The sequence below is a fragment of the Aythya marila genome (assembly GCF_965140915.1).
Source record: "Aythya marila genome assembly, chromosome: 18".
Taxonomy (NCBI): Eukaryota; Metazoa; Chordata; class Aves; order Anseriformes; family Anatidae; genus Aythya; species Aythya marila.
The window spans coordinates 713,381-1,148,259 of record NC_139059.1 but is presented as its reverse complement, the minus strand read 5'-3'; the positions used below and the strand labels follow the sequence as shown (position 1 = coordinate 1,148,259).

The window sequence follows — 434,879 nt, the reverse complement described above, 5'->3', positions numbered from 1 at the left end:
CACCCGCTGTAAAATATTCCATTTTACCAGGTAAATGGCTGTCGGGTGCAGGTGGGCCGAGCGATCCTGCGGCAGCCCCTTCCCCTCTCCCCCCGTTTTGGTGCTGTGCTGTCTGCCCCCGGGTGTTCCCCGTGGTGCTGTCCCCCGAGTGCGACCTGCACCAAAACCGCTGCTGGGGGGCAAAAACCCATGGCCAGGGGGGCACCTCCACCCCCTGCCTCCCCCGGGGACCGAGCGGCTCCGGGTCCAACTCCTGCTCCTGGAGGACGCTCGTTGTGCCGGGTGCCGCTGGCTACGAGCTGGAGCTGATCTGCAGAGGGGGCAGGAGGGGCGCACGGCCCCATCCTGCGCAGGCAGCTGGCCCAGCCCCTGCTTCCACCATGGTTGCATCTCTGACGCCTGCTTCCTGACCCCGCTCCTACCTCCACCTCCCTATTGCGAGCTTCCGCCCCGGGGCTGCCCGCGGCCGTGCCCTGCGCCCCCGCTGCCCCCGTTGGCACGGCTGCACCCCGGTCCCTAGAGAACCAGCGGGGACGAGGCCGTGCCCGAGGGAGGCAGCGAGGCCGAGCAGCGTGGCCGGGAGCCTGGTGCAGGTCTGGGTGCTGGGGAAACGCAGCGGGGACGTGGGAGGCCTCAGCGTGGGAGCGGTGCCGGTGGAGGGGCTGTCCCCTGGTTTCCTGCCCAGTGTCACGGGCACCGTCCACCCTTCGTCCCTCAACGTGCGAGCGGAGGTCCTGCGGCCGTCTGGAGGAAGCCAGGGACGAGGAACGGCGCCGTGGGGGCCACCCGGAGCTTTGCGCATTGTTTCCGGGGTCTCCTGTCCCCTCTCCACCAGCAGCTGCCATGAGAAGACCCCCGGCACTCGGCTGCTGCCGCGCCGCCCTCGCGCCGTGCCCGGGGCGCTGTGGCCGCGGTGCCGGGCTGGCCCTCGCCCTCCTGGCCCTGCTGCTGCTGCTCCTGGCCACGCAGCGCAGGCTGGGGCTCGAGCTCTCCAGGTACCGTGGGGCTGGGAGGGTCGTGGGGCTGGGCTGGGGGCTGCGTGGCTGCCCCCTGGCCCCGGGGGGGGGGGTTCCCCAGAGCCATTTTTTGCCCTGGGAAATGATTAACCCCGAGTCCACCTCTGTCTGTCTGCCCTCTCCGCGGGTGCCTGGCTGCAGCTCCCGGCCTTGGCTTGGACCTTGTCCTGCAGCCGGCTCCAAGCCTTGGCTCCTGCTTTCTGCTTTGCAACACGGGGGTGGCCGGGGAGGGGGGTGCTGAGCACCACCACGGGGCATCGTCACCTCCACAGTGCCCCGGTGGCACCGGCAGAGCCTCAGCAGCACTTTCTGCACCTCCCCGGGGCTCCTCTGCTGGTGCTTTCGTGGGCAGGAATGGGGTTGGGGATGGGGCACCCGCGTGCGTGCCACCCTGTGTCGCCCCCCAGCCGCCTCTCTCCTCCCAGCAGGACCCCCACCCGCCTGCAGGCGCCCAGACCCCCTACGACAGAGGCCCCGGAGCTGGTGACACGGTCACCACACCTCACCCCTGCCCCCAGCCTGCCACCAAACCTCGGGGACACGTACGGGCGGGACGAGACCTCCCGCAGCTCGGTACGGGCGCTGCGGGGCTGGGGCAGGGACAAGGAGCCCACCCGTGTCCCCCCGGCACGGGACGCCCTGAGCCGCTGTCACACGCAGGGACTTGTCACCTGTGGTTTCAGGAGTGCCCCAGCAGCATCAGGAAGAGGATTACGGGCACCGAATTTGGGGCTGCCTTCCTGGCCACCGTGCCGGTGCTGCAGTGGGCGCAGCACGCGCGGGAGGACGAGTACCGGCGGCTCCGCAGATACGGGGGGGCTCACGGCTGGAAGGACGTCGGCTGGGACGGTGCGGGGGGTGTGGGGCTGCGGGGGGCACGGGGGGAGCCCTGCACAAAGGGTTGGGCACCGCAGGCACCGGGGCTGCGTCCCGGGGGCTGCTGTGCCATGGGGAGGGGGCGCGGGACCCCAGTGCGCGGGGCTCCCCCTGCTGCACCCTCCCCAAACTGACCATCCCGGGGCTGCCCCCAGTGCTGAAGGCGTCCCTGTCCCTCCTCAACACGTCGGCCAGCGGGCTCCTCATGGACAGCCGGCAGGCAGCGGCACCCTGCGTGCGCTGCGCCGTGGTGGGCAACGGCGGCATCCTCAACGGGTCCCGCGTGGGGGCTGCCATCGACGCCCACCACCTCGTCTTCAGGTGAGGGCGCACGGGATGGAGGGGGGGGCACGGCCCAGACCCGGCTGCAGCAGGGCCAGCGCCTGCCCTGCTCTCTGTTTCATCCTCCAGGGTGAACGGGGCCATCACGGCGGGCTTCGAGGGGGATGTTGGCAACAGGACGTCCTTCTACGTCTTCTCCACCAACACCATGGTGAACGCGCTCGGCAGCTACGCCGCGGATGGCTTCAGGCACCCGCCCCGGAGTCCGGTGAGGGAGCTCACGGGGAGGGGAGATGCTGCGGGCACAGCACCGCCAGGGCCCCGTTTGTCACCTCCCGGATGGGGACGGTGCCGGTGTCACCATGTCCCTTACAACAGGAGACGCGCTACGTCTTCCTCCCGGACCACGACCGCGACTACCTGCTGCTGCAGGCAGCCCTGACCCGCCAGCGTGTGGACAGGGGCAGGGACAAGGGGGTCTGGTGAGCGGGGACACGGTGGGCGTGGGGGCTCAGGGGGGTGGGACAGGCGGGTCCCCTCTGCCCCGCACCTCCGAGCAGCCTCTGGGACCTCCCCGCAGGCCCCAGGAGTTTTTCGGTGAGGACCTGCGTGCTGACAAGTTCAGGATGCTCCACCCGGATTTCATCCGCTACCTCCGGAACCGGTGAGGAGCCCCCTCCGGGGAGGATTCCCCCTCCCCACAGCGCAGCGGGGGAGCCCTTAGCACTTAGCTCCTGCTCTCTGCCCACAGCTTTCTCCGCTCTGACATCTTGGCCACGCCGCACTGGCCGCTGTACCGGCCCTCCACCGGCGCCGTGATGCTCCTGGCCGCCATCCACACCTGCGACGAGGTGGGCAGCCCATGCACGGCTCCACCACGGTGGTGCCCGGTGATTCGGGGCTTGGCACATGGCACAGGGCACATGGCACAGCGCCGTGCCCGCAGCTGCTCCCTCCCGAGGCTCTGCCGAGGATGTTTTGCACCCGTGCATCCTCCCCATCACCGTCTCTGCTCGTGTCCCCCCCCCCTGGAGCAGCCGCGGTGTCCTCACCCCTGCGCCGGGCACCGGGGTCGGGCAGCAGCGTGCTCAGTGCCGCGTCCCGCAGGTGAGCGCCTTCGGGTTCATGACGCCGGGTTACCGGGCGTACTCGGACCACTACTTCGACCGTGGGCACAAGGAGGTGCAGTTCTACGTCAACCACGACCTGAAGCTGGAGATGAGGCTGTGGCAGCGGCTGCAGCGCAGCGGGCTCCTGCGCCTCTACACCGGCACGGAGGGGACGTGATGCCCGCGGCCACCGGGAGCCGGGAGCGCTGCTGGGACCTGAGTGAGAATCTGAGATGCCGGAGGAGGAAAGCATCCTCTGCCCTGTGCGGGCTCCAAGAAGCCCCGGGGAGAGCTCCTGGGGCAGGGCTGGGCCCAAGCAAGGCGTGCGATGAGCTGCTGGGGCTGCATTGCTGCCTGGGGCTGGGGATCAGGGGGTTCCTCCTGTCACAGCCCTGCTCCCCGGGGGGGCTGTGCCATGCCTCTGCCCCAGATAAGGATTTGCAGCATCCCCTGCAGAGCCCTGGGCCCTTTTTGCTGCCACGGCCCCGGCACTCAGTGGGGAAGGCAGCCCCAATCCCCGTCCTGTGGCCACGGGTGGGTTCCCGTGCCCGGTCCCCTTGGTGCCCCTCATGCCCACCCCATGCCCGCAGTCCTCCCCGGTGGGCTCAGCCCCCAGCCCTGCCCCTCCCCGGCATCTCAGAGCCTGGTTTCTAGGCCAGTGCCCGGTTCAGGCATGAATAAACCGGCGGCGTTGCATAACCAGGGATGCAGATTTTCACCGGATGGCTGCTTGCGCCCCGCTGCTGCACGGCCCCCTCCCCGTGCCAGGGGTCCCCGGGCTGCCGGATGCATGGCACGAGCCCTGTCCCCGTCCCTGTCCCCATCCCTGCCAGGCAGACTGAGCAAGGCTGTCACCGGCTCTGCCAAAGCTCCCCAATTAAGGAGCCTCCCCCCCCGCCCCCCCAGCTCCCCGCCGTGGATTAGCCGGGATCAGTGGAGCCCGTTCGTTAGCTGCAAACGAGCCGAGCGGCTCGGTGGGGAAGGAGGTCAGGAGGGCTGGGTGCTTTTGGCAGCCGCCGCGCAGAGATCGCGGCTCAAGCTGGTGTCTGCCCGGGCAGGGATTAGCCCCGGCCCCAGACAAATCATCCAGGGGGGGGCTGGAGCAAACGGGCAGGATGCGCGCGGGGTAATCTCCCCAGCTAATTGGGGCGTGCTGCTTGGCCAGGGGGGACGCTGCTCAGGGTGCTGGGGGGGCTCTGCACCATGCATGCCCGGTGCCGGCACAGCCCCAGGCATGGAGTTTGGGGGGGGTAGGTGCCGTGGGGGTGATGCCCGGGGGGATCCTTACCGGGGCTTCTGGCCTCCGTTTGGCATCTTCCCCGTGGAGGTGGCAGAAATCTGCAAGGAAATGAGGGGGGGGCAGGACGCTGGGCACAGAGGGGCCCAGGCCTGTGCTGGGGTTGGGAAGGGCTCAGCCTGGGCGTGGGGATCTGGGAGCCCAGAGCATCACAGAGGAGTGCGGGGCAGAGCTGCCTGGCTGGGCAGGCCCCGTGCACCATCCTGTGCGCATCCCATCCCCAATTCCCATCCCATCACATCCCCAATTCCCATCACATCCCCAATTCCCACCCCATCCTCACTTCGTCCCTTGGGGATGGATGCAGGGCACCAAGCACACTGTCTGGGTCACTTCATCCCCTTCCTCTCACCAAGGCCTTCAGGGACGTGTCCAGGTGCCCGGCACAGCCCGGTGGGTGCCCAGCACGAGTGCAGGTGCCCACCCCCGGTTGGGTTCAGCCTTGCTGTGACTCAGCTGGAGCCAGCTCAGCAGCACGAGGAGCAGGACACAGCCACAGCAGCCCTGTGGCACTGGCAGCACGGCCCCGGGTCCAGCTCCTGCCATCCCAGTGCATCCCAGTGCCTCGAACCCAACGTCTCCATCTCCGACCAGTGAGCCCAGTGCTGCTCCTGTGGCCATGCAGCAGAGTTGGTGCTGGCACGGCACGAGTGACAGCGGGGCCACCACCTCATGCCCAGGGGACGGTGGCATAGGGAGGGGGCAGCGGGTCCAGCCTGGGGTGCCGGAATGGATGTGGCCCCCAGGGATGTGTAGATGCCACCACAGCTTCGAGAGCACCCAAATGTCACCCAAGGGTGCCTGGCACAACGCAGGGCTTGCACAGGGGTTGCTTGGCCGATTTGAGGCCTGGGCAGGGCGGATGGGGGGCACGGGGGTGTCCCCAAGCTGCACCGAGGCAGCGCGTGGAGACGTGGCCTGTGCAGAACCAGGGAGAGCAAAGCCCCCGGGGGGGCTGCTGGGCAGTGGGGGGGTCACAGGGATGCTGGTGCCATGAAAGCAAAGCGAGTTGGGGGGGGGCTGCCCCCTGCCCTGCCGTGCAGATCGGGTCAGAGCTGCTCCGGAGCAGCGAGCGCGGAGGCTGGGGCGCAGCGAGCTGGCTCCAGCTGACGGAGGAATGTTTATTCGCCGAGCAGCCTGTAATTTTTCCAGCCCTGTATCTATTTGCGGCAACGTGACATGTGCAGCGTGGTGTTCTGTGCAGGCTTCGAGCCTTGTAAAAAATTAATTGTGTACGCAAAAAAAAAAAAAAAAAAAAAAAAAAATTGGCTTTAAAATATTAAAACCGATCGCGGGGAAGCGAGAGCCCCGTGCACGCAGCCCGTGGTCCCCGGGGGGGGGTCAGGGGCCGGGGCAGGAGCATCCCAGCACGGACCCATCGCGATGTCCCTTGGGGGGGTCCCTGCAGCTGGCTGCTGGCTGGGGGGGCGGTGACCGGGACCCCCAGGGGGCTGTGGGGCTGGGAGCTGCCCGTGGTGGGGGTGATGCTTTGGGCTGTCCCCCCCCGTCTGTGTCTCAGGCACGTTTTGGGGCTGCAGCCCCACGTGCAGGGGCTGCGGCATCGAGCGCCCGAGGCCGGGCTGCGCTTGGGGGGCACCCGATTGAGGGGAGCCCCCAGGGTGGGGGGCTGTTTTTTTTGGGGGGGGGGCGTGCTGCCAGCGGGGGGCTGGGGTTGGGATCCTGGTCCTGAGGGTGGTGAGGTGGAGATGGGGGGCATGAGGGGGGTGTAGGGACGGGGTGGGGGGGCTGCGGACCCACAGTGTGCCCCATCCCACCCGTCCCATCCCACCGGTGTCGGGTGGGTCAGCGCGGCCACAGCTCCGCGGGGGGGGCGCTGCCTGCACCGCCGATGGGGGGAGAGCCTCTGGGGCTCTTCCCCTCCTTAGGGGGGGCCCGCTGGGGGTCTTCCCCTCTCCAGGGGGGGCCCCGTCGGGTCCTCGCGGGGGCGGCGGAGACGCGCCCCGACCCCTCTGCGTGCGGGGGGGACCGCGGGGAGCCTCCACCTGCCGCCCCCTTCCTCCTTCCCCGGTCCCTCTCCGGTGCCCCCCCCTCCCCAAATCCCGCTGGGTGGGGGGGGCGGCGGCGGCGCGGCCCCTCCCCGGGGCAGGGGGCGCGGGGCCGCGGCCGCCATGGAGGAGGAGCCGCCGCCGCCGTGCCCAGCGCGGGGCCAGCGGCAGCCGGCGGCCGGGAGGCTCCCCCCGCCGAGCCATGGGCCGCCTCGCCGCCGCTGCCATGTCGGCCGCCTTCCTCAGCCCCAGCCTGGCCTTCAGCTCCCACTTCGATCCCGGTGAGTGCCGCAGCCCCCCCTCCGTCCCGTCCCCCCCCCCCACCACCACACCGCGGGGCCACCCGCCCGCCCTTCGCGGGGCACCGGGAGCCGCGCTCCGTTGCGCACCGCCCCGCATCGCCCCGCATCGCCCCGCATCGCCCCGCATCTCCCTGCATCGCTGCAGCCCCTCCGCATCCCCCCCCCCGAGCAGCCCCGGCTCCCCCCGGCTCCCTCCAGCCCCCCCCCCGCATCCTTGCAGGGGTCCCCTCGCTCCCCTGCGCTACCCGCGCCCCCCGTTCCCACCGTGTGTCCGACCCCCCCCGGGCACCTCCGCATCCCCCGGGCTCGGTTTGCCGGCACCCAGCACCCCGCATCCCGCACCCAGCACCCCGCATCCCGCACCCCGCACCCCCCCGGCCCCCCTCCCGTCCCCACTGCCCGGTGGGTGCCGCTGGGGGCCCCGCTGGGCGGCGATGAATGAAGCGTGTGCCCTCGCCTCCCTCGCCTCCAAATGTCAGTGCGCTGCCCTCCCCTCCCCTCCCTTCCCTTCCCTTCCCCTCCCCTGGCTGTGCCGGATGGAACCGAGCCGCGGGGGCTGCTCCGCGGGGGCGCAGCTCGGCGCAGCTCCCCGAGCGCCGCCGCCGCCACCGGGCGCCGTTGCGGTCCGGGACCGGGGCGCACCGAGGGATCCCCGGGGCCGCGCCGCCCCCGGAGGCACCGGGCAGCTTCCCCACGCCGCCGCCCGCCCGGCCATGCTCGCAGGGAGGAGGAGGAGGAGGAGGAGGACGGAGCCCGGGGCTCAACCCGCAGCCGCCGCCGTGCCGGCTCGGTGCCGGGTGCGCACCGGGAGCCCCCGCTGGCGTTAGGAGGCCGGTGAGGTGCGGGGGGTGTGCGGGGGGTGTGCGGGGCCGTTATGTAAGGCGTCGTGGCGCGGCCTCGCTCGCGCTGCAGCTGCAGGAAGGCTGCGCACAGCGCGGAGCGGGGCTGGCTTTTGTGTGCGCTCGGGGCTGCTGCGGCGCGGGGCTCCGGGAGCCGGGGCGCGCAGGCAGCCGGCCCCCGGCCTCGGAGCCCTCCCCGGGGTGGCTCGCGCGTGCTGGGGACACGGGGACACCTTCACGTGTGGGATCTGACCCCCGGGAGCAGGCAGCGGGGTGGCAGCGCCCCAAATCCGCGGTGACCCGCAGGTGCCAGCGCGTTGGCACCGTCCCTTTGTTTGGCAAAGCTGGGGAAGCGGTGCCAGGGCTCGGCACCGAGCACCCGCTGGCGGCACGACCCGTGCCCTCGTGCCTCCAGCAAGGTCCTCGTGCCAAGGAGACCGAGCGCTGCCCTCGCTGGACACGGCTCAGCTCTGGGTGTCAGCACCGGGCTGCACAACCCGGCCACAACGCGTCCCCCTCGTCCCCTCCTCGCATTTGGGCTGTGCACACCCCCTGCTCGCCGGGAGCGGGGTCCGGTGGCTGCCAGGGGCTGAGGCCGTGGAGGGATTTCATAGAATCCTCGAATCTCCTGAGCTGGAAGGGATATTTCGACGTGAAGCAGCCCGGGATTTACCCGGCCGGGTCTCTGCTGGCGGAGACTTGGTTCGCAGCCTGCTCGGTATTGATTTGTGTTAGGGAGGAAACCTCTTTTATTTGCATCTAAAATGTGGCAGCGCTGGGAATGAAGATGTATTTACTGTCCTCGTCCTTCGGTATGATTTTTCTCCGGGTTTTCTCCAAGCGCCCAATTTGCCATGCTAATCCCGTCAACCTGGGGATTTGCAGGGCACGTTTGATTTAAAAATCCTCCTGCAGGAAGGTTTGCTGTCGCTGCCTATCGCCATGCTGCGGAGCGCGCTCCCGAATCCGGGACTCTGCTGCTGCTGCTACGACTGACACCCACGATTACCGTCAGGGAAAGGAATTAAAGGGGGGAAAAAACGTATCCTCTGCTTCACGGGCTTGTCATCTTGGGTGTTTGGCAGCACCTCCTGTCTGCGCGGCGGCCCTGATTTTCCTGCTGTTTGCTGGTGCCTGCACGGAGCAGGGGGAAGCGCTTGGGGGGCACAGCTTGGCACAGCAGGCAGGGGACAGGGCCCTGAGGGGACCTGTGGGGACAGTGCAGGGACGGTGGTGGCACCTGCTCCATCCTCAGCTTGTGCCATCGGTGGGGCTGCTTGGCTGCGCCCTGCCAGGCTGTGCTGGTGCCCGGTGCTGCTCTAGGGGCCAGATGCTCCCCCTCTCATCCCAGTACTGGGGGCTCAGGGAGGGGTCCCAGTTCCTCCTCCTGCTGGTTTCCCGTCTCTCTTCACCCATCCGCAGCCCAGAGCTGGGGATGCCCTCGCCTGGTGCCCGGGGAGCTGGATCAGGGCTGGTGCCGGAGCTGGGCTCCCACCAGGGTGACCACACCGTGGCCGGGAGCATCGCCGCACCCCTGCCTGTCCTGACCACCACGTCCCCGTTTGTTTTGAGGCCACAGAAGCTCCCACCCTCTCACCATGAAGTCTGTGGCAGCTCCGGCAGTGACGTGAGGATGTCCCCCCCCCAGCTCCCCGCCTGCCCCCAGCTCTGCCGCTGCCCCGGCTCCCAGCCTGGACTTCCCCGTCTCAGACCGAGGAGCACGAAATTTTGAAATCGTGAGAAACGTCCCCTCTTCCCCTGCCCAGATCTCTTCTTCCCCTTTTCTTTCCGAGCAGCGCAGTGACGGCTTTTTAATAACGGAAGAGCAAGCGGAACCGCTGGGTGCAGGGCCCCAGTTGGCGTGCTGGGAGGCACTGGGCTGCTGTGGTGGGCAGCACCGGGGCCGTGCTGGGGCTGCTCCATGCCCATGGGGCTGCCGGCACCATCGGTGCCCCACGGCCGTGCCCTGGCACCGTGTGAGCCCTGGGACGGCTCCTTTTGCCCCCCACCCCGCTGGGAGCTGCGTGCCACCCGCGTGGGGATTCAGCGGGCGCTCCGAGCGTGGCCGTGCAACCCGAGGGGAGCAGGGCAATTGGGGTCCTGCTCCTGGCCCCCACATGTGTCAGGGCAGTGAGGGCTCAGGGGGACTCTCCGCAGCCCCCAAAACATGGGTGCGTGCTGCAGCCCCCTGCCCCAATGACAGAGGGCTGGGGCAGCACCAGGAGCCCCAAATCCCCCCTGGCTTTGCCCGATGCTGGGGGGTGAGGGCAGGAGGGGGGGTGCCTCAGGGGACGCCAGGGGGACGTGGGGCAGGGAGCTGAGCCTTGGGGTGAAGGCGGCTGCTGCGGGGGCAGCGTGACACCCGGCACAGGCTGCACCTCTCCTCCAGGAGCCGGTGCGTGGAGGGTGTCAGCGGCACGGGGCCGTGTCCGTCCGTCCTTCCGTCCGTCTGTGGAGGCCAGGGTGAGGGGCTGGCAGCGAGGAGCCCCCCCCCAAGCCTCGCAGCTGGGCTGTCGCCGGCAATGGCGTTCGCGCAGCACCGCAGTGCAGCAGGGCAGCTGGGCCCCGCGCTGCGGGAGGACGGAGCCAGCCGGCAGCGCCGCTCCCCCGGGGGTGCCCGGTGGCTCTCAATCTCTCTCTCTTTCTCTCTCCCCCCCCTGCCTCCCTTTCTTTCCCCTCCTTCCCTTTCTCGGCTTGCTGCTCCCTCCCCGCCCCGCGCGCTCGGGTGATTCCGTTCTGGATGGCGATACGGATCCCTGTCAAAGCCAATTAGGAGAAATTAATACACCGAGGCTGAAAGGGCTCCGATCGCGGCGGTGACTCACGGGCTCCCTGCCCAGCTCTCCCCGTCCGGGGGACGCGAGGTGCCAGCACCGGGGACGTGGGGCAGAGCTGGCACCGAGCTGCAGGCACGGCCCCGGTGGTACTGGGGGGGGGGCTGCGTTTGGCTGGGGTCTCCTGGTGCTGTGCCGTGTCCTGCCCCGTGGCCGGGCTGTCAGAACGGTGTTTTGCACCTCCCAGCCTTTGCCTCGTTTGTTTCCCGTGCTCCTTTTGAGCCCTCGCTGATTCCTGGGGCTGGAAAATCCCCGCCAGGTCGGGCTCCTCTCGCGCCCTGGTCCCAACGTGTCATCACCATGGGTGATGCTCATCCCACGTCTGTGCCTGCCCTTACCCCATGCGGCTCTGGAAGCCCAGCCCGAGCTTGTGAGGGCGCTGGGAGCTGTGGGGTGGGGGTCCCGGCCGTGCCCTGCAGCTGCTCGTGGTCTCTGCTCCCCTCTGACAGCCCCATCCCCAAAAAGACCCCATCCTTTTGGGGCCAGGCTGAGCCGTGGGGACCCTGCGGGGCGCAGCCTGGAGCAGCTCCTGGACGGGGCAGCCCCGGGGAGGCCGGAGGGCGCCGGGGCTCACGAGGGAGGGAGGGCAGCCGTGCTGACACAGCGTGCCTGGGGACAGCAGAACAAATCTCCTCTGGGCATTAATCTCCCCGAAGGCCCTGAGGAAGCCTTGTCTGAGCGTGCTGCTCGGCTCTTGTAGGGCAATTACTGCTCCAACGGCGTTTGGCATCGCCGGAGCTCAGAACCAGGGACCAGCCTGAGCGTGCCGGGCTCCTTGGGGCAGCCTGGAGGGGGGTCTCCATCCCAAAGGGCGGCCGCATTGGGTGGCACGGGGTGCTGGGGGCTGCTGGAGCCGCTGCTCAGTGGGGCTGGGGGCTTGGGGGGGTGCTGGGGCTGGCCGAGGGGACTGGGGCGCGTTGGGCAGCACTGTGAGGGTTTGGCTGCCGGAGGAAGCAGGAGCAGGTTCAGGATTTCCTGCAAGTGGCCGTGCCTGCAGCAGGGACGAGGGGAGCGAGCGCCGGGGGCCAGAGGCCCCGTTTCCGTCCCCTCGCCTCTCCCAGCCGTGGCCGCTGCCCTCCCTCGCCGCCTGCTGCTGTGTTTGTTTCAATGCTGGAGCAAAGGAAAGTTCTGGTGTGGGGGCAGGCAGTGAGTGGGGTGCAGGGAGAGGGGGACCCTGGGGCTGCGGGGGCTGCGCACCCCCAGTTGGCCCCGAGTGGCCATCCTGCTCCTGCTCGCAGCATCCCCGACACCCCGCGGGGCACCTGGGGCTGCGTGATGCCAAAAATGCTTGCTGAAATCCCATCCCGTTAATTTTCGGGGTCTCTTCCCCTTGCCCGCTGCAGCCGGAGCTGTTTGGAGACCTGTGGGAAGGGGCTGGAGGAGCTGGGGGAGGCGTCGCGCAGCCGAGCGCTCCGAAACTGGGGCAGGCAAAGGGAATCTCCCCAGGGCCAGGCACAGCGCATGGCATCGGCCCTAAAAATCAGCAGGACCCTTCCCTGTGGCTGGGGGTGGGCAGGGACCCCCTCTGTGTGCCCCAGCCCCCAGCCCCTGCCTTTTTTGCCGGGGCATCCCCGGGTGTCCCCGAGCCATTGGGGCCGCCTGGTGCTGCTCCCAGCCAGAGAGGTCAGAGGCACGTGGGGATGCGCTCGGCTTCAGCCTCTTGCAGGAGCCCTGCTCGCCTCTGTCGCCCGTTTTTGGAGCTGAAGCTGCTTGTTTCATAACGTCGCCGAGCATTTCTGATAAAAATAGGCTGCCCCGCTCCACGCGGCTTCGCTCCCGCCGTTACGTAAAGGCTGCTTCGCCGGCTGCTGGGAGCCTGCTCCTGGCCTTGCTCGTGGTGCTGTGCCCGTGGTGCCGTGCTCATTGTGCCGTGCCCACGGTGCTGTGCCCGTGGTGCTGTGCCTTTGGTGCTGTGCTCATGGTGCTGTGCCTTTGGTGCCGTGCTCGTGGTGCTGTGCCCACGGTGCCGTGCCCATGGTGCCATGCCCACGGTGCTGTGCCTGTGGTGCCGTGCCTGTGGTGCCACACTCATTGTGCCATGCCCATGGTGCTGTGCCCACGGTGCTGTGCCCGTGGTGCCATACACATTGTGCCATGCCCACGGTGCTGTGCCCACGGTGCTGTGCCCCTGGTGCCATGCCATGGTGCCCCCCACCAGCACACCCACCCTCGTGGCACCGCGCAGCCCCCTTTGGGCGCAGGGCATGGCGGCAGCGGGCACCCCCCGCGCTCTCCTCCCTCGGGGCAGCGCGGGTGCTGAGCTCTCTCTTGCCACCCATGGTGCAGGGCACGAGGAGCCCTCATCCTGTGCCATCCCCTGGGATTTTGCTTCAGCCACGGCCGAGGGTTTGCTATGAGGGAGCCGGAGCCGGAGCGTCCCTGCCGGCGTGGGAGGCGTTCCAGTGATTGCCTTCAGGCCTGATCTAACACACGGAGCAAGGGAATGTGGTTTAAATCGTCAATTAATCTTGCTCCGTGTGCTTTTTATTTTATTTTTTTTAATTATTATTTTCTCAGAAGAAGAAGGTGGAAGCTGCCCGTGGCTGGCGTGCACCCACTTGAAATGCGGGGCTGCAGCGGGAGCGGCTTTGATGGAGGAACTTGATTTTTTTGTTTCTAAGCACGCTGACGCGCTCGGCGTGTGCACAACAATGCTGCGGCTCGGCCTGCACTTATCGCAGCCCTAATTTTTATTTCATCACGTTAGAAAATGATGGATGATCTTCTTTTTATTTTCCATCTAATTATTTTTTACTGCTAATTCATCCCGAGCTGATAAAACCAGAATGAAGAGGCACGAATCAATCCTTTTAAAACCCTTCTGCGCTGGTTAACTGAGCCCGCGTTAGGAGACGCACACGGGGAGCAGCTCATCGAGGCATGCCTCGCATTTACAATTAAGATCTGGTAAACCCCGGCGATGCTGACGGGGTGGCACTGCTGGGAAAAGGTCTCCAGGGCTGTGTCGGGTGCTGCGCCCTCAATCCCTGGGTTTGGGAGCCAGGGGAGCACTGCCCTGCCTGCGGTTCCTGCGTGGCTGCTGCCGGATCCACGGCTCTGGTGGGTGACCCTGCCCCACCGTGCGCCCGGGTGCCTCAGTTTCCCTCCGGGGCTGCGAGGAGCAGCCTCGTGCCGGCGTGCTAAATGGCAGCGGACGGCTTCTTGCTGCCTGGATGCATGTGGGTGAGCAGAGCGCTCATCCTTTGAGGTGTAAAATTGCTTTCCTGGAAGCTGCCCACAGATCCGGGCCCTTCGTCTGGCCGGGGATTAAAATGTTACCAGGGCCGTGCTTGCGCCGGGAGAGCAGCTTGGACGTGGTGCTGGGTCCTGAGAGTTTGAACCCAGCCCCGCACCCTGCCCGAATCCAGCTCCAAAACCTGCCCCCTGCCCAAATCCGGCCCCAGCACCTGCACCCTGCACCGAATTCAGCACCTGCACCCCACACCCTGCCCAAACCCGCACCCAGCCCTGTACCTTGCACCCTGCCCAAACCCACGCCCAGCCCAGCACCCTGCCCAAATCCAGCCCCAGCACCCGCACCCTGCTCCAACCCGCACCCAACCCTATATCCTGCGATCCCACAAGGGCTCCTGCTCCCCGTTGGCTCTTGTCCCACTCCCTTACACCCAGTGCCGGGGAGGGTCCCTGGGGCAACGGTGGGGTGACAAAAGGGGTCTGAGTGCCGTGGGCAAGGGGTGTCCCCGTCGTTCTCCCCGAGCATCCCCATCCTGCAGGCAGCAGGTCCTCATTCCGTGCTGCAGGTGCCCTGTGGGGAAACTGAGGCACGATAAAGCAGCTCAAACAGCACCTCCAGCAAGGGGCTGGGGGACGGAGAGGGAAGGGGAGGGGGGGTCTTGGCTGTTTGCCCCAGCGGGAAGGGAATGAGCGGGGGGGCGGCCGCTCGGGTGGGACCCCCCTGCTGCCCACGGGGCTGTGGGTGCGGGGCTTTGCGGGGAGCCCCGGGGCTCTCCCCTTCCGCACACGTCAGCCCCGCTCCTCGCCCGCTCTCGCCGGGCAGAGGCGAGCGGCGGCGGCGGCAGCATCCCCGCGCGATGGCTGGCGGAGCGACCGCAGGCGCTGGGCGAACGTGAGTCAGCAAAGGAGCCGGGAAGGGCTGAGCCCTGGGCTGCGGGGCTCAAGGGCTCAAGGGGAGGGGGGCTGCAGGCTTTCCCGGTGCCTTTTGAGAAAGGGATTTTATTTTATTTTTATTTTTTTTATTTTATTTTATTTTTTTTTTTTTTTGGATAGGGGGGTGGGCGATGCAACAGGGCGCGGGGCGCAGCAGCGCGGGCAGAGCTGAGCCCCCACGGGTGCCGTGGTGCCACGCTGGGGGCTCTGCTGAGTGTCACCCCCCTGTCCCCTGCTGTCCCCCCCCAGCGTGGGGCTGGGGGCTGCGTGTTGCCTGCCTTGTGGGCAGCCCTGGAGCATCCCCGCTCAGGGGCTGCCCCCCCAGTGATGCAGCAATTCCCGCTGCCTTTCCCGGCCAGGCTGGGGGTGCACCGAGCTGGCTGCTCTCAGCGTGACCCCCGTGGCAAGGCTGGGCTGTTGGGGGGGGAGAGCTGTGGCTGGGAGGGTCCCGCAGGACCCCCGTGGCCTGGAGTGGTGAGGGGGGGTTCATGGAGGTGCCAGAAAGATGTGCAGGGCTCCCAGCCCTCCTGGGGGGCTGGTGACCCCCCTCCTGCCCCTGAGTGGCCCCCCAGCCCCAGCTCTGCCCCCCCCCAGGCTGCTGGTGCCCGGCCTTGGTGCAGGGGCTGCACGGTGCCAAGGCTGGGGAGGGATTGAGGCCGGTCACAGCTCCCACACAGCCAGTTGTGCAGGTGGGGAAACTGAGGCAGGAGCGGGCGGCCCCCCCCCACGCCTTGTTTTTTGGGCTGGTTCATCCAAAAAGCTCCATTTCCCGAGCTGTGGCCTTGGGGCGGCTCAGCTGACGGTCCCTGCTGGAAAGGCTTCTGTCGCCGCGCTCCGCTCCCCTGTCGGCGTTCAAAAGGCTCTGCTGGGTGAGTCATTTTCTCTCTCTCGCTGTCCCACTATCCAAGGAAAATGGTGACATTCGCTGTACAAAGTGTGTTCACCATGGAAACGGGCTGAAAGCAGAGAGAATGCCACCCCCGGCTCCTCCCAGGTTTCGGCTGTGCATCGCCGAGCCTCAGAAGATGGCTCTGGGGCTCCCTCGGCGAGCACCGACCCCGACACCAGCTCCGGGCCGGCCGCGCTTCGAGGGCACGGGGCCAGCCCTGGAGTGGCCGTGCGGGGCGAGCGGGGCCATCCCCAACCCTCCTGCCCTTCAGGTGCCTCCCCAAGGGCACGCGGTGCGGGGGCAGAGCTGTGCCGATGGTGCCAGCCCCGCTCCCTGCCCGGCGTGGTGCTGAGCCCAGCACGGTGAAGGTTTGGGGTCGGTGATGGCACAGCCCCGGGGCACGGGGACGCGCTCGGTGGTGCCGCTGCGGGTTTTTTTTGCTTCCTCCTGCCACAATCCGCCGGTTGTTCGGGAGGCTCTGGGCAGAATAGTAATGTGGCAGCTGCCTGGCCGCGGGCGCACCGAGGGCTGGCAGCTGAGGGGACGTGGTGCGGGCTGAGCCCCGCGGGGTGGGAGGCAGGATTTGGGGTTTCTGTGCCGGGAGGTGTGCGGGGAGCATCCCCGTGCCCCATTGGATGTGGTCTGGGGTTGGTGTGGGGTTTGGGGAGATGGGGCTGGGGCTTGCCCGGTGGTGTTTGCCCCCTGATGGAGCCGGGCAGGGCGCTGGGAGCTGTTGGTGCCAGCAGGAGCAAGGGTTTGGGAAGGCAGGGGGGGACCTGGGACCCCCAGGCTGGTGCATGGGGTGTCGTTGCCACCATGCGGGTACCATGCATGGGGTCTCTGCCCTGTCCCCCTCCGTGCAGGCTGCCTGCGGGGTCCTGCCTCAGCCCTGGGTCCCCCCGTGCGCTCCCCTCCCTCTCCTGGCCCTGAGCCGGGGGCTCAGCAGTGCTGACCCGGCCTCCCTGGTCCATCTCCTGACCCCACAACACCCCCCCTGTCCCCGCAGACGGCACCCCCCTTAGCGAGCTCTCCTGGTCCTCCTCGCTGGCTGTCGTGGCCGTTTCCTTCTCCGGGCTCTTCACCTTCATCTTCCTCATGTTGGCCTGCCTGTGCTGCAAGAAGGGAGACATCGGCTTCAAGGTGAGCACCGGGGGGGGATATTAGGGGTGGGCAGGGGGGGCCAGGCTGCTGTGCAGCCCCCGTGCATCCCCCCGGGCTCAGCATCACCGTGGGCCGTATCCTGACCCTGCGCCGCACGGTGCCGGGATGCTGCAGGGCTCAGCATCTCCTCAGGTCGTATCCTGACCCCCCCCCTGGGCTCCCCGCTGCACGGGGCCAGGCCATGGCATGGTTAAGGGCCGGTCGCAGTCCCACCCGCACGCCCCCGGGGTGGGAGGCACCCTGAACTCACAGGCACAGAATGTGCCGAGAAACACTTTTCCCTAATTGCTGGCATTTTTGTGGAGGCTTGCGGGCGCCCGCGGCAGGAGGGGGGTCAGGCATGGAGGGAGGGGGGACGCACGCTGGGGCCCGTTGTGTAACCATCCCACACCGTCCTGAGCACCTCTCCGTGCCGCAGGGGAACAATGAGCCCCCTCGTGCCCCCCTGCCGGCTATATAGGGGCGCCGAGCCGCCGCCGGGCACTGCCCGTGCCCGGTGGGTTGTGGTGCACGGCACCCCGGGGTGCAGCGCTGCCGGCGGCGTTGGCAGCACCATGAGAGGCAGCGGGGCCGGGGCAGGGCGATGCTCACCCTCGCCTACCTGCTCGCCAAGGCGGCTTTTGGGAGCCAGGCGCTGGATGGGTGCCGCCACCAGGTATTGGGGCTGGGGGCTGGGGCAGCGCCTGGTGCTGGTGCTGGGGGAAGCTTCTTGGGGTCTCCGTGCACGGGGCTGTGCGATGCGCAGGGGGTGTGGGGCAGGCTGCGGGGAGCCCACAGGGTCAGTTGTCTCTGCTCGGTGTGTGTCCCCCCCATCCCCTGCGCGCCCCCCTCCGCCCCGGCCCAGGAGTTTGAGAACGCCGAGGGGGACGACTACGTGACGGAGTTCTCGGCCCAGGGCTCGCCTGCCCCACAGCATGGCCCCGAGGTTTACATCCTGCCCCTCACCGAGGTCTCGCTGCCCATGGCCAAGCAGCCGGGGCGCTCAGGTAAGCCGAGGGGTGGGCACCGGGACTCCCCCCTGTGCGCCCTGACCCTGCACCGCCGTGCCGTGGGGTGGGCACGGGAAGGGTGACCCCAGCCAAAGGGTTTGGCAAAAGGGTTTGGCCAAAGGGTTTAACCAAAGGATTTAGCCGAAGGGTTTAGCCAAAGCAGCTCCCGGGCGAGGGGGGGGGATTCCGAGGCCCCTCTTTGCAAGGCAGCACCCCAAACCCTCTCCTGGCACCAAGGGGAGCAGCGTGCGTCCCCAGCAGGGTGCAGCGGGACACGGAGTGCCCCGTCCCATGCCATCCACCAGCCCCAGCCCTGCGTAAACAAGGCAGTGAGTGGGAGAGGAATCCAGGGGGGGGCCGGGGGGGGGCTGGGACCGCTGTGCCACAGCCCCCTCGCTCCCATTGTGGCGCTCCCCGGCTCGGAGAATGGCAGCAGTGTGATGGGGCCGGCGCGGTGCGGGGCGGCGCAGCGCGGCCCAACAATGGCCCCATTGCTGCACCCCTTGGCATGGGTGCCTGGGGGGGCAGGACCTGCACCGGGAGGGGGCCGGGAGCAGGGGGGGGGCTAAATGCCAGCGCTGCAGCTCGGCTGCGCTCTGCTCTCCCCATCCCTGGGGAGGAGAAGAGGTGAAGGGACGGTGCCCGGGCACACCGGTGCCCCACATCCCGCAGCTTGCACGGCCCCGAGAGGATGCCCGGCAGGGAGAGCGCCCTGGCTGCGGGGTGCCTGGGGCTGCCACCCCCCACGATGAGGGGACAGCAGCCGGGGACAGCGTGGGGTGGCACAGCGGGGGCACCGGGACTCGGCCGGCACCGGAGGGTAACGGGGAGCGGGCTGAGCGCGGGGGCGCAGGGGTTTGGGGGCGCACGGGCAGCTGGATGTGCCCCTTTACAGTGCAGCTCCTCAAGTCCGCGGACCTGGGGCGGCAGAGCCTGCTGTACCTGAAGGAGATCGGCCATGGATGGTTCGGAAAGGTGAGTGCCAACCCGGGGGGGGCAGAGCCGGGGCCCTGGGGGCACGGGGACGTCGGGACAGTGGGATATCGGGGCAGTGGGATATCAGGATAGTGGGATATCGGGGCAGGGGGATGTCAGGACACCAGGGCACTGGAGCAGGGAGTGTGCTGGATCCGGGGCTGCTCCAGCTCTTGTGCCACGCCAGGACAGGGGCTGCAGGGGGCTGCGTGTGCCCGTCGGGATGCCAAATGTAGGGGTCAGGGCCGGGGATCGCTGGTGAGGATGGAGCGGGACGCCTCTGCCCCTTGCCCCGAGGTGTTCCTGGGGGAGGTGAACTCGGGCATCAGCAGCACCCAGGTGGTGGTGAAGGAGCTGAAGGCCAGCGCCAGCGTGCAGGACCAGATGCAGTTCCTGGAGGAAGCGCAGCCCTACAGGTGGGTGCGGGGTCGCTCCGTGGTGCCGATCCTGCGCCGGGCACATCCCCAAACTACGGGCTGGCCCCCCCCGTGTCACATCTGGCTGAGCAGAGCTGTCACGGGGAAGGTGCTGGGTGCCTGGATGAGCTCTCCATGCAGCACGGCTCCGTCTCGGGGCTCTCTGGCTGCGGGGAGCTGCTGGTGCCCAGCCCCGGCTGCGCTGAGGTCATGGGCACGGAGGGAGGGGGGCACGGAGCCGGCCTGTGCCCTGCGAGAGCTGAACAAATGCCCCTTTGTGGCGTGTCCTGGGGTGCTGGGACACAGTGGTACCCGCTCCCAGCCCTTCCCGTCAGCCCTCGCGCCCCAGGGGGGCCCCCCCAATGCTGCCAACCCCCCCCCCAGCTCCGGCTGGCTCGGCGGCAGCCCCGCGGTGCCGACGTGCCCCTCGCTCTGCCCCTCGCAGGGCTCTCCAGCACACCAACCTGCTGCAGTGCCTGGCCCAGTGCGCCGAGGTCACCCCGTACCTGCTGGTGATGGAGTTCTGCCCGCTGGTGAGTCCCCCCCATGTCCCCAGGGAGCCACCGCGGGGCCGTGGCTAGCCTCTGTGGCCACTCGAGCTGCCGAACGGCGTGCCATGGTGGCGGGGAGGCACGAGGCACGGCTCTGCCAGGCTTGGCACGGCTCAGCCGAGAGCAGAGCCAGCCGCTGGGGCAGGAGGGCAGCGGGGTGACGGTGGCACCGCCCCGCAGGGTGACCTGAAGGGATACCTGCGGAGCTGCCGGGGGGCCGACACCATGGCCCCCGACCCGCTGACCCTGCAGAGGATGGCGTGCGAGGTGGCCTGCGGCGTCCTGCACCTGCACAGGAACAACTACATCCACAGGTAGGCTGCCTGGGGGGGGGTGGGGATGGGCTTGGGCAGCCCCCCCAGGACGCCGGCGTCCCCCCAAACCTCTGCTCCTCCTGCCCAACAATATCCTGGTGCTGAGTGAGTTGCACACGGAGACTCCAGCATCAGTGATTTTGTTGAGGAAGGGGAGCGCTGCCGTCGGGGCCACCCCACCCGAGCCGGGCTGCTCGGGTGCAACCCTGCGAGCGATGCTGTGGCTGGAGGGAGGGTCGTGGGGGGCATGGCTGTGCTGGATGGGGGGGGTCCTGCGGGCATCCCAGCCTCGGTGGGCCCTGCGGCACCTGGGGGGGGGTCTCCCCATGCGGTCCTGGTGTGCGCCCCAGCTGCGCGCACCCCCTCCAGGGCTGGTGCCAGCAGGGGTAGGAGGTGCCCGGGCGTGCATTGCTCGGGGAGCCTGCTTTCTGCTCGGCTCAGCGCCTGACGGATGGACGGATGGACAGAGGCACAGCTGGGGCGCAGCGCAGGAATTCCTGCTGTGCATTTGCTGCCTGGTTTTATCGGCACGCCCGGCGCTTGGCCGCCGCGCAGCCACCCCCCTCCTGCTCCCGCTCCTGCTCCCCGCTCACGGTGCTGCTCGGGGTGCCCCGTGTCCCCCCGCTACCCCCTGAGGGTGGTGACAGCGCCGAGGTTTGCTTGGCAGCGACCTGGCCCTGCGGAACTGCCTGCTGACCGCCGACCTGACCGTCAAGATCGGGGACTACGGGCTCTCGCACTGCAAGTACAAAGTAAGGCTGGTTTGGGTGAGCAGGGGGCAGTGCTCAGTTTGGGGGGGTGCTCAGGGACCTGCTGTGCGCACACACAGCTCTGCACACACACACACACCCCTCTCCAAACCTTCCCTGCCGTGCCAGGGCAGCCCCTGCCCCGTGCCCTTTGCTGGGGCAGCGGGTGGGTGCTTCCCCCGAGACCACCACCCTGTGAGCAGTGCTCCAGGACCGAGCTGTCCTTGTTGGCTCGTCCCCAGGCAGCCCAAGCTCCGTGGCACGAGCAGGGCTTTGCTCCCAAAAAGTTCCTGGGCTGGATTTTTCCCTTGGAAGCTGCAGAAATGGCAGGGCTGGGGCTGAGAGGCAGAAGGCGAGCAGTGGGAGGAGGCTGGGGGGTCTGCCAGGGGCTCAGGACGGGAAGACAGCGGGAGCAGGAGGAGAGGGAGGAGGCAGAAAGCGGGGGTGACCGGCCTGGAGGAACGGCACGGTGGGGCTGGGGGCTGCAGAGGGAGCAGAGCAGGCGCCGAGGGGCTCGGGGTGAGGTTATGGGGTGGCATAGTGGGTCTGGGGGGGTGTGGGGAGGCTGGCGTGGCGCTGTGGCCGGTCCCTTACGCGTAGGTTTGACGTTCTCTTCTCGTACTGACCCTGCATACTTGGCAGGACGACTACTTCGTGACGGCCGACCAGCTCTGGGTGCCGCTGCGCTGGATCGCCCCCGAGCTCATTGACGAGGTGCACGGCAACCTCCTCATCGTGGACCAGACCAAGGCCAGCAACGTCTGGTGAGCAGGGCAGGGGGGGCACGGGGGGGCTGCTGCCGGCACGGCTCGGTCTAGAGGCACCTGGCACCCACTGACATAAGCAGGACACGCCGGGGTGCATCGTTTGTGTGGCTGCGGGACGGTGGTGGGATTTTTTTTGGGGGGGTCCCCGTGTGCTCAGCATCCTGCCGTGCCCGCAGGTCGCTGGGCGTCACCATCTGGGAGCTGTTCGAGCTGGGCAGCCAGCCCTACGACCACTACTCCGACCGCCAAGTGCTCGCCTACGCCATCAAGGAGCAGCAGCTGAAGCTGCCCAAGCCCCAGCTGAAGCTGTCGCTGGCGGAGCGCTGGTGAGCGCATCCTGCCCCCTTTCTCTCCATATTTCCCCGGGGTGTGGGGGGGTCTTTCTCGGGGTCCACCCCGTGCCACGGCTCCGGCACGGCGAGGCGCTGCTGGGGCCGGAGCAGAGCGGCTGTGCTGAGCCCCCTGTTCGCCACGGCAGGTACGAGGTGATGCAGTTCTGCTGGCTGCAGCCCGAGCAGCGCCCGACGGCCGAGGAGGTGCACCTGCTGCTCTCCTACCTCTGCGCCAAAGGTGCCACGGAGGCCGAGGAGGAGTTCGAGAAGCGCTGGAACTCCATGAAGCCCAACAGCAGCGCCAGCGGCAGCCACCACGGCGCCGAGCTCTCCTCCTTCCCGCTGCTGGAGCAGTTCTCGGCCGACGGCTTCCCCTCGGACGGGGACGACATCCTCACCGTGATGGAGACCAGCCACGGCCTCAACTTCGAGTACAAGTGGGAGCACACCAAGACCGAGCACTTCCAGGCCCCCCTGGGGTCCCTGAGCCCCAGCAGCGCCGCCCGCTACCACGACCTCTACTACCCGGCTGCCTCCGCCGGGCGCCTCAGCCTGGGGGTCTCGCCCTCCTGCTACGAGTGCAAGCAGCCTGGCTGCCCCGGCCTCCCCGCCCCCGGCGTGGTGCCCATCCTGGGCGCCCACAGCCCCTCTCTTGGCAGCGAGTATTACATCCGCATCGAGGGGCCGGCCGAGGGCAGCGGCGAGCTGGACTACGCCATGTGCTCCTACAGCCCCGAGGGCGAGCGGGGCTCCCCGCGGCCCCCGTCCTGCTGGAGACCCCAGGGCACGCGGGGCGGCAGCACCTACGACTCCGACAGCAGCCCCACCGTCTCCCTCAGCATGGAGCCGCTGCTGGGCCACGCGCCGGCGGGCGAAGGCTCGTGGGAGTGCGCTGAGTACTACCCCTACGCCTGCCCGGGGCAGGAGCAGCGCGGCTACGAGCCGTCCCCAGGCCACGGGGCCGAGCGGTACCTGCTGGAGGATGAGCACAACGAGCCGGGCGGCAAGGACTGGCCCGTGCCCGGCTTCCAGCACAGCATCTTCGGCGACCCTTTGGGTGTCTCCCCCTCGGTGAACTGCGCCTACAGCCCCCGGGGGTACGGGCAGCCCCCGGGGCAGAGCGCTGCCCGGCCGGACTGCGTGGCGCTGGAGCTGGGTGACGACAGCCCCCCGGGAGCCCCCCACCCGGAGGGTGCCAGCCCGCCGGCCCCGCAGCAACCCTGGGCCTCCAACAGCTCCTCCAACAACAACATCGGTGGCAGCCCGGCCGCCCGCGAGCCCGGGGACAGCTGGTGCTACCGCCGCATGATCACCTTCCGCGGGCTGATGGCCAAGCCGCTGGGCACCGTGCCGCGCGGCCAGCCCCAGCTCGGGGGGTCCCCACCGGGCCTCGATTTTCGCCGCCCTCGGGGGCAGGAGCAGGCCCCCGGCACGGCCGGCGGCTCCTCCCCGTGCCGCTCGCCCTCCCCGCGGAGCCAGGCCTGGCAGAGCCGTGACTCATCAGCCTCTGGCTGCTCTCAGACGGTGGCGGTGGCGCTGGCTGGCGGCCCCGGCACGCCACGGGGCCCCGGCGCAGCCCCGGCAGCCGTAGCCGGGCCCCAGCCGTGCCCGCAGGATGCCCGCCCGGCCGAGGGCACGGAGGGGAGCAGCCCTGCCCGCAGCCCCGTGCCGTGTGCCACCGCTGCGCTGGGGCTGGGGGAGGCTGCCCCCATGGCTGGCACCGCTGCCCCGAACCCTGGGACCCCCACGGAGCCCGGTGTAGACGGTGCCCAGCCTGCAGCGGAGGCTGCTGAGGCACCGGTGCCCGGGGAGGCGGCTGCGGACAGCGGCACGTGTCCTGCCAGCGACGCGGACAGGACCCCGGACAAGACGTTTTCCAGCGCCAGCTTCCCCGCTGGGGACGAGGGGAGCGACGAGGACACGGCGGAGCTGACCTCCGGCATCTTCACCGACTTCTCCGGGGACTACATGGAGAGGGTGGACATGGCCCCGGCGTTCAAGTCCCTGCAAAAGCAGGTGGGGACGCCGGATTCCCTGGAGTCCCTGGACATCCCCTCCACAGCCAGCTCCTGCGAGGTGTTCAGCCCCACCGCCTTCGCGCCCGCGGGGCAGCCCAAGGCGCTCGACAGCGGCTACGACACCGAGAACAACGAGTCCCCCGAGTTCATCCTCAAGGAGCCCCACGAGCCCCGAGAGCCAGAGGCTTTTGGCCAGCTGGGGAAGCCTCCCCCAGGGCTGCCGGGGGCTGAGGGCGAGGTCCCGGCCCCCGAGACGCGGCTCTCGGCGTCCTTCAGCGCCGAGCTGCACGGCCTCTCCGAGAAGAACCCGTACCGTGACTCTGCCTACTTCTCCGACTACGACACCGAGGCCGAGCGCGGCCCCAAGGAGGACGAGGACAGTGACGGGTCCGAGAGCCTGGAGGCAGAGAAGGAGGGGTCCCAGCCCCACGCACAGGACCTGGGACAAGCCCCCGGGCTGGGCGAGGACCCGCTGCACCCCCCAGGAGCCCCCGGGAGCCCCCCGGCAGCGCCCAGCACAGCGGAGGCATCTGAAGCGCCAGATGTCGGGGTCTCTGCAGGGGACTGGAGGGGGGCAGAGGCTGGGGATGCCCCGGCTGGCCCCACAGCACAAGAGGCTGGCACCGACCTGCGAGCCATGGGGCCAGGCACAGATGGAGACACCCCAGGGGTCTGCAGCGTCCCCCCGGGCTCGGTGCCACCCAAGACTTTCTTCTTGTCCCCAGTGCCAGTGAGCCCCGAGGAGCCAGCACCGGGCAGAGGGACCCCCGAGGCTGAGGGCGTCCCCGGACTGGGGGGGGATGCGGCCGGGGGCGAACAGACTGTGTCCCCCACGCCAGGGCTGGGGGAAGCGGGGCTGTCCCCAGAGGGCACCGGGGTGGGCATCGCCCCCGGAGGGGACGCGCCAGGGGGTCCCAGCACGCCGCTCTCGGGGGGTGAATCACCGGTGCGCTCCCCCCCGGGGCTCTCCCTGCTCCCGTGCGCCCGGGAGCCACGGCCGGCCACCTCGGAGCGCCGAGAGGAGCCGGAGGAGGAGGAGGAGGACACGGAGGACAGCGACGAGTCGGACGAGGAGCTGCGTTGCTACAACATCCAGGAGCAGAGTGAGGAGAGCGAGGAGGAGCCGGCGGCCGTGCCCATCGTGGTGGCCGAGAGCCACAGCAGCAGGAACCTGCGCAGCCTCCTCAAGATGCCCAGCCTGCTCTCCGAGGCCTTCTGCGAGGACCTGGAGCGCAAGAAGAAGGCCGTGTCCTTCTACGACGATGTCACCATCTACCTCTTCGACCAGGTGAGGGCAGGGCCCGGGGAGGGCGCACGGTGGTGGGCACGGCACGGGGGCGCTTTGAGCCCCGGGCTTGCCACCAGCAAGCCACCAGCATCTCCTCCTTCCCAGGAAAGTCCCACGCGGGAGCTGGGCGAGCAGAGCTTCCCGGACGCCCCCGAGCCTTCAGGGCAGCCCCCGGCCAGCGGCAGCCCCACGAGCCCCACGAGCCCCGCCAGCCCCACGGAGAGGCTGAGCGCCTCCGACGACTCCTCGGACGGCAACGCCTCGGAAGAGAGTAAGGGGGACCCGGTGGGGGCAGTGGGGTGGCGGTGGGGCCGGGCGGGTGACCCCCCCTGCGTGGTGGGCTCAGCCCCAGCCCCCTCGCTCTGCGTCACAGGCGGTGGCTTCGAGTGGGACGACGACTTTCCGCTCATGCCGGTGAAGCCGTCGCTGATGTCCTCGCTGTCGGGGACGCCGGCCGAGCCCGACCCCTCCGTCCCCGCGCTGCTGCCGGCCCCCAAGCAGGTGCTGCCCCTCCAGTTCTCCCGTTTCACGGTCTCGCCTGCCCCGGTGTCCCGCTTCTCCATCACCCACGTCTCCGACTCGGACATGGACTCCATAGGAGGTGAGGCCCCGCCGCGTGCCCACCCTGGGGGTCCCCAAGCATCGGGGATCCCCTTCTACCCCGCAGGGCCACCCCTTGCAGCCCGGACACTTGGTGCCCTGTGCCCCCTCGGGGACCAGTCACCCCTGGGCCACCTCATCCCTACGAGCACTGTACCCCGTGCCCTGCTCACGCCGCCTCTCTGCTCCTTTCCAGGCAGCAGCGAAGACGGTGACCGGGAGTGAGCCAGCCTGGGTGCTCAGCTGCTAGCGGCACCGGCACCAGCACCGGCCGGTGGCCACGGAGGACAGGGGCAGAGCCGGAGTGGGACCTGGCCCGGGCTCCCGGCACCGAGCTCCGATTTTTTTTTTTTTTTTTTTAAGGGGATTTGGTCGGAAGGAGTTTGGGTGCTGCTGCTGGTCGGAGCCGGGCACGGCCCGGGGCGAGGCGGTGGGTGCCGGCCGTGCGTGCGTGCGTGCGCGAGCGGATGGCTGCGCGTGTATACATAGATATATATATATAGACATATATATATATAAATTAGAGCATTCACGGGGTAGTGCCCTGACCTTGCTAACATTTGCGGAGTCCCCCCCACCCCAGTGAAGAACCCCCACCCCTTTGGCTTCTCGCCCACGTGTGCTCCCGAGGCGGTGTTTGTCCCCACGTCCCCCCTGTGCCGTGCACCTCGATGTCCCCTCCGTGTCCCTCCCTGCCCGGGCTGGCGCTGGCTCTTGGTGGCTGGGGGGGGGGCTGGGGGGGTTACAGGGGCTGCAGCACGGCTCGAGGGGGCCGGGGAGCTCCCAGCCCTCGCGTTTTGCCTGGTCCTTCTGGGGAGCAGCCCCCGGCGCGGGGAGGGATCCCCCCAGGGGGCTGAGAAGCTGGGGAGGGGGAGCGCCAACCCGACTATTTTTGTATTTAAAGAAAAGGAAAAAAAAAAAACTAAAAAAAAAAACAAAAACAAAAACAAAACTTGCTGTTGACAGAACTCACATTGACGCGGTTTTAAGTTATTGTTGCCAAAGAGATGTAAAGAGTTTGTGGAGGCATTTTGGGGGGGGGGGGGGGGGTCTTGCGGTTTGTTCGTTCAGGGTTTTTTTTTGTTGTTGTTTTCTTTTTTCTTTCTTTTTTTTTTTTTTTTTTTTTTTAAATTCATTTAAGGCTTAGGATAATTGTGCAATTCCAGCTTCCAGAAGGAAATGGGACTAAGCGGAGCTGAGCGAAACCTTGAAATCAGGGCTGTTTCCTTTGGGGCCAATAGACCAAACCCTGAGGTGAGAAATGCCCCCCCCCAGACCCTCCCCAACCCCTCCCCGTGTCCTGCAGCCCGGGCTGGCTGCCGTGGGTGCGTGGGGTGAGTGCACACACGAACACACGCATGCACACACACACACAAATACGCACACGTGTGGCTACGTGCCATGGGATGGGATGGGGGCTGCTTTTGGCCCCGGGGGGGGGCTCGATGCTGCAGCACCAGCCCGTTCCCCAGCACGGCACAGTTAAAATGCCAGGGGGTGAGGCTCAGCCTCGCCGGGCACCGTGTCCCTCCCCACCCTCGCACCTTCTCCAGCCCACCCTGCGCTCGTGCCTGCTGCCGGTGCCACGTCCTTGTCCCCCCAGGGACGAGCGGGGTCCCCAAACCCCAGCCCCAGCCCCGAAGGCCGGGGAGGCTGCGCCTGCCCCGTGCCCTCCCTGCTGCACCTCCCGCAGCCTTCCTAATTTACCCAGCTCAATTAGTGCTTTAATTAAGCGCTTTATTTCAGCTCCAACCCTGCCCTAACCCCCTGTCCCCAGCCATGCCCTAGCACCAGGCTCCCTGCTTTGCAGCCAGGGGTGCTCAGCCCCCTGCCCACCCCCCCAGCCCTCCCGTGTCCCCCCCAGCCCAGGGTTTGGTCTATGGCGTGCGAGGCAGCTGCCTCTGGAGGGCAGCATGAGAACAGAGCTGTGTGCGGGATATTTTTTTTAAAACAGAAAGGCGATTATTACATTGTATATTTTACCAATACGGGTCATAACTGCTGTATTTTTTAATCAGTGCTGATTTCCATACAGCTCCCAGCATGCGTGTCAAACATCATCGGGCCAATAATAAAGTTTTTAAAATATCCTTAAGCCGTTTGCTGCCCGCATCATTCCCCGGCAAGCACGAAGGGGCCACGCTGGGGGCCGCGGGGCCGGGGGCTGCTCTGGATTTGGATGAGGTGTGGGCACTGGAGGGCTCCGGAGCCCCCCTGCTAAGGAAAACACGGGGTACCTGGTGGTGTGTGTGTGGGGGGGTGAATTTTATTGCTCATAAATTACTTTTTTCATAAAAAATTCTTTCAGGTTACATCTTGCAGGTGCCACCAAGCCAGGAGGTGCAGCGAAGCCCCGGGGGGGGCGGCAGCTGCTGCTGTGGGGCTGGAAGAGGACGACGTGGGGCCTGCAGCGAGGTGGAACCCGGGGCTGACCCCTGCTTGGCCACGAGCCCCCAGCCCTATCCTGTGGCCCTGCGCCCCAGCAGAGCCCCTTCCCCTTGCCCCCGTCTGCCTGTGGCTTTCACCTCAACTGGTGCCCCCCCAGCTCCTGTGGGACCCCAAGAAGGCACGGCGATGGCTGGCACCGCGTGGCTGCCCCCAGCTCCCAGCTGATCTCCCCCCACCTGTGGCACAGGCATGGACAGGAGGCTCTGCACAGCCCCGGCACTGCATTTTGGGGTGTTACTGGTTTGGACACACTTCGGGCCAAGGTGGTGGCAGCTTCCCACGCACGTTGTGGCGGCCGCGGAGCTGGAGGTGAGCACCCCGGGGATGCGCAGCAGAGGAAGCAGGAGGTGGGCTCTGGTGAGCGGGGTGCTGGGGGCTGTGGTGGTGCACAGCCTTGCAGAAGACACAGCACCGTGGCCAGGAGAGAAGCGTGCCCTGGGGAGCAGACAGAAGCCGGCTGGTCCCAGGAGAATGCGCTCTGTGCCGGGGAACTGCCGCACATCGGAGGGGCACAGCAGCAACCGAGCCTAACTGGGAAGCAGCCCTAAAGTGGAACCCGCAGACAGCGGCCGAGGCATCCGGGTCTCTTTGCTACCTGGGCTAAACCTACTGTCAAAGCAACCGCCGAGGGGGTCCTCTGAGCTCTAGCAATGAAAAAGTGCAAAAAGGCAACGAGAGCGGGAGGCAGGAGCGCAGGGCACTGCCCCGCTGGTGCCAGCCGCAGGCACCCGGCTGCAGGCACAGCGAAGATGCAAATCCTGCCTGGAAAACCCATTTGGGCAGCATACCCCGGTCCCACAGCAGCTCCTGCTCCTCCTGTGAGGAGATTGGGGGCTGGGGGGGTGGTTCGGGGCAGGGTGCCCCCTCCTGCCGGCAGCTCTGCGCCGCCAGCGCCGTGCAGCGCGCTCGCTCGTGGGCGCGCACCCTAGCAGTAAGCTCAGCGAGTACACGTGTGTATATATCGGGCTCATGCAGCCTTGGAAGAGAGGAAGGGAAACCAGCAAAGCAAGAGGGCTCAAGGGGCGAGCCTGTAGGGGAGCGCTCCTTCAAACACCGGGTGCCCCGTGGCCTGGGCGCTGCAGCCACCCCAGGCACCCATCCGCGGAGCCCGCCCCTCCTCAAGTATTTTCCTAGCTTATATCTTACAGCAGTACCGTGACACCCCCTGTGCACGCTGCCGTGGTGCTGCAGCAGCTCCAGGAGCAGTGGCCGGCCCCGTCCCCAGGCTGCAGCCCTGGCACCAGTGGCCGAGGTCCCGCAGGAGGCCGGGCACCGGCTGTGGGGCTCAGCTCCCCTTGGATTATGTGGGGCCGGGGCTCTCCTGCCTTCCTGAAGGCACCCACCCAGCCGGGGGGGCCCCATCTCCCCTCTGCCACTGCTGCTGCACCCCGGAGAGCAGGGAGCCCTCAGGGAGCTGCCAGCTGAGGCCGTTCTCCCCAGCCCTGCGATCTGCTGCTAATCCTGGAAGCAAACCTGGCTACGGGAGAGGTGCCGAGAGCGCCGCGCTCCCGTCTGCACAAGCAGGGGTCGGGGCAGGGGCTTAGGGTTGAACCCTCCGCCCCCGCGAGGAGGAAGGATGTAGAGAAGGGCGAGAATCAGGGCACTAGCTTTAGCCTTTGGCTTTGGAAGCAGCAGGATTAAATAAACTCTGCCTAAAAGTGAAGTTCTGGGGAGGGCAGACATGCACCGGGCGATGAGGAGGCGGCGTGTGCCACCCGGCACGGCGGCAGCGCTCCCGGCATCAGCTGATGAGCGGAGCCGAGCGGTCGTTCGTCACGGTCGGCTTCAGCTGGACGTTGGCAAAGGGGTTTCTGCAGGGAGAGAGGAGGGCAGAGTTTAGCAGAGGCTCTCCCCGTGCAGGTAAGGGAGCCTGCGAGGACGGGGCAGCGAGCGGTGACCTTGGCGAGACCCCAAAAGCTCTGGCTGAGGAGGCGAGGCTGCAGCAGGCTCCGACGGCTGTGGCCGGAGCCCCGCGCACCCCCTGTGGCCGTGGGCGAGCCGTGGGTGCCTGTGGCCCTGCTCCCCTCCACCATCCCGGCCTCGGCAGCATTTCTGAAGTGGTGAGGCTGGAACTGCTCTGCCCTGCCCAGCCCCTCGCCGAGATGTCCCCAAGACGAGCCGGCGAGGTCGGTCAGCGCGGGATTTTCTCCTACCTTGCTTTTCAGCAGTAACCAAGCCGGGCTCTTCCAAAGGGAAAAACCAGGGACGCGTGCAGGGAGCTGGGGGTGCTCAGCCCAGGGTGCACAGAAGCAGGAGAAGCTGCTCCAGCCCCCTGGGCACCTCCTGCGCAGGGGAGCCCTGAGGCAGCTGCAACATGCACGGGGTAGGGCTCACTGCTCTAAGGTGTGCTGGGACACCCGGGCACGAGCAGAGCTTGCAGCTCCGTGCCAAGCTGGCTGCGAAACCTCAGAAGCAGCAAAACCTCCAAGGGGCAGAGAGCAGGGAGAGGGGAGGCTCCTGAGCTGGTTCCACCCGAGCTGTCCCAGCACCATCCTGCACTCGCTGGCTCTGGGGGCCCCGTCTCCGGCAGGCAGATTGCCACACGCAGCATCTGCGACAGCGCACAGCCCTCGGCACACATCCTGCACGCCCAGCACAGCCCCCTGCGTCCCCTCCTGAGCACAAGCAGCCCCTCGTTGTCAGCCAGCCCCCAGCTTCTGCCCCCATCCCCCTCCAGGAGCCAAACCAGCTACGGCAAAACCTGCACACGCCTGCAGCAGGGAGCTGTCAGCAGCCTGGGGGCCCCTTGCACCCTCTCCCCCAGCCCCCTTCCATGGCCGAGCCGGTGCCACGGGCACTCTGGTAGCAGGACAGGCATGAACATGGGGCAGGGGATGCTAGGAGCAGCCGTGGTTATCAGCTGCCTCCTCCTGGAGCAGAGCCCGCGGCTTGGGAGACGTCTCCGACATCGGCAGAAGGAGCAGGAGGGGCCCGGTGCCCCCCCGGCACTGCCCCCCCCGGCCCTCGCCATGCCTCACCTTTAGAAGCGTGCTTTTGCTTTCCTCAAAAGATAAAGGGCTTTTGCTTAAAAATAGGGTAATTAATTTCCCCACCTAATTAATGCAGGTTCTTAGATCACTTTTCCCCCTAGGATGCCAAAATAGATTCTCGAGACTGAAAGGATAGAAAAGGTTGCTTTGATGAGTCACCAGGGGTTATTATTTAACTGGTTTTGTTCTGGCGGAGAAGAGCACTTTGGCCAGGAGCCCACGGCTCAGAACCACGGGGAAATCAGCGCGTGGCCCGCAGGGAGCAGCAAGGGGCTGCCGCAGGGACCGGGCACTGCACAAGCAGACCCCGGGGGGGTCAGAACAAGGCGGCTCCGAGCTGCGTCCCCAGAGCCTGGGGGGCTGGCAACGACATCTACAAGCAAAAAGAAGCTGCTCAAAGAACTTCAAATTAGTGACAAGGTGTGGTCCTGCCCTGCCCCGGGGACGGCGCGGCAGCATCCAGGGGTGACCCGGCGACACGGTGCCGCTGGGGCAGCGACCACCGACGACCTACAACCAAAGGGATTCGTTATGGGGTCGGGAGCAGGGCGGGCAGCGGCAGGAGCGGGGTGAGAAGCCGGGGGCCCCGCGGAGGCAGCGTGACACCAGCAGTGCCCGGCGATGCGAGGAGCCGTGCAGCGGCAGCGGGGTTGGATGAGGGGGGCTCCCGCCACCGGGACAGGGACACGGGGACGAGCGGTGCCCGGGTGGGTGCAGCGGCACCGCAGGCGTGCAGGGCGGGCGCAGGAAGCCGAGCGGTGGCAGCGTCCCCACGCACAGCCCCGCGGTGGCACCAGGTGCCCAGCGCCCAGCACAGCGAGGGGCAGACGGAGACCATCAACTTACTAACTACGGGCAGGGGCATCTCAAAACCTGGCCACTTCAACATCGGGGCTGCAAGGGAAAGAGAAGGCAGGTTGTAGGACACCGGCACGCTCCGCGCCGCCTTGACGGGAACAAAGGGTGGTGGTTAATGAGAGGAACCGGGCGGACACCGGCTGCGCCGCAGACATCTCCAGGAGGAGAAAGGAGGAAAAAAATAAAGGAGGAAAAAAAATAAAGGCGGAAAAGTGGGATTTATGGAGAGCTGTGAGTCCCGGCAGCGCGTCGGGCAGGGCCCCTCGGCACCATGCGCCCTGCGAGGACGGGAAGGAAACGCACGGCCACGGCCGGAGCCAACCTGCGGAGAGGAGCGGGCGGCACGGCGGCGGAGGAAGGGAGGAAGGGAGGGGGCTGCTTCCTTCCCGCGGCCCCACCAGGAGCACCCCTGGAGCAGGAAGCAGGCGGGGGGCAGCCCCGTTCGCATGCAGCACGGCGCTCGCAGCGAGGCTCTCGGGGGACAGCCAAGGCGCAGCACAGAGGAGAGAGCAGAGAGCGAGCGGCTAAACAGCTTGAACGACTTAATTCGGCAAAGCTGTTTAAACAGAAACCGGGCAGGCTTGCAAAATGAGCACAGGCATGTGGCATGGAGGGGCTGGTTTGGGCCCTGGTCATGGAAGGATGGAAAAGGGAAAAAAAAAAAGGCATGGCAATGCAGGCTGTGATGGGCAGCGCACAGGCACGGCAGCCGAAAAAGACACCGAGGCCCAGCTCAATGCAATAAATAAAACTTTTATTCAAACAATAACTCAGTACAGGGCACATTTCTCTCTGGCTTTTAAAAAAGGTTTCAGCACTTTACAGTCTCCATACAAGTGTTACTAGGGTGGTTTTTTTTTTTTTTTTTTTTTTTTTTTTTTCCCCCCCTCGACATTCAGTCACTTGGCATGAAATATCCTGGGTTAAAAATCTTTAGCAAAATTATGACATCGCTGCGGGAGGGTCTCGGTTCGGTATGCCCATAGTCTGGTATAGAAAACAAAAACTTGTCCGTGGGTATTGCCAGCAATGTCCTCGTAAACAGGCATGTCAGAAGGTTTTAAAAATCACATCAGAAAAAAAGGAAAGCGTGGAGAGCTCTGCAGCGCAGACGGGCGCTGGCGGTGCCGGCAGCCCCAGCCCTGCCTGGGACGGACACACAGACACGGCCGAGCCGCGCGGGGCTGCGAGCACGTCCCGGGACCCCCGCACTAAGGTGAGGTAACAATACCTTGCTACAAAAAAATATAGATATTTATAAAACAACAAGGAGGAACCCCTCGGGGGCTGCCGGCCGCCCCAGCGGAGAACCAGCCGTTCCCCGCGGCCGGGGGCTCGGCGCCATCCGCTTCTCCTAACGCAGCCCTCGCGGCTCGGTTGGGGGGGAAGCGGATCCGAGGGGCAGGGGGGGACCCGTGCCCACCTCGTGGCCAGCCCCGGGGCTGCCCCGTAACAGTACGTACACCAGAGGCCATGCATGTGGGCTCCGTTCCGGGGAGCTCTGCCCGCGCACCGCGGCGTGCGAAAAGCCCCGGAGGAGGGATAGTGCATCTCTAACATTCACAAAGTAGTACAAAAAACTGGGTCCCACTAAAAGTGTAAACTGCATCCAGGCTGCTTCAAAGCGAGCACAGACCGATCGGCAGTTTCTGCTCTGAAAAGGCTTCAGAAACAAGGGCACTGTGAACACCGGGGAGGGGTGGAGAAGCACCATGGTTTCCTTGAAGATCACGAGAGTTTAAAATCCAAAAGTAGAGAAAGAGAAACAGGGGGAGGGGTGGAAAAAAAGGGGGAGAAAGAAGCAGAAAGCTCTTCCGAGCAGCGCGGTGCCGCTGCGAGCCCGGTGTCCTCACACCGTTGATACCAGACTGCTGCTGCCGCTGCGGAACAAAGCAGAGGAGGCTGCCCGAGTGCCCGGCCCAGCCGGTGCCACTCTGCTCACCACCCAAACTTTCCATTTCTATCCCCAAAACCGAGCGCGTCCTGCCCTACCCAAGTGGCTCCAGGCCAGGACCAGGTTGTCCCATGGCGTGGGGCTGCCACCACCAAGGAGGGAGTGGGGGAACCCCAAGAGTGCCGCTGGCTGCGGCCTCGCTGCCCAGGTTTGACCCAAGAGGTGGCTGTGGAGATGTGATGCTCTCCAGAGGAGCACCAGCCCCATGGGGTGCGAGGTCAGGGACGGCTGGGGCTGACCCCAGGACCTGCCCTGGGTCGTGCTGTGCCCCAGCAGGATGAGCGCACATCCTCGCACCTCCTCGCCACCGCCTGTCCCCAGGGCTGGCACAGCCTCCTCCCGGGGACACGGCTTCACCCAGAGCCAACACCAACACCACATTTTTGGGTAACGCCGCAGGAAGGTGGAATCTTACCTGCTAACCGACCTCGTCCCGTAGTCATCGAGACCCTGCGGGGAGGAGAGGAAGAGTGGTGAGAGCTGGGCTGTGCCCCTTCAGCTGCCACCGGAGGGTCACGGGAACAGCCCAAAGTGCATCGGTGCCCGGGGATGCTTGGGCCAAGACCAATGCGTTTTGAGATGAAAAGGAGATGGAGATGGCTTCAATGGGATTTAGACAGCGGGGTGAAGTCACACCACTCTTTGGAGCAGGACAAGGGAAAGCAGCAGCTGAGCTTCCCGGCTCGCTCTGCCCTGCCCCACCTTGGCTCAAAGCTCCAGTGACTTTCGAGATGTGAGACACTTGGAAAGGGAGCAAAACTCTGAGAAACACCAAGGAAATGCTCTGTGGAAGAAGGTGTTTGTGCTGTATTAACTCCCACCAGAAATCGCACAGGGTTTTGGAGCGTTTTCCCCTTCAGCTGGCGCTCAGTCTGGGACGTGTGGGAATGGGGTTAGGAGGTGATCCCATGAGGATGCTGTGCTCCAGATGAGGACATGCCCCGGGGTCTGGCTGTGAGCAGCTCAGCTCCCTGTGGCAAACAGGATCCTGCCAGGAAGGACCCGGAGCTGCTGCTCGCTGCTGCCCATGTTCCCACTGCCCTGGGAATGCTCCTGAAACCCCAAATCCATCAGCAAACCCCTGCCTGGCTTCCCCTGGCATGGAGTGGGGCTGTGTTTGTCCCATCCCTGCAGAGACAGCCGGGTTATGCTGCCCTCCTCACCACACACCGTCCCTAACTCCTTATCCAGAAGCCCTGTGCTGGGTTTGGACGCTGCTGGCGGGGGAAGCCCCAGCCAGGTCTGCCCCAACCCCATGCCCCAGGTCCCTGTGGGACTGTCACCGGTGTCCAGTGGCACTCGTGTCCCTGGAGCCACCAACTGAGCCAGCACGGCCAGGAGAAAACGCTTCCAGCTCCCTGTGAGCAGCTCGTTTCTGGTGGGAGGCTCCCACGGAGTTGGCAAGCGTTGGCCATTGGGGGCTCGCGGTGCCGTTTTGTGCCATCGCCCCTCGTGTCCTGCACCGTTCTGTGCAGGCGAGCCAAACTGGCCCATCCTCTGCCCCCAGCTCCTCTCCTGCCACTTCCCCATCCCCTTCTCTTCCAGGGGAGAGGCTCAGAAGGGGCTGGGCACGAGGGGGCCAGGCGCAAGCTGCCCGCCAGCCCCAATGGCAACCTTGCGCACGTGCGGACTTACAGCTGTCGACCTAGCGTAAGGCTTGTAGTGGGCGGAGGGTGGTTGGCAGAGGCCACTGGAATAGTCTTTAATTGCACAACCATAGGGCATAAGGTAGTCCTACAAACAACGAACACAGGCCTGTTGGAGAGGAGCCCCCATTCACCGGCACGCGCTCTGCACCACGCGAACACCAAGCGCGCGCGCGCTTCAACGCCTTTCCTTCTGCTTTAAAAACACGGCTAGGAACGAAAAGCTGCAGGCTCCAGCAGAGATCAAGGCTCTGGGGCTCGCTCAAGCGCCTCCCGTTTTTTAAAAAAATCCCCCCCCCAGCAGCGGCAAAGCCCTGCAGGCAGTCAGGGCTCACCTGGGAGAAGGCGGGCACGGCCACGCTGTACGGCCTCTGCTTGAAGGTGTTGACGTTCTGCGACGGGAAGGCTTGCGAGGACATGCCGTAGTCGGGCGGCGGGATGGCGATGTCGTCTTTGTCGAGCAGGTTGCCCGTGCTGCTGCTCTTCCCCTGCTGCAGGCTGAAGGGGGGCAGAGCGGGGCCATCAGCAGCAGCACAGCCCGCGGGGGACGTGTCACCGAGCCACCTTGGCCAGCAAGCCCTCGGTGGCATTGAGCAGCGCCGCGGATGAGGGCGAAATGCACGGAGCCCTTCATGGGGATCCCTTCCCTCCCTGCTCCCCTTTGCTCCCCCATGCCTCCTGTGCATGGCAAAGCAGAATATCCCTGTTCTGAGGCAGCACCCTGCTCTGATGAGGGCTCTCCGGAGGGTAAAAAAGTGGAGTGTCCCCGTCCCGCAAAGCCCCCGCAGCCCTGCCCGGTGCTGGCACGCGGTGCCCCTACCTCGTGTGCACCCGCTCGCTGCCATCGTTGTCGAGGACACGCGTGTAGGAGAAAGGAAACCAGCCCCTCCTGAAAGAAAAAGGCAGGGGATGAAGCCAACCTGACGCTTTTGGATGGAGGTGTCAGAGAAGGCTGAGCCCTCCTGGAGCCAGCCCCGGGGGCAGGGGGGTTCGGGGCGGCCGCGGCACTCACAGTTTGGTTTTCTCGCTCTCCCCGTAGTGCCACCCATCCCTGGCCTCCGGCACCAGCAGCGTGATGAGGTCGCCCTCCTTGAAGCTCAGGAGGGTGCTGTTATCTCCGGCAGCGTGAGAGAAAATGGCCTGCACCCTCGTCCTGCCGTTCCTCTCGAGCCCTGCGGCCATGGAGCTGGAGCGCGGCAGCGTCTTGTTTTCGGCTGGCAGGAGACAAGGACCAACAAGGGCCGAGTCCTTCACCCGTCACCGTGCCCAGGCACAGCCAGGTCTCTGGCTCCTTTACCCTACCCCTGGTACCAACAACACTTCTGGTGGCTGATTTGCACCCCTGACACCTCTCTGCACAACGGCTGCCTGCTCCCCAGGGTGTACGCACATCGTCCACCCCTCTCCAGCATCCCCCACATCCCTTCTGCCTGCCTCCACCCGTGGCACCGAAACTATCCCACAGGGTTTTGGGCTCTCACCGCATGGGGCAGTGCGCCCCCAGTCCCTTGGGACCTCACAGATCCATGGATCCAGGCAGGATCCACCCGCTGTTCTCGACATCATCCAACAGCCCCGTAAAGGAGCAGCCTCCCTGTATGAGCGTTCCCTACCCAAGCCTTCCCTGCCCGCTCTCCTTCCCATTTTCTCAAGGTTTTCCTCCTGGAAATCCCACCCAGGGTCCGAGACACCGCTCTCCAGCGAGCTGTGCCAGAGCCTGGCTCTGCTCAGCTCCCGGCACCACAGCAGTGGCACCCTGCTCGTCACCACCCTGCCGCTAATGAAGGGACCCCACCGCTAACGAAGGGACCCCACCACCCATCAGGGTGAACCCCCGGGGCTGGGGGAGCCTCACCTGAGGCGTAGCTGTTTTTCGGCTGCACGTTTTTGCGAACTGGAAGCGTGTTCGAGTAAGAGTCGCTCAGCTGCTTCTGAGGCTGGGGAGGAGATAAAGATTTGGGCTGTGCTGGCTTCACCTCAGCCCAGTGGCCGTAATCGTCACTGTCTGTGCCCGAGGCTCCGTTCACCACCGGCATGGCCTCCTGCGCCGACATGCGCTAGGGAGAAAGGAGAGGAGGGGGGGGAAGACGGGAGATGCCTTCATCAGCAGGGCACCCCCAGCAGCTCCCCGGGCAGGGACGCGGTGCCAGGGAACGCGGCTGATGGCAAACCAGAGCCCGAGCCCCCTGGGTTCGGTTCCCTACTTGATATAAACTGTTCTGGGGAAGGGAGCGGGGGCACCTCTACGGCACTGCACCCCTCCGAGCTGCCTCACACCCCATAAATCCCTCCCGAACCCTACTGCTCAGCTCACACCCCGACGTCGGGCAGGTGACCCCCTTCCGAAGGGTGTTTCCAGCACGCGAGGCTCACCCCAAGCACCTTTCCCCCAAGGGTGCCTCGGCACGGCCCCACAGCTCCGCTCCCAGCCCGTGGGCTCCCCGCAGCCCCCCCGACAGCCCCAGGCAGGATGGAGGCGCCCAGCCCCATGCACCCATCCATCCAAAAGCAACTTGCTGAGGACCACGGTGCTGCTGGCCTGGGCTCATCCCTCCGGCTTTGCTCGGAAGGGCAGGGCAACCTCCACCTCCCGGATACTTACTCCGACAAAAGGTGCCAGCTCCGGGGGGACAGGGAGAGGTTTGGCACCGGGGATGGGGTCAGAGATGATGAGGTTGGACTTGGATGTAGACAGAGGGCTGGGCATGATGGTGCCATTGCTGCTGGCAGCCATCTGCTGCATCAGCTGGATGGCGCGGTCCGGGATCTTGTTGGGATCGGAGCAGGACTGCTGCCACAGGGGGAGCTTCTGCGTCAGCATCTCCTTCCCCTGCCAGGGAGAGAGCGAGGTGAGAGGGTGCAGGGAGAGAGGTGAGAGGGTGCAGGGAGCCACGGCAGGGAAGGATCTGATGAGAGGGCGGCCACATTTGGGCAGCACGACTGATGCGCTCCTCCACGCAGGGCACAAACGAGGTGAAACACAGGGATTTGCTGCTTCCGGGCTCCAAAAAATTTAAGAAATCACTCCGATCACAAAAAAATGTAGAGGGAAGGGGGAGGTAACTCCATCCCCAGTTGATGGAGATCCCCAGTGTGCGGCAGCTCGAGAACAGACGAGCTGCAGGGAGCGGGGCTGTGCAAGAAGCCAGTGGCCATGCAAGGCACCTCTGTGCCCACGGCCCCGTTCCCCACCAGTAAAACCCTACCCTAATAAAGCTGCGGGTCGGGAGGCCCAGGGACACTCACGTCACAAGCCACAGGGACACGTCAAGGTGGCAGATGCCTGTGACACCTTTCCTGCACACGGAAGTGGGAAGATCACACCCGTGCTGTGTGCTGGCACCCGGACCCCAAAGATGAGCTTTTTGCTTGGGGCTGCTCGGCCCCGGCAGCCTCCAGGGCTGCTGCAGGGCCTGGGGCAGCTCAGCACCCTGCTTCCAGCCAGGCAAAGGCAGTGCTGGCCTCGTCCTTACCCAGATAACACAACCGTGGCTCAGGACAGCGCATGCCAGCTTGTGACTCCCCAGGAGCATAACCACGCCGTGGTCACTCCCCAGCCAAACGCACGGCACAGCCCCCGTGCATGCACACCCGCAGCAGAGCTGAGCTGCAGGGGGGGGATGTTACACCTCCACACGGCTTTGTGGCTGCTCTCACAGACAGGATCGATCCTGACACATCGCAACAGGCTCCCGGAGCCAGCGCAGAATCCCCAAGTTTCCCTGCCATCCACCACGGACCTCGCTGCTCGGTCACCTGCGGCAGCACCCGGGCAGGGTGGCAGCACCCAGGCAGGGTGGCAGCACCCAGGCAGGGTGGCAGCGCGGTGTTTCCAGCTCTCAAAGCCCACGTGTGGGATCTGGTGCCCACGCTGCACCCACGCAGCCCCCCCTGTGCACAACCACCCTCCCTGCCCTGCTGCAGGGAGCGTTGGGCTTGGCCACGCTGCGGCCACGCTGGTGCCGGTGCCACCGCATCTGCCAGCCCCCACCCGCTCCAGGGGGCAATTTCTCCCTCCTCCTGCACCTCTCGCTTGCAGTCAGCATATGCTGGGGATTGATTCAGCCCCTACCGCAGCCGGGGACAGTGCTGACTAAGCCCAACTCTTCCCATTGCTCCCCTGCGCCAGGCACGGCGGTGACAGATGGGTGCTGCGAGTGCCGGGGGGCGGCAGTGGGGAGCGAGCAGGAGGGGAGCACGAGGCTGCCGGGAGCCACGCGCTCACAGCCCTCGGATGGGCTCAGCTCCAGCCCGGTGTCACAGCACCCCCGGGGAACGGGGACCCAGCCCCGTGCAGGGGATGTGGGTGGGTGATTGGGGCAGCGCTCTCGGCTCCGTTCCCTCCTCCTCTGCTATGGGCAGGGGGTGATGAGGGTGGGAGGGAGCCCTCCCCGCTGCCCCACAGGCACCAGTTCTGCTCGGACTTGGAGCAGGAACGCTGCTGCTTGGTGTTTCTTCTGCCCTTGCAAACCCGGAGCTGATGCACGAGCAACTGGGTGAGCCCCCACCAGGGTGAAGCCCTCAAACTTCAGTGACCGAGTGCTCGATGGGCACAACGTGCGCAGGATGGGGAGTGCAGGGGGCTGAATCTGGGTGACCTCCCCGAGGTCAGGCCATGGCTGGCGCTGCCCAGGAGAAGGCAGAGAGCAGCAGGACACCCTGCTGGGCTCCAGCCCTGGTCCCATCCACCCCACGCAGCCTGAAGCTGCCTCAAAACACAGAGCAGCACCCATGGGAGACACGCACCCATCGGAGCGAGGGCAGCTCCGTGCAAGTGAGGAGGGACGGGGGCACTGCTGGTGCATCCCCCCCTCGTGCCTGCTGCTCCCCCAGCCCCAGGGCACCCGTGGCTCTCAGGGCACGGCCCTGCTCCTGTGCTAGGGGCTGGTGACGGGGGCTGTTTGGGGAGCACGGCGGGGCCCCGCTGACTCACCTTGGCGTGGTAGGTGATGGCGCTCTTCGCCACCGCGCACTGCTTCTCCACCAGGAAGCAGAACCGTCTCCTCTCCTCTGTCAGAGCCGTCTTATACCCGTCCGAGACGTAGTTTTCCAGCTCCCCTTGCTTGTTGCTGATGGCTTCGATGTACTAGAAGGGACAGAGAAGCACAGAGGGGGCTGGGGTTACCCCTTCGCCCTGCGAGCGCCCACAGCCCCGTTAGCAGGGGACCGAGACCCGCAGCATCCCGAGGGATGGGGTGAGCGGTGGGGCCAGCCCCGGGGGGTGCCCGTGGGAGGCCCCCAGCACAGGACACACACACACGTGTGCCTGCACGTCCCCCCCAGCCCGCCCTTACTCATCAGAGCCCCCCACGCAGAGGCGCTGACTCAGCACGGGGGCCGGGAGCGCGCGGGCGGGCGGGACGAGCTGTACCCGTGCAGCCGCCCTCTCACCAAACGGGTGCCTGAGCCCCAGCGGGGGCTGGCGAGGCTGCCCCCAGGCTTCCCCCCCAATCCCAAGCTAGCAGAAGGTTCCTGCAGCCCCCACCCATCTCCTGCACCCCCCCTGGGACAGCCTGGGTAAGCAAAGCACACGAAGCCAGGGCAGCGCTGCAGGTTGGCACAGCCCGGCGCACGGCATCACCCCCGGCACACGGGACCAGCATGGGGCTCCCTGCCTGCTGAGCACCGTTCCTCGATGCTGGTGCACCCCCGGGGGCCAGGCAGACGCCAGAGCACCGCCAGCAGCAGGCTGAGATGCTGCAGACGTGGCAGAAGGAGGCTCCTCTGCTGGCACGGCTCCTGCTCTACCTACGTGACTTCTGCCAGCTCGGCTGCGCCCGCACAGGCTGTGCCAGCAGGAACAGGGCACGTTCGTGTAGGTTTTTGTAGGGAGCAGGAAAGCAGCACGTGGGGCAGAGCCACGCAGCGCAAGCACAGCACAAGGGAGGGCTTCAGAGCAGCGGGGTGCCCTCCGTGGTCACATCCATCAGCACACCAGAGGACACGAAACGCCCCCATGTCCCTCAGCCAGCCTCTTCCTCCCCACTCCCTGCCCTTGGTTTGTCTCAGCAAGGAGCTGCCGCCCTTGAAGTGGCCCAGAAGCAACCACCGAGCATCCCTGAGGGGCACCGTGCTCACCAAGAGCTGTGCCCTGCCCTGCATGGAGCAGGCAGGACACCAGCACAGGGACACATCGCTGCCACCACCTCCTCCTCCCAGCAGGGTGACACCACGGGACAGCCACGAGCAGCCCCGTGCAGCTCCAGCACTGCTAAACCTGCTGCAGGAAGTCTGAGCTTCCCTGGGAAGGGAATTAAACTGGAAATTCAGGGCCCAAAGCAGCTTTTCTCCTTTCTTCATGTTTAACAGTTATTTTTAGCAAGCTACGGTATTTATTAGCAGGCACAAAATGGAACAAACCTCAACAAAGCCGTGAGATTAAGTCACATCCCGGACTTCAAAGGGGGTTTGCGGCAGAGCTGGAGCCCCAGCGCCCCACACGCACAGCACCCTCCCTGGAGAGCAAACCCCCAACCTAAACCGAGCCGGTTTAATTCCCTAAATGGGCCATCAAGGAAGGTGAGGAGCTCAGGACGGGCGCACAGCACCCTGCCATGCCAGGCGGGCAGAACTTCTCCCAGCAACGGTAAACTTTCAAGTTCTAATTGTGACTGAGCCGTGCACGGCGGCCTTATTTACATCCCTGATTTCAATCTTGTTTCGCAAGTATACTTTTAATTATTTAGCTAAAGAAAGGCTCGCCTTAATGGCTGCAGCCAGTTAGAACATGTTGATTTGCAAGCAGAGAGCTTGTGCTCTAAATTTAGGATTCTCACTGCTTTATATACTTTATGGAAATAAGCACGATGTGCCGTTGATTTATGCAGAGCCCTGGTTTTTTACACTTTATTACATTACAAAATGGCGAACGCCACTTCTTATTCACCAGCTAGCTTTCATTTTGGAGTTGTTCAAATGGAAATGGGCTTTCAGACAATGCACTGAAACACAATTTCAATAAAAACCTCACTAACTGTGCCAGACACACGGGAAAAAGTAACGTGCAGAGCACAGCGCGTGCTCTCCATACCATACGTCAAGGAGAGCGCTGTCTCTCGTTAGGGTTACCTGCTGCCACGTGCCGGAGTGACAGCTCTGCCTCCCAGCCTGGTTCCTGGGGTGTCCTTTGGGGCACCCCACGTCCCATGTCCCATCCGTGCGTTTTGCAGCTGGAGGTGCGCGCCTGGGCTCCTGCGGCGCAGCGGCACCATCACCACTTCCCAATAGGAGCCTGCCAGCATGCACCTTTCCAGTTTGGAGTTTGTTTCAGAGCTTGATTTAGGCTGCCAGATTAAATTCAGATGCTAAGCATCACCTAAATAAAAATCCCAGCCTAAAGGGGAGAAGCCCCACCTGTGGCCGGGCCACCTGAGATGGTGCCAGCCTGGTCAGTGCTCATGGTGCCGGGAGCCAGCGCATGCACCGGCAGCTCCAGAAAGCTTTTCTGGGTTTCTAGGTTGGAGAGGCCTCAAATAACCCCCCCTTCCCCCGCTCCTGAGCACATCCACCTCGCCTTCAGCAGCTCTGCTGACCCAGTTAGCGAGGTGGCAGGAGCCAGCTCCTGGGGCTCACCCAGATGCCCAGGACAGCGAGGGGGGCGCAGGGCACGGGTCCAGCCAGCAGCACCACAAAGGGGCCGTGCACGGGAGCTGCTCCCAGTTACCCCCACATGTCAGGCAGTTTGGAACAACGAAATACAAAAGGAGAGCAGATGCTGCAAAAGGACCCAGCCGCTGCCATCGCTGCTGCAGGAAAGTCAGGGCACACCGAGGTCCTGCTGCTCGGACTAACAGCATCCTCGCAGGGGGCTCACACCCGACAGCTGGAGGTGTGAAGGTGAAAGGGCTGCTAACAGATGTCAGGACCTGGGTTCTCTTCAAGCACACGCTGCAATCAGCGCTGGTAGTGCAGGTGAAGCAGCAGCATTTACTGAATTTCGCTCGAGTCTCTAATAACACGGCTGTGATGAAGAAAATTAGCTCCAACCATTCTATCCGAGGCAAGAACACGAAGATCAGTTACGAATATAAGCCAAGGGCAATGCTAATCACCTCAGCGCTGAGAAAATCACCATTACAGATCTTTTATCAGTGCTGCCAACGTCTGTGAAATGGGCTGAGCGAGGGAACTGCTGCGAGGCCAACGGGGACCAAACCAGGTGGGAGCCAGGCTCTGCTTAGGGCACGGCAACAAACCCAGGGACCACAAAATCAAAGCATTACGGGCACGTTTCGGGGCAGCGAGTGGCCCTGAGCCGAATGCAGAGCAGGGAGGGGACCGTGTCCTCATGGTATCCCAGACAAGAGCCTGATTTTGGGGACGAGAAGAGAGCAGAGCAGCAGCGCAGGGCAGCAGGGAGAAAAGGCTGAGGGAAGAGGAGAAGGGAGAGGAGTCTGCAAGCTGTGCTGGCCTGATAGGGGCAGGCTGGAACATCCAGAAGAAGTAAACACGAGAAATGGGGATTTATTTAAGGAACCACAAGGGAGAATAATTAGAAAGTAATGAGATAAAATAGGAAAGGAGCTAGGCTGATTAACAGAGGAAGAGCTTCTAAGCTGCCACAGCCTCAAGGAGGAGCAGCTCAAGCCCTAGCACAGCCCAGGGTCAAAGTTGAGAAGAGCTCTGGGGGTGCTCAGCCCCCTCAGCTCCTGGGGAGGGAAATGGGTGCCCTTGTCTCCAGAATTTGGTTCCTGCATGCGAGTTAAGCTCCTTGGCCTGGGTTTATGCAGAGCTGGGTAAAACCTGCCTCCAGCCATGTCCTGCAGTGCAGGACGCGTGCCAGCCCCTCTGCAGGCTGCAACACCTCGGGCAGGGGTCGGCCTCGCATTGCACGCTGTGCTCAAAGCTGCTGCCTCGAAACAAGGTAGGAAAAGCACTCAAGGGTACGTGGCATCAGGGTACACGGCATCACCGAAACAGCTCAAACCCCCTCCTCTCTGGGGGAGCTCACTGTTCCCATCCCAGACTGAGCCCCACGCTGGCTCCCAGCTGGGGAGCTGCTGTAAAACAGCTGCTCCCGTGCCCCGATGAGCCCGCAGACCTCTTCCAAAAAGAGAGAGAAAATGTTTTTTCCCTATGAGAAGCAGCTCGCTGGGCGAGCAGATGCCCAGAGAGCCACGGCATCAGCGGTTATCCGAGGTGAAACACGAGGCCAAGAAGTGCCCCGCTGCCCAGCCACCGGCCTCCCGTCCCTCTCCCCGAGGCACGCTGTCCTCCCCCCTTACTCTTCCTATCTCACATCTGTTCTGCGGGGCAGCAGCCTCATCCTTCTACTATTCCTGTACAGCTCCGCACACGTGGTGTTACATAAAACGTTCAGGGAACGAGCTGTGAGAGCCTCAGCAGGCTGTGCAGAGCTTCGCCAGCCACCACGAACATCCCCGCAGCCTGGGGACACAGCAGGGCAACCCCTGGTGTGTGGGATCTGTGGCCAAAATGCATGTCGGGCATGGCCCCAAAAGCTGCACATCGGGCTGGGAGATCAGCCTTCCAGAAGCAGCATGAGGCTTCTCAGCCAGAGAGGAGAAAAAAAAAAAAAAAAAAAAAAAGAGGTTTAACTTTATTTATATAGAAAACCACTCGGTTGAGGGGAGTTGTAGCAATTGCTTTAGGATGTGTAGGACCAGATCTTGAAGCCTCGGGGTTCCAGGGGTGCCGACAGCAGCCAGGGCAGTGCAGAGAACCAGCCCTGGGAGGGACGGAGGCTTTCATCCCCTGGTGCTGCCTCCACCACAGAGCCTGGAAAAGGCACCGCAGGGCACGGTCCTTATGGCACCACGGCCACGGGGTTGGCAACTCCCAGAGCACGGTGCTGAGACCACACCAGCACCCCGAGCCTCCCGAGATGCTGAGTGCTGACAGCCACACAGCACACGAAGGGATGACCCGCCACCACGCGAGCTCCCAGCTAATTAGAGTAAATGACAAAGTAAATGACAAAATGCTGCAAGGGACGGGCTCTCCCACCAGGTCCTGAGCTGCGGGAGGTGAAGCTGCTGGGCTGTATGGAGTGCATGTGGGTAACCACTGCGTTGGGACTCAGCCTCGCCGGGCTGAAAGCTAGCAAAAAGCTGGAGCCGGTTATCTGGAGCCAGAGCTTTTACATAATTCTTCCCTATTTGACTTTTACATAAGCCCTCGTAACCTGGTTTGCACAAACTCCTCGTCAGTTAGTGCTTCTTGACCTATGGCTAAAATTACTTCTCCTGGTGGGAATATCAGAACGAGGTTCCAATTACACGAGTTTATAAAAACCTCTGGGCTATTTGGCACAGGGGCGTTTAACGCTTACAGCATCCCTGCAGGAGCAGAGGGGGACGGCAGGAGGGACGCAGGCAGGAGCCGAGCTCGGCCACGTGCCCGGCAGCTCCATGCCCCCAGTATTACCCCAACACTGGGCTCTGTGCCCTCCTCTCCCCCCAAAAAAATAAATGCAATTGCTCCACCGGCCTCACCAAGCAATCCAATTGCTCACAGCACTACCAGGGGGTGAAGAACTGCTCGGGCCAGCGCAGCTCCCTTGGTGGCGTGCTGATTCAATCAAGGCCCTAAACCCAGCGTGACCTCGATTTCGTGCCTCAGCCGTAACCAGCCTGTAATGAAGTTAGAGCAGTTTGGGCTCCTTGATGACTGTTTAATCTTAATATTTGTTTTTGTTCTTCTTTTATAAGGGACACGAAGCGAATGGAATTGGTTTATTCTCCCGGATTTGAACACAGGTCAAGAAAATCTCAGCAACTACATAATTAGGGCAAGAGATCTGAGGCAGCGGCTGCCTCACTGCGGTCCAAGCTTTCATTCCTCGTGTACAACAGCAGCTCTGGACTGATTCACGAGAAATAAACCCCTGGCTTTCCTGCCACATTCAGCAGTAACAGCCCGTAACCGCAGCGTCTGCTGACCGTGACAGGCTGAAGCTTGGGAGGCTGCAAAAATCCCTACAGCAGCCTAACTGCGCTCGGGGCTGCTTTTAAGCCACAGGAGTGGTCTCCCTTGAAAACCACGAGGGGTTTTGGTTTGGAACCATCTCAGTGCTGTGAAGCCCCTTCTCATCGATTAAGCTCCACCAGGCAGTGCCTGCAGGACACGGGCACAATGTGGGATCTGGGGCCAAACCCCGTGCCCTCTCCATGCACCGCATTCACTGCAGCCCTGCAGGAGCCCTCGGTGCCTGCCCCGAGCAATCCCCAGCTCTATCCCCCAAATAATAAGCAACGTGCAGCACTTGCTGAACATCAGCACCTTTTCCTGCCTTATAAAGGGAGAAACTGCTGTGAAGAGAGAGAGGAGACAATCCAAGGCTTTTATTTTTTTTTAAGCAGCTCAGCACAGGCTGCAGCACCCGGGCCAGGCTGGTGCCCTGGCACCACTTCTCTGCCCCCTGCTCCCAAAAGCCCTGACCTCGCAGCAGGAGCTGCGAGGCTCTGCCCAGCTCCCCAGGCGCCAGCTCAAAGCTGACTCCAGCACCCCACGAGCCCAGGAGGTGCCTCCAGCAGCCTCCGAGGAGGCTCCTCCTGGCTGAGTTTCAGCAGTGGCCACGGGGATGGTTCCGTGCCAGGCGAACAAAGCCGCACACAGCTCCCTGCTGCAGAGATGCCGGAGAAGTTTTCACGCAGCACGACCCCATGCTGCGACACGAGCAGCTCCCCCAGCACCGGAGCTGCTGCAAGCGCCTGGCCCCAGCTCCTCCTGCTTTCCCTGCCCCAGCACATGGCATTTTCCAAGCCCCAGCACTCAGCATTTCCCCTGCCCAGCCTGCACATCACTCCCTGGATCAGCGGCACGGCCGAGCCCCTGCACGGGCAGGAGCCAACGGAGCTGGCACCTTCCAAAACCCAGGAATGGGCTCAATGCTGCCCTGAACGCTTTCCTCCTTCCTCTTCTTCTGCTTGAAGCAAGCAACGGCAGCATCCCAGCCAGCACACCGAGGGAGAACCACCCTCTTGACTGAATTCTGCAAATTAACTTATTTTGATCTGCGTGCTGAGGGGGGGGGGCGGTGGAAGCAGTTGAGCAGTTTCATGGCTCTTTAAGCTAAAGCTCTTCATGAGGCTTTTTTTTTTTTTTTTTTTTTTTTTTTGCAGAGATAAGCGCTTCCTAAATACTTACTGCTGAAAGATTAAGAGAATGAAAGCCTGATCCTGTTTTATTTTGCCTGAAGAAGCGGTGCTGGCACAACGACAGCCCTGCTGCTGCCGAGCCATCAGGAGCAAACCATCACCATCACCCCTGGGCCGTACACAGCCGATGGTCGGGGCAGGTTCTCTCCTACATGGGGGGATCCCTGCAGAAACACGGTGGCCCTGGGGACTCAGGTGGCCCCGGCAGCACTTCTGCTCATCCCTGCCAGCAGCTCCCTCGGGTGAGGGGGTCACAAACCGGGTGCTGATGCTCTGAGCATCCCCCCGCTGGGAGCCACCTCGCTGCTTAACGGGTACGATCTCCCTCCGTGGAGATCTGGAGCAACAGCTTGCAGAGCCGCCGCCACCCCGAAGTGGTTTGAGCTGCTCAGCTTTCAAGAAAGTGCCAGCCTTCGCCGCAGCACGCAGGACACCTAAGTCACACTGCAGCAACACCTTCTGAGGATGCTCAAATTAACCGTGCCTCACACAAGCGGCTTCGGTACAGTCAGAGGAGCTGGGAGGCTGCAAATTAGCAGGAGCTCGATTCAGAGCACTCCAGCTCAGCACAGGAGCTGTGCTCAGAGCCTGGATGAGTGGTGAAATGTTTTTTTCCCCCCCCCTTCAGCGATTATCCTGATTCACGCTACCAGGAGAGTGACTGATTTCCCAAATTTTCGTACAATTAGCAATGTCACTTCCCCAGCTCCCTGCTGATTATTTAAATGCCACCCTGTGCACAGCCCCAGCCAGCGAGGTGCCATCGGCGTTTAGATCACTTTTGGCAGAGATGGATCGCTCTGGTCGTGTTATCAGCCCGCTGCACCTGAAGCATCAGGTTCTGGCCCCAACACGCCACCTTCTCACGCCTTGCTTACAGACAGGAATATGAGATTTTGGGCTTCAGAGTTAACCTTTCCCTTTTACCTACGAGGTACGAGTCGGGCTGCAGTCACTGAATGCCCCTAACCCCAGCAGCAGCACTGAGCCAGGCAGGTTTGCAAACGGATGCATTCATCTCTCATTAAAATCTGCTCTGTTTGGACACGATCCAGGTGCAACTCAGACCACAGGTCAGGCTTCAGGAGACCTGAACTCATCCCGCACGTGCCTCAGCAACCCTGCACCTCAGCCCCCCACCACGACCCAGGCAGGGGCTGCACATGGGATGCTCCACGACAAGACCTCAGTCCCGACCCGATCCCTTCCAGGAGCTGCATTGGGGGCCACCGGGGACCCGGTGCAGCCCAGCCCGAGCTCCTGCAGCAGGCGCAGGGCGCACGCAGCCCACGCCGCAGTCACGCTGCCGTGATTCACTCGCCAGCCTCCTCCAGCACGCGCTCGCCACCCGGGCGGGCTGGGGGAAGGGACTCCCCGTCAGAAGGCACGGAAAATATTTAAGCAAAACACCATCCAGAGGAAGATGGATCTGGCACAACAAACTAATGATCTTTTCGGGTTCATTCATTAAGCAGAGGGGGGGATAAAAGAGTCAGCCACGGCGGACCCGGTGGGGTTAGTCACCAGCGCACCGCCCTGCACGGCGCCTGCTGGGGGCTGAGCTCCAGCACAGCCTGGGCTGCCTCCCCTACCAGCCCCTCTGCTCTAAAACCTCCTGCACGATCCACCACGGGCACCAACACCTCCCTGCCTGCTCCTCCTGTCGTTATCCAAACGCTGGCACGCGGCGCGGAGCAGCCCCAGGCTGCACGGGGGCAGCAGCTCCTACCTGCAGCTCCTTGTCCGAGTACTTCTGGGGGTTTTTGCTTCCTTGGCTCTTCTTGCGGAGTTTCTTCAGCTCTGCCTGGCACTTGTCGAGCGAGTCGCCCTTGCTCCTTTGCTCTGTCTGGTATTTCTTCAGCGCAGCCTGGGGGCGAGAGGAGAAGGCTCTGAGCTGCTGGAGCGCTGCTGCCAGGGGCAGGCGCACAGCCACCAGGAGACAGGGAGAGAACAAGCGGGGCTGTGGCAGCCTAACACCGGGGGAAAAAACAGCAGTTTGTGTGGGTGACACGTCTGGTGGCCTGGGGACCCCTCGGAGCATGGCACAGGCATGCCCTGTGCAGGGCAGGGAGGAGCAGGAGCAAACCACCGGGTCACTTACGCTCAGGTAGCGCGAGTCCAGCTCCACCTTCTGCTCCAGCTGCGTCAGGAGCTCGTTGTGGAAGGACTTGAGCTGCAGAAAAAAAAAGCAGAGGAGCTGTTTGCATGGGCTACCAAGCCTAGCAGCAGCTGAACGCTCCCCAAAACCCCTGCAATGGGAACCGAGGGGGCCCAGGGAGGTGCACAAAGAGGGGGCTGGGGCTGGAGGGGACGCTGCTGGCAGAGGGATGGACAAAGGGACCCGGCAGGACACTGCTCAGCCACAACACCAGCAGCTTGGCTTTGATACGAGCAAACTCTGTGCACGAGCAGATCCACGTGGGGCTGGCTGAGATCAGATCTGGGGGCTCGGAGGAGCTGGGAGGGGGTTGCTGAGCCCAGGCTGAGGAGCAGCCCCCGTGCTGCAGCACTGCCGCGTGCTCACCATCTCCTCCAGCTGGTTCTGGATCTGCCGGTGGACTTCTGCCATCTGGAAGAGCACGTCTCCTGGAAAGACAAGACGTGGGAGGGGGGCTCGAGGGGCTGAGCTGAGGGACACCCCCGGTCTGGGGGTACCCCACTGGTGGGAAGGGGTCTGCAGCCAGACTGTGGGGCTCCAGGAGCGCACAGGGTACCCCCGGTGCCCACCTCCCAGCCAAAGCAGAGACATTTCAGACTCTTGGATAAACATTTGTCCCCTGTAGCACTGGGGAAACGGAAGGAGGACGTGGAGCAGCATGGCCCTAATACACAATCACACCCCAGGCACGGCTCTGGCAGATGGAGATGGGAGAACACCAACCTCCCCGTCCCCACCGGGGTCACCATCCAGTCCTGTTATGAGCCCAGCTCACCGCAGCCACTGCAGGCAGATCTACACCCTGGGGCATTTTTGCCTTAACACCCCCTGACCCGTCCAGCCCCAATGGCCAAGCCACTGTGCACAGGGCTGCGAGCCCAGCCCCGGGTCCCTGCCCTGCCACCACCATCCCCAGGCTGGGAACGGAGCTGCAGGAGGAAGGGCTGTCCTGGCAGAGGGACCCCAGCTCGGCTTTCACTCTTCCTTGAATTTTTCTTTTCGAAGGCAAGACCATCAAGCTGTGCTCCCGCCTTGCTTTTCCCGGACAGGAAGGGCCACATCCTGCCTCAGCAAAACCCTGCGGCGGCTGGAGCCAGACGGCGGCCCCACGGAGCGTCTTTAGGAGAGGAGCCAGGGCTACTGCTCGGCTGAAAGCAGCGGCTCCAGCTCAGCTTTTAGGGAGAGCCAAGCGCCGTCAGCTGTCTGTGAAAGCCAAGCTTGGAAGCCCAAACCCCCAGCACAGCGTCTGGAGCTTCACAGGCAGTGATTTGAGAGTTTAAAGCCACAATTTGAGAGTTTAAAGCCATGATCTGCCGGAGCTGCGCCCACCTCGACCCCATGGTGCTGCCACCCAAAAGTGGCTAGGAGCGAGGAGCACCCAGAGCTCTCCCACCAGCAGCGTGAAACTCTAGGGCACAAAAGCAACTGGTGCATACTGGGCCAGTCCCAGCCTGCCACTGGGTCACCCTGTCCCCAGCAGCGAGCCCCACGTGCTCGGGCACACGGGCAGCTCTCCAGCAGTGTCAACAGCGCTGGGTAACTGGGGACAGCCTGGTCCAGCGTCCCTTCGCTCCTGGGGGCTGAAGCAATTCGGACTTTGCACCCACACAGCGCGTCTCAAAACTCTCTGCAAACATTAAAATCTGAGCCCGTTGCGTCCTGGGCGGGCACCAGCCCCCCTCCGCTGCGGGTGCTGTGCTTTGAAAGGTGGAAAATTTGTCTCTGAAGGCTGAAGGTGCTCAGCCAGACACAGGGAAGGAAGCGGAGCTGCCGTCCCCTGCCCGGCCCCGCGGGGAGCAGCGATGCACAGAGCAAGGTGACACCGGCACGCTGCGCTCCCACGCCGGGGAGCTGAGCCCCCGAAATCGGCAGAGCAGCGGGCAGGCAGTTAACTTTTACGGCCTCTTTGGAAGGTGCTGAACAAAGCAAAGCAGCCCACGGCGCTGAGGCGGAGCTGGCAGGGCTCTGGCAATTACGCACATCTGCGCTGAATAGCTCCACGCATGAATGGGAAGGCCTGGGCAAAAAGGTCACCACTACAGAGACCTCCAGGAAATTGCTCTCCGGTTGGGCTGCGGCCGCTCAATCATGGGAAGTGCACAAATTCCCACTGCAAGGGGAGCAAGAAGAATGACGTAAGGAGGGGGCTGGGTCGAGGTTCCTTTTCCAAGAGGGTATCAGCGCATCGGTGGCCTTATTTCCAAAGCTTGCACCATCCCCTCTCCTTTTCCCTTCCCATCTGACCAAAGCGGAGCCCCAGCTGACCACGTTGGGCAGCAGAAAGGGCCAGGCGAGGGCTGGTGGAGAGCTCTGGCCACTGGTGTAGTGCAAGGAATAATCCCAGAGCAGGTCCTGGGGTGCTCAGAAATACCCCATGTGCCACCAGACCCAGCAGCGGGGTGCAGCAGCACCGGCACCGTGCGGCTCTGCCCCCTGCGCTCCCCTGCCTGGGGAAAAGCAGCCGGCTCCCAGCAGCAGGGGAGGTGGCTGGGACGCCTCCCAGGACACAGATAACCATCTCTGCTGATACTTTCTCTCCTCCACCATCCCCTTTGGCTGTTATCGCAGTGAGAGTGCGGGGAGTTTCAGCCCAGGCTGAAACCCACCCCACATCAAACCGGGCAGGGGCAGAGCCATTCCCAGTTGCACCAGCACAGCGTGCCCCACTTCGAGCTGCCCCAGGTCCACCCCGGCGTGTTCCCAAGCACTGTGGTCAGTGCTGCTGTTTTCCCAGCTCAGGCATCAGGAAGCCTCGAGGGCTGCGGGGAGGTGGGGAAGGAGCACACACGGTGCTGAGCATGACACCGAGGGCAGCAGCCAGCACCCCACTGGCATGTCCCCACGGGGAGCAGGCAGTGGCACGGATCCAGCCCCCAGCTCGCAGCCCTGCTCCCGTCCCAGTTTGCTGGAGGTGCAGCAGGACCTGCCCAGTGCCTGCAGCAGCTCCAGGCGAGCTCCCTGCGCCCAGGCTCCGGTGCAGGAAGGCTGCTGGATGCCTGCCCGGCGTCGAGTCAGAAGGGCTTCCTCTGAGGTTCCTCCCCAGGAGGAGCCAGGGCAGCCAGTCCTGAAGAAACCCAGCCCCAGGTTTCCCATGGCAGGCTCCGTAGCCGGGAGCCCACGCAGGGCAGCGGGATTGAAGCTATCTTTGGTGCTGTGCAAAGTCACACGCAGCACCTCCACCACCCTGCTGCCTTCGCACCACGAGGTGCCTTCACCGCTGCAGGAAGGGTACGGCCCTTGCGAGGCACAAACAGACACCTCGCCCTGACACCGCTTGGACTAACGCGGCTTGGCAGCAGAGAAGAAGTAAAACTGTGACTGAGAGACACCACCGCGGCCGGGAAGCCTGAATATTTCAAGCCCTGGCTCAGAATAGGACCTGCAGCACTGCACCAGCGGCGCACGGTGCAAGGCGCTCGCGGCGGGGCCGGCAGCACCCGGGGGCTCCACGTGGCACACCCCAGCACGGGGCCGTGCCGGGAGCTCCCTCCCACGCCACGAGCTGCCAGCACCATGCACAAGGGCTGTCTGCAGCTTAAACACCGTAATTACAGCCGTGCAGCAGGCCACAGACAGGGAAATGGTGTGGGACACGCTGCAAATTGCACAGAGCGCGAGCACCGGCTGAGCTCTGGTGCCAAAACACACATCCTACGGGTCAAGAAACCTAAAGTAAGTGCTTCACCCGAGGTCACAGGCAAAGTCCCAGCAGGGTGGCAGGAGGGCAGCGGCAAGGGCTTTGTCCATGCCAGGCTGGGCACAGCTCCCTGCAGGGACAGCCACGGCGGCAGCAGCGCACGCACACGGGCGAGAAGGCTGAGGAGGCAAAGGGAGCTGCTATTTACGTCTGTCTGACTCACAGTATCATTCTCGGAGAACTATAGGGGCTATTGTGGGCCCTTCCCCACCACACCCAGCGAGGAACAGCCGAACAGGTTGTTCCACATCCCTTAGATTGCAATCGGGCACCGCAAGCCCTGCAGGAGCCAGCTGCCCGGCCAGAAGGCAGAGCAGTAGGAGCCGGCTGGCAGCGTCTCGTTTCTCAGCCCTGAGCCTACCCAGCACCTTTTTCTTCGAGCTCGATGCAGGCCATTTCCAATAAAAGCACCAAAACGATGCACAGCTGCCCAGGCAGCACCCCAGCAGCACCCAGCAGGGATGCTCAGTTTGCTCCCAAACGGAGCAAAAAGGGAGGCAAAACCAAGGGGTCCAGGGGCCCAGCCATCCCCAGCTCTTTCCCCCCTGCTTTAAGGGGGACCAGGCAAAGCGACAGCATTGGGATGGAAGTAGCCAAGCAGGCAGAGAGGAGAATTGGTTTGTTAAGTGGGAAAAGGTGAAGGAGTTACAGGGCAACTTGTCTGAGCGCTGCCTCCTGGATCATAGAGCCAAAGGTGTGCCATGAACAGGGCTCCAGCAGTTATTTAAGGGGAGGTGTCAGCCTGGGCCCGTTCTGAACAGAGCATTTCCCACCACCACCAGTTACTGCTGGGACCAGCAGCGAGCCTGGCTGGAGCCCTGGGCTCCCACAGCCAGAGTTTGGCACTTGAGCTGTCGTGCGGATGCTTCCCAACCTGTCCTCAAAACGCACAGCCTGGCAGCAGCTCCAGCCGCTCGCAGAGATCTGCTGAAGGTCCCATCCAACCAGATTTACAACAGAAGCGTGCTACTGAAAGCTTCCACGATCTTATTTCTCCTCTGATATTAATGCGTCTTGATCCAAGCTCATGAGATGCTGCGCAAGCCACAGACAAGCCCTTAAGCCACTGAGAAAAGCACTTCTGAACTCCTGATTCAGCCAAGAAGGCTCCAGAACCTGACTTTATCAGCTCTGACATTAAATTGCAAGGCAACGTGGAGGAAGATTCGTGCATGTACAGTGGGAAGGATACAAGTATGGGAAAACAATCAGCTTCTCCTCACTGATTCATCTATTTCCTCTTCAAAAAGGTTTCATTTATTTATCGCAGCCTGAAAGGATCACACAGGATTTGTTGCTGTTATATTAGCAACTCATCAGCATTATAATGATCAGTTCTGTTTCCAGCCTGCGTTTCAACCCATCTTGGCAAAGCTTAAGACTTTTTTTTTTTTTTTTTTTTGGAGATGAGGTAAAGAAAGAAGCGAAGGCTTCCCCAGACACCCTGACTCAAGAGAGGTGCAGGGCACGTTTCCAGCAGCAGACCCTCGCTGGCTGAGCCCTTGCTGTGCCTCTGGCCTGGGGTTAATTCATGGGCACAGAGGGGCACAGACCCCCACGGGCACCCAGTGCCTCCAGGACCCAGGTCTGGGCAAGCAGTGGAGCCACCGACACGCTGCTCCCCCTCATGTCCCCATCTCCAGATGGAGGACAATGCACCCCTGCCTAAAAGGAGGTTGCACCCCTGCCAAAAACCCACGATCTCACAGCTCTGCTGCTGTTGGACAGCAGAGGCCAGCCCCTGGACGTGGCTCATGGACCCCACCACAGCACCGGGGTCCTTGTCCCCATGGGGCTGGGCACCGGGGGCGCAGGCAGGTGGCACCCCCAGGAGATGTCACTGCCACGGCTGAAATCCCAGCATTAAACACAGGCTGTGAAGAGCCAGCAGCTGCAGCCAGACACCGAGCTCTTGGCAGCTGCTCACCTAGCAGCCTCCATCGCTTCCCCAGGCACAGGTGGTGAGAGCAACCCAGGGAGGGGGAGGCTGCTCCGACAGGGAAGGTTTCAGGCAGCGAAAAGGCAACGCAGACAGAGCAGTCCCCCCTGGGGCAGGCAGCTTTTAAAGGCATTGTTTTATTCCTGCAGCTTGGATTTAACGAGCCCCTTTCTTATAGACCCCACTACATGAATTACCTGGATCTCACCAGGGTGTCCTCAAGCAGCTCAGTGATGCTCAGTGCAGGGTGCCCGGCGCTCACAGGACAGAGGTGAGGGGACCACACTCACTGCTTGTGGCCATCGTGCCCCCCATGCTGGGAAGTTTCTGGCTAAGAACAACCTCGGAGGCAGAGTCCTGAATTTCAGGAACAATTCCTCTGGCAAATGAAGCCTTTCACAGAGCTGCAGGTGGGAGCACCCGGCTCCAGAGCACCCATCCCTTCTGGCAGTGCCAGATCATTACCTGCTGAAGCGCATCGTTAAGTCCAACCTCAGAAGGGTGATGCCACGGGATTCCCACTGCTCCCCCACCCAGGGGCACTTTGCAGGGACACCACAAGCTGCAGATCGTGGGGGGAGACGTCCTGAGAGCTGTGCTGGTTTCCCAGGCTCTGCTCTCACGGGGACGAGCAGGCACCGAGCACCACGGCCACCACCAGGCTGCTCCAGCACCTCAGGGCCCCCTCGGCTCACGTATTAAACACTTTGCTGCTACGATGACCTTTGGCGCTTGCGGATCTATATCTGCTGCAGGAAGCTCCTACCCAAAACAGCTGCAAATCCAATTAACAGATTAATAAACCTCCCCAGAGCATCGAGCGCAGCACAAAGCCTCCGCACCGCGCCAAGGCCACCGAGAGCCAAGCCAGGAGCTGGGACGTGCTTGGGCAGCCTGGGGTGTCCCACCAGGCTGCTCCCGTCCCCACCAGTAGCACCCCTGGGCTGTCCCCACTGGGACCAGCCACAGAGCCCCTCCTGGGGCACTCTGCGAGGTGCAGATCCAGCACCCCAGGTCCGTAAGCCAAGCACCACTCTCGGAGCCCGGTGTCCTCCTGCACTGGCATCGGGCAGCTCGGCAGCAGACTGGAGCTCAGAGGTGCCACGGGATACGATTTTATCGGGCAAACCGGGCATCAAAAGGCCCATTATCTCAGGGAGGCTCGCTGCAGCTGAACAATGGAAAACTAATTACTGCATTCCTTCCCCCGTCGTGGCGCCGGGCTTCACTCAGCCTCTGGTCCAAGGGGACCTTGGAGAAAACGCAGCCCCAAAACGAAACCCTCCCCCAGCCCAAGGAGCTCTCTGCAGGTGCTGCTCAGCCCCTGGAAGAAGCGCTTTGAGCAGCATCCAGGTGATTTCAGCGCTGCATTTCTGCTGGCAGCAGCAGCACAAGGGCCAAAGGTACCCGAGCACTTTGGGGGCAGACTCAGGCTCCTTAGGAGCTTCCCAGAGCAAGTTTCCACCGAGCAGACAGCGTTAACTGCAAAAATTAACATTTGAGAGCCTCAAGATACAAAGCGCAGCCCAGGCCAGCTCAGCACATGAACCCCCAGCATTGCCTCCTCCCAGGGCAGCACAGAGCAGCTCAGCCAGCACCGAGCTGCCTCAAGCAGCTGGTTTGGGGCATCCTGCTGCTGTGCAGGGCCTGAGGGAAGCTGCACGCCGTACCTAGCCAGGACATCACCTTTGGTCTGAAGAAAACCCAACTCTGAACATCCCAAACCCCGCAGTGGGGCTGACAGCATGACAGCCCCACTGGGTGCCTGCGCCCAAAAACCCAGGGCACAGAGCGGATTACAACTCAAGGGCTTCATGATTGCTAGGTTTCCCGTTATTGCGTGAGATTATCCCATCTATACGCTGCTCCAAAAATCTGGTGGGGAATTTGTGAGACATGTGAAGCGCTGAGCACAGAGCCAGGCTGGAGGCAGCAGCCTGGCAGGCGCCGGGGGGGCAGCAAGGTAAGCGTGTGGCATCTTTATTTATTTATTTTTTTAAATAAAGCAAACACCAAGCAGAACCAGCCAGCAAGCTGTCCTGTTCTGGATACCCAGCATGTTTGCTGAGGAAGGGACCACCAACAGGCGGCTTTCCAGCACTCAGATTAAAGAACAAGCTCCTCAGAGCCGCACGTGCTGCTGTGGTGTTGAGCTGGGCTGGAGGGGCCACGGCAGGGTCAGCCCCAACCCTGCTCCAGGAGGGTGCAGAGCCAGGGCAGGCATCAGGAGCTGGGACAGATGCAGGCTTTCATCTCCTTTCAGAGAAGATCTGCCGTAGTTTTACTTTCTATTGATGCTTTGTCCCAGAAATGGCCCCAGAAAAATACCCATGCTCAGAGAAGTGTTAAGGAGGAAACAAATCCCCGATCCTCCTCTTGGAGCAGCATCCCCTGTGCTGCCCTTTGGGGAGGATCCCACCCACAACGGGACCAGCTCAGGCCCATGAATGTGAGCGGTCATTACAAACAGCCCCATTTGCTACAGCCTTTGGTAAGGCATGAAACAACCCAGACCCCAGGGCTGGCTTCCAGCGCTATCAGCAGTCGCAGCAGAGGGCTGATAAGCTCAAGGTGTTCCCAGGCACTGCCTACCTTCGGCTGGCACAGCCCAGGCTGAAGCATTCCTCAGCCCGTTTGCACATCCCATTGGGACGGGGTGGCGTCCCTGCCTCTTATCAGCTCCAGGGAACCACAGCCAGAAATTTTATCTCCGCTTTCTTCTGCGTGCAGAGCAGCTGCCACAATAAATAACCAGCAAGATCACCGCAGCAGGAGGGCCGAGGAGCAGCCGCTGGGTGTGGGTCAGGGCTAACAGGGCTGCCAGAAATCCCCTTCCACCGCCGAGCCCCCAAACTGCACACCACGGATGGGAAGCAGTCACCTGCGAGCATTTGAAACCAACCCCAAAATATCCCGTGCACACCGGGAGAGCCCTTGCAAAGCCTGCTTTCAGGCTGCTTTCCCCTGGGAAGCAGGGCCACCAGAAGCCACTCCAGGGCGAGCGGATCCTGCAGCTGCTCCAAAGGGGAAGCCGGGTTTGTGGCCCCAGCTCCTGCCCACGTGGCTGAACCGCTCTGGGGAACCTTCCCCAGACTTTCACTTCCAGGATGACAAAGCCACCGTGGCTTGCGGCCCCAAAGAGGCAGTGAAAGCCTCGCGAGCAGCAGAGGAAGCCCTCGAACGAGGTCTGCACAGCCTTCAGCCTCGCCTGCTGCACGCATCGCCGGCAGGGCTCTCGCTTTATTTATTAAACAGAAACAGATTGCTATAGGCAGCTTTAATCCGAGCGATAAAGCCGGTTTCCATAGACACCTCGTGCCTCTCCATAAAAACCCAGACTACGCCAACGAGCTGCGTGCAGCAGAGCCGGAGCTGGATCCGGCCGTGGCTCCGGCACCGCACAGCACCAGGAGCCCAAGGCCAGCCCTGCTGGGGGCTGCTCAGCACCCCGGGAGCCTTCACAGCCACCTCCTTGAAAATCCACTGCCTCGGATGGCAGTAAAGAGCACAACTTGTGCAGCATCTGGCCAGCGAGGTGGCAGGCGGGAGCGCAGCTGGGGCTGCACAGGGAGCCTGGAGCACAGAGCACGGCACCCCCGGGGGGGAACATGAGCTGCAGCAGAGCCCTGGGAACAGCAGCTCCCCAAAGAGCAAATGCAAGAAGAAAATGGGCACAGAGCAGTGGGACTCAGCATGTCACAGCTCGGACATGTGCCCAAGCAGGTCACCAGTGGCACCGTGCTGGGACACAGCAGGCAGGGCACGAGCAGCCCCTGCAGTGGCTCCGCTGAGCTCAGCAGGGCGCTGGGTACGACCGCAGCTCCCACACGCTGCGATGCTGCCAGGAGCCCTGCTGCAGCACGCCCGACCTGCGTGTCCCCAGGCATCCCCACCTCCTGCTCTTTCTCAGGACCGAAGCCCACGGAGGTGCCCAGCACTGCCACAGCTTCCCGGGGAGCTGGGGCTGCTCTGAGCTGAGACAAAGGCACCAGCGAAGCAGCTCTGTGCAAACACTTCCCCTCCGCCAGCACCACGAGCAGCTGACATCTCAGAACCCAGAGACTAAGATTAGCAGGATTTTTTTAAGCTACATTAACAGCGAAGAGAGGCACAACCATCGTTTATATCAGGAGGATCAGCCCCACACCCAGCTCCTTCTCCCCACCAGCATGGAGCTGGTCCCATCCCCTGCTTTCAGCCTGCCCCGGACTGACCTCATCCAGCCGTGAGCAGGTGACTTACCCAGTTCCTTGGATCCTTGGCTTTCGCTGGCCAGCTCTCCCATCTTAACCAGAGCATCGAAATATCCTTTTGCTGCGTATGTCATACCTAAGAGCATCAAAAAAAGGCAGGTTATGGTCTCTTTCATGGCTATTACAACTTCCACGGCACTGAATAGGTGCTAGACACTAAAACAAAAAAGCTCTTACTTCAAAGGGCTTAACCCCACGGGGAGGGGTGAGACAACAAACAGGCAAAATTAGCGCAGAAAGAACACACCGAGGAGGAAAGCTAGCGCAGCAAGATTACAGAGCTATTTAGGAGAAAAAAAGGTACGTGCAAGACCTCGGTGGTTTTCATTCCTGCGTAACCATCAGCCTGCTTAGTGCTGCTCAGAAGAAGCACCGTGGAATAATTGACTATCACAGACATTCATTAGGAGTTCAGTCTTGTTTGTTGACATTCCAGCTACACACTTCACTTTAATCAGATAAGCAGGGGGTTTCCTCTAATCACGAGAACGTGTTGTACAGCTCCACAGCTCAACGCCACCGGATCATGCACCACCGAAGCTCTTCCAGCATCGTTCGCTGATTAATGCGCTTCCTTCAGGTGCCCCCACAAGCTCCAGGATCCCAAATGAAGGATGGCCAGAGACAGCTTTAAAGATTGCGGGAAGATCTTGGCCTCAAAGCACACCCAGAGCAGGGATGTGAGGAAAACAGAAGCTGGATGATCACACCGGGTCTCCACACAGCACTGCAGTAACTGTGCGCCCAGCTCCGAACTGTGACAAACCCGGCACGCTGGAAGCAGCTGTGCCAGCCAAGTGGGTACACCATGCACCAGTGGAACATTTCAGAACATTTCTGCCCCCCAGGACTGCTTCTCCCCAGTGCCTGCACCAGTTTGGAGGCCAAGCATGGACCAAGTGGCAGCAGCACACCCAAAGCACGAGCCCCACTTCGGTAGCATCATTAGGGGCTGTGCAGTGCCAGCCCGCGGTGCCCCAGGAGGACGTCACCCCCACCACAGCTTCTTCTCCCCCTCCAGCCCCAAAAACACCACTGGGTAGAGAGGCAGCACAGCTCGGAGGGATGCCAAGGGGGCCTGCATCCACCAGACCCCCATGGAAATACCCAGGAGCCCAGCCTGGCTGCAGGGAACAAGACAGGCTCCAGGCACGAGGCAGGAACACACAGATCCTTCCCAGAGGTCGTGTTTCTAGCACCACCCTTTAAGAACATCAGACAAATATTTTTTTCTACCGAGTTAAGATTATGACAGCCTCCTCCCTCGAAGGCATCTTCACCGAACCAATTTAAAAAATAAAATCCAGGAGACACGCAGTGCAATTTTCTGAAGCGAGCAGAGGCAGAGCAAGCTACCTCTGCACGGAGCTGCTGCAGAGCTGGGCATCCAAAGCCATCAAGTCAAAACAGTTGGGTTTTGGTTTTCATCAATTCAGTTTGCTCAGTTAAATCTACGCTTCTCTAGTGGCTCCCAATGGGACCCTATATTCCCAGCTGAGAGCTGCCACCAATATTTCATTTTTTTTCCTTCTTTTCCAATGTATTGTTCTGGAGAGTGTGAATATTTAAGTGACACTTTTAAAGAGAACTTAAATAATTTTAGAGATTCAACAACGTGTGACCTGCACAGGGCTCACACCCTCCAGCGTTTCAGCAATAAACACACCAGCAGTGTGGTTTCACTTACTTGCTAAGGCTTTTTCATAGGTCTTCCCCATAGAAATGAAATTCCTGAGGCTGGGATTGAACTGCTCCATGATCGTCTGGAAGAGAGGACAGCAAACGTTAGCAGAGGTGTCAGGAGCTGGGGGCAGCTCAGGGCTCACGCTGAAGGGCCAGCTCTGTGCTCACGAAGGCAGAGACAGAGCAAAGCCCCCTGGAGCCCAGCACAAACCTCCCGACACCCCGAGCACGCTGGTTGCGCACCGAAGCCTTCGGCACAGCCACATCTTGGCAGCACTGCTCCAAACCAGCGGCCCTAATGGCCCAGAAGGGCAAGTGGGGTAACTTGGGGTAACTTCCACTGTGGGTAACTGAATGCACAACACATGGAAGTGGCCCAATGCTAAATCTGACACAACAACTCTTGAACACAGCCAGGAACAACCCGAACCATCCCTCGCCCAGCCCCACTGAGGGCACCGCTGCCTTCCGCTGAGCGCAGCCACCCTGGAGCAGCTTCCCCAGGGGCCACTGATACCAGGGGCAGAGCCCAGGCACAGGAGGGGGGTGGGCAGACCTCTCAGGCACCCTCCCTTCACCAGGAGGGACCACGTCCAGGTTTGAACCCCACGGGGTGGATGGTGCATGGCAATGCAGCTCCACAGCGTGCTCGTTGGAGAGCAGCTGGGACCTACAGCCTTACACAGGAGCTGCAATGTAATTATTGCTCCAGCCCAGAACATTATCAGATATGGTGAAAGTGGCCATAACGTGGTGTAAATGACCATAACTGGCTGAGAGGGCAGCCCACAGCCCTCAGGCCAAGCGGTGCACTGGGAGGTGACCGCTGCTGAAAGCCCCGTCCTGGGACCAGCACGGCAGCACCAGCCTGGTCTGCCACGGACAAGCAGGAGGGGCTGGAGGGCAGCATCCAAAGCAACTGCTGAGCCAAGACAGCCCCAAGCAGCACATCATCCCCAGCAAGCTGGTGCCAGCTGTGGCTAAAGCTCCATGGGAAGAATTGCACCCCAGCGGCCGAGCGCTTGGTGTCACTTCCCAGCTGCCCAGAAATGCAGAAACGAGAACACGGCACACCAGAACCAGTCTGCGGGGCTTTCCCTCCTCCCTCCCTTTAAGATCCTTATTTAACCATGAGGCAGAGAAGGACTAATCGGATCACACACAAGAACAGCTCTTTGTACGTTTGTCACAGCAGCGACTGACCCTCTCCTGCCAAAGCGACTCACTCCCAGCACCGACAGCAGCTCTAGAACAGAGCTCGGACTCCCAGCCGGGCTGGGAAAAAGGCAGCGATGCCTCCATGCCCACTGCACCCTCCAGACCCTGCAGCACCCCTGGATCCAGCCCCACACCCCTGCCCCATCCCGTGGGCAGCTGCCCACACGTCCCCAGCTGTGGGTGCCCAGGGGACCGGGGCTCTGCCCCTCACTGCTGCCAGCAGCTCCCTGTGCTGGGAAGGCAGCAGACAGAAACTTCTGTCAAATAAGCTGATTAAGCAGCTGTCACCTCATCTGAAGCTGGCCAAACACTATAAAGCTCATTTTCTGCCCGGGGTGTTTTTATCCCGAGTTCCTGCTGCCTGGCCTTTCCCGGGCACAGCGGTTTTCATTTTCTTCTGCGGGTGCCTGCGCGCAGGACGGATCGGCTGGGGCAGCCAAGCTGTCACCTTCCCCTTGTTCAAAATTTAATTTCCATGAGCAGCAACCTGCGTGGGATGATGCTCTGACCCAGTCAATGCCGAGCACACCAAGGGCATCGCTTCAGTGCTGGCACAGGGGATCCCAAATCCCCCCCGTAACGCAGCAACAGCTGGGGGACAGGGGGCAGAGCCCCAGGGCAGCCCCGAGCAAAGCTGCCAAGCCTCAGAGCCCACGATGCACAGCCCTGCAAGGGACAGGAGACGACCCAAGGGGATCTTACGTGGCAAGCACGAGGCTAATGAGGACTCCAGGGCTAATTGGGGCTGTGGGCCAGGCCACGCAGCCTCCCACAGCACAGGAGGGCTCCTCCGGGGCAGCACGGAGCCGCTCAGCGAACGCGCTCAGCTTGAGAGGAGAAAATTAACCTGTAGCAACAAGCCACGTAGCGAGTTGTTTTCCCTAATTGTAGGAGGCAATTGCACAGGAGCTAATTAGCACCGGGGAGGGCTGCTCCGTCCTTCCCACGTCACGTTTGGCTTCGGTCGGACGCGGCCCCGCTGCCAGCAGCGTGCCACCGCCACGCAGAGCTCGGCCCCAGCCACCTGAGGCTGAGCAGCGCCCGTGCAGAAGGGAAATTGGCAGAATTTCTGCAGGGAAAGGATTTTTGAACAGTTTGCTGGGTTAAGCACAGTAAGTGTTTGTGTATGTATGCGTGCGTGTGTGTATATAAATAAACCAGTTTTTGCAGCAGTGCCCAAATAAACAAATCTTCCCCAAAGAACGAGGCTCCAAGAACCAGCACCCGAATGGGCTCAGCACCAGGGCACTGCTGCAGGTGGCAGCGCCAGGGAGCAAAGCTCAGGGCTGAAAGCAGCTGAGCTCCTCTCGACCTGCAGGGACACGGCACGGCCGCATCAAGAGGGAGAGCAAAGCAGAAAGGATCCCGCTAACCAAGGGGAGGGGAGGGGAGGGAGGCGACTTGTGCTGGCCAAATAAAACCCCTGAAACCCCTAAGAGGAAGTTTGCTGAAAGTGAATGTCTTTAAGACATGGCCTAGAGACTCCAACATAAACAGCCCCGCAGGATAAGGGCATTAAAAAAAAAAAAAAAAAAGGGCTCTTCACTCCGGAGATAAAAATAGAGTTTTTCAGCCCTCATTTTCACTGGCACGGTGGGAAAGGAAGCCAACGCCAGAGCTAACACCTCCATATCCCCCAACACAGAGAAGCTGGAGAGCTACCAGCTGCCAGGAAGAAACAAACACTGGAAGATAAACACCTTTACATCAGGGACTGTGCTCAACAAGCAACCGCTTCTCGTGCCCAGGAGACCCAGCACAGCACCACAGCTGCCTGCTGGGGGAACTGGTGGGCCAGCAGCCCCCAGAGGGGCACACGGAGAGGGCAGGGAGCGGTCTGTGTGTGTCTGTGGGCTCCTGCAGGGGCTTCTGTGAGCTGGGAAGGTGAAGCCAGGTTTGCCAGACGCTACCCTGAAGCTGGTATTTGGAGCAATTCTGGTACTGAAAGCAAATCTCACTCTCCCTCAAATTTTGCTCCATCAGCACCACCCCCAAGTTGTTTGCCTTCCACATGCCAGCCTGGGCAGAGTTTAGAAAAACACAGACAAAAAAGAAATCTGGCAGCCAAAGGTTGAAAGGGCTTTGCTTTGTTCCACTACGCTAAATTCCCTGGGTAATACCACTCAGCTCTCTGGGATTGGCATGGCTTTTTTCAGCTGCCAAAAACGAAACTAATGCAAAGCACGAGGCCTCCAGGACACAGCCCTGTGAGTTAGGGGGGGAGAAGAGTCCACAGCAAGCGAGCTCAACATCTCTCCCCTCCGAGTGGGCTCCACTTTGTGCTACAGCCAGGATTCACCTGCTGCTCCAGTGCCATAATAACCAGCCCACAATTAAAAGTCAATTAAGAGTGCTCCCCAAGAACAAGCTGGAAGCGGAGCTGGCTCGCGCTGTATCAAGTTTCCCTTGCACAGGAGGCAGACCTTCACACCACCTCCCTGAAGTCTTTAAAAAAAATAAAATGAACAGGCTTCATGATTTCCCCAAAGCCCACCCCACACCCCCAAGGCACCCCACAGGGACACCGTGGCCGTGCCAAGCTCCGCGGGGGTCTCCTTACAGCAGAGCCACCCCGCGCTGGCAGCTCAGCTACGAGGAAGTTTTGTTTCTAAATGGGTCAGCCCTGCTTTGGGAACGCCTTCCATTATTTCTGTGTTAATATTTAATGTCCAAACAAACCCCGCTGCTGCCACCACCTCCGTGCGCCCTGCCCCGAGCTCGGTGGTGGGACAAGCCCCAGCTCTGGGGCTGGCTGTGCTGGCCACAGGGATGCTCAGCGCCTTACAACACACCCCGCTGCTCTGCCCCAGGAATTCCCCCACCATCCCAAGTCCCTGGGGTCTCAGGTACCGTAACACACCACACGGCAGCCTTTCCCAAGCAGAGCTGCTGATAGCTCTTGTTCCTCACCACTCCCTCGCCAGCAGCAAGGCCACTGTGCCAAGAGACCCCAAAATTCGCTGTGAATGAGCAGGAAGGGCTCATGGTGGTCTTCAGGGCAGGGCAGGCACAAGCCCCTGCCCCACAGCCCAACAGCATGGCCAGGGCTCAGCACTGCCTGTACTGGAGAAGATGCTTGGAAGCAAGGGACTGCAGGGTAAGAGCAGGAACCCTTCTTTAAGCTGTAAAACACTGAATTTCACCAAGACACCACGTCAGAGGATAAAGGCACCCAAGTTTCAGGGCTAGAGCCTGGGTACAGGCTTGGAGGGAGCTGGAGCCCTGCAGGGTGCAGAGCACCAGCAGCACACTGGCTGGTGACACCCCCTGGGAGCACCCCACAGGATCCCAAAAGCAGGAACACCGCAGGGCAGAGCCGGCCTTGGGGGCTCTGCTGTAAGCCAGAACGGCCACCAGGAGCTGGGGGCTGCGGGGCCACTCCTCCCAGTGCCAAAGGGCTCAGCTCTGCCAAGAGCTTTTGCAAGACCAGTGCCTGCACGGGGGCTGCTTGCAGCCAGCTGCCCTACGCCCTGCAACACGAGCAGCAGGGCTGCAAAACCTCAGCTGTGAGCAGGCGCAGCACAAGGAGCCACCCAAGGCAAAGCCAGCGACACAGGGCGCATTTGGGGTACCTTGGGCAGCTTGTGAGCTACCTTCTGGATAACACTTTGTAACCCGCATGTTTCAGCGGATTTGAGGGGTGCAGCAGGGCTCACAAACCCCTCTCCACACCGTGGCAGAGCCATGGGAAGGAGAGGAAGGAGCAGCTTGGGCAGCCCTGCACCGCCAGAAGCGCCCGATCAGCACAAAGCTGCAAGTCAGCTCCGCCGCAGAGCCGAGACGCCCACAGAGGTGCAGCTCGGCAGAATTGGGCTGCCCCTGTGGAAACACCACAGCCCCGGGCCCTGCTCGCTAAGAGGCACCGATCCCGGTCTCCACACCCTGCACCCTCCTGCAGTCAGTGCTGGGCAGCAGCTCGGCACAGCCCGCTCCCCAGCCACCAGCACAGCATCCACAGAGGTGCTGCAGGGCGCACCTCGGAGCCCCAGAGCTCAGGGTGCAGGAAGCACCCAGCGCTCCGAGGGCCCGAGAGCTCAGCACACAAAATTTGGGGGTGGCACAGGCTGGGTTCTGGGGCCAGCTCTTTCATCTTCTGTCACAGCGCGTTTTCCCTCCGCTGCCAAACGCACCGAGCCACCCACCATTTCCCTTCTGATTCACTTGAGCAAGAATCTCCCCTTCCCTCTGGACTTGGAGATAATGAGGCAAGAGGCTGTTACGCTGGCAATAACATTTATTACATCTGATGTGGAGCAAGCGACTATCAGAAATTGTGTCTGTGTTTGTGCGAGACCACGAGGCTCCGAGTTTGGGGTGTTTTTAAGCAAACCCTTCTCCGAGCGCAGAGCTATTCACGCACCATTGCAAAGCAATCTTCCACGCAAAGGAATGGCTCTAAAATGAAATGGAGGTTGGCCTGTAAACTGCAGTAATCTAATCTGTCGTAAGTGAGACAGATTTGTCTTCGGGGGGGCAGGAGGAATCATCCCTCCTTCCTTCCTGCAAGGCTCTGTGCGATGTGCGAAGGACGAAGCAGGGCTCGGGAGCTGCTGCACCAGGAGCAGCCCGGGCTCACGGGAGGGTGGCCAGAGCCTGATCCTACAGCGGGAGCTTTGCCCAGCCCCGTGCTTGCAGAGCCCTCGGAGCCAGCCCCGCAGCTGTGCTGCTCCAGCAAGGTCCACACAAGTGAATCAGCACCAGGGGAAGGTGGGATTACGTTGGTGGAAGGTGCCAGCATCCTCCGTCTCCCTCTGTAATTACTACACATGTGTAGGCAGCTGCCTGTAGTGGCAGCATCGGCAAGGGGGCGGCTGACAGCTCCTCCACCATCTCATTAGCACAGTCACTCCGAGGGTGAACACTGGTTCTGGAACATAATTACAATGGGCTTCCCAAGCAGAACGCCTCAGGAAAGCCTGCGCTGGGGGAGAAGGGTGCCGGGCATGGGGAGCGACTGCGAGAGATGCTCCAGGCACCGCAGGGGAAGCGGCGCGGCCCCATGGCCCCAGTGGGGCTGGAAGCTGGGGAGAGGATGGCAGCAGCTGGAAGGGAGGCACGGAGCTGCTGCCACCCCCACCCTGCGCCCTGGTTTGTCTCCTCCTGACCCCATTTTTGCCCCAAGTGCAGCTCAGGCTCCAGCAAAGGCCAGAAAAGCACAGGACAAAAACCACTTTGGCAACAGGGATGCAAAGCACTGGGGGCTGGTTTTGGACTGGGAGATTCCCAAGCTTCCAGAGCTCTGGGAGCTCGCAGCCATCACTGCCCTGAGCCACCAGCCCTGGCGCTGCGCTCCACGGGGCTGCACGAGTCCTCCAAGAAAGAGGCAAACGCCTGCTTCCTGCACGTACCCCATGCAACACCTCCGGAAGCCAAGAAAAGCACCATCATCTTCAGAGAAAAGGCACCTCATTGACTGAGGAAAATGCAAATACAGTCATCACTGTCTTCCTTCAGTCACCAGGGCTGAGAAGCTGGATGTCGCTGGGGAAAGCCACAAGATTTGCCTCCAGCTTCAAGCTCTCACCCTCTGCACCCCGGCTGCTCCCTCAATCAGATTCAGGTGCGACCTGACTGCAGCCTGTCACCTTCATGCTCCCTTTGCTTGCTTTTGGGACCCGGTGTGCTGGGACAACCCCACACCACCTTCAGCCAGGTCAGGTTTGGACACCGGCAGCGCAGCCGCTCGCTGCGAGCTCCTCACCAAGTTCCCAGCCCCACGGCTCACACAGCGCAGGAGCGATGGAGCCAAGGGGCAAAGGCAAGCAAAGAGCACGACCAACGTCCACCCCTGGGTTCTCAGGGGACCAGCACTCCTAAGTGCAGTTGTTCTCAGGGCAGAACTTCTCAGCACTCCCCTCCAGTCATGGCTAAACACCAAGGTGGGTTTGAAGCCGCCTGAGAGCCACCCTGCGCGCTCGCTGCGCACAGAGTCCTGGAGAAATTGTTACCTGCCATCACCACAGCTCACCCAGGACAACACCCCTCAAACAACACCTGAGTCACCACCTGAAACCCTCTGAGCAGTTGCCCCTGGAGCCTGAGCACACCATGGGTGTGCAAAGCACCCTGCAAAGCACCGTGCGGTTCTCGCCCTGCTCCAGCACCTCCCGCCCAGCCCCGCTGATAAGAGCACAGGAGAGGGGAGATTTTGGGTGCTTGGGGCCATTAAATCAGCACCCTAGGGTGATGGGCTCAGCTTATGTGACAACAGCCCAGGGACTGAGGGACCAGCAGCATTTAAAGGGTGAAATGGAGTCCCACGGATACCCAAATCCCATGTGCTGCTTGATGCCCGTGCACAACGCTCCAGCCGCAGCCCTGCCCTACACCAGCAGCCAAACAGCTCGGGTGCCACGAGCACTGCTCGAGCAGCTGCTGTGCCTGAGGTGCCAACAGGAGACTTTGGAACTTTCCTGCCTCGGTGGTTTTCACGCTAAATTTTTCTGTCAGTGTTTTTTTTCCCCTGAATGCTCCCAAGTAACTCAGTCTGACCACTCAAGACACAGAGAACCACGCAAGCCTCCCAGTTTAATGAATGACACCCCCCACGCATGCCAGGACAGAAAGGTTCCCCTGGGCTCAGCACAGCACCCAGCGGAGCAGAAAGCTCTCCCTTCACGAGGGGAGACCAAAGCGCACGAAACATTTCCTTTTTCTCATACCACTGAGAGAGACGGGGGGGAAAAAAAAGGGGCAAATCGGGCAATGTGGAGATCCAGCAGCTCCAGGACACGAACTGCTTGCAGGTGCCCGAGGAGAGGCAGGGACCTCGCCCGTGCCGACCCGAGGTGACCCTAGACAGGGGGGTTAGGACGGCCCCCCCCCCGGGTTGGGGGCCGCTCCCTTTCCCCCCCCGGCCCCGCTCCAATCTCGGCGCGCCCCGGGGCTGCGGAGGGACCGGGGGCGGCTCGGGCAGCGGCGCCCCCTCGGCGGGGCTCGGAGCGCTCCGTGCAGGCTGCGGGGGAGAGCGGGGGCGGCTCGGTCCCCCACCCCCCCGGCGGCGGCAGCACATCCTCCTCTTTCCTCCTCCTCCTCCTCCTCTTCATCCACCTCCTCTCCTCCTACTCCAGCCGCCCCCGCAGCAGCCCCCGCGCCCGGCGGAGGAGGGGAGGAAAACGGGGAAGGGAAAAATAAGAAGAAGGGGGGGAAAAAAAAACAAAAAAACAAAAACCTGTTGCCGGGCTCACCTTGTAGACATTCTCGGTGAGGCGGTGCACCTCCTCGGAGCGGGCCATGCCGGGCGGGCCGGGCAGCACCATGGGCAGGCGGTGCGGAGCGGTGCGGAGCGGGGCCGGGCGGTGCGGGGCGCAGCGGAGAGCAGCGCAGCGCAGCGGGGCCGCCGCTTTTATCAGCTCCCGGCCGCCGCCCGCACCGCCCCGCACCGCCCCGGCCCGCCCGCAGGGAGGAGCTGAGCCCAGCCGAGCCGAGCCGAGCCGGGCAGGGCGCAGGGTGCGGGGTGCTGGGCGCTGTGGGGTCGGGGGCAGCCGGGGGTGGGCCATGGTGGCCCACCGCGCTCCTGTCCTACACCCCGTTCCCATCCTGTACCCTGTTCCCATCCTGTACCCCATTCCCATGCCGTACCCCATTCCCATCCCATACCCTGTTCCCATCCCATACCCTGTTCCCATCCCATACCCTGTTCCCATCTTGTACCCCATTCCCATCCCATTCCCCAGTCCCACTCTGTACCCCATTCCCATCCCGTACCCATCCCATCCTATTCCCTATTCCTATCCCATACCCCATTCCCTATTTCCATCCCATTCCCCATTCCCTATTCCCACCCCGTAACCCCATTCCCCATTCCCATCCTGCACCCTATTCCCCATTCCCATCCCATACTCAATTCCCATCCCACACCCCATTCCCTATTCCCATTCCCCATCCATACCCCCCACTGCACCCCATAACCTATCCTACAGCCCCCACTCTTCCCCATCCCACACCCCGTGACACTCCATCCCGTACCCATCCTATACCTCGTGCCCCCGTAATACCCTGCACCGTGCCCCGCAGTCCCCGCTGTGCCGCACACCCTCGCTGCCCCCCGTGCTGACCCCATTCCCCCTGCCCACCCGGTGCTGGCCGGGTGAGGAGCAGCCGGTGGCTGCACGGAGTTGCTGTTAGAAGGGGAAAGATGTCAGAAACCATGCAGAAAGGACAGGAGGGTGCCACGGGTGGGCACGGCCACGGGGCCCTCAGTGTCTGTGCGCAGCAAGGAGCAGGGCTCGGCCTGGAGAGGGGAGGCAGCCCCTGCCTGCTGCCCCCCGGGCTCTCCCTTCCTCACCCCACCAGCACTGGGGTGCTCCGGGCGTCCCCTCAGCCCTCCCGGCCATCGAGCTGTCCCACTCCTGTCCCTCGGATTGATGGCAGTGCCTTTTGTGTGGGTCCCGAGGGATGCGAGCAGCGTGTGCCTCCAGGGCCAGCACCAAACCATCCTCATCCTCATCCTCATGGCCATCCTCATCCTCACGGCCGTCCCCACCAGGCAGCCAACCCCTGCTGCTCCCTGCGGTGCTGTCCACGCTTGAACCAGAGCATCAAGGGGCTTGTCCCTGTCCCTGTCCCTGTCCCTGTCCCTGTCCCTTTGTGCCTGTGGCCACGCCAGCAAGGAGCATCCAGGGTCTGGAGGTGCCAGGGTGCAAAGCACCACCACAGGCAGCCTCTCCTGGCCCTCGGAGCAAGCATTTCCCTCCTGCCCCTCCTGCCTCTTGGCCACGGGGTGCAGTGAGGTAGTTCAGCAGCCTCGCCTGCCTTTCTGTCATCTCCATCGATTCCAAGCAGCAGCCTCAGGAGCAGCCCCAGCCGGTCCAGACCTTGGCCCTAAAGCCCAGCTCCTGCCCCCCCGCTGCCTCCCCTCCACCTCCCGCAGGCGAGGAGCCGGGGGGCACCCAGGGGTGCTGCTCAGCCCGGGCACACCTGGCTCCCAGTTTGGCCTCTCAGAGGTTTCCCACACCAGAGGACAGAGAAGAATTTATGGCTGTGTGCAGGCTTTTCTCGTTTTCTGGTGTGGCCGGTTAACCCTTTGCTGCTAGGGCTGGGGGACAGAAGGGGGGGGACATCCCCTTGAGTGGGACATCACCACGGGTGGGACTTCGCCATGGGTGGGACATCGCCTTGGGGGGGACATCCCCATGGGTGGCAGGCCCCGGGCTGCCCACACTCTGCTTCATGCTCCAGGCTGCTCCTGCCCGAGGTTTGGGGCTGTTCCCGTGGCCAAGGCGCCGCTGGCTTTTTGCTGCTGGAGAGGGATTTCAGAGCAAGAGGCCGGGAGGAGAGTGCCTCCATACGCGTCTCCATCACCTTATTTTTAGTTGCGTTATGTAAGTTCTTCGCTACGTCACGAATGTGGGGGGTTCTTGCATCTAATTCCAGTGTGACAGCCCAGCAATTCAAACAAGCTGTTCTTCTGGTGGAGAAGATAAAAGGATTTGTAATTTCTCGTAATAAAAGAGGCCTTTTGGGACGACCCTCAGAGAATCTCGCTCATCTAGGCCTGCTCCCAGCCTCCGAACTGCTCTCCTTTCTTCCTGTCTTCTGCTTCTCTTTATCTCTATCCCCAGGAAATCTGAGTACTGAAAGCCTTTCTGCCTCGCACCCCCTCGCCCCCAAAGCAAATCCTCATCTGTAAGCACCCGCTGGTTTCTCAGGCGTACATTAAGGAAAGGATTTACCAAATTCCTTTTACCCCTGGCTTTTCCCATGTCCAAACACGCTGCCGGGCACCCAGTCGGTGCCTCTGGCCGTGTTTCTGCCGATCCCACCACGGGGCCGCCTGCCCTCAGCGCCCTGGGAATTCGTGGCAGGAAAAACCTGCCTGCGCCTCGTGCCATACCATTTGCTTTGCTTTCTCCTTTTTTTTTTTTTTTTTTTCTGTTAGCTGTCTTTTTGTTACCGTGATTCACTCCCCGGGGAGCAGCGGCAGCTGGAGCGTGCCCAGGGTAACCATGGTGTTGGAGTCCCTGGGTTTGCTTACATCCAGGCAGCACCTCCAGCTGCTCCTCGCCCGCTGCCTCGCCAGGCGGGGACCGAGCAGGGGCCAGGCTGGAGGAGCAGGACCCCAGGCAGGGACCTCACCCCCACGCCAGACCTCTGCCACCAGCGGGGTTCCCGTGCCCCAGAGGTCAGACCCAAGCCCCGGCCGTGGAGCCAGCCCTCCCCGTTGCCAAACCCCCTTTGCGCCCGGTCTCTCCCCAGGGTGACGGCGCATCCACGCACGCGGCACCGTCCACCTCCAGCCCCGGGTGGAGCGAAGTTGCTGTGGCAACACCAACTTATGTAATCCACCCAGTTCGACTGCAGGTGTGTGGAGGAAATGGTGCTATTTTAGAAGTTTCATTAGGCTCCTTCCTAATTATCAGCATGGCGTCACGCCAGCGCGCCCAGCCGGGTCACGCTCCCCGGCACCTGGGGCGAGCACCAAGTTGGGATGTTGGTGGCCAAAGGCAGGGGCTCGGTGGCACAGCCGGGGTCCAACAGCACTCAGCAGGGCTGGGGAGGGCTCCTCTCATGCACCACGCACTTAGCCCATGGAAACTTGCTGCCTTGGGGCCCTGTTACGGCCGGCACCCCCTGGATTTGTGGTGAGGTGGAGACGCGCACGCCCGTCCGTGCAACCCGGCGTCCCTCTGGGGAGGTGGCTGCGGGGCCACATCGCTGCTCGGGGAGGGGACGGTGAGGCTGCGAGGTGTTGGTGGAGCTCCTGCGTCCTCGTGGCCTCAGGAAAGCCTGTCATACACGAGAGAAAAAAAACCTGAAGGCAGGTGATGATCCCTCGCACCTCTGGCCATGACGTGGCCCCAGCCGCTACCAAGAGGACGCCCGGCTCCGCAGCCCTGGTGGTGTCTCTGCAGGGGCAGGAGAGGGGGCACGGAGGGAGGGGGCTGCTGGTGGCAGGGAGTGGGGCTCCCTTGGCTGGGTGAGGTGGCAGAAGCCTTCTTTGTCACCAGCTTGCCTGGCTGGGACCGTGGGTGTGAGGGGCAGGGGCTGCCCTGCTCCCCCCACGTCACTCTGCCAGCAGCAGTGCCCTGCTCATGGCGTGCAGAAACAAAAGGAGCCAGAAGGAAAATCTCCTTCTCTACCCCTCTGCGCAGTGTGGCACAAGGCAGCAGCGTACCTGCAAGTGTCAACTTGTTAACGAGATTAACAGGAAATTTCCGGACTTTTTGTCTGGCGCAGATGGCTTCCCCATCACAGCCCCGCTGCTGCCGCGTGTGTTCTGCTGTGGGTCCTCTCCGCGCTCTGCCAGGAGTTATTTGTTTCCAAAGCAATTTTAACGTGATTTTCCTGCCATCTGACGTGGCACTTTGGGGAATCGGCCTAATGGGTCTGAGCAAACCCAGCCGAGCCCCCGGCGCAGGATGTGCTGTTCCCTGGGCCGTCTCGTCCCGCTCAGCCTCTTTGGCTGGGTACCGCTGATCGATGCGCGGTTCCCGTCCGCATGCGGCTGCAACCTGAGCCCTGACCTGTGCCATCGAGCTCCAGGCTGCTGCACTCCCTGCCTGCTGCCTTTCCCGTCCCCCTCCAGCAGCAGCAGCAGTGCAGGGGCTCCGTGGGGCTCTCCCCACCACCTGGGGCCGGTCGCTGCCCTCCGGCAGATGGAAACCTCCCTGGGGCCTTGCACAAGTGCACAGCAGCGCTGATGGCATCGGGATGCTGGCAGGGTGGCTGTGATGCCTCACAGTTGCCCTCGGTGCCCAGCTGGGTGTCCCCTGGTCCCACCACGGCAGCAGGACCCTCGTGTCCTTCCCAGCTGCGTCCCTCCCCTGTGCCACCGCCGGCGCGCTGCATGCGTGAGATTTTGGGGTTCGGTTTTGGAGAGTCGGGGCTGAAAAGTTGCCATGAAATTGGAGATTCCCTGCGTGTGTCAGCAACTGTCAGCCAGTTAAACCCCCCAAAGCACGAATCAAGTAAAGCCATTTATGGAGGATTAGCAAAGGATGAACAATTCGGGCTCTTATTTTATTAGGTGGAAGCTGTGGCACTGAAATCCAGCAGAGAGGCTGAAACACTGGTGACAGCACTTTCGAGCCCTCATCTAGCTCTTTGCTGAGCAGGACTCCATCCGTGCCACCAAGTAGGTCGCTGGTACTTCATAGGGGAAGAGAGCAAGGCACAGCGAGCACCACAACTCACCCCACGTTAGCCTGAAGGGCAGGGGCAGGCAGAGATGGGGCATGGAGATGGGCTGGTGGGGCGCTGGGGGAGCAGCTCCCAGCCCGGCCGTCTGCTCCTGGGGCACGGGGCTGGGCTGGGCACCACTGCCAGGATCAGTGCCCGTCCCCAGGGTCACTGATGGCAAATAAAAGTGGTGGCCCAGGATGCAGGCATGGGCTGGGGATGTGCTGGCAGAGGGCTCTCGTGGCACCGGTGCCATGGTGCGGTGCCGGCGCAGGGCCACATGTGCCGGGCTGGCAGCAGGATTCGGGGGAGCCTGCGTGGAGGAGCTGATCCCGTGGGGCCGGGGGAGAGCAAGCACAGGGAGGAGCCGGAGTGACGGAAGAAAGCAGGGAGTGGGTGGGAGAACAAAGCTCTGCGGAGAAGGAGAGCGCCGTGGTGGGGCCTGGGAGGGCGGCGGGGATGGAGGCACCGGGTGGGATGGGGGAGGCAGGACAGGGCATGGGGGGACCTGGGCTGGTAACAGTGCAGGGCCAGTGGCAGATCCCAGCAGGTTGCCTGCCGAGGCTGAGAGGTGGATGGATCAAAGCCCCACAGCAGCCCCAAGGCCTGCTAAGAGGGGCTGGGGGGCGGCAGGAGGGGATGCAGGGGGCTGGGGGCACCGCCAGGCTGCTGAGCCGGGCGCAGCCTCGCGCGCTCCTGGCTTGCCCCAGCGCCTGGTTTCGGCAGTGAGTAATGCTGAATTACAGCTCGCTAAGGAGATCTCTGGGGATACTTCTGAATAGCAGGCATAGTTTGTGCGATTTGCATAATTGGCACGATGGGATTTCGCATCACGTTGCTGCACCGGGCAGTGCCTCCCCTGGCGCCTCGGCCGGGGTCACCGGTCACCGCGCGCTGCGGAGCCCTCTGGGGCCGGGGCTGCTCTCCCAGACCCGTCGGTGCCAGGAGCCTTCTCGCTTCCCAACCCAGTGGCACAGGCACAGGCACCAGTCCCTGGGACTGGTCTCCACTTGTTCCCTCCCCTGCGAACCGTGCCCGTGCGGGCCGTGACTCAGCGCAGCCCTGGGTGCAGCCCGCACCAGCCCCAGCCCCAGTGGTCGCTCCCTGGTGCCGCGGGTGGAGGTGTTCGGGTGGCAGCTGTCAGATGGGGACAAGAAGTGACTCGGCCCTGACGGCCGTACAAAGGCACGGTGTGTGCCCGCAGCTTCACCCGCCACCCGAGGACCTGAGGAACCGCATTCCTCCGCAGAGCAGGGAAGGAGCAGGAGGGTGACCCGGGGCCAGCCGCCACCTCCCGGTGCTCCTCCCAAACCTGAAACCAGCCTGGAAGTGGGCCTGGCGACCCCAGAGGGTGAAATCCCGACTCTCTGCCATCAGAGCCGTCACTGCGGCAGCGTTTTGGCCGCTGCCAAGCACCGCCGTGCCCTGAGAGGCGCCGGGTGGCGCTCAGCGCTCGCAGAGGTCACATTCCTGCAGTGGGGCGCGCAGCTCGCTAACAAACCTGCTTTGTCCCCACCACTGCTCCAATTAGGAAATCGCGCTGATTTTCTTCCCACAGTCGAACTATCAAACCCCAGGCTTGTTCTCTGCCAACGGCTCCATCTTCCAGGATGTGCGTTAGCAGCGGGGGGGGGGGAGCACAGAGCCGTGGCCGGGGGGCTCGGGGCACTGCTGGGGGTCACCCCCTGCCCCAGGGACACAGCCCCGGGGCTGCGCAGAGCCCCGGTCACCTCCCCGTGCCCACCGATGCCAACGAGCAGCCAGAGCAGAGGCAGGAGCAAGGCCCACGGAGCAGCGGCCGCTCAGGTTTTCACCTCGCCGTGGTTTCCAGGGGTGCTTTTGGGAAATGTTTGCCTATTGGGGTCCGCAGCCCCAGCCGGCAGCGCTCCGGCCGTGTTGGCATAGAAACTGCCGCGGCTCCGCCGGCGTCGCTGCGGCTGCATGGAGAGGAAGGGCGGCTGCGAGCCGGGGAGAGGCTGCCAGGCCGCGAGGAGCCAGGGATGTCGCTGGCTCATGCGTGGGATCGGGGTCTTGCACGGCCACCCGTCCCATTAAACACCGCGGGGATGGGATCAGGCACCCCTTGGTGCCACGGAAACACCCGGGGACTCCGGCAGCAGCTCCAGGAGGAGAGACAAATCGGCTCCTCCTGTGAATACAAAGGGACTGGACTTCACCCTCGCCCTCACGTGTGCTGGGTCCGCGATGGGATGCTTGGGGTGACGCCAGCCCGGTGGCCTGAGCCCCCCCTTTGGGGTACCAGGGGCTGCGTGGGGCTGGCCGAGGAAGCGGCGCGGGGCCGCCTGCATCCTGTGGGGTTTAATTAGCAGCAGCAAGGCTGCCACAGCAACACGCTCCGAGGGAGGACAGCTCCATGGAGCTGCACATTTGGGCAGCCCTAGGCTCAGCCTGCACGGCCAGGGGACGGCTCCCACCCTGCTGCTGCAGCTGAGCGGGTACAGGGAGCGGTAATTAAACACCGTGGAGCTGCACCCCCAGGGATGCAGCAACTCCGGGCACCTCCTCGTGCTGGCAGGAGGTGCAGGGGCTGAGAAGCAGCGCGGGGTCCAGGTGGTTGGGGCAGGAGAGACCCAGAGACATCCCACAGCCTCAGCCCCCAAAAGAGACCCGCATCCAGGATAACAGGGAGGCAGCAAAGGGCCAGGCAGCTCCACCAGCCCCAGCTTGGGCCCGATGAGAAGTTCCTTAAAAATTCCCAAACAGCCCAGCAGGACCCAGCCCAGCTTCCCTGAGACCCCCCAGGCAGGAGGGCTCTTCCCAAACATTCACCCCAATAATGCTGCTCCCCGTGAGCCCTTCCTGGTGCTCGTGCCTTCTCCAGGGAGCTCTGTGAGCGCTGTGGATGGCCTCGGACCCCGTGCACCAGCCCTGGGGAGCCTCTGTGCCAAGCAGGGGGCAGGCACAGCCCCACGGCCCCACAGCAGCAGCTTTACCACCGCAGCAATAACCTGATGCCTGGTTTCTCTGAAACGCAGCTCCACCTCACCTAATTTTGCTCCCAGCCCGTGCCACGTCTGCCAGGGCACCGCTGCTGTCGTTACCCAAGAGGAGCGCTGCGGGGACGGGCAGGCAGGCGGGATTGTTTTCCTCTTACACACGGAGCCTGGACGGAAAACTTCCTGCCCGAGTCTCTCCCAGGAGCAGGGAGCTGGGCAGGGAGGAAGGCAGCTCCTGCTCGCTGCAAACATTTACTTTGAAAACATGAGACTGGAAGAGGAATCGGTGAAACCATTAGAAACCGTTTATTGTTCCAGCACCGCGCGGCGGGTGCACGCCGCTCCTGGCTCTTCCTCCCCAGGAGGCTCGGCGCAATGTTTGCTCCAGGGAGTAGAAGGGGAAGCTGCTGGTGATCTGCTCCCAGTGATCTGCTCCCAGTTTTCCAGTCGGGAGGTCAGCGTTCGGCCCCTTTTTGGCACCCACCGAGGCAGGGGGCAGCCTGAACCCTTCCAGCACTGCCCCAACGCGGCTCCTGCAGGGCAGGGGGCACAGCGGGAGCAGCTCAGCACCGCAGCATCACGGCACAGCATCAGCACAGCTTCCCCGGGGGGTGTTTTGCTCGTGCCTCCCTTGTTGCCAAGAAGTTCATAGGAGAGAAAAGGAGCAGGCAGACCACGACGACGTGTGCCAGCCCCGTGGAACAGGGCTCACTCCGAGCGCCAGCAGCAAGAGCTGTGCCCCGGGAGAGGTCCCTTCGAGAACTTCGTGGGAGAGTCCAGCATTCACTCCTATGAGTCACAGATCAAACAGGGGGAAATTAAACAAGGAGACACCAGGCCGGCAACGCAGCGAAGGAGGCTGGAAGCAAAACGTCCCACCAGAGAGCTGCAGAAGCCACCGCGCTGGTGGGGACGAGGCTCTCTCTGGTGGAAAAAGCGGGCACTGCAACCCACCCCGGGTGGCGGCAGAGCAACAGGAGCCTTGCCTGCAGAAAAACCAGCACAGGAGTGTAAACCAGACACAGCTCTGCCCTATTTGAGCTTCAGCTCTGAAAGCTGAGAGGCAGGTGGCTGTACGAGGCTGTTCCAAACGCTGGCTGGGGTGACCGGCACAGGCACAGGGAGCGTTTGGAGCCCCCTCTGCCAATTTCAGGGAAAGTTTTGTTTTCTGTTGCACTGCTCTGTAAACACACCCGCAGCTTGTGGGGCAGTGGCTTTGTTACGCAACATTAATGAAGAAAGACTGAAAATAGGGCAACTGCCAAGCACACGCTGCCTCTGCTCGAGGGATCGCGCCCCACAACCTGCCCCGGGCAGGGGGCTGTGGATACCCCTCCAGTCCTTGGAACAGCACAAATGGAGACAAAACAGAGAGCATGACTTAACATGAACAGAACAGCAACAAGCAAACAAAAATCCAACACCCCCAGCTGCTGCTGCCTCCACTGCAGGCCGGAGGGCAGCAGTCTCTGGGATTAATCAGCGTCGTCTAGCACCAGGTCACGGAGCCCCTCGGGCAGTCACCCAACGTCTCAGAGGGCCCTCAGGGTCCTGCTGCTGTCACAGGGACAGGGATTAAGGGTTGTGGCTTCCAGACTGTAATAAATAAAGATCTGCAGTGTCCTGAAGAGCATCTGCAAGCTGGCAAGTACGCTTGCTTCCAAGAACAGCTAAATCTGCCCACCACCTGGCTGGCCAGGCAGCTCTCCAAGCAGCTCAGCAGCCACGCCAGCCCCGGCTACACCACGCCGAGCACTGGACCATCCTCCACGGCCAGGTCTCAGGAGAAAACGGCCTCCCCTCTAACTCCTCCCTGAGCAGAGCCCTTAAAGACCTGCAAACTTCATGTCTGGTGCAGAATGAGCCTGACCTCTCCTGTCTCCTGCGCTGCGAGGAAATACCAGCCAGGAGCTGACAGCGGGCAGCAGCATCGAGCTCAGGCCGCCTGAACACTGCGAAGGTGAACTCGGACGCTGCTGAAGGTGCTGAGCCAACACGGGGTGACTTCTGGCTCATAACAGCAGCAGAAGGCTCCTTGCTATAAATTTTAAGAGGCTCAGCAGATTTCTCAACTCCACTTCTGCATTCAGTGCCATGGATTGCCAGAGGCAGAGCGGGATCTGAATGGGAATCCTTACCAGCTGCCTCTGACTCACGCCCAGGGAGCAGCTCCTCACCTCACAGGGTGGTTTTGTCCCTCTCAAGGAGAGCTGCTGCAGGCAAAACAAGCAATCTCTCCTGGCTTCACCCCAGTGAAGCACCCTCACGTCTGCTGGTTTTGCACGAGCTGCCAGAACCGTTTCCAGCAGCAGCACAGAGGATTTGCTGCCTCCCCCTGGCTGCCTGCACCCAGCCCCTGCCTATGGGGCCTCACGGGTCCCTGCTTGTCCCAGGCAGATCTAGGGGAGGATGAGAAACACCGGCAGCACTTCCACAGACAGAACAGAAGGGGAGAAGCAGAGGGACAGAGGCGTGCGGACACCAGAAAGGTCAGGAGGGCTCACTGGGGATTCTGTCCGAGCAAAGGCAGATTTACAACTGAAACCAAACCAAGCAAACCTAAGAAAGCATTTGGCTTTGGAAGTTTGAGAGTTGTTATTTAATCCCGAGACAGCGCAGCTGAGTGAGTTCAGAATTTAAGTTACAAAAAAAGAAAGCGCTAGAAAATAATCTTGATACAAGAGCAATAATCAACCAGCTGAGGCTCCCCACCCTGCGCAGGGAATCCTGCTCCGCAATCCGCCCAGCACAGCTGGGATGCTGCCGAGGCAGTGCTTGTTCCCAGCACAGGCTGGGATGGCAAACTGTCCTGGGTGAAAGTGATGGGGGAATCCCCAGGAGTGGGAGTTAGGATGCTGCCACAAGCTCTGGTTTTGGCCTGTTCTTGATTGGTGTTGGTTCTGTGGAGGAAAAAAGAGACTTGTTACAGAAACAGAGAACACAATCTCCAGAATCATCTCCTGAGGAAGAACCAAGGCTCTCATTCCACGTCTCAGCAGAGCAACAAATGCTCACAGGAAAGTTACTGAGCTGTAAGTGTTCATTATAAATGATTCCACATAACCCTGTTTGCCCCTCTTTTTCACAGCACTTCAAGAATTAAAAGTTTCAAAATGTACCCGACACAACCTCAGCTAGCTCCCAGCCCAGAGAAACAGATCTGGAACAGCAAGAGATTCCTCGGAGGGCAGGGGGTGGGCAAGCTCTGCCTCCCTCCCCTTCAGCCCGACACCAACCTAAAGCAGGCTCAGCCAGCTGCACGCTGCAAGGGCAGCTCGTATTTTATTTGGCTGTCCTGTGGCCAACGTGCAGAGATGACAACTGAGCCGTGGTCAGTAAACAAGCACTACGACTAAACAACCCTGTCTGCAGAGCTCACGCTCCAGCAGGTCTGGAGTCCTGGGGCTCCAGCAACCCCCACCCAGCCAGCTCAGAACCACTGTGTTCAGCTGAAGGAAGGTCACCAGAGCTTCAAACCATCATGAGTCTCACTGAAACCTTTTTTCCCTCCTCCTTTTCCCCCCCCCAGTGTGAATGCTGCTATCCGTGGTCACTAAATGTTGTCCTTGCACGCTGTGTTGACGTGCAGGGAACCAGTCAAGTTTTGGATGAAGCAGAGGGTCAGGGAAGGAATCCCTCGTGGAGCTTCACGCCGTGACACACCACAGCTGGCAGCCCACCAGCAGGTCCAGAGCGTGACTTGGGAGCGGCAGGTGCAAGCCACACAAGGGGAAACCCTTCCAGAATGACTAAATGCTGACTAACAGAAAGGGACCGGGGACTTGAGGCCTCTTAAGGCAAAGGTTCAGCAAGAAGGGGTTTGTCAGAGCCACTTACAGTAAGGAGAGGGTCTCCAAGCATTGCACAGAACCAAAATGAAAGCGTACCTGCAACCTCTGTCGGGAGTGGCTCAGAAGGAACTTCTGGAAGCTCCAGCTGTTCCTGCAAGAACATGGAAGAGGACACATGGCACACACCCCACACGCCAGGCGGTGGTCCCAGACCCCTGCACCCCAGTTCTGTGCCAAGACTGGGAACAGGACAGGAATAAAAGAGACTTCACAGACAAACTGACATCTGCCCCCAGAACTGCGGGAAGGGTTACGGGTTCCAGCACTGCCCAGTAAGTGAAGCCAAACCAAGCCAGTGCTTGGAGCCACGGGCAGCACAGAGATGGGTGGGAGTGATAACGGACACTGCTTTATCTGAGCACGACCCAGGACTTTCAAGATCTTCACCTACTGAAGTGGAATAGCTCTCCAGTAAGAACAGAGACCAGCTGACTGTAACAGTTCGCAAATGCAAGTACAACCCTTAAAATCATCCCATTTTAAATGACCCCTGCGTATGGAGCAATTAGCTTAGTCTTTGCTGACATGGGAATTAGGCACAAACGGGTATAACTGATCTGTAGCAGAAGACAAGCTGTCACGAGTGGTGAAAAGACATTCCCCTATTGCAAACAGCTGCCTGGAAACGCACGCTGCAAATAATAAGAACATCAGGTTAATCCTACCTGAGTAATAGTATTTAATTCTTCTAGAATGGCATCTTCATCCTCCTCAGTCAGGCTGCCAGCCAGTAGCTCGTCGATTTGCTACAAAAGTGAGGAAAAGACACGCTCCAGTCAAAAACGATGCACAGAAGCAGCTCTGTGGCTTAGAGCGGGACACGTGGATGTGGGAAATCAACACAAACACCGGCTGAAGGGGTACTCTGAAAACTAACAAGCCTAATTTTTCTGCAGGCAACTGAGATTCAATTCCCAGCCCGACTGCCTGTTAAATAAGGCTGGGAACACACCGCACGCCAGAGGAATTCTGCGTGGCAGGCTGCCTCTGCTCACAGCTGCTCACGCACACAGTACGTACCCTCTGGTACTCCACAGCATCTTGGGTTTCGCCTATTATTCTTTCCACTTCTTCTATTGACATAACCTGAAGAGACAAAATTCGTGTGTAAACGAGGCCCGCAGGGAGCCAGCTGCCAACACCCAGGACCCTGCCTAGTCCGAGGCAAGGCAACACTCAGCTGAGCTGCTCACACGTACCTGGTGCATCTTGTTCAGACACTCGTTGCCTATTTTCAGACCCTCGATGACCTTCATTTCGATCTGGGTGAACTCGATGTCCTGGACCTGAAACAGGAAGGAGAGGGGGATGCACCACCAGCTGTCACAGCCCGGGCACAGACTCCCAAGGTTCCCAGAGAAAATGCAAGGAAAAGAGAGTCAAGAGCCCCAACAGAGACTTCAATTACACCAGCAGCATGAAACATGCACAGAAAAACTTTTAACGCAGGCAGCTGCATATCCAGCAGGCCTTTTTCTGGCTCTCCAGCTGGCAACCTACGCTGAGGCTGTAGTTTCGCTGACCACACCAGAACAAATACATCTGTTCCTAAAACCAAGGTCCCAAGACAAGCCAGAGGAAGTTTCTACTACAGCTGCCTGCACTGTGCCTCAAGTTTTACTAACTCACTACACTTGTATTTAACACGGAGCCTGCAATACAGACTCAAACCAAGCTCACGCTGATTCGTTAGAGAGGAGCCGTGACATGAGGCTGATCTCAGCGCGCTGTGCGTTGGGCACAGGACTCTGCCCCCAGCAGGAGGTGTTGGCTGGAGGCTGTCGCTCACCATGCGCTCCAAGTTGCTGATCTGGTTATCCGTCCTGTCCAGGAGCTGCTCTTGGTAGCGCTTCTTCTTCAGCAAGAGCAGGGCTTTTCTGGGGGACAAGAAGAGCAGGACAACTCAGCACAGAGGGGAGCAAAGGGGATAAGAGCGGGGCTTTTCTGGGGGAAGGGAGAGCAGGATAACTCAGCAGAGAAGGAAGCAGATGAGCCTAAAGAGGCCGCTTTAGGTGACGGTACTCATTTAAACACCACTCGTTTTGTGTTATTTTTCCAAAAGAGGAGAAATAAACGTGAAAATTAAATGTGACCTCTGAGCTGTTCCCATGAATAAGGGTGAGCCAATTAATCGAGCATAAACTGGCGACTTAGCACCTGTGCTTGGTGGGGACGGGGGCTTTATTGTGCTGGGGGGGTGTCACCGTGCTGGGGGTGTCACCGTGCGGCCCCCCAGACCCCAGCCGGGCCCCCAGGGGCTGGGCCCAGCTGGAGAAGCACCCCCAAGCCCCCCCCAGCGGCCCCACTCACTCCTTCTTGCCCTCCTTCAGCAGCTGCCGGGCCAGGGCTCGCTCCCGCTCCATGTTGAGGCTGATCCGCTTCTGGTACTGCCTCAGTTTGTCGCGCTGCTGCTTCAGCTGCTGCAGGGACACGGCGGGACGCGCCTCAGGGCCGGGCCCGGGGCAGGGGCAGCCGCCGCCGCCTCACGGGGCCCAGCCCTCACCGCCACCTCCCTCTCCCCGTTACCAGCACGGCCTTGTCCTGCTCCGTGACGCGGCTCCGCCGCTTCCTCCCGAACAGGTTCCCCATGGCCCCGGTCCCGGTCCCGGCCTCGGCCTCGGCCCGGCCCCGGGCGGCCCCGGCCTCGGCCTCCCCCTCGGCCTCCGCCCCCCGACGGCGGCCGCGCAGGGCCCGGCCCCGCGGAAAGCGAGAGGCGGAGAGGGGAGAGGGGGCCGCGGGGGGGCGGTAGCGGGGCGCGGAGGGAGCCGGGGGGGGGGTGGGGGGGGGCTGTAGGGGATGGGGGAGGGCTGTAGGAAATAGGGGATGCTGGGGAGGGGGTGTAGGGGATGGGGGTCTAATGGGGGAGTCTGTAGGGGATGGGGGGTGTTGGGGAGGGGGTATAGGGGATGGGGGTGTAAGGGGGGGCTGTAGGGGATGAGGGGGGTCTGTGGGAAATAGGGGGTGTTGGGGAGGGGCTGTAGGGGATAGAGGTTTAATGGGGGGGGTCTGTAGGGGATGGGGGCGTGGGGGGGGTCTGTAGGAAATAGAGAGTGTTGGGGAGGGGCTGTAGGGGATGGGGAGATGTAGGGAATGGGGGTGTAAAGGGGGGGTCTGTAGGGGATGGGGGTGTGGGGGGACTGTAGGAAATAGGGGGTGTTGGGGGCTGTAGGGGATGGGGGTTGTAGGGGCTGGGGGAGGTTATAGGGCACCGGGGTATGGGGCTTGTAGGAAATAGGGGGTGGTGGGGAGGGGGTGTAGGGGATGGGGGTGTGTGTGGGGGGTCTGTAGGGGATGGGGGTGTGGAGAGGGTGGGGTATGGGGCAGGGGGACGGGGGAGGTTATAGGGTACTGGGGTACAGGGGATGGGGCTTGTAGGAAATAGGGGGTGGTGGGGGGGTGTAGGGGATGGTGGGGGTATAGGGGATGGAGAGTAGAGAGGGGGGGGTTATAAAAGAGGAATGGGGTTATAGAGGGGGGGGTGTAGGGGTTGGTGGCCATAGGGGGTGGGGATATAGGGTTAGTGGCTATAGGGGATGGGGGGTTATGGGAGAAGGGGTGCCCCCTTTATGGGGGGGTTTGTGGGACAAAGCATTCAGGGGGTGGTGGGGGTAAAGGGGAGGGTAAGGGATGGGGGAGGCTGTAGGGGATGGGGCAGCATTAGGGGGGCTGTAGGGAAAGGGGGCTATGGAGCATGGGGTGTATAGGGGATGGTGGTTGTAGGGGGTGGGGGAGCAGTGGGGAACGGGGGTATGTGGGATGGGGACTAAAGGGACGGGGGACTGTAGGGAATGGGGGCTGTAGGGCAGAGCGTGGGGCAATAAAGGCACTGGGGGTGTGAGAGGAGGTGTGCTGGGGCAGGGGCAGCTGTGGGGAGAGTGGGGGGGTCCTGGGGTAGGGACAAAGGGGGCCCCATCCCCGTTCTCCGCCCAGAGCAGGCAGCACCCTCCACATGTGTCAGAGCCTCGCAGATCCACCGGCACGTCCCCGAGGCTCCACGTCCCCAAGGCTCCACGTCCCCATGTCCAATCCCAGGGCCCTGCAATTCGGAGCCCCCCAGGGCGTGCACACCTCGGGGCCTGGTGCTGTGCCCCTCTCATGGCGCTGCCGTGCTGGCCGTGGTGGGTTTTGGTCGCGGGGTGCCCGCCGTACGGCGCTCCCCGAGGTGATCTGAGCTCCGTTAGACCACTGGGATTTGTGAGACAACACAGCACAAAATGCCCCTTTTTCGCCGCTGCATTTTCTCCCCAAATCATCCATCGTCTCGTTCTGCACCACCCGATGTTCCCAAAGACGTTTTCACCTCTGGAGGCCACGAGGATCCGGCTCTCACTTCCCCGCTGCTGCAAGCCCAGAGCAGCAGCCAGAGGCAATGACGTGAGCACCCCTCAAACATAAGGAGCGAAGCCCCCCCAAAACCTCCTGATGCTGCCCCCCGGCTCCACCACCAGCCCCAGCTGCAGGGATTTACACCGGCAAATCCCTAGCAGCTCAGAAGCAGTGACCTGGGCTTGTGCAAATCTCTTTTGCTCAGGATCTCGACGTGTAAGCAGCCTCTTTGTGTGCAAACAGCCCCAAATCACGCAGTGTGCCACCTAAAAACATAACTCAGCTGTTGGACACGGCTCCCGGCCTCTCGCCCCTGTGGCACTGCCCCTCCCCACCTCCGCCCCAGAAAGTGATCCTCAGACTGAAGTATTTCTGCATTTATTTTTTATTAACCATTTATTTGTTTGTAATTGTTTTACTCTCACATTACAATTGTGTTCTGTTTTTTATTTTTTTTTTAATATTTTTTTGTTTTTGTAAAATAAATAGAGATAAGTGAACTTTTAGGTAGGATGCTCTCCAGATCCTTGGTTAAACTTCATGATTGAATCTCTGCGTCAGACCTGTGAAAATACAGCCCACACACACGCGCTTAGATGAAAGCTAAACAGGCCCAGTTAGTTAAAAACCCATCTCCTGGCTGCGCCGGCTGGCGGGGCACCCGGGAATGCTGGTGAGGAGCAGCAGCTTCCCACTGTGCACCCCCCCCATCTTGCCAGGTATTTCTTGTTCCTTTGACAAATACACTGATACAAGTTAAAAATCTATCGTTTGTTTTTTAAGCTGTGTATGTTAATCGGTTACGTGTAGATCCCAAACCGCCCCCACGCCTGCCCGAAGCCCGCTGCTGGCCCCGGCGGCGCGGGGCGCGCAGGGTGGCCGCAGGCTGGGGGCGCGTACCGCTGGGACAGGCTGGAGCAGCACAGGAGCAGCTCAGTGGGTCAGGAAGAGGCACAGCTCTGTTAGACCATAATTAACTTTTGGTAACTCAAAAGTGGACTTCTAGGTAGTATTTCCTCAAGTTTAAAGCCTTTGATCCATCATCCTGGTGGCCCTCTGCCTCCCTGCTACGGGGGGGACAGCAGCGGTGCTGACGGGTAAGGACGCAGCGCCCAGCTTTTGGCTTCTCTCTGCCTCCACCGTTCATGGAGCCTCGCCAAATGAATTTCCAGATGTGCACACGGCGTTTCATCGTCAGCTTCCCTGCAGCAACGCTGGAATAGCAACCGGGCCAATTCCTCTAACCCTGCACGGCCCAGCTGCCTCGACGTGCAGGGAATGGGGTTATCTGGTACATGCGGAGCGGTGCTGGGTCAGATCCACTCCACAGGTGCCGTGGCAAAGGTAAAGCCACCATCCGCACAGTATGAGAGCATTTCTCAGCCCTTCCCTCATTTGTATGTCCACCACCGTCAGCCTCGTTGCTGGCACAGTTTGCTGGGAGCCTGCAGACCCAGTGTCTTGGCCAGAAGAAAAACCGTGGACTTTAGGATTTCGGAAGCCTACCTTTGTCAATGCAGTGATTTTTGCACAAGCGCAAGTTCTGTTCTTGGGCAGCTAAATTGCACCACAGCAGCACTTGAAAGAAACCTGCCCTTTGGCTTTGCCTACCTCTCCCCCACAGTGACCTCCAGACACATCATGGACTTCAAGGGACAGAAACATTCATCATACAGACTCGGAAGGTGCCGATAATGGAGCTGCCTTTCCCCTGGGTAGCTGGGATAAAGCTGGTTTGCTCTAAGCAGGAAGACCTGCTGCCTTCCCCCTTTAGTGATTCTCTTGTGCTCAGATCACGTGTGGCTGGTTACACGCCCAGTCCTTGCAGGGACACACAGACAAGCCACAGCCACGCACGCAGTGTGTGTAGCTGCAGGCACCCAGCCACAAAGTGCACAAATACTCGTGTCCATCACCTTGCTGAACATTAGCACGTTGGAGCGAGATGAAAGCGTGTGGCTTGAACCCGCAGCCTCCCCTGCTGGCTGGGCAGTTTCCAGGTTATCAAACGTGTTTGCGGAGTTCACTGCGGGCAGGGCAGCGACTGCAGAAGTGACAGTGACAGAGACAGCCCAGCCTGCACCAAGACCATGTGCTTGGGTGGAAAGTGGTGACTTCAGCGACTTGCTGGGCTGACAGAGATGCTCACGCTCTTTCTTCCCTCTTTCCTCCACGTGCACCCTCATGGTATGGTGGCATCCCGCTCTGCTCCCATCGCCTCCTCGAGCCACTTTCCTCAGGATCCCTGCCATCCCTTGCCACCAAGTCGTCCTCTGTCTCTACTTCCACTGGAGGGGAAACTGCAGAGAGGATAAAGTTCACGCAGAGGGGACGTGTCCCTGCCTCCCCTGCCCACCTCAGGCGGTGCAGGAGCAGGTGCACGGTTCTGCAGGTGGGCAGCTTGAGTCTCGCTGCCCTGCCAGAGGAGTTGCTGTTTGGCACGGGGGAGGCAGCAGCTGGAGGGGTCCCGTGGTCAGCTCGGACGCACAGAGCTGTAGGCGAGTCCTGACTTCAGACCTCAAAGCAACCTACGCTCCAGCAGAACATGGAAACAAAGACTAAAACAAAAAGCCCTTTTCAAGGGTACCGCCTCATCCAGTCCAGAGCTCAGGAGCCGTGTTCCTAACAGAGAAGCCAACCACTGGAAACAAAAATAAAATGTTCCTTTTCTGTAGCTTTTAGAGGATACAGCTGAAAAAAAAAAAATAGGAGATTGTCTCTCTTCCCCTTGTCAAAATCATCAGTAGCTAAGTCAGAAAAAAAAAAGTTCAAGTTACGGGTTGCAGCAGCAGCCAACACTAAACATTCAAGTCGATAATTTCACTATGTACATTATAGGTGAGACACGGCCCTGCCCGCTGGGACTCCCTTCTCCGGTGACGCTGCCACGAGCCGTTATCTGATCCGCTTCTCCACTGAGTACACCGAGATGTAGTAGTCATTGCTTCCGACTGCCAGATGAGGCTGTGGAAAGAGCAAACCAGGGATAAACATCCAGGTGTTCTGCAGTAATGAGAGGCACGTCGCGGGGAAGATGGTAACGGGTGACATTTGCAGCAGTAACACCCAGATGCTGGAAAACTCCTAAGTGCATCTGCCAACGCAGCTCTGACGACATTTTGCCAGGACCTACACTGTCGCAGCGAGCTCTGTGCCCATTTCAGCCGGCGGAATAAATGATGGGGACTGTTCGTTGCCAACACCTAGCGCAGTTTTTCCAAACGACTGCAGATCTGTAGTTAGGAACAGTCGCCTGGACTGAAAATTAACATGCCCTCTTCCAGGAGGCCCAGGCACGATCCCGGCCGTGGAGACCCGGGCTGGATAGGGTTTGTGTGTTCATTTAAAGAACAAAATATTTCAAATCATCAGCCACTTCTTCCTTCGTCCCCCAAACTGTAGGACAGCAAAATCACCACTGAGCTTTCTGCAAAGTGACCTTTCAACAGCAAAGGGGAGATAAGCTCCCCTTTAAACCCCATTCCCTTCAGGATGTAAAACGTGTGCAACCTTTGCAGAAAACCAGCTTTCCTTCTGCCTGCCCAGCTAATACCACACCCGAAGATGGCACTGCTCTTCCCTCCTCTCCTCCAGGCCCTTCATCATTCCCACTGCTGTTCCCATCACATATGAAGTATTTGTGTTCTGACTGGCAGGTTTCTAATGAAACTCTCTCCCTAAATGCCTTCTCCTCCTGTTTTTCCTACCCATTCACATCGGTTTTCAATTGGTTTCTCAATCTCCTTTCTCTTATTCTCTTCTCTGTGTGAGCAGCAGTCCGTAATGCAGATGGGCACCCGCCTCCTAATTAAGTAGCAAACAGATTCTCTAACAACTGACTGCAGAGCCACCTCACCTATATTCAGAAATTTCCTTTTTACTCTGTTTTATCCCAGACTTCATCAGCTTGTAAGCCTTTAAGTTTTCTCTTTTTTTTTTGACAGTTTTTCTGCTGCACAGCATTAGGTCTTCCTACAGCCTTACATAAGCAATAGTGTAAAAGCAGCCCCGGAGACACAAGGGTGAGCCTACTGTCTACAAGAACAGAGGCACGGGATAAATAAGCACACAACATTTGGCACGCTGGAAGTGAGAGACTGCACCTCTCCACTCAGCTACAGGCAAATTCACCTTGGAGGATTTCTGTGGCAAGAGACAGAGCTACACCAGGCAGCAGACCCAGAGTGATGGGATCAGTATGCCAAGCTGCCCCACAGGTCAAAAGGGCTCAGCAGCTGGGACATCAGCACTGGTGGCACCTGGAACAGGCTGGAGGATGAGCAAGGAAGGACTCGGGCTAGAAAGCAGGCTCAAAGGGCCTTCAGAAAACTGAGCTGGGGCAGCACCTCTCTGTGCTGGGGGAGTCTCTGCGCCTTTCCCTCGTCCAACACCACCTTTAACTGAGAAATGCAAATTCCAAAATCTCAAAAGAGAATACAGACCCAGTGAGGATGGAAAGCCAGGCAGCTGATGGCTCCAACTCTTTGTCCCATAAAACCATCGTAGTATTTGATATTGTTGATCAGCTCCCCATTTCCATTGTAGATTGCAGTGAACTGATTCATTGAGCCACTGGAAAGGAATGAAGAGAACACGATGTCATTGACAACGTTGTGGGAACACCAATATTGTTGCCCACAGCCCCTTTTTCAGCTGGGGAGACCTCAGCTCATCAGGCTAGTGTGCAAGGAGCTCTTACAAGCAGTGAGATCGACTTCAGCTGTACCATGGCAACCTCAGCACAGAGAGATTTGCAGAAAGGCTCGAACCACAGCCCCTGTTACGGTGTGTGACAAAGAGAAAACACGGAAAGCTGATGTAGGCGCTCCCTGGAAGCAGACCCCCTGCAACCTCCAGGACTCCTGGCTGTGGACCGGGTGCTGGTCCCCTGCTCTGTGCCCAAACACACACACGCTGAATTTATACAGGGACCTGACATGGGAGTGAGAGACAGCACGCCATCACTGCTGGCAGTGGGATGCCCTAAGGCATGGCAGGGCTAAAATACCCAAACTGCAAACATGGGAGCGAAACTGCACTTTTTATGGTGAGGTTAAAACAACAAAAAACACGAACGATGTCTGCAGAGACAATTTGTCCTCTCTTTCCACTCCAGAGATGCAGGAGGTGAAACTGGAACTTACCACGCAAAGAGGTTGGCTTGTGGGTGAATGTCAAGAGCCGTCAGCCCTTTTACTATCTGAAGGACCTTCATGGACTCTGGCATCCGGGGGTCGAAGAACCGCACGTCTCCGTTCACACTGCCAACACAAGAGTTTCACAATGTCAGGCTGTACCCAGAGCAGATCCTAAAGCCCAGGGAACTGAGCCGTGTGCCTGTCTGCGAGCTGACCACCTGATTCAGGAAATTAGGGCAGAGAAGACACGCACCCTTGCCTTCTCTATCAGCGCAGCTGAATTTCCACTGATGTCACTTTTATCTGGTACCATCCACAAAGCGTTAAGAGCTGTGCAAACAGCCTGCCGCTGCCCTCAGGAGCGATCCATTAGTACTTTTATCACTTACAGCCCATCACTGAGTGCAAGTGCCTTTACTGCTATGTCATACCCAATACACTAAGCTACACGTCAGAACCAAATTCCTTCTCCTTTTCACAGTAGGAAATTGTGTTAGCGAACTGTAACCAGATGGGATCTGCTGGTACGATCTATTATGCCGAATGCCTGGGCGCAGCCGCATGTTCTTGCTGTCCAAAGCACTCTGTGGACCAGGCGTAACAAATGTTGCTTAACACTCGGGCGATATGTCAATCCTATCAACGACTTTATCAGGGAAAAGACAGGGGGGAAGGCAATAATGGCAGTGACAAGATACCGCGCTTAGGAGATAAAGCACTTTTCAAAGTGCATTTCACAAATGACTCCTCGTTGTTAATTGATGTCTCTGAAATACATCAGCAGAATCACATCTGTTGGAAGAGAAGAGGATGCATCTTCCCCTATAGCCCTGGAACAGAGGGCTGAAGGTTTGCTGTGATACATCTGCACTTCCACGCTTCTTAGAAGAGACTGGTGTAGGGAAAGACCCACAGAAATCTTATGGAAACTAAAGGCAGCGCCAACTCATCTGACCTTGCTCTACTGGCAGCAGAAGGAAGGCTTTTGGCAATACAACTTTAAAACATTTTTTCCAAGTAGTACGACAAGATGACCACGTCCAACTACAGAGTTAAGAACATCTGAAAGCATTAAGGAGCACATTGCCTTCCGTTTCTTCACCTCTGGAATATCTAATAGCAATCAAAAGGCTGTTATACAGGGTTACTTATATCATTATAAGAAGCTGCAACTCCAGCTGCCACATAATTAAATCCAAAACAAATTAAACTTTGGGCTGATTTCATTCCTAAAGACTGGATAGAACCATTATTTGAGAGAGATCAAATATACAGTAAATTCATTTAAAGTTTTGAACCTCAATACGATTGAAAATGGTTCAGAACATATCGGAAGACCATGTAAGAGCTTTAAAATGGAAATGAAATTCTGTGACGACGGGACTACTTATGAGAACATGGTTTTAAGAAAGCACAACCCAACTGAACAGTAACGGTCATCAACAAGTCAGCAACAGCTAACTACTAAAGCAGGATATTCCGGTGTTTAAGGACCTTTTCAGACAATGCAGTGAACCACTGCTGAGCGATGGAGAGAAACAGAATCCGGGTCTGAATCACCCAGCTTGTATTGCAAACTCCTATCCCTGGTCTGGATGAAAAGTTTCTCTACGATTCAGAGAATTACTCCACAAGCAATACAACGCCTTGAAGTTCTTTTTTGGGAAATAGTTATGCCAGGCCCTCTTACATCCTAACATTTGTTGTTTTTTGTTTTTTTTGAACCTTGTTGTCAACCAAAGGATGGTGAAGTGGGATAAACTGAGAGTGGTGTGGTTTGTCTTAAACACAGTTCCTTTGGGACAGGACCACACCTGCCTTTTGAGGTATAACCATTTTCTCAGACTTTTTCAATCCTGAGAAAAAGCATCATTTGCTTATGAGGGCACTGAGGAGAGGGAATAAATGAGCCTTCAGATACAGGCTGGCCAAGTATACAAGCCTGACCCCTGGGATTGTTGAAAGAGATTACAGAAAGGAAGATTAAAAACTCTAATATGTGAGCTTGACAAATCTGTCAGCGGCATCACTTAAGCCCCTTTCTGAAAATCTCAATAATTTTTTGCTGGCCCATCCCCCACTCCAGGAATGTTCTGCACCCTAGAAAACTGTTTTGTTTTCATTTTGTAATCAAGAAAAAGGGCCTCTCTGTGTGCAAACAGCGGCTTTGTGACAATAAATTATATTCTGCTGTTCTTTAATGGCCAAATAAGTATATGCTGCTCTCTATGCAGTATTTACCAGGCAGCAGAAATGGATTTATGTGTAGAAAATTGCTAAACAGCAAAGTAATCCTGCACAGCAATATGCCCAACAGATGCAACATAAACCTCCTTCCTTCTCGTGTTCTATCTCAAATGACCCCAGAAAGATGCTGGCAATCAAGAAGAACAACCATAAGATATGCTATATCTAGCTTAGGTTTCTGGTTCACTTGATTCCTCCCTCACATGCCTCGTGATAGTGATTTCAGCACAGATACCTTCTTGTTTACTCTCAGACCTAACCAACAGGCTTCCAAGGAAAGCTTCACTTTTTTTTTTTTGCCTTCTCTCTACCACGTTTGAGCAGGAGTTAATTACTGAAGTAAATGTCAACCTAAAAAGCTTTACGCTCTTACCTTCTGAAATACCAAAGGTGGATTTTAAACTGAAAAGCAAGCCGTGTTTAAGAGAAAACAGCTCAAAGAGTAAAAGCTCTTTTACCTGACACTCATTATGTTGCCTTCAGGATGTTTCTGCAGGTATGCCTTCACCACCCAGGCTGTGTGCTCTCGGTAGGTCATGACACGGCTGGGGAACAAGCAGAGAGGAGAAACGTGAAGGGAAGGCAGAGGAAATGCGAGGATCTCACTGAAGCCGGGTAGTTACCATTCACTCAGAGCCATCCTCCTGTCAAACACGCGGATGGAGCCATCACCCAGCCCTGCCACGATGAGCGAACGATGAGAATCACACGAAAGGCTGGTCACACAGCTGTCCGCTCCGGTGGGGATGTCCTAAGGAGAAAGCAAAAAAAGCCCAGTTGAGACCATGATGTCTCTTCAAGTCTGCAACCCCAAAGAAAAGGTGCTAGAGTCAAGGAGCCAGAGGCTCCCTGCACCCTCCTCCTCTTCCATTCAGCATTCTGTACATCAGTCCAAAACTAAACCAGGGGTAAACCCTGATCTGCACTGGTGCAAAGCTTTTCTCCAGGCTCTCTGGACATGACCAGAAGTGAAGGAGTGGTGGCCCTGAGGATGACCGTCACTGCTGCTGTCCTGTGTCAGAGCCACGCAGCCCACAACTCGTCCCACAGAGCCCAGAGAGAGAATTCCAGCAAAACCAGCTTGTGGCTCTGGTTTATAAACCAAAACCAAGGCAAGGTCTGTTTTGGGGAGGAAAAGTTAATGTTATCCTCTTCTAAAAATATCTAATTAGTTAAAGTAAATGGCCAGAGGAGTTATTTCTCCATAAACCATCTTTTTTGGCTATAAGTTTTGAATGCCATTGGAATGGCAATAAACCCAGATCTAATAAGGTTTTAATTTTTTTATTTTTTTTTTAGCACTTAGCTCTCTTCCTCCTTTCACCATTAGGATCATCACTGCACCTCTGCAGCACCCCGGTGTTTGCTGCAATGGGCCAAGTTGAGCAGGGGACAGCAGGACTGGCTGAGTGTGACCTCCCTGCCCTCCCAGCAAGGCAGCGAGTGCTGCTGCAGCAGCTCTGGTGCTCCTGAACAACGTCAGAGCCTTACAACACAATGAGCTGCCCAACTACAACGCGGGGCCACAAAATCTTTTACGCAAGATAAAGCCGGCCGGTGCTGTGCCACTTATCAATCCTTGCTTTAGGACCACGTGACAGGAAGATTCAGGTTATCTCATTAGATGCCAGGCACTGTGTGCATTAAAACAAACATGGAAAAGGAAGACTGGAGCTTGCATGGGCAGCTGTGCTAGGAACATGTTGCACACTCTTATTCTGATGCTGCTGCTTTCCCCCTTTCTACTTGCCATAAACAAAAGAATTACTTGGAATTATGTCTATGAAGGGTATAAAGAAAAAAAAATCAATTGAAATAGGTATAAACTAAGTAATATTGCCAAAGTAGAATGACAATCAGGAGACACGTTAGAACTGCATTAGCTAATTTCACACTTCAATCCTATTTTTGCTTCTGTGCAAATTCACCTTTCCTAGTTGCTATTCACAGCCTGGGCTGAGTGAAGAAGCTGTTGGCTGGAGGCACCAAACTTCAGGGGCTGTTTTCAGACAGCTATTCTAACTGCCTAAAAGCAGATCGTGTCTTTGAAGCAGAAACAAGCAGCAGAAGTGAAAATGAAGTACTTTCTTCTTCAGCTACATCCAAAGTGCTTCCAGAGGTTCACTTTTTTGCAGTTCAAAGAGTGGGAAGGCACCTTTATTAGCTTGGATTACACAGCTCTGCTGCTCTTTGTGCTGAATTTCAGTTTCCCGGTGTTACTGAGTCAGGAAGTTTCAATCACTTGAATTTCAACACAACCAATCTTTGTAATTAAAAAAGAAACAACGTGTTTTCAGATACTTTCAATACAATCATTAATCCTCGTCATTTAAAAGATTTTCACCTCCTGAATTTTGATGTTCCCTGATTTACATAGAAAAAAAAAACAGTATGTGAATGTAATTAAGATTAACATAGACTTAATTATCCGGCATTGCAGGGTCAAAGTGTCATAATTAATGTTCATCCACGGGTAATTAATTTCTAGCAGCTTTGAAAACTAGTCTTCTCTTTTTGTCTCCAGCATGGTGACTTCATTCTCACAGACCAGCTGCTCCTCCTTGTAATTCCTCAGAACCTTTTACTTGCTTATAATTGACACAAACGCTTGGATGGTCCGAGTGCTCTGCCACCCAGCCAGCTCACTGCGAAGTCTCCTGAAGGATTTTTGTGCTCTTTCACCTGTATGCTCATAGGAAATCCTGTCTGCATCCTGGTGACTGCCTCTGGATTTCAGAGGCCTCCCCTTTCCCAGACGTTACCGCTCGCCATCCAGAGCAACAGCAGCAGCTTCCAGACCTGACACACTTCCTAAGCATGTGCTCAGTTTTATTTGTCTTGTAACGTGACTCTGAAGCAGGGAAGCAGCAGATCCAGATCCATGGGCCTGTCAGCTCTTCACAGACAAGTCTCAGATGCTTTGGCAGTGCACAGGGAGCTAGCTCGGTGTGTGGGATGCTCTGGGAGAGAAAAGGTTAGTGGGACAAACACGCAAATGTTACCTGCACTTTCATTTCCCGATCTGTGTCCCAGATCCGGATTATCCTCACGTCTCCCGAGGTCATGAGGAGCCCGGTTTCTTGTTCCCAGTCGACCACCATTCCTGCTCCTAGGAGAAAACACAGGCAGGGTGTGCAAATCACTCTCCTCGTCAGCACAGGCGCTAATTACAACACCAGTTTCTGTAGCACAAGGCCGTGAAACCTATCGTCATTAGAGAAAATTTACAATTGCATACACACACACCCATACATCCTCCAAATAGGATTAAATCAGCTGGTCATGGATTTCAGTCCAAAATATGTCTTTTACCTCTTTGCTAGCTTAAATGCTCAGAAAAGCCTAGGAGCAGATGGCCTCCACGGGCAGGGGGATACAGCCCTCCGTGGACTTTGGGAAGCTGCTGGGGTCTTCTAAGGGAGTCCGAGGAAGTTATCCACCACCTTACAGGATACCAGACTAAACGAGGACTGAACTGGTGACATTGTGAGAGGTGAGAGTCTCTGGATTGCCACGATTCCTCATTCTAATAGAAATCTGCCCGTTTCTAAACAAGGAACAGCAACATCATTGCTGCAAGGCACTGAATTAAACAGCTTGGTAGGAGTAAAAACTCATTTGCTATACTGACAAATAAGGAGGGAACATTCTGCAATTATACTGAGTAAAATACATTTATTAGAGCTTTTGATCCTCATCTTTAAGGGCCTAAACTGATTGCTCATTGAAGTTTACCAAAACGTCCCCTTGTAATTCTCTTGCAGCATGGATGGATTTTCTATCCCCCAAACACCTGACATCGGCATCTGCTTGCAGACAGGCTGGTAGACTGCATGAGGTGAACTTCCCTGGCATGGCAATTTCCAGAGAAAAGTGTATTTCACCTCCTTTCCCAGCTGGGGGAATAGAATGACCAAAAGCTACAGTGTGAGCTTCCTCACCTGAGCACGGAGCACACAGCCAGCAGAACAGAAGAGAGATTTGGGCCAGGGAAGTAACTGGCAGTCAAACCCCAGATTCAGTGGTGGGAAATCTCCAAGGTACAATTTTTGTATCTTTAATTAGAAGAACGTTTGTAGCCCCTGTGTGCTGCCTCCCCAGCACGTAAATGTTTTGCTGGAAGCAGAGAGCTGTACACCAGCTACCTGTTGCTGTTCGTACTGCAAAGGCTGACCTACCCCAAATCTAGGGGTTTTCCACAGAGACTTTTATTCATAGGTAAAAAACAAACAGAAAGAAACAACAACAAAAAAAATAAGCACGACATGAGTGAACCTGATGAGAACTCCAGCTTTTGCCTGCTTGCCTTTGCTCGGGCAGGGCTCTCCCTTTGCCAGAAGCAGCACCTCGTTTCCTCTCCAGCAGCAGCTTGCTGTCCTGTGCGTGCCCAGCTGGGACTGCTGCTGAGAGAAGTGCTCGACAGCCACACACAACACAAGCCAGAGCCCTGCACAACGCGTTAGGACTGGGGGCTCCTGCCCTGAGCCTCCCCTGGTTGCCTTCAGGGGGATTCCTCTATTCCCCTCTGCACATACTCCAAAGACAAGTGCACACCTGGCTTGTCCAAAAGGGATAAGCATGATCAATGATGGTGCCACAATTCACTCCTAGGAATTAGCCCTAGCAGGACGCTAAAACACACTACAACATGCTTTTTGCCAGTTAAGGACCATAAGTACACTTTTTAGCAGACCAAGCACCTTTACAGGTGGAAACAACAGAAGCAAGTCACGAACTCTGAGTTTTTTCCCCAAAGATGATGAAATGACCTTGTTTTGTACAGACCCAAATAAAATGTTTTGCCCATCCCCTTCCTTAGCATCACATTCAAGCCGTTTCCTGATCTCGCTGCATACCATTGAGAAGATTACTGACGTTTATTGACGGTCTTTCATCTTACTGAAGGAAATTCAGGACTCCCAGCTAAGCTGGGCGCTTGTACCTTTATCTTGCGAGCCCAATTGATTGTTACTTCAGATTGCCTGGCAGGAGAGAGGGCTGCTCGAGAGCTGAGGCAAACAAGCAGGCAGTGATTTAGATGATAAACATCACTGAAGTGTTTTCATTTGTCATCTTGTTTATGGCCCATGCGACAAGATAAACCTGGCAGGCTGAGATAGATACCACCATTACCATCGCTGATGGAGTTAAGTAAGCAACGTGCTCTTAGGCAGTTTTAAAGTTCCCAATTTTCTAGTTACGTTCCCCGCTTTGAAGACAACGATTTCCTTCAGTCTGATGGGTGCCAGCAGCCCCTGACCCGCTGAGGTCCCAGCATCCTGTGCCTGGGGACAGAGATGGTGAGTTCAGAGCCAGGGGTGGCAGCTTTTGTGCTGCCGCTGTCCAAGCTTCCCTTGGTGCACCTGCGGGGAATGCGATCACCGAAAATATTTCAGTGGGGAAGAAGCCCCAGAGCGGTCTCAGTTGATGTAAAAGCAGTACAGAGAGCTCCCATGAGAGATCACTGGGTGCAAAGGACAAGGGTTTACCCCTGAAAGAGGAACTGAGGGAAGGAGAGGAGGGGGCGATGCACACAGGGCAGCTCTCTCCGTGCCGGCTCCAAAACTTCACATGGGTGCGTGGTGGGGCTGGGGGGGCTGGCGTGGAGACAACGCAGCTCCTGCCTCCCTTACACAACGTCCCGAGCCTGTGTAACCCTAACCTCTGCTCGGGGAGAGGCGAGTGCTCCCTGATCACTTTGCTCATCCTGTACCAAGCAATTTGATCTTCCTCTTGCCAGCCTTATTCTCTGAAGAAAATACCACCCTTGCTTCTCCTCAGCTTACAGGGTGCTCACATTGCCCCAAGCAACAGAAATACCGGGGTATTTGCATGAAGGCACAGGCAGGGAGGGCTCCTGGCTTCCTCAGGGTGGGAAGGGAGCAGCTCTCCCGCAGCCCCCATCCTGCTGGGCTCCGTCTGCAGAGGTCGCGCGCGTGCCGGAGCTGCGGGGACTGCGGGGCCACGGCTGCAGCCCGGGGATGCGAGAGCCTCCGAGGCTGCCCCGTCACGTAGCCGGGTGAAATGCTGAACTGGAATTGAATGTCTGGAAAGAACAAAAGCCTTCGTATACTCCCTTATGCTGTTCGGAAGCGTGTAACGGGGAGAGATGTTAAATTCCAAGCTGCCACACGCAGTGTGAACCGAAACAGAAATAGCTGCACTATTCCTAGGTAAGGACAAATGTTTTCGTGGTGGAAATGATACAGCATTGGCTCATGTTTACACGTTAAATTCCTAGTATTTTGGGATGAGAAGCAAACGGGGACATACTACTAATTATCACTTCCTTTTTAATTAACAGAGGTCCTTCTCCAGGATGCTCCAACCGAGACCGCAGCTCACCTGCTGTGTTCTGGCTCGCAGGTGTGTCACGTAAGATGCTTCCCAGCCTTATTGTGGCAAAAGGGCAATAATATATTCCACAAACACGATCTCAGCTCCTCGTGAGCCACCTCATGAGGTTTGTGCATTACCTGCTGCCCTATTTCCAAGCTCCCCCCTACTTACAGACACAGAGTGCAGAGAGGCAGCGCTGTGACCCCACTGCTCCTGCCTGACACTGGCTGGGAGTGGGGCTGAGCCACAACCAGAGGCTGAGGAATTGCAGGGACGAGACCCTAACAAGACAGCTCCTTTAATGCATCATTAATTAAGGTTAACACTTTCCCGTAAGGAATGTTACGTTCTCAGATAGCAAGCAACAAATCTTCCACAATTCAGGGGAAAAAAAAAAACAACACATCACAACAGTATTTTTTTGTTGTTGTCGAGTCTTTTAACACAAATACTTGCAGTTCTGCATGATGCGAGATGATATACAAAGCAACACATCAATAACCGTTCTTGAAGCTGTAACTTTCTATTGCTGTTCCCTCCGAATTCCCCCTGAGCATCAGATATTTGTCTCGATGGGATAGTTCCTTGTATAAATTTCAATAAATAACAGCGGTGTTGAAAGCAGCTGCATTCTGGGTGTCTGCACTTATTTTTATCATGACTGGAACGTGGCCAACTTGCACTGGGCATTTCAACGAGATCAGAAATACCTACACAGACCACAGAATAAAAAGCGTCTCCGATTCTGACTGATGATTTTTTAATCACGGGCCCTCCTGGTTGAGCAATGAGGCGCATCACTGTTTTAATTTCCAGGAAGCAGTGGGAGGGTTGTGTGACCTCACTCTTCATTAATTTCTACAACATCCTTTCAGTAAGTGTCACTCTTCTCCTGCCAAGGACTATGCACAGCAAGGGGAAAGAGTACCTGTGATGTTGGGAAGTCAACTGAAAGAACACAAACCCCTGGAGCTGCAACTTCTCCAATTATTTCATTTCTCTAAAAATATCTGACCAGAACTAAGGAGGTTCTCCCAAACTTCTTATTCCTAAAGGACATGGTAGCGGCCCCTGGGAGGTGTGGGAAGACTCACTTTACCTTTCTCTCTCCCCCTCTTGTTCTCCAGCATAAGCCCCGTTTGATTTTGATCTGCTCCTCCTGCAGGTTAGAGCCTTCCCTCTGCTGAGGCTCTGGCACAGGCTGCCCCACGTGGCTCAGGAGCCCCGCAGCTCCCCGAGGCACCTCCTGCCAGGAGGCTAACTTTTATTTCTAAGAATGCTCGGGCTGCCTTTCCAGCCTCTCCCATCTGGATTGCTCACCAAGTGCCAGAAGAGTCAGCATTATTCAAAGCAGAGCAGAGCCTCCAGAGGGTAAGGTCCTGTTTTTCTGCAGAGCAGGTATTTGACGTCTTTCATTTCGTATCGGAAACCCCAGGAGAGCAGGAAGCAAGCAGGGAACTGGCAAGTATGTGCTTATTCTTCCCTGCTTGGCATAAGTAGAAATTTTCTTGAGGTAGGTCAGAGTATGGCCGTTCACACATCACAACTAAAAGCCCCCACGAGGCAGAGATGGATAGAAGTGCACGCGGGTCAGATGCACGCCCTCCTGCTAACACCACCACCTCCTCCTCTAGTCAGTGGTGTGCTGAGACACCCCGAGGAGCTCTGCTGCAACAGGAGGTGAAGCAGCCCGGGCACAGGGTCACACGAAGGCACCCCGAGACTCCTGCTGGCTCAGCTGCCTTGGGGACGTTGTACTTGCCGGCTGCAGGCTTCGCTCTGTGCTCACGTGAGCTTTAGGGATTTCTGTGCTGACTTGCATGAGTGGCCCAGTACGACCTGAACCTGAATTAAGCCCTTGGTCTTCCCGCAGCACATCGCTGATCTGCGGCACAGCAGCACCCAGTGATGCATGAGCGGAGGCAGATCCTTACCTTCCATTCAGCAAAATGCCCGCAGAAGGCTAGGCAGCGAGAGCTGGTTTTTGGTGCTTTAGTGACAAACTGAGTACACTTTACCTGAATACAGCTGGTTTTATTCTGCTGCCAGGCAAACGGCTAATCTGCTATGTTTTTACGACTTCCTTTGGTGAGGGAGAAGGAATCCTTTTGCTGAATATTTCACCAGGAAAACACCTGGTCAGAAAATGCTAATGAGCGTTTTATATCGATTCACGGTTATTTGTGTGCTTGGGACAGAGTGCACTTGCTTGGCATTAGCAGCATTGATCTCACGAAGGAGTGCCTGGTGTTTCCTTAAGCTGCTCAGCCGCCTGCTTTACCCAGTGGGGAATTCCCCGCAGCCAACTCGAGGTAATTTTTGCCTTTCCATTGGCCGGTGGATTTTTGAGTGAAACCCAGAGCCAGGATGCTGAAAGCAACACATCAGCTTTGCTAATTTCTATCCTAGGCTCCAAGCAGTAAGAGATCTGCACAGACCTCGAGCTGAAGAGCTTTGAACTGCACAGCACCGCAGTCACCTTTGCTCTGTTCATCACTACAGACACACTCAGCTCTTATCAGCCAGCAAATATTAACGACTGGGAAGGCTACGTCAACAGCCACATCCCTGTAGGTGCAGGCACACGAGGATGCCCTGACAGCAGCCATCTGTTTCCCCCAGAGCCCTCGGCAGCAGAGGAGGGGGCAGGCTCCGGGCAGCCCTGGCTTCTACAGCCGCAGGCTGGGGAGTTCATTTGCCTTTCTTCCACATGAAAGAACAGAACTCGTACAATTTATTGGGCATGTTCCTGCCGAAAGACTAAGCCCACTCTTCTAAGCCTCCTCGGTAAGATTCGTAAAAGATTCTTGAAAAGCTTCTCTTTTTCAGATGATATTTATAGCAGAAGTGCGTTACAAATAAACCCCAGCACCCATTAGCTTAACGGCCGCTCACGTTTGGAATCTGTCAAACTCCTCTGTCCAGGGATGCTTTGAAATCTTCCTAGAAATTGAGATCTCTACATCCCAGACACCCACCCAGACTTCCTCTGACTGCAGACAGCTCCAAGAATGACACCAATCTTTGTCCTTCTCGTCGGTGGCTGGCTAAGCTCACCTAGAGAGCAGCGGCCCCCTCCCTGCACTGCTCCTGGCTGTTACAGACACATACACAAGGCGAGGAGTGGGAGAGGGAGCAGCAGCAAAGCTTTCCAGGAACCACGAGGACCCAGCAATCATTCAAAAACAATGCCAAAAAAACCCACAACAGTCAACCAACCAGACGTCAGACGAGGAGCTCCTTCCCACCCCAGCTGGTCATAGGTAACAGGAAAGAAAGCACTCACCTCCCTGTTTACTTCTGTCAAGATAGATTGAAACCCTTCGGGCCAGACCTGTGAGAAGACAGGGATTAAGGGGTTGACGCTAAGGGTAAGTTGGTCAGCCAGAGCAAAAATAAATCTTAAAAAAGGCTTAGAGAAAGCAACTCAAATCAAAGGAAAGGACATAAAAGAGAAGCAGAAGCACCAAGAGCAGCACATGCCTCCATCCAGAGAGCAGGCATTAGTTCAGTCACAGCATTTCCTGGGAGCCATCAACAGCGGCGCTGGTCGTGTGTGCAGTGAGTGCTCTGGCTGCCTGACAACAGCACAGATTTGACATTTCTTCTCGAACAAGGAGACTCCTTTGTATGATCTGGTCCCTGTTCTGAAGTGAAATGTATCAGGAAGTGACAGACAGAAATCCAAATCGCTCATGGCATCTGCACAAACCGAGCCACGCACCACGCACCAAGTGGCTCCGCGAAGGGCCTGGCTGCAGGCGGCTGCACCACGGCTCCTTCACCGGGCAGCCGAGCTGCTCAGCACCCAGGGCACACACACACACACATTACAAGAGCTCCATTTAAATGGCTCTTACGTGGGAAGCGAGCCACAGACACGGGTTAGCTCCCATCCACTGGCAGCTCCCAGGCAGTAAGAGAACACTGCAGCCAGCAGGGAATGGGAGGCAGATCGGGATGGCCCTGGAAAGCCCAAGCACAGAAGCCCAGGAGTTCGGGAAGAGACCCTGAGAGGTGTCCAGCCCTCCTGGGCCCCCAAGGAGTGAGGCTCTGGCTCCTCTTGCTGAACCACAGCAGGGAGAACAACGCCGGCTCAGCAAGCAGCACGCACAGAACTGGGGACGGAGCAGCTGAGAGGCAGCGCTTGGCAACTGGGCAGCAGCCGGTTACACTTCTCTACCCAAACTCCAGAGCTGTAGTGCTTCAAAGGGCAAAGCCATCATGACCAGGGGATCACACCTCGTTTCCCTTAGTCCCAAGGAAGCAGTACAAAAAAGCTGCAGAGGCACGTGCGTGACCACTTGTTGTAGGAGACAGCTGGAGAGAACAAAGTCAGAGCAACCCCGAACCGAGCTCTCATGCAGACAGGGCGGTGGGTTACTGTGCTGCTCTGCGAGCTCCCACCATCACAGGAACTCCAAAAGCTTCCTGCTGTGAAATCACAGCTTTGGAGCACGTCAGATTTACATTCTTCCTACACTGCTCATAGAAGATGCTTAGCTTTTCCGACATCTTCTCTGCAAAACCTATCATGGCTTGAAACACTACGGCGATTAACGACGTGTTTTGCCTTTTTCTCTCCCCTCCCCTCTCTCATATTTGTCACGTCAGACAAAAAGTAACACTGCTACATAAACATCCTGATTTTAAGGGACTTTCTTGGTGCATCATGAGTGCAGATCTAAGATCAAAATCAACAGATCTCATATTGGAAAAAAAAAAAAAGAGAAATAAAAAGAGTGCCCGCACAGCAGTTTGACAATGGTTAATTAAAGGCTCCCCCACCCTGAGTCTGAGTCTCAGGTCAACTAAAGTGCAACGAACTGGGGCCAAGCTGCTGCTGGGTGAGCCCCGCAGTGCAGACGGGTTAACATACTCACATCTCTGCATCAGCTCATTTCTCTTACCTTGAGCTGCCTGACACAAGCAAGGCCCAAAGAGTGTGAGTTTCGGTTTTGTACCTCACTTTGCATCACTCCCCCATACCCAGCAGCCCCTCAGTGTCTGTTATTGTCAAATTCCCATTGCTTTGACAACACAGTGATGCTTTTCAAGCTTCCAGAGGATGTGTTTGGGCTTTGTATATCTCTCCCTCCTTTTATAAGAGGGACAACCGCCTAGAAAAGTCAGCATTCAGGTTGCGAGAAGATTATTAAATTCAGAAATGAGCGTAACATGGGAGAAAAGGTTGGGAGAAGACAGAAGGAAATCAATAGTGAGAGCAAACAAGCCCCAGTAAAACTCCTGAGCTCTGCAGCTTCAAAGATGCATCCTCGGTTTTATGAGCCAGTGCTGGACCACAACTGTGGGCTTGGCAGCAAAAGATGACTGTTCAATAGAGCGTCTCATTTCCAAGGGGACTTGATCTACATAGCTCTTTTGAAGTGAGCACAGTTATTTCTCTCTCCACAAAAAACCTGCCCTTTTCTTCTTCTGAACCTAATTCTATCGCTCTGAAGGTGAAAGGCAAAGAAAACAGGGCCCAGACTTCCTAAGACCTTACCAGAAAAAAAAAAGGCAAAAAAAACAACTGAAAGAGAACAGGTTTAAAAGTTTCAACACACTTGTTTTGGCAAGTGTAACCATTCAACTCTTACAGCTAAATCAGTTCCTGCCTCAGCTCTTAACCTATTTTGCAACATCAAACATTGATGCTCTGGTACAACCCTTTCTTCTACGTTAAAGCCCTGGAGAAAGTAAGGTAAGATCAGCAAACGCTGTGCCTTTGGAAGGTGCATGTAGAAAGTAAGGTCGGAAAGGGAATTAGCCTGAAGGTTCGGTCTACAGCTGTCAGCATCTTCCCTGACCACAAGTGATGATGCAGCAAGAAGCTGGTGATAAGCTAAGAGCAGTCGGGGGGAGTTCCCGGGCATCGTCTCTTCGGGTGAGTCCATCACCAGCACCAAGGAAGCAGGATCCTGAACCCGGGCATGGCAAACATTAACCAACGTCCTTCACGAAAACTGCTGTTGACAAGAAAGCAACAGACACCAACGGAACGCTACCAAGGGCAACCTGAGATGACTGCTGATTGCTTTCCTCTTTCCTCTCTGCCTTAGGAGGAATGTTACCGCTGCTTTCGTCCTCCTTTTACTGACATCGCTGCAAAGAGCAGGGTTTGACCATGGCAATTTTCACAGCATGCTGCAAACTTCCAGCAGCTTCTAATCAGTTTTGTGCACATACTTCAGCAAGGCACACAGCCTAACATTGCCTCAAATACAGTTTCTCTTTGCTAAAACACCAGAGATGGACCATGAGGTATTAAGGAAAACACAACAGATAGGAGCTCAACAAGGCAGCACTGGTAAAAATCCAATGAATAGCTAAAAGAGCTGTGTCAGACTCCTGTGATGAGCCCCGCAGGCTCCAAAATGAGAACTGTCAGATTTTAAGGTCAGAATGAATGATGATGGTCATCTCATCTGACCTCCTGCACAGCACAAGCCAGAGAACCTCACCCAGCAATTCCTGCATTAATCCCACAAGCACTGATTGAACTGGAGTGCACCTAGTAAAACCTGTAGCCTTGATTAAAAATATTCAAGTGACAGAGAATCACCATTAGAGCATCAGTACATTATCGGGTCTCAGGAGAATGAAACGTCCACCTCCTTTAACGTCTTTGAAAACAGACTTCAGGGTTACCTAAGCTAGTCTTCTGGTTTCATCCTGTGTACGGCTGGACACCAGTGCCCCTTTTTACACCTTTTTCTAAGTTTTCTAACATTCAATGCTGGTCAATGTTTAACTGTGCTGTCCTGTATGTCTCAGATTTAGCTTGCGTATTCTCTTGCCACCTCCTGACACACAATGAGCAGTGGAGAGTAAGTGCTAAAACTGAGCTAAATGAAGTCAGAGGTGCGACATGCAAAGCTGTGCAAAGGCTGAGCAGCCCGTCAGAAAGAAAGAGGCAGTATGTGAGCCACTGTCCCACCGACAGGGAAGGAATAACCTCCTACCACCATGAGCGCAGAGCAGGACAGTGCCCAGTTCCACCGTTGTTCTACAGCTCTCTCCTTAGGAACAGCCTAGAGGAACACTTGGCCAAAACAGCTGCTGTGAAGCTTGTGAAGGACAAGAACTTTGTGCCCTTTTGCTCCCCAGCAAGAGGCTGCTCTGGTTGTTTTTCAGCACGTATGTGAGGTTGTTGTGTTGGGCTTTTAGTTCTGTTGGTTCGTTTTGTGAGGACTGGAAAAGTAATTCCTCACCAAGTCTTGGCCAAAGGCTGTTCCAGAAAGGCAGAGACTGTTAAACAAGGATGTTACTGGTGGCTGAGGTTGAGAAACCCATTTTACTCTACCCATCCCTAGAAAACACCCTAACATCACAAATCGTTTTTACCCCCTCCGCCCCACCTCCCACAAGAAATCTTAGTGGGGACCTACCTCGTGTAGTTGGCAGCATGTCCGACAGCCCCTGCCAAGCAGTTACCATCTCTGGGTTCTTTTCCAGGTCTGCGAAGTTCTTCCATACTCTGATGGCACCATCATCTTGGGAAGCACAGAAAAGAGAACACAATGCAACGCCACTGCTGATGCCACCCTCATAATTACTCGCGCACAGTACAGAGAAGAAGAGAAGCAGAACTGGAGTCACACAAACTCTGAACCCGAGAGTGTCACTTGAATTTAATACTTTTTATTAGAGTTGTTTTTTCTTTAATCTTACATCCATAAAGTCTAAAGGATTGTTCCACGGGGAACTGTTCTGGAAGAGCTTTTCTCCTTCCCACAAACAACACCTGACATTAGATGTTGCTCTATGTCTTTGACCAATCCATTCTAACTAGGACTTTTCTCTGTCCTCCTTGCTACTGGTACTAAGTTCCACAAAAATACCCTCCTAAATACAAAATACAACCCCACAGAAGAAGCCGAATCAAAGCCCAGCCCATCAGCAGCAAATCTTTCAAGAACATGATGTGTTTTTTTCAATTTGCTCCCCACCTGTGAAACTTTTGTGCTACGAATCAATACATTGAAAGAAAAATGTCCTAAAGGCCCCCTCAAATCCTCTTCCACCTCTCTTAATTATACCCAACCCGTACGTTTCAGCATGAAGTCTGAAAAGCTATTGAAAACACTTAGACTGACAGGTTTAGAATGGTTCCTTGGGAGAGAAGCGTATCTTACTCACAGCTTTACAGACCAATGAATGGGAAAGAGCTCTTCATGCTACCTTACGTGATGCAACAGGGCATTCTAGGGAACTTTGTCCCCTGGGTGACATACAAGGAGCAGAGAGACTCACACAGAAGCTGTTTGAGAAGTGCTTAAAATAAGCCCTGTCTGCTCTAGACTTGAAACAGCACAAGAACAAAATCTGATTTCTTACACATTGATTGCAGCATGATTTCCGTTCAGCCCTGGGCAGCAGCTTTTAACTAAGAGCACATTGCCCGAGCTGTTGTGTAGGAGCTTACCGTGACTTTGCAGGGATAGGTAGAGACTCAAAATGTCGTAACAAATAGAGCTGTGATGGGAAATGGCTTCAGCAAGTGTTTGATTTTTCAGTTAATTGAGAGCATTTGCGGCACTTACTTAAGTGGCTCAGATATTTCAGTATTGCCAGAAGCAATTTTCCTGTTTGATCCTGGAAGTGCCTCCTCAGTTGAGACCGCACAGGCAAGCCACAGGGGAGGGGAAGGGCCAAGTTGGGCCACATTCAACGTGGGGAGAGCAAGAGGTCCAGAACAGCTCACACAGACTTGAATTCTGCCACCATACACGGGAGCACGCATCACCTACCTGTGGCAGTGAGCAGCAAGGAGCAGTCCTGTCCGTTCAGGTACTCCATCGCGGTGATTCTGGTGTACCGAGGGTTCCCGTTGTGGAAGTAGTCCAGCTTTTCTCCTTTCTCCCAGTCCCAAAAACTGCGGGGAGAAAAAATATCAGGTCAGTTCTTGGTTCTCTGTGCAAGCTATAGAAGAGATCTACTCATAGCAGCTAAACTAAGAAGTGCACATGTTGCAATTCTATTTGTTTTCCTCCTTCAGCATCATTTGATTAATAACGTAGGTCCACCTTCTGCAAAAATAGAATAAAAACCCAGTTGCAGGTAAATTGCAAGGCCCCGGTGCTATGCTGACAACTGCAGCACTGACCCCCAGGACTTCGGCCCCGTCTCCCTGCCCTCCAGAAGGGAAGGCTGGCCCTTGAAGGGTGTGGGGAAAAGAACAACAGACCACAACCCTTCCCTGAGCAAATCCACGCACACTGGACGTGCCACATAACCACAGGGTGCACACGTTCTGCCCTGGCCTGCCAGAACCCCCCAGAAGCTCTCACCAGATGCTGTCTTTGTCGGCTACCGCGATGCAGGGCGTGAAGGGGTGGAACTTCACCACGGAGGGGACGCCGGGGTTCCTGTTGAGGAAGATCTGGTCGTCCAGCCGGGAAATACCTGAAGGGGACGGGAGGCAGCCAGGGCTCAGCACCCGGGAGCTCCCCAGGGACGGACGAGGCTCAGCCCCCAGCAGCAGCCCCCTCCTCCTCCCGGGGGCTCCTCACCAGGGCCCCCCCCCACCCTCCTGCAGGAGCCTTCTCAGCCTCCCGGTACCCAACAGCGCTGCCTCCTCCACATCATTTCGTGACCTAGCTTAAGGTACGAACTGAAATTGGTGGGGACAAATCATGGGATCCCTTATTTTGGTCACTGAAGAGAACAAACAGAGCAAGCCCAACCAAGTCCAAAGAAATACTCGCTCGTGTTGCCCCCTCCCTTTTTTTTTTCCCAAAAAAATAAAACAAAACACACTTTATTCAACTTAAAGTATTTTGATTTAGCTTGCAAATTATTTATTTAATCTTTTGCTTCAGTTCTTTTAGATGCTAGGTTAACTTCCAAATGAAAAATGTATTTTCCACCGAGACATTAAAATGATAGCTAAATACCTTACCCTCCTCTCTTCAGAACAGTTTGTGATTCACAAACAGTTTGGGGATCCCTGAAACTGCATTTTTGGCACAGTATGAATTCATCACACAAAACTGCAAGCTCAAGAGACGTTTACTCAGTTCTAGTTAGTTTCAAAATGCATCCATTTAATCTAATTTTCATTAAAGGATTCTAAGTCTATCTTAATTCTTTCTACTATTTCAGAATTTCATTTTTTTTAAATGAATGCTGGCACCGCAGTTGCTCAGGTCAAGCAACCAAATATGAACGCTGTCTAGAAAAAAAATGTAACTTCTTCAGGCAAGCATGAACAATCCTGTTTTTTGAATTCAGAAAGATCCCCCAAGCCATTTCCTGGGCTCCAGTTTCATTTCCTTATTATTCTGGTTTATGATGTGCTGCAGTTTCATGACATTACGCTGCCCATTGTGCCGACTGGAGCCCAGCAAACCTCCGGAGAACGAGGTTCCCCCAGCAGGCTGAGCCTCGAGCAGCACTTCATTCAGCAAAATTACTTTTCCAACTACGCCTGCCTCAGCTGGCGTCCCAGGGGAGGACCACGAGCCACCCGAACGGCTCTGCCTTCTGGGAACCCTCCAGGGAGGATGCGGGGAGCTCTTGCTGCTGCCACCACCCAGCCCGCGCCCCTCGAGGCACCAGGCAGGAGTCGTTTCGGTCACAGGGTGACTTGGAATTTGAATAAATTCCCACGTTAAAAGAATTCTGGCCCAGCCATTGCCTTGTAAAGGCATTATTAATGGGAATTGTGCTAGGAGCCCCAGGAGCATGGGAAAGAGGGAAGCTCACCCTTCTGGATGATCTTCTGGGCTTGCTTCCTGACCCGAGCGTTGCGCAGAAACCGCCACTCCCTCTCCTTGCGGATCTGGCTCTCCAAGTCATGTTCTTCTGGGATCTTTCAGTATATCAATACGTTCAACAAAACAAAACAACAGTAAATCAAAACTCCACGTATTACTCTTGATAACGGTTCATATGCATGCATGTCAGACCAAAAAAAAAAAATATTTTTAGCATCTCCAGGCAGTAAGTGGAGGAGCTCATGGGATCTTACGCTTTTAAATACTTAAGCATCTTTCTGATCTAAACCTTCCCATCGTCTGTAAAATCTTCCCCCTTCCTTTTGCTGCCCTATATTTTGCTTTGTTGTTGAGCCACAGGCATTTCTCCGCAGTGAGTGACAGGGAGTTTCTAAAGAGCTACGCGCATTCAAATCATTCATCTGCCACCGTAGCACGCAGGGTGGGTTGGCGAGGAACCCCCTCCTGCTGCACAGTCATTACACTGCCTGGGGAGGGAAGGAGCTGTAAGTCTAATTTCAGTGCAATACAGATTACTCTGCATAAAACTTTTCAGCTGAAAGCATCACACAGCAACCCTGAGATGAAAGAGGGCACACGGCTTTGATACAGGCAGAAAGCTAAGAACACATCTTAAAATCTGTCCTTACTAATAGACTGCTGCAGGCCAAAACCTGCATTGCTTTACTGTTGAATCCCTGAGATGCTCAAGTTACAAACATCACATTTACTAGTAACGACAACTGTTTCAGTTTCCCATACCAGAATTGTTTGCAAGAAAATGATTCCTCTGTGTGATCTGGGCTTGATTACACACACTCTTCCACCTGAAATTGGATAGAGGCCCTGAGCAGTATACAACCATTCTGACCTATTTTATTATATTTATTCACACTCCATAGCTCCAGGCTTCTGCCTGCTACCACGGCTTTCCTGCAAAATCTGTCCTCGAGCCAGAAGAGCTGGGGCTGCATTCTGCAGGCAGCGGCACCACCGGCAGCTCCTGCCAGGGCCTTGGCAGGCAAGGCAAGTCAAGATGCTGCACCGAGATCATGGGTTCTTGTGTCCTCAGCCAAAGTACAGGATCAAAAGGAATAAACTCACACGATTTCATCCCCAAAACCACTGCAGGAGATATAACAAGTCTTTTTTTTTTTTTTATGCTTAAAAATATCTAGGACTAGTAACGTTACTGCTCTAGAAACATCCTTGGATCAATTAAGAAGATGAGCTAGCTTCCTTTGATAAAGGAAGCTACATCTGTTCCAAAAGGAGTAAGTCTTGGAGAAAAGACATAAAAGACCAAGTCTTTTGCTCCTTCCCTCTTCCCCACACACACACACTTTTTTCCTGAACGGGAAAGCACTTATACCATCTGCCACTATTATACACACTATCTTCAAAATGTACCATGCTCTAGAAACAACTATTACTGAGGTGAATCGCTGCCTCTTTAAAATAAGAAGCCTACCGTACCTGCTAAAAAAAAAAAAAAAAAAGGTACTGCTATTTCAGTTTTTCAAGAATACAAGATTTATTAGAAAGGCGATGACAGATGACCAATAATGTAAAGCAATAAACAAACCTAAGATAAAATACATCAAAGGAGATTTGAGAGTAGCGAGATTACAGCTACACCTTAATGAAAATCTGGCTTCTCTGGGAATAAATTAAAGGCAGACCTAAAAGGCCAGAGGAAGAGGAGGGCATGAAGAGAATGAAAAATCTTCCCAGAGGCACTCAGCAGCTTTCCCAGCTCAGGACTAAGAAACACAGAGCTGTGCACCTGAGCAAGGAGCTCTTCTATTTTCTTGCAGATAAAGAGTATCAGCTTAAAGAAGCTGCTGGGTGGAGAAAAAGAACTTTTCCGAGGAGCCTGAGCTGAAAGCTGGCTTTCTCACCTGATTTCAGTAATAACAAATCCTCCAGTGATGGGATCTCCCAGCACACGGCTCCAGGCTCACTGAGCCTGCGCACCGCAGTGTCAGTAGGCTGCACGTGGCAAGACTGGCCTCAGACACAAAGAGAAGCACACCCAGTGCAAATGTCCACACCTGAAATACTCTGATGAGAGGGAGACAGCCTGCGGGCCCCCAGGAACAGGAGCAGCAGTGCAGAAAGGCAGAGACACGGGCTGGGATGGCCAGGCCACGCTCCGAGAGCAGCAAGCGCTGCACTGCCCGGTCCCAGACGCACCCCTCGCTAGGGCAGCGTCTGCTGCTGAGAACTGGTGAGGGGCTTTTGGTGGCAGCACTGTTTTTTTTGTTCCAGAAAGCCTTGCCTGCTGTGTCCTGCATAACACCTGCAAGCAGCGGAGCAGACGGCCCTTAGCATGCCCTTAGACCAGCACTGCAGCGAGCAGGAGTTGGAGCAGGCAGGTAAATGCGAGCCCTTTCCTCCCGTTCCCTTGCAGGGTCTTGTCAGGACTGTGCCACAATCCGTGAGAATACAACCCCACAGAACAGCCACAAGGGGACTTGTGGCAAAGCAGCACAAGACGTGTGTGTAACGGAGAGCAGTGCCCTCCAGCCCAGCTGCTGCAGGCTGCAAAAGCAGAAATTATTCAGAGGAGCTAGCTATTTAGGCTCATTATTCATGTCTTTGTCTCCCCTCCCCTCCACCTCGTATTTAGGCATTAGAAAGTCATTTTAGTAAACAACAGCCTGGCTCTGGCTGCTGCTCAGCTCTCCTCTAAGCAGAGCTCCCCGAGGTACGTGGGAGGCACAAGCAGCACGGCCACGAGGATCGCGCCACGCCGCCCTCCCCAACATCTCTGAGCTCCCACCCAGACACAAACCCCACTACGCCTCTGAAACCTCCCACCAGGCAGTGTCATCTGAAAGCTAACCAAGTTTCTGTTTGTTTTTAACGCTTTGTCTCTCCCTCTCGATACGGAGGTCAGCGCTGGGAGGGGAGCAGGGAAAATTCAGCAGATTGCAGCTTTCCCCCCCTTAACGTGGCTGCGGCAAGGAAGGCTCGCCTCCCCAGCAGGACTTTGAACGATGGCCAAGACGTAGAGCAGTGAGAGTGCTGAGGGGAAGGCTGGGATTTTTCAGGAAGGATTTCTTATGTAATTCTCACCTTCCAGGCTCCTTACCAGCTCCTGCCTGCATGTTCTGCCAGTCCTGGAAATAACAGATGCTGGCTCCCGCTCCCCTTGACTCAGGGCTTCCTGACAGCTGGCAACACGGCTTTCCTGTGCCGCTCGGTCCAGGGCCGCCTGTGGTTAGCAGAACAGCCTTTTGCCACAACGGGCTTTTAGGAAGAGGAACGACTTCTGTAGCAATTGGGGCTGTGGTAGGTATTTGTTTTTCCTGGCACACCGAGAATTTACAATGCAGCATTTTCTTTCTCCATTTATTTGATTAGATAATCGATAAATCAAAATTGGTATCATGGCTTGAAACTCAGCCAGTGATTTACACTGGAAATTAATCCCTCAATCTTTCCAGTGAAAGCATTCTCAGAGCAAGGTCTATGAAGCAAAACTAAATTCATAAATTAAATATGACTAAGATGCACTCACAGTCATTTTATGTTTATTCATTACAGGAATAGTTGTCTTGTCTTTCCCTGTTTACGATGGGAGGCAGCACCTCCAAATGAAGCACTGAAATTGAACATCAGTGTCATCTTTTTCCATCAGGACTCGGTAGACTTTACTCTTTGCCTTTTTCATGAGCCTAAAGTTCCCCAAAGACAGCAGCCACAAGCCAGGGCTGTTTGTTCCTTGTTGCAGCAGAAGCAGATTCTAGGAAAGGAGCACTCGATGGAAATCCAGCCAATACCCGAGTTACTGGATGGCCAGTCCTGCCTGATTACATAAGCAGCAATCAAGCAATGACAAAGGAAGCTCTAGCAGAGGGACTTCTCCCCGTCCCTTGCACACACACCTCCCACTCTAATTACGAAGTTGCACGCATTTCGCTATCAGTCAGCCTAACGTGCAAGATTTTCAGCAGGAAGAACTCTATGTGGCCTCTTAAAGCTGCTTTACAAAAGTAATGGGGAAATCAATTCTCTTCCTTGCTTCATCAGAAGACACAGCTTTGCTTTTGCTCAAACTTCACCTAAACCACACTGCTGCTGAGGACAGCCTGTGCTCAGAACGCACAACCCAAGGCAATGAACGTTACCAACCAAAAACACTTACGGGAACTGAGACCCTTTCATGTCACATATGCTGCTCCTCCTGCTGCTGTAGGAAAAGCTGAAGAGACAGATCGCTGCACACGTGGCAGGCGTGCAGATGTAGTCTGGGGCATCCGAATCCTCACGGTGACGCACGGAGCTGGCTGGGGCTCACCGCGGAGCAGGGAAGCCCGAGGTCTCCATTGCCGTGATTCCCCCTCCCTGGATTGTTTGTATTAGGATGGGAACGCTCCATATGCTTTCTTTCCTCCCCCAAAGTAATTTTCTCAATTTTATGCACATGAAGTACTAAATCTACACACACAGCTCCCCATCTACGCATTGAGACTGCATTTTGATTGGCTGTCAACCGTGATTTACCGTATTAATAAAGACACCCCTCTTTTTCCTTAGAAAGTAGACAAATGTTTTTAATAAGAACTAAGAGACGGAACAGCATCCTCCTCCTTTTTTTGTACTCTTTTCTGGACTTGAATAAAGACACCAAAACTCATCTTGATGAGAGAAAACCCTAATGGAAAGCTTGACTGAGCCCCACAGGCCAGATGTATTTTTCTAATGAATTTTTCTGCTAATGGTATCAGAAGAAAGGGAATTTCAGCAGCAGCTGAGGAAGTATCAGGCAATCGCTTTACCGTCTAGTCTTCCCTTCTGGTGTTTCTCTAAAGAAATCAAAGCTACACAGAAACCTGGCTGCCATGTCATCGCTTTCTGCTATCCTCAAACTTGGGGGCAATTACCTCACCTCATCACCAAACTATTTACATACCCAAAGGCTGGAAGGAGCAGTAACAGATGGCTCAGTGGCAATTCTTAGATGAGACAGCACATAAAACGTACAATTTCTTTGTATATTCTGAAGATTTTATATGCAGCCACTGATATTTAACCTCCACTGCTGAGTTGCTCAGGTAGTGGCATTAATTCAGGCTGTGCACTATTTTTCACATAAATTGCAACACCTCCAAAAAATTAAGCTGAAAGTTTGGTTACAGTTTGTGCTGCTGGAATCCCAAGGTACCTGCAGGTCTGTTTCATTGTATTTACTTATAATAAGGCAAGATTTACTGCTTGTTTTGATTTCATACTTAAGATTGAAACCTGATCTTTGGCTAAAAGATTCTGGGAATTTAAGTTTCTGTTTCCAGTCATTGACAATCTTTGCTCATCTCTGAAGAGCTCTGTTTTGTTTTATTGTTGTTTTGTTTTGTTTTTTTTTCCTAGAACAAGGCTTTAGTGCATCTCTCACTTCACATAAAACCACCTTAGAGTTATCAGAACACACTCGCTTTGAAAGAGATCTCAATGGAGATTTGTCATTATCACCCTCATTCTTTGCTGTAACAGGATTCTTTTTAAACTTTAAAAAGAATAATGATGCTTCTAAAGTTTTTCTCAGACAGTCATGCAGACTCCCAATAACTATAATATTCTCAATTCTAAGCTAAAGGACTCAATATTTATACCACCAAAAAAATCAGTGATTTCTTTTTTTTTCTCTCTTTTTTTTTTTTTAAAACTTAATACCATTTTCAATAGAAAGACAAGCATAACATCTAAAACGAGGCAACTCTGTAATGCAAATGTGCAAGACTAGCAGATCTGGACCAAGTACAAAACCTCTCCTCGTTTTTACATTTGTTCTTGAAAGTATTCCACAGGTGCAGAGTTTTAGCCCTGGGCTCTTTCCCTAGCAGTACATTGCTGTCCTGTCTGTCACTGCCTCTTCTTGCTACCTCTGATAGGGGCTGGCCATGCAGCTCACCAAAGTCCATTCCTTTCCCTCCCCGGACAGAAGAGAAAAGGAGGGGAAATAGGTTAAGCCACCAGCTGACATAAGGACACCAGCACCCCAACCTTTCCAGAGCTGCAGGGCCACGATTCAGAAAGCATGCACAGAAAGGATTACCTTCATGACTGGCTGAGCAAAATACTTCGCACTCCAGTCACAAAACCCCGTCTGCACTGTGGCTGAAATGAAACTTTTGTGTCCAACGGTATCATCAGCATCATCAGTAGTCTGGTCAGAAAGAGAACAGGATGTTATCTCACGTTCATCCCACTTACATGGGCAAAATGTATACACAATAATATCCCAATCGCCTTTGGCAGATCCCTGGGCAGAAAAAAAAAAGCTCAAACACATTGCCAAGGATATGAAATTTCCTACATAGCTTTAAGATCACTGTAATTACATTGACTGTTCAGAATGCACAAACTACCTCATCTGCACAGCACACAACACAATCAGGCTACCATATAAATCAGGGCTGAAGCATTAGTGTATACATATCACTCCATTCACCCAGGTTTCTCCAGACCCATGATCCCAACTACTGCTGCCAAACCCCTTAGAACTGAAGGTGTTCCTACCAAGGCTTCACCAGGTTTTTTCTTGTAATCACAGAAGTGTTGACTCTGCACCTCTAGAAGCTTCTGTGAGATTGCTCATTAGAGAGAGGCAAAAATGCCAGTTTAAGGAAAGAACAGTTTGCTTCCCAGTAGTCAGAACATTTGAAATCTGTGCTGCCCACTTGGCCTGTAGATTGCAATACACACCCCTTACCACTTCAAATGGGAGCATCTTTCCCTTCTATAGTTCCAGGAAGGGGAAACAGAGGGCCAGTGTCCTCCCTCCACCAGGCTTTGTGCATTAGGACACCGCAGAGCACACCTGCTGCCTTTTCCAGTTTCCTCTCATAGAGCAAGCACCAGAAAAAAACTGGAAATGCTCTGAGAGAGAGGTAAACACACAACTACTGTCAGACGGCTGAATCCTGAACACTGCCCACTGGTAAGTACAGCCTCTGCCTTTGAGTGGTGGCAACAAGCACACGAGTGTGCTTGGACTCAACCATACTCATCTGAGATGAGTCATCTGAAGCCATCTGAAGGTGACATTCAGACTCCTTTGTGCACACTACAGGACTGCTCTACTTGGCAGCACATCAGTCCTTCATGCTTCTGTAAGTGGAAAAATGCCCAGTACCCGATGACTGTCTTTGGAATGCTGAAATGGCTGCAACCCCCCTGTTGGCACGTGTGCTGAAAAAGTTCCTCCCAGAGGTTCCTGCAGCTCTCGGCTGATCAGCTGGCTTCCAGCAGAGTGACCTGGAATAAGCTTTGGTCTTCCTAGTACTAGTCTGGGCTTACACCGGCCCTTGTGCACAGGGAAGAGGGGCTGCAAAGCATGGAGTGGGATCAGGATTGCTGTAATGAAGGGGAATATTCTGGCACAAGGGCATCTAGCAGTATCTCAAGAGGAACGTTGATCTGTATGGTAAAGGAAGAGGAATCTCCCCTTTATCATCCTCTATTCCTGCTTTGCTGAGGTTGGAGAAAAAGCATCTGACGGTCACAGATCTGGCTGTGCGTTATCACTCAGGCAGACAAATGCTTATGAAAGAATAAACAATCAACTCAGATTAAACACTACTCGGTGGCAGCAGAAGTGAGTAATGCCCTATCAAAGCCATAAAACAAAATTTACTCTGAAGAAAAAAATAATCAATTTTTATTTTCCTGGGTAGAGGAAGCTAACCTGGTGTAAGAAGGAGCTAGAAGCTAGGAGAAAAGATATGCAGAAATAAAACACAAAGGACAGAATGCGTAACAGAGCCCAGTGGAGTAAGGAAATAGAACTGAAAGGAAAGTCTCTTTACCTGTTCTGGTCCTTTGTCAAACATTTTCCTTGTTCTGGGGAATTGGTGGGAGTGGGGAGTATACTGAACCCCCATGTTGCCTACATTGGCAGGTCTTACGGATGTGATGTCCCGACTGACCGGCTGTTTTGTCACATCATTTGTCAAGCTGGAGCTGCTTGTACTAGTGGTTGGAGGTGACCCTCTACAAATGGAAAAAGAGTAAAAGGATTTAGATAGCAGTGGACGTGAGACTTGCCCTCATTTTCAGAACCTCTCTGATAGGTATCCTCCTGAAACCTGGCACGTCTCAGCAAACTGCAACCCTGACATGTTTCTCACCCTTGAGAATCAGCCTGCTTTTCCACAAGCAGAAGGCAAATCAATGGTCTCTCGCAGGAGAAACAATGCTGACCCACCGAACATGGAGGGCAGAGGATAACACCAGCTACATTACCGTTACCTGCTTCACTGCCTTTACTCTTGCATGTGAATTAGGCTACTTTTTTGCTTTGTTTCTTTATTACACGATTTATACTTCCCTGCTGTGTTTCCTCTACAAAAGAAAAATAAAACCAACCAAACACAATCCTTCCCCCCCGCCTCCAAAACACATATAACCCCCAAGAGTGAATCTTGACTGAGCCAACTCCAGATTCAGGCTGAGAAAGTCAAAATTCTGGGAACCTGTAGATCCAAGAGGCTCGCAGCCACACGTGACGGTGTGCGACCCAAGGCACACTGACGAGCAATTTTATTTCAGTGTGCTGATTGGGAGCCCTGTCAGCCCAGGGGAAAATATTTTAATTTACATGTAAAATAAGATTTCTGTTATTGCACGGTTGCATAATACTATCAGAAGACATTAAAAACATCACCGTGCAGTTCTGGGCTCTCCTTTACAACCGTGAACCTTCCTGGTACATGCTGATTGTGAAGCTGCTAGATCCTAAGCCAGGTGTTTTCTCTCGGACAGCACGTTTTGGGAAGCAATCAGATTTTCAAACCCTAGCATTGCTCGTACCATTATCGCACTGGATTTTAGGCATCGCTCACTGATCATCAGATAACCCTGGCTTTTATCAGCTGAACATGCAGAAACAGATCAGACTTCAACGGGAAATTTGGATACCTCGCAGGTCAGGCCAGAGTGTGTCAGTAAAATCAGCAACATTTAAATTTTCCTTTCAATTCATCTTTAGCCAATTAGTGTGGCTTGTTGCTCTTTGTCCTAAGAAGAATAACAGGAAGAGACACCCCACCTTTCCCCAGAGCCTGTGTTTCTGAACATCTCACCAGCACTAAAACAAAAAGCTACCGAGACCTTTGCAAATTTAATCTCTCTGGTGCAGCTAATGGGGACGGCTGCTCAAGCGGGGCCAGGGAGCACCTAACCCCACTGTGGCAAAAGCCCTCGAAAGCGGTGCTTGAGCTTACCCCACTTGGTGGATGTGCATGCCCTTGTTGGTGGGGCTGGCAGGGGCAGACTGCGTCAGCGAGGAGGTGTCGAGGATGCGCTGGGGGCGAGCATTTACCGTTGCCTAGAGGAAAAAAAACACAACAGGGTTGTGAACAGCCAGGGCTACGAAATACCAACTGCAGTTATTTATTATGCAATACAATTGCACACCTGGGGTTAAATGAAGTTAAGCTCTCTGTCAGTGTCTGTGGGTGTTTAAAAATGCATATGAAAAGCCACTGCACAGTTCCCAACTCATAAGATGATTTTCCTACTCTTTTAGTCTGACAACACTTACCAGAAAGTCTCCTTCTGTTGCTTACGGGGAAATAACTGACTAACACATCAGCCTCTTCCTCGCATCAGTCACAGCCCAAAATCTGGACCAGAACTTCCAAACACTGAGACCAGGGGCTCTCCTTCAGCAACGAGGCTTCCTCTCCTCCCTCGCAATGGAGGGCTGCATTTCTTACCGCAACAATATTTCGCCAGCCCCAGCACCCAGGTCTCGTGTTTGGGTCCGAGCTCTTCTCGTAAAACTGGCAGCTATGTAAAGCTGCCTCCCATTGCCTCTCCAACTCTCCTGAGCAGAGCCAAGCTTTTCTGGAGGCCATCAGAAGATGCCCTTTCCAGGAATACCAGCTCCCATCTGCTCTCAGGAGGAAGGCAAGGGATTTGCAAGGTTGGGTTGCTCCAAGCTCTACAGAATACAGCCAGGCTCCTGCAAAACGGCACGCTCCCACCACCTACAAGAGACCTCTTTCTGCAAAAGCCCTTACAAATTTATTGTCCTTTCTCCTAGGAATGGCCTCAAATGCAAGCCAGGGGAAGGCAGAAAGGAGTGAACAGACAGCTCCCTCACCATCTTTCATTTCTCCAGGCTGAGCTGCTCGTGCTGCACAAACCTCCCCTCTGCCAAGGGAGAAACCTTCCATTGCTGTGGATTCCCTTCCTTCTCTTCCACATCACCCTGCCTTCTCTGATTTTTTTTTTTACATATTGAAATAACTTCAGGGAAACCCATACTGGCATAAAAAACCTGGAGGGACAATTACAGCTATCCCACGGGCAAGCTGACTTTTATCATCTCTTCAAGCGTCAGAGAAAATCCGCGTCTCACAGCACAAGAGCTGAGCAAGGCTCTGAGGTGCCGACACCGGGGCTTGCTTCCAGCTGAAGCTAATCCAGGCAAGATAAGACTAGCAGCTGCCGAAACACCGAGCATACAAGAAGAAAAAACTGCATGTGAGGTCTCCGGGAAGCCAGGCAGCTAACAGGCCCTCTACACGTCAGTGCCTTTACATCCCATGCAAACAGCAGCATTTCCTCCGCGCTTTATGCCCCCCGTAGTGCTGCAGAGCTAAACGGGAGGCGTGTGTGCTGGGGACACAGACTGCCTGCCCCTCCTGAGGCCAAAAGGCCTTCTGAGACACCCTACACCTCTTTCCTCTAATGACCCAAGGAGTTTTTCCCCTCCCTGGCTTCAAGAGGATTCGAGCCCTCCTGGCCGTGGGTTGTTTGGCCCGGCACAGCACCCCTACAGCACGGCAAACACCGGCTGGCTGCGGCTGAGAAGGCAAATGCCACGACCTCCAGCTAGCCAGGCTGGTCCCTGAGCCAGCCTCCTCCTAAAAACAGGCTGATTTTGTGTTATTTCCTCCTCGCCGTACGGGGGTGAGGAGGGCCCTAAGGCCGCTCAGCTCGGTGAGTCAGGACTGCCGCGGGGTCTCCGGTGAGCAGCTGGTACCCCACGGGGCTGGCACCGGAGATCACGCAACGAGAACGGGAGGAAAGCTGAAGCAATTTAGCAACTAGTCACGGATTATTATTCATAACTAGTTTTAATTAGTCATAGGAGGCTCGGTTTGAAGATTCTTGCGGTCTCTGTCAGCTGAAAAGGGTCAGGTCACCTTGTTTCACAGCAGAGGGACAAGGTCAGCTAATGACAGCTTGTTGAAGGGGTAGACAGAGATGAATGTGACAGACAGCCTTCCTTTTTACTGGGAAAAAAATGAAAAAATATTCTTTTCTGCAAGCAGTGAGCAGTGTGTGAGGGCTGCAGTTCGGTGACATGGCAGCATATTTTGCTCGAGGCTGCAGCTCCCCATTTCCCGGGGATTTGCTCCTCTGCCAGTCAAATCATCTCTTTTCAGGAAGGGAAATGGTAATTCATAATTTTTCAAATTGACTCCAGATAAAGAAAAGAGAAAAGGGGGAGGGGAGCAGGGGGAGAGAGAGCACACCATCAGAATTGCTTGCTTGTACTCAGAAAAGCCTGTACCAAGGGGTGATGTTGTTGGAGGAGCAACTTCTGGGATAGTTCAGCCTCAAGCCTTCCATTAAAAACAGCTGAATGAAGCAACCTGGGAGGAAGCAAACTTTCCTTAATTAATTTTGATTTCAAAAAGTCTTTAAAGGCCAACATTGCTTACTGGGTCCTTTGTGTTTGTTTGCTTTGGAACAGACAAAAACCACGTTTTGATTTTTTAAAAGATCAGGCTGGGAAGGAGAGTTGTACCCTTGCAATCTGCACCATAAATATAAATCACAACACAGCAGCAATCTGTATGAGAACCAGCAATGTCTAATGAGCCCATGAAATAAAACTGCACATTTCCAATCCAGGAAGCGTGCACGTCTGTGCAACCTACTCACCAGCTGCTCAGAAAGACATCGCCCTATTTAAAGACCACTGGAGCTCTCCTGTACATAAGGATCTATATTCATGGCTCCATTACACTGAATAGAAGTTGCCTCATTTGAAAACAAAAATTCTGTTTTTAGTTCACAGAGTGCCTTGCAAATGCCTATTTTACAAATTCAGACTTAACCTGAGCTTCTGCAGTCACCAAACTCCCAGTACTGGCCCTGTCTTGGTGTGTGTCGATGCTGATTTCTGATGCTCTCACACCACGCCACTCTCCGTGTGTTGTCTGAACACCCGTCAGGGCAACCGAGTTGCATGACTAACACCTACCTTGTTCAAAATATGTTTAAAAATCATAAGGATTTAAAGCGCAGAGCTTGGCAACATTTTGAGGCTAAATACTTAGTTAACCAAACACGAAGATGGAGTACTTCTGATACCTTTCAGAACCATAAGCCCATGGCTAATTTGTTCAGGTCTTTCAGCTTAAAAAACCAACACCAGCAACAGGCAATGCCATACAAATTGCAGGTGTTTTGTTAATACAAGAAACTCTCAGATGTCCAAGTTCCAAAATGAAGCCTCTCTTTCCCTGAATTTTGTATCAGCTAAAACAAGAGGATGAAACCCCAAATATCCAAGTTCTTTACCTAGGCTGAAACTGTGCATGTCTCTCTCTATAAACCTATGTGTGTATATTTCAAGAAAATCAACTTCAATTTCTATTCAAAACTAAAGCAAACAACAAAATAGAAACGCATTGTTTGCATGTGCTTTACTTGGAAGGGGCAGTGGGCCTGTGGCCAAGCATTCACGCTGCTCCATTCACGTCCAACCAACACTCCATTAACACCAAGGAAAGATTGCAGTGTACAATTAACACAAATGTAATCGCTAATAATTTGCATTACATGACGGACAGCTCTTATAATCTATCTGAGCTCACAGCAGCAGAGACAGGCAGATTTCAGGCTGTGAATCCTGGCAGCACTGCTCACAGCGGGAGCTTTGTCCATGACGAAATGAGCAGAGGCCAGATCGTAACCCACGGTCTGAAGCCTTAACTTCCATTTTGGCGGGCTGTTAATAGCATTTCTCAGAAAGAAACCATTTTAGAAGCTACCTAAGCCACGTAATACTTGCAACAGCAAATGCAAACCACCACTGAGTGTGCAGGTTAAGCCCCCATGAATGCATCTGCCCAAAGTGCTGGACAAATCGCGTGTTTCAATGCTTTCCTTATGCACCTCCTGGCTCACACAGGAGCAAATACGGCTAATAAGAACAAGTTAATTTTGTTCACTGAAGCATCCCCAGATAAAAATCTTCATAACCAGGAACGCTTTTATTATTTTGCAAAACCATTTGAGAAGCCATTGCCTTGTAGAGCAGCTGTCTGAGGAGCACAGCATAAGATGTGTGATATCCGTCCACCTGAGCTTTTGGACTCCTTTTGGTACCAAAATATTTAGGTCCAGACGTGTCAGGATCAACACAGAATCTATGAAACCAGTCATAATATTCCTATGGACATCACAACACAGTGATCAAAATTCCTGCTGGCTAAGCAGAACTACAGTGGTGCTAGTGAAGACACCTGCAGGGTACAACTGTGTTTTTATTAATATTTATGCATCTCTTTCCACTAGAGCAAGGGAGTAAGTTCTGAAAAAACAGTTAAGACAGGAAAAGCACATCCATTTCCTCTTTATAACCCTGTTAAACCCATAGTCAGACTAACACTTTATTTTGCAAAGAGCCTTCCAAAACACAATGCTGAAACAGCTTCATGCACCTAGAACAGAGAGATGGAAATCTTTTAACTTTTCCTTTCCTTATTCACCTTAGTTTGGAATCTCCAGCCTGACAGTAACGTGCTGTACATCTGTATCACCAGGGAAGGCCAGACCTCATTGTCCCCACTCTCAAAATTTTTCTCTATCCCAAAACACAGACTTTACCAACTCACTGACATGTATTATTAAAACAAATGGAAGAGTTTAAATAAGTAACTATTTTCTCCAGAATAAAACCAGATTTCAAAGCAAGAAGTCTCTAACGCATTAAAATGGCAGTGCACAATGCTGGCATCTCTTACTGCAACTTTAGCTTAGAAGCTTAAGTCTGAAGATTTAGGATTATTCATTAGAAATCATCAGTAAGAGACGTCATCTTGCATTGGAATGGCTCATGGTATTGATGCTAGAGCAACTAGGAAGGTGGAATCGAAGCACGTGGGAAGGACTGCGTTCAGATAGCTTTCTGACACCATCGACTGGGGCGGACAAGGGGAAGGCAGTTGGTGAGAAGATGTTCTGGGGTGGCCTGGTGCCTCGTTTCAGGTGGAAAGTGAGGGTGCTGCTACAGCTCCCCAAGCTGGCAATTCTGAATCAGCAGTGATGGCAGCCTCCAGGGACATCTTGTCATCCTTGGAGGATGAAATGTGATGAGGATGGTGGTTTAGGCGGAGTAGGCCTGGGTTGAAGAGGTGAGTAGTGGCAGGGGTGTCTGCATGCTGACTCACATGTACTAGTTCACCTGGATTGGAGAGCCGTTGTGGCTTCAGTCTGCAGGCCAGTCCCACTTGCATAATCTAAATCAGTTTGCAAACGGATAATTTAATGAAGTATACTTAAGGTTTCTCCCAGGGACTGATCTAGACAAGTAGGCTTCTAAACAAGACCTACTGTCTAAGGTCCGTACCTAATTTATGTCCTAAAACAACCCCAGGCCCTCCCCCACTTGAAACATTAAAAGTTCCTTCTGAAATAGATTCAGACTGAACTAGGATCACTTACCAGAGCCCTCCAATGGACCTATTTAGTTCAGTCTACCTATGCTTTGCCTAGCCATAAAAAGAGCTGACAGAAAAGCCTCAGAGACACACGCACGCAGAAGGGCATACCTTGTAGGCAATACTATTGAGAACTTTCATAGCCAAGTCGGAGACATCAGGGTAGGGGTCCGCAGCTAGGTGAAGGAGTACTCTCCAAATTTGTGTATAAACACTGTTGAAACTCACACCTAAAATAGTAAAACAACAACAACAAAAAACAAAGCCCCAGAGCACATGACAATCCATCAACTCAAACTCTTTCATCTTATGTGAGAAAATTCATTAGAACGCTGAACATCACAATGACATCTAAGAAAACATCAAGGTAAGGTCTCAAAAATACTCTCCGTGGGCTTTTTGTCTTTCTTTGTGAACTCTGCAAGGGTTTGTAGAATGAGGGTGGGAGAAAGCAAAATAAATACTACCTAAATAGGCCTTGAACTGCTAGTTTTCTATGCTCTTGAAGCAAATAATCTGAAAAAGCCAAATGGAAGAACAGATAGTGTCTTTGGAGTTCCTGAGCTAAAATACTAAATGCTAAAAAAACAAACAAACAAAAACCAGTTACTGGCTTATATTTGGATGCTTACTTTTATTGCTGTTTTAAGGATTAGTACTCAGCTTGACTGTTCAGGGTTCTGTGTATCCTACAAGTCTACTAAATGTTAAAATGAAGCTTTAAGAACTGCACCTTTGAGAAGCAGCAAGTCTAACTCAGCCTCTTCCACCGACATTTGTACCAATTCCTCAATCACCGACTTGTTATTTAATAAGAATATCTGCAGTTTGGTGTTTCAGCAGAAGGGCCTGACAGATTCAAAGTACAAATCAAATTAATAAGCTTTTGTAACAACTGACAGAATTTTGTGAATATTGCATTTTGCTGCTTTCAGGTGAATCTTTAATTTGTTATTCTTTCTTCTAACCCTTACAACGTTTAATAGTTGCAACGCTGTCTTTTGGGAGTTGAGCCATTTGGACAATATTAAAGTGGTTGCACTAACAAAAAGGGAACTAAAATAGGGATTTCAGATGAGTCACAATCAATGGTAAATGACAGATCAAGCTGTTACTGCATTTCCTTTCATGTTTCTGTAGGCATCTAAATATAAAACGTTAAGTTACAAAGAAAGGGCCCTTGTTCAACAAGCACCTTGCATAGCTGCTACACCTGTTACTGAAACCGACAGAAAATAGACACAATTCAGTTTGGATCTTTGGCTGAAGAATGCAAGTGGTGCGCAGTTACAAACTTCAGCCGTTCGCATGCTGTACTTCCATGCGGCTATCTGCATTAGACAATTCAATCTTTCTTCTGTCAGAAAAAATCCCCAACGCGTGACAAAGCATCCTGCAAAATGCAAAGGAAGTAATTAACTCCATCCCTTCATTTGGCCTGCAAGGCAAAGGTTCTCGTGCTCAGCTGACATCCAAAGAATTTTCCAAGGGGGCACCTACTTACAGAGTTTCATGCAGAAATCTCACAGAGAAGTCTTTATGGCAGTACCCCCCAGTGCTGCCCATTTGCTGGGGGTTACCTATACAACAGACTCCTACAGCTAATCCTAACCTTTCCTGTGCAGGTAAGACACGGGGCTCGACAACGTTAAATCTGCCCAGGGAAAATGATGAAGTTGATGACCCCAGAAAGCAATACCAACTGTCCAGATGCAGCAGAGTCAAAGGGCATTGATCTGTCATACGTGGTTTATGCTAGCAGGGGACAGAGCTCACAGTGTATTATACTGAGGAACATGTGAATACAGTGGGAGGTGAAGGGGGGGCTAACAGAGCTGACTTAGAACGGTGCTGATCCAACCTCAGGCTTTGCCCTTGGTCACAACTGGCCAAAGTCATCATCTTTTTCTGAATTTCTTTATCCATGTTTGAAAATGTCAACACACAATAAAGTAAGTCTCTGCTCAGAAGAGGGTCAGGACTCCTAAACTTAAAGGATGGTGATGTAACACTTGTCTGTCCTTTCTGGGCTTCTGACCATTTGGGTTTCACTTCTGCAATTGCCACGTTCCTCCTGGAAGCTACTACTACAAGGAAAAGAAAAGGGGATGGGGGAAGGTGAAACAGCAGGAGACATGCTGTGCTACGAGCTACAGCAGCAAAAAAACAGTCCCAGCCACTGAAGCGGTAGCCAGGTAAAGCCATCTGAGGTCTGTTCAGTGCTCTGCCTCCTACTTTTGGTCCAGTGCTAGCGGTTACATAAGGACCGATGGGAATCTGAGTGGTCTGATTTCTTTTAAAGCCTTTCAAAGACAGTAAGAGGAGAGGGGGAGAAAGGGGGAGCGAGAAGGTACCCATCAGTTTTTTCCAGTTTTTCTGATAACTAGCTCACTCATGACGCAGCCACAAAGAAAAAAAAAAAAACACAGCGACATTTTTTATACATCTAAGCGTCATGAAAAACAAATTTAAAACAGAACTGCGCCAATGCAATCCCTCACTCGCTCAGCAGCCTTTGAAAAGAACAGAGGGAATTTCTACAAAGGCTCAGAGCTGGAGCTCAGAGGACTGCTCCTTTCTTCTGCTGCCCCCCCCCCCCACGTTCGGGCTGTTCATTACCCTGATTCAATCAGGTGACACATCTGACACAGCCCCTTGTAAAAACTTGAGCACCGGAGTCAGTGGGATAATGGAAGGCAGCAGAGGCGGCAGGAGGAACAGCAGCTTGATTTCATAGAATGGACTGAAATGAAAAAAATAGCCAGGAGATGCAAACAAAGAGCCGAGCAAGGGGGACGGGGTGTTAATTTAAGCAGACAGCTCCGTAATTAGTCAGACTGATTCAAAGGCAGTTAAATGGACCTTGCAGTATAGATTTACAAAATGATTTCTCTCAGCGAAGAATGTCAAAAAGTAAATTGCATTTCTTCGCTGATGACTTTGATTTTGTTTGCATATGCATAACGCCTAGTCCAATTTAACAGGCAGCATCACGCCGTGGCCCCGAGGAAGGGACCCGGCTGAGGTCGTGCAGCCTGGTCACCGAGTACACGAAGACCAGAACCACGCGGGATGCAAAAACGAATGCTAATGTTTTTTATTTACTCTTTCTGTTTTGACAGGACCTCTTTCTAATCCCCTTTAAAAATCACTGCAGTGATTTTAAGCCTTGATCTCCCGGAGCAGATGCAGTCCGCTCCCCACCCAGCACAGCAGCAAAAACTGACCAATAGCTGAACCGGCGCTGCTGCGCGCCTTGGACCGCAGACAGCTCTGCTTTCTGCGCGTTCTGCCTGCAGGGAAAAGCAAGTTTGGGACTGGCATGCAATGAAAACATAGAGCTGAAGTATTTCACACTGAACAGTACCCGAGGACTCGGCTACCTGCTTCCCATCGGTGCTAATCCCACCCGGTTTGTAAATCTGTATCCCGCAAGCCGCTCCTCTTCCCATGAGCCACACAGAAGGTCCTGCGAGAGCTACTCAGATGAAGAAAACATCTGAAATTCTGATGGCTCTCTGAACTCTACTTTGACAATGTGAAGAGCAGCTCCTTCCCTGGAGGAATGGCAAATTAATATTTCTTGCACAGACTTGACAGTCTGCAGGCTGGTCTCTTTGCACGGGGCCATGCAAAAGCGTTCCCGAGCATTGCAGCCAGCCCGAGACCAGCCGTTCCCTCGCTACTCCTTGCTACGATGAAGTTTGGTTTTCTATGAGCTGCTCCCAGTGAATAATAAGCATCTCCTGAGAAGTCAGGGCCCTGAGGAAGGCTGAAGTGAGAGCAGGAGTGACATGGGGTGGGAGGGATGTAATGCCTTTGTTTGCCAAGCCGTAGCTGACATGAGCCGGGCATCCACAGTGCTGGCAAAAAACACTTTATGTGTCTCACCTTGCCACCCCTGGTGGTAACTCAAACGGCAAACCATGAGTTTTTAAATGATTTAACAGAAACCAGGAGCAGCCCATCAAGTAGAGGGCAGGAACTTCTCCGGGACCAGGGCTGTCCCAGCAAACAGGAAAGCCCATGCCACGTCTCCTTACCTTTTCCACAAAGGATGTGAGAGAGGCCAGGGCGAACAGTGGCACATCAGGGGAGAAGGAAAACCAAGGACAAAAAGCCAACCCTGCTGCTCTGATGCCTGCTGCCACACCCTGACATTTTTCTCCCCACGGCAAACATTTTCTATCCCCACCTTCTTCTGCTGGAAAAGAGAATTACTCCCCAGCGTTTCATTGCTCCAAGATCCTTTTCTTCCTCCTCCTTTGATCATTCCTTAATATAATCTTTCCAGTGATGGTCTCCATAGGACAAAGACTTTAATCATGCAATTTAGATATGAATAATCAGCCTCAAGGTACGCAAAACCCTCATCTTAATTCCTTTTCTTTTCCTATCCTAAAACTAAATGAAACTTAAATTTCAGGAGGCAAAGATAAATGACTTGTTTTATGGAAAAAGAAGCAAGGCTTATTTCCCAATCCAAACTGATGTTTTTGTTGACTACTCAAAAACTGGCCATTGCCAGCTGAGAGACACGTGGGCCAGAGATAAATCTCTGCTGGTTACTCAGGATTGCTTGGCCAAGGAACAGTCTGCCAGAAAACAGCACACCTAGACTAAAAGTACATGCTGCATTTTCTGGGGGCATACAAGGCGGCATTTTGCTGCTTAGCTAGGAAGTTGTTTATAAAGTGGCAGAAGAGAGAGTGCAGAGGTTTTCCTCAGGTTATGGGAAAAAGTACATCGCCATATCAATCAGCCAGAGAGATTGATCCAGAATAACCCTTCTAGAACCATCTTCCTAAAATCACAGGAGGGGAAGAAAGCCCTGAGCATCTGTGAATCAACTTAGAGAATGTTGAATACGGAACACAGAATTAAACTGTGGTCTCTAATTTCTCCTTGTGTTATTACAGACTAGATTTCTGCTTTGGTTTGATTCGACTTGTGCCCAATGCACCCCTTTTACTGCTCTTCCTGTCTCAAGTACTTGGCATGGTCATTACCTCACAGCCAAATCACCATTAATTCTCCCAGAAGACAGAGTAGAGCAAAATATTTCTACAGTCAAGGCAGGTCTATCATCTAGGTGACCCCGCTCTCAGTTACCCCATTCTTGCTAGCAGTATAGCAGTATTTATTGCATGCTAAAACTTGAAGAAAGGACTTCACCCGCAAGGCAGAAGGACATTTTTGGAAGGCTACAGGCCAGCTGCAGCTGCTACTTGCAAGTAAAAATTACCCACAACAGGGTTAATGTGAGCCCAGGCGAGCTGCACAGCAGCCACAGCACTACTGAGGGTGGCTGGAGCTGATGGTATTTTGAAAACTCTTTCCTTGGGGACCAGGGGAGAACAGGCTGAAGGATGGTGATTCTTTGGTAGAAATGAAAAAAGCCCAGCTTTCAGCAAGCAAATGCTGAAAGTAATGGGATTCTCTGTGAGTTATGAATTTTAAACACTTCTATAAGCTCTGCTGTTTCCAGCTGGATATGAGCTCTTCCGATTGAATAGGAATGAGGGAGGCTTTGGAGAACTGCTCTTTTTGTTTTCCTAAGTTTCCCTCGCTCACCTCTAGCTCATCTTTAGGTTCTTTTTCAAACGTGCTGAAAGCTCTTGTGAGTCTTGCACAAGCCATCAAGCAGATACCAGTTTGCACCAGTGGAAAGGAGAAAAACTCAAGCTCTAGCTTAAGACAAAGAGAAATTTCCTAACATTCCAGTCGTGCTTTAGAAGACCCAATTTCATTGCCTATAATCAAAAGGAAATGAATTGATCAAGGCACATTGATAGACCGAAAAGATACAGATTTCCCTCAACATTTGTTTCTCTGCTACATGCCACCTCCTCTTCTCCCTGGAAGGAGACTCTTCCAAAAGCTAACCCCCTTCTGCACGTTGTCTGTTACCATCCCAAAATGGTTTAGGCTGTTTGGAAAATGGCAGCCTGCAGCTAGTTAAAAGCAATGCTATTGTAGCAAGCAGACAGGATTGGGAAAGTTACTAAAAACAAACAAGCAAACAAAAAACACTGAACTATTTCAATATAAACACACCAGCTTTGTTCTATAGAAGTGCAAATCAAGCATTACATGCAATTCAGCTGTGCACTGCATAAATGCAACCAAAATCTCCCTTCCTTCTGTGCTATAATACTTCACTCTGCAGAGGTCTGTACATTACCCAAAGAGTCAGATGTCCCAGGGAAAAAGGACTGTTGAGTAGTATTAAAAAGTTCAGTGCAATTACTGATGTTAGAGCTACCTATCCAGGAGGGAATAATGGACAGGGCCTGGAGGCAGTGGGATCAGCCATGGAACTTTTTGCACAAAAGGAAATTTCTGTGAAATAATTAGTCTCTGGCTTTGAGATTCAGTCTGAGGTTTCTTCTTTATTAAGTCCTATTTTAACAATTTACATATAAACGTGCATGGTAATTAGCTAAGTAAGGTTTCCTTGTATGAATAACACAATAAAATGGCTGTGCTGTACAGAAATACGACCTACATGAAAAATCACCAAGGGAAGGGGTTACTGCCAGAGAGCCCAGCTGCTACATCCATGGGATGGGGAGTGCTTGTTTTGATTATCCAACTAAATTGCAATGGATGTAAAATTCCTGTATGTGCTACATTTTTGTGCTCAAATTCCTAACAGGATTGCTGCCTGTCATGGTGAAGCACACAGCTGAAGCCAACAGCTCTCACTTCCAGTGCCATCTGAGCAGCAGGGACTCTTCTCTGCATATAGCTTACCCAGACACACGAGTAGCATTTCTACTGATATGAGAAGTCTTGCTGGAGGTCTAGGAGGAGCTAAGATCCAAACCTTCCACAAAAGCTGGTGCAAACATGTAAAGAAAGGTGACACCGAACAAAGGAGCCTTACTCACCTATCAGTGAATTCAGAGAAGAGTAAGAGCTGACTCGTCTCATCTTGTCAATAGTCTCAAACGACAGGATATACTCTTCATTTTCAGGGCTGCCCAAGGTGCTGCTAGCACTGCTGCTGGTGCTGAGATTCCCAGGAGAAAATGCAACAGAACTTCCCGCTGCCAAAAGAAAAAAGGACAGATGCTTAAACAGGAACTGGGGAGAGAACAATTTTTACCCAGGCATAACAGCATTTGTGAATTCTACAACCCTCTGTGAAAGTGTAGGCAAATCCACAAAGTCCCCTTTTAAAAACTGAATGTTTAAATACAGAGTAAGCACCAAGGGGTCATAAATGATTCAGTTAAAAATCCACATATGTCAGGAAGTCGGAAGACACCTTTTTAGTCACCAGACACTTCAAAAAAAGTAAAAAAAAATTGAAATAGGAGAGTGCTCCTCATCTAACCCCTTGGAGCTGTCAGCTAGATAATTTGGGCAAAAATGTTAGTTTCAGTTCATATTGGTTTGCACATGGTAGCTTGCACGGTAGCACATGGGGGTGAAAAAAGAAGTGGTATAGGAAAATGACAGAATTTTCAAATCTCTCTTACATTCTTCATTCAGGCTGAGGTTCTGCAAGGACTTGTTCAGGTTCCTGGCTGTGGTAACTGCTCGGATGTTTCCGTAAGAGCTGACAGACCGCAGCCTCGGTGTACATGGACCATCTCGCACCGGGGTCAAACTCCCACCCTCTGCAGATGCAAAATTTATCAATTACAAATGCAACCAGAGAGACCATAGACTGTTGGCAGATTCCCAGCAAATAAATCGCTCAAATATTACCAGTACAAACAGAACTCAGCCATTGCCTATTATATTAAAACAGAACGAGGTATGACAGGCTCCTCCCTGAACATAATCAGTAAGGACCGTGTTTCTCTATTGTTTAGGCTGTGACTTTGTTACATCCAATAAAACCAGGTGAGCCAAGCCTTGCCAGTGCCTACAGACTACCCAGAGAGATACGACGACTCTTCTCTCCAGGTCGGTGCTGGGCCACTGCCCAGATACTGTGCTAGGACAGGCTGCTACAGCAGGCGCCATTTAGGAGATGGCATTTGCTTGCTTCTGCTCATTAAAACTCCGGAAAATGTTTTCATTATAAAGGGTTATGAAAATCCTGTTTTGCTGACCAAATTTCAGACCTGGTTTCAACCTGTATTTCATCCGTGACCTGGATAATTAAAATTTCCCAAACTTTTTCATTTTCATTCCTGAATACACACACAGTACCATGACTTCAGAACAGCTACTTCATTTCAATGCGGAGGTGGCTGCATTATGGTACTGAGGCAATGCTTCCAGTGCATCCTACTTATAAAGTACTTTGGGATCATTCTGGATAAGAAAAAGCACTATATAAACTATAAATAATGATTATTTCCTGCAGCAAAAAAAGATAAATGTGAAGAAGCTCATTTTCTAATACGTTTAATTTATTCAGACAATGTGGAGATTAAACTACTCCTTGCAGAGACAACACATGCTCGTCTCCAAGCTTCTGTTGCAACAGTCCCATTATCTTTGATGATTTCCAAGGTTAATATAAGAAAAATATGAAGTCAGCATTAACTTCACTTGGGCTTTTCATTTCCTATATAAAGCCATACACACAACAAAAGTTTGGGATCACAGACACAAAACATGAAGTTCTTGACTGCTTCTCATCTGGTGCTTTAGAGTAGCAAGAAATACGTCTGGGTCGTTCTGTGCTGTGGCTTCTTATTAGCCCCATTAGGTCAACATGAAGCTGAAATTTCACACATAATTTGAGAGAAGTCTGGTAAGCCTGTGTACCAACCATACTTCGGTTTTGATCTGAAGGGAATCTCTTTGAATTTGGTAAGGTGTTCAGTCTCCACAACTTTTTAGTGAACTCTAGGCATCTTTTAGCTGAGAGCACATTTCTCCAAAATAAATATATTACAGTGCTACTCACCACGTCATTTAAATTTGTAGCAATGGTGTTGTTTGACAATTCACCACCAGCAATAATTTCACTGTGTTGGGCAAACTACTCAGGTAACATTCTCAAGCACTAACAGGCTGCAAGTTTCCTGTCCATAAAGACAAAACCCACAAACCTGTGGCAGCTGGAGAAGGGAGAGGGTAATTCTTCTCTTCTTCCATGAACTGCAAGGCAACGGTGCAGAAATTGCTCTCATACTGAACCACCAGGTGACTCAAAGCCACCACCAGCTCCTATGGAAAGAGCAGAAGAAAACAGGTATTTCATTGTTATATAGATCAGAAATAACACACGAAAGGAAAAGGCAGAACAATATGGTTATTACTACTGATATTATTGAATAGACCTCCAGACTAATATTAAGAAAATGTAGAAACAACCAACAGCAATTGCTATTTGCTGTTTGGCCCCACGCTGAATCCCACAGCCAGCTTTGCAATGACCTGCCATAATCAGCAGCTAACGTGAGGACAATGCTGCATACCCACAAAGGATCGAGACAACTCATTCTCATCAGTGCAATGCAGAAACCTTGAATTATTGGGGTAGGGAGGGTAGAGATGGTGAAGTTCAGGCCCTCCAATGGACAGCATTTGCTGTGCTTTTGGAATGAGCAAACAGGAGAGGTGAAGATCTGGCATTGATTGCTGTTCTCTGTTCAGGAGACTAATCTCCAAAATAGAGATTTATGAATCTCAACGAGCGTATAGTGTGACATGCAGTTCTCTCTTTAATTAAACTGATAAATGCTGGAAAAGACAACCAAAATGAATCCTCATAATGCTGGTGACTACTTGTCAGGGTATTGATGTTCCACAGTTAAGCAAACGCAAGTTTTAGGACACCAAACTACATCCCATCAAAAACAACCTAAAACATAAAATGTACCATTGTTGTACAACGGTGTGGCAGAAAATAATTCTCCAGGACCTGAAGTATTACTTGTAACCATTCTGTCATCCCTCCTTATGGTTTCTAAAAGCAAGAAGATCTTTTTACAAGCTCTCACATTCTCTCTGCAGTACTCTTACTTCCCTCTTCTCTTCCTCCCTAGGACTGTCACAAACTCCATGGTTCTAGCAACAGATTACCGTTTCATTTAAAACCTGAGATCCTGTAATGTAAGATTTTGCAATCAAAACAGAAACCAACAGAAGAGCATTAACAGAATAGTTGCTTAACCAGAATTCTCAGGGTTTTGTCCACCTGAAAAAGACTTCAGTGTAACTCCTCTCCTTCCATATCTCTGTTATTGCATTCCCTTTAAATTCAAAGAACAAACACCACCACACAAAAATGTACAGCCAGGAAATAAAAATGCCCGCAAAATCCTGACATTGTTACTGCTGTGTTAGACATTTACTTAATTTACTTTAGACATGAGCTAAATCAGAGATCCAGTGTTAAAAAGCAGAAACACCTTGATCTGAATGACAATCTTGTCAACTACTGGACACTGTGACTTAATACATACTAGTTATATTATTCCTTTCAGTGGACTCCTTAAATTGCATAGTAAATGAAACATCATAGTACATGCACTGAAAAAGGGCGAGCAGATGAACCAGCATCCCAGCGCGCTCCTGCACGCGGCCATCCTGCACTGAGCAGGCAGCCCAAACGGTGTGGTCAGCGTGCTTGTTGCTTCTCAGCAGGAACCAAAGCTAAAAGCCTTCACAACGAACCAGACGCTTTGAAATGAGTCTGATTCTTTAAAAAGTCTATTCAATAATGCACTCTGATTCAGCACGGTGCAGAGCTCACCAGCACAAACCCACCAAACTCCTGCACCGCCAGCCCCCTTCCCTACCTTTCTAACCATGGGGCTGCCGTCGTTGATGAGCTGGGCCAGCATCATCGCCACGTTGTGGTCGATGGTGGTGGAGTGGTCGGTCCGCTCAGCTGAGTTGCCCACGAATGTTCCCAGTGCAAAGACTGCAGCACAGCGAACCTGCGAGACGCAAGCATTCATTATTATTTTTCTCTTGGTTCCAGCCTGGAGCTCACCATTGGGATGTTTTATCCTCACAAATGGCATCTCTGGAAACCGAGGCTACTGTGTCAGGTAAATAGTGAGGGCTAAACGGAAGCCCACAGAGACTAAGAACCAAAACAGGTTCATCAAAGCACTGACTTTTAAGTATTCACAGATGAAGGAGTACATTTAATTTCCCAGAATACTCGGTGACCTTCCCCTGGGTGATTTTTCCAGTTGACACTGCACAGAATATTAATTAATAGGAATAAGGTACACTGGGAGTTACTGTTGGCATGTGGATCTCTTTAATAACAGCGCTGAACTACAGTCTTCAGATAAGGGCATAGAAAAAGGTAGCAGAAAATGGGAAAAGGGAAAAGAGAAAAGACAGCAGCTCAAATCTGGGCAAATTTTGCCAGATCACACAAAGAACAGAGGGATCAGATGGCTTACAGCTTGCCTTGGCAGACTGAAAACAGTGGGGATACCGTATAACCAGTGAGTGCAGAATGTGCTTCACAAAGCAGAAACGATCACTCAGCTCCCCAAACAGAGCTGCAGATGTGTTGTAAAGACAGGTAAACCTAATCACCGAATAAATATGGTTTATAAAATGGGGGAAAGATTAGGCAAGAGAAAGGAGATAGAGGATACAGGACAGAAGACTGAATGTAAAAGGGAATCCGATCTTTAATCACTGCAAGTCAGCACTGGCGTTTATCTCCAGGCTTACTTCTCCCACATGCACTATAATTTCACTGGGGTCTGACAGGCTCTGTCAATCACAGGCATGCTCTGCACAAGAATCTCTTCTCTCTTGGAGAGTTGGTCACAAGGGTAAAACACATTCAATTAAAGATGTACTTTCAAACATACCGGGAGGAGAACAGTTTTCATACTCAGATAAAAAAGATTAGAGTTTTTTTTGAAACACACAGTGAGCTTTGGGACCACATTTTTAAAATGCCTCTGATATGCCAAGAAGCAAAAAAAGGTGCTGTCTCCTATCACCAGCTCCAAGACTTCGAGACTTTTGGGCTGTAGGAACAGCCCCTGCATTTCTTTAGTTGCTTCTCTCACAGGGCTTGTATGATTTGAACCATCTTGAAGAAACAGTGATAAGATCTTTCTTTGAACCAGACACAATCATGAAGCTCTTGAAGGCCCTGGTTTTATGAGTACTTCTGCAGCCTGCTTTCAGAGGTCTGACAACTTGGCTGTTGTTTATTTAAAAAGTTGGATTTTTACCTCTGGGATTGGATCAGAGAGGAGACTGTAGAGCTTTTCATGAGCGCTGTCTCTCACACCACACCACCTGGCTGAGTCAAAGTTCTGCCAAATCCGTCCTAAACAAATGGCTACCCATTGACGCAGAAGAGGATGTGGATCGTTTAACTGTTCCAGGCAAATAGCAATCAGGTTTCCTTGAAGGCAGGCTTCCTAAAACACAAATCAATGCAATTTATTTTGGTTGACATCTTCCCATCTCATCATCAGCAAAGAAGATTATTTCTGAAATAGACAGGAAAGCAAGAGAAAATAATTATTCCTTGGTCATATACTGATTTTGTTCCAAAATACCATTTGGAAGGAGCATAAAGGGAAGGTCAACTACACGCTGCTATAGCTAGCTAAACAGTTCAGCATTAGAAATACTTCCTGTATTATTTAAAGCTTGTTTTTTCCTCTTTGGAAATACTCCTTGCACCTGTCAGAGCCCTAAGGTTTATGGCTCATTCCATACACTCTTCCCAAGAACTTTATCACAGCCATCAAGTTTCCACTCGACAGGACCTAGGCACTATTTCTTTAGCAGCGTGTCAGTGTAGTGCCTGGAGGGTTGGTTGCTCAGTGACTTGTGTCCTTAACCTCCGCGTCCAGGTGCTGCGTCCATAATGTGTTTGTCACACCTCCAGGTCAATTTTTCTTTTATTCCACCAAAAAATAATGTAAAGCAACCTTCTATTTCAGCTCCCCTGTTCAGGGTTGTGCATTAATGCAAGCCGGGACATTTTTATCAAAGGAAAGGCACAAAGCAGAGAACAAATAGGAGAGACAATGAAAGGAAAAAGGATGTTGGGACTCACCTGTCCTGTGTTGTAGTTGTTAACAATTACAGCCAGAATAAAAGCAGTCATTGTCCTGTGTTCAGCCTTAAAACAATATACAACTAATTGTTATCTAGAAAACAGGTCAGAGAACAACTACATTCCACACTTTCTGAAACATGCGATAGGAACTGCACTCAGAATGATCTCATTAAAAGAGCAAGAGAGGAGAGAGAACTGGAATTTTCTTGTCACCCAGCCCTGTCATACGCCTCAGACACTTGATAAACTTGTATCCTCGGGCTGCCAATATGATCCTCCCAACCAACCTCCGTGTATTGTTCTGGAGGAGGCATACAAATATTCATTACAGGAAACCACACAAAAAAAAACTTCTGCAGAGTGAATTACGAAAGTTACAGGGAAATTGGACTGCCTCTGCACCCAGCCCCCAGAAGCCCACAGCTCCCATCTTCACCCCTGAGTAATCTGGGCTTAAATAGCTTCACACAAATTTGGCTGTCTCCATCACACAGCTTGGCACTAGCATTTTTAATTCCCCGGTTGCTGACTCCACGGCTCGGCTCTGACTGCGGTAGAGCAGCAGGTCTCACCGTAGCTGGAGGTGGGAGGCAGCCCTACCTGAGCAGCAGCTGCATCAGAACAGCAACATTTAAGCCCCGACAAGCTAAGCAAATGCTAGAAGAGTCTGAATAAAGATGACTTGTCCTTACTGGCATATAAGGATCTGCCAAAACTGAAAGGAAATACTTGTGACCGTTGTCCTTCACAAGGTCAGCTTGGCATGACTGAAAAATGAAACAGAGACAAAGGAAAAAAAACAGTGAGTACACTAACATAAAAGTATTTTTTCCTCCAATGATGTATGCATATTTCATGTCTTAACCATTTTTCTCAAGTCCAGTTTTCATGTGAGAAGCAAAGGAAAGAGCATCCCCTCCATCAGGGCCATGAGCAGAGTGCCCCTCGGAAGGGACAGCAGGGAAGAGAGTAACCACAGCCATGTAAGTGACAGAAACAGTAACCAAAAATATCACCTTCTACTGAGGAAAAGAGTTAAATTTGACATTTCTGCCCCACATTATACCTCTACCAGTGTCCGAGAGCCATCAAAGACAAAACCAAGGAGGAATCTGATATATTTTTTTTTTTTCTCACATATAGCAAAATAAAAATGCTGTAAGACAAGGTCTTCCAAAAGCTTCTGGTCTACTTCTCCACCTGCTTTCCATTCCCAAGCCATGGCAATTAGCTTACCACAGATCAGATTTGCTGCTAATTGCTGCTCACTTTCTTCTAGCTGCACAGTTAGATATCTGTGTAATGCATGTAAATCCTGGTCAAATCTGTAACAGTCCCCAGGTACGGGGGTAAAGGCCCTGAGCTTGCCTCTCAGAGGACATTATGGCTTCAGGCCAGCTACCAACGTCCCAGCAAGCAGCTTGCCTTGGTGGCCACACCTGGCTGCCCAGCACTCGGATGCTGCACAAGCCCCCGGGTGCCTCTTCCCCCAGGCTGGCCCCGTCTGATCTGCAGGGCTGTGGAGCCGGGGAAGCTTCGAGGTGGGTCTGGCACCTCACCCTTCTCGTGTACCTCACCCCCTGCCCAGTTACAGAAGGTGCAGCCTTCCAGTTCAGCCCTGCAGCCAGGATGTGAGGTGTCTACGTGAACGTTAAAGCACCGTCTCTACAAGCAGGACAGCTCTCGGAGATGGCAGCACTGAATAAACCTGGCACGTGTTCCTTTTACAGGGACCCACGTCACTGAGCTGTTACCAGTAAACCTGCAAGGGGATGGCGAAGGAATTATTCATCCCCCGTACTGTGCAATCCCCACCTGGGTGAGACTGTATTTTGGCAAGAAGATTTCGACTCATCGCACACACACGACTGATCTCTGCATTATTTGGTCAAGTGCTGACGTGAACTGCACCGGTACAACAGCAGCACGTAACAACATGATTTCCTGCTACACGCAGTCGAAGCCTGCAGAGTAACTCCGCTGCCTGGTAAGCCCTGCAGGGAGGAGAATGCAGGTTTTCTAGGGCAGCATCAGCAGTGAAGCACACGGCCCCGATTCAACAGCTCAGCGTACACCAAGAACTTCTTCGTGCTAACATACCAGCTCGGGCTTCATGTATGACATATCAGGGTCAAACCGAGAGAATGCAGACTACTAAAGTGAAAATTTAAGAGAGTAAAAACTGACTTGGCATTCAATTTCCCCTGTGACAGGGGTTCTATTGTATGCTTTATGCCAGAGACAGGATCATGTATTTTTTATCAGGCATAGGAGGTGAAGGAGGGAACTAACTGTTGAAAGGAGAGGGGATGGCAAGACAGAGATGCAAGAGAATATTTTATTGCTGAAGGGAGTAAAGACGCTGGTTTTGGCAGACCAAATAAGCAGAGGAAATGAATTGATGCCATGCTGCAGCTACGAGAGGCTTCCCTGACTTTTGTGTAATGCTGCACAAAAAATAGGCTTCCCCCCCCCTCCACCCTCCGTTCTCAGCAGGAACGCTTTTAACTCCTCAGAAAAAAAAATAAAAACCTCTTAGCTGCAATGTAGACAGACACCAGCACAGAGAGGATGCCCATCTTTACACTACGTTATTGTGCTGCCACTGTTGCTCCATCACCCGAGGCTCAAGGGAGAGAGGCAGCTTTAATAAAGCCAACGCATTTACTCAAATCCTCCCTGTTTAGATCCTATTGAACAATATGGAAAGCCAACATCAGTAACACTTCTTCAAAGAATAAGCAGCTATTCTTGTGAATAACAACACAACGTGACCAAAACAAGCCACAGAGCACAGATTTCTTCTTCCTCCCTAAAACGACATGCATGCTGTGTAACTCGTCTCTAGAAATATCACAAGTTCCTGGAATTCAGCAGCACTGCCACAGCTGTGGGGATCCCGATCACTGCCCTACGTGGGCAGGGAATCATCTTCCTGGAACACCTAACTCGAATATTTGTGTTAAGCATAAGAGATGAGTTAGTAGTCACAATCCTGCTAACAAAGGTCACAAAATTTGTGTCATTATTCCTTCAAAAAGTAGGACAAATGCTTGTTTTCTATTGTCTTCAGACAATTATTTCAGGTGCTATGAAGTCTTTCTTTGCTATCCCACATTAGTAATATTTACTTCTTTCAGCATTGTTTTATGTATAAGTTTGCTTCTTTTTTTTTTAGTCTTGCTTAAATTTCTGATTATAATCCTTAATCACAAGAGGGAAATTTTTTTCTGTTTAAATTCAAGTATTTCAAATTTCGATGGTGCTGTTTACCAAACGTTATCAACGTAGCATGTGGCAAAATCTTGACCTAAACTGCATTTGCCAGTTTTATGGCCATCTACGTGTGGCAGCACATAATGCTACTCCTACACCAACCTATACCTGCCAGATACCTACAGGAGGCAACTTTGAACCTTCCCTTGTTATGCAGCTCTGCAGGTGGACTGTCTAGAAATACTCCAGCAGGCTTCAGGAAGAGATGACTAAAGTCCTCATTGAATATCCTATGAAAAATCATCTGATTATACATGGAATTAAAGCAGATTAATCTAAATACTCCCGTGCTTATTTTCACCTACACATCGCACAAACAATTCTGAGATGCGGTGGTGCTATAACGTCACTGATTTGTCCTGTGATTCGTTAATGCTGAGGTATAACTCGCAGGATACCACGAGGAGGGACGGTGCTGTCTGAAGGGACGTGGGGCACACTGCGCTGCTGTCTCACCCCACAGCACCTTCCTTCTGCCTCCCTGTCTGAGCGGGAGGATCCAGAACAGAAGTATTATCTCAGCAGGATGTTCTGCTCTCCAGGGCACTTAGGAGTCTTACATAACTTGCTCTCACTCATACCCCAGGCAAAGAGGTGTGAGCAATCAGCTCAGCTCCAGTCCTAATGAAAGTAATTTCATCAGCTCCCGTCTCCTGGAACCAAACACAGTGCACCGTCAGGGGGTGGTGGATGAAGGAGACAGAGCTGCTCAGGTACTGTAGGGATGAAGACTACCTGGCAGAACACCTGGACACACATACACGTCCCCTGATGCTGGGCGATGGCTTCTGCTTGGGTGACAGAGGTGGCCCCCACTCCCCCTGTGCTGACCCAGGCAGTGCAGCCCAGGGCAGGGCGAGAACTGTGGCCCCGCAGCCTCCTGCTCACCCATGTGTGTGCTGCCACGCAATTACACCAGGCCCACAATTACACCATTTTTTAATCTTTGCAATGCTTTGTTTCAAATGTACATGGCCAAACCTCGAGAGGGAAGGACACTGCTTTCTTCTCACTTGCCAGCTATCAATACAGCAGTCCTTTAGCCTCTGATACTAGGACGTATTTGCTCCCTTTACGGTGCAGCAATCCAAGCAGCCGCCTGTCCCCTGCCTTGGTGATGTTCATTCCCCTTTCTTGCTGCTGCTGCCCTCTCCTCCCATCTCACTTACACCACTTGTCTGAGGAGATAGGGAATTGAAACAATGGGAAGAAACCCAACACAGAACTGAAAAGCATTTTTGCTGTTTTGTTTTTTAAAGCGTGGCCTACCAAATGAAGAGGGCAATAAAACAGAGCAAGGGAGCAATACTGATGCTGGCAGGAGAGGGCAGGGGGGAAAGAGAGCACTCTCAGATTGGCTCTGCCACCAGAGACAGTGAAGGATGGCGTGACACCCACGTAAATTATACATGAGCCTACTCCATAACATACCTGGGGCTGAAGTGTGAGCCATGGAGAGGCATGCATCAAAATAAGATTTTCAAGAGTAGCTCTAAGATGAATAGTTTTCATTTTCTTTGCTTTCCAAAATCCTCTTAGGATGTTAATGAAAATATATTTATAAAACTAAACCTGACAATGCTATATGAGCAGCAGGGAAAAATTCCAACAAATTCAGTATTATTCTCCAAACTGAAATGGAAGAGAGATAATAAAAATAAAAAGCAAAATAGGCAAGATCCAACTTATAAAGCTGTCTAAACTGCTTGTAGATCAGCTTATAATTGTGCCTACAATTAACTGTGTGTAGCATTCCTAATAATTTTCAAGTGCTCAACTAACTGCAACCACAAATCCTAGTCATATATACGACTACAAATGTATCTATAATTACTTATCTGCTCAATTATTTATTTAAAAAAACAAACACAAAACCCAGCACTAACAACAACAAAAAGCTAGAGCTAAGACCACCTTTAAAAAAAACAGGGCTCATTTTTAAACCTTAACCTGAAGATGACAAAATATTGTAGAGAAGACCAGAATCGTGGACCTGTGATAGGAATAAAATGTCTTCTGTGGGGGATAAATACTTCTACCCCAACCATGTTCACTGCAGCAATGCACAAAGATAGTAAGTATCACATCAGACTTGGAAGAGGACTCCTAAGTTAAAGTCACCAAAAAAAATCAGTTTTGCATACAAGTGGGATAATCTAATGAGAAATACACTGGTCTTCAGATAATACAGCATCCTTTTGAAGTGCCTCAAGAGAAAATCTAAACTGTAAAGCAACTGGATTAAGCAAAGGGGAAAAAGGCACACTGCTGTAAAACACAGGAGCAGCTGTATTCGGAAGTACTCACACTGTCCACTGCGAGAATTTTGGCCCAGATGAAGACAAGAAGTGGTCTCAGCTCACGAGCTGAACTTTGAAGTAGCTTCAGCACGTATGGGAAGATGCCAACAGACAGGGCCTGCGGAGCCAGAGAGAAGAGCAAATCCTCAGAAACCCCTCAGCTCTGCAGCAGCAGCACTGCACAGAGGCAGAACTGAACATTTTGTGAAGATGTAGCACATTTAATAACACAGATGAGAAATCTGGTACAAAACAATTTCACACATTTCTAGTAAATTGGGGATCCCTGCGTATTTGCCTATTGCTCATTTTAATCCTGGATGTCACCAGGTATTTTCAGACTCATTTGGTCCGGTGAGACTCAGAGTTAATCTAGCACTAGCTTCTACTCGTTACAGCCTGTGCTATTTTATGCTTCATGATATGTCGTGTTCTTCTCTGATGGGGCCATTTGCTTTCACAAGTAAACATATTGCAAAAGCTCGATAATTACAGTCTTCCCACTGGAAATTAAACAGGCCTCTCACTTACACAGACTTCTTACCAAGCTTTTTGCTCACAGGAGGACACGCGATGTGCTAAATCTCTGAGAATCCCACCGTGACTGCGGTACCCTTCCCAGACTGCCATGGAAAGAAACCATACGGGGAGCATCGCACTTTCCCTCGAGGACGTGCCAGCTGCATGGAGGGCATGCTGCCAGGAGCCTGGGATCCTGGTGGGTCCCCCCCAACATGCAGAACAGTCACAGCAAGGGCAGCTGTGGCTTACCCGCAGCTACGTTCTGATCCTCACAGAAGTTTATAATCCAGAGGGCTTCAAGCCACCTTTAAAGCATACTTTCCTCTTACTACTGTGGGATAAGCTGGCTGTGAAGAGCTGCAGGTGGTGCAGGAAGGAGTCTTGAGGATGGAAATGAAAGGTAAAGAAGGCCAATAAAAAGGCCCATCATAGAGGCATTTCTCTGCCAGCTGGTGGTTCGTCTTCATCACCGTTACCAACAAATAGCTCCATTTACAAGCGTGCTTTTAACTGCTCCTCTGTTTCATTCTTATTTATTATCTGCATTGTGCTAGCCACTTTCCAAAATGCAGAAGGCAGTTGCCTCCTCTCAGAGGAGCTTATACAAAGCTTATGCAACCCAGAGACCAAACTGATAAAGAAGAGAAGAAAATGATGCAGCTAGTAAGCTGAGAGAGGAGGATGATAAACATACGTGCTTTTTGCTGTTATTTATTTTACATGACAAACCTCCTTACTTGACCTGGATATTTCCTCCAGTTTTGTAGCTTCCAATATTTTACACTCAGCCGTGTCTAAGTAACTCCTCTTTGTAGTAACGCAAATGAAAAGCTATTTGGCCTCCTTGATTAATATAAACCACTTTTCTTTTAGGGATGCTTGCTCCATTTCATATGAGTGAAGAATACATAAAACGCAGTCATTTGTCAAATCTGTGGACTATCCTCCACACCTCCCTTCCATAAATCACCGTTTATCACCTACACTGAGGGTCTAATTGACTTTTACAAGACATCACGCAACACAAACGCACCAAGCTAACTGCCCAGGGCCCCAGGTCCAAAAATCTTCCCAGCAAATCGAGAGCTCGGAGCCGATGTACCTGGCTCAGAAGAACCTGTAGAGGAAAGGGACAACAGTTATTACTAGAAAAAAACAAAGCTCTTTGTGAACATAAAAGGACCTTGGGATCATCACGTAACTTTGAAAAAAATGACAATCTAAATGGAAAAAGTAGCAGGACAAACCCTGGCTGCTGAAAGCTTTCACCCCACTGAATAGCATCACCAGTGGGTTGCTCCCTTCCAGCAATGCTCCCCTCCACGAAGTTTCGGCAGACACTTGCAAATGTTTTCCATGGAATACAGGCACCCTCAGGCTCCCAGTTGTTGCTCCAGTTGCTCTCCCTGTTGATATTTCTCTGAAGTGCAATGGTACCTGTGCAGCACAGCTCTGCTAGCTGGAAGCAGCCACTACAGATTTGAAATACTCTCAGCTTTCTGCCTTTTCTCGGTAAAGCAGAAACAGGATTGAATTTGCAGGAAGGACTCAAAGGTGAGCAGCAGCACCAGCCTGCCAGTACTCAAAACAGCTCAGAAGAAGAAAAAGAGGCTTTGCTTTCCTTGGCAAATCAATATAAGAGACTTAAGGGGGAAGCAAAAGGTCACATTAGTCGTTAATAAAAATCTCATTAAAACGGAGTCTGACAACGATAATGAGGTGGTAGTTTACTGGCTTATACCTACCCTGGTGTGAAATATTAACAGACAGACTTTCAGTTCTTAATCTCCTTAACAGATGTAAGATATTGGAATGCAACATTTAATCCTCAGTTTAAAATGAGTAACATCCCTCAGCATGGGTCTTAGGAAAAGCAACTCGCTGATTTAGCTCCCCAATTCCATCCCCTTCTCAATGTTTTTCCACATTGCATATTCAAATTAAATTGTTTTTCATGTTTAATATTGAAAAATAACTGAATTACTTGGCTTACATCTCATATCATGGACAACTGACACTAGATACTAAAGCTGTGCAGAGAAAGTCCCGATGAAAAAGATGCTTACATGGGAGGGCGTGTTAATTGCTCTAATTGTTTCACCTCTGAATATGCAAGCTCAGATCCCAAGACAGGTCATAAGAGAAAGCATTTTGGTCATCCTGCCCTAGTTGGCACCAGCCTATTCCATAAACTTACTACAGAACTTGGCACGATTAACAGTGTGCTTTAAAGATGCCCAGCACAGGAATAACAGGGCCAGCTGTTTAAGATTAAAGCAGTAATAGAAACCAGGGCATGGTGGAAGCTGGGGCAGAACTGAAACGACAGCAAAGAACATATCAGATGCAGGGTGCTTATGCAGACATGGGAGGCATACAGATTTGACAATGGTGTTATTAACTGACCTTCAAGAAAAAAAAAAAAGAAAAAGGAAAGAAAGAAAGTAAAGCCATAAATTCTATTGTAGCTGGGAAAAAAAAAAAAAAGCATGTAACTGAAAAGGATTTCCAGGTGAAAAATCCTATGACAGGAGGCACCTCCTCAAGCATCGAGCGCTTGCATATGCTGAGTGCTGTCTTCCATAACTCCTCTCCCCCCCACACCAGGAGGCCACCTGTGTTCAACCTGCCCCATACACAGCAAGATTTGGAATGGAATTTGGAACTTCAAGAAGTGGAATCTGGAACTTCTTGAAGCCAACAGAAGGCCGTTTACAAAGGACCGTTTCCGTGCCCTTGAGAAAGCCAAGCTTTGCATGGCTGGCACCGTGCCCCTGGCACTCAAGTACTATCTTCCCCCAGGGGCACATCTAAAATGGGAAAACAGAATCAACCTTTGTCAGGCTGCAGCAGTGCAGTTTAAGCACTCTCAGGGGCTCAAAGCAAAAAGGCACTCAAAGGGGGGTCTGAAACACAGTTCCTCTCCTTTCCTAAGCTGTTGTTCTCTGATTCAAAGCATCTCCAAACTGTTAACAAGCCAACTTATCCCACTCAACAACTACGTACACCTTAACTGTAAGAATAATTACCTTGTCCTAGCTCATTTTTGCTCCGGGAAGGAAAGCAGATTCCTTCGCCAGGTGACCTCTCAATTCCACTGCAAGGTTAAGCTACCTGCAGAGTCCTCTGGTGCCAAATAATTGACTGGAAAGCAGCAACGTTGGTGCTAGAGTAGAAGCCTGCCTTCTCCCATTGCAGTGACAGAGACAAACCTTACATTTGTTTATCCAGCTGATCTCTCGAGACTTGGGAGGCTTAGGGAAATTAAGATTTGGTCTCACAAAGATTGATGGTGCTGTCAGTCACAAAACAAGTTGGTAGCTAACAGAGGGAAGGTGAGTCTTCTCACATTTAGTGAAAGAAATCACACATCCTTGTAGAGATGACTGGAACCATGTACCTTTAAACAGGAAGAATTTAAATTTTGCTGCCTGATAGAAAAGATACCACAGCTACCTTAATGAGGGTTTATATTTCCGTCAATACAAACATCTGAGGAGAGGGCAAGAGCAAATGAACAACTGTCATATTTTCCTCGCTATAAAACATGATTTGAAATGAGGTGTTATGTTTCTGCTAGATTTACTTCTTCTTTCTACAAATGAACTTTGTGTAGTCTGAGCAAATGCCTACCAGAACTCTACGTTCCTTCCAGGCACAGTCTTCAGAGACTTGTTTCTGTTCTTGCAGTGAAATTTCACCATCGCATTAAAGGGAACACTTACCAGGCTGTACCAGCAGCACAGAAAAGGAAGCCGTTTCCAAACCATTTACACTGCAGCAATGCCCACTTTGAGAAAACATACAGGAGATAAAGTCTCTGCATGACAGAGCTAGCATATATGAGGAGATACTACAGGAGAAAACAAAGATGCGCTACTCTGTGAAAAAGTCTTGCTATTTCACAGCAAAATAGGAGGCAGCACAGCCTGACACTGTTGAAGCTGCAAATGGACGATACCAGGAAGTCGTGCTCAACAGAGAGTGAAGGTACGGGGGAAGAAAAGCACTTTATCTTCATCTGCACAGGTCTAGCAAACACGCAATCAGCTCTAATTATTCCTGAAGGAGCCCACGTAATCTCTGTACCCAAACGCCATCTGGTTGGCAGCACAGCACTCAGCGGGCAGGGAGAGCTGTGCACAGAGGGGCCGGCGGCCGAGCTCACCTGCAGGACGATGGGGAGCTGCTCCGGAGGGTTGCGGTTCTCCACGCCCATCGTCAGCCACACCTGGAATGCCGTCAGCTGCTCCGCAAAGAAGGGACTGTGCTGTTAAAGCAAGAATATGGATGCAGGTTTGGCTTTAGAACAAGGGAAGCAGCTAGTCTTGGAACCTATGGACTCAAACGGTTTATTGTCTCCGAAAAGTATTCTATTTAATTTTTGTTTGGTCTGTTTTTTAATAAAGAAATTTTCCAAGGACTGATCAGATACAATTTCCTTTAAATATATTTGCATTTTCCAATATAAATGTTTGAAAAAGGGGAAGGAAAGGCTAGAGAAACAGGAAAAGGTATCACAAAAGCTCCGGGGAAAATCTGGGTAACCCTTTCCACATGAGATGCAGACAAAGCAGTCAATTTATCAGCTCTGCAGAGGTACTTTCACTTCTTTAGCACACAGCGCTGCCTCTGCCCAGACCACAGTGAATGCAGTCCAACAGCAATGAAAAATGAATCCATCCACATCTCACTCCTCCTTGGCTGCCATAAACCTGTCCTCCAAACAGGTGGCCATTCAGATGTGCTGGCTTGGGTTGCAAGGTAGATGTCTTTTTTTTTTTTTTTTTTTAAATTCAAATCTTTTATTTAGCTATCCATCACTTCTGACCCCCATAACACAGTAAAATTACTTTCTAAAGACAAACAAAAAACCTGTAAGTGTACTTACAATACTGAACCCACACATTTAACTGGAGGTAACCCACTCACAGAGATATCCTGGATAAATGAACAGAGAAGTAACCTGCAGAGAGCTGCAGTATTTAATACCTTTAGCAGGGCATCAGGGAAACATATCAGGAGTGGGATGAACTCCCAATATCAGCTAATAGCTGTGCTTTGGTGCTTAGACATCAGTACGAAAAGTACTATGGAAAAACTTAAAATATTTAGGTTTATCTGTTCCCTTAACACCATCGGGGACTGGTCAATAACACAACACCCACTCCCAAAGCTCCGCTCCATGGACAGTCCTTGGGCACATCAGCCAGGGAGCACCCCCTTTCTTTTTGCCACCTAGCTTGCACAGCCTGTAGTACAAAATAGGTGTCAGAAAGTACTAACATCCAGTTAGAAATCCTGGGGAAACAAAAATCGAGGGCAGGGAAGAGATGGGAGGAGGGGGCCTACACCCACCCAAACCCACAAGAAGCCCATCAGGCCCCCGCCATCGTTAGCCCCCAGGCTCTGCTCCCTTGGGTTATTGTCCAGGCCTGACTAGCAAAGAACACCAAGAGAATAAGCAGAAGCCGGGAGCACGTGGTTTATATCGTGCTGCTGCAACAGAACAGCCCTAAGGAGATTAGGGATTGCTTTATCCAGGGCCTGCCTGGACGCTCAGCCCCGAGCGGCCCGCGGGGCCAGAGAAAGGCCGCAGGTGATCCTGGGCTCCCCGGCCATTTCGGGCCCAGCACCGCTGCTTCTGTCAGCCCCGGCAGGGAGCAGGCTGACTAACCCCAGGAACACAACGCCCCTTCCCCTGCCTGGCATTAAACAACCATCCCTTGCTGCATTACTGCCGGCCAGCAGCAAGCCTCCTCTGATATACACCACCTCCCGCCGGAATAAATCAAAAGGGTTGAGGGCGAAATTTTGATTAGAACACAAGGAGTAGATCAGAGATGTGCAATGTCTGTCTTCCCCCACCATTTGTCACAGGACAAAGCTAAAACCTTCCCACTCCCTCCCAACCTAATAGCCAAGTTCTGTGCTATTTCGGTAGGTGTCTGAGAGAGACATTCAACAGGTTAGTAACTGTTCTCTACACAACAGGCACGGAGCTACACGGTATTAACTGGGCGGGATTTTAAATTAAAGTGTAAGGCCGAGCACAGATGAGGACTTGCTCCTGCCTTTACTTCTAGTGTCTAGGCCAGTTTGGGAACCTGCAGCACCCAGCTCCTCCAGCTGTGACTGCAGACTGAGAGTTCCACATACCCCGAGGTCTGGTCAAAATACATGAGAAATTACATTTGTCAGGATCAGAAACCTCCTCATAAATCATTACAACCCCACCTTGTGAATCTCTTCGGGTACACTTCCAGTAGCAAATCCAAACTGGGAGATAGGACATTGGCTATAACTGGATATGAATATCCCATATCTGGATATGGATTTTTCTAAGTGACTTTAATGGAATTCACAATCCAGAATCTGTGAGAACGTCATAGTGGAATAGGCATCTGAGATTCTACAGTAACTATTATTTAAAGGTTTCCATCCATAAAATATCAAAGGAATATCAAAAATCTATACTGACTAGAGGAACTGAAGCCAAATACAGTATTAAAAACTTTACCTTTCTGCTCTCTGCTAAAAAAAAACACAACAGACAGTGACTCATTAGTGGCACTATGAGTAAGAAAAGGCTTTGGACATATGCTCAGTCTCCTCTATTTTATGTTTACTTGAAAATACCTTCACTAAGACCTAATTTTTGCATTGTGTGAAGCTGAAGTCTTTCATTACAAAAATCATGCTGGCATTTTGTGTGTGTGTATGTATAACAATACTGTTAGTTGTGATTGAGTGCCCAGAAATTTTGAAAGTCAGGTCTCAAACACCATTTCTACTGGCAAGAATTTCTTCCTCACCAACTTTTAAGACCAGAAAACTATCATTTAGTAGATGTCCTTTTTATGGTATTTTACATCGAAAAGGCATCCTGGCACACACGATCTATATATATTTCATACAAATACACCTACAGAAACAGGTGTTTGAATTCAGTATGGGTTGACTCAGACATATACAACAGTGAAGAGTGTGAAGTTTATGTTAAATCTATTCTTCTAAATGAGGTGAATCTAGATCTACAGTTTTCCAAAAATATAAACCACTAAATTGCAACAATTCAAATTTAAAAAAGCAAAAGTGAAGTGCTGAACTGAGGTTTCCAATAATGGGTTATGCTGGGACACAACATTTCAATATATTATGTAACTTACCCTAAATGCAGTTCCTTCCTCTATAATTGTAGGTAATTGGGAAAGGCAAATATCAACCGCAAGGTCCCATGCTTGCCTAGACAAAACAGTGAAAGAGGAAAAAGCCATTACTAGTTATCCGTAAGCAATATCATACAAGAATATGGACAAAGCAATGCTGTCGGAGTGGCTTAGTAATGCTTAATATTCCCTTTCTAAAGGCAGTTTTAACACCTGAAAACTATTCAGAGACACTGAGGAGGTCTAGTCCAGCATCATAGCATGCTGCCCCACCACTGTGAGCAAGGTAACAATATCTCTAGCTGAAGTTCGCAGAAACTGCTCCTCTCTGTAATGCACAGAGACGCAGGAGTGAATTAAGTGCTATTATATCCTGTTCTCATGCAAAAATTTATGACTTTTTTTAAATTAAAAAAATGAACTTAATCCTAGATTAGCTCCAAGCCATAATCCTTCAGGCACACACCTCCCTGTATGCATCCAAAGCCTTGCTTGCTCTGTATTCGAGTCACATCAGAACAGCTTGGGAAGATGCAGTCCTGCTGACAAGCCCTCCAACCCATACCGTGGGGATATACATGTACCTACACTGCTGCTCTAACTCTCCTTTTCAGCATCCTCGACACAGGCACTGTCATTGTACATATCACTGAGAAAAGGAACTCAGTCTCCATCAATCTAACTCCGGGCTGGTTTTGCACGGAGACCTTATTGACAAAGAGTTCTCTACGTGACTCACCCTAAGGATGGAGGGATGAACACTAAGCCAGAAGAACAGGAAACGTTTAAACAGTTCTGGTTTTACACTTATCCGCTGTGCTACGTAATAGGAAAGTATTGTGATCTATAATACTAACAGCACATAAACTACGCACAGTGGCCAGGGAAGCTGTTGTGGTAGACTGAGTGCAAATGCAACGTGGTACTGTCTGCTTCAAAATGCTCACACTAAACTAAAAGAGGGCCAAACTAAAATGAATGGATTTGGTCTCCAAAGTTCCCGGAACACCTCTAAAAATGTGAAATGGGTACTTTTCACCCAAGAAACCATTATCCCCGCTCTAACCATAGACATCCCATGCTCTTTTCATTTTAACATATGAATTTATGCACTCTGAGAGGCTAGCAAGTTAGCCCACCACCTCCTGGGTTTCTTAAACAAAAGAAACTAATTTACTCTCCAGACACATTTGTTCTTTAATGACTTGTGGCCATCATGGGTTTACCTCAATAGGCTTAAGCAGTTTTTCTTCTAGGAACGCCTGCAGACATAAGGCCAGATGTGATAATCGATACAGTGCATTTCAGTTACCTGCTCTAGTAAGTTCTTAAATCGCCCTGCTCCAAGTCAAACAAATCCTCCCATCAGAATTACCGAGCGAAATCTATCCCATTAGCCTAACTGGCAGCTGTTCTCAGCTAAAAACAACCTCTCCAATTAGACAGAAAAATAAACGACAAGGCTCTTGCATTTTTCTATGGATTCAAGAGATGCAGCTCGTTTTAGCTGTCCCAGACCTTGTCCCTCCGCTCCACAGCGTTTGCCTTCCACTTGACAATATGCTGCCAATATAATTAAGAGGTAGTCAAGAGACAATCAAAGCACAGGCAACAAATGCTTCCCACATGCTCAGTAAAGTCCCATGCTGGAGCCAAAATGTTTACACAGAACTGATGAGATATGTTTATGCCTCGTTGAGGAAAAGTCAATTAGTACAATTATAAAGATAATTTTGCTTCAAGCAAAGAATGAATATTCCTGACTACCAGGTGCTTGAAGGAATGGGCAGTATCACCTGAAGAAATTCTCTCAGACTTTAGAAAATGCCAATACACAATGCCTTTTGAGGCAAATGTTACTAGGAGGGAGGAAAAGGGCTTAGAGATCAGAGACAACTGGTCTTACCGTGGCTGCCTATAAAAGGATTCTGCGTGGGTCGTTATACTGCAGAGGCACAGAACTAAGATGCTGAGCTCCTCAAAGTCATTTTAGGTAAGAGGCACTAATACTGCTATAAAAATGTCTAAAGCAGCCCTGCAAGGTCAATTCTCAAAGGTTTTAAATGTTATCAGAAAGAACAAACTAAAATTTAAAAAGCGCTTTTAGTAGATTAAAACAAAATCTCTTTTTATGCTTCAAAAAACAGGCCATTAAAAATCAATGTGGCCACACAGCTGATGTTATTCAATCTTTTAAAAGAGTGTAACCACCGACATAAAACCTTAACGTTACTGCTCATCACAGACTAGAGAGCTACTGATTAACATCAACTGCTTAAGAGACTCTCATCAATTCAACTGCTTAAAATGATTCTCCAGCCTTTCCGAAATAGCCCAACATGCCATTTCTGCTTCCTCTCCGTAAGAAACAAGACAGAAAACCTGCCCACCCAACGAGACACATGAGTAAACACCAGTTTTGCCCGAAGTACACACCACGCTATTTCCAACCCCTAGAAGAACAGCTACACGTTGCTTGCTAGACTTTGGGCTGCATAATTCATGAACGAGTTGTCACTCAGCTAACTCACTGCATTGGCAAAATAAATGACTGCTTTTAAATAGGCATTACGGTAATTAAAAGATTCAAAACAAGCCACAAAAGAATGGTAGAGGACTGGTGCCACTGAGTACATGGAGAAAAGCAGAGGGGGAAAACTGCTCGATACAGTCATGGTGAAAATAATGCCTGCTGGTGATGGGTAGTAGGAGAAGTGATTGACTGTTTCAATATGCCAAAGGGAACTAGAAAGGTAGGCAATTTGTAGATATGCTCTCTGAACTAATATTACACTTTAGCACACAAACAGGAGATAAATTAGGGAGCAGCAGGGGAACAAGGATGGGTGGCACTGTGTCCTAGAAGTGATTTATGAAAGCCAGCCCAAGAGATTGCTACCTCTCTTCCTTCTTCGTGGAGATTACTATTTGCAAAGTGCTGTGGAAGATTTGTTTTCACTACATTAGCTTCAAGAGCTGGGTAATACCGCAGCATTGTCCTTCCCTCCCTCACTATTGCACTCTCCCAACAACCCCACGTCCCCGTTGCAGAGCAATAGAGGCAGCAGTCTGTACAGAACACAAACCAACAACGCCCTGCACCGACCCGTCAGTTCAACAAGGTCCTCAAAAGACAAGATGCCAGCTATCGTCTTGGGAAAGGATACAGCATTTCTGAATATATGAGAAGGAAAAAAGAAAGAACATTGCTCTTTCATAATTCTACAATAAAAATTAAACAGTGAAAGAGCTCTCCTGAATCCAGTCACTCTCTCATTTTAAGATAGAAATATGTCTTCTTATTTCAGCTTCAGTATTTCTTAGCCCTTCAGCACAAAGTCGCCGTTCGCATGTCCCCAGGCTCCATCTCTCCCCCTTCCCCAATACCAATTTCATTACACTAGGACTGGTTAAACTTTTATTAACTTAATGTTAATTCATCCAGCTGCCTTTACTTTGTTTCCCCCAGGGTGCTGCAAAGTTTGGACTTGTACACAAGGAACAGAAGGCCGCGAATGCCAGCTCTGCTCAATGGCCATTTTATTGTGTAAATCCATGAAACATTCAGAAATGAGAGCCCACAGTAATACTTCAGCAACATAAATGAAACATGGTTAGAGATGTGCTTTAGTCTTCCTTCACCCACATGTGCTATATTAGCTGGCAGAGCATGAAGGCAGATTTTCTCACATTCAACTAAAATTTTCTGAGTCAGTGTCTAATCCTTTTAACTCCCGTGTCACTTTTTTTTTTTTTTTATTTAATAAAGTATTATTGACATCTTCTGGCATTCTGTCTTTTTCTGGGAATAGCTTGTATTATATTGCACTGCACATAATATTAGTGAAAAATGGTATTTCTTACTGCTAAGCAGCAGCTAAGGAGATGCTGAAGCCATCTGTAGTCTAGGGGCTCAGGCACCAGGGTACCTGCTCACAGTTTGTATTCCTGGAACTGTTAAATATTTCACTCTGTAGCAAATATGTCGGACAAGATTTTCTATGTTTTTCTGCAAGTACAACTCAACAACATACCCTGTTTGATGGAATTTTCAGATTTCAGCCTAAATTCACCTGCTTCGCAGTGACACTGTGAACTCCCTAAGCCTGCTTTAGGGGAAGACAGCTGGGGAGATGCTCAGACAGCTATTTTTGAAATACAGATATATTTATTGCTATGAATATTTGGCACAACTACAAAATCCTTCTACCAGTGCATTCCCTCACCGTAGCTGCAACTTAAAGCACACGTTTTGCTGTGTTTGCCCTACATTTCCCTCCATTGAGCTATCTGTAGTTTTTAACATTTCTAGGAACCACCAGTGGTCTAACACAGACACACAAAATACCTGGTTAAATCAACAGTGTAATCTGAATTAACCTAATTCTTCAAATGCCAAACTGCTCCAAATACCCTTTCCAACCATCACTTCTTGCCGAGATGCTAAGACTTTTCTGTGCAGCCAAACTGAGGCTCATTACTCCATGAAATCAGTGAGCAGACCTGCATCTACTTGGCAACACCCCCACAAAGACTCTGGTTCCTCTCTCACCTGTAATTGGGTTGCTGTATTATGACTTCCCTTTCAGCTACCATTTCAAGTGTATTTTATTTGCACTATATTATGACTTTCTTTCAACTGGAATTTCATGCTTGGTTTATATACTATTGCAATATTTCTATTATGGACATATCATAGTTCTTCCACAGTGTAATTAAGGTACTTCGTTCTTAATATATGTCCTATGTTAGGACATATTTCTAAATACATTATTGGGTCTATTCAAAGGCCATGAATATAACTTGCTGCCAACAGCAGTAATGTATAAACCATAATCCATCACAACTGAGACCAAGATGCTGACAGAGCATCAGGCCTCCTATTTGTACTGCACAACAGACAAAACAACTCTCGAAGTTGCATAGCTCAGCCAGTCAATCAATATATATTAATATTAATACAAGAACCTACAGCACCAGGCACCACACGGACACAACCAGCCCATGCCTGGAAGGGTTTACACCTAAAGCAGGTAAAACAGAGCAAGCCAACCAAGGACAGACACGGAGGAATGAAGCAGCACGTCACAATATACTGAGCAGGACCGGATCATAGCTCAGCTCTCCTGATTCCTAAATGTGATGCCCTTCTTGGTGAAATATAAGGACAGATAATTTGTGGGTCACATTTTCCCTCAAAAATTAAGCTTTCACTTTTCATCAGTTGTTTAAGTGAAAAGGACAATTAATAAAACAGGTAGCAGTGGTCTCCCAGAGCAATTACGTAGAATGACGATTTAATTGGTCACAATTTTAAAAAATTGTTTTCAAAAGGACTCAAAAGACAGACACTCATACCTCCAACAACCTTAGCGCTTCTATTACACCTGTGCAAGACTCTCAAGACATGTGACTTCGGCAAAATTATCAAACAAGCCCAAAGGTAAGCAAAATCAGAGCAAATGGTCCAGATTTAACTTCAGAAGAGGGGCAGGCATAATTATTCATAAGGTAAACTGATGCTTCAGTCAAGCAGAAAAAACATTTCATAGCTCCTGCCAGTAACGGTGAGAATTGCAAGGCCAGCGCAGAGCATCACGAGGGCAGATTCTCTGCTGCTCCTGAGATAAGGAGGGGGATCAGGGCAGCTTATGGGAAGTTCATGTGTTACTGCTTCCAGTGAAACGCTGGCATTGACTTATGACTTTGCAAAACACAGTGAAAAAAATATCCTAACACAACAGTAGTTTGCTTCTCCAGTCAGCCTTCTGCTGGGACACAAATCGGGTCCACATGCAGATCCCATTTTTATTCCGAGGAGAGAAACTCAGCAATCCTCTGCGAACACTGTGAATGGAGCAGCAAAGTCCAGGAAGCCAGACTGGCACCCAGAGGATAATGGAAGGGAGGATATATGCAAATATGTACAGGAGAAGCTACACTTCAAACCACCATTTAAGCTGCAAGCAGTAAAACAAAAACCAAGTCAGGAGCATGCACCCGGTGCACACAGGATCAGGGTTACAGGGGAGCAGTGGGGATACGAGGCACTAACACAAACACCACCCAGGAAGCACAGAAGAGAGGAGGAATGCCATGAGGGGTGGGGAAGCCCCTTAAAGTTTGGAGCCAGGTCCCTGAGGAGCACTGCCTGGTACTCTGCAGAGACGCTACCTGCATTCGTTATGCATCTGTAATGCTGAAGGAGAGAACCCTGGAGGCTCTTGCCTGCATCTTGCAGATCAAACCTGCTGACAACAGCGGCCAGGACTCGCCTCACTCCCCAAAATATTCAGTCTGACATGTGGGGGGATGAGATGGAACACGACAAAATCCCTGTGGGAAGGTCTCCATAAAACAACAACCAGCAGAAAGTTGCTGCATCATCCACGCAGCCTCCACCACTTAACAAAGCAGCAACTTGCAAGGCGATGATCAAATCGCTCCAAAGTTTCGGTTCTTTTCAATACCCATCTGGCCAAGTCTCCCCTCCTCCCAGCCACATTATCTAGTTTATCTAAATAACAAAATGGGTTTGGAGGTTTCAGATCTGGAATCCGATAGAAAAGTACTGAATGAAAGGTGATGGGTAAAGAGCAGAGGATTATTTTTAGAAAGTATTTAAGTGAGGCCTAAATTAGTTTCTAAATCTGTCTTCTCTGAACGTTCATAATAATGAACTGAGCCACCTCTGAAAAAGTGGAATTTTCTCCTTTCCTGGATTTGATTCAAATGGCTCCTTTTTTTTAGGACATAGAAAAAAATGTGTCAGGGGATTCTCTGCGCACTTGCTTTTTCCTTTGCTAGTGTTTGCTATTCACAAGGAGGAAAGCCTTGCACGTGGGACCTTTCCTGAGGAATTTCTTCTTCCCAGAAATCCTAAAAATCAGCAACAATGCCATTATCCTGTGGTACGGTCTGAATGGCTTTACAAAGGTATTTTCAGCTCCATTTCTCACAAGGAAGAACTACGAGATGAGAAGAATGCCTTTCTAGAATCTATCATGGTACCAAGCAGGTCTGTGAGAGACACAGTAGGGATCCAGGTCTTCTGAGCTCTATTCCTGTGTTTCAGCACCCAGACAGCAACACCACATCAAGTTATACTCCATAGGAAACAACAAATACAGGCTTTTAGTATGCTGGCAATAAGCAGGACCTATATGCTCATTAGGAACCAGAAACATAGGTTTTTAATACACTGGCAATAAGCAAGCTAAAAATAACTCAGGAAATTTACTGTATTCATTTCAAAATTTCAGCAAAAACATGTCTCGTTCTACTGCAACTGTGAATGCACAGTTCCATGGCTCAAGCTCTGCCCAGTAGAGTTGTAAGGTCATCTGAAAGACACCACAGGAACTCTCAGGTTTTCTTCTACTCCTTTCACTCACAGATTTCCCAGTGCCTCATACTGCACAATGATAAAACAACTCCCCATATTTATAAGTGACTGAAATGATTTTCCTCAGAAGTTGATAATTCAAAGCACTTAAGAACATTGCCATGTACAAACACACAACGCATTCAGCAAGGCTATCCTATTTGCAAAAAAAAAATATCCAAAGTCTATCCTACCATCTCCATGTTTTTCAATTATTAAAACAACTTTGTGTTACCAGCAAATGCCTCCTTGTTGATTGCTTGCACCTGCAAATGCTACCGGGGCTCTCTGTTACCTTGCCTACATTTCTTAGAGAAAACATTCAAAATAATTTAAATTGGTGACGTTGCTATCAGTTTTGCATTGATTGTCATCACTTCATATCTCCTCTACATTTATTTTCTCCCACATTTTTATGGAGGAAACTTATCAAAAGGATTTTGAAACCGCAGGCACATTAAGCCCACTCACCTAGACCTGTCATTTTATTAGCCTTTTAGCAAGTTACACAGCTATCATTTTCTCCTTCAAGAACTACATTAGCTTGACTCTACCAGTCTGCAGCTAGCCAAATTTTGTACTCTTCTAGCATCAAAGTAAGCTTTTAATTAATTTGTTTGATAGCCAAAACCACATTTAAGAGGTTTTCCATAACTGCACCATTGCAATCCATTTCTGTTAATCATCTTAAAAGCAACAGTGAGAGTAGATGAACTCTGCAGTAAAAAAAATTCTTCTACAATGGAAAGTAAGAATGTTTCCCTTGGACCCCAGCTCTTCCCACCCTTTGCAATTCCAGGTGACTAGCTTTGCTTTGTGAAAATAAAGGTAGCAGATGCCCCACTTCCTTTCTATTTGGATAAAAGATTACATAGCTGAACTGAAGCTTCCGTATTACAGAATTACATTACAATTATGTATGCACAAAGACATACATTTGGAGGTGGGTATTAACACTGCCACATGCTCTTTCATTTCTGATCCAGTGACTTAATCAGTAAAGCACTGTGTAGATTTAAGTAGTAACAATCTTTCCTGAGTACAGCTCCTGAAATCTCCTTAAGGCATCAGCACTCAGCCTTTGTAGCCGGGCTGTGCGACTTACCACATTGCGTGCATGTACGTTGGAGGTAGACGAGGGCTGCTGACCGGGGTACAGTTGTAAGATCTCATAATTCTTTCTGCCAAGAGAAAGTTACGAAATAAACTGGCCACAAGCAGGTCTTGCCGGAAGAGCTTCTGGAAAAGATCTGTCAAGAGATTGCATGAATTACTATATACATATCTTTATAACTCAAGTGCTCTAGGTATTAAGTAAAAATCATTTAAATGATAAAAACGTGTTAATATTTTATTCCAGTAACAAGAAATCTACAACTGTTTTTTAGTGATGCGATATCACAGCTATTAAAAGTACATCTGCACTCTGAGTTCCCTTAGAACATCACAGTTACTCTTCACTTTTCATTAAAAGAATTAAGCACTTCCTAGCTCAGGTTGGATTTGCCTTTTCTGGACAAAATTTCTCTTTCAGTGTTTCACTTACACTCATTTTCCCTAAGGTTTTGGAGATTCATAAGGGAGAAAAGGACTTGTGCATACTATTTAATGATGAATTAAACACCTGTTAACTGGCAGTTTGGTGTGCTTATGAAAAGCCAAAATGAATACTAAAAGATAACAAACACTATCTTCCAGAGAGGCAAAGAAGTGTTTGTGCAGTAATGAGCATTAGTGAAAGTTGGAAAACTGTATACAAATTCGGCCACTCGTGCTCCAGAAGAATGAATTCAGAGCAGAACAGGTGGAGAAAAACGGGATGAAGTTACTCATGCTAAAGACAGACTGTCTTACCAGCAAAGAGGAAAAAACAACGTTATGCATGATACTAACAAAAGCTGGAAGAAAATAGATTGCTCTTTCCAAATACAGTAAGAAAATTATTCAAGGTAAAGGAATGTTAGCACTGGAAAAAGTCTTTCTTGTTTTTATTCATCGTGTTACCAAAGTTCTTCTGGTTGAGAAGAATGAACATAAAGAATTCAACTAGCCTTAAGATCACATCTGATCTGCTCTTTTAATATCAGGCTTTAATTTTCTCCTTATTTCAGCGTCTCATTTATCTAATTCTTCATCCTACTTTGAATAAGTAATGCTCAGTGCTGATGAAAACTTGATTCACCTGCCTGAGTCCTACCTCTAGGCAAGACGTTCCACGCAATGGTGTCTGTGATGGCTGTGAAGATCCAGTTCAGCTCTCCCAGGGGAGTTCTCCTGTCATTCAGTCTTCCAGGAATCCTATGGGGCAGGAGAAGAAGGGAGGGATAAGCAGCTTTCCTCTTTTTTTTTGTTTAAATATACATACTTTTCACTGTTTGTTTAAATACACACACACACACCTCTAAGCTTCAGTCAAGGCACTTGGAAGACCATATTCCAGAACCTTAATTCTCCTAGTGCTAAAAGGTTTCCCCCCCACCCTTTTATCACTTGAGAGGTTTTCTGAAGGGAGATGCTGCAACAAATGAAATCTTTATCTACTTCTTTCACAGAGCACCTATTTACTGTAATCAAGTAGGCAATAGTGGTATCATAACCAAAATAGTTAAAGCAAGAATTAATGTTGCTAGACAAACTGTCCTTTTTCAAAACATATTACATACAAAGTGGCTTGTAAGATTAATTACTAGAGCTGGGGGGCACGCTTGCTGTTTCTTACAAAGCCACAGTCTGCCACCCAGTATGCTCCTCAAAAACCTGACATTGTGAATTTAGCTAGGGATTCATTGCTTGGCCATCAGCGCTGTACACAGATGCATATATAGTATCTCGATTAAAAGGTTGTTAAGCATGGAGTTATTAAGCATAATCAGCAGCTTTTCAGTTCAAATGGGAGACATTATCTGCAGCTAAGACCTTTCTGATGAACACCTTGGCATTCACAGAAATCAGTCAACTGAATGCCAGTTCCTTAACTGAATTTAAGGTTAACACGCCGCTTCACAGAAAGGTGCCAGCAAAAGGCACGTTCTTTGTGAGCTCTGTAAACAGGCATCGCTGAACTTTGAGTGAAAAAGATGCCATTGACAAGCACCTCCTAACAAAGAAAGCAAAATGCTGCCTGAATGCTGCACTCTGGAGCCCTCCCATAGCAAAGCCACAGCAGAAACCAAGGCAGCACATTCTGCCCTCATGCTGGCTATATGCAAGGCTTGGTCCTTGTTTAGAGAAAACTATTTATTTAGTCCAGGTTTCAGCATAGTGCTAGTCTAAATATCACAGTGTGATATTAATACGCTGTGTACAGTCACTATAATTTAATCACTTGTGCCATGCCAGTACCTGCATGTCTAAAAAAATATAAGAAAATAACGTTTCTTTCTACTGTGCTCTATTTTTCTTTTCCTCCTGAGGAGGCTGAATTCCTTCTCCTAAGAGCCAGAGGCCTGTTTGCACAGCGTGCAGGGGAAGCAATCAGCAGGCACCGTCAGTGCTGCTGCGAGCGGCTCTGGCAGCTCGGCATCGCGCGGCCTTCCTCCTGCTGGTCAGCGGGCCTGCCGACACAGGCTGCAAACAGGGAGTGCAGTGTCAACACTAAAAATACCCAATTCTTGTCAGCAGTACAGATCTGGAGTCTATTTGTGGTGTAGCAAGGTACTAAAAATGCTGAGGAATCCAATGGCTAATTGTATTAAATATTTTTAAAGTAGAAAAAAAGTGGCACTAATCAATACTCGGGCTGGCGGCTTTCCAAGCAGCGATCTACTCTTGTCCCTGCAAACACATAGGACATTCACTGAAAATGTTCAAGGTGGTGTTTTTTTTTGTTGTTGTTCTTTCATATTTTTTATTTTTTTTTAAGATTTTATGTAAAAACCTCAAATCCTGCGAAAGCTGAAATATTCATGCAGATATCCTCGTTCTCAAAGCAAAAGCAGAGGACCAGCTGCTGATTCTACAGGGATAAAAGAGCTGCACATTGCGTGAACATCTAATAAATAATTACTTTTAAGTACACTCCCTTAAAGCCAGGGGCTGACTATAATGTACAGAAGTAGTACTGGGCTGAAATAACATTTTGGTGTGTCACAGCGAAGACCTTCACTGTGACTGTAGCAGCTAATGGCCCTTCTCTCTTCAGAAATGTACCAGAACAATTCTTTCAAGCATGTGTATTATATGTGAATATGTACATATATATTTTGGCTATAAGATGACTTGCATATAAAAGAAGATTTTAAGAAAACCTAGTTCAAATGTTAACCTCTCTTCCAAAATCTCTGGCGTCAGTAGACGCCAAGCAGTGTGTTGTGATGGACAAGACAGAGCAGCGGAGGAGAGGTGATGCTGCCTGGTATTGCTGAGACTGATACGAGAATGCTGTGCCTAGTAGTCATGCTTTGGCATTCATTTAAAATGGGACATACAAAACATATCAGGTGCAGGAAAAGATAAAAAAAACCACGACATTAAATTGATGTCACACTGAGAAATTTAAGGTCATTCCTACACCAAGGAACAACTTGAACACTGTGGATGAACACCCACGAGAGGGAAAAATCCTGCTGCTAACAAATACTTTACACTAGGAGATGAAGAAAGAAGAGCATTTAACTGGTAAAAGAAAGGGAAGCAACTGAGCCTTCGTGTTTCAGAGGTTTAAGCTATACATAATTCAGAGGAGCATCAGCTATTTCGGCCCTGCTGAGGGGTAGCCAGGTAAATTCTGTAGCCTGAGATACGCAGAAGGGCAGAGCAGATAACGTGACTGTTCCCACTGGGATTAACATTTATTACTCCAAGCGTCAATACACCAGAGACAGCAGCCTGACAGGAGCACGTTCAGCGCAGGCAGAACAGCACAGACCTCTTCTGCAGCATCCCAACGACACACGATAGAAACTGAAGAGGTTCAGCCTGCAGTCCATGGAGAGACAGATTTGAATCTGAAAGCTTTCTGCAGTAGCCAAAATTAGCTGCTCACTTGTCAGTATGAACTGACGACGTGGTACGGCACTGCCTAGGCATGTCCAAAGGAGAGAAAGACACCAGTCTGGTTTGGCACTCGTGAGGTGCTTGCTTCTGTAGACTGAAAAAAGTCACCCAAATTTATTTCTTCCAGGAGCTGAACTCCTGCTGTATTTGCTCATCCTTAACAAGAAACCCAAAGGAACTACAGGACCAATGCTCCTTCTGTGGTCTAAGAGACCAGACAAAAAAGTCTACCGTGACTCAAAATCCACACGTACAAGGTTACTCAAAGGAAGAGAAGTGGCTGCGAACTTCAGCATCTCACAGCTTCTGGCTCCATCCCGAGCACCTGTCTCAGATGTGTTTTCTAATGCTTTTGTGCTTCTCACAAGAAGTTTTTATGTATTAAAAATATCAAGACAATCTATATGAAGAGCAAGTGCTTTGTCTGTGGTAAGTTGTTCTGCTACGTATGGTGGCATTATTTCCCATGCAGGTTCAGATGAAGCATATTCCCTTGCACAAAGACAGCTCTGAAACTGCTAGACATTAACATATTATAAGAAAAATCCTGTCTGTCCTGATATCAGAGGAAAAATACACATCTCTGAAACAGTGTTTGTTAACTGATTCCCCCAGAGCAAGCAGAGGGAACACAAGGCCACACAACTGCTCTTATGAGGTTTTCACACAAATATTTGCATTGCAGAACACCCTCTGCAGCAAAATAACAGCATTTCCTAAGTTGGAATTTTATTAACCAGAAACCAAAGCATTCCTTGTTGAGATTCCCTAGCAAGCCAAATGCTGAGCTTAAACCTCTTGATGGCCACTTTCAAGCCAGTTTTCAGTGGAAATAGAAACAGCATTTTCATGGTGGAGTTCAAATCTTTACACCAGATGGAGAGTTCTGCTTACAGTTCATATTAGATTATCTTTATTAAATGCAAATTGTGCATTGATACTTATCTTACTGATCACACTAAGCAGAAATGACAGGCTGAAAGCCAAAGTTGCTTCTAGCAGCCCAGTCTTAGAAAGTCCTTGTGACTAGAATAATCTGCTTTCTTATGGAACAAGGCACGCTTCATATTTTTGCACTGAAAGGATTAAAATGACTACCTATTAGTATAGCATAGGTTTTATTTGGGATTTTAAAGTACATTTGGTATTTTTGCACTATGCAACAGTGCTTTCTAAGACTGGCTGCAAGATCTGTAGAAAATACAGCTAGCTACTAGGGACTGCAGTCAAGAAGCAGAAATTAACAGGATGTCATTCGTATATCTTACGTGGCATCAGGTGAGTTCATTTTCTCTCTGCTCTCATATATATTTAGGAAGATACTGATTTGGTACCCAGCTCCAGTAGTGTGAAGATTAATGCTGTTCAGTGCTTTAAAAACCTATGCATTAGGTGTTAATGGTGAGGGTAGAGAGAGTGAGGAATAACACAAGAATGAAAGGCAATACATTTCAATAACGGCACAAAACCCTACCAGAGCTTTCAGATTTTGGACTGGAACTAGAAAGCAGCCATTAGAAGGAAATTGGCAGCAGTGCTGTTCTCTGTGCTGCACACAGGAATCAATTAAAGTTGGAACAGTCAGCACTATAAATCGGCAGATGAAAATAAATACAATGTGTTTTCCGCTCCGAGATTGGACTACTCAAACTCTCATCCCAGAAACTAGAGGACAGCTTGTACTACTCAAATGAAAAATTGAATGATTGAAGGAGGGGATTTTAACACAGTACTATTCAATTACAGTAGATCTTGATCATCTTTGAGCATTACAAGTTTAAACTTCCACAGATCACGGAAGAATGATTCTTAACTCTCAGACTGCAAAAATACTCTAATGGTAGGGCAATGAATCAGCTGACCATCAGCTGAACACATCAGATGAATTCTGTCTCCCTGCACTGAAACTCAGAGGTTTCCCACATGTTAGGAGAGCTCCACCACAGCATGACATTAAAAAAACCCACCACATATACTAGAAGATCACAAGAAAGAAATACAGCAATCTGTTTCTGTACCATAGTTACAAGGAACTATTTGAAATTATTATTATTATTATTTAATCATCAGCTATACCTCTCCTAAAGAGCAGAGGTTGCTTTACTAATGCTGTTTTGAGTTCCACTATAAAAATGCCATTTTCCAGATGAATTATGTCTGGGGTACTAAGTATATATCCCTTGCACAATGAACTCTTTCAAACTTGTCCTATGATTCTAAACTAAAGCTTCTTTTAATTTCTATTTGGACATGCGTCTACACAGCCAGAAAGTTGCAAAGGTCCACAAGTTGCAAAGGTCCACAACGTATTTCCCCGTTATGTCTCGGTACCACTTCTCCTGGTGCCTTTCACATTATGGTTTGACAATCACCAGAGAGCCTTTGACAGTAAGGACAAAGCAGGTTTCATTTGTAAAATCTATTTTTGAGGGAGAGTTAGAAAAGGAAAAAAGGGCAGGCTGTCTCAGCTGCTGGCTTCAATTTAACATCTCTGGACTCTCAATTGCTACTTCCATCAACTTCCTGACAGACGCCTTTACAAAGACCTAAATCACTGCAGTCTATTGTGAAAAGTGAAGACTACAAAATGTCAGGGTCACTAAAGAGCTTGTGCTAGGTGTAACATCAATGTCCTTGTCAGAAATTTAGCAAAATCCCATGAATCACTTTAATTACAGGGGAAGCATTTACTTCAAAGGATGCCAGATTTTCCCTGTGGATGGGTTCCATCATTACCTCCACTTTTGTAATGTAATACATATAACGTTGAGATATGCAATATGATACTTGGACTTCAGGAAACAAAATGCATCTGCATTGATTTGTACCTGCAGACATTCACAATAATTTTAGTTTGGGAAAAAAAATTGTAAGTAGATTTCACTTTTTATTCTTTCAGGAAAAAAAGGAGAGAATGTATCATAGAGAACTGTAAAACAATAACACGCGCAGCGTACGTGCTTTGGCAATCTCTTGAACTGGCATGAACTGCTTAGAAACGCTCAACACAGCCCCTGTGCTCAGAGACACGTTCTTGTCACAAATAACACAAATGGCACAGGCGTGCTGGGATTGGGCGCCTGAAACCTTGGCAAACTACTTGAGAAAGACAAAACATTTGAGCTTCTGAAATCATTCGTTCGAGAGGGCTGCAAGGCTTTGTATGCTACTTTTCAATCCCGTCATCTTTCCGTATAAAGATATGAAAGAGGTGTTGCCATGAAAACCATGCTGTTGAGTGTGATCTTCAGTTTGTATACACAATAGACTTTGCCTACACTAGAGACTGATAGCCTGTAACAATGGTGATAAAATTAAATACTCCATTTCAATAAAACCAGATTTATTAAAGAACAGAAACTTTTTGGAATAACATCTTCAAAAGCAAAGTTTTCCCTGAACTCGTGTACTAATGAGCCACGTATTACAGACAGGTAGCGTGGCACACTATCCCTGTTACACCGTGACTAAACAGTACTTACCCAAACACTTACATTCTGAAATATGCACTCTAATGCCTTGCACTGAATTTTCCAGAAGAAAAAAGCGGCTGAAAGCTGCCTAAATTCGATCCAAAGGCAAGCTAAGAATTAGATTTCAAAGTATAAATCAAGTAATAATCAATCGAATCACATAAAAAAAATCAACTTTGAATTATTAAATCTATATTAAAAAACAGGTAGCAGTATTTCAGAAGTTGGACTATCGCATGGTTAATTAAATAATTCTAATTTCAAATTGCACATCAACTGGGATCACCTGGAAAAATATGATAGTAACCAGCTGCACTCCATCACCTGCCCTCAATTTACCATTCTGAAAGGCAACTGATTAGTTAAGTTCTGAGGGCATGCACAGAAGATATTTGTTACACTACAGCAAAATTTCTGCATTTTCTCCAATTACATTATTTTGGCTGTTGATATTTTGGGATTTTGCTTTTCCTACCTCTTTAAATTGGCTCCTACCCAATGATCACCCATCAATAATCGATAGATGCTAAAACATCAGTAATGTTTAGTTCGTGGCAGTCTGTAATACCTAAATTAATTTTAGTCTCGAGTTTATTATTTCTAGTGATTTTTATAAATGGATTTTCTGGTGCTGAGTGACAGCCCCAAGATGGGCTCTCTGCTTGCAGAGCAGGTAACAGCATGTGCTGCAGCAAGGCAAGTTTCTCCCGCGCTGCTCCTGCCTGCATGACTCAGAGCTGACATTCACAACAGGTCCTTTGTAACAAAACCCTGACAGCAAGGGACAACATTTCCCTCCCTTTGCCAAGTACCAAATGGGCCTGGGGAAAAAATCCCAGGAAAGCAATATACGATGCTGTTCTCACTCTGTTGAGAATGTGATTTCGTGGGAGAGAGCCTGATGCAGCAATATAGAGTAACGTGTCCTCGTACACCCCAATCCTTGGTACCCAGCTTCACATCCCCACCCTACACCAAGTTACACCACTCCCTAGGACATTTCCCCAAAAAAATTAAAGGCAGAACAGAGCACCAGTTCCTTTGAGGAGCCCCACAGTAAGTTACGCTGACACAGCTGACAAGACAACTTGCCATGGAGCAGAAAAGACCAACCCAGCCCGCAGGAATGCCTGACATCAGTGCTGCCACAGGAGACGGTCTCTTGAAGTGGCAGCCACAGCTTCCTAAATTCTTAGCACTCCACCAACATGAGATTTTCCTTCTTTTTTTTTTTCTTTACATTTTACTGCCTGGCTCCAGCAAAGACCTTTATTTCTAAATTAGGGATTGTTTTGGCTTCATCTCAGCAGAACTGTAATATAAATGCACATCAGGATACACCACATATTTATTCATCAGGATGCTGCTTTAGCCTAGATAATTAGAAATTTGGGCCGCTCAAAGAAGGTGCAGACTAATTTCATCTCAAAGTCTGCAGCCTAATTAGAATATAAGCTCTTTCCCCAGTTTCAAAGACAACTAAACTATAAATTACAATATAAACATAGGCAACCCAGGAGGTATTTTAGGCCTATCTTGGGACTACAATAAAATAACACATGCTTTCTACAACTGGTAATACGCAGCAGATTATGATGAGGAGGTTTAAATATCTGATACCCTACAGAAACTTATTTCCAGTAGTCTTTTCACGAAGACAGCTTTTAAAGCTTTAGACTTGGTTATTTTGAAGGTCTATTCCAACCTAGACCATGCTGTGATCCTACAGAATCCATGCGTGCTGTGTATAATCAACAAGAATCAAGAATCCTGAATAATATTTATTTTCAGTAGCCTATTATTTAAAGAGTTTTTCCACCCTCAACAGCACATCAAATGTTCTGAGAAGCTGATTCCTCAGCTACCTGGCTCAGACTTTCCCTGACCCTTGCCATATGTTCTTTGATTAGACACACTCTTGTAGCAATGCATTAATTATAATCAACATAATATAGCCATTGTTCTAGAACACATTTATTCAGTGACCTGAGGCGACCTCAGCCTGCACTGATAAGGAGCCCACTGCTTCAGGATGAACTTCTGCTTACCCGTGGTGTCCCACAGCCAGAGCTGGCCAAAACAACAGCCCCTTAGCTCTGTTCGTTTAAGCAATGGTCAGGGAACCACACACCTTTCTCCCATTAAATAACTTTTAACTTCAGGACCATTTTATCTTTCTCCCACCACAAGACCCCATTAGCACACCTGTGAGTACGCAGGCAAAGCAAGCCCTTGGATTTCCTTCCTGCTTCTCATCTCCTTGACAGTCAGACAAAAGCCACCACATTTTCACTCATGGCTTTCAGAGAAAAGCCAGAAGTGGACCCTTTCCCAGACTGACACAGCTGGAAACTGCTCTAACTTTCTCTGATAGCTGCGGTGGGCAATGCCAGCTTTATTTTTCTCAGAACAATCAGAAAACAAAACAGATGCATAGAAATATATCAACATGTCACCCAGCTTGCGGAGCATTACAGGACGCCTGTATTTCCAGATTCATTTATGCTCTAGAGATTATGTAAACACCTCTCATTTTTTCATTCTGCCAGTTGCATAATGTAACTTGGAGGAAAGTACCAAGCAGTAGAAACTCTTATGCCCCATGCAGACTGCTCAAGTTCAAAGGCTGCACTGAACACTTTGGAAGCACGCAGCAACCGAGGGCAAGTCTTGCTGAGCAAACAGTGACAATCAGAAAGAACCTGAAAACTCAGCACAGCCCCGAGATACAAGACATACAGAGAATGCTCGACAGCTCCAAAGAAACAAATTAATTCTTTTAATTGTTTACAGAAATTCCTGACTTTTGTGCATTGTCCTTTTTATTACATAAAATGAGGTGAGGTCTTTTCTATTTCTTCAAATAAGCTCCCTAAAATGGTTTCTAAAACAATCTGTCGTTGTGAGCGTGCTGGTCCAGACCTGGAAACAACTTCATCTACATCCCAGTTCAGCAGCCTCTGGATACGTGGCCTGAATAACCAGGTACTGCATTAAGGCAACCAACAACTGAACTCAAGAAATAAATACCACCTATACCTATGCATCTGCTTGTCAGTGTTACAAGTCTTGTGTCTATTCCTGAAAGTTGAAAAAGATTTCTATTTTGGTAAGATTAGTGCCCTGAAATGCAGTTTTACAAGAATCAGTACTTAGTTTCCCCAACTGAGGTAAGATGATCACATTTTCACACATAAAATCAGCATGATTAAAGACCTAGATAATACTGATAAGCCTTCTCTAAAATACATGTTGTGGAAGAACTAATGGCATTGAGAAGCATCTTTAACCTCCCCTGAATGTAAAGCATGAAAGTTACTCAAGGGAATGATTTACTAAAGCAAAACCTGAACAAGAAATTTTAGCTAATGCAACCTTACCCTCATTATCTGCTGTAACAGATCATTTGCTATTGGCAGCACGAGCAATGAATGATGGCTGTACTTTGCTACACCATACAGAAGCTTATTAGAAAAAACAAGAAAGTATGATAATGTATTTCTGTTTTGAATACACACTTATTATCCAGGTTCCTGCTCTCCTAACCCCTTTCAGGGTGCCCTTCAGTTCTACAGTTTTCATCTCAGACAAAAGATAACTGGACTGTGGGCATCCATGTGTCAGAAGTGTAGACATATGGCCTGTTCTAATTAATCCTGACAATGATATTTCTAGAGTCAAAATTCCTCAGAAATTGAACGATCTTGCATTAATCACTGCCAGTTTGTGTGTGCGTATCAAAGTTCCAAGAATAGGATATTCAAAAATAATCTGCAAGGAGTTAGAATGCCTGCATCTACTGCCCTGACTTTAAGAACATGCTTCCCATTAAAAAAATAAAAATCTTAAAACCCAGCAGGGACTACAGTGGCCAATTATTATTTCAGAGGCTAGCTTGTTGGTATAAACTGCAGTAGATTTAAGAACAGTTTTCTACCTAATTGGTTTGCCTCAGCTGCCTGAGAACCAGTAATTATGCTCAAATACTGTTTGAGTAAAAGGATTATAGCACATTTCAGTGGTGCTAAGTCTGAAACACAACACGATCAGACAAAGCATAATAGGACAGCACTGCGATGAAATGAGAAGTGGTAAGCGTTGTTCTGCTCGTGTTGGGTTTGCTGATGTGGGGCGTACAGCTCGTGAGTGCATCTCTGCTGTCAGAGCACGCCAGGACCAGCCATGTGTGGCTGCTCAGCACGGGACCCCTGGGCTGTGACCCGTGCCCACAGCTCCCATTCCCCAGGTCAGATTGGGCCCAGTGCAGGAGAGCTGCGACCCCTGTGCTGTGCCCACCCTGGGGCCTAGGCCCCAAATACATGTGGTAGGACAAGAAAAGATAAATTTGGCACGGATGGACTCTGCAGAAAGCTTCCTGAAGAAATTTCCTCTCAGACAAACAGGAGAAATGCTAGAAATAACCAGGAGATTGAGCAACAGGAAAAAAAAATCATAAAATTTGGCTTACTTCTCTATCAAATCCAGTGTGACTCCTGGCACCAGTCTGACACTCTTCTGCATACAAAACCTGTGGAGGAGAGAATAAAAATAAAACATACAAATTGAATATTTAATGACAAGGTTCAGCGGAAAGAATGTGGAAGAAGGTTTCTTTATTACAATGCTTCTGCTTTTAAAATAGTGTTTGGGTAGAAAACTTTGCCACAGCATAATAGGAGTCGAACAAGGCCCTCAATTTTTGTCACACTCATGATTATGCGACGATTTCCATCATCAGGTGTCAAACCTGGGGTGTTGGAACTGTCACGGTGACAAGTTCTCCGAGGCACAGCGGAGGGAAAAGGGTTCACAGCCACCCAGCACGGTCTCTGGGGAGTGCCAAGGAGGCAGGAGCACGCTCCTAGAATAATGATCAGCGCGGGCCGGGCTTCCCTGGCACAGCACGCAGGGCAAGAGAGAGAGGCAGACACCGAGAGGGATGTGTCAAGTTCAAGCACCTCAGTTATTTAATTAAAAAAAAATGCTGACTCCACTTCCTTAGCATTGCAAATACCGCTACTTCAGAAACGCCAGCTCTGGAAGACACAAAGCCCGTTAGCACGAGTGTTTGCTGCTCGAGAAATCCCATCAGCAGCTAACGCCAGGCACATGTGGGAAGGCAGCACGACCGCCAGCAGGGCTTCCCACTGCTTGCCTCCCTCCTCCAAAGCTCCTGGGGATGTGTTTTGTGGCCCAGAGAGCAGAATCAGAAAGCAATTGTTCTGGGAAGAAAAAGCAGCTAATTCATTTGGGAAGTGACTTCGTTCCCAGCCCACTTCCCCAGCATTTCAGAAATCTATTATCTGCTGTTTAAGGAAGATGTGACCTGACCCACCAGCCTAACAAGTCGATGTTTAACCCCCACGCTTCAGCCTGTGCTGGAACACAAGGCTCTGCAGGCTGGGCAGTACTGGGGGATTTGATGATCTGGTAAACCTCTCCGCATCCAGCAGGAGCTGGAATTATTGCAGCAAGTGTCCCTCCTTTCACCACCACATCCGCATCCAAAAGGCTCCTCCCTTGGAAAAGTTACAATTTACAGCGATTACTTCTTTAAAGATCAAGCTGTGCATAGCTCGTTCTTGAAACCTTGAGGACCCTCCAGTTTTCCTTGTGGTATCCATTGCCTGCAGGATATCCATTATTGCTAAGAACAGGGATGAGCTCTGAAAACCTAAGTGGTCTCTAGACTGCTTTATTGATGCACATGCTATCCCTCATTAAAAAAAGAAATCATAAAACTATCTATGAATGCTAGAGTGAAGCCTCTATAAAATCTTTTAAAACATAAAAATCTTGCGACATTGCATTACAGAACCACACAGGGAAACACTGCTCCCGAACAAAAACTGCAAGCAGATTTCAGCACAGCAGAATTAGGTTATTGGAATCAGATTGGAGTCTCCCTGTAGACTGTGGATGCCAAAACACTTTCTAACTTTTCTGCTCAATGCCTCTACATTATGACATATCTGAAAGGATTAAAACAGAGCCAGCACAACTTTGGGCTGTGAAACATTTGTTTTCTATAAAGAAAGAATGGTTCCACCTATCAACATGTCACACAGTATTTTGTATTTACTTTGGAAGCCTCTCATCTGAGTTATGATTTGACCTAACCTCACTCAGCGATATTTTACAAGCTCACAGATTAATAGGACAGAGCTGCAAGCTGTTGCAAGACGGTGTCAAAGAAGGATGAGCTTGCTAGCCCTGTGCAGCACTGCCAGCCTCCTCCGGGCCAGGCAGCAGGAGACCCACAGCTGATGAGCAGGATCTCGTGTGGCAGCAGAGTGCATTGGCCACAGGGCAAACAAAACGTTTGCCTCCTTTTTGCAAGGATTTCTCCTAACCACAAAGCTTTTGATTACAGCTGGTTGGATTAAGCAGCAGAAAGCTTCCCCCCTACCTCCGGACATTCAGGATGCTTAAGAAACGCAGAAATTGTAGGAAATGCTTGGCACAGTGGCAATAGCGAGATGTGCACACCTTTGAGGGTCAAGTATAAACACCCATTTTCACACAGTAAATGTGTTGTACAGCTGTCACTTAGCTCTTCCCTAGGGAGCTGCACTGTAGGCAAGATGTAAATAAGCTTAGATCTCAGCTATTTCGGTCAAGCCCTTGGATCCTCAAAGTTAAGGAAATAAAACCAGATCACATTAGACTTAGTGAAAAACACCCTTTCTGCCCTCACCACAGATCTCTTTGGTATTTACCTGAATGAGAGCGAAGCAGCAAGTGCTTACTGCTTGTGTATATACTTGACCGTTAGAGGATTTCTTTTAAAAATCTCCACCATCACTATGAACATTTTGAAAAAGATTAGTTCATTAAAATCCCATTTAACCAGTAACAGACTATCTGCATTTCCTCTCTAGCTACCAGCAATTGCCAAGAAAATGTACTTGTAAACAGAATGTTCCTCATCCTGTATCTGCAACCCCCCTTTCAACACTCCAAGGCTCTAAACGTGATGTCTCCAGTGAATGGTTGGTGTCCTCAGCACAACCATCAGGCAAGATATGCTAGAGCTGCGAGTAAACATACCAATAAATGCCAAGCAATAAAGAAGAAAAGCAGAAATACGCATAACAATATTCAACCAGATTCTGTGCAGAAAACAGGAATATTTTGAAACTCAATTTAGTTTCTTTAACTCTGAGACAGATTAGTCCAGTTAACCCCCAAAATGTTATAGCAGAAATGCAAAATAAAGGCATTGGAAAAAGAATATTTACCTGACCCAACATAAAATCAGCTGTCACGAGTCAAGAGCTATCAAGAGCTATTCTCCAGGCACTTACAAACTTGTTATATTTGGGTTCCAATATACACAGCTGCATATCTAAAATTCCTAAGTCTGCGCCCCCAATATATATAAATATTTATTTATTTATTGGTTTGGGTGGGGTAGGGTGAGGGGTGTCCCAGCACTTTTCAGGAGCCCTGTAGCCTTTATACGAGTGGGTCCTTCAGACAATTTAGATGAGCACAGCCTTCTCCCCGATGCGTAAAATTGTGACAATATACATGCGGCTCGTTTATGTGATAAGGGACTGGCGCTATCATAAGCATATGACACACCGCTGATCACAGCTCCCAACAGAGTTGCCTTTTTACTTTAGACAGTGCATGAGACATAGATCTGCTGCTCAAAACAATGCACCAACTGGATGTTAATTTCTGCCTGTTTCTGCAACAGCTGGGTCTCCTTCCTGGACAGTTGGGTCAATATTAATGATCCATATGTCTTATCTTTAAGCTTACCTTATATATAGTTGCAACATACATTTGGAATGTCAGTACAAAGTTAACCCGAACTTATACACTACATTCCTGAAATTGTCAGACAGTTTTATTAAGAGTTTTGTGCTTTCCCTTCAGAAGGACACAATTGACCTGCATTTCTCTCACTGACATCAATTTTTCTTTCCCTGAAGTAAGGCTGAAGTGGATGAATCTGCAACCCCATTTAATAAGTGATTTTGTCTATCAGTTTTCTCAAAGCACAGAACAAAATGGGATGTACAGGAATTTATTCACCCAGCTTTCATTTGCCCATAAATTCCATACATGAAACCTCATTAGCCTGTCAGTCTGGAATTGCAAAAATGTTATATTTCAAAAGGAATTCTGTAGGGTTCTTGATCAACTTTAATAAAAGGGCCTGACTGAATTAAAAGAGTTTTAATTTTAATTGTCATTAAATTAAATTTTAATTGTCATTAAAATTGTCATTTTAATGACAAAGGCTTACATCTTTATTTTTTGTTCCCTGCCTGTTTCAGTGCACAGTTTGCCTCAAACAACTGGAATGTTGGAGTGGAGTCTGGCTTTGCCTCTGTTACGTTTAACAGCAGTGAATAACAACGCTCTGCAAGCAAGCTCTTCTTTACAGAATTTGCACGGATAAAAATACAACCGTAATAATGCCAATCAATAGGGAATATAAAGGGAGTGTAATCTGCAGAGTAAAGAGCAATTTTTTTTTATGTGCAATAAGCAATACACATAATCATTAGGTTAGATGTAGTAGGAAATGTCTCACTAAGCAGGAGTTAGCATGGCACCCACCAGCATCAACACCAGGAACAGCTGAGGTTAACAGTTGTAAACCTGAACAGCATTTTTACATTTTCTGTCAAGCAAATGAGACAACTCCAAATATCTCACCCTTCTGCCAGGAGCAGCTCTGCTCAGGAGCCTGCACTGATCCAGCCACATTCCCATGGAGATGAAGCAACAGAAAATGCCTGAACAGACCATAATATCCAAAACACCTCTCAATATATGTAAACTGTGCATTAAACACTGCAGCGTAAGCAGGTTTAATGTTTGGAGGAGACTTCCTTCCAACAGAAACAACCCTTACAGAGCCTTTGCATTTCCACATTAATGATGGTGTGAACTGAAACAGTTCTGTATCACAAGACAAGGAGGACACTGAACTCTCAGTACCAAGAGTTCTCATTTTTAACAAGTTTCAGTTTGCTACAAACCAGTTAAGTCTCAACAGGATCACAGCCCATGCTATGGATTCCCACAAAGACTTTATGAAATAGTTAAAACAACAAAAATTAAGCAATAACACTGCTTCTTCATGGTTCTGATTTAACTCACATGCACAATACTAAGTTATTCAGAATAATTACAAGCCTCAGTTCAGGCAACCTGTATAGCATTTAATTCTTCTCTCCACATCACCATGGAGTTTCGATGAAAACATTCTCCCTGGAACTTGAACTCAAACCTCTGTTGGCCGGATCCTTCACTGGTTTTTGTTTACTGGTTTTGCACTCCATTCAAATAATGTTTTTTTCTTTAAAGAAAAAAGCTACAGTCATTGTATTTGCCAAGTCGCATTCATTGTCACCTGTGGCTAGCCTTGCACAATCTAGGTGGAACATTCACTTAGATTTCAAAGTCTCCATGGATTAAAACCAGCAGAAACAAACCTGTAATTCCTTCACATTGCACTGCTTGGACAGCAGTGATCTAACAGTGACCATATGACAAAAGTAGTTCCACGGTAAAACTGTATTTTCCTGTATATATATTTCTATATATATATAAATATACATATATAATATATATATATTTCCTGTATATATATATTTTTTTTCCTGTATATATATGTAACACAGTATTTCTAAAAGTTCCCCTAAAGGAATTTTGCTGCATGGTGACTTCCTTAGCTTCTAAAGAGAAGAATTTACACAGGCAGCTCGAGAATTTTCACGCAGCGGAGTTGAGGACTGTCCTACCACCAGCACATCAGCACGGAGATGGGCGTACAAGCAAGGCTCCCAGTCACGGCAGTCACCTTGGCAGTGAAGAGCTGTCAGGTACAGGCTGGATTGGAAGGCAGCCTACTCCTTCCCTTCCCCTGTCCCAGAGGGGAAGCAACCATTCTCTCAGGATTTGAAGAGATTAAGTGTCTCTGCCTCATCAGGCTCAGTCCCTTGCATGTCTGGAAGTGCTCACTTGTGAGTTTTGATGAGTGACTAGTATTGTAACTGGACTAGCTATTTTAGAAAAACAACATCATGATTCATTTTTACAGTAGAAAAAGCAAAAAAGTAATTCAAAAATGACTGTAAAGCTATGAGAGGAGTACATAGCTGCCTAACTTATTCAGAGGTTTGTCATTCCCTGGCACAAACTCTAGCCTAGGCTCCCGTAATGTCAGACTCCACGTCCCTGACGCCTGGGTTGGAAAACCATTTTCTCATTAGCTCTCTTAAAACCTTCCCTCTAAGCTATTCCTCATGTCTCTGAAGCTCTTTGCCATGAGTCACAGAAGACTTATCAAAGACTTATTATTATCTAAGACTTAATCCTATGTTTTACAAGCAAAACGTACCTATCCAAAGGCACTATGTATCTACACCAGAAACTGGTCAAATTAACTCACTTTGCAGGAGTCAAAGCAAGCGTAAGCATTGTAAGTTACTACGAGTATCTCCAAAAGCCAAGTAACTCTTGAAGATGCAGTGACTCAGCTGTTTACCATTGTCTGCGACGTCTGTATGCTTCTGCCTGTTCTAACCGAGTCTAGCGAGTGACCTGGAGTTTTTTGTTCTGGACTACAAATAACTTTAAGAGGATCAAGTGAAATGTGCTGATAGGAATGAATCAACGGAGCCGTGTACCTGGGGGGACATCCTGCGTATCTCACACCGTGTCCTCAGCCGGCACCACAACTCTTTGTGATCCTCCTGCTGTTGGGGAACAATATTGTTCTTTGAAAGCTCCTGCTATCTCCAGCAGGCTTTTGCATCTTTCTGCCCAATTAACTTGGTATGTCATTCTGTAACATCTTTCTTTGGTTTATCGCTCAATTTCTTTCACTACAGCATTATTTAATGCTGCTGCATTATTTACAGCAACAGCAATATTTGGAATATGATTTGTATGAAGGGCAATTTGCAAAGAGTTGTATTGTACTGTGTACTATTTCGGCTCTCTGAAGAAGCAGATATTTAATTCCCAGAACAGTAAATCCCTTAATCTGAGCAAACCTAGATATTGAGCTGGAATCTAAAATGTAATATGTAGAAGATAATTTTTTCACCTTTCTAGTTCTGATTAATAAAATGCTATCCCAAATGCATAGTTCAAATCCTGTAATTGAATACTGCAGAGAAAATTTAGGTTAGATAAAGCACTTGGCTTAAGAAAAAAAATCTATTATTTCAACAGACAAAATACACAAATTATGCACTTGCCTTCAATAATGGGGAAGATACTTACCATCTCAGAGCGATTTTGATTGGCGTAGTAAGGCATGATGTGAAAAGGTCAGCTGGCAGATCGGGGATCATAGGTAGCAATTCATTAGCTTCACATGCTGCCAGCTGAATGCAGTTTTTCATGGATGGAGGCAAAGGCATTTGAGCAAGTGGATGGTTTGGGTTAATTGCAGCCACCTGAACAGACCAAAGAAATTACGTGGTGAATTTGGTCATTCCGGAAAGTAAATTTCTGTACCATCTCAAAAATAAGCAGTGAAGAGCTATCCAAGTCCAGTATCTTTGGATTCAGAGAAAAACATCAATAATCTTTCCCATGCCTTTCTGAAACAAAACAAACAATTCAACCTCCTAATTTTGATTTGTGGTACTCAAGGATTGTTAAATGAATAGGGCAAAGAAATTTTAACACCTGCAATACCTTTGCTGCCCCTTCATTCAGGATCTACAAAACAAAGAGCTGTCACAGTGATCTCTACGTTGTGTTATCCAAGCAAACAGAATTAAATTCCTTTCAAAAACCAACAATTCGGGTTTTTTGCCAACCTATTAAGGTGATACAGTTGACTAATAAACTCATTCTTTACCATCCTCGTACATTCTGTCTTCAAAACACATACATACGTTGCATCTTCAAAATTCTGTCTCGAGGAAATTACTTTGGTGTCTCACAGGGGTTTATAGGGAACAGAATGCTTGTGTTACAGACCCAGAGCCTGGCACAACCATAAACCTCTTGTCTAGCAAAACACCCAAGTAAGCTACAGAGAAGTTTCAGGTGATATTTCACAAGTTCTCCAACCTATTAGTTTTTCTGATTCTTTAAATATTCTTTTTTCCGTTCTAATCCCAGAGGGAGCACTGACACACTTCGGCTTTCTCAAACTGCCCAGATTAGCTCAGACCCGCCCTTGCTCCTCGTTGAGCTGCAGTGCTTTCAGCAAGGATTGGTGCAATAGCTTCGGTGGAAACGAACCTATGCTCAAGTCATTACTTTTCCACTAGTGATATTTACTGCACTTCTCATTAAACTGAATCTGTACACTAATAACTAAAAAAAGATAATTACAATAACGAAAAGATCTTTTATTTGAAGAGAGGCATGAGAGACTGTGAGAAAAAGCATTAGCTCTTTACCGATGTATAAATATAAAGCAGTCAACGTGCTTATAGCTATTAATTCCTTAAAGAAAGACTTGCTCTCTGGACATCCTCATAAATGGGCTCTGCAGGTGGGAAGCACATTTACATGAATTTTCTGCTTTCTGAGTCGTGCGAAGCCCTGCAGACTTGACATTTGTCATGCTCTGGTACTGCCCCTGTTCTGATGCAGAAGTAGCTCATACTCCAAGACGGGCTCAACTTGTGGCTTCTACACAGCAAGACAAACTAAAGGAGCTGCAACACGTGCAATGTAAATATTTGCCCATTAGGAGATGAACTACTGACAAGCAGAAAGTGAACATACAGTACCAGCTAGCAGTTACAGACCCTCGGATTTCTAGGGATAATGATACAGCAAAAGTCTTTTACAAAGTAAGCGTGAAAGAGAGGGTAAAGCCCAGTGGGAACCTTTATTTTTGCATCCTTAGAACATCCACCAAAGTCAAATTTTCTAGATTGCTTAGTTCCCTACAAATGTAGCTCTTCATAGGGCAAGACACGGAATAAGTAGATGGCTGAAGAAGGTTAAATACAAATTGGTTAAAAACAAAATATAGTAATTCACAACTGCAAGAACAGTAAATAAACCATGGGAAGCTACCATATGTGAAATGTTATCGAAATTAATATGTATTTATCTACAATCTTTAGGTGTTTTTTTTTCATATGTCAACAGTTTCTAGAAGAAAGCAATTAGATGTAGATAGATCTTGCAGCAGCCTGACCTAACTCACAACTGTCAGCAGAAACGCCATCTCAAAGCAATGAGATGCATGCTTTCCTGTGCAAGCTTTGGGAGTAAAAATGTCCTTACTATCCACAAAGTACTTATTGCGTTGCTTGCTGTTATTTCAGGGCAACTGACAAGCCACAGCCTTTAAGACAACATAGTAGTGGTAATATTCATTTATCAGTTACACTGCAATCATTCCTGTAAAATGTAGTAGCTCATTTGTTCTGAAAACAAATTAAAGCTGCCCAAGGTAAGGAGCACTCCGTTTCGCTATTTGCAGGTGCTCTGCCACAAGAAGAGCTAATGAATTTGCAGGTATTACTGCTGGTAACTAACAGAAGGGGAAACAATACATATATTTTAAACCACTGTTACTGAAAACATTTATGTAAATGTAGTTACTCTGAGAAGCAAACACTTGATGAAAAAAAAAAAAAAAAAAGGTGTTTTTGAATTAAAAGGCATGCTTATGTTAAACTTGGGAGAAACTCTGACCCAGCACAGACACTTGCTGCTGTTGTTACTTCAGGAGGTGACCTGCTAGCTTCTCACAACTCCTGCTGCGAGCATCCTCCCCCCGCAGAAGATTTTGATGCAACTCAGAAAAGATGTTCCTCTCCCAGCAGATGGTGGATTAGAGGAATTCTCCCCCCAGACACGATGCTAATGCCAGATAACAATCTGCAGTATTGTTGTTAAGCTAATTTTCTGAGAATTAATTTTGAAGATAGAAAAATAAAATCTGTGGGCTCCTCAGCTCCGATCAGGACTGTTTAGTCAGACGTGCTGCTGGAGGGGAGGAAGAACAGGAGCTCCCACCGTGACACCGAGTTCCCACTCAGCTAAACGCAGAACAAGCTAGTGTGTGGCTATGGGGTACGCTGTCAGAAAATTCACACAATGAAGTTGAAAACCAAAAGTTGCATTTCTTACAGCAAAGCACATATCCGAGAGACATTTTCAGCTTTCATTTCTGTACATCTCAAACATGGCCTTAAGACTACAGACCTCTTCTGGAAGGAGCACGTCTGAGTCGGAGGAAGCACAATGTCACAATTACACAGAAAATTAATCAGAAATAACCAGCCTGCTGTTTTATCATTGTTAGCACAGCACACTTAAGACGCCTGCTTAATTTTCCAGAATTACACTGTATTTATAGACACTCACAGAATCATCAGAGCTAGCTAATGAGATGATTAAAAGCAACCATCGCCTTCTCTTCCGTTACAGGTTACAAGCAGAGTTCGAAGGTAGATACATGCAAAGTTTTCTAAAGAGGCTTCTGCCAGCCTTGTAGATATCATTTCCCTGCTATTTTCTTACAGTCAGGCCCTGTGAGACAGCCTCTGCTCCCTCTTTCACCACCAGTAACCCTGCTGGCTGCACTGCTGCTGTGCTGGGTGATGCCAAACAGGACACGGATCAGGAAAGCAACAGCAGGAACTCTGGTTTCAGAAAGCTGGGGTCAGTTTCCAGCTCTGAAAAATGTCTTTTCGGACAGGAAAACAATGGCTCTCTGTTACAAGTCTTAGGACAACACCCCACTGCCCCCCAGAAAGGGCAAGACCAACTGGAAAAATTAACTTTTAAACTAATATATCCCACTTCTTACTATGCCACCATATCCACATCATGCGGCCAAATGGATGTTTCTTATTTGCAAAATATGTACTTTTGTTTAGCTAGATTTCAACCGAGACCGTAAGTTAACTGCCCACACAGCTGGAAATTAAAACAAAACGCAGCTCTTTCTGTGACACAGCCAAGTCTAACACAGTCCTGGGAGACCGCCAGTCCCTGTATCAATGGCATTTAACTTAAAATTTGGAAACACTGTGACATACTATGAATGGTAGGGATTGGTAGACTTTGTTAGCTTAACTGCTGTAGTATAATTACATGTGATGAAGCTATAATCAAGTGACAAACTTGCCTCTACATACACACACATTCCCATCCCACCAGAAAACAGTTGTATCTGTACTGGTTTTGGTATCCTCAGGGCCCTGAGCTCCATCTTTTGCCCTTCGCCCTCACTGCCCCCCGGCGAAGTAGCCTTGCTTAAGACAAAAAATATTTATAGTCGTAATGTGCCTACCAGGATAAGACACGACAGATTCCTGCCTCCGGTACACAAAGTCACCATCATCCTACTGGAACTGAGAGACTGGTTTCTATCTGCACAGCTCTCTGCTCACACAGATCAGCAATATCTTAGTTTTAACAAAGGCTTTTTATTTTTATTATTATTATTTACTATTCAAGTGCTATTTTGGAGGCAGCTCTCTAAAGAAGACAACGTACCATGCAGTGTTACAACATTATCTTTTCTCAGGTATCTTCGAGAAGTGTTAACTGCTTTCCTATCACTCACAACTTATTTCTTTTTGTGCTTCCTCTCGTTGAAGGATGAACAAGATTTAGATTTCACATTAAGAAGGAATACTAGCCTTTATATTCCATGAACAATGAAAACTAAATATAATGGGATTGTAAGCACACCTCTAAGTATGTTATAATTAATTTTTACATTTCTGGTGGAACTATCTGATCTGATGGTGCCTGGCCAGTGCTCTGTGCCTGCCAGAAAAGGGATGCATAAAACAAACAAAAAAAACATCTATGGCTGGATCTGAGCCTGGTAAATAAAGATCACATACCAGACCTAACTGATCAATGTGTATGTTAACTGTAACACTGCAAGATAAAACCATTAATCTTGCAGAAAATGGAGACTCACCATTTTCCTAGCATGTCTCCGATACGTGGGTTGTCTGCCTGCCTCTCAAACTCACCTAAAGATTGCTTGACCATGCAAATCCAAAAACAAACAAAACCCAACTTACTGGAATAACAGAAAAAATATGAATTCAGGCTGTTCTAAGTATGGTACGTATTTTATAAAAACCACGAAATAAAATTTGTGTGCTTAACGTGAAAGTTCAATCTCTCGGTTGGTAGTTTGTGTCACACGATTACCCATCTGCTGCAGCTGTACGGCGTGCAATCCCTTCCTCACATTCTCCATGCTTCACAGCCTTCTCCCTCCTTAATTAACTTCACCATCTAATTTCTAGGTATCTAATGGATATTAAGAAAATCACATTACCATCAGTATTAAAAAAACGTGTATTGGTTGCGACTAGTGAATAGTTCATTTCCTATGGCAGAAGTTTTCCTACAGCAGAGGGGCTGCGCTGTGTGAGAACCACAACACACATCCTCGGGTGCGTACGGTTACACCTTGAAAACAGTTGGTTTCCATCCTCCCAGCTCGCAGGTTGTTCTAGAACCTTATCCTTTCTTTCTTCTAAGCCTACCTATCTCCAGACTAAACTTATTCACGGACAAGAACCTATTTGTTCTTGTGTCAACATTATCCTATGAATACTTCTCCCTCCCGTAAGCTTATCCTTCAGTGAATTTGTACACGCAGCCACATCTTGCCCCTGCCTCCGCTCTATCAGATTAGGAAAACAGCAAGCTCCTCTAATCTCCTTTCAGTAAGATGGGCTAACAATTATCTTGATCACCCTAGCAGCCCCTCTGAGTACCACTTCCAGCTTGACTTCACTTGTCGTGAATTCGGCCAAGGCGATGATTTACAGCATTCCAAATTCATTGCCACCCACATTTTGTATGACTCCGCAAGCAGTCTTCCATCTCTGCTACCAAGTCTTCTATTTATTCTTTCTATTAATAATAAGCTGTTATCTCGGTGAGTTTTCAGTAGCTAATGAAGTCTGAAGACACAGAATGGAGAGTTGACATACAATCTGAAAGTATTTTCATAATCAAATTAACCAGTAGTTTTAATTTATGTTGCAAAGAGAATAAACACTGGAATAGTTCCCCTATGTAACCTCACATATTTTGACAAAATAAAAAAACTGAGCAAATAAAAATTTATTATTTTTGTTGGAATCAAGCTTGACATTATTACTTGGGCTCATCCTCATTGTAACCAACTGCCCTTGTACCTGCTTTGTTTGACTTACAGAGGGGAGCTTTTCCTGCACAAGCTTCACCTGAGCAATTTATCTGCCAGACAGCAGCCACCAGCAGCCACCTGCAGCCGCCTTCCTTCCAGAACAGCTGCAGTCCTTCTAGAGTCCAGCAAGAGCCAAGGAGAAAAGGGAACTCATACCAAAAGCAGGGAAAGGGAGAGTAAAAGTTTTTAACGTGCTTAGGAATAGAATGAGAAAACAAAAGAAAAATCCTAAAGGGCTTAATTTTACAAACAGAAGAGACAGACTGCAAAAAATATTGCAATGAAAGTTGTAGGCTGATAGAAAATCTTGAAAAAGGAGAACAGAATATGAGCACCAGACATTTTCTTTGACCTTAAAGGACTATAACCTTCAAAAGGCATCTATTACCAATACTATCGATCCGTGCACAGCAGTTTCATGTTCTTCCCAAGCCACAGACTTCGGGAAGATTCTTATCTTTACAACGTACAGTAAAGTCACTGATTGGAAAGAGAAGGACTGATGAAAAGACCTACATATCTCAGCCTATTGGACTGGTTTCTGTCAGCAGAAAAGTATTTCTACTTGCCAAAAAGTCACCACAAAAGCATCTTCAAAAACTGGAATTTAGAATGAAAGGAACTGGAGCCAGGGACATTAGTAACTGCTTGAAGGTCACACTCACGACAGTCAGTTGCCTCATTAATTAATATTTCTTCCTTTAAGTTTTTTTTTATTATTATTTTTAATTCAATGTCTTAGACCTACAAGAGCATTAAAAGTTAACCTTTAAAATATGTGCTTTCTCCAGGCTGAAGCTAGCAGAAGTATCTGGCACTGGAGAATCTTGCCATCCCCCAAGCTGCTGCACAATGAATCCTGACTTCTTACCTTCCACTCTGCATTTCAGATTTACTTTAATAAATTTATAAGTAATTACATTTGCAATTAAAGGCATCTTTCCATTAGAAACACATTCAGCTTATGAATTCTTTGATACTGAAACCATCAGTGACAACCCCTCTGTGCATCAGGTTTATTTAATTTGATTTTATATTTGTACATTTCTCTCCACAGCACAAAACACCAAGTGCATCCAAATACATACCCAGATACTAGACTTCTGCATCTAAAACAAAAATATTTAGTTCACCTCAGCATTCATCTCAGCAGAAAAGGCCATTAGGGCACAAATTCATTCTATTAACATTATCATTTAGTTAGCACTTCTATTAAAAAATACTCAAACTTTAATAAGATAGCAAACCAAACCAGAAAGAGCAGAGTGGCAAAATTATTTGCAAATTAATGTGGCGTTCAACATGGTTTTAAACGTATTTTTTTCAGCTGTGCATAGCAAAACAAGCTTAAATTTAACCCTACAGCACAAACAGAAACGAAAACCCTTTCAATAGACTGTGATCTCACCTCCAACTCTTGCTCCCTCTGTAGTGCAAATTGTTTGAATGACTTGACAATAAGGCCAGCATTAGAGCAATCGTAGACAAAAATGGAAGGGCTGCCCATCCAAGTCTGCAGGTCATAGATGGATAGAGGAATATACTGAGTATAATTCTGTAAGAAGGAAAAAGAAACACCGGAGTTACACAGAGGCAGAGAAGCACCAGCACTTGCATTGGTTGGATAATAAAATACATACGAGAGTTCTGAAACCACAAAATAAAATTTTGATTGAACACAGGGCATATTGATCAAGAAAAAATACCGTCAACACCTACTAATAAGGACTATAAATCCAATTCCAATATGAAATGCACATCATATTTCATTGTGGTATTGTTTGAAATGCTAAAAACTTTAAAAGAAAATTCTAAAACTCAAAGAGCGCTTTGATACGCGCAACCAATTCCAACCAGCATTTCATAGTCCAGTTTTATCTCAAATTTTTGCAACACTGATAAAGGATGTAAACCAGATGTCTTTAATTTAACCAGAACATCTTAAACTGAATATTCTATCAATAAATCAAGACTGATAATTAAGACTACATAGCCCATCAGCAGCTGCCCCATCTTAGTTTCATGAGATGCTTCATGACTTTATTACAGCCCTTAACTTCTCTGCAACTTTCAGAATTATCCAATAAAATTAAAACCAACAAAGCCAGCCTTCAGCACAGTGAACAGCCAACAAATCAGTTTCTGTAAATATGAAGCGTTTTGTTCCTTCTCCTCCACTTCAACCCAACCAAATAATTGGAGGCAACAGCTTCTTGTCTAAAAAGAGGACCAAAAATCAGGCTTAGAATTAGCTACGAAGGGGCACACCCCAAACTCCGTGACAGAACTGAAAATGTAAACTAAAGGATTTTTCTGCCATTTGAGCCCATGAATAGTCACTGCCAAACGTACAGGGGCTGACTGCATAATCCTCCTTATCTGCAGCCAGAGGGCAACCTGTTCATGTTCATACAGCATTAAACTCTGCCCGAAACCAACAGTAAAAGCTGGGATGTTACTATTAACATCAGCAGGATGATGGATGGGATCATAACTCCCATTTAAATTCAAGAGACTTAAAATAGCTGTAATAAAACCAGTAAACTTTTACAAAAATCAAATTTTCAAGGACACATATTGGCGTATATAAAGACAGAAGTGATCATAAACTGTGCGTTAGGTAAGGTAGGCAATACTAAGTCACCTCAAAATACGGTTTTGCCCATATATAAAAGTTTGTGTTGTTTTACTAAAATTAATAGGAAAAAAATCATTGTAAAAGTTTTAAGGAGTTAGGAGCTTTGCATATTGTTACAGGAAAGAAAGATGCAGACACTGCACATTGCCATGGACCATTTCTAAGGGCATCACTAGTTTTAAGCCCATTCCAATCACACTAAGTTGCATATAAAAAAAATTAATTAAACAAAAACCTGCCAGTAGGAGAGAAGGCAGGTTTGATTTTTAAAGACCAAGTTAATTCAGCCACTAGCTTTTCGAGTGCCTTATGCAAATTGCACCGCACTGCTTCCCCTTTCACACTCCTTTCCAGAAGTGTTTGAACTCTGTTTAACTAAACAAAGGGACTGGGATGGGAAGCCGAAGTGCATCAGGCTACATGATGCTTCCTGAAGGTTTTTTATCTTTTTTAATCTACGTATCAGAATATACTGTTTAATCTCTCCTGAACACAGTACTGCCATGCACGGAAGGCTTCCTACAACCCACTGAGATCAGCTGCAAATTCAGGGTCTCCTCTGGCAGGGCAAGGAGGCGACCTGCTAATTCTGGGGCAGAGCAGGGGCACCCAGCCGGGGTGCTGTGCTCCTGGGACACCTCTGACAGTCCATTAGCCCATCTGCCAGGCCCTGTGTCAATTAATTGCATCAGTTCCACAAGCAGATTCTTTTTCAGAAGAGTAGAGAATAAAGCGTATGAGAGAAGCATTCTCCATATATTAACATTTTAAAACATCAGGTCAGCCACAGAACCAACTGTGCAGGGGCAGAAGCTTAATTTGATTTTAACATACCAACTCTTGAGAAATTATGGAGAAGATATTAATGAAGATCTAACACTGTGTGACCTTTCTCCAGCATCTTTGCAAAGTGCTCCTACACCACTGCATCAATTTGCTGCCTCTGACCGACTGCCGGCACACGTTGGGAGCTTTAAATAATCTGTGGTGCTACAGGAAAGATGCTTACGAGCAGCCATGCCCTTCTCCCCCAGCTGCCACAGATGTCCCCAGCCCCAACCTGACTTGCTTGGGACATTCAGACAACATCACGACCCTCACAGCACCGTGAGCTTTACCAGAGCTGGAAGCCACAGCCTTCAATAGAAGATGAGGAATAAAACTAAGTGTTGTAACAGCAGAGACAGGATTTCCAAAGATGTGTTTGTTAGGGAGACAAGGGTGAAAAGAGGAACACCGATACTCAGTTCCTCTAGGTTTCTAGGCTCTCTGATGGTAGCTACGAACAGCACTGCAAAGCTGCTTTCACTTGTTCTTCCCTCGCAGGAAACCAGCGTGAAAGAGGATCAGGTCTGCTAATCTGCACACCCCAGAAACCTCTGGGAGCTGATCCGCGCGGGTCTGCCAGCAGCACTGCACATGCACGGGCTGCAGGAGGGCACGGCAGGCAGCACTGGCTGCTGGAAGGCACTGGGAGAAGTCTGGCATCGCCTGTCATCAGCCTGTAACGTGGCACGCTGATTATAAGGGGGAAAAAAGGAAAGGAAAAAGGAGTTCTACCAACAGAGAGCAAAAGTTTATTGAAATATTTGCACAGGCTCTTGGAGTTTCATTGCTGCCTTCCATCACTGAACAAAAACAGGCATTACACCCCCTTTGTCCCACTGCCCCACACGTTCCTGCAGTGTTTGCATTAGTCCCAACCATCGGCCCGACGCCTCCCACCAGCCCCAGAGCCCCAGGTTCTGGGAGCGTGAGCAAGATGCTCAGCCCGGCCCCACGGGAAGGCAGCATCAATCCAATAATCTTTATTTGCTTGCAAATTTTTATTTGTTCCCTAGCTGAGATGATCTCAAGGTCCCTTTCAGGTCTGCTTTCCTGCTATTATATCTGAGACTTCAAGTACGTGCACGAGCATTTTAAATCTATGTTTAAAATGTCAGCACAGTCATTTTTCAGTACATCCACTATTTCAATTCAAGCCGGCTGTAATACTGATCCTCACTTGGCCCTCTGCTGAGACTGAATTCCTCAGGACTGACTTCTAAATGCCGTTGTTTTATTTTTCCTTTATTTCCTTACATTTAATTATTTGCTTAAATGAAAAAAAAGTTCTATTTCTGATATTCTAAAAGTTCTATAAAACAACAATCCTTGGTAACATGCTGCAAAAATTACTAAGCCTCAACCTTACCTGTCAATTTTTATGACAATTAGTTTTTTTTTCCCCACAGCCTGTAAGATAAATCAGAGAGACCTCAGCTCCTAATCTCCAGTGGAGTCCACACCACACTCCCCCAGCTGATACTGCAGGCAAACTGGCAAATACCCAGTAAGCTCTTAATAAAGCATTTGGCACAACACACAACTTCATTGAGCAGTAATTTCCTCTTCTTCCATGTGTAACACATTCTGCCCGGCATTCTTACTGGCTTATTTATTACCCAGTGGCTGTTAAGTAAGAAGAAGGTCACTCCTATTTGTTCTGAAACACCGAATTCAGCTTCAAAATAATCGTTTAGAATGGTGGTCTGAATACTAATCAAGTTTCCAATATAGACGCACCAGATTAAAGTGATGCCCTCTTGCACTTTCTCCTCTTCCCTTTCAAATTATTATTGAATGCTCATTCAATTAATACACGGGAAGTATGAGAAAAGAAGTTCTGTAAGTCCCCAAAATAAAATAGGAGCAAATCTGTGCAAGTCCTCTGTCAGCTGGATGTGCTTCCCAGCTACGAGCAGTACCTCACAATTTCTTAAGACTCCGCTCTAAATCAGTTACCCTTAATAGACACTAAATAGCTTAACTGGAGGGAAAGCAAAGCACATTTACGTCACACCTGGTAGCACCAGAAAGGTGTTGCACAGGTCCTACATGGCTGTACAAATCATGGCTAGCAGGAGCAGCAAAAGTCTTTAAGAAATGAAATATACACGTTGCATTGTACTCAGAGGTTCCTCAGTACTCTTTGCTTCAGAACTAGAGCTGGCTGTATTATTTATGGTCCTTGTGAATTATCCCCATGGGGTTGGAGCAACGGCTATTCAGAGGTAGTTGAGATTTGAAGCAAACTTCATTGTAAGAACTTAATAATGAGTGATGTAAGGCAGCAAAGCCAAGTCCATCATGCACCCTCTCTACTTGCTCCAGGCATGGCAGCAGCAGCGTGCTATGTCTGAAAGCAGAGGAGGCGTGAAAGCAGCTGGCTCTTCAGGGTTCTGCAGTGACCCTTGGGGCACCTGTGAGAACAGCTCTCCTGCCCGGCTGCAGGGCAGGGACAGCCCGTTTGATCTCTGAGAACTTCAAGAACACGGAGAAAACAAAGAGCTGTCAGCACAGGACCCGATACCCGTGAACACAGTGAAACCTCGAAAATCCAATCGTTCTCTACCAGAACACTGCAAGACTTTGCAGAGCCATCAGGAAGATTTGGCTGGTTTTAACGCTGCTGCTCAGAGACGCACCTTGTTGAAGACCCAGATCTCCCCGTTCACGGTTGGCCTGGGGACTCCATGTCCGTTGTAGTGGAAAAGGACCCGCTCTTCCTTGGCGTTCCGGCGCAGAGACGTGCACAGCTTCTTTACTTCATCCACCGTAGGATCCAGGCTCTGCTTGTACCTGGCCTAGTAACATAAAATACAAGAATCATTTTAAGCGTAAAACCAAAACTATTTAAGGTGCAGGTACTTACTTAAGGCAGAAGCATTTACATAAATTGGTAAACTGGAAAAAAAAAAAAGAAAAAAAGAAAAAAACAACACATTTACTGGAAATCTGAATAAACAAAACATGCCTGCTCCGTGCTGTGTGGGAATACGCACACACGGAGTAACAGCTACGTGTGGGTGAGTGCATCACAGACCTGGGGTCCGATCCATTCCCCCAGGGATAAATAACATGCAAGGTGTTTGGGGAAGGTCAGAGATGTTTTAAACATTCATCAGCCTCAAAAATAACCCTCTGCAATTCTCTAATCATTACATTCATACCCTGTACATCTCCAACTGAAAAAAAATCACCCCTAAAGACAGAAAATTGTCTAAGCTGGGTACAATGTGAACCTCAAACCTCATACCGAAATGTTCCTTCTGTCCCACCTGGAAAAGGGATAAGGCTTTCACTTCAAGCCTTCCAGGGAAGGAAAAGACCAGAGCAAAGAGTAGAGGAGAAGTTTAGGTATCTACCCTGTGTGGAATAACAATCATAACAGCAGACCCGTGCTCTTCCTAAGCCCAGACTAGCTAGCTCTGTGGCATAAATACATCCCCTTTTAATAAAAGGGTAGATATAAAAGAAGGTTGACCAACATTTCTTCAAATATGTCAAACCTAAGCAGCATTCTGCCATGTCTAGGTGGAGCCACAGCAGATAAGAGGCTACAGCTCCTGGCAGGAGCCTTCTCAGGGACAGGTACGGGGCCACCGAGCACACAGCGGAGCGAGGATCCCACGCGGTGTTCTGGGCACTGGAGTTTCTCCTCCCAGCAGTTCAGCACCAACTCTAAGCAGAGCTGCCTGAAGGCAAAGAAAGTGAAACTGCAGCACAGCTCAAGCAGACAACTGAACAAGAACACAGGCGAGAAAGGGAAATGTAAATGAGCTCTGCTTTCCACTCCCTTCACTCTTCGCTTGTTAGCAGCGCTGACAGTAACGCAGAATTTCTACAGCTCATAATAAAATCTCCACACTTCAGTGCCCTCGCCTGTTTTTCTTGTATACCTGTACACATACATGTATGTGCAATTAGCAAAGCACTGAAACTTCTAAGTTAACTTCTTAACTATTAACTGTTAAGATCAGGCACCAGGGTATTGCAGACTGCACACACCTCCACGCTAATGAAGATTGATGAATATAATTGTTATTACATTTCATCATCTCACCTCTAATACTTTATGCCAACACCACTGTCTAGATGACAATGCATAAAGTTCCAGGAATTTGCTATTCACACAGCTGGGTAAGAAGAGGGCAAAATGATGGAGAGCCCTTGGTAACTGACGCTTGCTTTTTGAGAAAACCGATATTTGGTATTATCACAGCTTGGGCTGGGGACACTCCTTTACTGTTCCGAACTACACAGCTCTGCAAGCTTGTAAATCACAGCACGCTGCTATGTTTGGTGTGGGGGGGGACATAACGACACCGTTAAACGAACCCAATGCTTCAAAAACATTTTTACTCAACTAAGCTCAAGATGCTTCTGTAGTAAGCTAGTTTGTCATACTCAAAAGTGCATTTTTTTGAAGCAAGGCCAAATAATAAAAAGTCTTTCAACTGTCCTTTGAAAGATAAAAGCCTGTTTCTCCCTCTCTTCTCCAGACGTGCAGAGAGAGACTGAGAATCCAGAATCACAATGGCTTAAAAAATTAAAGCTGATGTATTAAATACAGAACCGGGTTTAAGAGCAGGACAACTGTCACAAACCTCTGCAAAAACCTGCCATCGGGAGCCTGCCTCTAAATCAAGGTCTCAAAAGTTAATGCTTTTTAAGTTTTCTTTTGACATGCAAAGGTAAGAAAGTCTTGAAATATGACAGCAAAAGAGAATGAATAACTTTATTTAATATAAAATTGTTTTGCTTATCCGTGCAGCTTGAAAAATAGGTATCATGCTGTTCAATTAACATGCGGCATCTCGAGTCAATAGGCAAGATGGGTACAGAGAACGGTGTCATTTACATGATTACAGCCACGGAGCAAAGCAAGCACACGGAGAAAAAATATTAAGAAAGAGGCAGTGATCTGACACACTCATTCCTTTCGGGGACTTGCTCACTAAGTAAAGATAAGAGGCTGTATTAATCTTAGCACAGCCCTCCCTGGCCCCCATCTTTCTCTCGCCTTTCAGTGTTGTTATCAAGGTGCTGATGTGCAAAAACGTGCACCTTAAATCACGTTCCGCCTGCTGGCATCTTTACAAGACACTATAACCAGAGTGCTTGGTAGTTTTTCAGTTCCCCCTTTTTAAAGGGGAGCGGGCTCATTGGAACACTCCTCACGTTGCTTTAGCATAAATATTAAATGCAGCTCGCAATTAATGGAGGTGAATTCATACCCTAAAACTAAAGGCTGTAGATCTAAAGACCCAAACTGTAAACATATCATTTTCACATTGAGAAACACACGGCCGACAAGAACGAAAAGGAGAGGAAGGAACCTGTAAATAAGCCAACAATCACCGACCTGTCAGCCGAGGACTTTCAGGCGTGACTTTATTACACATCATTCACATGCATAATACAACAAATGGATAACCGAGTAACAAACTAGACCAGCTTTTATTTATTTATTTATTAAGTAACATCTTCCAAGGCTTTTTTCATTGCTATGGAAAAAATACCAGGCAAGCGTGTGCTGTGATTGCAAGAAAGGTTCGGGGTTTGTTCAGCTGATTGCGGTGTGGGATGTCAGCTGTGGGGGAAGAGGAGCAGCTCACTGTTTCGTTTGATGCTCCGTGGGACAGGGTGCTATTTTTAATAACTGCTAAAAACCAACGTAAGGTCTCTTTCCAGAACAAAATGACAGAAACCGAAGGTCCCCGAGAAGAACATGCAGAAGGAGCATGAAAACCTTCGCTGTGTGCCCACCACCGCCTCCGATGGCTCCAGCCGGACACCAGGCTGGCAAAGTGTGAGCTGCCACGACTCCATCCCATCGCCGGGGGCTTTCAGAGCTGATTTAAACTCTACTGACAGAAAGGCAGCTCACGGAGATACAGACCAAAGACATCATCCCAAAACTTACGGCTCAAGGCCTGGTTGTTTTCACAAGCACGCTACTGTGTCGTCACACGCTTTGTACCTCGTGCTTTGTTAAAAACATAACACAAATACATGTATGCCCATGCCTAGACAGCCTCAACTCCATTGCTGGGAATCCTGCTCATTGCTTCACAAAGGAAAGCTTTCAAAAGGGGAAGGCAGGAAAACAGAGACTGAAGCAGCATTAATCAACTCCAGAGAGTTCCCACCTCCAGGCACAGTCATCTGTAGCACAAAAGGCACGAGAGATTTTTCCCCTGCAACGTATATACATGTATGTCTTTTGATTTTTTTATGGCAAAGCAGGCTACATAGCAAACTTGGAGAAGAAGCTACAGTTTGCATGAAAAGGACAAAAAATACTATTTTTCCCTGCGATGCTTTTATTCTTAATCTTTTATTTAGCAGAGGCTTTTCAAATGCTTACAGATTAAGGACAGTGGGCTACTTTCCTGGGGGAAAGGAAGGAGTGTTTTCAGCATGATGCACGTTCGGATCACGTTGGTCATTTACTGCTAAACAAGGACAACATGTTACTGTGCAACATTTCTAACCGGAAGATGTTAATATCATTAATTAATGAGTTTTGGGTAGTAAAAACTTAGAGAATATTTTATAACGCCATCAATATCAATGAATAAATAATAGCTAACCCCAGGATCCTTAAAATATGTAGAGCCCTCCCTACAGTGAAGTAAAATATTTTCCTTTTAAAACTACCAGACTCGAAGAGTTTCTTCCAGATCTCTCCACCCAGGCCCCTCCACTCGCTTTGTGCCTCACGGGGGATGCGCCGCACACCTCCACGTGCCCGTCTCCAGCAGGTCTGCACATCTTTTTCCAACTATCCCGTTCACTGTGCAGCTGACCAAAGCCCATTATCACCTCCAAAATTTGCTAAAGGAAGTGACAAAAAGATTCCTAGACCTTTGGTAGTGTTCAGATTAAGCAGACCAGAACGCATCCCTCCGCACTCGACAGCACGCTCCCACCGGCAGCCCTGCTGCCTCCCGGCCCCCTGAGCTGACACTGACCCAGGAATTTACCTTTCCTGCTGGAAAAGCCTTTTCAAACACAGTTTAAGCTCTCATATGCACACTCCACATTTTAGAGTCATTGCCCCTTTGCTGAATATCCTCCTGTCGTCCCCCTCCTCTGCTTCCTCGGGCATCACTCACGGCTGTGTCCTGGGGACGTTCTGCTGCATCCGTCCCCTCCTTTCCTTCCCCAAACAGCTGCTTTCAAGCAGTTTGTGCAGGAGGCAGCAGAAAGCCTAACCCACTGAACACTGTGTTGGGCTGACCCTCTGTAACTTGTTGATATCCATCCCCACACAAAAAAAGGCTTTATGCCTTGTTTTTCCCTCGTTTTCCAGCTATTGACCAGTTCCAGATGGTTCCTGCACCTGAAGGCCGTGCTGGCCCTCCCTGCCTTCTATCACGTGTCGATGAGAGAAATTTTGTGGTGTCTGGCAAGGAGTCCTTGCTCCCTGGCGCAATTACCAGACGAGACAATCTCGACTTCGATCCCCCTGCAGATGATGCCCAGCTGTAGCTGCTGCTCCCAGCTGCTGCTGCAGCCGTAGCGGGAGAGCTGCCAAAATGCCTGCCTGGAGAGCGTGATGGACGGGCCCGGAGCTGCTGACGGGGCTGTCAGCCGCCTCTCCGCCGGGGATTTGATTTTCTGATCACCTCCGTGTCTCGCTGAAGAGCTCCTGTCAAAAGCAATAACTTGGTGGAGGCCTGATCCAGACTACCCTCATTATTCTACTCATGAGCAAAACTGAAAGTTTTGCTTTCTTATGTAAGCTCGCCGCGCTGGAGACAGCGTGATGTCTTTTATGAAACACTCATTGGTTTAGCCAGCCTTTTTCCCATACGCTTGTTTAAAAATTAACATCGTAATTGTATTTCCAACATATTGCAGTTTCCAACATACCGCAAACTCCCGGGCTGACAAAACACTGACAAAGTTGTGAGAAATAGGAGGAGTTTTCACAGAAAGACGTTCTGGCAAAACAGGCACAGCAGTTTGGGCTGAATACCAGAAGCATTAGCCAGATGTTTTGGCTAAGAACATCACTCAGTCCAGTGCTTAATGCCCAAGTTCAAAGTGAGACAGTTTTGCTCGGAAGCAGTGATGCTGATGACACACTCCCAGATTACTTTCCAAATTTGCTTTAATTTTGTCATGATAGGAATCATCTTTAAGAGAGGAACCAGGCATCCTCTGCAGGCGGGATCTACGGGAACCATGTACTTCCCTTATTCGAGGCAAGAGCAACATTCAGGGCGCGTTTAGGGTTTCAGAAGTAGTTAGGACCTACACCAGCCCCATCTTGTTTTCAACACGACACACGAGCGAGGTGCCAGCAGGGGTCTGGGAAAACAGCAGGGGAAAGCAGCTGGGGGCTGGAAAGCACCAGCCCGGTCCTAACCTGGCCTCTGCTAACAGGACCACAGTGCCGGCACCACGGCTCAAACCCAACATTAAAAGCAGTGACTCTAACACACAGGCTTTTTTGCTTCTCCCACCCTTGTCCCATCTGTTTCAGGAAGGATGTAGTTCTTTCAAAGGATAAATAAAACACCCACACGTTCACGGGTTAGCACGTGGTAACGGTACCCTCCCCGAGATGAGTCTGACTGGAGAGGAAAAACCAATTCACTGTGTTCATCAGCTCCTGTCCCGCCGGGAAACGTCAGCAAGTATTGGCTGCAGGAAGCGATTCCCACAGCTCTATGGATTTTGTGCTTAAATGAATGGCTCTGCCTTGGAACCTTTGCCTAATTACAGGTTTTTCTTTTACCTTGAATGGGACGAAAACAAATCAAACAATGATGGAAAAAAAAGTCTGAGGCCAAAGTCAGATGTCCCTTTTCCCAGGGTATCAGCAAGTTATGCTTGAAAGAGCAAGAGCTGCAGAAGCTCAAGGAGTTTGTGACAAAGTGCTTTTGCCATCATTTCAGACACTAGGACCTGACTCAGTATCTGCCTTGCAAACACCGGTGTGCTGAACGCTGCCAGGTGCTGAGGTCAGGAAACTCACCTCAGGCTTTGCTCCTCTCCAAGAAGAAACAGAGAGACCTAAGACAGACAACTCGAGAGCAATTTAAGCTGCTGATGTGCTTACCATAGATGATGCATGCTGAAGCACTGTGGCATTTTCCATCAGGGAGATTCATTTTTTCCTCCTTAAACCCAAAAAAGATGAATTTATTTCCTACCACAGTTACAAAATTCAAGTCCTGTTCCCTTTCCTTGCAGCCTAGGAGCTCAGTCGTTGTTCCAGAAAGACTCCACACCACGGAGACCACACTGTGTGTCTGCTGTGATTCAGTGCCAGAGTTCCTGCTACAGGTAAAATAAACAAACTACAATCACTGCCGTCGTAGCACTGGGGGCTTTAGAGTTCACTATAAAGCTGTCAGTCGATATGCAGGGTATGCATAATACAAAGAAGAGAGGGTTTTCTACACCTTGCCATCTCACTGCTCAGTCCGGTACAGCTGCAGAAAGCCAGGCTGGGCTCCACGAAGCCTTGGAGTGCCCTCCTGCAGGACCAATTCCATCCGTACCCCTCCTGGTGACTGCCCATCTATCCCATGTTAAAGGCTTCCCACAGCTAATGCCCCAAAATGGCAGTAAGTGCTGCATGTCCCTTGCTATAAAGATGCTTTTTCCTAACATAGCCTAATTCTTGCTTATAGCAATTTATAATAATCTTTTCTACGCTATTCTTCAAGGCAGCTCTGCTGCTCAAGGTGAACCTCTGCATAAATGGGGCATGGCAGGGTGTCGTGCAGCTGCTGCACTGTGCCTTGGATCAGGCGTGAATGCCAGTTTCCAAACGCAGAAAATACATTAAACCTGAGACTTCGCCCCGCACACAGCCAGCCTACTTAACATGATTTAATTAAAAGGAATCAAAGCAATCTAATTATTCCAGGAGAATGTTTCTGGAACAATGCCCAATTTTGAAAAAGACAAATATAAAATGCTTCACAAAGAAAGAAGCTGCAAAGAAAGAAGTTACTAAGAAATGAGAGTAAGGAAACCAGCAGCTCCAGGGGTGAAGGTGCACAGCCCCTGCCAGGTGCTCAGCCCCACTCGTGCTGCTCAAGAGATGAAGGCTGCGGCTCGGTCCCTGCTGTTGCACGAGCTGGTTCAGCTCACACTGCCTGGAAGGACAGAGGGACCAAAAATAAAAATTAAAAAAAACAGAGGGGGAGATGCAACAGCAGGGTCTGAAGCGACAGGAAAATTGCTGCTAAACTTTGGGACTCAGCTTTATCAAAATAGGCAAGACAGTTTGGAGATTTAAAAAGAAAAAAAACAACCCACCTGCACCCTGAGATGCTTGAAGACCTGCTAATGATGAGCACTAAAAATACCGGATTTGGTTTTCCTTAAAGTGTAAGGAGCAGAACTGAATGAATGCAGGCTGTGGGTTTTAGGGGGCAGCTGTCAGTCGGATGCAACATGTTCTCCAAACGGCTGGAACAAACTGGCTCAGACGTCCAACAGGCCCCTATCTGTCAAGCAATTTCACAGCCAGATAATTGGATGCCTGTTATGCCACAAAGCAAAGCAACACAATCGACATTCTACTTATGGGTTGCTGTGGTGGTTTCTGAGTTTTTAAATAAAAAACTATTTAACGCACTGCAAGCCTATAAAACACTGAAAAAGAAGATTACGAAAATGATGGCAAAGCATTTTTAATTAGCTTAATATAAAAAATGTTGAGTACTGTAACAATTTGGAAAATGGAAAGGGCCAACAAGAAGAACGCGCATGCATGTGTAAGGAAGCAAATTATGGTGAAAATACTGGAGATTAACAGAGACATTTAAACCAACAGCACCCCTACAAGCACGTGCTTTTGGCTTCATTTTCAGGCTTGCATAAAAATTCTGCCAACCTGCATCTCCATTACAAAAGCAAAGTGGAGAGACGAGCAATATTTCCTCTTTTTAGTACTTCAGAGCTAATTGCCACAGAGATTACCTCAATGTATCTGTATTTCACCAGTAATTACTGTGTAACTGGTGATGAAAAACATCTTGATGTTGATCAAAACATCTTCATTTGTGTTCCATTGTTTCTTTTCTATATTTTCATTAGATTATAACAATCAATTAAGGAGCACCAACGCATTTACTGTGCTTAGGCACAATACTCAGAGCCACAAATGACGACATACACAACTCAAACTACAAAATCAAAACCTTTGTCCCGTGCCAAGTATGGGCAGGGTTTTGACTTAGCTTTAAGATACAGGAACAGTCTGAACAGCCTGTGTGTACCGTACACACAAAACACAAGCATGTGTAAAGTTGTTAACGTAGCAGGCAGCAAATAAAAGCTCTTGATAAATGCTGTTATTATTCTGTGACTTTCGCAGTGCAGAATTAAGCAGCTACAGATATGAAAAACTGAAAGGAGCCCTTTTTAATTCGTCGGCCAGTATGTTAAAGTCTGATCCTGAATTATGGTACAGGAAAAAGCAATTCTAATCTTTCAGCGTTGCTCTAGGCTTTAGTTACTACGTCAGGAATATCAGCGTGGTAACTGGCACACCAGTAATACAGGATAACAAAGTGGCTCAGGAGAACCTGAAAAAAAAAAAAAAAAAATCACCAACAATGTGACCCCAAATCTGCAAGAGCACGGGGTTTTTACGGTGATGGGCTGGGAACATTTCGTTACCATCGGCCCTTCTGAAGGCTTATTAAAAGACTTGCATGAAAAACTCTTCATAAGGACAGCAAGAATATAGAGCAGATAAGCCTAAAGAAAAATTACCCTCCGTGCCACTGACAGAAATAGAGATAATAACTTCTATGTATATCCAAATCACATGTCTGCCTCCCGCCAGCGGCGGCTGAGCGCACAGGACGTGGCCAGGCTGCAGCCAGCTCCCGGCCACCCCTGGGCAGGTCAAAAAATGAACTGAGAGTGGTCAAAAAATGAACCGAGTGCATTTAATTTGCATGGCAGGGAATTCTTTTAGATCCTTGGTTACATGACTTCAAAGAAAATCAACTGATTAAGAGCAAAAATTAGGAAAAAAATGCTATAATGCTATTTCAGTATTTACTCCTTGTAATAGAGCAAAATGAAGGCAGGGCATCTTAAGTATTGATAAGCTTTTGTTTTATTTTAAAGCATTCCTTAAACAATAATCCATGCTTAAAGCAGGAGCAGGGGAATAGAAGGATTTATACTTGCATATTAACAAATACAACAGGAATAGCTTAGATAAATTAGAAGACTACAGCGCTCACATTTTTATTTGCTTATTTTAAAATCATTCTATAAAATCATAATGTAGTAATAGGCAGGGAAATAAAAAGGGATCAAAAATTCAGTAAGCTTTACAAAAGGCTTAAATTATACACTGGTGAAGTAGAAAGGTAGAAAGGAAAAAAAAAAAAAAGTAGAAAGGAAGCTCGCCTTGTGCCATTTTTGGGGTCTTTTTAAGGACTGGAACTTCGATTTTATTGTTCTTGACTGGATGCTGACACTCCCCCTGGTTTCCATTTTTCTAAATGTCAAGTTAGATTCCTTCTCTGAATATTCACAAGTTCTTTGTAATCACTTCCAGTCCTTTTTGTTAGGGAACTTCCTGATGACGAGTAGGAAGAAGAAAGGAAAAAAAATCCCAGAACTCCAAAATGAGCCGGAGCATGCAGGCAAGTTCAAGTACACACAGCAGTGGGGAAGTTATCTGCAGATCGGTTAAACCACAGGTAATCTCTGCCTCCTCACTTCTTCCACAAAGCCTTTCAAAACACCCTAGCAGTTGATGTTCCTAATAACTTCCACTACTAACTGCTTTTCACCCATTAATTCCCTTAAAGTTACCTTCATTACTAGGGACTCTGATCCCGTAATTTTGATGCTTTTCCCCTCGCTCTGACACTGAGCTGGCAAACTCCCAAGTTGTGTGATGCTGGAGCTCTCTCAGCGACAAGCCACCTACCTCATTCCTAGCAAAAACACTCTGCTCCTTGGTTACTTCAAAACTGTGATTAATATCCCGGTCCTGTGAGCTACAGCGATGTAATTGCAATACTGATTCAAACACGTTTTCCCTTTATCAAAGAAAGATTTGAGATCCTCGATTTACACCGTCTTTGGAAACGCATCAAAGAGCCGACAGATTTAGAACTGTACAAGAATATTCGTTTGGTTTTTTTTTGCACAATTTCACAATAAACAAGCAATTTGTGTGGGAAAGAACTCTTTCATGAGAAGCAAAACTGAGTGCAGACCTTCCTTGACTCCGGTGCTCATTTTGGGGTTCCTGTACCATCTAACCAGGTGCAGTCTCTTTCTGCAGGCTCAGATGTTGATGGGGTTCTCCCCTCCCTCCCCATAGGCCGCTGTTAGTGCTCGGGCTCAGACTGCAGCCTGCTCCTTCGGTGCCCAAGAAGGTAACAAGAAGCAGGTAACAAGAAGCAGTCTCTCCAGGCAGCTATTTTCACAAAATGTTTAGGACATTAACTTAAATTCTGAATTTTCAATCCTCAAGAAAGACACGGTGTGTGATGCGTTAGGGTTGTTGTCTACGTAGTAGATGCAAGACAACCACACGCTGCGTGGTTGTAAAACCCCGCCTTCCTCTGGAAATCTGTCAGAAATACAGTCAATCCTTAGAACTCAGTAGCAGCATGATCAGCACTAGCCCATTACAAGCATTTGTTTGAAATAACCCTTGCTACATCAGTACAAAGGATGCCTGGTAAGAAATCTGGATCCATTTCTCTAAAGGATCTCTGAGTTTGTCCAAAACCCCTGTACTCATGCAGCTGTTTTCCACATCCACCCCAAACAGGGAAACAGCAGCAAAACCTATGTAAGACAAATCCCCTGCAGGCACCACAAGACCTCACAGTCACCCATGGTTTACACAGAGCCCAGGAAGGCTTCTGCCACGACAAGTTTGTCCCAAACTATCTGGCGAAGTCTGTCTAGCAGGGAGCTTGGCAGGAAGCCTGCAGTCTCACAGAGGGTTTTCGGAATTTCACAACTTTTGCACTGATGCAACTTTGCTGGTCGTTCCCTTCTGCTTGCAAACACGAGCGCCTGCCCAGGACTCTGCTGCACCAGCTCAGAGTGCACAAAGCAGGTGGCAGAGAAGTAAACCACCACGGGAGCATGCTATGGAATAACAGCAGAGATCGATTCAGCAATGCAAGAAGTGATCTCAAATGTATGCCTGCTACCCATCAACCAGAAATTGAATTGCCCGCAAGAACAACCTGATATGAGCAGAGTAACTCTTACATCAGGTATACACATGCAAATACAAGTTATGCTGAACCGTATCCACAGATTCCAGACTTTTTAAAACAATAAAAACATCTTTTATTTTAGGTGATGGGCACATGAAGTTACCTTTATGTAAATTCATGAGGATAATCAGAGCACTACACACAGTTTTTTGTTGTAAGTAGAAGAGATTGTACTAGAAATCCCAACCCGGTATTAAAAACAACAGCTTAACTTGGTTAATACAAACAATGATTATTTTTTTTCTGATTATTAGTTATTGATAGCTTGAAAAAATATTAATTACAGTGAAGAAATACCTTTACTTAAGGATACTTCAGTTTAAAAGCTAAATTAAGCCACAAGAAAGACTCGTTGAAGTCTTCGGGAAGCCCTCTGTAGATATCTGGTTGCATTTTAAAAATCCATCTCAATCTCCTAGAACATAATATATTTGCAAGCAGCCGAGACTTAAACAGCTTAATTTGCTAGATGTCTAGGACAAAATGCATTACTAGAGCTAAGCTGTACGGGTGGAACATTTATTCACTTGACTGGAGTCAGCACTGTAGTGACTTTACCTTTCCTCTGCAGAGTCTTTGACCTTGCTTTTAAGTCCAATGTGAAATGAATTCTAAAGTACCTAATCCACATTGTGTGGATTCAGTATTCAATAATACTTCCAAAAAATACCTTTGAGCAGTCTGTTCAGAAGAACTGATGTTGACAGGGAAGACAAAAACCAGGAGTGCTAACCTTGAGTATCTGCTGCAATAGATTCAGGACAGGCACAGGCATGTTCCTCAGCAGTTACCAGCAGCTACATACCACCAGCTTGCTCCAGGATGTACAAAAAATTGACCTACCAGCCTACACAGTATGGGAAGAAGCCCTCCCTTTTTATTGAAATAAATAAACAGTTTGAGATGGCTGTGCAAACAATTGTGTGTTTATAAACAACAAGAATTGGTAAAAACTTCAGCCTGCTTCTCACGCCAGATGCCTTTCCTCCGTCTGTGGTAGTTTGGTGGCTCTGACAGGTCACACCACAAAATACACTAACAGGATTTTAAGTACAGACCAGGACACATCTTTAAAACCTACTTAGTCAACACAACTCCTAAGCGACAGTGTCATTTTAGTACTATTCCATCTTTATAACCTCTATTTTAAGAGCTCTTTAAAGTTTCAGGCTCTTCCTCTTCTTGTTTCTTAGATATTAAACCAGGACGTAACGCCGAGCCCAGTTTTGGCTGCAGGACCACAGTCAGGTGTGTGAATGAAAGCTCAAACCGGCTGGTTTTCTATTCTGGTCAACGTGCATTGTCCTCAACAGGACATTCAACAGGTGGGACTGCTATACTGCGCTCCTGCTGGGATAAGAAGGTGATCTTCTCAAAACTAAATAATAATTTAGTAATTTCAGGTTTTCCTCTGATTACAAAGCAATTGCTTCATGAAGCGATGTTCAGATTAAGGAACATTTCCTTAGGAGAAGGAAAAACAATCACCCAGAGCTCTATGCTTTAAGAGAGGAATTAAAATATTTCGGGCTTTTCTCATTCTGCCTGAGCTACGAACAAGAATACGAATGTAAATAGTTTTCTCTCTTAACGCTCTAAGTTTTGTGCAAAACAGATGTTTATGCAGTAAAAGCTGAAGTTGCCTAGTAAAGCACCATTTGCACATGCAGGTTTGCAATGCCAGAACCCTTGTCCAGTGGATCCCAGTGCTATTTACCAAAGAGCACCAGGGGCAATGCGAGTGGACCTGCAGAAGGCTCCCCCCGTCTGTAATCGCCAGCGATTCACCACTCTCCCGGGAACACAAAGACAAGGTATTTTTAAATAGGTCACGCAGAGGCTGGGTGGTAATTACAGAAAAACGTTAATCAGATTTGAGCAGGCAGAGCTGCTTATCTCTGTCAAGAAGCCTTGCTAATATCAGGTCTTTCTTCACATCTTAGGACAAACAGACATTCGGAGCACAATGGATGTATGGAAATACTCCAGCATACAGAAGTCTTGCTTCTCTGCCAATTCGGGCCTCGCTTTGATGACAAAATACAAAACAAACCAGGAAATACACAGCACGTGGATGGGTCTCATTGTCAGAAGGCTACGGAAAGCAAAACAAGAGAAAGCCCAGTCGCTGAACTCTTGCGTGCATATAAAGGATTCTGATATTGCTAGGAGGTCCTGGACCGTACCCCCAGCACCTGAAAAGCATTTCAGAGGTAGTGTCAGGGAATCCCACCCTGGCAAGGCGGGCCCAATGCTGCCCGAATGAAGTGTGTGGCAGGGGAAGGGAATAGGTAAAATAAGAGCCTGCTTCTTGTCCCTGTGCCCTCAGCAGTTCAGAGGTGTTTTTCACTATTTATCATACTCACAATTTGTGTTTTTCTGGCTAAACTACCCATTCTTTCAGAGGAGTATTTTATGAAATCAGCACAGGGCTAACAATCAACCTCAGAACGACAACACAACAACTTTTCAGACGGAATGAGAACTGCTTTTGGCCATTATACTTGTTGGCCCCTGTTCTCTGACAAACTTTTTTTTTTTCTGAAAAAAATGCTAGTTTTTGCTGAAGACAGTTGATCTTTAACAAGACAGCAAAGGATTGATACAGCAAAATTTTGCAGAGCCCAAAATAGCTGCCAAACTCAAGCAGCTCTTGGGAAATAAACACAACAAATATAGCCCCCTTAGGAAAACCTAGTTTTGTTAAACAAGGTCACAGCATTGGGCTTCTTTCTCTTTTTTCCTTCTTCCGTTTTTGTTACCTGTTCCTATGTCTACTGAATAAGGAGACCAAGTACACATTTTTCCATTTCCCTCTTTGGAATTCTGTAATATTTCTTTTACAGGAGCAATTAGTATTTGTTGTTGTTTAACAAGAAAAACCCCACAGAAATAAAGGAAAAGTATGACTCAGAGAGAGACCAATAATTAGGTCATGTGTCCAATTAGTTTTCGTGCTTAAGTAGTTACTCTTTAGGAAATGCTCAACCTTTGATGTGCAGCAGGCAACCTACCAATTAATTAGGCAGAAGGAAGCAATGCAAGGAATGAAACCTCAGAAACCGTATCAAAGCCCAGAGATATCTAATGAGGGGAACAACAGCATCAACAACAGAAAACATGCACGAGGAGGTAGACGCTTCAAATGATCTTCAAGTATCTTGGCTGCGCTTCCTTTTAAATTAAGACAAAACTGTTGGGAAGCAGATGAGAAGAAAGAAGGAAGAAGCCTCGTTTGATCAGAAAAGCATCAGTTTCCTTGAAGACTTGCCAGAAATATATATATATATAATTTCTCTCTATTCTATGAGACGTTTCCCCAGACATTGTCACTCACTGGTGGAAGCAAGCTGCAAGAGGCACCACACACCATATGATATTCAATTGGGGAAAAAAAAAAAACAAAACACACAAAACAACACAGAAGAAAACAATGATACAGCCATAGCTCAACGAACATTTCTGTTAATGCTGCATGGGGAAGGGAAAGGGATGCCCACTGGGGACTGGCACCGAGTTCATCGTTCCCTTAGGCCAGGCTCCTGCCGTCGTGTCAGTGCAAGGTTGCTGCAGTCGCTGCTCCTCAGCTCTGGCTCCTCTTTGAGCTGAGGGAAAAATGGGTGCAGCCACATAGATGAACGGCGTGGAAACACCTAGGACATACCTTGATCTGCCAGACTAATGAGTTCAGATACGTTACTAATATGCGATGTTAATCTAAGTTATGCAGTTCTTATTGATGCTCCATAAGGAACAGAAGCCAGCTTGCTGCATGACAGCGCCCACAACGTTTATTTACACACTGTCCTCAGTGCCAGGAAGGCTACAGATGCAGAAATTCTAAACTATCAATACCGGTTTTCAAGCCAACGTCTCCAAAAGTTAACTAGAAATACATTTAGTCTGGCCTTCCAGATCTCTCTAGCCCTTCCCCTACCGGGTATTTTCATGCCCCATCACAGGCCACTCTCCTTCACTCCCGTGAGGTCCATTCAGGTGGAGCTATAAGGAAATACTAACAAGAAGTCCCATTAGACAATCAAAACACAGCATTAGTGGAGATGATTGTCTTTGGGAAAGAGAAAAAAAAAAAAGGAAATGGAGAGAAGAAAGAGACAGTGTAGCACCTGAATTAGAAGAAAATCAATACTGTAATTGACCGACTCTTCCTTTGTTTTATTTAGGCAAGTGGCTGGGAGAAAACAAATTCTGTGGGATGGAACATTTGAAGCTCTTTGGCTTTGCTGGTGTTGGTTACTGCAAAGTAAAGAAGTCCCAGAGCTGCTGGCCTTAAAGGACAGGAGGGGGAATGGGAGAAATAGATGTTGCCCAGATGACAAACAGACCTTGCTGTGGCTACATCCTACAGAGGGGTACAGACCTCTCGTGCTCCATTAACTGACTTATCAGAGGGTGTAAAAATTTCTCTCACCAAAATCCTCTTTATGTCAGTTCGCTAGCTAATGATCCAAAACTCATTTAAAATTCCTTCTTGAGCATTTCAGAAGACTCTTACTTGCTCCCCAATTTTCGTTAAGAATTACAAAAAGCTCTACTGGTGCTCCTCCTCTCTGAAGCCTCCAAATCTTACTTCTTTCACTGATCTCATATACCAACAGAACTGACCTACGACCTTACGCTCCGGGCTCTTCCAAACACATTTCCCTCAGTACATTCTCTTCCATCTGCTCATCACATCTTCAAAACTCCCCTGGAAGCACTTGCTGCTTGTTCCTGTCTCATACCATGCTGCAACATCTCCCAACACGCACACTTAGGCTTCTGGTACATTAAGACCCTATCACATTGATTGCTATTATTTTTTATTTTACGGTCCCTCTGTACCCTCCTATTTGTCTACCTCAGCCCTATTCGAAGAAATTCTTTATCCAGAGGGCGGCGAGGCACTGGCAGAGGCTGCCCAGAGCAGCTGTAGATGCCCCGTGCCTGGAAATGCTCGCGGCCGTGGGCAGCCTGGGCTGGTGCCCATGGCAGGGGGTTGGAGTTGGACAGGCTTCCAGGTCCTTTCCAACCCAAAGCGTTCTGTGATTCTCTGAATCTCTTTCAGGTCACAAGCTGTGCAGCACTGCTTCCATTTCATCTGTACAGCACCTTGCTTAAGCCAGCCTTCCTCCAGCAGCGGTGGTACCATTAAAAACGAAATTAAGCCTTAGCGAACCACCCCCATGGGAGACACAAACACCCACCCCTCATTTGTCTCACAGCTAGCTGTGCAAAGACAACCGCATGGCACAAACTCTCAAGAAAATAAAGGTTTTATAAAAATGGAGAACACCGATTTTAGATGAGACCAGTCCCCCTGCCCCCCCTGTTAAGAAGGCACTTCACAAGCAAAGGAGGAATGTAAGCGCCTCTGAGATGGCTTTCTTAACCTAACCTCTGCTCAGGAAGGATCACAAACAGCATTTTTTGACCTTCCAGTGGCAGGACTGGGAAAGTTTCTGTAAGGGAATAAAGAACAGTGTTGTAAAAAGCATTTGCTGTAGGAGGGCCACTGGGATTCCTCTGGACTAGTAGAAATCACAACAGAAGTGTCAAAATTGAGTGTGGTAAGAGAAAGGGGAAAAATAACACCCTGTGAATTTTCTGGGCAGTTTTTGAGTTAAAAAAGATGGTCAAAAGCCATAGCTGACAAAAAAAAAAAAAAAAAAAAGCTGTAATTCCATGCAAATTTAATGAGCATATGCTCCAGACTACTTCATACCAGATCCTGAATTATGTAAGCCGCGCATCATTCAACCTGCAAGTCTGCCTTTGGCTGCACAGCCCCGCTCTCATTCAAAGGTAAATGCACAGGAATGGAAACAAAGGCAAGTAATGGTCCTGGAAAGCCAGAAAGCCAAGTAATGAGACTTTTATTACAAGAAGGGGGAAAAAAAATTGTCTGGCACCCTTCTAAGCACGAAGCCAGAAATCACAGGCCAACCTCATCTAGGAGCATTTTCCATGTTTACATGGGGTAATTGGTGCTTTTCATACAGAGGTACTGCAGCCTGGTTCAGACAGCTCCAGCCAAGAGGATGCAGAAAAAAATCTCTCAAACCAGCCTGCAGGAACAGCAGAAAGCTGAGCAGCACCTTCATCCTCTCCACTAACCCCTCTGCTCCAGCTCACAGCAAAGAGCTCCCAGTCCCAGGCTCTGCCCAGAAATGGATGTGAACTGGGACTTCAGCAACAGCTTCTGCTGATGAAATCCCACACTTGGCTACTGCATCACTGCAGGAACACTCTGAACTCACGGAGCATTATTCCTAAGTTAAAAGTCATCAGACTCTAAAAACAGGGAAGTTTTTAGTGCTTTTTGAATGGTGCAACACGTGATGCTGCCAAAACTAAATGTGCATACGAACACCACGGGAAATATTTGTTACTCACTGCTAGCACAGGTAACGTAGTGCTGCTCTTGCTGGTCGTTCACTACAGCACCGCACCTGACCCAAGCAGAATTCTGCAAAGGGTAATGAAAGACCAGAAGCAGAGAAATACCATTTCCATGCGATCAATATCTTATCTAAATACTTTAAGCACTGAGCACATGAAGAATCTCCAAAAGAATCTCAACGCACATTTTATTGTAGGCAATTAAAGTGATGGAACGCGCTGTCCGGCTAAAGGCTCTCCTTTTCCATGGGGTTCTCCTGGCACTGCCTGCCAAAACCTTCACCCTGGGTCCTGTAACCAGCAAGCCCCAGTTCTGCTCAGCTCCTCCAGCCATTCCCTAATCCAGGAGCCCGCAGATTCCCCCAAACACCTGAAGGGCAGCTGCAGGGAAGGCTTTCCCTGGAGCTGCACTATGGGGTCCTGTGCTCTGAGCCTCCCCTACCTTTTCCTCATTTCATTCTCAGCTGCTTAGGCAGCCCCCCTTATCCCCTATCACCAAGCCTCCTTTCCAGATTACCCTCAGGTTTAACCCCTTCCATGCCCAGTGGAACTCAAAGCCAATGGCAATACTGGAGAAGGGCTCTCATTTTTTTCTCCCCACTTTTTCAGTAGCTCCTCAATCATTTTTGCACCGAATTGCAAGGCCTCGTACTTGTTCAGACAAAAACCTTCAGAGATAAATTCTTCATTGTATGCCTGCAGCTTTGTCATCTCCTACTTGCTTCCCCCAGTAAAATTTTCATTTGAGAATTGCAGTGAAATGACTGAATATTGTTTAACTGCAGTATTTTGCAGATGAAAGAATGGCTGAAGTGTTTCTTACTCCTGCAGCACACAAATTTATGTAGCTACACAACAATAAAGCAAAGTCTTAAATTTAATCAGAAGAAATACTTCAAGCAATGGCAAGCTGATAAATTATTTAGAAAGGGGCTCAATAAGACCTAGAGGGAAATTGGCATCAGCTGTGCAGCCTGGGAGCTCCCAGAAACAAAGAATTTCCATCCTTGTCCCTTCTAAGGCTTTTTCACCTAAGCTATTTGTATTTAACAAAAATGGGCATTTATTCAAACATCATCTTACAATTACAAGCAGACAAGAGCTGCACTGGTAGTGGTGTTAAAGGACTTTTCACACAGCATTTATTATTGGGACAGTACTGGAAGGACTGACAAGCCATTTACCAGCAGATACCACTATTTGTGCATTCACAGTACGATATTGATGCTAGGCACTTCCTAGCTTAAGGACCCACAGTAACAAGCCAGTAACACCGACTATTTCAGAAGATTTTAATGATTTGGTCTTTTTCCAGACTGCCTAGTCTTCCCAGAATTGTCTTCTTCCCATCAATTCTTCAACCATTCCAAAACACTGAGAACTAGACAAAACTAGATGTATTAGTATTTATATGAAAGGTCTAGGAAATTCAATAATGTTCCTATTGTTTTATTGCAGATGGCACATCAACTTCTCTTTATTACTGCAGAAAACTCAAGAGCCCTGTAGAGTGCAATAAAACGGTACGTGTTTAGCTTCGCAATGTTTCAAAGGGCTGTGATTTACTGCTACAAACCAGGCACCTTGCACACAAACATCTGAGCTCAGTAATTGCCTCATGTTTTGTGCAAACTCTACAAGGCAGCGTGAGGTCAGCCCACACACAGAGTACCTGCTGCTCCTCGATGCCTGTCCCTCATCCTCAGTAATACGGACTCTGTTATTAAAGAGCTGAGAAAGGTTTGTTGTCACCTTTGCATCAAGATGTTTTACTTCTCCCATTCGGTCGCAGGCACTGTTTATATTTTCTGCCAAATCTTTGGGCTGCCAGATAGATTAAAAAAATTGCCAATGCACCAAAAGGAAAAACACCAAAGTAAATTCTTCTGTCTTAAATATACACCGTACTTACACGCTTCAAGACAAACCCTTCTTATATAAGTATACTTCCAAACACTTCTGGAAAAAAGCATATCCACCGAATATTCACATTTGAAGTGTTATGTAGAAAGCTACCCACAGATTTAGCAATGTAAACATCTCGCCACTAAATACAGCACTTCTCCTTCAGGTAACACATCCAGCCTTCGCTGAACGATGAACTCAGGTCTCATCAGCCAACCCTGAACAAGGGGGTAGGGAAGTATCGCACACAGGCAAGAAATAAAGAACCTGCATTACATGTATTTCTTCTCAAACTGCTCTGCATATATTATTTCCATCAAGCTTGGGTTAAAAAGCAGAAGAGGGACTCAGAATACAATGAAGTCCTTCACCAGCATCCTTTATAAACCACACGCACCAACAACTCTTTTTTGGTGAAAAATATTCTCAGCATCTGGCAAAAGAAAAAATTGTTTACTGTTGCAAAGATAACCCCAAAGCCATTTATCTTTTATCTGAAAGTACTGGTCCTTTATGAAGGAATGGAAGACATGGGGAAAGAAAACAAAATCACCCCCCCCCCCCAGCTCTCCAGAAGGTGCAGCTCCCTGCAGGAACAGACCCTCAGAGCTGGTAAGTTCCACGCTCACACAAAGCATTGGCAGCGGCGATCTATCTTTATTGATTTTATAAATTACGAAGAAACGAGTAAACAAACATAACCCAGCACAGTTTAAATAGGAAGATCGGTTGAAGATACGTAAGGACACCGCTAACACAAACGCCTTCTCAACCACTCTTCCTATACTGAGGACAGGAACATGGGAATAACTTTGCCAGTTGCAGATCACACTCTTAAACCATCCACCAACAAACATTACAGAGATAGTCAGTTGGTCGTACATTAAATAAGGTGGTGAGCAATGTTAGAAGCAGAAAATATAGTCCCAGTGCTGACAAAAATGCTCATTATTACTGAAGTCGATTTAAAATGAAGAGATCAAACAGCGTCCCCTCTAGAACATCTCCCTAAAATGAAGATCAGCTTAGTATTGGCGCATCATAAGGGGAAAAAAATAAAGGCAAATCTACAAGTAGGTTCATGCAGTGAAGTTATTGTTTCTGTTTGGGTTACACATTACTTATAATCATAAATTTATGCTTTAGTAGCCAATAGTGTAGGTACTTTGAAGAGCAATATTTATCTGTATACCCTACAACACACCGATAAGGACAAGAACGCACCTGGAAATGTTAATAGCGAGGATGATTCTAGAGTTTGGTTTTTGTACCTATTTGAAAAATACTGCAGACTTCAAACATTATTTAGATCTTATGTAGCTTATTTACTGAGACATACAAAACTGTGGATATTGAAACACCCAGCAGTAACATACTTCCCTCAGAAGTGATACTGAAATGTTACAGAGCAGAAAATAAATAACCAGTAAGGAGCATGTTTAACTTCTGCTTTGTTACTAGTATCCAAAGCAGTCACTTTCAAAAACTTATATACACATTGTATTAGTTCTATACAGATACAATTAGCAGTTACCAAAGGTCTCAAGTTACATTTTACAACCAAACCAACAGCCTTCCTTGGCTACTGACCATACAACATTTACTTCTTCCCATCACAAGATTAAGAAAATACCCCTGAGTGCTGGGACACATATTTTTGAACTAGCTGAGGCCAAATATTTTTATTACAGATGAAACCACAAACTCAAAATGAAAAACCTGTGAACATCTCAAAAATAAAGACAGGAGAATATAAATTAAGTTCTACAGCTGAGTTCTTATCTAAAACATCCCACACATGATTGAAGAAGTGCTAGCCAAGAAGTATCCGCTAGAAACCTTGGTATTTTGACAGCCTGCAAGAATGTGTTCATCCTGATGGATAACAGAAGCAACAAATGCTGCAAGAGCACCGTGCCACACAATAGCACACACCTCAGTTTTCTGTCTAAGTTGAAAGTCTACCGTGAAGGGGTGTCACGCCTATAGATGCTGAGGGGGAGCCCAAGGAATACTTACTCTTGGCTGCCAGTTTTCATACTGCTTCTGTAAGTTCGCCCCAATGGTTTCCAGAGCTTTTTGAGGACCCATTGATAGGGGATCTAAGAAACAAAATACACATGAGTCTTTTTGACCACAATTGAGTCATTCAACTTACCAAAAAATAGTAAAAAAATGTTTCTTTAGTAAATAACAACAATTGAAATAGCTCACACAAACATTACAAATGGTGTAGTCTCTGAAGCAGTAAGCAATGGTAGTAAATGAAGCAAGATTTTGTTTTCATTAGAAAAAAATGTTTATCATCAAACATATAACCATTTTAATAAGTTAATTTTATCACTAGATAATTACCACAATCCATAGCAATACAATTTCAGCTTATGTACTCATTCAAAAAAGCATAGCCATATAATTGACACTTCAGTTTCAAAAAAAAAATGTCTAGAAGCTAATATTTTGCAATTTAATACAAATCATTTTTAAAAGCAATTAACAGATTCCATTAAGTTTTGAAAATCAACTTTATGAATACTCTACCTTATACTGTTAGAAACAAAACCTAATAAAGCATGATGAAGGCAAGATTTTATGAGTTATTTTTCTCAAATGCATAAAAACTAGGATTTTGCTGAAGTTATCGTATTCTTTTGTAGAATGATTTAAGGTAATATATCATTCACATTTTTCCAGACAGACTGAAAACAAATAACCAGCAGTAGTAAATAGGCTTCTCAAAGTCTAAGCAGACAATCTATTTCCTTCAGCTTAGCTTCAGCTCTTGCTCCACAAGTGTAGCCAGGAGCATCACCAGACGAAAATGAGTTCTCCGGTCCTCTCTATAAAGCCTGCAGTTTCAGCACTCATTGACATACATTTCAGAAATGTTTCTACATACTGCAGTAATCTTTGTCACTCCGAACTGCACCAGTCCCCTTGCTTTTTAAGGCAAGTTTCACAAGAGACCCTTGAGCTGCAGGACAGCAGCTTTGGCACTGATGCTACTAAAAGGATTCACACTGCCTTGTGAGACCTTTTGTTAGTTAATATGCCATTAGCTACTGCTCAAACAACAAAAATGCAGCATAAATACATCACACATTTATTTATTGAGTCCTTCAAAAGGACCAAGCTGAACGTTAAAAAAAGAAATGTAAAATATTTCAGATCCACTCTGACAGCAGAGGAATACCGTTAGTGGACTTTGGAGTGCCTTCGGAGTACCGAGCACTACACAATGCCCTTCCTGCTATAAGGTGCCACTCCAAGAGGCAAACAAGAGAAGAAAATCTTCTGTTTCCCTTAAGACTCTTGTACAGCAGAAAAACCAGTGGGTGTTTTTGCAGATTACACAACTTTACATTTCTGAAAACAGTAGAAATGGAAAGGAGTGCTTGTGTACACACACTAAAAATTTAATTTAAAAACTGCATTCAAAATTCTCTTTGTTGATGATAATCACTAATAACTTTAATGACTCTGCAACACTCCTCTCATTCTCTTTGCTCTCTACCCATGTATCAGTGAGAAATGAGAGCTGTTCTCTCCACTGAAGAGACATATTTGTTAGTGCATGCTCATGGCTTTTTAATTGCTTTAAAGTCATCAGCATTTTTTGGTTTAAAAAAACAAAATGAGACACTGCAGATTCATAAAGCAGGTTAGAAACAAAATGTTCTGAAAGTTGTTTTTTTAAGAAGTTCAGTTTATACAATGATTAATTTGCTACTGTAGCCCATTATAAGGCTCAGTATTTGGGATTACAGGGCTTTGCGTCTTACTCGCTGAAGACTGAACATTTTCAATTCCTAGATAAAACCCAAATCTCTTAGTTTTCTTACACAAGGTAATTCCTTTCAATATTATTTCAGATTTATCTCATCTTGAAAATCTCCAAAACCAAGGAAACTTTTCACTTCCTAATGAAAAAAATAGAAATTTAATCCAACGCTGCATCAAAGTATCAAGCCCTCAAGTTAGCACTGCTAGCAAGAGATTTTTGGGAATAATTCCAGGTTTTCTGAATTTATGTACCCAAGTCAAATAGCCTCAGAGCAGTCACCTCGAACTGCAGTGAAGTCTACGCATGTTAAAGACCTATTTCTCAACTGTATGAGGCAGGGTTATTTTAAACCTTTGCAGAGCAGTCTAAAGGTGTAACTGCTCAAAGGTTTCCTTAGATACATTTTTTAATATTTTTAATTCCTGTAGATTTATAAGTAAGTAGCTAATTAGCAGCCTTTTTTCCTCCATACTATCTCATTTTAGAATAGAGCAGGAGAGATGACCTATGGCAGCTGATACTGCTGGACACTTAATTAACTCGTATAGACATGGAAAAATCATAAACCAGATTTCCTTTTGTTCACCTTAGTTTTAAGTCCAGGAAACCGACAACTTTGCAATTACCATATATGCTACACCTCAGTATCTGTAAGACTAATGCAGTTATCTGGAGCTCGGAAGATTCAAGACTTACCTATCCAACACTCCAGACGGGCACACGGAGTTGTTTTCACCACATCAGGAGGGTCCACACCAACATTTAGGCACAAAACTAAGGCAACACTAACAGTCTTCATCTGGAAAGAAAAAACAGTAAAACGCTTACTTAGTGTAGAAGCTAAATAATTTTTGTGTTGAAGTCTACCATAACTTCTGAAGGGTTTCAACAAAGTTTCGTTATCTGCTCTTTAACACAAACTATTTTAAGCAAGGCATGACTGATTACATTTTTTTTTTTTAATAGAACAGTACTTAGAGATTTTACATTACTATTTTTATTATTATTTCCACAGCTCATTCTTCTTTTATACAGCATGGAAATGGATATCATTGGACTTCTATGCATCTTAAATTAGTCACTGTCCAACTGAAATGTATTATTAAAATATGGGAATATGCTACTCAGGGTCCCTGATCAATATTAGGATATAATATGTCCTTTCTAATACTGAAACCAAAAGCAATAAAAGGAAAAACATCCAAGTGACTAACTAAATCCTAACAAAATGTTTAGTCCTTGTTTTTTGTTTCCTTCACATGTAGCTAACCTGGATACATCTCGCAGACCTCTGAAATGACATAGCTCATAGAGACAAGAACCTTAGTCAGGTGCTTATAATTATCTGAAGAAGAGACTAAAGGATTTGGGTTTCATTTTTTTTATTTTTTATTTTTTCCATATTGCCACATTCAGAAGCCATCCTGCATTTTTCCACCTTTTATTCATTTTTCTAAAATTCTGCAGCGGGAGATGTTTTGGCAGGCAAAGCACGTGGTGTTGAGCACTCCAGGTACGTATACCCCAGGCAAACGGCCCACAGCCGGATGGGAAACATGTTACCTTGAAACTTCTGATCAGAAGTTTCCCCTTCGATTCACCTTAAATATTGGCAAACCCGGGAGCGGCTACCAAAGCTGAAAGCCCTAACCAGCATTTCTGACAGCATTAATCCACCTCTAACTACGTTTATTACGTGGCCCCCAGAATTGCACAAACTGCCACTTCATCATCCTTTAAATCAGCCTCCCTGTAAGGATGTACGCAAACCCAGCATGACCAAATATCATTTATATTATTCGGCTGCTTCATTCTCTCCTCTAAACTCCTTCAGCCCAATACCAATAAGCCCATATCCTGATGCCAAGAAGGAAAACAAGAGAAGCAGCGTGGCTCGCTGTACTTCCATCGAGCGCTCGGCTCCCGCTTGTCTGAAGCGAAGCCACCCGCGTCTCGCTTCCCCAGGGTGCTCGTTACGATTCAGAACAGCAGGAAAAAAATCCAAAAGCGAGAGCCACACGACTGTATAATTTATACAGAAAGCAGAAAGTGGAGCAGGGAGGCTCGGTGAGCAGGCGGAGGAGCGCAGAGCCCCTTGGATGTGCTGCCTGCCATGCAGGCGCTTGGCCCCCCAGGCTGTGACCTGGTCCCACTCAGCAGGGACTGGGAATTGAGCACTGCTCTTCCCTTTTTTAAACAGATCTTCCCTTTAGCAGACTAGCTACCAAGACACAAGAGGGGCACCAGGCCTGCCGAAACCTCTCCAGCTCCTTTGTAACGTTTACAAGGTGACGTCTTCACCAAGAGCTTCCCATTGCAAGGAAGCTTTTATAGGAAGTTTACAAGAAATACGTTGTTTGAAAAAACATCCGTGTGCTTCTGCACGGTGATAAAAATAGCAGAAGGCAAAGAAAAACTTCAAGGTAACGTTAATAATGCAACACCTCTGCAGGCAGCCTCCACCATCTGTGGTCCGAAAGGTCGGTGCTTGCTGTGACAGCACGTACCAGGTTCCCAGCTCAACTCCTCCTTCGTGTTTGTTTCCCTTTTCTAGCCCGTCTCCCACACCAGTACCATGAAATCTCCACTGAGCTTCATGCTGCCCAGCACGTTGCTTTAGCCAGCACAGCTCCACAAAGCAGGCCTCTGCTGCTGGCTTCACTGCTTGCCTGACAGACACTTCTTAACCCCGGGATTCATTGTCACTGTCAGACACGCAGGACGCACACACACAGGCTGTTGACCTGCCCTGAGAACAGCACCAGCAAGGAACGTCATCCTGAGGTGTCCCCCGGGACTGGAGGTGACCACGCGTGGCAGAGCTGCTCTTCAGAATAAAACCGACGAAGTTGGCTGAGGCACCGGGATAGCAAAGCAGCAAAATACGGCAGAAAACCTGAGGACCCACAGCATGCAGCAACTTGCTGAAGAGCCCTGCTGCCTAGGATGATCAGGAAAATGCTCCTGAACGTATTTTGGCTAAAGAACCCCTCATTCTCCTTCCTAGGCAAGTCTGTCTCAAAACTGAGCCACAAGGAACGATCAATGACCTCCCTCGGTTATCAGTGGCCTTACTGTGCTAACAGTCACCATCACAAACACTCAGGAGTAGAAGATCAGCGCAGCAGCAAGCCAATTAAAGCAAGGCAGCCAAGAAGAAACGAGAACACTCCCAAAACTCTCAAAAAAAGAAAGACCCATGGAGAAAAACAGAAACGATGCTCCAAGGAAGGCTGCTGTCCTGGGACGTCTCTACCTGCACGAGGCAGAGAGAAGCTTAAGAACCAGGAACGCCCTAACAAAGCATCTCCTAAAGGTTAACGTAACCCTCGGAAGCACTGCTACGTGCCCAGAGCCGCAGTACAGGAGTCGTTGTCAGCAGAACTGGTCCACAGCCTTCTCCACGAGAAAAAAATCCCTATGGAGTCCCTGGTCTTGGAATACTCTGGGGAAAGAGCAGATTGATTAAATCCAGACGACTAAAGAAATGCACAATGAGGTATAGTTTTATTCTGTAGTCATTGACATCCCACAAGTTATCTTCACTAATAAAGCCTTGTGCCAGTGAGCATCTCTCAGAACTTTGTATCTTAAACTACACAAGAAAAACCGTTTGAACTTGAAATTGGGATGTAGCAGAATATCTCCAGGTTTTAATCTAAGCTTACCAGGAACGCAACTGTAACTGGTATGAGGGAACGACTACCTCCACCACATAGACACCTCTCTACTAGCATTAATTTAAACTGAAATGAAAGAGTTCAAATGTTGGCTTCCGTCTGTTTAAAAAACAAACAAACAAAAAACTTTAAAGCTTGATTTTAAGACATGTAGACAAATGTACCCCCACTACACATTCACTCTGCACATTGAACCATCACAAAAAGTTCCGTATCATCCTGCAAGAAGTCTGCAAAAACTCTTCAGAGCTGTTCAAGTCCTCTCTGCTTAGACAGAAAAGTGTCTGTAGACAGATGCAGTGCGAGCTTCCCAACTCGATTCAATCAATATCCAACGATCTTAATTCAAAACGAATCCTGCTCTGGGTAAGAGAAGACAAATCCGTAACTGGACGACAGCGCTCATTACTTACAGCAGGGGGTTCGGCGGTGGGAGAAGCCGAGTTGCTTTGTTTTGGTTTGTATTTCCAAAGCCATTTGTAAAGCAGCAGGTGCCCTACCCTGGCGTCAATTCGCACACCTCGCAGGGCAGCTGCTGCCCCTCTGAGTAACCATCGAGCCGCCACGGATTGCAGCCACAGCCTGGGGGGGGAGACGGAGCCACACCACCCCCAGCTCCAGGGGCCACTCCACAGCAATGAGCGGAGTGCTCCCAGCCAGGCAGCCCAGGAGCTCACCCACACACTGGAGGAAGAGCAGAAGGCACACATCGTTTGGTTTAGACCCGACTAATTCCCAGGTTGTGAGTTCCTTACACACGAACACAGCCGACAGCCTGTGACAATGCAAAAGCCAACACAAGACAAACGTTTAGGACGCAATAAGCAGAACTGAAGCAAAGGCTGCCACCAAAACGTGACCTCGCACCCCGATGAGATTCACAAGACACCCCCTGAACTGGGCCTGGAGGAGAGAGGGGAGATCAGCAGGCAGCCAAGCTCCTTCCAGTGCAGTTGTGGTTGGGAAGTCCGAAACAACCACCTGAAGCTGAAATAACGTGCACAAGCTCCCAGTGCTATTGCCTCTGTTAACTTCCCTGCCATACAAAATACGCACCGTGCAGGCAGGTGAGCTCTGCTTCTCTGAACCGAGGGCATTTGTATGCAGCACCGTTTTAATCTGCATTTCCATAGAAACCTAATTGTGCATTCCTCCTCTCATAAAAAGAGGATTTAATTCTCACTCAGCAAGTTATGAGGCAGCAAGAAAAAAATGCTACAGTAAAACTATTACAACTGGCTTTCTTGCTTGCCACTTATTTTAGAAATCAATGTAAGTACAGCGTAGCCTCATTTAAATATTCTGAATTTGGTAGCAACTTGTCAGTAAAACCTGGTATCTTTGAAACCTCTTTATTTAAATCAAGTTTCACGACTTGACTGCTGCCGAGGCTGTGCGATTTAATTCAATACACAAAGCATAATTCCAAACCCCCTGTGTTAAAAATATACTTTAAATAAATAATAGATCAAAGCAGTGTCACTTTGATGGCATATGTAGTCCAGCGAAGCAGGAGACGAAAGATTAAATGTCTCCAGAGCAGTCCCTCCAGATGAAAGGGGGCGAGCGTGGTTCAGTTACTTTACCTAGATTTACTGCTGATTACTTTGCTTATTTGATTCTTCCTTCTTGTTGGATTCCTGCTTTCTAAAGAATCTTTAATTTCCTATAAACTCTGGGGTTTTTAGAGCAACAAGAAAAAAAAAAGAAAAAGTCATTCCAAAAGTCATTCCCTTCCCAAACCTTAGTGGAATCATTTCCTGTAGCTATAGTTGAGTTAGGCTCACTCCTTAGCAGGGAGTGCTCAAGGTGATATATAAGCACAAAACCTGCCCCAGCCTGTGGTTTTTTCATGATTCATAGGGAAAAAATGCTACAGGTTTATCTGCATCTCTAGCAAATATACATTCTGGTTGGTAGACCTTTAAAAATTTCTTAGTTTAGATATAGGCTCAGCCCATGCTGCTACAAGCAAATTTATCAAATGCTTTCCACACTCTCAAATCATAGCAAGAGATGAGTTACAGCCCTCAAGAAAATCTTTCGATAGCACCTGGAGGGAAGAACGCACATCTGGGGCAATGAGAGGTGGCTTTTGGAGCAAGGCAGCAGACAAGTAAAGGAAGCTGAAGTCAGCTGGGGAGCACAACAAGCCAGCAGTCAAGTGGAGACGGAAGGGGAACCACTACGTGTTCTTAGTTTGATTAGCGGCTACGGAAAGGTATCAGAGGCCTTGAATGCTGACCAAAACAAGCACGGCTGCAACACAGAATTCTGATCGGTGGGGAACAGTGCTCTAAAGAAACAGAAAACGAATGAGGAGAGTTCCTGAAGTCAGCTAAAACAACAAAAGGAGAGGAATTATTTATAAAGCAAGAGAGCGCAACTCAAATTAAGTGAAATCAGGAGGAGGGGGGAAAAAGTCTTGTTCTTAAGCAAAAAGTAACTATACATAATGGCAAATTTGTCCAAACAATACCTAATAAAGCTGTCCACATGCACAATGTGATCAGCACGACTCATCTTGCTCTGAAGTTACTTGTTTCAAGCTCACAGTGAAAGCAGAAAGAAGCAAATGTGAAGTCTTCAGTTTATTCCGTTCTCTTCATTTACAAAAATAAAACTCAATGTCTTTGAGAATGAATTCTCTCAGGGCCTGATTTTGCTGAGCTCTGGGCCATGACGACTGCTGTAACCACCGCTCTCTTCATTAAAGAGATTCCCTTTTACTGTAACAGGCACGTGAAACGTGCTACAACAGAGAGAAGGCAGCTGATTACTACTACCCCTGTACTCACGTTTATGCTGTAACCTATTGATCATCAAGGCAAAGTCGCTCCCAATTTAGAAAAAGACAGCTTGCAGATCATCAAGTAAGCAAATAGGAAGCTTCACGGGAAGGCAGAGGGATCACTAAAATAGACAAGCGAGCTCATCACACCTCCACAGTCTAGTAGAGAAAATCGCTTTTTTGCCAAAACTCTTTAAAGAAGGCACACCACAAGACACTGTGTTCTACGGCTCATTTAAATTGGATCCTAAACCAAAAAACTCAATTCAGCCCATTAACGATCTGCCAAGTCAGATCCTTACTACATGGCTCTACTCAGACAATTCTGGCTCTGCCCGAGCCTTCCCCAGCACTTCTGAGCACAGGATCCATTGGGTGAACACCCCCAGGAACATCCAGATTACCACACAGCCCCCCCAGCCCTGCTCGTGGTGCCTTTGGGAAGAACTTTGAGGAAGGAGTTTCCAGCAGTTCCCAAGCTTAGGTTGCAGTATTACAAATGGGATCATAAACGTAACAGGAATTCGGTCAGACAAAGAAATCATACAGGTTATGTCCAAACTCCAAGACCTCGGGAACCCGGTAACACCTGAAAGCCAATTCCAAAACTGGAAGGCATGGAGCTGATTATCCGCAATGTTTGTTAGGTGTTTGCCTATGTATTTGTTTTAGCTTAGCCTAACTAAGGCAGGACACAAACATAGCACAAGGTTCAAGACGCCCTGGCAGAGATCTTTGCTTGGCATTCTTGGCCTTACCAGTGCAATACACAACATACACATACAAGAGCATCACCTTGCTATAACACTCACTAGGTGCTTCATCTAATAATTGTTTTCTGCCTCCAAAATCATATAATCTCAGTTTCCTCTCAGACTGAGTCACACACACAAAGAGCGCCTTAATTTTGTATCCCACATAACGTGCTGGTGGCGAACTTCGAAACCACAAAGCTTCCGTGCACCTCCAGCAGCCGCCTGCAAGGGCATTTCCCGTGCCTTGCTCCGGCGTCGTTACCTGCTGATCCGCAGCGCTGCTTCAGCCCTCGTTAATTTTATTGCCTGCACTGAAGAACACCAAGTACCAATTCCATTTAAAGAGCTTAAAGCACGGAGCTATTCGAACAGCGTGTTACGGTGAACTTGGAATTTGCATTTTCCATGCAACGCCCCAAGCTGAAAGGGGCCTTCAGGGATCTCCCAGCCCCACGTTTGGGACCCAGCCGCATCCCTCACGCACCTGAGGGACACCCAGGCTGAGGGCGCGTTGGGCGATCGTATCCCCCCGGGGTCCCTGCCCTGAACGCAGCCCCCAGCTGGGAGCCCTCAGGGCACCGACTCCTTCCCCCCTCACACCCCTCCAGCCCCTCAGCCTCACCCGGTCCTTCATCCTCCAGCTCTGCGCCAAGGACTTGGAGCCCTCGATCTTCTCGCAGTGCCTCTTCTTCATGAAGGCCAGGGGCAGGTTCCAGTCGCTCAGGTCGGACTCATCCTCCTCCCCCAGCCCCAGCAGAGGCGACTGCAGCAGCTCGGCCTCCATCGGGGCGGCGGCGGCGGCGGACAACGAGCGCCCGGCGGCCCCGGCCCCGAGGACGGCCAAGGGCAGCGGGGGGCGGCCAAGGACGAGCCCGGGGCAAGCGGCGCCTCACGCCCGGCTGCTCCGCGCCTCAGCCCCGGCAGGGCTCGGGGGGCGGCGGCGCCTCCCGGCCCCTCCGCGGGCCGAGCAGCGGCGGGGCCCGGCCCGGGGCCTCCCCTCGCCGCCTCTAGCCCCGCGGGCCCCGCGTTCGCTGCGGAGGGAGCCGCGCCCGGCCCATGGCGGCCCCGCGCTTCTCGCACACCGGAGACCGCGGAGCGGAGCGGATCGGCGGGGGGCGGAGGAGGGGACGGAGAGGGTGAGGGTGGGGGCGAAGGGGCGACGCGTCCCGCGGCACCGGCAGCCGCCTGGGCTCAGCACCGCGGCCAGGAGGCGGCCATCTTGGCTCGGCCCACGATGCACCGCGCTACGGGCCGCCGCCTGGGACACGCCGCGCCGCGCGCGCGGTCGCCATGGTGACGGCGGGGCCCGGCTGAGGGGAGCCCCCCCCCACACCCCGCTCAGCTCCGGCCCTGAGGGGCGCCCCTCGCCCTCTGCTCAGCTGCGGGGGGAAGAGATGGGGAAGGGTGAAAGGGGCCCGCGGAGCCAGGGCTGGTGCCCCTGCCTCTGAGGAGCAAGAGCCTTGTCCTGAAAGTACCCTCCTGGCTATCGAATAAACAGGGGGTTAATTAAATCAAATAGTGCTCCTCAGGAAGGTCCTCTGTCTGCTCTTAGTTGTAGTCAAGTCCAACTGCGTTCACATCCGTACATAAACATTCATGTCTCTACATATACATCCATACGTCTCTACATATACATTCACATCCATACACATACATCCATATCTTTACATACACATCCATATCTCTACATATGCATTCACATCCATACGTATACATCCATATCTCTACATACACATTCACATCTCTACATGTCTCTACATATGCATTCATATCCGTACATAGCATTTTAAAGCCATAAAAAGTATTTCAAAGTCTAGATCAAAGAATACACATATAATTTGAGTTACACAATCATATTAATCACTGACATTGTCAGTGTGTGTACATCCATGAGAGAGGGCATACTCCAAAGACCTTTCTCCAGATGTCAAAAGGCCGCCCCATGAAGGCTCCGATCCTGGGGCAGCAATGCTGGCTTTTCCCATTTGCTTGGCTGGCTGAGCCGGTTCATCATTTATGGGTGCTTTACGCAAAGCGCTTGTGGCTGTGGCTCTGCTCACCTTGAGCAAATTCCTAATGCCAACAGCAGCTGCACAAAACGGGAGCAGCAGTCCCAGCACGCTACCTGCAGCACTGCCAGCAGCTGCCCAGCGCAGATGGGCCCTGGCATGGGCAGTGCTGGTCACTAATCCCGGCTCCCGACAGCATTAGGGAGCGTGTGCCGGCGCCTGTCCCGCCAGAACGTGCTGCTGGGCAGTGCTGGAAGCCACAAATACCTCTGAAGGACACAGCTGGCAGAGGGCAGCGAGCACAGATGTGCTTCCCTTCACATAGGCAAAGCTTTAAAGCAGTGGCTGGTCAAGATATGGGCCGTGTGTCCTCACAGTGCCCCGGGCGAAGTCCATGGCCTGTGCCAGAAGAGCTGTGTTTGCCCCCTGTTCCTGCACAGACACATCCTTCCCCTTTATTTCAGGGACTCCTCCAAATCCCTGCTCTGCTCCCAAGGTTCCCAGTGCTCCCCATTCTGCCATGCCATCCACACCTGCACTGCTGCTCTGTTCCACTCGAACAGGGACAGGGAAGGTGGCAGGAGGAGGATGCCAGAGAGAAGAGCTGCAGCAATGGCTGGGCCAGGGGGACAAGAACGGGGGTGAGTGCAGGCTGTGCAATCCCTGGCTGCGGCTGCTCTGGCCCACAGTGCTCCTGTGCAGCTTCCAGGCGGACCTCAGGCCTGAGCTGTGCCCCTCCACCTCGCTGTTCTGCTTGCAGACCCACTCTGCCCTCCCTAATTGCATCCTTCCTTGTCATTGCTGGCCAGGATTCCTCACGCCGCCAGTTTCTCCATGCTGAAAGAAGCGTGTGATGCATGTCACAACTGTCAGGATTCCCCATTTCCTTGCAGAGTAAGCCCTCAGGCTGATTCTGAGAAAAAAAGGGGGAAGGGGAGAAAAGAAAAAAAAAATAGATTAATTTGATAGATGACAAGATCTTCTTGTCTTAGAATTACAGGCTGATAGGAGGGCCCTGCACATCACCAGTTCTTTATACCTCTGTGATAAAGAAGCGCAGAGTGCAGGCTTAGCAGCCCTTTGCAACTAGAAATTTGCAAACTGACCAGAGCCCATAAATATCAAATGTATCTGGACTTTATCAGATCTCTGAATAAGCCTCACAAATATCCTTTTTTTTTTTTTTAAAAAAAAAAAAAAAAGGATATTTGTGAGGCTTTTTTTTTTAAAAAAAAAAAAAAAAAAGACATGCTGCAGGTCAGCAGGGATCAGTCTCCATTTGAATTCCTAATTTTTCAAGTTTTGATGGAAATCAGAATGAGTTGATTTTTTCAAATATAGCACTGCCAAGCAGGTGGTGGCATCTGCTCTCTGATAATGCAAATCTTCAGGACAGTGGTCATGGGCTCTCTTTGATCATTTGCAGCTTTATGCTTTAATCAAAGCTACTCACCTTATTTCAGTCTCCATAGGGCAAGAACCAGACAGAGACATGAATAATCTTCCATTTATACCTCCATAAAAAAATAGTTATTAGAAGTGATGCCTTTCCCTGGGCTTCTTTCATTTCACTCCATAGTCTAGTGTCAGGTCCTGGTTTCCCTCATTCTGGAGAAAATTCTGCAGCTTTTACTCAGACAAAATATTTCTCAGCTTCGATAGACCATGGCATGCCCCACACCGCTAGAGTGCATAATCTAGGCTACCTACGTGCTTATCCTGCTGGGCTACGCGTGGGCTTTCTTAATGTCCTGATTTATTTATTTATAATGTTTAGCTTATACTTCTACAGTATCATAGGCTCTTAAGACCTCCAGCGATCGAGTCTGCTTACCTTCTCCAGCTATGTGCTCGACAGCTATTTTCCAACTTAAAGTGGGTTCTTCGTTCCTACCTTTAGTAGACAGAGAGAACAATTTATCCTCTTTCACCCTCTCTTATGTATGTGAAAGCTGTTTTCAAGTCATCTCAGCTACTTCTGCAGACTAAATGATTCTTTTAGTCTTCGTTTTTGGATCCCATGTCTAGACCTCTCACCCTGCTGCTCCTCTCTGGACTCTCCCCAGTCATTTCACAGCTTTCCTGAGCTGTTCCCAGGCTGCTCACAGCATTCTGGGCACAGCCTTGTGGGCAGGGGACAATTATGTGTGTGTTTTATTGCCTGCCTACCTACACGCCCCAGTAGGGTCGTAGCTCTTTTTGAATCTGGATGGCATTGTTGACTCATTTTCAGTGGGTGATCCTCAGTAATCCACAGATTCGTTGTCACCATTTTCCTGTAGGTACTGTAACCTCTTCTCTCTTCTGCACCATTCATTAGTGTCACCACACATTGTGTGAGGAACATTGCGTTTTCCCGTAACGAAGCAAAACAAGATATTTTTGGGTGTTTCCAGTTTGTCCAGACCTTTCTTAATTGAAGTCCCATCCTCTGACATGCTTGAGGCATGCTCAGCTCCAGTCTGAAAATCTACTGTACAGCTCCCAGCCGCACAGCCAAGCCAGCCGTGGATGTTACCCAGGCAGGTGTGAGCCCCAGGCAGATCCCTGGAACACCTCACTCCTTCCACAGAGGCAGCAAGGCTCCAAAAACTCGCACCAAGCATCCAGCCTGTCTGGCGATCAAACAGCCAGCTCGCTGGGATTTCAGCTACACTGCATTTGCTTGACCCCTGCATGCCACATGATTTTGGGGGGTGGCCAGGTGGGTGTTTGTATCAGAGCAAGGCATCGAGGCCTCTGCGAGAGCAGACCGAGGTCCAGTCGATAGAGCCTGGCAGTGCAATTCATCAGCACAAGCGCTGGGTGAAGCGAGCTGTGTCCTGAGCTTGGTTGGCTGTATTGACCGGGTCTCTGCCTGCTTAATGAAGGAAAACATGGCTATACTCAGTCTGGAATGCCAATTATGTTTCAGTGCTCTGAAAATACAACTGGGAGTCCCACAGTCAAACATCTGCCTGCCCACAGGCTGAGATTTTCCCTTTGAATTCTTTGTGGCACTTACTTATTGCTTCGCTGGGTCTGCACCCCCCTAAAACACGCACACGCTCACAGGCAAAACCTCACTTGCTGTGCTTCACGCTGGGGTCTCGCTGCATTTCAGATCACTCTGCTTCAGCTCCAGCTTTATCTTCTACAAAACTGAGCCCTGATTTAGCAAATCTGTTCTTGATTAGGGCAGCATAGTAAAACCCTTGTTCCTAGGGAATCTAGGGAATGGAAATGTCATGTCACGTAAGGCACATTAACTGAAGTCCTAAAGACCAAAACGCAGAAGGATTATCTTCCAGAAACACACTTTGACAAATTCTTCCACCTGCCACTCTTTTTAATGATAAATCCTCCTATCTTGGTCCCTGTCAGTGCCCATTGTTTTGCCCTATTCAGCCAGCTACTTCTAATTCCACTCTTGGGTGGGAAGAAAGAAAGATATGTAAAGAAGAACTATTCATAAATACCAAGAGAGATTTTATCTTTAATTTTCATTAGTCACATCCACAGGTCACCAAATGAGTCAAAGTCAGACTCAAAGGTCTGTGCCCTGAGCCAAAGGGCTATCCTTTTTAAGGCTCCAAGAGTAAGAATATGTTTGTGTCCTTATGCGTGAGAAGACATCCCTTCCCCACACGTGGACTCCCAGCCAAGTGTTATTTGTACAGCCATAGCCAGGGTTGTTTTAAGCATTTAGGGGCTAACAACAAGGTTTGTTTTAACACTTTAGTCAGGGAAGCTTTATATCCTGCAGACAGGAGGTAAAATATTTATTAGGAAGAATATCTATTTTTAACTAAGCATGATTTCATTTCTATTATTTATGCATGTGCAGCACATAGACTTCCCCGCTTCCCTCCGTGCAGGAAATGTGAGTCGGAGACTTGAGGCTGGGAGTGGGAATTGGAGCCTGGGGAGGACGGGATCAGGAGGCAGGTGAGAAGGGGGTGGTTGCTGTTATGTGCCAAATCAAAAAAAAAAAAAAAATACACATCAAGAAATGATTCATAGGATTGACCCTCAGTCTTGTAAAAGAATCCCAGTGACCTCCCTCTGCGAGGAAGAGAACCGGGGGTATATTCCTACCACAGGCATGCTTTTCCTCACTTGCTTCTCTGGATACACATGCACACGGGCAGAGAAATGCCCCAGTGATGTTGGGAACAAGCTGTGGTATCAAACCTGCCAGATTCGGGGTCACAGAGTGCCCTCCTGCCTTCCTGCCAAAGGCCCTGTAGTACAAAGTACCCTCCTGTCACTACTGTTGCTGCAAAGCCTGCTTTCTGAGCAGCTTACCTACAGCACAGGACTCATGGTGGTGTCTCGGGAGAACAGCAAACCTGAAGCTTTCCCCTGCCAAGACAAGAAATGGGTGGAGAAAACAGAGGGCAGAAGAATCCAACCTGGAGCAGAGGAAACCACCGCTAAAAAACAGAGGCAAACTGAGTCTCACCATCTCGTGCTGCTCTCAGCGAGCAAATCCAGCTCCACGCACACAGCCCCGCTCTGCATGGACTCGGTTCCTGCAGCACAGGCACCCCTTCAGCACCGTGAGGACAGATTTCCTTCTGGAAATCCACACTCACAGCCTCTGAGCATCCCAGGGCTGACAGCTGGGAGGCAGCAGCCTTTTCGAGGAGACACAGAGGGGCCCTGGGGAGGGCTGTGGGGTGGTGGCCGCAGAGCTTCACCTGCCGGTCGTTCCCATGTTCCACCCTTCCCTGATGCTGCAGCGATGTGCTGCTGTGGAGACACTCACATGGCCTTGAGATTATGGGAGACAGAAAATGGGCATAAACTGTGTCTTAGTCAGGGGTGCCCCATTAGGAGTGTGATGGGATTCTTCTCTTCCCTTGAAAAGGCCAGAATAAATCCTAGGTCAAAAATCTCTCCTTGCCCTTTTAGTGGAAGAAACGGTTTGCCATCAGGGGAAACTTTTCACCAAGGAAAAGGGGAGAGAGAAGAGGCGATGCAGTGATCATAGCAGAAAATTTGGGAGTTCTCCCTTTTCTCTTTGCCACCGCTAAGCTACAAAAGGACAAGTTTCCTGACGAATTAGTAGCTGTAGAGTTTAGTTAATGAGTGTATTTGACATCCTTGGATACAAGGTAGCGAAGACGTTAGAAGTAATTTGGACTGTGAAGCAATCGCTGCATTTCACCCCAAAGGTGGCTTCAGTTCACTGACAAATGTAAAGATTTCTGCATTCCTGCTTGCACTGTGGAGACTTAAATGACCACTCCAAAGACGGACAAAAATTGGTTGCTTAATGGAGGTGTTTTTCTCATAAAGCCTGAGTGAAGCTGCACTCAATACATTTGGGGATACGATAGATTAGATAGTTTGTGGAATCCGTTAATAGAGTTCTCAGAGCACTTCACTATCCATCTCAATGAAAGGCGTTATATAAATGTAAGCTCATTTGTTATCATTATCTTTCTTTGTCTCTTCACAATCTGGATAATTTGCTAGGTTATCAGGCTATGTGTGTTTAAAAACACATGATAGATGTAACCTCAGCAGACAGTCACTGGTTTTCTCATTCTTAAGAGCAGAAATCTCTCCTTAAACGCTCTGTACCCGCTATAGATCGGTATCAGCTCTGACTCAGCGGCAAAACAAACCCAACACACTAGAAATAGAAGCCAGTGAATTCTGCTGGACCCTTCTGAGCCTGTCAAAAGCATTCAGAGCAGACGTCCCATTTTCCAGGGTACCTTTCAGCACGCGCACCTTCCCACAGAGGGCAGGCTGGGCTCCACGTTCTCCTGAACCAGAACTGAGCCGGCTACTAAGGATTAATGCGGCATTTCACTGGACATTGCTGAGAAGTTCTTGTACCATCTTCTTGAGCTTGGGAATTGGAGAGTTCTTTCGTGGAGCAGCTTTTGGAAATGCCCAGCACAATGATGCAGAGATTGCTTCAGAAGCAGAACCGTGAGGGTCTGGATTTATGATGAGTGAAGAAGAGGCAACAACCAAGAGATTTGGATGAACCAAAACAAACCTGAATGGAACATACAGCCTGGGCTGCCCCATGCAGTGTTAACCACTAATGTCCTTTTAAATGGGGAAATCAAAAAATCTCTTCCTACACCCAAGAAGTGTAACTGTCCATGGAAGCAGCACGCTTCTCTAGTCCTCTTTTTACCATTCCCCTGAAATAAACCATCTGAGAACTTTTCCTTATGCCTAGGATATTTCAGACTCAGCTTCCTGATACAGAGTGACACAACGATCAGCATTTATTTTCTAAGTCCTGGTGGGCTTCATGGCTGATACGTTGGCTGCTGAAATTCCAGCAGGTTTCTAAGAAATAATGCGACCAGACTTATTATAATTAATGGAAACAAGATGAATATATACACGAACTTCTCATTTACACTGGGGAACATCCATACAGCAGGAAAGTAAAGGCTTTTCAACATGGTAAAATAAGCACTACATAAATCTAATGTGTGAATTTATAGTACGCTAATGACTTCCCATTAAGCTGCTGATTGAACAGTCAGGATGTGGCAAGCACGAGAAGCTTACTCCTCTTCCAGAGACCATGCCAAGAGTTTCTGTCCTTGGAAGCAGTGCAGCACAGCTCGCGTATTCTGGGTTCACAGTTTAACTTCTTTTAGATTTCTCATGCAGAAAAGCCCTAAGAAGCGAGGCAACCAGACCCACAGACCACATACAGACAACATTATTACTACGCACCAGCCAAAGCCGGGCACTGCTGCTGTTCTCAAGTTTGGATAACATTCAGCTCTAGAAGCACAGTGCAAAGTACTGTAACAAATGCCAAAAGAAATGTGCACCCCTCCAGGTGTCCTGGAGCCCAGAGTTTTGCAAGACTTTCACCTCCAAAAGATGCTGTTCCTGCTGCCCATCCCGGTGCTGGTTGTAGCCTTCACTGGGCCCCTGCCACGCGCTGCACCTTCAGCTCAAGAAGCGCCAGCTCTGCTTACCAGCCAAAACGTCTCCAGCTCCACTTACTGCCTGGAAGCAGCTTCTGTGTCATTCCAGTTACACTCACTATCTGCTGCTTAAATCTTGGAAGAGGAATCAATAACGTACCCAGCCCTAATGGCATCCTTGCCAGCAGAGAATCTTCAATGTCGTGAGAGCTCCTCTCCCCACTAAAAGCTACATTTTAGGTAAGGGTCACGCCTCACAGCGGGCAAATGCAATGAATTCCTATTGCATTAGAGCATTTTTATCTCTACTGCCCTTACAACCTTGCTGTGTTTTAACCGAACCATCACCGACCAACACAAATTGACTTTGGCACTGGCAGCCAGTTCCCTCGCCCACCACCAAGGGAGTGCCCAGCTTCTCCCGGGGCACGAGCAGGCTGCAGGGCAGAGCTCCCTGCTCCAGGGCTGCTGTGTACCTGTGCCTGCACAGGGACTGGCACGACTCCGACAGGCTGCCCCTCTGCATCCCGTGCACTTGGAAGCCCCTCCAGAGCCATCCTGCTGCCTGTCCATCCGCCCTTCAAATCCCTCCCGAAGGCGCACACGGAGGCATGCCCTGCCTCCACACACATTAACATAATAAAGCAGAAAGCGTGGGAGAAAGAGAGCAGGAGACTGCGAAAAATGATAAATAATCACCGAAAAAAAACTGGGGCACAACAGTGTCTCTGGCTTTTGATGTTTTCCTCTCATCCTGCCCCGCCTTTTCTCCTGTGAAAATGGAGCGCTGCAAGGTGGGACGAAGCCCCGGAGCCACGGGGACACGGGGCTGTTTCTGGATGGCGGCAGCAGTAGGATTACAGCTAAATATTGAAGCTATCAAAGCAGCTTAAGGGATTTAGGAACCCACTCCCCATTATTATCCTCTCGGTAGTGGGAGGGAAGCGATCTTTTGCAGAGACCTCAAGCAAACACCAGGATTGTGCTGGCTTCTGAAACACCCCGTGATGGTTAGGAATTTCTCCTCCTTTTATGGACAGAGAAAAAAAAAATCACCAGTGTGGTTTCTTATGAGAAACGGAGTCACGGTTTGTCCCTGCCGGCAGCCCCACGCCCCCCAGGCAGCAGCAGCAGGGCCAGAGCCCACCGGGGCCAGGAGCTCCACGTGTGGCCAAGGAGCTGCATCCATCACCCGCTGCCACCTGCAGCAGGTAAATCCCAGAAAGCCAGAAATGACTTGAGGGATGGTCTTGGAGGACAAGGTGGTGGCTCTTCTGATGCGTGTGCGTATGCGCGGGTAGGGCTGGAAATTACTGTACAAATCAATTCCGAAACTGAGAGGCGGATGTGGGATGTTTTAAACCTGCCTCCATTCAAATCTGCTGCTGAAGAGTCACAACAAAACTTCATTAACAAAACATGATACTGGGCCCTGGTCCTCCTCCCGTCCCCCAGTTCCTGCAGCAGGACAGCTCCGCTGACGGGAAAGAGATTTTTAATTTGCGTAAGGCGGTGGAGAAGGCTGGCTGTGATCTCTACAAAGGCATCAGCATCCTCTCCTTAGGGACTCCCGGGCTCACAGCTAATTCCCCGGCAGCCTGCACAAGAGGCAGACCAGCTCCTGTCCTACAGCCCCGGGGCCCAGCACGCCTTTCTGACTGCTCCTCGGGAGTTACCACCTCCTCCCCAGACAAACCAGACCCCAGATCGGTAAATGGGGTGCCGTGAGAGTGGAGAACCTGGGAACCTGGCCCCTTTTTGTCTCATTTGTGGCTGCTAACCAGAGGCACAGGTTAATGCTCAGCTTTGCTCTCCAAAGAAGCCTCTCGCAGCTGGCAGGAGCCCAGCAGGAGCCCGGTATTGGCAGGCGCCAAGTGTGAGCTGCGCTCCTCTTCCAGCCCATCGCGTCCTGCGCAGGGAGCAGCACCCGGAATCCGAGCCCCTTCTGCAGCTCTCCCTGCGATTTTGGCTAATGCAAGATCAGTCCTCAAGCAGCCAAAATGGTTTCTCTGCTACACTTTTAAGGGAATGCTGCAGTTTTAAACCACAAATTAAATTTTTAATGAAACTTCATAACTGTTGTACCCAAATGTAATGTAATATTGATAGGAGCTGTGCATCCAGCTAGCATGAGATTGCCCTAGAAAGCTTTTTAGGATGTTATGCAATATATAGCTAAATTAATTATTTGCAATGAAAGGACCTATGTCCCTATAGCATCACTGAGACATACCAGTACGGAGAACACACTTTTCATTCTCACTGGCTGCAAATGTCAGGCAGTTTAGAAGGAAACTGACTTTTGAGATGGGAAGAACAAAAGAAAGGGAAGGAAAAAAGGGGAGAGATCGAATGTGTGAGTGAGAGAGGGAGAGAAACAGAGAGGGAGAGATCTGCAAAGAAAGACTGCAGCAAAATGCAGCAAATTTCAGAACTCCAGTCCAAAGTGTTTGCCTGCTACAGGAGGGAATACTCTGCCTTACAAACAGTGCGTTTGCACTAGCTGCACACCATGCTCAGGCTGTTCTAATGAGATCTGTAAATTTTTGAAGGCATTAGAAAAAGCAAAAATTTTGCATATATTCTCCAGACCTAACCCCAGAGCAGCTCAGAGGTGTGTGCTCATTTCAGGCGTCTCGTCTGGCTGCACAAGGCGAAGGGCTTTGGGAAGCACCCTGCTCCCGCGGCACCCACGCGGACAGCGGTGCTGCCGTGTGACCAGAGGTCCTGTCCTTGCTGTGCCCCCCCAAAAAAAAAACAAGCCCTGGTATTAAAAACCAGCCTCATTCCACTGCCGTGTCCTGCCCTAAGCACGCTGGGGTTGGGGGTGCAGCCAGGAGTGGGGCTGCAGGGGGTAGCTCCCGGGGGCCCCAGAGGCACAGCCAGCGGCTTGGCTGCCCAGCAGCCGCAGGCACGAACGGGAGGAGCTGGGTTTCTCGCTCAGTGAAGTCTTCCCATTACTGTTTCCCATCGCAAAGCTGTCTCCATCCCATAATGGATCATATTGCTCCCACTGCACAGCGGAGACTTAACTGCGGAATCAGCATTCCCCACAGGAGAATGGTTTGTGTACAGCAGGCTTCAAAACAGGAGAAAGCTTCCACTCCCTGCTCCCCAGGGCTCCGGCTCCTGGGATTAAAGAGATTTGTCCACTTTAAAAATGTCCTTTACGCATTTGTAGCTCTGCCGTGCTTACACAAAGGTTAGCTTTGGACAGATTGAATATTTACGTACTGCACCTCTGCACTGGACAACTGGCCAAGGGCACCGGAGAGCCAGGGCTCCTGGTCCCTGGGGGGAGCACCCTGGGCCACCCAAAATTATACGTGTCCATCATGAATACAAATGCGCCTGCTGGCTCCTGTTCAGAACTAAATCATCTCCAAGGGTCCCTGATAGCTGCGCTCAGCTCTTTTCATCTACAGAGCAATAAATCAGCCGGCTACAGAGAACGCTTTGGAAGAGGCGAGAAAGGAGTTAAAAATAATAGGGGCTCCATTATTCCATTATACCCATACAGCTCCTAAATCTGCAAAAGCAATAACAGATCCTACTGCATGATTCAGTGATTCTGGAAAAGCTGAAATCTCGATCATATTTTCTCGTTCTTTCTTCACATTAGGAGGCACGGGGGTTATTTTGCTTATCTATTATAGTGCAGCTTTGTTGTTTTTTCCTATCTAGGTATTTATACGGTCTCCATCACCATAGTATCGGAGTGTTTATTTTACTGCACCTGTCACCTTGGTCTCATCTCAGCATAATGTACTGTGGATGACAAAAGATTCCCACTTAAATTGGTTCAGTGACACGAGCAGCTTTGTCAATACCATGCAGATGTTAACAGCAGTGGGTACCAATTCAGCTGCCTCTAAGACCAGTTTACACTGGTGTAATCGCATTGCCTGCAGTAACATTATTTTTAGTTTGCATTCCTGCCTGTGGCAGAAGAATTAGACCTGCAGTCTTTTCAGCCTTTTCCACAGCATACCCTATTCCAAGGAAAAAAAAAAAAAAAAGAAAGAAAACAGCACAGAAAGGGAGAGCGGCCCAGAAAACCTCCCCTGCCTGTCCCCCTCCTTCACTCGCCTCTGCTCCAGTCTTGTTGCAGCCAAATGCTGTATGGCGCAGAGAGCAAAGAAGAGGAAAAGTAACCAGTGCAATAAAGGCAGAAGTGAAGAACCCGGGGGGAAATGCAGACTTCTCCCCAGCAGGTCCTGAATCAAAGCACACAGCACCAGAGGTGAGCTCCTCCCGGGCTTTACGGCCCTGAACTGCTGAGCAGAGGCAGGACCAGGTCACAAGCAGAAGCCTCAGGAAGGACAACGAGGCTCTGGGACCCCACGGTCCACAAAGCCATGAAAGCATTGAGACAGTTTTGACAATGAAAGTGCCCCAGGAGCCCAGTGCAGCCACTGCAGAACCGCTGGCACCTTCCCAGGCTTCGTGGCCACTTTGTCCCAGTGCTGCACCCAGTTCCGCGGGCTGGGCATCACTTATCGTGCCCAACCGAGGCAGAGGAGGGGATTTGACAGCTTTGCCATATGCTTTCCTCTGTGCCCAGCAGCCTCAAGCCTCTGGGTTTGGCCATGAAACGCTGCTTTAGCTGTAACCTGCAGAGTTCTGCTGGAGGAGGAGCGCACCTCCCCAGGGCGGCTGAGAAAGCCTGCGAGAAGGAAGCGAAGGAAGCGCTGTGTGCCACGGTGGTGTGTCATAAAACTCTCGGGGCTAGGTAAACGCCTGCAACAGAAAAGGCACCAAACTGAGTCACCGGGCTGCAAACGGTGTGTGCCAGCTCCTGGGGAGCGCTCATCAGGTCTGAGCTCCAGGGTGAAGAGGGGAAGGGGACACAGAGGGGCTCCACTGCAGCTCCACAGCCAGACCTTGTGTTCTACCGACCCACCTCGCTAGTAAATAAACTGCTTCACTTTTCGCAGGAGAACTTGGCGTTATGTAAATACTCCAGCCACACGGGCTGCTGCAGTGCAGAGCGTTGGGGCAGGCGGCGAGCTGGGCCGGGAGGTCCGAGGTCACGGCTGGTGGAGCAGCAGCACGCCGCCCCAGCACCTGCAACACCGCAGAGTGGGGACACGGCTAAAACCAGCGGGGGGGACAGGGCCGGGGGCTGGGGCTGGGGGGCCCCGCAGCTCTCAGCGTTCCCGGCCCCCCCCCGGCTCCAAGGGGCGAACCTCGAGCCGACGAGGGCCGTGCGCTGGAGGTGAGGAAGGCGGCGGTCCTGGTGGCAGCTGCGAGGACGGATCCAAACGGCACCTGCGGAGGATTTTTTCCTGCTTAAAACGAAGAGAAGCGAGCGCCTTCCCTCGCCCACAGGTCCCAGACCCACAGCAGCGCCACGACTCCAGCCCAGGACCGGGGGGGTCGCAGCGCCCCGACCTCCCCCGGCGCCCTTCTGCCCCCCGAGCCCCCAGCACCGGGCACCGGGAGGGGGGGGGGAAGGCGGCGAGGGGCCGCTTCGCCGAGCCGCGAGCAGCGGGGCCGGGGCCGCGCCGCTCCCCACGGCGGCCCCGAGGTCCGCGCCCCCCCCGCGCCTCCTCGCCACGGCCACGGCGAGCCCGCGGGGCCCCCCCGGCGGCGGCCCGGGGAAGCGCCGCTCCGGGCAGCCCCGACCCCGGGCGCGCTGCTCGCGGGGACGGGCGGCAACCGGGGACCCCCGGGCGGCAACCGGGCACCCCCGGACCAAAGCCGGGCACCCCCGCAACACGGGCGGGCGCCCACGGCCGCGCACCCACGGCCCGGGAGCCCCCCGTACGCCCCCCGCCGCACCCCCGCAGGTGCCCGCTGCGGCTCCTCCGTGCGCCCCCGCTCCGCTCTGGCCCCCGCACGCTGCCGCTGCCTCTCACACTCGCTCACACTCACACTCACGCTCAGTGCCACACTCACACGCTCCCACTCCCTCACGCCCACCCCCGCGGGACCCCCCCCTCGCCGCGCGGCCGGGATTCCACGCGTCCTGACGTCAGGGCGCGCGGCCCCGCCCGGGCGCTATAAGAGGGGCCGCGTGCCGCAGTGGGCCCGGCGGAGAGCGGCGGAGCCGGCCCCGCACCAGCCCCGCACCCGGCCCCGCCATGGCCGCGGCGCTGCCCGCAGGGGTCCCGCTGCTGCTGGCGCTGCTGCTGGCGCCCCGCGGCCGGGCGCAGAGCTTCGGGCAGACCCGCTTCGTCTGCACCTCGGTGCCGCTGGACGGGGACGTGTGCGCCGCCACCGCGCCGGGCGCCGGTTCGGCCGAGGAGCTGAAGAGCACGGTGCTGCAGCTGCGGGAGACGGTGCTGCAGCAGAAGGAGACCATCATGAACCAGAAGGAGACGATCCGCGAGCTGACGGCCAAGCTGGGCAGGTGCGAGAGCCAGAGCGTGCTGGACGCGCTGCCCGGCGAGCCCAAGGGCGGCGGGGCCGGCAGGAGGCAGCCCGGCTTCAACAAGAACACCATGGGGGACCTGTCCCGGGCGCCGGCCGCGGAGACCCTGAGCCAGCTGGGGCAGACCCTGCAGTCCCTCAAGACCCGCCTGGAGAACCTGGAGGTACGCGGCCCGGCCCGGCTCGGCTCGTCCCCGTCCCGCCGGCGGCCCCCGGAGCGCGGAGCCGGGCGGTAAGTGCGGCGGTAACGGCCCCGCTCCCCTGTTCGCTCCTTGCAGCAGTTCAGCAGGATGAACTCCTCCGGCCAGACCACCAACCTGAAGGACATACTGCAGAACAAAATCGACGACCTGGAGAAGCAGGTCCTGTCCCGGGTGAACAGCCTGGAGGAAGGCAAGTTCAACCCCAAGAACGAGTCCGAGGAACGGGGCAAGATCGAGAGCACCCTCACATCGCTGCACCAGCGCATCAGCGACCTGGAGAAAGGTACCGGCTGCTCCTCCGCCCCGAGCCCCCGGCCGCTGCCCGCGGGACCCCCCCCCGGTGCCCACCCGGTGCCCACCCGGTGCCCGGCGGCAGGAGACGGGGGCGCTGCGGGCGCTGCCGTGCCGGGGATTATGGCCCGAGCGGAGCCGTGCCGGAGGGATTTGCTCCTTGCTGCTGTCTCAAGGCCCGTTGCATAACGGGGTGGGGAGGGGGGCAGATTTTTCCCCACTCCCTCAGCGGGTAGCGGGGGGTCCCAGCACGCCTCCGCCCCGCAGGCCAGAAGGACAACCGGCCCCCGGACAGGTTCCAGCTCACCTTCCCGCTGCGCACCAACTACATGTACGCCAAGGTGAAGAAGAGCCTGCCCGAGATGTACGCCTTCAGCGTCTGCATGTGGATCAAATCCAGCGCCTCCCCCGGCATGGGCACCCCCTTCTCCTACGCCGTGCCCGGGCAGGCCAACGAGCTGGTGCTCATCGAGTGGGGCAACAACCCCATGGAGATCCTCATCAATGACAAGGTACGGCACCGGGGGGCTGGCTAGGAGGGGAGGGGGAGGCTGGCATCGCGGGGAGGGGGGACCGCCACCACCCTGACCCCCACCCCTAGGTGGCCAAGCTGCCCTTTGTCATCAACGACGGCAAGTGGCACCACATCTGCGTCACCTGGACCACGCGGGACGGCGTGTGGGAGGCCTACCAGGACGGTACGCAGACGGGCAGCGGCGAGAACCTGGCTCCCTACCACCCCATCAAGCCCCAGGGCGTCCTGGTGCTGGGCCAGGAGCAGGTAAGGGCCCGGCGGAGGGGTGGGCGCGGGGCTCTGAGCCCTGCCGGGTACCCCCCCCCCCCACCCCCCTCTCCTCCAGCCCTGACAGCCGCCACCCCCGCAGGACACGCTGGGCGGCGGGTTCGACGCCACGCAGGCCTTCGTGGGGGAGCTGGCCCACTTCAACGTGTGGGACCGTAAGCTGAGCCCCGGCGAGGTGTACGGCCTGGCCACCTGCAGCAGCAAGGCTCTCTCGGGAAACGTCATCGCCTGGGCCGAGGCCAACATCGACATCTACGGCGGGGCCACCAAGTGGACTTTCGAGGCCTGCCGCCAGCTCAACTAGGGCCACGGACAAGCGAGAGAAGCCTCCTCATTGGGTTCTTTTATTTATTTTTGTTTTCCTCCTTTTTTTTTTGTTTTTTGTTTTTTTTTCTTCTTTTTTTTTTTGCGCAAAAACAACTGAGAACGAAGCCACGGGGCTGCCCGCCCCCGGAGCCCCACGACCGTCTGGTTTCTGTCTTGCCAACGTCCTTCAACGCCTGCGTGCCTTGGCCTGGCGCGGCTGCGCCCCGTCCTGCCCCTCATGTCCCCCCCACCCTGGATCCGGCTCCCCGCTTCGCCCGGCCCCGCTCCAGCCCCGGGCATCATCGCCTTAAAGGCTGCGGCGGAGCGGGGCTCCTCTCCCTGCAGCCCCCCGGGGGGGGCAGCACTCCGGAGCCGGTGGAGGACAGCAAAACCCCCCAACCCGCTCGTGCTCCCCCCCAGGGCCCCTCACCACCCCTGGAGCTGGGGCTCTGAGGTGGCGAGGACCCCCCCCCATTTTCCTTCCAGCCCCGGGAAGGGCAGAACCTGTGCCCCCCCCCCGGCTGTCACCGCTCCCCCAGCACCACAGCCATAGCCCCGGGCTGCGGGGGGCAGGAGCGGGGCCCTCCCAGCCCCCTTGCTCCCCGACCTGCCTCACTCAGGTACGTGCTCCCGGCCGCTGCCTGCAGCCCCCAAGGCCTCCTCCGCGCCGTAGCTGGTGAAAAAATAGCCTTTACCGTCCCCGGGAAGGTTAGCTACCACTGAGAAGTCTGAAGCCTTTCTGCTTTTGATAATACAATATATTGTTTCTCTTACTGTAAAAGGAAGTTTATTACCAATAATAATAATAATAAAAAAGGTATTTTTATGAAGAAAAAAAAAAAAAGATTATAGAATTAAGCAGTGCTCCCTGAGAAAAAGTACTTTGAGATTCTGCAGGAAAAAAAAAAAAAAAAGAGATAAAGAAGCGTATTTTGAAATAAATGCATTTTGTATGGTTTCCTTTTCTAAACTCCTGGTTTGTACTACAGATCGCAGAAATCACCCCGCAGCCCCCCCTGCTCAGCCCCCCCAGGGGCAGCGGGGGACGAGGCCGAGAATTCCCACAGGGCTCCGGAGCCGCCCCGACCACCTCCAGCGATGGCAAAATCGGCGACGCGGACGGGGCCGAGGCTGACGCTGGTGAGGAGCACAGGGCAGCGACACGCACACCAGATCGAGTTCCCTTGGTACGAACTGCGGCTCAGGGCAGCGTCTTTTAACTGTGCTCTTTTTAAAAAAAAAAAAAACATCTCGAGTTAATTTGAGTTGCTCTCAAGAACCTGTTCCCGTCAGCAACGCGCCAAGCACAACCTGCTGAGAACGAGACCGCCGAAAGGGTTGAAGCTCGGGTCCCGCTCGCGTCTGATCTGCCAAAAAAAAAAAGGGTGTGATACCAACGCAGTGTACATAGTGTATAGTAGGGGAGAGAGTAAGTGTATCTCAATCTGTCGTTATTTTGCTAACCAAAGCTGTAAAATTTCCTATTACTTGCTATTGTCTCCTTTGGATTTTGAATGGGTTACGATATACTACGCATCCAGTCCGCATCAGCAGTTCTGACAATGCACTGTTTCTACTGATACTCATGCTTTTTCCATTTTATTGCCGAGATGACATGAATTGTTGACTTTATTTTTACACAATAAAGAGTGAAGAAAGACAGTGGGCTCTCTGAGGTGCTCTGTCAGCTGCCTGGGCAGCCCCTGCTCGGCCCCCCTGGGCAGGTCCCCTCTCTCTGCAGGGAAGACTTTTGGTGTACGCAGGGATTTCTGCCTGCTCTGGAGCCGAGCCGTGCCTGGGGGGCTGCCTGCACCACCTGCAGCTCCACAGCTCATCCTTCCCTGCTGTGTGCAGCACCAGCAAGCACAGCAGTGTTTTTTTCTTTTTTTTCCTCATTGCTGGAAGACTCGGGCTGGAAGCCAAAGTTCCTCAGGCTCTCCGTGAAGGCGACACCCGTGTCCTGCAGCGAGTGCTCCTGAGTGCCAGTGACCCTAGCCCCAGGGGGACCCTACAAGGCACATGGGGTGCAGGGTGATGCTGGGGCACAGCCCCACAGCGGCTGCCCCCGTGCCACTGAGGCTGGGATGTGGCTGTGTGGGGCAGGCGGCATTATTTCCTGCTATTGCTGCCCATTCCCACTTGTTGCACACCCGCTGCACAACAGGCTTGCCAGATGAGTTGCTTTTAGCACCGAAGATACAAGTAGGAAGGCTGCGGCGTGCTCCTAATAACCAGGCAGGAACAATTCCCCCCGCAGCCCATTGCAGATGGAAGGGGAGATGGATGGTGCTGCAGCCCCGGGCACCGGCAGCCCCTGGGGACACCGGCGCTCCCTTCCTTGCCCCGTAAGAGCAAGGAGGAGGTGGCACAGCCCCAGGGGCTGCAGCTGGCTGGAGAGTGGAGCTGTAACCACAGGAACAGATCCGTCAGCGAGGGGGAAGCGTCCCAGCATCACATCCCGACGTGCTGACAGTCGCCACGTGGAAGGGATGGGGAAGGCAGTGAGCCAGGACCCAGGCATGGATGCGGGGCTCGAGGGGCCAGGGGGATGCCACGGTCCCAGCTCCATGGGGCTGGTGAGGGCACAGCTGTGGTGAGAATCCTGCAGGCTTTTGGGCTGCATCTGCACAAGTGATGGCTGCAGGCATTGCAGCCTCTGCTGCAGACTCCCCTGACCATGCACCTGGGTTCCCCGATCCCCCCTCCTCCCCCAGTGGGTGCCCCTCCACCATAAAATCTGCATTCCCTCGGCACGCTGGCTCCTGTGGCTGCTCCGGGTCCTTTTAAGGATGCCTCAGTGTTTCAATACAGCCAGCAATAAAAAAGGTGAGGGAGTGGGAGGCTGCTTCGAACCACACTGCAGGTCTGAGGGCATTTCTGGAGACCCAACGTGCGTCCTGCGCCTCCAGCCAGGGCCAGAAGCAGATGCGGAATTACAGGCGCTCGGTACCCTTGGCAGGAGACCATCAGCCTCAGGAATCCTCCTGGGGCAAAAGGTAAAACGATCCATCAAAACTGTTTTAGGGCAATTTACTGAGCCCCACGGGGGAGAGGCTGGGAGCGTAACATGCCACTCACCAGTCACTCTTGCAGGTGATTAAAAAGAAGGCACAGATGGGCTGCCAAGGGAGCCTCAGCCAAGGCTCGTAGGTGGACAGGAGGGGGATCAGCGCGGGCACAGGAATTAAATCAGAGGAGCGATGCCAGAGGACACAGAAGGGGTGCTGAGAGCGGTGCAACCAAGGGTTTTCCCCTCCCCAGTTCCTCAGACCCCTCTGGGTGTAGAAGCGATTCGGATCAGCAGCCTGACAGCCTCACCACCACGCAGTGCCGCCACAAGCCCCCCCCCCTCCTCGGCCTCCAGCAGCCACCCCTCAACCCCTGGTTCCTGGAGCTGTGCCGATGCAGACCCCGCACCTCTCCCCCCCTCCTGGGACCCAGCTGCTCCAAGGACGGGCTGCTTGGTGCCGTGGCACCGGGAGCAGCCTACATCTCTGCGAGGCGAATGCTATTTTTACTCGGCGAACAGGCAGCAGCTCTGGCATTGTTCTCCATCGCTGCCAGCCCCCCCAGCTCCGAGCAGGGATGTGCAGGGGGGGTGACAATCACCCCCCAGCCACCCCCCAGCCACCCCCCAGCCATTCCAGCCGCCGGGATGAAACGCCAGCGCCCGCCCGCTCCTGCAGGAGAGGGGAGCGATGCTGTCAGCTGGAGCGCATGCTGCAGCGCGATTCAAACTGCAATAAAAAACCTACACTAACAGGATTTTTTTTTTTCCCTCCTCCTGCCATCGCCGTGCCTGAAGCAGGGCCGCCTGGCTTGCAGGGGGGGGGCAGCAGACGGGGAGGCTGCGTGTGCGAGAGGGGCTGGTGCAGGGGTGATGGTCACAAAGGACCGGGTGCTGGCGGAGCAGAGGCTTCCACATCGGGGGGTGACAACCCCTGCTCATCGCCTCGAGACCCCACAGAAAGCCGTGGGCACTGCCCCCCCTCCATGGGGACACAGTGGCTGGGGTCACCCCTGCCCAGCCCCCCCAGCACAGCACAGCAGCTCTGGGTGCATCCTGCATACCCCGGTGACCCCCGGCACCGCTGCAGCGATGCCGGGAACAGGCAGGGAGGATCCTGCGAGATGAGAGGAGCAGCACAGCCCCATCAGTAGGATGGATGCACCAAGCCTGACGCCTCACCCTGCAACTGGAAGCTGCTGCTGTTGGGCACGGAGCTGTTTAACGGCCCCAGGAGCCAGCCCTGCCTCCGGGGTGCTGGTGACAGCCAGCCCAGCATCCCCCAGCGCTGAGTGCAGTAAATCCAGGAGGCTTTGAGAGCAGCGGAGCAGATGGAGATCTTGGGCTGCGTGAGGACAGGCCCCACGACGTGGGGAGGTGGCTCAGAAATATTGACGGGGGCGAGGGAGAGTTCTTAAGGGCAGGATACAGCCGGGATTTACAGCTCTGATCCGACTTCTCGCTGGCAGCTCACATGGGAGGGAAACCACTCTCACGCACAGGCGCCTCGCGCCCCTCCGCCCGGCCTTTTCTCCCCGCACCGTGGGCACAGCTCAGCTTTAGAGGGGTGAGAGGAGGTGATGGGCTATGTGCAGTTATATCAGAGGTGTTTCATAGCAAAACTGAACACCAGCAAGGAGGCACAGCCCAAGGCAGCCCCTTCTGCATCCATGCCCTGTGCAGGAAGGCCGGGGGTGCTCAGTGTCCCTCCTGGGGTCTTCCCCCACACCTCTTGGTGCCGCCTGAGGCTTCTGCTGAGATCCCAGCCCCTCTGGAAACCATCAGGGATGGGGTGGGAAGGGTGGAAAGAAGAAGAAGAATCCCTGGCTGAGGGTGCAGGGCAGCCACCTGCAGCAGAACTCTGCTTCTCCAGAGGTACCCCAGAGCATCACCATTACGCAGTGCCAACGGCACACACTTAATAACACGTCATTAAATTAATTAGTGCCGAGTGTGTCAGACCGTATGCCTGCTCCGTGCCTGTGTGCTGAGACACAGGGCTCCGTGAAGCCTGCATTAAACACGCCCGAGCCCCAGCACAGGGAACACAGCCCTGGGAGCCATGGGGGGGCTCAGCCCCATGCACAGCCCCCCTGATAAGAGCCAGGCTCGCCCCCCAGCCATCAGCCTGTCCCTGCACAGCTGAAGCAAGGCGTTTGCCCTGCCCTGGGCAAGCAGAGCTCCTTGGCCCTGCAGCAAGGAGCTGGACAAGCTGTAAGCAGCCCCCGCAGGCAGGGGCAGGACCCCTCCTCCTTCACCACGAAGGGGTGAGCCCAGCCTCCCCCCCCCCAGCAGGGGCACAGAGCTGGCCCTGCCGTCTCCCCTTCTGCATCCTTTTTCCTGGGCTTCTCCTCCCGTGACACTACCAGCCCCTGCTGAATGCCACCTTGGAGGAGCTGAGCCAATTTCTTCCACCCCTCCCATCCATCCCTGATGGTTTCCAGAGGGGCCGGGAGCTCAGCAGAAGCCTCAGGCGGCACCGAGGGGTGTGGGGGAAGCTCCTCGTGCGGGGACCCCAGGAGGGGCAGCCCCAGCTCAGACACACGGGGGGGGGGGAACAGCAGCCAGGCTCCCGCAGGAGGGTCCCCAGTGAAGCCGCGAACAGCGGAAGGAAGAACATGTCCCACAGCTGATTACAAATAGATGCAGCATCACACTAATTATGCTGTGTAATTAGCATTTGTTTTCTGCTTATCAGAAATCCACAGGGAGCGGAGCTGGACCCCAAGCATCCCGTGGGCACCAGCCCGGGCCCCAGGCAGGGTCGGGCTGCAGCGGGGCCGGGGCTGTGCCCTGCGCTCAGCCCACCCCCAGCATCGCCTCCCCTGGGGACCCCAGCCCCAGCAGCACGGGTCCCCGCGCCCCCTCTCCTGCCTGCGCCCGCCTGCACCCAGGCTGCCAGCAACAGATGCCGGGATTCACAGTGGGACTGGAAATCAGGTCAGCGATCGCCTGCAGCAGATTTTAACATTTATCATCCTGGCTGCTCTGCTGCAAGGCTCTTATGCAAGCCAGCGCGGCCACAGGGCCGCCCCCAGCCAGGTGCACCCCCAGTCCCCGGCGTCCTTCCCTCCTCTACCCCCCACCTGAGAGGGGAGAGCAGAAGCGCAGGGCTCCGGCAGGAGGAAAGCCGGGAATGAGCAGCCCCCGGGGAGCTGAGCCGAGCACAAGCAGCCCTTGGCCACCCCCCAGGACATCACCCCGAGCTGGCCGAGCCGGGCAGCGTCCCACGCCCGAGCTGTGCCGATGCGAGGTTTGGAGGGGGCCGTGCCTGGCCGTTGGCAGCACCCCCAGATCCTCTCTGCTGCTGCCCCGGATCACCCATATGTCGGTGCTGTCAGCGGCCGTGAGCTCTGCCAAGGCGTGCGGGGCCGAGAGGAGCCCCCGGTGCCAGCCCCCCCAGCAGGGCCCTGTGCCCCCAGCAGCCCCAATGCTGCTGGAACTCACAATTAAAGCCCCCAGCCCCCGGGGCCGTGCTGGCTCACAGCCACAGCCCTTCCTTTGCCCCATCCTTGCTAAATCCACCTGGCAGAGCTGTCACGCACCCAAAAACTGGGGCCCTTCCCACAGGCTGGAGAGGGCATCAGCATCCCGCACATGTTGTGGCCTCGTCTCCCCCACTGCTCCTGGGATTTGGGAGCAGCTCCAGCATCCTCAGCTGCTTCCCCTGCCCCGGGTGCTGCAGCCACAGGGCCCAAACACCGCTCGGGAGATCCCGCAGAAGGATGCGAGAGAGCAGCCAGCCACACGGCGGGGGGGGGGGCTATTTCCAGCAAAATAAAACCCTGTCTGCCTGCAGCCAGAAGGCAGGAGGTGGCTCCGGCCGGCTGTGGGCACAGCTTCAGGGCGGGCTGCAGCTCCTGGTGCCCCCCGGCTGCGGGGGCGAGGCCGTAGCTCTGATCCCCCAGGCCTGGCACTGCCCCTGCCCCACCACGGCGGGTTAATGGGATGCCAGCTCAGCGCAAACAGAGGGAAAGCAGGTGACATTTACCTAGCAAACTAATTGATATCCAAGTAATTTGTGGGAGAAACCTCGTTACACACCAGCTGGATTCCCCAAACCCTCCCAACCCCGCTCGTTACAAACAAGGTTTGTGTGTTAATCAGAGAGCTTTAATCGCATTGCTACCCACTGTAATTTTGAGCAACCTACAAAGCTCCCAGATTTATCACAGGCTTTCAGATCCTAAGCACTCTCTAAAGAATTTGTTTGATATTTTATTAGCTGGCATTAATGCTCTTCACGAAGATGACGGACATTTCTCTTTCAAGCAGCGACGCGGGAGCAGAGCAGGCTCACGGCGCGACCTCTCCTCCCTTTCATCTCCTTCCCCAGCCTGTGGCGGGGCAGGCGTGCAGCCCTCCCTCCAGATGTGCCACTGCCCCAGTTAATTGCATCCCCGGACCCAGCATGCAGAAGGAGCTGGTTCCACACAAGAGAAACTGCTCCAGACAAAACATCAGCAGGGAGCTGCTCACCCCCCGGCAGAGCTGCCCACACCAGGCAGGGTGAGAGGCAACGTCCCTGCGCTCACCAGGGGCCTCCCATGCACGAGGCTCTCAGGAGCGCTCCATGAAAACAACATCAAACCCATAAAAATCAGTGCACCGGCTCACAGGCAGCAGCGGAGTGCGAACAGCTGGGAGTTCGCAGGCAGAGGCACAACAAGCCAAGCAGCGAGTCCAAGAAAAGCAAGAAAAAGCATGTTCCTAAGGAAACATTCCGCACAGAGCCCTTGTGTTGGGAGCTAAACCAAGAATTATTTCCAGGCGGATCGTGCGGCCTTCAGCTCGTGTTCCTGAAGCGAGCTGCTCAGGCCTCCAGAAGGGGCAGGTGCACGCAGAGCACAAAGGGGAGCCGGCACCTGGGGGCTCCACCACCCTCACCGTGCAGCTCATAATCACCTCACTTGCTATCAGTTCGGATGTCAAGAGAAATTCCGCTCGTTTGCTTTTAATTAATATGGCCTTGACATAAAGGCAGGGGTGATGTTACCAGTTTACAGCTGGGCCCTGGTTTTGGGAAGCACGAGGGCAATCGCCCCTCCTAGATCTACCTGACCAGCACAAGTTGGAGGGGAAGAGCAATGAGGACTGAGAGGGGGAGAGGAAATCCTTAAAATCCACTTTCCCTGTCCTCAGTGCTCACTCCTCTGGAGTACAAGCCTTGAGTCAGCAGAGCTCAGTCCCTGCAGCACTCACGGTGCAGGCAGCATCCAGCCTACCACCAGCTCCAGACACGGAGGTGGGAATTCATCTCACCCAGCCTCAGACATCTGCGGCTGAGTTACTCATCTCAACTCCCTCGATAATCGGAGGAGAAGCACAGACCTGCATCCTAAAGCATCCCCTCTCCCTTACCAAGGGATCCCAGATAAGCTACGTATGAGGTGGGCATCTACAGACCGGGAAGGAAGATCTCCCAAAAAAAACAAATCCAAAGGCACTGTAGCAGAGCAAGTCATCCAGCATCTGCCTGGCACGAGTCTTCCACCTCTCCTCATATCCCCAGGGCACAAAGCAAGCTGTAAAACACGTGCCCTTAAGAGCTCTCGGGAGGCAGGTGAGAGGCTCCTACCTGGAAGGAGCCAGCACCGGATTCTTCTGAACCAACACCAGGTTCAGAAGGGGAATGGGTTTGCTTTATTTAGTTAGCTCAGCTCAACTTTGCCCGGGAAAGCTCTAAAGCAGCCTTTGAGCTGCCTCTAACCATGTGCAGGGCTGAGCCCAAGCCGCAGAAGCCAAGCCTATGGGCAGGAGGCTCCGCACAGGGTGGCTCAGCTTTAATTAAGCCCGCTCAGGCTGTGCCTGGTGGCGAGCGTAAGGACGCCAGCCAGAAAGGGCTCTCCAACACGAGTCTCAGCAGGGTGAGCAGCTCCCTCCAGCCTCCCCCTGCTTAGTGAAGCCCAGGAATGGCCCCGGCTTCAATTTCCAGCCGAAGGAGCCAGCGCAGCAGCTGGGGACTGCGGGGGACACGGAGCCCGCTCCCCGTGGCACGGCTTGGGAAGCCACCTGGCCACATGCCCAGCACGGGAGGTGAACGGGCCAGGCAGAGCCAAGCATTCCCGGGAACAGGCAGCTCCGTGAGGCTTTCCTGCTCACACCTCCGCTCCCTGCAGCGTGTCCTCCTGCAGAGGGACTGGGCTTGCTCCATACCCTCAGCACAGCTCCAGCAGGAATCGCGGCTCCAGCAGGAGTGGCTGCGCGGAGCTGTCTGGGTGCCACGTTCCTCCGGGAGCACAACAGGTTTTTGCTGTGGATGGAGTTATCAGCCCTGCTGACCAATTCTGCCCCAGCTCGCGGTCCCTGCTTGCTGCCCAGGAGGGATGGCAGCACAGCCACGTCCCTGCCCGCAGAGCCAGGGCTGGGGTTCGTAGCACGCAGCCAGCCCAGCTGCTGCTGTTCTGCAGCTCCAGCCCAACGCCGTGCCCACCGACAGCACTGAGAAGACACCAAGCAACGGGACCCACTTGGAGACTCACAACCAGTTACATACAAATGTTAAAGAGAAAAGTGCCTTTGGAGATAACAAGCCAGGCTTTGTACCAAGTCACTAATAGATCATTGAGAACTCAAGAACAAGTACTTAACATCCAAAAAAAAAAAAAGCTAATTTTTTCAGCAGAGTTAAAGAAGAGATATGTATGAGTTTACATAGCAAGGACACTCAAGCTCTGGTCTCTGAGTTTCCATTAAGAGGAGGTTTCATGCATTACAAAGCGATTTTCCCTTCCCTGGTTTATAAGCCAATTAGATAAAGACCAAGTTAATCCCTTATTGTGTTCAGAGAGCCTCAAGTAGACACCAAACACAGGGATTAGTCAATTTGTTTAACCGACTCCCCAGGTCCCAGCAGCTAAGAGAGCATCGCGCAACGCGGGGGGCTCCCCAAACCCAGCAGAGCTCTCAGCCGTGGGCCTCCTGACCTCACCATGTCCACAAGGCCCCCTCCCCACCACGGCAGCCCCCAAGGCCATGAAGTTGAGACGACTCCGACCCAAAGCAGTCAGATTTCAGAGAAGTTACTTCAGGACACGATGAGTATAGAGCCATCCATCCATGCTGGGACTGCTGCGATAGCTTGGGGTGCCCATGCGGCTCCTGGGCGGCCCCCTTGTACTTGCACCCCTCCAGGCTGCCCCTGGCACAGCTGATCCGAGGGCACTGAGCCCACCCCATTGAGCCTGCAGGCAGAGCGGTGTGACCCCAAATGGGGGATGAGCCCGGGGTGGTCCCAGCTGCTGTGGTACCCAGCACAGGGAGGCTGCTCCCCACACCAGGCCGTGGCAATCGGCAGCAAGAGAGTGATTTCTTTGGTGGCTGGCCCCTGGGATCTCAGGCACAGCCATTCCCTGGTTCTTGGCACGTCAGCTGGGCCTAAATCCCTGACAGGCCTTGCAAGACCCTGCTGCTGGGGTCTGTGGAAATTTCTGCCTCACACATGGCTGGAAGGAGAAATGGACAAACCGCTTGCTGCTGGCAGAGGCCCTGGGGGCTTGTGTAAAGAGCTGGGAAAGGCCCTGACCAGTTCCTCCCCCAGAGAACTCCCTAATTAACACCCCCACCCCTCCCAGATGCAGGGGGGTGGCAGGGCTGCCTCCAGGTAATGATTTTGGCTGGCAGCGTGTGGATGCGGGCAGTGGGGGGCTCCCACCCCACCAGGCCCCTGCCTGCAGGCAGCTGTGTGCAGCAAGCACGTTCTCGTTAAGCCAGATTGGGTTTGCTGCTGCTAATTACACTGCTCGTGCTCCTCCCTCACAAGAGGATCCAGTAAGGCCTAACGGCAAGACACGGCCAGGCCCCAGCTCCTCCCCATCCCACCTGTGAAGGGCATTTTGGCTGGGTCAGGGGGGCTCTCTGATAGCTCCGGGCATCCTCACAAGGCATTGGGAGGCCAAGCGAGGCGGGGGCAGCAGGGCAGGCTGCTCCCAGGGCACTTGGTTATTCCACTCATTTCTCAAGCTGGCATCAGCTTGTCAAGAAGCTCTGCCTCCACGCCGCTCCCTCAGGATGGGTGGACGGTGGCATTGAAGGGGCATCGCCTCTGCGGTGCTGGGAGCAACACGAGAGCAGTGCCCTTGTCCCGCCAGCTGGGAAGGATTGCCCCTCAGATGCTGCTCCTCTGCCCCCTGCCAAAGTTGGGGTCAGACACAGCCCCAAATGCTTCCTCTCACCCCTCCCCGCTGGGCACAGGGATCCCTCTGATCCTACACACACCACGGGGATCAAAGGAGCAGTTTCGCTGTTTCTTTTTCTTCCCTTCACGGTCTCTGTCCACCCACGTAACAAACTCCCATGTGAAAAAGGCTTTGAGGCTTCCCAGGAGACAGCACGCTCCTTCTCAAGGTTTGGAAACTTCAGCTGCTTGTGTCTTTCAAACACATGAATCAGCACGGTTTTTTGTTGTTTTTTTTTTTTGGGGGGGGTGGGTGGGTGAAGGGACCAGAACCCTGTCAGCGACTGAGTGCTGCCAATCCCCCTTTTCAACACTCCTGGGGACCGGTCCAACAGAGCTTCCCAAAGCAGGCACTGGCTACCCAGCCCATTACCTCCCCCCTTTTTCCCACCCAGGTTAGAGGTGACTCAGGTGTACTCTGACCTAGCAGAAGCTGCACAGATGTGCCACACAGGCTGAATGTCCTCTGTCCCCAGAACAACACCGAGACGGAGGCGGAGGTGAGACACGAGCAACAAAAGCTGCAAGATGAATTTATGCAAAAGCGAAGTGCTCAGCAGCATTTAACACCAACCACGGGAGTCCTGACCCTGAGCAGCCCCAGGAAAATGGCCTTTTTTCTCTTTAGGCTGGAATCTCACACAGGCATGGTTTTCTACATCCACATACCACAGTTTTGGCCGTGTTCAAGTGCTGATGTACTTGCTCCTATTGTTCTTCAGAAACGGTCAAGAATAAACTGCTGAATACAACCAAGAACCCACACCTTTGGAGGAAAAGCTTTAGCCTGGCAAATTGGACTAGGCCAGCTGTATTGATCCAGGGATAGAAGCTGTTTGTTCTGTGCTCTGCTGTTAATGCAAAGCTTCACAAAGGGCTTAACTGGTGGGTGCTGGTCCAAGCGTGCTGGCCACAGAGAGCTTTCCCTCCTGACCTGACATGAGTGCTCCTGGTCCACTCAGGCTGCTAAAATCCAGGCTGGGGATCTGGCCACCCTGACTGATTTGTGTATGAGAAACTCTCCGTTCCCCCGAGACGGTCTTTTCTTCGGGAAGCGCTCGTCTGCACTGTGAGCCCTGTCTCAGGCACTGTGGGGAGGCTCACAGTAACACCAAGCAAGTCTGCGTCTCATAATGCCCTTGTGTCTGAATTGTGCTTCAGCAGCAATGCAGAGCGATTTCACAGCACGACCAGCAACACTCGAGCACCATGTGCCCAGCACAAACAATGATTCGCACACAGCCACCAAGGTCTGGTACTGCTGCATAGATAGCACCGAGGCAGCAGGCACGCAGAAGCCACTGACACCAAACAGACAGAAAGCTTCTCAGGTACTGGAGCTCAGACCTCCAAGCCTCTTCCAAAATATACACCAGACTGTTGGCTCCGTCCCCTCCCTCGTGAGTCACACGCCCACCCGAAACACAGAGTCCTCTGCCCGTCTGTCAGGACCAGCCGGAGCTGTACACTGGGCTTCTGTTCCCCAGAGACGTGCAAAGTGAGGGTGAGAGAACAGGCTGCAGGGACTGGGTGGAAGCTGTTCCAAAAATGTCAGGAAGGGAAGTCCCTGTCCCAGAGGAGTGGTGGGAGCCAAAGACCAGCTCTGGAGCTTGGTTGTAACTATGTTAAGTGCCACAACATCAGCTTGTAAATCACCTCCTGCAACTACCCGAGTACTCAAGGAAGCTGTAGAAAAATTACAAGTGAACGGATGTATTTACAATGTTTCAAAACCGACCATAAGAAATATGCTCTAAACACCGAGCAACATCCTTAACAGAGGCTGGTTTTCCTGTCTACCAGAGGAGTGCACAGTGGCTGGTGTTGTCCCGACCAACACAGTCTTGTGTTGCTCTGCCCGTGGGTGGCACGCAGCTGCTGCACTCTGCAGAACCACAGTCTTGCATTCAGTGAAGAAGGGGCCCTGCAGTTGCTTCTGGCATGAGATTAATCATCCACTTCAGCCTTCTCTTCTCTGCAAGGAGCAAAAACCAGGAAGGATTACGGACTTGAAATGAATGAATAAATAAATAAATAAATAAAACGAAAAAGACCAACTACGATGTCACATAAATGGGATGACTTTGGTGTTTCTGCTTTGTGTAAGTCAGCATCAGCATGAAGCACCAGCACAAATGGGGGACACGCTGCCTGGAACCGCACAGGGCTATCCCCCCATAGCCTGGCCACAATGTGCAACACTGCTACAAGAACAGACTCATCTTTTGTTTCTGGATGCATTTTTCAGGATACAGGAGTTGAGCAGAGCACGATGAGTTTCACTGGCCAAGTGTCCTAACGAATCTGTAAGAGCTGCCTCGAGTCAGTGCAAGCAATCCCTGACTGCTGCCACCAGCAACCTTCATTCTTCGCTCTTTCTGGTTCAGCATGACCCTCAGAGCAGGGTTTTGAGTACTGACACACTTCATTCGTCCTGAAGGAGCTCTTCAGGCAGTGCTATCTGCTACCTGTCCAACCTGGTATCAGTGTGGGTCTGAGGGAACTCAACAACAAACTCCCATGAACAGTGCTGAAAAGGCAGCGCAGCCTTTCCATGACATGAGGAACTCCTACGCACCAGTGGACTTGCCATGGATTTGTACCGTTTAAGAGCAGCCATTGGCCCACATTATGTAAGAGTGGGGCAGTCTGACCCTCCCCTCGTCTTCTGGGAACAGAAACCAGCTCCCTGCAGGATATTTCTGTTCACCCTCATGTCACACCTGTGGGCGTTAGTTCTTTGCTTATCACGGGCGCCAGAAACAGATCAAATCCCCAGTGACCTTCCCCAGCCTAGGACACGGTGCTCTGCAGAAAAAACGTGTGAAGTAGCATGGCTACAACCACCAGAAATCACCCTTTATGGAGGCAACGGGTCCTGATGTCACTTCAGCTCACCTTGTTACCCGGCCTGTCCCTTTAATGCCATTACTGAAGATCATTACATGAGCAGATCCCATTTGGAGAGGCAGCTGCTCGGGCTGCCCACACACCTACCTCTCTGGCCCAGAAGACGGGACCTTCACTGGTGAGCACATCTGCTTCCGAATATACTCCCTCGATCTAATGTCAGCCTGGAATAAAGGAGGAAAATGAGTGAAAAGGGATTGTTCAGCCTCTTTGGTGTCTCCCCACAGCTGTCTCAGTATGCCCCTGCACATCCTAATGCCAGTGCATCATAACTAGCCCTTCTGTGACTGCCTGGCAAAAAGCAACCTGTGTGCTTCTGTCCTTGGTTGGTTTTGTGCCTCACTGTAAGCTGCTAGGGAGGGTAAAGGCTGTAGACAAAGAAATAGAGGGTCCTGGACCAAGCAGCCCTACTGGAGTACAGTCCATTTCAGAGAGAGAAATGAGAGTCTCTGAACCCTTCCTGTCTGCCCCTTCACTTCTCAGAGGAGCAAGGAGGTGCTGCTGAGCATGCAGGAGACACTGGGTTCAGACAGCTCCTGCCAGCCCATGCCTAAGGTCTGCTCAGCTCTCTCCTTACCACAAGCATGGCAGGAAGAACAGCCAGAGCAGGAACCAGACTGAGCTTCCTCAGTAAATCCCTACTGCAGCTCAGTGAGTGCAGTCATCCCTCACCAAAGGCCTCTACAAGCCCCAAGGGATGCATTAGCACGGGTTTCCAGCTCACACTGCAGTGAGCCTTCCTGCAGCAAGCACTGACCCAGAAGGAATCCCTCACCTTCCACCTACACTGAACGGCTCCTAAGATGCCCTCCTGGTCATCCAGGGATGTGGCAGGCCAGCAAGAATTTCCAGAGGTTAAGTAAGAATTGTTCACTAGCAAAGGGAGAGTTGCTGAGGTGATGGGCTGCTTTCCATTGTGTCTTGTCTCTGTGCCAGGGCTGCAACTCCCCTTTCATGAGCCCTGGCAGGACAGCCAGGCTGAAGGAGACATAGGAGACTGAGAGTGCTCTGGTGTTTCTATCCTGTGAAACAACCTAAATGTCTTCTTCCACATGCAGGCACCTCTGAATGCAATGCAGGAAATTGTAACGAGCAGCCAGGCTCCTCCATGGGCCTTTTCCAGCAATAGCTTGGAACCTGGAGTCCAAGCCCACCGATGAGAGATGGAATAGACTTGGTAGAAATTTAAGAGTACGGTCTCCTCAAAAGTTAGGGAAATACTGGAGCATTTTATTGACTTGTCCTGGGGCTGCAGAATGCCTCACGGACTCTGCTGCAATGACCTTCTCTGTCTACACAGTGAAACAGAAGCTGTGTCCTGGGACAATGCTAACAGGGACTCCCGCTGGGATTTCAGGCAGGTCAGGCTGCAGCCTTCAGGCTCAGAGCATTCCAAGATCATCCATGGTCTTTACAGCTGTGACACTGTGATGTTCCCAAAGAATTAGCTTTTCTGGTCACTACTCAGCTGAGAAATGTGGCTGTCCCCTCCACAGGAAACTGTAAATTAAGAGGGGGAACAAGGCTACAGAGAGAGCTGTGAAGAGTTGGGAATACACATGTAGCAATACAGCAGGCAAGTTGTTGAGATGACACAGGATGAAGAGAAGCTGGCACTGCCCATTCTTGTACCCATCCCTTTCCTTCCTCTGTTCCAGCAGTTGTATCACGAAGCAACAGATGGAGCAGCACACCACTTGTCTGCTGCATATCCTTTTCCCTAGGCATGAGCTTGGCTCATCCTGCCTTTGCGCCTGGTGGGCTGGCTGTGTGATGGTAATTACACGGCTAAAGCAGGTAAAAACATCCTGTAAAAGCAAACAGAGACAAGGCACAAGCACACTCGGCTCCACCACTTCTTGGCAGCAGATGCAAGGCAAGTGACTGACACACCTTTGACACTGTCCTAGCTTGCGAGTCCAAAAGCAAGGCTGCCAAGGAGGACAACAGGAGCAGTTTACACACCAAACTACATCCGTGCTATGTGCTCTGCTTTCCAGTACCACCCCTCTTGGTGCCACAGATGAAAGATGTAACGTCGAGACTCTACCAAATTCATGGTTTACTGCCCTCTTCCTTGAAGTTGATCTCAGATCCACCACCAAACCTCATCAAGCCCCTCCTCAAGTATCCAGTTCCTCCTTTCCATTTCTGATGCAGTCTCCTGTGACTTGAACCCCCTGAGCTCACCTGGAGAACCAGACTGCTGTGTCTTATCAGCACTGCAAGACAGCACGTGGTCAGAGCTGGGCAAGAACACCGAGAGAAATCCCAAGAGCTATAGAAAGTGTTGCTGAACATTTAGAAAATGTTGTTGAACATTTACTGGATGTTCTTGTTGCCTTGAAGTATTACTGTTCAGCTTTCCAGTGCTACTCCGTATCAGTGGAAGACTCTTGGATGCCAATACAAGCACCCGGATCCTAGTTTCTTGGTAACTTTAACATTCCCTCAACGTTGTTTTTTTTCTTTTTCAGAAACTTCATTTCTCAAAAACACTGCTAGCCTGTGACATTTTAGAACAGCCGCTGTGCCCCATCTCAAAGACAGAGCATCTCTCCCCACTTAAAAAGCAGTCTGTGACCTTCCCAGCTGGAAAAGCTTCACAGAAAATGATGATCATGCTAATAAAGTGGGTTAGCGCATCCCCAGTGGCTGTCCTTGAAGCATTTTCTACTCTCATCACTATGCTATACTTCTGAAGAGTCTCTCCCATGCCCCAACGAGCTCCCCATCCTTCCCTCCCTGCAGCTCCCAGTCAGGCGTCTCAGGTGGAGACTCTGCCAGCTTACTGCTGGAAATGCAGCTCCACAACCACTTAACAAATCTGCAAGCTCGAGAATGAAAAATGGTTACATAAGGGGTGGTTTGTTTGGGAGATTTTTTTCCCTTCTCTCTATAATTGGACAGTTTCATAACTGAACTGACAAATAACTTTGATCACTCTTCAGGATAAGAGATTACGTGATGTATTTTATAATGAGGGAAAGAGGTTGTTCAATAAGAGTTCCTACTGGGAGACCAAGGTAGCAAGAGTCAGATCTACAAACTATTTTTCTAGGGAAGAAAACCCCCTGAATTCATTCTACTGATAACATAAGCTAATGCTTGATTAGGTGGCAAGTTACTGGCCAGTCCTCACTCCTAACACAGTGCTGAGAGACAGCTTAACCCAGCGCATTAACCAAGAGGCTAATCAATAAGATGGATAACTGTCCCGTAATAATCCTCACAGATTGTTTCTATTTTCAGCAGGGACTAGTGTTGGCATTACGGTCTGGAATTGTTGCTTTGCCTATTTTATGAGGGGCAGTGGTGAGCAGCAAGCTTGTATTGGGGGGCTACATCTCAGGGGAGTAAAAATTTCAGGTTATCAGCGACTGATTTCCCTGCAGGGCACCAGGAGCTGTTCACACAGAGAAAGAGGGATGATGGCTTATTTTTCAGTTTTGCATTAGTAAGAATTTAATACTGAACATGACGTGACCTGCAGAAATTCACAGCTGTGGTCAGGCTGATTTCTGTCCTCCTTGGTGGGCTGGAGTAACATCAGGCTGCCCCATCAGCCACATCCTGAGCCAGCAGGAACCAGCTGGGCAGGACGCCAGCTGGAGCTAAAAGGATCATCAAGTGAGCTGGAGGCTGGTGTGCAGCCAGCCAGGAAGCTGAGGAAGCAAGAGCAGAAGAATCTGTCCCAGAGCAATCCTCATCAGGTGGAGTCTTAAAATCTTCTGATTCCACACTGTGCATTGTGGATCCTGGGTCTGAGCAGGCTCGGAGCGTGGGCAAACACTGGAGAGGGCTTCTGACCTCTGCCAGAAGTAGGCAAGAGCAGTTGCTCTCAGGAGGGCTTGCTGTTGGTTCCAGTGCCATGCAGTTTAAATGCTTTGTTTATTTTTCTGGGGTGACAGCTTCTGCCTATCTCAATACCCTTGTCTGGTTAGCTTGAAAGGACCAAGTCCGCCTCAAAACCTCACCAGCTGGCTGGGTGGAGGGATCGCCCCTCTGCAAATGATATTCTCCCAGTTCAGCCATGCACATGGAAGAAGTACGAAACAGAAGTAAATACATACGTAGGTGATAATGAACTTCCCTCTTCTTTCTCTGAAAGATCACCCCTCTCACCTGCATCACAGCCACAGCTCCTTTGGCAACACAACCACGTTGTGGGCTGAATGCAAATCCAACTGCTTCTGATTACTGTTAAGATGCAGTTTCATGCCCAAGAAGCACAACACACCCTATAAAGACCAGCCAGCCATAACCCTCAGGAAGTGGAAGGTTTAAGTTCCCACAGCAGTCAGCAGTATTCCACATGCTGCAGCGCAGCACTGCGTTCATCCAAGCCGTAAACACAGCCTCAAAAAGGTACTGCCAGCTGAGCTGTCTGGAGAGTATTACACTTCTAGGGCTACCAGAACTTACCAGCTAAGGGCTAATATTCCAGAAGTCTTCCACTGGACACTGGGAAAGCTGTAAGCACATCACCCACCAGATCTGCAAGCCTGTCGTGGAGAGTTCCCGTAGCAAAAAGATCTAGGAATTCACCCAAGCCAGAACTCCCCACTGCCCTGCATCAGGATCTCTAACAGCTATCACACAGAAGTGTGGTGGGAAAAGTCCAATGGAAAGGTTTACACACCTTTACCTCCTGCCACTCCTCTTTCTCTACAGTAAACACACATCCTTCTCAATTTCTAGCCTCTCCATAAGGAACGTGACAACACCTCATTCCATCACTTTAAATAGAGGTCATAGAGGATTGGAGGAGTCTCGGAACATAGACAAACACTGAAGAAAGCTGGAAATGAAATGAAGGTGATGAAAACCTCCAAGACACCTTTTTGTTTCCAAAGGGAATGCTTTTCCCCTTTCCTCTGAGCATGCCGAACTGCAGAGCTAGCTTACAGCTCTGCGGAGGCATCTGTCCCTTGCTGGAAGAGGTTACATAAGAAGATCTATCAGCCTACTCCCGTCTGGCAGGTAGTGGTTTATGAGATCAGAAACTCCAGTTCTGGAATGCATGCTTCAAGGTTTGTTTTGCTTTAAGGTGTTGGATTTTTGTCTGTTTTATAACTCGATACTCTGCTTTCGGAAAACACTGCAGTGCCAAGGAGAAGACCCTGTGTGCAGAGACTGCGTAACAGCCCTCAGCAGGATCTGCTCGGTGCTGCTCTGAGGAGCTGCAGAGCAAAGGTGGCCAGACACCTGACAAGCACAGAGGTTTAGCAACTTGAACTGCGTGTTCCAGGGCAACGTTACAAACAGGGACATCTGAAGAGGCCCCGCTCCCTGAGCAGCCGCTGGGTCAGGCCCACCTGAGCCGCTAACAGCAGGGTGACCCTGAGAAGGGAAGCACTTGTCAGGCTAGAAGTCCCAGAGGCTTTACGCTTCTCCAGATCCCTTTCTCAAGCCCTGCTGTGATTTAATTAGTCTGAAGCAGAGCCTTGGTGGCAGCTGCGGCTCACTGAATGCGATCCAGTGCTGTCACCTACTGGCTGCCTGCTGTCCCAGAGCCCGCAGTTCCTTGTGGAGTGCGGTAGCGAGGAAAAGCCCAGAGGAGCAGCACTGCAGTCTGTGCTAGGCTCAAAGCACCAGGAAAGCTGCGTTTCCAGCTCCTCTGTATTAACATCAGCATCACAGAAGTTGCCTGCAGAGAGGAACCAAGAAATCTGTCAAGCGAGGTCTGCAGTGAGGATTGTGTGCACTTCTCAGCACTGCGTCAGAAGAACAAGCAAAGAAGAAAGAAGGATGATCACTTCACCACATAAACAGCAGTACGACAGGCTGGGGAGGACAGGCCAGCAAGAAGGGTGCCCACTGCAGAATTGTTACAGATGGGTGGCAAACTGAGGCTCTGAAACATCACCACGGGCTTGGCACTTGCAGCTATCATGTCCTCTGCTACCTACCTGCCTGCCTGCCTGCTCCCCTACCCCAGGTCTGCACTCCCCTTCCTCAGCTCCCCTGCTTCTGTACCTGGCGGATGGGCTCCGGGATCCGGTACCTGCAGCAGGACTGGACGAGGCGCACGGCTGTCTCCAGGCACACCCTGTGGCCCACAGAGATATAAAGGGGCTTAGAGCTGTTGCAGCTACGCAGGGCCTGTGCATTCAGAAACAAGAGAGATCAAATACTTAAGAGGCTTATTTCAAACAAATACAACGTGGCAGATGAATTCTAAGCCAGTCGGTTGTCTTCAGAGGGTGGGCTGGTGGGTCTGTACTTGCTAACTCCCAACCTCCTTGATCCTCTGCTTCACAGTTATCTCCTCACAGGGACTGTTTGCCCTTTTGGACACCTGTGACCCTTCCCCATATGCCCCACACAGCTCTGGGAAGCACTGAGACTTGCTAATACAGACTACATTAACGTAACACCAGATGAAGGAAATTTCTTACACCTGCCCATTTCCTGTGCAGCACTCTTGTATTGTGCCCTGGTAAACTGCTACAGAAATGGCACCTCTCCTCAACCGTGGTTCATGAACAGGGTGCCATAGCCATGTGCATGAATATAGCCAACACCTGAACCACCAACTCTTTCCACTGATATCCGAGCTGACAGAAAAGGGAAATCGGTGCTACTGGTCACCTGTTCAGACCTCGTCTTCCTGAACTAACGTCACCAAGACCAGTCCCACTACAGCGACAACATCCTCCAGTGCTCAGTTACATGAAGCTGGAAGACCTGATGGCCAAGCAGAACTCCCTGCAGCTTACCATACCAAGAACACTCCCTGAAGTGCCTGTCAGTGGGAATGCATCTCCTTCCCTCTGCAAGGAACGAATCTAGGGCACAGAAACACACAGAGTCAATTGGTGAGAAATTGCTTGTATGTGACTATGCTAATTGTCTAGGGATATTAAAGAGTGGAAACAATTCCCAACCTAGCCTCACCTGCTCTCTGTGCAGCTCATCCCTGGCCAAGCCATCCACCTGCAGGAGGTTCTTGGCCACTCCAATGCATGGTAGATCTGTCAGGACTCCCAGGTGACAGGCCACACCAAACCCTGTCAGCAACAAGGCGCTGTAACTGCAGGACACCAGACAGGAACCTCAAGTGGCAGCATGGGGAGAGCAGGGCTCTCCAGGGCAGTCCTACCTCTGTGATGGAGCAGGCCATTCCCATCTACAAGAAGCACCTGAAAAGAAAAAACTCATTATTTTCTGTGCACTGAGAGCCTCCAATATGCAGCAATGCTAGCCCTCTGAGGAAGAAGTCTGTCTCACTACTTTTACTCCTCCACATAAGGATCTTCCTTCCTTCAGTGCTGCTTACATACGACTTTAAATGACCAGTGTCCCACAGCCACAAGCTCTTAATGGCTGGCAGCACTCTTCACTGGTGCTACACACAGAATAGCATCCCTGGTCCCCGAAAGAAGTGGAATAGCTGCCTCAATAAGACTTCAACACTGTGCTTTCTGCTCTGCCAGCAGAAAACTGCTAGCAGTACTCTGAGCCTTTCAACTTAGGACAAAGAAATAAGCCACACCTGAGGTTTGAGCCTGGGCTCCTCCTGCTGAAGTCTCTGAACAGCTTCCACCAGGAAAGGGACCTCTCGGAAGGCCAAGAATCCTGCCACATACGGGGCACTCACGGCCACCATCCGGCAGTCCTCATACAGCACCTAGGAGTACAGTGGGACAGTGCAGAGACAGTGACCTCCAGGACTTCTCTGGGTAGCTCCTGGCTCTTTCAGACATTTCTTCTAGTTTATGTCCTTTACTCTTTTTTGTTGTCGTCGTTTTCCAAATACTTTGCTTCTGGATCTCTCCTACAAAGCTAAGGGCATTGGGTTGTGTCAGTCCATTAGAGAAAGGGGTGGATAACAGACTGCTGACAGAAGACGGCCAGACATCACCCTACCATACCCTGCTTGAGAGTGAAGTCCTGGAAAGAAATGAGAGCGGCTATTCACATACACAGCAGGGACCCCAAAGCTCACACAAAGCATTATCAAATGGTGTTTGTGTTAAGGGATGCCAAAAGGAACCCTTTAAGACAGGACAAAAAGCGTACACACAGTGTAAGTCAAGAATCAAGGAAGGATTTGGAATTCAGTTCATACAAATGCCAGTGGCCAATATCAAACTTTATTTCTGTTTGTTATAGGTTTTAAAGGTAGCTTTTACATCATTTTGAAAGTTAGGAAACAGGCAAATAACTTTATTAATGCAAGATAAACGACTACGGGGAGTGGAATTTGTGGCAGTCTTAGGAATGCTTCTGTAAATTACACCTCGTTATTACGAGTTGATTCCAAGCAAGAACTCACAAAGAGGACAGCTGCTGCTTCTGAGTGCTGCAAATGCTTTAATTTCTTCTCTTGATCAGCAATGAGTAACAACGGTGCTTTGTGTCTCCTGGGTAGTGGCTGACACCGGCTGTTTCTAATACCTACCCAAACCAGCTAAAGTCATCTGTGCCTGGCTGCGCCCTACGTCTCACCCCTGTGTTTTCTGACTTAGTGATTTGAAGACCGAAGCCATCCTCCGGTGCCTCCCAGTAACCCCACGAACCTCCTGCAGCTGGGAGCGATTTGCCTCGCGTCTTCCCAGACGCATCTCTAAAACCTTACTTATTTGTTCCTCTCTTTATCTTTTTCTCGCAGAATGCGGGGCGGGAGGCTTCGTGAAGCACACAGCAGCTTTTTGTGCAAACCTCCCGAGGAAAACCTCCCCCCGCCGGCAGGCCCGGGCACCCCGCAGCCGGTTGCTCGCCGTTACCTCGAGCCCCGGGTAGCTGAGAACCACGAGGGAAGCGCAGGCCCTCGAGTCGTCGCCTTTGATGTAAGACAAATCCACGCCTCCCACTCTCTCCAGCCCCGCGAAGCTCGGCTCCTTCTGCCACTCCTCGGTGTCCTCCCGCACCACGCCGCCCTTCAGCCGGGCCTGCTCGCTGCCGGAGGAGCGCAGAGCCGGGGGGGTGAGCACCGCCTCCCTCCCGACCCGCAGCCCACCAGGACGCACAGACCCCGGCTCCAGGGGACAGAGGAGCCTAACGAGCGGCCCCCGGGGGTTGGGCGGGGTAAGGGAGCCCCTCGGTGTCCCGCCCCGAGCGGCAGCGCAGCGAGACCCCACCGCCCCGGCCCAGGCCCTCGGCCTGGGCCTACCCCGCCCCGGAGCCCCCCGGGTCCGTAGCCCCTCGCGGTTGCCATGGCCACCGCGGGCCCCCCCCCCCCCCCCCAGGGCGCATGCGCAGGGCGCCCCCCGCGCTGTTACCGTGCCCAGCGGCTGAGGATGGCGGCCGGCGGCGGCCCCGTCATGGCGGCCGGGCGGGGAGGGAGGCGGAGGCGGGAGGAGCTGCAGCGGGGCTTTATTGAGCAGCGCCGCGGGGAGGGGCCGGCTCGCGGCAAGGAGAAAGGCCGCAGCTTCTGGGGAAGGGGGGTGAGGTGAAGGCAGGGAGGGAGCGGTTCGTTTTGGGGCAGTTTTCGCTTTTTCTCGCTTTCCGCCTCAATCTCGGCGCTCCGGGGGTGCGGAGGGGCCGGCGACAGCACAGTGAGGGCCCGGAGCTGGCAGGTAGCAAGAAACAGGCAGCAAAAAAAGTGCCTAGTAGACGCACACATTATTTCCCAGTGTTAACAAGTAATGCTTCTTAAAAAGTCAGAGGGGGCCTTTTTTTTTTTTTTCCAGAAGAAGCTGCAATTTAGGCACCCTTCTCTTTCTACTCTATTCTGCTGCTGCGTAGAGGCATCCAAACTTCACCCCGTTGGCGTAAAAAGTGGCGTGGGGTGGGAGAGGTAACATACACAACACACAACCAGCACCGCTTCAGCCCTGACCTCCCTGAATCTCACTTGTACCCAGTGTTTGAGGCAGTAAAATGCTCGGTGTAAGAGGAAAAATCACTAGTGGCCACCAGCAGGCACCACGTTGCCAGTGGCCTTAGCTTTCTCTACGCTCTCTTTTGAAGAGAGCAGCCGCTTTCCAGGTAGCAGTAGCATGGGAGAGGAGAATCTCATCTGGGAATGCATCTTGCAGCTCTGCAGCCAACTCCGACTCTTTTTCATCAAGTAGAGGAATGAGTGATTCCTTGAGGCTGGAAAGCAGAGAGCAAAGTAGTAGTATTAGGACGTAATCAAGTTGCCGGGGCCAAGCTTCTGTATGGAGAAAACTAAACATGCTCCTTTGAGTGACTAGGGAAGTGGCTGTGTTTAGCTATCAAGAACAACAACTGCTCTATTTCAGCAGTGTTTCCAAAAGCTTGTGTAAGATGCAGAGGAGTCATACATGCCAGAAACATGGAGGGTGCCCTACAAATAGCCACATATCCTTAATATCAATGCTTGTGCTTTGTGTCCAGCAGAGCAGTCATTTGCTAACAGAACTGTTTCTATCACAAGCATTTTCAAAGAGACAAAGAAGCTTAAGTCAGTAATGACTGTGGGTTGTTCTGGGCTGCAAAAACCCATTACCTCCATAGGGGTCGGAATTCATCCACACTTTTGACACGTTTCAGCTTCAGGATGATCATTTCATGGAGCTCCTGGAGGAATGTTTCAAGCCTTGAGTGAACGAGGTAGGTGTTGAGGAGCTTGGCAATCTCTGGAGTGAGACTAACTTTGTACTTTTCATTGATGTCTACAAAAGGATCCTAAAAAATGCAATGAGGAAAAAAAAAAAAAGAACCAAGCATGTTTGAGCAACTTCATCTTAGAGATGAGGAAATACCTGAGCAGACCCTGAGGTTGCCAGTGTATCTTACCCTTTTGATGCGCAGAAGCTGCTCAGATTTGCGGGTAGAGAGAAGTTGCCAAAGGGCTATGCTGTGCTTTAGACAGCATCGTCCGAGGGCCTGAAAGAAAACCAAAGCGTGAAACTGGATGCAAGGAACATATTTTGGAGCCTGTTCATCCCCCTGCAGAAGAAGGAACAGAGAGAAGCCCACTGAAATAGAAGCCACGTTAACTGGCAGGGTGACACAGCAACCTGATCAGGTGGGAGATGTCCCTGCCCATGGTAGAGGGGGTTGGAATTAAACGACCCTTAAGGTCGCTTCCCACCCAAACCATTCAATGATTCTATGATGGCACTGATAAACAGTCTTACTATGACAAAGTAGTATATAGAAAAGCTTCATCCAGCAGTTGGGAGTTTATCAAGCCTTTTCAACATGGGCATAAAAGCCTACATGCTTATACCTCCTGATTCCCCATTTTGCCTTCAGTAATCCAGCTTTCTTGGCCATTAGGAAAGCTCTGTCATTTTCCCATTCCCTATGTCACACATAGTTGTCATAGCATAGTGCCTTTGCCCCCTATCAGTAAAAAGCCTCTTTTCACACACCATTAGGAGATAAAACCTTTCCCTACCACCCCTTTTGAGAAGTAAAGTGCTATTTTCAATCCTGTTTAGCACTAGGGTAAGCCAGTGTCACTAAAAGCTGGCTCATTATTGAAAGTTTTCCCTTTTTGCAGTTTTAGCATTGCAACTAATTATTCTGGCACCCAACTAAGTATTCTCCTTCCTGGTGGTGATGGCAGAAAAGCAGGGATCTGCAGAGAGGAGTTTGACCTTCCACACATCCTCCACTTGACCTTTCTTTAGGGTTTTGCAAGAACCTGCTGAGCATCATGAGCTATTGGATGCTCCCACCTGGTAAACACTGGTTGCAGTGGAAGTGAAAATTGTTTTCTCTCCTGCTGTCAAGTATGGTGGGGAGGAAATTCTAACACATTCTAATTCAGCTTGAATTAGAACTTTTGCTGGGCTTGGAGGTCAAACTGTCAGGATTTAGTATAAACTGGTACAGATATAATCCTTTAAGAATACAAGCTTTGCTCTCAGGACTCACCTGCAGTACATGAGGGTTTGTCTGATCACCCATCTGCAGAACGTTTACAATGTAGTCAGTCAGAAGCATTTCTGCATTCTCTCCAGCCATGGCCAGGAATCCCAAGGTAATTTCAATGACAGACAGAGCATCACAGACATCACTGTAAGACTGTAGTTCCCCGCTGATTGTGTTCATAACAGAACTGGGAAGAGCACTCTGAAAACCATGAAGTCAAAGCAGTTCCTAGTATTAGTTTAGAACCCTTTCTTACTGCTGCTCAATCTGCAGAAGTCAGGAATGAGGGCATAGCCCCAGATTTAGAAAACTGGAAGTACTTAACTACATCTCTTTTCTTTGTAAACCCTGACTGACAAAAGACAACCAATGTGTACATATTCAAGGCATGCTAACAGATCAGCGAGCAGGCCCTCATAGCAGATGAGCAAGGCAAGTGAGAAGATGGGCCTGACGCTTCTTTGCGTGTCAGGGGATACGTGCCCTGTTTCTCCAGCACAGAAACCCACCTGATCCAGTTTATTCCTGACATCATTAAACAGCTCTTCGTAATTTCGATCATGTCTGTACACGAGGGTAGGTATTCCCTGTCAGGAGAGAAACCCAGGATTGTAGAACTTCATTGCTAACCCTGCTACAGTGTCTGTTTGGCTGCAGCAAAGACTGCAGGGGTTCAGACACCAGCCAATAAGTTGATAAGCCTGCAGTTCTCTGCAGGGCTCTGACATCGAGTTGTCTGCTAGCTATGTTTTCTAGCTGCCTAGAAACATAGCTAGCTGCCTCGTCCTACCGTTAGGGTGATGAGCGGCTTCCCCTGCAAGAACTTGCTGATGACTTGCTGCTGGATTCTCTCCAGGTCGAAGTGCTGCAATGTCTCCCCACCCTTCTCCATGCTGTACTGGCAGTTGGATAAGATCAGAGGAATCAGGTCTCTCTCAACGTCGTAACTGATCAAGTGCAGGTCAGCTACTTCTGATGGACTGATCAAGTACCTTCAGAAGAGGAAACAAGTTGTCTCCATGTAGAGTGACAAGCCTTTATGAAGCAGGGAAAGCAGATTGGAAGCAGGTAACACAACAGAGACAAAAAAATGCCTGGCTGGAATAGCAACATACCTATCATCTTCTTTGGTATGTTTGTTCACCAAATAGATAAAGTCATTATGCAGACTAATGAGATAACTGGCTAAGGCTGTGGAGCAGAGGCCCAGTCCCTGTCGACGTGGCAGAAGGACCTCAAGCTTGCTGTCCATGGTCAAGTCAGCATCACAGTAGCCTTTAGGAAGCTTAATTTCCCCTAAAATAAAAAGCATAGAAGATTGCTTGTGGTGTCCCAGAGTTTGCCCCATGATGAATAGCCTCTCTTGAGCCAACCCAGGTCAGGAGAAAGTACAGCAGGATAAATTGACAAAAAGGTCACACTTTCTGTGCCTTGTAGGTGCTAAAGGAAGCAGGTTCAGGTGAGTAGGAAACATTTTTCCATTTGCACCTACATCTTTTTAACCTTTAACAGCCAAGGTCAGTTTGGAGGATATTTTCAGCATCTGACAGAAGAAACCTGTACTGTCAAAGGGTACTGAAGGACCCATCTGGCAGGGGGCAATCTCTCATTTCCATCACACAAAACAATGCTGTGAGGGAAGGGTACTCACCATTGGTATCCAGTGATCTTCTCAGCTTGTTCCAGACAGACAGGAACATGTTAACTCTCCTCTGTAACAGGTCCCTCATCACATCTGAGCAATACCAGAAACAGGAATCCTTGAAATGCCTTTTACTGGCAACACCATGAAACTCAATAATATAAGAATTTTCAAAGCACACCACCACATAACCTTAGATAACTGTTCAAACATACCAGAAATGTTTAAATGTACATTAAACAGTTTTCCAACATTATCAAATTGTGTAATTTGCTGTTTGTTTATATCTTCCATTATTGAGTGCTTTTGGCACACGCTACAAGGCTGCATGGATCCTTGGTCTGCGTGACCTTTAAGAAATCTTCCATAAGTACTTCAGAACAGAAGTAATTGCACTTAAGTGCAATTAAAGGAGTTGTCTCCTGTTTCTGACTTAACAGAAGGGCTGGATACCTATTACACATTTTAGGAAGGCCCTACTCTAGAGCACAGCTCAGAAATTCAACATACCCACAGCTGCGTTCAGGGATTTATCTTGCCTATCTCTGAGCAGAGTCCCTACCTCTTGTGCTTAAATTCTCTTAAAACCACTTTACCTTTTTTAAGAAAAACTCTAACATCAAGGCCTCCAGTATATTTGGATAGGAGTTGAAAGGAAAAATAAGGACTTAAGATTGCGAGTTTAAGAGAAGTTTTCACCTTCATTTTTATCTGCACTGTCTAAGCAATCTTTCTAAAGCACTTTTTGTTTCACTAATTTACAGTTTTGGCGGAATCTTCTCACCTGAGCGGGGTTCATTGAGGAAGTCTCTGATCGTGCAGTGCTTAACATCAGCAGTGTTCTGGAATTGCCTCACTAATTCTCTCTGAAGAGCCAGAATCTCTGGTAAAGTTTTAACCAGCCTCAGTTCTGTTTCCTGGAAGAGGAAAGGGGATTTATGAGTACAGCTGCCCTTGGACAAACCAGTTTTGAATACTTCTATTGAATTACTTTTCAAACGTTTAAAAGAAAAAATACTTTATATATATAGTTCTCAAGATTGAGACTGCATGGGAGTTGAGCCAAACATACCCAGAGGTCCCTTTCAACCTCAACCAGGTGGTGAGGCACAGAAGCAGGTTGGCCAGAGAGGTTTTAGATGCCCCATCCCTGGAGGTGTTCAAAACCAGGATGGATGAGGCCCTGGGCATCCAGATCTAGTGGGTGGCATCCCTGCCCATGGCGGGGGGGGTAGGAACTAGATGATCTTTAAGGCCCCTTCCAACCCAAGCCATTCTATGATTCTGTTCTTCTGTGGAGTATTATCTGAACATTGTGGGGTCTCATCCCTGTATTGCACTCACCTTCTGCAGAAACTTCCACAAGAGAGGGACAGTGTCCTTGGCATTATTTTGCTGGACTATGTGGCCCAGGTTCTCCACTGAAATCCTCTTTCGGCAGCTCCACATCTTGGAATGATGGATGTGACTGTCCTTGGGCAGCTGGGACAGGAAATTGACTGGGTCGCCATACACCATTTTCACTACTGGGTTGGAAGATATTCTCTCATCCTCTTGAATTTCTTTATTTAACTTCAGAAGTTTTTTATCCAAACCCTGCAAAAAATAACGGTATTCTATCAGCATTGGCAGCTTCATGCAATGTTGAACCTCCATGGGAGTATATTTCCCTAACAGCTTGATGACCAAGTCACACAAAAGTATGTCAAAACAGAAGATGAACTTCTAGGGAATGCATATAAAAAAACACACACTGCAGAATAGCTGTTTATGCTCTAATTTTTTTTTTTTTTCCACCAACTCATCCAGCCCTCAGGTCTTCCATTCTTTAAATAATACCCATGAAGAAAAAAGGCAAACAGGATTAATTTGGGGCACCCTTATGCTCACTTGGGCAAGTACTTTCAACTGAACAAAGATAATTTTACTTTTACATCTGCACAAAATCCTCATAACATAACTCAAGTCTGATTCTCATTTCCACAGGTATAATAAAGTTGGCTGACCCTCTCTCACATACAGTTTCCACGTTTCACATAAAAGAGTCACAGAATAACTGATGCTGGGTGGGACTCCAGAGATCACCCAGTCCAAACCCCCTGCTTGAAAGCAGGGTCATCTACAGCAGGGTGTCTATAATCTAGAGATGGAAGTGACTAGCTGACGACAGATTAATGTGGACCTGCAGTTGTATCATAAATAGCTTGCATTTAGGAATAGCCAGGTGAAAAGAGTAGCACAGGTATCACAGCAGGTCAGATTTCCAAAGTTGCTTTGAACTGCTCAACTGATTATTATTATTTTTATTTTTTTTTAAACAGCTAATTTCTCACCTCCAACTCAGGAGCAATAACTGTGTCTGCAACAATTCTTTCCCACTTGTTTCTTTTCTCCTTGGTGGAAAGCGTACCATCAAATTGAACTGGCCCTGCAACAGAAATTTAAGAGTCTTATGTTCACAATATTTCAGTTACAAGATAGCTCAGATTCTCTTAGCTTTTAGATGTGACATCCTTGCAAGTTCATATGATGAGCTAAGAGCAACTATAGAGGTTATAGAGGCTAAATGAGTATCTCAGCCTAGTTGGAGAGTGTCATCCAAAACTGCACACCCTACTTCAAGTAGCACCTCTGCTTGTGAGCTGTCAATGTATCGTGAAGTCATTTTTTCATTAATTTCTTTCCAGAACTATGTACCAAACCTTGCAAACCCCATATATTTGACCAGAGAAGAAGTAAGCAGCGAAAAATTCTTCACTACCTACAGTGAAAAACAAACCGCAAATTTCTGGATCTCCCTCATCAGCTCAGCTATCACCTGTTGCAAGTGGTCTGTTAGCAAAAATACTAATTGCTGCCCATAAAACACCGATACAGCTCGTAGATGTGATATGGCTAGTAGTTTTCCTTACACTGGCTTGAGTGCTGATGGGGGTCCTTGAGGAGGCTGCCTAGGACAAGATGAAGGATGTTGATAGTCTCATCTATACTCTTTCCCAAAGTTTTTGTCATCTGTGCCAAGTCCTCCTGGATATGCTGCTGCAGGAAAGTTACTGAGTTGCGAACTGGTGGCTTGATAATCTTTTGCAGTGACTGAAGAGCAACAAAAGGAAAAAATTAGTGTAATCAGTAACATCCAGTTCTAGCACAAGGCATGCAAAACTAGTCTAATCAGATAGTCTCTACTCCATCCTACAGGACTCTTACCACTTGTACACATAATGGCAACTGCATAAAGAAACCAAAAACATTCCCGGGCAAGTGGAGAAGTGAATTTGGGTTTTGCATCTTGAAAGACTTCACTAGTCACTACACAACACGACGAGAAGGACCAGTATCATATAAAGGCAGATTTCAAGTGGCCACTTGGGACTATGATTGGAAGATACCTGAGGATCCTTTGTGGCTCCCAGAAACATTGCCAGATGTGTGAGCAAGCGTATCAGAATGAAGACAACTTGGGACATGGGTCGGTCAGACACTTCCACCATTTCTTTTCTGCGTTGTGCATCTCCAAGTATGTGGCCAGTTTGAGTTCTGTCTTCATTATTCCTGCCAGAAAGTATGCATAGCGATTTTTGCTTTGACAGAAAACACAGAAGTAGTCTTTGATACCCAATAATGTCTTTCTGATCTTAAGTTCTCTGAATGCTATAAAATGATGATGATTAAAAGTGCTACAGGGGAATGAAGACTTTCAGTAAGCTTTGTACACAAATAAGCAAACTTCCTTGTTTTTGCTGGTTGACTACTTTTTGTTGGACATCTCTTCCAATTACATTTGCTATGAAAAATGCAATGGCCAACCCTGTGGGGCAAGATTAGCCGACTTCATGCTGGACAGATGAGAAGCCACTGCCTTTAGACTTCATAACTTGAACATTCTTTATGCAAGGGCTGAAAGTGCGAATCCAGAGAATCAAGGAGGAGGGAGCACAAGTCATAAATCCTGGAGTTTTGGTAGAAGTTCTTCAGTCATGATGAGCCCTCTAAGAAAATGCAGCCTGCTACTGTATGTTAATATGGAACCACATAACAGGTATCTGCCTAGATGAGCAGAAACATGGAAAACCTAAAACTAGAAGCTTGACAAGGTCTTTAAGGCAGTTTCTGCAAATTCAGTTACACCAGCACTCCCCATTGCCAAACATCTTCTCCCTCCCAGAGGGGAATGTGTGACATAATGGGGAATTCCAAGTGCCACCTTTCAGGTAGCAGCATGAGGTAACACCTTTTACCCTGAAACCACAACAGGCAAGTACTGTAAAATTTTGCACTGAGAAGGTTGATGGATCAAAGCATACCCAATGGTTCGAAAGCCTGGCAGCGATCTGTGTTGTTCCCCTCCAACTTGGGCGTGACAGTCAAGACAGTAGCTAATTTCCATGGGCCTGCCACACTAGCAAAAAGAAAGAATGAAAACACTGAATTCCAGAATAGTAACAGAGACAATGAAACAAAAATCCATGCTGTAGCTGGTTAATTTGAATGCTGCTATATACTGGACAGATGATGTCTGCCTGCCTTATTTACTAGGCTTTTTGGTACAATCTGTGTTACAGCAATTCTAAATTTTACATTGCAACGGCAAAATGATTAGTAATCTAGAGTTTATAAAATGAACTGCTGTGCAATAGAACATAAACAGTAACTAAAATATAAAACAGTTTATTGTTGAAAACACCACCTGCTTTAGAAAAAACACCACCAATCTCAAATTCTTACCTCTCCTACAGTGCAGGGGTGGCCATTTGGACATGCTATGAAGACGGAGAAACAAACAGGACAGTATTAGAAGACAGCCATTTATGAAGCCCCTATTATTTCCTTTCAGAGGCATCATCATCTTGAAACAAGAAATACGCTTCAAGGTCTAATGGAAAGCACTGAAATTCCTGAAGGAGTCATAGGCTCACACAACAACCAGAGGAAGCTTTCAGTGCTTCTCTCCTCGAAAGAAACATGGAATGAAAACCTGAAAAGTTCTGCTACCAAGTGCCATATAGGCTAGTAAGCATGAATGTTCCCACGCCCCCAGCTTCCTAGTTTACAGTTAAATTCTGCTATGAAAAGCAGAGAACTGAAAACTAGCCAGGAAGATGGCAAAGTGCTGCTCTCCTGCTTACACCTCTCTAACTGCCCGAAGTAAACTCCACGAACAGCTATAAGCTTGAGACTAAACAGAAACTCAGTGCACTTTGGTGCGTTACCCAATACAGATAACTCATGCTGAGGAGTGTGTCTGTCCTCACATTAGGAGTCATCTCATTCAAAAACAAGGATTCTCCTTCAATCTCTTTCAAAGCCAGTCAGAAGCACTTACTGTACCAGTGCAGAGCAGACATTCCTTCCCAGGCCCTTGCCTGAGCCATTATATCTTCTGGCATTGTAGGCAGAAAAGAGTGCTAAGGAAGAAAAAATATGACAACAATATATGAATCAGTTCTTTTTTGTAGCATTTGCTCCTTGTTCTCCATCATAATAAGCAACTAATGACATCTAAACCAGTCCAGAGCCTGGTTCTGTGCTAATTAATCCCAACAATACTGAACTAATCATACATCAGTAACTCACAATTAAAACAATGAGTTGGTGTCTTTTGACATTAAGGTTATGTTATAGAGGACCCAGCAGATGCGTGAAAGAACTATCAGTGTGCTGAACTACCGTGAGTTAAATCTCTTTACCTCCATGGTATCTGGAGCGAATGCCAGATTCCTCAGGGGCTGCAGGATGGGGTTCTGCCCACACAGCAAGACAGCTGAAGTATGAACAGCCATCTCAATTAGCGCTCCGTTGTGGCTGAAGCTTTGAGGATCCACTGTCAGAAGAGACGGCAGCTTATTCGTCACAAGACAAGCTGCAAAGTTCTGCATGTCTGGAGAATTCAGGACTCCGGAGTTCTGGATGAACTCAGTCATAGCACTTATTTGCTGAAAACACACATTTAAAGAAATAAAACCAGCATGATATCATCCATCAAACTGAGGAGAACTAGCAGCTGCTTCCGATGCTATGCTATCCTCTGCTCTGAAAACATTTTCCATTTGCCCAGGTCAGGGCATAATCAGAACAAAAAGCTCTTTCACCAATGATTTAAATCTCACTTATCCTTATCAATGAAGAATGTTTACCACAAGCCCCGAGAATCAAGCATCTTACCTGCTGTTTGGGATGAAGATTTGAGTCATTAACTCCATACAGGACAGTGACCTCTCTGAAAATAGCAAGGAGCAGATGAACAGCCTGTACAGCTGGGGAGCTGCTGGATGCCTGAAAAAGAAGAACCAATGATACAGTGGAGAAGAGGTGACAGTTGTCACAGATGAACTCTTACAAGGTTTCAGTTTGTTATTGGTCTGTCTTATCAGTCTTAGCAGCAGACTTCAGCAGGTCTGCATTAAAGATGTCCCCACATATGAAGGGGAATAACGCAGAAATCACTGTTCAAGCCACATGTAAATGAGTAATCTGACAGCCTTCAAGCTGATTATGTGTTTTACATCAGAAATTTCTCAATTATTTTACTTATAGCACCTGTATATGCCTGCCTTCAAACCAAGCCAACACACAAGTGAAGAAAAAGTCACAGTGTATTCGTGGTACAGAGAAATTCAAACAGGCATTTTTTGTCAAACTTCTTCCTGAACATTTTCATACACAAAATACATACTGGAAGAAGGTTAGTTGCACAGAAATCACCTGATTGATTTTGTACAGTAAGACACAAGGCTAGGCAGATATGGGCAGGCAGGGAGGAGGCATAAAGCTTCACCAATTACCTGCCTACTCTTCAGTTAGTTGGTCACAAGGTGCCTGTAATACTTGCTTGTAAAACAAACTGCTATGATTTATTAGAAGGTAGAGGAGCAAGTATAACCTCAATGTTACATATACTAGAACACACACGACAAAAGCACGGACATTCTGTGTCTCAGACAGGATAAGCCACAGCAGCTTTCAAAATCAAAATCAACCCAGGTATCTCCACTAGAGACACTGGCAAAACAAATGTATAAAGCTTAATCACTAGCCACCCAGAAACCATGACAGGATTTTGTTGAGGAGAGCATGCCCTACCTTCTCTGCCTCTAGAAGATCCTCAGTCTTGCACTCAATCATGGCTTTCCCCACAGCATCACGCAGGACTCTGTAATTCTTGCCACATGCCAGGTAACGATCAATGTGATTAGACTGGCTGCTCTGTACCTGCAAAGGGAAAAGCCCACAGTGAGCATTGTGAGAACCATTTCTTCTGAGAACTCTGTCATTTCAGCCTTGAAAAGAGGCAGCAGGCAGGCACATCAACCTAAATGGCTTCTTACAACCATTCCCACTGCAGTAAGTCCCCCAAAGCCATGCAGCACTAAAGCACCCCAAAGCAGCACCAACTGAAAACTAAGAGGAGAGAACCATCTTCAAGGAGACACCTCTTCCTTACCTGTTGCAGAATTTCTGCTGGGAACACCCAGTTAAACTGTGCGTCTGTGACAAGCTTCTGAGCAAATTCCATCCCATACTGGTTAGCAATTTTCCGAACCAGGTAAACACGATGCCAGTTGTTCTTGGTGAGGCTACAGAATGCATTCACATTTGCCAAGTAACGCTGCTTCTCCTCTGCCTGGTCTTGCACTGAAGAAGAGAAAGCAAAAACACATCCTACCTTGGAAAACTTTTGCTGCCAACACCAGCTGTAGCACCAAGCTCCTTTCACTTGTACTTGCTGGCCATGCAGGAGAACCTGAAAGCTGTCTTCCTCAGCTGTTTACCCAGAATGTTCCCTCAGCACCACATTTTGATGCTTCATGGACTGTGTTAGCATCTCAGACTATTCTCCACATGCTGATCTTCTTTACTGAGTCAGTGATTCAGCTCAGTACTTTAATTTTTGTTTGTTCTTTTAAAAAGCATCTCTTCCTCCTTTTCAGCTGCCTAGATCTTCCACTTATATAAAACAAGAAGCCTTAAAGCAATCGTATTTCTGAAGCATCACTTAAACTCAGTTAATAAAGCGTAATGTAGTGTGTCCTTCCCACAGTGACTTTACTCTGTCTACAACATTTCCATTTGACAGCACAATTATCACTTACCTGGGAGCTCATGCAAGTCAAAGAGCAGCTCTGCAGCCTTACTCAGGTACAAGCGAACCTTGGCTACTGCCTGCAGATATTCAACGGACAATTCCTGAGGAGCTTCTTGATTGCTTTTTGGGAGATAGTTATCTGGAAAGCCTCTGTCTCCAGGCCGATAGCTGATATGCTCATATCCAAGACTGCCTTCAGACTTTTCACACATAGAGTCCTAAAGATGGGCCAGAACATTGCATGAGCAGCAGAACTACTTAAGTTAGATATTCTCTTCATTGGTACTTTAAACCCCCAGTGCATCCTCACTGCAATAAGCACACTGAGCTTGCATGTTTTTCCACAACTCTCTCCACTCCACTGCTATCAGCTCCTTCCTGTGATCTCTCTGGTGCTTATCTTAAACTTCTGCTGCATCAGCAAACACCTTCAGCAATATGCCCAAGCTCTCTCCATATTTCCTAAATGCGTAGATGAGCAAGAGTTGTAAGCATGCTGACAGGCCACGCTTGCTGAATCACACGTTTCAAGATGCAAAACTCTCCCTTTTCCTTAGGGAAAATACACACATGGATCTTACCTTTGAAGTCAGAAATTTAACAAAAACTGTAAGAAATGAAACCCCTACCCTGCTGTCAAGTTCTTTTGAAGCTGTCCAAAGCATTTAAAGTTAGGCAAGGAGAGGAAAGGTAGACAACTCAAACAGCATAGTAATCCAAAGCTTTGCAAACATGAAAGCATCCATTTTCCACTGCTACAGCTAGAAATTCCCCTGCTTGCTGCACTCCTGTGCTGGAAGTTGAGTCTTATCAGGACTCACTTAATTCTTCAACACTTGTGTGATGTGTCCAAAGGGAAGAAGAATTTATGTAATGCAGCAAACACAAGCCTTACCTAGAGAAAGCAAGCCTTGTTACTGGATAGCAGGCTCTGAACAGGTGATTTGATACAACTCTTTTGGGGGCTAAGTGGGCAGCTAGTTATGTGCACAAGAAACTTGCATAAAATTGCAGAACTTCTATTCTTAACTTTTTCTGTTGTTGTTTTGTTTTCTGTAATAGTTTTGTTGCCCAGGTCTTACTTATCCAACAATCTTACCTCCAAGCAGTTGACAAAAAGCAAGCAGAGTTCTTTTTTATCACTTTTCTCCAGGATCCGGCTGTGCTCTACCCGGGACAGATAATCTTGCACATCATTTTTCACTTCACTGAAGCTACAGGAGAGAAAAAACACTCCCTTACCACAACTGCAATGCTGGTGGCTACTGCTTGTATTCTAAATCATGATCAAACTACCAGTTAAGTCCATGTGACAGGTAAGGATTTCTTTAGATCTGTTTGTAAGATGGAAAAGCAATTATGCTGTTTTTTACCAGCTATCACCTAGCTTCATACTCTGAAATAGGCTTTTATCAAAAAATGACAAATAAGCATTTCTAGAGCATAAATCTTCTGCTCTGTTCTACGAATTTGATTTAGAAGACTATCACACTAGAGGCATGGCTCTTTTACACATACTGTCTGCAAAGAGATGCTGAAGGAACTTTTGTGAATGAAGAGGTCTGTGTAAACATCCAAAAGATCACTCTTGATTAAATGGCCATGGATCAGGGATCGGGAGCATTACTTCGCTGATCTAGAATATATCAGTTAGTCAGCTATCGTTAAGGCCTCCCAAACCATCCATGTTCAGCAAAGGTTTAGGTTGAGAACAGCTCAGTGGCACAGACTGGTCAGATAGTTCATACAAGCCACATGCAAGTCAGCCAAGTTGCTTGACTAATACAAAGGCACAAGTTAAATTTCACCTTTACTGATCTAAATTCACTGAATAGCGTGGAAGTGAGAACAAACAGGTTGGTTTTGATGATGTCATGAAAAAAGCTGAAACACCCCCCCGTACAACATCCATTAATTGACTGTGCTCACCTGTACTTCAAGAGGAGCTTCAACATTACTGAGCGAATGATGGGAGTTTCATCTACTTCTTCATCAAATGGGGACAGAAATTTTGTGTAGGTAGTAGGCTGAACTGTGGAGATATGGAAAAGATAGGATTGGAAAAGATTGGAAAGAAACCGGCAAGAGAATCAACTCCACGAGGCCGAGCATCAGATGAAAAGAGCTCACCTGAACCTTTCAGTAGGTCCTTGTGAACAAACAGCAGATTAAGGAGCTCTTGGATCACATCTGTCTCAGGGGGCTCATTGTCCTTGAAACACATGGTGGTAACCACATCTATGAAGAAACTATTGCACCTCTGGCGGAACAGGGCATTTTTTGCTATGGCAGCACTAGGTGAAGGGTAAAAAGCATTAGGAAAATATTCAAATACAGAACCAGTTAAATGATGGATGAAGCACAAGTCTGGAACTAAAGTCTTATATGGGGAGCGGCTGAGGGAACTGGGGCTGTTTAGTCTGGAAAAGAGGCTCAGGGGAGACCTCATTGCTCTCTACAGCTACCTGAAAGGGAGGTGTCGGGAGTTCAGGGTCAGCCTCTTCTCACGGGTAACTAGTGATAGGGCTAGAGGGAATGGCCTCACGTTCCAATAGGGGAGGTTCAGTTTGGAAATTAGGAGACAGTTCTTTCTCAGAAAGAGCAGTCAGGCATTGGGACGGGTTGCCCTGGGAGGTGTTGGAGTCACCGTCCCTGGGGGTGTTTAAGGAAAGGTTGGATGTGGTGCTTAGGGACATGGTTTAGTGGGTGATATTGGTGGTAGAAGGATGGTTGGAGCAGATTATCTAGGAGGTCTTTTCCAACCTTAATGATTCTGTGATTCTGTGAAGCAAAGCAGACAGGAAAAAAAAAAAAAAAATCACTCGTGCATGAGTTGACAACTTCAGACATGCGAATCAGGATTTCCTTACACAGCCAGGCCCACTGCAATGCTTCCACCTTGGACAGGAAAAAGTACCTGAGTTCCTCGGAAACTGTTAAATTAACATCTTCAACAGCAACTCTGCAGACTGGACAATGCATCTGTGCTGGTATTAGCCATGTAGTGATGCACTTTTGACAAAACACATGGTAGCAATGCAGGCAAACTGGATCCTTTGGCTCTCCTAGGCAGATCGGACACTCCTTCAAACCATGTCTGTAATTCAGGAACAACAGTGACCATGATTGCTTCAATGCTGTCCTACCAAAAATCTTTAATAAGATATTCACCTGCAACTTGAATCAGAGGATATAACGTAAGACCTGTTGACTAACCACTCAGTTTCAGGGTGTGGAATAAAATAGAAGATATTGTTCTTCATTTGGCTTTCATTGTGTCAAATGCAACACTTTTTATGTCCAGAAATAGAGGCAATACAGACAATATTCCTACTTGACCCTGTGACTTGTCTCAATGTCACTACCTGTAGAGCCTGTGGCTGACTTCCTCCTTACATTCACACAGTACTTTCATCACTGCAACAAAAGTCGGATGAGTCTTCATGTCTGAATCCCGTTGAAAACACTGCAGAAGAAAAGGGCAAAGCTAAATGACTCAGCTCTACTACCACAGACAAGAATACACATGATCAGCAGAAGCACACAAGAAAGGGATAAAAATCACATCTTGGCTTACCTTGGCAAGAAGCAAAGTATATTTTTTCACTAAATTCTCAAACTCTGGCAGCAAAGTATTGATACCAAATAACACGTGTTCTACAAACAGAGACATGGAGAAAACCCGGTTCCAGTAGACTCTGTGGGAAGGAGAGAGTGATTTCAAAAAGTACAATTATGAGATGAGAGCTGACACTTGACTGTGCAATGAGTATGAATGAAAGCACAATCAGGTCAGTCTAATGATCTCACTGCTTTTCATGCTCACCACTACACTTCTCATGCAACTTTTTATGTATGTCCTGTGGTTATCAACCTCTGAACCACAGCCTGGCTTCTTGTCAAGGACAAAACATGTAACAGTACCTCACACAGTGAGCTTATGGCATATGATTCTGTCCTGTAGCAGAACAGAGACCTCCTGCAGCTGTCTTTTTCCTGCAGAGCAAAGGCCACCACAATGACCTCACTCTTCTACACTTTAAACTTCTATTAAAATAGAAAGTATGTTGTTTTGTTTTTTTTTTGTGAGTTAACTAAATTTTCTTCACTTAGGTTAAACTAAACAAGGTCTGTGAGAAATTGGTGTAGTTGCCTTGGCCCATCTTGCAAGAGACAAGACTCCTGTCTTAGATGCAAAGTTCCCCATCTCTCAGGCTTTATGCACATGGGATGAAGTGGGACAATATTGCTGATTAATGGCAATTTAATGAGTGCTTTAAATAAGCACTAAACTTAGCTGGAGTGTATGGGATAACACTGCTAGATTTAGGGGGAGCATCTGTGTAAGGACAGAAATAAAGATATGGCTCTTAGTGCTTAATAACTAACTGAGCCAAGCTGGAACCTGGAAAGGTTTGCAAAGTATTCATCTGAGAAAAGCAGCATCAGAGCAGCTTTCAGCCTGTACCGATACCCTTATTAACAGCAAGGCAAAGATCAAGATTGTGAGCAGATATGCAGTACTTACTTGAGTTCTTTTAGCAGTTGATGGCACTGACTCCCACTCCTCTGTAAATCATTTTCTTTACAAAGAAATTCAATTGGCATTTGAAGATTTTTCACTTTCTGCAGCCAGGTGGCTGGAATTGCTGTCTGCACTTGATTCTCCAGCTCTTCAGCACACACTATTGCAGCTAACACATCTGAAACCTAGTTGCACACACAGGATGTAAGTATAATGCAGCAGCAGCATGTCAGAATTATTTATAAACTCTGTATTGGGCTCTCAATCTGGTTTGCTATGGCAGGTGTTATACTGAATAATGTTCTACTTGATCATCTTAAGCTCTGGAATTTTCATATGCTCGTGGCTCAGATCATTAGCACACCCTATTAAGCTGATGTGAAAACATAGCAAATGGTTTTAAACCCTACTAATAAAAATGATAATATCACAGGCTATGCTTAATACTGAGAATTCTGACTGAGCTTGTGCTTCCCACTTTATTTTATCTGAAATCAAATGGAGACTGAACACAAGCTAATTCAGTGAAGACAGCTCTTTGTTAGGGTTGAGGATCACAAAATGTCTGGTAATGACTCTACCATCTCTGAACATTGCATTCTTTGTCCTTTCAGCTTCATAAGGGGGCCAACGACACTGGGGTGTACAGCCAGGATCCTAGAGAAGTTCTGCAGACGGCTCTTGAACTGATTGTATCCAAGGTGGACCCAAGGCAAGCATGGCACTGTATCCTCTCTTCTGGGAGATGTTGCTTTCCATTCATTTATACAGGATAAGAAGGCAATTTGCAGACACTGAAAGGTTAGGAAAAAAATGAATCAAAATTAAAAATATATATACTTCCATAAGTAATTTTGGATTAGAAACCCTGACAAAATTATCTGGAAAAAAATAAAATCAGTACTTTACAAAGACAGCCTCAAATAACGTGGCCATTTCTATAGCTGCTCCTATGGAAGTGCTTTTCTGAGTAGGGCCTCAGCAATTTCAGCAGCTACTCGGTGTCAAACATCTGCTTTGTGGCTAGCTTGCTGTTAGTCTGAGAGGAGGATTTAGCCCAAGGAGGAGAGATTGACACAAAAGAGAATGTTCACAGCCATCACACCCGTCCCTCTATACAGAGTTTCCAGTTCTTGTTCCAGACACTGACCTGCAGTTCCTCTTGGGAGGACACATTAATGGTCAAGACAATGAAGTCTGTGATATAACACTGGAACAGCATCTGCCTTTCTTCCTCAGTCAGAGAAGAGATAAATTTTCCCAGTGCAGTTTTCTGGAAGATATCCACAAACTTCTCAGCTTGGTCTGGAAAACGAGAATACAGAGAAAAGCTGAATATTAGGAGGAAGCTGGGTTTGATACGCTTCTATTCTAAGGAAACTGACACATAATCAATCACTGTTTCAGTGCATGCAGCATTCCCCTCATTCAGAAGGCTAACAAGGAATTTGAGGCCAGGCCTTCTCTGCCCAGGCATCATCGCCCTATTTATTGGATCTCAATCTTGTCTTCAAAATGCTGTGGAAATACCAAAAGTTGATGACAAGGGCACAGAAAATGCAAGAAATATTAATACTGAGAAGCACAAAGAAAAGCTAGTTGCACAAAGCTCTGCTGGCTTGTATGAGTACGGAGGGACTGAAGGTGATCCCAGGGTCATGGAAAGGTAGAGGTGTGCTAGTGATAGCCCGGAGTTTACGAGGCAGACGGATGGAGCTGTTCTGCATTGTGAGCTCATGCCAAGCACTCACCTTCGATGTTTTGGATGTATTGAGTTTCCAGCCACATCTCGTCCAAATACTCCTTTATCCTCCAGCTGAAGGGCATCCCATTCCCAGCATCAGCAGACACCATCATGCTGTTCTGCACCAGGATTATCTCTGTCTGAGAGCTATGAGATCAAAAGGTCAGTAACATACCAGGCTTTTGCCAGGGAAATGCATTCAGACAACAGAGACAGGAAGCTTCAGAAAGCAAGAAATCAGCCCTAGAAGGGGAAAAGAACAGAAGGACTCATTAACAGACCTCATCTTGCCAATTGCATAGCATTAGGACTTACTGAGTAAGCATTCCCTAGCAAAAAGACTGTGGCAGGACATGCAGGCTTCAAGGGATGGGTAAGAAGTGTGAGCAAGCCAGGAGCTAGAGAGCAAAGCCCAGGAGTACTGGAGATAAGGTAGAAAGAAGAGACTTCTGAAGTCCCTGAGAACAGCCCTGCCACCTTCAGCACAGCACAGGAGAGCAACCAAGAGTGTTAATCTCCCACATGGATTTAAAAACAGTGGAGGACTGGGTCTCAGTGCTGCCAGCCAATTCCTCCTGCTGCTCTCTCCAGGAGCTCACCTGTTTTTACCCACATTGTAAGGGATAGTCAGAAGTTTTGTATCACTGAAGATGAACATCCACAGCTTTGTCACCCATTCAGGTGTCGGCCTGACCAACAGCTCCAGATTGCCATTTCTGTCTATGACAGCAATCAGGAGAGCCAGGAATGGAGTGATCGCGTTCTGGACTCGCTTCCACAAGGTGTGCCTTTGGGGTCAGAAAGAGACCAAGAAACCAAGAGGGAAGATGAACAATAATATCTGCAAATCAGGACGTGGTTGTGCTGAAAAACTGCTGACATTAGTGTGTGAGAGTCCTAATGCTACCTTTACAAGGGGGGAGAAGAAAACCCCTACACTTCTCTCGCTCATAGCTCGCCTGTAATCCCACTGTTTAATTCAGAGCACTTGTGCACACCAGCATTTCTCTTCCAGTACAGCCCATTCAGCTGTAAGTCACCCTCCTTCAGAAGCCAAGAGAAATTCCACCACAAACTGGAGACTGACACTGCAAATATTAAGATTCCACAAAACTGCTGTCTCTGCTGCACTGTTGCCATTTGCAAACTTTCCTTGGAAACCTGCAGGTTACAAGATATTGCTGCCGTCCTCACCTGAAGGTGCCAGCCTCCTGAAGAGCACTTAGGTTGGAAGCCTCCCGAAGCACCCAATTTTTGTGGTACAAGGAATTTTCTTCTTGTTTCTTCAAAAGGTTGGAGAGACGAGCCTTTGTTATCTTCAGGAAAGAGGCTAGAAAACAACAAGAAACTTGCATTTTTTCTTCAACTGGCCTTGGATCAGAACACAAATATCTCACCAAGAACAGCATTTTACAGCTGTTTCACTAATCAACCAGTGGTGAACAGCCAGCTACCAGCCACAGAGTGAAATCCAGCTGGCCACCGGTCATAAGTGTGTTTCCCCAGGGGCGGGTGTTGGGTCTTTAATTGGCTCTTTAATATCTTTACTGATGACTTGGATGAGGGAACAGAGTGTGCCCTCAGTAAGTTTGCAGATGACACCAAGCTGGGGGGAAGTGTCGGTCTGCCAGAGGGTAGGAAGGCCCTGCAGAGGGACCTGGACAGGTTGGGTCGATGGGCAGAAGCCAAGGGATGAGGTTCAACATGGCCAAGTGCTGGGTCCTGCACTTTGGTCACAACAACCCCATGCAATGCTACAGGCTTGGGGCAGAGAGGCTGAAAAGCTGTGGAGAGGAAAAGGATCTGGGGGGTGCTGATTGCTGCTTGCCTGAACACGAGCCAGCAGTGTGGCCAAGAAGGCCAACGGCATCCTGGTTGTGTCAGGAATAGTGCAGCCAGCAGGACCAGGGAGGTGATCGTCCCCCTGTGCTCTGCTCTGGTGAGGCTGCACCTCGAGTGCTGGGTTCATCTTTGGGCCCCTCACTACCAGAAGGACATCGAGGCCCTGGGGCGTGCCCACAGAAGGGCTACAAAGCTGGTGAAGGGCCTGGTGAAGCCCTACAACCAGAAAAGGAGTGACAGACTGGAGCACAGATGCTCTGAGAAGAGCACCGGGGAGTTCTGCCATGTCTACACTACAGCAAGAACCACTGTCCTTTATGTTCCCACTGAATTAACTTACATGTATTGGTGGTGCCTTAGATCGGTGTTCAGGGACACCACCAGCTGCAGCCAGGGAGCACATACCTTTCAAGACATCCTCTTTGGATAGAAGGCTAAGGAGAATCTCAATTCGCTTTCTGCTGCGACTAAGATCTTCATTTTGGTCCCGTAGCATTCCCACTGCACTTTGTACACAGCTCCTCAGCAGTACAGTGGTGTCCAGGACTCCATCCTTCCCAGAAGCAGTGTGAAAAAAGTTTATCATTATTTGGTTTTATACTCTTGCCCACAACACATCCATCTGAAAGATTACAGTGCTCTCTAGAAAACGCTTGGTGCTTCTCGTGTCACAGTTCTTCTAACATCTCTGGAGGCAAATCTAAGTTCTTAATTTGCAATCAAGTACACATTTTGACTTTTGTGGCCCTTTTAAAATGTCTTTTAAATTAAATTAAATGCTATTTTAAATAGCATTTTCTATTTTAATTTGCTATTATTATTTGCTATTTTAAATAGCATTTGTATGAAGATTAGATTCCTACAGGGAAAAAAATCAGCAGTTCAGAAGTGGAAGCTATAAACCCTACTGGAATGGGGGCATATATGCACTCCCTGTGAGATGCTTAGGCACTAGGGGGGTCAAAAGCCCCATGCAGTTACTGGGCATCCTCTGGCATCACATTGACCTGAGGAGCACAAGCCAGTCTTAACACAACTGTAGCACAGCAGAGTCCACAGCCAACTCCAGAACAGTTTCAAATGCACATCCCAAACAGAAAGCAAACAGCTGACGTAGCAGGCTCAGAATCACAGTTCTCAGATTCAAGGTCCACAGAGACAGCAGAAGCTTGTAAACCTGGTTTTCAAGAATTAGGAATATGAATCAGCTAAGGAATTATAGGGCCCTTAGAATGGTTTGTTTCTTTAGTGATGACAATTTTGATTGGATGGCAGGGGAGGATAAATCTGTGTCCCATCAACATTCATGATTCAAATAATAGTCCTGATGGATTTCAAGTGAGCGTGGATGCAAACGGTATGTTGCACCTATGGATGACAAAGAGCCAAGCCACACTGACAGCTGAGAAGCAAACAAATACTCAGAACTGACCTCAAAGCGCTCTGTTTCTGGCACCGATGCTTCAGCCTCCATCTCATTTTCTTCCTCTTCTCCATTAGCAGGTAGAGCTGCAACCAAGGTGTAGAATTGTTATTAGAAAGAAGCAGTACATTGTTGTATCAGTTAGGTAAGAGTTTGTTTAGTAACTGCATCCAAGAGCGGCAGAACATCTGTCAGATCCATCGTCACCTACACGAATAGGTGAGATCCATCTCTAAACACACCTCTGCTAGGGCTGTCAAACTTCATGCAGCAAGAACTGAAAGAAATGTGACACTGAGCTAATGCACTAGGCTGTAACAGAGTCCTTGCGCTACTGTGAATTAGTCTGGTGAAAGGAAAAAGAATGTAAGAAAAAACTAAGGGGAAAGAGAAAGTCTCTTCTAATCTTCCTATTAGTTTAGGTGAACAGATTTATACTGATGCAAGTGAGATACTCTCTGGGTGACGCCTTGTCAATAGTCTCTGCCATGTGCAGTGTTAGCCCTCCTTTTCGAGTTGCTGCACATGGACTGGCTGCATTTTGGGCCTCACTGTTCTGAGATGTAACAGCCAGGGTGCTGAGCAGTGCAAATATTGCATTTTTCTCAAAAGAAAATGGGAAAACTATCAAATTGACTGTCAAAACTATCAAATTTGATGACGAAAACCTTGCAGCAATAAACTAAGTAGAAACACAAGTTGATAGTCACATAGTGATCCCTACAAAACCTAAGACACCGAACAGTGAAAATACCTAGATATGCTGTACCCAGCACAGGATCTACTAGTACCAAGTCTGGGCTGGCATCTCTCCATTTTTCCCTGCTAGCATATTGACACCACTGGCTAGCACAGCTTGCATACAGCTCACCCTTGGTTTTACCTGAATCCTCACAGAGCATCTGGCTGATGGTAAGGTTCTGCAGGGCAGCCATATCAGAGATCATGTCCTTAGATCTGCGGAGATCATCTATATGCACTGACTGCCACAGACCTAAAGACACAGGACAAAAAAAAAAAATCATTGTGCGTGCAGCATGCTTTTCTCTAAGAGCTTCTCAACAAGCTTCCTTTACCTGTAAACTAGGAGTTCAGATTCAGAGTTTGCTTATTCTCACTGCTTGATGTAGAAAGGTAAAGCAGTGATTTGCTCTGGACATAACAACACACACAGCCCTGACAGAGCATGTATGCTACAGGGGCTTTGAGGCTCTTAGAGCCCTCCACACACAGCAGAGAGCTTGCTGCTGAAAGCGAACACCAGCACATGCTCAAGAGACTCCTGTAGGACAGTAATGCAAATGCAGTTTGACTCATGTTTGTTTGCTGTTCTCCAGCTGACTAGAAAGATGATTCATCTGTCAATGGGCAAGGCAAAATGCTCTCACAATGGGGACCAGGACTTCAAGGCCCTGTCCCCTCCCATGGAATCCAGTCCCCATGGATAAAGGAAGCATTTCTGATAAGCCAGAGGCCACACTGATTACAGATTTTAAGCGTTAAAAAGAGGTGAATTGGAGAAATCTTGCTCTAGGATGTTTGTCTGCAACCAGCTGAGAGTGAGGAGCCACATGCAGCAAAACCCACCTCCGTGGAATCCTACGTAGGACGTTCCTCCTTCCACCCGAGAAAGCTTCATAATAAAGTAAACGAAGACAGAGGCTTCTCCTAAGTCCACCTTGTTGATTTCATTAACAACAGTGTATCTACAACAAAGAGGAAATACTGTTGACAGACCACAGACAGACAAAAGTCAAGGCCACAATCCCTTCCTCTGTCAGCGAGGGCACACTCCTTCCCCTGTACAGACATAAGTCGCTCCGTTCCTCTACTCAATTACACAGCCAACAGCGAGAGCTCTCACTTCACAGGGGACTGGCTGATGACTTCAGCCAGCCCAGTACTAGTTTATTTTGACTTCAGTTATGAATTGTTATTCCATGTATAATTAACGCTCGCAGTTTCACTCTACTGCAGCAGTAACAGAGGATTATACGTTCCTGATCCTGAAGTCCCCCCCAAAATGGCACTAATAATCAAATGGGGGTGAGGAGCCTCCACGTAGAACAGCTCGCTGGGAATCACTTCACACTTGACTTACTTGGCTGAGGCGATGAGCTGGGCATTTTGAGAGCCATCTTCAAAGTCTGCCTGAATAATAAGGATTTTATTTCCTGATGTAGCTTCAAGGAAATCTCTAAAAAGTGAAAGGGGAGTTAAAATAAGTCACTAAGTGTAACACCAAAACATAAGAGACTAGACGTTGCTAATTCAGATTGCCTTTGGCTGCTGCAACCAGAAAGAAATTAAAACATCCATCCTGTACGGATGGCATAGCTTTAAAAACAAATCTCACGCTCCAGTATGATGGAAGCAATACAGTTTTGCATTGAGCCCATCCACAGTTCAGTGCTGCATGGCCTCTCACCTCCCATTTCAGTATGTTACTCCAAACGTCCCACCAATGTATCTTCCACCCAGGTGACACGCTACTCAGAGCGAGACAATGCAAGCCCTGACTTACCGGATCCCTTTTAGGAACGAGTACTCCGTGTCAAACTGCTGCAGGAACAGGATCTTAGGCCTTTGTGCTTTATCCTGCACTTCTCTCTCCAGACAAGCAGAGTCAGCACTAGTGAGAAGCCTCGAGAAGGTGGTGACCTGGGAGTGCAAGACACAGGTTTGGAAGCTTAGGAAGGCAGCAGAGACTCAACTGCCTGGGCTCCCAGACACTGCTAACTTGCTGCAGAGCTGGACTGCACCCAAACAGCCATTTATTTGACCTGCTAGTACACAAAGAGACAACAGGCACTGTTCCACCAAGCTAGGGCCATTGCTGGGCAGGTGCACACAGTCTCGTGGTGCTGTCGGTGCAGGGCTGTGGAGCAGCTAAGAGGCAGTGCTCTCAAGGAGCAGCACGTCCAGCCCCAGGAAACAGAGCATTGCCTCCCTCTCTGAGGGCTGAAGAGGGAGAAATTCTCCAGCCAGCATTAGCTGAAGTTCTTTAGCTCTGGCATGAGGCAAAAAAGTAAACCAGAACTAGCCCAGTAAGAGCCCCTGGGATCTCTGGCTCCCTGCAGCTCAGCTGGGTTAAAGCCTTTTGTAGCATTATGATGAGAGGCAGACATAGACATACTCAAAGGCTCCCGGTGATTATTCTGCAGCCAGCAGCCTGTTTTGCTGGCTGTGCACATGGAGAACTACACTAATTTCAAAGAACTACTTCTGAAATACAAAGACACTTAGCCGCTCAAATTCCTTGAGAACTCCCGCTTGTCAGGAAGCATCCTATGCTGCTTCGCACACTGAATTCTTGGAGATGTAACAACAGCTGCTGAGATACCCAGCTCGTACATCTGGGCACTGAGTAGCAAGACTTATCAAGTTTACTCACATGGCCATAGTGCAGCACCAGCAATACCAACTAAAAGCCTCAGCGCAGGCAGAGGCTGCTTTGAGGACTCTGCAGGACGCTCACCTCTGTAAAGAGTGTTTGGCACTGAGACCCGCTGTGGACATGAGCTCGGAGGAAGTCTGCAAAAGACATGTGCTGCTGTTGTTTGAAGTACGTGTCTGCCAGAGAATTGGCCATATGCAAATTCACGGAGTTGCAGAAACGGATCACCGAGTCCGGGGTGGCACAGTTGAGCAGCGCCAGCTGCGCCTCTGCCTTCACACGTGACATGAGCTGCTCGGGGGGACACGCTGCCTTCAGCCGCTCTGTTGTCTGCAGGACCACCGAGGCACAGGTGTCTGAGTGGTAGCCCACAAACACATCAGAAGGGCTGTATTTCTGCTTGCTCATGAAGTGCTCTTCTGTGTTGACGGTGGTAAAGTCATGCACCCACTTCTTCAGCTCTCTCACGGCTTCTCTTTGTTCCTTGTCCAGGACCGTACTGATATCCACATAGTGCTTCTCCAGCCTGTTGATCAGCGGGATGGGGAAGTGCTTGTACACCACGTCTTTCTCCTCGATGACTATCAAGCGGAACTTGGGATGCACTCGGCACTTCACCCGGTGGGTGCCCAGTCCCAAATCAACATACTTCTGGCCAGCAAGGTACACGTAGTATTGGTTAAGGGCATCGTAGAGGCTTTCATAAAGGTTCTGCAAGTTGAGAAGCACTACCATTTGGCCAGTTTCCATGCAAACCTTTACACGGTTGATATTCCTGCATATCTGGGTATACTCTTGGTCCTTCGGGAAACTGGAGCCAAAGATAATTTCTGGCTGTTGCCGGGCAGTAAAAAAGGCCTGCTGAAGGATCTGCAGTGCTGCATAATTCTCAGTCAGCACCAGCAGGTACCTGCAATCCCCATCCTCTCCACTGCTGTAAACATTTTGTCGCACCAGCTCAATCCTACTGATATCACGAGCATTTATTTCTCCTTTTTCTGGTAGCTGCGAAGTGAATATTTCCAAGGCGTTGATATCGTCTTTGCCACTGAAGTTACGAAGAATAACTTCAGCTATGTCTCGAGGTGTCAGCTCACTTTCAGAGTTTTTAGCCAACGCAAAGAACATCTTTATGAGGCTGTAGTAGTCACGCAGACCGAAGAATTCCCTGTCCTGGACCTTGCAAATGTTTTCAAATGCATCTGCAAAGTGATGAAAATACTGTTCAACCTTCTGCAGAGCCCCTCGTGCTGAGCAACAAATCCCCTTTGCACTTTCTATGAGCTCCTCTTTGCTGGGGTCACCACGTGAGACAAAAATGCCTCGATTCATTTTAGCAGGGTCCAAAGCCCAGTTGGAAATTCCAATGAAGCCAACCTTCTTGTGAGGAAGAGGGACATCATCTATGCAGCCATCTTCCAAAAGCGGATGTAAAGTCTTCAAGGGCATTTTGGGAGAATCTTCTGCCAGCCCAATCTCATCCAAAACCACCACAGAGGCATACTCATCCAGGTTCTTGCCATCCTGGAATCGAGCACATTGCTTGAAAGTGCCTATGATTCCCTCTGGAGTGGAGAGAGGACTGCACTGAAAAGACACCAAGTGGATCTGCTTCAGGTCCTTGAACAGATCTGAATGAGCAGCTTGGCCCTGCATAGCATCAGCCACAATGGTTTTTGCGAGGGACTTGGAGCTCCCAGGCTTACCAACAAGAAAAAGAGGGATTTTCAGCTCAATGCAGATGACCATCATAAAGACATTTTCCTTTAAGGCCAAGTTTCTTGCTATGGTGTCTCGGAGGTACACGCCACTCAGGAACAAGTCCTGCATCAGGGTGATTTCTTCCAAAATCTTTTTCTGAGCATCATAAGGCTCTGGAAGGATCTGGCTAATAGCATTCCTATATGCCTCCTTCCTTTCCAAGGACGCATGATAGCAAACTCCAACTGCCAACACTAAGGACCAGATAACGGTGTTTCTCTCAGTGCTCTTTGAAGCTCTCTCTTCTGCAAGGTACTTCTCCAGCTCCTTCAGCAGTAATTTACTGTGCTTATGAAACCACTTGAAAACTTCCATGCAGCGCTCCACATCCCGCAGGCTGACGAAGCTACATTCATCATCCCTCTGCCTCATGTACTGCTGAGAAGCAAAAAGCACTTCTGTAATTACCTCCGCTTCAGACTTGCTCATCGGGATGCATTCAGTAACTCTCTGTACAATCTGTTGTATGTACATTTTTTCAGTTAAGTCATTCAGCTGCCCAAAATCCCACACTAATGGGATCATGCTAGGTGGGAGTGCATGGACCCGGTACACAAGCTGTCTCAGTGGAATGGATCCAAGCTTATCCTTTGTCTCATCTGCTTTGACACGGTAGCCCAACCCAGCTAATTCCAAGCGCTGAATCATCTTTGGTGTGTGCTTACGGTAAGGATTGCAGGCTGCTATGATCTTCAAACCAGAGCAAGAGACTAAAGGCTTCCCTTCTACTGTGCGGTCACACAGAACTTCCTTGATGCTGCTCACAGCCTCTGTTGTGTTGGCTTCATCGAAAAAAAGGACTGTGTCCAAATCATGCTGTTTCTTATTGGCTATAGCAAGGGCTTCTGCTTCTTTAATCCTGGCATAAATCATCTCTGCAGTAGTACCTCCGTGAACTTTTACAAGCTTCATGTTCTCTACTTCTACGTAGCTTCTGCGTAACTGGCACAGAAACTTGACAAGCCTTGTTTTCCCACAGCCTGTTTCTCCCATGATGACAACTGGGATGTTGCATCTGAATCGCATCTCAATAGCCAAGATTTTTAGCACGTTGTCTGTTGTGAGTTCATATGTCTCATCAGGGTCTGTTACCCAGGAGATTCCCAAAACCATGCAAAGCCTCTCTAGCTTCTCATGACGGGACAAGGTATCAAATGGAATATCAAAGGGAACTCTTTGGAGTAACAAACCACTATACAACTGTGAAGTCATGACATTTCTCTTGATTATTTCGCCATTCAAAGGATTAATTGCATCAACACCCATACTGTGGTTGGGCCGAAAGTGGAAGCCAATGAAAGTCATGGACACGCGATCATCATTGAAAAACAAATATGGATGAGGCTCTGACTCCCACTTCTTCCGAATGCGGAAAGGAAGAAGATCATCTTCTGCAACATTCTCCAGGCTGGAGGATTGCCTTCCTGAACTTTGATCAGAAATGTGTAGGGAGGGTGTTGCAAAATCTCTTGCCATCAAAATCATGAAGGCAACAACAAAGCTTTTGAAACCTTGCAGCGTGTCCTGGACAAAGTCAGGGTTGCAAAATACAGAAGCCTCACAGTCCCTCAGCTGAATGTTGAGAAACCATGCGAAGTTCCGGATTTCTGACCAGGAGGGATCCAGGATCCCGCAGTGCAGGAGGAACTGTTGCAGGCATTCTGCAGGGCTCCCTTCCACAGAGTGTGCTTCGTAACAGAATGTATCCAAATTGCACCCACTGTCAAATCTTTTCAGATACTGGAAAGGTCTCTGGAAAGCCTCACTATAAAATTCTTCCTCATCCATTCCTGGGTCTGAAACATCCCTGGACCGGTTCCCAAGTGTCTCCATTTCTAGCACCTCCTTGGGAGACTTGCATGTTATTTTAGGGAACACATCAAGGAAATTATACTTCTGGCTCAATGGTATCTGGAAGTAGAAGAAGAAAAAATGTCATCACAAATCTGTAGCCTTAACCTTCACTTGTTTCAATCTGCTCTCGCACTACTCTTGCCTAAGATAACAGACCTAACTGAATAACAGCAGCTAGCCTGTATAACCATGACATTTTTTTCCCGTGTTTTTGATGATACACTTGAAGTGTATCACAACAATTAAACCTATTTTTTAGAGTCCCCTTCCTGTAATATTAGTGCTTTGTTGTCCCCAACCCCTTCTCAGTGCTACCTCAAGAAAAAAACAAAATTAAATCCAAGAAACTTGTTATTTATCCCTCTCACTTCTACATTCTGGTCTTATAAACATTTTAGTACTTTCAGACATGCAAACTAACACGAGGGAGGTTAGATTTTGCACTTTTATCTTTCCGATAAATGTTAGCAGAGTTTGGACTAACAGGCCTTCAAATATGAATAATCCCCCCAAAAAAAAAAAAAAAAAAAAAAAAACAGGTATAATTTACTGTTGGGTTTTAATGCCACTTTGTACAACACCAGACACCACTTCACAATGGAGATGCACAGTACACCCTGATACAAACAGGGAATCCCTACGCTATGTTTACTGTTATACTCTCTACAACTCATTTCTAACTATATACAAACATTTGTGCAAAGTGACTGAGAAATTCAAAAGAGATCAAGTATTGCTGTGTACATACACGTCTTGCTCCTTCCTTTGGCAGCGGTGACACCTCAAGGATTTCAATGATATACAAATGGCACTTCTGTCGTAGCCACATATTGCCATTAATATCTGTCAGGTACTGCAAAACCAACAGCTTGAATAGAAATTCGGGAACTCCACTTTGTACCTATTATTAGAAAAAGACAAAGTCATTTTCTTTTTATTTAGTCATGATGACTTCCCTTCCAGCTTCAGCTGTTCTGTGATTCTGTGAAGTCTGGAGATCACCCACTGCCCAAAGCAGACTCAGCTAGAGCAGGTAGTCCAAGAAGATATTCAGTCAGGTTTTCAGTATCTCCAGAGACCGGAGATTCTATAACTTCTCTGGGCAACCTGTTCTATTGTTCAGCCACCTCGGCAGTAAAAAGAGTTCTTTAGGTTACATCCTTACACAATAATTAGAAAACATGTCCTGTGAAATGGCTTACTAAGAAAAAAAAAAAAAAAACTTTAAAGAAAACTTCTGCAAGGACCCACACAGGACTTCTAGTCAAGTCACCTGTGGAAAGGATGTACTTACTGAAGAGGTGATATCAAAATGGAATATCATGGGTTTTGTCTGTTGTTGCCTCTTCAGAAAAGGCAGAAGATATTTGAGCACTTTATCTTCATCCACTGCTGGTTCAATCAGTCTGATGGTTTTCAGAAGTTCTGTGCAGTCAGGCTGCTGGGCTTGCAGTCTCTCATGTAGCCGCCTCACATAGAGAGATTTCCCTGTTATCATAAAAGCACCAATAGAATTAGACCACTAATATCAAATACATCACACCACAGCCATAATATAAGTAAGCCAAATGCTTAAGTGCCAGCCTTGTTAGAACAGTAGCAAATTGCAGCCTGGAATCAAAGCCATCGCTGTTGTTGGCTACTGAAGGCTGTCATTATTCACATGGATTTGTTTCACTTGGACTACCTGAAAAAGGTTTTACTTTTCACTTTTCTATTATGTGACTGTTTCCAAAGTCACAATGGTTAAAAAATTGCATTCAAAGAGAAAAGCATCCTCAAATTTCCTATCTTGTAGGAATTAATTTTGCCAGTGTTAAGGCAATGCCAACAGCTTTGGTTTGTTGTTTGCCAACTCCGCATCTGCTGTTCCCCAGATTAATGCATGGAATGGAAAGATCATTTGATGTTCACTGGCTACAGCTGTGGTGCTGTGCATCCCATCACACCCTTTATGCCGCAGGTAGCACAGGAACTGGCTATGATAGGACCATTCCTCAGATACTTCCCCATTATGGACATATCTGGGTAAAGCATTGGATGTCTTCCAATCTTTTAGAAGCCCCAAAGCCACTCTCATCACATTACAAACCTCTCAGCAGTATGAAAGCTTTCAGCAGTGTGAAAGATTTGTAAAACAACAAAAAAGATAGGTTTATAGCTTTCCAGACTGAAACCATGGCAGCAGTCATCCACAGGTGATAGCCAAGACCTGCCCTGGATTTATGAGGTTTAACACAGGATCCAATTTGTTAACAAAACTATTTTGCATTTTCTCTCTAATCCCTTGAAAATAATGTATCACACTTCCACTTTTGGGCCTGATCTTTTTCATCACAGGTGGTGCTGTACTAAAGCCCAAGAAAGGCTGCTGTAAGGAAAAAAGCAAGGTCTGATGATGCTCCTACACAACTACGAAGCACTTCTAGTGTACACAAAGTTTATACAGGACAGAGGCACAGCTGGACAGCTGAAACCCTAACTAGACCACCAGTCACTAACAGGCGTCATCAGCGAAGGAACACAGCAAGAATGCAGCTGACATACAGCAACTCTTTCCCAGTATTTTTTCAGTGATTTGCAGCTGGGAAACTCCTATGCCAGAGATAGCATTTTTGTGTTTAGTAGCCCTTGATGAATGTTTCTCTCATGGCTATCTAGCACGTGTAAAGCTTTGTGTTCCAAAACATCATGCAAATTCCACAAATTAACTAAGCATTGTTTGAAGAACCACGTTTTGTTTGCTTTTCTGCCTGCCAAGTAGTTTCACTTAATGCCCTCTAGCTTTTTACATTAAGACACAGCCAGCAATCAATCACACCCTGTAAGAGAAAAACACAGGCTTACAACTCTTGTGCCATCTCATGCACATTTTCCTGCAGGAATATTTTAACCTCAGGAGGTCAGATTCACCTTATCCAGCTATCTAGTTTATGTTAATGATCTAAGTCAGTAGAAAGGTGTCAGATCAGCAAGATAAACAGTCCCTAGAGATGCCTATCACCTCACTCCAGTCTGAATCATTCTTTTTAGCTACATACTTATGAATTAAGCAGAAAACCAGGCAAGACAAATCTCACTCTGGTTTTCAATACTCAGCAGAGCCTGCTTTGCATGTGACAACTTACCTACACCAGCTCTTCTGGAGGATACAATCCCAACACACATGTTGCCCTTGAACACAGAAGCAGCTGAGTTTGAAGGCTGAGTGACTCTGTAGTGGTGCTGAAGGTATTGCTGGATTTCAGTTAGCGACCTCTGGGGTATCATGTGCACTTTGTACTGGCTGAAGACAGACGGGATGTAGCTGTGCTCCCTCTCGCAGTTGCACAGAATGATGAGGCGATAGCTGCTGTTGAACCGCTGCAGGCGCTGGAACAGCGCCTCTGCTCTGCAGCTGACATCGTAACTAAGCTCATCTGCATACAGCATCGTATAAATTTTCTCTACTCCTCTGCAGTGAATGAGGCATCTCCTGAGGAAGAGCCCCACTTGCTCAGCAGTGGTCTGAGGAGTGCACAGAAGAACTTCATCAAAAGTGGGAAGGGGCTGGTTGGGGCTATTCATGTAAATAGCCAGAGCAGAAGTGAGCACCTCAGAGCGAGGGCAGGTGATGAGGTTGGGCTGACCGACATGCAGAAGATCCTGGGGGAAATCTCTGGTGATGTGTTCTCTCTCCCATCTGGCCAGGCTTTTCAGGCACCTACCAAGTGTATCGACATCCAGGCAGTTTGGAAGGAAGGAGCCCATGTTGCTCATGTAGCACTCCCAGATGCACTCCAGACGAGTGGTCAGGTCCCTCTCTCCATCCAGCAGCACAGGTAAGTCGGAAACGACCTTGTCTGAGCTGGGGGGTACCTCACTGCTGGAGGCTCTAAGGACATCCTCCACGGTGCAGTTATGTTTTAGGAATGAAAGCATCATCAGGGCATTCTGGCTGGGTTCTCCCCGTCCCAGTTCTGTGCTCAGATAGACCAGCTGCTCAGCAGTGTAGTAGTTCAAGTAGAAGTGTTGTAATCGCTTTTCACACATGAAGCTTTTCCACCTCTCCAGGAAGCTCTCCATTGTTTTGCAGAGGCCTGGGAGCACAGCTGCCATCTCTCCTTTCCCTTCTAGCACTGGGATCAGTCCCAAAGAAAAGTCTATAAAAACACACGTCTCGTTTTTTGGTGAGCAATATACTTGGGCAAACCAGGAGCGGAAGAGCATGTTCCCAGCTGAATAAAGGTCTATAAAGGCCTGTGCAAGTCTTTGGACATTGGAAAAGGTCTGTGTGAGAACAGAATGAAAAAATAAATAAGCTGATATTACCAAGACAAGTCCCAGTCACAATACCAGAGGGAATGCTTTCAGTCCCAAAGGCTTTGGTCTCAGGCCAGGTGCATCAGGCCCTGTAGAGTAACAAAAGGCTCCCTGGGAGATTTTAATAGCAGTATCCCAAAAAAAGCTTGTAAGGAATCCCCAGGTTCCTACACAATCACAGCAACTGTGCCAGCCAGGAGCATTCCCCATGTGGCCAGAGGATGAGGGTACCAGGCCCCTACCCAGTCTCCAGCTTAGTGCTGTTCTAACAGGGAACCAAAGAGGTAGGGATATCTGTCTTCTACCGTCCATCCCCAGCAACTCAGCTGTAAACTAGTCTTAAAAGCTGATATTGAAGCAAAATGCAAGCCCAGCATCAACACCAGTAAGCCATTGGGTTTGAAATCTGACCTCAGAGAACTTCTCCACCTCCAGGCCTTGCTCTCCCTTTGCTGACATGAGCATCAGTTTGTTCTGCAGTTCACGAAGCTCTGCCAGAGAATATTTCCGTGATGGCTTGTTATCCTCAGAGCTCTCGGGGATGATGAGATGCAGGACATTGTCTAAAGAAACCTGCCAGAGAGTAAGTCATCAGTGCTGATGCACGGTGAGGTTCCCCTCCCAAGGTAGGGCTGTGCCTGGCAAGGAGAGCGCTTAAGAGACAGACTCCAGAAAGGGACTACACAAAGTTACAGCACATTTCTGACAGTCGCTGACATGCCAGCAGTGTTACCTGCAGGAGATATTTGTCAGGAAAGAGCAGTCTGACAGGAGAACAGTTCAAGTGGAGAGAAAGCCAAGTAGCCTCACCTTTTGGCCATCAGACGGTGCTCTGAGGACGTACACCCCTCTGCTGTTGATGGTGGCTGCCAGTGACAGCGACGAGAGCTCCACAGACCCATGGCTCTCTTTCACCGTTTTCAGCCACTCTAGGTGTTGAGCTGAAGCACGCTGTGGAGAGAGAAGACATGGCACTGCCCTTATCTCCCTGACTTTGTGTTCCTTTCCAAAATTATATTGGTGTTCAGGACAAACAGTCGGCTGGCATTAGAGAGTTTCAGGATGGGGAAGGATGAAAGGAATGACTACTGGCCACAGCCTGAGCCTTCAGCACAGCTGTTCTTTACCAACACCCTGTGCTGCTACTGTGCTTCAGAGCCTCTTGCTATAGAAACATGTCCTGCTGCAAAGAATAAGATGGAGTTCCCAGTCATTTGTCTTCCATCTTTTGTATCATTTAAACTATTTAGAAGAGCAAAGCTACACCATGGCACATCTGAAAGCCTCAGCAGTGCTCTGGAGAAATCTGTGCTATACCATTAACAGTTGCTGCTGTGAATTTTCATACCACAAAAACAAAACATTTCTCTTCCAATAACAAGAGCTGCTGTGATGCCCCCACACAACCGGAATCTGCCCTGTGCAGTCAATCTTCCATCCACTGTTGGAAGGCAGAAACAAGAGGATGCAGAGACGACCTGCTTCAGCAGAACTCACCAGTTTTTTGGGAAGATTCTCATCCATGTCCAGGGCTCGCCACAGCTTTCTCAAGCTGTACATGAAGTCCACAAACCCTGACTCTTGCCTCAGCTCATAGAGCAGGGAAGAGTAGCCATGTACAGCATCGTGGAAACAAGCCACACGATCCACATCCATGTCGTTCTCCCCAGCAGAGATAGAAGCCAAGTCTACAAATACTTTCAGCTCATTTATATCTTAAATGAGATAAATGCATGAAAAAACAATGGATGAGGCAGTATTAATGCAATTCCACATCACCCCCTTTTACAGAAGATGCATAAAAATGCCACTGAACAAGATCCCCATTGCAACTTCTGTCTACCCATACCACCACCAACTTTCCTGAGGAATTCATCTACGTTAATGGCATCCTTGGCCCTGGCTTTTCTCTGAATTGCCGTGAACAGCACAGGCTCACAGCCTGGATGGAAGCCATTCAAAGGGTGCGTGTCTGTGTGCATGTAAGAAAGCTGAGCTGACATGCACAGAAGTAATCTTACTGCTGCTATCCTGCTAAATGGATAGCCTCTGTTCTCTTAAAAGACCGACCTGAACTGAGTAGCAGCAGCAGTTACAACCCTTCCAGGCAGGGTAGCAGCTGTGTGCAGCACAAGACTACAGTGGCACATTTAAAGGGGATACTTTATAGTGTGTTCCATGCTGAAACCCATAAGAAATGCTAGCAACTGTAATACCAGAAGCTGTGAACGCATAAAGCCGATAGGTCAGGAACATGGCATTCCTCCTGCCCCCAAACAAATCAGCATCCCTTCTGGTACCATCCGCCTAATTCTCAGGTGAGCAGCACTCACCTTTCAGTGCTTCTCTGACCCAGCAGACAAACTCCTTCTGCTTGGCCAGCTCCCCCAGGCACCCACGACGGTTCACAGTGATCCCCTCCAGCAGTTTCTTGGCATGCATAAGCTCAGGGCTGATGGATTCCAGCTTTTGTGTCTTGTATAATTCAAGCTTTTCTGTCTACAAAGCAAGCAATACAAACATGCAGTCTGGAAATGAGAAATACAGCCTGTCTTGCAAGGGAAAGAAAAGCCCTCTGTGAAGCCACACCTCAAACACCAGAGGAATATACCTTCCCTCTTATGAAAGATTACACACAAGCACTTTATTTGAACACTTAGTTTTATCTCAAATAAGCATTTTGGGGCAGGGAACGGCTCTTGACAGGCTAGGATAGGCTTCCTAGAAGGTTCAGATCTACCAAGCTTTCCAGCCAACACCCTGACAGTACAGGGCTGAAGAAGTGGATACTTACTATGTACAACAAGTTTGCCAGGACGCTGAAGTCACCAGAGAGGTTTAAATTCTCTTTGACATGGGCAATAATCTTTGCAGCATCTAAAATTAGATGCATTTCATGATATTGCTGGATCTGCTGAAATCGATGATCAACCCAGTCTCTCTCTTCTCCAGGTTTAAGTTCACATATGATCCTTAGCTCAGATTTGATAATTTCAGAATGATTTCTGAATTCTTTAAAAATTTTATCAACTGCAGACAGAGTGAGACTTCCAGATCTGAGATCTTCATACAACCTTTCGTAACTCATAAAACAAGGGGAGATTAGATGACTGGAAACATTATCAAGGTCCAATACAGGAACAACCTCCTCCTCCAAAACGTCCTCCTGTCTCATCTTCTTGGCGGCTTCCTCCCAAAACTGCTGGAAGATCAGGCTATCTTTAAAAGAGTGCATTTTCTGGGCAAATTGTTTCAGCTCTTGGCTCAGACTGTAGTAAGTCTCTATAGGTCTTTCTCCCACATTCACAACTTTATTTAGTTTCTTTAAGCGAAGATCTTCTGAGTGTTGAAGCTCCACCTCACCTACAGCCACTTTAAAATAGAGAGATAGGTCACATCAGAGGTTAAATATCTAGTCTGTGGTCCAGTTTACTTCATCTAATCAGCTGTGTTGCAAAATTTGACACATGTAGGGTCATGTGGATCCCTACAAATACCGTTTGATTCATTAGTACTCACTCTTTGCCCCCGGACACTCCAGATTTACCCCCAGTCCCATCCTTACTATAGTTTAGAACAAAACCTGTTTATAAAAAGTCAGCAGTTTTCAAAGAAAAATACGTTTTCTGGAGTTCCCATTTTAAAATTGCTCCCCCAAAACACTACCTTTCACAGATGCCTGCACCTTCCTGCACATGTTCAGAAAGGTTCCTATTGCTTTTTTCTGTCCTTTGATGAATGTTACTTCTTCTTGACTCCTCTGCAGCACTTCTTTCAGTTCTCTCATGAGTACTTCTTTGTTCCCTGGTGGCAGCTGGTTGTGCTCTGAAAGAAAAACCATCTGCAGTCAGTCACAAGGCAGATACTTCCCACCTCCTGCATCCATAACTCAGGTTTGGATTAGCGCAGTCAGGAACAGCAAAATGCAGACAACATAACTTCGAGTTGCAAGCTCCACATAAAGTACATTGACAAGGACAGGACTTAACTGATGAGGCATCTAATTAGTATTACTAATCAATGAAGTAGGTTTAACATAGTAAGCCATCAATCACTACAATGATGCCATAAGCCAACAAGGCTCTTACTTAGCTCCCAGATACAGATGAACTGTTTCTCATGCTGCAAAATCTCTTCCAGGTGTTTCACAAGGATACTCCCTTGCTGGATGCCATCAGTGATACTCATGAACAAAGAATCTGCTGTGGCCATTATATTTTTTGCTTCATCTGTAAGTTGTTCTAGGAGCTTTGTGTTTCTTCCTGTTCAATAAACAAAGCATGTAGAACCTAGATCAGTCTGGCTTCACAAGAACTAGGCAGAAGAAATAATTATTCAACATCATAAAACAGAGTCTTTCCATTTCCCACCTGAATCCCTACCCAAGTGTCTAACTTATCACACCAGCCTCCAATCCTTCATGTTTTCCTGAACAGAAACCACCAGGATCCCAGGACAGCAGTTCAGACACCTTCCCATGGATAGGCCATACCCAAAACTCATGGAGAAAACACAAGCCATTTCAACCCACTCGCACAACAAACACTTGCATTTTTATGTAGCAATGACTTGTTAGAACTTTGGAGAGTAAGAAGCTATGTTCTACAAATCCACGATCTACAGGTTCAGTACAAATTCTGACGAGGCTGCAGTGAATTAGCACAAGAGGAATACTGGCTCCCTCTCCTTACCCTTTCCCCTCCATCAACAGGCTGAATAGTCTGAGTTTTGTTCCATTCCTCACCTCAACAGCAGAAAAAGTTTATGTATTCCTTTCCTTCTCAGCAAAGAAACACAGGCATACATACAGACATACCACTAAAGCTGAAGACATGCTTGATATCAGGCCACGTAAGCATGTGGTGCAAAGTCTCATCAATATTATCCTTGGACTGCTCACTCGCTCTCGGCCATGATTTCACAATAATAGTTGATATAAGCTGGCCAAATTGGTCCATGTTGTAGGAAGGTATCCTATCAAGGAGATTGCTCTGAGTCTGCACAATATATACATGACAGAAGGGAAGAATGCATCAGTGTTTTGGATTACACTGGGTCAATCTCAGAAACAGGCACTGATGTCAAGAGTCACAATTCCAGCACTGAGGCATGTTCCAAAGTCACCATACAACATGCGACACAAGAGCCACAATGTGACAAGCATTGCAAGTATTTCTCATGGACCCTGTCTAAACAGATCTCGATTTGTCAATACTTTTTTGTTAATTTAACAAACTAAAAAAATCCACAGCAATTCAAGTAATCAGAGACTGAATGTGCTACTCTTCTTCCATAGAAATGTACATCCCTATACAAGATTTCTGTGCAAAATGAAATTAGACTTTTCCTTTCCCACTCTGAGGGAAAATACAATACCTGGCAAGCTGCAGTTACGGCCTCTATGGCACAATTTTTGAAACACCAACCAATGGAACTGTTAAGATCTTGAATTATGCGATACTGACAGCAGTAAACTAAGATTTGTTTAACTGGAGGCTCCTACAGGGTAAAAGAGAAGAGATCTCTTATCAGCCTTAAATTTCCAAAACGTTTTCAGAAAGCATGCAAGAGTGCTATTAAGACAATAAAAGTACTAAGCCAAAAATTTAAGTCCCCTAGTGAAGCCAAGCATTGTACCTGCACCACTTACCAAAAACTGGAAGAATAACGAAGCACAGATAAGTGCTGGAAAAAATTTGGAGATGTTTCCCTCTAAGATGTACAATCACTAAATAAGTATCCCTCCTATCCAAGTTGCCACCAGGAGTTACTTTTTTTTTTTTTTTTTTTTCTGATTACACTAGGAAAACCAACAGCTTGAAGAATTTTTCAGCTGATGTAGAAAGCAGATGAGATAAATAAACTGATATTGGAAGGGACCTACACAGTGTGTTTGGGATCCCAGACAACAATTTCTACACAATGAATGAGACGAGACATGCGCAAACTCTGTTTCTGTAAGTCCCTGGGTGCTTACTTTGCACCCACCATTCCTTAAAACTGAAGAGGTGGTAATTGCTCAAAGGATGCAATTTCCTTTAAAGCACCAGGTTGTCAGTCACTGCTAGAAACAGAGAAGCATTGCAGCCAGGCTAACAGGCCACTGGAGTCTGACACCAAGAATACAGCACGGTTACAGATTCACGTCTAATTTCAAACCTCCAGAACATGTTTTATAACAGCAGTGGCAACTTTTATGACCACAGTATTTTCATGTGCCCGTTCAGGCTCAAGACATTATTCTAGAAGCATAGCAGAAGACTGTCCATTTCCTCTGATCTTGGCCCACTGGCATGCACTGATTGATTTCCCACAGCTCCCCATACCGCCTGAATTCTTCTTTCCAAATCTGCAAGTAAAGTCCTCTTCCACTTCTCAGTGAATTGTTCATCTGGAAAGCTGATATTCACAAATTCATTCCAGGCCTGCAGGTGAGAAGCAAACAAATCCAGAATGCCAAGTGTCAAGATTTAAAACCAAAATAAGAAAGAACACTGCTGTGCTGAAGAGAGACCCCACGCTCCTCAAATAATATGCAGTCCTTTCAAATGTTTCCATCCAAAAAGAGAAAGAGCACTCCAGAGCTGCAAAATGTTTTTTAAACAGCTCCAATATGTCCCTTATACTAAAGGAGACATGCATATACCACTTCCACCTCAATGCTGGGAATTGCCCAAGGGAGGTCTCGGAGCACCAGACTGAGGCAGGCTGTAAGGAGCTGCTCTGTGTTTGAGTGCTGAAGGCCTGATGGGCAGCCTGTAACACATACAGGGTGAGCACGACAATATCTCCAGCTAAACACCTAGAAGGCAGCTCATCATTCCAGCCCTGCCTTTCAGAGCAGCAAAGAACCAGCGGGAACAAGATGAGATGCAAAGCACCAAGTATAGCCTTTTGCTTTTCAGCCCAAGTGTTTAAAACAATGCAGCCTCTCAGCTTGTGGTCTGCACTGCCTCTCTCCACCTCATTCCTTACCCAGCCACAGCAGCTACGGTCTCCAGCAAAGAACCATTAGACCCAGACTATATACAGTTAAGGTACAGTGAAAGACATTTTTATTCTGATGACAAACCTCAGGTTCCGTATAAATAGAGAACGCCACATGCCCTACACGTTCTTCCAGTAAGTTCTGGCTTAAAGCATTTCTGAACCAGGCTCGAGTGTGTTCTAGAGCTTTGTTGAATACTTCTACCACTGAAGCTTCCTGTATGGTTTCATCTCTCACAACCTGATGCACACAGGTGGAAAAATAAAGATCAGTTCAAGCAGGACAGCAGCATACAACAGATTTAAAATAAGTATTTCTAAAAGACAAGGCCTAAAGGCATCAGACATCCAAATGTGCTGGGCGCAAACCAGCCCAGCAACAGAGCCCCATCAATACCTGAATAAAAGGACAAAGAGGCTGGAAAAACGCAAAGCTCACAAACAGCCTTTGCTTAAGAATTTTCTTTCCAGGAAAGAAAGACAAAATATAATGGGGAAAAAAAAAAAAAAAAAGACAAAACAGAGCCCATTACAGTAAAACTAAGCATTTGACCTTGCTTTCAACAATAAGATTCAAAATCATTAAGTGATTTCAAAAGTTTTTGAACATACCACATTTTTGGCTAATTCAGAATATTAAGCTTTCTAACACGAGAACAATCTATAAATCAGTCTGTTGTACCATTTCTGTCATATTTCTAGATACCCCACTCATGTCAACCCAAGAACAGTTGCTCAGTACTCACTGCTGTGGGCTGAAGTCTGGCAACCTTTGAAATCATCCTGGCCATAGTGGCAGGAATCTTGAACTCTAACACCAGCTTTGTGCGCTTGCAGACGCTCTCGTGAAGCTTGAGGCAGAGGGTCAAGCACAACTGCCAAGAGCGAGCTTCCAGAGCTCTGAAGAACAGCAACAGAGAGGGAGAATTTCTTTTTTGTTCAAAGGAAAAAAAAGAAGCCATTTTAATACAGTGTGGCAACCAACCATTGTTCTCCCAGATGGATTTTTTAAAAATGTTTCTATCTGACAGAGATACAGAAATACAGGATCCTTTTATATGAATAAAAACAGTATTTCAAATTTCAACACACATTTAAGCTACAAGCATAACCCCACATAACAGGCATGATATAAACAAAAATAAAAAGGAGACAACTCTCACAACAGTGTACTTCAGTTACCTTGTCTGTCTGTTCTCCAAGGTACACAGCAGTGTCGTAACAAGACTCTCAACTGCCTAAGAATGGAAAGTAAAATATTACTGTGGAATGAATTTTGTGTCCTGGTTTCTCATGAGTTGAAAAAGATACAGTGAAAGAGGGAATTCAGTACTCTTCCACATGCTTTCTTCAATGTTGTTATACAAATAATATAAAATTGCAAAAATGCTTTACTGGATGCTAGAGTCAACATATAGGATGCCATTATTCGTCCAAACAACAGCCACACTTCTTACAATTTAGGGTTTTAAAATTGATTATTTCTAGTAATTGCAATGTGTAATTCCTATTGTCTTCACACAAATAGAAGTGTTTTCACAACAGGCACAAAAATATCTCAAAAAAAAGTTTCAGGCAGCCATCTGAGAATTAAAATATTTGCTATAAGTGACAAAGAGCAAACCCAGCTAAGCAGGCCCTTCTCTCATCTATTCCAGTAAAACTTTGTGCTACAGACACACCCTTGCCTCTCTCCCTTCGGAATCCCTTACTTCAGAGCAACTGTTTTTGCTTTTAGCTAAATTAAGCTTTTTGTGCTCTAACTTGTTACCAACCACATTTCCTTCAGTGACAGGCAGTTCTGCTAAAAGACACACTACAGCCCAATTTCAGCCTTTATCCCTTAGCTGGGTAAAGCTGCCAGAAGACAAACCTTGCTGTTCCAATGGCCAGTGTTCTTTAATCTGTAATAAACACCTTGAAGGGAAACTAACAAATCACAGGAGAAATCTTCTATGAATTCAGCCAGGTTTTCCGTGGGCAGCACACAGATCCAGGACTTGACCAGAGTCCTGTCAAACTCCATCAAGTATTTCTTTTCTTTCATTAGTTGCAGTATGTTCATCCTGAATGGAAGGCAAAACAAACTCTTCAAGTTAAAGGTACAAAGGGGCTTACTGAGCCCAGAGAAAGGCTCTTAGTCTGACTTGAGTACTTCTCTCATTTACAGCTGAAGATGGGTAAAAAAACTCCGACACCCAGTAATTGCAGAAGCGGTATCAAACTACAGAGCAGAAATAAATGTTCAAAAAAAGTGTATTCCAAGTCCAGCTCATATTCTGTACCATACATACTATAAACTGCTTTAACTCACAGCAGACATGACCAATCAGGTGAGCAGTTCCACAGCTTGCAGAATTAAGAACTGTGTTTGAAAAGTAATATGCTGCACAGCTTCACTGTACACCACAATCTATGAGCAACCAATACAGTCTGTGTTCAAATACCCCAAATACGCACCATCAACATGTTACATTTGTCGTTTGTTTTTTGTTTTTTGTTTTTTTTTTGGTTGGTTGGTTGTTTTGTTTGCTTGTTTAAAAAAAATAATAATAATAAGAGATGAAGTAAGGCAACCACCACCAATTACAACGTCAAGGCATTGGACATAACCAGTGATTCTGGAAAACTTACCTATGACGTTTCCTTGTTTCAACAAATGGAATTCCTTCCAGCCCTGCCCAGATATCTTCTTCTATTGATAAGGAGTCACACTGCGCAGAAGCAGCAAGTAAATGCAGAAGAGGAAGAATCCACACCAAGTGGTCTACTTCTTTATCAATGCATCTCAGATACAAGTTTATCAGTTGAGGCCTCCAGCTAGAAAAATACCAAAACAAACAAAATAGTACAAGAATAGCTTCTTATGGGACTGAAGAATGCCCTTGCGTGATAAGGAAAAAAAAAAAAAAAAAAAAAAAAAACAGCTACACCTCCATCTTGCTATGTACCCTCAAATTACTTCTTGTAATTATTTTGGTTCAATCTTATCTTCCTTGAAGAGTATATTCAGTAAAAGTTTAAGACTCGAAGCTGTACTCTTACCTGATTCTCCCTGCTAAAAACCCTACTAATCAAGGGCTAAGAAGTGGTGACAATAGCTTACAGTTTTCATGTGAGCCCCTCCAAGTTGAGTCAGGGAATGTGTGAAGCAAATATATAGAGCTATAAATATATACAGGCATTTTAGTGACAGTTCTTGGAGTTTGTAAGGATGAATAGCAAAGAAGAAGCTAGTATTCAACCTACTACTCAATAGGCAACAGGGAAAAGCTGCAATAAGGGGAAATACCGTTTGGACAGAAGGAAAACCTTTTTCACATCAAGAAAGGTATGTGACTGTAAGAGGGCCCCTGAGAAGTTGTGCCATCTTCATCCCTGGATTTTTTCAGAACTTGACTGAAACCTTGCCTGGATGCTAGCCCTACTTTGAGCAGGAAGTTGAACAGGCCTCTGTGGAAATCCCTTCAAACCTGATTTTTTCTGTAATTCTCTGAAACTAGAAAGCTGGATCTCTTGCTGTTTTTTCACAGCATGCTGTGCTTGCTACCTACCACACTGCAGTAAAAACACTCCAGTTAGTTACTAGACCAGCAGCATACATACCTTCCTTTAAAAACCGCTTTAATCTGATTAATTTCATCCTGTATGGCTTTTTCTGACTTCTTCTCCAAGCACAAGAGGCAACACAGGGCAGCCAGATCCTCTTTCGTTGTTGGTAGATTGAACAACTCAACTACTCCAAGAAGGGTGAGCCCTAGAGCTAGTTTACTTTTTATTGTTATATCCTTCTGCGATGCTTCTGCACCTTCCGGAAGAAAGTAAGGGTGAGCTATTTTCCTAATATATTCTAGCAGCAACTCATTCACCTAAGACAAAGAAGGGAAGAAACAAAGCAACCACAGCATTAGTTCCCCAATTAGTCTTTTCCTCTTGAAGCTATCATCTTCTGTCACAGCTGGGACACTCAATAGCCTCATATACAATACGACACCATGGTGGTACCAGGATATAAGCACATACAGCACAAAACATCACTAGAACATCAGGCGTGGTACCTCAGTTCCTGTGATGTTCCATGTCCATCCCTGTGGGACTGGGTCCCACTGCTCCAGGACTGCCTCACCCAACACAGCAGAGCTGGGCAGGTCTCAAAGGGGACTGGTGAGCCAGGCAGTCTAACACCCAAGACTGCCCTTACAGCCACCGCCTGCCACAGCCTTGATCAGTAAGCAGACCGGTTTCCCAGTGGACTTGGGCTTGGTTGGGAGTCAGTAAAAGAGAGGGTTCATGTCCAAGGGGTTTCGCAACGTTGTGCTGTTTGGTGGTACCATACTACCAAAACCACCCTTCACAGGCAGTCACGTGAAATTCAGCTGTTAGCTGAGCCTGGGCAGCCAGGATGTACTGCTAGGACAGTATGCCACCTTGTGGCCTCTCCCGAGTAATCAGAAAGTTAGAAATAAGCACCCATTACAGCGGTGTGAAGCCCCAGAAGCAAAGATGTGATGTTTCTGCCGCATTTCGTAACTATGACAGGTAAGAGACTTAGAATTTAGGACTCCGGAGGTCCTGTCTACATTCATACCAAACCCACTCCTTAAGAAGTCCCCAGGTTTCTGCTTCTCACCAAGCTGAGATATTCAGAACTGCAACTGCAAAAGTTAACAGAAAGTTCGCAAGGCTGATAGTGGCAGACACCATGAAAGGATCCCTGCTGGTTCTGTCACATGAACGTTTTGATTGGAAAACCAAAAATCAATCCCAACAAGGTCAACAGCAAAAATAAAGCTCTGTTATCAAACTTCTCTTTTCTAGCACCTGCTAAAAGTAAACAGATTACCTGCTGTTCTCCAAAGTCTAACTCATTCCATGCCAATTTCTTGCCACTATACACACATGGTTCCTTTGTAACACAGTGAAATTGTTTCAGCTGAGAGAAGAAGTTCATCAGGTTGACGGGGCTCCAGGTTCCAAGAATGCTGAAGATATTTTCTAACATAATATTTGCAGCTATTATCTTCCCATTCACAATATCTTTCTTTTTATCTTGAAAAAGAATACGATTCTTCCAGTTTTTAAACCGGGAAGGCTTTGCACAGACAATGTCATCATACTGGTGCCATTCTGGAATAAACAGAGATGAGAACACAAGAAAACAATAACTTGAGAAGCAAACACACATTTGCATATGCCTTTGTTCTTTCAGCTGTACACAGAAATACCCCACTGACACATAAGGTTTCCAACTTGAGACAGTGCTGTCTAATAAAGTTATTCCATATGAAGTTAGAAATCATACCACTAAAAGGCAAGAGAAAATAACAATTTGCAGATCCAATCAAAAAAGCTCACCTCCATTGCTGATCAACGTGTTGTTTATGTATAAACAGCGATTCACATGATTATTTGGTTCTGGATCCTTGTAAATAAATTCATATTGTCCGTCACCACAGGAAACCCAGTATTTGTAAGGAATGCATTTATTCATACTTTCCTTTGCAAGAGCTACACAGCCCTCAATGAGGTATCCATGTTCTCCTAGTTGCCTAAATAACACAAAACACAGCAAAGGAGGCAAAGGACAAGATATCAGCTGGTCAACATACTTCCTCTCCATGCATCGCTCAATTTTCAATAGGAATGGTGATTATTCTTTCATAATGAGAATTTTGGAATACTTATAAAAACACTTGGTATCAATATCCACCCCATGGACAAATAGCTGTAGTCTTAAGTATTAAAGGAAGTATCACGTTGCTTTCTGCTCTCCAAAGCTAAAGCACTCCTGCACCTGTGTGACCCAGAGTACTCACTTGGTGCAGATCAGCTCACAAACGTGGTCCTTCCAGTCTACGTAGCCAGGAACGCCTTGAGCCTTAATGAACACTTTATGGGTCTCAGGGTTTAGCTTGAAGTCTTTAGACAATACTGCATGGAAATACACTGTAACACACTCACTTTGGTTCACAGAACTACAGAAAATAAATAGAAAGAATATAGAAAGAATTACTTTTTTACATTTATAGCACAAATCATTATAAATGACAAAACATTTCTGAGCTGCTAGCTTACTGGAGGCAAGACTAACGAGCTCTGTTACCAGTTCACTAAAACTGATGCTACATAGCAGACCTAATGTAAAACCTATTGCCAAAAGAAAAAAAGGAATTCCTAAAGTATGAAATGCTCCAGTCGCATCTGGCTGGGTCGCTGCATTAGTAAGCCAACAGAAATACCTCACCCAGCAGATTCACCTGAAATGACAATGATTTATCCCTCTTCCAGCTCACACCCACCATGCAAAACAAGTTACACTAATCACAACAGCTCATCCCATCAATAATCCAAAAAAAAAAAAAATTAAAACAACCTGTGAAGCACAGTCCTGGTTGCTCATAAGAGTAAAAGAAAAAGATTGCATTTATTTCTACTTTTTATTTTATTCAGCAGATACCTCAAAAAAAGCTCAAGTGTATCACTTTAACCAATGCATGACCTGTGCTGCAACTCCTGATTAAACAGTGACCACCTTGCATGAGTAGTAGTTTATCTCAGTTGTAAGTCCAATTTTATTTCCACAGACCCATGATACACACACACACCAAACCTTAGTCCTTCATTCCCCTGCCTCAGTCTGGTGTCCTCTGCTCTACCTCACACCAAATCCTGCGAATGGAGAACACTGGGGAGGCAGCAGTGTTATTCTCACCTTTCTTTACTCTTATCCACAGGCTTCTGGTTCCTCTGTTGGTTTTCATTCTTGCTACTGTTTGTTACAGCTGAAGCACCATTCTTTCTATCAATCTCAGGTCCCTTGGTCTGTTTTGTCTTCTCAGTTGCTTCATGAGCTTTCTCATTTTGGGTCTTCTCTTTCTTCACGTCTTCCTTCTGTGTTAGGATGACAAACAATATCAAATGAAACAGAAGACCCTGGAAGTACAACACCTGCAGAAATGCCCAGCACCTCTTCAGACAGAAGGGGATACCCAGAAGTCATATCATATCAGCTAGTTTTGTACTTCTGGAAACACTAATCCCTCACTAAGTCAAATACAGTAAGGAGAGGCTACTGGTTATGGGAAATAGTGCATGGATTGCAAAAGGAATTAAATCCACACACATTTGTAAAAAGTCAGGCCAGTAAGCCACAGGTCCCCAAAGAAAGAAAATAAAAGAAAACCAACAGCAATTTACAGCTTGACAGGTCTGTCCCCAACTAGAGCACAGACAACTAAAAAGCATGAGGATGTCCTAGTCAAAGGAGATACGAAGGCATCACCGGAGAACACACCTGGAAGAGCCTCCTGGAGAAGAGATGTGTTCACAGCTCCTAGTGGCAACTGACCAGCCACTCAGAGAGCTATGCTAGAACACATTCCCAGTCTCATGGTCTTCAGCTTTATTGACAGCACAAGAGAATCGTAGTGAAAAAGGAGAAACTTTTCCCAACACAACCATATACTCACAGGAGTTCTCACTCACACGCTTACCTTGGTAGTCGAACAGCTTACTTCCTGGCTGGTGTCTTGTTTGCCTTTACCAGCCTCTAAACTTTTGGCCACGGGAGGAGTCTTCGTGTCTTGACTTTCACATTCAGCACAAGAAGTTGCAATCTTATTTTCAGACACCCCTGAACCAGAGGAAGACCCAGAGGAAGTGTCTGTTCTTCCTCCCGTTGAAGTCATTTTGTTTCTGCTACCCAAAGACTGGGAATCTGGTTCGGATTCCAGAAGCTGGACGGTGTCAGACACAGCACTGCTCTCTTCCATGTTACTCCTGACCACTTCTCCGCTCTGTGTGGTACTTCCACCTCTCACCTCCTCCAGGGCTGTAGAGCCTGGAGATGGGGCAGACACATTATTAACAGTGCTCTCCTTTGACGGGGTCATCACAGCTACGCTGCTGTGACTGCCTTCTGCAACCATTTCCAGACTTTGAGCTTCCTTTCCCAACTGGCCCGAGACACCACCATTTTCAAGTGCACCTCTGTTGTCACCAGCAAGTAAGTCAGCACTTGGTTTGGCTGCTTCACTGCCCGGTGTTTGGATTTTCTGTGCATCAGACAACTCTGCAGTTTGAGCTGGTGCTGTGCTTAGAGAAGGCGGAGACTTCTCTTCCTCAGAGCCAGAAGGAATTTTGTTTGCTTTATTCCTCTTTTTCTGTAATAATAACAATAAAAAGAAATAAGACAATAAAATACCAGTTGCTTCATTACTGAGGAGAAGTTGTCACCCCCTCCACAGCAACTAGTATATGACCATGAAGAGAAAGGACAAAACCAGCTACAATATTATACATTTGATGAAACAGCTCTTGAGAATTCTGTATTTTTAATTTACAAAACTTTTTCAGCAGGAATGCAGAGCAGCTCTGAGCATGATGCTCACTAACAAGATTAGACCAGTTAGTAATGAGAATTTTATGCTGTTACCCTCAATGTAGCAAAGGTACTGCTGAGGAAGCTGTACTGCTCAGCACACCAGCTGTCTGCATATGCAATGCAATGTAAGCAAATACATCTACAGTTTGCCTCGGAACAGACTGCCAGTGGTATTTAGATACAGGCCAAAGGGACTGGTGATGATGCAGGACAATCTCTTACTTCAGGAAAGAGAGCACAACAAGGTTGTTGTGCCAAGGAGGAGGACTGATAAAAGCCTTACCTTCTTCTGTGATTTTTTGGAAGAAACGTCTGCCATTCCCTGAGGTGAGGTCTCTGAGATGTCACTTGGAGCTGCTTTGCCCTCCAGCAGTGATGCTCCCTCTTCCTTCTCATCCTCCGTTGTTTCAGTAATGGAAGTGCCATCAGCACCGCATTCAGACGCAGTCTCTGAGGTATTGCTCAGAGCTGAAACGTCCTCCAGCAGCAGTCCTCCCTCCTCCTCCTTTGTTTCAGTAGTAGAAGGCCCATCGGCACCTTCTCCCTTCACCTCTCCTTTAGGCTCTGCTCCTGTATCAGAGTCTGGAGTGAGCTTCACGTCTCCTCTTTCTGCAATGGAGGTAAAGTTCATTGTTAAATTAGAGTCAGGAAAGAAAACAATTCTTGGCCACTGGTGAGCAAGCAGGGTCTACCACTGAATAAACACATCAGTGGAAGACACAAGAGCTGCTTTGTTCCATGTTTAAGAACTACCACTAGCAATAACACCATCCTCCTTCCATAGCAGGCCTGTCTCCAAAGGCCCTGCAATTGGTAGGCAAATAAATAAAGTAAGAAAACATTGTGTTGAGCTCATGGTCTATCTCTATCCAGCCTCCAGCTAACACGCTACTGGCTGAAGCAGCAGGCACTGGGAACCTCAGCTGCCTGTCAAGATACGTCAGGATCCTTGAGATGCATGGTGACAGTGCACTGGCATTTCTCAGCTTTCTTAACCTTCTCATGACTGGCTGCGTGACCTCCATCACACAGCTGAGCATCGCATCCAGGAAGGAATGGGAAAACTCACCTTTCATCTTCAAAAGCTTAATCCAGTCCTTAAAAGCTTCTGTGAAAAGGTAGCTCAGACCTGAATAAGTCATCAGAGTAGATCTCTCCTGTCTATAAAATCGTTTCGCAAGCTCTTCAGCACTGCTTCCACACTTAGTTTGAGAGGAGATCAACTAATACCAAATGATACTGATTTCCTCAGGGTATTTTTGGAAGTATGAGCACAAAAATCAAGGTGAAGGTCAGTTCACTGTCCCTTTGAGTACTACAGACCAAAGGTTGCACCACGTTTAATGACAGAAGGTTATCTTTTGCCTGAAGCAGGCACCACCCTTTGCAATACTGTTTCACATCCAATTTACTGTCACGTCATTATGTAAAGTCTTTATGCTCTTCTCTGAGCTTTTCCTGCTCCTCAGTGACCCCTCTATTGTTTGCAGGTCAAGCTCCATCATTTTGTTTGCTGAACTCTCTGGTGATACACTAGAACTCTTTCCACCACCTTCAGTCATTTACAGAAGCAGGTACAAAGCTTTGGAATGAACAGAACAGATACTCTGGGCATTTTGTCTGACAGCATTTAAGACCTGGAGGTCTGGGGTTTGTTACTTTGACTTTCTGGATTGCAGAGGGATTGGCAAAGAACTGATCTTGTCAGGACTACAGCAGGCTGATTCTGATTTAGCATCTTCTTTGCACCCAGCCCAATGCGTTTCTGGTGGCCTGGGTCATTCTCTAGGCAAATAAAGGATTTGGGAGTATTTCCTCTGCACTAAGTCTGCGCGCATGGTTCTGTCACTGCTTGTAGGGGCAAAATCAGCGTGTGATCAAACCGATTCTGACAAACCTAACAACAAGCTACAGAGAGGAAGTTCTGGTTCAAAAAGGACTTGATTGCTTGGTGTAACAGAGCATTGCATAAAAACGGCACCGGATCCTTGGGGAAACGAAAACCGGAGACATGAGCATGGGAGATGTGCACGGGGGATGCCGGGGGGGACCCCTTCTCCCCACCTTGTGGCTGGGTGTCACAAGGGCTGCACGGACAGCCCCGACCACCCACCACAGCCCTGAACGGTGCCCAGAGCTCACCCCAGCCCGCAGCCCCCTACCTCAGCGTTACCCTCCTGTGCCCGCAGCCCCCTACCTGTGCCCGCAGCCCCCGCGCCCGGCCGGGCCCCGCACCCGCTGCAGGCACCGGATCCGTCCCCAGATCCCTGTGGGCACGCGTGGCGCTCCATGCCGCCGGGAGCTTCTGGGGGGCAGAGAAAAGGACGGGGCAAGAGGAGAAACGCAGGCGTTAATGGCCAATAACGGTCCCGTAGCCCCCCTCCCCACTGAAGGTGCGAGGGTTTCGCACCCCTACCCGCAGCCCGCACCCTCCGGGCGGAGAAGGGGGCCATCCCATGGGCGGGGCTTATATGCAAATGAGGCGCCGCTCGCTCCGCCTCCCTGGGTAGGTAGTCCCTCCCCCCCATCCCGTCCCGCCAAGATATGCAAATGAGGCGGGAGGACGGGCCAATGGCGTAGCGAGGAACCGCCTCTATGCAAATGAGGCTGGTAGGAGGCGGGGCCGAAGAGGGGCGGGGGGTCACTGGGGGGGCACCGGGAGGGCACCGGGGGGGTACCGAGGGGGGGGCACCGGGGGGGAGGCAGCGGGGGGGGGGCACCGGGGGGGGGGCACTGGGGGGGGGCACCGGGGGGGAGGCACCGGAGGGGGGGCACCGGGGGGGGGGCGACCGGGGGGGGCCACCGGGGGGGTACCTGGGGGGCACCGGGGGGGGGGCACCGGGGGGGGACACCGGGGGGGTACCGGGGGGTACGGGGGGGGGTACGGGGGGAATTGTGTACAGGCCGATCCGGGTGCTCGGGGGCGGGCACCGGAGCTGAGTGCCGGGACAGAGCGGGTGCATCGTGGGGGAGGGAGCACCGGAGGGGGGAACGGGGGGGGGGGGGGGCACCGGCGAAGATGGAAGAGTGGGGGTCGGGGGGGACCGCGAGCACCGGGGGAGTCACCGGAGGAGCCGGGGGACGTGGGGGGCCGGGCACCGCGATGCCGGGGGGACTGGGGGACGCTGGGGGTGCCGCCGGGGGGCACCGGGGGGTGGAACCGGGATGAGCAAGAATAGGGGCGCCCCGGGCGTCCCGGGAGGAGACGGGAGGGATGCCCGGGGACGAGCGGGGTCGGGGCGCACCGGGGACCCCCCTCCCGCAGCCTCCCGCCCGCACGGGGCCGCGCTGCCCCGACCCAGCCCGGATCGCCGCCCCCCTGCCACCCCCCCCCTCCGCCCCGCCAGCAACGCAGCTCCGCGGCCGCGCTCACCGACGGCACCGGGGCCGGGACCGGGACCCGCTGCGCACCCGCTCCGCCGCCGCCGCCTCCCGGTGAAGTTTCGATTTTCCGCCGAGCAGCCGAGGTTCCCCCGGGGGACGTCACCGCCACCGCCCCCGGCCCGGTGCGGCCAATCCTCGCCGCGGGATACGGGGGGGGCACGGAGCTCCGGTCACCGCCTCCCCATCCCCGGGGCGGCTCCTGCCTGGCTCCCGCCCCGCCGCCGGCCGCGCATCACCCGCGGCACCGGAACACCGGGCCCGGGGGTGCCGCCGGGGGCGCGGCTGCAGCCGGGAGCTGTGCGCGCTGCCGTCGGGGGGCTCCGGGGGGCACCGGGCCGTGCCCCGCCGCAGCCCCGCGCCCTCCGCTTCGGCCCGGGCCCGGCCGTAGCCGTCCCCGGTCCGCTCCCGGCCGCCCGTGCTGGGGGCACGGCGGGGCTGGGCTGCGGCACCGGGACGGGGACGGGATTTGGGAGGGCTCCGAGAGGGGCACCGCGGGACGGGCACGGGGAGCTGCCAGGCCGCCGGCCCTGCTCATCCCCTTCCAGCCCCGTTTCCTCGCTCTTGTTCCTCCCTGCCCTTTGCCCACCTCCGTGTGTCCCCCCCCGCCGGCCCCCTGCAGGTCCCGCTGCTCCCGAGCTGCTCTCCCCCCACGCCCCGGGACGTGCGGCCCCTCAGCGGGCTGCGAGGTGCTCGGGGGAGCTGCCCAGTGAGGGGTGCTCGACCCTGGGGCTGGGGCTCTGCAGGCACAGCCCCGGCCATGGCATCCCTCCTCCCTCTGTGCCTGAAATTTGGGGCATCCCTCCTCCCTCTGTGCCTGAAATTTGGGGCATCCCTCCTCCCTCCGTGCCTGAAATTTGGGGTCTGCCTGCCATCGTGGCCCCGAGCTCCCCCTCCCCGCCCCGATCCTCTCCAAGCTCCCGTCCAGGTGTGTGGAGCAGCACAACCAAAGGGCCAGGCTGGGCGAGGTGAAACACCCCAAACCCACTCCTCCGGGGTGCTCCCTCCTCATCTGGGGGAGATGGGCAGGCAGGCGGCATGCGAGCTCTTCCAGTGCTGCTGGAAAAGGCTCCTGTGCTGCTGCTGCGGGGACAAACTAACTCCCTGCCTGGCACTGCTCTGCTGCACAAACGCTGCTCTGGCCACCAGCAGGACCCCCTCTGCCTTCCCAGGCACTGCCGCCATCACCGCACAACCTTTGACCGTGCGGGAGCACAGCAGGAACTGCAGAATTGGTTTCAGTTTCATTTCTTTGGTTTGTGCTCAGCTGCACCAAGAAATTAGAGCTTAATTTTTCCTCCCCCCACAAAAGCGTCTTTTCTGAAGGAAGACAGAGATGCACACCAGGTCCTTTGTAGTTGCTGTTTTATTATGCCCTCCGTACGGGAAGGGGTCAGCCAACTGCAGCGCAGGAGAACTGCTTTGCTGAGGACCCCGGCCCCATACCCCACTGTCTGGCAGCACCATTTCACAGCAAGGCAGAGACCGATGGCACAGCAGCTGTCCCCTGGCAGGGCTGGCAGAAGTCTGGCGAGAGGTGGGAGGACAGCCATAGCCCTGCTGAAGGGCAGAGTCCGGCAGAAAATCTCACAAACCAAGGGGGATGAGTAAGAAGCAAAATAATCAATGTTTTCTTTATTTCCTGGCAGCCTGAGCTTGAGAGCTGCAGCACGGCCTTGGGCGTGCAGGGCAGCTCCAGCATCCTTGAAACTCACGGTGACAAGAGCACGCTCTGTGTCAGAGCTCGAAACAGATCTGAGTAAGAAAAGTTTCCAAAAATAAAACACCCGATTTAAAAAGGCAGCTGCTCCCAGGACAGAGCCAGCCTGGAATGGAGGGGGGGTGACTCCCGGTGGCAGCGATAGGAACCCTCCGGGTCACTCCCCCGCCCCTGCAATCTCTCCCCCACGCTGCCAGGCACTGCCCTGCCTGCACAGGGCCTCCGGGCCATCGGGAACAGCTGCTCGGGCAAGGAGACGTGGTCCTGAGAAATCCCCACACAGCTCCTCTGCCTCACTGGATGAGCCCCGTGGGCAGCAGCGAGCTCTCGCTGGTGCTGGTGCTGTCGAAGGGGGCTGCCCCGCTGCCCCCCGGCTCCGCTCCGCCGCACCGCTCTGAGCAAGGAAGGGGGAAAGCAGGGCAGAGTTAATGCAGTGCTAGTCTCAAACCCAACTGCCCGCAGGCTGGGCTCCTGCTTGCCAGCAGCCCTGAGAGCATCCTGCCACAGCCGGGCAGCCCGAAGCCTCACCTGCCTCTTCCCAGCTGGGGAAATGTCGGAATCCTTCCAGGTCTGCAGCCAGCAGGGCTCGGAGAACCTGGTCCTGAGGGCAGAGAAACTGCAGCTGGGGAGCTTGGAGCTGGCAGGTTCCCCTCTGCCAGGGGCTCAGAGCCCTCTGGGCAGCCCAGGGCAGCGTGTGCCTGCGCAGGACCTGCAGCCTTTGCCCCCACCCTGCATCCCGCAGCTGCACTCGGATGCTGCAACCTCCACCTCCGTGAGCTGAAGGTGCTACCAAGGGGTGGCCGCATCCTTGCTTTGCACAGGAGATGGGAGCAGTGGCCCTGCTGGCTGGTGCCACCCGAGGGCTTTCCCTGGTGTGGGGAGGGCTGAGCCCACCCGCGCAGACCCTTTTGGGGCTGCGCGTGGCCGCCCCGTACCTGCAGGCTGCAGAAGGCCAGCGAGATGCCGTGCTTGCGCAGCTCCTGCAGCAGCTCTGCCAGCCCCACCACCACCGTGTAATCGATGCTGCTGATGCGGTGGCAGTCCAGGATGATGGAGCACGGTGAGGGTGCTGCTGAAAGCAGAGCATGCGGTCGTTTCCCATTAAGAGCACAGAATTAACAAGCACGGGGGACGCAGCTCTTAGGGCAGGACTCAGCCCTGCGGATCAGGCAGCCCAAAGCTGCATTTGACCTCAGCCAGGCCACCACAGGTCCCATCCCTAGCGAGCCACACATGGCTGGAAGGGCTGAGACAACCTCAGGAGTCCCTGCTGCAGGGAAGCCGGTCAGTGCCTGCTTACAGCCGCAGCCTGCAGGGCTCAGCCCATGCTTGCCTCCCCCAAAAGTGCTCTGGGGGGGCACCAGAGCCCTGCCCAGTCCCCAGCTCATACTGGTGGCCAGGGGCATGGTACCTGACAGAGCGCGGCTGCAGATGACATCCCGGAGGTGCTCGATGGCTGGGAAGTGCAGGCTGCATCCCGGCTGCACCAGCAGCGTGCCCTGCCCCGACACCTGCACAAGACCCCCGGGATGAGCCACAGGGAGCTCCCCAATCCTGGCCGGCCCCAGCGCACCCACGCGAGGTGAGCAGCCCACCTTCAGCGGGGGCCTGGCGATGGAGTAGAGCAGCAGGATCCCCGAAACCAGCACCCCGGCCACAATGCCGTACTGCACCTCCCAGAAGCAGAAGAGGAACGTCACGCAGAGGGGAACAAGGTCCAGCCCTGCAAGAGAGACAGCCCCAAGCTCGGCCGTGCACAAAAACCTCTGTGTGCCTGGCTGGTAAAAGTCTGGTAAATTTGGGCTTTCTGCACCCAGTTCTGCACCCCCAGGACCCAAGGCCAGCACAGCTGAGTGGGGAACAGTGATCGGAGCGAGGGCAGAGCCCTTGTGCTTAGGTCAGCAAAGGCAGAAACCACAGGCCAGAGGTGCTGGGTGTGCAGCCCCCCAGAAAAAGCTTGGGCTTGGTATTTCTGGGGTCCTGGCCAACCCCCTCTTGCCATCCCTCACGGGCCCAGGCAGTGTGGGGGCTCGCAGGGAGGGCCAAGGCACGGCCGCCCCACTTGTGCCCTCACTCTTAACCCTCCAGAGCGTCCTGAAGATCCCAGCGTCGAACATGGGGACCACGGCAGAGATGATGACGGCAGCCAGCGCCGCTTTGGGGATGTAGTAGAAGAGCGAGGTGAGGTACGCCAGCGAGAGCAGCACCAGGGCGCCTGCGGGAGGGCGGCAGCGCCTGAACCAGGGGGCCCCGAGTACGGGGGGGGTCACCGAGGCCGGGAGCAGGCACTGGGGCTGGGAGAGGAGGAGGCGCAGCCCTACCTGTGACCAGCCCCCCTGCTGGGGTGCAGACGCCCGTCTGTGCATTCACTGCTGTCCTGGAACACAAGGCGGGCACGCTGTCCCCTCTGCTACCCGCAGACCCCAGGGACTGCAGCACATGGGTGGCAGGAGGGAAGCGGCCACGTGAGCACGGCCCAGGCCCAGTGCGAGGAGCTGGGGACCAGGACGCGGCCTCCAGGACCCACCGGGCCCTTGCCACCCTTAGCACGAAGTGTCGTGCAGCCCCCCTGACGGCACAGCCCCACGAGCATCTCGCAGGCCAGGCCCCGCTCCCCAGTCTGCTACCCACCGGCCAAAGCTTCCCGTGACGGGATACGATGAGAAGAAGGAGCCCAGGACGTTGGCAAAGCCTGCAGTGGGGAAAAGGAGGCGCTGGGGATGCGGCAGCTCCAGGAGGCACCACCCAGGGCCGCGAGACCAACGTGTGTCACCGCTGCCACCTCCATCCCACGTGGGAAATGGGGAGCAGGGCTTGTCCTGCTGCATGCACTGGGCTCAGGATGCTGAGGAAACCCCAGATTATTTTTGTTCCTGTGATTGCTTTGCACTCAAGCTCTGCTCGTCCTGCTTGAGGAGTCCCCTTGCACACAGAGGAGGTCCCCGAGCAGTGACCCTGCGGGGACAGCTCCCAGGGCTGGTCTGCGGCACCCAGCAGGAAGGGCTGCAGGACACCGCGGTGCTGGGGCCGGATCCCCACCCCCTGCCCTGCTGCTCCGAGCGGCCTCTTACCTATGGCCAGCAGCTCCTGGTTGGGGTCGATCCTGTAGTCATTCTGTGAGGCTGGAAGAAGGGGCGCAGCATCACCCAGTGCCTCCTGCAGGCTCAGCCCACCATGAACACAGAGCGGGGGCAGCACCGGGGGCAAAAATGGGGCCCCATCCTGGCACCCCAGGGTGCAGCAGCCCTGGGACAGCGCTCAGCTCCTGCCCAAACCCTGGCCATGTCCGACACAGGGACCCTCCTGCCCCCCTCCACCGCTGCCCCCATGGGAAGAGCAATGCCCCCAGCCCCTCCAGCCCCTTGCATCCCCCCCCCCATCCCTCCAGCAGAATTGCAGGAGCTGTACCGAAAGCCTTGGCAATCGCAACGGTCTCCACCAGGCCCATGAGTGGGACCACAGCCAGCCCGACTCCCATGTCCTGGAGGGGAGGACAGCAAGTGCTATAGCAGTGGGACAGGGTTCGACCCGCACTGCAGCCCCCTCTTGGGCGAATGCAGGTGGAGGGGCTGCCCCTTCCCCGGGGCACTCGGGTATTTACAGGGATGCCGAGCACCGAGGAAGCAGCCCTGGGGAGGCCAGCATCGCCCAGCCATCCTGGCACCCACCTCCACCATCGTCCCAAAGGGCACGGTGCCGTTGGGCTCAGCCTTGGAGAAGGGCGGCAGCCGGCAGGGGGGGAGGCCTTGGGGGATGCTGCCGGTGAGCGTCAGCGGCTGGGAGCCCCTGAGCTGGAAGCAGTAAGCCACCAGGCCAGCAAACAGGACCACGAGGGCGTTGCGTGCTGCAGCGGAGAGAACAACCCTGACAACGTGCCAGGAGCCTGGGGTGGTGGGAGAGCATGGAGCAGGCGGGTACCGGGGCAGCGAGGTCTTCCAGCCTTAGGAAGGGGCAGGCAGGGCGGCAGGACCCCCCCCAGGAGGCTTCGACCTCCCCAGCCCCAGAGGAGGCCGAGGCTGCAGGAGGGGCTGCCAGGGGAAGGCAGGGGACGGAGGCCAACGCACCGGTGGCGCAGGTCCAGACGATCAGGTAGCTGGCCCTGGTGGCCAGCGGCTCTGTGTGGCTGGGGGGGGGCAGGCGGCTCTTCATCTCCCGCAGCCCTGCGAGCGCGGCCAGGCAGACCAGCCCCAGGATGGCATCCCCAGGCCTGCAACAGCAACGTCAGTGGCAGCCCCTCGCAGGGACGCTGCCTGTACCACCAGCAAAATGCGTCACCTCGCTCCCAATGCTCCCCTTGCAGGGTACCCGAGCTGCCCTTGGACTGCCAAAAACTGGAAGAGGGCTTGTGGCACACAGACAGTCCCAAGGATGTGCCTTTGGGCTGTAAAAATCCTGATTTAGCTAACTGGGAGCAGAACATAGGACAAGTCTGCCCCATCCTTCTCCTCTAGCCACTTGGGAGCCCAAGCGCTTTGACACTTTGAATTCCCAGAACAAACAGAAAAGGCAGAGGACGGGTTCTCATGTCACAGGGTTGAGCAGGGACCGAGACACCAGTCCAAGTGTGCCCAGAGATGTGCTGCGAAGCATCAGAGCCCGAGAGCCTGCAGCTGCAGGGGGCATGGAGCAGGGAAGGCACTGGGACAATGCTGACCTGGTCTCCCCAATCCTCCTCAGCGTTTCATACACCTGCAGGAAAAACTGCCGAGGGATCCCGTGCAGCCCCAGGATGTTCTGTGCGGGGAGACAAAGCCTCGTGAGAGCCCTGCAGCGCTGGTGCTGGGACAGCTTACAGCGACCCCCCCGAGTTCCCATGCACACGTAGGGACAGCCATTCCCTGGTGCAGCTCCACATGGGCAGACCCCAGAAATGCTCTGATTTTCTCCCAGCTCCCTGAGACGCCTCAGCTTGTCCTGCCCCCCAAGCACGCCCTCGGCCAGGAGGGAGCTCCAGTGAGGTCCTGGCTGCGACCACAGACCTCAGCCAACGCCAGGCCTCTGGTTTCTCACACATCGCCCTGAGTCTGTCTGATTTAGGTTAACCACAAAGGAAGCATTGCAGCTCCAGAAGAGCCAGAGTGCTGCAGGCACTGGAGGCCAGGGAGGGCTCAGCAGAGCTGCGAGCCCATCACAGCTCCCATCCCACTCGCCCAGCACCTCCTGCCAGCAGCCAAATCAACCCCCTGCCACGGTTTCATCACTGTCCCCATGGCCACCAGCTCTCACCCCTTGCTGGTCGCAGGAGGAGGCCGTGTTCAGCTTGGTCTGCTCCGAGCAGAGCGCTTGGGGATGGGGCTCACCAGGGCTGGCAGGGGGACCCTGTCCCCTTCATGGCTCCTTCCCCTCGCTCCCAGCCCATCGCTAAGCACCTCGGCTCTGCAGCTCAGCCAGCTCTACAAGAGAGCATGCAAGGAGTGTGGAGCAGATCAGCAGCCCCTACCTTGACCTGGTTGAAGCTAATGGTGATGGACGCAGCCGATGTAAAGCCTTTTATGACAGGGCAGGAGATGAAGTCCAGCAGGAAGCCTGCACGGGACAAGGGGCAGTAAGTACGCTGCTGGCCCTGCTGGGGACCGTGGGGGGGTTGCAACACACACAGAGCTGTCACAAGTGTTAGCAGGACAACCCCAGCATCTCAGAGAGCACAGAGCAGGGAACAACTCCAGGGCGCATCCCCAAAACATGACAGCGTGCAGCAGCAGCATCTCACCGAGGTGCAGGAGCCCCATGGCCAGCTGGATGCAGCCAGACAGGAAGGTGAGCAGCACGGCATAGACAGGGTCGTGGAAGGCGTAAGAGGAGACGAGCAGCGACATGATGGCCGTGGGACCCAGCGTCACGTCCTTGGCGGTGCCCAGGAAGCAGTAGACAAAGCAGCCCACGAAGGAGGAGTAGAGGCCGTACTGCGTGGGGACAAAGGCGCTCAGCACGGCGCTGGGAGCACGGCCTGAGCTGCCCCCAGCCCATGCACACGCGGCACAACCCCACGCGTGGGGCTGCCCCCGGCACCCCCGAGCCCCCGTTGGCTGCGCATCCCGGCTCTGCCCGGGGCTCGGACACCCACCTGCGGGGGCAGCCCGGCCACTTCGGCGTACGCCAGCGCCTGCGGCACCACCGTGAGGCCCACGGTCACACCGGCGATCAGGTCGAGCTGCAGCCAGCCCGGCGAGTAGCGGGGCAGCCAGCCCAGCACCGGCAGCCGCCTCCGCAGCGCCCGGAGCCAGCGGCGCCGCCGGGGCTCGGGGGGCCCCCGCGCCCACATGGCTCAGGGCAGGAGCGGCCCCGGCCGGGCTCGGCGGGGGGCTGGCGGCATCCCGGGGGGGCCCGTCCGGTGCCGCCCGGTGCTGCCCGGTGCCGCCGTCCCCAGGCTCCCGGCCCCGGGGGCAGGGTCCACCGGAGCGAGCAGCCCGCGGGGCTGTGCGGGGTCGTGCGGGACCCCGGGCGATCCCCGCTCCCTGCGCGCTGCCGGCAGCTCCCGGTGCATCCGGGAGGGCCCCTCCCGGGCCGGATCTGAGCCGCCCGGGCAGCCTCATGTGACGGGCAGAGGAGGAGCCGGGGCCGCCGAGCCCCGCCGCTACCGGGGCCGCTGCCGGGGCCGCTACCGGGGCCGGTGCCATGCGGCCCTGGGCGCTGCCGCTGCTGCTGCTGGGCGCGCTCCGGCTCGGCGCAGCCCCCGCCCGCAACGCGCTGCTGCTGCTGGGTGAGCTCGGACCCCCCCGGACCTCCCCTCCTCCCGATCCTCCCCCCCGACCCCGCAGCGCCCCGGGGTCCCGCTCCCCGCTCCCCGGTCCCCGCTCACCCCGCGCCCCTTCCCCGCAGCGGACGACGGCGGCTTCGAGAGCGGCGCCTACAACAACTCCGCCATCCGCACGCCCGCCCTGGACGCGCTGGCTCGCCGCAGCCTCCTCTTCCAAAACGCCTTCACCGCCGTCAGCAGCTGCTCCCCGAGCCGGGCCAGCATCCTCACCGGGCTGCCCCAGGTGGGTGCACCCCAGCCGCCCCCCACACACACCCCTACCCCTATCCCAGACCCGCTCCCCGCACCGCAGCCACAGTCCAGGCACGGCTGGGTGCTCCGGGGCTGGCATCGCCCAGCTCTGTGGTCTTCCCCCCGTCTGCAGCACCAGAATGGGATGTACGGGCTGCACCAGGACGTGCACCACTTCAACTCCTTCAACGGCGTGCGGAGCCTGCCCCAGCTGCTCAGCCAGGCAAACGTCCGCACGGGTACGGAGCCCCCGGGATGGTGAAATGGGAAGGGAAACCTCCCCTCCCTGCCCCCAGTGCCCACCAGGCGAAAGATCCACCTGTGGGTTACACAGCACCATCTGGGCCCCTGCCCCTGCTCGGTGCTGCTGGCTGGGTTCTCCTGGCACACCGCGTGGCTACGTCCCTGCAGGAATAATTGGGAAGAAGCACGTTGGGCCTGGGGCCGTCTACCCCTTTGACTTCGCCTACACGGAGGAGAACAGTTCGGTCCTGCAGGTGGGGAGGAACATCACCCGAATCAAAGAGCTCGTCCGGCGCTTCCTCCAGAGCCAGGACACGAGGTGAGACCGGCCGTGTGTCCCTGGGATGGGGCTGAGCCACCACAGGGCCCCGAGCACCCTGCCAGGGGACACAGGGGGTGTCTCTGACCGGGGGGAATCTGGGGGGGGCAAGGGCAGCCCCTCGCTACACCCCCTCCACCTCCCTCCCGATCCCCAGGCCTTTCTTCCTTTACGTTGCCTTCCACGACCCCCACCGCTGCGGGCACTCCCAGCCCCAATACGGGGCCTTCTGTGAGAAATTCGGCAATGGAGAGAGTGGCATGGGCCGGATCCCCGACTGGAAGCCGCAGCTCTACCGCCCGGAGGAAGTGCAGGTTGGGGTCTGTGGGGCTGCAGGGGGCCGTGGGGGGGGTCCCCGGGGGCTGCACAAACCTCCATCGCTGCTGTCAGCATCAACGTTATGGACAAAGGCTGCCTGGCGTGCCTGTGACATCCCCCCCCAGGGCCACCATGTGCCACTTCCCCTCTTTCCACGTAGGTCCCTCCCTTTGTTCCAGACACGCCGGCTGCCCGGGCGGACCTGGCAGCCCAGTACACGACCATCGGGCGCATGGACCAAGGTAGGAGCTGCCGAAATTGGGCCGGCACCCGTGCACACAGAGGGCCCTCCCGCAGCCGCCCAGCTCTGCTCTGCCATCCGCAGGGATCGGGCTGGTCCTGGAGGAGCTGCGGCGCGCTGGTTTCCTCAACAGCACACTGGTGATCTACACCTCTGACAACGGCATCCCCTTCCCCAGCGGCAGGACCAACCTCTACCGGTCAGGCACGGCCGAGCCCTTGCTGATCTCCTCCCCGGAGCACACCGGGCGCTGGGGCCAAGTCAGCTCGGCCTTCGCCAGCCTCCTGGGTAAGAGCCCTTGGGCAGGGAGCAGAGCTGTGCCCAAGGGGCACGGCCAATTCCCCGCTCTGCCCGGGCTGGAACTCGGGGTCCCCTCCCCGAGGGCAGCCCGCAGCTCTCAGCATCGCCATGCCAGACTGTGGGAAGGGAGAGGGCAGAGCACGGAGCCACTGTGCCCTGCGGGGATATCCCACCAGGGTTGTGCTGCATTCCCTGCACTGCAGCAGCCCCCAGCCCCATGTGGCTGTTGTGTCCATCCTGCCTCCCGAGCAGCCACAGCAGGAGGGAGCAGCGTGGCCACCGCAGCCCTGGTGGCAGCCCCCGGAGACCTTTCAGCCCCTTTTCAGGCTTGAGTTTGCTCCCATGGGCAGCAGCCCCCTCCTCTCACTCTTCTCTTCCCCTCCAGATGTCACACCAACCATTCTGGACTGGTTCTCCATCCCCTACCCTTCCTACAGCATATTTGGCTCGAAGCGGGTGCAGCTCACAGGGAAATCTCTCCTGCCGGCACTGGAGAAGGAGCAGCCCTGGGCCACCACCTTCAGCAGCCAGAGCCACCACGAGGTGACCATGTACTACCCCATGCGGGCCATCCAGCACCACCAGTTCCGCCTCATCCACAACCTCAACTACAAGATGCCCTTTCCCATCGACCAGGACTTCTACGTCTCGCCCACTTTCCAAGACCTGCTCAGCCGCACGAGGGCCGGGCAGCCCACCCACTGGAACAAGACGCTGCACCAGTACTACTACAGGGACCGCTGGGAGCTCTTTGACCTAAGCCAGGACCCCACTGAGAGCCACAACCTGGCCCCCGATCCCCGGTACGCTGCCGTCTTCCAGATGCTTCGCACGCAGCTACTCAAGTGGCAGTGGGACACCGGGGACCCCTGGGTGTGCGCCCCCGATGCTGTGCTGGAGGAGAAGCTGAGCCCGCGGTGCCAGCCGCTGCACAACGAGCTGTGAGCACCCCGTGCAGCCCGGTGCTGCCCTGGGACCGGCCTCGCTGCGCTTTGTGCATCACACAGTGCCTGTCCCTGGAGCATTAAGGGATCCTCGTGGCTTTACTCTCAGCCAGAGAAGCTGTGAAGCCAAATTGCTCCTCAATAAAGCCTCTGGAGGAGGTCTCCGTTTGTACCTGGAGTTCAGCACGTGCCTGCCAGCACCCTTCCCCTGCTGCAGCTCTCAGCGCTGCGGTCTCTGTGAACCCTTCTGGAGAGCTGTGTGCTCGCTGCTCTCTGGGGAAATGGGCCAGCAGGCCCCAGTGAGCACACCCAAGTGGCAGGGTTTAATTTGGCAAAACACACAGAGCCTACAGAGTCTCCTTGGTGCGCTCGCCCAGGGGCTGGCACACCGCAGTGACCCAGAACTGGGGGTGTGCAGGGACCTGGGGACGTGGCCCCAGCTCTGGGGTGGCCACGCCAGGCACCCAGCCGAGGCGAGGGCTGAGCCAGAGGCCAGCACTGATTTTAGGACAGGTCTGAGGCTGGCAGAGAATGGCACAGATGCCGTGTGTCCTGAAGCAACAGGACTGCAGCAACACCATCTGCTTGTAGCAAACAGCTGCTTTTTATTCACAGCACTTCTCCCCCAGCCCTGCTCCCAGCCCTCGCAGAGGCAGCTCCAGGCTTCCCCGGGGCACAGCCACGAGGGGCTCCCCCCACCCACACCCCCTGAGTATGAAACCACCCCACAGACACCAAACAGCAGAGCCCAGCGCGCAGAAGGGACTCATCTCTCCTGTGTCCATCCCAAAACCACAAGAAGAATCCCCACAGGCTTTCGGCAGGGTGCCAGTTTGGCACGCTGACAGGTTTGCTGTCTCACAAGGCACTTGGGTCTTTTTTTCCCGTCTTGAAGGAGATGAGGGTTTCTCCCCATCCCTTAAGGGTTTTTTGAGCTGACCAGTGCGAGTCCAGTTTCTACACCTCAAGGTAAGGCATTTCAGCACGAAGGACAGCCGAGCTCACAGCACAGCCGCGTTCCGTGCTGATTTTCAAAAGAGATGGATGGATCCGGCTGCAGGGCGCAGCAGCATCAGCTGCTTGTGGAGACGGTCACCGGCTCAGGACCAAGTGATCACAAACTGCTCCCACATCGGCAGCGACACGGGGACATTCAGCACCTGAGGAGGCAAAGGAAGGGTCAGTGGTCAGTGCCCAATTTTTCCCCATGTTCATCCCCTTGCACAGATGAATCCTGCCAGGGCAGGTGACCCAGCCTTACTGGGCAGCCGTTTACTCCTCGGTGCAAACAAAGCAGACCCGGTGCCATCGCTGGGGCCAAACCCCACCAGCCCTGCAGCCACCCTCTCATGCAAGCTCAGAGCCACTCGCGGGCAGCCCCCACACTCACCTGGGTGTCACTGCGGTAGGAGAAGTCATCCACACGGGCACCGTTGGCCAGGACCTGCCGGGGAGGGCTGGTGACCCCCAGGACGGTCACGGCCTCCAGCAGGATCCCGTCGAGGTGGCTGCGAGCCCGCAGGATCTGGCTGAGCACGGCGCCCTGCGGGGACAGCGGGGACGGTCACCCTGTGCCACCAGGCCCCAGGGCTTCTCCAAGCGCCTGCCACTGCCCCGTGCCCTAAACACGCCAAGAGCAGCCCACAGGGACCTTGGTGCCAGCGAGGCCGGGGCTCATTCTGGTTATTTCACTGTGATGGGTGCTTGCAGCGGCAGGGCAGGGGGCTGCCCAGCACCGCGTGTGCCCCAGGGGACAGCAGCTGCAGGTGGCTGCAGAGCCGTGCCCAAACACCCCCCACCAAGCCCCCTGCCACGCTCACGTGTGCGGCCAGGAAGAGGGTCTCGGTGTAGTCCCCCTTCTCGAAGCTCTGCCAGCTCTCCCCATCGTCCCAGAACAGCTCTCCCCGGGCGAAGCCGTCCGGTGTCAGGGCCACCACCAAGGCCATCCCCTTCTTGCGGGACTCGGCAGTGCTGAACGCAGGCTCCTGGGGGCACGGGGGGTGCAGGATCAGACACTGCAACCCCCCTGCTGTGTCCCCAGGCCTGGCTGAACACCCGCAGCTCGGCCGGGCACGCACGGGGTCAGGCTGCCAGCGGGGGGGACTCACCTGCAGGGGCAGGATGTGCCCTGCTCGGACGTGCACGTTAATGGTGTCCAGGGGAGCTGGCAAGAGGATCCACTGGCCTCTGCTGTGGATGGTCGAGTCCTAAAGAAGAAAAAGAAAGGACGGGTCTCAGGGGTCAGCACGCCCACAGGGGATCCCAGCTGAGCGCCGCAGCCCTCACCCTAGGACAAGTAAAGCCTCACAGGAGGCAGAAGTCCTCAAAGCTGATTTGGGGAAAGCCCAGTGGGCCCGCTACCCGGGAGGGATGGGATGGAGGAGCGGGGTGGCTGCTCCCAGGAGCCCAGCGGCAGCACCTACCCCTGCGAGGCTGTACCACGTCCCGGCCGGGAAGTAGCCGCTGACTTTGGTCTGTCCTGCCTCCAGCACCGGTGTGACGAGCAGCCCCCCGCCCCACAGGAGCTGGCGGTCCACGGTCCAGGTGTTGGGGTCTTTGGGGAACCTGGGGAGGGACGGCGGGCGGCAGTGCAGCCCCAGAGCATCGCCCCCCTGCCCGCCCCCGCCGCAGCACTCACTCGAGGAAGAGCGGCCGCGCCACCGTCTCCCCGGCGGCGTGAGCCCGGTGGAAGAGGGTGTAGAGGTAGGGCAGGAGGGAGTAGCGGAGGCGGAGGGCTTTCCTCATGGCATCCTGGGCGGCCAGGCTGAAGGCGTACGGCTCCTGCGGCTGCAGGGGAGAAGGCGAAGCGGGATGCTCAGGCAGCATGGGGATGGTCGGTGAGCGCCTGGCCCCATGAGCACGGCCCAGCCCCGGGCTCAGAGCCGCCCCCAGCCCACCCAGCGCGGTGCCCACCAGGGCGAGGGCTCCCGGCCCCGCACTCACCCGGTTGCCGTGGTCGTTGTGGTTCCTCATGAAGGGGTAGAAGGCGCCCAGCTGGGTCCAGCGCACGCACAGCTCCTCGGATGTGTCGCCCAAAAACCCGCAGATGTCAGCACCCACCAGCGGCACCCCGAAGAGGTTGAAGAGCAGCACCTCTGCGGAGGGGACACGAAGAGAATGGGGGCTCGGCGGTGCTGGGCCAGCCCCCAGAGAAGCCCCAAAGGGAGCAGGGGCTGGATGCAGCCCCACAGCCTACCTGGCACAGAGTAGGACAGCTGCTCCCAGTTGCTCTTGACGTCCCCCGTCCAGTGCCCAGCGTAGCGGCCGTGCCCAGCGAAGGTGGAGCGAGAGATGACGAAGGGACGCTTGCCCCGGATCCTCAGCAGAGCGCTGCGGGGAGGAGGTGGCTCAGCCCGGCTGTGGAAGGGGCTCCCAAAAGCAGCACAAAGCACGCTGCGCTACCAACGGGAGCTGATGGGCTCCTCGGGGCCCCTGGGGCTGCCTCCTGTCGGGGGGAAGCTTTCCTGCAGGAGCTGCAGCAGGAGCCCAGGCTTACTCGTGGGAAGCGATGGCCTCGGTCAGCCCGTACAGGCTGTGCAGGTTGTAGTGCGAGGAGAGGAACTGCTGGCTGGAGGCACAAATGGTTCCTGCCTGGAGGCGTCCCCCGAACACACCTGCAGGGGAAAGGAGGCGGCGAGGGCGAGCTCGGGGCTGCTGGGCACAGCCTCACCTGCTGCAGCATCCTCCGTGCCCCCAGCCCCGCTCACCGGGCACGTACGGGGGCTTCTCCAGGCTGTTGTCGGGGCAGCCGTCCTGGGAGCCCTCCACGAAGTTGGACGGCTCGTTCATGTCCTGGGGAGAAGGGGAGCCCTCGCTTCTGGGGGGGACGCGGCAGAGGGGCGGGGAAGGAGCTGGGAGCCACATCCCGGAGCTCTGCCGGTGGGGGAAAGGCCACTCACAATCCACATGCCATCGAAGGGCACCTGGTCATGGAAGTCCTTCACCATGTCGTGCCACCACTCGTGCGTCTCGGGGTTGGTGAAGTCTGGGAAAGCCGTCGGGCCCGGCCACACCTGCAGGAGGGAGGCAGCGCTGGGCAGAGCCAAGCCACCACTGTCCCTGTCCCCGTCCCTGTCCCCGTCCCTGTCCCCTCCACCCGCTTTCCAGCAGCCCCTGTGTGTTTCTCTCCCCCTTGCAGCCACTGCCCCATTGACCCTTATCCTCAAGCCACAGGGACAGGGGCCGATGGCACCACGCACCTTCCCAATGAGGGGCTGCCCCGTGGCATTTCGGATGAACACCCCTCGCTTCAGTCCGTCGTCGTAGGGCTTATAGGTGCCAGGAGGCCCCGAGCTGCTGATCCCGGGGTCCTGCCAGGGCACAAAGCTGGGGTTTCACCGGCAAGGACAGGGAACGGCATCCTGCGCACCCAGCCCTGCTCCTGCTGGTTGCCTGCCAGAAATCCTGCAAAACCCTGGGGCAGCAAAGGGCGAGGACACAGCCCAAGGACACGGCCTGCGGGTGAAGCCCAGGACCCAGCTGGAGCTGTCACCACCCTGGGGCAAACTGGAGGCATTGCTCACCACGATCATCACGTAGCGCAGGCCTCGCTGGTGGAAATCCCGCACCATGTCCGGGTAGTCCTTAAAGGTCTCCTTGTTGAAGGTGAAATCCCTCTTAGCATCCATGTAGTCCAGGTCGTTCCACTGCACGTCCTGCAGAGCCGGCGGCAGCGCTCAGGAAGGAGACGGCCTCCAGCACACCGCTGTGCCCCAAAAACGGGGACGGGTGCCCCCCTGCACCCACCAGCCGCCCCCACCGGGCTCACCGGGCCCTGGTCACCACCTACCAGGGGGAAGCGTGCGGCCGACATGTTGGCCACGGCCTGCCGGGTGGTGGTGGTGGAGGAGTAGCCCCAGCGGCAGAGGTGGAAGCCCAGGCCCCAGTACGGGGGCATGAACGGGAACCCTGCAAGTCAGGAGGGAGGGCGGCTTCGCTCTGCCCCGCTCGCAGCCGTGGCGCTGCAAGGGGGCCGGGGGTCTTCTGGGGGGGGGGGGGACCACAATCTGCATCTACCCATCCTCCCAGATTCATGCCGCAGCACCCACTCCTTGCCAGCAGCACCCGGCACCCCAGGAGCGCCCGCACCCCAGGTCCTGCTGCAGACCCCTACCCACAACGTCCAGGTACTGCCGCACCACGCTCTTGGGGTCGGGGCCCAGGAAGACGTAGAAGTCCAGGATCCCGCCCGTCGTGCGCCACGTCAGGGCTGGACTCGGCTGCAGGACCACGTCTGGGGGAGGTGCGAGCACCGGAGAAGCGAGGTGAGGATCGGGTCTCGGTCCAGCCCCATGCCCCGGTGCCTCCGCAGCACTCACCCATGGCGTTGCTGTTCAGCAGGAAGACGCCGTGGGCCGACCCGCCGTCCTCTATCACCAGGTAGAAAGGGTGGGAGCCGTACAGGTTGACCTGGGGCTGGAGCAGAGCACAGCGCGGTGCCGGTGGGGCTCAGCCGAGACCCCAGCACGGTGCCCGCTGTGGTGTTTTACCCAGTACACCCACCTGCCCCTCGCCTCTGCTCGGCTCAGGGTGTGAACCCAAATGCTGCCCAGGCTGCACAACTCTACCCCGGGCTGCTGGGCCGGACTCCTTCCCCTGGGGGCTCAGCCCCTGGCACCGCAGAGCACCCCAACACCTCCCTGCCCCCAGCCCCATCCATACCACCGGTGCCATGTCCCGGTTCCAGAGGGTGACCTTGGTCCAGGCCGTGTTGAGAATGAGCGGTGCCAGGTGCTCCCCCAGCCCCGAGATGAAACGAGAGGGCAAGGAGGTGGAGATCTGCAGGAACTGGTCTGCGAAGAACAGGGGCGCAACGGTGGTGTTCAGCCTGCCGGGGAGAAACGGGGCCGCTGCCAACAGCCCTGGCGTGGGGGCCGGAGGAGCCGGAGACCCTCCAGCTCTGGGTGGGCCACAAGCACTCATAACCGGGCGCTGCGGTCACAGCACGAAACAGAACCAGGCTTCGGCTGAGCCCTGGGATTGCTGCTTCCCTAATGCCTGCTGCTGAGCTGTGCTTATGGCAAAGCTTGGGGCAGAGACCCCACTGCTGCTGTGGGGTCCCGTGGGGCACAGCGGGGCAGTACAGGGAGCCTTCGGCCCCGCTCGGTGCCAGACATCACTTACAGGACCTGGCCGCCGGGCCACCGGGAGACGACGAGGCCGAAGGGATCCTCGAGGACTTGCACCCCGTAGAGCGTGGAGGCCGCCCGGGTGCTCACCTGCGGCGTGGGCAGGGGCACCTCGTAGCGCTGCCGGGCCGGGTCCCGGAGCTGCGGAGAGGGGGAGACAGGGGCTCAGCCGGGGTCGGGGGCTTTGGGGGGGCACAGGCGGGAGGGGACCCGGGCGCACCGTGAAGCGCAGGCGGCTCTCGGTCTCCAGCGCCACGTCCAGCCGCAGGGTGCCCACGTCCCCCGGGAGGAAGCTGGGGGCGACGCGGCGGAGCCGAGCCGAGTAGCCGCGGGCGGTGGTCGTCAGGTTCTCCGCCCGGTAGCTGCGGTAGCCGCGGGGGAAGAAGCACCAGGGCGGACCCCCGCCGGCACCGGAGGGGACGGGGGCGTAGCAGCAGCCCCGCGCCTCGCAGCCCGCCCGTGCCAGCAGCCGCTCGGGGCCGCAGTCGAAGCGGTGGCTCGGGGGCACCTCGCAGCCGGCGGCCGCGGAGCTGCCGGCAGCGGGGAGCAGCAGCGCCAGCACCGCGATCACGGCCCCGATCCGCGGCCCCGGCCCCACCATGGCTCCCCCCAGCCCGGCTCCGAGCAGGCGCGGCGGGGAGGGAGCCGCAGCCCGGCCCCCACGCACCGCCCCGGTGCTGCCGGGCCCTTTCCGGGCTCCGCTGCCTCCCTCCCGGAGCCTCCGCCGGGCAGCGCGGTTCCGTAGCTGTGCTCCTCTGCCGGGGGGCGACGGGGGGGAGAAAGGGGCCGCTGCTCCCCTCCTGCCCGTCCCGGGAAACTGACGAGTCCGCAGCGACTACAAGGAAGTGAAAGAAACAAAGGTGTTGCAATAGTCTGTGCAGCACTACTGCTTCAGTGAGTATTTAATGCAGATGTATAGCTGACGCAGGTTTATTCAATTTATTTACAAATGCCAGTGCTAGAAGAGGGAGAGCAGTTGGTTATATTTATTCACAGGTGGTTTCCTGTGCCTCTAACATGCTTCCTGGGAACCGAGCCTGGATTCCAAACACTGGCTGAGCCACTGGAGAGCCCGGTGGTACTGAGGCTGTTCCTGCTGGACCCGGTGGACAATGCCACTAATAGTATGAATCCGTTCCTGCAGCTTCTGCTGCTCATTTCTCCAGGCTTGTTCAGTGCTGCACAGGGGTGTGTACTTCCCCTCCTTCACTGCCTGCAGCTGCTTCTGGCGCGTCTGATAGGACACAAGCTCCAAAAGGTTCTGAGAAAAGCAGTAACGGAAATTACTCTGATAGTTCTTTTCTGTGTGCAATCTGCTAAGTAAACAACACCATTCATTGCATGGAGGTACTGTAACCATAGTTTGAAAAAGAAGGGGTTCTTAAGGAAGAGTTTGATGAAGTTCCATGGATTTGGACTTGTGTCACAGCATTCCATAAATTAGAGAAAAAAACATGCATACAAGGCAACCCAGGCCAGGACAAAAGGCTTAAAATTTAAATTTTAAAATTTAAACTTAACATTTCATAGAAGGTTACTGAAGGCCATGAGCTGGCTTTCAAATTTGTAGTGTCCTCACAATAGCCAGCTGATCCTCACAAAGGACAGTTTCTACTCAGTGTTTTCAAGTAAGATCCTGCGGGCTGATGTTTCCAGGTGAATGCTGCCTAGGAACAAAACTGCAGCATCAATTCAGTTCCACTTCAGCCATCAAAATGTGCTCAGTTAACTTGAACTGCTGCTACAATCACATGCCAAGTGTTCCCAGTTCAAGATAGTAGTGAGACAAGAGAGCTGGCAAGAGGAGAAAGTAGCAGGTTCTAACTCACTCGCACACTGCAGGAAGTGGACATACTCACCCATCGTTTCATGTTCCGAAGATATTCTGTGTCTGAATCAAGGCTGTCAGACTCAGTCTGCAGTGTGCACATTTCTTGTTGCTTTTCCAAGCAGGTGGCACTAAGGGATGCTTGCGTGCTTTCCAGCTCCAGGACAATTTTGTTACAGTCTTGAGCATTCTAGTAAATGGAAGAGAAGGAAACGTGAGATTCTGTCTCTTGTTCAGCTGTATTCCCAGTGTCCTAGTTTTGGCTGGGATAGTGTTACTTTCCTTCATTGGAGCTGGTATGGTGCTATGTTTTGGATTTTGGACGAAAATAACATTGATAACATACCAATGTTGTAGTTGTTGCTGAGCAGCACTTCCACTGAGTGAAGGACATTTTCTGCTTCTCATGCTGCCCTGCCAGCGAGTGGGCTATCTTCCCAGAACTATTTTTTGTTTTTTAACGGTTTCCAAAGCCTGCCCACTGTGCAGTGCCATACCTACATAGTGCAGGGTCTGCATATTGACATCCCATGCATCTGTGCTAAGTGCACACTGGTGCTAATTACAAGGCAAATGATAGTCACGGCAACTCTCATGGCCCTGCTTTACTTGCTCACCTTCTGGGTTTCAGTGATCTTCTTTCTCAGCTCCTGTTTCTTGCGGTGGAAATCACTCTTGGTGAAATGTTTCTTATCTGTTTTGTTCTGACCTTCTCCACGAATTGCTATGGCCTCTCTACGAGAAACAGATGCCTCCATATCACGAATCATCTTCTCCTGCTGCTTCATCAGCTGGCCATAGCGGACCTGCCGTTTGTCAAAATAAAAAACAGTTTGAAAATAACAAATGGTTACAAATGGCCCCTAATTGAAGTCTTCTGTGTGGCACATCCCATCAACATAAATCAGATGTGTGTGACACATGACCTTTTGTCTGCCAAATTTGTTCTAAATCCAAATGTAGTTTGCCCTACGTGGATCTGGAAGGCAGAGGATAGGATTAGTCATCAACTCTGTATCAACTTGTTGAAAGTAATCTTCAAAATATTTCACTGGAACTCATTAACAATAGCAAAAGCAGAAGAGCAGAAATATCCTGAGAACAAAAGCAAAGAGCTGTGTTGCCAGAAGATAGAAGACTTCTGTAGCCAGTGATTAAGATGATGCAGTATTTAGTAATCCGTATTTATTTCCTTACAAATTGGGGTCACAAAATAAGGTGGTAGACATACTGCATTTAAAAAATTCCTCAGGTATATCTTAATGTGCTGCAGCATATTACATAGCTTGCATAAGAAATGCATAAAGTGCATACATGCTGAATGTATTTAATTCAATCTAGCTGCAGGGTGATACAATTTCTAGTACTGTTACGGCCTTGAAGATGCTACTTCTCCATCCTGTTTCTCATCTCCTGCCTTATGTTTCATCAACTCCAAAGGTAAATACATTGTGTGCAGTTCCCCCTCCTCAGTCCTCTTTCTCAGTGACTTACTTGCATTCTGTGAATCTCTGCTCTCATGGCTCGGATTTCACCTTGTCCTGTCTCAGAATCCACTGCTGAACGCATCTCTTTTGTCAGCTGGATCTTTTTCTCCCATAGCATGATTTGATGCCTTCAGTGACAGAAAAGGAAAGGAGTGCCTCCATAAACAGAGAACGTTCTCTCTGTGTGTCAATGGCACCACTCTCCTGAGGCTGATTCTGAACACAAAACTGAATGGTTTAACAGAAACTAGAAGGTTGCATACAGGACATGTAAAGAGGCAGCAACAGAACAGCATGAAGTCATACAGGAAGCTTCACGATTCATACAGGAAGCTTCACGAGAAATGGCAAGACGACTGAAAGCAAGCAAGCCTAGACTGATAGGACTCGATTAATTGCCCAGTACAGCACGCTTGCTCTGGGTTACTGGCAGGGGAGATAACATACGCAGTCTTCCCATACAGGTCTCGGTGACATTCAGCACAAGCAAGTATGCTGGAATCATTAAAACCAGTATCATCTTGTCTCTTGCTGGTTCCAGAGATAGCTAAACCACTTTTCAGCTTCTGCATTCCAAAAATTCATTAACCTCCTTTAATCTTCTCCAAGAAGGACAGAAGTGCATTTGCTGGTGCTGGCTGAGTTTGGTGAGTGGAGAAAAAAGGTAACATGGGTGTATATACCCAAAAGAGCTAAGACTGTGGCATAAAGCAAGAATCACTCTGGTACCTACTCTGCTTCCACCAGGCTGTTTAAGAGTCTTTCCTTCTCCTCAGTCAATCGACTGTGCTTCTCCTGCATCTCAATTGATTCTTTTTCTGCTGCCTAGATTTGGAAAGCATAAAACAATGCAAAGTTGTCAGACTGAGAAAGACTTATAGCATCACCGTTTGCCTCTGATCTATACATCCTTTTCGGTCTCTAATACTCCACAAACAGCATACCTGACCTGTTTCTGCTGTGTAATAAAAGTCATTAAGCAATAAAGAAACGCACTTTTTTTGTGTGTGTGTGAATAACTATATAATTTCCATTTGGCCATACTGTTTTATACCACAAAGCTATTTTCTTCTAGGCTACCTGCAGTACAAATCTCTCAAAAGCCCAGTCATGGAATAGCCTGGGAGTCTGTGACCTAGAAATGAGAAGTTGAGCCTCTACCTTGAGAGAGCGTATGAACTCATTCTCTGTGATAATGTTGCCATATTGCAGCTCCGTGAAGCTGCTGTTGTTCTTGTTGATCAACACATTCAGCTTTATCAAGTCATTTGACATGCTCTTCATGTGACGTTCAATATTTTTCTGCTCTTTTATTTCCTGCTGAATTTCATCTACAGGTGATCAGAAAAAAGAAAGATTTTAAATTCCCAAGAGCACTGGGTTGAATACAACCAAGTTGTACCGAATTGCTGTTAGACCAGGTAACATTGCACACCTGTGTCCCACAAACCCAGCCAAAACATTTTTCCAGAAAGCCCCAAAATCAAATTAAGGTTTTGAAAGAGACTACCACTATGTAAAAGAGTTGGTTTTGGCCAAGGAAACTGCTATCATTTGTGGGAATATTTGCCTACCCACTATTTGCAAACTTATTTAAAGGCATGTAACAGATGACAAGGTCACTTATAGGTCATCTGTATCAGTTAAGACAGCAGGATCGATCATGACAGGACATAATGACCACCAAAACAGCAGAAGGTGGCTGGCTCTTAGTCCCAGAGAGTAGTACTGGGGCCATATGCATTCTTGCTTACACATATATCAAACACCGAGGGCATTCTTTGGTGAAGAATTAACATAACCTGTCTGTAAGCCTTTGCTCCCCTTTTTTTCCTCCATTCATAGATGAATGTTTTAAAAAAGAGTTAGGGAATGACTTACTTTCAGTGCGCACTTTCTTCTGCTGCATTATTGTGATCTGTTTCTTTAACATATCCAAGGAGGTTATTTGATCCTCCCGTTCCTCGGTTAGCTTGACCAGCTCTTTCTGCAGATTGAGCCAGTACTTCTGTAGTGTCAACACCTCAGAATTACATTCTTCTATCTGCTTGGTCAGCCTCTTGGCCTCGATTTCCAATGGTCCTAATTCTTGCCCCTAGATGAGGGCAAGATTTGGGATCAATCAGATGGAAGCTGCTGGAGCACTTGTTTATAGCATCACTGCAGAAGGCCATTTCAACTGCTGAAATGCCTACTGAACGCTTCAACAATATTGTTATTTTGTCACTTAGTTATTCTCTGCCTCTGTTTCCCATGGTTGAATAGGACTAATAGGACTGCCTGACCTCATGGGAATAAATGCAACAGAAGCCCACAAGGTCCTCAAATTCTGTGATGAAAGGGCCACCTAAGTGCCAACAACAGGTTCAGCTGGACTTCCAAAAGTGTGCCAAGTGTATGCCACAGTACTCATTTTAACATTGGTATCCATAATGGTCTTCCAGTTCATAGTGCGAGGGACAAAGTGCTGGGTATCACGTGAAGAGGGCCAACTACCAAATAAATTGAGTCGCTCAGCCTGTTCTATTCTCCCCTTGTCAGTCTTTCTAGATTTTATAATGTTATCCTATTTACTCCCAGAGTACTGATGTCATTTGATATTTTCATCAGGTACAGACAACTCCCTGCAGACTTCTGCATTAGGCACACCCTCGTTTCACAGCAGTTCCCTGTGCCAGCTCCTCTTTGCATGCATTAAGAACTGCTTGACAAATATAAACAGTTACATTAATTACAGCAGCTTCTCAATCACCATACTGATGCCTGAAGTTTTAACTGACACTTACACAATTACAATTATCAAGGACATCTGTGGCCACCACAAAGATTGAAATCAAATTTGGGATAGAAATGCAAAAGTACATACCCCCTGCTGAGAAAGAAGCACCTCCAACTTCTTGTTGTACTGCCTGATGACCCCTTGCTTGTTCTCAATCAGAAGACTGCACTTCGCAATCTCACTTTCACTACGACTGATCAGATCATGGATATTTTTTATTTCCTTGTCCAGCTCACAAAGCGTTTTTTGGAGAATTGTCAGCCTGCAGTTAGTGTGTGTTGTATTCATAATAACCTGGGTCGTGTCATTCTCAACCTTTGAAAACTGCAGTTCCTAATAACAGACAGACAGAAGGCATATGAACGAGTTTCTGCTGGTGACACTGTTTTGTAATGCCCACTTACCAAGGAACAGGAATCAAGGACTTGAGATTCTACCCCCTGGTCTGTGCTACAAGCTGTAAGAAATCTACGTACCATTGCAGTGCCTTTGTTTCCCCATCTACTGGCAGGGGATAGCAATAGTTACCCCTGTCATAAGGTTGTTGGAAAGTATTAAGAAGTCTAAACATCCCAAAACCCTGTAATAGACCATGCTTTTCTCACAATGGAAACCAACCCTTGCAGTTCTCCAGCCACTTAAGACATGCACCTGATTTAAAAACACCAGTGCAGAGGCGTGAGCATGAAGTATTAGTGCCAGCCCACACAACTCAGTGTGATAAATACTGTGCTGCATCTTCTTATCTGTTCACACTCTCAAAGAGAGCAAAACTTGAGCAACTTATTAAGCCATAAAGAACCACGAGTCTGTTTTGACTGTTCCTTAGACTGGAAGCCTTATTTAGAAGCTGAGAGTATACATGTATCACGTGCCTTTAACAGTGCACATGTGGTACTTCTGTCTATCTTCTTCAAAGATGTAAGAACTTGTAACACATTATAGTAAATATTCCAAGGATTCATCATTCTGCCCTGTTTTCTTTTTTTCTTTAAGTAAAGAAATGATGGTAGTTATGTGTCAGGCTTTTCTGATAAACTCTTTTGCATACACCAATATTCTGCAATGAGATCACCGGAGGAGCTAAAATGGGATCAAAACCCAGCACAGCTTCAATTGTAGAGCTAAAGATGAGAAGCAAAAAGACACTGACAGAACACACTTGACAAACACTACTCTAGGCCATGACTGCAACCTGTTTCCTTCCCCTGCTCTCCCAAGTGGACAAGATACCATACCAGATCTATTTTTCTCTGATGAAGTCTTGCAACCAGCTGTGAGGTTTGCTTTTCTGCTTTGCTGGACATCATCTGGTCCTGAAGCTTTGCCATGATCTCACTCTCCATCTGCTCTTTGGTTTCAGTTCCTTTCTCTATATCCTTACTGATGGTTAACAACTCATTCAGACAAGCAGCTTGATCCTAAAAGGTAGGGAAGACTCAGGAGAGCATCACTACAACTGTTTGGGGAAGGGTATTAAATACTTATGTACAGTTCAAAAGGTTTCTGCTTCCAAGTGACTCTTCTCACCATCTTGATCCTTCTGATGGTCTGCTCTGTCTCATGGAGAATGCGAGAATAGGTGCTAGTTTCTACCTTCAAGGCCTCCTGCTTTGAAACACACCGTGCAATCAGTTTCTTTGTTGTGTTGTTATCATTCTGTGAATGGCTCAGGGTGGTGACAAGCATCTCATTCCTCTCCTCCTCCTTCCTGATTGACTTTCTACAGATATCGATGTCTGTTTCTAGGGACTTGAGGTCATGTCTGTGCTTGCTGAAGAGGCAAAGAGGATGGAAAATCATCACATGGATTGGTTCACGTGCTGAACAGTCATCTAGTATTGCTCTTTTCAAACATGCTATTGCAGCAACAAATGAACAGAGAAGGAAGTCTTTATAAAGGCTATTCTACTCTGATAGTGCAGAGTTCTCAAAAGACTGATGGAGATATTAAGATTTAAAAGGAAATATACATAGGAAAATTATTTGCGTCTTTCATTTCCTCTCATGCTGCTCTTTCCCATGCTTTTCCTGGTGGATGACAACATTTAAAATATATTGTTTGGTCTCAGAGAATAACTCAGGTTCTAAGACTCCAAGATAAATAAAACCTTTTTTTTTTTTTTTTTTTTTTTTTGGCAACAGTAGGATGGCTTTCCTGAAAACTTCTAAAGGCATCATAAAATCCTAACCAAAAGTGATAGATAAATCCTTCTTGATGTCTATGTCTTTGGACTGTGAGATAGTGCAAAAGCGAAGTAACTTTTTGAAGGAATAAAATACAAACAGAAGAAATTTTAAGCAGCTTTAAAGAAGAAAAACTACTTCAAGTGTCAGTTGTGTTGTGGGGTAAAAAATAGTAACAAAGAAGTGTACTTCTTAGCCATTAAACATATTATGTGCTTCAGAGCAACAGACTTGTTCTAACATATTCTGCACATACAGTAACAAACTTGTCAGAAGACATACTGTCCCTTTTAGAATCTCTCCTACCCAAATTATTTGAGGTCTTTCCTGGGATGGTTCTCAAATGCCATACCTCAGCATCTCCTGCGTGGCAACATAGACCTCATCTCTTTGCTTCATTCCAGCCAAGCTATTAGTCCAGTTGTTCATCAGTCGCTTCTTCTCCACGTTAATAGCCTGTACCTCCATACAAGCCTAGGGAAGAGAGAATTTGTAAACAGGCTAACCCTGTACTGAGCTGCAAAACCAAATTCACATTACAATGCAATGCTTTTTTCTATAAAAAATATGCTGGTCAGGAACAGCTTCAATTTATATGTCTGGTTTATTGTCACACCAGAGAACAGAAAAGTTATAGTTCTCAAAGAAAAAAAAATGCTAAGAAAGTGGAGGAGGAAGTGATTTACAGACAATTCTTAAAGACAAAGGGAAAAAAAGTCTTCGTGCCAGCAAACAGGAACAAACTATAAAACTCTGGCCCATACTGTATGTATCATGTGAGCATAAGCCAACAGGGGCTGTCTCTCCAGAGGGAAATATTAACCAGAAGCAAAAAAAAAAAAAAAAAAAAAAAAGCATTTCCTACCTCATTCACTGCTTGTCGAGTTACTTTTGTGTCCTCTGCCTGGGCCACAAACTGAGCTTCAAACAAAGCAATCTGTTCTTCCAGTTCATAAGCTTTTCTTGTCAAGCGGTCCACTAGGAGATCCTAAAGAGTTAGGATCATCAGTTCTGGAGTAATGTGATCTTGGTCTTAATCAACTGTGTTCAACAAGAATAACATAACGTAGGCTAGAAACAGGATTAAATTAGCAACTGGATTAGAACCTTTAGTGAACCTTTTCCGTTCAAGTATGAATGACTGTCATAAATGCAGCAGAAAACTTATAGAAGAACGAGTCCTCCTTTGCTGATTTTTTTTTATTATTCCATTTACATTAGTAAATCGATACTTTAGATCCGAATTAGCATTCATTCCTGTCACTATATATTATATTGCAACACCTCTGCAATAGCTGGGAATCTTAATAATTTATGCTTTAAAATGCTTTGTTAAAAAACATCTAAATCTATTCTACTTCAAATGCTTATTTTTTAATGCAGAATTGTAAGCAAAGTCTGCATCCTGCTGCAAAGGGAAGGCAGCAGAGGGAGCTCCAGCACACCAACAGATTCATTCCATTTTCAAAGTTTGCTTTTCATTGTGAAACTCGTTGTGACTCAGAATAATTCTTGAAACTTGAACATAATTCTTCACTAAATAACTTTCTGCTTTCATCTCCCTTTGCTTACATGAAGAGCGATTTACTATTCAAAGGCTTGACAAAAAAAAAAAAAATTGGCAGTACATGCCACTACCTTGGTAGTGTTTTTTCTCCTAATTTTTAGAGAAGACTGCCTTGTTTTGTGTGTCTTTTGTTTGTTTGTTTTTTTCCTCCAATTATTTGGGAAAAAATCCCCACACACCTTCCCTAAGTCTGTCCTTATAGCCTTTCTCCTAACAAGGTAGCACCTCCTCCAAGGCTCACCACTGCCACCTGTATTTATTTATTAAAAGGCAGACAATTTTAATTGATACCTGTTTTTTCTTTTCCACCTCAGCCTGGACCTTCTGTGCCTCAGCCTTCTTTGCTGACTGTTTCATCATTAAGATACTACGATACATATCCTCATCCATATTCTGCATGTAGAAGAGGTGTAAGGCCAAGTTTTCCACTTGGGTCTGCATTGCAGAAACTGGGGTGGCAGGAGAAAGAGTATTTACCAAAAAGTATGTCTGTAGGACACACTTCAAGCAGAGATAAAAGGGAAAGAAACACAGAAGCATCCAAGCAAAATCCAGATGCCCACCAGGTAAATTAGCCCTCCCTCAAGTGAGAATTGACATCAGATATGAATTATAGCTCTATAGGCTAATTTAAAGGTCTTGGTAAGTGGCTCCTCAGTTCTCAGCAAACAGATACCAAGGAAATCAAAGGAAGGGCTTCAGTAGGCTGTGAACGCATTCCTCCACCCCAAAACAGAACTGTATCTTTCTCAGACTTGAATGCTTCTTTGATTTTTTTATTTTTAAAATAAACTGCAAAAATATCTAGGCTATTTTAATTCTTTACGAGCCTCACTATTGAAATCATTTACTGTAACCTATCCAAATGCCTGCAACAAAGAAAAACTGAATTAAGTTCATTTATTTGACTGGAATAGGCTGCCACATGGATGGTGCTCTCATGCTCGTAGATGCTCCTAAATGCCTACAATCCTTGCATTTTAAGCACACTCTTTAAGCACACTCTTACAGAGACACAGACATCACATGATGGGCATTTTCCTTCTGCTAAATCACAGAACAGCCTACCCGCCAGGAGGAGTTTTAGTTTCAGCCCTGAAGTGCTTCTCAGCAGTAGAACATAGCAATATAAATTGTATGGCAACCAGACATCTTTAAAATTTCTCAGTGGGTGCATCAATCCCTGTGAAATTTACCGTACTCTAGAATCTAGTGGTTGGCTTGTATTCAAATTCATTTCTTCATATAGGGCTAGAATGAGGGCAATATTACAAGGACTGCCTCAGTCACCTTTCTTGCGTTCATCATCTGTGTTCTGACACACTTTCCTGTAAGTCAGCTTGAGGCCCTTCAGTTCCTCTTCTAGCTGCAAACGTGCTGCGGCTGCCTGAGAACGACGGTCATGGCTCTTCTCCAGTTCCATCTGCAGCTGGGCCAGCTGCTGCTGCACTCCATAAAGAATCACCCCAAGCTCTTCTCTCTGTACTTGGCTCTTCTTCGTTGCTGTCCTCTGCAAACACAAGAGGAAGTTGGTTATCTCACTTCACTTGGCCAGGGATGGGATGCAATGAGAAGGCAAAGAAAGAGTGCTATATACCAGTTCCCGAAGCTCTAGGTTCACTTTTTCCATCTGCTTAATAAGGTAATTCTTTAGGGCAGCTTGGAATCTTCTCATCAGAGGCTGTAAAAGAAGTATGACATTGATAATTTTAACACACTCATGTAAATAAAATATGAAGGAATCTTAGTACTACTCTCACTATTGCTTAAACATTGTATTCTGTCCCATGGAGGCTTGGATTCCCATTCTAGCTACACTCACTGCAGGAGTTATACTGCGTGTGTTTCTTGAAATCAGAAGATGACTGCTGAGAATATTTAAAAATCAGAAACATCAGGAGAGGTACACCTGAGAAACCCTCTACTCACTCTTGTTGCAAGTATTTCTTTCAGGAGTAAGTGATAAGCCCACTACGTTGCTCGTTTTTGAAACTACAACTTCGAATTTAATATTGAGGAGTTAGCCATTTTGCAAAAGCTATTTATAAGAAAGTAGTTTTAGCATACAGCTAAGCCACTGCCTACAGTTTGCCTCATGTTTTAAATAGCTATGAATACAAATAACACGTCTGCAGTAACAAATGGCAAGATCTGGAGACTTCTCACATGTTCTGGATCCAAGACAACCAGTTGTGTTTCTTCTGCTGGTTCCTCACTTCTTCCACTTATTTCATTTTCCTCAGTTCCAGGCTGCTGGTCTTCCTGTTCCTGTCTTTGGCCACCATGCTCATTAGCAAGCTGACCTAATTGCTCAAAGACAGATTCTGAATAGAAAGGGGAAAATAAATAAATAAAACAAAATAAAATAAAACAAAACAAAACAAAATAAAATAAAATAATATTTTATAGTACTGTGCCTAAGGCTATATTCACAATGATGACAAAGGGAGAAAGCCAGACACTGCTTGTTAGATGGTATCAAGTATTGCGACGTTACTAAGGAACTGAATTGTACCTGGTTCTGTGCTCAACTCCCCTGAAAACGCAGGCACTTGCATAGGAGCTCCTGACGACGTCCGGGAAGGGCTGTCTGTCTCAGCTGTGGGCTGCTCCATCTCTCCCAGGTCAGGAGGGTTACTGTCAGACTGCATTTTGGCTGAGAAAGCCTCAGGAGATTTTTCCTAGGCCATGAAATAGAACACCAGAATCAGCTTTTCACTCTATCTGCCCCTAAAAATCTGCTCATTTTTGTTGTTATGAGATATGAACGATACAGACAAAGAATCAACAAAAAAGCCTTGTTGTAAAGTCAGCCCACAGATACACTGGCAAACCTGTGTCATTCCTGACAAAAGAACATTACAAAGATGTAACACAGCAAAGGAACCTCTCCATTTTTTTCAGAGCTTTTGTATACTTCACGTCAGACCAGTTCACTTCCCTCTCTTTTAGTTCTGATCTTACAGTTACATCAGTAAAACTGCTCCTGCAATGGGAGAGCTTGAGTGTACAAACAGTGGTCATGCGTTCTGTGAATAAGATTTCATCCTCTTCATTGTCATTCCCATTCTCTGCCTGCGGTGTCTAGCACACAGCACAGGCAAAAAGCAGCACAGCGGGGTGATAACAGGCAGCGCACTTCACTTAACGTTAACAGGATGGCATTCAAAGGACTGGTTTCTGTCACAGCGCACACAAGTTTCTTTTATAAGTTTAGCCTCATTTGCAAAAAGTTCACTAAGCTAGTACTAAGATAGCAAAGATCCTAATAAAAATCTTACACGCCACTGTAAAGCTTCAGGCGTTTATTTGTCAGAACTAAAGGAAAAAAGTTCCCTTAGGGATTCAGGCAGGGCCAAACTATTCACTTTTCTCTCTTTTTAAAGTGACGCTGTTTTATCCACTATCATCAGTTGTCAAATCCAAACTTTGTGCAGCACCCAGAAGGCATCTGTGGTTCGTTATCACTAACAAACCTAAAAAAAATAAATTAAGAAGCGCACGTGTGCACACCTGCAGCACTCGGATACCTTCCTTTCTAATTGGCCTATGGCAAAAAGCACTAAGAGCCGTACGAGAAACAAAGACAAGGTGACAAAACAAGGTGACAGGACGGACTTTTCAGCGGACACGGTGACAGGATGGGCTTTTTTGCGGCCTGCGCTGGGTGCGGACCAGGACCGCGGGCACCGCCGGTTGACTTCATCCCACCGACAACGCCTCCGGGCGGACAGCGGCCCGCAGGGAACACGCGGGGAGCCTCGCCCAGCCCTTCACCAACCCGGCACGGGGCCGGGAGCCGGGCGGGGGTGTCCGGGCTCCCCCCGCCGCCCTCAGGCCGAGCCCCGCGGCGGGGCCGGGCCCGCACTCACCGCCGGCTCCGCCATCTTCCCGTTGCCAGGCAACGCGTCAACACCCGGTCACGTGACGGCGGCGGGCCGCACCACTGCACCCCAGCCGGGAGGGGGGGGGGAAGGGGTGTGTGTGTGTATGTGGGGGGGGTGCCTCGGGCCGCACCACTGCGGAGCGGCGGGGGGGGGGCCGCCTCCGGGCCCGGCCCCGCCGCAGGTAACGGCACCGGGGGGGGGGGGGAGGGGTTCGGCCGTTCCCGGAGCTCCTCAGAGGGCGGGGCCGGCACCGGGCGGGGCGGGGCGGGGCGGGGCGGGCACACCCCGGCGGGCCGTGGCGGCAGGAGGCGGCCGGCGGGCCCCGCGCAGGACCCGGTGGGTGCGGGACGGGACCGGGAGGGGAGGGGGCGGGGACCGGGGGGGTCCCCGGTGGGTCCCCGGGGGTAATGGGGACGGGGACGGGGACGGTGTCCCCGCCCCGACACGCGGACACGAGCCGGGTCCGTGCCCTCCCACCCCGGGCTCGGCTCTGCCGGGACCAAACGGGGCTGGGGGCGGCCGGGCCCGGTGCTGGCCCCGTTGGGGGGTGGGTGCAGGGGTCCCCCGGTGCCCCCCGGTGCTCCCCCCGCTCCGCTCCGCACCCCCGCTCTTTGTCTCCCCTCCTGCCCCTCTCCCCCCCTCCCCCCAACCCCCGGACCCCCCCCGAGTCCCGGAGCGCCCCCCCCGGACCCCCCAGGACCCCTCCGAGCCCCCCCCGGTCCGGTCCGGCCCCGCTCGAGCCCCCCCCTCGCTGCCCACCCAGCCTGGGGGCTCCCCGGGCAGGGGCCGGGTGCTGCCGGTGGGGGCTGTGACCCCCCCCCCATCCCCATCCCCATCCCCTCCCGGCTCTGCCCGTAGAGGTGCCGGGTTATTCATCGGTGTGGTGGGGGGGAGGCGATAAAAAGGAGAAATCCGAGAGAAAACGGAAAAATCGTGAGGGGCGGCCGCTGCCCGGGGCTTCTGGAGCTGGTCCTCAGCCTGGTGATAACCGGGCTGCAGCCGTGGAAGTTCGTGGTGGCCGCTTCTCCCAGCCTTTGTGGGATGTGCAGAGTTAGCAGCCTTTGTGGTGTATTGGGGGGGGGGGGGAGAAAAATCTTTGCAATTACTTTGTCAGGCTGTCTGTCAAACAGGGCTCCGGGGATCCTTTAGCTGCTCTTTGGGCGTTTAGTGCGGCGAGAGTTATCAGGCCGTGGCTACAGGGCATAGTAAATAAAAAGCCATTAAAGCGTTAGCTGCTGCGCTTAAGTAATATGAAATGATGGTTAATCTCTGGACACGGGGACATATGGCGCAAATAAGCTCCTCGCACTACAGCGTATGTCACAGTTTGACTTTTAGCGCTGGAGGAGCGGAAAGCTTTTTGTTTGCTTTTTTTATGCCTAAGCAGGTGTGGCTGGGAGCAGCCAGCAGGCTCCAATGATCGTATTTCATTTCCCTTTTTATCTCTGAGTCACAACTTGCGGTATTTAGTCTGCTGTCCCTTTTTTTTTTTTTTTTTTTTTTACCTTCTCAGCTGAGATGCATCTGAGCAAAATCTGCTCCACTGAAGTGACTGGAAGCCGAGTACCGTGAGCGTCGGGATCTCAGCCTGCGCTGGTGGCTGCTGTTACTTTTCCCTTTGCTCTGCACTCGGCGTGCCACACGGCTGCACCTGCAGGTCAGAAATGAAAGAGTTTTTGGTGACCTACATAATTCTCCCTGTGAAACGGGATGACTTCAGAGTGGCTCCCTGCGGTAAACATTTTTTCCTTGATTTGGCTAGGTCATCCTAAATAGCTCTAGCTAATAGCTGGCAGTTTTGAAAGCATTTTTTTTTTTTCCTAATGTAGAGGTATTCCAATACAAAGGGAAGGTCGCTGCAACTGCTCTCGTGTATACCTAGAGGAGTGCTGATCAAGTGAGTGCCCAGCCGAGGGGTGTGCAGAAAGCCCTGAAGAGGGCTGGCGAGCTGCTGAGCCCTGACTCCCAGCGCTTCAGCTGCGGGTTGCCAGAAATGCAAGCTTAGCATTTGCTCTTCCCAACGTGAGGAGGAAGCAGCAACTTCTGCGGGTTTTGAGACCTCTGCTGTGCAGTGAATCTGTATCCCTTTAATGTGTGAAATTAAATGCAAGATACTAAGAGAAAAGAAGGGGGGAGGGGGAAACGCCTGCTGCGCTTTTCTTTTTTATGGTGTTTCAAGCTCAAATTTGGTGGTGATTTTGACAGCTCTCGTTTCTTCTTTGTGTCCAGACATGCTGTGGGTCACATGTTTCACTTCAAGAGCCCTCTAGTTTGGCTTATTTTGCTTGTAAATTTATCAAACTCTTGCAAAGAAAATTTGCCCTGGGAGCCACGAGGTCTGCTGCCAGACACAGTGTCCGGCTGGCATTGTGACTTTTAGGCTGCAGCCCTCCCTGGAGCACAGCCCCCCTAGGCAAAGCTTTTTGTGAGAGGAGCTTTGTGGCTTCACTCCAGTGTCCGTGCACACTGCGCAGCCCATGAGTAATGCGCTGGAGCCGGTGTCAGCCCGGGCAGGAGCCCTGCGTTGCCCTCCTTTCCCAGAGACAGGAATCCTGTGCAACCGGAGGCAGCAACATTTGGTCCGGCAGCGTCTGCCAAGGTGAGGGTGCAATCTGCCAAGCCAAACAGGATTTTGCTGTTTATGAGAAGGGGAAGGGCATTTCCAAGCGAGGCAAGAAGCCAGCGCTACTTGAGATGCTGCTGGCTGGAACTGGTCAGGCTCTTGTGAAGAGGGCATCGGGGTGACTTCAGGAGCTGGCTGCCCAGCGCGTTTCTGAGATCTCGTGTAGCTGAGAAGTGCTGGCACCGACTGGGAGAGCAGCCAGGGGCTGTGAGAACAGACTTGCTAGCTGTAGCAAGGATTTTAGTGACAACAGTTGATGTGTGGGAGAAGAGAATGTATATGTGCTTAATAAATATTGGCACCGAGCAAGAGCTGATCAGCTAATTCAGTGCTTCAGCTTCTGGAGAACTGGGTTGGCTCTGCCACATTGAAAAGAATCCCTTCAGATCGGGGATAAATAGAAAATTAATATGTAAAGTATGTTTTTAACAGCGTGAATTTCATGCTGACTTAGCTGTAGGGCAGAGTCCCTGCCTGCCTCCCAAGCCATACAAGAGGCAGTGGCAGCACCTGCTTCTCACAACCCAGGCCCTGTGGACCCTGCATGCAGGCGCTGTCCCGCATGGGAGAGGGCTCAGTATGGAGGAAACCCTGCAGATTGGGAGGGTTTGGTACTTGCTGGTGTGTGGTGCGTGAGCTCAGGGAAAGGAGAGGCAGAGTCACAGGCTGTGTTTCAGAGTTGTGGGGTTGCACAAGGAGACTAGGTGACCCTCAGAGGTGCAGTCCATCAGCTCGTCCTAGCTAGGACTGACTGCCTGAATAGTGCCTCGTGGCTATCTGTTTCTGAACACTGTTTCTGAAACCCCCAGTGATGTAAATGGTTTCTTCAGGTTGCTTTATCCAGGTACACCGTTATCTCCCTGCTGTGAGAAAGACTGGGGCAAGGAATGTTTCGTTTAGTCAAGTTGCCTTACTACCTCTCCTATCCTCCATAGACAGCTCTTCCCTCCTTTGGCAGTGACAATTCAGGTGTACGAAGATTTTTAATGCATTCCCCTTTTATCTTTCCTTGTCAATCTATTTCCATGCCCCAGATTGCTCCTGTCACTCTTCTGAAACTGTCCAGTGACTTGCATTTGATCTCCTTTAATGTCGTGACCAAAGCTAGACAGAATTCCCTAGCCTGTGGCGATGGTGGAAGGATTAATTTGAGTCATGCTGATGGAATTCATATATCCCAGGAAGTCTGGCTGTTTGCAGCATCGTAGTGGACTTCTGTTTGATCTCTGATGGATAGCTCTTCTGCAGGGAAGACAAATGTAACACGTTAAATTTCCATACTGGCAAGGTGCCGTATTCTGGACCTCCTGGCTTTTTTTTTCCTCTTTCCAACCTGCTTACGTGTGTGTGTACCTGCAGCGCCTTCCACCTGCACATCAGGGCAGTGCTGAAGCAACAGGTGTTCTGCAGGATCAAAGGGATATTTACCTTCAAATTCCTCCTGCTTTCCAGGGAGCAGCTTTTGATCTTTACCTGTTGCTTTGTTCTTTCTGTACAAGGTAAAAGCTAATTAAATGTTGCCTCTCTTGGCAGAGAAGCTCTTTACTTCTTCCTGCATTCCTGAGCACCCCTGGAGAGCTGCAGCAGGCCATCATACAAGCTCTTGTTTCGTGCCTGCATCTCCATCTGCTGTCCTTAGCAGGAAAAGCTCACTTGTGTTTTCTAAGTAAGCATTTCCTGGTCAACAGCTGCAGCACCTTGATACCACTTTCCTTCCTTGCTTAGGCAGGTTTTGCCTTTTTAGAGTTCAGATGAAATTGCTGGCGTAGTTAAAGGTCTGGATATTCGGGCTGGTTTCAGCTTTGGCGGCAGGGGAGCAGAGATGGGCAGACTGTGCTGCCTACGAAACGCAGTAAGAGCTCCTGTGATGACCTCCTCAGGTGCCTGGGAGGTGCAGGGCCCCCAGTGCCATGCAGGTTGCTCCACATCACTGCTTCGGACTCCCTCAGCAGTGTCGAAATGGTGTGTTGTAACGTGGTGGTAGGAAGGAGGAATTGCAGCAGAGTTTACTGGTTGTATTCTTGCAGGGTGCAATAAGAGGAAAGGTGACTCGTTCTGTAGCTAATAACTTTCTCCAAGATACGACCTACAGCATGAAACATTACTGTATTTTTTTGATTGTCTGGACAAGACCGAGCACATGGCTCCCTCCATGTTTGTTTCTCAGGGCTGAGGCGTGAACATACACGTTGTGTTTGGTGCTGGAAGGAGACAGTGGCGTGTAGGACTTGCAAAGTAAATCTCTTCTCTTAAACACATGATGAACGCAGTACAGGGTTGAGGCTTCTCCATCAAGTTCCAGCGAATACTGAAAAGCAAAAACTGTTCCTGCTGTGGTCCAACCTGACGAATGTAGCAAGTGCCAGATAAACCAGGACCTTGTCCTTTCATGAAGGTTCTGTCAACTACTCAGTGGTCTCCATTGCTGTCTTCTGTATGCAAAACCCAATCCGAACTGGGACAGCTGTTTTCCTCCCCTGCAGTTTTCACTCTGCGTTTTGGGAAGTGCTGGTTTCCGTTTGCTCTCCCTGCCTCCTCCCTTCCTTGTTTATCCGGAGATATTGTTAAAACCGGGTTTAAAGAAATCAGAGCTATCCAGCGTTAAACAGAGCTTGCCTTTCACCCCTAAATATTTGCTGTGCACATTGCCCCTGACAGAACAAGTCCGAGCCTGTCTGCTTTTCTTTCTCTTCCTGGCTGCCCTCGTGCTCTGCGGACCGTGGCGTGCGACTCGTCCGGAGGAACGCGCAGCGCTGATCTCCGCGTGCCGCAGCTGTGTGCAGCGCCTGCTAGGTCAGGCCGGCCCGTTCACTAGCAAGCAAGGCCCTGCAAATCCAGAGGAACAAGAGGAGATGTTTCTTCTCCTCGTGTACTTTTGGCAGAACAGAAACAGCAGCGCTGCTGACGCTGTGCTCCCCAGCTGGGGGTGGGAGCAGGAGGTAGAGCCCGCTCTGCTTTGCCTTGCGTTGGGCTACCTGCGGTGCTGCTTTGTGCGAGACCCACCTGCCCTTCCTCCACATCAAGTCGTCTTCCTGATTCATCTGCTAAATAGTTTGTGGCTTGAGGGACCCCTCGGGATTCACTGTAGAGCTCCTCGTCTGCCCCGATGAAGAGCATTTCTCATTTGTGTACAAAGCTTACTGGGTGGTTAGCTGGGGGTTGAATGCTACAGATAGCAAAAGTTACTACTATTGATAGATGAACTATGCCTTGAGTTGGCATGCTCAATTACTGAATTACTGGAGTCTGCCTGCTCTGTTGAACATAGCTTTTTCAGAGATAAGTGGCAAAAGAGCCCTTTTTAACCCTCAGCACTCAAAAAAATAAATAAATAAAATTTAAAAAAATCCTCCAAACCCCCCAGCAGGATTATGCTAAAAATCGGTAAGCACCAGATGAGCGTGTTTTAATTAACGTTCACTTGGAGATCACTGGTTACTGTGCTGTGGATGAAGCAGCAGCCCCACATTTAGTGTTCTTGTGGCTGTGCAGTAGTTACTCTGTGCTGAAGGAATCCTCTAGGGTGTACTCTGATTCTCTTTGACATCCCCAGGACAGTGATACATGGGGCAGCTCTGCACCTCGGAGCTATTCCCTTAATGGGCAATTTTCAGTGACAAGCATTATTTTTCTGTTTCTTCCCCGCAGTAACTATTAAAATGTGTTTTGTGGTGGTGTTTTTTTCTCCTTCACAGCCAAGAAAAACATCCCAGGATTCTGCACTTTAGCATCTTTAAAATATAGAGGTGATGTTAGACTCTGGATCTCTCTTGCTTGAGTTGTAGAAATGACGCAGCTGTCAATGGGAGACTTCTTCCTTCTCAGACAGCAGTAGGCATATGCTGTGCCATCCTTGTATTTGTTCTAACGCTATTCTTTCCTCCTTCTTGACAGATCTTCTGAATTGGGCTCCTGATTAAAGCTGACAGATAATGGAAACATTTCCTTGGCAATGTCTCTGGGGCGACTCCTCCGACGTGCCTCTTCTAAAGCTTCTGACCTCCTGACCCTGAATCCTGGTGGCAGCAGCAGTTCATCTTCCATACTTGACGGGGAGATTATCTACTCCAAGAACAATGTCTGCGTCCACCCACCTGAGCTGCTGCAAGGCATTGGGGAGCACCATCCAGGTGATGGCGAGTTGCAGGCGCTGCCCGCTCACCCTTTTTTTTTTTTTCTCTTTCCTGGGGAGTTTCTACGTCTTGGGCTCTAAAGAATGAAGAGGTGCTGGTGGGGTACGGGGCAAAGCAGTCTTATGGGGGCCTGAGGAAAGCCATCCCCACAGGCTGATCCGTCAGCTGTCTTTTTAATAGAAAAATTGATGATGTTCCTCCTTTCTCTTCTGGGCTAGTGTGGATTTACCTGTTTCAATACATCCTTTTGTGTTGCCAGAAGAGGAACAGTTGTCATTTGAGGGCAGTAACTTCTGTTGCTCTTTCAAATACGTGTATGGGTCAGGGAAACCAAGTATCATCTTGTAACTGTCATTGCTGGAGTGGCCTCATCACCCACTGGTAAAGGGAAAATAAAACCTGATTGTGGCTGCATGCACTGGAGTAAATGAAGATGAATACTGTCCCTGTCCCTTTCTTCTCTTCTGTTACTGTGCTCTTTCATGTTCTCATCAAAGAGAGCCGTGGCTAGTGGCTTAACTTCACAAAACTAATTATTCTGTGAACATTGACCCACGCTTCCCCTTTCGTGCGTGTGACTCTTTTCTATTGGCTTTCCATGAGAATTGTAGCCCTTTGGCTATATGAAGGTAAATATTCTTGAAAAAGAAATGTTTAGCTGGCACTTGACATTGTTTAACTAACAAACAGTAAAAGCTTTTCATGTGGCAACATCTTGCGGAATTTACTCTTGATTAGTAATCCGTCCAGGAAGTTGAAAGAATTGTATGTAATTTCTACATTCACTTAGGCCAGAGGGAATTTAGACTATTCAAAAGCCATATGTAGACTTGAAGTTATTTGTAAATACTGAATGATGTTGAGAACTCCACAATTCCTTTAGCAAAATCCTCTTCTGGTAAATAAAAGGGGTTGTTTTGCCCCAATGTAATGGTGCTGAAGTGGTGGAGAGCAGATTTCTGGCTTAAGCGGTTTCTTAGGAATAAATGTGCGTTCTAACAGAACTGCTCTGCTCTCTTGAAGGCTATTTGTGCTTGTACATGGAGAAGGATGAGCTGCTCGGCACCACGCTTATCCTCGCCTGGGTCCCAAACTCCCGCATTCAGAGGCAGGATGAAGAAGCCCTGCGCTACATCACTCCCGAGAGCTCCCCTGTCCGGAAAGCTCCCCGCAAGCGTGGTCGCCACACTCAGGGTTTCGGCATTGTCCAGCAGGCTTCTCCCCCCGAGCAGAAAGGGGCAGTGATCCTGAAAGAAGACATCTTGACTGCATCGCAGCTCGTAAAAGATGGGGCTTACATCAGTTCCCCTTCTTCGGAAGGGGAGAAGCTGTCCCAGTGCTGCCCGGCCGCAGACGGCGCCCGCAGCTCCCCGCAGCCTGCCCACAGTGACTCAGGAATCCTCTCGACAATCAGTTCTCAGGACGAGCAGAACAGGTCGGAGCTGTCGGTGGAGGGGACGGAGGAAGGTCTGGACTGCAGGCCGGAGCTGGGGGAGGATGAGGGCTCCTTGGAGCTGTCTGCTGATGATGTGAGCAGGGACAGTACTTTTGACTCTGATTCTGATGCCTTCTCTTCCCCGTTCTGCCTCTCTCCCATTAGCGAAGCCCTTGGGAAAAGCAGTAGTTCAGTATTTCTGGATAATGAAAGCAGGTGAGTTCATCCTTTACTCCAGTTTCTGGGTGAATAGTTCGGGTGCTGGCTGCTGAGCCTGGGGATGCTGGAGGAAATGGAGAAGTTTGACACTGGCATTGAGCTGAACGCCGTGTCTGGCTTCAGACTTGCTTTAATTCCTCCTCTACTACGACACCTGTGTAATTTACAGGAAATTGCTTGTTGGCTGGTCCTGCTTCTGCTCGGTGAACCTTCGCCTTGTCCATCGCGCAGGGCTGTGCATGTGTGGGTCTTTCAGATGAACTGTCTTCAGCCCTGGCAGCAGCATTACTAAATTAGAACGGTCCTTTGTTGGTCTAATTGGCTCTGCTGAGGAGATGTGCTAGTTGCTTCTTGTGGAGAGCCACATCAAAGCGTCTGTTTGACTTCCTGCGAGCCTCGGCTATCTGTAAGGCACTGTGGTGACACCGAGTCTGCGTGTGGTAGCTTGTTGTGCTGGTGCTCACAACAAGGTCCCACTTACGACAGAAATATTAATTCTGACATATTCAACCTGGATATTTTAGGCAACACTGGTATATCAAAATATCAACGCTTCTCAATGGTATCTGCAGTAAGCTCCATGAAGGGGAAAGAGGGCATCTTGGCAAAGCAGAAATTCATCATAATGCACCTTATTACTTACAGTATTACTTACTGTACTGATCCGCAGTGTTTCTGGCTTTCTGGTCTGTGGGCTCTGGAGCGTGTCACTCGGTTCCATCTTGGAGAGGACACGTGTGTTTATGAAGCACTGTAGGGCTGATCTTAAGGATGGAGCTGAACTTTGAAGCTACACCTGAAATTAGGAAAAACAAGTTCTCCTTTGTGTGTATCAGCAACGTTGTCTGCATGGAAACTTGACACTGGAAGAGGTTTTGCCTCTATTCTACGGGCTAATCGCAAAGCCAGGGGGTGCCAGTCAGAGGCTTGTGAAGGAGGTATTGTAACTGATTTACCTCTTTCTGAGTATTTTAAAACACTTCAGTGCAATCATTCTCAGAAATCTTACTAGCTTTGCATTTGGTACGTGTCCTAGCAGCATGCTTAAAATGAGCTGCAAGCCTGCAGGGTGTCTGGGGCTGGGTGGGCAGCGGTTTGAGCAGCGTTGTCCTGTCCCATCCCGTCCCATCGCAGCTCTCCCAGGCTGCAGAACAGCATCGCAAGCAGCTGCAGCGTGCTCACGTGGGGCGTCTGGTTTCCAAATTGTGTTGAGCATCATCAGTTTGAAAGCATCCCTTTTAGCCTGCAAAGTGTGGTGTCGGTCTTTTTTTAAAAAAATAAATAAATAAATAAATAAAAACTGTGGATAGGATTGTTATAAGACTTTGGGAACACTAGACAAATGTTATCAAACATACCTTGAAAAATTTGAGAGAGGTCTTTGAGTGTTTAAATATCTTTTCTATGAACTGTCCTTATTTTCTTCTTCCATTCTTTGTGGGCTGATTGACTCAGGGAAATACATTTTGCAGTTTTGCTTCTGTTTGCTCCTAGGTGTGTTTTCTGATTCAAATTTTATTCTAGCTCTGGGCTACTTTTGGGTGGTTGAACCTTTAGTTGCATGCGCCTTTGGAGCACATTGTGTCGGCCTTGGTTTTAAAAACAGAAAGCTGTAAGATCCATTGCCACCAACACCTTGGTTTGTTTAAGAAACATTTTTTTTCCTTGAAGCAACACTGACACTGAGCATGTTTGACCTGCTTCTCCCACTGTAAGAAAAAAAAAAAAGCTGATTATTTTTTTAAAAAAGTATTGCAATCTGAACTTTTGTAAGTGATCATCAGTCAGGATAATGTTTTGAATTAACTCAGAGAAGCTCCTATTCCTTTCACTTTTTGGTGATAATATCTGTGTTCTTAGTCATACACTCATTGCCAAGGAGTGTATTGCAAGGCAGTTGTGATACTGACCTATAGTATAAAGGGTAGTTGACTTTTTTTTGTAAATAAAACACAATTAAAGTGCTTCTGTGAACGCTTCAGAGTTCCAGCAATAAGCTTCCTAACGGAGGACTGTTCCTCCCTCTCGCCGTGTGTGGGAGGGAGGCTGTGGCCTCCTCTGCGGCCGGGTCCATCCCACACGCTGGGCAGGGGATCGTTATCCCCGCTGTAGTGGTTAGCAGGAGGGCTACCAAGGGATGTGCTTGGAATCCTTTCCCAGCTGCTGAAGACCAGGAGCTCGAGCTCCTCTCAGGAGATCCCAGCCACGAGGCCACGTGCAGCATCCGGGCCCTTGACCTTGAGGGCGCGCGGCGTTGGGAGGCAAGGAACGCTGCGGTTTTGCCATTTGGCAGCACGGATGCCCTGAGCTGCTGGCAGCTGCAGGGAGGGAAGGAAATGCAGCTCGCTGCATCTCCTGCCTGCAGCCCTTCCCTGCTGCCTTCCCAGCCCAGCTCGGGCGAGCCCTCTGCCGGCTCTGCCCGGCTGCTGCTGGCGGCTGCAGCGCTGCAGTGGCTGCCTTCAAAATGCACCGCCGATGGTCGCAGGAGGCTGCTCTTCCTCTTTTTCACTTATTTATTTATATATATAATTTTAACCTCCCCTGGCAGCAGTCTGGGAGCCTGTTACAGTGGATGTGGCACTCCTCATTTGCAGCAGATTAATAAAACAGACCTTTCATTGTTTGGGACTTCAGACTTGAAAGGCTTTTGTCCACTGTGTCCATTTTTTTGTGCCAGTTTGTTCTTCCCTATAGAGCCCCGTGCATGATATCTGCGGATCCATGTGCTGCTTACAAACTGTTGGAGTCAGATTTTGTGTAGAATACCCTGCAAAAATCTTGTCAAAAAGCATGCTCTGATTTCCTGCGTTCATCCCAGCTTTTTAGGGGGCAGGGGCTGCTGTTTCAGAAGTCACTACCAGCTTGGAAACAGCTTCCTTGTTTCTTAAGGGTGGTGGTTTTTTTATTTTTTTTTATTTTTTTATTTATTTTTTTCTCTGCTGGCAGCTTCCCATCTGAGGCAGAATTGGAGTGCGAACAAAGTTTGTGCTGCTGGCAGCTTGTTTCAGCTCCTCTCCCTCCCTACCCTCCGGTCACCGCCCCCTCCCTCCAAAGAGGAACGAATGTTTCTGGTTATTTCCCTTGGCTTTGGGGAGTTGTTAGGACGAGAACTCTGCTTTTCTCTGTGATTGTTTCAAAAGCTGAGGCAACACATTGCACGGGTGTTTTGGTTCAGCCATCCTTTCTGTGTGGTTAGACGCGGTCAGGAATGGAAAAAGGTGATGCTGGGGAAGAATCGGGATGTACGTTTAGGCTTGGATCAGCTGAGATCAAGATGGGCATGGCTCAGCTACGTGCCCAGACCTCTGTGTGTCCATGAGTCCATCTGTCCTCCTGAACCTGCCTCGTGGAGCACCCTCGGAGCACTATCGGGGATGGCCTGGCAGTAGGAGGGAGCTTGAGGAGGGTGCCGGTGTGTGCAAGGCAGGGACGGCAAGGGAGGAGGGGGGCACAGGCTTGGAAGCGTTCAGGCTGCACAATGAGTCAGTCATGTTAAGTCAACAACTCGCTTTTTAGAACATAAGGAAATAAAAACATATCCATTGTTAATTTTTTTTTCTCTTTGCTTCCCAGTTTGAAAGGCTGCCAGGGCTCCCAAGCAGCGATCAATGCTTTCCCTCCACTTACCCAGTTCCTAAGGCTAAGAGCGGAGGGAATGTCGCATCACCAGCCTGCACATTCTTGCTTCTCTGTGTAGATGAGCCTGGCGTTTCTGGACCGTGCACTCTGCTCTCGTGGAACTGTGGCTTTGCTCTCTTGGCTTTTGTGTCTTTGTCAGTTCCAGCACCGTGGTTCCTGTGGGCAGGTAGCTAACACGGGAAATGGCCGCAATGGTAGCGGCTTTGCACAGGCTGCATTTGTGTAGGAAAGGAGGGACACTGGAAGTAAAATTTTTTTTCTCTTTCATTCTCCCTTATCACTTATTTTTTGCTATGTTGCCCGTCAGGAAACATTTGCCATGATCTGAAGGGCGCTAATTGAGGACAACAGGACTCCATACCCAGCATAGGTTTGTTGCTGCCCTGCTAAATTACTCGGCGTCCATTTCCCCATCAGTAAAGTGAAACTAAAAGCCTTTCGTTACATCCTGGTGACCAAATAGCATCTGACACCTATACAGTGTCTTTCAACCAGTACTTCTGAAGTTATTTTAACTGGCCGTGACATCAGATCTATAGCAATCGGCTGCTGAAGCACTTAGTGCTCTGGAAGTGATGGTTTTAATTTTTTGTGATCTCTGGTTAACAGGAGCTTTCCCTAGCAGTGGGCGGTAGAGCTGCAAAAGGCATTTCACTGCAGCAGCAAACCACACTTGTTACCTGATTTGTTACCATACAAAAACGCCGAAGAGGACAAATGCTGGCACCAGTGTGCTTCACTGACCAGAGGCTGGGGCGTCAGTCTGTGGTCAGGGCCTGGGAGATGAATGAGCCACAGCTGGAGCTGTGCCAGCACAGCCACGGTGATGGAGCGGCCACCAGCCCGTGCTCCATGGCTGTTGCTGCAAGAAATGAGTAGAAGCAAAGAGCAACGTGGGCAGCGTGGTCACGGGTGCCAGTAGGCCTATCCCTGATTCAAGGAGCAAATGTCTTTCATAAGAAGGGGATCGTTTTAGTAGCTAGTAGCAAAAGTAATGAAACCTCTTCGTAACGGAGCTAAACTGTGGCATGGTTCTCATGCTCCTAAGCTGACATGAATTCACATGAACAACTATTACAGAGAGTTTAGGCAAAGCACATGCCACAAGAAGAAAGCCCTTTGGTGCACTTGATGCAATTTCTGCAGATGTGTTGCACATCCTGTTGTTCAGCCTCTTCCCAGGGAGCTAATCAATAAATTACCTCCTCAGGAGGGAGCGGAGGCGCAGAGCTGCGGAGGGTGGCAGCAGCTGCAGGAGCGGGTGGTGACAGAGCGGGCGGTGTTGCATCATGTTGTTTTGGCAGCTCACCTTTGTGCTTTTCAGACCTCTGCAGAATAAACGGGAGGCAGCATTACAGGGGAAATGAGCTGAAATTAGCGTGAGCTGGCAGGAGCTCTGGAGTCATCAAGAGGCTGGGAATTCATCGCTGTCGTAACAGAGGTGATTATGTTCTTAGGACCAGGGGAATTGGTCAGTGACTTCAACACCTCCTGTAGGGCCGTGCAGCACCTTGTGTCATGCTGTCTTACTTCTGATGACTTCAGCCTCGGGGATGAGCACAGGGAATGCCACTCTACCCCTCACTCAGGCCCTGGGTTAGGGCGATTGATCGGTGATGTAGCGCTGAAGTACCTCATTCCATTCATACCCAAACCACTGCCCAGCAGGAATATCCCCAAATCCTTCTTCCCTGGATCTGTGGGGGCAGGCTCAAGCCCTGTGCAAGGGGGGAATTTCAGGGCCACCGAGCTGGGATGTGGGAGGACAGCCTGCCTTGGCTGCTGGCTGTCAGCGCACCGGGTAATCCATTCAAGTCCTTACCGGCTGCAGAGCTGAGGAGGTTGGACAGATCCAAGAGATTGCGGAGGCATACGGCTCTATCTTGCTTTATATAAATATTTGAACAGCAAGAACATTAATTATGGCAGGTTTGTTTTTTTTCTCCTCCGTTGGTTGGCTGCCAGCTTTCTGGGGAAGAAAATAGTGACAGCTAACTGGAGAGCTAGAGTTACAGCTAGAGGGATTGTGCAGCTATTTATTTCGGGTTTTAATTGAGGAACAGGCAGCGACCGGGCTGAAGACGGAGGTTCCCTCAGCTCGCTGCTATGGAGGGAGGGGGCGGCTTGGCCCGGAGCGGCCCCCGAAGGCTGCGGGGCTCCGGCACGGGGCAGGCAGGAGCCGAGACCCCCGGGGCCGGGGGCTGGGGGCCGGGGGCTGGGGGCCGGGGGGAGCCTCGGGGCTGCCTCCTCGGGCCGGGCTGGGCGCTGCGAGGCCGCCAGGGGGCGGGCGCCGATCGGCCGCGGGGCCGGGGCCTGAGGGCTGGCGGCCGGGGCCTGGCTCGGGGCCTGGCGGCGGCACCGGGCGAGAGGCCGGGGCCGAGCCGAGAGCGGCGGCTGCTGGCTCGGGGAGGCACCGAGCCCCGCAGCCTGTTCCCAGGGTGTCCCCGCGTTGCTGCTGTTACTTATTGATGGCATCGCAACGGCCAGAAACCCTGAGCGAGAGCGGAGATAAATCCTGCTGGCGGGTCTCCATCGCTTTGTGAGGGAAGAATTGCTTTAACTGGATCGGAATAAAGAGCACGGCCCCTCGAAAAGTGCAACAACAGTATATGCAAATAAATCTGCGTGGTCTCTGTCTTCTTGGCTCGGTCCGTGCAATTATAACAGCATTAAGCATTTACAATAACTCCGAAACATGCTTTTAGCCAGCTTGCCTTTTTCCTCTCCCTTTTCTGCTACTTGAAGAAAGCTTTCCCCTTGGGAAATCCTCATTGTCTTGTGGCAGCAGTGAAACTCTCGCTGGGTGGTGTTGGCTGTGCTAATACTGGGTCAGCAGCAGTGCAGAGTCCGGGGAGTTGGTTAACTTTGCCTGTCAGTAGAAAGTTCCCCCTGAAATTCCCAATTCATTGCTTAGAGCCAAGTGTACGAGAACAAAGGTAATCTTCGGGGCTTTCAAGGGACCGAGGTTTTGAAGGCTTGATTGTAATTAGCATAATTAGTGTAGAATTTTATTTTTGCATGGATAGAACTGAAAGAGAAAAGCAAAATAATCCATTGATTTTAAATATAAAATAAACACTGGTAAGAAAGGTCCCCTTTTCTCGTCTGGAATAGGCTGAAAAGCAAACATTCTTTTGGGGGCTTTGCTGAGAAATCACTTTTTCCATCTAAGGAATTTTTTTTAAGTGTTGCGTTTCGATTGATTTATTAATGAGCGAAAGCCTAGGCACGAGGTGCCCCTTCTCTGTATGGATTGTAAAACTCTGCTGTTCAGCTTTCGGAATATTTTCCTTCCGTAACGTGAAGGTAACATTTGCATCATTGAGCAGCGAATGCTCGGCTCTAAATGATTTGTTGTGTTTGGCTTCTCGGGAGCTGTGTGTATTTTATTCATAAGCATCGAACTGCTATTTCTGCCCCTGCCACCTAACTGCAACAAAAAGTCACAGAGAAAAACTTGCTCGGGTTTTACCTAAGCAGCCTACACCTGTTCAGAAGTCTGAGCTGTGAAAAAAAGATTGCTTGTCTTGTAGCTGAACGAACGCATGTATCGCATTGCAGACTTTGGCTGGATAAAAGAGATTAAAGCACACATTAATTCACTACAACCCTCTGATTTTTTTTTCCCTTCCCATTTACATTCAAAATAATCAACTCGAGAATTCTCCATTTATTTTGTTTTCCTTTCGGTTTAATTTACAGTGGTTTGGGGCAACCCTTCGGAGGTGAGCTGGGCTGCTTTAATAACGCTCCCCTATTGCTGCCTAAAATTGCTCGGCTTCCCTTCAGGCCCCAGGGATGTGGAGGAAGAGGCCGGGAGGCAGCAAAGCGAGGAAAAGGGCACGGGCAGGGTGGGGGCACAAGGGCTGGTGGCCTGGAGACGGGGCGTCATAAGCACGGGTGGCAGGAGCCCTGTAAAACAGCAAATTGTTTTGATCTTTATTTCTCAAGGACAAACCAATTACGCCTATCAGAAGGCAAAGCTGCATAATCGGGTTTCCTTGAGTCCCTCGTTGCTTTTCTGTTAAAATGTTTTATTTGTCAGGCTGGTGTTCGTGGAGTTGATGTTAGTCCAGAGCCCCGTCCGTGGTCGTGAACTTGCTGTTCCAGCCCAAGGTCAGAGGATGGATGCTGGGGCTGCTGCTCTGGCACGGTGCACGCCGATTAGGTGGCCGCGTGTCTGCAGCTGGAGCCACCGACCTGCTTTGAGCTCCTTCCCCAAACCGTGGCAGCGATGGATCCCGGCGCATTTGAGACGAAACCAGCTTGTTCTTTGAATATCCCTAATAACATTAATGATGAGTAACTAGCAATAATACTCTGACTTTTAGAAGTGCTGTTGAATCTGCTTGCTGGTGCTGGGCATGAAAGGATACAATTATTTTTCATAACCTTTTATTTTCCCTTTACGGCAAGCTAAGCAAAGCAAGTTTGTCAGAGGCAGAGTGCTCCTAATTTGGTCTCCAGTGACCTCTGGCGCGGTGATTGGCAGTCGGCTGTCAGGAAGGAACTTGTGCCTGTGAGATAGAAATGAGCAGAACAAATGCCGTAGGACAGCTCCAGTTCCCTCGAGGACACGGGCTAAAAAAGGTGAAAGAAGTGCAATTACAGGAGGTTTTCAGCACAGAAAGTTAATTAGCTACTAAATAGCGTTTAGTGCAGTTCAACGTGGGGAAATTTATGTTTTGAAAGCAAACAGATCAATGGCAAGCCTGTGGAACAAGCTTTTGGAAAGTCCATGTTGACATTCATGTACTTTGTACCCTAACGTCCTGTGCAGTTTTTCACAGGTTTCCCTAACAAATAGAGTTGGGTTTGTTTCCTTGGGTTGGCAGATGTGTAGGTACACTTCCACACCAGGATGTTTTGACGTTTAATGTCAGGGATTCTGGTCAGGCTTTCATCCGGGCTCAGTACCTTCATGCCTTTTTCCCTGTTCACTGAGGTCAGCATAAATTGATTCTGTTTGGGGTCTCTGAGGCAGAGGAACTTCAAATTCCAAATATTTTCAGTCAGATGGTGAATTTAACATAGTTCTTAGCCTAGTTACCAGTTCACACTGATCAGAGGCGAGTAGCTGGTGTGACTGCAGGGTTTTGCTGTCGACTTTGGGTTTGCGTGGCCGTGCTGCCCTGTGCGTGTCCTTCTATCCCTTCTCTGCAGCGTCATGAGCAGAAATATTTTGACAAAATGTTTCATTCTAAATTACCAATCCGTTTTCTTTTGCACTTCTTTCATATTTTGCTGAAATCAGCATGTTTCACAAATCGTTATACATGCATATTGTCAAGGACACTCTCTTGTTTATCAGAACAATAGATTTGGGTTCCAGCTACCCAGCACAGCCTCACTGGGTGCAATTGCTACACTAAATTTTTAGGCATTTCAGAATAGCTTTGAACTTTTATTGATGGATTATTTATTTGGAGCTATCTGTCATGGGCGGTTTAGGCAGCTGATGCTGCCGTGAGCTGTTTCACCTTGCTGGAAAGAAGAGGAACCTGGAAGGTCAGTGCCTGTGCGGAATAGTGGAGAAACAGAGAAACGCTAACCCCTGGGGAGGAAAAGGGGCATGTAATTCCCATTACACGGACGCTCATACATTATGATGATACTTATTGTCTGTAAACGACGCTTCACAAGCCGGCATGCAGGAATAGACGGGGCTGTTAAGGGAAAGCTGTTATTACTGAAGGCGTGCTTTAGTACCGTGGTGCTGGAGAGCCAACTGGTGAGGGTTTGGCTCTTGCAAGAGGCTCTGGGAGTCGGCTGGTGGATGCCAACAGCTTAGATAACAGCCACATCCCTGCCAAGATCTTCAGCCCCTTTCCCTCTTATAATTACATTTGTCACATCTTGTCATAAAATGAGTTATTAGATCTTTGTTGCTGAAATAGCCTTCCCGTGTAATGGGTGCAGGTCTCTGCCCTGGTTCTGTAACAGGAATAATAATTGGTTTCGTGTCTCTTTATGCCGTAGGAGCACAGAAATGCTTTGACCGAGCAGTAAGTCAGCCCTGCTGCTGCTCGCTGACCCGTGCGGGGCCGGAGCAGGATCCTGCCCCAGCAGGAGGACGGCACTGGTGGCACCTGGACGTTTTCCTTCTCAGGGGCAGCCAAATATCCTGGAATGTAACTGAGGTTGTTTGCTGCAGCTGATTGTTGAGAAAATACATCACTGCCGGATCTTGCTCACCGGCAAGCTCGAGATGTATTTAGTGACAAGAGAGTAATGGGGCTTAAGCAAGGAGGAAGGTGGAATTGGAACCATGCCTATGGCCGTGGGGTTCCTGCCTCAGGTTTTGCTAATCCTCCTTGTAATTTTGTTCCCTGTCCCTTCTGTTCCCGCGGGGCCTTGCACTTGTTCTCCCGTGTTGCTGAGCGGTGCTGCCCGCTAGCTGGTGGTCTGCTTTTCCTGGATGCCGCGACCCAAAGTCTCTCTGAACTGTTCCTCCAGCTATTTGCCTTGCCATGCTTCAGCTCCCTTCTTTTGCAGGGCGCTGGTGTAAATCCCTCATCTACCAGATATAATAGTCTGGCCTTCATAAATAATAAATTGGAAAATTCTTCCCCTGTGTCTGTATATCTTGTGTGCCTGGATAGAGGACTCCCCAGCAGCCACAGAATTAGCATTGAGCATACTACTTGTTGCTACTTAGGAACAGAATGATCTCAATATTAAAATTCTTTTAAGAATAAGGCCAACAGTTTTGAATGTTTTCATTACTTTTTTTCCAGTGATTATATACAGGAAAAAGTGATGCTACACGCTGAGTTTTTTCCTCAATTCCCACAGTGACTAAATACACACAGTGTATGAGGTGGCGCTCTCTGCATCTCTGCTAAATATGGACGGACGTGTCTGTAGATCTCTCCAAAGGGCATGGTGTGCACAGGTGTCTCTTTCAGATTTTGTACTCTACATCAGTGAAAGCACTGGAATTTCCCTGAGCTGCACACCCGAAGGCACTGCGCTCGTGCTTGTTGGCTTTTTGCTGTCCAGAAGGGGTAAATCCAGGCACACGTGTTGCTTCAGATGGCTTCTCTGTGTGTCAATGCCTGCACGAGCTTGTAACTAGTGACTAAAAGTGAACTGTAAATATTTGTCTGGAAGAAACATTTCCAGAAAGTAGAACGGTGCCAGCACCTTTGTGCCTGGGCTCTGCAGCCTCTGAGCTACAGGTAGGTAACGGCGCGCCTGGAGCAGGTTTTGGTTGCGCAGCTGGCAATGCCCTCCCGTCTTCAGGAGATGCACGGTTCCCCGGCTCCAAGCAAGCCCACCCAGCTCTATCCCTAAATACCATTTCTATCCCTAAACACCACTTCTTGGCCGTTCCCTCCCCGCTGGCATCTCAAGGTGATACTCTCAAACCGTGGGCTCGCTGCCTGCTGCAAGGAGGGAACTGCGCGACAGCACTCCCGCAGAGTCCTCCAGCTCCTTGTCACACCGACCAGTGCATCTTTGCAAGAGTTTTAGAAAGTTGGTTGCCTCTGCTTGGTCTTTAAGCTCGTTTGAGTCATCTCTTCCAGGAAAATCCTGTGTAACCAGCTGTGGCTGTTCCTGAGCGTTGCTTCACAAATACCAGCTGCTTACAGCCAGCCAGCCAGCACGGGTGTCTTGCACCGGGGCTCCTATTGCTTTTGCATTACCATGAGATACAGAGTGGTTTAGGAGTGTTATGGTTTGCAGCTTTATCTGAAAATAACACTTGATTTTTCACAAAGGCTGGTACAGTTTTCAAGGAAAAGTTCACAAGTTGCAGGTGATGGCGTGTGGCTGTGTGAGACTGGACGTCTCCCAGCATCTTGCCAACATAAACTGCTGTCACTCTTCTTTGAGTGAGTTTGTGTCTGTCCCGTGATCTCCACTCACACGGCAATACTGCAGTGTCACTTCTCAGACCTCCACCTCAGCATGGCTTGAATGCCATTTTGCTTTGATGCTTCCTGAAAAAACGGAGTAGCAGAACCTCACGAGCAGGGCCACGAGGCTGCTCTTTTAGCTGAAAGTGAGACAGCCTTGGTCTCATCTACATAATGCTGCAGACCTCGAGAAGGGGGCTTGGGGATTTATTTCCCATGCGTGTGGGCGCTGAGGTTTCGAGCCAACCATTTGAACTAGGCTGCTCGCAGGGGCTCAGTTAAAAATTTAACCCCCAACTAAGTGGGATGTCCGGGGACCTGGCCATTGGAATGCAATGACCTGAACCATGGGGAGATGCTGCAAAGGGGGCTCGTCCCCGTGGAAGAGGCACTGCAGCCAGGCTTGGAAGGCATACTGATGTGGTGTGCTGCAGATGCATGCTGAGTGTGTGATTTTCAGCGTTCAGTGCCTACATTGTTAGATAAGCGGATTAGAAAACATTGCATAAAGTGGCATTGCAGGGGGCTGTCTTTATACCTGCTACTCGCCTTGTTTTGCAAACCCTGATTTCACAGCGGAACCCATTCAGAGCTTGCGCTGAGATTGTTCACATGTATTGGCCTTTTTAAGAATCAAGGGGTCACAGTTTCAGATTCACTTAATTCTCAAAGCAGTGATATTTTTCTTTTGGGATTGGGGCTGGTGGCGGGCATGTGTTTTTTTTTAATCTAGACTCAGTTTATTCATAAAGATAGGTATCTGGGGCACTGTGGGCTCCTGGCTTACTGAAGCATGGATGGATTCCCTTTCTCTGCTTTTTGGTGGGTGAAAGAGCTCATGTGTGATTTCCCACTCCGTAACTCTCCAAAGTTCCAAGTTTGCAAATGGAAAGCATTTGTCTGAAGGTCACACTCATGAATCCAGGCTTGTTGGGCCCATTTGCAATGGGGAAGTTCAGGGGAAGCATCTTTGGATCTCACTGGGTTCGGAGAGCGTTTGCCAAACGTGGATGTACCTGTCCCTCCGTGCGCATGCCAAGCAGCTGAGCTGCCTGCTAAGGGCTTGCTTCAGCTGGGGGCGAGCTGATGCTCACATCTTGCCCTCTCAGAAGTGTTTTCTGGGGTGGTTTTCACTCTCCCCAGTTCTGTTCACAACAGACCAAAGCTAGGACCGTTTGCTGGGACAGTAGGGAGTTGATTTAAATAAAAATAATTTAATCGCTCTCGTAGGCTGTCTGTTATTGATTCCTTAGACCTGCGCTGAATTCTAATCTCAGAGCTCTGCCAGAAGATTTGTAGCTTCTAGCACCCGTGGTTGTTGCGTGTAACTGCAGTCTCTGGCTGCTCTTTTCTCCTCCACGCTCTCGTCTGCAGGGACACGTGTGACAACCGCACCACCTGCTCCACCAGCTCCGCGTCCAGCCTCGACACCAGTGCCCAGTCCCAGGAGAACAACGGGCAAATGCAGAGCGCCAGGTGGGATGAGCAGCAGAAGGTCTTTGCCCTCGAGCAGATCTGCGGTGTCTTCAGAGTGGACCTGGGACAGATGAGATCCCTGCGCCTTTTCTTTAGGTAACGTCTTATTTTTTTCTGCGGTGTCTGTGTGTGCTCTGGAGCAGTGCGCAGCGGGCTCGGTGGAGGCAGGTGGCTTCTGCAGTCCTCCCTGGAAGGCTTTCCCTAGTGGTCGTCTCCAGGAAAGCGAGTGTCAGCCTCCCCCAGGAGAGCTTCTGGGTTACAGTAATAGGGCCTAAAGGATTTTTTTTTTCCCGAGCAAGGTGAAGGTGCTGATGCTTCTCTCAGCTGTCTCACCAAAACACATTTAAAATAGCCTGGAGGTGTGGAGAACATCTCTTTGCCTGTGGTACCTTTTCTCTTGCCTGCCCCTCACTGGGGCTCCCCTAGAGTCTAACTGCTCTTAGTCTCTTCAATGAGCTTCCAAATTATTACAGCAGTTAAAACGTTTTTCAATGTTTCAACATTTCAAAACATTTTTACTCTCTCTTGTTGCTCTCACTCTCTGCTTCCTTAGAGTGCTGTGCACGACCAAGTCCACGCATCTCTAGGAGCTGACTTTGGGAGCTGGCTTAATGTTGCTGGGACAGATTCCTTTTTTTTTTTTTTTTTCTTTTTTTTTTGTTCACTGGGGAAGGCAAAATGTAATTCCGTGATGTGGTGGAAGGGTAGAAGTTGCCAGGCACAAGTGAAGCTCCTTGAGGAAATGAACTTGCAACAGTCCTCTGGTCACTATGGCCACGTCCAGAGCTGTAAAATGATTTCTGCCCCATTTGAAGGGACAACTTCTTTGTAATTGCTTTCCTCTCTCTGTCATCTGATGTCTCCCCTTCCTGCTGGGCCTCTCCCTGCCCTGGGAAACAAACGTGGGTTGTTCTCCCTGCTTGTTTTGTCCCACAGCGATGAGGCCTGCACCTGTGGACAACTGGTTGTTGCAAGCCGGGAGAGTCAGTACAAGATCTTCCATTTTCACCATGGTGGCCTGGATAAGCTGTCGGAGGTGTTCCAGCAGTGGAAGTACTGCACAGAGACCCATCTCAAGGACCAGGTACCTGGCCAGGTTCACGAGGCAAAGAGCTTCTTTACCGCAGGTGTTTCACGCTCAGGTTCTCAGCCAGCAGAAGGTGTTGGAGAAACAAAGCTGCGACTTCGCGTCACCGAATAAGGCAGAAAGCTACAACGTGCTGGAGGTTGTTATGACGCAGCTGCAAGTCAGATGTGAGATCTCTCTTGTACTCACTTATCCTCCTCCATTCCTGTTCTGCCTGTGGAATATGGGGGAAGATAAGCCAGAAAACTCGCTTAGGTAGTTATTTTGCTAGATATGGCAACCAGACAGGTCAGCGTTGTGCTTTAGGCATGTAAGGTGGTTGGGAATCTGCAGTGGTAGGTCTGAAATTCTGTCAGAGTCTTTCATCCATTTTGTGAAGCATAGCACACTGCATTTGAAAATGTTTTGACAAGGCATCTTGCCATATTTTGTTCAATCTACATACAAATGTGATAAGAGCTCTTTAATTATCTGTTTAAGATACTGTATGTGCTTATTAGAAACAGTGATTTTTAAATTTCCATCCTTCCCACAGAGCCCCCTGCTGCTTTTCTTATTATGGTCGCATGGGCTCACTTTTTGCATTGAACAACCTTTGATTTTTAAATTAAATGTCAGCTGCAGTCTTGCACTGGGATCATGAGTGCCCTTAGAGAGCCTGGCAGTGCAGTTCCCTGCTTGCCTAACAGCAATCCCTTTGTATATGGCCAATCATATGTAATTTATTGCAGGCATTCCTGGCAGGGTGAAGTTTTGCTGTAAGCAGCATTAATTCAGTTTCAGGTCAGGGATAAGACTGGGGGAGGAATGGAAACAGTTTTTTTGAAAGATGAAGCTGTTTTGTGGTACTCGGATTTTTAATTATTCTAATCACTCTCGCTATTGTAATGATTGGAATTAAAAAAAAAAAAAAACACTCTCCAAGTACTGCGCCTCAGTGCTTAATCGTACAAGAACCATGCAAAAAGGTTTTCCTGCTCTGAAAATGGCTGGGTTTCATACTCTGCTGCTATCTCTGGCTCTTGCCTCCATTTTTTGTTTTGTTTTGTTTCGTTTTCCCCCATTCAGCAGCTTACTGATGAGAAAACGTGCATGCAATTCTCCATCCGTCGTCCTAAGCTGCCCTCCTCGGAGACCCACCCGGAGGAGAACACGTACAGGCGTCTGGACGTGTCTGCCTGGCTCAATCACCTGAACGAAGCTGGGCAGGTGGAGGAGGAGTACAAGCTGCAGAAGGTGAGAGGGGCGGCTGCTGCTGCTGCTCTTTTGATCTGCTCTCTCCTGCCATGGAGTGTGAGTCCCCAGGTGGAAGCTGCGATCGTTTGCTTTCGTGCTGGGGGCATGCGCTGGATGTTTGAGAGCGTAAGGACTTGCTCCCAGTGCTTGGCTGGAGGTCTTGCTGGAACCACAGCTGGGCCTGCTGCAGGGCAGTGGAGCACCTCTGTGATGGAGGAGGGCGTGCTGTCAGCTTCTGCAGCCCGCTGGAATGAGCAAACCAAAGTGTCGGGTGGTTGGCACCTCTGCAACAGTGGCGTGGACAAATCAGAGAAAGAAAAATTGAGATTCCTGTATGAAATAATGCAGGGCTTGCAGGGGAGCACTGGGTCCAGGTCCTGAGAGAGGAGTTTGCAGTGAAATGCAGTGTCTCCAAGATTGGGGATTAAGCCGTGACATGAGAACGACACGTTAATCATAGAGCCTCTCCAGGGGGGGTTATTGACATTGAAATGAGCCCGATTTGTGTCTCGTCTGGGAATAGAAGGCCAGCACTTTCCCTCTAAACATGTGCAAATTGCAGGAGCTTGAATCAAGGCGTCACTTGTCAGGAAAGAACTGCAAAGCCACCAAAGCATAGTAGCAGGCAGTTTCTTGTTGCTGTTTTTGGGAATGTTAAAACTGAGCCAGTCATAACTTTTGCTCCTTCTTCCAGGCCATTTTCTTCGGTGGGATTGATATTTCCATCCGTGGGGAGGTGTGGCCCTTCCTGCTGCACTACTACAGCTATGAGTCCACCTCTGAAGAGAGGGAGGCGCTGAGAGTACAGAAGAGGAAAGAATACTTTGAGATCCAGGAGAAAAGGTAATAGATCAGCTTCAGCCTCTGCTGCTCATCTCTCCTTAGGTCTGAAGTCAAATGGCACCACAAGTGACTTAGAGTCTCTGCCTGTACAGAAGTGCTGGGTGCAGGAGGTGTTGGCATGCACAGCTGACCTTGTGCGGATCTGGAGCTAATACCATACAGCTCAAGTATTATCTTACCTGGGTTCTTGAAACAGGCTCACCACTACCACGTAGGGAAGCTTATTTCAGACTACAAGCTTGACGTGCTTGGCTTAGCACACTAGAGGTAAAAATGGGAGCGCGTGTTTCTTTATAGATATATCTGGATGTAAAAATAGGGACGAAGTTATATCTAATTCAAGGAAGTAATTTCTGCAATAACCGTACATTGTAAACTACTTGTGTAAATTTAAGCTGGAGAGAGACAGTCAAAATATTAATTAGGAGTCAGTCAAAACAGAGTGGTGAGTTCTGGTGTGCCACCCACAAGGAGCAGTGGAGAGCATTTTCAGCTGCTCCTGAAGTGGAGTTTATCACAGAAAGCATGTCGTGTCATCCCATTCATAACTCAAGAAGCTCCTTCTAGTAATCCCTTTGGACAGAAAATGTGCTCTTCCAGGCAGACCTCTTGTCTCTTTTTCAGCTGGTGAGAAAACTCTGCACAGAAATAGTTTTTCTCTTAAAATTGAAGCTGAAATAAATCTGTTTGTTCCTTGTGGCAATCATATTCCTATTATGTCAACATACTCCTGTTGCTGTTCAATTTTCAGGCTTTCAATGACTCCAGATGAGCAGAAGGATTTCTGGCGTAAAGTACAGTTCACGGTAGACAAAGATGTTGTGAGGACTGACCGCAGCAACCAGTTCTTTCGAGGGGAGGACAACCCAAATGTGGAAACAATGAGGTGAAGTGGCTGATCCTAGTGTAGAAAACCCATTAATCCCCTCGGCCCAGGTTGCCTCAGTTGCTGCTTTGGGAATGCTGAAGAGCATCATACATATAGTGGCTGGTACCAAACAATGCAAAACCACTTTTTACCTGGTACTTTCACTGCTTCTTTAGCCATTTACTTGACGATATGATAACCCTGCTCCTATCACCTTGCTTCCATTCATACGTAGGCATATAAGAGGTGTGAGCCTTCTGTGGCTGTGGGGGGTAGTGAGTGCTGTAGTGGGGTCATGGGCAGTTGCTTCGGTCTGTGGTTCTCCTGATGGGGTGGAGGACCAGCACAGACTGCCTCATGGCTGTGTGACTTGTAAATGTGTGCCTATGAAACCGCTGGATTTTATCGAACAGGATGCCTCATGATTTGAAGTGTAGGCATCACCTCTCCTTCTCCATGGCTCCTTCATTTTTGTCATCTTAGTCTATGTAAATTCTCATTTTCTGTTTATACTCTGGTGTCTGTGTACACAAAGCCTTCTGCTGGAGTTTTTTTCACCACGCTGATGTTTGCAGCAGGGGTTATCCGTACGTGTTACAGCGCCTTACAATAGTGTTGTGTGCCTTTGTAGCTGAGATAAACTGTGGTGCTTGTTCCCACTGCACTGCTCCCAGTGGGCTTGCCTCCAGCTGGAAAACAAGAGCCTAAGGCGTTCTGTTCAAATCCACTGCCTCAAACTGCTGTGTGCTGTTCAGAGTCCTTGTCATTCAGCAAGGAGTCCCTCCGAACTAATCCAAAATGCTGTAATCCTGGTGTTTGCGTATCTTTGCTATGCTTCTGGATACATTTCTTGTAGGGAAAGCAGTTCTTCAGGATGCAAGATGCTGTACAGGTGCTCAAAAAGCCTCCAGGTGGAATTGCAAGATAATCTTTTAGACAGCAGGAGTGATCTGTTACCCTTTTGCACTTGGCCTGACTCAGCCTGTATTATAGGAGCTGGGGTGGAAGGGCTGGGCACACGCCAAGCTGTGATGAGCCTTCTCCACATCTCACCTCTCCGTTTGCATGTCTTCTCCAGGAGGATCTTGCTGAACTATGCAGTGTTTAACCCAACAATTGGATATTCCCAAGGAATGTCTGACCTGGTAGCCCCAATCCTGGCAGAGGTCCTAGATGAGTCGGATACGTTCTGGTGCTTTGTGGGATTGATGCAGAACACGATCTTCATCAGCTCACCCCGGGATGAGGATATGGAGAAACAACTGGTGAGGCTGAGTGCTGAGCTGTTTAGTCCTTTCTTTAACTTCTTTCCCAGTCAGATTAGAAGAATGCCCACCATAAAGCAGTTGTCTGGGCTGTTGGTTCCAGCATGCAGAATCACACTCCAAGGCTACAAAATACCTGATGGATAAAATTAATCCCAGGTGACTGAGGCACTCCAGGAGCAGTTACAGCCAATAAATTGTCAGAGTAAAATTGCCTCGGCTACACTGAAGGATGCTGATTCAAGGAATCTTTTATGATCAAATGTATTTAGGATGGTGCTTTCTTTTTCTCTGCACTGCTCTCAGGCAGACAGAAGGCTCACTGGTTTGTTTCTTTCCTGCTTTAGGGGCATTTGGTGTGAATGAGGCAGAGCAGTTGAACTACAGCCCTCTTCATGGGCTTTTATGAAGCCCATTTTGAAGCCTGTTTTTAATAAATTATTTTAGTGATGTCCAAATGAAAAGCCTTGTGCATCTGACAGAATTACTTGAAGTAATGTCACCTTACTCAAAAATGGGAACTTTTTAGTTTAATATTAATTCCAGTAGTTTACTGGTTAAAAACCTGGAAAATACATTTTACATCTGAACAATCCTGTCCAGGTCACAATGGCACCAATTTAAAGTGGTAAACCTGTGGTGGAAACCTCATGGGACGCTGCTGGTGAGGTGCAGTTAGTTAACGTACAGATTTATCTCTGTAATGTGCCTGTAACAGTCAGCCTTTCTAAAATCATTTCCACATTGCTCAGCTTCTGCTGAAATGAAATATTGTAGATAGCTGCGTCCTTTCTTTTCTCAAGTTTTTAAGGCTCTAGCTTCATGCTGCTTCCCTCAGCCTGACTCTCTCCCCTTCTTTCTTTTCACAATGTAGCTGTCATGGGATTTTCTTTTCACCCTCCCTCCTTCCTTGTGAAATAGCTGCAGTGGCCTGGGAGCTCCAGCCACTAATGACAGACCCAAACGTGCTCCTGGCTGTGCTGTAACAAGCTGGCTGCGAACAGGCCTGTGTGCAAGCTGGAGCTTTTTGTCAGAAGGGAGAGCCGGGGCCAGCCCTGCTGGAGCCCAGGTCTGGCACACGATGGGGGGCTCGCGGGGTGGCGAGGGCGCCGCGAGGCAGCGGCTGAGCTGAGAGCATCTTTTCCAGATGTACCTGCGGGAGCTGCTGCGGCTCATGCACCCACGCTTCTACCAGCACCTTTCTTCCTTGGGAGAGGATGGCCTGCAGATGCTTTTCTGTCACCGCTGGATCCTGCTGTGTTTTAAACGGGAGTTTCCCGACGCTGAGGCGTTGCGCATGTGGGAGGCGTGCTGGGCTCACTACCAGGTTAGACACTGGGAGGAGGGTACGGCTCACGCTGGGCAGCAGCCTGCCCTTTGCTGGGTCCTCACCCTCTCATTGAGTGTTGCAGGATTTCCCTAAAGGCTCGTAGTACCAAAGCATCCAAAATAAGTTTGATTGCAAGCATTCCCTCTTCTACAACACTTTCCTGCCTGGGACTGTGACATGTTTTAGTCTTAGCCGTGCTCTAGTTTGATTTGCTGTGGCTCACCTTGAAAGAAACCAAAAGTGATGCAAACTGCAATGGAGCTGCCTCATTAAGGAATTGGGGGCTCCTTTTACTGCCCACAGACCGATCAGCTCAGATGGTCCCCACTTCATTTAAAATGCAGTTTGTTTGCCATAGTACTGAATTCCGTAAGTATTCTGACCATTTGCAGCCATGACACCTGAGAAGTCTTTCTCAGCAGCTTTAATTCCCTCTGGGCATTTTCCAGCAAACTGTGAGATGTCTCGGGGAGATTCGGAGTAGATACATTCGTGTTTGTAGATGTTACAGAGGGCCTGTAACTGTCAGAGGTGTATATCTGTCGAGCAGAAGGACGGATGCCTGCTTCTTTTACTTGGGAATGTCTGGGCTTTAAAAGGAGGCTTTCCAGAAAGTGCTGAGCATCCACTTCTGAGGTTCAGACTTCTCTTTAACAGCTGGACAATGTCTGCTTTGAAAGCTGTGGTCCAAGCCATGCTCCCACACTTTAAAGGCAAGAGACTTTGACTCAGCCGTGATTCAGAATCTACCAGCAACTCACTTTCTGAGTACCACTAGGCAGAAAAACTGCCAGGAGCAGAAAATCCCTGCTAAGGACACGCTTGTGAAGGGTGGGGAGCTCTCTGCCAGGTCTCTGCCTCCACCTGCTGTAATCCAGCCCCTGTTTTCTCCTTGCAGACAGACTACTTCCACCTCTTCATCTGCGTGGCCATCGTGGTGATTTACGGGGACGATGTCATTGAGCAGCAGCTGGCCACTGACCAGATGCTGCTGCACTTCAGCAACCTGGCTATGCACATGAACGGAGAACTCGTACTCAGGAAGGTAAACGCCTGCATGCTGATGGGGGCCAAGTCTCAGGTCCAGGAGATGAATCAGAGCATCGAGAAAATGAGGGACTGATGCTTAATCTTCTGTATGCCCCTTCCTGTCTGGAGCCTGGAAGAACAGGATGCTGCTATTTGCTTGGAAGCAGTTTTTCAGAAAAAAAAAAAAAAAAAAAAAAAAAAAGAAAAAAAAGAGGTAGTTATAGAGTGCCTAGGAGGTCACAGCACGGTTGGGGTGACCCTTGCACAGGCTCAGGGAATCAGCAGACAGAGCTGGTCATCTTTGTGCCAGGGTCCCCAGTCCATCTGGGGCTGGGATGCCCACAGAACATGCAGGGTGCTGCAGTGGGCACAGCACCACCTCTCTGTGCAGGGAGGCCAGGGGCTGAGCTTGCAGTGGGGCTGGGCAGCAGAACAACCTTACAGGCACTGAGACACACTGCAAGCAGCAGCACTGAGCCTGGACTGCTGCAGCTGAGCAGCAAATCCACATGTTGTGCTGCTGAGAGGCAGGAATCCGGTGCTGAGAGCAGCTGCTTCTAAATTCACCTGCTGGCAGCATCTCCAGTTTAATCTCCAGCTTTGAGTTCAGGAGGAAGTTTTGGCTCCTGTAGCATAGCTGAGCTGCAGCATAGACAGGAGCATGCTGGCAACCCCTGTGCTTTGGACTCGCCCTCTGGTGACGAGGAAATGACTTTGTCTCTCTCCTCTCTAGGCGAGGAGCCTGCTCTATCAGTTCCACCTGTTACCCCGCATCCCCTGCAGCCTGCACGACCTGTGCAAGCTGTGCGGGACAGGAATGTGGGACAGCGGCTTCATCCCCGCCGTGGAGTGCTCTGGCCATCACCCAGAGTCTGAGAGCTGCCCGTACGGGGGACTGGCGGAAGAGTCTTCTCCTAAACCAGGAAGCGAAGGCAAGAGAGGCTCGAGAACACGGGACGTCTTCGCCTTCCGAAAATAGCCGGAGAGGAACAGGGCGCGACAGCGGAAGAGGGAAGGGCAGGAAGGATGTTCATGGGAAAATATGCTGAAGAGAAAAATGGAGAGATGGCTTGGTGAGGCTCCTGGGAGGACTGAAAGGTGAAGAATGGAAGAGGAGTGGGTTCAGTCTACAGGAGAAGCAAACGTCAGTGCACGGTGGTGCAACCTGAGCGAAACGCAGCAAACCAGGAGCAGTGCCTGCGCGAGTTTGGATTTGGTTTTCTTAGAAACATGAAGTGTTTCTAGACCTTAACAAGGACTTTTTATTCTGCCTCTGGGATTTGACTGGTTAGCAACCAGAATTTGTTACTTGCTGATGAGAAATGAGAACACTAAAGAGGGCCAAGTACAACCAGCAGCATTTGTGGGTCAGGTGGAAGGAGCAGAGCTGTGGCAAAGCCTCTCTGCAGTGTCCCTTCATCAGAGCACACATGCACTCTTGCTTCAACCAAAACAATGCAGCTTAGTGGCTTCTCTCTAAAGCCATGACGATCATTTTAATTATAATCTGCCAAAAATAAACCTGCAAACTGTTGGGATTGCAGGGAAGGTATCTGCTCTGTTGGCAAGGAAGAACTGGTCACCTAAAGGTCTTGCCTCTTGTTCTTTCTTTTTTTATACGGTATGCCTGTCGGCATGTTGTTGCTTTTTAGTGTGTTTTGTTTTTTTTTTTTTTTCCATTTGTACAGAAAGTGTACAGCCACAGGTCTTAAAGCACTGCTGTTCTGTAGGCAGGGGATTTCACAGCCACCTTTCCAAGGTTACTTCTTCATGACATTACAGCAAAGCTGCTTCTTTATGCTGACAGCCACAGACTTCAGACACTTGTTTATGGAATTCTGTTCTTCCCAGTGTATTTCCCAATCTGTTCCCTTTGGCTCTTCTCAATTACAGCATTTTTTCTGTCCTTATTTATCTTTGCTATAGGCTGTAGCAAATGTGCTCCGACTGGACTCTGGGCTCCTCAGCTGGTGCCCCTGGTACATACTCTTCCCCATACTGAAATGAAAACAAAACTTGGTTTGTTGTAGCCATTTTTGCTGTCTTTGATAAACGTTTCCCTTGAAGTATTTTTGAAAGGACAGCACGTTTCCACTGCTGTCTTCTATAAAACTTGCCACCACGAAGTGGAGCAGGGGCCTTGAGCGCAGCTGTGTTGCCAAACACGGAACGACCTTACCAAACCCAGTGGCATCCAAAGGTGTGTCCTGAGCTTGTGCTTGTGCCAAACAGCCTGGACAATTGCTTCCTTTAGGAATGAAAACAGGTGAGGTGGCCGTGGGCTGTGCTGCCTCCGCTGCTTCCTTCTGCACAGCGTATGAAGCCTCGCAGTCTTTTCTTTTCCCTCACACGGCGGTGCCGCCCCGGCAGGGTGGGCAGCACGTGCTCACCTTTCAGCTCTGCCTGTCGGGTGCGTTTGTTTGTTTGCAGCACCCATGGAAAACCCCGTGCCTGCACCGTGCTGCGGCAGGCACCTGCACTGGACAAGCAGATGTCTCTAAAAGTCGTGCTGCTGGGTCTTTTCCCCAGCCTGCTCTGTGCCCCTGCGGGAGGTGAGGCTGCCAGCGGGGACCCTTCAGGTGAGACCAGGACATCCCCCGTGCTTTTGGAAGGGCACCAAGTCCTGACCCTGGGCAGGCACCACGCCAAAGAGCCGCTGTGAAGGAGGGAGTTCTTGGAGATTTATGACATTTCAGTGAATAATAAAAGTCTGTGCGAGGCATTTGTGTGCACGTTGGTGGGCAGGCTGGGTGCTGCTCCGGGTGGTCAGGTACAGGGCTTGGCTGGGGCTGGGGCTGGGGCTGGGCTGCTCCCACCAGGCCCCACTGCTTTCAGCCTGGGGATGCCCGGAGCTCTCCAAATAACTCGTGTAAATGTAGGCTGTAAGCAGGCGGCTGGGAGGCACCAGCAAACACCGACCAGAAGATCCGGAGCTGGTTTTGCTGCAGCAGCCGTGCCCAGCCAGTAGAAGACAATGGGAAGAGATGAAGTAGATAATTTCGAGCATTATTTTTCCACTATTAAAATGTCATTCAGCAATGTGGAAATCACTCAGGATTTGTTTAGTTAAAGGCTGCTGCAGTTCTCCCACACGTGGAAAAGCTGGCTTTCTGTTGGAAGCAGCACTCGGCTGCGTGGGAGCACTGCCATGGGATCGGTGTGCCACCCCTCCGACGGCTCCCCTGAGCCTGGTGCCACCCCTGGGTCCCTCCAGGTGTCCGTGTGCTCCCTGCTGCAAGCTTCCCTCCCGCAGTGCCCTGCGCTCCCCTCCCCAGGTCGGAGAAACCCTGCAGAGCTGATGGCTCGCTGGGACTGCTCCTGCCCTGGGTAACCTGGTTCCAGGTCCAACCTGGTCGGTTGTTGTGATGCTGTTATTAATTCATGCTCCATGTCCACTTTAAATCTTATGTCAGAGGGCAGTGGGGGGCTGTAAGAGCAGCTCAGCCCCGTCCCAGCTGGGCACAGCATCTCTCCTGGGCAGCCCGTCTTGCACAGGGGCATCCTCCAGCAGCAGCCAGGGCTTGGGAGCACCGCTTGTCCCTAGCCCTGCCCCAGCCTCTCACAAGAAATTTCTCAAATTTCACACAACCTGGGCAGGCTCCGACAGTGGTGAGCAAGAACAAGAGAGAGCTGAAACTAGTGGTGGGAGGTGATGGCTCTGTGAAGGATGGGGTGAGAGGGTTTGCCAGGATGTCGTGGTCCCCTCTGGCTGTGTCACCCAGCGGTAGCACAGAGGGAAGGAGCTGTGTCCTGCTTCGGATGAGGCCGGAGCTGGGGCTGCAGCACCCGTCTGTGTTGGGTGGAAGAGAAGAGAGAAAAGAGAAAAGGAAAGAAAAAAAAAAAAAAAAAAAAAAAAAAGAGAAAGAAAAAAGATGAATCTGGCCCTTGCAAAGTAGTGAAGTGAATCTTAGAAACAATGACCCTCGTGTGGCTTCTCTCCTGAATTGCTGCCCTGTTCATTGCATTAGCTGCAGCCAGCGGCCAAAAATAGACCCTTGCAAAGGTAAATAGTCAGCATAAGCCTCTTTAGGCAGCCTTGAGCCAATACGTCCCCCTGCCTCCTGGTGCTGGGGAGCACGGAAAAAGGGAAAACAGAGCTGTGGCTGGCAGGGATGGGGCTGTGGAGCCCAGGGCAAGGGCAGCGCTGAGCAGGGGGCAGTGAGAGGCTTCACTTCCCCACGGCTTTAAGCTTTAACCGGGCTGCAGACCAAGGCCCTGGGCCAGCACCAGGGCAGCGGTGTTGAGCCAAACTGCTCCCGGAGCCTCCTGCGGGGAGAAACACTTCCAACTGTGAACTGGGGCAAGGAGGCGCCGGGGTGAGCTCGGTCTCGTTTTAGGGTGAGCGATGTGTTTGGACGCAGCTGTTTTGTTCAAGGGACGCTGTCTGTCAAGTGAGAAATTACAGCTCAGGAGAACAAAGAGACTCACCTGAGTTATTACGAGCACCAAAGAATTTAGAACCCAGCTTAGCTTTCCCCCCATGGGCTGGCTGATTAATCTTCGTGTCTCTCTGCTTGGGTCATAAAAATAGCCCAGCCTGGCTGCCTTCCGCTCGTGGTCACATCCTGCTCTGGGCGCTGGCCCAGCCCTGTCCTGTTTGTGCTCAGCGCCGCAGGGAGAGGTCCACGCACCTCCCGTTGCTCACATTTAGGAACTAAATGCGTGGTGAGGGCTCACGGCGCTGTGGAAGAAGAGGTGCCAGTGCCCGAGGTGTGCACCGAGGCCACCAAAGCCGGGAGGGTTTGGGGTGGCTCCAGTGGGAGGCTTGGGGCCAGCAGCGAGGCTGCTCCTGGGCTGCCCGCGATGTCCTGGTCGTCACCGCCGGCCACTTTCTGGCCATTTTCTCTCCCTGGATTTACTGTGATGAAGCACATCCGTAACAAACCATGCTCCGGCAGCTGTTACACCTGACGAGGTGCAATGGGGTTCTCCTTGCACTTCACCAAGGAATTGCCTCTTCCCAGTGGCAGCTGAGGACCAGCCAGCCCCACTGCAGTTGTAGGGTTCTCCTTTTTGGGGCTGGGCTTCTGGGCTGGGGGCAGCGCCTGTGGACCAGCACCAGCGCAACATCCCTCTGTAACGCTGCCCTCCTGCTCCAAACGGGGACACTTGAAATAAATACCGTGCTTGAAACTGATAAAGGAAATGCAGTTGTTAGAAATACGCAGCGCTAGAGAGGCTCTGCAGAGAGGAGCCGGCCATGGGCTGCCCTTCCTGGCCCCTCAGCAGCACGCTAGGCGTGGAGAGCACGGCTTGGCCAGCGGAGTGCCGGGCTGTGCGGCTCCCACTGCGGCACCAGGAAGGGCAGTGCCCAGGGCAGGGGCTGCCCCAGCCGTCCTCGGGCTCCTGGGCTCCTTCGTGCAGCCTGGAGGGATGGAGGGATGGAGGGATGGAGCAATGGGGATGGAGCGATGCAGGGATGCTGCGATGGAGCAGGCAGCGTGGCCACGTGCAGCTCCTCCAGGCTCTGCTCCCCCAGACCAGGGCATCCCTGCCCACCCCCGAGGCTCTGCTGTTTTGTTTTCAAACCTGTCATTGTCTGCAGGCTGTTCTCATTTAAAATGATCTTTCGCAGCTCACCTTTAAAACAAAGCCCGAGACTTCCCATGGGAAGGGAATATCAAAGAGGTTTTTCTCTTTTCCTCCGTTTCCCCTTGCAAGCCTGGTGCTGTTTTGTTCACAAGCTTGCAAGCCTGCAAATAAATAAATAAACAGAGACATACCATGGTGCGGTGGTACAAAAAGCAGGAAAACAAAACAAAGCTAAAGCAAAACGCCTCCTCCTTGTAAACTCCTCAGGGCCATCCTTGGGGCCGTGGCGTGCCAGCAGTGAACACCCAGGGTTAGGATCTGTTTTCCAGCAGGAACCTGCTCCACCCCATTGCTGCTCCGGCTGCGGGCCACCAAATGCCCACATCTGTGTTTTGCTGGACTCATGGAGTTGTGCCCCAACGATGTCATCACAACTCTAATAAAGGTGCTTTTTAAGCAGAATTCTCCAAGGTGCCGTCCTTGTGTGAGGTCTTCAGCACCCAGAATTGCCTTTGAGGAAGCCGCAGGCTGCAGCCGGGCCGGGTGCGCTGAGCTGTCCGCGCCCCTGGGGCCTGTGACTAACCCGGCCACATCAGGGGTACCCCAAAAACACATCAATGAGCCCAGGGACAAAGCCAGATGAGGTAACCCCATGAAAAGAACCTGGTCTGAACCAGCATTTTTGGTGATTTTGATTGACCAGAGTTTTTTCCTGAATGGCAGAGGTTCCCCAAGCACCCCCAGCCCTGCACCAGAGCCAGGTCCCATGGACTCAGCCAGCTGAAATTCAGTCCCTGCAGAGCTCCTGCTTGAGCAGCAGGAGGATCCAGAGGAGGAGCAGCCCAAATCTGCTCCTGGGATTTCTGTTTCTGTTTGGGTTTGTCTTTTAGGAACCACAAACGAGTTCGTCCGCTTCTGCCTCTGCCCGCTGCTTGCCCAACGTCGGCGGTGGCACCGGAGCCCAGGGCGGGGGCTCAGCTGCAGCGCAGCCAGACTGCCGGCATCCTGCAAACCTCAGGCTTCTCAGGTGCTGTCGCGTTGCAGAGCTCAGCATCCTACAGGCGTGCAGGGCCGAGGACCTCTGCCTTGAGCTCTGGCTGAGCTCAGCAAGGAGCTGCGGGTGCTGCGGCGCGTCCGGGCTGTGTTCGCACACAAGCGCACCTCCCCTGGCCCCGCTGGTGTGATACCGCCCGGCTCATCCCAGCCCCGGGAGGGAGGCAGCGCTGCTTTGCCAAAACATTTGGGGTTGGGGCTGATGGCTCCTGCAGGACACGGTGCCAGCACCATACCTGCAGCCTGTGCGTACCCCTCCCGGGGCTCTGCTGAGCCCCACCAGCCCTGCTTTGGGCAACAACCCCAACCAGCCACGGCACAGCCCTCCCACCCATCCCAGCCACCCCATGCCAGCCAGGCCTGTGTACAGATGTGCCTCCTCCTCCTCCTGCACCCTGAGGTGCTCCACAGGTGCCAAAGCCACCTCCAAGGCCTCCAGAGCCCAGAGTTTCCCTCCGGCTGCCTGCAGCCTCGGGGTGCAGGGTGGTCATGCAGGAGTCCCAGGCATGCAGCACCCTGCTCAGGCAGCACCTGGCTTTGTGGGGTGACTGCAAACCCTTCCGTGTGGTCCCAGCCCCGAGCAGAGCCCGTGCTGCGGGTGAAGGCAGAGCCCTTGGGCATCGCCAGCAGCAGGGAGCAAGAGCACCGCAGTGGGTGGGCAGCCCCCGGGTGGCTCCAGCAGCCGGGTCCCGTCCCAGGAACCCAATTCCCACATATTGCATGGGGAGGGGGGCGGGTGATGAAGAACTTCCAGCGGTGACTGGAAACCTTGGAAACGGCCCAAACACCAGCTGGCCTTTAGGCCTTCTGCCAAGGGTAATAAATCTGCCCCAGAGGCTGCGCGGCTGCACTCAGTGCTGGGCAGGCGCTGGCGGAGCAGCCGTGCCGACGGCTCTCTCCTGGGGCTGGGGGCCAGTGGGGAGCGCGAGCCCCGGCCTCGGCGGCCCCAGAGCAGCCCCACGGGGTGCAGGGAGATGTGGCACAGCTGGGGCTCGGCTGCAGAGAGGAGCCAAGCAGGGGCCGAGCCCCGCTGCTGGGAATGCCGTGCCAGCAGCTGTTGGCAGCGGCACCGCGTGCAGCCACGGCGTTGCGCTTCGTGCGGGAGAGCTGGATGCAGGAGCAGGGTGAGGGGCAGCCTCCCCAGGCTGGAAAACCTCTTCGTCCCTTCCCGCAGGCGTGTAGGAAGAGGGTCGGGCCCAGCTGCCGCAGCCGCCTGCACCGGGAGGTCACAGACACGGTGACGCAAGCTGCCGGCAGCGCGCCGTCTCCGTGCGCTCAGCCCTGCCTGCTCCCAGCACAGCAGCGGGAGGAAAGGGTTAAGAAGCTGCCAGCCCAGGGATGAGGCGAGGGAATTCAGCTGCTGACGCAGGTAGGAGATCTGCAGGCGAAGCATCCCTGGTACAGACACAGCAGCGTCACCACCTCGCCGCCAGCTCCCCCTGTGCAGCACGCGCCGTGCACGGGGCAGCGGGCGATCGGCAGCCCCGCAGCGCAGCAGAGCAGGGGCCCCTCCTTGGGCTGCTCCTCCCCACCGAAGACCCCGAATTCCGGGTGCTGCCCAAGGTCCTGCGGAGGCAGGAGCCTGCTGGGGGGTCCAGAGCGCTCCCACCCCTCTCCTTGCTGCCTGGCTCAGCCCTTCTCCTGCGATCTGCCACCGTGAGTGTGCGCTGGCACCACCACGCACCCAGGCACCACAGGGGTGTGGAAGCGCCCTGCACAGAGCCCTGCCTGCAGACCCCAAAAGGGCGAGTGCCACGGGGCAGTCGATGAGGACCCGCACGTGCTGACCTTTCTGTTCTTGAAAAATCACTCGTCAGCAGCTCAGGCAATAAAAAGATTCAGAAGGAGCAAGGCTGGAATTGGTGACATGGGAAGAAACGGCCGGCGGAGACGTGGTGCTCTCAGGGTGTCCGGAATGGGATGGGATGCGATGGGATATGATGGGATGTAATGGCATGGGGGTGGCCTGCTGGGGGCAGCCAGCTTGTCCATGGCACCACATCATTTGGCTTCTCCTGAGCTTCTCCTGAGCACAGTGACAACACAGCACCCCCCAGGACCATGCAAATGGCTGGAGCAAGCCCCGAGCTTGCCAGATGTGGGACAGTCCCAATGAGCCCCACGGGACCAGGGACACCCCGAAATGGGAGCCTTTTCCCTTGCAGATGTATCAGCTGCTTGCACATGAGCTCTGCAGAGCCGTTGCTGTCAGAGAACGGGGCAGTGGCTGCCGTGGTGCTGGGACTCAGCACTCACCTGGGGCACCAGGCTCTGAGAGCGGGCACGAGCCAGGGGCTGCTTGCACCGAGCCACTGCCACGGCCACCTTGCTGCCCCCCAGGAGCCAGCCATGAAGTCAGGCCCTATGGAAATATAATAGGATAATCGATGGCCCATTGTTGCTGGGCTTAATTTAGCCATTCAGGCGGGGAGCGAACAATGTGAATGTGCGTAAGCAGAAGCCGAGGCAAGAGATGAATCAGCCCCGAGTCCTCGGCGGCGCAGGGGCTGAGCGGGGGCAGGCAGAGAGGCTCACCTGCAGCCCCCGAGCCCCGTGGCCGCAGCACGTGGGGTGCCAGCAGTGCAGGTAGCGGGGATTTACTTTGCTTTGTGCAATGCCAGCTCTAAAATGGCTGCGCTTAGTGTAAAATGCCTGCACTGCCAAAACACCCTTGCAGGCGGACGCAGGAGCAGGGAAGCTGCTGGAGGAGCAGCCCATGGCCATGAGCAGGGCACCATCACGGGTCGGTTTTCCAGCCTGCACCCAACCCAACTCGAAAGGTCCCCAAAGTGGCATCTGGGGAGAGCCCCAGCACCCATCCAGCTCTCCTGCTGCAAGCCCAGCCCGGCACACGGCCCTCATCTTCCCAGCTCTCATGCTGTGCCCTGCTGCTCGGCAGTGCCCACCCCGATACCTGGGGAATCGCCCTTCCTTCCCTCTCACTGTTTATCTTCTGCACATTCCTCCGGGCTGGCTCACACCCCACCCTGGCCAACCGGCAGGTATGCGGCACATTCAGGCTTTCCTTGTAAATTAGTCACTCTGCCGTGGTTATCTGCTTCTCCCTGTTGTTCTCTCTGGGTTTTGGTCAGCGTTTCAACCCCTGCCAAGGAAATCCTTGGGGTCAATCAGAGCAAGACCCCAAAGGGATCTTTGCATCACCTCACAACATCACCAACTCCACTTTTTTCTCCATTTTGCCCTCTGGAGCTGGCAGGTTGGACTGCACCCACCCTAACCCTATCTGCTGGAGCTCAGCTCGCTGACACCTCCAGCTCTGGTCTCCAGCTTGAGCCCCAGGAGGTCCTGCCCCAGCTGGGTTCAGCCAAAACACTGGCACCAAGCTCACCACTGCTGTTTCTGCCACCCCTGCGTGCACCCAGCTCCCTCTCAGTCCCCCACCTCAGCTCCTGCCCCAACATCTCCCCCTTGAGCCCCCCGGAGCCCGAGCATCCCCTGGGATGGATTAGCAGCACGGCTTCAGCCCGGAATTCATCCTCGTGTCTCCAATTTCCCCATCTCAGCATCTGCAGTGCCTCCTGGGCTGGTCTCAGCCATGGACACCCCGGGTGCCGTGCAGCATCACTGCCCGTGGGTGAGGACGGTGCCGGAGGAGGGCACCCCCGGCTCCCCAGCCCCACAGGGCGCATTTGGGACCGTGCCAGCGAGCCCCAACCCAGGGCTCCAACAGCCAGGGTGCTACGGGGGCCCCAGCCTGACCCACCAGGACCACGCTCCCCAGCACCCATGGGTGCAGGGAGCAGCCGAGCCCTTTCCAGGGACGGCTGAGTTTGGGCAGGGCTCGGCCGGGGCCCCGAGCATCCCCCGCCGGGGGGCCCCAGCCCCGGGGGGAGCGCCCCGAGCCCGGCCCCCGGCCCGACGCCAGCGCCCTCCCCACGCCGCCTTTTATGGCCCTGTTGCAGCCGCGGCCCAAACATGGGCTGCGGGAACGGCGGGGCCGGGAGCCGCCCCGAGCCCCCCCCCCAGCCTGGGGCCGGGGCTGAGCCGCCGAGGGTCCGCACCTGGGGGCCCCCCGAGCACCCCGCAGCTCTGCACGCCCGCCCCTCGGCCCCTCGCAGCCCCCATCCCTGCCCCACGCAGCCCCCATGCAGCCCCCATCCCTTCCCTATCCAGTCCCTATCCCTTCCCCATGTAGCCCCCATCCCTGTCCCATGCAGCCCCCATCCTTTCCCCATTCAGCCCCTATCCCTGTCCCACACAGCCCCATCCCTTCCCTATCCAACCCCCATCCTTTCCCCATCCAACCCCCGTCCACCCCCCATCCTTTCCCTATCCATTCCCTATCCCCTCCCCAGGCAGCCCCAATCCTTTCCCCCTGCAGCTCTGCCTTTTGCCCCACCCCGTCCCCATGTCCCGTCGCACAGTGTCACTTTGCACACACCCTGTCCCCCCCCCAGGCTGCAGGGCCCCATCAGCCTCACAGTGCCTGGGCACGGCTTGCACCGCAGCGGGGCAGAGGCACGGCCGCGGTGCTGCTCGAGCTGGGGCTGGGGCAGGGTGCTGGGTAACCACAGCCCAGCTCCCCACTTGGCCCTGGGGAGGGGACAGCTGGCACCGCCACCAGCCATGGGGACCCTGCTGCCACCTGGCACCCGGGCAGGGCTTGGGGGACCTGCGGCTGGGCTTGGGGGACGCCCGTCCGGAGGAAAGGGTGTGCCCCCGCGAGCACCACGGGCGTGTGTCAGAAACGAAACGGCCTCTGCCGGCCCCAAAGTGTCACCCCCGGGAGCAGGGCTGCTGCCTGTCACCGCAGGGGCTCCCTCATGAGGTTGTCCCATGTCCCCGCCACCAGGACTTGGCACCCCGTGGGTGCAGGCAGCGGGGTTCAGCGGGGACGTCGGGGCAGAAAGGGGAGCGGGAGCAGGGCCGGGGGCTGGTGCCACGAGGGGCAGAGCTGGGCCAGGTCTGCGTGTGGGCTCTCAAGTGTGAGCAAGGCGAGGAGGCTGTATTTCCTGGCTGAGGGCAGTAAATCCTCGGGGACTAGGACAGGGGCTGTGTTTTTAATGACAGACCTCCATGAATCAGTGTTACAGTCGCCCGCGGTCCCCGGCTGCCTGGCAGATCCTGCGTGTCGGCATCCTTTCCTGGAGCCCCCAGGCCGAGGGGCTGTAGCAGCAGACCTTTGTAGGGCTGACGCTCCCGTGTGTCCTCTGGGCTTTTACACATGTCCCTGAGGCTCTTTTCTGTCCAAAGTGGCAGAGCTGCTTTGCTTTGGCTCCTTCTGCAGAAGCACTCGCCCAAACAGGGCGGCAGCGCCCGGCCGGCTCTGGGGCTGGGGCCAGGGCAGGGCCAGATACAGAACACAAAGGGAGCGTGGCACAGGTAGGAAACGGGGTGTGTGGGAAGGGCATGTGAGCACGGCTGCGGTTCGGGGATGTGTCACCTCAGCAGAGGGCTGTATGAGTTTTCCCATCCTTTTCCTTCTGCAGCCAGGTCAGCCCAGCCCCGTGGAAAGGTGCAGGGTTTGTCAGTGTCCTGCGAGATGGTCCCAGGCTTCCCAGCACCGTGATTCCAGTTAAGTTTTGGAACGAGGCTTCCGAAGTCCGGAAAGCTCAACAGGAACAGCAAAACTTTGGACAAACGTCTAAAATGCTCTTCTGCTTTGGGCTCAGACCAAGAGCTTGGGGAGGCTCCTGCAGCCCCCAGAGCATCCTGCACCGGGGCTGATCCCAGCCAGCCCAGGAGCAGGAGAAGGGCTGGCGGCCCCAAGAGTGGCTGCACACCACAGGGCGAGCTCCTTAATCCAACAGGGAAACCCAACCAGCCCCAACAGCTGGAAGTGGAGCTGGTCCCCGCTGTGACTACAAACAAAGCATGTTTTCGACAACAACTCTCGACCTCTTTCACTGGCCTGGGTGGAGCTCCCCACTGCATGAAGTTCCCGTGTGAAGACCCGTCGTTAACCTAAATGCTGCTCAGCTCAGGCTTGGGGCCGGTGCTGGATCCGTGGGGTCACAGGTGACACAGAAGTGATGCGATGTCCCCTTTGTGTCCCTGGGGCTCCCTGGGCACCATGGGGGGCATTCAGGTGCTGCCCCATGGCAGCCAGTGCGCACGCAGCACTGAGAGCTGTGCACACCCCAGCAGTGTCCCCGTCCCCCATTCACCCACCCCGGTGGGAAATGCCTTTGGGGTGAAGCTCAGCCGTGCTGCACATCCTGGGAGTGCTGGCGAGGCACTGGGCCATGCCCGGGCAGCTGCAGGAGCGCGGGCAGAGCCCAGGAAGCGAAGCATCTCTCACACTGCCTGAGAGACAGCTGGAGTTCCCAGAACCTGCTCAGCATCCCCAGGGGAAAACAGACAGCGAGCAGCAGCCTAAAAATAGCTGCCCAGGGCATAGGCACTCACCCGAGAGAAGGAGAAGTGAGAAGGGAGCAGGTCTGCAGCTTTCCCTGGAGCAGCCCCCAGCCCGGCCGTGGCACCACGCAGCAGAGCACAAGGACCTGTCCCTCCTTTTGAGGAAAGGCAGCTCTGCCCCTTCTTGCATTCACCGCTCCCTTGGGCTACACGGAGGTCTCCCTTTGCTCCTCCTTGCTGCCCTTGTGCCAAGGGGTGACCCTCAGCAGCGCAGGGTGGTTGGGGCTGGGCACCTCTCAGCACTGCTGCTGCTGCCTGGATGCTCCCAGCAGCTCCTGCTGGGCTCCCGTCCTCCATCCCGGGCTGCTTGTGCTTTGGTGAAACAGTGTCCCCAATATGTGAGATGGCACTTGTGCCATCCCAGCATCTCACACGGTGACACCATGCACAGCGGGACCCACCTCCCCGTAGAGCTGCCATCCCTCTGGCGAGGAGACCTTGTCCCCATTAAAATATCCCAAGGAATAAGCAAAAGGGGAGGGCTCAGCTGCGAGGTTCCCCTGCCCAGCGAGGTCCCTGCTGGGGGGGGTTCTCAGGCTTCTCTGCAAGGCAGCGCCCTGTTCTCAGCGTGCTGCTTTGCCATCTCGTGTGTGAGCTGCAGTTTGTTCCCGCAGCACCTTCACCCAACTGCTGGGCACCAGGGGACGAGGCAGAGCCATCGCCCAGAGCCCAGGTCAGCGTCACCCCAGGCATGGGGAAGGGATTGTTCTGCCAGGGGAGCGCAGTGCAGGATCCCCAGGAGTCCAGTTTGGGTCTGTCAGCAAACACTCGGCTTTACACAACCAAACACAGGCATTGCCAGCAGGGCCGAGGCCGGAGGAGCCAGTCAAACCAGTTGGAGCCCAGTGTGCTACTGGTGCTGCTCACCCGGCCCCATGCACGGCACGGCTGCTGCAGCAGGGTGGGAGCCGCGCACGGGCGGCTTGCCCTATTTAAGGCACACAGAGGACTCGTGGATTATTAACCTTGTCATGCAAGGAGTTTTTACACTGTGAAAATCCCATCCAGGCCCAGGGCTGAGCTTTTTTTTTTTGCCACGGCAGTGCCCTGCGCTGGGTGTGGGTGCTGAAGCACCAGGCAAGCCCTGCACTTTGGAAGAAGCAAGCAGGTGAAGCGTGCACGTCCAGCTGCAGGCCTGGATGGGTGCAGAAGCCCCCAATCCCTGGGTTCTGCCCTGAAAGCACCAGCAGTCTCCCACCCCCATGCAAACCTGTGCGCTTTCCAAAGGGTTTAATGCAGCTCGACTCCGTTGGACTAAGCAGCTTTATGGAAGAGAGCTCTCTGCTGCCAGTGTAACGCACGGAGGGCGGACAGCATGCCCAGTAAATCTTTCCGAAACCTTTGAAAACATAAATACTTGGTGTAATCCGCTGAAGGGATAAAGTGTCAGGGCAGTGGCTGGGCTGGTGAAATCGTGTTGCAATCAGCCACGGGCAGGCTCCGGCTAAACTTGCAGGGGCGATGCTGCGCGGAGCAGAGCGGGGCGGGCGGAAGGAAGGCGGCCGGAGGGAAGGCTGCCGGGGAGCTGCTGCAGCTCAGGTGCAGGGAGGATGGAAACTGCCTGACCACAGAGCTGCACGCTCGCTTCCTCCCGCTGCCTGCACGGAGCAGCAGCGTGCACGGCCCAGCTCCGCTGCTCGGGCGTGCGGCAGGGCCCGGCCACGGCCAGATGGTGAGAAGCAGCCGCGCCATTCTGAAACCCAGACCTCTCTGCCAAGGGCTGCGTTCGGTGGTTGCTGGATCCTGGTGATGGTTTTGGCAAAGGGAAGAAGCCCGGGAGCTGTAGCACTTTGCGCCCATGCAGCAGCACCGGGTTGCACTGTGGCTGCTCACCGTGCTGTGGCCACGCGCCCACCCCTGCAGGAGCAAGGATGCTGCTGCTGGCTAAGCACCAACCCAAGCCCCCACGCTGCATGGCCACGGTGCTGTGTGACGGCTGCTCCACGGTGCCACCGCCCCAAGCCCCTGGCCCCAGAGGCACTGACAGTGTCCCTGTCACAGCACCCAGTGCCCCAGGGTCCCCAGGGCCACAGCACCCTGGTGGCCGTGGGGCTGCCATTGTATAGGGGTGGGATGGGAGCGAACGGTGCAGGGCTCAGCCCCACAGCACTGGACAAGGGCTGGGGATGCTGCTGTGACCTCAAGGGCTTTGCCTGCTCCCCAGCCAGCACTCAGCAGCCCCACACTGCAAGAGGAGATGCTGCTGACAGGTCCCTGGCCTGCACCTGCGGCTCATGAAGACTCACACTCCTCTGTATCCAACCCGTCCCACTGCCATCGGGTGGCTCGTGGCAGCGCTGGGGTGCAGGCACAATGGCAAAATTTCATCAATATCTGCCCGTGAGCAGCTTGGGGTGAGCAACTCGGCCTCCTCCTCAGCCTGGGAGGCTGCATGGAGGCTGATCCCTCGCAGGAGGATTTGCTGTGTTGGGAGCTGAAGCGGCCGGGCTGCCCCTCCCCGGGGAGCACCGAGGGGCAGCAGCACCAAGAGTAGCGGGTGTGGGGCCGGGGCTGCCGATCCTGCCAGATCCTGCCAGCATGGGCAGCCCGAGCCTGCTCTGCAGCCACGTGAGCAGAGGAGTCAGCTTGTGCTGCAGACGGCGATTCCAGCAGCACCCATAATTGCTGAGGTTTAGGTGGTGGTTTTTTTTTCCCTAGGATGGGTTCGGGACTGGTTTTCCCTGTGTTTAATGCTCTCAGAAAGACGATGCTTTTAAAAGAAACTCCAGGTAGAGGTCGTCCAATCTTCTTTGAGTCCCGTTACCAGAACGTCAAAATGATGCCTGTGTTTTTCAGAACCCAGATCCTTCCCAGGAAGCTGCCTCCCTGGCTCCCACGTGGAGCTGGAGCCATGTGAGAAGCTCTGGCGAGGCTCAGCGGGGAGCTGTGGTTAGCTGTCCACCAGCACAGCTGCATCACCCGCCCTTATCCTGCCATCAGACCACACGGGGCAACCACTGGGCCCGGCGATGGCTTCGCAAGGTCAGGACTTTGTTTGTGCTAGATGGAAATCTTAGCCCGCCTTCCTAGAAAAGGACAGGACCCCGGAGGTATGTGCTTTGACCCGCTATTAGAAGTCGTTTGGTGGTTTTGTTCATTAAGAAGCGTGATGGGAGGCCGGGCTTCTCCTTGCGGTGCCGGTGGAAGGCTCTGCCCGGAGGGGTTTGTCCTTGCCCTCTGCTACGAAACAAGCTGCAGCCTCTCAGCACAGCTCCTGGCTCGTGGCTGGGACTCTGGTGCTCCCCGCCTGCCTCTTGGTGCAGGAGAATCCTTGCTCGGTGTGTTTTCCTTGGGGCTTTCTGTCCAAAATGAAATCTGCCTCCAGCAGCTCCTCGTCTGATTTTATGGAGTGGCTCAGAAAGTTGAGCTCTCTGTGGCTTGCAGCGTGTTGGCGCTGTTTATTCTTTGATGGAAGTTTTCTGTGATTCCAGTGGATGGAGATGACTGGAAAAGCTCGCACAAAACACCCCAGCCCTTCCAGAACTCGCTGGGCAGCTGAGCAGCTCCTCGCTGCTGCCACCAGCGGATTGCAGCCTCGGCGGGAGACACATGCGCAGACACATTTCTGACGGAGAAAATCTCATAATTATACTCAGCTGCCAAGAACAGCATCAGCTTAAGTGATAAGAGGCAGAAGAGAGCTCAGCCCTCTCCAGGGCTGCTCGAGGAGCCGAGAGGAACCACGGAGAAGGTGCAGGATGAGGCTGCTCACACTGCACCAGGGGAGATTTCCATCTCCCCCTGCCCCAGACCTACAGCCCCTCCTCTGCACGGGGATCCCTCATGGGTGGGAGCACTGCTCTGGTGCTGGCATGCCCCAGGCCCGGTGTCCCAGGTGTTGCAGACTGGGCTGGGGGATGCGGGGCAGGCGGGATCCATTCGGCCAGGTCGGTGCTGAGCCCCACGCAGGGGCAGGAGAGGCACAACCAGAGACAGCAGGGCCACAGCGCCTCTTTCCTCTGCATTCCTCCCGACTTCCCTGACTCTAAGAGGATTAAGGGCAGATGGTCTCAGAGCCTCCCTTGCCAGCACCCATCCGTGAGGCTCTGGGGAAGGGCGCTTATTGCCATCCAGGTCCCCAGGGATGGATCCTCCCCGGACCCTGCTGCTTGGCGCTGCCTCCCCCAGGGGGTGTGGATGGGTGGGGGGGTCCCACCATGCCCCCAACTGCGTGCCCACCACAACCACTTCTGCCAACGGTGCCACGTGTGTGCTGCGTCCAGCCCCTCCAGCAGCCCCGTGAAAGCAGGCTCCAGGGTGCTTCGTGGAGCGGCCGTGAACGTGCACTGAGCGCTTGGACACGTCTCGTTCTCAGGGGTCCTGCACGCAGCCTCCCTCCTGGTCCGTGCTGGAAGCAGCTCAGGAAAAAAAAAGATATCCCCTGACACAGCCCCGCGTGCGCCAGAAGGAGCCACGGTGCCATGCTGGTGAAGCCAGTTGGGTTTCCACGTGGTGCCCCGCTTCACGGAGGTTTTGCCCCCCGATTTTCCCACTGCTGCTGCCTCTGTGTGGGCACTGAGGGCTCCTGCGACAGCCCCCACCACTGTGCCTGGTTTTAAGCCGCTGGGTGCTCTATGCATTGATTTTCTTCCTGAAGCAGTGTCTGAAAACACTCCTGCATGTCCCATGGCCCTGTACATTTTGCTAAAAGCCTTGAAGAGCTAAATTTGTTGCAAAGGGGTTTTGGCTGCCTCAGAAAGCCTGTTACGCTGGGAGCAGAGCATGCAGCACTTCAGCTACAGGAGCAAAGGTGGTGGGGATGCTCCCGGGGTTTTCAGAGCTCACATTGGAATAAATTCCAGCCCCAGTTCCAGCTGAGCTGACTCTTCCCTCACTGTTTTGAAACAACCCCGGCCAGCTATAGCTGAGCTGCTCAGCACTAGCACTGGGTTTGAACCGCGAGGCAAAGGGGCAGCTTGTATTTAGAAGGAGACAATAATTGCAAGTCAGATTTGCTTGTTCAATACTCTATTGACAGATTTGCCTTGGCAACCTGGAACAGGGTTTCATTGTGTGCATCTTACCTCATGGCATCCTATTGATTGTTGGGTGGGTGGGTTTTTTCATTTATTTTTTTTCCCTAGCCTACCTACTCATCCTTTTCTTGTCTTTCTCCAGCGCAGTGTTGACCTCAGCAAGGGCTATATTATGAGCTGGTTTTCAGAGTGGCCACAACTTCACATGTAAGCCAGGCCTGACAAAAGCAGAAGGGCGCAGCCACAAGCCCAGCTGGCCAAGGCTGCGGGCAGCCAGGTAGGAATGAATGGGGCCAGTGCCCTCCCCCCCCTCCAAGGACACCGTTATGCAAGAGAGTTGCAAAGTCCGTGCCTGGCCACCTTCGAGCACGGCCTTGAAGGAAATGCTGCAACTATCCATGAATTAACTTTCTGTTATTATTTAGTGCTCAGCCCGCCGTGCTCCTGGCTGGTTTGGGCTGCAGGAGGTGCCGCTGGCCCTTCTGGGGCAGGCGGGAGGGAAAGCTGAGAGCCCAAACTGCAGCCTTGGAGTCTTCTTGGTGGAATTAGAGGATTACAGCTGAAAAAAGAATTGCTGGTTTGAATTGCTAATAATGATATAGACTAATGAGCAACATCAGAAATGATGGCGTGTGTAATCAGTGCAGCTCAATAGCAAACATACAGCAGGCCTGCAGGAGCTACTGGCATAAGAGGAGAGGGGAAACGGAGCATCTTGCATTTTAGAGAGGCAGAACTCAGCCCCAAGTGAGGCACTGCCACAGAGCTGGCTCTGTCTCCAGGGTAAGAAGTTTATAAATAATGATGGAAAGAATAAACCGAGACAGACATCAGCTCTGGGTAGGAGGAGGGAACATGGCCAGCAAATATTTGAGGGGAAATTGCCTTGGTATGCTTCCTAGCACCTGCAGGAAGCCCATCTGTCTCAGGCTGTTAGAGGTTTTGTCTTACAGCTGCACCCAGGCAGTTCCCCACCCAGGACCAGGCCTTGCAGCAACGTGCGCTGCACACGCGTGTGCACGGCTGTGCCCGGCTGCCAGCCCCCATCGCCTGCCCGGGACTGGGGTCCTGCTGCCCGAAGGAACAGGGTCAGGAGGAAGAAGGAGCTGAGGAAGGAACAGTGCATGCACTGACGATGCTCTGCCCATAAAGAGAAATCTGAATTCTTGTACAGGTGTGTGGCAGAGGGAAAAAATATCCACCGAATGTTCATCTGCACCTCATACCTGCCTTATAAGCAGTCAAATAATAAACAAATGCATGGTATTAACAACTGTTCTCCCTGGCTTCCACAGGCAGCAGTTGGCTCTCATCTCTTCTGGTTGGAAACCCTTTTTCTTTTCTCATCCCTGTGATGTGCCCCGGCCAGCCAGGAAGAAGCAGCAGTTAGAAACGTTTCCTGCTTTCTTTATTTAGGATATTTTATGTGGTTCAAATAAGGTGTCCTCTTTCGAATTGACAAAGGGAAAGATGTATCAGTTCATGAACCACTGCTATCTGAGCAAGGTAAGAGATAGAAAATCACCACCATTACAATCATTACCGTGAATCATGTGCAATCAGCCCGGTAACAGAAAGCAGATGAACATCCTGCAGAAACCTACAGGACGGGGACTGGTGCTGAGCTGCAGGAGCCACGAGCCAGGCAATGATTAAAATGCTTTTAATAATGGTTTTCAGTGTTGCTTTCACCTTGATGCTCTGATTTTTCTTTTTCTTTTCTCCTCTTTTCTTTTTTTCTTTTATTTTCTCTTTTTTCTCTCTTTTCCCTCTCCCTTTCCCTCTCCCTTTCCTTCTCTTTTCTTTCCTTCTCTTTTCTTTTCTTTTCTTTTCTTTTCTTTTCTTTTCTTTTCTTTTCTTTTCTTTTCTTTTCTCTTCTCTTCTCTTCTCTTCTCTTCTCTTCTCTTCTCTTCTCTTCTCTTCTCTTCTCTTCTCTTCTCTTCTCTTCTCTTCTCTTCTCTTTTCTTTCTTTTCTTTTCTTTCAATATATTTCGTCAATGGCTTCTCATACTCCTCTCAAGGCAGGTTCTACAAGGATGCAAAGGATATCTGGTCACACCTTTACAAAAATACACACATCTGTGCGTGCAGCCAGCCAGCTCCTGCCCTCCTTATCTCCCTTCGGGCTGCGTGCCGGGAGATGCCGAGCTTTCCCCGCCGCGCCCGGCCCGGGGCCGCCCGGTGCGCGCCTGGAGCACGTTTTGCCGTTTACCCAGATTGGAGCGGAATTGCACCAAATCGCGCTCGTCCCTGGGCATTTAGTTTTATTGCAAGCATTAGTGGTTTGTGCTCGGCTTGTCTCCTCTGGCAACAGGAGAAGCTTGAAATGTCAAAGGGGAGGGTTAACAAACTCCGCTGGCATAAATTTCAATGAATATACGTTTCTTAGGAAAACCGCTAAGTTAAAAAAAATTTAAATCTTCCTGTCTGTGCTTTCTTTCGGCTGCTGTTCACAATGGATAATAATTCTTACATTAAGCCCCTTCGGCCCTCCAGGGAAATCAAAATTGTAATATCAGTTTGCTTTTTATTGGCTCGGCTCTGCGATCTCGGCGGCTGCGTCTTTGTTATGGTCTCCGGCGCGGTGACATTCAGCGGAGCCTCCGCGGTGCCCTCGCACCTCCGGGCCGGGAAGGGCCCCCGAAAGCCGCCGGCTGCCGCCGCCGGGGCCGCCCCGCCGGGGGGGCGGCGGCTCGGGGAGCCCGCGGGCACGGAGAGGGTGGCCCCGGGCTGCGGGCGGGGGGCACGGGGACCCTCCTCGGGGCGCTCCCGGCCCGGGGGAGGCTCCGGCCGCGGCTGCGGCCGTTTGGCAGCGGAGCCGCTCCGGGCCCCGGCGCCGCTCGGGCTCGGCCCCTCCGCTCCCGCACCCCGGGGAAAGTTGCCGGGGGCGCCGCGCTCCGCCGCCGCGGGCACCGTGGGCAGCACCGGCACAGCCCTGGGGGACCGCCGCCGCCGCCCACCCCGGCCCCGGTAGTCGGCCGCGCCGCCGGGCTGCCTGGAACCGGGGGCCGAGCCCCGCCGGGCCGGGGCCGGGGGCTGCCCGGCGGCTCCTCTCGGCGGCCCCCACCCCGGCAGCGCCGCCCGGGAGGGGCCCCACGCGTGTCCTGCCCCGCGCGGTGCCGTGGCGCGGGGAAGGCCCGGAGCCGCCGCGCTCCACCTGCCCGGGGAAGGCCGCCCGCGGCGCACGGAGCGCTCCAGGCAGGGGCCGCGGCACCGACACGCGGAGGCCGGGGCTGCCCTGCGCGGCGGGACACACGCGGGGCCACGCGTGCCGCTCCACGCCCCCCCCCCCCCCCAACCCGCCACGCTGCGCTCTTCTCAACCCTCTCACGCCAGCGGTGGCAGCGCGGGGCCGCCCCGGGCTGTCCGCGGAGGCCCCCTCGGGATGTGCCCCCCACCCCGCAGGGACCCTCGGAGCAGCAGCACCCAGCGTGGGGTGGGATCGTCCTCCCCCCTCCGGCCCCGCGGCCGCTCCCTCGCCCCCGGCTGCCGCTGCGGGCCGGGACCCCCGGGACGAGGCGGCGAGCCCCGAGCCCGGGCCGGGGGGGTACGGAGGGGAGGGTGCTGCCGCCCCCGGGCACATGGGCAGCCCGCGGCGTGGAGGGGCGCGGAGCCTTCCCGGGGGCTCGTCCCCCACGCGGAGACCCCCGACCACCGGCCGGGTGGGTTGGGTGCCCGCATCCCGGACCCCTCCGGTGCGCCCCCCCCGAGCCCCGGCCCGCCCCCCCCGGGCGGCGCGGGGCGCGCACCTGCCCCGCGGGCTCTGCCGCCCCCCGCCGGCCGCGGGGCCCGTGGGGGCCGTGCTGAGTCACGCGTGGGGCGGGGGCCGGGCCGTTCGCGGCCCCCCCCCCCCCCCCCCTTCCCACCGCCCCGCGGCCGCCCGGCCCCCGCCCGCCCCCTCCCCGCCTCGCTCCCCGGCAGGGCTGCGCCAATCCCCCGGCCCCGCCGTTGACGGGCAGCCGGGCCCGGGAGGCGCCGCCTCCCTGACGTCTCGCTCCGGGATTTGCACGGGTTGCGGTGCCGCGGCGGCCGCCGCTCAGTGTCTGTCGGGCCGGCGGCGGGAGCTGCCGGAGCCGGAGCGCGGCTCGGCTGCAGCGGGCAGCGCGGACCCCCCCCGGCCCGGCCCGGCCCGGCCCCTCCCGGGCGCAGCATGGAGCTGCCGGCGGTGGGGGAGCACGTCTTCGCCGTGGAGAGCATCGAGAAGAAGCGGATCCGAAAGGTGAGGAGGGAGGGAGGGAGAGAAGGAAGGAGGGAGGGGAGGGGGCGGTGGGGGGCGGCCGGGGGGCAGCGGGGGGGCAGCGGGGCCAGCTGACGCCGTGTCTTTGCCTCCCGCGCTCCGCAGGGCAGAGTGGAGTACCTGGTGAAATGGAGGGGCTGGTCGCCCAAGTGAGTACCGAGCGGCGGCGGGGCAGGGGCGGCGGGCAGGGGGGCTGCCGGCCCGGCCCGCCCGTGGGGGCTCCCCCCGGCCCCGCCGCGCTCCGCGCCCCGGCGAGGCCCCGGCGAGGGCGGCGGGAGGCGGCGGCGGGGCCCGGCGGCGGCGGCGGGCGCGGAGCGAGGCAGGCAGGCGGCGGCTGATGTGCACCAGAAAATGGCTCCTTCCCCCTTTCCCTCCTCGGGAGCCAGGCTCCATATTGCAGAAGCGAGCGGGGGGGGCAAGGGGGGGGGCGGGGGGGAAGGGGGAATAATCGCCAAAACCAAAGGCGCAGCCCCGCAGCCCCGGGGCGGGCGGGCGGGCGGTGGCGGGGCTGCCCCGGGAGCCGCCGCCGAGGCGGAGGCACCGGCCGCCGGAGCGAGGGCGGCCGCTGCGGGCTGCGGAGTATTTGGGGTTTGCATGACAGTGCCCGGGGGGGGCGGCGGGGGAGGGGGCGCGCTGCTCGCCCGGACTCCGCCGCCGGGTCCCTCCTCCGCGCCGGGGCCGCTTTAATGGGTCCAGGAAAGGGGATTTGGAAAATTTCATCATGACATGCTTAGAATTCCTCCGGAATAATAACTGCGCTAAATAAACAGTTCCGTCCCCGTGCCCCCCCACACACACACCCCCTCCTCCCCCGCCCATCCCCCTCCCCGGGGACCCGGGCCCTGGGCGCGAGCCCCGAAACGGGCCCGGGGCTCCGGCAGGGACCGGCCCCGGTCGCTGCGCCCCTGCCCGGGACCCCGGCCCCCGCCCGGCGGGCCCCGCGGCTGACGGCTGCCCTTCTCCCCTCCCGCAAGATACAACACGTGGGAGCCCGAGGAGAACATCCTGGACCCCCGGCTGCTGATCGCCTTCCAGAACAGGTGAGCCGCGGGGGGGGGGTGGGGGCTCGGTGGGGGCTGCGGGCACCCGCGCCCCGTGCCCGCCCGTGCAATTGCAGATGCGTCACGGAGCCGACCGGGGGCCGCGGCAGGGGCGGGCAGCGGCGGGCGCGGGACGGGCCCGGGGGCGCGGCCCCGGCGGGGCGGGCGGGCGGCGCGGGGCCGCCGGGAGCCGCCTCCGGTTCAAGGTCCCCCCGCGCCGCGCTCCCCCCACGCCGCGCCTTGCGCTCCTGCCTGCCCGGGGATTTGATGCCTGCGAGCGAAGGAGGCGGCGCTGCTGCTGCTGCTGCTGCGCTTGAACTGGCTTTTTTTTTTTCTTTTTTTTTCTTTTTTTTTTTTTTTTTCTTTCCGTGCATTTATTTCCTGTAGTATTTTGGCGCAAACTGTAAACTTCAGCCCCTTGCTGCAGCGGGGGGAGGAGGCAGCGGGGAAGTCGCCTCGCGAGGCGCGTCCTGCCCCAGCAGCCCGGCTGTGCCCCTGTCCCACCGCATCCTGCAGGACCCCGTGCAGCAGCCCTGCACCTGCAGATCCCGGTTCCACCCCCTTCCCCTTCACACCCACTCGCTGCGCCCATATGGGGTCCTTGGCACCGCAGGAGCTGCATGCATGGGGCACAAGTGAGCACGTCCTGGGGGTCTGTGGGCCTCACCGTGGCTCTGTGTTCCTGCAGGGAGCGGCAGGAGCAGCTGATGGGATACCGCAAGCGGGGGCCCAAGCCAAAGCCGCTCGTCATGCAGGTAAGTGCAGGGGGAGCCCAGCCCCACACTCCTGGGCAGCCTGTTTGCAGTGCCACGTGTCCCCAGGGAGCCGCTTGCAGCGGGTTTCATCATGCAGAGGAGCTGTTGTGTGCAGCCTGGCGCTTGGCAGTGCCGTGGGGACGCGTGTCCCCAGCGCTGAGCTCATCAGGAGCTCCCAGCCCCAGGGGTGGACGATGCAGCCCTCCCCCCCCCCCCCGTCCCCAGGGCTGCAGGGCAGACCCACGGCACCGGCGGCTGGGCGGCATTAGCAGGCTGCTCGCAAGCTGTGCAGCAGCAGCCCTGTTTGGTCCCCGTTCCCAGACAGCTGATTGAAGGGTGCTTTTCTTCTTTTCATTGCTTCATTAATCTGGAGCAATGCACGGCCTGTAAGTGGGAGCGGGCTGGGGCTCTGCGGCGCACCGAGCGTGCCGTGCTGCAGCCCAGCGAGAGGAGCCACGGGAGGGGTGGGCGCTGCACAGCAGCCCCCGGTGCCTGCAGGAGCACCGGGGCCCTGCTCTGGGTCCCTGGCTGACCTCAGCCCTTGGCTTTGCGTTGCAGCTTCCCTCCTTTGCCCGCCGCTCGAACATCCTGACGGGGCTGCAGGACCCTGCTGTGGACACCAGGCCAAAGCTGGACCTCAGCTCCTCCGGCAAGAGCCAGCAGCACCAGTATGAACTCAACAGCAAGAAGCACCACCAGTACCAGCCCAATGGCAAGGAGAGCAGCATGAAGCACCAGTCCCACAGCAAAGGCAAGTATTACTACCAGCTGAACAGCAAGAAGCACCACCACTACCAGCCGGACCCCAAGATGTACGAGCCCCATTACCAGCCCAGCAGCAAGGAGCCGCAGAGCCAGGCCTGCTTGGACAGTAACAAGAGCCCCTTGGTTGCCCATCCGGACAAGTGGGCGCACGGCCCGGCCAAAAACTTGCTGGGCCCAGTCAAGAACCTCGCTGCCGAGAGCAAGAACGGGGCTGAGAAGAACATGTCCAGTGGTACCGGGCCCCCCCCTCGGGACAGGGTGACGAGCAACGGCCTCGGGGGCAAGATGAAGATCGTCAAGAACAAAAACAAGAACGGGCGCATCGTGATCGTCATGAGCAAGTACATGGAGAACGGCATGCAGGCGGTGAAGATCAAGTCCGGGGAGGCGCCCCGGAAGCGGGCCACGGAGGAGAGGACTCCTAAGAAGGGTGGGGAAGAGAAGCTGGAGGCTTGGAGGAAGCCAGGGGAGGAGAGGGTGGTGGGCGGCAATGCCCTGGGCGCTGCAGAGGCCGAGGGCAGGCAGCCCCCTGTGGAGCTGGAGGAGAGCCCCAGGAAGCCTCCCCCAGCCAAGGAGCTGCCCCTTCCTCCGGCGGAGCAGCCCCTGCAGCTCACCACCAAGCCGGACCTCGTGCCCTGGTCCCTGAGCCCCGGGCAGGAGCACAGCCCGTCCTCCATGGGACTGAACCTCTCCAGCCCAGGCGCCCGCAAGCGCTGCCTGTCGGAGCCGCACGGGGACCGGGAGCCGGGCAAGAAGCGCCTGACGTCCCGGAGCATCAGTGCCCCCACCTGCCTCAGCCCTCCCGGCCCCGAGCGGCCGGAGGCACCCGCCGCTGCCCAGCCAGAGGTCATCCTGCTGGATTCGGACCTGGACGAGCCCATAGACTTGCGCTGCGTGAAGCCGCGGGCGGAGGGCGAGCCGGCCCTGGCGCAGGTGAAGCCGGAGGTGCCGCCGGTGCCGGCCGAGAAGCCGGCTGCGGAGCCACCGCAGCCCCAGGAGGCTGCGGAGGAGGAGGAGGAGGCCGAGTCCCTGCAGGAATTCAAGCCCTTCTTTGGGAATATAATTATCACAGACGTGACCGCAAACTGCCTGACCGTGACCTTCAAGGAGTACGTGACGGTGTGAGGTGGCCGGTGGCTGCTCCCCATGGGAGCCGCCTGCCCGCCCCGGGGCCACCGGCCCCACCGCCTCCCTCCAAGGTACTGGTGCCCCCTCCCCGGAGCCCGTGCGGGGCGGCTGAGCCTGCCCTGGCTGCGGGGACACCGGGGTGCGGTGCGGTGGCCGTCCCTGCCACGCGGGGTGTCCTCTGCTGCTGCTCCCGCCCCGGGTCGTGGGGCTGCCGCTGGGACCTGCAAGCACCGGGACTGGCGAGGACAGGGCCTGCCAGTTCCTCAGAGTTATAGTATTATATTTTAACAGTGCTAACTTGTCGAGTGATTCTTGCTCCCGTTTGTACGTGGTGTTATTGAAATGTATTGTTTGAGCTGAAAGCTGGTCGCCCTCCGACCGTGCTAATATATTTATTTGTAGGTATTTATATAATGAAATATAAAGCCTAGATTTATGGAGTCCCTAGATCACCTTATAAACTATATCAAACGAATATTTTCTGTTTTCCTTTTTAACCATTCAGCATTTGTTAGTCTCGTCCCCTTGCCCTCCTTACGACCCGCAGGACCATCCCTGGTATATATTTTTTGATACTGTACACATGTGGTGTTTCTATGTGCAAAAAAAAAAAAATCGTTATCTAAAGCTAAACAAGCTATTATAGAAATTGCTGCTATTAGAAATGTCTAAACTATAAGCTTCCAATTATTAATTGCTTGAATGTAAATATTAAATGGAGATGTTGAAAGTGCATTTGATGTTCTGCAGCTAGTGTAGATCGGATTGCAAAGCCCAGCTGCTCGTAGGTGGAGCGCGAGCTGCCAGCAGCGCTTCCTGGTCCGAGGGCTGTGTCACGGGGGGAGAAATGTATCATGCAATCATTGCAAAGGACTATAAACCTTTACAAAAACTACAAGGATTTGGAGTGCATTTGTTACTGCATACAAACAGCACGGAAGCTTGCTGGGGTGGGGGGCAGGTTGTGCCCGGGGGACCTGGAGGCACTCACAGGTTGACATCAGGGCTGAGGCACAGCGCTGGCTTCGTCTCTCTCAGGACAGGAGCAGCACATCCAACAGCTCCGTCTTTTCCCCAAAAGCACAGAGATGAGTGCTTGCAGCCTGTGGTATGTAAAAGGCACCCTGTTTTCTCCTGGTGCCCCCCAGGAGGACCACGAGGTCACAGGAGCGCGTGGCTCCGTACCTGGCTTGGTGCTGGGCTTCCCTCCCTGCCAGCGGGGCAGGGGGATGCCTGCGCTGTGCCAAGGCAAAAGGGGCTGGGCAGAGCTTGCAGCAGCAAATCTGCAAGGCTTCTGGAAATGGGGGCCAGGAAGGTGGCTGCAGGGGATGGGCAGGCGCTGGCTGTTAGCCTGACGGTGCCACTCCAGCAGAATTATCCCCAGTTTTGGGCAGGGTTGTGATTAGAGGAGGAACTGAACTTCTCCAGAAAGCAGGATGGTCCAGATTTCATAAGTAGGCCTGCAGGCATCTCTGAACTAGATTAACAGTTGCTGGAATCTGCTGAAAATACAGCACAGGGCTAACATTTTACAAAATGGCAACGTCTGCATGAGGCACAGTGCATGGTCCTTGGCCTTATGCTGCTCCTGCCCCACCAGGGCTGCTTACAGCATCTCCAGGCAGGGTCGGGTGTTCGTGGGGAGGCTTCCCTCTGAACCTTGTGCTCACAGACGTGGTGTGGAGGCCTTGCTCATCTTAGGCTGTTGCTTGAAGTTGATTTGGAGGAACAGTGACTGTTCAGCTTGTGGATGCCATTTTCTCCAGCTTGGACAGCTGCTGGGGTCTGTGTGGAAGTGGAACAATCGTGAATGTAGGCACCATTGCTGAGATGTGTCGGTTAGTTTTGCTCTTCTGCATGCTCTTATGGTGGTGGAAATGGCTTCTGGGAGCTTACACCATAAAAATGGTTTCATCGTGGCTATTTTGTTAAACTTCCAAGTGTGGGCAAGGTCAAAACTGGTATCTGGGTTCATCTTGTTTCAGCTGATGCTTCAAAGTTGATGGAAACTCATGCAATGTTTCAAGATTTTCACCTGCCTCCATGGAGAGGACCGGGGACCCCAGAATCTCATCACGTGCATGCAGACAGCAAGTGGAAATAGGTGAACAGTGATTAAAATCAGTGTTTTGCCTGTTAGCTGTGCTGAATCTTAAGAGGGCTTTGATCAGCACCACACATCGCCAGGAGGGCGCGAGGGCCGGGCAGAGGCAGCGGTGCTGGGGCTGGTGGAGCTCAGGTGTCGGGGCAGGAGCACGCAGGGTGAGCCCCGCGTGGGGATGGCTTGGTCGGAGGCATCTCCCCGCCATCCCAGCCTAGCTGGTAGAGCAGACAATCAGAAGTGATGCATTTCCCTTGATTAATTAAGCTAATGGTTATCTGAAAACAAAAATGGCATGGAAGAGGAGACGCATGCTCAGAATGCGAAATGTGATTTATGAAAGAGGAAGTGCTGCTCGACAGACAGCGGCAGGAGCCAGTCCAGCAGCAGGGGCTGGGCAGGCGGGCTCTCTTCTGGGGCAGCTTGTGTGCAAAAGGAGAACTTTGCTTTACCCAGACAATGGTAGATGAAACCAAAGAGGTTTCTCACAACTACTAGGATGTGTCTTCTAAGCGCGGGCTTGCAGACGCCTGCCCAAAGCCTGAGCATCGCTGCTCCTCTCACGAGCAGCTCCCTTCTGTAGTGTGCAGGCGTGTGAGATGCAGCAGCTAACAACTGTTTGCAGGTTTACGGTTAGCTTTACTCTTAAACGTTCAAACAAATGGATTGTACTGTGTTTGCCAGTTTTTAAGGAAATAATGGTCCTCTGAGTGTGTGCTCTCTGCAGCTTCCTTTCCCTACACCCACCACTGCTCCATTAGCTGTAGAAGCACCTAAAATATTGTCTCTGTTGGCAGTAGCTGTGGTTTGTTTGAGGCACCATTTCCCGGAAACCACATAGCCAGATATTTCTTAGTTTAATAGTTTGATCATGTTTATCACAACTCCAGCAGCTTCCTGTGCATTGAAAGGTGTGATAAGTAGTTACTGGTTTAAAAGATACGCTCTCCACTTGGTTTGTGCCAATTGGCTGAGAAAGATGAGTGTTGAGGGTATAAATTACTTATTCATACTGCTCTCTTGCCATATTAAGTGCATCAAACCTAAATGTCTCTTACTGAGAAAATTAATGGGAGGTCCGCTATGACTTCCAATGGTTATCAAAACGATCCAGGACGAGATGGAGCATCACCACTCTCCATTAAGGAAGACTGGTGTGCGCTACATTTAATGCATTTCCCAGGAACACGTTAACCTCTGTTTGGTTTGGATTTATTCCAGAGAAACATTTGCTGATTTAAAAGGAGAATTTGTATTCGTATTTGAGCTCTTCTAAAAGGGTCTGATGCATCCATCCATACATGGCCACTGCAGCTCTGAGACTGTAAATTCGCGCTGTAGAGCTGGTTTCACATTCTTCCCTCCCCAGCAGCGGTGAGACCTGTGCTGGCTCCAGCACCGCTGTTGGTGTCCGGCCGCCTGCCTTCGCTCCCTGGCTCTGCTGCTGGCTGCACGGGCAAGAGGGTTCACTCAGGGGCTGAGGATGCTGTCGAGGAGCAGAATGTTAAATAAACAGGCGACGTGGATCTCGCCTCTTTTACTCAAAAGAAGAAATGGCCTCGCGGGGACCGGGAGACTTCCAGATCTGAACTGGGAATGAGAGAGGGATTTTCCCCCAGGGAAGGGAGCAGGGGTGTGAGGGTGGTGGGGAGGTGGAGGATTTCCCAGGCAGGCAGTGCACGCTGTGCTTTTGCTCCCGGGGGGAGCTCCTCCTGGCATTTTGTGTTTTTTTTTTTTTTTGTTTGTTTTTGTTTTTTTTTTTTCCCTGTATTTTTCCCATCCTCTGTCATCTTGCTATGCGACGTGGTGAGCTGACTGTGACTTCGCTGCTGAGTGCAGTGACCCCGGTATCGCTCCCCTGCCGGAGGAGCTGGCAACAAGGTAAAGTATTCATGGTCACGCTGGGGAAAAAACAAGCCCGCTGTTGAGGCTGTATGTTTTCCAGGCCAGTCCCCTCCAGCACAGCACAGGCTGCACAGCGTGGCCTTGCACGTGTTGGCTGCCATCAACTGGTTTAAGTAAGGCTGTATCTAATCGGACCGAGTGCTCTGACCCAGGGTAAAGCCTTCCAAACCCTCCAGTTTTGGTCTGGCAGCGAGGCTTGCAGCAGGCGAATTTTGCCCCGTGTTGCTGCATTTTCTGCGGGGTGGGTGCCCCTTGGCCCAGCAGAGGGCTGTGAATGATGGTGGCCAAAATGCAGCCCCTGCACGAGGGGGGCAGCTTGGGGGTCCCCAGTCCTGCCCCGTCCACCGGCCCCCTCGCCTCTCCCAGCCCGCGGGGCCACCCCTGGCTGAGCAGTTGTAAATGCCTTGCAGTAGGAAATCCTCAGTCTCCTCCGCAGATAAGATCATTTGGATTCAGCCCAGATTCATACAAGATCCGTGTCGGGAAGAGACGACCACAAGGACACTGCTCTGTTTACATTTTCACCAGAAGAGGAAAAAGGCTCCGCAGTGACAGGCACTGCCCAAACTGGCCCCAAACGCACCCAGGACCTCAGTGAGCGGCTCTGGGGGTTCCTCTGCCAGGGAAAACACTCCTGCCTGTGCCGTGACGTGGGCAGAATTCAGTTAAACACAAAACAAAGCAGGCACACTCGCTAATGAGGTGCCTGCCACCAGTGCTATCTGAGCTCAACGTGGCTCTGCTGCAGAGCCCTGGCTTTGGCAGCACAGGGGCAGAGAAGGGGACCGCTGGGACAGCGAGGTGTGTGTCCAGGCAGAGGGGATGGGGCTCAGTGCTGGGATCCCCACCCAGTGCTGCCAGGGGGTCCCTGCCTGCCGAGCAGGGGGCACGATAGGGAAGGAGGCTGAGGAAGGATGGTGCTGGCTGAGCTTCTGCTCCTAGGAGCTGTGCCGGCGTGGGAAGCCCTGTGAGCGCTGAAGTGGTGTTAGCGCGTGGTGGACCTCTGGGTGCAAACGGGTGAAAAGAGGCTGTCTCGGTAACAAGGACAGTTGGGGGCAGGTGCTGGCGGGGGTGATGGTAGGCAGGGGTCTCCTCCCCCTGGGACCCATCAGTGCCTCCCTTCGGCAGGCCAAGACCCCCGGTCACCCGGGGAGCCGTTTGCTGGCACCCACTGAAGTCATTTCTCAGCGTGAGCCGTCAGCTCAGCTGACACCTTGATGTAGTTTAAAGTAAACTGCAAACATGAAGATTTATTTTTATCGAAGGAGCAGGCATATAAACCATGCTGTGCGACACAGCGCAGCCTGGTAGGAAGCGCCCTGAATTTCAGGAGTTGTGACTTCGGCGTGCTCGGCCATGTGTTGTCCCTTGCTGGCCCTGCTAATAGTAGGCACATGTTGTTTAAGGGGTGAGCAGAGAGAAAAATTAATCACCAACTGCCAGACCCCCGGGGTGTCCATCGAACACCAGCACCCCCCGTGCAAGGGGCAGCCCTGGCACCTTTTGGAGTGGTGATTCCTGACCTGGGCAAGCTGCTGAGATGCGGCACGGCCAGCGTTGGAGGCTCTGTGCCCCAGAGAGGCCCTGGGAAGGGAGGCACGGCTGCACCCCTGCTCTCCGTGGGCTGTAAAACACTGCCACGGCCCCAGAGGGGATGCAGCCTCTGTGGCATGGGCATGCTTCAGGCAGAAGCACCTATTTGAGGTAAGAAAGGGAATAAGTTAAGCCTTTGAGAAGTGTTGCTGTTGTACTGCAGCATATGGGGCAGAAAAATATCACTGATACAGAAAGTAAATTAAACAGACAGTTATTATAAAATGCATTAGCAGGCAGTGTGAACGGAGGGGCTGAAGCTTTAACAAGTGTGTATTTAATACTGGGCACCAAGACTGTGCTGAGCAGAAATTACTGCGCTGGTGTGGAGCCACATCTCCTTGTCTCCTGGAGCTATTGGTTGCTCATCTTCTTCTGCAGTGGGGACAAGACCAAGATTTATATCACCAGGAAACAAGGCATTTGGTAACAGCCATGAGACGAGCCACAGCTAGCTCTTGCAGGAGCACCCTGTCCCACCTGGAGCTGCACCAGAAGGGCCCTGGGCCAGCCTCGGTTGCTCCCTTCCCCTCTTGCTGCGCAGCACAGGGAGCGCTTTTCTCTCACGAAACACAAGAATAGGAAAACCAAGATGACTCAGACTTCAAAAGTTACCTCTTGGCTGAAACTAAAGATGGAAAATTGCAGACCACAAGCTGGTCTGAGAGAGTTGTGAGCACCAGAGGCTGGCGTGGAAAGTAGGACTCAGCGTTTCCCTTCTGTCAGGTGCTGGCGGTGGCTGGCGAGCGTGGTATGCACCAGCCCCGGGGCAGGCAGGTGGGACGCAGCCAGACGATGCTCCACGGTGCTGTGCTGCACTGGGATAACCTCCACAGGACCCACAATGGGATCACCAGCCCCAAGGTAGGAATGGCTCCAAGCAGCATGAGAGACTGCAAAGCTCTTCTCAGGACCCGGGCGCACATGGCCCACGCTGCAGAAAGGACCAGCTTCTGCGGGAAGGAAAGAAGAGTGTGGCGTGTGGGCTCTGCCATGCTGCCAGGGGCACCCCCAAAAAGGCTGGGGATGGGAAACACAGCACTGCACAGGGAACCTGCTCAGGAGGGGGCTGCCCTGGACTGTGGGGGTCCTGCTGGGGCACAGGGAGCCCCTGCGCTGCCCCCAAGCAGGGCAGGTGGTGCTGGTGGCCCATGAGGAGATCCCAGAGATGCCCCTTGTGGAAGTGTGGGCGTTGGGATTTCAGAGGCTGGGGGCTGGGAGGGTTCTCTGTCTCTCAGCGGTGAATTTTTGTTACCTGTCCTGATATTTCTCTTGCTTTCTGAGGGGAGGATGCCTGCTGGCATGGCTGCTGCAGTAGAGGGGAATGCACTTTGCACATCACCATCCATGGAGCTGTTCAGAGCTCCCGATATTAGTGCCTTGAGGAAAGAAACCATTTATATTTTGATTAAACAATGAGAGCATCAGGTTCTTTTAACTGCCCAAGATGAACTTTGGAGAGGGGTGTTTTTTTAGGCATCATGGAGCCAACAAAGCACCTGAAAGCACAAAATAAATGTTAATTTTCACTAATGTTAGCAATTCCACATGGCTTGAAAAAAATACAGGATGAAGCAGTGTCCCTGATTGTACCCATCCATTTGCAGTGTGGTGCGAGCCGGGCTGTCATTTTAACATCAGGAATGTATTTTATAGCCACTGCCCTCTGTGTCCGTTGGGTCCAGCCGTGACACTGTCCTTCCTCTGCTTGTTTCCTTTTGGCACATGAAGTCACCAGCGACAGATAAAATAGGGAGATTCATTGTGGGTTGTGCAAGGAAGACGATGTGGTGGCCAGACACCAGAGGTGCCTTGAATCTTCCTGACTGCCTGTTGGAATGATGCCTTATCTTGAGTTTAAGGGCTCAACCTGACCCTGAGCCATTTTTAACCTGAGGTGGGAAGAGCCTGCCCCTGGGTGTCCTTCTCTGCTTTGAAAAATTCTTCACTCACTCCACAGTGTCTGCTCTCCTGTTGTTTTTCATTGCTGTACCTCTGAAACCTGAGGCAGACCCACTTTTTGAGCGTTTGATGCTCTATTTCTTGAAGATGCTTTAACTCTCAGGACTCAGAAATAACTCTTAGCAAATGCAGTGCAGAGAGACCCAACAAGAAGACATCTAATCTAACGTATCACATTTCCATAGTTTGTGCTGCAAGCAGCAATTTGTGGTTCAGCAGCAACGGCTGAGTAGAGACAAGCATTATCACAGGAATTTCTTCCATCTCTCGCCTGAGTGTGTGACAAATAAGTCTTGGCTGTGGCATTGTCTTTTCTGGTTTCAGACTAACAGGCTTAACTCCTTTCTGCTTCCCTAGGAAGGCAATTTTATCGTTGCCGTGTGCACCTTCGTCCCCCCTCACCGAGAATTTGCCGCGGGGGGCAGCACCCCGTGCACCCGGCCAGCACAGCACCGAGAGGAAGGGGCGATAGAAGGAACCTCGAGGGCGCGGGCTCCGGGAGCAGCCAGCCGGGGTGGCCCAGGGCGGCTCGGCCGAGGGGGCTTTTGGGGAACGGGGGGGTCTGGGGCTGCGTCCCGTGAACCGCAGAACCCCAAAGGGGCTCCTGCAGGAGGGCGGGGGGCCGGGGGGGGCAGCGGCCGCTTGCTGGGGGTCCTTCGGCTGGCCCGGGACAGGAGGCACCCGCCCCGCCGGCAGCGGCCCGAGCCGAGCCGAGCCGTGCCGAGCCGTGCCGTGCCGGGCCGTGCCGTGCCGGGCCATGCCGAGCCGTGCCGGGCCGGGCCGGGCCGTGCCGTGCCGGGCCGGGCCGTGCCGGGCCGGGCCGGGCCGAGCCGAACCGGGCCGGGCCGGGCCGGGCCAAGCCGCGCCACGGGGCAGCAGCAGGACCGTGGACAACGAGGATTTCCCGTGTTAGCGGGGGAAGTGCAAGGCAGAGCAGGCTGGCGGAATTGCCTCAGTATGGCACTGGTGAGCCCGCTTTCGCGTCTAGCACAGCCTCCGGTATCTCCAAAGCGATACGGAAACGTTGGAGGGAGCCGGGAAACAGGTAGAGGGATGCCGTGAGGCCGCGGGGAGCCTGAGCGGCAGGAGGCAGCGGGCTGGTTTGGCACCTCAAAGAGCAGGTTTAGGACATTTTGATCAGCCCGTAAACCTCCGCACGGGGAGGAAATCCGTGGACTCGGATGAGCTTTCATCTAGTAAATGAAGACACAACAGGATCCAGCGGCTGAAGTCCGCAGCAGCAGCAGCGGGGACTGGAATGCGGTGCCATTTTAGCACTGAATGAAAGCCAGCGGCAGAAAAAAAATCCAGGTGGAAAGACAAAAATCTGCGCTGCCTGGCATCTGTGTAACAGATCTGCTGCCATCCAGCCACCGGCTGTTACGGGCAGGATGTACAAATGCTGGGGATGGGAACCCACAGCCTGCGGTACGGGGACGGCTCCCCTCGTTCAAGCGCCCCGCCCGCCCCCCGGGATTTTGTGCACTCCTGTGAGCCGCCTTCCTCCCCCGGGGCTGTGCCCTCACCACCTTTGGCTTTTATAGGATTAATTCCTTCTCTCCGGGGCGTTCTCGTATTGCACGGCCGCCGTGCCCGCACACCCGGCACCTCCGGGTGGCAGCCGGGGGGAGCGGGCTGCGGGCAGGCTGCGGGGCCCCCCCTCCCCGGGCGCTCCCACTCGCGGCCGTGGCACCGCGTGTCCTCACGCTGCATGTCCCCAAGCTATGTGTCCCCACGCTGCGTGTCCCCGCCATGCGTGGCCAAGGGTCAAATCGGAAGCGGCAGCGGGAGCCCGGCTGGGACAGACGCGGTGCTGTTTTCCGGGGGGCTGCGGGGGGGAAACCCCCGCTTAGACACGGGCAGGCAGCCGGGGGGGGGCGGCCCGAAGGTAGGGCTGCGGGATGGGGTGGGGGGGATGTTCCCCCGAGGAGAAGCCGGAGCGGATCAGAGCCGAGCTCGGGGACTTGCCCCGGGTCTGTGCAGCACCGGGGACTTCGCAGCGGTCCCGGCGTCGGGGGGAGCCGCAATGAGAGGCGGGGGGGTGAGGGGTAGAAGGGGGGTGTCAGGACAGTCAGGGTCGTCCGTGGCCCGGGCGGTGGGCGTCCGGCGCTGGGGGCAGGATGAGACCCCACCTCGGCAAACGCAGGGCGATTGGGGGGGGCGCATCCCGCCGCGGGAGGAAACGTCCCGCGGTCCCGGCAGGAGCGGGAGGAAAACGAAACCGGGACGAGAAAGCCGAGGAGGGCCGAGGCGCGGGGTGGTGCCGGCGGCTGGCGGCCCGGCGGCTCCCGGGCTACCCAGCCCCGTTCGGCCCGGTTCGGCCCGGCCGGCCGGGGGCGGCGCGGCGCTCACACCTGCATTGCAGCAGTGGCGGGCGGCGGAGCGCTCCCGGGCCGCCGGGCTGGGCTCTCTCCGCAGCGCTGCATTGCAGCACTGCAGGAGCCCCCTCCTTCCCCGCGCCCTTCTCCTCCCGCCGCCGCCGTTCGGCTCCGGGAGCGCAGCCCGGGGCGCGGGACGGCCCCGCCGAGCTCTGCTCCTGCTCGCACGGGTCACCGGGCCGGGCAACGACCGAGCCGTCCCGGGAACGCTGCCGTGGGGAGGGGGACACGCAGCGACCGTGCTGTGCCCCCTGCCGACCGGGGAGGTGTCTGTCACCGGTTACCCCCACGCGAGTGGAGGGAGCGGCCCGTCCCGTCGGGGCAGCCGCCGTCCCGCCCGCCTGTCCCCGAGCCCCCCGGTGTGGCCCCAGCGCCTCGTCCCGACACCAGAAATCTGCCCCGTCCCCGCGGGGCAGGCGGAGCTGTCCGCCCCGACGGGCCGCCGGTTTTGCGTGGACCAGGCACTGCCCGGCCTCGTCCTCCCGGGCTTCCCGGAACCACTTCGGGAGCGTGGGCCGGTCCCGCGGAGACTCGGTAACGCCACCGGGACCGACAGAGCTGCCGGGCGTTGTGCCGGGCCGGCCGCGCTCCCGGGGCTGCCCCTCCGGCCGCTGCCCGACGGGACGGTCCCCCGCGCCGTCGGGGCACTTGCGCTGCCCGCGGGGCGGGCGGAGAAGGGCGGCCAGCCTCGAGCCCCGGGCGCACCGGGCAGGGAGGCTGGCGGCCGCGCTCCGGGCTCCCTCGCCCGGGGACAGCGACCCGGGGGCCGGCGCCAGCCCGGCGTGCCCAGGTCCTGCGTGGTCCCCGCCAGCCGCGACCGGCGGCTGCTGCGCGCACGGGGCGCGGAGGGGACCGGGGCGACCCCGGTGGGAAGCAGCCCGGCGGCGGGCGGGCGTCCCGGGACCTGCCCCGCCGGCGGGTGCGGGGCTCGGGGGGGGTGCCGGGTCCCCGGCCGGGGGGAGCGCCCGCCCCGGCCCACCGGGGGCCCGTTCCCAAGGCTCCCGCTCTGTGTCTGCTTTGGGAAAACGCCAGCACGGTAACAAAATGGCGGGGAAAGGGTGGGATTGTCACGGCGAGCCCTGCGGCGCTGCCCGCCCGCCCCCCGCCAGCGCCCGGCCGGCCCCGGGGCGCCCGTTCCGGCGCAGGCAGCGAGGCGGGGTCCCCCCCCCCCCGGGCCACCGGGCCGCCCGGTCGCGCCGCCCGGCCCCGCTCCGGTGCAGCCGCAGCTGCAGAAAATGGCTGCTCGGCGGAGCCCGCTGAATCCTGCCGTGTGTGTGTGTGCCTGTGTGTGTGCGCAGGGGGGGCGGCGGGGGGGGGAACGGCGAGGAAGCGCCGAGGCTCTCCCCGGCGGCCGCGCCCCCCCGGTGCCCCGCGGCGGGGGGCGGCCGAGGGTCCCGCGGGGCGGCGGCGGCGGGGCTCGGGGGTCGGCACGGAGCCGCCCGCCGGGGTCTCACCTGCGGAGGGGCTCGGGGGGGGCGCGGGGCTCCGAGCCCCGCCGGGCAGCACGTGCCGGCCGCCCCCGGTGCCCGCCGCGGCGGAGGGGCTGGGGCCGCGGCGGGGCGGGCCGGCAGCTCCCGCAGGGCGCCTCGCCGAAGGTGCCCGCTCCCGCAGGCGGTCCTGCAGCGGCCGCGCTCCGGCTTGGTCGAAAATAAATAAAATAAAATAAATACAATTAAATAAAATAAAACAGAAGCCGGGGCGGGAGCGGCGCTGCGAGAACGCGGCTCGGCCACGGCTCGGTGGCGAAGCCGCAACGAAAACTCGGCCCCGCGGCCCCGCGCCCAGCCGCTGCCCCCCGCCCGTCGCGGCGGCCGCCCCCCGCCGCCTGCCCGCGGGGCCGGAGCGGACACGCGTGGGAGCGGAGCCGCCGCCTCCCCGCCTCCCTCGCAGCCGGGGTCCCGCTCCCGGCGGGTGTGCGCGGCGCCTTTCGCGCGTGTCCGCGTTTCGAGGGGACGTCCCTGAAAGGCGCCTGGGGGAGCCGCAGTGGGGTGAGCCTGTCCCCCCGGGGCACCGGCCGCCGGGGGCTGCGGCTGGCGGTGCATTTCGGGGCCGGGGCACGGTGCAAAGGACGCGTCCCGCCCCCTGCCCGCAGCGTTGCCCGGCCCGGGACGCTCGGCAGCCGCCCCGTGACGGCTCGGCGGAGCGGAGCGCGGGGCTCCCCCGTGCCGCGCCTTGCCCGCCCCGTCGGCGGTCCCTTCCCCGCAGCCCACACCCGGAGAGCGCGGCCGGAGGGAGCGGGTCCCGGCCGCGGCAGCGGGACGGGGCAAGGCCCGGGGGGTTCCCGCAGCCCGCGCCGGTCCCCTCCCGCCCGGGGCTCCGTCGGGGCCCACGGAAGACGGCGCCGCCGCCCCCTCCCGCGACGCTCCCCGCGGCGTCGGGGCAGCGCTGCCCGCCGGGGCCGGACAGGGGCAGCGGGGCGGCCCCGGGGGTGTGGGCGGGGTGGGGACAGGGGGCAGCGGGGCTGCCAAGCGGGGGTCCCGTCGGGGGGCACTGGGATGGAAGGGGGGGGGGGGGGCAGCTCCCGGCCCCGCGGGCGCGGGGGGGGGCGCGGGCCCGTTCCACTCGCGCGAGCCCGGTTGCTGCGATACGGGCGGGCCAATGAGCGCGCACCACCTCACCGCGGGCTCGGGCACCGCTTCCTTATATGGTGCGCGCCGTCCGCGGGGCGCCGCGCTCATCGCCATATAAGGGCATGAACCTAAATACTGCCGCCACCTTGGGCGGGGCGCGCCGGGGCGGGGCGCGCCGGGGGGGGGGCCGGGGCAGAGCCGCCAGCGCGCCCCGGGGGCCGGGATCCCACCCGAGACCCCACCCGGGACCGTACCCAGGACCCCGCCGTCCCACCCGGGACCCCGGCTCTTCCCCGCCGCCCCCGCCCCGGTGCAGCCGCCGGCGGTCATTGAGATCCATGCAAATGGGCCGTGCTTCCCCTCTAATTGCTTTTGTTAAACGCGGCGCCGCGCGCGGCCGCGGGCACGGGCACGGGCACGGGGCAGGGACCACCCCTGGGTGACCCTTTCGGTTCCCTGCCCGGAGCCGGCGTTCCCACGCGGGGCCGTGGGCACATCGCCGGGAGCCGCCCCCGCCCCGTCGAGGGGCTCCCCCGCTGCTCCCGCTCGTGCCCGGCCGCGGTGGAGCGGGGCCGTGGGTTCTGCCCACGCGTGGCGCTGCGGGGGAAGCCGCGGCCGCTGAAGCCCGAGCCGGGAGCGAGCAGCGGCCAAACCGGAGCCGCGCCGGTTAGACGGGGGGGACACGAGGGGGCTATCCCGGAGCCGTCCCGGCTTCCCTGCCCGCTGCGGGTGCTGGGGACGGCTCCTGCTTCCCCGGCCTCTGCAAACACCTCGCGTTGGTGTTCCTACAAATAAGCAGCGAATTCAGAACCCCCCAAACAAAAGATCTTTTGTGCAAAGTGCTCGCGGCCCGGCGAGCTGCGATAAAGCCCCCCCGCCGCGGCCGCCCCACCCCCAGGAGCGGCACCTTGCTCGGTGCGAGCCCGCGGAGCGCCGCGGCCGCGACTTGGGCGCCCCGGGACCGGGATCGGGGGGGGGGGGGGCTCCGGCTCCCCTTAGCACGCCTGAACCGGGCCGGCGGCGCTGCCCCGCGGGCGCTCCCCGTGGGAAGGCCGGGCCGGATCCCTCCACCCCTCCACCACCTTGACCGTCAACAGCCGGAGCGGGGGCTGCGCTCGGGGCACGCCGCCCCCACGGGCCGGGCTGTGGAGGCTGCGGGGACACGCGTGGAGAGGTTCCCACGCAAAAGGACGACGCGGGAGGCTCCCCCCGACGGGTGGCGGGGTTGTGCTGCGAGGATGGGGGACGGCAGCTCTCCCCCGGGGGGTCGCGGAGGGGAGCCCCCCCGCACGGCCCCGGGGCCGCGGGGCCTGGCACAGCTCCCGGGCCTCCCGCCGACACGCACCGGGCACAAACCGGGCAGCAACCGGCGGCGCTGCGGCGGCCGGGGCCGCCTGCCCCGTGCTCCTCGGATCGGTGGGGGCGGCCCTGCCCCCCCGGGGCGGCCGGAGCTCCTCTGGCTGCGCGGCGGCCGCAGCCGCGATTTTCAGGAGGACGGTGCCACCTATGGAGAGCACCTGGAATTAATCGCGCCGGCGGGGCCGCGCCGGGAAGCGTCGCCTTTCCCTGCAGAACCTCCAGGGACGAGCCCGGGCCGCCTCCGCCGCCGCGCCCGCCGCCTGCCCCGGCCCCGCAGCGCCCGCCCCGAGGCCGGGCCGGGCCGAGCTGGGCCAAAGGGCGAAGGACGGGGCTCGGCCACGGCTGCCCTCCCCGGGCGGGGGGGCCGCCGCTGTCCTTCAGCACCGCCGGCCCGCGCCGAGCTGCCCCGGGGAGGAGGCTCCCGGGCGGCGGGGAAGGCCTGGGGGGGGGGCGGCAGCAGCGCCGTGCTGCACCTCGTCGGGGTCGCTCCCTTGCCCACTCCCGAGGCCCCGGTAACCGGGGATAACGATCGATCGGGCAGAGTGAAGGGGCCCGCTCCAGGCGCTGCCCCCCCGAGCCGGGCTGCTCGGCGCGGAAGCTCCGCGGAGCGCGCACCGCAGGGACCGAGCCCCGTGGCAGCGGCTCCGTGCCGAGTCCCGGCGGAGTGGGAGCAGCGCGGGGCAGGGGGAGCCGCCGCGCCCGCTGCCCTCCCGGAGCCTCCCGGGCAGAGCTGTGCCCGCCGGGGTGTGCTGCCCCCCCGCCGGCCCTGGGCACCAGCGTCTCGGGAGCTGCCAGGAAAGCTGTGCCCGGGCCTGAATTCGATGTCAAAATCACGAACACGTCCTCGCACGGGGATTTCTGGGCTGCAGAGTGGGAGGCAGCCGCTCCGCGCCGCCTGTCCTCCGCGGGGGCTGCCCGGCCATTCCCGGTAATCTCCCTCCTCACCACCGATCCTCCTGGACCGGCCGCTCCATTGCTCGGGTGGACGGCAGCCCCGGGACCGGCCGGCTGCAGCCCCGGAGGATGCCATGGGGGAGGTTGGCCCAGGGGGGAAGAGGGGCGAAACGGGGGCGCCGGGGGGCGGCACAGCCCCGCCTGCAGCGCTGCCGCGTGTAAACGCAGCCCCGTTTATTGGCCCGGTCTCCGGAGCCGCCCTCGCCTTCCGTCCCGGGGCCGGTCCCGTATGTGCCTACGGCGCCGCTGGGGGGCCCCGGCCGCCTCCGTCCCGCGACACCGGGGCGGGGGGAGGTCGGGGGGCGTGCAGTTGCCGCGGCCCGGGGCCGGTCGCTGCCTCCCCGCTTCGCCCCGAGGTGCTCGGAAACGAAAGTGCAGCGTCCCGGCGGCCGGGCTCCTCCCGCTCCCGGGGCAGAGCTGCGGCGGCCGGCGGGGACCGCGGCAGCACCGCAAAGTCCCCGGTGCCCCGCCCGCACCACCGAGCCCGCCCGACAGCAGCCCGGGGGGCAGGAATCTGCCCCGGTGCTCGTCGCGGCTCCGCTCAGCCGCTGGCAGGGGAAATCGTTTTCTCGCCCGGGTCCTGGGTGGGAGCGGGCCGGGCTAAGCCCGGAGCCGAACCGGGCGGCGGCGTGGGCCGGGTTGCCGGGGGCGGCAGCTCCGACGGGCGGCCCCGAGGGGCCGGGGGTCTCGGCTCTTGCCGACAGCTCGTCCGGAACGGAGCTCCGGGGCTGGGCTCTGCCCTGCCCGGCGGTACCCACGGCTCGGGCGGGCTGCGGGATGCTTCTCCCGGGACACAAGGGCCGAACCGGCCGCGGTGCCCGTTCGGGAACTCGAAGCCGCTCGGGCTCTACGAAGGGGCGAGTGGCTCTGCCTCCGGTTTCCCGCGGGGTCTCGGCGCTGGGGCTGTTCTCGGGCCGCCCAGGAGAACGGGACGCGGGGCAGCGCGACCTCGGTCCGGCCGGGACTCCCACCGGCACCGGCAGCCTCGGCCGCCCGGGGAACCGTGCCGGGCCGGGGCCTGGGTTGGATGCGAACCGTCCCGGGCGCCGGTGCCGGGGGGGGCGGAACAGCACGATCGCAGGAGCTCTCGGGGAGCCGCGGGGAAGAGCCGGGCTGTGGCTCGGGGATCTGCCGAGCCGGCGCCTGGGTCGGTGCCAGCTCCCACCCGCCACACTGCGGCCCCGGGCTCGGACACGCGTGCTCGCCCCGGTGCCCCCACGCGCGGCCCCAGGAGGAGCCTCAGACCCCCGGTTTCGTTGCAAAGCTCGCGGCCGTGGAAGCCCCCACACAGCGAAAAACGAGGGGGGAGCCGGAGACGCTGCGCCGGGGTGGCTCGCTGAGACCCCGAGCGCTCCTTACGCGAGTCCGAGCGGGACGTGGGGATAAAGGGCAACCGAGGGGCGGATTTGGGGTCAAATGGGCGGAAACTGGGTCCACGTTTGCCTGTGCGGCGGCAGACGCTCGAATCGGCCGGGAGCAGTCCACGAGTGAGCTCCGAGCGCCGGCCCCTCGGGGCAGAGTTGGGGGGGCGGCGGGGCCGGCAGGGGCGGGAGGGGCGCGGGGCCGGGCTCCCCCCCCGGAGCCGGGAGCCCGTGCTGCGCCACGGCAGCTTTTGCCGTTGACCTCCGGAGCGTGGAGGGCAGCCCCTGCCCGGGCTCCGTTCCTGTTCCCGGTCCCCCTACCGAGCACCAGGCCACCCCCCCGCAGCTCCGCACGCCCCGGGCGGGGGCTCCCCGGGCCCCCTCCGGCAGGAGGAGGAACTGCCCGGGAGAACCGGGCACGCTCCCGCCCGCGGTCTCGTCCCGCAGCGCCGGGGCGGCTCCGTCCCGCTTCTCTGTCCCGGCCAAGACGCCGTCGAGCCGCCGCAGCCCCGCTCCTGGCTCGCCCACGGTCCCGAAGGCTCCGGCTGGGTCCCCCCCCGGCAGCGATCGCTCCCCGCTGCCTTCTCCGAGCCGTTCTCGTTTGTGTCTCGCCTTCTCTCTGCCCCCCCCCCGCACCGCAATCGGGGACTCAGCTCCCGTCCCCGTACCCGCGTGGGTCCAGCGTGGGTCCGTGCTGGTGCCTGGAGCTGTATCCCCCGCGGATGGGCGTGCAGGAGGCAGCGGGAACCGTGGGCTCTTTCCTCTCCGCGGCCACGCGTGGCTGTGGGGCTCCGAGAATCCGCGTGGCTCTGCGGAGGCTACGGGGCAGAGGCGGCTGCTCGGCCGGGAGCTCCGCAGCCCCTCGAGGCACCTTCGGGACGGTGCCTCCCGCCTGCACCGGGGACATCAGGAGCGAAGGTGTGGGGCTCACGCCCAGTTCCCCGGGCTGCGGCCCCCCCGTGGACACGGGGCACGGCCCCTCACGGCCCCGCATGGCCCCGCTGCGCCGCCGCAGTCGCTGTCCCGAAAGCCCCAAGAAGCGGAGCGAGGCGGCGGAGGCATCGGTCCGGCCCCGCTGGGGAGCACGACCGGCCCCCCGAGCCCCCTCCCCACGTCTGGGCGCTGCGCCCGCCCCCCATTCCCCTTCCCCGTCCCCCAGGGACTCTCTGCGCGGCATCTTGGGGGTGCAGAATCCGGTCCGGTGCGTCCACGCGAGTTAACGAGCCGCCCTGCCGCCCTGCCTTAATTAACAACGATTAATTCGACATTAACGAAAATCTCCCCAGGACGCTGCTGGCCGGGGACCGGGGAGGGCGCGGAGGCTGCGCTGCCCCCCCCCGCCCGCCTCCCTCCGCACCAGCGCTGCGCAGCGCCCCGGGCACTGCGCGCAAATCCCGCGCAGCGCGGGGACCCCCGGCACGGGGCGGGCCAAGGGGGGGGGGCGCAGCAGCGGCAGCCGCGGCTCGGAAACCTCCCCCCTGCGCCCGGGAGCGGGATTCCACCGGGCCCCGCCGGCCTCCCCCACGCCACGCGTGTTCCCCTTCTCGCGGGACGGGGCACGGCGTGGACCCTGCCCCCGCTTTGCCCACGGAGCCGCTCCACGCCCCGGGTCCGGCAGCGAGAGGCAGCAGCGGGCTCCTCCACTCGCGTCCCGCGAGCCCCCCCCGTGGGGCCGCGAGTCTGCCGTTCCCGCGTGACCCACGTGGGAGGCCGGGGCCCGGCCGGCGGGAGCGGGCAGCGCTCCGTGGCGGCGAGCAGGAGCCCCGGGAGAAAACGATCCCCGGGATGGGGACGACACCGGAGCCTTGTGGCTGTCGCTCCCGGTGCACCCGGGGCCCCGCAGCCGCGATCCACGAAGGGGACAGCGGGTGCCGAGCAGCCCCCTCGCCGAGAGGGCACGGAGGGTCGAGTCCCCCCCCCCCACCGGCCCCGCAGTGCCCGCAGCCCCGGAGGCGAGCAGCCGCCGGCCCCGAGCCCCGCTCCGGGGAAGCCGTCGCCTCGTTTACGGAGCCGAGGCTGAGCCGATGCCTTTAGAGACCGGCGCGTGGATCCCCCACGCGTGAGCGCGGCCGCCTCCGAGGCTTGCTCCCCTTCGACTTCTAGCCCCTTAGTGTAGGAGAGCCGCGGGGGAGAGGGGCCAAGCCGTGGGAGGCCTCGTCCACCCTCGCTCCGCGTGGGCCAGGCGGCAGCAGCCCACCCGCGGGGCGGCCCCGGCCCGAGCTGCGACGGGGCTCGGGAACGGTTCCGCTCGATGGGACGGAGCCGAGGCGCTGCCGGGCACCCCCGAGCCTCCCCCCGACAGCCCCGGGGGGGACATCGCGGCTGGGCCCCCCGCTCCTCCGCGCCAACCGGGGGCAGGACCCGTCCTGGGGACTCGCGGGGCCCGGTCTCCCGTGGCCGCCTCGGGCTCGGACTCACGCGGGGGGAGCGGCAGCGGCCCCGCGGGGCCACCGGGGCGACCGGGCCCCGGAGCTCTGCCGAAATGTGACGGGTGTGGGGGGGGGGGGCAGCCCCTCCGGTGGCCCCGGGGACACCCCCGCACCCCGAGCGAGCCGGGGAAGGCAGCCGCGGGCTGCCGGAGCGAGGAAACCAGAAACTCGTATTATGGGCTGTTGAGGTCTACTTTATTTTTACTACCCGAACTGTTGGAAAGTATTTAAACTTAACCAGAACCAGCTGCCCCGCTGGCACGGCTCGGCGCGGCCATTTGTTCCCGGGAAGGGCTTTTGCCGACGCCGAGCTGTGCCGGCCGCCGGCTCCCGGCGCGGCAGCGATGCGGTGATTTCTACGCAAGCCTCCAGCGCTTCGGTCCCCAATTCCGCCGGCTTTGTCACCAAAAACCCGCGGGGCGCGGTGGTGGCTGGGGAGGGGACGAGGGGCCCGGCCGCCCCCTCGGGTTCGCCCCGTCCAGGTGTGCTCGGAGCGGTGATGCCCGGAGGTGGGGGGGGGGGGGGGGGGAGGTGATGGAAGGGGGGGGGGGGGCGGTCCGCCCCGCCCCGCTCCGCCCCGTCCCGGGGCCGGCGGCTGCCGGTGGCGGCGGCTCCTTTGTGCTGCGCTGGGCTATTGGAAAGGAGGGGGGGGGGGACACGACTCGACGGGGAGGGTGGGGGTGGGCGCCCCCCTCGGAGCGGGCGGGGCGGCCGCGGGGAGAGAGGGGGGGGGGAGCGGGGGGGGGGGGCGCGGCCGCGCCCCCCCCCCCCGCTCCCCCCCCCCTCTCTCCCCGCGGCCGCCCCGCCCCGCGCTCATCGGGACGCGGCTCACGTCGGGGGCGGCGCGGCGGCGGGGGCGGGCGCCGGGCCCGGGCCAATGCGGCGCGGGCGGAATATTCCACCCGGCTCCGCCAGCAACAAGTGCGGGGGGGGGGGGGGGGCCCGGAGGGAGGGAGGGAGGGGGGGGGGCCGCGGCGCTGACGTCAGCGGGCGGAGTATTATGGTCTGGGCTGCGCTGGCGGCTGCCTGTGTGCTGCGAGCGGCCGCGTAAACATGGAGCTCTCGGCCGTCGGGGAGCGCGTCTTCGCGGCCGAGGCCCTGCTCAAGCGCCGCATCCGCAAAGTAGGTGCCCCCCCCCCCCCACACGGTATCCCCGACGGCCCCCCCTCCCTTGCCGCGCCGCGCCCCGCCGCCGCGCAGCCCCGCGCCAGGCCGCGCCGCCCGCCCCGCGCCCTCCCCCGGCCGCGCGGCGCTGCGGCGGCTCCGGCGGCGGCGGCGGCGGCGGTCGGCGGCCCGGCTGCGGCTCGGGCGCCCGCTGGGGGCGGCCCCGTCCTCCCCGCCGCATGCACGGGTTCCTCCGAGCGAGCGGGGCGGGCTCCGCCGCCGCCGCCGCCGCCGCTGCTGCTGCGAGCCGGGCGTTGTGCGCGCCGGCCTCCCCGCTGCATGCTGCTGGGGGGCTGCGCGGGGTGGCTGCACGCGCGTTTGTGTGATTTTTTTTTTTTTTTAAATTTATTTTTTTGGTGCATTTTTCCTCCCCCCCCCTCCTCTCCCTCCCTCCCGCCCCGCGTCCCTCCCCCCTTGCATATTTTTGACACACGCCTTGGGTGCAGGCGTGTATTTGTTGCATGCATGTAATTGCATGTGTAGCTTTGTTGCAAGCGCTTATCGTGATTTCCCTCCATGCATATTTATTTTTTCTCTTTGCATCTGCAGGGGCGCATGGAATATCTCGTAAAATGGAAGGGCTGGTCTCAGAAGTAAGTCGGCTGTTTATACAATTTTGCAGGCTAGGAACTGTTGGGGGAGATGGCTCATTGTAGCTATTATTTCCCATTGTAGCAGAAAGGAAAGTTGGATCCCTTTCTCTAGGTCACGTATTTTTTGTTTCTTTTTTTCCTTCCCCTGTTACTCGTTCCCGATGCCTTTCCCTCTCTGTGTGCCCCCGCCCCCCCCCCCCCCAGGTACAGCACTTGGGAGCCCGAGGAAAACATTCTGGATGCCCGGCTGCTTGCAGCCTTTGAGGAAAGGTACAAGGCCTTTGCTAGTCGTAGCCATTGCACTTGTAAATATGTTGCTGTCTTGTAGCTATGCTGAATTGAAGCTTTGGTTTTTTTAACACCTCTAGGGAGCGAGAAATGGAGCTATACGGGCCTAAAAAGCGAGGCCCCAAGCCCAAAACCTTCCTGTTAAAGGTAAGGAGGCAGGAGCCCCGCGTGCGTCGGTGCCGCTGCGCCGGGGAGCGGCGAGGGCTGCAGGGAGCGTGCACGGGCGGCGTGCGGGGAGCTGGTCCCTCTCCGGCTCGGATGGAGAGCGCTCGGTGCAAAGGCAGCCCCTCGTCGTGTAAGTCGTAATTACGCACCCGGGTGGCAGGACAATAAAGTCACCGGTTGATTTATCTTCTTTGCAGGCCCAGGCAAAAGCGAAAGCCAAAACCTATGAATTCCGCAGTGACTCTTCCAGGGGGATCCGGGTGCCGTATCCCGGCCGCTCCCCCCAGGACCTGGGCTCCACGTCCCGGGCTAGGGAAGGACTCAGAAACATAGCCCTGGCTCCGCAGGGCGGCAGCAGCAGCAGCAGCACCCCCAAGGGAGACAGCATCCGGGACCGGGTTATCAGGGTGGAAGAGAAACCCGGGGAAACCCCCAAAAAGAGAGGCCCGAAGCCTAGGAAAGAGCTTTACAAGGACCTGGCGGAGACTCTGGATGCCTCCAAGAGGAAACTGGGGGAGCCGGGGGACAAGGTGGGGGACTACCTCAAGGCCAGGAAGATGGAGGAGGCGGCGGCGGGGGCGGCCAAGTTCAGCTCGGGACACAGCGTCATCCAGCTCGCCCGGCGGCCGGACCCCGACCTCTCCGGCACCATGTCCAGCCCCAACCGCGTCGAGGTGGGTATGAAGCTGGGGGCCGCCGAGAGCTACGCGCCCCGGGTCGCCAAGCACCGGGCGGACTTTCTGGACCCCAAGGGGCAAGGAGGGCTGGATCCCGGCGGGCCCAAGATCCTGCACAGCGCCGTGAGCCCCGGCTCCGTGGGCAGCCTGTACCGCGACGGTGTGGGCGGCCAGGCGGGGCGGCCCTCCCTCATCGCCAGGATCCCCGTCTCCAGGATCCTGGGGGACCCCGAGGAGGAGTCCTGGAGCCCGTCCCTCAACAACCTGGAGAAAGTGGTGGTAACTGATGTGACCTCTAACTTTTTGACCGTCACAATTAAGGAGAGCAGCACGGACCAAGGATTCTTTAAGGAGAAGCGATGAGTTTCTGTCAGTGGTGGTGCTGGGGATTTTCTTCGGTCTAGATCCAGACAAAAGCTTGGTTAGAGCTTGGTGGGCTTTTTTTTTTTTCTTTTTTCTTTATTTTTTTAAATTTTTTTTTTTTAATTTCCTGGAGAGGATTTAGAAACTGTCCTAAATTCATTAACTCATTCTTTTTTTTTTTTTTTTTTTTTCACGTCTTACATTTCGTTGGAAAAATTATCTCTAGAGTTATATTTTCTATTAGATGTAAATATGTTATTTAAGAAAAAATGCTTATATATATCTATATATATATATTTCAACTCTGAGTTGTTTTATTTAAATGGAGACAACAGTGACTGCTCAGTTGCTCTTAGAAAGGACAATAAAACTGAGAACTAACGGAGTTCATGCATCTGTTGCAGGAGCCGGTGTACATAATGAGTGATGTTCATAGCTAATTATGTTCTGGGTTTTTTTAACTATTATTTTTCATATGATGCTATGGATGGTGAAGGGGGAAGTGTTACTCCCTCGGAGGGCAAAGTGCCCAGATTTCTTGATTGTGATATAAGGTGTTGCTTGTACAATCAAGTGTGCTGTATCCAGAACTGTTGCCCTTGACAGTTGAAGTAAGCACTTGAATTTACAGTATTGTTGGGGAGGGGGCGTTGCCAGTTTAAAAAAAAAAAAAAAGTTGCTACAAAATTGGGGCGGGGAAAAGCAGAAGTCCATAAAAAGGTTAAAACTGTTCTAGTGGAGTATTAACTTGAATTACCTTTTCTTGTGAAGGAAGAGGAGGTTTGTGTGTGTAAGATTCCTGAAAGGGGTGATACTGAAATGCACTTTAATAGAATTGTCATAGCAGTTGTGGGAGACAGAACTGAGCTGAGAATCTGTTTTCATTTTGTCTGGTCGCTTGATTCTTTTCCCCCACCCACTTCAAAAAAAAACAACAACTCTGTTTACATTCCTGAAATGCCAGAGAGGTTTGGGAGGGTAGCATGTCACTGCCCATATTTAGATGCTTTATACTGCTATAGAAAGTGGATTTTTTTTTTCCAAACACAGATCACTTTAGACTGTTGGAAGACTCCAGATAAAGCATTTTCTAATATCCACATCTCTGACAAATCCCAGAGCCACCTTTATGCATTCAGAGACAATAAATATTTCCCTTTTCTTATGCTAGTTAAACAATAGCCAAGAGGCTAAATATTCCTGTGCGCAGAGCAGCTCCTGCTGACTCTGGTGGCTTTTTGTATTTTTATTTGCCTGCATATTTCTTCTGGCTCTGAAGGACTGTGCAGCTTTCTCCCAGGGCTCAGGCAGGGTATAGCAGCGGGATTTAATGGCTCTGAACAAAATGCAGCAGCTTCCCTCCGCCAGCATTGACCAGAAACCCTCGGCTGCCTTGCAGAAAGCCCGTGGCAGCGTCTCGCAGGAGGCGTGGGATGCTGCAGCCCTCTGCCCGCCCGCTCCTCCGCTCGCTCTTTCTCTCTAAACTCCATTGCAGCTTAACCAAGGTGAGGAGAGGTCGGGGTCTTTTAGCCCTCCCTAGGAAGGAGGAGAAGCGTTTCGTTGTGTTTTTAGTTGATGTAGAGCAGGTGTCCTCATGTCCTAACGCATTGATTTGAGCATCTCTGTCGGTTCAAAAGCACAAATCTGTCCAGCAGCCCCCGAGGGCCAGGGCTGGGAGAGATTGGCCTTTTCCATCCTTTCTGATTGGCCCGGTGAAGCTCTTAAACGCTTTCTAATTTGGGGACTGCACATAAGATGAAAGCACATGGGGCCTGACGGGGGGAGGAAGGGGCTCGGGCGAGGAGCAGCCTTTGCCTCTGGTAGGCCCATCTGGATAACTGCGGCTCCACCTTGCTCAGCCCCTTTCCCCTTCCATCTTTTGGGACCTTTGCCTTTGTCAGATGACCTAGCAAGAGGATGCTGTATTGACTGTACAAAGGGAGCCATTTCTGTGATTTATTTTTTTTGTTGTTTTCGTTTTTTTTTTGTTGTTGTTGTACGGCATATTTTGTAAAATTGAGATTTTTAACTTGGTTTGTACGAAGAGCCGAGGCAAGCAGCGTGCTGGTTTCAGTGCTAGTGCTTGGGCAGCTGACACGGGAGGTGGTGTCGGATGGACGATGGTGGGATGTAGCTGCCCTTCCTCCCCCTGCTGGGATGCTGAAGGCAGAAACCCACCTCCCTTTGCCGAACAGCCCAGAGCAGAGAGCTCCTGCCTCGCTCCACTGCCGGGGCCCGGTGGAGGCTCGGTGTGCTTCACTCCAGCCCTGTGTACCTGTATATGTGTGCGGCCACCACACACGTATATAAAGCAAGACATACATGTGGGTGTATATGTGTGTATGTATATAGCGACGTATATACTGAGTGTGTGCGTGGGGGTGTGTGTGTGTGTGAATTATTTAAATCTAAGACTTGTATAAAAAAGATTTGGCTAAATCTCAGTCTCAGAAGTGAAGCTTAACTACGTGTCTTCTGCCAGCCGTGAATGTCCATATGAGACCTGCTTTTTATGTGAGTTTAAATATATACTTTGTAAATAGAAACGTGTCTTTCTCCCGTTTGTGGCTGGGGGGCGAGGAGCGGAGGGGGCTGGGGCGGTCGAGGGGCGCCGGGCCGGGGGTGCTCAGCGGCAGCGTGGGGCGGGCGGCGGGGCCCCGACGGGGAAGGGGGGGCGGCCCCGCTCCCTCCCTAGGCGCAGGGGGGCCGGGAGCCGCGGCCGTGCGGGACAGGGGGCGGCCCCCAGGAGCCGCCGGGGAAGGAAGGGTCCGAGCCGGCACCGGGGCGCCCCCCCGAGCACGGAGGCCGCCGGGCCGGGCTGTCCCGCGGTGCCCGGACGGGGCGGCGGCGGCGGCGGGCGCCGTGCGCGGCTCCGCTCCGCGCCCAGAAAAGCCCCGGGGCCGCCGCTGCGCCCCGCTGAAGGCGTTCGGGTGCCGGGCTGGGCACGGGAACTGCTCTGGGCCGCTCCGCTCCATCCTTGAGCCGCTCCGGCCGGCGGGGGGCCACGGCGCGGCCTTCCGACGGCGCGGGGCCGGGGCCCCGGTGCGCGGCGGCCGCCCCTGCCCGGCGAGCCCGGCCTTTGTATTCAAATCTCCCTCGGCCGCGCAGCCGGGGGGAAGCGAGGGGGTTTTATTGTGATTTTTTTTTTCTTTTTTTTTTTTTTTTTAAGCTGTGTCCTCATTAACCTCCTTTTTCTGCTCCGCTGGGTGAAAGGCGCAGACCCCCTTATTATCAGAGCTGTCAGCATCTGTGCGCGGAAAATGAGTGTCAAGTAGGCGCGGGAGAAAGGGCCGCACAATGGCGCCTTTCTCCCCCGGCCCCAGCGGGGGGGACCCTTTCACACGGGCGCGGCGGGGCCCCAGGCCGGGGCGGTGCGGAGGGGGTGGGGACGGCCCGCGGGGGGGCGGGGGCCCGGCTGCCGGAGCCCCGGGACGCGGCCCGAGGAGCCCACCCCCCCCGCCCCCAGGGCGTTTCGGACGCCCCCCGCTTCTCCCCCTTCGCCCCCCGCCCCGGAGGCTCCGTTCCCCACCGCCCCCTCCGCCTCGGGAACCTCCGTTCCGCGGCCGCCCCGACGGGAGCCCCGACGGCGGAGCCCAGGCTCGGGGAACCGGCCCGACTCGGGGCCGTTTCGCCCCCAGCCCCGCCGCGGCGGCCGGGCCCGGGAAGGCGCCGTCGCCCGGGCCCGTCCGCGGCCGCGCAGCGCCCTCCCCAGGCCGGCCGTGCCCGCTGCGCGCCCCGCGGCTCCCGGCGGCCGCCGCCCCCGGCCCGGCTCCATCCAGCACGTGCGGGGCGGCTCCCGGGGCCGGGCGGGCGCGGAGCGGAGCGGAGCGGAGGCACCTGAGAGCCAGGGGCCAGAGCAGCCTCCCCCCGGCCGGTAGGAGCCGGAGCCCGGGCTCGGGAAGGAGCTGGGGGGGCGGTTTCACGGCTCTGCTTCCCCTCAGCCTTCCCTCGCCCGACCCCGGTACCTGCGGGGTTGGGGAGCACCGGGCCGGGGTTCCCCGCAGCCTCCCGGAGCGGGGAAGGAACGCGGGGCCCCGGGGGATGCGGGGTCGCAAGGCAGCAGCGGGGCTCGCGCGCTGCCTCCCCCTGCTTGGGCTGGCACAGTGAGCACAGCAGGCTGAAAAGTTAAAAAAAATATTTATTGATATACTAAAAAAAAAAAGAGCAGTGGAAAAGTTATACAAAAAAAAAAACCCGCCCGACGTAGCATCTCCTAGTGTTTTCCTGCAAATAAATTAAAAGTAGCCTAGAGGTCTAAACTAGCACTAGTGTCCAGCAGTACCAGGAACCACACAGCACGGAACGCGAGCGAGCTGGCACGAGGGTGACCACGGCCCAGGGAGCCCCGCGTCGCTCCGCGGGCCGGGCGGCTGTCCTGCTCCAGCAAAGCACTTAAGCTTTCCCAGGGTAATAACATCTCCAACTTTTGTTCTCTGAAAATAAAAGCAAACAAACAGCTGTAGTTTAAAGCAATTATAAGTGTCATACAGGAACGATTTGGCTCTCTCTTTAATTAAAACATACAAATCAGACCAGTGACTGGCGCAAGTTACAAGAACAATTGTTTGTTTTCACCCAATTTCTTTCAGTAAAAACCTCTCCCTCTCTGGAGCCCTTCACACTCAGATCAGAAACTCAAAGCAAACTGAACGCCCTGAAACCATCCCCGTCCTTCCACGAGCTCCATTTTTTTTTTTTTTTTTTGGTACAAATATATATATATAAAAATATACTAGGCTTCTAAGGAAGATGGCTGAATTGGCCACCTCTTCCAGTCCAATGGAAAACAACAAGTATACTTAACCAGATTATGCCTGGAGAAAATATCCATTCAATATACAAATACTGCAGGACTTTCCACATCGGAAACCCCTTAGAAAATGACAAGTGACAAACCTTTAATTGGTTGTTTGACACACAACTGAACACTCAAACCCATAGCAGCAAACTTAAAATAAAAAATAAAAAGGTAGACCTTGAATACTAATGGCACTGACTGGTAAACACGGTCTGCATCAGCTTTCAACCTCTGTCCACAAAAGATTACCGTAAATCACTCACATAATGTGCCTTTGAGAGGCAAACTTCAACACAAACCTTTCACTCAGACGCACGCCAGCGCCGCTGGGAGAGTCAAGGTCCTGAAACACGAGGTCAGGAGGGGCTGGGGAAGGGGGGAGGGATGAGATGAAGTTTAGAAAAATTTCTGGATTATCATTTTCACCATTCTTAAACCTTTGGAATCGAACCAGCTGGTGAGCAGAAAGGCACAATAGCTAAAGCGGTGACAGCAGAGTCCTGCCGCTACCTAGGGCAATGCCTGGGGACGCTGGGTGAAGCCGCTGTGGGGCCGCTCGCCCTCCCAGGAGGGTGTCAGCCTGGGGGGGCGTCAGCCTGGCCCGGGGCAGGAGCAAGCTGCCAGAAGGAGAAAGGCATTGGGGCTGTGATGGGGCACTCTGGAGGGAGCAGCCTTCTCGGAGCCGGTGAGCAATGACCACGCCATCTGCCCTCCTGTCTCATCTCATGCACCTTCTGGGGGTGCTGAGTGCCTGACCCCTTCTCAGACCATCCTCAAATGCTTTTCCCCTTCAGCAGCCAGCTTGGGACACCAGCGCCCACATCCCATCCTAGGCAAAAGCATCCCTGCTGGGCTGGCTTCCCCTTGGGAGCATTCATCAGCCACCTCCAGCACTCGGGGCTGGGCGTCCTGCGGGGTCGCGGCTGTCCCCAGCACCCTGTGACCACCCCAGCTTTGCATAGGCACAAACCTGTCGTAGGACCGGTGTCACGGACAAGGCTGAAATAAGGACAGTTGCAAAAGGCACATTGTTGTGTAGTTTGGATCTGCAAAGGCCAACTAGCAAACATTTGGTGTGTGGGGAAGAGAGCCGGGCATCACCTCGGAGGTCCCACAAACCCCTCGGTTACCCCCCCAGAACGCGAGGCTGCGCCTGGAGCGCTCGTTTCTGCTAACACAGGCTGATGTTTCCTTGGACTTTTCAAAGCAACCGTATGTCGTTTGGCAACGTTAAAGACTACAAGGTAAACATAACAGACTGACATTTTGGCATTGTGGAGCTCCACGGACACTGTCCTTTGGGAACCCCATCTGTGGACGAGGCTCACCTGAGGCTCACCTCTTCCCTGGGGCCCTTTGCCTCGTGGAGCAGAGCCCAGCCCGCTGCAGGCCTGGGGCTGCACGAGGCCTTCTGCAGGCAGCTTGCAGCAAATCCCCCTGGTCCCCAGCTGCCCGGCACTGTGGCGAAGTGACATTCAAGGCAGCGTGGCTGCGCACGGGGACAACTGCACAGGAGCTGCAGGGATACCCCTCGGCCCACCCCAGCTCGCCATCAGCTCCCGCAGGATGCTGCACTCAGGCTCTAGAACAAAACCATCTCAAAGCCATGACCAACGGGACGGCTGTGGATTAAATAACAAGCTAAGGGAATCCATTTCTAGCCCACAGGAGCTTTTTCTGGAGAAGATGGCAGCCACCACGCAGGGAACAACGTCCCTTTCGCACCCAGGCAGCAAATGCTGCCATCGCTGGTTTTTCATTTCACCTGAGAATTGCACCACCGGCAGCCAACGCAGCTGTGGTGGTCTGATGCACTGGGGCTTCAGAAACGTGTACCCCCCGTTTGGTCTTTTTTCCTCTCTGTGCTCCTGTGGGTACTGATGCCGCAAGTGCCCCCGTCCATGGCAAAATAAGATGCTCGGCCCCGTGGCAGGGCACTGTGGTCCGGCGAGCAATGAGCTGCACTGATGCCGTGCCTGCAGCCACCCCGAGCCACGGCGCAGACCCTGGAGGCACTTCCTACTAACGTACCCAGAGACCTGGCAGAAGGCAGGCTTTGCATCTTCTCCAGAGAAGGAGTTCAGCATTAACAGAACTAAAATGACCTCAAATGCTATTAAACTCTGCCTGAACTACTGCTGTTAATTTTGGCTTGTAAGAGTAATCTATAGCAGGGAAAAAGACCTCAGTAAAAAAGCCATTATTGGTTGCAATTACAAGCCAGAATTAACAACCCAGCTGCTGGCTCGGGACGGGAGGGCGAGGTGGCCGCAGAAGATGCCGCAGCCTAGGGGGCCAGCAGCAGTGGGTGCCTGCTGCTGACTGCTCTGGGCAACCCGGGCAGGTGTTGTCCTCCACCAGCCCCCGAGCCCTCCAGCTGGAGAAAAATGGGGACGCTGAGCACAATTCAACACCGATGAGCATCCAAGGCACGGGGCTTGACAGCAGTACTGGGTCCAGCTGGTTTTTAACCCAACTCCAGCACCAACCTCAGCCAACTGGGAGCCATAGCACCAACCTACCTGCTGTCAAGAGAGTTTGAATGTTCTGCAAGACTTAACAAATATTCCCCAGCTTGGTCCCTGCAAGTGCCTGGATGCTGCTGAGTGTGAGGCTGCGGTGCTGGGAGGCCAGGAGGAGGCAGAGGAGCAGCTCTGGGCTCCCTGGGCTGTACGACTGGACTCGATGCCTGCTGCCCGTCACCCCTTGCTCTCAAAGAGGCATCTTTGCCACCCTGTCTCATCAGTGTCTCACCATTCAGCCTTTGCTAGACTGGGTTTATTCCCCTCCCTCTAAAAAAAGGTTTTTCCCTTAATAAAAAATGTAAACAGTATTTCCTTATCAGCTGGAAACCACAACGGAGACATCGTGGACTTCACCATCATTGGAACTGACCTAGCCCAGGGGGGTGGCTGGACTTAATGTACCCTGAAAAACCCCCGTACCACAGCCATCCCCCAGCCCTCGGGTGCTGGGAGCATCAGCTGTCTATTTGGATCGACTTGTGACTGTCCTCGCAGCTTGGAGGTGGATTCACGGGGCGCCCAGAGGAGAGAAGAGGCTCTCCTTTCCTCTCCTTTCCTCTCCCGAGCATCAGCCTGGCCCGTGGCCCCTCCACCCCATCTCCCTGCCACCAGAGCCCAGCGCTGTGTTCTGCCATCTCAAGCTGCCAAGCAGGGAGAGCCGTGTACGGTGAAGCCTGGCTCAGAACTTGCCAGCCCGTCCCCTCCCGGCAGCACAACGCCTCCGCTCCCGGCCCAAGGCGCTGGCCCCTCTGCGCGGGGCCCCGGTTCTGGCAGGACGAAGGGCAGCAGGGAGGGACTCCCTCATGTGCTGGCACTTCTGAGCGGGTTTCACCGTACGTTTCCCTGGCCCTCTGAGCACAAGTCTCAACAGGTCTCGCGGGGTGCGCGTGGGTGCTGCAGACAGTGTCCGAGCTGGCACTGCCTGCAGCACTGGGCGCCGCGCTGCAGGGAACGGAGGCAGCCGCTGGCAGGGGTGGACGGTCACCATGCGAGTCCCTGCCACGGGGCGTTCACCTAAAGAAAGAAAAACCTGACGGGAGAGCTGGGCAAGGCTACGGGAGAGGCCCGGGGACCGCCTCCCTCCTCTCCCGCTCCCTGGCTCAGTATTGCCGCAGGTTGAAGAACCCGACGCTGGTGGGGGACTCCTTGACCGTCACCGTGATCAGGTTAGCGGTGACGTCCGTGACGAAGACGTGCTCGATCAGGCTGCGGGTGGGCTTCCAGTCCTGGCTGGTCTGGATGGAGACGGACATGTTCTGACCCACGCCGGGGAAGGAAGCAGAATCCCGATCCGAGTCCGAGCTGGTCTCTTCGCCTGTGCTCACTTCGGAGAGGGCGGCTGGCTTGCGGCTCTCGGGGGCCACGTGTCCCTCTTGCGTGCCGGCCGTGCCACCCTTGGCCAAGTCCCTCTCGCCAGTGACCGCCCTGTGCGCCTGCTTCTCGCTCTTGCTGCTGTCCCCCACGCTGGCAGCATTCGATCCGGCACCGGCTCCACCGCTCTTCGTGACGGCGGCACCCGCGCTCGCCGCTGCCCCGGCGCTTTTGGACAGGGCACTGCACACGTGGCGAGGGAGGCTGCTCCCCCCGGCTGCGTTCTGCCCATTTTTGACGCTCTGCAAGTTTAAAGCTTGGAGGTTCAGCTCCTGACTGGATGCCAGCTGGCTCCCGGGCACAGCCGAGCTCGCAGGCGTCTTGCTGCCGTTGTGCAGCATTTGGGCTCCTGCAGCGAACCCAGACTTCGGGTCCCCTCCAGCACCGCTGCCAGGAACCTTGGCAGTCTTGGCTCCCTGCATGGTCAGCCCAAGCTCCCCAGATCCTTTCTGGTTCCTCATTTTTAGGTCCAGCCCTAAGCTGCTCTTGCTCGATGCCTGCGACTTCAGCGCGAGCCTGCTCAGGGGTGAGGTCTCTGCCGAGCTCTGGTTTTGGGACATCCTGTTCATGTAGTGCACGATGGAGCTCTGCCAGCTGATGGCCCGGTTTGGGCTGGTGGAGCCGCTCTTCATCATGCTGGGGAGGTTTTCTGCCGACGACCCTCCAGAGCTGAGCCCAGCCAAGGTGCCCGGCGCTTCCTTCAGCACAGCCATCCCTGAGCCCTGCGTGCTGTGCTGGGGCTGCAGCTTCCCCATCAGCTTGGCACTGCTCCCCACCTCCTTGCGGGACGTTTTCAGCACCTTTGTCAAGTTCACGGTCCTCCGAGCTGCCTTCTGCTCTGGGGGGAGAGGTTTCCGCCCACGCTTCTTTCTGGAAGTGTCTTTCATTTCTGGCTTTGCCACCAGGATCTGAGCTTTCTTCTGGGGCACCGGGTGAGTCTCTCTGCTGCGGGGACCTCTCTTTGCTTCCAGGTCACTTTCATCCTCTTCATCGGAAGAGGAAGAAGAGGAGGATGTTGAGGAAGAGGAACTACTTGACTTACTTTTTGAGGGCATCTCTGGTTCCTACGAAGCAATGAGGAGGGACAGGGAAAGAGTGAAGACAAATTATCAAAGAACAGCCAGGGACACTGCAAATCCTCCAGCGTGGTCTGGCTGGGTGCCCTGGACAAGCACACAGGTTCTTTCCCTGTGTTTCTGAGCTTCTCTCCCTAGATGACACGCGGCCTCTGCCATAAAATGAGCCAGGGAACATGGAATAAAGCACCGGCAAGGCACAAACACCAGGCAGGACCCGGTGCTTGGGAACTGCTCTGTCTCTTTCTACACTACCACCAGACCAGCGACGAAGAGAAGTCCTCCTGCGGGCATCCCTGTCCAGCTGCCCATCCTGCACTCTGCAGAGCCTCTACCACAGGGTCTGCAGGCACTGCCGTGTCCTTGCCACCCTCCGTGGGCTCAGCACCCATGACACCGTGTTGTGGGACAGACACCCGCTGGTGCCCCTCAGGGTCAGAGCCTCGCCAGGGCTGTCTCTGCTGTGGGTTTCCACCACCTCCAGGACTTACCACGTGTTTCCTGGGCCTGCCCCTGGGCCGTTTGCCTCTCTTGCGGTTCTGCACTTCTTTCTCGTGTTCCCTGGAAAAAAAAAAAAAATCACAAAAAAACGATTAAGGACAAAGCTTGCATAAAATAATAATAATAAAAAAATAACAAGCCCACCCTGATTCTTCCATTTCTTCTGTCATTAAAAAAAACCCTGCTCTGATGCTGTGGGCTCAGCTCCGCTCTGAGCAGCAGCTGGAAGGCGTCCCACAACCTGCAGCCTCCCCGTGGGGTACCTGGGCCAGGCTAGGTAGCAGCACCCTTCCCTTCCACAAGCATTTCCAACACTTGGGGGCCACACATTGCTATCAGTATTTAAAATATGTCAGGCTGCTGTGCACCTCAGCAGCAGCTTTGGAATGAAAACACCACGAGCCTTTCCCCCAGCTGACCTACAGCGTCTGGAAGACTTGGGCCAAGAATGTGAAGAAAAAAGAACTACAAACTGAGAAAAGGGCTACAAAAATGGTGGACAAAGATGGCTGTCCAGACAGCAGGATATTCAGCTGGCTCAGCAAGAAAGCATTTGCCCTGCTATACTGGCGGAGAGATGAAAAGAAAAAGTCTCTTGCATAAAACATGGGACTGAACTGCATGGATGGCTGAAATGCATTTACCAAACAGCTCCATCCGCCGTGCAACACCGTCCTGATGGCTGCCCTAGTCCTGGTACCTTTGTTCCACTGTTTGTCTCCTTGTTTGCTACGAGAACACTCCCACAGCAAGGAGTTTCCAGTGCTCAGCGATGCACCACAGCGTTGCCCATCCCAAGCCAGCGACCTTTCCAATTCGCAGCAAAATTTGCTGCTTTGCCGGCAGAATGGGAACAGAACAACGGATGCATCTGAACGGTCTCTGCTGAGCCCTTCCTTATTTACACACCCGCAGAGCTGCGCTTCCCCTTCCCGGCAAGAAGCAGGCCAGCCCCTGTGCAGAGGGGCAGCGATGGCACTCCCTGGGGTCCCAGCTTTCTCTCTTTCACCGGGCTCATTTTACCTCTGCTGCATCCTCGGCGGGGAGGTGGTGGCCCGGGCCAACAGCCATGCAAAGCCCGGGGTGACCGTACTGAGAATGTGTTCAGGTCACGATACCACTTGGTGTTTCTCCATTTAAAAGGGACAGTGTTAAGCTGTATCACATACGGCTGATTAAACTCCGTGCTGCCTACAATAACCACCAGCTTCCATTCTTGAAAAAAATGGCTCCAGAAACGAGTTATAATTAAATCCTATCGTAAACTTTAATGATTTTTATTAATATGGAGCCAAAATATTTGGCAGCACTGTGCTTAATGTAGCCAGCTGGCTACTTTTCTATCTCCATGCCTGACTCCCGGTGTATAATAGCTGCAGAACAATTGCAGCTCACAGCTCGGCTCTGTGTCGTAGCCCGGCTCTGGCAGAGGACACCATTTTCTCCCACCCATTCCTTCCTCACCCCTCTCGCAGCTATGCCCTCCGTAAATACACGCTGGTGCCTTTCAGAGTCCACCATTTCCATAGCCGTAGGAGCGGTCTCCCCACCTGGGCGTGCAGTCACCCCCCGAGCACAGCCGAGGCCCCGGCTGCTGGTCGGGGAACAAGAGCTAAAGGTCTCTGCTGGGTGCTGCTGTGCGCCCATTGTGCGGCGCGAGCACAAACAGATTGTGCACAGGGCCATAAATTCTCCGTGTTTACCCAGCCTGGGGAGAGCCGTCCTAGGTGGACCTGAACTGTAATTTCAGGAGATGAACAAAAGAGCTGTGCCACAAAAGGCACGGAGAGCCCCGGTCTGTTGTTTCCACAACTTCCACCGCACGCGCGGCCAATTAGAAGTTAATTGACTTTATCGTTCGTTTAGAAATATTTACGGTTTGCTCACTTCTTTTGGAAAGCGAGGAGCAGTCTCGGATCAAGGATGTTCTCCTCGGGTTCCCAGCTGTTGTGCCTGGAACAGAAGACGGGACTGGGCGAGAGCACGGGACCACCGCTCGCCGCCCCCCCCTCCCCGTTACCGGCCGGGCCCCGGGGAGTTCAGCCGAGGACACCCGGGCCCTCCGCGAGCCCCGGACCGAGGACCCGGCGCCGGGCCCCGCGCTTCCCACAACGGCGGCGATGGGGACGGAGGTGGCCGGGCTCAGGGCGCCGTCGGGGCCCGGGGCGTCCCAGCACCGACGGCTGGGGCCGAGGGGGGCGCGGGCCGGGGGCGGCCACGGCGGCGCCGCTCGAGGCGAGCCCCGCGCATCCCGGGGGAGCAGGAGGGGGGACGCGCGGCCGGTGCCTGCCCGCCGGGGGGGCGCCGGAGGGGGGGCGGCCCGGCCCGTCGGGGGGGGGCTCAGCCCCACGCGGCGGCGGGGAGGGCCGGGCCGCGGCCGCGCTTATTTGTAAACAAAAGGAGCGGCGCGGCCCGAACAAAAGCGGCCGGGCGGGCGGCCCCCCGCGCCCCGCACCGCCCCGCGCCCCCCCCCGGCCCCGCGCCCCGCTCACTTGGAGGACCAGCCCCGCCACTTGACCAGGTACTCCAGCTTGCCCTGCGGAGAGAGGCACAGAGAGGCGCGTTAGCGGAGGCGGCGGGGCCGGGGCCGGGGCGCTGGGGGGGGGCGCGGCGGGGGCCCACCTTGCGGAGCCGCTTGCTGAGGATGCACTCGGCGGCGAAGACCTGCTCTCCCACGCTGCTCAGCTCCTCCATGGCGCCGGCCGGCCCCGCTGCGGCCCCGGCCCCGGCCGCGGCCCCGCACGCACGCACACACAAGGGGAGCCCCCGGGCGCGCCCCCGACGGCGGCCGCGCGCGCCCCCGCCCCCCCATCCCCGCGCGCCCCCCGGCACAATGCGACGCGCGCGCCCCCGGCGGGGGGGGAGAAGGGGGGCTCCCCAAATTCCCCGCCGGCCAATGGGGAGCGGAGGGCGGGCCGTGACGGCGCGGGGGGGGGGGGAGGCATTGTCTGCCGCGACCCCTCCCCTTCCTGCCCGCGCGGGGGGCGGCCCGGCCCGGCCCGGCCCGGGGACAATGGGCAGGGGCTGGCCCGGTTCGGCCCGGCCCGGTTCGGCCCGGTGCGGGCGCGCAGAGCCGCAGCGCGGCGCTTTGTTCCCCTGGGCGCGGGGCCGGCTGGCGGCGTGTGCGGCACGGCCCGGCACGGCTCGGCACGGCCCGCACGGTGCAGGGCTGCTGCGGGGCTCCCGGCACAGCACGGGGGGAGCCTAGACCCGGCCCGGTCCCGCCCGGTGTCCGCTCGGTGTCCGCCCGGTGCCGGCGCTGTCCCGCCCCGAGCATCCCGGTCCCGGCCGGGCTCGGCCACCGGCTCCGGGCCGCGGCGTGGCCGGGGACAAAGCGGCGCGGGGCAGCCCCGGGGCACGGGGACGCAGCCCCCGCGCAGCCCCCGGTCGGTGCCGGAGCCGGGGCTGTGGTTCTGAAGCGGTTGGCGAGCGAATAAAGGCCGGCGGGG

At 52.5% G+C, this 434,879-nt stretch overlaps 15 protein-coding genes across 38 annotated transcripts; 7 read left to right on the top strand and 8 right to left on the bottom strand.

The window, feature by feature from the left end:
- Positions 1 to 692: 692 nt before the first annotated feature.
- Positions 693 to 4,472, top strand: LOC309885388 (alpha-N-acetylgalactosaminide alpha-2,6-sialyltransferase 2-like). The gene is made up of 9 exons (XM_082775264.1): positions 693 to 995; positions 1,442 to 1,589; positions 1,700 to 1,865; positions 2,048 to 2,213; positions 2,304 to 2,442; positions 2,553 to 2,656; positions 2,755 to 2,838; positions 2,926 to 3,025; positions 3,282 to 4,472. Exons 1-9 carry the CDS (start codon positions 844 to 846, stop codon positions 3,459 to 3,461), a joined length of 1,239 nt encoding a protein of 412 aa, XP_082631390.1. The 5' UTR covers positions 693 to 843; the 3' UTR covers positions 3,462 to 4,472.
- A 2,316-nt stretch (positions 4,473 to 6,788) lies between these two features.
- On the top strand, positions 6,789 to 27,828 carry AATK (apoptosis associated tyrosine kinase; the record flags this gene model as incomplete). Its single annotated transcript, XM_082774814.1, has 14 exons — positions 6,789 to 6,867; positions 16,585 to 16,718; positions 17,584 to 17,725; positions 18,624 to 18,703; positions 19,001 to 19,119; positions 19,565 to 19,652; positions 19,851 to 19,984; positions 20,652 to 20,736; positions 21,376 to 21,497; positions 21,677 to 21,826; positions 21,979 to 25,138; positions 25,244 to 25,409; positions 25,512 to 25,739; positions 25,935 to 27,828. 14 exons carry the CDS (start codon positions 6,789 to 6,791, stop codon positions 25,961 to 25,963), a joined length of 4,716 nt encoding a protein of 1,571 aa, XP_082630940.1. The 3' UTR covers positions 25,964 to 27,828.
- BAIAP2 (BAR/IMD domain containing adaptor protein 2) lies at positions 27,770 to 70,016 on the bottom strand (the record flags this gene model as incomplete). Of its 4 annotated transcripts, XM_082774816.1 has the most annotated exons (15): positions 69,889 to 70,016; positions 61,488 to 61,563; positions 59,790 to 59,876; positions 50,278 to 50,339; positions 49,855 to 49,926; positions 49,483 to 49,620; positions 40,568 to 40,720; positions 38,237 to 38,464; positions 37,490 to 37,691; positions 36,647 to 36,848; positions 36,455 to 36,523; positions 35,970 to 36,132; positions 34,404 to 34,438; positions 32,023 to 32,070; positions 27,770 to 29,997 (listed from the first exon to the last, which is right to left on the bottom strand). In XM_082774816.1, exons 1-14 carry the CDS (start codon positions 69,958 to 69,960, stop codon positions 32,043 to 32,045), a joined length of 1,587 nt encoding a protein of 528 aa, XP_082630942.1. In that variant the 5' UTR covers positions 69,961 to 70,016. The 4 variants fall into 4 exon arrangements, with proteins under 4 accessions (XP_082630942.1, XP_082630941.1, XP_082630943.1 ...); XM_082774815.1 differs by lacking the exons at positions 27,770 to 29,997; positions 32,023 to 32,070 and adding an exon at positions 33,765 to 33,914; XM_082774817.1 differs by lacking the exons at positions 27,770 to 29,997; positions 32,023 to 32,070 and adding an exon at positions 33,765 to 33,914 and having other exon boundaries at positions 37,490 to 37,571.
- An 8,061-nt stretch (positions 70,017 to 78,077) lies between these two features.
- On the bottom strand, positions 78,078 to 84,294 carry CHMP6 (charged multivesicular body protein 6). The gene is made up of 8 exons (XM_082774916.1): positions 84,156 to 84,294; positions 83,940 to 84,049; positions 83,419 to 83,506; positions 82,829 to 82,915; positions 82,650 to 82,715; positions 82,295 to 82,375; positions 81,666 to 81,720; positions 78,078 to 80,678 (listed from the first exon to the last, which is right to left on the bottom strand). Exons 1-8 carry the CDS (start codon positions 84,216 to 84,218, stop codon positions 80,626 to 80,628), a joined length of 603 nt encoding a protein of 200 aa, XP_082631042.1. The 5' UTR covers positions 84,219 to 84,294; the 3' UTR covers positions 78,078 to 80,625.
- A 2,038-nt stretch (positions 84,295 to 86,332) lies between these two features.
- On the bottom strand, positions 86,333 to 222,566 carry RPTOR (regulatory associated protein of MTOR complex 1). Of its 5 annotated transcripts, XM_082775074.1 has the most exons (36): positions 221,977 to 222,566; positions 214,825 to 214,927; positions 212,364 to 212,446; positions 190,437 to 190,595; positions 185,740 to 185,886; positions 178,442 to 178,617; positions 171,654 to 171,713; positions 160,915 to 161,015; positions 159,823 to 159,967; positions 151,334 to 151,409; positions 148,333 to 148,434; positions 145,198 to 145,281; positions 143,650 to 143,760; positions 138,759 to 138,833; positions 138,064 to 138,129; positions 137,225 to 137,416; positions 135,809 to 135,949; positions 134,114 to 134,231; positions 132,581 to 132,721; positions 131,987 to 132,145; positions 125,205 to 125,323; positions 124,824 to 124,892; positions 119,631 to 119,734; positions 118,215 to 118,398; positions 116,462 to 116,572; positions 110,390 to 110,495; positions 108,973 to 109,087; positions 108,433 to 108,557; positions 107,071 to 107,175; positions 102,966 to 103,013; positions 96,343 to 96,449; positions 93,964 to 94,091; positions 93,799 to 93,885; positions 91,100 to 91,216; positions 90,398 to 90,527; positions 86,333 to 88,919 (listed from the first exon to the last, which is right to left on the bottom strand). In XM_082775074.1, exons 1-36 carry the CDS (start codon positions 222,136 to 222,138, stop codon positions 88,851 to 88,853), a joined length of 4,125 nt encoding a protein of 1,374 aa, XP_082631200.1. In that variant the 5' UTR covers positions 222,139 to 222,566; the 3' UTR covers positions 86,333 to 88,850. The 5 variants fall into 5 exon arrangements, with proteins under 5 accessions (XP_082631200.1, XP_082631201.1, XP_082631202.1 ...); XM_082775075.1 differs by lacking the exon at positions 102,966 to 103,013; XM_082775076.1 differs by lacking the exon at positions 124,824 to 124,892.
- Positions 222,567 to 236,327: 13,761 nt separating this feature from the next.
- On the top strand, positions 236,328 to 239,888 carry NPTX1 (neuronal pentraxin 1). Of its 2 annotated transcripts, none has more exons than XM_082775263.1 (5): positions 236,328 to 236,801; positions 236,919 to 237,123; positions 237,399 to 237,643; positions 237,733 to 237,912; positions 238,016 to 239,888. In XM_082775263.1, the coding sequence occupies exons 1-5, from the start codon at positions 236,349 to 236,351 to the stop codon at positions 238,235 to 238,237; spliced, it is 1,305 nt and encodes a 434-aa protein (XP_082631389.1). In that variant the 5' UTR covers positions 236,328 to 236,348; the 3' UTR covers positions 238,238 to 239,888. The 2 variants fall into 2 exon arrangements, with proteins under 2 accessions (XP_082631389.1, XP_082631388.1); XM_082775262.1 differs by having other exon boundaries at positions 236,916 to 237,123.
- Positions 239,889 to 251,119: 11,231 nt separating this feature from the next.
- On the bottom strand, positions 251,120 to 261,603 carry ENDOV (endonuclease V; the record flags this gene model as incomplete). The annotated part of the gene is made up of 9 exons (XM_082774594.1): positions 251,120 to 251,397; positions 252,420 to 252,496; positions 258,312 to 258,437; positions 259,055 to 259,123; positions 259,233 to 259,345; positions 259,438 to 259,477; positions 259,831 to 259,965; positions 261,065 to 261,440; positions 261,560 to 261,603. The coding sequence occupies 9 exons, from the start codon at positions 261,601 to 261,603 to the stop codon at positions 251,370 to 251,372; spliced, it is 1,008 nt and encodes a 335-aa protein (XP_082630720.1). The 3' UTR covers positions 251,120 to 251,369.
- Positions 261,099 to 313,645, bottom strand: RNF213 (ring finger protein 213). 3 transcript variants are annotated; one of them, XM_082774812.1, is made up of 68 exons: positions 313,483 to 313,645; positions 312,269 to 312,376; positions 310,355 to 310,680; positions 309,182 to 309,850; positions 308,401 to 308,579; positions 307,505 to 307,663; positions 307,044 to 307,237; positions 306,532 to 306,815; positions 305,295 to 305,557; positions 304,323 to 304,508; positions 303,562 to 303,754; positions 302,871 to 302,926; positions 302,435 to 302,588; positions 301,774 to 301,929; positions 301,028 to 301,126; positions 300,078 to 300,200; positions 299,518 to 299,698; positions 298,790 to 298,963; positions 298,368 to 298,526; positions 297,496 to 298,073; positions 297,035 to 297,200; positions 296,199 to 296,416; positions 295,512 to 295,652; positions 295,113 to 295,274; positions 293,528 to 294,668; positions 291,694 to 291,887; positions 291,148 to 291,300; positions 286,866 to 290,456; positions 285,912 to 286,048; positions 285,489 to 285,584; positions 284,975 to 285,093; positions 284,271 to 284,381; positions 283,397 to 283,473; positions 282,370 to 282,517; positions 281,317 to 281,452; positions 280,722 to 280,910; positions 280,130 to 280,269; positions 279,529 to 279,683; positions 278,960 to 279,172; positions 278,382 to 278,563; positions 277,431 to 277,551; positions 277,219 to 277,319; positions 276,771 to 276,950; positions 275,984 to 276,147; positions 275,783 to 275,885; positions 274,953 to 275,067; positions 273,861 to 274,071; positions 273,212 to 273,402; positions 272,851 to 272,979; positions 271,933 to 272,043; positions 271,458 to 271,703; positions 271,094 to 271,175; positions 270,496 to 270,530; positions 270,075 to 270,169; positions 269,160 to 269,322; positions 268,683 to 268,863; positions 268,104 to 268,198; positions 267,115 to 267,366; positions 266,555 to 266,687; positions 265,780 to 265,863; positions 265,244 to 265,424; positions 264,919 to 265,120; positions 264,638 to 264,715; positions 264,132 to 264,329; positions 263,043 to 263,132; positions 262,753 to 262,931; positions 261,560 to 262,376; positions 261,099 to 261,236 (listed from the first exon to the last, which is right to left on the bottom strand). In XM_082774812.1, the coding sequence occupies exons 2-67, from the start codon at positions 312,360 to 312,362 to the stop codon at positions 262,223 to 262,225; spliced, it is 15,570 nt and encodes a 5,189-aa protein (XP_082630938.1). In that variant the 5' UTR covers positions 312,363 to 312,376; positions 313,483 to 313,645; the 3' UTR covers positions 261,099 to 261,236; positions 261,560 to 262,222. The 3 variants fall into 3 exon arrangements, with proteins under 3 accessions (XP_082630938.1, XP_082630939.1, XP_082630937.1); XM_082774813.1 differs by having other exon boundaries at positions 312,269 to 312,373; XM_082774811.1 differs by having other exon boundaries at positions 313,445 to 313,642.
- A 1,161-nt stretch (positions 313,646 to 314,806) lies between these two features.
- SLC26A11 (solute carrier family 26 member 11) lies at positions 314,807 to 321,520 on the bottom strand. Of its 4 annotated transcripts, none has more exons than XM_082774776.1 (16): positions 321,237 to 321,520; positions 320,883 to 321,075; positions 320,613 to 320,698; positions 319,827 to 319,906; positions 319,237 to 319,379; positions 318,841 to 319,016; positions 318,581 to 318,653; positions 318,244 to 318,294; positions 317,804 to 317,864; positions 317,494 to 317,549; positions 317,247 to 317,387; positions 316,768 to 316,895; positions 316,584 to 316,683; positions 316,108 to 316,330; positions 315,701 to 315,773; positions 314,807 to 315,566 (listed from the first exon to the last, which is right to left on the bottom strand). In XM_082774776.1, the coding sequence occupies exons 1-16, from the start codon at positions 321,432 to 321,434 to the stop codon at positions 315,330 to 315,332; spliced, it is 2,019 nt and encodes a 672-aa protein (XP_082630902.1). In that variant the 5' UTR covers positions 321,435 to 321,520; the 3' UTR covers positions 314,807 to 315,329. The 4 variants fall into 4 exon arrangements, with proteins under 4 accessions (XP_082630902.1, XP_082630904.1, XP_082630903.1 ...); XM_082774777.1 differs by having other exon boundaries at positions 315,324 to 315,566; positions 316,108 to 316,244; XM_082774779.1 differs by having other exon boundaries at positions 315,324 to 315,566; positions 316,108 to 316,241.
- A 200-nt stretch (positions 321,521 to 321,720) lies between these two features.
- Positions 321,721 to 324,691, top strand: SGSH (N-sulfoglucosamine sulfohydrolase). The gene is made up of 8 exons (XM_082774780.1): positions 321,721 to 321,872; positions 321,992 to 322,152; positions 322,294 to 322,399; positions 322,572 to 322,722; positions 322,880 to 323,036; positions 323,201 to 323,282; positions 323,366 to 323,569; positions 323,967 to 324,691. The coding sequence occupies exons 1-8, from the start codon at positions 321,788 to 321,790 to the stop codon at positions 324,524 to 324,526; spliced, it is 1,506 nt and encodes a 501-aa protein (XP_082630906.1). The 5' UTR covers positions 321,721 to 321,787; the 3' UTR covers positions 324,527 to 324,691.
- A 431-nt stretch (positions 324,692 to 325,122) lies between these two features.
- Positions 325,123 to 344,245, bottom strand: LOC309885358 (lysosomal alpha-glucosidase-like). Of its 3 annotated transcripts, XM_082775212.1 has the most exons (36): positions 344,120 to 344,245; positions 343,017 to 343,182; positions 342,668 to 342,825; positions 342,099 to 342,182; positions 341,792 to 342,011; positions 340,793 to 340,950; positions 339,800 to 339,922; positions 339,287 to 339,408; positions 338,278 to 338,521; positions 337,986 to 338,168; positions 336,835 to 337,080; positions 335,850 to 336,063; positions 335,130 to 335,299; positions 334,702 to 334,793; positions 333,976 to 334,096; positions 333,099 to 333,287; positions 332,513 to 332,671; positions 330,874 to 331,488; positions 330,649 to 330,794; positions 330,187 to 330,352; positions 329,844 to 329,940; positions 329,639 to 329,758; positions 329,315 to 329,433; positions 329,049 to 329,180; positions 328,725 to 328,835; positions 328,425 to 328,538; positions 328,233 to 328,317; positions 328,022 to 328,139; positions 327,722 to 327,855; positions 327,469 to 327,620; positions 327,164 to 327,312; positions 326,949 to 327,090; positions 326,634 to 326,732; positions 326,346 to 326,510; positions 325,916 to 326,068; positions 325,123 to 325,685 (listed from the first exon to the last, which is right to left on the bottom strand). In XM_082775212.1, exons 2-36 carry the CDS (start codon positions 343,150 to 343,152, stop codon positions 325,626 to 325,628), a joined length of 5,496 nt encoding a protein of 1,831 aa, XP_082631338.1. In that variant the 5' UTR covers positions 343,153 to 343,182; positions 344,120 to 344,245; the 3' UTR covers positions 325,123 to 325,625. The 3 variants fall into 3 exon arrangements, with proteins under 3 accessions (XP_082631338.1, XP_082631339.1, XP_082631340.1); XM_082775213.1 differs by lacking the exon at positions 344,120 to 344,245 and having other exon boundaries at positions 343,017 to 343,240; XM_082775214.1 differs by lacking the exons at positions 339,287 to 339,408; positions 339,800 to 339,922; positions 340,793 to 340,950; ... (3 more) ...; positions 343,017 to 343,182; positions 344,120 to 344,245 and having other exon boundaries at positions 338,240 to 338,313.
- A 303-nt stretch (positions 344,246 to 344,548) lies between these two features.
- Positions 344,549 to 376,390, top strand: TBC1D16 (TBC1 domain family member 16). Of its 8 annotated transcripts, none has more exons than XM_082775121.1 (13): positions 344,551 to 344,569; positions 345,902 to 346,122; positions 350,906 to 351,141; positions 352,168 to 352,795; positions 365,674 to 365,871; positions 366,712 to 366,859; positions 367,931 to 368,098; positions 368,793 to 368,941; positions 369,693 to 369,827; positions 370,888 to 371,074; positions 372,222 to 372,401; positions 373,303 to 373,449; positions 374,167 to 376,389. In XM_082775121.1, the coding sequence occupies exons 3-13, from the start codon at positions 350,964 to 350,966 to the stop codon at positions 374,410 to 374,412; spliced, it is 2,364 nt and encodes a 787-aa protein (XP_082631247.1). In that variant the 5' UTR covers positions 344,551 to 344,569; positions 345,902 to 346,122; positions 350,906 to 350,963; the 3' UTR covers positions 374,413 to 376,389. The 8 variants fall into 8 exon arrangements, with proteins under 8 accessions (XP_082631251.1, XP_082631247.1, XP_082631249.1 ...); XM_082775127.1 differs by lacking the exon at positions 344,551 to 344,569 and adding an exon at positions 344,678 to 344,724 and having other exon boundaries at positions 367,934 to 368,098; positions 374,167 to 376,390; XM_082775122.1 differs by lacking the exon at positions 344,551 to 344,569 and adding an exon at positions 344,678 to 344,724 and having other exon boundaries at positions 345,902 to 346,045.
- An 18,999-nt stretch (positions 376,391 to 395,389) lies between these two features.
- Positions 395,390 to 400,177, top strand: CBX4 (chromobox 4). Its single transcript, XM_082775233.1, has 5 exons — positions 395,390 to 395,591; positions 395,715 to 395,758; positions 396,584 to 396,649; positions 397,338 to 397,404; positions 397,963 to 400,177. The coding sequence occupies exons 1-5, from the start codon at positions 395,523 to 395,525 to the stop codon at positions 399,292 to 399,294; spliced, it is 1,578 nt and encodes a 525-aa protein (XP_082631359.1). The 5' UTR covers positions 395,390 to 395,522; the 3' UTR covers positions 399,295 to 400,177.
- Positions 400,178 to 418,907: 18,730 nt separating this feature from the next.
- Positions 418,908 to 423,723, top strand: CBX8 (chromobox 8). Of its 2 annotated transcripts, none has more exons than XM_082775027.1 (5): positions 418,908 to 419,031; positions 419,623 to 419,666; positions 419,871 to 419,936; positions 420,035 to 420,101; positions 420,317 to 423,723. In XM_082775027.1, the coding sequence occupies exons 1-5, from the start codon at positions 418,963 to 418,965 to the stop codon at positions 421,157 to 421,159; spliced, it is 1,089 nt and encodes a 362-aa protein (XP_082631153.1). In that variant the 5' UTR covers positions 418,908 to 418,962; the 3' UTR covers positions 421,160 to 423,723. The 2 variants fall into 2 exon arrangements, with proteins under 2 accessions (XP_082631153.1, XP_082631152.1); XM_082775026.1 differs by having other exon boundaries at positions 420,011 to 420,101.
- A 5,257-nt stretch (positions 423,724 to 428,980) lies between these two features.
- CBX2 (chromobox 2) lies at positions 428,981 to 434,130 on the bottom strand. Its single transcript, XM_082774616.1, has 5 exons — positions 434,053 to 434,130; positions 433,923 to 433,966; positions 433,318 to 433,383; positions 431,421 to 431,490; positions 428,981 to 430,917 (listed from the first exon to the last, which is right to left on the bottom strand). The coding sequence occupies exons 1-5, from the start codon at positions 434,122 to 434,124 to the stop codon at positions 429,583 to 429,585; spliced, it is 1,587 nt and encodes a 528-aa protein (XP_082630742.1). The 5' UTR covers positions 434,125 to 434,130; the 3' UTR covers positions 428,981 to 429,582.
- Positions 434,131 to 434,879: the final 749 nt, after the last annotated feature.

What these genes read in the sequence shown, in the direction of transcription:
- CHMP6 (XM_082774916.1), bottom strand. Translation starts at nt 84,218, where the DNA reads ATGGGGAACCTGTTCGGGAGGAAGCGGCGGAGCCGCGTCACGGAGCAG. An exon ending in CTGAAGGAGGGCAAGAAGGA is followed by an intron (nt 83,507 to 83,939) that starts GTGAGTGGGGCC and finishes CTTGTCCCCCAG; the next exon opens with AAAAGCCCTGCTCTTGCTGA. An exon ending in ATGCTGTGGAGTACCAGAGG is followed by an intron (nt 82,376 to 82,649) that starts GTACGTACTGTG and finishes TCACTTTTGTAG; the next exon opens with CAAATCGACGAGCTACTGGC.
- SGSH (XM_082774780.1), top strand. Translation starts at nt 321,788, where the DNA reads ATGCGGCCCTGGGCGCTGCCGCTGCTGCTGCTGGGCGCGCTCCGGCTC. An exon ending in CTCCAGAGCCAGGACACGAG is followed by an intron (nt 322,723 to 322,879) that starts GTGAGACCGGCC and finishes CCCGATCCCCAG; the next exon opens with GCCTTTCTTCCTTTACGTTG. An exon ending in GGCCTTCGCCAGCCTCCTGG is followed by an intron (nt 323,570 to 323,966) that starts GTAAGAGCCCTT and finishes CTTCCCCTCCAG; the next exon opens with ATGTCACACCAACCATTCTG.
- LOC309885358 (XM_082775212.1), bottom strand. Translation starts at nt 343,152, where the DNA reads ATGCAGTCTGACAGTAACCCTCCTGACCTGGGAGAGATGGAGCAGCCC. An exon ending in TTCGGAACATGAAACGATGG is followed by an intron (nt 331,489 to 332,512) that starts GTGAGTATGTCC and finishes ACTTCCTTGTAG; the next exon opens with TCGCTGCGGACTCGTCAGTT. An exon ending in GAGGCCATCGCTTCCCACGA is followed by an intron (nt 327,856 to 328,021) that starts GTAAGCCTGGGC and finishes TCCTCCCCGCAG; the next exon opens with CGCTCTGCTGAGGATCCGGG.
- RPTOR (XM_082775074.1), bottom strand. Translation starts at nt 222,138, where the DNA reads ATGGAGGCCGAGCTGCTGCAGTCGCCTCTGCTGGGGCTGGGGGAGGAG. An exon ending in CCTCAGCCTGAATGAAGAAT is followed by an intron (nt 132,146 to 132,580) that starts GTAAGAGAGATT and finishes TTCTTTTGGCAG; the next exon opens with CGGGAAGTTCTGTTGCATTT. An exon ending in TTGCTCAGCCAGTCATGAAG is followed by an intron (nt 110,496 to 116,461) that starts GTAATCCTTTCT and finishes ATATACTGAAAG; the next exon opens with ATCCCAGAAGAACATGACTT.
- CBX8 (XM_082775026.1), top strand. Translation starts at nt 418,963, where the DNA reads ATGGAGCTCTCGGCCGTCGGGGAGCGCGTCTTCGCGGCCGAGGCCCTG. An exon ending in CTTGCAGCCTTTGAGGAAAG is followed by an intron (nt 419,937 to 420,010) that starts GTACAAGGCCTT and finishes GCTGAATTGAAG; the next exon opens with CTTTGGTTTTTTTAACACCT. An exon ending in CCAAAACCTTCCTGTTAAAG is followed by an intron (nt 420,102 to 420,316) that starts GTAAGGAGGCAG and finishes TCTTCTTTGCAG; the next exon opens with GCCCAGGCAAAAGCGAAAGC.
- LOC309885388 (XM_082775264.1), top strand. Translation starts at nt 844, where the DNA reads ATGAGAAGACCCCCGGCACTCGGCTGCTGCCGCGCCGCCCTCGCGCCG. An exon ending in GAAGGACGTCGGCTGGGACG is followed by an intron (nt 1,866 to 2,047) that starts GTGCGGGGGGTG and finishes GGCTGCCCCCAG; the next exon opens with TGCTGAAGGCGTCCCTGTCC. An exon ending in GGCACCCGCCCCGGAGTCCG is followed by an intron (nt 2,443 to 2,552) that starts GTGAGGGAGCTC and finishes CCCTTACAACAG; the next exon opens with GAGACGCGCTACGTCTTCCT.
- TBC1D16 (XM_082775125.1), top strand. Translation starts at nt 350,964, where the DNA reads ATGTCTCTGGGGCGACTCCTCCGACGTGCCTCTTCTAAAGCTTCTGAC. An exon ending in CATTGGGGAGCACCATCCAG is followed by an intron (nt 351,142 to 352,167) that starts GTGATGGCGAGT and finishes GCTCTCTTGAAG; the next exon opens with GCTATTTGTGCTTGTACATG. An exon ending in CCAAATGTGGAAACAATGAG is followed by an intron (nt 369,828 to 370,887) that starts GTGAAGTGGCTG and finishes TGTCTTCTCCAG; the next exon opens with GAGGATCTTGCTGAACTATG.
- CBX4 (XM_082775233.1), top strand. Translation starts at nt 395,523, where the DNA reads ATGGAGCTGCCGGCGGTGGGGGAGCACGTCTTCGCCGTGGAGAGCATC. An exon ending in AGAAGAAGCGGATCCGAAAG is followed by an intron (nt 395,592 to 395,714) that starts GTGAGGAGGGAG and finishes CGCGCTCCGCAG; the next exon opens with GGCAGAGTGGAGTACCTGGT. An exon ending in TGGAGGGGCTGGTCGCCCAA is followed by an intron (nt 395,759 to 396,583) that starts GTGAGTACCGAG and finishes CCCTCCCGCAAG; the next exon opens with ATACAACACGTGGGAGCCCG.
- CBX2 (XM_082774616.1), bottom strand. Translation starts at nt 434,124, where the DNA reads ATGGAGGAGCTGAGCAGCGTGGGAGAGCAGGTCTTCGCCGCCGAGTGC. An exon ending in TGGCGGGGCTGGTCCTCCAA is followed by an intron (nt 433,384 to 433,922) that starts GTGAGCGGGGCG and finishes CTTCTGTTCCAG; the next exon opens with GCACAACAGCTGGGAACCCG. An exon ending in CTCCTCGCTTTCCAAAAGAA is followed by an intron (nt 431,491 to 433,317) that starts GTGAGCAAACCG and finishes TTTTTTTTCCAG; the next exon opens with GGAACACGAGAAAGAAGTGC.
- NPTX1 (XM_082775262.1), top strand. Translation starts at nt 236,349, where the DNA reads ATGGCCGCGGCGCTGCCCGCAGGGGTCCCGCTGCTGCTGGCGCTGCTG. An exon ending in AGATCCTCATCAATGACAAG is followed by an intron (nt 237,644 to 237,732) that starts GTACGGCACCGG and finishes CCCCACCCCTAG; the next exon opens with GTGGCCAAGCTGCCCTTTGT. An exon ending in TGGTGCTGGGCCAGGAGCAG is followed by an intron (nt 237,913 to 238,015) that starts GTAAGGGCCCGG and finishes CCACCCCCGCAG; the next exon opens with GACACGCTGGGCGGCGGGTT.
- SLC26A11 (XM_082774776.1), bottom strand. Translation starts at nt 321,434, where the DNA reads ATGTGGGCGCGGGGGCCCCCCGAGCCCCGGCGGCGCCGCTGGCTCCGG. An exon ending in GACGCTCTGGAGGGTTAAGA is followed by an intron (nt 316,896 to 317,246) that starts GTGAGGGCACAA and finishes TCTCTCTTGCAG; the next exon opens with GGCTGGACCTTGTTCCCCTC. An exon ending in TGGCCTTCTGCAGCCTGCAG is followed by an intron (nt 315,774 to 316,107) that starts GTACGGGGCGGC and finishes CTCTGCCCTCAG; the next exon opens with GACCAGGTTCTCCGAGCCCT.
- RNF213 (XM_082774812.1), bottom strand. Translation starts at nt 312,362, where the DNA reads ATGGAGCGCCACGCGTGCCCACAGGGATCTGGGGACGGATCCGGTGCC. An exon ending in CTGGCCATTGGAACAGCAAG is followed by an intron (nt 302,927 to 303,561) that starts GTTTGTCTTCTG and finishes TTCCATTCTTAG; the next exon opens with GCAGTTGAGAGTCTTGTTAC. An exon ending in GAATGCAATGTTCAGAGATG is followed by an intron (nt 278,564 to 278,959) that starts GTAGAGTCATTA and finishes GTGTGCAACTAG; the next exon opens with GTTTCAGATGTGTTAGCTGC.